Source organism: Sorex araneus, chromosome 1, assembly GCF_027595985.1.
Source record: "Sorex araneus isolate mSorAra2 chromosome 1, mSorAra2.pri, whole genome shotgun sequence".
NCBI lineage: Eukaryota > Metazoa > Chordata > Mammalia > Eulipotyphla > Soricidae > Sorex > Sorex araneus.
The window spans coordinates 288,599,698-289,176,413 of record NC_073302.1 but is presented as its reverse complement, the minus strand read 5'-3'; the positions used below and the strand labels follow the sequence as shown (position 1 = coordinate 289,176,413).

General features: G+C 40.2%; 1 protein-coding gene and 1 long non-coding RNA gene across 4 annotated transcripts; one reads left to right on the top strand and one right to left on the bottom strand.

The window, feature by feature from the left end:
* Positions 1-124,097: 124,097 nt before the first annotated feature.
* Positions 124,098-531,481, bottom strand: LOC129401413 (heparan-sulfate 6-O-sulfotransferase 3-like). Of its 2 annotated transcripts, none has more exons than XM_055124210.1 (2): positions 530,549-531,481; positions 124,098-124,232 (listed from the first exon to the last, which is right to left on the bottom strand). In XM_055124210.1, the coding sequence occupies exons 1-2, from the start codon at positions 531,343-531,345 to the stop codon at positions 124,223-124,225; spliced, it is 807 nt and encodes a 268-aa protein (XP_054980185.1). In that variant the 5' UTR covers positions 531,346-531,481; the 3' UTR covers positions 124,098-124,222. The 2 variants fall into 2 exon arrangements, with proteins under 2 accessions (XP_054980185.1, XP_054980184.1); XM_055124209.1 differs by lacking the exon at positions 124,098-124,232 and adding an exon at positions 354,984-355,070.
* A 273-nt stretch (positions 531,482-531,754) lies between these two features.
* LOC129406608 (uncharacterized) lies at positions 531,755-543,228 on the top strand. 2 transcript variants are annotated; one of them, XR_008631105.1, is made up of 5 exons: positions 531,755-531,964; positions 532,298-532,424; positions 532,713-532,966; positions 538,435-538,648; positions 542,965-543,228. It is a non-coding gene; the product is annotated as an uncharacterized LOC129406608 (long non-coding RNA). The 2 variants fall into 2 exon arrangements; XR_008631104.1 differs by lacking the exons at positions 538,435-538,648; positions 542,965-543,228 and having other exon boundaries at positions 532,713-534,102.
* The last annotated feature ends 33,488 nt before the right edge of the window (positions 543,229-576,716 follow it).

The following is a 576,716-nucleotide window of genomic DNA, read 5'->3' as shown; positions in this document are numbered from 1 at the left end:
AACCTATCTATAATGCCCCAATCCCACAGTTTCTCTTCTTCAATCTAGATGTTTTATTTGATTTACTAAGTAAAATTTCTTTCTCAGTCAGCCTTGTTCATTGCTTTTATTTGCATTCTGAAAGTTAGGAGCTGTGCATCCTGTAGGCATTTCTCAGATGTGTGTCTCATCTCTCTGACACGTGTGTCAACTCCTTGAGGACAGGAGGCAGCCTGGATGCTGCTTCTGGTGGTGCCAGGGATCCCCGATGCCCTCAAAGTAGATGTTGCATGAAATGACCAGACTTCACTCTAATCAGTATGGAAAGAGAAAAACTTGACCAGCATTTATTCATTTTTTGAATAGTATTGGAAATTTTTTCCCTGAAACCAACTATTCAGAAAAGAACTAAAAACCAACCAAGTCCTTTTAAGGTTTCTTTTAAAAGTAATTTAATAAAGTTCCTCTATTAAACCACACTATCTCATTTTATTCCACAGATATATTTGATTCTATGACCAATAAAAACTAAACATTTCACATTTTGTGCTTACTTCTTATGAGATTATTAAAACTCAGAGAATCCAATTTTCCATAATTTTAAGAAGGCCAATTATTTAAATGTTAAAGGCATGAAATGAGGAAATAAAGTGTTCTCTGGCTTTGTATGTATCTATTAAAACATATGGAGGTAGATGAGAAGCCCAAATTCTACAAAATAGATTCTACATGAGTAGATATCAAAAACATATTTTAGCTGGTATGTGAGACTAACAAACAAAAGTCAGTGATTTTTAAAATCATTTGCTTTCATTTTCTACCTTAAAAAAAGAATGTTTCAAAGTAAGAGGTCCAAAGCCCAGTATTTCTCAATCAAAAAAAGTCATTTCCACACAATTATCACTTTTACCAAATAATCTTTAAAGGATGGAAGTTAAAAAAAATTAAGAAATTCACTCACAAGAGGGATTAGCAAACAATCTGTGTTTACCTAAATCAGCTTCTCCTGATGTGTTGTCAGAATCATGAGGCATGACAAATTTTAAATGGGCTTACTGCGGAGAACTCATCCATAAGGAACAGCCATGTCAAACACAAATAAACACACACACGCACACACATCTTAGAATGGTAAAAAGAATAGCAAGCATGAATGGTGTACCTGTTTCCATTACAAAATCAGCTAATAAAACTGAGAGTAACATTGTAAACAATATTTCAGAAGAGAGTAACATCATATACAATGTTTTAAGAAAGGCTTCTATACTAAACGGCTATAAGAAATACTGGATTGTATTGTATTTTTCATAAACATGTATCTGTACACATGATGTGATTTGTGCAGGGGCTTATATGTTCATAAAAGAAAACTAATTCTCCTGCCATATTGAACCTGGGATGAGGAATAGAGAAGTATTGGCTGGGGCTGTGTGGAGGAAATATAGACACTGGTTTTTCAATAGGCTAATCTCATAGGATGTCATGTAGTGAGTGAAAGTTAAAGAAAATGCGAAAAATCACTAGCTAGAGGCAATGATCAACTTAGATACATTTAATTTACTTATCTGAGCCATTAAGATATACTGATATCAGATATCATATCATGTGATTTGAATATGATCACATCACAGTAGGATTCCAGCAAGTATCCAAAACCTGTTGATATAGAAATACCACCTGGGCAATCTCATGTACAGATTTTGCCTAAAATCTCTCATTGTTAGTAACAAAGAAAGGGATAAAACTTGGGCTTTCTGCTTTGGGGAAGGTAGTGATTATTTTTTAATTTGCTAAATTATTTGCTCGGATGGACACTTGCTGGTTGTTTTGTTGTTTTCTTTATTTAAATGAAGGCTAAGCAATACAATCTTGCTGTTCTAAGAAAGTCTGCAAAAGATTTATACAAGTATTTGGACAGGGATATAAAAATATCAATGTAGACTGGGAGAATTGATCAGGACAAGATTGGGAACATGATTCCAAGAAAGCCTCATTTCAGCTTCATCTAAAAATCTAGAAGAAAGAGATGATTCTGAGAGATAATATAAGTTGCTTAGTGTTTCACAACTTGCTTGTAGTGGGGACAGACTTAGACCCATTTAAATCTAGGTTTCTTTCTCTCTAGCTTGAGGTGTGTCCTCAGAGCAAGTCTAATTGAAAAATAATTCAACGAAGAAATGAACAGAAATTTTCTCAAGGAAGAAATACAAATGGCTAAAAGGCACATGAAAAAATGCTCTTCATCACTAATCATCAGGGAGATGCAGATCAAAACAACTATGAGATACCACCTCACACCACAGACATTGTCTCACATCCAAAAGAACAAAAACAACCGCTGTTGGCATGGATGTGGGGAGAAAGAAACCCTCCTACACTGCTGGTGGGAATGTCCACTGGTTCAGCCCTTTTGGAAAACAGTATGGTCGATTCTCAAAAAATTAGAAAGTGAGCTCCCATTTGATCCAGCAATACCACTCCTGGGAATATACCCCGGAGAAGCAAAAAAGTATAGTCAAAATGACATCTGCTCCTGTATGTTCATCGCAGCACAGTTTACAATAGCCAGAATCTGGAAAAAACCCGAATGCCCGAGAACAGATGACTGGCTAAAAAAACTTTGGTACATCTACACAATGGAATACTATGCAGCTGTTAGAAAGCATGAAGTCATGAAATTTGCATATAAGTGGATCAACATGGAAAGTATCATGTTGAGTGAAATGAGTCAGAAAGAAAGAGACAGACACAGAAAGATTGCATTCATATGTGGAATATAAAGTAGCAGAGAGGTAAGAGCTAGCAATGATGCAACCTCTGGCTTTAGAAAGCCCTCTGGACTTAATCATTAAAATACAGAAATCTAGAACTTCGCGGCCGCTACTGTGGCCACATGACTTCATATCTCTTCATTCTCAGCAATGGAAAATAAATTGTCAAATGCTTCCTTTCCAGCAGGTCTGACACTGGGGGGGCGGGGCTGGCGGGGGGAAACTCCAAACAATAATAGTGAGTTTTTTGTTTGTATGTAATCAAAGTAAAGAGAAAGTAAAGTGAAATTTATCAGCTACACAGGCGGGGTGGGGGGCGGGGGGGTGGGAGGGTTCATCGTGGTTCCTGGTGGTAGAATATATGCACTGTTGGGGCTGGAGAGATAGCACAGCGGGTAGAGCGTTTGCCTTGCACGCGGCCGACCCAGGTTCAAATCCCAGCATCCCATATGGTCCCCTGAGCACGGCCAGGGGTAATTCCTGAGTGCAGAGCCAGGAGTAACCCCTGTGCATCGCCAGGTGTGACCCAAAAAGCAAAAAAAAAAAAAAAAAAAGAATATATGCACTGCTAAAGGGATGGGTGTTTGAGCATTATGTAACTGAGACTTAAGCCTGAAAGCTTTGTAACTTTCCACATGGTGATTCAATAAAAAAATGAATTAGGAAAAAAAAGAACAATAATTCAACAAATGAGATAATCATATGAAACACAAACACCACACTTTAACTGATATTAATATTATTGCTCATGGCAGTTGAGTAAATATACTATGATTCCATGCTATTTGAATGGGCAGTATATCACTGAAGGGATCCTGTCTCCAGGATGCATCTGGGAAGTCGGATGGCTGTGGTCTCAGGCTGTCTCATAATCCTGCTGGTACATCATGTGGAATCAGGGAACCAGACAACACCAACATCTCAGAGACCTTACAATTACAGTCGTGTCAAGAGCCAGCCAAAAAATGCACTAAAGCTTCATTGATTCAGACCATTTAGGAAAAATGGGTACAAGGCAGGAGCAAGTGGATTAAAGTCTGAAATTAAGTACTTTTGAGGAAACACAAATCAATTATTTTGAAAGTAACCACCAAATTACTGCCCAATATAAGTCCTGTAGTGCCACTTTTAAAAACTAAATAATTCATGTATAATTAGCAGACAAATTATTCATATGCAAATAAAATCAGAAAGCATTAAAAATTCTTTAGCACATTAAAAATGTGCTGTCGAATCTTATTTATTCCAAACTTCACATGGAATGCTTTTCTCAACTGGGAACAGATAAATATAACTCATTTTCGTCCTAGGGCAAATTCAGAGTAATAATGCACTTACCACTATAAGACGTGATTATGAGAGAAATCAAAATTCATTCTCACCTCTTACTGTGAATCTAGGGTGTAGCTTTTGACTTATGCCCTTTCAGAGCTTTGGGCACTAAAAGTACATAGAATTGAAGGGACTGACCTAAGACTGGCTTATCAGTACACTCTACAACTAGAATAGAACCCGAATTCTCTAACCTATGTTAGTCGGATTTTTACTTCACTTCAACTTATTAACCTGAACTATTGACTAATCATATATGAGTGAGAGGAGAAAAAAGTCCTGAACTTTAAACAATGCAGTGAATACATCAAATGAGCATCCTTCCATCACTCTATCAATCCTTTATCATCTAAAAATTTTGAGATTAACTACTCATTATGCACATCCTATATTCCAGGCTTCTTAATGTGATAGCTTAGAGTTATTTCGACAATTATTTTATCACAATTTGTTTGCAAATAATTCTCTCTCATCTGAAATAGTCTCTTTATTCCTTCTCTGTACTTAAATAATTCTACTAGTCTATAAAGTCCCATGTAGTATGTCTCTAGTATTCCCAGAGAAGTTCTCAACACATGTACACTAATCTACACTCTACTCAAACCATTAAAATGGCACCGATTAAAATATGCCATAATTATGTGATCAGTTATGTCACTCCTTAAAGCATAAATTTCTTCTTCCTCAGGTCATTGTGTTATTCCTTGTCATGTCCCTGTTATTCCCCGATAACCCACCTCCTACAACTTCTCCTCCATCAGTATCTTTCCATTATCTTCTTCAAATGGGACTGAAATAGGTGTTCCAGAAGGTTACTGACTGGAACAGAGAGGAGTGGAGGGGCAGGATCTAAAGGGTGTTTTATTTGTGTGTGCTGAAAATTCTCCTACTCATAATGTACTGACCCAAAGTCTCAACTCCCTAACCTTTCATTTAGGCTGAAAACCAAAGTACATCTATCTTTCCCAATCCTTTTAATGTGCTACATACACTTAGATTTTGGTCTTACCTTCATCTGGGATATTAATTTCACAAGCACTTTGGATAGAAGCTATAATTTATATAGCTGAAAAAAACCTTTCCGTGGCTTCATATTCATGGTGAAAGAATACAAATGACATTAAACATTAACTAGGCAGAGAGATATGAGGAAAGAATCTGTACAATGTGAAAAAAAAGATAATGCAAAAACGAGGGCTGGAACACTCCACAATTAAGACAGGATGAAGCAAACAAGAATCACAAGTTTGTGCATAATCAGAAAAGACATAAACCAAGCCAGAGGCACAGTTATTGTATAAAAAAAAATCCTCAACACCCTAAAACGCTTTTGAGTATTAATTATTTATAAACAACACTGGGAGTGTTGACAGTGTTTATTCCTATAAAATGAAACATAAAATAATAATGCCTCAATCTTATACAATCCCCACAAGTTGATGATACAGTTGAAAAACGATTCTGCCAAGATTGAGGTGGGCAGGCACTGAACACAACCCACAAAAGCTCTCCATGGAACTGGTCTTCTCTGATTATCTCTCGTCTTTTGACACAAACGCTACATACAGTACAGTACAGAGATGCCTGATCAGCCCCGAGATCTCATCTTGACATCTCATGAAGTGTGCTAAGTACCCTGAGCAAGATTTTATTTCTCTGGGCCTAGAGTGCCTCATTTCAATGAAAAGCCAAGATTGTTTATCTTTATTGCCTTCCAAAAGTTTCAGTATCAACCATATTTCTTTCTCAGGTTAATTGAACATATTTTCCTGACTTTATCCCTCCTGAAAGGTGGAAAAATGTTGGTGGCCTGATAAAAGCCTACACAATTTTAGTCGATTTGGTTCATTTATGGAGAAACTGTATCTAACATGATACTTCCAACCACAAGCAATAAGAAGCCTAAGTTCATGCAAAAGTGTCATCTCTTGGGCAGGAAATCCAGCATGTGGAAAAGTTCTAGGCCTGCAGGTAGCCATAGCAAGGAGCCAGACTACTGTCATCTCCCCACTCTGCCATCTGCTATGTGAAGTCTCTTTCAGATCACACCACATGGCTGAAGGAGAGCATGAAGACCACTCCCTTAATGTTTACTATCCTGCAAAGATGGCATTGCTCTCCCGAAGCTAGTAGTCATTAGTGCCACAAAGCATCTCTGCTTTCTGTTTGAAGTTTGGCTAGAAGCTGTGTATAGAAAAGTTTGGCTAGAAGACATGCACATAGAACACCATGTACACGCCAAGCATGAAGCTAAGAAATTTAAAGAAATAGGAACTAAAATCTACTCAATCTTTCATTGCAGAATCATGACTAAGCTCTGCTTAGAATCTTAGACCCTCCTCTTATGGGGCCAACCTTGTCCTAACTGATTCTTTAGTATGATTATATAGCACTCCTTTATTCTTGCTTCCAGGACTTAAAAATTATCTTTACTTGTAAATTCAATATTTCAGAAGGATTTTAAATAAATGTTAATGTAGGGTACGTTGACCTAGTGCTTGAAATGACAGAAGTTGAACAACATGAAATATAGTTCAGATTGCAGTACACTGCAACCAAGAGCTTCTAACACAAAACTTTCAATAGGATAAACATAATAGAATGCCAAAACATAATCCTAGCTTCTGTAAAATAAAATATTTGGCATATGATATATAGTATCCATTCTCAAATCCACTGTTCCCAGATATAAACTTTTTTTTGAAATGGTAAATATAATGGTGGGGTCAAAACCAAAGTCTTAGATAAAATAGTAATCATGATGTTCCAGACCTAAAACAAAAAGTATCACAGCTAAATGATAGTCGTGTACGCAGAAAACACTGGAGTCTGACTGTATCCCAGAACATCTAATCATGTCCCTATTTTGTATTTCCAGTAATGGTGCAGGAACAATCCTATGCATGCCTTCTGGAGCATGTGAGGGACAGTTTCTCCATGTTGGAGGCCTGATAGTAGGACTCCTCCGGGGTCCGAGGGCCTGTACATGTTCCGTTTTCATGTATGCTGCCAAATTACTTTCCGGAGTGCTTATACTAATTCCTACCAGCTGTATAGGAGAGAGCTTGTGTTTCACTACATGCTCATAAACACACAATATGATAAGACATTTTAATTTCTACCAGTCTGGTGGGTGAGAAATGATATCTCATTTTTACTTCATTTGTTATTTCCCAGATTCACAGTGAGATCCATTTTAAAAGTTTCTGGGTTGCTCATTAGCTACACAAACAACCTTTTACTTTTGCAAAATTTGCTTTGTTCTTGGTCATTTATCTATTTGAAGAATTACTATTTCGATGCCATTTTTTCATGTATGTTGGTTCTTATAGACTAATGCCTCTCATCTCTTTATTATCATTTGTTTTCTTTAGATTTTGTAAATAAAGTTGTGTGCATATATATGTTGTAAAATGTGATTTTTAAAGGATTATGTGATTTAGTATGCATATACTGTGACATGATTACCAAGATCTAGTCAGGTTTCTCATTGAGATAATATAGGTTTAGACCATTGGATTTATTTCAAGAATGCTCTTTCATACTTGTTTAAAACTTACTAGTCACAGCACACCCATCACCAAAATGCTGCAATCTCTTTGCCTCCATCCACTGTTCCCTCCACCCTATCCCACCACACTCTTGTAAACACAGTTCTATAGTCTGAATCAATAGCTTCCAATTGGTTGTTGTTTACATTATACATACAAGCACATATATAATCACATATATGAGTAAAATCATTCTAATTTCACTGAACATAACTGGTCCCCTAGCTCGATCTTGTTGTTTCAAAAGGCAAGATTTAATCTTTTCTTACAGTTGAGGCATATTCCATTGTTTATGCATACTACGAATTTGTTTCTTCATCCATTGGTGAGTACTTGGGTTGTTTCCATGTTTTGATTATTGTAAGTCGCACTGCAGTGAAGATAGAAGATCATTCTTTTGAATTTGTGATATTCCTGTTTTTCCCATTTTGTTTTAGAGCTACACCTGGTGGTTCTCAGGGCTTAATCCTGCTCTGCACTCAGGGATCACTCCTGACAGGCTCAAGAGACCATACTGGATGCTAAGGATTGAACTCGGGTAAGGCAAGCACATTACCCACTGTACTAACTCTCTACACCAGTGTTTATATATTTTTCGACTAAATTGATAATGTTGAATTAATAGATTGTATGAAAAGTCCTTTAACATCTTACAAGTCTCCATGCTCTACAGTCAAATGAATATATTCATTCGTTACCTTACACAGGAATAAGAAATAGTTCTGAGATTCTGATTTGTTCATTTCCTTCAGATATGCATACAGAGATGGATTTGCTGGAGCAAATTATGGTTGAAATTTTAATCTGTTAAGAAATTTTCAACTACTTCTGGGACTGGAGTGATAGCACAGCAGGTAGGGCAATTGCCTTGCATGCGGCCGACCCAGGTTCAATTCCCAGCATCTCTATGGTCCCCTGAGCGCAAAGCCAGGAGCGACCTGTGTGCATCGGCGGGTGTGACCCCGCTCCCAAAAAAGCAAAAAAAAAAAAATTTCCAACTACTTTTTATACTAGCTGCATCAGTTTATATTCCTAAGAACAGTGTACATGGCTTCCTTCACACCACACCCTCACCAGTACTTGTTTTAGCTTGCATTTTGCCAATGGTCATCCTAACAAGTATGCCATAATATATAATTGTGGTTTTCATTTTTTATCATTGATGACTAGTGACTTTAAGTGCATTCTAATGTACCTATAAAGTATTTGTATGTTTTCTGGGTGTAAAATGTCTTTGAGATCTTTATTTTCTACAGTCCAATTATTTTTCTTATTCATCTAAAGGAGTTTAAAAAATTTGGGACACTAGTCCTTCATCATAAATATTGCTTATTAAGATTTCCTCACTCTGTGGGTTCCCTTACTGTCTCCTTGGCTGTACAGTTGCTTTAGAGCTTGTTGCAGTCACACTTCTTCACAATTTTCCTTTTGCTATTTGGGATTTTGTCATATCCAAAGAAAATACTGCCAGTATCAAGAATATTTCTCTTATTTTTCTAGGGATTTTACAGTTGCAGTTCTTTCAGTTAAATCTTTAATCCATTTTGAATTCCTTTTGAGTAGATAAAGTAAGGGACCAATTTCATTACTCGGTAGTAAATGTTATTCAGCACCATTTTCTCAAAAAGGCTATTTTCCTCACACACTTTTTCTTGTTGCCACTGATGGATTAGGTGACCATATATTGCGTGGGTTAATTTCTCGAACTTTTAGTGTGCTGCATTGGTCTATATATCTACTTTTATACTAATGTCATTACTGTTGTGATCATTATACTTCTAAAATAGTGACATAAAAAGTATCAAATCAGAAAGGAAGAGGTTGCCATGATCAGTCTTTGATACAGAAACCTCCACCTCCAAAGATTCCACCAAAATCCCATACAAATTAATGAACAAATTTGGTGAATTTGTAGTATATACAATTAAACCTTCTCTCTTCATATTAAAAATATCAATATGTCAGTATATTGTTTATAACCAGTTGTATTTCTGTACAAGGAACAACATATCTAAAATTAAAACTTTAAGCAATCTCTCCAAAATAGCACAAAAACATATCAAATGTAATTTAAGCAAGAAGGTGATAAATCTATGCCTCCTATACTGAAGATAAATCTATGCCTCCTATACTTCCATTACAAGACATTAATGGAAGAAATTAAAGAAGACAAGAAAATATAAGTGTGTTTAAGGTTCATGGCTTAGAAAATTTAAGACTGCCAAAATACCCAAACTATACAATGAAAATGGACAGATTCAATACCATCTTTATCGAAATTCCAATGATACTTTTCACAAAATAATATAAAAGGTGATCATGTAATACATAAATAACTGCAAAAGACCCCAAATAGTCAAGGCAAACCGGAAAAATAAAAATAAATCTGGAGACATTCTATGTCCTAATTTCCCTAGTTCTCATTTTCAAGGGTTTTTGAAAGAGAGAAGATATAATGCATGTGCTCAGTGCACTATGTCAACCAGAATCCTGCGATCGCGATATTTATTACCCTTCCCACAGTCAGACAAGCTTCTTTATGGACTGTGGCTACAAATGGAATGTCACCACAGCCTTTGACCTCCCCCCTCTAATATATCACCCATCACAGAGCTTCAGAGTTCTTCTCTCAAAGAAACAGGTAGAAAAGATGTCCTTCTTAAATACACCAGACAAAGCACATTTTCTCCACATATTTAATAAGAAATTTAATTATTATGAGTTCTAATCATTTGGGTTCATTGTTTATCATGCTATGCTTGATATGCTTGAGCTCTAATCCCCGAGGTCAATTGAATACCCACTTAGAGCCTTGAAGAATAGCTTGCTTATTTTAAAATTAGTGATGGGGATGAGGGAAGAGGCAGTATAATTGAGATTCTGTCATTCCTGTAAATTAAATTATGCACACTTTCTTTTAGATGTGCCTGGATCATTTCATGGAGAAAGCACCCTCTCAGTAATAATCATGAATTGTACCTTATTTTTCTTTTATTTCCATATGTATATTGCTGTGGGTTTTAAGAGTCACTCCCAGTCAGATTGAGGATTTCTTCTGGTTTTGTGACTAAATGATACTTAAAAGAGTATTCCAATGAGGTATTCATTATGCAAGGTGCTAAGGCAAATCACCCAATGATCTGTGAAGGAAATAGAACTTCATCTTTGGCATTTTGAAAGTACTTTTGGAGACAGATTATAGCAGTTCACCACAAAGGGAAAAACTAGTCTCAAATATATTTTTAAAAATTTTTTATTAGTGAATCACCATGAGGTACAGTTACAGACTTACAAACTTTCATGCTTACATTTCAGTCATACAGTGGTCGAGTGCCCAACCCTCCACCAGTGCCCATTTTCCATCACCAATGGTCCCAGCATCCCTCCCCCCACCCCCACCCCATCCTCCCCCCATCCCACCCTGCCTCTGTGGCAGGACATTCCCTCTTGTTCTCTCTGTCCTTTTGGGTGTTGTGGTTTGTGGTAGAGGTGTTACGTGGCCCACTAAGTAAAGGGTGTTAGGAGGGCCCATTCAGGATGGGAGATGCGGGCTGAAAGTAGACTGTAGACTGAACATGATGGCTACTTAGTAGTCTCAAATAATTTTATAAAGGACAAAAGACTAGCAAGTATGTGCTATCTTCACCGAAAAACACATAAACTGCATGCATTCTGAGTTTTTCTTCAAACAAAGAGTTCCTGAATAGGTAGAAGAAAAGCTCAAGAAAATGCACGAGCCAGAGGTACTGTGCTAAATTGCTCAGTTACTCATGCTCTCCAGAAACTTTCAAAATGCGGCTTGTACCACTTGCTGAACTTGTTACTGCATTTCCAATCGCAAGGAAAAACAAAGCATTTCTTCTCCTATTTGGGGAGAGAAGTGGTAAAAATGAACATAAACGTCATTATCATTTTTATCTGAAGAGTCCACAGCCAATTACATTACTTCCCATGCTATCTACTGGATAACATATAGAATCACAAGTCAGGCCATTTTTGCACGGAGTTGTAGTAAGGTTGGCCTTACTACTGCTATGGCTGGAACCACAGGTGGGGGCTAAATCAATAGAGGGAGTTGGGGGTGGGGGAGGCTTGCTGGGTTCAATTCTCTGAACAATGCTAGATAATGGATCCACATAGTTCAAATGGGTGTTTTTTTTATATTTTATTTTTATTACAGTGGACTACTCCATTAAAGAACAGCCTTTAACCCATTTTAGGTTAATTTTTGTCTAGGGTGTTAAATAATTAACTAGGTTGTTTTTTTTTTTCCTCCTCCTTCTCTTTTGTTAACTTCCTCCTCCTCCTCCTCCTCCTCCTCCTCCTCCTCCTCCTCCTCCTCCTCCTCCTTCCTTTTGCATGAAGCTGTCCAGAGAAAGCTGAGTTTCTTTCTTGGATCCCTGCTCTCAGGGTTTGCTACTGGCTCTCTGCTTCCCTGATTTTATGTGAATCACAAACAAGGAACCTGTTAAACTGCCAGAGGTCCAAGATTCTCAAGTCTCAGCACACCACCTCACACCGTATTATAGAGGGCTCCTGGCTCTTCGCTTTAGGGCGAAAGATATTTATCTCAGACATAGGATCCTCCCTGCACACTGCACCAACACAGTGAAATACAGATGATTATTTTACTGAAATTCAGCTACTGGGGGTATTCTTTTTCTGTTGTGATACTGAAAGAGCGTCCATATATTGGATTTTTGTCTTAAAGACACAAAAATTCTGGATTAATAGGGCTGGGAGATAGTACTGCAGTTAAGCCGAGCATGCACCTGACCCATTTGCTTCCCAGCACCACCGGTACCCTGCTGCACGGCCAATATGCTGAGGCAGGACCCGAGCAGCGCTGGGAATTCTTGTCTTTTCACTCAACCGAACCACTTGCCTTCTTTTGGGAAGGTTAAAAAAAAATTAGTCAATCTAATGAAGTAAAATTCTGGGCTGCCAGAAACATGATAAAAACAGTTCCCAGAGGTTAGATAGGGTCTAAAATTCCTGGGTACACATGATCTCAAATGTGCAGGCTCTTAGTTTTACATTGTTAGTATTAATGGGCCACTACTAATGGGTCTTGGTACTAAGGTTTACTTAATAATGCAAATCATTTAGTATTTTTGTTTTCACGTGGCAACATTATTTGCATATGTGATTAAGTGAAATGTCAAAAAAACAGTGACTAAGAAGTGCAGTGAGATCTCTGAATCCTAGCAAGTGCCTGGAAAAGCCCCGCCTTAAACCTCTCCCAAGAATGAAATCTCTGCCCTTCGATTCATAGGTGAGACAAGGCGCAGGATGGCTTCCAACTCTAACTCCATGAAGAGCTTGTGCTGAATCTCTCTTAGATCCTAACTCAGAAACGGGCACAAAACAGTTCTGAATTCACGGTTTTTGATTAGGATGATAATAATTAAAAATAAAATTGTACGAATGATCATAGGGAATACTGATTAGACCAATTTAATAAAACCCCCATCATCATGCCACTAAAGATACATTTTAGCATCTTGATGATTTAATGGAAGATTGCTATATTGCAATTCCCAGCTGCACAAAACCTATTCTCCAACACGATCATTATAATCTCTTGCTTTATTAAACATCTGAAAGGAATGGCATAATGGTCCTTCAAGGACAGCTCCATTCGAAACAAAAAAAAAAAGAGAATAATCTCCAGTATAATGTGTTTAAAATGCTTTTTAAAATAGCGTTGCCATTAAGGTGATCAGCACCTGGCTTATTCTCACTGAAACAGCCTGAGGTCTGCTGATTAAAGAGGCAGCTACACCCCCTTTTCCTACCCCATTAAATGAGCCAAAGATATAATCTACACATCTCTTCCTGTGGTCTAGTTTCATGAGGATAGAAATCTTCAGAAACCAGTTAGATATCAATGCTATAAATTAGCTGGGGAAATAGAGGAGCGGAATGACACATAACTTTATTGACCAATAAAATTTAATTGACTATATATATTCTCACTTAGAAATTGTGCAAACGGCCCCCAAATTCAGTCTGATGCTAATAGAAGCCGCCTTGTAATGTCAGAATGTGATTTTCAAAGTGTAACCCGAGGCTCTTAACTTTCCTTGGCTAAACATTGTATCAGGTCAGATTTGGGATGAATCGAACCCTTCCAGTCATTTAATATTCCCCAATCTGCTTCTACAATCCCAGCTCTAACACCGCTCATCTGAAAAATGAGTTAAGTTACTTTGCTATTGTGACATAAAATGTACAAACCACTTTTTCACGACTTTCCATTTTTTAAACCTCCCATCAGCAACACCCAGATTCTCATTTTTCAGGGGAGAAATGAAAACCATCAGGTTGGCCTGATCAGCCCGAGATGAAAATGATGGGCACAAATGGCCTAGACATTCCCAAGCCAGAACCACCCCCAAACGGCCCTGGGTTCCTTCTACTACCTGATCTTTATGATGTTCAAATTTCTCCTTACCTGGCACTTGCCATACTGCCCACGTGCGTCTGAGCATTATTCCATGGTTTGTAAATGAATCTGTAAATGGTTTGTGAAAAATGAACCTCTTAGGCTCAGCAGGCAGTGATAACTGTTATCTACCTGCTGTTAGACTTTAGGCAAGTTAGTAAATCTCTCTGAAACTTCACTTTCTCTTCTTAATATCCAAATAATAATAGACTTGCCTTGGAGAGAAATCAATGAAATAGCGCAGCGCTGAGCTCTCCCAGAATATGGCACGGGGAAAATCCTCCAAAATGGCCTGTTTAATACGTGCGTGAGTAAAGTCTATATGAGAATTGAGACAACTCTGTTTTCTTCACAAAACCAAGAGTTATCAGAGGTGATATAAGTGGAGAAAAGGGTTCATGATACACTCGTTTATAAAACAGAAAATGTAAAGAGTGCTGAGGAGAGATTGAAATAGGAAAAGAGTGAAAAGCTAAGGGTGAGAGAAATCAAAAAGGAAGAATTCAAAGGTGCAGAGACTAGTACAGCAGGTAAGATGCTTGCCGCCTGCAGCTAATCCAGGTTCAATCCCTGGCATCCAACATGGTCTCACAAGCACACCCCAAGTGTGTAGCTAAAGTAATGTCAGTACACAGCTGGGTTTGCCTATCTCCCACTCCCCACAAAGAAGATTCTAAAGGCAAATGATACCTACACAAATGCATGTAAAAGACTATGAATGCTGAGCAAAGGGGCCAAAGCAGATAGCCTTAATATAGGCATTAACCAAAGTAAAGTGAAAGTAAAGTGAAATTTACCAGTTACACATGCGGGGTGGGGGGCTGGGAAGGTGGGTAGGAGGGGGGAGGTATACTGTGATTCTTGGTGCTGGAATATGTGCACTGTGCACTGGTGAAGGGATGGGTGTTCGAGCATTGTATAACTGAGACTTAAACCTGAAAGCTTTGTAAGTTTCCACATGGTGATTCAATAAAAGAATAAATTAATTTAAAAAATTCAAAATATATATATAGGCATTAACGTAGACTTTGCTAGGACTGTACCCACTTCACAGAACACATTGAAGAACAGAGATGTTGAGTATCTTCCCTCTGCTCGTACAGCCAATGGGGTTATGGAGCTGTTGCAGCAAATCAATCCCTGATGTATGAATCCAGGGTTGGTGCAATGACTGCGGTGTTCGTCTCCTCCGGGTTTGGGACTGGAGGGCAGAAGCTGAAGGGAGGCTGAGCGGCTCCTCTGACTCACACACGGGAAGGCTGTCTCAGAGGCAACACAACAGCAATGTTATGGTTCGGACACGTGGGGCCAGTGCTGCTGGTCACGGAGTACTCGGGGCCGTGACAGCAACCCACCGACACTCTTTGCCAGGCATTGTTGCTGGGTCCCACAGCTTGGGTGGTTGTGATGAAGTGACCTGGGTTTCCCCCAGAGATCCTGCCTCAATGGCCGGGACGTGAGTGCAAGAGCTCAGAAAGGCCTCCTGGAGAGGAATGCAGAGTGCCCGGCCTTCACCATCATGCAGGGGGTCTCGGCCTATTTGTGCTTCTCACTCAGAAGCCCCTCTGATTCAGCTCAGCAGAGAGAGCTCCTTAGCACCGCATTGACCCTCTGTCTGTCTGTCCTTCCTGGACACACAGATGCTAACCCACAGTCCTGGCTCTGCAGGTTAGACCAGCTCGGACCCAGGCATAACTTCGGTCATAGCCCAACCTTTACCGCCTGGCATTCACCCACTGGAGTGCAGTGTGACCTTATCCTCCTGACCTTTACCCACTGGAAGTACTGTGTGACCTTGCCCTCGTATCACTTAAGCCCCTGGAGTGCAGTGTAACCTTTACTTCCTGCTATTCAACCCCCCAGATTACAATGTGACCTATACCTCTTCATATTACCACCCCCAGATTACAGCGTGACCTTCACCTCCATTCATTCAACCCCCCAGATTACAGTGTGACCTTCACCTCCATTCATTCAACCCACCCAGATTACAGTGTGACCTTCACCTCCATTCATTCAACCCCCCCAGATTACAGTGTGACCTTCAACTTCATTCATTCAACCCCACAGATTACAATGTGACTTTCACCTCCGTTCATTCAACCCCCCAGATTACAGTGTGACCTTTACCTCCAGTCATCCAATACCCCGAATTACAGTGTGACCTCTATCTCCTGACATTTAACCCCCCAGCATACATCTCCATCTATCAATATTGACACCAGGGTAATTCCCAGGACAGGTGTAAAAATCACTGGCACGACATGAGACCTGAAACGCTGCAAACATCTGCTAAATCTAGACAGCCTCACTGAAGTTGACTTATAAATAGCTAGACAGACTGTCTCTGGGGCCTCACTTTTTGGATGGCCTATATATAAATCACTCGGATTAAGTAGTTTAAGAAATTGAATGTGACATCAGATAGAAGGCCATCTCCTTTCAGCACACCCAACAATGGCATTCTGCTAGAGTCTCTCCTGCCAACAAAAATAAGAGCAGCCCAAATATCTGGAGCTATTATTAAGTATCATTAGTGTCACTTGTAGCATTGGAAAACTGCTTTTCTGTCATTTTTTGGAATAATGACTCAACCACGCCTGGGATACAGTTGTGATTGTTCACTTTTCTCATAGAAGTGGATTGTTGGTATTCACGTTAAGGGTGACTCTCTGAATCAGGATGAGAACTTGGTCCCCTATGTGGCATAGTCCAATCAAGACACATCGACTTGGCTTAAAATACATGTCTTTCAAATAATTTCTCTCTCTTTTTTTCTCCTGGGGACACACCCCTTGGGGTCCTGGCTCTGAGGTCAGGAATCGATTCTGGTGGGTTCTGGGGATTATATACAGTACTGGGGATTAAACCTGGATGAGGTACCTATATCTCTGGCTCCCAATTTTATCACTCAGCCCCAAATTACAGTCATGTGGGATTTGAAGAAAAAAAATGGCGAAGAGGTCATTCCAGTGGATACATTTAGAAATAATGAGTTTTGGCCAAACCAGAGCATGATTATGGAAATATGGAGATGCTCATTTTAAATAACAACTTCTAGGAAGATACCTAAGAATTGAAGTGATAAATAAAATATTGCTTATGCTGGAAAGAAACTTTAAAACTAAGGAAATGGGGGCCATAACTCAAGCAACCTAGTTACACATGTGCTATTAGTACAAAAATTTGCATTAAAATTGAAGTCTCTTTCTTTTAAGGGCAGCACTTGGTGTAAGCATATAAACCTAGGGTCATGAAAAATTGAAGGCTTCTCTATAAACAACCAAGCCTCTTTCTACCCTCCTAAAATTTTCTATTTCTTTTTAATTCATATGCATGGGCAAGACATAATGATCTATGGTGTTAATTTAACTTAAGGTGAGGGAGATTCTGTAGAAAAAAAATGAAAGCAATTTTCTCACTGAAAAATCTAGAATTTATTGTCTGTCTGGCATTTATTGTCATTGACATCTGTGAAGATTTCCAGACAAGAATGTATCGCCTTCCACATCTTGCTCTAGTTCAGTGCACTGTATTCCATTCAAGGCATATTTTTTTTTAAAGAACCATCTGTTTAAAACGACTTTATTAATTTCTTTTGTTGTATTTTTGACAAGTCTACAAATTAAAGATCATAAATTTTCTAATAACAAATTGTTCTGAGAGCTTTAGGCAAAAACCTAACATGAGTATACAAATATAGAAATGTTATTTACTTATGTACCCAACTAACTCATACACAGAGAAGTCACGCTGGCAAACACCAAGCTCATGCGCAGAAAAGCTTTGATAATACCCTGTCCAGCAAATTTTGGTGCAGAATTCCAATTAGATCTAATGAAGTCTGCTCTGTATGGCCGGGCTGCAACACTTCAACACCAGGCAGCCCTCTCAGGAATGTCTCTCCAGCATCATTTAGCTTGGAATTTTGTTTCTTATTTTTTTCAAAGGTAATAACAAATTTTATTTCAGGGTGATTGAGAGTAAATTGACAACACTTAGGAAAGGCTCATCAAAGTATTTACTACATGCCCAGTGATAGTAATTGTTTGTAATACCTTTAAGTATGTATCAGTAACCACTCTTTTGTCCCACTAGGAAACTTAGATTGTTTTCTGAGGGCTATCTCCAGGTACCAATTGTTGAGAAGCAGGTTATTGTCAAGGATATCTATATAACCCAGGTTTCTCTCCCCCGCAATTTAGGTTTTGTTTCATATTTGGACCACACCTGGCAGTGTTCAGGGCATAAGCTTGTCTTTCTTTCTTTTAATCTAATTTTATTAATTCATCATGAGATATAGTTACAAGCCTTCATGCTTGAGTTACAATCACACAATGATCAAACACCCATCCCTCCACCGGGGCACATTCCCCACCACCAATATCCCCAGTATACCCCCACCTTTCCCACCCTCCCAATGCCTCCATGGCAGACAGTATTCCCCATAATTTGTTTCTTAAGGTGCTAAGGGTTTGGTAGTGGGTAAGGCACTTGCCTCAAATGTGGCTGACCTGGGTTTGATCCCCAGGATCCGATATGGTCTCCCAAACCTGCCACGAGTCATCCCTAAGACCAGAGTCAAGAGTAATAAGCCCTGAGTGCCCAAGAAAAACAGGTACTATTGGTTTACAACACTACCTTTGGACGTGAGATACTATTTATATTTTCTGGAAAATTTAGACTCAGCTCACCATCCCCTTTACATGAGTCATTTGATCCCTGGCTCTGACCCCACAGGTGTTGGGAAGACCCAAGAGAAAGTAAGGTCTGGAACTGTTGGTGTGCAAAATTCACACAGCAGTTCTCACTTTATCCTGCAGATGGTAAAACTTCAATGACAACACTTCAGGCACTTGGACTATGAATGGAGTGCAGGAGTGGTTGCTGGCAAGAAGCAGGTTGTGGGTAAGGCTGTGATGCTGGGAACAAGGCTTGGGGAGGTGGGGGAGAAGGGGTTTCCTTACCCCAAGGCTGGGAAGAATGGAGTTTGCTGCCATCCTGCAGGTCCCTTCTTGATTGATGACCCACACATGAGGAGACTATGCCAAGACTTTTCACCAGGAAACCCACTGCTGAGCATCATTTGTGGAGTTAACAAAGGTTTTATTTATCATAGAGAGTGGGAATGCCTCTCACCTATTGACTCTCAGAAAATGAATGTTACTGGATGTATCAATCTGTTGGGCTATGATTCTTAGTGATCATAGTTGTTGATTCTTATGGCTTTGCTTACCCTTTTTAATACCATACTTTTCTATCTCTCCAATACTGTAGTTAACTTACACAAATCAATTTGTCACATACATATCCATGTTCCAGGCCACTTTCCACATGCTCGGGCTGAGCCTCATGCTTGAATGAACATATTACTGGAATGTGCGGCCTCAATGTGGCCGCATGACACATCATCATAAAGGTAAATATATATATGCCTCTCAGAGAGCCTGGAAAGCTACCGAGAGTATCCCACCCGCATGGCAGAGACTGGCAAGCTCCTCGTGGCATATTCAATATGCCAAATACAGTAACAATAACAGGTCTCATTCCTCTGACCCTGAAAGAGTCTCCAATCATTGGAAAAGATGAGTAAGGAGAGGCTGCTAAAATCCCAGGGCTGGGACAAATGGAGATGTTACTGGCACCTGCTCAAATAAATCGATGAACAATGGGATGACAGTGATATAGTGATACATATACATATATATAATTATTACATATACATAATCACCATATATATTTTATAGTGAGCAAGAAATTAAGATATGTACCTTGTTCATAAATTTCATCTCTTGGCTTGATTATACTTTGCTTGTTGTCATCTTTTCTGAATAACCCTTCCTCCTTTCTATTCTTCCCATGTCTTTTCTTTCTTAAATGAGCATGAAATCCAAGGTCCTAACCCCTCTTCTCTCTCTCCTAACATACTACTACATTTGGGTGATGCTACTATATTCTGAATAGCAAAAAATCATGTTGTCATCTATCTCCAATTTGCCACCCATGATTTTGTTTGCGTCCCAGTCTTCAACATCCTTGACTAGGGAGCCTAGTCAAGTGCACACATATGAACACACACACACAATCAACTCCTGTGAATGTCCCTGATGGTATGAAGATACCAATAGTTGCTGACCAATCACATTTCAAACACAGCCCCTTTGAAATTTTTTGGTTCCCTCGCCTAAGTGTTCCCCACACAGGTGCTTTACAAGCCTGTCTCAGTTGCATGTGCTTTGAACAAAGCTTTTCTCTTTTGAGATATCATTTAATTCACTCTGGATAATTGAACCCCTTCTTTGATCATAGAAATCTTAAGAATAAAATATTCAGAAGGGCTCTGAAGAAATCATATGATGCTTCAGTGTCATTTAATGGAATTAATTGGACAGTTAGGGCCCTACTAAATGTACACCTGTCTGTTCAAGCTTAACTTTTCTAGTCATTTGTCTCCTTCTCCCAAAACCTACAGGAATCCTGTCTCTCTACACCTGCTCTTCCTTCAGACTTGTTTGTTTCAGAGCCAAACACAGCACTGCCCAGGTCTTACTCCAAGTTATGTGCTCAGGAATCACTCCTGGGACTTAGGGCACTGTGTGCCACTAGAATTAAAACTGAGTCAGTGTATGCAAGGTAAGCTCTCTAATCCCTGGACTATCTCTCTGTCCCTTCTTCCCCAATCTTATCCCCTTCATCTCTATTATCTTAAATCTAATCCTTTCCAATGCTCAACTCAAGTTCCTCTGTGCATCTTCCCTCTGATTCAGGAAACTATATCTGTCCCTAACCACAGTGGCATTTTGAAGCACTTATGTCCAGATGAGAAGCAGCAACACAACATGAATTTGTCACCTTGTCTTATTGCCCCACCAGAGTGTTACTGTACTTTTTAGAACACCCAGTAGTCATATTAATTAGGTGCTCAGAAAGCACCTGCATTTTGGAATGCTGGAGAAGTGCAGTGGGTCAGGCTCTTGCTTTGCACATGGCCAGCCTAACTTTGATTCCAGGCATCATATGGTTCCATGAGTACCACTAGGAGCAATTCCTGAGTGCAGAGGCAGGAATAAGGGGTAATGGGTAGAAGAATAAGGAGGAAGAGGGGAAGGGGTGAAGGAATAAGAGAAGAAGGAGGGGGATGTTGGAGAGGAGGAAGTAGGAGAAGGAGGAGGAAAGAGGAGAAGGAGGAGGAAAAAAGAAGAGGAGGAGGAGGAAGAAGAAGAAGAAGAAGAAGAAGAAGAAGAAGAAGAAGAAGAAGAAGAAGAAGAAGAAGGAAGAGGAGGAGGAGGAGGAAGAGGAAGAAGAGGAGGAAGAGGAAGTGAAAGAGGAGAAAGAGGTAATGAAGGAAGAAGAAGAAGAAGAAGAAGAAGAAGAAGAAGAAGAAGAAGAAGAAGAAGAAGGAGGAGGAGGAGGAGGAGGAGGAGGAGGAAGAGGAGGAGGAGGAGGAGAAGGAAGAGGCGGAGGAGGAAGAGGAGGAAGAGGAAGAAGAGGAGGAAGAGGAAGAAGAGGAGGAAGAGGAGGAAGAGGAAGTGAAAGAGGAGAAAGAGGTAATGAAGGAAGTGGAAAAGAAGGAGGAGGGAAAGCTCCCAAGAAAAAAGATGGGGAGATCCCTATGTTGACTTATCATGAGACAACACAAATAAACTGTGTTCCTTAGAGTTACAGAGGCCCCACCAAACACAATTGGAGTTTCAAAACATTCATTATCTTCAGTGGCCCCACAAACCATCACCAGCTACATTCCACTGGGAGGACCCACCCATTGGTTCCTAATATCAGGCTTATCTATCTCATATCCTCATATCCCTAATGCCGCTGGTTCTGGACAACTCAGACCTTTGTAGGTCACAAAGGACTTTTGCAACCAGCTCTGTACTGAAACTTTCTTCCCTTCTTACCCTTTCCTCCTCCTTCTCCAGTTCTGGACTGTTCAATGCTGCTCCAGTGCTGGCATGTTCCCCAGCCCCCAAGTCTGGAGTTCAAGTTGCATTCTAACTAGCATCCTTTTATCTCCTCCAGAAGAATCTCCTACACTCAAGACTTACCCAACTGCCACCCATCTGATATCATAGTTCTGCTCCCAAACACCTCTACCTCCTGGGAAACCAGTGCCAGGAGCCAGCTTCTGGTCCAAATACCCTTGATCTGAAACTTTTCTTGAGCTGGGTCTTGCAGGCCTGGAAATCTATGTTAGCAGCTGCCCCAAAGTTGTTCCAAGAGCAGACAGCAGGCTGGACCTCAGAGAGCCCATTCAGCCCAGGTGGAAAGATCATGATTAGGGACCTGGAGTCTGAGCCCTTCTCTTCCTGTTCTAATTGAGCTGCTTCTGGTCACAGATGTGGGAAGTAGTAAGAATCCCCCTGAACAGATCCCAGAAACCCACTACACAGACACTGGGCCTTTCCACAGTGCCTTGATCAGGATAAGCTGCTGTTGAATTTGCACCTGACCTTAGGTGACCCGGTAAGAATATCCATCAGAAGAATGAAATAATTTTTAAGAGAAAAGACATTGAGAATGTCATCACAAGCCGCTGTACTTCAGTAATAGATATGTAGCCTGAATCTAAGTAACAAATAAATGCAGTTTGAATCTCACCAGAATCATTGAAATAAACCAAATTTCATTTTTAATGCACGCAGTAAAATTCTTCCCTGGAATGTCAGTTAAGATTGCTCCAACTTAGGGGGGAAATAATAAACTGGCTTGTTCTGCATTCCTATAGCTCAGAATAAATAGATCAACTAACTTTAAAGCTGGCAGGTTTACAATTCTTACAGAGAAGAGAAATTAAAGCCAAACTGAAGATAAAAAAGTAAGTATTTTTTATATTTATGAAGTCTTAAAATTACAGAACTGAACACACAAGGTCAACAGAGAGCTGGCAGGGAGTTGAAGCTAGATATTTCCTGTATTAGTTTTATTTTCTGAAGTAAGAAGGTTGATATAGGGAGTGGATATGGAGCCGAACTACAGTAGAGAAACTGTGGGTTCAATGATCTAAGTCAGACTTTTGTTCGTCCCACGTCAACATTTGCAAGTAAATCTTCACATTAAAGTTTGACTAAGTCCAGACGATATACCATCATACGAACTGTGAAATAAAATGCTCTCGAGTATCTGCATTTTTCTGCCTACATTTTGTGAGTGCCTGGTGCTCATTTCCTTATGTATTTTCTATGTATTTGTCCTATAGCAGGAAACCACAGGATTGGATTTCTATTTCTGTGGCTTATAGCTATCCTCCGAGTGTGGAGAAGAATGCCGGAGATACAGCACTTTCACAATAAAAGTGTTTTCAGTGAATGAACACATTCTAGGTCTGACTAAGACACGTTAAAGGTTTCTCACTCGCCTAAGCACTAACTCAGTGCTTCAAAAGTGTTGCTTGTTCACTAAATATATAAGGAACTAAAGGCCTGTAACTGAAGGTGTCGCTTTCAAAGGTAATGTTTGATCACTTTGAGAGTCCCTCTTCAAGCATAAGAAACAAGATGAGTCATTCTTATATTCATCCCTCTGATCAGTAGGAATTTATTAACATTTAATTGTCTTGAATTTGAATTTGGTTTTCAGTAAGCTTCAAAGAATTATCACACTCTAAGTAAATCCTTGTAAGATATTAGATTTGACCTCAGCGGAGAGTTAATTTAGCTTGTTTACATGACAGTTTTGGACACAGCTAAAGGTTAAATTCTACCTTGGAAGTCTAAATATAACTGACAGTTGATATTAATAATTTTATAATTACAGAAACTGTGATTAGAATTGTCTAAATATCTTGTGCTAGTAAAAAAATCTCCTGTGATCACGACTCCTCCTGGGAGATGACCTGACTTTTGAATTTTCATTACCCCTAAAATTATCAGCTTCCAAGCAGCATTTATGAAAAGAAATTAACATACACCTTTAAATGAGGTTTTTCTAAAAAGTTTCTCGCTTGCATAAAATTGAAAGTCAACAATGAAATTACTTAAATTAATCATACCTTCATTCACTCAACAAATAATTATTGAGTCTCTACTGTGTGCTATTTATAATGCTAAATTAAGTTGTGGAGATGCCAAACAAACAAATAAACAAAAACAATCCACAAGACCTTGTCCCTATTCTAGAAAAAGTTTAGGTGCAAGGGGAACTGATTTTTATTTGCTGATTTAATAATTTGACAGAACCTGAGTTCACGGTAGTTTAGGGATCCTTGAGGCAAGGAACTTGTCTCTGCATCTCGTCATTGTATCTCTTGAGTCATAAATATTCATAAGAAAGTATTAACATGGGAGACTTTCCAAGGTGCTGATGTAGTGGAAGAATACAGGTGGCGATAAGCACTATGCAGGTGACCAGTGAGATACCAAAGGATGGAGAGTATGCTTTATTGCCTGGAAAGAAGGCTTAAATCAGCTGCCAGAGTCAAAGTACATCCCACCGAAATGAAGCATTATTGTGCCAATCACAAGAATGCATTCCATGGAGAGAAAACCAAACACATGCCAAGACAAACAAGCATGAGAGGATATAGAATACTCCAGATCAGTGTTTCTCAACTTATTCAGCCAACTGCACTTTTTTTATTAAAAAAAATCACTCAGCACATGCCTGGAGATCTACCTTCCTTAAGAGAAGAAATAGAGTCCCCCAGTTGTACCCAACAGTACTACTAACCCCCACATCATTTTGGCACCCCATATCGCTCACTTTGGAAATCCTAGCTTGAAATCAAAACATGTTTTGGCAGAAATAACAATGGAGTTTAAAGAGACCTGTAGACCTCATCAAGGTTTTTCTTAAAAACCATTACCTAGGCAAAAACAATGCCTCTGAAAGTAATCTAAGTGAAAAATTATTATTAAACTAGAGTTGATTTTTATGATTATTTAATCAAAGGATAAAGGACCTTTCACTCTATAATTTACCTAGTTTAATTAAGAGTTTTCTTTTCAAATATTAGTATTTTTGATTACTTCCAGAAACACAGTTTAACAATTTCTATATAAACTCGGGACCAAATCTGAGCACAGCTGTTCCTTGACATAATGAGGATTTAATATTCTAATCTTCAATATTCTGAAAAAGCCAGCATCAGAAACCCCAAACCTCAGGCCACTATTTCTCCCAGTCTGATAAACTGTCTCAACAGTGCAGTGAGAAGCACAAATAAATCAATGCATGCATCTAGCCAGCGAAGAAATGGTGGCTCTCAGAGGGTGTCCAGGATTCTTATGTTGAGTGCATACCCAGGAATAATTGTTAATGGGGTTCCCTGGAGATTAAAACTACATGCAAGCTAGGCCTGGTTTTCCTGAGAGGGGAGAAGGGTAAAACAGTCCCAAATTTGGGGGACAAGGCTTGGGGTAAAGGGATAACATGTACAAGGTTCCTATAAGAGTAAGCTGAGCACTGGTATAATTCCAACTCTGCTCTATGAGAAAGTCTCGGGGCCGAGTAGACTGTCTCGGCATTTGTAAGGAAAACCATGAAGGCTAGTTTCCTGTGTGATGGACTGGGTCATAGGGCCCTTGCACATTTATTTGGCCAAGCTTCATTCTGATTGTTTCAGCAATGCTATTGTTTGTCTGGTGTTAATGTTCCATCAGGAAACCAAGTAAGCACACAACTCTCTTCATAGATCAAAAGGTTCTTGCAAGAGTAAGAGAGAACTAACTTGAGTGAAGGTCTCCAAAATGAAAATCAACACAGTATAGGTTTCATGGAAGATGGTGGCTTCAGACATGAACTGGGATATTCCTTGAAAGATTCAGGATTTACCATAGACATAATAATTTGAACCATTTCCTTATCTAATATGATAAGCATATTAGTTTTATGGATAGATGAGTGTCATACAGATAGATAAATGACAGATAAGTAAATGATACATTATAGCAGGGTGATTATGATTACAGAGTGACTGATGACACAGAGAAATTGATAAAATGATGGCTAGATATTATATTATAAATTTATTATAGATGACATACTGATTATAGTCACAGACTATAGATACGATTATAGATAGATGAGAAATTATTATAGATCGATCATAGATGACAGACATACAGATGATATAAATTGATTATGGATTATAGATTAATATAGATGATACATGAAAGATTATGCATCTATTATGCATAGAGATGATATATATAAATTGACTATAGATATATTATTGACAGAGATAGAGGAGAGTAGGTGGGTTATATATTTATATTTGATAGGTGAGAGTAGAAAGGTAGTGTATATATATACATATACATACATACATATATATGTATATATATATATATATATATTTCTTTTTTTGGTCACACCCAGCAATACACAGGGGTTACTCCTGGCTCATGCACCCAGGAATTACTCCTGGTGGTGCTTGGGGGACCATATGGGATGCTGGGAATCAAACCCCGGTCGACTGTATGCAAGCCAAACGCCCTACCTGCTGTGCTATCACTCCAGCCCTAGTATATATTTTTTGATAAATCAACATTGAGTGATAGAAATATAATACACAGACTAATCAGTGATGTAAATAGGGCAAGACTTAGATACAGATATTTTCCATTGGTTTTGCTTATTTGAAGAATTCTCAAGCAAACAGAAATAATAAAGGAAAAATAGTATGAGAAAATATGAAATGTGTGAGAAACTACAAAAATACTGTTGGGTGCCAGTGGCTAGGTCACCATACATAAGTAGAATTTTATGGGGGCATTGTGGAGGAGATAAACCAGATAAAATAAAAACAATGGAATTCACAGGAGTCACTAGAAAGAGAACTGTGAGCAGTAGGGAACAGAGGGGATGTTTTAGGGAGATGCTCAGCTATAATATATCTCTTGCAGAACCAGTTCTGTGTCCAGTCATACACCAGAGAACAATTATTTCTACAAGAAAATCCCATTTTAAAATAAAAGAACCGGAAAATATTTTGAGTTAAAAATTTGTTTGGGGCTGGAGTACCAGTCCAGAGGGTAGGGCCTTTCACACATCTGATCCGTGTTTGATCTCTGGTACCCCATATGGTCACGTGAACCTGCCAGGAGTAATTTCTGGGTGCAGATCCAGGAGTAAGCCCTGGGCACTGCTGGATATGATCTCAAAAGGAATGAATAAGTAAATAAGTAAATAAATAAAGATAAATGTTAGGTTGAGCAGAAGGGAGGGGGAGGCCAATTTCAAGTTAAACAATTATTTACTCAAAATATATAAAGACTACATTGACCTCTTTAAAACCTTAAAGTTTTGCTATGTTTGCACTTTTCTGCATTTCTCCTCAATAAAGTTGCACAGTGAAAGAGAATTGTCATGATTCCGTTGGATGCCTCTGTGACAGCTTCATCTTTCAAGCAAATCTCTCGGATAAAAGAGGGATTCTTAGGCCTTAAAACACCCCGTGGTACTGTAAGTCACTTAAGCCAAGAGCAAACTACAGACCAAGCAACAATAAGACCCAAAATTGGAACCTGCCCCAGTGCTGTAGGTAAACACACTACTCACACATACACTGGCCAAGCTCCAAACAACCCAGATTGGAAATGAAGATGAGGCAGAAACAATCAAGGTGGGAGATAAAACAGTGAGACTATGTAAAGGGCAGAATTAATTAAAATGCCCAGTATGCTCTCTCTGTCTCTCTGTCTCTGTCTCTCTGTCTCTCACTCTGTGTGTATGTCCCCTTCCCTCTCACACACACTTTCATGTTTATAATGACAAGGGAACAAATAAGATTGATATTAAAGAAATTTATTGACTTTGGGATGGTAGTGGCCTTCCAAAAAGTGTTCAGAACATCTCGAGGCCACTTCTTACAGTCCTTGGCCAGCCAAACCAGGGCAGTCAATGCTTAGACCCAGAGTCGTAAAGCTGCTTGAGTCCGGCAATGTGAGGAAACTCCAGGGTTACGTGTGTGGCAGTGGTTGGGGATCCATGAAGTAGTGTGTTCACACCAGAGTCTCTGCATGCAATACCTGTGGTTCTGACCCTGGAATCATCTCCCCAGCCCAAAGAAAATTATTTTATCATGCTTAAGTTTGAAATTCAGTATTGAGGAAAGAGCAATAATACAGCACATAAGGCACTTGCCTTACATGCAGCTGACCTGGGTTCAATCTCTAGCCCACACAGGGTTTCCTGTGCCCTGCCAGGAGTGATCCTTGAGTGCAGAGCTAGGAGTAAGTACTGAGCACTGCTGAGTGTGACTCTCTCAAGAAACTCTCAAAGCTCATTATGAATAAAATAATAAATATCACAATAACGTAGTGTCTCTACTTCAACTCCAGTGAAAAGTATCTACACATTTGCTTTCAGTGTCTCTTAAGGATAAAAGAAAGAATAAATCAGGAGTGGAGCGATAGTACAGCAGACAGGACATTTGCCTTGCATATGGCCAACCCAGGTTTGATCCCAGCAGCCATATGGTCCCCCAAGCATCACCAGAAGTAATTTTTGAATGTAGAACCAGGGGCAACCTCTGAAAATCACCTGGTATGGCACAACTCCCTTTCCCCCAAAACGAAACTGAGTTGCTATACAAATCCAAAAAAATGAAAAAAGATGTGTTAGAACAGCTGGTGGATTTGCGACAAGCTCACTTTGCCACTAAGTTGAGTTCCAGGTTCTAATACCTGTTTGAATCAGAAATCCAGTACTGAAGATGAATCATTTGCTCTGCATTTGGCAAACCCACGTTGCATCTGGTCCCCAAACCACCACCAAGGGGTCTCTTCTAAGCACAGGACCAGGACTAGCCTCTGAGCTACTCCCCACACACCCAAAGCAAATAATAATGCCTGCCCGACACACATCTGAGACTACTTAGCTGTCCTCTCATGAGTTAATATCTTGAAAGTTGTCTCTTGAGTCTTGACCCCACTGTCACTCTGCTTTCATCATGCATGTGTCAGGAAATTTACATTCACTTAATTCAATATCATGAAAGTGCTCAATTTTGACCACTGACGATAATACCAGAGGACTTTAAGAAATGAAAAACAGCACTTTTTCACTTCTCTGACTGTTTTTCTCTCTGGAGAGGAGGGGAATCTCCCCCCTCCCCCCCACGCTGTTATCCTCCTCTATTATTTGCAATGGAGCCCACAAGGACACAAGTCTAGAACAACTGTGGACACTTCTTTCCTCTGGGAATTTTCTTTTCGAGTCCCAGGCCAATGCTGAAATATGCACCATAGGGTAAATGCCCATTGTGACTTGCGAGTTTATTTTGAATGGAATCTTTAATATGCAAATGTGATATTCACCTGGGGCACCATAAGAACAAAATCTATCTTCCATCCTGTCTGGGGCTCTTACACTAAAGGGAAGAAGACTCGTTTTTAACACACCCCTATGCTAGTTTTATGCAAATTCTTCAAGCTAGGCAAATTATTTTTGTGTTAAAAATTTTCAACCCCATAAAAAACAGGAGTGAATTTATGTGGCATTTTAAAGTGATGTTAGGCACATTGTAAAGCTATTTCATCTCATTTATAAGGAAGAGTGAACATAAAAACAGGCCATGGCATAATTAATCGTGAAATGATTTATAGCAGCGGCTCCTTCTCCATACATGCATATGTGTTTTCTGTCATCTGGGACAATTTCTTCCCCATCTAGTCAGTTCTAGACATTGCCAAGAGAGAGGAAATGGGTATTAGATGGGACTTTCCAAAGCTTCCATTTTTAAGTGTACATACAAGCACTCACCTCTGAACCCAGCTGCTAATTCCCAGGCCTCCTATGATAGTATTGTAATGGTGGTTGCATACTGAACTTTCTGGGAAGCCCTAAAAATTAACAGCACTTAGTTTCTACCTCAAGTAGTACTTTTCTTGCTTCAGGAGACCACCTATGGCATTAACTCCTCCAGGGTGGGGCTAACAGACAGTCCATATTGGGGCTACTGTAGTTCACGTAGTTTAGGATAACTTGGAGAAGCCATACGGAATAGAAACCATGCCTGCAATCTCAGAGGTCACACAGGAGAAGATGGATCCATGTTACATTCACCTTGCAATGGATGATTTTTTAAAAATCAACAAATATTTCCTGAGTACCTACTGTGATGCAGGCACTGTGCTAGAAGTGCCTGGGGGTACAAATACATAAACAGACATGCATGTGGTCACAGGCCCTCATGTTTAGCAGGCATCTTTCCCGATTTTTCTGCTTCCTTTACCAATTATCTTTAGCTTTCTCTTCTCCTAATCTTGGTATTGACTGGTTGCATGTAAGATCTAGTTTTTTCTCCTTAGAGTTTCTGTTCTTAAATTTTTCACAAAAACCGCTGAAAACCAATGAAGTCATATAACTTTATAACAGTCATAAGAGAACTGGTAATAAACGTCTATGGAAACTAATTAACATTTCAGAGAATCACTGAAAGAGAAACAGGAAACACCATCCCTAGGAAGATTTGGTCCTCTCTTGTGGGGTGTGTGAGAGAATCAATGTGGGGCACAACTCCATGGTTGACTCATTTTATTTTTAAACTAAGAGTTGATAACTTTATTTTCACATTTCACAAATGTCATGATACAAATGAAATTGCTGTTTCTGTCCCCCTTGCTACCCCACTCCAGAACGAGTCTCTCTCTGTCAGGAAGGGATTGCAAATGTTTCTTTCATGATGTTGAAAAACACCAGAGACACAGCATTATGATCTGTTGGTGACATAGAACAGAGATATGAAATGAGGTGTGTGTGTGTGTGTGTGTGTGTGTGTGTGTATGTGAGAGAGAGAGAGAGAGAGAGAGAGAGAGAGAGAGAGAGAGAAGTGAGTAAGGGAAGGAGAGAGGAATGGAGAGGAGGGAGGAAGAGAGACTCCTTCTTTCCTTATCTGCCTGGTCAAGTCATTCTAGGCCTAGTGGGCACCACGATGTGACTCATCACAAGAGGCCCAGGTATCACTCACTGGCATATTGATATCGTGGCCTCATTCCAGGAGCATCCATAATTGGCATCCTGGAAGGGACCCCCATACAGGGTACTGGCATCGTCCCTGGGCAGGAGGACCAGGGAGAATGGGCAGAGGGGCATTATTGGCCCTGCAGATAGAGGAACAGAGAATGGAGAAGGAAAGATCATGCTTTGTCTAAAGGCAGTGGTTTTGTCCAATCAGGTTCTGGGTCTGCTCATGCATTCATTTCTGCTAGTTTTCTTTCCCATGTGCGTGTGTCTCCTGCCACAGCAGGGGACCACAGAAGGAGAATCATGGGGGAAGTATATGTCGCAGTCTGTAGGATTACACTGGGTTTGTCCTTTCAGCCTTGCTGCAGGGAATTTTGGTTTATCAGTTTACACCCATCACCATGCTCCCAAGTCACTCCCATTCCTTTGTTTATCTGTAAACTCTTCTCTGCACCCTCCTTCCCAACCAATTAATCACCTTTTCCCTAATCAGATCCTGTTTGTAAGATCAGATTCTTCTAAGGACACTGAACTTGTATTGTAAGTTATGTCTTTTGTATAGTATACCTTAAAGCAATGTCCTTTCTGCATAGGCACAGGAAGGCAGTTAATATTATGCTTTTGTAACTTGGGAGTTGATTGACTCTGAATAATATTAACTCCTGGGCATCTGCTTTCTCGACTCAGTTGCCCTTAGTTCCTAACACCCCAAAAGCAGGGGCCCGACGAGGGACTGAATGAACCCAGGGCAACTGTGAGCTACCCTGGCATCAAAATGGGCCAGGTCAAAGTGCCACAATACTCAACTATACATTGAGAGCATGGCCATGGACAAATGCTGTCATGATCCAAAAGTAATGACGAGATTAGGACCCTAACTGGGTTAGGAAGACTAACCTGACCAGAGGACTGTGGTCTGGAATGTATAGTGAGATGTCCTCACAGAGAACCAAATTTTAAGTTTGATACATATTTTACTGTGCTCATACAGACTGATATTGCTGGAAATATTAAAAGTAAAATTACTATAACTATTTAAGTGAATTACTAGCAGAGGAAAGAAGAAAGCTACACACCCTGGATGGGATCCCACCCTTAAGCGGATCTCCTAGTAATCTGGAGTAATCTCCTGAGATGAGATTTTATCCTTGAATTAATCTCCTGGAGGCGTGGCCTTATCTCTTTGTTGATTTGTTAATGTTCAACCCCAACTTTGTACCCTACGTGATTGCTACATAAGCTAAGACTGTAACAGAGTCGAGGGAGAATCAGAGTCAGGATCCAGGGAAGAAGAAGTAGAGAACGGGAAGAAGAGGAGGAGGAAAAAGAGAGCCAGGGAGTTGTCAGAGCAGGAGGGTTAGAATCAAATCCAGAAATCTAGAGTCAGGATCTGGGGATCTGGGATCTAGGAATGAGGGCTAGGAAGGAAGAGTGTATGAGATGGGAGAGACGAGAGATTAAATGAACCGCAACGAATCAGCAACCAGCTTGGTCCTCATTCTTCCTTCACCTGCCCATCGCCAACAGCCGTCCAGATCGAGTCCACACACAGTGGCTCGAGAGTACTGAACACAGGCGGCGAGAGAGAGCCACCTGGAGAGCCTGAGAACAACACACCCCTTCCACATGTGTGTATATGTTTTACAGAAGTCATCACAGTAAAACTGGCGCATGATGCTCTGTAAGTTATGAAGCACTTACCCCCTCAACAGACAACGTCAGTCTGATCTCCACTTAGAGTCCTGAGTGGCATCATTTCCCTCTTTCCATGATTCTTTCATGCCGGTTTGTGGATAATTAGCACTCAGCTCTAAAAAATTTCCCAAGCTTCTCAAAAGTCATTTTTGGCTCTTAAAGAAGCTCTAAAGACTAGATATGCCAACATCATGAGTAGATGTTATTTAATGTCTCTTGACCATGTTGAGTTCAGAAGTCTGCTCACAATGACGGGATGAGGTAAATTGAAATAATTGCTCTATTCTTGTGAGGGAGAACATGTGCAGGATGAACTGAGTTATCAGATTCACAATCCAAATAAAGCGCAGAAATTTGAGCAAGAATCGATGCAAAGGAAACACAAAGTTTAGTCCTGCATAGAGCCCACCCTAATTCTCTTGTGATTGATACAGGCTGCACAAATAATGACAGGGTAAGTAATTTGGCAGTAGACAGACCTTCTCTAACAGTCATATTATATATTCAGTAGACAAGGAGTGGTGTTTTCCATTTTATAATTAACCAAGGTACTTTTATTCTCTCCAGAATACCAATTTTTGGAAGCAGTTTCTTTATTGTTAAAAAGAAGAAATGTTTGAAAAGTTTCTTCCAGGATGAGCTTGATTTAAAAACATTTGTGAATTTCTAACAGAGTTCACTTTTAAGTAGAGGAATGAGGAACAACCTCTCCAGTGTCCAAATCACTCCCGGGTGAGTTTCTAAAACCAGGCTATTAAAGTCTTCATACCCTGTTACACCAGTAGTTAACAGTGTGGAAACTGATGTAAATATTATGTATGCATAAGAGGGTAAAAAGATGAGCAATTAAAGGCTGAAAAACAATCCATATTTGAAATTCTTCCATTCATGGAAGAAGAACTAAAACAACTCAGCATTTTCTTGATGATAATAATATAAACCAAAAAGAGCTAACTAACCATGATTTAGATTTTATAGATCTACTCGAGATCCTTATTTTTGATGGCAAAGGACTCATTTAACTAGGTAGCTTGTTTTACTGTTCAATAGTTCTATCAAGGATTTTCTCTATCTGCAAAGGCTTCATTTTGCAAATTTCTACCTTTCTTTTATATACTAGCCACTTAAATATCTCCTTGAAGTTACCACACACTTGACATCTTCATTTTCTGTGTTGGATTCCTTAGTTTCAGAAAGAGTTCAATGGATGATCCAGACTTCAGGTCCCTATTCTGTTGTATTTAGCCTATTCTGATGGTTCTTTCATTTGTCATTATTCCTGACAGTGACGTAACCTCCAAATTAGACACAAAATCCCATATTCAAATTTAACAGTGATGATGTCTGTGTATTTGAATGTAGCTTGAGATAAGCTCTAAGATTTTCTCTTGGATCTGGATGAATCATCTTCCCTTGTTCTGAGTACTTGCTTTTCGCTGTTGTTGCTATAGTTTTCTGTGGAGATAGTGTAAGTTCTTGATCCACCAGCCCTTGAGTTTTCATGACAACAACTGTTTTGAGTACTGTTAGGTATTCCCAATGCTGAATTGACATGGATCTACTTAATTGGTATGGATAATTAATAGGGTATGAAGACTTTACCAGCCTGAAATTTTAGAAATCCACCTGGGAGTGATTTGGATACTAGAGAAGAATGTTCCCCATTCCATTACATAAAAGTGATACCTGCTAGAAATGCACAAATGTTTTGAAATCAAGCTCTATCTTAAAACATCTTCTAACATTTTAAGAGAAATGTCTGGAAAATCTAACAATGAATAAATTGCTTCATATCTAATTGATATGGATCCATTCTGTATGCTCTATTTTATTCATGCTGTACATTTTATTTATGGTTATGCCACCCTATTGTTTGATTCCATCAGCTTTGATTCTTAACACTAGTTTGTTCATTATGTTTTTTAATAGCTGGCATAAAGACAGGTTTTTTTTAATTTGTTTACCAGCTTTCTTGGTATTGAATGAAATTCAGAAGCATGTTCTCAATGGGTAACTATTTACCCACTTTCCCAAAATGTTACTGAGAAAAAGAAGACTAACACTGAACTTGATTCCATTCCTGCAACAATTAGAAGAGGAGTCCCTGGTCAACTTCATGATGCTTCTCTTCTTCAGCGGGTGTTTTGGGCATCCTGTCCCTGAGATGTTCTTGGGGCTGAGAGCCTATTTGGATTCAGAAGTTATATAAAGGAACAAATCTCACACACACACACACACACACACACACACACACACACACTAGCAAGGAGATGTGGAATCTGTCAGAGCTGGGAAAAAAGTGTGGTGGAAGTCTCCCAGCAGATCTTTCTAAACTGAAGAAATCTGGTATTAGGAAATCATTGCAGAGGGGAAGTCTATGTGTCAGATTATTGGGAATAAAGATGGAAACAAAGATAAAATCTTAACCATGAGTCAGGGGCTCCATTCCCTAAAGGAAGCCAAAGTATGGAACCATATGGGTATGTGAAAAAGTACTCTTTTTTTAATAGCCCTAACTCCGATCTATAAGCTTGTTTTAATTACTTATTTCTTATTCCTTAGCATCCAGTGTAAATCACTTTTGTTATCATAATCCCCCCATATTTTCCTGGAATGGGCACAGATGGACTCTCAACCACTATGTGTTGCTATCACAATGTGTTAAAGAAAGGCTGAGTCCAACAGAGATTTGATTCTGGCAAAGTTAAGGCCTTGATTATTCCCCTGAGAGAAAATATAGATAAAATATTGAGACTTATTGGTCTTTTACCTTTTAGATATACCTGAAAGGTCTTGAGAGACCATGTTACCAGGGAAGATAAGGGCTGGACCTCTCTGTGAAAGTTCATGAGAAGAAAGATACAGCAAGTATAATGGGCTGTGCCCAGAGAGAGATCAGGAAGAAAGTAAATAGTGCTACTTGTATTATGAATACAAAAGCAAGGGCTCCCCTTTCCCAAATAAGCCCAAAGAGGTTGACTCAAGAGTGGGAACTATCCCCTTTGTCCAATTACATATTTTATGGTCATGAATAAAAGTTACATTTGGGATCACAAGTTGCCATTGAGGAGAGAGAATGGCATTTGGTGTTTGATTAAAGCATCCCATCTGACTATTGCATTGCTTAATATGTCCCTATTTCCACAAGTCCCTATTTCCACAACTGTATTTGTGGAGAAACTCCAAGGTATTTTCAGGATATAAAGCTATACTGTATCTTGGTTTATGGTTTTTGGTTTCCCCCTTCATCTGCTAGTCCAGTAATCCCTTCCACAAATGGGAGGAAATAACTTTGTCATGTCTTGTTCTTAATGAGCCAGGAACCACCGCTTTCCTATGTAATTGTTCAAACATAATTTGTTAAGTATTTGTTCCGGAGGCTTTCTGCCCCTGGGGATCCTCGAATCAAAAACGGTTTCAGATTCCCAGATACGTATAACTAATATACTGAATGCAAAAAAAAAATCATTTTCATCCAATAGCACTAAGACAAAAGCAAAAATAAAATATACTCAGGAAATGTACACTGTCAAACTTTATTCCCATCACGTAAAATTCAAAAGGATCTAAGAAAAGCAAATGGACAATTGTAAAACTGTCTTAAAATCAAATGACACAATGAATAATAGTCTAACAAAAAAGACAATTCATGGTTTTTTTCAGCCCACATGCTGGGCTCTTGGGTGACATTCTGGGGTAAAACAGTTGAGGCCATGGCTTAATGGGCCAACATTACTATAGCTTTCAGTTGGTTACAGAGCATAGGTTGATTGGAGGAGGTTCTTCCCATAGGACTCCGGGCAGACATTGTATCATCCCATTTTCCAAAGCGTCTTAGTAAAGTTATCATGCTGATTACATTTTTCATTTTTACAGCACCTGTAATCATAGCTCCCAGGCACTATACATTGTTAATTTATTACAGTCATTTCAATTCTGCTAGTTAACTCTCAGGTCTCCTGATGTGCTAAGCCCCCAAATCAGGAGGAAGGACTAAAACTCTTAAATATTCAGGCTAATGTTCCTTCTCAGAAGCTAGATCCCGTTTCTGACACCAGTTTTTACCACTAATTAGCTGAGTTGGAAAAAAGACAGTTCTTTATGGGCTTTGGTCTTCTCTGGGGTGAAATGACAAGTCTGGATGAAATGGCCTCTGATATCCTCTTCTGCTGTAAATATTTCTGGGTTTGTATATCCGAGCTCTCAGAAGATGTGTCTGGCACAGCTCTGTGCATAGATATGGATTACTCTGCTTCTGAGGTCAGCCTTACTCTACTCGAACCGCATCATCCATCCTGAGCTTGCAAGCTGACAGCTCCCTGTGGAGGACTTCATGTCAAATCTCATTCCATGAGGTCCTCAGAACCAGAAATAAACAAGAATGCCGCGGGCTAATTTAAGATGTCCCACGCAAAGGGAAGGAGTGATTCCTTATTGAGATAGAAGAACAAAAATGGTTTGCAGAGGAGAGTGCAGCAAATAGCATCATGTTACAAGAGCGTGTTGGTTAGTAATTAATGACATAGCTTAAGCTGTCAATTGAGGAGATTATCCTCAGTAAAGAATCTATGAGGCAAATTGAAATAATGCCGACAAGATCTCTTTAGTAAGGAGAAAATGAGGATACTGGGTTAGGCAGAAGAGGCCAGGAAATGGCTATAAATGTTTATTGCTCCTCCTCATGTTTATAACTCAGCCGATAAAATGAACTAAATATCTGAATGAAAGGGAAAGGTAAAAATTAAATAAGTGGTATGGACTGAAAGCATCGGATAAATATTTGGGAACTCTTGATTGAGTTAATTTTATATTGTAGAGTCAAGATTTTAGGATCTATGTATAGGAAAAGGGAGAATTTATTTTAAAAGGAGAAATAAAAACAAAATGCATATTGGAATGTATCTTGGGGAGAAATACATCAGGTTGAACTCCACCCCGGTCGGTCAGGCCTGACCTTGATCAGTTTCCAATATTCTACTTGTATTATTCAGCAAAGTTTTGAAGTAGATTCTCATCTACTATAAGGAGGAATCTAAGGGGCTTGTCCTGAGCCTCAAGTAAATTGCAAGCATATTTATTGTGGAGGCCACAAGGGAGAGAGTTTGTGGGAAGCAGACAGTGGAAAATATAAGAATAGTTGAAGATTATTATTATTCATGAGTTGGTAGAATAAGTAGCTTGTTTGTCTAATTGACATCTTTATCAAGATGCCAGAGGAAGCCACTCTGGCTTTCTGAGACTCTTAGCTGTTCCCAGAGGAAAACCACCACCTGGCATTTATTAGCCAATTTTCCAGCAATTCCAGGAATTCCAGGAATAGTTTAACATCAAGGGTCAAAAATATAAACATCACCTGCCAATCAACAGTCTTTTAAATGAGAACCCAAATTGAGTTGTGCATCTATATCGGGTGAGTTGTGTTTATACAACTATTATTGTCATCACAAGATGGACACAAAAATGAATTCAGATAACCAATTATGGAATATAAATAATTAGTAAAACTATGAACGCCAGTAGAGAACAAAGACTATAAGGCTCAATTTTTTGATGTTTATAATTCCCCTCTTCCAACGAATCTTCCCAAAGAGTAAAGCACCTTGGTATTGTGGATTACCTTTTCCCCTACCCGACCCCAAGATGGCCTGAGTGTGACTAACTGTTGAAAAATAGCTTGAGGATAGCTTAGAGGACTAAGTTATTCTCATATCAGAGATGGTAACACACCTACCGAGACAATCTCACAGAACTTTTTTTTAGATCATGTCAAAATAAAAAGAAAAATATAAGTATGGAAAAAATGAATTGTGTGAACTTAACACACACAGTCGCACTTTGGAGGAACTGCAGGTATGGTTCCAGATCATTGCAATAGAGTGACTCTCATTGATTTGTTTGCTTTCCCAGTGCATATCAAAGTTGTGTTTACACTGTATTCTAGTATGATAAGTATGCAATAGCACTGCTTCTCAAAACAACACACATACCTTAATTAAAAACATTTTATTGCTGAGAAATGCTAACCATCACATGAGCCTGCAGGGAATCATAATCTTTTTTGCTGATGGACGGTCTTGGAAAAAAAAATATAATACCTGCAAAACTCAATAAAATGAATCTCAATTAAATGAATTATTTCTGAACACCTGTTAGAAACTCATGGTGTTCTATGACCCAAGATTCCTGTAAGTAAACCTCACCAAGAAAAAAGCAGATTTGCTAAAACTCAGAGAAGATTTCTAATTTAAGTCTTGAACTTTCTATGTGATACAAAATCAATTTAGATGTTAAATCAATTTTCCACATACTCAAATATTTCACTAGGATAACTCATATTTTTGTACAAAACTGTTTTCCATTCAAATTGTTAACAAATTTATAATTCAAAAGACCTCTATAATTAATATATAAGGCAGGAGAGTGGCATGGTTATCTTTTTTTCCTTCCAAGTGTGATTAGAATTACTTCATAAATTATTCACATATTCTGCTAGAATAATAAAACAGCACCTCTGTCTACATAAATCGCCTTGCTTATTTGGAGTATGCAGTAAAGTTCCTTTAAAAATGTTATTTTGATAACACAGAAGACAAGGCACCTCAAGCTATGATCGGGCATTGTTTCATCCTATTTTCACGTATTAAAGTGTAAGCATCATACTTACATGAGCTTCTGCTTCAGCTGCATCTATGAACTGTGAAACCTAGCTTTAAGGAATGCCAGACCTTTAGCAGAATTACGAGGTCGAAGAGTTTCTCTGTCTCTCTCTCTCTCTCCACCTGTTCTTGTAACCCCTTTCTGCTCTGAAGGTACCACAATCACCTACATCTCCCACCATGCCAACCCTGAATCTATCACCCTCCACAAAAAGAAGCAAATTCTCCCACAACCACATATAAAACAGAAAACTGACATTCTGTGCCCATCAAAAATGTATTATTTCTAGCCTTTATTTATTAGTGTCCTGTCCTTGATTTTTGAAAAACATCATTAACTATAACGGATCCGGGCTAAGATCATTTTTTTTCTGTGCTATTAGAGTAAATCAGTAGGATGCAGATATAGGTTATATAGATAACCAGTAGGATAAAGAACACCCTGTGAGCCACTGGGTAAATCAGTGAGTGACTGAGTGGGGCATATGAGACATGCTTCTCCCAAGAGACACTGAATGTCTTATGTTCTAAAAGCAAAGAAATAAAAACATATAACAGTAAAATAAATGGTCTGAATAGGGGCAACTGCAGAGGCCCAAATTAGGATAGTCGCCACGTGGATGGAAATGGAAATGAAGCTTTTTTCAATCACGGTCTGTGCTAGTCTCTGCCTCAGGTCTTGGAGAGGAGGAAAAAAGGACTCAGTCTCACTACCGCTAGATGAAACCCTCAATGACTTCACCTGTCTTTAACAGAGCAATGTGAATACTCAGTGTTTAGAAAATGATCTTTGGAAACAAGAGGCGACTGGAAATGATGACAACAAAAATCTAAGTGCAAGGCTCACTGCCTAACAACCCATGGCATTGCTCTGAAACCAAGAAATGTAGTTGTGTCCATATGGCACAAACTTAATTCTATTTTATTTTGAGTACTGAACTTTGAAGAGAACACTGCCCATAGAGACTTAGAGGTCGCCTGGGCCCATATTCTACCTGATTGTTTCAGATTGATTCCCGGACACAAATGTGATTCAGAGACAACTGCTGGTCTAGAGCTATAACTGACTGGTTTCCTTGAAACGTCAAAAGACCATGTGGCCACCCACCAATGAGATGGTCAGATTTCTTCGTTAAAACCCTGAATGAACAATTTGAGGCTCTTCATGTTCCTGAAGTGAGCAGATATCATTGTGCTACACTCACACGTGACAGGGACAAATGGAGACATTACTGGAACCCACTCGAGCAAACTGAAGATCAAGGGATGATGAGTGACAAAGGACAAGTGTTTCAGATTATCCTAAAAGAGGTAGAATGTCACACACTAATCTTGGGGTTCCCTTAAGGCTCTTAAGTTTTTTACCTGCTAGGTCAACCAAAGTCAGCATTCCACATAGCATTTTGCCTCTCCCTCCCTAAGCACAGATGGAAAAGAGCCACAAACTCCAGCTGTTTCTAAAGAAACTAAAGCCCCCAGCTAAGAATGCCCTTAATATTTGATCATTCAGGATCTGTACTGAGTTTGTCTCTTAGCATCCCTGTGTGTGCTATGCATGTGGAGAGGGAACATCTTGTTTTTATGCTGTCTATAATAAATTATAAGTGTAACAGCAGGAGCTTTTTCAATACTATTTGTAAATGCAGCCAGAGGCTATTAAGTGATTGGTGTATCAAATAAATATAATTAGTAAATAGCAAAATAACATGTTTGTAAACTGCCTTTGGAAATAAGTGATTAGACCAAAGACAACGATTTCTGCCAAAGATTCGAAGTGTTTCCAAGAGATACAAGAAAAGACTTTAACAATTCCCTAACAACTTTGAAAAATGTCTATGTGAATCTGCTATGAAGGTAGACAGTACATTTATTTAACCCAAACCTTCTTTGGCTGCTTCATGCTGAAATTTTAGACTCAGTATGCTTAAGTGTGCATCCTAATTTCTTTACGGGAGTTAAAATATGCTTGATTATTGACTATAAGTTTTCAAATTGGCATTTGATGAGGTAAAGAAGAGTTATAAATATACCTTCATGTGCAGAGTGCTCTCAGAATGTAGAGTTGTTCTCAATTACAAACACTAAAAATTATTCCAGCAAGTCAATCAATTCAGAGCAAGGTGAACTCCTCCTGCCCTTCCCTCTCTCTCTCTTTTAGGCATTATGAAAAGGAGTATTCTCAAAAAAAGCCGAATGTCCAGCTTCAAATTTCCTGGCATTGGAAATCCATTGCCTCTTTTTTCAAGGTAAGCTACCTTGTCCCTTACTCACTTCCTCCTGTTATGTCATCCAAAATTGTTGCAAAATGTTCTCCATCATTCCTTAAATATATTCCAGACTCTTAACTTCAGGCCTCAATAATTATTTTCAAGAAGAGGTGACTGAAGCTGGAGTGGTAGTAGGGCATTTGCCTTGCATGCAGCTGATCTAGGTTTGATCCGCAGCATCCCATATAGTCCCCTGAGTACCGCCAGGAGTGATTCTTGAGTTCAGAGCCAGAAGTAACCTCTGGGTGTGTCCCCAGTCTCTTCTCCCCCAAAAAGAGGTGATATCCAGACAAAAAACCTAACAGGGACTCTACCTCCACATATCAAGCCATATGTTGCAAAATTCTACAAATGTGGAAGCACCCATTCCTTTATAACAAATATCATACTTAAATTCAACAAAAAACATTTGTCCCTCATATTGGGTAACGTTAATATTTTCAGGGACCAATTTCAGGTTTATTTTAATGTGCCATGTCATCCACATTGCACATAGATGGTCTGTCTACCATGATTCGCCCTCTGACAGCTAAACACCACTTATGGTCTGACACTTCTGAGGAAGGTCTTCCTTGAAAGTTGGAGCATTTATGGTTCACTCCAAATTTCCCTGGCATGTTGTTTCTGCAGTGTGTCCCTTTTTTCTTATCTTTTTAGTCAGTTAGAAATCCTTTCTGTTTTAAAACACAAATTTTACCCATGTCCTATCTCCTGCAAAGACTGGGATGAGTAGGGATAAGCAAAGACTATGGATGAGCAAAAGGCATGCAGATCATGATAACATTGAAAATGATGACTATCACTATGATAGAGACTAATGAATACTGATTTTAGTTTTGCTCATATAGTGGGCTCTGTGCTAACCAATACTACTAAATTACTGCATTTAAATTTTATAATAATCACATAGTCACTAGATGATTAAATGAACAACTTTAGACACGGGAAAATGGAGGCTTTTAGGGTCCATTTGCTTAGATCATCAAAACTGAATTTCAAAGAAGTAGTCATACCAAATTGTCATTGAGATAATGTACTTAATAATTGGGATTTTGTAATATATTGAGATCTGTATTGGATTCAACTAATAATAGAGTCAGTGTAAACATTGGGTTTACATTTAGATAGGTATCTTAATCCTATGAGCAGAGTTTTTACAAGGTTTTAAGATCATTTATTTACATGCTCATTCATTCAATATGTATTAACCGAGCCATGCTTATGTGCCATGCACTAACTTACACATTTTTAGAATTGACAAATCAATATGAGAAATTAGGGATTGTTACCTGCTTCCATCTCCATGGAAAATAGTATGGAAATTCCTCAGATGAGTAAGAATAGGGCCAGAGACAATACAGGGAGTAAGTTGCTTGACCTGAAAGCAACCAAGTCCAGTTTGGACCCCAACATTGCCTATGGAACTCAAGCACATCATGAATTAACCCTGAAGACAAAACCAGGAGTAAACCCTAAACACTGTCAGATGTGTGCCAACAATCCATTCTCCCAAAAGGAAGGCCAGAGCATCCATAAGTCCCAGAAACTTCACTTCATGGCATCTACCTCCAAAACTCAAACATCCTAATCACAAGTATATATGCATACATGTTTACTGTAAGGCTTTGTACAGTAGCCGACATACAGAAATAACTCAAATGTCCTGTGACAGATAAAGCAGCTGTTACCTATCCATCTAACTATCTGTGCATATTCCCACAAACACATGCAAAATATAATACTATCCAGTTATAAGAAGAGATAAAATTCTTGCCACCAATACAATGTGCATGGAACTAGGGGCATCAGGCTAAGTGAATAGAGGAAAAGGGGCCAATATCAGATTATTTTACTCATCTGTGGTATAGAGAGAAACAAAGCAAGGGACTGCAGTACAGAATGATGCAAACCACTGGTCTTGGATTACAAAACTAAGATTACCCAGAACTGGGTGGAGGTGTAAGGGAATAAAGAGGTGGACTGAAATAACATGAGGATGGTGTCAGTGGTCTGAGGTACTTTGGTGATGAGGAGCTGCATTCACTTTTTACACTGGAACCATGAAAGTTAACACTACATAGCCACTCTATCTAAATTATAAAATAATTTAAAAATAAACAAATAGAGTCTCCCCCTCAAAGAGCTCACAATCTAGAATTTTATTTCCCACATGATGGAGCTTGGAGAGACAATAATTTCAGATGCTTTAGAAGAGACACTTTAAACACAACCAAGATGCATTGGGGTGGTGGTGGTCAGAACAAATAGTACAGAAGGTAGGACACTGGCCCTGCATATGTCTGTGCTCGGTTCAATCCTCGACAACCCATATGGACTCCGAAGCGTGGTCAGCAGTGATATCTGAGCACGAGGCCAGGAGTAAGCCTTGAGCACCACTGGTCGTGGCGCCCCAAACAAAAACAAAATCAAAACAACAAAAAAACTCAAGATAGATCGCCATTTAGTTATTTTTGAAGGCTACGTAATCTTTGAGGAAATAAATGAGAAGAGGGTGAGACTTAGAGCTCAGTGGTAAACATTAGTCTTACATGTGAAGTCCTGGATTGAATGACACAGCATGGGGGAGATACACAAAACGAAGGTATATCAGCTAAGTGACTGGTAGAGCTCCAATAAACTCCTTCTATCGAAGCAAAAATGAAGGACGGCATTCCCAAAAAAATCAACTTCAGCCCCCAGAGGGAGTGGCTGAAAGGGCATATCTATCTATCCATAGCGGAGGGGCGTAAGTGTCACAGAACTTCAAGGCCAGATCAAACGAGACTGCTTCTTTCCAGTCCGGGGGGCCTCTGGGGATTACTTTAATACTGAGCACTTAGTCATCATGTTTGATGGCTTCTGCGGCCTCATTTATCAGGGATCTATAGTTAGATTTAATTTTCCTGGGAGTGGAGGACAGCCATGGCAGCTCGGCTCCTTGTTGCTCATCTGTCCCCGCTGATGCTTTCTGAAGTGGAAATGATGGATGCCACATGTTCTGGCTGTGATTAAATTTGCTTTGACAAAGCAGCATGGAAATCTGATTTTCAATAGACTTCTGCATTTCACCTAGTGCTGAGTAAACAGATACAGAACATAACGCTTACAGGGCTGTCAGGCTGATAGCTAATTCATTGTGCCCATCTAATCAGACTGTCCATTAAATTATTATTTGTCAATAACATGCAAGATCATTTTGGAAACTCCCAGGAAGGAGAATATTGTGTTTTTTTTTTAAGTAAATAAACATGGAAGACTTGACAGCATGTCCAGTGACTATTCCTCCATCTGCCCAAATAACTCATGATTCTTCCTCTCTCCACTCCCCTGAAGAATCAAAGCATCGTTGGAGAAGTTCTTAGTTTCACTTCACTTGGCTCACATTTCGCATGCAAACAAAATCATCCAATTACAAGAGAGAAGGAAGCTACAAACATTGACACTTCAGCTCCCAAGTTTATCTTTAATGGAGAATGAAGCAGAAAATCACATTAAGCATGCATCTGATGGTAGAACTTTTAACCCCCAGCCTAGAAATGCTACATGAGACCACTTCCCGGAAAAGACTTCCACATTTGGGATGGGTTGGGGTCCTGGGGCAAGACTGCAGAAAGCTCCCTCATGGGATGAACAGAGAGGCAGAGAGCATGATCTCAAATGTTGATTTTATTTTTAAAATTCAATCACCCTGTTACTGGTTTTTGGCATATCGAATATGCCATGGGTAGCTTGCCAGGCTCTGCCGTGTGGGCGAGATACTCTCGGTAGCTTGCCGGGCTCTCCAAGAGGGGCCGAGGAATCGAACCCGGGTCGGCCACGTGCAAGGCAAATGCCCTGCCGCTGTGTTATATGCCAAAAACAGTAACAACAAGTCTCAAAATGGAGATATTACTGGTGCCCACTCAAGCAAATTGATGAATAACCGGATGACAGTGACAGTGACAATCACCCTTCTGCTAAGTAACCTCAATTCTGTCAACAGAGTACAGGTTCATTGTCACTGACTGGTGTCAATTTCTTTGATTTGTTTCTTTTGATTCTAGATATGAGTGATATCACCTAGCTTTTGTTTTTTGTTGGACTTACTTTGCTTGACCTTCTAGTTCTATCCACAGTATAGCAAATGCAAGATTTCATCTTTTCTTATGGCTGAGCAATATTCCATGGTATCTATATATTACAATCTCTTTATGCATTCATCTATCATTGTACACTTAGATGGTTTCCAGATCTTTTATTTTGTAAATAGTACTACAATGAACAAGAAAGTATGCATACGTCTCTTTATATCGAACATTTTGCAAGATATCGGTTATCTCCTAAATATTTCTTTAAGCCTATTTGAGGGCAATTAGGAGAATCAATGTTTTTAAGTCCAGGAGAGAAATTATTAATCATATGGTAGTTCTGAACGAGTAAGGAGAGGCTGCTAAAATCTCAGGGCTGGGGCAAATGGAGACGTTACTGGCACCCACTCGAGTAAACTGACAAACAACGGGATGACAGTGATACAGTGATGGTAGTTCTATTTTTTATTTTTTAATAAGTCCCCAGGCAGTTTAAATAGAAACTTAACTAATTTATAATCCTACCAACAGTGAATGTGTTTTTTTTTTCACCTCACCCCCAACAGCACTGACTGTTACCAGTGTTTTTGATATTTTCCATTCTCACTGGTGTGAAGTAGTATTTTTCATTGTCAGTTGCATTTCTCTGATGATCAGTGATCATGAGTATTTTTGGATATGCCTGTTGTACCTCTATCTATATGCTTCTTTTGAGGATGTCTGTTCAACTCTTCTCACTAATTTTTTGATGAGGTTGTTTTTGAGTTTTGTGAGTGCTTTGTATCTCTTTGTCAGATGCATGATGTGTCTAATTTTCACTCAATAAAAATATGAAATAAAATTCCATTTAATTTTATTTATGGAATTTAATAAAATTCCATAAAATTTTCATTTCTAATTCCATTAAATTCCATATTAACTAGAGTTTCTTTTTATTTTAGACACAGTTTCTTTTATTGTGCACAAGCTCTTTGGATCATGTCTCATTTATCTTTCCTAGAGTTGAATCATTAAAGAAAACTCTGAAGTCAGTAGCATGGACAGCCATGGCTATGTTTTTTTTTTGAGGGGGGGAGGGGCGAAGGGGTTGCTTGGACCACACCCAGCCATACTTCTCTGATGGTTTACTCCTGACTCTTGCTCTGGGATTACACCTGGTGGTGTTTAGAGCACCATATGTGGTGCTGAGAATTAACCTGGGTCAGCTGCATGATAAACAGTACCTACTCCCCTGTACTATCTCTCTCGCCCAGCTTTGTATAAACAAAGCTATAAACTATGCTTTCCTCAATTTATTTTATGGATTTGATCAAACATCAAGGTCTTTCATAGATTTTGAATTAAATTCTTTGTAGAGTGCAAAGTAGTGGTACAAAATCATTTTTTACATATTGCTATCCAATTTTCCTAGCACGATTTTTAAAAGAGGCTTTTATCTCCAAGTTATACTCTTAGCTTCTTTGTCATAAATTAATTGTCCATTTATCTGATGGTTTATTTCTGGGTTCTCGGTTCTATTCCAGTAATCTGAAAGTCTGTTTTCATTCTAGAATCACATTGTTATGATTACTATAGCTTCAGAGTATTGCTTATAGTCAAAGGATGCCAAAAATGGGTTACTTCGGTTAAGTTGAAGTTTTATTGTTCCAAACAGATTTTACAACATTTTTTATACTCTTTAAAAATGCCACTGACATTTTGACTGAAACTATAGAATGCTTTGAATATGCTTTGGATAGGATGGTCATTTTAACAATGATAGATCTTTGAACCTATAAGGGTTCTTAAACTCTCTGAGTCTTTGATCATAATTGTATATAAAGGTTGTTTATAAAATTGAATAATTTCATCACTTGTATCACTTGTCATCCCGTTATTCATCAATTTGTTTGAGCGGGTGCCAGTAACATCTCCATTCGTCCCTGTCTCATGCTACTGTAGCCCAATGGCATTTGCTCGCTCCAGGAACATGAAGAGCCTCAAACCATTTATTCAGAGTCTTGGTGAAGAAGTCTGACCATCTTGTGGTGGGCGGCCACGCAGTCTTTTGACATCCTGTGGAATCCAGTCGGTAACAGCTCTAGTCCAGTCATCTCTGAATTGCATCAGATTTTCGACGCCTTGGCAAATGAGACAGCATCCCTGATTCTTGATTGTTGATAGAGGTCAGAACTCCAGATTCCTTCTCTCACTTGAGTGATACTCCAAGCATAGCTTTTTCAATTCCTCTTTGGGATACCTGAATAGCGTTCTCATCCTGGTCTCTGAGGTGTATGTTCGTGCAGGAAGAACGGTACAGTCGAAAAGATGTGCCCAGAGCTGGAGGTTCTTCATCCTCTTAACTACTTCTTCGATGCTCTTGAAGGTGTACCACACAGCTCTCTTCCTCCTGCGCAGTTCAGGTGCCAGGTCATTTGTAATGTTGAGTTCTCGACCTAGGTACACATAACTGTTGCATTCAGAGATGTTCATTCAGTTGAGGGCAAATGGAACATCAGGAACTAGTTCGTTTCTCATGAGCATTGTCTTCGTGAGATTCAGCTGCAGTCCAACATTTCCACACTCACAGTCGAAGCTTGGCTGATATTTGGTGTTATTAGGAAGGACAATGTCATCAGAGAAGCAGAGGTGGTATGAATAATTTCATACATCTTCAAAATATTTTCTGCCACAATGGCCCATCCACCAAAGCAGCAATATCCCTCCACCACAGTCTACTGAACCTCATTCCTTTCTTTAATCTCTCCTTTGCCGCTCGCTCTGGCAATTGAAGTTCTGAGGTCTGAATCTACAGGGTTTGTTTTCTTTTGTACATTGTCAGTTTCTTGATTTTGTTTTCTATATACCCCAGATGAGAGAGAGCATTGGTAAATTTCTTTCTCCATCTTACCAACTTCACTCATCATGGAGACCTTCAGTTCCCTCCATGTGGTTACCAAGTAGATCTTATATTTTCATTAGAAAACCTGCCTGTTTGTCCAAGGGCAATCCCAATATTTTAGCAGAATAATATATATAGGTAGATAGATAGATAGATAGATAGATAGATAGATAGATAGATAGATAGATAGATAGATAGATAGATGGATGGATGTGGTCAAAATTTTCCCCATCAGCTCCCCAACCAATGTCCATGATTAGGAACCCTCTCTTGCACACTCAATATGCATTTTCTTGTCACAGTCATTCTTACCTTTATACAGAAAAAGGGTAACCAATGAGGTCTCACTGTTTTCCAGATTCAACTGGGGCAGGACCTATCCCTGCAAGGAGTGGTAGGGGAAAGCCTGGTGCTGGGTGTCTGAAAAGATCTACAGTGTTCTGCCTGGCCCACCAGCTGTTACAGGCAAGCATGTGTTATTCAGGAAGGGAAAAAAAAGAAATCTTCTTGCATGCAAGTTCAAGTTGGATAGTTCCATCCAGATTTACTTATGATAAAACAGCTACCTGACAGTTATGTTTATTTTCTCAAAGGGGAAAGGACTCATATTAGAGTCAGAGCAGGAATTATTTATTCCATGCACTGTCCCAACTCTGATGACTGGCACGTGAGTCTAAGAAAGATGAAATATGGTGATGTTTCTTGTCTTATTTATCCTTCATCACACCCTAGGGAGGCAGAGAAATGCAAATAAAATATCCTTTCACCCATGAAGAAACTGAGTTTTGCTGCTGTTTGGTGATCGCCTCAAGTTCACCAAATATCAAATGCAATGCCTATTGGAGAGCTTTCCACAATCACCAGCTCACTTGTGTGTGTCCAGGAGGAGCTGGACCTGTCACAGTCCCTGGTTCTGTGAAAGTCCCTTGGATTTCTCAGGTCAGTGCCCTTTTCAGCTTCTGTAATCTTAAGGCCATTTTGCTACCTTGATTTCTCAAAAGCATTTTGTTGTCAAAACACTCAAAGAAGCTGGTCTTTCCATAATGCTTACTTAAAGATGAGAGTGGCTTGGCCCGTGACCCTGCCAGAGCAGGAAGAATGGTACGAGCTGCAGTGGCACTAATGGATCATGGTGTGTCTCTGCCCTGTTGACCTGAGCTGAGAGTGTAATCAATAAAGGGAACAGTTCAGGGCTTAATGCAATTACCACAAATTGAAATTTATGCTAAATAACACCTAGCCAACAGAAACAATTCCCAGAATACTTCTTTGCTGAGGGTTGAGCTTAGAATGACCTTTTCTTCCCCCCCAAATGATTATTTGGAAAAGAACCAAATTCTTCAATGAAGGCCTGAAAGTCAGTGAACAGCCACCTGTAAGATGTGGTTTAATCAGAGGAAAATCCCATTTTTCACCAAAACCAATCTGTCATCAAGCCAGGAGAATTTGAACTGCTCAGTGTCTGGTGGTGGGAAGAAGTGAGAGAAAAGAGATCTTGCAAACTTTTACTTGATGACAAATTAGTTCCCCATGAAGAAAACAGTGGGGGGGCTAGATCAGTGATGAGGACAGAGAGCAAGAAGATTGGAAAGTTATATAGTTCGAAACATTGACTTGAGACTATTTCTGGTCAGTACTGAGAAGCAGCTCTGCAGATAGGGCTCGATTATCCCCGGAACCAGCGAAACCCCTGCGACTCCAGTGATCAGTGAAGCAACAGCCCGGGAATTGTGAAAGTTATTAAAAAGACAAAATGATCAGATCTACTACATCAGATTCTTAGTTGAACAGACCTCAGGTGATTCAAATGCACATTAACATCTGAGAAGCACTCGTTGGTTATGACATTAAAAGCAATAGAGGACTGAATTGGACTTTTAGTGGTGAACTTAATATAGTACATATGCACATAATGATTATCAATGATATAGACATGACATCTATATAATGTTCTAATTCAATGCAACTTTCAAGACATTTAAGGGGATAGGTAGAATCAGTTCTGTTTCAAGCAGGTCAGAGTGAGTGGTAAGGTCATAAAGCCTTAGGATAAATAACCCATAAACAAGGAAAAATCAGAGTCAGATCACTGTCACTGTCACCCCGTTGCTCATCGATTTGTTTGAGTGGGCACCAGTAACGTCTCTCATTGTGAGACTTATTGTTACTGTTTTGGGCATATCCAATACCCCATGAGTAGCTTGCCAGGCTCTGCCGTGCGGGTGCGATACTCTTGGTAGCTTGCCAAGCTCTCCAAGAGGGGCGGAGAAATCGAACATGGGTTGGCTGCATGAAAGAAAAATGCCCTACCCGCTGTGCTATCACTCCAGCCTTCAGAGTCAGGTAGTCTAAGATTTCATTGTAATTGTATGGGAGAGTGATGATACACAAAAATGCTACTATTGGAAACAGAATGGAGGGTATATATTTGAAGGCAAACTAGAAATTAGAAACGCTGATTTGGAGATTGGTAAGATAAAGAACAGCTCTGCCAAAGAAGAATTAAGATGGGGTTAGAAGGCTTCAATCTTGTGTCACTGGCCAAATTGAGGTTTGTTCACCATGTATTCAGACCTGGCACAAAGAAGCATGCATTTCAAGAGAGATGATGGATTGCATGCTCTACCCATATTCAAGAATTTCAAATCACATCCTACAGATACCTAAGTATCTCTAGAGGTACCTCAGAACCACCACCTTGGGCAAGAGAAAGTTCCACACTCACTCTTAATCAACCTTACTCCCCCAAAAATCTCCATTGTGTGTGTGTGCTTTTTTTTTTTCTTTTTGGGTCACACCTGGCGATGCTCAGGGGGTCATTTCTGGCTCTGCACTCAGGAATTACCCCTGACAGTGCTCAGGGGACCATATGGGATGCTGGGAATTGAACCCGTGTTGGCCGAGTGCAAGGCAAATGCCATACCCGCTGTGCTATCACTCCAGCCTCTCCATCATGTTTTTATTAATAGGTTTAGAAATCTTCGATCCTTAAAATCTGAAGATCATTCCCAACTCTAATGTGTGATGTATTACCCTTTATATTTCTGGATTATTACTACTTGAGGTGTGGAGACCAGAACTTGGCCACACTTGACCTTATTATCACAAAATTTCAGAATACAAAGGAATTAGTGAGTGTTATTTAATACTGAATATTTTCTCTTAAATAACAGAAAGGTAATAATTATCCATTTTTAATATTACTAAGAAAATAATTCAACAGAAGAAAGCTGTTACAAATGCAAAAATATTTAAAGTGATTTCTCCAAAATGTATAAAGTATTTTTAATCACCTAAATGTCTCATGGTCAAGAATTATAAATAAGATTTTTTTCATAATGATGTAAACTTATAGCTAGGGGGATCTGCAGCTGCCCAAGTTCAATCCCCAGCACTCAATATGGTCCCCTAACCCTGCCTGGAGTGATCCCTGAATGCAGAATCAGAAATAACCCCTGAGGACAACATATGTGATCCTCTCCCCCCAAATTATAATTATAAAAATAAGGCATCCCTGTGGGAAACTTTACAATAAAAAGACAACAATGAAGAATATAAAAGATATCACTGGAGGTCAAGTGCAAAAATTGGTATGGTCATGATCCAAATCAAGGCACATGTATAAATAAAAATAAAATAGAATATTCCACATACCCAAATCATTCAGAATATCCATGAGTTATGCCTTCAAAATATACTGAATTCATTCTTATCACATCTTCCTTATTTCACTAATCCAAGACTCCGATATTTTTCACTTCAAGAATCCTATCTACTCTCCATATAACTCTCATGCAAATTAGTTTCACTTCCAGTATTTAGAGAATATTTTGCTTAGATCTTATCATATCATATCTTAAATTATTCTTATGTCTTCTTATCATATTTAGACCACAATGCAAATTCCTAACTCTGAATCAGTCTTTCTCAACTGGTCTCAGAAGCTCTAATGTTTGAATTAGTAAAAAATAATTCCTAAACCTTATTGAGAGCTTCAAGCCTTCAAAAACTTGCTTATTTCTACTGATATCTACTGTACTTAAATTAAAACTGATAAATATTAAAATATTATTTATTCTGTTTACAAATAACAATAATAAATCCATTATGTTAACATAAATGACACATTTCATGGTAGAAAATTTACAGAGTCCCCTGCAATATCAGTGAGAAAAATTCATTGTATAATTAGTATATCTGTTTAATATCTCATTTAAAAGACATCTATTTTGATGGATCATTTTTGTGGAAAGATATGAGAATACTCAACCTCCCACAAATATGTAGTTGTAAGAAAAAAGAATATCTTAGTGTTGCTTTCAGATAACTTTAGATGTTTTTCTTTGATGCTACACAAAAACTTGGTGAGTGGTAGTGTCGTTATGGGCAATTGTAATGTGGTATCTGAAGTTTTATCGATAAATGTTTTACAATCTATTACAGCAAACTGCACTGTCTATTGCCTGGTTTAAATTAATCTTCTACTCTGACATGATTTTTGGTGCTATGTCTTAGTCATTGGAAACTATTTGTCCATTAAGATATGCAGGACCTTTCAATGCTGGCATATTTCATCACAAAAGATCACAAACATCACACTTGCTAATATTGACTGCCAGCCTGTCAATAAGCCTTTAACCATTAGGTCCGTATCACGGAAGCTCGGAGGAGAGTTCCAAAAATTTCACTTTTCTCTTGAGAACTCATATTTCATCATTAGCCCAAAACAATGTCATTTGTTTCCCTTGAAAGGAGCAGACTCACATATCACGATAAGTTCACTTTTGAGAAGATGCCTGCCAAATACCTGTGTTGGGAATGACAAAGTTTCTAAGACGTTGTGTTTCGTGAAATGGTGTCATGGGTAAAAGAACTGCCAGTTAAGTGCAAGGTCAATAGTCACAATGCGTTTTCCTTGGAATAACCATTGTCGAAAGCACATTTACCATCTCATTACAAAGAATGTTAAAGAGATGTGTGCTGAAAGCTCAAGACCGAGTGCGACTGATAATTACGCTGCTCTGCAAGGTCACTCTGAACTGAGGCTGGACTGATGTGAAGCAATCCTGAATGGCAATGAAGAGCACAGGGACTAGCGTGCCTTGGTGACCCTGCCTTGATAGGCACGAGGGCCCCACCTTATCTGTCCATGCAGAGTGCAAATATTAACACAGTGGAATAGGTTTGACCTGGCGGGCATCCCTGCCAGGCCTCAGAACCTCAGGAATCCGTGAACCACACTTTGGAAATAACTCGGCCAACTTCTCCAAGATATGTTTCAACCTCTCCTGCCTCCTGCTGCCCTGACCATGCAAGTTTCATGAGCATTTCTGTTTTTGAAACATGCTGAGTTTGCTCCTTCCTCGTCATGCCTTTATTTGTCATGAGGCTTTGTCAGGATGGTCCCCTGGCTGACTGCTCTGAAACCACTTCCTGTTTCTGGGAGAGTGACTCCTCCTCCAACTGTCTTCCCTGATAGTCTATCCACACTAGGATCCATCTTTCCCGGAAAAATCACAGCACATTATCCACCATCTTTACTAGTTTCTTCGTGTAACCCATGTCTTATAAGCATTTAATTATGTATCAGTTTGTATGCTTGTTGATTGCTGTGCTCACTGAAATATAACTTCCACTAGAGCTAGACGTTTCTTTTTTTGTGGACCACTATCACTCTAACACCTAGAAAAGTGTTTGACACACCATACTCAATAAGCGCTTGCTTTATGCATACATTAATTTACTCTTTAAAACCCTTTAAATAAGGGTGCTATTGTTTTTTTGGCATATAAAGGTGAGTCTTTGATATAAAGCCATCCAATAAAAATATAACGGAAATCACAGATGCAGTTTTCAAGTAGTTACAATTACAAAGAATCAAGAGAGGTGAAAACAGTGTAATATCTTATTTGACCCAATATATCCAGCAAACCATGATTTTCTATGTGTGACCCACATAGAAATAGCAATGCACTATAGTTTCTTATCCTTTTTTACTAAATCTTTGAGATCCTGTGAATATTTTACATTTGCAGTACATCTCCATTCATATAAACCACATATCAATTGTTCAGAAGTCTTTGTGAGTTACCACTACTGTATAGTGGAGCTACCACTATTGTATTGTGTTGTAATTGTATAAGGAAGATGAGGGAAGCTAGACCAGATACTCGTCTTCTTCCAAAACTAATGGAATGAAGAAAAATATGGAACAACAGCAAAAAACAATAACTACTGGGAACAACCTGGTAAAGAAAGGATCCTAGTCAAAAGCAGGAGTTTTGCAAAAACAGCCATCATAAATTAGGCAGGCAGCTCATTCATCACTTCACATTTAAAACCTGCCCCTTCTACCCCTAGAAATTGCACCAGGGAATGAAGATGGGTTACTAATTTGCAGAGACTTTTCACCAAAACCTACTAATTTGGAGAGGATTAGAAGGAGGAGAGAAGCAGACAGTTGAGCCCTTAACTCTCCCTGCTGGATCTCAACAGAAATAAAGTAAATCTTCCTCGGCACCACACCGATTCAAGGGAATAATTCTAAGTCTCCACACAGCATCCAGAGTGACTTTTGTGGAATGCATTTCTGATCATAACACTCACGTATTTTAAATCTTTCACCCGTACCCTCATCCCCAGGAGGAATTCCCAGCCTTCCTGCACATCACTCAGGCTCCCTGCGGTTGGGTTGCTGTGCTCTCCCTGTTCTTCCACCCCCATTTTATCTTCCCAACTGCATCACCCACTTAACCACACCAAAGAAGGTGCAGCTTCCAAAGTCAGGAACTTCAGCACCCTTCACTGTCCACTCTATTTACTCAGAATATAAGTTACGTTCCCTTCTCCTGGCTAATTCTAACTCATCCCATGGAAATTTTCCCCCCAATTCAACTAACGAGCACAGTAATTTATAGTCTCCTGGGATAGCTCTAAATTAATGTATGCATAACTCTACAATTGTGTTTCTGCTTGTAGATCTTGCCAACTGAAATAGAAAATCTCTGAGTGACAGTGTCTTTTATGCTTCATGTACAGAGCCTAACGCCAGGCCTGGCTTGTGCTTTATACAGTAAATAATCGTAGCACAATTGAATGAAACTTATTCGATCTGTTGTTGTCGGAAGATTCTTATATCACTTTTAACCAGTAGATGCACTGCTGTCACTGTCACTCTCATCTTGTTGCTCATCGATTTGCTCAAGCGGGCACCAGTAACGTCTCCATCATGAGACTTGTTACTATTTTTGGCATATCAAATATGCCATGGGTAGCTTGCCAGGCTCTGCCATGCGGGCAAGATACTCTCGGTAGCTTGCCGGGCTCTCCACTGCAGGAAAAAAAAATGATGATGAAACAAAAGCATTCAATTTAGGTGAAATAGTGGGTTCAACAGAAGTTCTTTCAAAGTTATGGATTACATCCAAAATTAATAATAAAAGATTACCAATGAGTTAAAATTTAGTGTGGGGTGGATGAATGTGAGTAAAACATTTAATGATGATGAATATGGTCAATGCTTTTGCATCAATTTCTTTTCAGTAGTTGCTGTATTGGCTTGTAGTGGTCACAGTAACCAGCAAGGGTGGGAGTGAATGAGAAAATAAAGTAGGTAATTAAAGAAACACGCCCGTTTCTAATCTCTCATTAAGGCCTTAGCAGCTGCCAACAATAACAGCTCTGAATTCACTTCGAGGCAAAACAAACTAAAGGCCTTTTTTTTATGGAAATAAAATAACCTGTCTGTGAAAACTAGTGTGGGAAGAAGAAAGAATTATGGGTCAATTTGCTAGGCTATTTCACACCCAAACACTGAATTTAAATAATGCTGGAAGAAATGTAATTCATGCAACAAAAGACAACTTGCAAAGAAAAAAAGATTATTATCCTTGTCAATATTTAAAAAGACGTTGTGACAACATAAGATTAGAATGCGAGGGGCCAGGGCAGTGGAATAGCAGATGGGGTGCTTGCCTTGCACACCACATATGGTTGCCTGAGCCCTACCCTGAGTGCAGAGACAGAAGTAAGCCCTGAGTACCAACAGTCGGGGCCCCCAAACAGAGTTCAATTTAGAAAGAGCCACTGGAAGAACAGAGATCAAACCTACCTCCCAATCGCCAATCTCTGTACAATATTTGGATAATGGTATATAAGTCAATTGATGAAGCTGCAAATGCTATCTGTCAAAATACTCAAAATGATGCCAATATCCAACCAACCAACCAACTAGGAAAGTGCTGCCCTCGGCGGGACCTGGGATGAGGAACCATCACCAGGGAGATCCAGTGGCAGCATTAACCACTCTTTTACATACAGAAGATTATTTCTCTACCCTGCCCTAAAATCACATTTTCTGAAAGCCAGAGAGAATGAACTCCATTACCTCTTACTAAGTAAATAGCTTTTAAACAAGTCTTTCATCATTTTAAGACAATGTACCAATAAAAAAATAAAATAAAATAGAATGCACATATTTGGATCATAAACTCTCTATCTGTTCTAAAGTCATTTTCAGCCAAAATGTGAAAATAAATGTTTTCTAAATTCCTCTATATAGATAATGTTCCAGAACAGAGAAACCTGTCCTTTAAAGAAATAAGAGAAATGATTTTTGCTTCAAGGCAGCCTCAGCAAACAACCTACAAACAAGATGACTTTGAATAGAAGGGTAGACATTATAGAATGCAGCCTTGATAATGAAAAAAAGTAAAAAGTGCTATTAGATATTTCCTTTTCACATATTGTTGCATTTAATAGGAAAATTCATTTATGTTTAATAAACCTGGATGAATAATTAAGTTACTGTTACCTTAAAGGCATTCTAATTTCTACAATTTAAATATGTAATTGTCATAATAACAAACCCCACCCTTCATGATTTCCATATAACTGTGTTGTAAGGGCGCACGGCAGAGCCTGGCAAGCTCCTCGTGGTGTATTTGACATGCCAAAAACAGTAACAATAACAGGTCTCATTCCCCTGACCCTGAAAGAGCCTCCAATCATTAGGAAAGATGAGTAAGGAGAGGCTGCTAAAATCTCAGGGCTGGGACAAATGGGGACGTTACTGGCACCCACTCGAGTAAATCGACGAACAACGGGATGACAGTGATACATTGACATATGTAATTAGCTACTTAGTTAAGACAGCTACTTATACTTAGTCATAATGAAATGTTTGCAAATATAGCTTTACTATGGGGGTGTACATAACCTTTTGTGATTTTTTTTCAGAAATAATCTCAAAGCTACTACATGACATACCCACTATTCCATTCATAGATTAAGTAAAATAAATAGTACAGCTTTTCTGAATATCATGTTTGAAGCTACGAAATTAGTATGGTTGTAGCTTCTTTCCATTAAAATGGAATAAAAATTATTTGTCAGTCAATCCCACTGCCATAAGTAAGACATATTTAGGTAATATTTTGAATGGTCTTAGGAAGAAATTCATAATGTTCCACATTTCATTTTTCTCTTTTAATAAAAATCTGGTTTACTTCAGCATAAATGTGTTCAGAAGAGGGTGTTTCTCCCATGGGCAGGGAGTGTGTCAAAGAAACCAAAAATTATGAGAGAAAACTGCAACTTTAAAAATATGGAACATCAATCACTATGATGATGGAAGCTTCTACTATCCAAGACAATTAAAAATTCTGCCTTGATGGATTTAGTTTTATTACCCTTTCTTTCTGGTTCTTAATTCTCGATGGGAGATTTATACTATCCTGCCCCTACCATTAGCATGTTGGCCGTAATACTTGCTCTATCATTGGATTAGAGGTAAAATGATGGCATGTCCACTCTTGTCTCTCTTGAACTACAACAATAGCCACAAAAAGAAAACATGCTGGCCACTCCCACAAAACATCCACAGCTTATTTGTACCCTCATCATAGCTTTGAACCAAGACCACCAACCATGGTCCTGATTGCTGGACCCCTAAACATCTACGTACCTGTGACCTAACCTGTGTATTGTTGCATGCCTCTAGATTTTCAAGTAAGTTGTGACACATCATTAGTGGCAACAGCTTATGTTTAACCCTTAATAATTCTGAAAATGGCTTAGGTTGTCAATTTCCCAGGAGATAGAATCAATGTCATTCTTTCCATGAGTAAGCGGAGGTGCTCCCATTATTTGTTTCTATATATTGAAAAGAAAAAATGAAATCTATGACTCAACTATTTATTCAAACCATGGAAATTTAAGAACACTTAAATCTTACAAAATACAACAACAGTAGAAAGTGCCTTGCTTGTTAATTACATTTAGTGGGAATATATTAAGTGTTCAGTACATGTAGGGAAAGAGAGATGAGAAGTGTGGGTTGGATAGACGAGGGGTGTGCCCGTCACAGAGTTAAATGGGATGTGAAATGGTAATGCTATAACTCTCCCTATCATCATCACCATATATACAAATTATGAAGTATATTAAGACCAGAGAGACAGGACTGCAGGTAAGGTCCTTGCCTTGCACACAACTGACTTGAGTTCTATTCTTAGTACTATATATGGTCCCCGAAGTGATCCTTGAGCACTAACCATTAGTACGCCTGAGTAGCACAGGGTCTGGCACCGAAACCAACCAACTAACCACTCCACCAAGCAAACAAACCAACCAAAACACAATGGAACATGTTATAACACCAATGTCCCGTGTTGCTAAAATGGGAGGTCATACAAAGGCAAAACAAAAGCAGGCAGCACAAGAGCCTCCATGTGCTTTAGGGAATCTGAGCAGTTTCAAGGTGAAGGTGGAAAGGTGTCTAGGAACTTGCAAGTACGGGAGCAGGGACAAGGAATTCTAGCACTACGAGGTCACAAAATATAAACGCACTCAGCATGGGTGGGTGTGAATAAAGCAGAAGCCATTTGTGCCGAAACATAAACACAGCCCACCATTAACAAGAACTTATTAGCTCCATGCCTCCAAGGGTAGATCTAACCCCACCGTATGGACCGAGAAAGCTCTACTGTTGCATCAGTGATAAGCATCACTTGACAAGCATCACTGCTTCCTTCTATCCTTATCAAGGAATTACAAGATATTCTGCAGAACTTACTTTAAATAGCAATGCATATTAGTGATTTGCCTGGCCAATATTTGGTAGCCATAATGTTGGACCATTTTTCCAACTAATAGGGACTGTCATGAGGTGACCTGAGGCACCAGCAGCAAAACACCTCCCACTCACGTCCACATCAAGGCAGAGAGAATTCTCCACATTAGACACTGCTTTCAGCACGTAATCGGTATTGCCTGGAGGTGATTCTGCCTTTCGATTGCTACTCTAGGAATCTGATTATAAATCACTGTCATTTTACCTACATCGTTATTAACATCCTTTCTCTGAACTCTTACTACTAGACACAGTCACGTGCATGTATAAAAGAATCTCAAATTTAACTTGTCAAAAAGCAAATTCGTTGATGAATACCACCTCCTCAAAATAACTATGTAAATACGTAAAAAGATATTTCACTCTGAATCATGGTCTCTACAGGACACCATAACAAAATACGCCAGATTGGGTGGGGCAGAAACTTAAGACCACAGAAATGCACGATGGTATTATAACAACAGATTGGGAGGTTTGGAGTCTAAAATTCAACCTATTAAGATTAATTCTAAAATTAACCAATCATACTATTAGGGACCCACCCTTGTAGTCCATTTTGCTTAATTCCTTCCCCAAAGCTCCATTTCCAGGTACCAGTCCAATGGAGGAGTTGAGTTTCAATATACACTTTTGTGGGAACACAATTCTAGCCATAGCAACTAGCTATGGTAAACCATGTCACCTTTCATACCAGCAATCTTACTAACCAAAACCTTGACATTAACACTTGACTATACCTCCCACTGAACTGATTGCTGAATGCTTCTGGCTATGTTTTCATTACAAGTCAAATTCATCTGGATTCTGCTCTCATCAGCTAAGTTAAGGCTGGAGTCCCATCAGCTTTGGTTTTTATGATGACCCTATTTTCCTGCCATTCCTTCCCTGTCCACCCCTGTCTGCCCCAATCTATTCTCTGCACAAATGTTTTTGAACCTTTTCCCAACGTTGTTTCCTGCCTGTGGCTTCCCTATACTGCTAGGTGGCCCCTTCTAGGCGAATCCTGTGCCTCCTCCAATTTATACAATTTTCATCTGTGGCCCCCTTGGAATATGGTGGTGGCCCACAGGGAGTCTATATGTGCCCCCCCCGTTGAAAAAATTAGTCCACACAGCCATCAAAGCAGACTTTTGATAAAGAAGTGACAGCAGCCACCTTCTCATACTGCCCATTACTTTCCATCCGACTGAGAACAAGAACCTTTCTTGTCTCCTAAGCTTGAGAGACTTTGACCTACCTCCAAACATTCCTCCCCACTTCCCCCTTCCTTGCCTCCCTTACAAACACACTGCACTCCCTACTCTCCCTGTCCCTTGTATTTGGTCACCCCTCTGCATGAAGGACTCTTCTCCAAAGAACAGCTGACTCTTTTTCTAAATGCAACTCATTGAGCTCCAATCTCTGCTCGAAGACGGCCTCCTAAAAGACCATCCCTCTTTGTTCTGATTAAAAATCTGCTTACCTGAATTTGTTCCCATAGTACTTTCCATGCTACTTGATATAATCCATTGATTTGTTCATTGTGTCATTATCTATTTCCACTAGAAGGAAGGTTTTAGAAGGTGGGAGCTCCCTCTCATCCCTAACTCTCCTCTTCTGATTTCTCTCCTTCCTTTTAATTTTTCCAATATAATTACTTCTGCCTAGAATAACACTCAAGCCATTCCATCAATTTAATTAATAGACATCAGTTTATATATGTATATTTTTAATCAATCAATTATAACATATACTGAATAAATGACTGAATTTAGGTCATTAGGGCTTCTTGGTTTGTCCTACAATGTTATGATCCATATTACATCAATGTTACTTTAACCTATCATTTATTAATAGTTAGACTTTAAGATATCTTTGGATTATGATACAAATGTACAACTTCTCCAAATGCAAAACCTAAACCTCCAAATATCCTCCTACTTTGCACTGTATTTTGTTGTCAAATTAATTTTCACACTGAAAATCAGAATTTGAGAAATGGACCATGGATAAAATGTTTCTTCCTTATAGGTTAGCTCAGTAGTGTTTGTATTCTTGACCAAAAATAAGAATAACTAAACCTTGATAACTGCATAGAAGTATGTCCTGGTTCATAGGAATGTAGGCTCTAACAATTATAAATTTATGAACAAATCGCTGTAGAATGTGAACTATAGATCAGGTTGGACAACCAAGCCGATACCTAGCTCTGGTGAACTCAAAGCAAGACACATATGTTCTCCAATTTTTCTAGAAATTCTTCAGAGATATCACCAGGGATCCTAGGAGCAGAGGCAAGAACTCTAGAATCGTGAAAAGCAGGTGATGAGTTTGTAGATCACCACCAAGGACTCTGGGACATCAGAGAAAGATAGTAAATACCATGTCACTCATATGTGCTTTTGTTTTACCATCTATCTTTTCTTCTGGGAGACCTGCAGGCTTATAAACCAAAAAGAATGTGGAAGACAGACATATGAAAGCTGCATGACTAAAGTAAGATGTGATGACCTAAATAATTTTGCTTGGAGGCACTGCAACCTCTTGACCTCCTAACATTAAAGATAGGTCTCTAAAGGGGCTGAGTGGAAGAGGATTCTGATGATTCTACTCCACAGAACACCCCTCCTTTCATCAGGCATGCGTGCCTTCCTTCAGTAAATAACTGTCCTCATGTTACATGAATAAGCATTGATAAAACATCTGCTATCTCCATTATGCACAAAATCTGGGGAAGAAAGGTGTCAGAAAGCAGAACAAACAAAGACACCTGAGGAACACACATTACGAGAGGTGATATCCAAGGAAACAGAGGCAAAGTTCAGAGAGTTCTCGCTTTCTGCAAAGAAATTATTGACAGAATGATAGCTCTAAAGAAAAGAGCTTGGGAGATACAGGAGTTCAAAGAATATTTAAGACAGTGTAAGGAAATAAAATATAAGCTAGCAGAACTCAGATAAGATGTGTGAAGGCAAGGGATATTGATAGAAAAATTAGAATTGCTCCACATTAAAAAAAAGGCAGGACCACGGAGAAAAATTATATAAAAACAAAAATTAGCAAAGATATTTAAATAATTATCATTATAGGAAGGGAAACAAAGAAGACTCCAAAATAGTATTAATGGGTATTTGTCAAGAAGAGGACTGGGAGAAGAGAAATAAATGAGAACAGGAAGGGTTCAACAAGAGAATAGAGAGAGAAAAAAATACTTTCCTGAAATAAAGACTGAAATCTTCAGATCTTGTCCCAGGGAGACAAAAATGCACAAAAAGATCAAGAACAAAATGGACTGTAGAAATGTATTGAACCCCAAGGATCAGAAGAGATATTATAGATATCCAATAAAAGGGGGAAACATTTAAAAGGAGAAAATACAGCTTGATCTTAGATTTATTCAAAGCAACACACACTGCAATGGAACAGAGCACTGGCTCACAGTGTTTCAAAGGTAACAAACAGTTCCACAATAATTTTAGAATTATTCAATTGGCATGAAAGAAAGATACTTTCAAGCTCACAAGAACAAAGGGGTGACGATTACCAGGAAGCTTTTCTTAAAAATCACGATTTGGCTGATAGGTGTGCCCATATTGGCTTGTAGTTTTTTCTTTTTTTAAAGAAATGAATGAGAGGTTAAAGATCAGAAGACAGAGAGAGAAAGCTTTTTATTTAACAGATCATACCGGAAACCAGTAAAATCAACAAACTACTAGAACTAATAAGAGGGTTTTGTGAGGATGACAGACAAAAGAGAAAATTATAAGGAGTAACATTTATCTACAACAATGACGTACTAGACGTGTAACTAAGAAATGAGGCTCCATTCACAGTAACAATAAATGTGTGAAGGGTCATGAAACATTTTAATGATTTTTAAGTCCCTCATACAGAAGTACATTGACCCTACTGAATGACTTAAAGAAGACATACCAGATGGGTAATTTAGACTTTTGGATTGGGAACACTGAATATTAATAATTTAGTCCTTCACTAATCAATCTGGATCTGATGCAACCAAAGTTAGAACTTCTGACATCATTGGAAACCCAACTTGGGTGGGTTTTGATAAAAAAAATCTAAATTTTATTTTATAATTTTATAATCATATATTTTATAATTTCAATAAAATTTCAAGAAGAGCCAATTCATCACTGAAAGAACAAAACAAAGACTCACTCTAAAAGATAAATTTTTAAAGACATACCAAAGTCCGACTTGTAAGCACAATTTGGTGCTTGGATGAGAGAGACCATATCATTATGTATCTTTCCTGCATGGAAAAAGTTAAATTTTCACTATGAAGGAAAGTAAGACTATATTCCTATCTACATGCTTCCACCACAGTGGATTTCCCACCAAGAGTTGTGAATCAAAGGAAGGAAAATGAGGGGACTGGAGAGATACTAAAGCAAGTTGAGTGTTTGCTGCCTTGCATGCAGTAAACCATGGTTTGGTCCCCAGCACCCCATATGGTCCCCTAAACACTGCCAAGAGCAATCCCTGAACACAGTCCCAGGAGTAACTCTCAAGTACACTGCTGAGTATGGCCAAAAAAACAAAAACAAGAAAATTGAAAAAAATATTATGTAAATTTGTTGCAACCTAGCAATGCAGGAGAGCTTCTTAAATATGAGCCTCGAAGCATTGACAGAAATTATAACTGCTGAATTTCATTGAATAGAAAGTTAGAGTTTCTATTCAACTAAAGACCTACTGTGCAAAGTTCACAGCAACAACAGCAAAATGATAGGCTGGAGGTGAGAGCAGCCTAATATCAATCAGGGAATAGATTTCCAAATAGATTTCCAAAAGTTGCCTTCATCCAACCAAAGCAAGAAATCCTACAGAAAACAGGCCAAGTGTGTATATAAGTAATTCAATGAAGCAAGACATGTAAGTCTAGCAAACTCAAACTCATTAGTATTTTTAGAAATTTAAAGACTGGGAGCCATTCGTTTTAGCCACCTGACTGACAAAATGGGATGGCTATGTAACGGCAGCTGCTGGAGAGATGGGGGATCTGAGATCCCACCTTCGGGATAGATAAGGTTTACGCGGTGGCAGTCATTCTGCAGGGCAACATTAATTTGACAAATCAGCATGTTCACTTCTACTCAGTCAACTCCTAGATATAAACTCCCAAGAAGTTTTCCTAGGGTTGCCTGGGGCTCAGCATGATCATACCTATCTCAGCATTGTCAGTGGTGACTGAATCACAGATGCAACCTCAGTTTTCCTGAGCTTCCATGTCTACGGCCCTAAAATTAGAAAATAAAATGTGGATAAGTGACCACAGATCAGGCCTAGCCTGCACCGAGGAGGGCTGCTGTCCTGTTCTAATAATAAATAGGCCTTTTTTCAGTCTCAGTATGTTCCTCACTTTACACAATGAGAGTAGTCGTTTCAGATTGGAAATAAACACAACAGACTTGATTGCATACACCAAAAAACATGGTGAAAGCCCAGAATATAACATGCTGAGGGAAAATGCAAGAAGTTCAATGAGAAGCTCAGCACAAGTAACTTAAGTCTAACACAATACTCTACATTGTCCAAAGGAGCCAATATTTACCCATCATACATATTACATACATTGACCTCCACTACTCAACCGCCGCCATGCTCCAGGACACTTTCCAGACACATTATAAGACACTTCCTACCCATTTTCCATACTTACCACACCATATTTGATGGAGTTCAGACAGTAGGCAACAAATTATACACACACACACACACACACACACACACACACACACACACACACACACACACACACATCTCAGAGAGCCCAGCAAGCTACCGAGAGTATCCCGCCCGCACAGTCAGAGCCTGGCAAGCTACCCGTGGAGTACTCTATAAGCCAAAAACAGTAACAATAGGTCTCATTCCCCTGACCCTGAAAGAGCCTCCAATCATTGGGAAAGACAGTAAGGAGAGGCTGCTAAAATCTCAGGGCTGAGTGTAGTGGAGACGTTATACTGGTGCCCGCTTGAGCAAATCAATGAAAAACAGGATGACAGTGTCATATTATAAAGATCATCAATAGAGCAGAGAGAGGAAAATGAACTTGAGGAAATAGAAATAAGTAATAAATTCAGTAATTAAGTCATGATAATTATTTTTAAGAGAGATTACGCTGCATGAAATAAGGAGCAAGATTAAGTCAACACGAAGTGGATCAAAGTTCAAAACTTAAAATTGAAATGAAGTGAAGAAAAGACTATACTTGAAGAGTCTGGTACCTCGTGTTTTCCCCTTGCCATTGATTTATCATTAATTTATAAAATCACAGAATTCGGAAGGTATAGTTTAACACTTATAGATGTAGACAACATTCACTCTACTCATTTAAATATTCCTTGGCAATGATGAAATCGTATAGGATTAATATCCCCACACACCCAAAAGTAAATGGTATAAACGTCAGTAATGTAAAGCCTGACTGTGTAACTAATACAACTAGTGGGTTTTGGAGCAAAGAAGGAAAAACATCCTAACCTCTTTTCATATCAGGAAGTCAGTAATGTTTACATTCAAACCTAAGATATATGAAGCTTTGTAACTTCAATTTTAAAGTTCTTCATTCACTGTATCCTTAGTATTCTTTCCTTTCAATAAACCTTGGCAAGGACTGGATTTCAATGTCTTAAGTTTAAGTTTCATTCAGCTTTTCTGATTAACTTCATGTAATGTTCAACTGATTAGTTAATATCAAAAATAGCAGATATGGAATATGACAATCTCAATTTATTTCATCCTACTTAAAAAAAAAAAAACAAGCAAGCAATCTTTGTTATCTGCTTAGGGCTGTGAAAATTTTTCCCCCTAACAAAAATCCCAAAGATGAGATATGCCCCTAGGTAAGTGAGTTTTAGGTATTAGATTGCAAAGGGTTTGTAAGTATACACCCAGGAAAGAATAACATAGCAGGAAAGAACAGAATAGATAACAAATATCCAACAGTTGCAAAAATGTACCAGAAAAACATAGAAAAAGATTGTTGAAGGTCTTTTATATATAAGAGCAACATGGGTAACAGAATAGAATTGGGGCTGGAGCGACAGCACAGCAGGTAGGGCATTTGCCTTGCAAGTGGCTAACCCGGGTTCTATTCCCAACATCCCACATGGTCCCCTGAGCACCGCCAGGAGTGATTCCTGAGTGCAGAACCAGGAGTTAACCCCTGTGCATCACCGGGTGTGACCCAAAAAAGCAAAAAAAAAAAAAAAACCCAACAAATAGGATAGGAAAATTTCCAAGCGCTTTCTGATAACTCAGTGTAATCCCCTAGTTTCTGATCTCCATGAACCTATTAAATGTAGATGCACTCACTAACTTCCCTTAATATCTCTGTCAACAATGGCTCACCTGTTGGAAGCCTGGGGAAGTTTCAGGGGAGCAACATTTTATTGAATAAATGACCTACTTATGTGACTACTTTAGGCTTCCCCAAGTGACCTAAAGCTTGAACAGTCAATGTGTATTGGTCTGTCTCCTTTTAAGTTTGTTTTTCTCATGCTGGATGACTTACTTCCAGTGGATGTCTTCAAAGGTACACCAATAAGACTGGCATGAGACAGAGTGCAACATCTGGGATGTTTCTCATCTAGTATTAGGAAGAATTAAAACTGAATGTGTGTTGGGGGCTGGAGCAACAGTACAGTGGGTAGTGCATTTGCTTTGCATGTGGCCAACCTAGGTTCGATTCCCAGCATTCCATATAGACCCCCGAACACCACCAGGAGTAATTCCTGAGCACAGAGCCAGGAGTAACCCCTGTGCATCACCGGGTGTGACCCAGAAAGCAAACAACATAAAACAAAACAAAACTGCATGTGTGTTCATTTCCCTGCTCCTTTTTCAGTTATTTAAAATTTTTAAGAAATTTACAAATGAAACAGAAATTATTAATAAAGTTATTATTAATAAAATGACTAGAAGAGTGAGGGGAAGGTGTCAGTGACCTTCAAGTTGGCTGTTACATTATTCAAGTTGAGATTTTTCTCCCCTTTGTTTCCCTTGCTGTTAGTGTGTGATGACAGAATGGGGGGGGGGGTGCTGGGATCTGCACACATTCACATTCAAATAGGGTGCCCGCAGGGAGTCACCCATCCAGTCACAAAGCACATTCAGCACACGGCTCCTAAAGAGAAGTTCACTGTAGTTGTGCGGTTTGTCCACTTGCTCACACAACACTCACACAGTTTGAGCTGCAGTGCTCTCCAGACCCGGCACTATTTGAAATGTCATGGCTGTGCATCAAACTTCACACCCCCCACAGCAGCACTGGGTGTCCCATCTGGCTGAGATGCCAGATGTGCTCAGTATATATGAGTAGCACAGGGAATGGCTCTCTGGGCCTCATGCTGACAGGTGGAAGCTTTTGCAACCTTTGTTTCCACATAAGAGGATACCAATCCATAAAAGTTTGTATGCCAAGAGTTCTTGGTACCCTACGCTAACGGTAGAAAATGGAAAGAGAACATGCTGATCCCGTTGGAAAACTCAACCTCTTTTTCCCAGATATCGAATCAGTCACCCTTAGGATTTCAGAAAGACAAAGTTCAGCCGGGGTCCACGCTGCCTTAGCCCACATGGGACAGGCACGACCACCAGAAATAGGGAAGGGAAATAATGTCATATTTTCCATTGACAACCTCTCTTCTGCTCAGGACACACCTCATTACATTTTACATTAAAAGGTAAGGTTCACCAAAATAGTGTCCATGACTGATGCACCAGATTGCCATAGAATTCTCCGGCAGAGCCCGCAGTACAGCAGCCTTTGATATCTGTAGTTATTTGAGTTAAATGAAGTCTGACATATTCCCACATGGAAATAGCAAGGAGAAACCTATTATTTCAGTCTATTAAATTTAATTCATTGTGTATGTTTTCCTTCCTTATCAGCGGTTCAAATTAATTTTTCTCGTTGTCAACAGGCTGACAGGCTCCCACATCTTTAAATCCAAGCACACAATATTTGCTAGGACTACCCGTACCCACGGGTGTGGAAAACAACATGTTCATTCCATTAGGTCTTAGCAAGGTTCTAACAATTACACAAAATAATTTATCCCTCGACGATCAGGTACAGCTGTATCCTAACTCCTCCTGTCAATTTCCATTCCAGCAGCAGAAATTGTCAGGCTCTCTGGGGAGGCATGATCGGTTTTCAGTTACACACTGGGGGTACAGGTGGAAGCCATCTGAAAACCCTAATGCCAGCATATGGGTCACTCGTGTGGCAATAGAGTGCTATTGGAATGTATCTCACAAGTGCTTTTCCAAGGCCACGATGATGTAATCATTGTCACAGGGTGGAGGCAGAAATACCAGAGATCCCTCCATTTCTCGCCTTTAACCCTGAAATAACAGTGGTCACCATCTAAATGGAAAGGCCGTATTCAGTAGGAAAATAAGTGATCACTGCAGGTAAAAAAAATAAAAGCTTCTTGTCCGATTTCAAAGATGCATTAACGGCAGGTACAAAACTGCAGCTTTCAGAGATAGTTTCCCCACTTGTATAGAGTCTGGGATGGAAGCACGTTTGTCGTTGTAAAATCAGGGAAAACTCCTAGAATACTGTATTTTGAACATTATTGCTCCATCCAACATCTCTCTGAAATGAAAATGATCTTCATTTGCTCACCTGCAAAATGAGGAAATTGATACACTCTCATTCCTCCCTCTTAAGAGTTTTCTGAGGACAAATGGAAGGTAATGTAAAAGAGATTTCGGAACAAAGGGTCTCTATTAATCCAACCCACTACCAGCATTATTAACATCACCTATATGGCAGCTTCAACTCCTAAATCGCAAGCCTTTGCAGACATCTATTATTCAAATCTCATTAAAAAAAAATCCCATCTTCTTTGCGCCTAATTCGAGGTGGGCAAACTGAGACCTAAAAAGAGCATGAAATTTCTTCAAGGTCACACAGTAGCAGAGCCGGTTATAAAAAAAAAACACAAAACAGCAGTATTGATTCTGCGCACAGTATCCCAACAGACACAATGGCAAAGAAAAACTCAGAACCATTAATATCAGAAAGAGCCTGAACCAGCAGCTTTCAAATTTAAAAAATATCCAATTAAAAGTACTAGCCCAGCAAAACTCTTAGAGAAGCCTTTTTGCAGAAAGCATATGCATAAATCATTTTGCTGCCACTTCCTGAGTTCCGTTTCTTAATAAGAGGTATGTTTCCTATTGAAAGTAAACAAGAAAGAACTTCTCTGCATAGACTTTCGTGGTGAGCTTCTTCTGAAAGGGCTTTTAAGAGTTCCCAAATTTCTCTATAAAATAATGAGAGGTCTGACCGTGTGACTGCGTCTTGACTGGCAATGTCGATTTAGATTAGGTCATGATAAGTAAATCTTTTCCTCGCGTGTGACACCCTCAATTCATTAGTATCTAAGTGATTTTCAGGGTGTTTTAATCAGTTTCCTGGGTAGTGAAGACTTGGTGTTAATGAATAATGCTGAGTTACATTTTGACACTGAGTCTGGGAGATCATCACCAAAAATCTGAAGTCCATGGGGATGTATGAAGGAAAATAGTTGTGTTTTAGTTGGCCAGTTCCATAACACAAAACCGAGGACCCCCCACCCCAGTTCCAGCCTGTGGAATACCCTCCTTTGCCAGCCTGCATGACAAGAAAAAGTCGAAGCTACATCTTCCCGAAAATGCTAATTACTTGGTAGAGTATGGGAAGACCAATCAGACAAAGAGACTCCCTTTCAGCATCCACGCGCTGTTCTTAGCGCTTTTTCATTTTGATGGAAGCCTGCCTGCTTCTGTTTTCTCACATGGTTTTGATGGATTTAAACAGCAGCCTGTCTGTCTTGAGGGAATTCTCTCATGTGATTACATGGGATGTAAAGTACCAATTACAAAGGAATACATTTGTTTCACATTAAAGATATTTCAGCTGCTTTGGGAGATCATTCTGAAAATTTCAGAAACGTGTCCATCATGCTGGATAAGCATTATTTACAGCCTCCTCGGGAGGGTGCCGCTACAACTGGTACTTGATTATGTAATCTGGAACTTCAGATCAGAGGTGTCTCATCCAGTGTGGTATTTCCTGAGTGGTGGGCAAAGGTTTAAATTCAGCACTCCAGTTACACTCACCTCCACCAGGAGCTGTTCCTGGGGCTGGTTGGGTGTTGCCCTCTCCCCAGTTTCTTCTGTATTATCTATACATACATCTTTGGAAGGATGCAGTTCTCTAATCACTATGCAGTGATTTCATCTACCTTCAGAGATACATACTGACAGGGCACTGCCTTCACTTAGGTGGTAAGTGGCAGATGCCAACTAATGGTTAGTTGCATGTTGCTAGATGTTGCATTTCTCAACATTCTTGTTGGGCTTGTTGGGCATTTAACGTCGAAGGAGAAGCTTTGCAAACATTCTCTTTCTTTTCATTTCAATCTTTGTGTTTAGGAACTAAGCTACAGATGCAGATGGGGGGGTCCCCTGATCACAGCCCCCAGATGTGTTTTTAAATACTTTTAAGTACTTTAATATATAAGGCAACAGGGTTGGCATCACAATCATTCCCCAAAGCATGTTAAGAGTGACCCATGAGTGAAGTTAGGAATAGCCCCCAAGAGCAGAGCCAGGAGTAGTCCTGGAGCATTGCAGAGTGTGGCTCGATGACCCTGCCCCATGCCAAGATATAAGGCTCTGTTGAGAACAGTCGAGAGGGGTAGACAGGGCATGGGATAGGTCACTTGAGTTACACTCCAGTGACCTAACCAGGCATTCCCACTGCATGGACGGTAGCTCTCACACAGGTCTCACACTTCGGGAAGGATATTCTGCTCCCTGAGCGTTGGGCAACACCAGAAGCTCTGCTGATTCATATGAAAAATATTTCAAATGGTTTATCTTGATAGCAGCCATGGTTTGCTCCTCAAAAAAATGGTTGTTAGAATTGCTTACTTGTGGTTTTCAAGAAATATGGCCCAGGCGAAAACATTTTGGAAACACGTCTCCCCTTACACAAACCAAACAAGGTCTGATAAATACAATAACCTGCACCCAGGAGCTCTGGGGACAGTTTTCATCTACAAACCTGGCAATGAGAACCAATGGGGACCTGCAGAAAAAAAAAACATTGAATGCTCACTTCAAAATATGCTGTTTCTGAGACTGGGGCTCTTTCTGGAGAGGTCAAGATTTCAGTCCCTGAAAAGAAGAGAGGGCTGTGACTCCATCAGATATGCTGCATAGGATATACTTCTGCTTTGCCCCTGCTTGATCATAAATAACAATATTCTCTTTATTGTTTAAACAACAATAAAGAGGCCTTTTAACTAACAATATTCCAGAAACACCTTTTCGGTGAAAAACATCAAGAAGGAGTTTCCCTTTAAACTACTTTCTAGGATACAAACGATCACAGGTAGAGTGCTTGCCTTACACAACTCGTGGTTGATCCCTGCCACTGAATGTACCTGGGCACCGCCAGGATTGATCCCTGAGTGCAGAATCAGGAGTAACCTCTGAGAAGTGGTGGGTGTGCACAAAAATTAAAATTAATTATAATAAGATAAAACACTTCCTCTGCATGTGGAAAGGTCTCATCTATGTCTATTGAGAGGGTCCAACATTGCCAAATGCAAGAGAAGAATGTGGCATACATGTGCACACACCTGATAAGACAAGCTCAGTGGAAGTTGTTTTTAACTGGAAGTGATGGAAATCCAATCCATCAACTCATATTTACTGAGTGCCTGCTAGGTGCCTGGAATCATGAAAATACAAGATATCAGAAATTGGCATTTTAGATACCACCTAAAATAAATCTCCAATCTAGTCAGGAACAGTGAGCTAACTGAATTATGCACAGTGAAGTTAACACAGTGAGGTACCTTAAGACAGTGAGGTTAAGGTACCTGGGGGTTGCTAGAACATAGTTATTTATTGTTCCACCTTTCCTTGAAGGGGAAAAGTTAGGTATCTGCCACACAGAGCTTTAACAAACAGGTATGATTTATGATACAGATATTTGGCTATAAGTCTAAAAAGAACATACAGGGATCAAATGAATAAAAGTAAGAGTAGAAGGAGAACCATGAATTTCACATTTCTTGAAATTTTGCTTGATGAAATAAGTCCTCTGTTCCTTGATATTTTGCTTCATTCACCGTGACAATTCCAAAATTCTTCAGGACGGTCTGTGGTGTAGTGTAGGGTAATATGTCAAGGTCCTAATCAACCAATGAATTCAACTGCTCAGATGTGAAGCTTTCCTAGGACTTTAGTTTTCATTACATGCACTGGGGTCAGCATATCTAATGTGTAGTAGATTAACACTTGGCAAAGCACTAAATCGTGTGCAATGTGATGTTCTGTTGAGCACTGGCACCACATCTCTTAGGACTGAGTAAAAAGCCACATCGAACTTAATGGCTTTAAAAAAGGACACATTTTTCTCTTAATTCTTCAATCTTTGCAGAGCCCAATGCAGAAGGGTGCATTTCTGTTTGGGTCATGACTTCTGGAATGTCTGAGATAATGTTTCAGACATTTGTCAGGTGTCTCATCTGGGATGGTTGGAAAAGTAGGAGGGAGATGGCTTCTTCATGAGTCTCCCTGAGCATAATCACAGTCTCAAGACTCAGATATATTATTTGCCAACTGCTTGCAGGGAAGAAGAAGGCCTTGAAGATCACTTCTACCCCATTCTATTGTTGTCAATAAGTCAAAAGGCCGAATGGTTCAAGAAGAAAATTAGACTCCATCTCTTGATGGGTGGATGGACCTGATGGGTGCATCTTTGAAAACAGCTCTCAAAACTCTATAGAGTAATTTGAGGAACCTTAGATGCTCTCTCTCAACAGTCTTCACTCTATGGACAAAAAGAATTTTCTCCAAGGAAAAAGGTTAAAAGAATGGCAAGGGAAAAAACTGGCCACTCAGTCCTAAAGCCTTTAGGAATGGGATTACAAGAATCAAGGTTGAAGAGAAATAAGCTTGTGCCTATCTTGGCACACCCTTTACTATAGCCAGCATTCCTGGGTTTAGTGACCTTTTTTCTCACCCACTGCTCTAATGTGGCCCAATATTGCCAACTGTCTTTGGACAGTCCCATTAACAAGCAAGGTTTAGCCAATAACTTCTCAACGTAGGGTTGATTACATCTACCTAGCATCCAGACCTTATGCTGAAGTGACAGGAATTACTACCTGTCCGTGATAACAGATAGTATATAAGAGTAAGTCTGTGTCTTGATGACTTAAAAAGAATAAAACATCAGGCTCTGTTCCATTGCGTTTTTTTTTAATTGAATCACCATGTGGAAAGTTACAAAGCTTTCAGGCTTAAGTCTTAGTTACACAATGCTCAAACACCCATCCCTTCACCAGTGTACATATTCTGCCACCAAGAACTACAGTAAACCCTCCCCAGCCCCTCACATTGCCTGTGTAGCTGATAAATTTCACTTTACTTTCTCTTTACTTTGATTACATTCAAACAAAAAACTCACTATTATTGTTTGGAGTTTCCCTCCCCAGAGTCAGATCTGCTGGAAAAAAAGCATTTGATAATTTGTTTTCCATTGCTGAGAATGAAAAGATATGAGGTCGTGTGGCCACAATAGCGGCCACGAGGTTTTGGATTTCTGTATTTTAGTATTTTAGTAACTAAGTCCAGAGGAATTTCTGCCAGAAGTTGCATCATTGCTAGCTCGTACCTCTCTGCTACTTTATATTCCACATGAGTGCAATCTTTCTATGTCTGTCTCTTTCTTTTCTTTTTTTTTTTTTTGCTTTTTGGGTCACACCTGGCGATACACTTTGTGTATTTGGGTTACTCCTGGCTCTGTGCTCAGGAATCACTCCTGGTGGTGCTCAGGGGACCATATGGGATGCTGGGAATCGAACCCAGGTCGGCCGCATGCAAGGCAAATACCCTACCCGCTGTGCTACTGCTCCAGACCCTGTCTCTTTCTTTCTGACTCATTTAACTCAACATGAGTTGAGTTAAATACTCATTTAACTCAACATGAGTTGAGTTAAATCTCTTTCTTTCTGACTCATTTAACTCAACATGATACTTTCCATGTTGATCCACTTATATGCAAATTTCATGACTTCATGATTTCTAACAGCTGCATAGTATTCTGTTGTGTAGATGTACCAAAGTTTCTTTAACCAGTCATCTGTTTTTGGGCACTCCGGTTTTTTCCAGATTGTGGCTATTGTAAACAGTGCTGCGTATTGCGTATTTTTAATTGATCTGGATCAACAGCATAAGAAAATATGTAGTCAAGAATATGATGATTCACATCTTGGACACACAGTAACACAACTAACAACCTGTGGGCCTGGGAAGTCCTATCAATGGTGTCACCCCCTCCCCAGAGCTGGGATGGTATTTGAGTCTTCATTAAATGGCTCCTTAAATAAGGAGGCAATATGCTCTGTTCATTAAAGTCTTAATAATCTCGGGTTGAACAGGACTAAAGAAATCACAAAAGAAAACCATCAACCAAACAAAAACAATCTTTCCACTTATTCTATGGCTGTTTTCCTCATCTCCTCTTTCCACCTAAGATGAAAAACCATAAGCTCTTTGTTTTTAAGGCAGCAACTCTCTGATTAAAATTCTAAGGAGGCAACAGTAAAGCGAAGGCATTTTCTCTTAATGAAGTCTATTATAAAATATTGGTAATAGGGGAAGGGCTAACTATGTGACAAATAAATAAAAATAAATGCTAGAGGAAGACATTTCTTACAAATGCCAACAATCCTCGGAAAAATCCTCCGCTCTAAGCATCCTCTATGCTCTTACTGAGAGAAGGGAATTTCTCATTCCATTAACAAATTCTTGAATCCATTTAACAAGAACTGGGTGTTATAAATGGATGTGGAAAAGCCATAAGAGTGTCCTTCAGGGTGATTGTGGAAGAGGAAATAGTCTATGATCAGTCAAGGGGGACGGGGGGAGATGGCGGCACAGAGTATGGGAAGGAAAACAGAGCTAGGAGAGGGAGTGCGGGTGTGAAGAGAAAGCAAAGATGTGGGAGAATCGCCAGACCTCCCACTGCAGGCAAACTTGGTTTGCTCTTTGGTATAAATAATCGTAATAATTTAAAAAACTGCTGATATTCCTTAAGCAAGTATAAAAAGCAAACCACAAAAAAGAATTCCCAATAGCAATGGTTATAGTAAGCATAGATTATCAATGGAACCCGCAGTAATATTAGAGTTAATTTTATTATATAACACCCTATACTATTGGGGTTCCTCCAACACATGGACCCAGGCATGCATGTATCCAAAAACATGCTTTCTTTCTTCTTTTTTTTCTTCCTCCATGTGTATGTGTGTGTGTGAGTGTGTGTGTGTGTGTGTGTGTAGGTTGTTCTGCAAAGATTGTGCAGATTGTGAAGATACACTGCGAAGATTGTGAATCATTGGCACAGTGGTAAGACCTGAATAGTGATAAAGGACATTATGTTAGAATCCTGTTTCTGAACCAACAGCCTCTAGGAGATGACAAAGAGATCGTAAAATGATTTATCAGCCATTCTGAAAAAAATATATAATGAACAATTAGCCCCTTATATTTGTTAAAATGTGATATATTGGGACAGGGGGCAGCACAGGAGGAAAAGTATTCACCTTGTTTGTGCTTGCAGTGATTGCTGCCCTGGTTTGAATATCCAGCACCAAATACAGTCCTCTAAGCACTATCAGGTATTAATGTTGGAATACCGAGCCAGGAATGGTCCCTGAGCACCACTGGGCATTGACCCCGAATTAAATAAACCAAAAAACCCTCCAAAACAGAACATACTGATAATCATACTTCAAGAAATATTTACTAAAGCTTTCGACATGCCCTTATCTTTTTGGTGTTTTGTTCTTGGTTTGGTTTGGGGCCATATCCAGCTATAATCTGAACTTATTCCTGACTTTGCACCAGGACTCAGACCTGATGGGGCTCAGGGAAAACTATGGGGCACTGGGGGTCAAACTCAGGTTGGCAGCATACAAATCACGTGCCCTTCCTAATGCACTATCTCTCCAGCACCATCATATCTCTTTTTAAAAAATGGTTCTTCTATTCTCATTTCTGACCCATACTACTGGAAATTGAAGACTTTTTTTTCACCTGAACTTCTGGCAATGCAAAATCATGACACATTTTATTTTTTTTATCATGACACATTTTATACATTATCATGTTCATAGGTTGGGTTGTTGATTTTTCTCCCATCATTTGCAAAGGCCAAAAGATAACTTTTCATTAATTCATTTGAATTGAGGAGTACAAATACCGCCCTGAGAAAAAGTGACCTCAGCTTGTGCTGATCTTAACAATGTTTGCAAAGAAAAAACACAATCATGAAACTCTGTAAACCCTGTAAAACAGTTTAAACCTGGTACAGAATAGTAGTACAGTGGGTCGGGCACTGCCTTGCACATGGCTGACTAGGTTGGGCTCTTGGAACCACATAGGGTCTTGTAGGCCTGACCAGGAGTAAGTCCTGAGCACAGAGCCAGGAGTAAGCCCTGAGCACAGCCAAGTGTGGCCTCAAAGAAAAATAAAATAAACCATAATATTCTAAAACTTAAATGATCATTGTCAGGTATATGTGTAGCAAAATATTTTACTGTATCACTGTGTCACTGTCATCCCGTCGATTTACTTGAGTGGGCACCAGTAACGTCTCTATTACACTCAGCCCTGAGATTTTAGCAGCCTCTTACTCCTTACTTGTCTTTCCCAATGATTGGAGGCTCTTTCAGGGTCAGGGAAATGAGACCTATCATTACTGTTTGGGGCATATCGAACACGCCACGAGTAGCTTGCCAGGCTCTGCCATGCGGGCGGAATACTCTCTGTAGCTTGCCGGGCTCTTCAAGAGGTATATATATATACATATATATCTTTTACTGTATTTGGGATATGAATACACCATGGGGAGCTTGCAAGGCTCTCCTGTGCAGGCAATAGACTCTTGGTAACTTGTCAGATTCTCCAAGAGGGAGAACAAGGCTATTAGATGTCATATATTTTACAATGAAAAAATAAATAAATAAAACCATATTCCAGTAAGAGGAATATAAGATAATTTTGTTGACATCCTGAAGGGTGTCTATTTAGCCCAAATAAGGCTAAACAGAGTGACAAAAGGATTAATAAGGGAACCTCTCTAAAAACCCCTCAGAATGGTGAACTCTGGGAAATGTGTCTAATCAGGTCTTCCATGATTAAGGGTCAAAAGAAGGAAATCTGCCCAGCCTCTAAAGATGCCTCCCCAGGGTGTGTAGAACTTATGTTGCATCTGAAAAGGAACTTAATAAACTAAACAGCAAGATCCATGACCTTGGGAAGCCAAGTGAAGGGCAACTTTTTCTGAGCATGGCTCTGAGAAATTAAAGTTATCCTCACTCAAAAGTCAACGTTGGCTGAGCGCCTTTGGCCAGTGTGGAGATGTGAATTAGCAGCATCTGTCAAAGCGGGGAGCATGATTTTGTCAACAGCTACCCAAGTTGGCAGCCGCAAGCTATAGCATTAGCACACTGAAGAGGATTCAATCTTTCTTCTCTTATAATGGAAATTGAGCTGACCTTTTGGCCCTGTTTTGGATGGGATAGGCCCTCAGGTTTTATGTTCGATAGGGCGGATCTCCAAAGAGAAAGCAATTGACTGTACTTCCCTCCAATATGACTCCAATTTCAATTTGTGTTTGAAATTAAAGGAGGCGTTCAAACTCAGTTATGCACACAAAATTGTGTCATATAATAACATTTTGGTCCTCAAATGCTACGGTGGTCCATAATACACACACACAAAGCCTAAGTGTGCAGTGAGTTATGTCAACTAGGTTTGTGTAAAGTATTCTAAGGCATTGAAGAACGACAAATTGCCTAATGATGGATTTTTCAGAACATGCCTTGTTCGTGATGTATGACTGTTCTAGGGTCTTAATAAAGACCATTCTTTAAAAATAAGCAAACAAAACACAACCTTTTCCCTATAAGAAATGAAGATAAAACTTTGGGATTATCTTTCATAGAGAGTAATATATAGCACAACAGGTAGGGTGTTTGCCTTGCATGAGGCCGACCCGGGTTCGATTCCTCTGCCCCTCTCAGAGAGCCCGGCAAGTTACTGGGACTATCTCGCCCACACTGCAGAGCCTGGCAAGCTACCCGTGGTGTATTCAATATGCCAAAAATAGTAACAATAGATCTAATTCTCCTGACCCTGAAAGAGCCTCCAATTGCCCAATTGTTGGGAAAGACGAGTAAGGAGAGACTGCTAAAATCTCGGGCTGGGAGAAATAGATACGTTACTGGTGCCCACTCGAGTAAATCAACGAACAACGGGATGACAGTGATACAGTGATACAGTGATCTTTCTGTAGACTAACACTGTACAAGGAAGGAAAGTGATATACACTTCCCAGGAAAGCAAAGCACTTGACTAAGAGGAAATTTAAGGTTATTTTACTGTAACACCCCTAACACAGAACCAGATAGGTTGAGGAAGGAAGATATACCTAGGGAATGGAGGGAAAGGAAGATTAAATAGCCTTAAGCTCAACCTCTGGATAGCTGGTATTCATTTCCTAATAGAATCAGTTCGAAGTAAAATGAGATGTCAACCTCTTTAAAGTTGGCTGAAAGAACTGAAATTATGTCCAGTTGTTCTGGAAAGTATCACTGCCTGAGAATGTGTTGGTTTAGCTTAAAAAGCTAGGAAAATGAATCTAGTCTCCAGAGAATGTGGACTAACCAAGAAAATGGCAGCACCTGTGAAACAGGAGTTGATATATGGAAGCAGTATAGGAGTACAACAACAAAAGAAAGCAAAAGCAACTTGATCTACCTACAATTTCTACAACTAAGTGAGGAAAAGTGAAATAAGGAGGCTTTATCCTCTGGAATAGATATACACTTTAGAAAGAATAAAAACAGAAATCTTTGGTTATTAAGGAAACTTTCTTCATACAGGGTGTCAGGAAGTTGGAGAAAACCCATGACAAAATTTTAGTTGAGACTCAATCAAATCATATCATTATTATACTGGTTTTTAATTTTTAATTTTTATATAGGTAGAAAGTGAGACTTACTGTACTAATATTTTGTATCTGGGCAAAATATATCACAAATGCTAAGAACTCTGACTGAAGATTAATATAAATGGCCCAATAAACAACAATCTTCATTTCCAGGGCCATACTTTTACCATACAGGGTAGCTAAGCCAATGCAAACAAATGTTCAATAAATATTACATAAATGTAAACACTGGGTTATGGAGCTCAAGTCTCAAGAGATCAATAATAAGAGCAAGGCGGGGGAAAAACATGCAGAAGTGTCCACTTATAATCATAAGAGAGGAGTAAATGTTTCAATGTTGTGGGAAAAAATGTCTGAGACTTTTTATTTTGTTGACCTTAATTACCACTTCTGTGCTGGCCACAACTATGCAACAAATGCTTCCAACGAAGGCAGAGATAAGGAAGAAGAACCACCACATGTGAGAATGCTGTATACCTAGACCATGACTGGCTAAAGTTAGGCTAATGCAGAACTTTAAAGATATGCAATGTATATTTGTTTATAAGGCTTATCTGAGAATGAGAGTGTCTTGGAAAGCACAGGTGAAAGATTTTTAAATAGACGGTTATTATAATTCATAGGGTACACATATTAACACACTGGGTGGAAGGCCAAAAGCAAGCCATAATTCAGTGGTCCAGGAGGTCTTTCAGACACTGGGTTAGCACTGAGAGATCTATGCCCAGGAAGACTTTAGATCCAAGGTGTCCACGAACTCACTGAAGGATTTAGCATATGCCTGAGAATGAAGATTCCATACTTACAGTATTGGCTTAGTTGGACCCATATGTCAAGTAGTTTTCAAACTAGGAACTTTATATAGGTAGATGGTGGCATAAAACCCAATAATAGACTACAGGGAATCCCTAATATGTTTCCCTAAAAGTCTTATAATCATACAGAGTGTCCTTGGTAGTTTTAGTCATCACTATTGTGACCAAGTTACTAATAACTCTGTAATAGATCATCTCCTTGGGTCCTTTGAAAACAAAGTCTAATTCTACTTTTCCTGCTCTTTTTCTAATAGCAGCATGAAATGTGTCCCTGATTCCCACTGACTGCCACCAAATATTAAAATGATAACCATGAGAGAAAACAACCAGATGGTATACATATGGTTTGGGGAGCAATGTGCAGCAATGGTCACTTTGGGTTTCCTTATTTTTTTTCTTTTTTGGCTTTACAAAATGTTCTTATTTAGCAGAAAAATAATGGAACAATTCTCTCACATAAATGAAATTTCCCTTGAACATCATTAGCAAAAGTATAATATTTACACTAATATGGTCTTCTTCAAAACTGATCCAAGAAGGTAAATTATGTTAATAACTGACTTAAACCCGATGGTCTCCTGCCCTAATGATCATGGAAATTGATTACTGTGGGCATTGAGAATGGCTCACAAGCATTCATGGCCACATGTGCATGTACTAAGTATGCAGCGGGTACTTGTACAAGTGAGGGTTCTTGTACCAAGAGAAGTCCAGATGTGATTCACTATAGACTGCGAGAACAACAAATAGCATGGTGTGTTCCAAGATTTGAAGCATTATAGCCAGACTGTGTTGATATAATAATAGAAACGAAGCGTGGGGTTATCAACAAGTTTGCCTACTATCCTGCAAAGGCTGTGAAAAGAACTATATTTAATGGATTGCCACTCTGTAGATATTCTGGGGAATTCTTTAAATAGATGATACAGGCAAACTAATAATATATGCCTCCCAAGTGACATCATAGCCATAAAATGTAATTGTTGGGTACTCGGGAAGAAGGAGTCTGCAACTATGTCATTTCAATATCCTCAGCATTTTCAGCACTGAAATACATATATTAATATTTTAAATGAATTCTTAACTCCGGTCAATGCAAAACAGGCTCTTCATAAATCTTTCAGCATGGCAATACTTCTTCGTTTTAATCATTTTTAAACCCCCTAGCATTCTGCCCTGCACATTTGATTTTATTATGTCCATAAAAGTCCACTGGAAGTATTTGTTGATAGTTGACCACCATATTCATTGTAACCATTAGGAGTTAAGCTCATACTCAAGATGTTACATTAGTGTGTTACATGTTACATAGGATATTATATTAGTCTTATTTCTTCTTTAGCATTCTGCCATGAAAACACATATCAGATTTCTTTATCCTATCATAAAACTTAAAACATGTGGCAGTTCTACTTACTGTTAAGATTCTGGTTCTCAACTAATATTGACATTTTCCTATTGAATTAAGCTCAGTGGCTGCTAAATATAATTATGTTTTAAAGAATCTGATTCCATGAATTAGAATCACTGATGATGATTACTGCCCTTAAAACTGAAAGATCCTATCCTCAGGAGACTTTGAATGCTCTTCTTGGTTTCTTTAGTACGCAAAGGAAAGCTCCAAGTTGAGTAGTGCCAAATGGTTGGGGAGAGCTAATCTGTTCTATAAAAGAAGACAAAATGAAATCTATTCTTTATACATACCAAGGGAGGGGTAGAGGTCAGAAGCAAAGAAAGATGGCTGAGCTTTATGGAAGAAGACATTTTAAGAATAGTATTATTTTTAAGCTATGATATAAATGTATTATTTTAACATGGCAACAAAATCTGTTCAAAACATACAAGAAGTATAGCAGCACATATGGATATGCATGCGTGACTTTAGCATGGTCACTGTCTGACACTTAACTAATAGAAACAATTAAAGAATGTTAACTCATATTATAATTCATATCAGCATTATTTACTCTTCAGGATGTTACTTAAAGATAAAGATGCATAATATTACATTCCATTAGCAGTTCCATTAAAATGCTTTTCAGGAAACATAACAGAATACTGGAAATAAAAAAAAGAATTTCACCAGAAAACCAGAGGAGCTAGTCACTATAATTAAGAGCAAAGTTTGATTCTAAGTTTCTCAGTTGGTAGTCAAAATTAAGAACACACTGGTTTTGTTTTTATATTTTACCAATTTGAGAAAAAATATGTTTATATATATGCAAAAGCCATGTCTAGCCTAAAATCTTGTGAGTTTATTCAGTGTCTTGATGAATTAAGAACCATCAAGTAATATGAAGAGCTATTTACCTTCTGTAGTTTGTTCTGTAAGTAATCATTTTCCTATAAAAAGCCTGGGTAAAAGCTAAAGATATAACAGTAAATCATAACTTCAAAGGCAGTTCTTTGGAGAGAAAAGCTAATAGATGCAAAAAATGGTGCTTTTTCCTGCTTCAATAACATAAAAATATGTCTTAGAGAACCTAAAGGAATGGTTTAGTTAACATGTATATTAAAATAGCATTTGTTATTTCTCATGACTGTTTCCAGTTTCCACACATTGCCAACCTCCTTCTGATAAGATGAAGGGTACATACACCAAAAGCCACATGGATTACCTTGGATACTTAGTACCATTGTGCATACATTCTTGAATTTCAAGCATTCCAAAATTGGGGGGTGAGTTATATAAAGCATATTCATAGTACTGAAAGTAAGACTGATGTCAAAGCATTCAGTAATCAAGAATATTTTTGTTTTTCACTTTTTTAATTCTTTGAGCAATACCCAGCTGTGTTCACCCCTGGCTCTGCACTCAGAGATCAATCCTAGCAGGGCTCTGGGATCATGATGCCAGTGATCAAACCCAGGTTGGTTACATGCAAGGCAAGGGCCTTATCCACTGCTTTCTCTCTAGCCTGCTTCCTGCCACTTAAAAATATAAAATGGCAGAGATAATTCAGAGTATAAAAGATGATCTGATCCACAAAAGGCTTTTCAAGGGCAGGTTCTTTATCACCAAGTATATTTTCTTGATCTTTCTAAATAGACAACTACTTGTTGGAGATGAAAGTAGAGAAGGAAGGAAGTGCAGGTGTTGAAAACATAAGGCAGCATTGCCAAAGGACATTTACTCAGAAGTTACAATGAAAGTCAGCGGGGAGTGAGGAATCAATTTACAGGCTAATTTTTATAAACCCATCCCTCTTACTAAAATGCCTTGGTAGACAAATACCACCAACACATGTTCTAAATAAATAACACCACATAGTGTATATTATCAATAATTTAAATTTTTCATCTTGAAGGCAAACTATGAGATATCAATTTTCAACTCTAGGAATATATTTTCAGTTTATCAAAGTACAGCCAGCCATAGAAAAATAAGCAATGCTTCTCATGAAAAAGAACTGAAACACAGAAGAAAATATGAACAACAAAAAGTCTTTTTTTTTACCTTTGATGAGAAGAAGCACCAAAATTCACAGAGTCCATTCAGATCCAAAGAGAGGAAGCAAAGTGAAGGGGGAAAAAAAGATACAAAAGATCACTTAGGTTACAAATTAAAGTGTGGGATACAATCAAAATTAAACATCTGCAAAACAATATCCACCCCCACTCCCCTACAGAAAACCTGATTTTGTGGAATAGCACTGTAGCACTGTCCTCCCGTTGTTCATCAATTTGCTCGAGCACCAGTAACGTCTCCATTGTGAGACTTGTTGTTACTGTTTTTGGCATATCAAATACGCCACTGGGAGCTTGCCAGGCTCTGCCATGCAGGCCGGATACTCTGAGAGGAATGGAGGAATCGAACCTGAATCAGCTGTGTGCAAGGCAAATGCCCTACACGCTGTGCTATCGCTCCAGTCCAGATTTTGTGGTGTAGTTCCACTAAATCATTTTTCCTTTGCCAAATAATTTTGAGTTCAGTTGAGAGTAATGTGGGTGATCTCTCACACAGAAACACTCAGGTGTCTCACAGCTGCTTCTATTTACAAAGAGAGATACAAGCAACCAGTCTCACATTTTAACCATATTTTAACAATACGTAAAACTCTGAACATATCTTATGACTAACGGGTGCACTTTGAACTACAGAAACATTATCATCCTGTTCAAAACCATGTAGAGAAGAATTATCAGCCAGGTGGAAACTTCCTCAGTGACACCCAGGATCTAATTATTGGCTCCAATTTTTTAAAAAAAACATTGATTTCCACCTTCTAAGTATGTAAGGAAATAATACTGTCTAGCATCAAACACAGGCCTGCTCTTTATCATCAAACAGTTCAAACAGTAAATGATAGTCCTACAGTTTAAGATTATGTCATTGGAGACCATTCTGGAGTTCTGCATCTAAGACCACAGAGGACTTCTTCAACATGAGCTATCCCAGCATTACTCTGTGTTCATATTTCTTTTAACTCTGAGGGGTCCTTTATGAAGTCTCTGAGGTAATGGGTATCATCACTCACAAAACCAACTCAATATCAACTCAATATATTTCACACCCAGTGATGCTCAGGAGTTACTTCTGCTTCTGTATTCAGTAATTACTCCTGGCATTGCTCAGGTGACTATATGGGATGCCCAAGATTGAACCTGGGTCAGCCGTCTGCTAAGAAAGTACATTTCCTGCTGTATGATCTCTCCAGATCACCCCCATGCAATTTTACCTTATAAAATGATATTATCTTTTTAATCTTTGCTTATTGCCACGTTGCTTATTTTTAACTACTTCATTTCTTTTCAATAAACAATTATGAAATTCATACAAAAGGAGTTACCTTGTTAAGAACAAAAAAATCACAACTCCTATGGGCTTGAGATACAACTGGATAATCATATTGAAAAGGCTTCATAACAGGGGCTGGAAGGAACGGTCAATGGTTGGAACTAATCACAAGTGTGTGTGGCTGAGGGTAGTTAGATAGAGAAGAGACCACTATGACAATAATAGCTGGGAATGGTCACGCTGGACAAAATCTGAGTTTAAAGTAGGTAAGGGATATTTTTGATAACCTTTCAGTATCAATATTGCAAACCACAATGCCCCAAAGAATATATATATACATATATATATATATGTATATATATATATATATATAGAGAGAGAGAGAGGGAAGAAAAATGCCTGCTATAATGCCTGCTATAGAGGCAGGTGGGGTGGGGGAGGAGAAGATGGAGGGTGATGAGAGGGAACCTGGGACACTGGTGCTGGGAAACGTACCCTGGTGGAGGGATGGGTGTTGGAACACTGCATGAATGAAATCTAATCATGAACAGCTTTGTAATGGTCTATCTCAAAGTGATTCAATAAAAAAGTTAAAACACAAAATGTACCTACCTTCTGGCTCATTCCCAGATAATCCCTGACACTTAAAAGTTCCCACTCAACCTGGATCTTTTCCTAACATTGCCAGAATTTCCATAAACTGGAATTTCTACCCATTTATAAAGTCTAAGTCAGCGACATTTTAGCTCTGAATACTAGTTATCCCAGTTTATTCTGAATACTAGTTATCCTACTTTACCACTGAGGGTAGCATTGATCTGATACTAATTTCCGGCTCTTCAGGCTGATATTAATCACTCTACCACTAATATGTCTAGTTAAGGGTTCCTATGAGAAAAAATGAAGAAGGAAATAGATTTCTGAAAAGAATCTGAATGAGATATCAGACTACATGGACGAGATTTAAACAACCTCAAATATGTTCAGAACCCGAGTAATCACTTATTCATATCCTTCCTTCTGTTTGTTGACTAGAATGGAATTTAATAATCACACACAATATTTCAGACACAGTGTTAGCATCTAATGGTTACAGAGATGAGTGATTTAAAAGAGTGATTTTTAAAAAATAAGTCATATTTTTCAAGGATGTTCATTTGGTTAGTAAGAGAAACCGCCAACAAAGATACATAGTAAAGTACCATGATAACCTATATACATAGTGAGCCAAAGAACCATGCACTACAAATTTCTCAGCATTACTATGCTTCTAAATTCTGAGAGCATATATTATCCTTTCTGTGGGAAGCTGAACATTTTTTTGAAATATAAAAATTTAATTATGTCACAATCCTTACTGAAATAAGGATTGCCTTACCAGTTCAATCCTTGCAGAAATTTCATGGGTATTCTATATAGTGCCGTTTTTTTTTTCTTTATCTATCTCATCCTCCACTTTTCTCTTATCATTTTGAGCTCCAAATCCGCATTCCCCTTTAAGTTCTTCAAAGGAACAGGCTCTTTCTACCACTGGGCCTTTGTACCTACTGCTCCATCTCTCTTTTCATAAGAAGCACCTTCCATCTGGATAATCCACAATCACTTTTCAGATGCCTAGATTGCTCCCCTGGTTGCCTTACCATGATTAAACACATTCTTATATGAATTTTTCTTATATTTCTTATATTCATATTTTTTCTTAGAACCTAGAGTCCAGTTTTCTTTTATATGTTCACTTAGTATAATTAGCTCATAGAAAATGCATGTTCCATGAAGTAGAGGCATCTGTTTTTGCTTACTAATGTTCTTTTTAGCATGTAGTATCTGGCATGCTACATGTACTTAATAAGCATTGCTTAGTATCCAATCCATTGATGGATTAGGAACCTTTTTTAATATATGACACTATAAAGGAAATATTAGGAGGGGATGAACATTTGTTGGGTAATATCAATCAAGCTAGAAAAAGTAATAATATTAAAAACACAACTCTAATATTTCCCACTTAATTTATTCTGGTATCTCTGAATAAAATAAATATATATATGAAATATATCCATGTAGACAGTCTACCTCTTAAATTTTAAACCTTCTCACAGATTATGGTTTTACCTACTTTTTTATATTTAACGTCTTATGAACTTGAAATAAGGAGAGACGACTGCCTGAACTCATCTGGGAATGAAGAAAAGTCATTTTGAAAGCTGGTCAGGATCGAGACAGATTAAGCTATCTCAGCCCAGGAAATGACCTTAATCAAGTCATTTGATTGTTATGGGCTTCTAACAGTGCTACCAAGGAGACCAAATAAAAAGTTAGTCCCCAAAGGACAGACAACGCTATATCCAAGCTGGGCTTTAAGAAAAATAAAAAGGAAAAACGTGAAATCTAAGGTACTGAAAAATATTGTCCTGTGAGAAGAAAATACATTCTGTTTGGTTTCAAGGAGGCAGATTTGAAAGCTAATGATCTCAGCCTCGTCGCCAGCCTCCTGACCATTCTCCACTGGGAGGGATGGCAATGAAAGCGGATTGACAGGCCAAAATAATGAGCCTGCACTCGCCCCAGGAGTCAGGAGTCTGAGATCAGTGTTATTAGTAACTAGTAAATATCATCACTGGGGAAGAAAAAAATCAGTCTCTGGGTTATTATCAATAGGAATATTTATAAAGAAGCCACAGTGGAGGAGAGGTACTGTGAAGGCTGGACTTGTGAACAAGAAAAAGACAAAAAAGCACTTGCCTAAGGTGTCAGCAGGAGTTGTGAATTTTCCCTCCTCTGTGTGTGTGTGTGTGTGTGTGTGTGTGTGTGTGTGCGCATGTGTATGCAGGCATCCCTGAATAAGTTGAAAGATCAGCCGAGGTAGGGCTCTCAGAGCAAGGAAATGAGCATGTTGTAAGGACAGAGGTGAGTAGGACAGAGAGTGCACAAAGGAAAGGAGAAGAATCAAGGGTGAGTGAGGTGACGGCATGGAGAGAGAAAGAGAATTTTCAAAAAGAATTCGGTTTGCCTTTTGAGCTGGGGCACAGTGATTTCCAGCTCTCCAAGCATGTAGGACTTTGGCCACTTCACCACAACAAGCCTTGCAGACCCCAGACAGGGAATACCACGAAGCTCGTTTAACGGATCAACTGAGCCCCCCCCCCCCAAAGGAAGCGTGTTTCTCCCAGTCCTGAAAGCAGAGACAGATTGTGTGTCTGGCTTTTCTGACCAGAGAATGTATTTGGGGATGGCAAAAAAGAAAACAAAAGATCAGTTTTTAAGGTCAGTCAAACAAAGCTGTGGCACTGCCGTGGCAGTCTATGGGGGGCAGAGTCGCTCCTCCGGCGAGGGGGAAACACCGAAAGGCTTCATCGTCCCCTTCTGGCTCATTCTGCAAGTTTTCAGTTTGAGACCTCATGGGCCTTCTCTCAAACAAATGCCACCCTGATTTTTCTCTCTCTTGATAAGCGAAGAGCACCGTTCTTGTGGTGACTGCTTCTCATCATCTGCAATCATCTTTCAATATTCTCATTTTTTTTTCACTTTTTGGGTCACACCCGGCGGTGTTCAGGGGTTACTCCTGGCTTTGCACTCAGGAATTACTCCTGGGGGTGCCCAGGGGACCATATGGACTGCCAGGAATCGAACCCGGGTAGCAAATGCCCTACCCGCTGTGCTATCACTCCAGCCCCAATATTCTCATTTTTAATCGTAAACTTTTCTCAAAAGTCAGGACTGGAGCCCAAGCCCAGGCGCCCTTTGATTTCAGAAAGTTCTGGTATGTTCTTGCTTTCTTTCTAAAGCACAAGACAGATTTGCTTGAGATGTACTCGCTGGTGGATTCGGGTCCTTAAATTTATCATACAGAGTAAACCAATCCCTCATTCCTTATAAAAACATTAAAAAAAAAACCCTGTGTAATAAAATATGAAATAACAAGTTCTTAGAGGGGAAAGATATTTTTGTGATCCATCAATCTTATTTATGGTCTAAAATGACTCCACACAAAAGGTTACTAGCGAATCTCTACTGCCCTTTTTTCAAATGCATGAAAACATTTCATGAACACTTGGACACTATGGACTCCGCTAGTACACCAGAGCGTGCTCGGATGAATCCACAGGCGGGGTTAGTCCACACAAAGACGGGGGACGAGTGGTAAATCACTCCCCAATGTGGTCCTACAGATGCCATCTTGGAAGGGATGGCCTTTAATTATTTTATATTTTCACTGTATCACTGTCATTCACCACTGTTCATCGATTTGCTCGAGAAGGCACCAGTAACAACTTCATTCGTCCCAGCCCTGAGATTTTAGGAGCCTCTCTTTACTCGTCCTTCCAAACAGTGCTGTATTGGAGGCTCTTTCAAGGTCAGGGAAAGGAGACCCATTATTGTTACTGTATCTGGTATATCGAATACACCATGGGAGATTGCCAGGCTCTGCTATGCAATTAATAATCTTATTTTATTAATTATTAACTTATTTTTGATTCATATTTTTATATTTTATATTAAAATATTTTTTATGTTCTGTAACTTATAATACTATTATTTGTTGTTGTTTTTTTTCTTTTTTGGTCACACCTGGCAATGCTCAGGGGTTACTCCTGGCTCTGCACTCAGGAATTACCCCTGGTGGTACTCAGGGGACCATATTGGATGCTGGGAATCGAACCTGGGTCGGCTGTGTGCAAGGCAAATGCCCTACCCACCACGCTATCACTCCGGTCCCTATAATACTGTTATTGGTGGATTCTTATACATACTATCCAAATATCACACACAATACCAGTCTGCCACCTCACTCCCACAAGGACCTACCTAAATCCCTCCCTTTTAACCTTCCTCCAAAAAATCAATTGTGTGGATCAGTTTTCCTGTTGTGATCCTTTGGCCCTTGTTGCTACCTTGCTGTATAACTTTAAGTTCCACATGAGACATCACTCTGAATCTTTTTTTTCCTGTTCTTCTGACTGATATCACTCAGCACAATATCCTTTAGTTCCACCCACGTGGCTACAAATTTCATAAGTTTGCTCTTTCTTAGAGATACATAGTATTCTATTATGTATACATACCACAACTTCTTGATCCATTCATTTCTAGGTGGGCATTTGGGTTGTGTCCATATCTGGGTTATCACACTAAGTGTGTCAATGAACATAGACATTTCTATATCCTTTCAAATTAATGTCTCTATTTTGGGGTAAAATGCCAAGAAGTGGCATTGTTGGGAAATATGGAAGTTATACTCCTGTTTTGTTGGAGAGATCTCCAAATTGCTTTCCATAGACACCGGACATGACAACATTCCCACCAATCATGGATGAGGGTTCCTTGGAAGGGAGTTTTAACAGCAATATGGCAGAATATGGACAGGAATAGGGGCAGATGGACAGAGCAGTGAGCTGGAGAGGGATGGGACTCTCAGTACGAGTCCTAACGAAACTTGGCACAGGCAAAAATACATATGAATAAAAACTGTGGTATTCCCACTCCTGGGAATATATCCCGGAGAGGCAAAAAGGCAGAGTAGAAATGACATCTGCATTTGTATGTTCATTGCAGCACTGTTTACAATAGCCAAAATGTGGGAAAAAACCCGAGTGTCCAAAAACAGATGACTGGTTAAGGAAGCTTTGGTACATCTACACAATGGAATACTATGCAGCTGTTAGAAAAGACAAAGTCATGAAATTTGCATATAAGTGGGTCAACATGGAAAGTATCATGTTAAGTTAAATGTGTCAGAAAGAGAGAGACAGACATAGAAAGATTACACTCATCTGTGGAATATAAAATAACAGAGTGGGAGACTAATACCCAAGAGTAGTAGAGATAAGGACCAGGAGGCCTGCCCCACAGCTTGGAAACTGGCCTCACATGCTGTGGGGAAAAGGCTGCTGAGATAGAGAAGGGAACACCAAGTAGAGGATGTTGGGAGGACCCATTTAGGTTGGAAGATGCGAGCTGAAAGCAGACTACAGACCGAACATGAAGGCCACTGAGTATCTCTATTGTGAACTACGACACCCAAAAGGAGAGAGAACAAAAGGGAATGCCCTGCCGCAGAGGCAGGGTGGGGTGGTAGGGGATGGGGTGGGGTGGTGAGAGGGATTCTGGGATCATTGGTGGAGGTGAATGGGCACTGGTGGAGGGATGGGTAAACGATCACTGTATGACTGAAATGAAAACACAAAAGTTCATAAGTTTGTAACTACATCAGAGTGATTCTCTAATAAAAAATTTTTAAAAACTGTGGTATTCAAGAATAAGCAGCCTTTTACATGAAAGCCACATGTTTACAGAGACATTTTAAGAAATAAGTGGAAAATTTGCTAGTGTCATTGGTAGATAAGGATAGTGTATTTCTGCCTGAGGGAGGACCCATCAGACTAATTCTGGTCAATGAGATGGAAGCAGAATGAAGTGGGTGATTTCTAGGCTCAGGCAGTGAAAAGCTTGCCTGCAATTCCTAGTCTTCCTCTCTCTTTACCTCTATCTTACCTCTTCCTCTCTCATGACTCCTGAGAGAGTGCTCTTATGTCAAGATGGAGCTACTACAAAGTTGCAGAAATTGGATCCTGAGTACAGGACTTGAAAAGTTTCCTGGATAATGGGCTTTGTGCAAGAGAGAAAATAAGCTTTTGTCTTGCTACGGAAATTTAGGCCCTATTTTTAATCATAATATAACTTAGCTTAAACTAACTTAGTCGATGTATTTATTCATTTATACATCAACTCCTTGTCTGAGTTCATTCTCATCAATATTTCTCAAAACCACTAATTCTCATCACTGTCCCTGGCTGAAATTCCTTCATATGTGTCGTAACAAAATGTGACTTGCTTCCTCTTGTTTTGACCAATTCTAATTCATTCTCCTGCATAAACAAAGTCATCTTTCCCAAGCCTACGTCAATCTTTCATCCCTTTGACCTAAGAACACCGCATGGTTCCCTCTTTGCTCTATAGATACAACACAAATTTATTCTGATGCTCTCGAGGTTTTCTTAATGGAACTGTTTGCATATCTATTCTCATGTTCTGGCATTAACTCTTCGAACTTTGGTTCTGTGAATGGCTGTTCTTCCCAGAATTCCCAAGAGGGACTCATTGTTCTCTCTTTAGAGAACACAGTTATGTACTGTGACCACTCTCCTTTGGGCCAAGTCCTCAAAAACCTGTTTGGACAATCACACCCTTCCTGTCTTCCTAAATGTTCCCAAATCAACCTCTGTTCATTATTGTTCATGGTCATTTCTTCATGACATTTAACTCTATAATACTCATCGGCTGCTTGATACTTAGATTCTGGTATTACTCTATGCACAGTAAACATTAAACAAGTATTTGCTCAATGTATGAATAAACAAGCCAATGCACAAATCTAATATACCTTCTCCCAGTGTAATTTCTCATTTTCTGAGGCATAAAACATCTGAATAATAACTTGCTCATGAAGGAGGTTTTGAATTCTCCCCACTACCACTTGGAAAATATGTGGTTCCAACGCAAAATAACCTATTCTTTCTTTGTCTCCAAATCTTCAGTTGTGGAAGGGGAGTAATAATATATCCATTATAAGTTTCTAAAATTTGGAACTGTGAACATAAAATCGGTACAGAAGAAAAGGCACCAAGAAAATGTTAAATATAAATGGCAGAATAATAACTTTGTTGTTATTATTGATCATATAAAAACTAGTATAAAGTCAGCACTAGAAATGCATTTACTTAGAAGTGAGATCAACTTTCATTTCCAGTAGAAACAAAGATAAATAATCAGACTGGAAGAGAGTTCAGTGAACTAGATGAGGAATAATGGATTTCTACTCATCTCCCCTGCCAGCTTCCTCTGTCCCCTCATCTTTTATATTTTTCTAACTACATTAGCTTTTAAGATACTCTCAGTATTCCTTCCTCTCTTTTTGCCTCTTAGATCTGCTGTCATCAGTCCCTTGCTTCTCCATTTTCTCTTCTCCCAACATTCTTCCAACTCTTCTCTGCACAATTCCCTGTTTATATCTCTGGCCAAGAAGAAGTAGGCTGCTAATAAGGACAAGTAAGACTGAGAAATCTATCTTCCCTCCAAAGACTGTGTATCCACCCCAGATCTTTAAATGTCCACATCAGTTATTCATTCAACACACCTCAGTGAATCACACCTACTGATCCAAGCATTGCATACTGAAGTAGGCACTGTATTTTTGCAATGCAAGCACTAGATACAAACTATTGGACATATCGAGAAACTAGAATAAAAATTTTTGGAAGAATAGCTAGTTTTCTTTCCATAGCAAGGCATTTTTGAGATGTAGAACAATATGGGTTCTGGGGTTTGTTTTAATTACTAAATCATATAGCAAGTTGATAGCACTGTATTTTATCTCAGCATATATGACTCACATTTTAGTCCTGAAAATCAGCAAATGATGTGAACCAAAGACATAAGGGCATGGAGTTTTGCTGATCTAAGTGCCTGAAACTATCAATACATAAATTTATTTATCTTTTTAACCCAAAATAACTTATCAATAAAGAATACAGCCAGTGCTATCATATATTAAGAATATGGAAATTTTATTAATATCTTATTTCTGTAACTTGAGGTTATTGCTAAAACAGTCAGGTGGCCAAGTGAAAAGTCTTTTAAAACTCTTCCTCCTCTACCCCAGTATGTTCTCTCTCCCAAAACCCTTCTCCATAAATTAAATGAAGCAATAGTGTACTAGAAAATGTGCTGGCCAACAATTCTAAAGACTGGAAAAATACAGCAGGTAAGGCTCTTCTCTTGCACATGGCAACAAGTGTGTGATCCCTTGTACCCTAATGACCCTTCAAGCATCACCAGGAGTGATACCTAAGCACAGAGCCAAAAGTAACTACTGAACACCACCAGATGTGTCCCCCAAACTAAAACTACACATACACACACACACACACACACACACACACACATGCACGTGCTTCACTTCTTTTATTTATTTAATGAATCATCGTGAGATACAGTTACAGACTTATAAACTTTCATAATTGCATTTTAGTCATACAATGAACAAGTACCCATCCCTCCACAGTGCCCATTTCCACCACCAATGTTCCCAGTGTCCTCCTGCCACACCCCCCTTGCCTCTGTGGTAAGTACATTCCCTCTTACTCTCTCTCTCTCTCTCTCTTTGGATGCAAAACTTCTTAGAGCATGATAATTGAGGGGAATTTTCCTCTTATGATTTTGAATGCATCTAAGCAAAGAAACCTGGTTTCTCCTGGAATCTAAGCAAAACAGCAACACCAACCACAACAACGAAAAACTGGTCCCTACCCCTCTCAAGGAAAATAGAAGAAAACACTCTTTGACAATCCTTACTAGAAGTCAATTTCATAAAATACAATAGGCAGGGAGCCAGTGTGTCACTAGCCTTCTCAGTAACTACTGTCCAATATTAAGCAGTTTTGCTGTTCAGGAAGATATTACTTAAAATTTACTGTAACCCCCACATTTCAACCTTTCCATCTGTGAAATGCAGAGTTATTTGAAGAAATTCAAGGGCACTCTCAAATCAAGATGTTGGTGCCATAAGCTCCAGCCTGTCATCCTTTGATAGAAGTTATTCTCAGATATTGGCTGCATATCATTAACAGCACGAATACATTTCCCTTTCTATGTTTCAATCTACTAAACCACAGGTATACATCTAATTGAACACAGGACAATAGCCACGGGATTTTCTAGCTCTGCAAGAAATCTCATACAATGCTTTGAGTGTTAGCTCCCTCTCTTTCCATTGGGCAGATGTGTCGAAGGAGAAGCATTAACCAAACTGTTTGTTGATTTTTGATTATTATTTCTGATGGTCCAGCAAAGATAGAAAATACCTCTTTTATTTTTATTCATACATTTGCCTTGCATGCAGCCAATCCAGGTTTGATTCTTCCATCCTTCTTGGAGAGCCTGGCAAGCTACCGAGTATATCCCGCACACATGGGATAGCCTGGCAAGCTATCCATGGCATATTCGATATGAGAAAAACAGTAACAAGTCTCACAATAAAGACGTTACTGGTGCCCGCTCAAGCAAATCAATGAAGAACAGTGTTACCTCTATTCTTTAAGTTTGAGAGCTTTCACCAGCTACAAACAAAGCACCGATAATCCATTCGGCAAATAAGAGTATTTACTTCTATTCACATGGTGGTTAGCTTCTTCAAATAAAGACCTGTCAAACTGCCGAGGTCACCACATTTCAGCAGGCGAGTTTATGTTCTTCCAAAGTAATTTCAATATGAGGGCTGATCGTTCAGGTGGTATTTGTTTGTTGGTAGGTTTTATTTCATGAATCCTCCTACCTTTCATCTTTTAAGCCACGGACACTTTTTTGGATGAGGCTAAACTAATTATCAATTCCATTTCAACTTATGAATTCCTAATTTTGGAATGTGATCACAAATGTCTTTGTGCCTTCCCAGGTTTACCAAGGGACAAAGTTATAATGATTTCATCTGTTTTTTTTTTTAATCCTGTGACCACTGTTGGCTGAGCAAAGTCCCTAATTATCTTGTACAAAACCATTAGCAAACCAAATTTAGAACAACCAGGAAGAAGGTTTTCATTTTATTGGTGTCATTGTTTTTAATCTTTGTAATACTGGTTGATGGGCAATGCGGCTATTTTCTCAGAGCTATCTTTTGGCCAAATAGCTTATGCTGATATGTGCCTTAGCAGACGGTGGATGGTCAAAGGGCGGGCAAAGGTTTCCAGGGAAATAATAGAAAACTTGTGAAAACTAGCTTGAAGGACCCATTTCATATTTATTATCCAGAAACTAAACTATTATGTTTATTTTAGTGCCCAAGGCCTTAAGAAAACATGAATTCATGGAACCTATTTTAATAACAGCTATCAACCTCCTGTCATCCTTGGTCTTTTGTCCCCAGAGCTGCACAGGCACCCAATGTGCTGGTAGAAGGCATCGCTGATACAGGCAGTCAGGGTTTTCAGGTACTGGTCAGTTCAGTTGACCAAAAGGCAAAAGTGTAGAAGACTGAAGGATAACAATAGTTTAGAAAGTTAAGTATTTCTGGTGCTCCAATGATTACATTATTGCTCCAAATCCAGAATCTTGCAACTATTTTGCAACCTTAAGAAATTTCAGGTCATTCAGATTTTGGATACCAGAGAAAGGGTTCCCAAATGCAAAATATAAATTTAAGAGTCTATTTGAGAGACAGTAACATTTCACCCTGTGTAAAAAACTAAAGAGCACCGAGGGGCGCGAGCACTCGCCGGCTCTCCGGGCGGATCTGTCTCACCGCCCGCGTCCGGTGCCCCGGAACCGCTATGTGTGCTGTCAGTCAAAGGCAGGCGACGGAAGGAAGAAGGAAGAAGGCCAAACTGGTTGCTCGATCCGTTTATTTCATTCTCTCTCTCCGCTTCTCTCCCGCTCTCGTGGATCTGGCCCCCGTAGATCTGGCCCCATGGATCTGGCCCCCCAACCCACTCTTACAGCCTAGTTAAATCTCCACAGCATGAGGGGGTTGGGGCATACACATAGGTGTGGTCACCATCAATAGGGTAAGGTTCCTTTCCCTTAGGGGATGCTTCTCCTAGGACTTAATTCTCTTTCAGCAGGAGGATCTGCCCAAGGGCGGAGTCCCATGAATGTGTTTCTCTTCTCCTCAGCCAGCAAACATATAAGAATTCATAATATTAATTATTTTGTATGGACACAATAAGAGATGCATTAAAGCTTATAGAATTGCTCTCCTGGGGCCATCTCAATCTCAGACTACAGTGCTCAGGCCAGATCAGTCTTTCCTATCCCTGGCAGGGTCCCAGTCTCATAATTACTATTGGATCATGACAGCATCTGTCTATGATCAAGCTCTTAACTTATAGTTAAGAATTAGGCACTTTGGCCAGGCCCATCTCAATGCCAGGGGAGCACATAACTCACCGCTTGCCCTGGATCCTTCCTGTCCCACGTCGGGGACCCTGCATTGGGGTGCTAGGAACTGAGGGCAACTGAGGCTTAAGTGGAGAAAGCAGATGCCCGGGAGGGAATAATATTTGAGGCCAATTAATTCCCAAGTTATAAAAACATAATATTGTCTTCTTCTGTCTATACAAAACAGACATAGCTTTAAAGTAAATTATTCAAAAGGCACAAGAAGAGGAGAAAGGCAATATTAACTTATATAATATAAGTTCAGTATCCTAGGAAGGTCTAACCTTGCAAATTAGCAGAGTCAGATTAAGGGAAAGCCTCGGATTAACTCTTTTGGGTAAGAGAGCATGGAGAAGTGATTATAGCTAAACAAAGGGATGGGAGAGAGTCGGGAACACCTTGATGGGTGAGACTTGGGTAAGCCTAAACTCTGGGGAAAACTGGGCCAAGCTACTTGTGGCAAGCGGGGAGAGGACAAAGTAATGTCATCCTACAACCCTGGAATCTTGCTTTTTTTCTACTTGGGCAAAAGCCTCTGTCAATTGATTACCAATAAGGTAATATTTTTTCAATAATCAATAGACAAAATGCTGCATGACATCTCCACATCTCATTGAGGCTTACCCTTCAAGTCCCTAACCTCCCTTGACTATGCCTCTCACGTGCTTGTCCCTATGTTTCTTTGATGCTCATTCCACAATGGAGAAGACTGTATTGTCTCTTGAATATGTCCTTATCATTTTCTCTTCTTTCACATTTGTTTACATAAGTTTCAATAAAAACTTTTTTGCATCACATGCATGCACAAAAAAAATTCTTAATGTAGGTTTTGAGTTCTCACCAAGCACTGCACTTAGCTTATGTTTTAGCTTATTCCATTTAAATAAATCACTCTGTGCCATAGTTCTTTATATGAAAATTTTAAACAGGAGGAGCAAATCAATGGTTATCTGCAATAAGTAAAGTTATAACAAAGACAGTAAGTGTAATAGCTTAGTGAAAGGCCCTTTTCTTGCATAGCAGAGACATGATCAAGCCTTCCCTGAACAATAATTTTCAGGACATATTTTTGGGACATTTTATTTCTTTTCAAGGGAGTCAAATTAGTCTTCAGATTGGTATAGTGACTGAATTTTGGCAAAGTCCTAATAATTAACACTGGGGGGGGGGGTCAGAGGTGGTGTTTGTGTCACACCAGGTTGTGCTCAGGATGTACTAAGAGAGCATGTAGGAACCATATGGGATGCCCAGAATCAAACCCAGGTCAGCTGCATGCAAGGCAAGTGAAGAACCTGCTGTATTAACACTCTAGCACCAAATGATAAACTTATTATCTGAAACTTACATTACTGTAGACTACTAATTTTAAAATTGGTATTCATGAAAATATCAACATAGCTTTGGGTTAAGCCAAAGTTACCTCTTAAACCCTAGAATTAGAATTAGACACACACAGATTTGACATGGCTCTCTTGCAAGGAGCCCCATGCTGGTTCTTTATCCACGGGAGCTCTCTGAAGTTCTTCTGTCTCTTTTAAATATTTCCAGTCCTTGGAACACAATCACACCAGTCTCTGAGCTCTACTTGGTCTCAACCCTCTCTGTCATGAAAGGAGCAAACACCATCTTCCTCAAGTTTTTTTTTTTAATCTCTCTCTCTGCTGTTCTCAAACCTAACACTTTGCCATCTCTAACAGGCCCAGGTGACAAAGGACTCCGACTCTCTAATACCCATACTGAGCAGTCATATTAAGATGTGTCCAAGAGGAGAAAAAAAATGGAAGGAGGGGTACATAAAATGAAGAGGATTCATTGACCAGCAAAAATCAATGAAGCAAAAATGACCCATTTTCCTCTCATTGATTTTCACTGCTTTTCATGGGCTGACAGCACACCCCTCACTTCTCTGCAGTTCCCAGGAAGGCCATACAAGGTGCGTAGTGCTCACACTACTTGGCCAGATTCTGACCATTCTACCAGTAATCACAGCATTCTCAAAAAAGATTTGTGTGTGTATGTGTGTGGGGAGGAGGGGGGTCCCAGAGCAATAGTACAGCAGATTGGGCACTTGTATTGCACAGGAACAACCCAGGTTCAATCACAGGCATCCCAAATGGTCTCCAAGCACCACTGGGTGTGGCCCAAAATCCAAATAACTTTTTAAGGTCCAGAGAGATAGTATAGTGAGTAGGGTCCTGGGCTTGTATGCAGTCAACTGGGTTCAATTCCTGGCACCCCAGATGGTCCAGTCCCCCAAACCCCACCAGGACGGAACCCTGCATAGAATGAGGAGTGAGCCCTGAGCACCACTGGGTGTAGCCCCAGAGCAAACAAACAAACAAAGATGGGGGAGAGCTCTGGGGTTGCCCCTGGCAATGTTCTGGGGACCATGTAGTGCCAGGGATCAAAACTGGGATTCCCACCTGCAAAACATGTACTCCCTATTTATGATCCCCATCCCCGGCCCTGGAAAGATCCCGAGCTGAGAAAAGAACTACAGTTTCCCACTTGAGAGTCAACTGCAGCCAAACCATTTCTGAGCAAGCTGTCCGGCTGCATTCTGATGAAAGTCCACTGTGGCGCTCGCTCCGTGCCCTCTTGACATGGGTTGCCCGTGTTGTCTGCTGAGGACCAGGACCTACCCTCTTCCACACGCAGCCTCCCCCTAGTCTAAAGAAATCACCTTTTCCAAAAGAGGCCATCCATCATTTTCAAACGCCAGGAAGCTGAGGTCCCTGCTAAGAGCAAGGACAGAGAGGCTGAGTAATTGGACACCACCTCTGCTACTTAACTGCCGCCAGAACCACGAGAGACAAGAAATGAAGTGGCGAGAAACCTTCCGGGCAGAAGCTTTGATGCCAGACACTTTGGATCCCATCTCTGCAGCAGCTGGGTGTGAGCCAAATTCCCCACCCCTATTTTTAAACAGCACGTGCATTCCAAGACAAGGTGGCATCGACACATGTCAAGAAATCAGGTACCACGATGTGCCATGCAGTTGCGTAGACGTGGAAAGAGCTCAGCTAAAGAAAAAGTCCTTCAGCCACACATCTGGAATGTGGAGAATCTCAGCCCTGGCCACATACATCAGTCTTTGTATTTATTATTTCAGTAAGAAAATGACCTAATTAAAAATGATGCCCATTTCCTTATTAGTATTCTACCAGGGTTTCCCCAAGCTGCTATTAGCCATGTATCAGCAAATAAGAGGGCAGGACTCCCCCCATCCCTATAATTGAACAGGCTCCCGTTGAGGTAGTCGCAGCTTGTTGGCAAGGTAGCGAGCCAACAAGTCGCCTTTCACTGAGGAAAGGCATAAACTTGACTTTGGAACAGAACTGATGGTCTGAGCATGTTATCACAGTATAAATGCCTAGAAGCTGTTAATCAAAGCAGAACTCCTGAAAAATCAAGCCAATGGTGGTATGTAAGTTAAGGTCTAGCATCTCTTAATGATAGACACAAAATATTCCTAATAAAATGGATGAACTGGGTTACTGGATGAACCCCAGTGAACAGCCTGATCAACAGGAAACTATCACTTTCCTCTCATTTCTTTCCTTTCTCCCTCTCTTTCTTGCACCTACTTGCCTCCTTGTTCTTTTCTTGACACACACATTGAAAGAAGACCTGAAAGTGTTGGGAGCACTCATGGACTTAGGTATTACTACAATCCTATGAGGCAGTTTCTTTTTTTTCCAGAGGGATGAAGAGGTATGATGTGGCACATAAGAATATATACATAACAGTGACAGAGGTTAACATAAGATGGTGAGTGGTACAAAAAGACTTCAATGTCAGCTTTCCATGGCTTCAGAGAGAAGCCTTCATGATTCCATAAAATTGACAAAGACTTTGATATCCTTTTCATGGACTCTTAGAGGGCTTGTATGAGGTGTCACCTTATCCTTTGCTTTGAAGGTAAAATCTTTCTCTCAGACAATGAAGAGAAAGAGTGTCTAAAGGACCTGCATGCAGGAGGATATGGAATAATGGGTAACTTCATCGGTGACTCAACTGGACTTGAGCATGTTGTGCATGTAGTAGAACAAATGAAAGAGAAATTAAACTGCAAATATCCACCAGAAAGAGAGCAAACCCCAAGGTCTAGCAAACCAAGATAAGGGATTTAAATTATACCTTTTAAAAAATGAAATAAAATCACTTAAATTAGGGCCATATATATATATTTCTACATATATATGTATATATCTATATGGAGTACGGTATTCACTTTGCATGTGGCTGACCCAGGTTTGATTCTCAGCACTGCATGTAGTCTTCCAAGCACAGTTAAGAGTAATCCCTGAAGACAGTACTGTAGCACTGTAGCACTGTTGTCCTGTTGTTCATCAATTTGCTCAAGTGGGAACCAGTAACACCTCCAGTGTGAGACTTGTTGTTACTGTTTGGGGCATATCGAATATGCCACAGGTAGCTTGCCAGGCTCTGCTGGGTATGATCCAAATACCCCCTTCCCACAACATACACTAAATCTTTGAAGCAAAATCACTAGAATCACTAAAATCTTTGAAGCAATCTTAAACTATAGCTAACGAGTACGGCTCTGGCAATGGCTGTAAATAACAGAATGTGAGTAGACGTGACATTTGTCTCCTCCAAGCTCAGTCCTGAATGTACATAGCATATTTCTGCTCAGAATTCTGCCAGGGAGGAGCTAAGCCTCAGGCAGCCTTTGTCCCTTCAGACCAGGTCCTATAATGAACAGACATAAACCTGGTCATACTGAGCCCAACCAACCTCCGTCAAAATCAGCCTTTCCTACAAAACCAGCCGGCTTCTCTAGCCCCAGGAAAAAGAGGAGTAAGTGCATGTTGTGGAAATCCCCCAAGATTTGGGCTAGTTTATGATACTACCTGATGACAGCAATAAGGGACAATAAATAGACGGAGTCCTTACTCACGGCTCTTTTAGCCAGAATAGAAAAGTGATCCTCAATAAAAACTCTATACAGAATCAATTTTAGATAGACATATCTCTTATGCTAAAGACAATGTACCCCACAGTGAGGATAAAGAAAGGGCCTGGGAACATTGCTGCTCTCCAAGACAGACCAGCTTCTCATAAGTGAGAAATATTGCTGCTTGGAAAGATTTCTATTTGCGTTGCTTGATGAAACGAGAATCCTGAGAGGAAGATGTTCAGCCATTCACCAGATATTTAAGTGAAACAAAACAGACTTCTGTCGGATCCTTTGTATCACAGAGCGGCCACAGCAGACTCTGCATTCATCTCCTAGAAATTCAGTTTCTACCACTGGGCCCTACTCCGCCAGTACCTAGGAAGAACTAAGGCTGCACAAACTCTGTGGAGGAAAGGGAATCTGAGATGCAAGGAAACTGGTCTACAGAGGGGAAAATGGGATTAAAACATTAAAACACAGAAATCAGCAGAAATTAGTAGCTCTGTCAACCAGAAGGCACCTTGCTTCTTACAACGTTGGTGCACTTCCTGCTTACTGACCCAAGATGTGACCCTGGATAAGAATAATGAAAAACACTTGCTTAAGTTCACAAGAATCTTTTACAGAAAAAAACGGAAGAACATGAGAAAATGGGTGTTTTTCAAATGTCACACATGCTAGGCGCAGTAACCCACAAGTAGCAGAGGAGGTAAATGAGTAGATGTTCCAGACTGTTCTCTCAGATTTGGAACAGAGAGTCAACTCAGAAGAACAGATCTATATGCTGAAACCCAAATGTTAACCTGGAGATGGCCAGATAAATAGTTTCCAGGAAAGATGTAACTAACAGGGTCAACTGACCCTGGGTAGTAAAAAGTCCGAGTAATGGCATCTCGGTTAAGTAAAAGAGGTCATTGGCTCATACCAAGAGCAAAATGTGTGGAGTGGTCAGGATAGAATGAAACTGGGCTGGGTTTAGAGACCAGTGAGAAGGTAAAAACAGAAACATTCACTTTATTTATTTACTTTTATTGAATCGCCATGAGATATAGTTACAAAACTTTCATGTTTGAGTTTCAATCATACAATGATCAATCCCTCCACAAGTGCACATTCTCCACCACCAATGTCCCCGGTATGACCCCCCCAATCCCAAACCTCCCCCTGTCTCCATGGCAGACAATTTCCTCCATACTCTCTCTCTAATTTGGGGCATTATGGTTTTCAATATAGATACCGAGAAGCTATCACATTTGTTCCTTTATCTACTTCCAGCACATCTCCCATCCCAAATGATTCCTCCTACCATCACTGACTTAGTGATCCCTTCTCTATTCAAGCTGCCTTCTCCCCCGCCTCATGAGGCAGGCTTCCAACCATGCAGCAATATTCCTGGCCCTTGTGTCTACTGTCCTTGGGTGTCAGTCTCATATTTGGAACATTCACTTTAATACGAAGCATACAATGAAGAGGAAGGTCCTGGGGGTGGGGCAGAAATGTGGGAGAGAATCATTCATTGTTGTCATAGGCCACCTATGAGGAATAAGTGTCGCAGGATGACATACCTGCAAGAGGTTCTATTTTGTGGGAAATTACGAGCAGAAGGAACAGTACAATGAGAACAGAAAATAACGTGCCAAGAAGATAAAGACAGTCCACTTCAAATGTGCAAGTTTAGTCAAACTAAACAGTTCTTATTATAAAACAATTGCTTGGGAGAAAATTATTGTGAGGAAAAAATACATTGCTATCCTCAAATGGAATGCCTGAAAACTAATTACTATTCCTAACTTATTTATCCCCAATGCCTCACCAACATGATCCTTCCATAATAGATTCATATTTCAAAGTGTGAAATGAAAACAAAATTATGCCAACTATCAATGACACAGGGACAATCCTCTCAGGTATAACAGCAATTGGAAAAGTGAGTAAAAGTAGTGAAACACTACTAAATTTATAGGTTTTATTTCCTTTTACAAGTCTCATTTCCCTAAGGTACAGAATGTGTTCCAACAAATAATTGAAAATTTATTTTGGTGACTTTGAAGAATCTTCTCTATGTATGTAATACAGTTGATAAATATTTTACTTATTATAATTAATTATATTTTGGGATACAGAAAAAAAAAGTAGCTTAGAAAGAAAACTACCTACTCTAAAATGAGCAAAGCAAAGCAAGGAAAACAAAGCAAGGTGATACACCAAGCACATTTGTTAGAGTCTTAGTGATGTCACGCCCCTTCCATGAATATCACAAGACTGCCATCACCACCAACACTTCTTGTGGTTGCCATCACCATCACTATCAGCCACCACTACCAAGTTGTTGTGTACCATCTACCATCTGCTACCATCACCCTCGTCAGCAACCATCACCGTTGCGACTACCACCATGAAAAACCACAATCATCCTCACCACCACACCGTCATAGCCAACAGCGCCACCACAATCGCCATTACAACGACCACTACCACCTCTACTTCCATCCCTGCCTTCAGTTCCTGTCACTCCCAATAACCACTCCCAGCATTCTCACGGCCACCCTGAGTTACTATCCGAGTCAGTTCTCTTAGGCACAACTCATTCCACAGAAGCAAAGTCCTGTCCCACTTTCACTTCTGAAACTCCTCTTCCCACTTCATTTCTAGGGTTAGGAACCAAATGCCGGCCTGTGATGGGGAGGGTACAGAAGAATGAGGTCTCCGAGTGAGAGGAGTGGGAGCAAGAGACCAAGGAACTGGGCTTCAAAATTGTCCAACTTCAAAGCACACTGGCCTGCTGTTGCAGGAGGAATTTTTTTTTGATAGGAACTTACAAATATAGCATGGGCAGCCAGGGTTTTATTTTTAATGTCCCAGCATTGATCAAAAAAAGGGGGATTCAACTGAGCCAATGACGGAGAAAACTAATTTCATGGTAAAATAATTCTAAAATGTATTTAAGGTGCACTGGCAAGACCATTTTCAAAGAAATCTGCATTACAAAACATGCATGGGAATTGAAGACTCCATTCAGACAACCTCCAGCTGCTAAAGAAAAACTGTTATTCTTTAGTTCTTTCCCACTGTTTTGTGTAAACAATTTTATGAGGGAGAAAAAGCTTCCTTACCACATCTGCCCTTGTCAAAGGAAAAGGCGCAGCATGGTGTAAATATTTTGTTTTCTTTCTTCCATTAGCAAATATTTCTTTTCTCTAGTAAAAGACATGAATAAACAACAAGAAAAAAAAAACAGTAGTGCCAGAATTATTTACTAGCTTCCTTGAAGAGGATCAATAAGGAAAAGTAATTGAAAATGGTCCTTATTAGGTCTTGCCAAAAAGACAAGGTCTGTGAAGGCATATCTTTTACAAACTGTTGTATTTTACATACAATGCATAAAGATCCAAGATAAACGCTTTACCTCTTAAAAATGACTACAATTCTAAATGATGGCTTTCATTGCCTCTGGAAACTGAGATCCATTGTATATATCTAGCGGATTCTTCTTGTTTATGATGACAAAACCTTAGCCTACCACGTGTAGTTGGACTTAAATTTGCACTGGGAACTATAATTCAAAAACAGTCTTGTATTAGCACGCCTTTTACTCTAAGTTTTACTGTTTCCCTTGCAGAAAAAGGATATATAATACTATATTATAAAAATATAAATAATATATTTCTGTGTGCCTGTAGTCAGTTTTTTAAAAGAAAAACCTCAAGTAGACAAACAAAATTATTTAATTAAATGACCACATAACCAAATAAATGTTTCATCAGTTCCCTTCCAATGTTCTCATTTGCACTTATTTTAAAGACATCCAATTTGTATTGTTTTGAGTCTTCTCATAATTAATGGAGAAAAATGCTCATTCAACACATCCATTCACATCATGCTATGTATTACTTGCATAATTTTTTTAGTAAGTCTCATTTGTCTTTTTCCCCAAACTTCCATCTTGAAGTTCACATTTAGGAATGTGAGCAGCAATTTCTGATATTTTAAAATGCAAATAGTTGCTGGGGAAGTCAACAAAAGATAGATTTAAGGAAACCTATGTAGGTTTTAGATATTAACAAGACACAACCCTTGGATCAATACAAAGGAAAGACATAACAGTGAATATACCATCCAAGAAGTAGGTCCTCACTGCATTCAACTCTGAATTTTGAGTTTCAGGTGAAATCTGAACATGACTCATGTTATTCTTGATCCAAACCAATACAAAACCCTTTTATTAGCCTTGTTCTCTCCTTTAATTCACGATGACTTTAGAAACACTGTGTACACTGGATAAGAAAAGTAGGGCGCCTAGGTGATAGGCAACCCAGTTGTAAATTTTGACTATATCAGCTAGTACTTGTAGGAACTTAAGCAATGACTTCACTTCCTGGCTTTAGTTAACTTATCTGAACAATATCCATGTCTTTATTATGAAGACCACATACGTTAAACACCGCTCATCATACAGGAAATGCCACATTAATTCTGTGGATGCTATAACTTACTGTAGCCATTACATCAATGTAATAAAATTTTATATTGTACCAAGTGATACCTTGATATATTTATAGATATGATTATATATTTAGAGATATGATTTACTTAATGATATGATCACAATCAAGATAGGTCTTATCTATCTCTTTTTGTTTGTGTAGGAAGAGAATCTGGAGTCCACTTTCAGCTAATTGCTGGTATGCAATGCAATCATGCCACACATTATATATCTACACTTACCCACTTATTCCACTTTCCATAACTCTAACTTTGTACACTTTAACACTCCCATTTCTTCCACTGGACTATCCCTTAGTATATTACCACTATCTACTGTCTGCTTCTGTGGAGTATCTGTCTCTAAATTTTACATATAAATGAAAATATGCAATATGTTTCATTCTGGGCCTGATTTAATTTACCAATGTTCTTCGGGTTCATCTATGTTTTCATAATATCAGATCTCTCTCTACAACAGTTAATATTCTATTTTTACATACACTATAATGTCTTTGTCTATCTATGGATACTTAATTATTTCCACAGCTTAGCTTAGGAATAAAGTAGAATGACAACAAAACTTTGGCAATAAAATAATAAACACGTGTGAATATATTGAACTATATAGTATCTATAAATAAATAAATGGAACTACAGCAACCGAAATCATCTTGCGGAGCTAAATAAACCACCATCAAAATGTTTGAAAGGGAACCTATGAAATAAGAGAAGATATTTGCAAAATATACATCGAACTAGTGATCAGGAACTAAAATCCTAACCACACCACAACAACTACAAAAAGAAACAATCAAAACTGTGCAAAGGGACTGAATAGACATCCCCCCCTTTTTTTAAAAAAAGTTATTAGTGAATCAGCGTGGGGTACAGTTACAGTTACAAACATGAAATGTTTGCATTTCGTTTACATCCCTCCACCAGTGCCCAATCTCCTCCACCAATGTTCCCAGTATTCCTCCCACCCCCATCTCAAACCCCACCATCTCACCCTGCCTCTGCAGCAGGGAATTCCCTTTTTTTCCTCTGTCCTGTTGGATGTTGTAGTTTGCAATAGAGGTATTCAGTGGCCATTATGTTCGGTCTATAATTTACTTTTGGTACGAGGCTTTCAACCCGAGTGGGTCCTCCCAACATTCTCTACTAGGTGTTCCCTTTTCTGTCTCTGCTGCCTTTTCCCCCAGGATGTGAGGCCAGTTTCCAAGCTGTGGAGCAGACCTCCTGGTTCTTATCTCTACTACTCTTGGGTGTTAGTGTCCCATTATGCTACTTTATATTCCACATATGAGTGCAATCTTTCTATGTCTGTCTCTTTCTTTCTGACTCATTTCACTCAACATGATACTTTCCATGTTGAACCACTTATATGCAAATTTCATGACTTCATCTCTAACAGCTGCATAGTATTCCATTGTGTAGATGTATCAAAATTTGTTTAACCAATCATCTGTTTTTAGGCACTCTGTTTTTTTTCCAGATTTTGGCTATTGTAAACAGTGCTGCAATAAACATACAAATGCAGATTCATTTCTACTATTATACATTTTTGCCTCTCCGGGATATTTTCCCAGGAGTGGTATTGCTGGGTCAAATGAGAGCTCAATTTCTAATTTTTTGAGAAGCGTCCATATTGTTATCAAAAACGGCTGAACCAGTTGGCATTCCCACCAGCAGTGAAGGAGGGTCCCTTTCTCCCCACATCTGAGCCAACACCGGTTGCTTTTGTTTTTTTAGATGTGGGCCAGTCCCTGTGGTGTGAGATGATATCTCTTTGTTTTTTTGATCTGCATCTCCCTGATGATTAGTGATGTAGAGCCTTTTGTCTTGTGCCTCTCAGCCATTGGGATTGCTTCTTTGGGAAAGTTTCTGTTCATTTCATCACCCCATTTTTTGATCGGTTGGCAGTTTTCTTATTGTGGAGTTCAACCAGTGCTTGTATATCCTTGATATCAACCTCTTATCGGATGGGTATTGGGTTAATATCCTTTCCCATTCTATAGACTGTCTTTGTACTTTGGTCACTGTTTATTTTGAGGTGCAGAAGCTTCTTAGTTTAAGATAGTCCCATTTGTTTATCTCTGTTTTCACTTGCTTGGCCAGTGGCGTGTCATCTTTGAAGGTACTGTTGGCTTCAATATCATGGACGGTTTTGCCGACCTTGTCTTCAATGTACCTTAGGGATTCTGGTCTGATGTTGAGGTTTTTAATCCATTTTGATCGGACTTTTGTACATGGTGATAGGTGGAGATCTGAGCACATTTTTTGCATGTAGCGGTCCAGTTTTTTCAGCTCAATTTGTTAAAAAAGCTTTCCTTGCTCCACTTCACATTTCTTGCTCCCTTATCAAAGATTAGATGATCATATATTTAGGGGGTATGTCAGAGTATTCAACCCTGTTCCATTGGCCAAGCTGTTTTAATTATTACTGCTTTGTAGTAGAGTTTAAAGTTGGGGAGGTTGATTCCTCCCATTTCCTTTTTCCCAAGAATTGCTTTAGCCATTCGTGGGGGCTTATTGTTCCATATGAATTTCAGGAGTGCTTGCTCCATTTCTTTGAAGAATGTCAAGGGTATTCTTATAGGGATCACATTAAATTTGTACAATGCTTAGGGGAGTATTACCATTTTGACAATATTAATTCTTTCAATCCACGAGCAGGGGATATCTTTCCATTTCCTCATGTCCTCTTTATTTCCTGAAGTAGCATTTTGTACTTTTCTTCATACAAATCCTTTACCTCCTTAGTTAAGCTGATTCCGAGGTACTTGATCTTTTGAGGCACAACTGTGAACCGATTGCTTTTATCATGTCACTTTCTTCTCATTATTTGCCTATAGGAAAGCCATGGACTTTTGGGTATTGATTTTATAGCCTTCAACTTTACTGTACAAGTCTATTGTTTCTCGGAGTTTCCTTGTAGAGGTTTTAGGGTTCTCTAAGTATAGTGTCATATCATCTGCGAATAATGAGAGCTTGATTTCTTCCTTTCCTACCTAAATGCCCTTAATATCTTTTTCTTGCCTAATGGCTCTTGCAAGTACATCCAGTATTATATTGAACAGAAATGGAGGGAGTGGGCCTTCCTGTCTCGTCCCTCTTCTTAGAAGGAAGGCTCTTAGTTTTTCCCAATTGAGGATGATGCTTGCCATAATCTTGTGATAAATGCCTTTGACTATATTGAGGAAGGTCCCTTCTCTACCCATTTTGGCAAGAATTTTCATAATAAACGGGTGCTGGATCTTGTCAAATGCTTTCTCTGCATCTATTGATATGATTATATGATTTTTATCTTTCATTTTATTGATATGATGGATTTTGTTGATTGATTTCCAGATGTTAAACCATTCTTGCATCCCCGGGATGAATCCCTCTTGGTCGTGGTGTATGATCTTTTTGATGAGTTGTTGAATTCTATTTGCTAATATTTTGCTGAGAATCTTTGCATCTGTGTTCATCAGGGGTATTGGCCTGTAGTTTTCTTTTTTTGTGGTATCTTTGTTTGCTTTTGGTATTAGGGAGCTATTAGCCTCATAGAAACTGTTTGGGAGGGTTTCTGTTTCTTCAATTTCCTGGAAAAGCTTGAGAAGAACTGGCAATAGGTCCTCTTTAAATGTTTGGAAAAATTCGCTAGTTAATCCGTCTGGACCCGGGATTTTGTTTTGGGGAAGACTTTTGATTACCATTTCAATTTCCTTGATGTTAATTGGACTATTCAGGTACTCCAGGTCTTCTTGGTTCAGCCTTGGGAGATTATAGGAATCCAGAAATTTATCCATTTCTTCCAGTTCTCTTGTTTTGTGGCATACAGATTTTCAAAGTAGTCTCCGACAATGTTTTGAATTTCTTTGGTTTCTGTTGTGATGTCCCCTTTTCATTTCTGATTCAGTTTATACGGGTTCTCTCTCTCTTTCTTTGTGAGTCTTGCTAATGGTTTATCAATCTTGTTTATTTTCTCGAAGAACCAGCTCTTGGCTTTGGTGATCTTTTGGATTGTCTTTTGGGTTTCCATGTCGTTGATTTTTGCTCTAAGTTTTATTATCTCTTTCCTTCTGCCTGGTTTGGGTTCCTTTTTTTTGGGTATTTTTCTAAAATCTTAACTGTGAAGTCAAGTTATTTATGTGGGCCCTTTCTTCCTTCCTGAGGAATGCTTTCAGAGCTATAAATTTTCTCCATAATACGGCTTTAGCTGTGTCCCACAGGTTCTGGTAGCTTGTTAGACATTCCCCCTTTTAAATTATTATTTATCTGGGCAAAGGATCTAAAGAGACTCACTCATTTTATTGATTGATTTTTTAACTATTTCGATTCTATTTGCTTGGAGACCACACCCAGGTGTGCTCAGACATTACACTTGATTCTACACTCAATAATTACTCCCGGTGGTGCTTAAAGGACCACATGAGATACAGGGTTGGCTACCTAGGTTGTTTACCTACAAGGCAAGTGCCCTACATACTGTACTAACACTCAGGTCCTTGGATAGATGTTTCTAAAAAGAAGTCATATAAAGAGTCAATAGATATATTAAAAGATCTTTGTCATTATTTATGGTTAGTAAAATAAAAATCCAAGCCAGAATCAGATGTCACTGTAGGCCTGTAAGATAAGAATGGCTATTTTCAAAGACAAAAAACCAACAAGCTCTGGTGAGGATGTGAAGGGGAGGGAAACCCTGGCACACTCAGGGGGACTGTAGATTGGCAATGCCACTATGAAAAACCACAGAGATCCCACCAACTAAACCCCAAAACTAGAGCAACCAATAATTCCTCAATAATTGCCCAATATAGAGCAATTTCACTTCTGGCCTAAGACCCAGAGGAAATGAAACTAGTACCCGGAAGAGGCATATGCAATCCACACTCACTGCAGCAGTAATCACAAAAACTATCATCAACAGGACTGCTCTTTTTGACTAAAAAATGTTCTGAGTGAAAGAGCAGAGCCTGTTTGTTTATGCAGTCCACCTGTCCATGGTATAGACCCAGGAAAGTGAGCCTCAAGATTTTCTCAGAAAGCTACTGGGTACAGGTGACTATGACCAGGGGCACAATTATAAAAGAATAATGAGGTGTCTAAAAATATTTCATTTTGCAGTCTGATCTTGCTTCTCTTTTCCTGTGAGACTAATTAAAGAAAAACAGACCTATGGATAGATCCATCCAGGCAGAGCCAGGTGCCAACTGCTAACGTGGCATGGCATTGAGTGGTCTTTTCCCTTCACATCATACATCCTACCAAATGATGGTTGCTTTAGAAATGCCATTCCACTGAAACACAGAATGCATAGAGGATGTCGAAAATTATAATCACGCTGGGAAACATCACTTAAATAAAGATGAGAGCTGCATATTCGATCCGTTGAAACACAGGCAAGCGCTGTGGATTCAGAAATAACAGAAAAGAAGTAAAGTACCATCCGTAATGTGCATACGTCTCACCCCACTCCCCTGAGAAGCCCTTTATGTCTTCTCAGACTGTGTTCTTCTCTCCTCCCCCCCCAAAAAATGCTGGGCTTGATGCCAAGTTGCAGAGGAAGAAGCAGGACACCGGAAAGCTCCAATCTCACTCTGAGTCCGATAAGCCTGTCTCCCATCCGACTTGCAAATGGGATTCAGAAAGAACAAGCTGAAAATACACAGGTAAAGGCAAAATGATGGAAAGAAAGGCAACTAGTTTCCAGGGCACACATTTCATACTATATTGTCCTCATGTTTCTTGCTAAGGAATATAAAAAAATAAAATTCTGAGGTTGGGAGAGCACCAACCTTCAAGTCTATGGCCAACAAGTTTTCTAGGTGACACGAGTGTCTTGTCACATCATATAGTTTCCAATGATAAGTGAATGGTGCATGTGATTTATTTTAGATTCTCATTTTCATTTCAGAAGTTAGAAACTAGGAAAACACAGATGAAAAATTCAAGATATATGCAAAAATTTAAGTGATCCATGGCTCAAGAAAGTATTACTATTATTTTGCTTGCTTGATAGCATCACTTAAGTTTTTATTAGTGAAATATTGATCATAACATAATATATGTAACATAGGAACTTTTAAAAGAATTTTAACAAAAAACACATGCACTATTCAAATGTTTAAAATGTAGATAATTGTAAACTAGCTTAGAAACTCCCTAATCCAACCCCATTCACATTATCCTTTCTGGCCCCCTTTTTCTTTCTCACTGTAACATAAGGTCTGTTTTGTGCCCTATGAGTTTATGGCACTATATGATACATGTAGTGTATCGAAGAAGCTATTAAGAGGATGAAGAACCCCCGGATCCGGGCACAACTTTTTGACTCTAACATTCTTCCTGCACTAACATACACCTCAGAGACCTGGGCCCTATGCAAACAGGATGAGAACGCTATTCGGGTCTCCCAAAGAGGAATAGAAAGAGCTATACTTGGAATATCATGTTTCACTCAAGTGAGAGAAGGAATCCGGAGTTCTGACCTCCATCAACAATCGAGAATCAGGGATGCTGTCTCGTTTGCCAAGGCGTCGAAAATGAGATGGGCTGGACATGTAATGTGATTTGGAGATGACCACTGGACTAGAGCTATTACTGACTGAATTCCACGAGACGTCAAATGACCTCGTGGTCACCCACCTACGAGGTGGTCAGACTTCTTCTTCAAGACCCTGAACATACGGTTTGAGGCTCTTTGTGTTCCTGGAGTGAGAAGATGCCATTGGCCTACACTAGCATGTGACAGGGATGAATGGAGACATTATTGGCGCCCACTCGAGCAACTCAATGAGCAATGGGATGACAAGTGATACAAGTGATCATACATATAAAGTCTTGGACCAAAGAGATAGTATAAAGTTAAGGCACTTGCCTAGCATATGACTGACTGGGGTCAAATCCCCAATACAGACTACAATTCCCTAAGCATTGTCAATGTAAGCCCTGAGCACAGAGCCTGAAGTGGCCCTGGACTGCACTAAATGTGATCCAAAACTTTTTAAAAATACATAGTTTTATTTTTTCACATAAACAAAATTTTACATGACTACATTTCATTCACAAAATTTTACATCTGCATAAGATTCATTCAGATTAAGGTACAAGCTATGTTTTATGTTTTTTCAATTGCTATGTAGTAAGTATCCTGTTACATGAGTATCCTTGTTTATATTTTTATTTTACTACTGATGGTCATTTAAATTGAGTACATGTTTTGTTGCTAAGGATAACCTTGTGCACATTTTCTGGAGCAAGTATGCCAATGCGCTTCAGAGTTTCTACACAGTAACATAGCTGTAGTTGATGAGTCATGTGAGCGTTAGACTTTTTTGAGTAACAGAAACGTGTTTTCCATGACAGAGCAATTTCTACTCACAATATAGGTGTGTAAAAGTTTGTAATAGTCTCCATCTACAACCTAACTCATTATCTAGCATCACATGTTGCATTTGTGTGTGTATTTTTAATGTTGATAGCTATGACAAGGTACTGAGAGCATTCTCCCCACACAGCAGAGCCTGGCAAGCTCTCCATGGCGTATTTGGCATGCCAAAAACAGGAACAATGATGGGCTTCATTCCCCTTACCCTGAAAGAGCCTCCAATGCAGTACCACTGGGAAGAATGAGTAAAGAGAGGTTGCTAAAATCTCAAAGCTAGGACGAATGGAGATGGTACTGGTGCCCGCTCGAGCAAATCAATGATCAACAGGATGACAGTGATACAGTGATGGCATTGGAAAATCACTTTGTTCTTTCATATTTTTCATATTATATTATTTCTAAAAGCAAAATTCAAGGTATAGAGATAGCATGGCTATTATTAAATAACTATAAGGAGGGCAGTATTCTGTCAAGTACAATGCCTACCTAATGCATCATTTTCTCTCATGCCACCTGACTTTGTTTGAGTGTGTGTGCATACATGAGCATATGTGTGAATGTACACCAAATATTCTGTCAATATCATTGTATATTTTCCATGTACACTGTAGATAACTATATATAATTTTCAAATTTACCAAGGGAGATAAAAAGTTGTTCTCATTATCCATGTTTTAAAACCCAAATACAGTAACTACCAGGAGGGAAAACCATGGTCAATTGCACCATTATGAATATAGTTGCACAAATGAGAGCTAGAAATTACTCTAGCCCTTTCACTTTCCATTGCTATATCTTATAATGGCAATCAAATTCTATGGATCAAATTCTATGAGTCTGTTTCTTAAGTACATCCTTTGGTCTAGTAGTTATTTTCTTTCCATGATATAAGACTGCCTATTTATATCTTCTTCTTTCTTTTTTTTCTTTCTGTTTAATTTATTACATAAGAATCTTTTATATGTTTTTCTCTTGAGATACATCTAGGTAGTCTCCACTTTTTGGTTTTTACACACTATCAAGCTTTAAATAATTTTTGTACAGCAGTATGCTAGCATTTCTCCAGGGTGTTGATTAAAATCGGTATTTAGAATCAATAGGAGGGTATGTATATCAAGTTGCTAAGAAATCTCAAAAGCAAGTCAATCTCCATCAGCATACATGCAGTTTGGTGGGTGGTTAAAGATACCTGGTGAACTTTTAAATTTCATTTCTCTAACATTATTTCATCTCCTGACATTTATTTGTGAGCCTTTTAAATTTATTTTTCCCCAATTTGTGTATTGGATCATCATTTTCTTCCTGACTGAAGGAAGTCCTCTCACTTTCCCTGGTTACTCGCTCTTCACCAGCTCCTCTTTGGGATACTTTCAGGACATCCTTTCACTGGGTCTATAGTCCTCTGACAAAATCTTCATTTGTATCTGGTCAAATTAAAATTCACTTAATGGTTTGCAGGTTTGTATATTGCAATATTTGTATCATTATTTAAATGTTTTCTCCAAGCTTTGGGGCTGGAGCTATAGCACAGCAGGTAGGGCATTTGCCTTGCATTCAATTCCACCGTCCCTCTCAGAGAGCCCGGCAAGCTACCGAGAGTATCCCGCCCGCACTGCAGAGCCTGGCAAGCTACCTGTGGCATATTCGATATGCCAAAAACAGTAACACAATGGAGACGTTACTAGTGTCTGCTCGAGCAAATTGATGAACAACGGGACTACAGTGCTACAGTGCTCCATGCTGTGATCATTCAAAAATAAAGCCTATACTTACTTAACTGTTAGTTTTTATACACTTTTAAAATTGTAGTCATTTGAATTCACTGTATCACTGTCATCCTGTTGTTCATCGATTTACTTGAGCAGGCACCAGTAATGTCTCTATTCCTCCCAGCCTGAGATTTTAGCAGATTATCTATACTTGTCTTTCCCAAGGATTGGAACAATTGAAGGCTCTTTCAGGGTCAGGGAATTGAGACCTATCATTACTTTTTTTAGCATATCAAATACGCCACAGGTAGCTTGCCAGGCTCTGCCCATGCTGGCATGATACTCTTGGTAGCTTGCCGGGCTCTTTGAGAGGAGGCATATATATATATATATATATATATATATATATATATATATATATGTATATATAAAACTCTCTATGATTTGTTGCCTACTGTCTGAACTCCATCAAATATGGTGTGGTAATTATGGAAAGTGGGTAGGAAGTATCTTATAATGTGTCAAATGGCTTTGAAGAGAAGCTTCATTCATGTATGAGGCTTGGCCAGAGCTTCCGGAAAGTAGCCTGGAGCGTGACGGCGGTTGGGTAGTGGAGGTCAGCTGTTGGGGCTGGGTCCCTTGGGGCGGGGAGGGCTCTGACCTGCTCCCCTCTGGGACACCCGGATTGAAAACAGCCTGGTACGAAGTCCCAATCACTCGAATTAGTTTTTGTAAAAAAAATAGGCACCCAATATTAATCATTTAAGTAACTAATCATTGGCCTTATCACTAATTAAATTATCTCCCCCTTCTGCAATGAGTTTCTGAAAGTTTGCATGCATGCTTGCTTGCTAGGGTGATGCGAATTTTTAAAATAATTCTGTATGCTTACCTTGTTACATAACCAACTCCTTTGAGGTTCTTCTTGAATTGGCCTGAAATCTATAGTCTATTGTGTGGGGGCGGGGGAGGGGAGGGGGGGCTTAACATCTTGCTCTTTAGGTTTTATTACAGAGCACTTACCCATTTAGATTGTCTTTAGTTTCTTTCAATGAAACTCACATTTCCCCCTAGTTTTGTTCTTCCAAATTCCACATTCTATAAATTAAGAATATGTAATAAAAAGAAGTGAAGATAGATGGTCGGCAATTATACCACCTCTGCTTCGCTGATGACATCGTTCTCATAACACCAAACATTAGCCAAGAGGCACAAATGCTGACCAACTTCGACCACGAGTGTGGAAAGGTCGAATTGCTGCTGAATCTCAACAAGACGGTGTTTATGAAAAACGAACTAGTCCCTGAAGCTCCATTTGCTCTCAATGGAACAAACATCTCCGAATGCAGCAGCTATGTGTACCTGGGTCGAGAAATCAACATGAGGAATGACTTGGTGCCAGAACAGCGCAGGAGGAAGAGAGCAGCGTGGAATGCATTCAAGAGCGTCGAAGAGGTGGTTAAGAGAACGAAGAACCTCCGACTCCGGGAACATTTTTTTGATTCCACCATTCTTCCTGCACTAACATATGCCTCAGAGACCTGGGCCCTACGCAAGCAGGATGAGAATGCTATTAGGGTATCCCAAAGAGGAATCAAAAGAGCTATGCTGGGAATATCATGTCTCACTCAAGTGAGAGAAGGAATCCAGAGCTCTGACCTCCATCGATGGTCAAGAATCAGGGACGCTGTCTTGTTTGCCAAGGCATCAAAAATCAGATGGGCCCATCATGTAATGCGATTCAGAGACGATGGCTGGACTAGAGCTGTTACCGACTGGATTCCATGGGATGTCAGAAGAACTCATGGCCGCCCACCAACTAGATGGTCAGATTTCTTCATCAAATCTCTGAATGAACTATTTGAGGCTCTTCCTGTTCCTGGAGTGAGCAAATATCATTAGGCTGCACTAGCTCGCGACAGGGACAAATGGAGACATTACTGGCGCCCGCTCGAGCAAATTGAAGATCAACGGGACTACAAGTGATACAAGTGAATAAAAAGAAACCTTTGATAGATTGTTAAATTTTTTCTTGTTACTTTACAAATGTTATTGTACTAACTTCTTGATATATTACTTTTACAGACAGAAATGTGCTAACCTGTCTTATTTCTAGATATTCTCTGTGGTTCCTATGTTTGACACTGGCGATTTTGTTCTTCCTACTAATTCTATAGTCTTCATCTTAGGACACTGGATAAATTTTTCAGTAGCACTGTAGCTCTATTGTCCCATTGTTCATCGATTTGCTCGAGCGGGGACCAGTAACGTCTCCATCGTGAGACTTGTTGTTACTGTTTTTGGCATATCGAATATGCCACAGGTAGCTTGCCAGGCTCTGCTGTGCAAACGGGATACTCTCAGTAGCTTGACAGGCTCTCGGAGAGGGACAGAGGAATCTAACCCCAGGTCTGCCGTGTGCAAGGCAAATGCCCCACCTGCTGTGCTATCACATCGGTCCCTAAAATTTTCCAGTACAATATTAAATATAAGAGATGACAGCGAGTATTCTTATCTTGATTTTTACTTTAGGAGGATGCTCGCCATAGGTTCCACATGTGTACAGAATCCTCTAATTAAGGTAATGAAGTTCTATCATTCTCTTCACTTGCTAGTAATGAATGATTCTAAGTCATACATAGATTCAGAAACTTATTTTTCTGAATCCATTTGGGACTTATAAACAAAAAAACTCTCTTGTACATCTCACGTATAATATGGTAATCAATTTTCTATTATTAGATAAGTATTGCATTTCTGAGATAACATTAAACATTATGTATTTTTTCTTAGATGTACCTAAATTTTTGTATGCTACAGCTTTCAATAGATATATCTAAATTTGAGGTGAGTAGCCAAACAAGTAGCTTTCTTTCAAGGTTATACCTACTTTGATGAATGTTTAAGATTTCTCCCTCTTCCTTATCAGAAAGTTTGCATAGTATCATCGTGATCTACTCCATAATGATTTGATAAAGTCAGTTGGCCCTGATGTGAAAGTTCAAGGTCTCAGAGATTTGGAATAAAGTCTTGAGGTGGCAGAATTCCAGCTACACTCTAGATTTTACTTCTAAAATTCATTCTTTATTGTATGGGCTCAGACATGCCTTGTAAAGGATTGTTTCAAATATATTTTCAGAAGTCTGTGCTTACTGCAGCTAGGTAATATGCAATAATTTCCAAAAAAGGATCTTCCTGTTGGCCCTGTTCTTTCAGCTGTTGTATATGATGTAATCTTACTCAGAAGATCAAGTCTGGTCAAGAGCACCAGTGTGTTTCTATTTATACTATAAGCTCCGGTAATATTTATTAAGCAAGCAAATGAATACTGCATCTTTATGAAACATGCTTAGTTGTCCCTATCACAACATATCACCAGTATTATACACAAGCTTAGTTGTTTATATCTAAGTCTGTGTTTTCTTATCACTGAGGTCTAGCACATAATTATACTTTATACTGAATATATGAATGCATAGATAGATCACTGTAGTAAATTTGAATATATGCAGGTTAAATTTCACCCAAATTCTAATATGCTAACTAATAGGTAATTAACGCAATGCAGGCAAACCAAGATGTGAATTATTGAATTCTACAGCAAAGTAAATTTACTCTTATTTAATTGGGTGTATGTCCCACTCTGTAGAGCTGCTTATGTAAATCTAAGATAATTAAAAGCCTACAGCTAGATGTTCAATGGCACTTAGGATGCCTTTTTTTTTCAGTTTCTGCCCCAGGCTGCTTGTTTTTGGCAGTAGATGTCCAGCTCACACACATTATTTGAACATAAGTTACACCTCTTGACAAGCTGCTTTAAAACTCAGGATTGAATGAGATGGAATCACGCAGGTGGGGGCAGCCGGCCCACGTCACCAGACTTGGTTTTATTAACCAAAAATTACCTACAAAGAATTTAAGGTAATACAGTCATTTCTGAGAGCGACTGCGATGTTCATATGAATCCCCAACAGTTTCCTAAGTATTAAGATTTTGAAAAAGACAAAAACTTAGCAAATCTGCATTGTTTCTTGGATGCAAAAGGTGTTCAATCTTTTTTTTTTTTTTGCTTTTTGGGTCACACCTGGCGATGCACAGGGGTTACTCCTGGCTCTGCACTCAGGAATTACCCCTGGCCGTGCTCAGGGGACCATATGGGATGCTGGGATTTGAACCCGAGTCGGCCGCGTGCAAGGCAAACGCCCTACCCGCTGTGCTATCACTCCAGCCCCAAGGTGTTCAATCTTAAAGGGTCTGTAGATCAGGCTAATGACTCGATACTGCTAATGTTGTGTCATTGCTGCATTCACAGACCAGAACCCAACATCCAGATACACCAACAAAAGAGAGAATTATGTTATGAAGTCCTGCAGAAAATGCATGAGCCTGGAGAGGGGCAGTATGATGACTCTTAGTAGGATGACTCTTAGTAACCAAGTTCACGGATATATATACCATCAGCACTTAAAGAACGAGCAGAATTCCAAAGCAACAGCTTTCCTAGTTAAACTGCTTAAATTTCTGGAAGATTCGAAACCTCTCTGTTCCTTGTCAGGTTTGTGTCCTGCTTTTATAAACTCATATGGATCAATTAGTACCCACAGAAAAACGTTTATATCTTAGGGAAAATAACACTTTCAAAGAAATTGTATCTTGGCTGGTTTGTCATGTATAATATCTTTAACTCTAGAATGAGTTCCAAATCAAAGGATCTAATATCTTGCTTTTAATAACTACCATACAGTGAATTTAGCTACTCAAAAGCATTTACAGTAAACCAATTTGCTCATTAATCATCATTATAGCCACAACAAGCAGCAAGCAAGCAAATAACCTTTGAAACTGTTTCTCAGGTCCAACTTCAAACCACTCCTGTAATTCTGAAATACCAACTTTTAAAATGGGGCACACAAACATATGCATATGTTGAAATCAGTTTATAAAGAGTCTCTTAATTACATCCTTATTCAATTTGTACTTTTAAGTTACAAAAATCTGTTTTGCATAAGGATCAATCCCTTTACAGTTAAGAGGGTATCTTTTATCCACGTCTGCATGTTAGATAGGAACATATTCTGCAATCTTGTCAACATTTTGAAAAACAAGAAGAAAATTATATTCAGTCTTGTATTCTTGTGAAGGACTGGAGGGACAGAAATACTGGTAGGATGTTTGCCTTGCACACGGCCAACCCGGGTTTGATTCCTCTGTTCCTCTCGGAGAGCTTGGCAAGCTACCGAGAGTATCCTGCCCGCATGGAATAGCCTGACAGGGTTGCCATGGCATATTTGATATGCGAAAAACAGTAACAAGTCTCACAATGGAGACGTTACTGGTGCCCGTGGAGCAAATCGATGAACAATGGGACGACAGTGCTACAGTGCTATTGTTGTGAAGTAGCAGTAGAAATGCGAGAGCCAATTTATAACCCCAAACTTCAGGTCCAGTTCATCTCTATTTCCAAACTGCCTATCACAGACAAACAGTAATACAGTTCTTGTACTTTCAGACAGATATAGAATTCCCCCTATAGCTACTTACAATAAAAATTAATAAGCCAATGAGCCCCTATTGCAGTCTCAGAAGAGTGCCTTGCAGCCTAGCCCCATCACTTCTTTCTTCCAAATCTTTTTTTTTTTTAATCAGTGTTCCCTCTTCATAAAGTCCCCACTTCCTCAGAATTTCTATAACAGGAAATGGAAATAGGATCTTGGAATTACAGAGCTCAATCTACAATTTAAAGATCAGGGATTTTTTTTTTTCGTGATGGCTATTTATTTATTTATTTTTGTCTTGAGAAACTGACAAAAGTAACTGATTGAGCAGGATCTTCTCTTAGAACCTAATTCCAAACATTAAAAAAGGAAATCAAGGCAATCAAGCCAGAGCACCTTGAGTCTGAAATGTACCTGCCTGCCAGGCGTGGCCTTGCCCAGTCTTGGTTTCCTCCTGCTCTGTCGAGCAAGGCTGAGCTCCGTCAGAGAAATCGCCCCATCAGAAGGACTGAGAAGACAACACCTAAGGCAAATGTTCTTTGGGTGTTTGTTTTAAGCTGATAAATAACATTATAAATCTCATGTCACATGAACAACCCATATGCCTGATAGCATTTTGTTACTGTAAGTATGACTGAGAAGGAAGAGGTGAATAATTAGAAAAATACAGTTTTGTCATTCCCAACATGTAATGCATTACTATGCAAGGTTATCAACTAGTTATTTACCTTTGAGTATAGCAAGGACTCAGTAAATGTTTTTCAAATGAGTAAATGTAAGACCCAGAACAAATGCACAGAATACAAAACGAGGTATATTTTATTTAGAAAATGATTTTAAAGAATAATTTATCCAAATCTTTATTACAATTTTATCCTTGTTTCCTCCAACTTCTATAACTCTCGGACATTTTTCTGGAAAAAGGAAAAATTCTTAACTGAGTAGGGTGGATATATCTTCCCACTAGCTACTGGAAGCCACTAGCTAAGGCTTTGTTAGCTTATGACTGAGGAAAAAATACTTGAAAATACTTGACATGCAAAAAGAAAAAAAGGAAGAGAGAAAAACAAATTTTACTATGAAAAATTCAGACATGCCATTTATAGCTTAACTAAAATATTTTAAATCTTTTTCCTCAAGAGTATCTAATGATGAGATTTCCAGACCTAAATTAACAAAGCCACTTCTCCTTGATACAGAAATAGGTTCCTATTGATCAAATTCAGCAGAGGGCAAACTAAGCAGTCTTGTCTGCCCATCGGTATGTGTTTTGCCAGCTCAGAATATCCCTAAAGAGGAACAGAAGTGCCTGGAATCAATACTGTCCAATCCAATCTTTTTTCATGGCTATCAAAGAGAGTTCGGTAATTAAGAAGCAATTCCATTAAAACGTCTAGCACCTATCCCATAATCAACAGGGACTAAGATGATTCTGTTTCTGAAATACTATTTATATGTTCACTTTGTGCATCACATTTATGTTATTGCCACACTGTCACCCAGCAAATATCCATTTTCTCTTTCTACCACCTGAGCTGCCAGAGGTAGCAAGTTGAAGGGAATCACTTTTATTATTTGAGGCTTGAAATTCTTTTACAAAGGCCCATCCTAGAATTATGAAGCTTGTTAAACACCTTTGCAATTGAAACTAACTGTTCCCACTAAGTGTTTTAAAGATAAATGTCAATCTGCCTATGTTCGATTGACGGTATTTCTCCTTAAAGAATAAATAAGTGTACGACCCTGAAATTTACTTCAGATCAAGGACAAAGGAGAGGAATGATTCAAACCAGGGTCATTAAGCTCATTGTAATCAGCCTCGATGTAAATGATAGAATTTAAACACATCAACATTTGACCTCTCATTTTGCTACTTTATTAAAATATTGCAAATAGAAATTCTGGGGATTAAAATACATTTGCATATATGAAGGGTGATTGTGATAATAATTCAAAAAGATTAATTTATTTCATAAATATGCAATTATTATAAATATGTACAATGGCTATGGTTCTCCCCAAAAAAAGCTCTAGACAGCACCAAATACTTAATCAAAGATTGAAAGGGTATTTAAAATCAAGACTGTCTGTAAAATCCAAGACTTGTGACAAAAAAATCAGTTGTAAAACAGAAGAAAAGATTTATAAATAAAATGACAGAGTAAAGTATATTAGCATAAAAAATCCACTGAATACCACTATTATTGGAGCAGGTGTAATAGATATTGGAAAAGTCCATAATTTTATGTCACTTTCTCAGATGATTTGATTGTAAACTAGCAGAAGTAAAACTATTCTCTAGGAACTTAACATCTCAGTCTTTCTGAGCTGACAACATTAAAGATATGCAAATAGATATTAACAGAACATAAAACCAAGATTCCATTTTATTTAACTATCTCTGGGAAAGCTGTACTTATCACTTATAAAATGCATTTAAACATCAGCAATTTGTACAACAGAAGTGGAGGGTGGCTGGCCATTCAAATGAAAATAGACTAGTTACTTGGCCTTATCCAAAAACCAATTCCAAATATATTATTAATATTTGGATGAATTTGCTCATCTTTATTTTACAAAGTAAAAACTCTACTAAAGAGGTCAAAATGCTGATCCCACAGCTTGATTAAACTGGACTTCTTTAATTCAGCAGGATTTGAGCAAAAGGATCAAAACACTAATGATACTTTTACCTTAGAGATGGCATTACTGTTTCCATTCCAACACATATAAATAATAAGACAGAGAATACATGTACTCTTTCAAACATTTACCTACAAGCACCAGTTTTGCAATTTCAAGGAAGATCCAGCATCCACACCAGCACAAATATGTTGAACACATTTGAAGAAGTATCTCTTGCAAGAAAGATAATATAGCTTCATCGCTCTTCCAGGGACAACTAAAAGATGATGAGCAAAGGTCTAGGTTCCACCATCGGCGTTAAAATTTGTTTGTTTGTTTTCCTCCATGTTTTTCTAAAGTCATTCCACTGGTCTCATTACTTCTATTTTGTGGAGGTACAGTTTTCAGTTTGCACTATAAATCAGAATTGAAGAGGTTTTAGCTGGCCTAAAATTCAGAAGATACTTTGATGATAGCTAAATAGCTGGCATAGTTTAACAATGAAGCCAGAGTTCTCCATTAAACTAACCACTGCTATTGTATTTCAAAACTATAATCGGAAGTACTAAAAGGACTCTGTTGAATAAGTTCAAGTTGAAAAAAAGCACACAATTTCTTTTCAACTTGTTTCATCTTTCAAAGGAGTTTCCTCCATAGTAGATATTAAATATTCAACCCTGATTGATTCATGCTCAGTAAATCTTTTGCAGTGGTAAAATCATTCATCTATAGAACGAATATTTGCCAAGGATGCCCCAACCCTAGAAATAGGCCTTATTTTGTTTGCTTCATTGTAAAATTATGTCAAATAAATAAATTTTAAAGCAAAGTGGTCTTAAGATGATGAAATTAGTAGTGAGACTGAAAGATAAAATTGTAGAGGAGAGGCTGAGGCCTAATTTACAGAGCAGGAAAGGGAGGAATTTATATTACATCCTCTACATAGATTTAATTCCTTGAACTTCAATTTATTTCAGCCTATCAGGGATAATGTAGATTCATCTGCTTGGCTGGCATGAAGGCAGACAAATTTTTAGGGTTCAATAATACCATTTCTTGGTAATAACAGAAGCAGCACAAATAAAACGAGAAAAGAGCCAGATAATTAACTGCTAATTTCAAGACTGTTAAAATGCCAGTGTCCGTGCTATTTCTAACCACTAACCTCAGTATTACAGGATTCTAATGTCCACAGTGGTCATAGTCAAACTGACTTCAAATTAATTTTTCTAGTATAGAGGAATCTTTTTATCCTTAAAAAAAAAAAATCCCCCACCCTCGCACCTAAATGCTCTTAAAGTCCTCTGCGAAAAACCTTGTTTCCTTTCAACTCCCCAAATGAAGAGGAAATGTCACACACGAGTGAATTTTAGTGTTATAATCAATGCAACTTAAAAACATCGATCTGACACATATTTAGTATTTTGAATAATCATGGTGCTGTAGGTAATTAGGGATAAATGCTAAGTCGTTCACATAAATGACTACAATTAATGTTAGGTTTACACAGCAAAATCAAATTTTTCATAGTACTACACTTTTCATTAAATTACTCCCCAAAATCAATGTCTGTCATAAACAGTAGCTTTCTTACTCATATGGAAAAGGTGAAGTTCTCAAATCCTATTTCCTCTTGATTTGTGAACACTTGCTCCTGAACGACCACAGACCTGCCATATTTCCTTGCAGGACCTTAAATTGAGTCACATTGGGATTATTCTATTGCATGTCCTAATCTCTAGACCCTTGATCCACATCTAGTGAAAGAGACTAGTTAAAAACAACCAATTCTGGACAATGTCTACTTGCTAAGAGCTAATTCTCATCTGTTGGTGAATGACCAGGGCTCAAAAGTCCAAGACTGAGCTAGCAAAGGAGTGAAGAGAAGAAAGGGATAGTTCTTATCTTCCCTACATTACTGCCTTAAGGAACTTATAGAATTCCTCCAATAATGCCCCTAGGGGCAAGATAAGGAGAATAAAACCAAGAGGTGCAGACCCAGAAAGGGAAGGTTAGTTGTCTTAGGACACTTGTCTGTCTGCCTGTGTTTCAACCAATTCTAAGTCTCAATCACATTCCGCAACTATTGGCCTAGAAACATGAAGGTATTCAATGTTCCCCACAGGTAGGGCTCAGAAGGAGTTGCTAAGGAGTTGCTAGGGATGCTAGGGCAGTTCTGGTGCCTGATGACTTTTGAGGCCTTCCATAGGATCACAGTCGAGACTGTCAATTGAGATTCACTTGTAGCCACTGACTGATATTAGATTAGCATGATTTGTCCCACCTCCATTACTGAAGAGAACCTTGCAGATTCTGTCTGCAGAGAATCTAACTGGGGCAATGCCCAGTGATTTTCAAACGACAGCATTAAAAACTCTTCTCTGAGGTATTTATATGCACCTCTTATGGCATATGTTCTACATTTTCTGAAGGTACTTTGCTTGGCAAGAGCTCTTGAGGATAACGACAGTGTTTCTAGGGCAAAGTTGGGCCAGGTTTATGCTTGATTCATCCTCAGCTCTCAGACATGCCCATTAAGTATTCCTGCCCGATGGCTGCTGCTCACCAGCCCCTGGGATTTGGGGGTATGTGGGTCAAAGCATCTGCTTGGGGGACAGTAGTGAAGAAAAGGAATCCAAGAAAGGAAGAAAGTCATGCTCTTGTCCCATAACAAGTAACAAAGCCTTAGTTTCCATTTTGTTTTCTTGATTGAAAAAACATGTATTTATTAAGGATATTATTTTTCTTTTTTCCCCCTTTAAAAATTGCATTAATGAGCCATGATTTACAAAGGTGCTAATAGTTGAGTTTTAGGCATATAATAATTCAACACAATTTTTAATTAATAAAAGAGTCAATTATAATTTAGATCATGGTTACAATAGTGGGAACATTAAAATATTTATATTTAATGTTATTGTAACTCTCCACCACCTATCCTTATTTCTCCTATGTACACATATGTACACCCCAAGTACATCCTTATATATACTCAAATATACCCCATTTCTCCCACTGTTCATTTTGTGATCCAATGACAAGGGTTTTCCATTATTGTGTACTGTCTCTTCTCTTGTTTTTTGATTTCTATATTCCACAGAATATTGAGATTAATTTTATTTATTCCACTCCTTCTGACTTATCTCATAATATGATACCCTCTATTTAGATGGGTTCTCACTTCTTTTGCTGGCTTCATAAAACCTTGCAGGCTAATGTTAGTTTGCAAGTGGAATAAATCCCACAGCTATGCGAGTACAATCTTACTTTTTTTAGGTGGATTATACTATCCTTTCAGGTAGCAAGGTAGAAATTTGCTATAGATTCCCAAACCCACAGGGAAAATATATGGGAGTATGTCTTATCCTATTAAAGGGGTTATGGTACAGGTGGAAGAATAAATATGTTGCTTAAAAAGAATGTTTCCAAGATCTTGAAGAGCTCACATAACCAAACAATGACACTTATGGCATGTTAGAAAAAAATACATTTTCCTTTAGCGCACAAAATCTTCTTTTGTTATTCCGGCTAGAATTATCATAGTTGGCAATTTGAATACAATGAAGACATTCAGAAAACTGAGATAAGGTTCTTAAAACTCATTTTTAAAAAAGAAAGTTCTAAAGACACTAAAATCAGACTTTTTAATTGCACCATATTAATTTTCAGTCCCCCACAAATTATTAATGTGGTCCTCAATCATTTTCTTCTCACTGGTTTTTTTAAGGCAACATTTCAAAGTAGGAAAAGAGAAATATTTTAACTCCCAGAAGAATGGAAAAATGTATCCTTCAACACCTGGGTTTCTACTACTTGATTAGTTGTCTGTGACATATATTAAATGATTTTGTTCAAAAAATATCTATTTACACTCAAGTTCTGAGCCTATATGCATTTTATAGGTTTTACTATATAGATTCAGCTGATGCATATGGTTTGCCTTGGTTAATTAATGCTCTGCAACATTTAATTTTGCATTACATAAATACCAGCAAAGAATTAAAACTAGATGCAAATTTTATGCTCATTGCAACACACAAATTAGGCCATAGAAAAAAATTCCTGGCTCAATTCAGAGTTTTCTCATGCCAGCTAAAGCTTTGAAAAAAAAATGTTAAATTATTTTTTGCCAATTTTACAGAGGTAAATACTTTCCCATAAAAACCAGACTAAACAAAAACATGTCAGTGAGGTTTCCATACATAAAGCTTTATATAAATGAAGGCCTGTTAAAGCATATTGAAATGTTATAAATTCCTTTAGAAATATATGATATATATATTTTTGAAATTCTCCTGGTATAAATTTGTTTTGTTAAAAAATTTAGTCCCAGGTTCTTATTGTCACAAAAATATGTCTTCTTAATTTACTGAACTGCATCTATGAGGCTAATTTTCAGAGGACTGCAGTTTGCCAGTGTTAAGCTCCCGAAGGTAGTTTAATTGAACACAATGTTGAAAGAAAATGTTCTAGAAGGACAAACTGTACACAAAAACAATCAACCCTGCACAAGATGGTTTTTCAGAATCATTTTTAGACATGCATAAATCAGAGATGCATTTGTGTTAGCTAATCACTACTAATGAAGCTTGAACAGAGAATTCAGGCTTCAATATGTAGCTAAAATTATGAAACGCAACACTGTAACACCTGAATGAAACTAATACCACTGCTTGGAAAACTGAGACAAGATCTTTTTGCATTTTCTAGATTCGATACAAACATTCAGGACTGGCTAATATGACCACAAGTGTTGCCCTTTACACTACCAAGAAACTAAAGATTACTGTCTCTGTTCTTTAAGATGGGGACTTTGACCATCCAACTCTTCTCTTTTCCTAACATCAGATAAGTTTATAAAATTTTCGTTAAAAAAAAGAACGATCAATGAAACATAAAATGTCATAAAATGAAATAAGATAGCATACACATAGCTGTAGCCACGAGAGATTAAACTTGCTTTCATGATATTGGTTGATATTTTGACATGGCACAAATTGGCTGCTGCTTTCAACCAGAACTTTCCCAGGAGAGTTTGAAAGGTTCCTACTAGGAGTTTAGAAACCACAGCCAACGGTTTGTCCAGCGCTGGTATACTTGATACCTGCCCAGAAAATTTTGCCAATATCATAATTTCTCCTCTTTAGCTGTGATGCCAAATGCTCTATGACAAGCTACAACTGCACATTGGCCACAAGCTATTTCATAATGAGCAACAACCATCACTGCCTTTGCTCACCAGAGAAAATATTGCTACAGCATACTTTCTTATTAATCATCATGTGGTTTCTAAGAACAAGTGACCCAGAAATCACTTGGGCAATTTGTGAGTTCAAGGAAATCATCACAACTTTTGATGAGAACAGTAAATATCTTGCTTCCTATATGTGTGTTTTCATTTTTGTGCCATACCCAGCAGTGCTCAGGGCTTACTCATGCTCTGTGCTCAGAGATCACTACTTGGAGGGCCTCTAGGGACCATATGGATGCCAGCACTCAAATTTGGATTGGCCACATGCAAGGCAAGCACCCTGCCTGATGAACAATCTCTCCGGCTGTGGGACTGGTAAATAGTTGTACCACAGAATAAAAGATAGATGGCCAATCTCTATAATATGAGAATTCCATTCTTGTCCAGACTCCAAAATGCTGCACCACGGCCAGCAAACTGAGCTCTTTATTTGACACCCAAAGTACAAAGGTAGTTTTCTTAAATTGTCCTAAAAACAAGCAGATCTCACAGTAATACAATTAAAATTCAACTTTGGTGTGATATTTCACAAATACCAATGTTCTACTGAGATGAACAGAAAAGTTTTTTTTTAAAGTCACACCACAAATCATAAAGGCTCCCATGGCAAGTACCAATGGGAAAACCAGAAAGTAATAGTACTACATCACAAAGGCTCATAAAATTGATTAAAAGTTCGACTGTACACTCAAAGAATGATTTTGTTCAAGCCAACTTGTTTATTAGCACTACCTATCTCTCATAGAGAGTTTCCAAATTTACTGAACTACCCACTGAGCAAAATTATTGGTTTGAAGTCAGAGCAAAAATGTCAGTGCATGGAGTGACTTCTGAGCGATCTTTGTAGGCAGAAGATAAATTTAAGGTATGGAGAGGGATGAAAAAATATTAATATGCTCTGTGATATCGTTTGTAATATCCAGAGTATATGCTTGATTTCTAGCTTTCATAATTCCTGTTAGATTTTAGTAAGTAATATAATTCATAATACCTTTTATCTGTATACAAATTCTATTTCATGATAAGTTTTCATATAGGACTAAGGTAACAGAAGTATCTAATTTCATCAGTATCACTGCGCATGTTTCAAAAAAGTAAAGTTTATTGTGATAAATGCCTCAGTTGTCTATTGCCTGCATTCCTAATGAAAAATATCTAGATTGGTGTTTTTTCTGAAGATCTAAACAGAGATATGAAAAGGGGTTCTTTAACCCCTTTTAGTATACAGTGGCTAGGGTGCTTGTCTTGCATACAGCTAACCTGGGTTCAATCCTGGCACTTCATCTGGTCTTCCATGACCAGATGAAGCACAGAGCCATGAGTAAGCCCTGATCACCTCTAGGTGAAGCCAAAACACAAAACAAAATATGTGGAAATAAACAGAGGTAAAAAATATATTTATATATATGCACATATACTATTATGAATATGGTAGGTAAAAAATATATGTATATATATGCACATATACTATTATAAATATGGTATCCAGGAGACAGAAGTATGTGTAGGTATGTGTCTATTTCATATTGGACATGATACCAGTTTATAAAGAGATCAATACAAATCTATGTGATAGCAATGAACTATGGACTATAAAATAAAGTTCAGAATAAGGGTATGCCGAGTCATAAGAAGTGTCTTCTTTTACTGGAATAAAAGAATTAAAATAATGAAAATAGTTTAAGAGTTATAATTTTTATTTTTCCAGCCTGGCCTGGTGGAGGCCATCAAACACATTAACAATGAATCCCTGGGAAAAGAAGGGAATCACTTGGGGGTAATAGTTCATACTCAGCATGACATTCTACAGACTTCCAGAGCATAGTTACTCATCCCAAAAGTAGGAGAGAAGGGATAAAATTTTATCATCCCCAAATTAGGCTCATCCCAAGCCTGGTAAAGTACTAGACCAGACACCATAAAATATCAATCAAATATTCTCATAGTCTAACAGAGACAGGGAGTTATACTTAATCACAATGTAATCTGAGTGTTGGAATGAAACTATACAGTTGAGAAGGAAAATATTGGGAATACTCCCCAGAGGAGATGCATTTTATTCCTATAGTGCCTGGGATTGGATTCAGAGTCTCACACATGCAAGGCAAGTGCTCAAGTGTTGAGCAGCCTGGTCTACATCTACTCCCTCTCTGGGCCCCATGACTAGAGATTCATTAGAGTCAAATCTAGAAAATCACAGGAGGGCTGGAGAGGAAGAGAAAAAGGAGGCAAATTAGTAGTATTTTTTTTAGGTACCATGAAACTGTGGTCGACATGGAAATATCCAGAAGAACTTTCTGAGTTCAGGAAAGTGGCAATAAATGAGAGCTAGAGTTAACCCAGAGGTAGGTTAAGAGGAGTGCTGGGTGCCTTTCAAAGTATTGTGGTCTTTAGTACAGGAGATTGAAAAGCTGCTGGAGAATCAAAACTGCAGTGGAAAGAAACCTTTGGATGGCCGATACGGAGGTGGTGACAGCAGTTATTTAAGGAAAAGTTACAATTAAGTGGGCTCACATAGAAGCACAAAAATATATGTTTAGTGAGATGAATTTTTAACAGTAACCAAGAAGATTTTTGCCAGGAGAAAAATTGAGTTATGTAATTCTCAAGTATTTTTTTTAGGTCAGAACTAAACATAAGAGTTGAGGTAATTTGGCTTCAATTCACTGCCTTCATAGTGTCTTGAAGGAGTAAGTGAAGACTCTCCACAGTAGGCAAACTTGATCACTTCTTCAGGAAGAAGAATACCACTTCCTCAAATTATAATAAGGTAGACCTGAAGAAAACAAATCTGAAGGTGAAAATGCACAATGCCAGGAGTTGAGCTCAAGCAATGAAAGGGAAGAATGGGCAAGGGCCGGGTGGAGGCAAGACTGGCTTTGCAGAGGGGGCAGCCAAGAGAATGACTCATCAGTGAACATTTCTTCCCTGATCCCTCAGCTGCTTACCCTCTTTATGGCAAACAAAGCAGAAGCTGATATGTTCCCATGTGGCCTTCTCCAGAGACCGGGAGAAGCCCACTACTGAGAATTCACATGGGGAATGGAATGGGGGGCCCAGATTATTTCAAGGACACCATAAAAGTAACTGTTCTAATGATCCGGATATTGAGTTCTGTGGCAGGAGAAAGACGAGTTGGAGATGCAGGGGTTCAAGGAAAATAGGACTTGAGGGGATGTCTGTCTACCAGGGCGTTGGAATGAGAGGACTTCCAGTTTCTGAATGGTTCATGCTGTCAATGTCACTGTCACATACTAACATGAGGAGAACAAGAGATGGACGCCTGTTTAGAGGACAGATGACTTGCCTTTTTCCACCCATCTTTTTATTTCTACTTTCCTACTAAGAGGGTGCATTCTGTCGGGCCCGGACATGCACACCATCAACATACCCTTTCCAAGACCAAAGCTATGAATGAATTAAGAAAGGAGCACCTAGAAAAGCAATAATGAAGCACTTCAAGAGCATCTTGAACAATGTAGAAGTGTGCCAAGATTTCTTCTGAGAAAGGGAGATCACCGGGCAGAGTCTTTCAATCAAGTGCCTTGATCAGGAGGAAAAAAAAGAAAAGCAAGACTCCCACATATCAGCCAGCATGCTTCTTCTCTACTCCAGGGAATGCTTTCATTATTAAAGAGCTGTGATCATAGAAAAGCATGTATATTTAAGCAGGGGTTACTACTGGGGAGGTCAGAATGCACAGTAAGTTACTGCTGATTAAATTCCACCTTAGACCACTGGTCTATAAAGAAATTTGTTATAGAAAATAAATAACTTATCTGAGACCTCATTCTGCATAAAAAAGTACAGATGTTAAGACTGATGACTAACTTCCATGAATTTTACAAGCAAAGTACTTTTCATTTCAAACAGCTAACAAAAAGACAGTAGGGAAATATTGGGGGTACTTTAGTGGTGGGGCTTCAGTCATTTTATACATCAATATCATGAGCATTAGCATTACTATAGCCATGAACCTTGAACAATCATAAACTAATTTTCAATAAAAAAATAAGAATCTAACAATTTTTTAACGGGTGTTGTTATCAAGGAGGCCACTGTTGGTAACAAAATGATTTGAAAGAAAATATAAAACAGAATTAATACTCTTACAGGGTTATTTTAAGTCTTAATAAATAATGGTAATAATGCATTTTAGTTGTTCTCTAAAAATGCATTTTAGATTTAGCAGGGAATAATCTATAAAGACATAAAGCCAGATTTTACAAACAAAACTTACCTGGCTGTCATAAATCTGGTTACCAAAAGGGATGTTAAGCATCCTCCTGACACAAATTTGCCCAATTGATTGTTTTATTTCATAATATGTATATGTATATATATATATATATATATATGTATGAGCCTTACTGTTTTTTTGTTCAGCAAACACTGGGTGATATCTGGTTCAGTGATTTTCAGCACAAAATTACACCGACAAAAGGCCAATGTAATAGGTTTGACCTATTATTTTTACCTATTTCTTTCCAATTTCCACAACCTATTGTAGCATCAAACATCTCTAATACAGGGTAATTCACTTCTCACTCTCCGATCGACCTCTAACTATATGGGGTCATTTGCTCCATTTGATACCCCCTTTTTTAAAAAGCAATTTCTACTTACATTTAGATTATAGTTTTATTTAGACAGAGTATAGTATGCTATAAATCGTCTGATCTTCAAATAATATGTTTACAAGCTTCAAGTACAGGTTGAAAATGAGAGAGAGAGAAAAAAAACTGATCTGAAATGCTGTGTTGGTGGACACTGTCCCTTTGGTCTATTTATAAGTACAGACCCGATGAAAGCTTTAGTCTCACATCAATGTCCCATGTAAAAATAGCTTAGTAACAATATCTGTTTTATGTGTCATACAAGTCTTTATTTGATCATGCTCAAAACATTTTATTGTCCATAAAAAGGTTTGGGGAACACTCAGTGGTGCTCAGGGGCTATTTCCGGCTCTGGGCTCAAGAATGACCCAGGGGGTCTTGAGGCCTCATCAGCAGTATACCAACTGCAAAAAAAAGCAAGTGCCTTAATCCTGTACTATCTCTCTAGCTCTGTTCAACTACTTACTGTTTCTAATTATAAGTTAAGCAACATGACCGCTACTAAATATATTTCTGGGTAATCCTTTCATGTAGGTATCATTCTGACCCCAAAAAACATCATAGCAAATCTCACTCACAGACAGACCTCTTTGTGTTCTATCGGAAGGTAAGAATTTCAAGGTTTTGGCCATCATAAATTGTAATTTGCTACTGCATTTATTACTTGTTATTGATACTCAGCTTCTGCTCAACTCACAGAAACCAGAATGAGACCGCACTGTTTAAGTAAATTTTAATTAAACACGTAGCATCTGGGAGTAGGAAGTACTCTACTGTAATAAAACTTCCCATTTTGGTTTGCTCCTATGTCTCCGCCTTCTTTGAAATCTGCACGCCACGTGACGCTGGCTCAGGTTTGTTACAAGAAACCACATACTTGGGGCTGGAGCGATAGCACAGCGGGTAGGTAGTTTGCCTTGCACGCGGCCGACCCGGGTTCGAATCCCAGCATCCCATATGGTCCCCTGAGCATGGCCAGGGGTAATTCCTGAGTGCAGAGCCAGGAGTAACCCCTGTGCATCGCCAGGTGTGACCCAAAAAAAGAAAAAAAAACACAAGCTTAATTACAACAGGCTCTACAGAGCTTCATTTCATACACACCTACCTCATGTTCCAAAAGCAGTGGTATTTACTTGTTAATTTCCATAAAAGTGCGCATGTCCGAGATTCCAAAAGCCAATCATATGGCTCCATAATACAAACAAGAGACCCAACACACCAGTCAACGTTTCTCAGCGTTCCTCTGACTGTGGCTCCGTCGTAAGTGTGTTTCCTGCCTGAAGACCCCTGTTCCACTAGCTAACCCCTTAGTCTCATGCTGTGCCCCCTTGAAATACTGTGGACCCACGGTGAGCCATGTGGTCCCCGTTGAGAAATGTTGCTCTACACTATGATTTTCCCTACCTCTTTCCATCAACTTCTTCCAGCTGTTAGAGAACTCTGTAACAAGACCCAAATAATAGAGTAAGTCGTACACAGTGAGGGGTTCATGGGTTTACAGATGGAAGTGCTAGGAACACAATCAAGAATTTAGTATGCAATCGGTAAATATAATCTGTGATGCTGAATATTTTTACATCTCAGGACCCCCCAATATCAAAATCAAAAGAGTAAGATTCTGCCTTGTAACCAGAATGAAGTGGAGAGAGGTCTAATAGTCCCTGGTTTGACTTCAAAAGACCAACTAGTCAAGAGCATTTACTTTAATTTACTGTGGGTAAGTTCTTCACTTCCCTCTCACTGAGTTCCTACTAAGGGCCAAACATTCTCGTGCAAAAACAGTGGTAAATGAGACCAACGTATTGCTTAAACTATCATCAGACACAATAAGTAGTTGAATGGAGCCAGAGAGATGGTATAGATTAAGGCACTTGCTTTGATGCAGTTGTTACTGCAAATGAGTCCTCAGGACCCCTGGGGTCACTCCCGAACCCAGAGCCAGGAATAGCCCCTGAGCACCACTGAGCATTCCCAAACCCCAAAGTTTATAAATGATACGATTATCAGTTACAAGAAAATTTGGTTCTATGATATGCCTGCATGCCCTTTAGCGTTAGAAGGAAGACAAAGAATTACTCATCTTTTTACAAAACTGGTCAAAATTTTGGCTTTGAGACTTCATATTGAGATGTTGTTTTCCTACGTTTTCTTCTCTGTTGTTTTCTGACTACGCTTTTATCATTCTGTCTCTGTAAACATTTCTATTTTTCTGGAAACTCGATAAACTTTTACGCTTATTTGCCCTAGTTGTTCCATATCTTAACCACAATTTTTAAAAAAACGCAAATTTGATTTATCAGGTTTGATTTTAGTATTAGATTCTGAAACGCTTTTGTGCAACTGACTTCACTCTTTTTTTATATTGAATCCATCGTTTTTTCCTGAATTTTCTCTCCTCAAGTGCTCTTTCTCCTCTCCCATATAATCTCCTTGGGAGTGCTACAGAAATGCCAGATTGTGATTTTTCTTTACTGCTCCCAAGGATGCATTGTTTTTTCTAAAACCCATGATTTTTAGAAATTCTCTTTTTTCTATGAAGCATTGTCAAGTACCTTCCTATAAAATAGCGCATGTCTAAAATAACTTTATCCTTGCCTTCTGATTGAAAATTAACCAAGATATTGAATTCTTGACTAAAAATCTTTTTTTTTTTTAAAGTCAGTATTACCTGGCCTTCTAGGATCTGGTGTTCTGGATGAGCAACTGAGGAAAAGCAGGTCTCAATTTTTTTCCTTTGGAGTAACAGGCCTAATTCTCTCTATTTAACCTTAAGTATATACCCTAAAATACATAAATGATAAGGTTACTCTGCTCAGGTAATATTTAGATTGTGAAACTTTGTGACAATTTTTTTTTTTGCTCCTTGGGTCACACCCAGCGATGCACAGGGGTTACTCCTGGCTCTGCACTCAGGAATTATCCCTGGCAGTGCTCAGGGGACCATATGGAATCTGGGAATCAAACCCGGGTTGGCCGACTCTTATTTCTGAATTTCCCCATTATTAAGCACAGACATTTTAGATGTATTTTTCTCATGTTTCCACTCTCTTGCCTTTCTTGCTCACATTCTCGCAGGTTACCTAAAATGACACTTCCAAATCTTCTATTGTGTGTTATATGTCAATAATAATATTTTTTATTTTCAGGAGTTCATTCTTATTCTCTGATTATTCACTTTTACAGCATCTTGTTCCTGTTTTATGGCTGTCATATCTCAACTCTCTCAGATGACACCGACTGGAGCTTTTTTTTATCTGCCTTGTGTTCTAAACACTAATCACCATCTTCTTTTACATTCAGGTTTCATGTGCTGGAGATCTTTCTACATTAGGCACAATACTTTCCTCAGCTATCACTCCACTCCTCTTTGTTGTTCATCCTTAAAAATAATGGGGTCTCTGTATTCATCCGGTGTCTTGCCAACTGGAAAATTCTACCTTACACTGAGCTAGTCCGAAGCATTCTTAGAGCCAATGCCTCCACTCCCCATCCCCCACCCCAATCCCACCACATGGAAAGCTTTACCCTGGGAGTAACAGATTTCTATTTGTTTACTTAGTTCTCCCCTAATGCTGGAAAAAATTAATTCGCTTTATTTTTATCTATTAAGGAAAAGTGCTTGAAGAAAATGTAGGGAGGAAATGAAGGGATTAATTCAGCTTCTTAATTATCCCTAATTTTAAATGCATTACTATTTCTAACCCCTTCTTTTTACAGTGTCTCAGAGAACAATCCTGCTGAGAGACTCACACCTCAGAGACAGTGCAGGTTAGGTTCCAAAGCACCCCGAGATAAAAATCAGATAATGAAAAGAAGCAAGTTGCATGAATTCTGTGAATTCTGTGTAGACCTCAAAGTGATGTATAGGCTAGACTATCATCTAAACGTGTACAGTAGCATTATTTCTAAAAAGCAACATACCGACTTTCTTTGAATGTGATATTAAGCTACAATGTGGTTGGAAAATAATATTAAAAATACTTCTCAACCTCAAACCTTCCATTTGAAAAGCCTAATGTATCTGAGAAGTCGGATAAAAATAAAGTATGATAAAATGAGTCTCTATGAAATTCTTTAGCTTAAACCAGTGCAGTCTTCATGGCTCTCATTCTCTGACTCAGATCATAAAGAAATTGCTGAATTGCCATTGTTTAAATCAGGGCTGCTTCCCCTCTCTTTACTTGGTGGACAGTAATTCTGGCTCTAAAGCTAACTTCTACAAGACCTCATTTCACCTTTCTGGACTATTTCCATAAGACAGGAACTTCACAGAAGACTAAGGAGCTGGTAAAAATATTAAGTCAGAGACTGAGATGGTTTGTCAGAATATGGTTAAAATTTATGTATCTAATAAACCTACAAATGCTCCTATTTCATGTACCAAAGGTGGATGAGGAGGAAATTAAATTATTCTACAATGAATAGAGTTTATTAAGACACAAGAACTGAAAAAATGCATCAGTCCCCAGACACAGTGAAGCACATATTGAATGAAGGAACAAGAGGCAAGAAATATATGTCCAGAGCAGTGCAACTCTTGACAGATGAATGTTGCTGACATTTATAAAGAGTCCAAATTCATGACATCATAACAGAGTGTCCCCCAGCGAGTTCACTGCTAAAGTCTTCCTCCTCCCTAAGACAGGTTGGATCTTTCCAGTAATATTTGTCTGTGCCTTTGACTGTCGAAGGAATTTATTGTGAATTTACCAAAGCTAGCAAGAAAAATTAGAAAAGAGACCAATTCTCATACTTTTTTAACATGAGCACTATCCCCAATAGAATTACTGGGAAAACAGAAGTTTCTCCTTAAATAATGTAACTGACTTTTCTGCAGATGGATTGAACCATCAACATTCATTCCCTTTCTCCCTTCAATATCAGGAACTGACTACAGTGGGAAGCTTAGTGAACAGAAAAAGCAAAGGTTTCATCTACTGTTCTATTCAAACATTCCTTCATTTATCCAAAAAAGAAAAATAAAACCAACTGTTTCTATCAGACCAATTTCCAGTCTCTTATTTCCACCCAAAAGGCATGAGAAATCAGTAATCAGTTGTCAAATCCTCTGAATATAAGTCAAGAATTAAGCACGCCCTTATGCAACCCAGTATATTAGCATCTCTGAGATGGAAACATGGCCGAGAAGTGGAGAAGTGGAGAAAAGTAGAAATAAGGTAGAAAAGCGATGATTCTCTCTGCTTTTAGAAAAGATAAAGTCTCCAGGAAAGAGAAAAAAAATTGAAAATGCTGAGTAATAAAAAAAACAACTAGTAATAATATTCTACAGTTAGTAAGAAACTTCACAGATAACGGGGACCTGGGTGATCTCCAGGAAGGAGGGAAAATTAATGTGATGCAGGAAACTATCTCATTTTGATGCTGTGAAGAGGCAATGTGGCATCTGACTTGGAAAACTTAATATTCAAAGATGAGGAAAGTGTAGATTAATAAAGGATCAAGAAGGAGATGACGGGGTGGATTCTGTTGTTTGTGGAGCAGCTCAGGACATGTTAACCAGCATGGATTTTGAAGACACCACCTGGAGGTCATGAAAGTTCAAAGAGGAAAAGGAAAAAAGGAAGTTAGAGACTTCAAAGAAGAGGTCAGCTAGTAGTCCAGTGTTGTTTGTGAAGGGAAGCTCTATAGGACATGGTACATTGGAGTTCCTTCCAGATCTTAGGAAGACTAAGGTCAGTAAACAACTCATTTAGGGAAATGAGAGGGAAATGGGAACTGAAGACAAAGAATTTTTAATTTTGTGTATGTGGTATCTGGGATCAAATCCAGGGGCTCATACAAGATAACCATGTACCCACAATCTGTTTAAAGTCTGGTTTTAACTCAAGGGGCTCCCCAGAGCACTTACAGAAGCTAGGCCCACTCAATGTTTTATAAAAGAGTGACCATCGTAGAAATATTGTAGCTTTAGGAGAAAATTGATAAAATAAAATATTTTTCTTTGCTATTTATTCTTTTTTTAAAAAAACGCTAAGACTAGTTTACATGTTAAGGAAAGAATACTACTTAGTTGAAGAATTTAGAGGATCAAAAGAATGAGGGAATTCTCCATCTATTTCTAATTACACACTAATCCATGCTTGTTACTACCTGTCCTCATGTTTCTTCTGGATTTGTTGGGATGTAGCACTGCCTTACTGATTTTAAGGACTACATGTCTTTCTGAAGGTCACATCTAAGGCAAAGAAATCTTCATTGTTTCCTGGTTGTCCAAGAGAGCCTCAAAGCAGGAAGAGTTTGGCCAAAGCAATAGTACAGTCAGTAGATCATCTGCCTTGCACACAGCCAAATCAGGACCCATCCCTGAAATCCCATATGGTCCCCCAAGCCCTACAGGAGTGACCCCTGAATGTAGATACAGAAGTAAGCCATAAGCATCACCAAGTATAGCACTGAAATGAAGGGGAAAATGATTAGAATTAGATAAAAGAAACATTTCATGTGGTAGAATTCAGTTAAAATAATAGTCCTGGAAAAAAATTCCCATGAAGGGTCAATCCTGGGAAGAATGGAAGATATTTCCTTCTCAGAGAGCCATAAAGCATGGAATAAGTGTTTGGTTTGGCGAATGAATGTCTGAAAAATGGGGAAATTGATGATCAGAGCCATCATTTTCTCAAATGTCTTCTCAAACCACTTCAACTGTTGGCCACATGTGACTACTCACATTTTTAGTTTTCTTTCTTAAACTATTTAAACAATACTTTTAGGGAGCAGCATTAAATACAGATATCCAATTAAAAAGGAAAGGAAATATGAATTGGGGTGGAGGGGAGGTTGGAGAATTTTTACCTAGTGAGAACAGCAAAACTTTCACGTCAGTCAAAGATAATTTTGTCCTTCAAGACTCACTACTAGTTAATGGGAGCAAACAGATACCTGTTCTGATCAAGAAATAGAGAACCCCATCTTTAATTCTTTCAGTGAACCATTCTTATAATCCAGGAAGAAAATTAGTCAAGGGAATAATAATACTTGCCAGAGGACGAGTTATCCCGTTTAGGGTCACAGGGCTTGGTCACTTGCAAGGTCTCTCCCCATGGGCCATAGGTGATCACCTTCTCTCAATGTCTTCACCTCATCTCCCAGCTGTGTGTGTCTGTGACCAAATTGTCTCTTCTTCCAGGGAAACCAGGCTTGTTCAATACCACCCTGAGGAGCTCAATTTAATTTAATCACCTCTTTCCAGACAATCTTCCAATATAATCACAACCAGTAAGATACTAAGGGTTTGGACTTTAGTACATGACAGGGAGTGGGCACAATTCAGCCCATAACTCAGAGGGTAATTGTAGAATTACTGTGAAAGTGCTCTGAGCATCATGCCCTAGTAAGAACTGTGTCACAGGCCTCCTGAACTGGCTTTAGAAATGCAGCAATATTTAGATAGCATCTTCTATTATAAAAAGATGCCTTCCATCCGGATCAAGGAACTAGAATGCTAAATGCAATGTTGCTGTAAGTTCCTATAAGAACTGAGAATTTTCTTAAAATTCCATCATTTTCCTTCAATTCACAGAACACAGATTCTAGGGGAAAACTGTTCTAAGAACAATTTTGGATGCTTGCTGGCTCTGGCTAGCTACCAGCTTCTTTTTGGTCATGCTATTTACGGATAGCATAAATAGGGCTGGAGCAATAGCACAGTGGGTAGGGCGTTTGCCTGGTACATGGCCAACCCGGGTTCGATTCCTCCATCCCTCTAAGAGAGCCCGGCACACTACCAAGAGTATCCCGCCCGCATGGCAGAGCCTGGCAAGCTCCCTGTGGCACATTCAATATGCCCAAAACAGTAACAACAAGTCTCACAATGGAGACATTATTGGTGTCCGCTTGAGCAAATTGATGAACAATGGGATGACAGTGCTACAGTACAATTTATAAACCAAATAGGCCGTCTTTAGATTTAAAGCCGAAAGAGAAGGAAAAATGGCCCTGCACTCTTCATTTAGAATTTTCAATATTTTAAAAAGAGCTTAAAGACCTTTTATTTTATACAATTGCCAGTAATTGTCTTTTATGGTTTTATTGGTATTAATTTCATACAGCTCATTTAGAATGTCAAGCCACATATGCAACACAGTAATAAAATTATTATTACTGCACAGAGATATAATTATAAGTAATTTTGATTCCCTCATTTTTGTCCTCTTACTTTCTTCTCATTTCTGCCCACATCTTATAGGAATGAAGATGAGTTTGCTGACCTTTTGTTAAAGAACATTTAGTATAAAGAAACTGATGATTTCCTCCTGATTGAGGTCTGCGAAACTTTTATTTTCTAACTCCATTAGCTTTTTCAGAGCAGGTCTGATTATAATATTACTGCATTACAAATAAGCTTCTAAATTCAAAGGAGAATGAAATGCTACAAAACAGTAAATAATTCAAATAATCTAGAAGCCTTTCAACCAATAAACCATAATTCAATACAAAGGCTATCTCCTTTTTTAAGAGCAAACTAGAGAAGATAATTTTTTAAAAGGAGAACAAAGGGATGAAAAGAAAAATAAGCCCCCCACTCTACTTCAAAGAAATGATGATATACATCATTACATGCAATGTGAATTTCTGAGTATTATGTAAGCAATTGGCAATTTTCATATTTCTACTGGCTTCATTAGGCATAATTCTGGAGGGCTTTGTGACTATAGCACTGTAGCACTGTTGTCCTATTGCTCATCAGTTTGCTCCAGTGGGCACCAGTAACATCTCCATTGTGAGACTTGTTGTTACTGGTTTTGGCATATCAAATATGCCACGGGGAGCTTGCCAGGCTCTGCTGTGTGGACGGGATACTCTCATTAGCTTACCGGGCTCTCCAAGAGGGACTGAGGAATCGAACCCGAGTCAGCCACTTGCAAGGCAAACCCCCTACCCACTATGCTATCGCTCCAGTCTGGCAAACCTGGCTTTGTGACTATTAAACTTGAAAAAGAGAGTACATTCGCTGGGCCAAGGTTATAATAAGGTTTGTTTGGATAAATCTTTTTATTTCAAATGGAAAGGAGAAAAAAAAGATCCTGTTTTTAGCCTTTGTTCTGAGAAACATATGAGTCTAAACTAATGAATTATTCAAATAGAGTAAAAAGAGCATATTGTACCAGGAAAAGTGGGTAATCTGGAACTCTGAGGAACTAAATTGACCAGCGAGATCTGTGTATGTAATAGGCAAATATTACACCTCTGAACATAGTCCTCGAATTTTAGAAACTGTACACGCCAACCACTGCTTCTTCTTGTGGTCACGTGTAGGGATGACTCATTGTCTCACAGGTGCCTTCTGCTGGTGGAAGAGCTCTGAAGAGAAGCAGGAAGAGTTTTCACAAGGCCCCGTGGAGGATGACCAACACGTGGTGTGATGTAGACAGGAAAGCGACAGACACTGGGATTGGCTTAAATTAAAACACCTGTTCATTTGTTTTCCAATTCATAAGATGTGATAAAGAAGGTTAATAATTTAGAGCCACAGCTTCTACGAGTGTGACTTTCTTTGGAGAGTGCAAGATTCAAAATAATACTGCTGGGAGTATTATGGGAGAGGATGCAAGCTATTGGGCATTCACATTGTCAATCATAGTGACACGAAGAGTGAGACAGGGTGGGCGGGACTAAACTGGGAAGAAGAAATCTCCATCCTCTCTCTTCCTAGTGTCTTCTTAGTCTTGGACCCCCTGATTATACCTCAAGATTAGACACAAATGGAAGGAAAATGCCCCGAAAGCCTGGAGGGAGGCAGGAAGCTAGCAACTAAATATCCGTGATCAAACACGTTGTCATGGATAGAGCTGAGGACCGAGCAACTTCAGAGAGAAAGACTGGAAGGACTCCTAGAATCATGAGGCACCCTCATCAGTGGACTTGAAGGGGTTGGTGTGGGTTCTGCACTTCTTCTGGGCCACCTAGGAGCCAGTCCTAGAGGGAATGGTTAGAAGCTGAAGGTGGCAAAGAGACAGACCAAGTGTGATTCATGCAGATACATACTGTGGATGGAGATGCTTCTCATGAAAGCAGCGAGACAGGGTGGGCCTAGGACGGGCCTGAGCTCCGTCCTCTTCTCTGAAGTAGAATAAAGGCTCAGGCAGTGCCCAGCTTGCAATGAGCGGCTCATGGAGACACCATCCCAGCAAAATATTTTTTTTAAAAGCCATAATTCTGAAGCAATCAAAAGGGAGAGACTTGGCCTGTGACAGTTTTCCAAGCAAAGGGAGCAGTCTGAATTCAACATAAACGTGTCAAATGTGTTTAAAGTTAACTGTGACCTCGTTTGTATTCCCACACTCTTGAAATTTGGCAGACATCTGCATTATACTTGAAAGAAAAGAAAACGCCTCTGAAGGCGGAACGATTAGGGTTTTTCTAAGTTCATATGTAGGAAATTGAAAGACTGGGAGGTTTCCATAAACTGAAAAAGTTAATACCCCCAATTACAGCCCACTGCTTCAAACATGCCCAGCTCTGCTCAGACCCCTGACTGCAAGGTGGTTTCAGAGAGAGAAACACAGCAGGGAGCCCCACATCAAATTTAGACTCGCAGTGATCAACGTCAATTTGGAGTCTGTGAAAGAGGCCCTGTATTTTACCCTGCCTTTCTGCCAGGGCTTATTATCTATTAAGGGGTTTAAATCTACAATAGAAAAAATATATCTGTGAAATACAGTAACACACAGTGGTTAACTGGAGTTGAATTGTATAAACTATGATTTGTCAAATAATTCATGCTCTCCCTAAACCTAAGCCCTTGCATCATTCTGTCAGCAAAAAGAGTTTACCTAGTGCCTCTGACTTCCCACTGAACACACAGCCTATCTTCTTTACCTGGAGTCTTAGTGGGTCAGGATTTTAAGCCCCCCCAACCACTCTGTGATAGAAAATGCAAAATCTTAGAACTAAAAGGACCAAAAATATTATTCTCCTGGACTTGGAGTAATGCCACTTTTCTTCTAGTTCAGGTTGAGCAAGAAACACTGACACTATCCTTGAGACACATCCAAGAGATGTTTCTATAGGAGAATCAATCAAACAAACAATTATTGATTTGTAGGCTATGCTCTCAATCTGTGAAATTTCATTAGCAAACTGGCTAAAATTCCTTAAAGTTGCTTATTTCATCCTTAAAAATAATGAGGCAAATAGGGTAATCATAGGCATTTTTGCTTTAAAACCATACGGCCTGATTAAAAATAGGCATATAATTCCTATTTTAAAAAATTTTATTACTGAATCACCATGAGGTACAGTTACAAACTTATGAACGTTCCTGTTTGCATTTCAGTCATATAGTGATTGTTTAACCATCCCTCCACCAGTGCCCATTCTCCTCTACCAATGTTCCCAGTATCCCTCCCACTACCCCCACCAGATCCCCCACAACCACACCCTGCCTCTGCGGCAGGGCATTCCCTTTTGTTCTCTCTCCTTTTGGGTGTATAGCTCCTATTTTTAAAATAGTATCATGCTTTTCCCATCTATAAGCTTTCTAGTATTTAACCACTGTCTCCAGTGAGAATATTTTTATCCTATTCAAATGTTAACCTCATTCATTGCCATAAAAGCCTGTTTGTTAAAAATATGTCTGTGTGAAGTATTGAAATTGCTGGTCACTGTCCTTGGTTTAAGAACTCACTCACTCATATTTAGCTCTTAGAGGTATTAAATTTCCTTCATTAATTACTACCGATGACTGATTAGCATTTTTCAGTGTTTCCACAAAATTATGTCTGTACCTTTAAATATCCTGCAGCGTTCCTAAATAATGTTGGCATATACAGCTGCATTACATATTTTTTTACAAAATATATTCAATTACAAATAAAAGATCAACATCCCCCAGCCCCATACTCTGAGCGTTATCATCCTTTTCAATCAAATGGCTCTTAGCTCTATCACTGAGCCCTTGGTTAACTGAGTTCCATATTGTCTGTGACCATTTTCTCCAGTTTTAAGAAGGAGATTCTATTTTTAAAGGAACAAGGAAGCCGAGCATCTTTTTCCAACCCAGCAGACTCTTTTGCCTCTTCTATTTTCCCATATGCCCTCTTAAGGGACATTGCTATGGGGTAATTTCCCAACACATCCTCACTCCTATGTTGAAACAGTCCTCTGTTGCTCAGAGTGTAACGAGTTGGGATAAGTTATTATTATTATTATTACATGTTTTGCTTTTTGGGTCACACCTGGAAATGCACAGGGGATACTCCTGGATCATGCACTCAGGAATTACTCCTGGTGGTAACTCGGGGAACGAGATGGGATGCTGGGAATCAAACCTGGGTTGGTGGGCCGGCCATGTGCAAGGCAAATATCCTACCTTCTGTGCTATTGCTCCAGCCCTGGATTAGTTATCTAATTAGGATTTCATTGTGAATATATACCAGAAATTCTCGATCCATTCATCTCCAATTGTTGTACTAAATTCTGCAATAAACATAGGTTTACAGATATATTTTCAAATTAATAGTTCTGTGTTTGGGGTAGCTGCCAAGAAATGGAATTTCTGGGCCAAATGGGAGCTGTATTCTTACATTATTTTTTAAAGAATGTCCATATTATTTTCCACGGAGACCAAAGCAGATGACATTCCTATCAACAGAGAATAAGGGTAAATATTATACAGTGGTAAGAAAAGAGAAGATCACACAGTTCACTGCAACCTGGATGGAGCAGAAAGGTAGCATATTCAATGAAATAAGCCTAGAAAAGAATGTTGAGAAAAGAAAGTTTTGTTGTTTAAGACACTCAAGTATGTGGGGCTTATTATACAGTTTTAGAAAACTAATACAGCTTCCAATACGGTCTCCCTTAACTATCTGTATTATTAATTATATAAAGAACCCACACACAAGCCAATATGCCGTGCCCCTCATAATGAGAAGGACACATGCTTTGTGTTATTCATGCCAAAGATGCGTCAATGTAATCTATCTATGTCTAGGCATGGGTCAAGTTAAATTAAAAGGTGCTACAAAATAAGTGACCAGAATTCTTCAGTGTCAAAGCTCTAGAATCAAGAGAAGACTAAGATATTCCAAGGAGAGTGAATAAATGAAGGAAATATGATAATTACATGCATTGTGGTTTCCTGAACTGCATTCTATTACAACAACAACAAAAGGATGCTGGTGTAAAATTGATGAAATGATAACACAATCTATTCTTTCATATCACACTGAGTCCACACTAACTTCATAATTTCTGTAAAATTATTATTGTTATGTAAAATTGTATCTCCAGACAAAGCTGGGCAAAGTGTATATGAAACTCAATTATATATTTGAAATATTTTTAACCTTGAAATAGTTTTTGAATAAAATAATAGCACAAAATAATATAACATAAACAATGCATCCTAACTACATATCACTATATTATAATTATATATTATAAATGATTATATAAATAAAACAAATGAATCAATAAACAAATACCAGGAGACTATAACTACATGTTTAATCACTGATGTATTGTCTGAAATAAACTCTATGCTAAAGAATTTACTATTCCCTAAGATCCACTGGTTAACATTTCTGTGAACTTCTGCATAATCATTTGTAAAATGTGACATTATACACTCAGAAATATTTAAGTACCTCACCCTAGTTAGGTGAATGAGAAACCTGAGTTTCAGATTCAAATCCTTTTAAATTCAATGCAGCACCATGATTGGTTCACAAGTGAAGTAATCACTTTTATCTCCACCACCAACAAAATATTCATTCAAATATATGTTTTTAACTCCAGGGTTCCTATCTGCCTGCACAATGAATCAACTGGAGCACTTGAAAAAATCCTGAGACCATAGTCCAACCTCATGAGATTCTGGTGTAATTGTTTTGGCGTTCAGTCTGATCTCAGGATTTTAAAATAAAGAAATCTCGCTTGATGACACCACTTGCAGAGACCAAGGACTCTATTAGTTTATCAATGTTAAGGTCACATAGGACAGAACTAAAACCTTCCCCAAAGAGAGGACAGTCCAAATTATCCCTAATTCATGAGTAGGCAAACATCAGCAAAATCAATTGCATTCAGTTTTTAGAACATATCTATGAGAAAAAGAAGAGAGAAAAAATATCTTACAAAGGTACTGAGAACCAGGAGCCACTTAGGAATGAACTGTCCTGCTCTAGTCATAAATAGTGTGAAGAATTTAGAAGCAGCTAACTTCAGAGCTACATCTCAAAACTCTCCAAATACAGAGAAATCGCTGATTGATCGTTCGACTCAAAGTTAAATGACTGTCTTTGATTTTCACTTCCTCTGGTCCCTTGAAAATGGAAAGGTTGAGGAATTATCAAGGTATGCAAGACTGTAATTGAAAACAAATGTTTTCCTAGTTTTTTTTTGAGGTGTAATTTCTTTCTTTTAAATTTATTTATTTTTAATTAGTGAATCACCGTGAGGGTACAGTTACAGATTTATACACTTTTGTGCTTATGCTTCCCTCATACAAAGTTCGGGAACCCATCCCTTCACCAGTGCCCATTCTCCACGACCAGTAAACCCAGCATCCCTCCCACCCTCCACAATTCCATCTCCTCCTACCCCACCCTGACACTGTGGCAGGGCATTCCCTTCTGTTCTCTCTAATTAGTTGTTGTGGTTTGCAATAAAGGTGTTGAGTGGCCACTGTGCTCAGTCTCTAGCCCTCATTCAGCCCGCAACTCCCTTCCCCAACATGGCCTTCGACTACATTATACTTGGTGATCCCTTCTCTGAGTTGCCCTTTCCCCAGAATGTGAGGCCAGCCTCCAAGCCATGGAGTCAACCTCCTGGCACTTATTTCTACAATTCTTGGGTGTTAGTCTCCCACTCTGTTATTCTATATACCACCTCACACCACAGAGACTAGCACACATCCAAAAGAACAAAAGCAACCGCTGTTGGAGAGGATGTGGGGAGAAAGGGACCCTTCTACACTGCTGGTGGGAATGCCGACTGGTTCAGCCCTTCTGGAAAACAATATGGACGATTCTCAAAAAATTAGATATTGAGCTCCCATTTGACCCAGCAATACCACTGCTGGGAATATATACCAGAGAGGCAAAAAAGTATAATCGAAACGACATCTGCACATGTATGTTCATCGCAGCACTATTTACAATAGCCAGAATGGGGAAAAAAACCGAATGCCCTAGAACGGATGACTGGTTGAGGAAACTTTGGTACATCTATACAATGGAATACTATGCAGCTTTTAGAAAAAAGGAGGTCATGAATTTTGTATTTAAGTGGATCGGCATGAAAAGTTTCATGCTGAGTGAAATGAGTCAGAAAGAAAGAGACAGACATAGAAAGATTGCACTCATCTATGTTTTCCTAGTTTTTGAGGGGAATTAAAGCTGAGAAACCAAGCTAGTTGCAAGGGGAGGCATGAAAGGGAAACCCACACCAAGAAGGCAGAAATTGGGATGTTTGGGAACTGTCTGCTCACAGAATTAGAAACCATGCAACCCCTTGCTAACAATTATGACCCCAGAAAACAAATAAAAATTGTGAAAGTAGAAACTCTTAGGCTTCTTCCTAATGATAAAGTTTAAGAGCCAGAATCTAAAAACAAAACAAAACAGAAATAATAAAAAAAATAGTAGCAATTTAAAAAACACAAATAGAGACAATGCAAACAATAATGGACACTGAGATGAGATTTGAAGCTTCTGAATATAATAGAATCCCATCCTTATGGGGCTAGATGCATGTCTACAATCAGAGACACTCCTCTTCACACACGGATCTCAGAGTCATGATGACACTTTCTCGTTTTACCTTCAAAACAAAGACGCTGTTTAGGTTGAATTCCATGGCACTGCCACGTTGACCTAAAAAGAAAATGACGACTTTCTATGGTTGTTCCAGTAGGACCACTGCCGCCATTTCCCTGAATTTTCTCAGAGCACACACTTGTCTCAGGTCTTTAAAACATCTATTGTTTTGATTTGCATCTCCCTGATGATTAGTGATGTGGAGCATTTTTTCATGTGTTTTTTTTGGCCATTTATGTTTCTTTTTTGAGGAAGATTCTGTTCATTTCTTCTCCCCATTTTTTATGGGGTTGGCAGTTTTTTTTATTACCTGACATTTTATTATTTTTTTAATTATTAATTAGTGAATCACCGTGAGGGTACAGTTACAGATTTATACATTTTTGTGCTCATGTTTCCCCCATACAAAGTTCGAGAACCCATCCCTTCACCAGTGCCCATTCTCCACCACCAGTAAACCCAGCGTCCCTCCCACCCTCCCCAGTCCCGTCTCCCCCCACCCCAAACTGCCACTATGGCAGGGTATTCCCTTTCGTTCTCTCTGTCTCTCTGATTAGGTGTTGTGGTTTGCAAAAAAGGTGTTGAGTGGCCATTGTGTTCAGTCTCTAGTCTACATTCGGCACTCGTCACCCCTCCCCCACATGACCTCCGACCACATTTTACTTGGTGTTCCCTTCTCTGAGTTGCCCAGAATGAGAGACCAGACAGTTTCTTTTCTTACATAATTCTACTAGTGTCTTGTATATCCTAGATATTAATCCCTTATCAGATGGGTATTGGGTAAACATTCTTTCCCATTCTGTGGGCTCTCTCTGTATTTGGGTCACTGTTTCTTTTCAAGTGCAGAAGCTTCTTGTTTTGATATAGTCCCATTTGTTTATGTTTATTTCCACTTGCTTGGTCAGTGGTGTTTCATCCTTAAAGATGCAAATCAGGACAACAATGAGACATCATCTCACACCACAGAGACTGGCACACATTCAAAAGAACAAAAGCAACCAGTGCTGGCATGGATGTGGGGAAAAAGGGATGCTGTTTCACTGGTAATGCCAACTGGTCCAGCCTTTTTGGAAAACAATATGGACAGTCCTTCAAAAACTAGAAATTGAGCTTTCATATGACCCTGCAATACCATTTCTGAGAATATATACCCAGGCTTCAAAAAAGCACAGTAAAAATGGCATCTGTACCTATATGTTCATTGCAGCTCTGTTGACAATAGCCAAAATCTGGAAACAACTCAAGTGCCCGAGAACAGATGATTGGTTAAAGAAATTTTGGCACATCTACACAATGGAATACTATGTAGCTGTTAGGAGAGATGAAGTTATGAAATTTGCTTATATGTGGATAGATATGGAGATTATCATGCTATTGAAATGACTCAGAGAGAGAGAAGGACAGATATAGAAGGACTGCATTCATGTGTGGAGTATAAAATAACATAACATGAGACTGACACCCAAGGACAGTAGATAGAAGGGTTAGGACAATTGCTCCATAGTTGGAAGCCTGCCTCATGAGTGGGCAGGGAGAGAACAGCTGGAATAGAGAAGGGATCACTAAGAAAAGGATGGCTGGAGGAATTGGTCAGGATGGGAGATGTGAGCCGAAAGTAGATAAAGGACAAAACATGATAACCTCTCAGTATCTGCCTTGCAAACCATAACACTCCAAAGTAGAGAGAGTATAGGGAATACTGTCTGCCATGGAGGCAGTGGGAGGATGGGAAAGGGGGGGTATATTGGGGAAATTGGTGATGAGGAATGTGCACTGGTGAAGGATGGGTGTTTGATCATTGTGTGATTATAACTCAAACATGAAAGCTTGTAACTGTATCCCACAGTGAATTGATAAAATTTTAAAAATAATAAATAAATAAAACATCTATTGTACCAGCCACAGAGCTTTGAATCACAGCACTTGCTTACTTATTAAAGGTAACTGCAATAAAGAAAATTAATCAGTCTCTAAGGAAGAGCTTGCATTTCTAATGTTTAGTCAATCCAAAGGCTCTAGAAACTACCACTTATAAAATATTTCCCAAATCAACTTTCATTTTGAGAAGTCACCCAGATACCAAATTACACCTGCAAATCAGCTGACTGTGTGGGGTCGGTAGAAAATTATTATTTACTGTCCCTCTGATTTGTTGAAATAGAGCTTTGAAAGCTGGTGTTTTCACACACAAGCAAAGGCTTATAATTATTTTACATATTCACTTACAAATGGTAGTGATTTTTTTATATAAAAATTTTTCGCCTAAAAAAAAACTAAAAGCAAACAACAAGAACGATATGAATTCTTAGTTCTCCACAAATTTTGCTGTTGTTTTTGTTGTTGTTGTTTGCTTCCTGGGTCACACTAGCAATACCTGGGAATTATTTCCAGTTCAGTGCTGGGAGGTCGAAGAGTAATGGGGATTGATTCGACAGCCCTTATGCACAAAACATGTGCTCCAGCACACTGAGATATGTCCCTAACCCATCTACAGCATTTTCTGTTTATTTTTTCTTTTCAATAAAAAATGATTATAGTTTAGGTAACATGATGACCATAAAGTTAACATTCATGGCTTTTGTGTGCAAAGTTAGTGTACGGGCACCAGCAACAAACCACCAGCTCTCCACCACTGTTCTTATTTTTGTCTATCTCTACCTTCCCTGCAGTATTTAGAAATCTGGTTTAGAATCCAATACCAAGGGTTTGTCATTTGGGGATATTGTTTATTCCCTTCTTCTTCACTTTTCTTTAGTAACAATCCCCTTAAAAGAACACCTGCGTCATGCAGATGTTTTAATCTTTGAAAAACCAAATATGGACTTGGCAGATTTTTCTCAGCTACACCCGAGAGATTTCTCCGGAAGTTTCATTCAGAAGAAGAACTGCAAACTTCTTCGAAGCTCCAGGCAGCAAACTGCAGGATATAATAATAAGAGCTCACTTTTATTTAGAGGTGGCCATGTTTGCTGCTCTTGTGCTTTAAACATATTACCTATTTAATCCTCACAACTATCTAAGAGCCTGATATCATATTTCTAACATTTAGCAGAGAAGTGAGAAGTTTCAATAGGTCAATTGCCCAAAGCCACACATCTATTAAATATAGACCTTGCCCTCTGTCCTAGGTGGTAGATTCGGAGCACTCGCTCTGAATCCACACTCTCCTGCCTTACATGGGTACTTCTCTTACCAGCCAATTTGCTACAATGTATCCATAACAATATTATAGAATCACATAACGTGGTTATGATTATGTGGATGTATATAGTAGGTTAGCAGCAACCACCCTGAGTGTTGCTTGAAGAAAAAAGAAGAGAGTGGCAGCAAGCCTCCAGATGAGCATAATAAAAAGTTTCCTATTTTATTATATCATCACATTAGTGTGCTTTCCAAATTTATTGTCTAAGGGAGAGCCCAGCAAGCTACCGAGAATATCCCGCCTGCGCGGCAGAGCCTGGCAAGCTACCCGTGGCGTATTCGATATGCCAAAAACAGTAACAAGTCTCACGATGGAGACGTTAATGGTGCCCGCTCGAGCAAACTGATGAACAATGGGACGACAGTGCTACAGTGCTACAATTGTCTAAAAGAAAGCTTACCACAAAAAATGAAGAGATGGTCACTGCATATACATTCTGTTTCAAAGCAAAATAACAACAGTATTAGCTTTTATAGTAATTTGTGTACAATTGTATTTTATGCTTGAAATAATTGACAGGTATAATAACGAAACAAGAATTAGGACTGGACTTGAGTTTGATACATGAGTCTAAATGAAGACATCTCAAATTCAATTGGAGCTATTCCATTGTTCTGGAATTCATTTATTGGGTAGTGCCGATGGTGGGAAAAATTAATTCCTTGACAAATGTGGTCATTATAATTGAATCCCATAATACTGAACTAGTTGGACAACAATGATGCTTTATAAGAAATGAGCACTTATAATATGAATATGAATAGTCCCTGTGGTAGTTTCAAATCCAATCTTCATGAGGTGTAAAATTGGGATAACAGGCTTAGAGCATTTTGCACACGTGGATGATTTGGATTATTGTCGCCAAGATGCGACTGTATGTTTGGGAGATCAAGTCAGTTTGGAAGCCCACAGGTTGTGTTATCATGTAGTTCTGAAACAGCACCATAATTAGTCTCCTTAATTCCATGTTATTTTCGCCCACCCCTGCCAGTAATCTATTCTCAGCCCAGCAGTCAGTAAAACATAAGATTACTTACTCCTCTGAAGTGAAACATCCTGGGAGAATAAAATATAACATAGTAACAAGGTCCAGCATAATTTTAGGTCCATGCTGGCTCTTGTCCCAGAGTCTTTGATCCCCTATTCCTTCTATCTGAAATGCTCTTCCTAAATAAATTTCAGATAGTGTCTACTTCCAGGGATCACCTAGTAAAGGGTCCTTGTCTAAATCCTCAATCTTAGAGAATCACCCCTGTACCATTCCAAAATACTCACCTCACTATTACCCCACTTCATTTCTCATTTGTTTTCACTACCTGGAGTAAGTCCATAAATTTGTTTCCTATTTTCCCTGATAGAAAATAATGCACTGAGGGCAGGGCCTCGGATCTTGATTCCAAAAGAGTGCTAGTAAACTAAGAAGCATTGTCTGAAAGTTTGGGGGATGAAAATATCCATCTCAAATTTTGAGTGGAAACAGTTTTAAAGAGCAAACGCAGCCTTTTGCAACAACATGGACCGAAAGTGCTTAAGTGAAACAAGTCAGAAAGAAAATCCAAAAACAGATAACCCATTCCTGCATGGGCAATGGAGAAGCAAAGAAGGGAACAGAGACAAATAAAAACAAAGCCAAGGGTTCTGGATTACCCAAGAGAACAGGGGAGATGTAATGAAGAAAACATGTCAGTGGACTTTTGTGGTGGAATGATATGGGCGCTCTGCTGGTGGTTGCAGTGTGGTAACATAAATCTTGAAGGGGTGTGAAGTTAATCTCTCAAATACACAGTCTTAAAAACCAACATTAGGTCAGTAAAGACGTTCTTACAGAGTTGAAGTCTATGGATGAATAGCCCTGTTTAAGCCAAGGGCAAATCAGAATGACAGTCAAGATGGGAGCACTATTTTAAGAGTGTACAGCTTGCAAATTCACAGATTCTGTCTGGATGGCCACTTTCCCAAACCCTCCCACACCTGGATGGGAAATCCCCAGCTTCCTGAAAGCAAACAAGGTTAACATGTTGCATTGATTCCATTACCCACTGAAGAGTTTTATTCCTAATGTAAACATTAATTTTGAGCACTGCTATTTACTGTTAACTGCATATATTACCACTGATGTCCATAGGACAAATATATTACCTATCATCTTAGAGTAGTCTTTAATCTTTGGCACCATGATTTACAAGGCTGTCAGTGATTAGATTTCATGAATACAATACTCCAACATCATACCCTGTATACCAAGAGTGTCTGCTTATGTTCACATATTCTCAGTGTTCCTCCCCATTTCTGTTTTTGTAATCTTAGAGAGGAAAAAGCATAGGGTTAGATACTTAACAAACCCAGAGACAGAGACAGAGAGATAGACACAGAGAGACAGAGAGACAGTGACACAGAGAGAGAGAGAGAGACAGACAGACAGACAGACGCTGAAACAGAGAGTGAAAGAAAGTGAAGGCATACTTTAAAAGCAAACGATAAATGAAGTGTTTAGTTTTTATTATCTCTGGGTATTTTGTTACTTTCCATCCTTCCTTGTAAATGCTTTACTGGCTTGCACTAAATGACTTCCAAGAGCATCCGCGTTGCTGACTGAAAAAATAAGATCTGGATGTGCAGTGCTTCCGGGGAGAGACGAACTCTAGGAGAATCAGCCCCCGTCAAGTCACATGCAAGAAATCCAAGGATCTAAGGGTCCCTGTGATGTATCAACCAGCGACAACTGCTGCAAGGCCCTCCCTAACGTCTCCCTGAGGTATGGCGCTACCTCCATCCATGCTGTCCTCCAGACACTTTACTGGATTGTTAAACTCCCTGTCCCCATCTGCAATGACATGCGAGTGCCCTACAAAATGTCAAGGTACCTCTACCCCCCAAAATGGCATCATCAATTTCCCAGAACATTCCGTACAGAAACTTTCAGTCATGAGAAAACTCACATTCCAACATCCAAAAGGATATACTTCTGCTTTGCAGAAAAGTGTTGCATGCCACAAAACACCTGGCAAAGAGATGGAACGCTGCAGAGCAAACTCACATGCTGTACAAGCCCCCCAAACTCAGAACAGCACGGTGGGCTCAGCCTGGGAGCCCTGCAGACTGATGGGCAAATGTAGTCGGGCCTGGAGGGCAAAGCACCCTCAGCTATAGTGCTCACTGTCATACAGGCACAAGGCAGAGAATACGTATCGACGGCTGCTCTAATTCTGTTTTAATTGTAAAAACACTTCTAAGATAAATAGCATAAGAGGAATCGGTGTTATTCAGGGAAGCATGAAACATGCAACAGATTCAGAGAGAGGTGATAATTATTGCATGAAGGATAAAGCAAATTATATAAAGATGGGGAAAACTGAATTCTGGAGGAAAATGAACACACAAGCACAGGCTAATGCCATACATATTCACTTATCTAAGTATCAGAAAGGAGCACTCAATCTGCAACTGAATTTACAAACCACACATTAAACAAAGATGAGACGCCATGCTTTTGACCTCACAAAGCTTGCAATCTGGCATGGAATAGTCAGTATGCAAACAGACAATATGTTGACTATTTTTCTATAAGTGTTTGCAAAATACTATGGAAACCTGGAGGTGGCAGATTTTACAACCTCCTTGGTGAGTGAGGATTGTCTTTAAGCTAAAAATTGCACAGACGGAACCAAGGGGAGTGGAGCCAGAGTGATGGTATAGCAGGCAGGGTGCCTGCCTGGTTAAACATCCAGCATCCCATATGGTCTCCAGAGCCTGCCCGGAATGATACCCGAGTGCATAACAGTGGTAATATATGCATGTGCCGGTAAACAGCACTGCTGGATGTGGGCCCCAAACAAAACAAAACAAAGAACCTAAGGTAGTAAGACCTGGTAATTGAGTGGGAAAGGCACAGGGTCTGGGACAGGAGGGTGTTGGCTGTCTGCTGGACAATACTCAGAAGGAGGAGAACAAAGAAGCAACAGTGGACAACAGTGGACAACAGTGGACAACCTACAGCTCGAAGACTAGGCCCCCGTGCTCCATGCGGGGATTATGAGGATGACGGCACCATTGCTCTGTCACCGGGTGGAATCGGGTCCCCAAACAAGGGATGGCAAAGTACTGACCCCTGGCACCTGTGGCTGGCCTGCTGGGAAACGGGATCTTTGCAAGTAGGCACTAAGAGCCTTAAGAAGAGGAAAGACCAGGAGGATACAGAGACCCGTGGGAAGGGAAGACAAGCCCTGATGCCTATGGTCTCTCTGCTGCAGAGAGCAGTGATGCCTTTATACAGTGCAGATACCAAGGATTGCTGGCAAACCACGGGAGCTCCAAGAGGGTGAGGAAGCATGCTCCACTTCACAGGGAGGAGACTGCTCTCACCTTGACTTGGGACACCTGTGGATGCCGCACCTAGAAGGCAATACACGTTTGTTTCAGGCAACTCACCGAGTGAGACTTTGTTATACAGAAGGGTCTAAAACACGGAAACTCCCTTTCGGATAGTTCTATTAATCTACTATTAAAGCACAATGCCAAGAGATCAGTGAGATGGAACAGAGTATGGTGCTTGCCTTGCGTGCAGCTGACCCCAGTTCATTCCCTGGCAAAAAATATGGTCCCCTGAACAACTGCCAGGAGTAACCTCTGAGTACAGAGTCAGGACTAAGCACCTAGCACTGCTAGGTACGGTTCAGCAAAACTCCAAATAAAAAATAAAATAAACATCATGCAAAAAAAATAGAAGCCATCCTACCTACTGCCTAGACCTAGTTAAATGTCATCAGATTTGCTCTTCAGCCCCTGTCCCCGCCAACTAGTTCTCATTTTCTCCCCCAAGTTCACTCAGTTCCAATCCTGAGGTTGTGTTGCCTCCTGCTTCAGGCACTTGAAGAATGGTTTCACATCCAAATAGCAAAGGAACTCATAATTAGTGATTTCCATTTGTTGACTAATTACATTTTAACTGGAAAGCAATTGCACAAAACTGTTACAACTGAATATTTTTATTATCTTTTCCTTGCCTCTATAATTAGAGAATGAAAGGCTTTTTTCTCCTCCATAAAGGAATTACAGGCATCTGCCTCGGCAATTGACACTTGAAAAGAACTCTGACTCGCAATCGGTATAAAGCCTCGAGAGAGTCCACCCATCCAGAAGGTTCTGCCGGGGGGTGCCGCAGACCCTGGGGCTGAGCGCCCTGCTTGTGAAGACACCGAGTGGCTCAGGTCCCTCCACCTGGAAAGGACCTGGGCTCCGGGCAATTGGGCCAGCGGAGTGTTCGCATGGATGGTGATGCGGGCGACCCAGTACTGCAGCTGAATCCCAGGAAGCTGGCCCACAGCAGAGGCTGAATTCAAACAGCTTGTTTCCTCATTTCCTATGTATTCAGTGCTTGCACCATCTCTTCCAAGCATCCCTTCTCCAGCTTCATGATTCATGACCCTGAGACATGGCCAGGCTGTGCGCCTGGGCCGCATAAATCACTGAGCTCTTGGCAACTTCTGGGGCTCCCACCTGGGATCTGGCGGGGGAAGAGACAGGCTTTGCTGAGTCCAGTTCTTGGGCAGACAGAGGCTTCTCTTGCCTCCTTGCTCTAGAATTCCCCACTTGGGATTACGATTTGTCCCAGTCGTAATCCATAGCTCATAACTCGCCAAGAAAGAAGATGCAGTCCCATGAATACTATAGAATACTATACACAAGTCAGGGCGGTAGCGATAGTACAGCAGATAGAGCATTTGCCTTGCATGTGGCCGACTCGGGTTCAATTTCTCCGTCCCTCTCAGAGAGCCCGGCAAGCTACCGAGAGTATCCCGCCCACACAGCAGAGCCTGGCAAGCTCCCCGTGGCATATTCGATATGCCAAAAACAGTAACAACAAGTCTCACAGTGGAGACGTTACTGGTGCCTGCTCGAGCAAATAAATGGGCAACTAGATGACAGTGATGACAGTGATACGCACGTCAATCTGCGCTATTTGCCGACTCCCTATTTGCTAAGTCACCCACTCTCTGACATTTGGCTTCGATGGAAAAATAAATCCAGACCAATCCTTTTGGTGTCTTTGGAATCATTCAAATGCAGGCTCAGAACATCTGAGCACCTAAGCACCCAGTGAGCTCAACTGTGTCCAATGAGCTTGACTAGCTCAATTTCCCAACATCTCAACTAAGTTCTAATAAGTGCTGCTAATTTCTACTCTAATCCTGCAAACCAGCATCTTTCTACAATCTAGTCCATTTCCTGCTTTATTGTTATTATTATCATGATTGTTGTTGTTGTTCTGTGTTCCTTCTTGGTAATTCTGCTGCATACATTGGCCCCCTGGTGTACCTCTGAGAGTCTCTTTGGTATTCAAGTGCAAAAAGGCTCTCATGGATCTGGGGTAGAACAATTGGATTAGTTTGTTTTCAGAACTGACTTACAGAGCAGTTGTCCCAGAGTTAGTTCAATGTTAATGAATCAATTATATATATTAAATTAGGTATCCTTAAACAGGAACACACATAAAACAGGTTACATATTGATCAATTGATAAAAATGCCGTGACCAGAGGCTGGCTGGAGTCTAAACTTGGATCTCTCTTGGGAGCCATTGGTATTCACAAAGTAAACATTCACAAGAACTTCATAGAAAACTACAAACAGCAAGAATAAACTATCTCTTTCTATGTATTTGTGTGTAAAATTGACTAGATACACATATAAATATGCTTGCATGTAAAAACACATTTATATTATCTATCAGTTATAGAGCATGTCATAAATGTGGTAAATTCTATATTTGTCCATTATGTTAGGCCCAGAATTTGACAAAACAGACTATTTCCACCTTTTATGTACTTTGAAGTCTAGCTTAAAAATATATAAATGTTGGGGTCAGAGGAATAGTACAAGGGTTAAGATGCTTGCCTGGGTTTGGTCCAGGTACATATACTTATATGTGGTATGTGAGTGTTCATACACATATAAAACTGAGTGCAGCCAGGAATGATCCCTGAAAACAGAGCCAGCAGTAAATTCTGAGCATCACTGGATGTGGGCCAAACCCCAGCCACACAAACAAACAAAAAGAATAACATGAATTAGCAAACCTCTCTGTGATGCTAGATTGAAAGATACATAGTCTGATCAGTTTCATAAGTTATAAAACTTAATGTGTTTATCTTCATTGATTCTCTTTATCTCTCTCCCTCTCTCTGTCTCAACTAGTTAAGAAATAGAATGAAGAATTTTGCATTAAACTGTAAGCTCAGTGGGGAAAGGATCTTTGTCTTTTCTCTGAACCTCCTAACACAGATGCCTATCCACAGTGTATACTCAATAAAAGAATGAATGTTTTGTTCCACTAACACATCAACAGCTGGTACCTGTAAGGAAAAGGAGCAGACACAACATAAAAGCTGAAAAATGCACTCACTTATCTAATAATAATTCTTTGAATTCCTGTCCCCTTGCCAAGAATTTCTGAATGGTCAGGAAACTCCTCAAAGGCATAGGAGAAATCAGTCACAGAGCCATCCCCCAAACACCTCTGCATTGGTTTACTCTTCTCGAGAAGGATTCTTCTTTCTGATTATCTTACTTTCATGTTCTCTAAAAAATCAATGAATTGAGTCCAGTTGCTCAATAAATTTGACTTGCATAACCATCTATAAAGTGGTTCAAGAATCCAGAAATGATCTATAGTGAATATCGCTAATGAAAAAAAAATCCAGGAGGTGTGTTTTGTTCTGCTGTTTTTAATTCATAACCCTCTGCTTACCGACCTTAATATTTATATCATTCCAACATTCATCTTAGTCTTGCGTTAAATGGGGTATTGCCCAATCCAACTATGCAAATAATTAAAAAATCTTAATGGGAAAAATGTCTTTAATGGGCTGCAAATATATTTTAATGCATGCATTCCAAGATACTGGCAACACCAACTGGAATAGAAGAGACAGTTTGGCTGGGTGCCATTTTGCCACTAACTAAAAAAGCTAAGGACTGCTCTGCAAATCTCCTAAATAAAAAAGCAATCTCGTTTCTGGCAAGGAGATCAGTGATGGCCATTTCATATAAATGAATCTGTCACGATTTCATTTGCGCACAAGTTCGATCATCCAAAATAGCAGAAACAGCAGACTCTGGTGCGGCTTTCCTTTATCTGTTTTAGATAGACTGCGTCTCCCTTTTCTGCCCCAAATGATGACTGCCATTGATGAAAAACTGAACTGTGACATGACAAGAAAACCATCCTCAATTTTAATCGTCCACTAACATACCCGAGAGAAATTGCCCCCTGTATTTTGTTTGCGCTTTACAGATTCCTAACTCGAGATCAAGTACAAAAAGCGATCTTCCCCTAATATATCTTCATCAAAATAAGATAAGGAGTAGCGCGGCAGACCATAAAGCACATGTTTTGCTTATTGGTATGCCCACCTGTTCCAGATCATTGGCAGAGCTGCTAGTGACTAGAAGGAAGTGGCCTCAATGAAACATGTCTCTTTTCAGGAAGATTCTCTTGCAAGACCCACAGATAACATCTTGCATTATTTTATAAAGCCAATCAAAGGTCTTCTGTGCCAACGTGTGCCCTCTCGGCAGCGGGGCAAGCTGGTCCTATTTCCCTAAACTCCTGCGATGCCAATCACATGGTGCTGAAGCTGCTTCATTAGGCAGAACCAGCAAAGACACAGTTTGGGGATGGTGTCCTCTTCGTTCCAAATAAAACCAGAAGCATTTTCTTTTCTCCCCTTCTCCTTTGAAAGGCAATGAAAATTGCTGTAGCTTAGCAAGAGGATAATAGAAGTGCCCGACTGGGCTCTGGGAGGCTTACGAGTTGTATTATACTGTGTCCTTTTCATCAACAGGATGTGTCTTCTCTCACAGATTCCTGAGATTTCCCGAGGAAGGAGTAAGACGGGGCCACCTCCCTCCCTCTCCTGTGCTGCTCCCGCCCCATCTGTACAGAACATCATGTTCCCAGATAACTCCCCTCGGGAACTGTAATTTTCTGATTAATGTTACACTGCGAGAAGACTCAAAATGGTTGAGCAGGTCATCCCATTCCCTAAAGAACCATAATTATAAGGCAGCAATATCCTAGCCGGAATTTGTTCAGTTATGTATAAAATATCCTCTTTTAAAATCTCTCTTGTTGAGTAAGGATAGAAGTTAAGAAGAATTAAATATGTGGAATCCTCAAGAAATGTTTAGGGTTTGAGATTCTTTTTAAAGAAGAGTAAGTTTAATTTCTTGCTCAAATATCAAATTTTCAAGAAAGCACTTTCACGTCTTCTAAAATATATTGTGTTTTTTATATCTCAGAGCCAATTTGGTACAAAATGAAAACAAACCCATGTTGATCCAGCAAGGAATAACACTATTTTGTCTAAGTCCTAGGATGTGAATACAGGAATTTGAGACCATGAAATTAGGTAGAATTTAGCTTTGGGTTACATATATTTCTTTGGACACCATCATTTGCATACACAACAAAGATTTAGGTTAAATAATTTTAAGATCTTTTCAAAAGTCTAAAATACCATTATTCTATTTGGCTAAGGAAATATGCACAAAAATTTTCTTCTTAAATTTAAGACCTAGTAAACCACAATGAAATAAATTTTCTCACTGCAGGACTAATTTTTGTGAGAATTAAAAATTTTTTGTTTGTTTACTTTTGGATCACACCCAGCTGTATTCAGGGCTTACTCCTGACTTTTCACTCAGAGATCACTCTGGCAGAGCTCAGGAGATTCCAGGCATCGAATCCAGGTTGGCTCCGTGCAAGGCAAGTTCCCTACCCACTGATCTATTGCTCCAGTCTCAAATTTTTACTCTTCAAAAATTTACTTCTGAGGCCAGAGCAAGAGTACAGCAAGCAAGGTACACTCCTTGTCTGTAGTCGATCAGGGTTCAATCCCTAGCACCCCATAACATCCCCTGAGCACTGCCATGAGTGATCCCCGAGTGCAGAGTCAGGAGTAAGCCCTGATATTTCCAGGTGTGGCCTAAAAACAAACAAAATTTACTTCCTACCACACATTAACGAAAACTTAAAGATGTGGCCAGACAGGACCATACAATGAAAATACCATATGAGATTAAAGAGATATTGGAAGGCTTTTTCTCAATTTTTGACTTTCCCATCCTCTAAAAGGCATTTGGTGACTGTCCAGTTTAATTTAGGTAAGACTGCGTCGCATGTGCTTAACATAATTGTAGGCAGGATATCCATTCATAATTGAAACCTAAGCTTTAATGGTTTGTTTTTCATCTCATCCAAAATGAGCTATAGGGGAAAGAATTCTACCATGAATTTGGATAAGTGAATTGCTAAACAGTAGCACTGATCATCAGCTAAGGTCTAACCTGACAGTATCTACAAATTCTAAGAGGTAAAATACTTTAAAAAGTCAATCACAAATTATCACATGATATATATTCAAGTCTTGAATAATATCAAAAATAATATCCTTTGCACAACTATGAGCTTTGTAAGCAAATTCAAGGACTTGAGAAGCAAAATCAAACTTAAATGGCAACAAATAGTATAGTTCCACTGAAAATATTTATGCTGAAAATAAAATTTTGCTACAGCATCATCTATAGTTCTCGAACATAATTCAATGTAAAAATGCTGGTCAGTTTTTTAAACTCTTATGTAATAGTGCATAAAACAATGAATTTATCTTCTATCTAACTTGCCTCCAAATTACTCTCCTTCCATGCTGACCAGTACTATCCTTCATGCTACAGTGGTACCAGTGTACTTTGTGCTCATGATAAAGGTAAAACCATGTACTCAAATGTATTTAAAAAAATATTTTTTAGTGTTTGTGCCACACCCAGCGGTCCCCAGAGTTTACTTCTGATTGTGATAGATTCTGAGTGATTCTGATTCTGATTGGTTCAGGAATCACTCCTGGAAGTACTCAGAGGACCAGATATGGTGTAGAGATCAAGCCCAGAACCACGGTATGAAAGACAAGTGCCATACCCACTGCACTATCTCCCTAACCTGTATTAAATGTGATATCATATATACCCATTCACTTTATTTCAAGCTACTTCATTTTCAAAGGTGCAAGGGGTACTACTATTTATAAAACAAAGAAACTTAGTCTAATCAATTACAAATATCTGTGAAGGGCCAGAGAGATAATACAGGAGGTAAGGAACTTTTCTGGTACATGGATGACGCTGGTTCAATCCCTAGCACTGCATATAGTCCAAGCACATCCAGGAGTGATCCCTGAGCACAGAGTAAACCCTGAGCTTAGCTAGGTGTAACCCCCCCAAACCAAAAATATGTGTATTCACAAAGAGAAGAAACTATATTGTGTTGAAACTGATATCTCAAATTCTAATTAAGAACATTACTAATAATGATAACAAAAACTAGAAAGTATCCCTTCGAGATCCCTCAAGGTAAGGGGGCATTAAAATAACATGACCATGTCCACAGGGACTTATCCACAAGGAATAAACTGAGATTCCTTCTTGGCATAAAATAAATTTTCACTCTCAGGAAATACAAAATCATCATGGGAAAGATTTGAAAAAAGGTGTGAAGAAGGAATACTACACATTTCAAGTCCTACTTTTCTTCAATCGCTCATTCAATAAGTATTATGAAATCCCATGTGTATGAATTATGTCTACACATATATGTTGCATATGCAGAATCATTCTGAAATGGCCTTTGTAGACTTTGATGAAATTTATACCCTATAAAAACTGTTCCTTGCCAATTGAACTGGAGGAGATTCTATTTGAGCGCCTGTAAGTTATTGACAGAAAGAGATCCAGAAAATAGTAAGATTCATAAATTAGTATTTTTCTCATAGGTCTTTTACTGCCAAAATTCTCCTTTTTTTGACATTTATAATAGAGTCTCTCGACTCTCTTCTTGCCTCTCGGGGCATTGTACCTAATCATCTCTGTTCAAAAATCGTCCTAATCTTTCATGTTCTCTAAATACCAGTGTTTCTCACACAATTATTATCAGTCACTCTTTTATTATTTTTTATAATAGAACCTTCTGTAAGATATGCTCTAATGGGGACTAGAGCAATAGTACAGCAGGTAGGGTTCTTGCCTTGCATGCAGCTGACCCAGGTTTGATCCTGAGTTCCCCGGAGAGGTGCTTGAGCACTAGGAGTAAGACCTTAAGATATCCAGGTGTGGCCCCCAAACAAGAGATTCGCTCTTATTTCTTCTCTTGACTTAGAATTTTATCTCTAGCCTATATTAAACCCCAAGGAAATTCCCTGAATTGAACCCCTTCACCCTATAGAGAACTGCATCCTGCTACACAAATATCTTCCTTTCATAAACTTCCTTGTATTTATCATGAATAATTATTTCATAAACTGGAGTGATAGCACAGCAGGTAGGGCGCTTGCCTTGCACTCGGTTGACCCAAGTTCAATTCCTCTGTTCCTCTTGGAAAGACCAGCAAGCTACCGAGAGTATCCTGCCTGCACAGCAGAGCCTGGCAAGTTAGCCGTGGCATATTCAATATGCCAAAAACAGTAAAAACAAGTCTCACAATGGAGACTTTACTGGTGCTTGCTCGAGCAAATTGATGAAAATTGGGACAACAGTGCTACAGTGCTACAATGATTTCATGAAGCTAGATAAAATCTTAAATTATTTTTAAAAATATTTCATTGGTTTTATTTGCTTGTTCAAAATTAACGTTATTCATCTCAGTTCTATTTGAACTCTAGCCCGGCCCCACTTGGTGGTTTAGTTTCGTTTTCTTTGCCAAAACCCAACCAAGAATTGGTTGTGTGTTCTCTGACAATGAGGTCAAAAAAATTTATCTGGAAATTCAATATCCTAACTCCTAGCTAGACCCAAAAAAGTTTCAGCAAATTTCAAATTGTACAATAAACAATGTCTCACTACTTTTAAAAATAATTTTTAACCCCCGGGTGCCTGCCTGCCCAGCAGACAAGCTGTCATGCCCACAATTTGCCTCCGGGCACGATCTTAGCACACCAACAGCACCGGCCCAGAGACACAGCAGCGAGTCCCGGAAGACACCACAGCGCTGGAGATCTCTCCGGGCCCCATACTGAGCCAATATCACTGGGGCACCCCAGATGAAGCAGGCAGAGTCTCTCCACCTACTCCAGATGGAATCCTGGTGACCAAGAGCTTCCACAAGCAAGGGCCAGGTATGTAGTTTCAGAACTAAGTCTCCAGCCCGCATGGTGGCAGAGGACCCGGGCTGTCCCATCCTGGGTCTCTGCCTGCCCAGAAGACTGGCTGTCATGCCCACAATTTGCCTCCGGACGCCCTCCTATGACACCAATCGCCCTCGCCCAGAGACTCCCAATTGAATCCCAAAATGGATTAGTGCCATACAGAGATGTCTCTGGAACCCGATCATTTGTAATCTAAAAATTTACATTTACAATCGCGGCCCGCACGAGCTCTCATGATATACAAAATGAGCTATGGAAAATATATTATGTAGCATCTGCCCCTGGCAGAGAGGCTTGAATGGTGGTGGGAAAATTCGAGTGAAACATGATGCCCAAAATTAGAGAGAGTATTGGGGAAAGCGCCTGCCATAGAGGCAGGGTATGCTGTGGGGAGTGGCGGGTGGGAGGGATATTGGGGACATTGGTGGAGGGACAAATGTCACTGGTGGAGGGATGGGTGTTCCATTATTGTATGGCTGAATCTCAAATATGAAAGCTTTGTAAGTCTATCTCATGGTGATAGAATAAAATAAAAAAAATAATGTGGAGTTCATGCCCAATTCAATCAGCTTAATCAATGGCTGAACAAAGAGCAGTACTCCTATGTCATTTAAAAAAATAAAAAATTTAAAAAATTTTAAAATGAAAATAATTTTATTCTATCCTGTTTTAATTGTAGTAAATTAGAAATTATGCCCTTCATAATGTAATTGAAGTTATTAGCTAGTTTTTAGATATGCTTGCTCTAAGGTGTATCTATATATGAGAAATATTATGTACATATAAATCCTGCTGTTTATATATATTCCTATTTTAAAAGGCGATACCATATATAAGCTATTTGCTTAACAGTACATTACTAAGTACTCTTTCTATCTAGATGTGGATAATTTTCCATCGAAGATAACTAATAATGGTCATAATTTACAAACCAGAAGTGAATACTTCCCTACTATAGAAATTATTTTTACATTTTCACTTTTGCAGGTAACACTACAACAAATATCCAAGCATTGCATTTGAGCAGGGTTTCTTAAACTTGTCTCTATTATGATCTCTTTGTGCTCTAGAAATACACCATAGGGGAACCCTGTAAGAAATACCTCAGTGTCCTTATACTATTGATTTTCAATTAAGTTTTGATTGTTGCATATTTAGAAACCTCTAACTGTGGCCAAATTTTCCATGATTCCCACAGAACCCAATCGTGATCGCCAAAGCCAGGAATTAGAATACATTTTTAAACACTTTTTTCCTAAATAAAACCAGCACCAATATCTCCCATTTCTCTCCCATTCATATACACCTCATTTTTTTTTCACAAAAAGTTTCTCCCCAGGATAAATATTTTTTTCCACAATCCTTATCAATTTTATGGACACTATAAGAATCTCATTAAAGTTTTGAATTTTAATTTGAGTATTAGTTAGGCTGTATGTATTTTTACATACACTATCAGAATGCATGTCTTTAGAAAATTGCTCATTTTTTATTCTGCTCGTCTTTATTATATTATGTGCTTATGTCATACTGTGTTATATAATATAACACATTGTCATTATACATTATTGCATTATATTTTAACATACCAATGAAGATTCTATTTATCACATTGTAACCATTTGTTTTTCAACTTTGTGCATGGTATGTTGTAGTTTTTTTGGGTATTTTTTTTCACTCCTAGAAGTTGTAAATATTTAGATAGGATAATCCATAATATGTCCATTGCTGTTTCTTTCACTGCTTTTACATGCAAAATATTTTTCTACACTTACGTATGAGTAAAATATTAGTTTTATAGTACATTTATGATTGATTTTTTTCTCTAACTTTGTAATACATCCTGCATTTACATTGAAATACTGTTTTAAGTAGAAATAGAATTTTCCTACTAAAATTAACTTTCTTTTTAAAAACTGAATAAATATTTATTTGAACATTTGTGTTTAATAACTTATTATCATAGACAATCTGATGTTGCAAATAGACTTTCTGCTCCCGAATTATTTTCAGGTCTTGCTTGAATAAGTGAATCCATTTCTTTATGTCTAATTCCCTCACATGAGAAACAGTCAGATCTACTTCCAGAATATCTAAAGATTAGAGATAATTCATATAATATGTTTACCTTGATATATAAAAATTTAGCAGCACACACTTACTAAAGAAGTTCCTATTTATTGTTCCTTTCTTTAACTGGTCTGTTTCATCTTGTGTCAGTACCACAATGACAAATGTTTTAAAATTTGTTCTCTGACACGTTAGTCATGGCAAATTCTGACACGGTTATTAGCCCCAGAGCCCAATTATCAAAACTTCTACCCATAAGTCATAAAGTTAGCAAGTATTTGAGGACCTACAATGTGCACGGCATTATATATCAGATTTAGTAGGGGATATGAGGGTAAATGAGAAATCGCTGTGTTACTCAGATTGTTTCTAAACCCCGCTTGCCTTTTCTATGCACTGAATACTTGTTTATTCAGTAAAATATTCATTAGCTCCTTATATGAGCAGACACGGTGCTAGGGTCAAGTTAGAAGTGTAGAGTATTTTGTCTAGGATTACCCAAATGCATCTGACCCTGAGCATGGCAGATACAAACAGAGATCTCCAAAGGGGGGAATTAATTGGAAAATCCTGTCTTCAACATTCAACTCAAATATTTTCTCATTATTGAAGTCTTCCCTGAATTCTTCATTAGCAGTTATTATAGTTACTAAGAATTTTCCTTCTCTTCAAACTGACTCCTCGTCAAGGTCAGAGCTATCTCCTTCCCACCTTTGTAACCCTACTAAACACACAGTCTTCAATAATGAGCACACACAAATGAAGCTAGCTTTCTTTCCTCAATGATTGTGAGTTTAGTGAACTTACCTACATATGGATTTGTACAAGGTGCTGCATTGTGGGCCCCACTTTTTGTTCATCTTTTCATATGCTACTAAGACATATTGGTCCTCATGTAAAGAAACACTAATACTGCAGTTTATATGGACTGGGGAGAAGTGGGACTTATTTAGCGTTATAATTTTTGTATTAAAAACAATTAGAAAAATCACAATTATCATAGTTTTTAATTTTCTCTAAAACTTCCTTCAACCTTGAAGTTTCCTTTGACTCCTATGAGTCCTCCCTCCATCACTTACTGGAAACCATTTTAATTTTGGTTGCTTCACTTAATAATTAAATTTGGTATTTTGTTGAACTTTCCAAATAATCGCGTCTGTCTTATCTTCCCATCTCTAATGTATTTATGAACAAGAAAAGAATTCTTTTTTGTTTTGGGGGGCTACATCTGGAGATTTTCAGGGGTTACTTCTGGCTCTGCACTCAGGAATCACTCGTGGAAGTGCTCAGAAGACCATAAGGGTTGCCAGAGATCACATCTAGTTGGCCACACGCAAGGCAAGTGCCTTATCCATAGCACTATCTCTTCACCCCCCAAGAAAAGCATTTAATTCTGCTTTTCACATCACACACCACCTAGCATTTGTGTTTTGATTTTACTAGAATTATTAGAAATCTTCTCATTGATTTTACTAATTAGCACTTTGCTCAGCGTTACATGTAGCACGTTAACAATGTGAATATAGTCTAAGCAGTCAGGTGTTCCAAAATCAATTTTGAATTCAGAAGCCTAAAGCACTGATATATTTAGTCAATAAATAACTGTAAGTATGTGTATGACACTATGCCCAGCATGGAATATAAAGGAGGAGCAGTAGCTATTGAACGACTGTTATGTGTTGATCATTGAGCACCTCATAAAATCTTCCTCATCTAATTATCACCACTCTATGAGGTGAGCATTATTATGATTCCCATATCACCAGTAAAAATCAAAACAAACCAAGAAACGGAGACTTAATAAAGTTTCCTACATGGGAGTAGCTAGTAGTTGAGCAAAGATATGATCCCACTCTATCTACAATCCAAGTTAGTGATCTGGAACACAGACACAGAAGTAAGCCCAGAGCACTGTCGGGTCGGGGAAGGAGGAGAAGAGGGAAGGAGGAAGGAGGGGAGGGAAGAGGAATGGAGGGAAGGAATGGGGAGGAGAGGGAAAACTGAAAAATCATCAACTAAAATTTTACACAGCAGTCTACACAAAACAACTTTTCACTAGGTTCCTACAGTTGATGTTGTATGTGGACATAGTAAAATATCAAAAGGGCCCTTACATTGGGAAAAGGAAAAAAGTCAGAGAGTAAAGTGGCTACCTAGACCTACGTTGTGTGCCTGCGGGTCCTCAAGAATCGTGGCCATTTTCTTGTCCTTTCTCTCCCCAGCACATCACTGTTTGCTAATTCATGATAACTTCAGTGTCCGGAGTTTGCTGCCTTGCTAAGGGGCTGGCCTTTCACATATTTCTTACCACTTTTGACACCATTAGTATAAAAATCCCCAACTTTTCCTCTCATACTTTTCTTTGTAATGTCAACGTGCCACAGAAGTCATCCTGTCACCCTCTGGGGCCTTCAGAAGCTGGACAAATAATCAAATAAGCACGAGGCAGATTGATAAGACAAAAAGTAAAGAGAAATGTATTAAATTCATCAATAATTAATGCATTCCTCCTGGACTCATGGGAGAGACCCAGCAAAGTGGAGTAACTCGCCATGCAGTCTTCGACCAGATCTTTAAATAGCAAACTTGGATGACTTTGAAGAGAAGAAAGGGAAGGTCATCGTGGAGGGCTACAAAAAGAGACAGTTAAATCCATTTCCACTTTGCTTTCGCCACTGATTAGAGCGCCACCGGGCGAAGATCTTCTGAAGATGCTCATATGTAACTATCTCTTCCCAACATGCTACCCCTTGTCCTCCCATGAAATTAACCTTTGCCAAAGGCATATTCTGGGATGGTAGAATTTTGGGCGCCTTCACACTAAATTGCTCTGCAAAATGTCTTCCTGTCCTCTGCCACAATGCTCACTTACTCTGAACATTTTTTCCCCTCCAATCCTTCATCCTACTGACAGATGAGAGACTGCGAGGAAAGGTTCAGAAATATATCAGCCCACTCTTTAAAATGTTAAGTAATTTCTCTCACTGTCATCAAGTAAAGAGGAATGGGAAGGCAGGTCTTTCCAGGACAGGCATATTCTCCTGAGAACACATTAGTATCTCTGGAAACTACTTGAAAATTTTAGGTCACACAGTATCACCTGAAATTATATCCTGGGGGCATATGAGAGGCACCGAGCAACATCCAAAAGAATTCATCTTTTCTCCTAAGGAATTGAGGATTTTGGGGGGTGGCTCAAGAAAGCAATTTCATTTAAAATAAAATCACTGGAGGGTGACTTCCGCAAGGAATTCAGGAAGAGAGTTGTGTGTTAAAACATGATCTTTTGGAGGGGTTTTAATTGTGACCCTTTTATATGAAGAATAGATACTGAAATGAATCATTATTCCACAGAAACAGTTCATTTTAAAATAAATCAATTAGAAGACGTTACAGAAGACAAATAAAAATATCGAAATATTTCTCATTTATATTCAAAGCTAAGGATTAGGAGAACAACCCAATTACTCATCCAATCAGCCCATTTAAGCACCTGTCAACTACAGGGATTAATATGCCTTATGTTTATGGAATTAGGGGCAGCTCTGTCACAGTCTTTGCCTGAGAACCATTAAGAAACACGTTTTCTAAGTATGGATTAACATTTCTTAGCTGTCACTACTGGAATGGGCCTGATGCAAGCTAATGAAACATTCAAACTTCACAACGACATCACTGTACAGAGAAGGTAGAGGTGGGACCCCTCCACCTCAAACACCAGTTTTTAAAAATACTGAATTCCTAGAAACTAATTCCCTTCATGTGTTCACAGGAAAAAAATGTTTTCCTCCTTGAAGGGACAAATTAAAATAAGTACAGGAAGGAAATGATTAAGTCACAAAAGTATAAAAACATAGATAACTACATAATGCAGACTTACTGAGTTACTGAAGGCAGCTTATGTAGCATCTGCAAATGATTATCACTCTCAGATGGTCACAACACCTGTTTTGGCTCTGATTTTGGTGTGAAGCTCTGAAACAAAGGTATTGATATGCTACCGAGACTATTTGAGTCTAAGTAAACCACAGTGATTTCCTCCCATTGGTATACAATAAGTGTGCAGTCAATATACAAATAATCCAATCATTATCTAAAACACAGAATAATGAAAACAATAAACAGTAAAAGCTGGAAAAAATATCGGAATAAAAGCTTTAGGAAGGAAGATAGATGAATGAGCCAGTGCCAGAAAGTCCCTCATCATTGATCAATGGGAAATGGAAATTAAAACTACACTTAGATCTATGTCCACTTTAGAAACTGAAATGAGAGACTCAGGATAGAGAAAACAAAAGAAACTGGAAACCTCATACACTACTAGTGAGATTGTAAAAGTGTTAAAAACCACTTTGGAAAGTAAAAATGCTAACAAGGTCCCTATCACGCATGAATCAGCAATTTTGTACATGGATAGGCACAGCATTTTTATTACTGAGTCCTTTAACCGGAAATATGGCAAATGTCTATCAATAGACATATCTATACAAGTCTCATTACCAATCCCATAATGAATCTCTATGCAGCAATGAAAAACACTGAATTGGGGGCACACAAAACAACATGGATAACAATTAAATATAAGCTGTAGGTAAAAAGACACAAGTCAAGTGCATTGTCATGATTCATCTGAATGTGATTCAACTTACATTCATCTGAAGGTGTAGAAAGAAGGAAAAACTTGTCTTGGGTGGTAGAAATCAGAATAGTTTCTTTTCCTGGGAGACAGGGAATTGACGGAAATGGAGCAGAAGAATCTGCTGGGAGGACCAGGCCCTATGTATTAATTAGCATGAAAGCAGCATGAAAATCTGCAGTTGTCAAAAGTCACCCAACCGGAATGGACTGGGACGTGGTGAAGTGCAAGTCTGGCTGCGTATGTGAGCCCCTCGATTCCTCTGCTAGTCCCCCCACAGGTAGATGTCATTCAACTGCACACTCAACCTAGGCATTTTATTGCATTAAATAATGCCTCAATAAGCAAATACAAACCTAAAAATCATTTCAAAGTACCCAGTGATGTAAAATGCAGATTGCATGCATACATGCAAGCCATTCTAAGCATTTCATATACATTATTACCTCACTTACTCCACCTGAAAATCTCTTTATTTTATTTTGTTTATCAGTTCTGGGGCCACAGCCAGCCCTGTTCAGGGCTTACTCCTGGCTCTGCACTTTCTCTGCACTCACTCTCTCCTGAGCCTGCTCAGAGGAGCTTAAGACATGCTGGGGAATCGAAGCGGGGTCAACTGCATACAAGGCAAGTGACTTTGACCCTGAAGTCACTCACTGGCCCCTCCATTTAAAAATATTGCAAGATAAATATTATTGTTTCATCCTAATAGGCAGAAGATCAACTGGGAGGCTAAAAAACTCGATGCAAGTTCTCACATCCAAATATATTTCACATCAACTTTGACTAGCTCAAAGAAGTTCAAAGAATTTAGGCTGATGAGCTCTTGAATTAATTCACAAACTACCAAATGTATGTGGCAAATAAAGACACTTTCATTGCTGGTGCATGGATGTGTACACTGTGACAATCTTAACACTCCATAAATAAAGTCGTATGTAACTGATAATGGATAGCTTTTACCGGGACCCATTGATTACATCCAACACGTTCAACCTGTCGAGACAAGACAGTTATCAATTTTCTAAGGAAGCTCCAGCAAGAAGATCTGGGACCTGATACAGCTTCATTTTGAACAGTGACTTGAACTGATGAGAAAACAAAGAATACTTATTAAGTCTGTATTGACATCCAACTTGAGGGCTTCGAGGGTGGGACACAATTTTAAATGACCCTGTAAGTGAAAGCCAGAAAAAGAATAATGTTCGATAAGAACAAAGATGGGTCTTTTCAATTAGAAAGGGGTGGGGAATATGGTATAAAAGAAAAGTCTTCTGTTAGAAGATTCACAACAAAAGAATACCGTCTCCTCGAGCACTATTCACCTTTTAATCACTGTGTCATCTGCCCTAAATTGCTTAAAATAAATATTTCATAATCAACATACTATAAATTAGAGAAACTCAGTTTCATATTCAAATAATTTTATCCAGAAAGGTATACTTAAAAAAATTTAGAACCTTAGGTTGTCTTTACACTATCTCTATATTCTTGCAAATTAAGCAGAAAGTCTTACAGAATCAAGGGGTAGGCAGGAGGAAGAAAAATAAATGCCCTGAGATATTAATGGAATATAATTCAAGGACATTACAGTGTCAGAGACAGAAATAAAATATACATAACACATATACATGCGTGAGCACCACATTCATAGTTGCACAAATGTGAGCAAAGAGAAAAATCACATACAAATCAAAATGTTTCTTCCTATTCCTGAATTTGTCGGAGAATTAGACTAGTCTCCAAATTTCAATAGCCCAAAGTCCTAAATTGCTAGTGGGATTTTCCTTGAGTCTTTCCATCTCAAGTCTCTTCTCTTGTCCTACCTCTTGATTTCCCCTCCCCCAGAGCATCCTTGTCCTGATAAATCCATCAGTAGGTCTCCAATTACAGCCATTATCAACTCCCTAGTTCCCATCAACTGGACCAGTTCTCATCAACATCCTTCTAATTATATCCATTATCATATTTCTTTCTACACACTAACCAATTAATTAATTAACCAGCTAATAGACATCAAATTAATACCTAAGGCAGCCCCCATAGAATTAATGGATAGTGTCACTGCCTGAGGGGGGAGGGGCGACTTCAAAGTAGTGAGTGCTGTGACCAAAACTCAGAAATGGAAATGAAATTGAGTGGTGGTGCAGAGGTGCACAGAGCCAAAGTAAAATAGGTCGGATCACTGAGGATCAACCTGCAACAGTAAGGTATAGAGATTGTACCTATGCCACTGGCAAAATAAAGTCAATTATTCAAGTAAACATCGAATTCTCTGCTGTATACATACATGTCCGCTTAGTATGCCTGGGTCTCCCAACTCTAGATCAGACACCAATTTACCAGTAGATCTCACAGATTGGCAGACATAAGGACTGCAGAATATCTCTTACTCTCTCTCCACTCTAAGAGGTTCTCTGTTCCAAGTCAAATATAAAATCATCTGCTTTGTAACTGCACAATGCAACAGTGGGATTTCCTCAAGCTATCAACAACTTAAGCAATATTTATAAAAAATTATCTCTTTTAGTGAAAACTTCACCTCAGTGAAGATTTCCTAAGACATAGGCAATAGAATTTCTATAAAAGTGATTCAATTTTCAGGGATGGAGCAATAGCACAGCTGGTAGGGCATTTGCCTTGCACGCGGCCGACCCGAGTTCTATTCCCAGCATCCCATATGGTCCCCTGAGCACCGCCAGGAGTAATTCCTGAGTGCATGAGCTAAGAGTAACCTCTGTGCATTGCCAGGTAACCCAAAAAAGCAAAATTAAAAAAGTGATTCAATTTTCTCGTAAATTAAATAAAAAGGTGAGACCAACATCGTGGAGTCTAGAAGAATCTGCAATATCTCTATAAGCTGCAACTGTTTAAAATATTCTGATAATTTAGAAACTCTTAGAAACAAAAGACTTGTACGGTAAAGTCGCAGGCTATAAAATCAATACCCAAAAGTCCATGGCCTTCCTATACGCAAACAATGAGACAGAGGAAAGGGACATGAAAAAAGCAATCCCGTTCACAATCGTACCCCAGAAAATCAAGTACCTCGGAATCAGCTTAACTAAGGAAGTAAAGGACCTCTACAAAGAAAACTATAAAATGCTACTCCATGAAATAAAAGAGGACAAGAGGAAATGGAAACATATCCCCTGTTCATAGATAGGGAGAATCAACATTGCGAAAATGGCAATACTCCCCAAAGCATTATAGAGATTCAACGTGATCCCTATAAGGATACCCATGAAATTCTTCAAAGAAATGGATAGAGCAATCCTGAAATTCATATGGAACAACAAATGCCTACGGATAGCTAAAACAATTCTTGGGAAAAAGACGATGGAAGACATCACCATCCCCAACCTTGAACTTTACTACAAAGCGGAACAATTAAAACAGCATGGTACTGGAACAAAGACAGAGCCGCAGACCAATGGAACAGGGTGGAATATCCCTACACACAACCCCAAATGTATGATCATCTAATCTTTGATAAGTGAGCAGGAAATGTGAACTGGAGCAAGGAAAGCCTCTTTAACAAATGGTGCTGGCATAACTGGACAACCACATGCAAATGAATGGGCTTAGATCTCTACCTGACACCATACATAAAAGTCAGATCAAAATGGATTAAAGACCTCAACATCAGACCACAATCCATAAGATACATCGAAGACAAGGTTGGCAAAACCCTCCACGATATTGAAGCTAAAGGTATCTTCAAAGACGACATGCAACTGATCAACCAATGGAAAAAGAGATAAACAAATGGGACTATATTAAACTAAGAAATTTCTTAGCTCTCATAGAGAAGGGATCTCCAAGCAAAGGGTGCTAGGCGGGCCCACTAGGAATGGGAGATACAGGCTGAAAATAGACTATAGACCGAACAAGATGCCTACATAATACCTCTGTAGCAAACCACAACACCCAAAATGAGAGAGCGAGCAAATGGGAATGCCCTGCCACAGAGGCAGGGTGCGGTGAGGGGGACAGGTGGGGGTGGTGGGAGGGATGCTGGGACCAGCGGTGGTGGAAAATGGACACTGGTGGAGGGATGGGTACTCGATCACTGTATGACTGAACTGTAAGCATGAAAACCTTTAAGTCTATAACTTTGTCTCATGGTGATTCACTAATAAAACAACAATAAATAAATAAATAAATAAATAAATAAATAAATAAATAAACGAAGAAGATTCTGCACCACCAAAGATACAGTGACCAGAATACAAAGATAATCTATAGATTGGGAAAGAATTCACCTAATACCCATGCGATAAGGGGTTGATATCAAGGGTATATAAGGCACTGGTTGAACTCTGTAAGAAGAAAGCATCCAACCCCATCAGAAAATGGGCCGAAGAAATGAACAGAAACTTTCCCAAGGAAGATATACGAATGGCCAAAAGGCATATGAAAAAATGCTCTTCATCACTAATCATCAGGGAGATGCAGATAAAAACCACTATGAGATACCACCTCACACCACAGAGACTGGCACACATCCAAAAGAACAAAAGCAACAACTGTTGGGGAGGATGTGGGGAGAAAGAGACCCTTCTACACTGATGGTGGGAATGCTGACTGGTTCAGCCCTTTTGGAAAACAATATGGACCCTTCTCAAAAAATTAGGAATTGAACTCCCATTTGACCCAGCAATACCACTTCTTGAAATATATCCCGGAGAAGCAAAAAAGTATAGTCGAAATGACATCTGCACTTATATGTTCATAGCAGCACTGTTTACAATAGCCAGAATCTGGAAAAAAAAAAACCAGAGTGCTGAGAACAGATGACTGGTTAGATAAACTTTGGTACATCTAGTACTTCTATATGATGGAATACTATGCAGCTGTTAGAAAAGATGAAGTCATGACATTTGCATATTAAGTGGATCAACATGGAAAGTATCATGCTAAGTAAAATAAGTCAGAAAGAGAGAGACATACATAGAAAGATTGCGCTCATCTGTGGAATATAAAATAACAGAATAGAAGACTAGCTTCCAAGAATAGTAGAAATAAGTACCAGCAGGTTGGCTCCATGGCTTGGAAGCCGGCCTCACATGCTGGTGGAAAAGGCAGCTCAGATGAAGAAGGGAATACCAAGTAAAATGTGGTTAGATAACCCGCTTGGAAAGGGAGATGCATGCTGAAAGTAGACTACAGACTGAACACGATGGCTACTCAATACCCCTATTACAAACCACAACACCCAGAAGGAGAGAGAGAACAAAATGGAATGCCCTGCCACAGAGGCGGGATGGGGTGGGGGGATGGGATTGGGGGGTGGGAGGGATACTGGGTTCATTGGTGGTGGAGAATAGGCATTGATGGAGGGATGGGTTCTTGAACATAGTATGACAGAAACACAAGCACGAAAATGTGTAAATCTGTAACTGTATCCTCTCGGTGATTCACTAATAACAAAAATAAAAATTTGCTGATAATGAAAATTTAACATCCTCCCCCCCCACACCCTACACACATACACACACACACACACACACACACACACACACACACACACTCCAAGTGTCTGGCAGTTTCTGAGGGTCTAGAATCTTGCACAGTACACTGAATCTCACAGGCTGTAATTAAGAAATTACATAGTTAATGATGACATTCATTTCTGGAACTTTGCATTCTCTTTCATCCTTATGTGAATGTTGGTAACACTCAATCCCTGAGGTCCTTAAGCTACTAAATGCCATCTGCAGGTCACGCTCAGCTTATAGAGACTGTCTGAAGTTTCAAACCTTGGGGCCTTCTCCGTTATGTTCTTACAACATGGCAGCTCATTTCTCTAGGGATCACAGGAAAATCTTGGACTATCTACTAAAAGACTGGCCCATCTAGTCTAATCTAGCTATAGGAGGCACAGCCACATGGAAGATTTTCCCAGTCATACTTGCCAGAAGCAAGTCACAACACCCATCTAATGCACAACAGGGTAGGGAATCAGCTCAAAATGGGAAGTGTAAAGAAGTGTTTTAATTGAATATGTTCGTTCATTTTTTAAAATTGAATTTAAATAGACAGTTAAGAACCAAAGCAAGAGTGAAAGCAGACAATGGGAAAACTTTCTTTTAGCAGTAACCATGACAAGAGCAGAGTAGAGAGTGTATGTTCACATTTCTATGTAGTAGGCCCCGGGTACATATAATTACAATTAATAGTCACAATAAGTCTATAGAGTGGGATTATTATCATCATCTAACAGTAAGAAAAGTGATGTACAGGTAGTTTAAGAAGCTTGTGCAAAGTCACATAACTACAAAGTAAAACCAGCACAAATCCATAAATTCAGTTTCCATTACAGTGGCAAAGGCAGTATCTACTCGTTTTATAAATCTAATAAATGGATTACACCGAGAATTATAATAGCCCTAATCTTCTTTGCTTTCATCTATTAAATAGGGGAGATAATTACAGATAGTCTATAAACCTCCTAGGGTTAATGTGAAGATGAAATAATGATAGAAGATATGAACCACTTTACCCCTAAACCAACACCTGATAAGAATCTTACTGGTGGTCCACATTGTTCTCCTAAGCTCTGTGTAAATTCCAAACTATTGTTCATATGGAAGCACAGGATGCCCAATTTTATGATTTTATTTCTTTGTGCTTTTTTGTGTGTGTGATGTTTATTCACAGGAAATGTTCCAGGTTTGTTAGTAATCAGTCCATTACCTTCCTATGGTGAACAGGTTCTTCTAACAGGCTCAGGTAATATCAGGAAGAAGAATAAACATTCCATTTATCTTTATGTAAGAGATGCAATAAAATTCTCCTACCTACAAATAAATTGAAAGGTAAAACACATTTCTTAACAATTAATGTTGGTGGGTCAGAGAAATGAGCAGCGTATAAGAAGTCTGAACTAGCTTTTATTAAAATGTAAAGTACTAAGATAGACAAAATGGATTATTCCCCCAAAATGAGTTAATCAAAATGGAGGAAAGTAAGTAATTCAGAAATATTTAATATTATGGTAATAACATGACAGGACATTGTGAAAGATAAGGCATGCTTAATAATTCTATAATGTGCTTTAAAAGTAGGTCTTCATAGTCTAAGCCATCTCGTCTAAAAAGGCAGATTTTTTTTCTGAGTATAGGAAGGACTATATATTTCAACCTAAATTCCTTAATTTTAACTTTGTTAGTTAATTTCTTTAATTTCTTTGTCTTTTCTTTCTTTTATTGTTTTCATTATTGGATGCACTCAAGTCTCACTCCTGGCACTGTGCTCAGGAAGCACTCCTGGAGATGCTGGGAGGGGACAGGGCAGGGAATGGGGGGATTTCTTTGTGGTGCTGGGGATCGAACCCTGGTTGGCAGCATGAAAGGCCTTGCCCCTGTACTATCTCTTCAGCCCCACGTAGACCACGTGTCAAAGGACAAAAAAAAAGCAGTAAAAGGAGAATGTTTACCAACAGAGTGGAAGACATCTTCATGTCCCGTTTTAAGATCCATGTTCTGTTTCTAGACACCAATTTAGAACGTCACTGACCCAGACGTGGGTGAAGATTTTCTGTAAATGGTTCTCTCCAGAGCTTGACATTAGCACAGTGGTCAGACTGCACGACTCCCAGCACCATAGGGTCTTGCAAGCCTCACTCGGTGCATCTGAGGAGGTTCCTTTATTTTCCAGTTCAGAAAACAAAGGGTTAACGCATTCTTCTAGGCTTTTCCCCCTTCCCCCCTCCTTCCTCACCTCACCTCTCACCTCACTTCACCCCTTATGTCTCTCCTTAGTGAACATGCTCCAGTGCCCTAAAAAACTGTTGATAGACCCAATTATATAGAAATAAAAATATAATTATGTTTTAAGCCTTGCTGTGTCCTGACCCCGGCCATGTCAATGCAGGCTGGGAGAGGGCAGAGGTAAAGACAAACAAGATATATTTTAATGACGAAAGTCAATTATAATAGGAGGGATAGACAAGGGATTAGATGAGGCCAGATTATAAGAGAGATCAATATTCAAAGTCTGTCTCTGAGTGTTTTCCTTTAGTTCATTGTTAAGGATAGATTGGAAGAACCACATTGGGATGTGGGTGAGAAAAAGGAGGAGGGAGTGAGAGAGGATAGAATCCACTCATAAAACAACTAACTCAGCACTAAGCCGCCACCTCCTTAGAATTGAAACCAGAGTTTAGTCTACTATTAAAGATAAATTCGACTTGACTAGTTTGTTTTACTACAAACGAGGAACAATTATAGTTTCTGGAAGCTTCACAGGGATACTCTAATACCAATAAACACCTCTATTTGTTGTTCTCCAGAAGTACTATAAAAATTTTACAATATTATTACAAAAATAATTTATCTTTTAACGCAGATGCTGGAAAAGGAGGCAGAGTCTCTCTAGCATCCTCTGGCACAAACTAAAGTCTTACAAATAATATGACTGAAATAGCCCAAAGCTTTCCTTTTGAGAAGATCACAAAGCAATAAATGAACAAAGACTTAATAGAAAGCTTTTCTTGATATACATAAGGAGAGGAAGTGATTACCTTTAATATTTTATCCACCTTTAACACTTAATATTCCCCTAGAGTTAATAAAATAATACAATATTATTACTTTTGACGGTTTATAATTGAATGATTCTGTGTATTTGCCCTTACATTTCTCTCACTTTACGTACTTTCTTTAAATGATCTGAGCTTCACTTTGTAAGAATATATATTGAATTTACGGTATTACATTGTTGTGTCATCATGCTAGACAATGCAGACAGGGAAAATTCAAGTAACAGGATCACACCCTAAGCTCTTTATTACAAAGGTTATTGACAAAGAGTTATATTAATGACTTCTTCATGTGGTGCAAAAGGATTATACAACTGTATACAAACCATATTTTTACTAGTTATGCATCATGTCATCTCTAAAGTGCATTTATCAAAGTTTAGGTGAAACTTTATGAAAAAAATGAAACGATGCAGATTGTAAACTGAGACTCTGAAAGAAGTTTCCCTGCCCTATCAAGTGAAAACAAGACCAGAGTTAGGACTGGAAAAAAAGCTTAATTCCTTGTGAAAGCTTGAAAAACTCCTGTATCCCCTTATCCCACCATGTATTAGACTGTTAAAATACTAATGAACTTTTGATTACCAGCTGTGACCATTTCTTCCTAGAACAAATAATGAAAACAGGTTGAGTCTGTCTCACACTAAAGTACTCCTCTCAGTAGAAATTAAGGACCTCGAGAACAGCTGTGAAGTTCAAGCTGTAAAGAGCACATCTACAACCAGACATCTGGTTTACCCCACTTCCTCTACAGAAAGCAGCCGAAGGAAGCCAAGAGAGCACAGAGCTTACAACCTGCCGAGAGAGGCTGAGAGTACTTCAGTTTTACTAGATCCACCTAATCATTTTAAATTGACATTTTATAAACAATTTCATAGGACATATGACTAAGATCATTTCCCCCCCCCATTTTCATTTCTGAACAGTTTTCTGGCACATATGCTAGAAATACCTACCAACATCTGGGATGCTAACCTACCAGCTTCATCCACTAAGAAGAATTTGGGCTGAATTTAAGACTCAATTTCTTCACCTGATCTTTAAAATTTTATTTCTAACTTGGAGAAACTTACACCTGGTATTTTATTAGGAATTACGGAAAATTTCAGTATGCTGCCTCTAAATAAACTTAATTCCCTCTCTTGTTAGAGACGGAAATGAATTTGTTTTCCAAATGTACTATTCTGTGTAGTTACAATCAGAATTAACAATAGCCACTAATTTGAAATTCTTAAGTGTTTGGCTTTAAAGTGTAACTATCAAGAATTTCTGTTTGTCATCCAACCCCATCAAAAAATGGGGCGAAGAAATGAACAGAAACTTTACCAAGGAAGAGATACAAATGGCCAAAAGGCACATGAAAAAGTGCTCTACATCACTAATCGTCAGAGAGATGCAGATCAAAACAACCATGAGATACCACCTCACACCACAGAGGCTAGCACACATCCAAAAGAACAAAAGCAACCGCTGTTGGAGAGGATGTGGGGAGAAAGGGAATGCCGGCTAGTTCAGCCCTTTTGGAAAACAGTATGGACGATTCTCAAAAAACTAGAGGTTGAACTCCCATTTGACCCAGCAATACCACTGCTGGGAATATATCCCAGAAAAGCCAAAAAGTATAGTCGAAGTGACATATGCACTTATATGTTCAACGCAGCACTGTTTACAATAGCCAGAATCTGGAAAAAACCCGAGTGCCCTAGAACAGATGACTGGTTGAAGAAACTCTGGTACATCTATACAATGGAATACTATGCAGCTGTTAGAAAAAATGAGGTCATGACGTTTGCATATAAGTGGATCAACATGGAAAGTATCATGCTAAGTGAAATGAGTCAGAAAGAGAGAGACAGACATAGAAAGATTGCACTCATCTGTGGAATATAGAATAACAGACTATAAGACTAACGTCCAAGAATAGTAGAAATAAGTATCAGGAGATTGTCTCCATGGCTTGGAGGCTGGTCTCTCATTCTGGGTAACTCAGGGAAGGGACCACCAAGTAAAATGTGGTTGGAGGTCATGTGGGGGAAGGGTGATGTGGGCCGAATACAGACTAGAGACTGAACACAATGGCCACTCAACACCTTTATTGCAAACCACAACACCTAATCAGAGAGAGAGAACAAAAGGGAATTCCCTGCCATAGTGGTAGGGTGGGGTGGGGGGAGACGGGACTGGGGAGGGGGGAGGGATGTTGGGTTTACTGGTGGTGGAGAATGGGCACTGGTGAAGGGATGGGTTATCGAACTTTGTATGGGGGAAACATGAGCACAAAGATGTATGGATCTGTAACTGTACCTTCACGATGACTCTCTAATTAAAAATAAACTAAAAAATAAAAAAATTTAAAAAAATAAAAATAAAAAAAAGAATTTCTGTTTGTTTGGGGGGGCACACTCAGCTATGCTCAAGGCTAAGTTCTGGCTCCTCAAGCAGAGATCAGTCCTGGTGTGGCTCAGGGAAGCATACAGGGTGCCAAGGATTCAACCTGGGTTGGCCAGCTTCCACCTCCCAATTGTCAAGAATTTTACTGACAGGCAAACAGCCCTTTCATTATCAAAATACATTCCTGTTTGTGAGTATTATTATTTTAAATTTTTAGCATCAATGTAAGATCATGTTTTGTTGTTGTGGGCACCCTCAGGAGTGCTCAGGGCTTACTCCTAGGATCATTGCCGGAAATATTCAGGGAACCACATGAATTGACAAACACTGAGCCCAGCTAGGTCACGTGCATGCCACGAGCCTTCACCACTATATTATCACTCCAGACCTGAAGATAATAATTACTAAGAAAGTCTTTTCCGTCTTAAAATTAAAGAAAATAAACTTCACTGCATTTTAAGGCACTTTGCTTTTAAATGCGTTATAACTTTGGTTGCAAATCTTCACATATTTGGTGATTTTCTGAGTGATTATAATGGTTGCCTACCTGGGATCTATATTCACTCTCTGGGCTACACACCCCTCTACAACATGTCCTACATATTGGAAGCTAAGTGCTCCTTCCACAGGACAAATATGCTTGCCTACCCCCATACTTTGACTCTTGGGGTGAGGTTTTATTGCTTAGGGAATAATAACAAAATCATCAACATTGCCTCTGAGTCCCTGAGGGTTTAGTTTTCCTAAACCTCCTATATCTGTGCTATAGTATCCCCGACACTCGATGATCATATCAGTTATTCTCAGTTCCTTCAATGTGACATGCTCCATTTTGCCTCAGTCTCCATGTCTCAGCATAGACTATAGCTATTTCTTTAATTGAAATCATCTCCTACTTCTGGGCTTGAGCGATAGCACAGTGTATAGGGCGTTTGCCTTGCATGTGGCTGACCCGGGTCCGATTCCTCTGCCCCTCTTGGAGAGCCTGGCAAGCTACCGAGAGCATCTGTAAGGGTAGGCAGGTAAGTATCAATATATCAACTGTATATAATTTTAAGTAATAGTTTCTTCAAGGGCTCAGATTAAGTGCTCAAGTTTGAACTAAATCTGCAATGTCAGGAATATTGCTCGCCCTACACTACACTTATTTACAAGTGTGTCTTGTCATTTAATTTTTGAACATTTTAAACAAAGGTCACTATTTTTTTAAGAGGGTTGGCAAGTTTCCGCCATAAGATGTGAAAATGAAATTGCTGAGACTGAGAGGGAAGGACTGTGATCTACTCATCTACTCATTTGCCCTTCCACTGAAAATTTATGCAAAATTCTCATTATTGATAATAATTGGCCTCTGTAAAGTTTCTACAAATATTAAAATTGCAAATATTGAATTGTTGTTCCTAAGAGAAATATAGGGTTAAGTGCCTTTGAGCCTCTGGGCTGTTTCATCAACTAATCAATATTAACTGTTTTATGTGTGTTTACATTTAAAAATATCTCACTTTAGTGTATATTCTCAATACATTAACACTGAATTCACAGTCCAAAACACAAAAAATTATGAAGAACAATGCATATTTAACACAGTTTCTTTCTTCTGTAAAGTACATCATAATGTTCTTGTTGCCTAAGAACATCAGACATCAGACAACACTTCTGCTTGATGTTGGCAGGGATGAGGCGGGGCCAATGGGGAAATATGGTACCACACAGATAAAAGCTGCAACAAAAAAACTGAGTGGCAGAGTATCACTTTATTTCGCCCCAGAGGGGATTGTGCACCTCGTTCCGTATTTTTTTTTATCACATTAGGTTTAACTGTGAATGACTGTGAAAGCTCTATGAGTAATATCTTGGGACTTCAAATATATATGAGTAGGTAAATTCCCAAATACAGATTCCAGGAAGACTGAACATAACTCAATTTGAACTCCTCAAAAGGCAATGAGGGGAATACATAGATGCAAAGCAACATGCAGGACTGAAAGTGCTAAGTAACTAAGAGCTAGGATTCTATCACATGAGCGTGGAGGGAGGGCTGCATTTTGAAGGGGGAAGCATTTGCAATTCTCCTGAGTTGGAGTGAGCAGAGGAAACCACAAAGAAAGGCAAAAAGGTCACAGCATGAGGACAGGATTGCCTGCATGGGGTGTCAGATACAGGTACAGGGGAGTGGTAGGTTATGAGTTTGAACAAGCAAAGAATGTTCTGAGAGGAAGCAGTGGAACTAAGACTTGAGTCTCTCAGTGGTGGAACACAAATGCAGGCCATGCATTCATTGGAAATTTTAAACAGTAACTTAGTGGTGCAAGTAAAGAACTTCACGGGCCTGAGGGGGGAGGGAGGCAAATGCAAGTGGCTGGTTAAAAGGTTAATGCACATGTCATTCCAGAGAGAGGGAATTCAAAGGGATACACGTTGAAATCTACTTAAGAGGCAAAAACGAACAGTGTGGTGACAGACTAATTGTAGTAGACAAGAGAGAGGAAAATTCTCCAGAAGAAGGAAAGGTTGATCTAAACACATCACATAATACTCTAAATAATCTATAAAGTTTTTTTAACACATATAGTTTCTTATATGAAGATCATGAATTTCTCAAGAAAGAAGAACATTCATTTCAGGCTTGTTGGAATAAACTAAATATCCTAGGACCAATTTTAAAAAATACTAAAATTACATATTTTAAATAAAAATTCTTCATATCAATACTAAAAACATTCTTCAATTTGGCTCAAATTAAAATAGCAATAAAAAATAAATATTTCCAAGAGGGAGAGACAGAGAGAGAGGGAAAGAGAGAGAGAGAGAAAAAAGAGAGAGAGAGAGAGGGAGAGAAAGAGAAGGAAAGTGCCCACCATAAGGAAAAAGCCATAGAGGTAGGCTGGGAGAGGAGGTTGGAAGGAAGGAAACTGGGGTCACTGGTGGTGGGAAAAGGACACTGGTGGAGGGATGGGTGTTGGAACCCTGTATGACTGAAATCCAATCATGAACAGCTTTGTAACGATGCAATTCACAGTGAATCAATAACAAAATAAAAATAATTTAAAAAATTAATAAGTAAATAAATCATTTGAACCCTCACGAGATACTGGAGTCAATAATACAAAAAATAATAAGAAGCAATAAAATTAATTGCAAGCCAAGTTCAAAGGGTCTTTGGTGACCTCTTATCTGTAGCTTTACTGAGTTGATTCTCAGCAAGTATAAAATTATTAAAGTCCTATGTTTTCTCCTAAAATATATGGAAATAATAATGGCTTAGAAGTTAGGAAACCTAAGTTCAAATCTCATTCTGTCACGATTAAAATTTTGGACAAAATCAATCCACTGTCTGTTCTTTAGTTTTCTCATCTTTGTCTCATTTTAGTTTTATCATCTTTGTTCACATCATATAGTGTACATGTTATCTTTGTTTTTTTTTTCATTTTTATTGAGGCACTATAGCTTACAATACTATTAAAAATGAAGTTTGGGGGCTGGAGAGATTATGCAGTGGGTAGGTTGCTTGCCTTGCATGCTGCTGACCCGGGTTTGATCCCGGATCCCCATATAGTCTCCCAGCAATACCAGGAATGATTTTTATGTGTAGAAAGAAAGATTCTGGAATACAATGTTCAAATACTTGTTTGTACCACCCAAGTGATGGGATCCTTCCCACAATGAATCATCTTTGTCTTCTATAAATGTATCAGTTAAATAATACTGAAGATTCCATACACTTTGTTTTTTGACCTAGGCTTAAATATCATTGTAATCATGATTATGAGTGTATATTATTATTAGGATAATGCAAATAGAAGCATTATATAATCAAGTTCTCATATATAGAATATTTTGTAGGGGAAAAAAGAGTTGAAAGGACTGGAATTCATGAAACCTTACTAGACAATTACTGAATATTTTTGTTATGGAAGGCCTCTAAAACTACTATACCTGTGTGTTGAATTTGTCATAAAAAACAAAAGCATCCTATATAGCCATGGGCACAGATTTTTAAATAAATAACAGTATGTACAACATTCTGGTATACATGATTACTTCTGACCTACAAATTTAGTGACCATTTAACATTGGGAGTGGATATTGGGTCATGCCCAGCGGTGTTCAAGAGCTACTCCTGACCCTGTGCTCAGGGAGTCCCTGTTGGTGGTATTTGGGGAGCCAGATCGAGTTCTAGTAATGCCTGCATAGAAGGCAAATGCCTTAAACCCCTTTCCATCTCTCCACCCCAAAAATCACATTTTTAAAATCAGCTCTAGGCTGATGGGCCCACTACAACTGAAAGATTTGTTTACATAACCTGCTTTGTTTGCAGGGGCATTTGAAATTATTTCTATTATTTCCTATAAACACTACCTAATTAAGTAAGTTAATAATGCATTTGCATATTCACAAAGATTTATTAGACACAAGTGTGATGGCAATCTTTAGAAACTAAACCACACGCCATCCTTGTGAATGTTCGATTCTGCTCACTGGATACAAGGACTTAGGATCCAGAACCCTGTCCGACTTGTTACCTAAATAACTCCACAGAGCAACTTTGAATGACTCAAATATACATCTAGATGTTTTTACACTCTCCCTGTAGTGAAGATATAATCCATATCAATGTAACGAACATTATTTCAGAGATGACCAAAATGATATGATGAAGTACCTGGAGATTTATTTCCCAGCAACACGTCACATGTAAATTGATAGTGTAGGCTGACCAGAGGGGAGTTGGCATTTAAGGGCACTAGAGTCAGCCAAGTGGTTGTTTTGTACCAGAATTGGTGGCAAATCCCTTGCTGCGGGCTCAATGATGCAGTGACATGAGGACTCAGAGGCGAAGACTGCACAGATGGTCAGCAATCAAGAGACCTGGCACAACCACCTGCAAATGGCACTTAAGGCACAAAACAGAAGATGAAGCAGACTTGCTGTGACTTCCTGTGTCAGCCACCAGGCAGAGTGTCTGTGCATTGGTTGGTCCAAAATAAATAAATAATGAATAAACATACAGAAATGATCAATTTGGAAGCATAATGCTTTACTTTGCAGATACAAAGGTTTGCTTTGAATCACTGATTGACTCTACATAGGACAGGAAACACATTTGGAGCCTGGGGCTATCTGGAGAGTTCCATCACTGTAACTTTTCCCCCCAAAATGTAGACTAATAAATGATGGTGTAAAATTTCAGAGTCTTTTATAGAACACTAGTCTTCCCACAGAATTCTGTCCAGTGTGGAGTTGGCTCTGTTGTGATTCCCTGCTTTATGAGCTATCTGTTTCAGTTCCAAAATAAAATGTTTTAACCAACAAGTTATAGACATGATAAATAGTGCCATGAAAAGAATTATTCCTGGATAAATCAGCATGATGGTTCAACCTACAGTTATAGATTATTTGCTTTGAAGACCATCCGTGGTTAATTTTAAAATGAATCACTAGACATACTCCTGATTATCTCTCCACAATATTCCAGTTCATACACAGAGAACACATACATAGTCTTCAGCAAACAGAACAAAGCTGATATTAAAAAAAAAGACTTTTCAAGTCAGTTCCATTCATTCCAAAGTTATATATCAATGGCTCATCTAAGTCTGTTTCTTTCCAATATAAAAAATTAAGAATCACCTTCATTGAAAAGGGAGGCTTAAAATGCTGTTAAAGATAGGTGGCTTTAATAAAGCAGAATCAGTTCATAATAACCGTTTCTTATGTTCCTTAACCACCTGCCTTTGATTATCATAGTGATGGTTGATGCAAAAGAAAAGAAAAATAATGAAACAAGATTAGTTGGCATTAAGAGAACTAAGACTTTTAGTATATAAGAAGAATCAGAGACAATACAAAAATTTTAGCATTTGACATGACAAAATTAGTAAACAAAGTAATCTCAGAACTCACAGGTTATGGTGCAATTGAAATTTAGAAAAGATTAGATCATTGCCAGCAGTGTTTATCAAAGAGTCATTGTTGTGTGTGACTTATGTGACTGCACCGAAAGGAAAAACTTACTTCATTATGGCCTGTTCACTGGGTATAGTGTATGGATCACATAAAATGTTTCTGAACCTAACTGAAGAGCATGTAAGGTTTATGATAAAATAGATGTGTGATATTATTCAAGTCAAAGAGGACAATATCAATAAAGAAGTGAAAAAGTTCACAAGCATCAGTATGTATTATTGTTTTTCTAAAAGTATTTTGGGGCTGGAGGTTCAGGTGACACCCTGCAGTGGTGTTACTCCTGGATCTGTATTCAGAGGTTATACCTGGTGGTGCTTAAGGAATTATTGGTGGTACCAGGAACTTTACTAAGTTGGCTGTGTACAAGGTAAGCAGCCCTTAACCCCAGTTCTATCTCCTGGTTCTATACTAGAAAATAATCACGAGAAATCTATGAGACAAATCCACATGAAGGAAAATTCTACAAAACTCTTGATGTCTTCTCTTGAAGAAATATCACCTGCATCAAAGACAAAACACCATATTGGTGAGTTCTGAATTAAAATATATAAAGAGACCTAACAACTCAATGCAATACACTTTCTTGCTTAAATTCTGGGAAGGGAAAAAAACATTGACCTAAGACCCATGCCCCCAAATAGCGGAAGGTAAATATCAAGTGTACTTTGAAGAATATTACTGAATCCATCTGAATTTTTGGATGTGATAATGGTAGCGCAAAATGTTATTTTTAAGAGATACACTTGAAGTCTTTAAAGGTGATATATCATGTCTGCAACTTAGTCTCAAATGGTTCAGTTTATTTAAAAAAACCCACAAGTCTATAAATAAACACACACTCAGGAAGGGAAAGATAAAGCAAATGTGGCCTTGGTTAATCTCAGTGAAATAAATAGTTGTGGAGAGAGAAATAATGAGTTGATGGGACTAGATTAGGTGAATGGATGACCCTGAGCAGTGATGAGACAAGGAGTGAGATCCATAAGGAGGAGATGAGTTCATAGCGATGGAAATCTTTGAATTAGAAGATGAAGAACCTGGCTTTGGCTGTAAGGAAACAGGAGGGCTAAAGAAAACACTATGGTCTTTGGCTTAAAAGAAAACAATTACTTCATATGACAGATAATAAATACTGTTGCATTTGGCAAAACAATACCACAAAGAGCAATGATTTGAAGGTCTCCCTATAACAACCGAGGTGGACATCATGAACACTTGGAGGGGAGAGTTTTTGTGAAATCAAAGGAATGAATAGCTAGAATGCATCCAAGAGTTGGTAGGGAAAATAGGCTGTGCAATGGAATACTATGCAGCCATTATGTGAAATTCGCATATAAATAGATGGACATGGAAAGTATCATGCTAAGTGAAATTAGTCAAAAAGAGAAGGACAGGTATAGAATGACAGCACTCATTTGTGTAATATAAAGTAGCATAATATGAGACTAATAACTAAATACTGTAGAGATAAGGGCCAGGAGGTTCATGCCATGGTTTGGAAGCCAAAGCTGGCCCCACATGCTGGGGGATAAGGCAGTTGGGATGGAGAAGGAACCACTAGGAAAATGATGACTGGAGGAATCGCCAGGGATGGGAGGTGTACACTGGGATAGACCAAGGACCAAACACAATGGGCTGTCAGTATCTGCATTGCAAACCATAATGCCCAAAATTTGAGAGAAAGTAAGAAGGATGGTAGCTGCCACAGAGGCAGAGAGTGGGGTGAGGGTGGGGGTGGTGGGTGGGACACTGGGAACAATGGTGGTAGAAAATGTGCTCTGGTGGAGGGAGGGGTGCTTGAGCTTTGTTTGACTGAAACGCAATCATACAAGTTTGTAACTGTATCTCACAGTGATCCAATAAATTCTTAAAAATAAAAAGAAAATAGGTCGTGGATGAAAAATTCATCTAAAAATCCTCTTCTTAATATTTTGTTGAGAATCTTCGCATCTGTGTTCATCAGGGATATTGGCCTGTAGTTTTCTTTTTTTGTGGTGTCCTTGTTTGTTTTTGGCATTAGGGAGATGTGAGCCTCATAGAAACTGTTTGGGAGGGTTTCTGTTTCTTCAGTTTCCCGGAAAAGCTTGAGAACTGGCAATAGGTCCTCTTTAAATGTTTGGAAGAATTCGCTAGTGAATCCGTCTGGGCCTGGGCTTTTGTCTTTGGGAAGACTTTTGATTACCATTTCAATCTCCTTATTAAAATTTTGAACAAAAAAATAAATAAATAAATAAAATTTAAAAGAAAAAAAAAGAATTCAATAACTTTTTCTTCTGAACTGAATATTTTTTTTAAATCTTTGTAAAGTTAGTGAAAAACATAAAGTAAATTGATCAACTAGCCTAAGTTAAATATATGAAGATGTTGAAATTTGGCACAAAGAGAAATGGACATAAACTGAATAAAATAATTTCTTATGCTTACTTTTTAAAAATGTCTTAATAAGTTTCATTTTTGGTAAGTAGTTATAGCATTAGAATGAATAATTCATCACCATTTTGCTCTTATTTACCTTTAATATCATAGGACAAACAAAAAGTCTGAGAAGTTTGGTAGTTCACCTTATTGAAATAAAGTACCTAATCTGGTTACCAAAAAAAAAAAATCCTCTTCTTCACCACCCTGCCTTCAAACCTCAAGGTAAATCTTATGTTCTCTCTATATTCCACTAGGTTGTTAGTATAGCTGGAACCTTTCTCCCAGGATTCAAACCTCAGCCACAAATAACCCCCAAAGCCAAGCCAGAAGGAGCAAAGACCTGTCCCTACTCGGTTCAACAGTGAGGTCCTGCATCTACACATGCGTCAAAGGAAAGTGGCCAAGAAGTCAAAGAAGAAAGGCATGGTAAAACTTCCTTTGAGATTCCCAACATGGAGATGGAGAGGAAAAAGTGCTCTCTGAAAGCAGAAGTCACTTGGTTTATCATCCATGTCATTTCTGGAATCTAAGTGGAATTGAAAGTTCTAAGCTATAGCAGGATCATCTGAAGTAATAGTTTTATCCCCTTTCAGTGTGGCTTTGTTTAAAATACTTTAGCTATTTGCACAATTAGTTTGTCTGACTTCCCTTGTCAAGTCAATATTTGGTCACGCAAATCAATCGTGTTGCTTGGTCCCCGGAGGCCTCTGGTCGATCTGTCATTGCAGTGCAACTGTGCAGGTTACTTTTTCTCGTGGATCTATTTTTTCTATACGATTAATGCCTTGTACTCTCTTTTCTTATTGCTAATTCATCTTTGCTTAGATTTTTATTTGTGTCTTTTTTCTACATTCACTATATGTTGATATAAAAGGTCAGACAGACCTAGCTTTGACTCCCTGCCTGCCATCTACTATATAAATGATTCAAATAAGTCAATTAGCTATTATTAAATGGATTTAGTAGCACCCATCTAATTCACACCTAATTAAATAAGATAATGTATGCAAATTACAGTACCTGAAAAATAGTAAGCATCAAAAAATAAATTCTCATTATTAGTATAATTGTCATAAGTATTAATTATATCTCATACATAAGATAATAATCTTGTGAGAAATGAGAGTATCACTATAAACTTACAGATCAAGAGTGCAGCAATAATAAGAAAATGTTTCAAAAGAAAATGTTTGCGTACCATTATCGAAACTCTGTAATTCTTTAAATTGTCATGGAAATGAAATGATTCCTTTGTAGCCATGCAGGATATAAATGGTTGAAGCTGAGGACATACAGGTTCTTCAATTTTTATGCCAGGATTGTCTCTCTGCTTTATTACTGAGTAATCTAGTTGGAGAAGAATTGAGTTTGCTACCAATACATACTGTGATTTTGACATAGACCTACAATCAAACTTATGCTGCATTATGGTCCACTAAGTGAAGAGGAGTACTAATTGAGGTCTTAAAGACATGATGAGATCATTACCAAGGTAGGGTAAGACTACTGTTTAAGAGCATATGCTGGGGGAAAAGGCAGCTTATATAGAGAAGGGACCACTAAGTAAATGAAGCTTGGAGGGCTCCCTCGGGATGGAAGATGCCTGTTGGAAGTAGACTATGGACCAAACATGATGGCTGCTTAGTACCTGTATTGCAAACTATAACACTCAAAAGGAGAGAGAGAGAGAGTAAAAGGGAATGTGCCTGAAATGCAATCATGCAAGTTTGTAAGTCTGTAACTGAATCTCACAGTGATTCATTGAATGTGAGACTAACACTCAAGAACAGCAGAGAGAAGTACCAGGAGGACTACTCCACAGCTTAGAAGCCGGGCTTGCATGCCAGGGGAAAAGGCAGCTCAGATAGATAAGGGTCTACCAAGTAAAGGGTGCTAGGAGGGCCCATTTGGGATGAGAGATGAGGGCTGAAAGTATTCTATAGACCTAATATGATGGGTACTTAATACCTCTACTGTAAACCACAACGCCCAAAAGGAGAGGGAGAGCAAAAGGGAATGCCCTGTCACAGAGGCGGGGTGGGGAGGGGGGAGGATGGGTGGGGGTGGTGGGAGGGATCCTGGGACCATTGGTAGTGGAAATTGGGCACTGGTGGAGGGATGGGCACTCGACTACTTTATAACTGAAATGCAAGCAAGAAAGTCTGTAAGTCTGTAACTGTACCTCACAGTGATTCACTAATAATTTTTTTAAAAAAAAAGAGAACCAAAATATCCTTTGACAAATATTTTTTGGGGACTGCTAGAACATCTCCTTAGGAACAATTTATTTGCTTCTGAAAAATAACCAATCAAGTCCTTTTTAATTATATGAACAAAGCACATTCCAAACACTTTACCATTGGGGTATACAATAGCACTACAACTTAACCACTTGAGCTGGAGTGAGTAAAACAGATGAAATCACTTAGCCCTTACCCACAGCCATTGGTATAGAAAGGTTAGAGGTTGCTAGAAATGAGTTGGAACCATTTATATATTATGGATCTTCTGAAATGGGAGATATTGAGAACTCCAAGCCTTCTCTGATGATCAGTGGCACTGAACCCTGCTGAATTAGTGCTGACTGAAGGCCAAGTCCCTAAGGTAAAATTCATCATAAGAAATAACAACATCCTGATGGCTGGATACTAGTAGGGTAAGGAAAGAAAATTCCTAGAGTCACAGACATAACAAGACACGGCTATTTAGCAAGAGCAAATTGTTTGTCTCATGGGTAAAGAAAACAATCCTCCTAGCTTCCTGGGCTATCAGAACTGGTCTCCAGTTCTCTGGTCACTCTTACCTTAGCTGAAGCAGGAGCAGTTTCTGCAAAAAGCAAAATCACTCTTATTGTATGTGAGGTTGGCTCTCAGAGAGATTATATGACTCTGCATGTGCATAAATTTTAAAATATCCCTGTATTTGTAGGAATAAGCAGAAAGGCACTTCATGGTATCGTCAAATGGTTAGGTTAATAGATGCAACCACTGCCCAGTGAAAGCATTTCTGTAGATGGGTCTTAAACAGCTTCCCCTGAAAGACTCACAACTACCTTGCGTCCTCGACAAGGGTCTCTTTTGTCATCCAATCTCTCTAGCTGTGGTTTCAGTACTACCTGTACATTCAGTGTGTGATGGGGGTGGAGGGGACGACACCATCTGCCCTGCATTATTTTCCTTCTTTCAGCATGTCAGCCAAGCCACTCTGGGGCAAGGGAACCTCGACTGAATTTACTCCGAGAGGTTGCAGGGCTTCCCTGGGTATGGGTCTCAGCATCTGGTCTTCCTCAGACACTATCTGTCCACTAATGCTCCCCTGGTGTCAATTTACTGCTCTTAACCACTTGCGTGTTCCCCTTTGGAATGGAGTTGGTTCCTCCCATGGTTAAGTTTTCTAAGGTTTCATACCAACAAGTTTTCATCAATTTCAGTCATATACAAATGACCAACAAAGTAGGATCAATCAAGAACCACAGACCTGACCCAAACACACCTTCCTTCCCATCTTTAGCCTCTCTTGAACATCTCACAACATAAGTTTTGGGAGAGTGGCATGCCCAGCTGGGCTCTGGGCTTACTCCTAGCTCAGGGCTCTGGGATCAATCACTCCGGGTAACCCTCAGTTGCCCATATGTGGTGCCAGCCAGGGATTACACTCAGGTCAGTGGAGTGAAAGGCAAGTGTCTTAACGCCTGTACTATTTCCAAGCTTTAATTCTTGTGATGTCTTCTGGATTTACTTGTGTTTCTCTCCTCTCCTCATTCTAATCCTTACCTCTCAGGTCACTCTTGTCTCTAACTGAATATCAACCTGTGTCTCAATTTAGGGTGCTCAAATTGCTCAGGAATTGAGGTTGTATATTTCTTTCTAGATTAGACTCCTCAATCCCATATAAATCAGTAAAACAGACCACCCAATTTGTGGACTGTGGTCTTTCTACAACTAGTCTCTATATTCCGCTGTGATTTGATATTGTTCACACACTTATAAAGCAAAATTTTTGTAATAAGTGTACACGTTCTTTCACACTGTTCAGGCTTCTGTTTTCACTTATAGATTGTACAAAATAATATTAATGAAATATTACTTAAAATGAGATGAGACAGGTGAACAAACAGATCCCCCAATTCAGCTTCATTACACATTTTTCAATAACTTTGGTTTTATTTGTCATGTATAAACATTGATGTGAGATGGATCAGGCAGAGACACTCACTGGTATCTATTATCTACAAGGTAAACTGTATTACATTTGCCCTTAACTGTATCACTGTATCACTGTCATCTCGTTGCTCATTGATTTGCTCGAGCAGGCACCAGTAATGTCTCCATTGTGAGACTTGTTACTGTTTTTTGGCATATCGAATATGCCACAGGTAGCTTGCCAGGCTCTGTCATGCAGGCGAGATACTCTTGGAAGCTTGTCGGGCTCTCCAAGAGGGGCGGAGGAATCGAACCCGGGTCGGCTGTGTGCAAGGCAAATGCCCTACCCGCTGTGCTATCACTACAGCCCATGCCCTTAACTAGATGCCCATAGTCCTTGTACTTGTATCATTAAAGTGATATGACTAGGTTTGACAGTTGTGTTCCATTACCTCAAATCGCACTAAACTTACTTAATATTCCATATCAAAATATGGTCCTCAACTCTAAAAAAAATACTTAGTGTGATTGTAAGAAAGACTTTGACTTTCTTAGATCTTACCAAGTTATTTTTTTCCAAGCACAATAAGCAAAATTTAAGTAATACTTTCTAAACTCATATTCAGCTGTTGCTTATTTTACACCTCTGGATATTTTGTGGAGTATAATTAAATAAGAAATCCACTTAAAGTCATACCTCTTCTACAGAAGAAACTCCATCTCTGTGAAATTAAGGTGAGTTTCTGAGAGTGTGCAGTGCAAGAGCTAACAGTAAGGTGCAATGTGGAGGGCTTCTCGACATCTGGTAAAAATCAAGGTCTTAGACAGCCTCTCTCCAAGTCCCTTCCCACTCTAAATCAGTAGAAGAGATATTCTAGCAAAATTTTCAAGTCTTCCATCTCGAAGAGTAGCAGATTTCAGCTCTCTGCCTGCCTACAGAATTATTCAAACACACCATGCCTTCCTCCTAGAGGATCCAGAAAAATTTCTTCCTTAGAAAAAAGGATTTTTCAGACACTATCTGACAGCAGAAGAAGAGGGAAACCATAAGTTCATGGAGATAAAATTGGTTTGATTAGAGTTCTGTTAACTATGCCTGTATATAGCCTAGTCTACTAAATGTACAAATTCAAGAATAGATGTGCCTGGAAGATGCTCCAAATCTCAATACATCCTCTACCATCCTCATTTTTATTAAACACTCAAAAATAGCCTAGTATGGTTTAAAACTTCCCTTTTTCTTTTTATCACTTTTAAACGCAGATATACACAATAAAACGAGTAGCTCAAACTACCTGTGCCTGGGTTTCTTGGATTTAGTTTCTCTGCCTAGGGGCTGGAGCGATAGCACAGCGGGGAGGGCGGTTTGCCTTGCATGCGGCCGACCCAGGTTCGATTCCCAGCAACCCAAATGGTCCCGAGCACCGCTAGGGGTAATTCCTGAGTGCAGAGTCAAGAGTAACCCCTGTGCATCGCCGGGTGTGACCCAAAAAAAGCAAAAAAAAAAAAAAGACTTTCCTTGGGGCTGGAGTGATAGCATAGCAGGTAGGGCGTTTGCCTTGCACACGGCCAACCCGGGTTCAAATCCCAGCATCCCATATGGTCCCCTGAGCACCGCCAGGATTAATTCCTGAGTGCAGAGCCAGGAGTAACCCCTGTGCAGAGCCAGGTGTGACCCAAAAACAAACAAAAAAATAGTTTCTCTGCCTAAAAAACAGCTAAGGGTCGCATTTAGCAGATCGCATGATGTCCACAACTTGTTTACCAAACAAGACTATGATCTGCCTATGAATGGTGATAAGGTCTAATTCATTGTTCTTTTCTTTCATCAAAATACACAAAGAAGGAACTACTGATTTTGGGCTTTGGGCTACACTCAGCAGTGCTCACAGGTTACTTCTGGCTTTACACTCAAGGATCTCTCTTAATAGCCCTTGGGGAACCATACGAAATGCTGGGGATCAAACCCATGTCATTTACATGCAAGTCAAGCACCCCACCTGCTACACTATTGCTCCAGCCCCAGTAACTATTTTTTCATATGTCAAGGTAAGTAGCTACCTCTTTTGTCTCCAAAATCAATCTTCCATTTGGAAGTAGTTTATTTCTCTGTGCATTTTAATAAATGTTTTAAACAAAACTTATGCCTTTAATACAAAGATGTTATTTTTATTCCTTAAATATATATATTATAAAAACATCACTTAAATATGTGTGATTGTTTGACACTAATATGTGCTATAAAATCTACAACACATCTATAAATACATTTACACAAAATTTTTAAGGTCAGCCTGCTGAAACTTTTGATGACCAGCCCTGAAACAAAATCTTCTATAAAGCAGTAAGTTTTTTGCTAAAAATACCATGCTTGATGGTAACTTTGCCAATTATATGGAAAAGGAAAATCTCTTCTCAAGTCAAGGTTGAACTCAATCTTTCTCTCTCAATGCAGTTTCAATTATTAGACTATGGATTTATCAAAATCACAAATATTAAAATAACCTAAGCTAATTTTTAGAGTATTTTCCTTTTTTCCTCTTAATTCTATGCCCAAAAAAGTCATACTTTTGTGTAATAGACTGTGCCCAGAAAATGTTTCCTTGTAAGAAACTTTTTATTAGCCCAGTTTAATTGCTTCCTGTTGCTAATAGTTGTCTTCAAAAATGCACTTCAAAAATTTATGTTGTAAACATCATTCTTTCCATCAATGATTCATTTGCATCTGCTTTTTCAACCAAACAAGTTTATTTCTGCTTTATGTTTGGAATCAAATCACAGACTAAAAAAACAGTACTTAACCTGGTTCTCAAGCCTCATTGTGTAGGAAAACTTTGCATTATTTAAATGCCCACCTCACCCACTCATTCACACACATGTATTAACAGGTCTGGAATATGGATGAATAATATTTTACTGGGTACTGCCTATTTGTGCTACATATCAACTATATTTAGAAAAAAAACTCATAAAATGTGAATTTGGATAACTTCTATTTAAGTTTTGCAAGACCATTTTTGTAGTGATATGAAAAATGACTTCAAGATAGAGAAACTACAGTCATGAAAACACATTATAGTAATATCAATGAAAGTCTATGCAGGACTCAGAGCATAGGATGAGAGCGATAGCACAGTGGTTGGGCGTTCATCTTTCACTCAGCCCACCCGAGTTCAATTCCTTCACCCTCTCAGAGAGCCCAACAAGCTACTGAGAGTATCAGCCCGCTTGGCAGAGCCTAGCAAGCTACCCGTGCGTATTGGACATGCCAAAAACAGTAACAATATGTCTCTCAATGAGAGACATTACTGGTGCCCACTCAAACAAATCGATGAACAATGGGAATAAAAATATTTAAGATCCTAATACACATGAATTAAATCAGTAAGATTCAATGACTTAAGAACTGAATACAATGTGGGACCAGAGAGATAGTACAGTGTGTAGAGAGCTTGCCTTGCATGTGGCTGACTCTAATTCAATCCCTGGCATTGAAGATGGCCCCCTGAGTTAACCAAGAGTGATCTCTGAGCGTAGAGCCAGGAGTAAGTCCTGAGCACAGTCAGGTGTGGCTCAAAAAACAAAAAATAAATAGAGGGAGAGAGAACTGAGCACAGTGGATGGCAATCTTTGAGCAGATAGAGCACGGAAAATGGAGGAATATTTCAATAATTTGAGCTTTTGAAACACTAGTCTGAGATGTCACTCAGTTCATTTCTGATTATCAGTCAAATTCTGGGTTTGTCTAAGCATATAGAGATACCACTAATTCATACAATATTTTTTTAAGTCAACAGCTTTTAAGTCGAAAGCTGCCTCTGGACACAGACTAATAAGTACATAAATACTTTGTACATATCCAAAGGTGCTCCTTTCTGTGAGTGGACATAACTCTAAGCCAGAGCCCATCACTGAACAAACAACAAAAAGGCTGGAGTTGAGCCTTCATCCAGGGCTGGAGTTGAGCCTTCATCCATTCCCCAACAAAGGACCTTCATGTAAAGCCTCATTTTCATTTGGTCAAGAAAGACACTAATGAGAGTCAGCACCACAGCCTTGGGGATTCATAGTTAAAGCATAACATAGGTAAAGACAGCAAGGTAGAACAATTCTTTAGATCCATGAGGTAGACTGTTGGGTAGTTTGCCTACACGCATAATAAATTTTTCTACGATACTTTTGCTAAAAGAATTCTTAGAGACTCATGAAAGCTCTAGCCACCTCTCCTGATATTGGTCAGATGCTATGAAATGAGAAACAATTTGGGGTAAGTGGGATGAGACTGAATCTTTGCTGTGGAATCCACTGTTGCAGCCACAAGTCACTCCCGTTAGTCTGCAAGACAGAAGGGGGCAGGAATGCTGTCCTATTCATCCTGGTGTGCCCAGCACCGTGGACAGCTCCTGGAACATCCTGTCTTAAGGCCTAAAATTCTCACTACAATCTTGTTATTCACCTTAGTTGTGAAAGCACGATTCAGAATCCTCTATTCTTACTCTAACCTGCCCCATTATTGTTAAGTGATGTAAACAAGCCTAATTTCATAAGCAACAATTTTGTCTATTCATTCATCAAAACTCAGCAAATAAAGTAAAAATAGGTCTCCTATGAACATTTTCCAACTGTAAAGAAAAGTTCTATCAAGCACTACATTTTATCTCTTTCTGTTACCCCAAGGTGAATATTATTCCATACTAAAACATTTGTCCATTTGTACTAAATTCTGTTTCTTTAACATGTTGCTTTGTATATCTGTCCTGAATATTTACTCCTTCTTTAAATTGTGTCATTTTGGGGGTTACAATCACTTAATCTTTCTGCTTTTTCATAACAATAAATTGTTTGACTAAATATGCAAATCAAACAGAAATGGCATAGTTGTCAGCTCTTGGAGGCTTTAATCTGTGACTTGATGTATGCTTGGGTGCATCATTTCAGATTTTACATCTACACAGAATGAATTGTTACATTTTATTTTAAAAGTACATCAAAACCTGACTGATTCTTTTTCTTTATAGAGCAATTATTTGCTAGATCACAGGTGTGCTTAAGAACTCTCATTGAATCCAGTAAAAATTCTTGTGTACTACTGATAACTACATGTGTATTCTTTTGAAGCATTTTTAAAAAAACAAGTTTAAATTACCAAAAGACACTCTAGGATAGAAATGAGTCGAAAGGAGGAAATAAATGAGCATTTATTTAATATAAACTATATACCAGGAATTTTATGTGACATCCTCACAATAATTATGCAACATTAGTATTGTTCTCTCTATACATGTAGCTTCTGAAGCTAAAGAAATTGCTCAAAATTATAGTTACAATAAATAATTATGATGTTATTATCAATAAATCTCATAGCTGCTGGTAGAAGGCAGATCAAGGATTCAGTACCTGGTGTGTCAGGCTTTAAGACAGCCTGAAAATTTTTGAAGCAATGAAAAATTTTCCTAAGAAAGCAAGACAGTCCATTTTGAGAACACGGTGTGCCATTGTCCTGTATCCTGCCATAAGGAACAAACATATCCCAGTTGAATCACTTTGCCATCTGATAGCCTGACATTAAAGATAACACAATGGCTCCTAAGCATGTGTATAATGACTACTACAGGAGTTTACAGTAACAAATTAGCATCTATACTTTATTATCCATCAGAAATCTTAGATATCAGTCCACAGAAAATGCAAATATATCGGCATCTACGTTCTATAAAAGATGAAATAATCTTGTTTCTTAGTGTAGTCGAGGATCAGGTTTATTTTCTTCATTTAGCCTAATCCCTGTGATAGTATAAACCCCTTTTTGCTCTATCTGTTCTCATGATCCTAGAACCACCACCTACTTGGTGGAACTCAGGATTATATTGATCATTCAAGGTTCCATATGCTTCTGAGGCCATGGTTATTATATTGTTTTACTTAAAAACGCAGGGGGGAGGATTATTAAGGAAAGAGAATGTCAAGAAGTCAAAATACTAAAGACAAATTATGTAAATAAATCCACAGTGAAATGCTGTCTGAAATTATCGTTGAAATATTGTTTTTGAAAAGCAACACACAAAGCTTTTATCTTCCCAGGGCCTCTGACATCAGTAATTGGATGCTGGTGTCACAATTGGTAATATTCATAAAGAAAAGCTTCATCAGTAACATCTAAGTTATTTAAATCCATGGGATATATTTACCACATCAAGTAAATATCAGCATGTAATTTTCATTCAAGGTCAAGTGTAGTTAGTATATTACAATTTTCTAGAGTTTAGGTGGCATGTGTTAATTGGCTTTTATCTCATGTTGAGAGATATTAATAAGCAATAAAGGCAAATAATGGAGAACCAAAATAAGCATTCTGCTATACACATTGACCCAGGTCACAATTTTAAAGACAGAGATTCTTAGAGATAGCATGGCAAATTGCTAATTGTGCTTTATTGAAAAACAATTTGATATACTTGGTAATATTAATTTACTCATTTAATGAATATTCTAAAACACTGATATACACATTCTTCAAATCATTGGACAAGAGAATAAATAACTCAGAAAAGATTTGTACTCTCAATGAACTCATATTCCAGGACCAGAGTAGAAGAATTCAGGAACTAAGGAAGAAGGTTCTTTAAAGCATAATAAAAACTATAAATAAAATGAGCTAAGTAATGGCAAACAACTAGGAACTGGCGGTGAATGAAGGGCCATGTCTTTTCATAATAATATGTCATTAGTTACTGAGGAGGTAGCATTTTGTGTGTGCCTGAAATCTTAGAGAAGAATCAAGCAAGGGAAGAACAACAGAATAGTATACCAAACAGAGGGCACTACAAAGGTCCCACATAACCTTCTATGCTCAAGAATATCAATATGATCAGAGAATGGTAAGAAAGTAGGAGGATGAGAAAGTTAAAGAACAGCGATAGATCTTAGATGACATAGAAAACAGAAATAATGCAGATTTTTTTAAAAGTTCCTTTTAGCCTGGATTTCTGACATCTAGTGATTTTTTTCGTAGTTCCCATAGGTTATGATCTTTACCACTTGGCACCCTAATGACATAATCATAGTCTTTGGCACACTAAAAAACGTCAAATGGCTAAGAAAATCAAGTCAAGTTCTTCACAGAGAACAGAAATGGAAATGGACAAGAATTGCGGTGCACACCTAGAAGGAAAATGTCGCAATGGGAGGGTCCTCGATGATTTGCCCTTTAAAACTGTTAACTACTTGGGGCTGGAGCGATAGCACAGCGGGTAGGGCGTTTGCCTTGCACGCGGCCGACCCGGGTTCGAATCCCAGCATCCCATATGGTCCCCTGAGCACCGCCAGGGGTGATTCCTGAGTGCATGAGCCAGGAGTGACCCCTGTGCATCGCCGGGTGTGACCCAAAAAGAAAAAAAAAAATTTAAAAATTTATAAAACTGTTAACTACCGTTTTATATAGGACTTACAGAAAGATACAGGAACAATGATTCCCTATCTGAACCAGAAAAGTTTGATGACATTACAGAGTATATATCAAATAGCACATATCAGTAAATCAATTTGGAAAAGACTGAAATTTGTCAGAGATAAGATAATTTTAAAAATCTTCAATTATAATCAATTATGTTATGCTCTTTAATTTATGTACTTTTACAACCCTTTATTTTTGACAAAACTATAAACAAAAATATTAGAGAGTATAAAATACAAATATAACACCACAAGAACACATGACAAGATAATCATAGAGCTGCCTAATGAAGATTAAGGTGAACATTTTCTTTTGAGGCAGAAACTGGTCTGTTCAAGATGTTTATTTTGTTGAAAGGTGGGGCCAAAAAGCTGGAGCAAATAATTTTCTCAGAATTGTTCTTCTCACAAAACAAAATAATTTAGCCCTCACTAACGACAGAACATGACTAACAGGGTTAAAATTCTAAAAAAGAAAAGCAAGGCAAATTAGAACTAACACCTTGACAAAATAATTCAACTGCATCTAAGAACTGTGAAAAAAATTTTGTTAATACCAGCAAGCTACTGAGAGTATCTTGGTTGCACAGCAGAGCCTAACAAGCTACCTGTGGCGTATTCGTTATGCCAAAAACAGTAACAACAAGTCTCACTATGGAGACATTACTAGTGTCCGCTTGAACAAATTGATGAGCAACAGGTTGACAGTGATACCAGCCTATCAGGCAAATCATGATTTGGATACCTTGGTATTACATGGGGAAAAAATGGAGCCAGGTTTAAAATATTGATGGACATACAGACAGGAATAAACTAAGCAAAGAAAGCTTCAGGAAAAAATCTGTTAACACCCATGATCTCACCTAAGAGTCTCCATACCTCTACTTAAATTGTATATTTCTTTACAGCATATCTATAATCACATATTTTTAACATGAAGAGAAATCTAAATTACACAATTTTCAAATTGTGAAGAAATACAATAAGATACAAAAATAGAAAGTTTACCCTTTAAGAAGTATCGTAATAATACTAGATTTACATATTATTTAAGCAGTAATCATTTTCTATATTCAATCTTCTTTAATCAAGAAAATACAAAGAAATAATCCCCCTTTAGAAATATTTCAAACTGCACATAAAGGTTCGTTGTATGTGTACACACCACATATTTTCCAAGTATTAGAATATTTGAAGAGCGTGTACTTTAATTTCAATAAAGTACTGTTATTGAAAATACTGTTAGTGGTATACCTCAAAAGTATACATATCTACATCTGAAACTCTGGAATCCTGTGATTATTATCTTTGCAGATCTAACTAGGATCTTGAAATGAGATCACATTAGATTACCCAAATGGACCCTAAGCTCAAGGGCTAGTTTCCCTGTAAGAGACACACAGAGGAGAAATACGGAGACAGAACGACACTGTGAAGACAGAGGAGGAAACTGGAGCCAAGTGATGTAGGGAGGTAGCCAAAAATCCAAGAAACTCTCATCACTAGAAACAGGAAGAAAGGAGTGAGGATTCTTCCCTAGACCCTTCAGATGGAGGACTGTGGCATGACCTGGATTTATGTCCCCAGAGATTGATGGCAATTTGTATCGAATCCTTAGAAAACAAATTCTGGTCTATTTTTTCTTAATTACTATTAAAGTAATATTTTAACAGGACAGAAAATTTTGATTAGAATATCACAAGAAATTATACATATTCTCCATAACTAAATTTAACAGTGATTTTTATTTTCTTTCATACTCCTGCTAATTTTGTCCTTATACATATACTGTTGTGCTCAAGCTATCTCATAATATTTTATTAATTATTCATTTAAATAGTACCTCGTGAGCATTATCATTATATTTAGAATGGTAGCTAAATATTTTAATTTCTGTATAAATTATACTAAAGAGACACACAATCTGTTGGTGGCCTAGAATTCTCCTTGTATTATATTATTATTGAGAATGAATTTCAGCTGTGACCATATACAGACCATATATTCTAATTCAAATATACACATATATTGCTGGAATTATTAAAATTTACATGCACTTCTCAACTATTAAATACTATGTGCTGCTTGTGAACTTAGGAATGTCATTTGCAATAAACACAAAGAAGAAGCTGTAAGTTCGTTCAATGTATATGACAATCTAAAGATAAATGGAAAAAAACTTAGTCGTCTGATAAACATCACATATGATAAACTGATGAAACTGATCCATATAAGGAGGGAATAGAACTATTGAATACCATGCATAGAAAAGACACTCGTTAATAAAAGAAGAAAGAATGAAGATGTGGTATCACATATATATTATATACATATATATTGGGATACTATTTAACGATAAAGGAGAAAATTCTATTATGTGCAACAATACAATTAGATGCAGAGGATATTGTGCTTAGTAAAATAGGTCAAACAGAATAAGACACTATGATTTCATTAATATATAGAAAAATCAAACTAACAGATGATCTACATAAAACAAAAATAAACTATTAGATTATAAGACCAGTTGGTGGGTACCAAAGGGGAAGAAGCTAAGACTGGCTATATCAAGTAAAAGATGACACACGGAAAGTGAAATATTATACTCTCAAGGGTGAACTTGAGGTGGTCCACACACATGTTGATTTTCAAGATATTCATTTATTCATCGTATTACATATAAGATATAATATATTATAATATATTATAATATAATATATTATAATATAATATTATATATTCTATATAGATTGCATATATTTTATATATTATATATATTTAGAATCTCCTGCCCCTTGGCCAGGCTGTCTTCACCGGGGCCCCCTCGGAGGGGGGCAGGTTGAGTTTCCCTCCCTGCCCCAAGGAGAGCCACAGCAGCCCAAAACCTCCAGAACCCAACCACAGCCATGGTCAAGGCCACTATTCACATGCTCGGATGAGCCTCACCCACGAAGGAACAGACAGAGGAACCCAGGTATGCAGGACCTGTGGCTGAGATCTCCAAGTCTGCTCAGATCAGAACTGGGCTTCCTCCACACAGATCCCCAGTTTTACAGTAGCTTGGCAGCTACACCCACAAACTCCCCCCAGTGCCATGTAATCTCATCATCAGCCAAGATCCAGAGACTATAAAACAAAGCTGCTGGAAGAGAGCAATGCAATTTTTCCTGAAGCACAAGGCCACATTTGTGGCCGCATGCCCTCATCACATGACCTCATTATTTTTTTCTCCCCCCTCCCCCCCACCGCACAGCAAAGCCTGGCAAGTCACCCGTGATGTATTTAATAGGCCAAAAACAGTAACAACAGTATAGTCTTCATGTTCCTGGAGCGAGCAGATGCCATTGGGCTACACTAGCGTGTTACAGGGAGAAATGAAAACATTACTGGCATCCCCTCGAGCAAATCGATAAACAATGAGATGACAGCAATACAGTGATATTTTATATATAGTATCAGATATTATATAATGCTATGATGCAAGATTAATAATTTTTTTCAGTAGGCTTATCTCAAGACCTTGTTTCACTGGTGGAATTTTAGGAAATTTCCTGAAAATTTGGGAACCAGAAAATCTTAGGTATTTTACTAAGAAACAATTGGAAAAATGTACAAAGAACTTGAACGTTTTTGCAGATGTGCTGATTAAGTAATAAATAAATATTAAAAATCTATAGGGGCCAGAGAAAGAATACAGCAGGTTGGGTGTTTGTCTGGCATGCAGCTGACTTGAGTTCAATACATAGGACCACATATGATTCCCTGAGACCCACCAGGAGTAATCCCTGAGCAGAGAACCAAAAGTAAACCCTGAATACAGTCAGGTAAAAGCCCCAAACAAAATGATGTTTAGTAATCAGGGAAATGTCTACTAAGACTACGAAGAAGTACCAACTTACACACATATAATTAGCAAGCATTGTAAAAGCAAACAAAAGCATGAGTTTATGGTATAGAGTAGATGAGTGTAACACATAATCCAATATTTATTGTTAGAAAGATGACTAAACAAAACTGTGCTATATTTACAAATACTTATCACACAACAATGAAACACAGCCATTCATAGCAAGAATGACTCAGAAACAATTCCAAGGGGAAAATCAAATTGTATAACTTACAGTATAAAATTATTCCCAAACCTAGCCAAACTAAGCAATGCAATGTTCGACAGCACTTTTGTTGGGTATACTTGTGCATTGCTTAGTGACAGGGATTTACCCTGAGAAAGAAATCTCACAGAGTGTAATTACAGAAACTTGGTGGTTTAATATATTAGACCTTAGGCTTATGGTCCATGTGGTATCCTATGGGGATCAGAGTCATATATACTGTTCCTTTTTGGCCAAAACTGTTTCATGATATGTGACTTTACAGAAAAACATTATTTCAGAAATGAAAATAATAGGGTCAGAGAGATAGTACAGCATGTTAGGTTCTTGCCTTGTTGTGCCAAGACTGGACTTCCATCTCCAGCACCCCTTGAGCTCAGCTGGGAATAATCTCTGAGTGCAGAGTCAGGAGTAAGCCCTGAGCACTGTTAGATGTAGCTACGAGTAAACCCCGAGCACTGCTAGGTGTGTCCTAAACACCAAAATAATTAGCTAATAAAGAATAAAGTTGATGAAAACAAAGTCCTTAACACTGTTTACTCTTGAGGGAGTCAGAAGACATATAGCAACTTGTAAAGCAACACAAATAATTTCAGTAGTAAGAACACTGGCAATTGTAGCACCAAGAGCCTAATTCTGAATTGGATTATTTCTTCATGCACATACATATTACTGTGTTTTTCTTTATAACTTAAGTATATGCTGCATAAAGCTTTCATATATTTTCATAAACACTTCAAAGGAAACCTTTAAATATAAAGAACTAAGAATAAACAAGGAACTGACAAATTATAATTCTAAGAGGAGAAAAATGCTGAAAATTAACAAAAAGAATGCTATTGTAAAGAATGTTAGGACTGGAGGGCTGGTACATAACATCAGGGTGCATTCTTTGCAAATGGTTGACCCAAGTTCAATCTCTCTCACCTCCTAATTTCTTGCAGTTTCCAGCTAACCACTCTAGAGTTTTCATTTTTATTTTAATATTTTTTCAAGTTTTACCCAACTTTTGATTTAATCTGAGATAATAAAATCCCTAAGAGGAACAGGACTCCCTGATATCTAAAATATATAGTAAAATTTCAGAGAATATAAAACTAGAGATGATAGATACATTCTTCTATAGACAGACTGACATATTTCCTGGGCTTAGCCCTAATTAGCACATGTCTGTAATAGTTATAAGAACTCTGGAGTTTTTTGGGTTTGTTTTTTTTTTTTGCTTTTTTGGGTCACACTCGGCAATGCACAGGGGTTACTCCTGGCTCTGCACTCAGGAATTACTCCTGGTAGTGCTCAGGGGACCATATGGGATGCTGGGATTCGAACCTTGGTCAGCTGCGTGCAAGGCAAACACCCTACCCACTGTGCTATCAATCCAGCCCCAACTCTGGAGTTTTTAAACAGAAAGTTTGGCTGGGAAATTCCCAGCACCGCAATGCCTGAACATCACAGCATTTTTGCACCCTTGAATTGAATAAGGCCCCAGACTGGCTGAGAATTGCCAAAAATGACCTCTGTATCTTCTGAGCACCAATTGGAAGCTCCTCTCTCCCCAACACTATTTGCAAAAGAAAAAAAATCATAGCTATGGATCAGTGATTTCTAATCCTATCTGTCCACCGGAATCACTCAGGATCGGGGTTGTAAAGAAAAAGAAACAATGCTTGATTAAGGTTCTATTGAGACCCAAGAAATCAAATTCTAAGGGGCTGGAATCTACCCTTTCTGATTGCTTCACCATTTGTCGGGGTTCTAAGCTGTAGCCTGGCAGACCTGAACGAGGACTTTTTCTGTTGAGACACTGAGACCAGAGCAAAGTAACCTGTGCTATTAGTAGAAAACTGAGCCTTGAACCATCCACTCACTCCTCAATATAATTAGACTGTCACAAAATTATACTAAACTTCTAATTCTTTTAAGAGATGAAAAAAGTACAACAGTTTTAAACAACAACAAAAAAAAAGGATCTCAGGCTGAAAATAGTCACCAGTCCTCTGGCATTCTTGCTCTCCCCACACATTTTCTCCAGGCAAAAATTATATAAAGCTTCTTTTATTCCTTTCCTTTCTGGGGAGGGGTAGGAGGGCGGGCACCAACTTTATATATGTTCTCTGCTCCACTTTGCTTTTAGTGAAGTGGCGGAGGTAGCCTAAAATCACCCTGGAGAGGGGTTGAGCAGTCTCATCCCTGTGCTCATCAGGCTCTGAGAATCCCCGCTCCCCAGATGACAGGTCAGCAGGGCGGGCTGAGAAATGGGGGAGGGTGGCTGGAAGGGACCAAGACTGACAGCAGAACTCTCAGGATCTTCCTTCCCAAGGCATCGCCAGGAGAGTGGCAGCTCAGGATGGAGCGAGCGTGGGATCCAGAGTCCATCCACATGGAGTCTCCAGACAACTGTTTGAGACCTAAGGCAACGGGGGGCGGGAAGGCTCTGGCTTATGGAAAACTGGAGAGGGGAGCAAACATTTGATTCAGAAGCCAAATCCCCTTCTGCCCACTAGACTACTATTGATTCTGATGGGGAGTCCCCTGGTAGCCCCTTGGTCATACTCGGGGAACTATTCTGGGTACTTCTCTCCAACCAGCTGCCAAGCAGTCAGCTCACACACACACACACACACACACACACACACACACAATCAGGCTGCAGTTCTTGCTCTGGAGAAAGGAGAAAGTCTAAGAGCACTGGGTCTGCATCGACTTTTTAGAACATGAGGACACACAATACCCCATTCCCACGTCTTCCTCCATCCGTCAGACTCAAGAAACTGGCAGTTTCCTGACAAAGACTGACCCCAAAAAGTTCAGCGAACATAAAATTTGGAATATGTCTCACCTATATTCCAGAACTACTCGGATGTTTCCTGGGAGCAAAACATGTTCTTTTCACATATATATATGCCAAAACAAAGGCACTGGAAAGTGTGTCAAGACAGGGATTGCTAACAACAGAGCAATAGTGGCATAGTGGCATCGGACAACAATTTTAATGTCCTCTGTCCAGCCATTTCAAGATTTTAATTCCTGTTTGATCTCCTTGAACTTCCTTGTGGATACAGAATACTTGGCCTAAACTCAAAAACAAAAAGAGAAAATGAATGGGAAAAGCACCAACACATTCTGAATCGTTGACTAAGAAGAGAAAATAGATAAATGTGGCAGACAAAAAGTATTTACTCGATTTTATTAGCTTTGCATTAAAATTAAGAATTATACTGTAGATCATAAATTATAGCATATAATTGAAAACAACTTTTTATTTGAAAGCTTTAAACACCAGGCTTGCTGTCTGGATTCATTCTTCTGATGTAAGAAGCCTTTTGTTTTCTGTTTTTCTTTTCTTTTTTTTCTTGCTTTTTGGGTCACACCTGGCGATGCACAGGAGTTACTCCTGGTTTTGTACTCAGGAATTACTCCTGGCGGTGCTCAGGGAACCATATGGGATGCTGGGAATCGAACCCGGGTCAGCCGCCTGCAAGGCAAATGCCCTACCCACTGTGTTAATGCTCCAGCCCCAGTTTTTTTTTTTTTCTTAAACATGCCTACCACCTGAGTTTTTTTCAAATGTCCTGTTATATAACCTATAACATAACAGGCATTCATGTGTGACATTCCTTGGTACGAAGCAGACTGCTCTTTGCAGAGCTACACATTTTTTTAATTGTGTGTGGGGGGGAGGAGGAGATAGTTCAGAGAGATGAGATAATATAGCAGGCAGGGTCTTGCTTTAGACATGTGTGACCTCATATGGTTCCCCAAACACCACCAGGAATAGTCCATTAGTGTAGAGCCATGACTAATCCCTGTTCATTGCCAGTTGTGGTCCAAAAACAACAAACAAATAAGTAAAATTTTCATTTAACAACTGTCTTTAGTTCAAATGGGGGTTGTGATAAATGGAACACTTCATTCTGGAGAGTTCTTGAAATAGGTTTCAACCTACACATAGAGGATAACCTTGATTTAGTGAACTACTGGGCATAAGAAAGGAGAGAGAAATAGTTAGAAAAGCAAAAATGAACTATCTAGTAATATTAGGGTTTGTGGGGTGGAGTGGGACAGCTGAACACTGAGCAGAAGTAAAACAATTAGAGGAAACCGGGATCTTTACAAGGAATTGGAAGCAGGGATTGATTGGAGTCAATGAGGACAGAGGTTTAAAGGAGGAATAACTGAAAATCATGGTCAAATTCTCATTGTATTGTCATCAGAAACTTGAAAAACTGAATGATGTACAATGTGTACGTAGAGTCATAAAAGTTGGAAGAATGGGGGAGGCAAAAGTTAAGGAATTAGGTTATAAAATGTATAATATCTCAAGACAAGTCTATCCACTTAGCCAGGTATTACTAGCTACTTCCTTCTCCAAGACATTTACAGTTGAGTTCTAGAACATTCTGAGTTCTTTGCTCAGCAAATGATTATTGTTGGTTATTATTATTATCAATAATAATCACCAGACTGGGGTGATCATACAGCAGGCCAGGCGCTTGCCTTGCATGATACCAATTGGGATTTAATCCCTGGCACCATATATGGCCCCTGTAGCCCCACCAGAAGCAATCATTGAGCACAGAGCTGGAAGTGAGCCCTGAACACTGCCGGGTTGACCTAAAACACACAGCAACAACAACAAACTGAACAAACCAAATCCAATAATCTTCAATGTCTCCAGTCCCTGACATAAGCAAAGCTCTAGAATCCTTGTAAGCAACAGGATCACTGAGAATATCTTTTTGTATCAATTCAGTCATTCTGGACAGGAGTCTTAAATGGTTTCTGGATGAGGGCTGAGCACCAGACAGAACAGGCCATGAATAGAAGCTCTAGAATTTTCAGCCCCGGCTCCCATTTTCTTGAGAAAGAAAACAGAGCTGAAAATGGGGCTAATGATCAGTCATGCAAAGAGATCTTCATATTTGGTCTCCCAGGCCAATAAGACATCCCCATATCTGGTGATACATCCCAGCTCCACCGAGTAGAAACTCACCCTATCTCTTCATCTTGCAGTCATCTATATAGCTTCAACATATGATTTCATATACTGCCCTGTGCCCGTAGTTCTGTGAGAAGCTCTAGCAAATAATCAAATGCAAGGGAAAGAATCTCAGGGGAACTTTTAATTTATAGCCAATTATGTCAAAAGTTGTGAGTAACCTGGGCACCTACTACTTTTAGCAGCTGGCAAATAAAATGAGTGGCAGTGTGCTGGGACTAAGCCCGTCATGGGTGGCTTCTAGGTTGTGCCAGAATTGAGTAAAATGCCAGAGCCTTGTACTGTTATTGGATCAGTGTCCACACAGTTGGTGTTTGGAAGTGTCAAATATCAAAGTGGTAAAATTATGAGTGAGTACTAAAGTTAACATACAGGATATGGACTACACAAGGTTTTTCTATTCAATAAATCACCAGCATCTTCAAAGAGTTGTTTTTTTAATGCTATTTCTATCCCTTTCATTTTTATCACTGTGAGCATTTAAGATGTGGACAAATCTAAAAGAATAAGAAAAAAGAACTAGTAAAAACAGAGATGCAGGAGTTTAGGAGTTTATCTCAGAAAAATAAGCATAGTGAGACTGTACCAAAATCATAGTCAACAGCTACAATTTAAGTAAAGTGTGGATCAATATTTAATTAAACACAGTAAGCACAAGGAACAAAACACACAACTTGCAAAAGCTGATGCAAAAAAATTAATTTGAACTTTATCATCTCATCCTTTAATCAAGAGATTTGAAAATGCAAATCTCCTTTGAGCATTCAGATTTCAATAATTTTTATATCACTGTTGTTTGGAGTTATATAAGGTTTTGCAATATAGCATTGTATTTTCATTTTACTTCTGCTTTTTCTTTTGCAAATTTGTTACTCAATATTGCTTTTAGTATTTTACAAAAATCTTCCTATGCATGACATAAAAATACACATTGCATAGTTCAGTGTAGCAGCTCATTCTTTCAAGTCAGGATTCTTAAGGTTTTTTCCCTAGACAACTCATATCATAACTAAGGTACTGATATCTATATATACATATATATATATATATATATATATGCCAGGGGGAATTCTTCTGGCTTTCCCCCAGAATTCTGATCTCATGGTTCTAGGGGTTAATCTGGGCGAGGGTAATATTTTGAATTTCCTAACAATTCTGAAGCATACTTAACATTAAGAACGACCACTCTAAACTCACTAAAAGAGAATTTGGGAAGTGGATCCTAGAATCTGCAGTTTTCAAACTCCTGAATGGTTCTTAAACATAATGCATTTTAAAATATAAAAAATGTTTTAGCTACTTATGAGTGATTCAGACAAACATAGTTGTAGCACTGTAGCACCCTCATAACACTGTCATCCCGTTGCTCATCGATTTGCTCGAGCGGGCACCAGTAACGTCTCCATTGTGAGACTTGTTGTTACTGTTTTTGGCACATTGAATACACCACGAGTAGCTTGCAAGGCCCTGTCGTGAGAGCGAGATACTCTCGGTAGCTTGCTGGGCTCTCTGACAGGGATGGAGGAATCGAACCAGGATTGGCTGCATGCAAGGCAAACGCCCTACCTGCTGTGCTATAAAATTCAGTAGTGCCCATTCCTGCAGGTCCCTCCCGGGTCAGGATGCAGGATAAATTTGGTACAAGACATGATCATTTTTCAAAATATCCATGTTTTCAAAAGACTTCCTTGCAAGTTATTTCATTAACAACAACAACAACAATATCTATTATTACCATTAATAATGGTACTGGTGTTTATGAATCTAACAATATCAACACATCCGGTAGTCTTACCAAATATTAGCAAATTTAGGTTTGGGTTTTTAACTTGTCCTTATTAAAATGAGGCAGGAAGTTCCGAAATTGGATCATAAAAGTTTCAATTTCTTCATAAAATAACTTCTCTTTGCCCTATATGCATGACGAGCGTGTAAATTTGAAAACACTCATACTTAGACCCCTGGTCTTTCCTTAGTATTTCTACTTAGACAACTACAAATAATGTTTATATATATATATATATATATATATATATATATATATATATATATATGGACTGGAGCAATAGCACAGTGGGTAGGGCATATGCCTTGCACGTGGCCAACCCGGGTTCGATTCCTCCACCCCTCTCAGAGAGCTGGGCAAGCTACTGAGAGTATCTCGCCCACATGGCAGAGCCTGGCAAGCTACCTGTGGCATATTCAATATGCCAAAAACAGTAACAACAAGTTTCACAATGAAGACGTTACTGGTACCCCTCGAGCAAATCGATGAGCAACAGGATGACAGTGATACAGTGATATAGATATATTGACCCTGATCTGTCTCACATTCTTCTCACATTATATATCAAAATACAGATATATAGACATATCTTTTTATTGTTTGGGGGACACACCCAGCAGTACTCAGAAATCACTGCTGTGGGGCTCAGGGGGCTATATGGGGGTGCAGAAAATGAAACCGTTTCAGCTGCATGCAAGGCAAGCACCTTACCTGCTGTACTAGCACCACAATCATAATTTACATATGTCCTGCTGCATGCAACAGCTGACAAAGTTTCCACAAAGGACTTATAGGATATCAATTTAAAACGTGCTTCAAATTTGGTTTTATAAACACCTACAAATCTTTAACTTTCCCCCATTACCCTGTCCTCAGTACCTCCCAGACAAGCACAATCCAATCCATACTTTCTAAATGAGGTTGGGTCTAATCTGACATTCTATCTCATACCCTCTTAGCCAATGTAGCAGTTTGGCATGGGACATTTAAAAAAAATAAATAAAAGAACATTTATGAACAAACATATAATATTCTGGATCAGACCATATTCAGACCATCCTTGCTCAGTATCTCTAGTAATCAGGCAACTTTGATTATATCATAGATGTAGAATCATAAATATTTGTCATTTGGCTTCTTTCATTTAACATATTTCCAAGATTTATCCATATTTTCATCTCTTTCCAAGTTGACTTATATTCCATTGTATGCACACACCATGATTTGTTCAACCTTTCATCTGACAAAGAATATTTGAGATTTTTCAACTTCTTGGATAATACTGCTGTGAAAATGAGTGCCTACACTCCTGAGTCCTTAAACTCAGTTCTTTTGATTTGGGTAGATGCCAAATATAGAAGTACTAGGTCTTATAGTACTTCTGTAGTTACTTAAATTTTAGAATCACTGGATTCTTTTCCATGGTGGCTAAATCTTACTATATTCTCACCTGAAATGTGTACTGGGGTGTTGTGAGTCCATGTCATCACCAAAATTAGTTATTCTACTTTATAAAAATATATATAATTGCCATTCTATTGGGTATGTTTCCAATATTTGTATAAGCTATTTTATTTCGAACGTATTAAGTAAAATAAATTCTTGTCACACTTAATATTCCCAGGATTTGCCAAAATAAAAATTTAAAAAGTGATTTTTCTTTTCTTATATGTGTCTGCTATGTTACAGTTTTGAGCAATAATGGCACTAAAGTAGGAGAATACCAAATGCTCTCTTTTTCCATTCCAAAAATATATATAAATTGATTATATAATATCCATTGAGCTGTAAAGCTTTCCAAATAGAACACATACAAATAAAGGGACTGTTTGCCTCTCATCTATAACTTGAGAAAGTTGTCAAGATAAAAAAATGCCTTAATTTTTTTTTATTTTCCCATTCTCTTTGAACTTTATAATGAAGGGCTATTTCATGCTGCTATTTTGGAAAGGCTGCTAGCTGCGACTGGGTACATGATGCAATTCAAATGTTTAAAAATAAGGCTATGGAAGATTCCTACTAAGAAGAATGTGAGACAGATCAGGGTCAATGACTTTGGATTTCACAATCCAGTTTCACTCGGGAATTACTATTTTGTGTGTGTGTGTGGTGGAAAGGCTACCTGTCTGCCAACATCGTTTCTCCTCTTCTGTATTTCCCTGTGCCTGACCACTGTGTATAGATAGGCTATTAGTCCTTGTCAAAACACCCCAGGGACTCCTTTGTGTCATGTCTGGGTCACGTTTCCTTTCTTTACATTTTACCTTTAAATGACTCTAGATTCACAGGAGTTTCAAAACACAAATGGATAGAAGACCCCCCACTCCTCCTCACCCCATGTACGTTTTTTTGTGGCACCATTCCTATATGTCTATAGCACAATATTAGAAGCTGTAAGTTGACTCTCAGGCCATGATGTTGACTAAACAACAATAATCTGTATGTGTTTCTGTGCTATTTCATCTCCTGTTTCACTCCATGCAAAAGCAGCCGTACGATCCCAACCAAGTCTAATTCACTGAACTACCTTCAATCATGCTCCACTTTTTTATTCTTTTCTTTTTGGGTCACACCTGGCGATGCACAGGGGTTACTCCTGGTTCTGCACTCAGGAATTATTCCTGGCAGTGCTCGGGAGACCATATGGGATGCTGGGAATCGAACCCACGTTGGCCGTGTGCAATGCTCTACCCACTGTGCTATCGCTCCAGCCCCATGCTCCACTTTTATTGGTTACTATCTCCCTCACTCACCCCAAGTCCTAAAAACCTCTATTATGTTCTCCACCTCTACAACCTTATTTCAAGAATGTCTTACAAATGGAATCATACATTAGGGTAACCTTTTAGGACCAGCTTTTTGCACGTAGCATGTCTACCAGAATCACCAAGTGTGCTGCATCTAGCTGTAGCTTTTGCTCTTCATTGCTGCCACACAATGCGGCAATCTCACTTTAACTGCTGCTCACTGCAAGACACGTGGGTGGCTTCTAGGTTTGGGCCTTAGGAATAATAAAGTTGCTATGAGCGTTCATGTGCAAAGTTTTGCATGCACATATGTCTTCATTTCTCTGAGATAAATGCCCAAGAGCTAAGCATCTTAAAAAGCAGGCGGTCCCCTTTCATCTCTTCTTCTCTTCCACTGATGAGATGCAAAGAGTAGCAGAGGGATGGGATGACAGAGGGAGACAGATCATGACACTTCTGGTTTTTCAATCAGTAAAGCAGAAGAGAGCTTCAATTATCAGGAATTCTCGCCGCCCCTCCACCTTCTCCCTCTCCCCCACCCCCCCTGCATAATGATCAATACTAGAAACTCTATTTCATTCTCCAACAGATTTCAGTTTTCTCTCACTTCTTGCTTGTGCCCTTTGCCTGCATGTTAAGAAACATTTTCATAAACTGTGTTCATAGTGTTAAACTAGGAATCAGTTACAAACAGGAAAGGTACAAACAAGTGTCTGGTCTCGGATGGCATCGTATGGACATGGCATGTGCTGTTATCTTAAATTCCAGACAGCAGGTAGGCTGCCTCAGTGACTTCCCCAAGGCAGGACATCAGTAGGATGCTAGTAGGGTTAGCCCCTTCATCCCAGCAGCCCACTCATATCTGCTTTAGCCTGTACCCCCACCAGACTGAACCTTGAGTCCCAGCCTGAGAGGAAGAATGTTTCAGGGTCTAAGAGCTCCACCATCTTCCCAGGGTCTAGTACCAAACTAGACTGAAGAAACACATCAGACCAGAAAACTTGGCTCCCATTGTTTCTCAAAGAAGCCGCTGAGAGATGACATATGTGTGTAAGATGCCTTCGGAAAGTCAGACTGCAGTTTCTACCTTGGTGATCCCACAGTTCCCGGGCTATGAAAGAGTCTTCTATGAGCTGAAACCGCAAAGCTCCTGTAATCCCAGAGCAGTTTCTTCTATCTCCCTATGAATACTCTTATCCCTCAGAGCCTGTCTCTGCATAGCGTCCAATATTCCTAGGAGCACTGAATCCTTTATAAAGACTCCTAACTCCTGGCAACCAGATGACCAGGACGACTGTTCATTTCTGCCTTCCTTCCTCCTGAAGTGCATTCTCAATTTCCATCCGGACGACCTAAAATCCATTCACTTTTTAAGCTTGTTCTTTTTTTTTTTTTTTTTGCTTTTCGGGTCACACCCAGCGATGCACAGGGCTTACTCCTAGCTCTACACTCAGGAATTACTCCTGGCGGTGCTGGGGGACCATATGGGATGCAGGGAATCGAACCCAAGTCGGCCGCTTGCAAGGGAAACGCCCTGCCGGCTATGCTATCGCTCAAGCCCATTTTTAGCTTGTTCTTGAAACCACAGAACCTGACCCTTTGCCAGACCTTTGTGACAATGTTGGAGGGGTTGCAGCCCCAGCTGGGTGCCAAGAGCAGAGAGAATTGTTTTGCCACAACTTGGGGAAGGTAATTCACTCGCTACTGCTCTCATTTATCAGGCTAAACTTTGTGGAGTTCCCCAAGGTTTGCAGCATGTTCAGACCATGCTGAGGTACGGAGCACCTCAGACTGCGTGTGGTGTCCAATGTCACTCTTCTGTCCCACCCACTGCAGCCGGACCACTGTTTGTGGCACCTGACAGCAGGATCAGTCAATGAAAGGACTGGTCACCGTCCATGGGAGGAACCACAAAGCCAGAGGACTGAGTCTCACTCCCAGAGGTTTGGGTCCATTTGCATTTCTAAGAAGGTTCTCAGACTCACATTTTGAGAACACAGTTCATGTTCACAAGAAAAACTTCAATGAGGAACCAAGGTTTTTTTCACCAAAGAATGCAGTTTGATCTGCCTATACATCTAGTTTCCACATTCTATACAGAAATCCAGCTCAAACATGTTAAAAGCATACGTGTCTTGGACAAAGATGGTCAGTGACCTGACCGCCCTTCTGAAACACAAATAATCCTATTAAATGTATCAAGTGTTTGAAGGATGGAAGAAAGAGTCTACAGGCAAAGTTGCCTCCCAAGCCTGTTCACTCCCATCAATAAGCAGAATGTGTTTCAAGCAGGAACAGGATTCCATTTATTTTGTCAAGGATCTACCCCCAAGACACAGTGATGCTCTCAGTCATCAGAGACAACAGCTATACCTCCAGTGTCCCTCACTTTGCAAAAATTCAAACTTAAATGATATTGCAGTCAATATTAGTCTGCAGCCGGCCTAGAGACATCAATTATTCCCATGTCACATTTGCCTTCTCTCTCTCCATCTACTTTTTTCTTCCTCACATAACCACTTGAAGGTTCCCTGCAAACACGACACCACTAAATATTTCAAAGTGAATCTTCTTGAAATAAAAGTATTTCCCTAAAGAACTACAAAGCCTATTATGCCCAAGAAAACTGATATTAATTCACTATATAACGCAACATACAGTCCATGCAGAAATTGTTTCTATTGCTCCCCAAACTCCCAAACTCCCAAATACCTTTTGAAGTTTTTATTTTATTTTTAATCTGGCATCCAAATTTCACATGCTTCATTTAGTTCTTAGGTCCTCTGATCTTTTTTAAATTTAAATATTCCCTCTGGGGTGTGTGTGTGTGTGTGTCTGTGTGTGTATGTGTGTATGTGTGTGTGTGTGTGAATTTATTTTTCAGAATCCAGGCCAGCTGTCTTTCACAATGTCCCACTTTCAGGATTTGTTTGATTCTCCCTTCATTATTAGATGTGACTTAACATATTTGGCAAAAATATTACCTAGGTGATAAGACATCTAGACAGGAGGCATACAAAATTTTTCAACTGCTGGAGATGGTAACTTTGATCATATGGTTATATTGATTACCATTGTACAGGTAAAGTATTTCACTGTTACAGATAAGTTATCTGTGATGATATACTTTGAGATATTGTTAACAAACTGTTCCCCCAACATCTTTATCTATAGTTCAGGCACCTGTTATTGATGTTCCTTCAGATAGAGTTACTACAGTAAACCAAATCTCTTAATTTCTGTTTATTATAAAATATATATTGTCATATAACTAAAAATAGGGGAATACAAAACAATATAATGAAATTAAAATTCCCTTCACTCAAGTCACTTCTTCAGTCCTCAAAATCATCTGATTTTAATGGCTTCCTAAGTTACCAGAAATATAAAAGTCATAAAAATAAATATATGTGCCTTTTGGCCATTTGTATTTCTTCCTTGGTAAAGTTTCTGTTCATTTCTTCGCCCCATTTTTTGATGGGGTTGGATGTTTTCTTCTTATAGAGTTCAACCAGTGCTTTATATACCATTGATATCAACCCCTTATCTGATGGGTATTGTGTAAATATCCTTTCCCATTCTGTGGATAGTTTTTGTATTCTGGTCACTGTATCTTTTGCAGTGCAGAAGCTTTTTAGTTTAATGTAGTCCCATTTTTTGATCTCTGTTTTTACTAGATTGCTTAGTTCTGTGTCACCTTTGAAGATACCTTTATCTTCAATATCGTGGAGGGTTTTGCCGACCTTGTCTTCAATGTACCTTATGGTTTGTGGTCTAATGTTGAGGTCTTTAATCCATTTTGATCTGACCAAAAGGCACATGAAAAAGTGCTCTACATCACTAATCATCAGAGAGATGCAGATCAAAACAACCACGAGATACCACCTCACACCACAGAGACTAGCACACATCCAAAATAACAAAAGCAACCGCTGTTGGAGAGGATGTGGGGAGAAAGGGACCCTTCTACACTGCTGGTGGGAATGCCGACTGGTTCAGCCCTTCTGGAAAACAATATGGACGATTCTCAAAAAATTGGATATTGAGCTCCCATTTGACCCAGCAATACCACTGCTGGGAATATATCCCAGAGAGGCAAAAAAGTATAATCGAAACAACATCTGCACATGTATGTTCATAGCAGCACTGTTTACAATAGCCAGAATCTGGAAAAAACCCGAATGCCCTAGAACGGATGACTGGTTGAGGAAACTTTGGTACATCTATACAATGGAATACTATGCAGCTGTCAGAAAAAAGGAGGTCATGAATTTTGTATTTAAGTGGATCAGCATGAAAAGTTTCATGCTGAGTGAAATGAGTCAGAAAGAGAGAGACAGACATAGAAAGATTGCACTCATCTATGGTATATAGAATAACAGAGTGGGAGACTAACACCCAAGAATTGTAGAAATAAGTACCAGGAGGTTGACTCCATGGCTTGGAGGCTGGCCTCACATTCTGGGGAAAGGGCAACTCAGAGAAGGGATCACCAACTATAATGTAGTCGAAGGCCATGTGGGGGAAGGGATTTGCGGGCTGAATGAGGGCTAGAGACTGAGCACAGTGGCCACTCAACACCTTTATTGCAAACCACAACAGCTAATTAGAGAGAGAGAACAGAAGGGAATGCCCTGCCACAGTGGCAGGGTGGGGTGGGGGGAGATGGGATTGGGGAGGGTGGGAGGGATGCTGGGTTTACTGGTGGTGGAGAATGGGCACTGGTGAAGGGATGGGTTCCCGAACTTTGTATTAGGGAAGCATAAGCACAAAAGTGTATAAATCTGTAAATGTGCCCTCACGGTGATTCAGTAATTAAAAATAAATAAATAAATTTTAAAAAAATAATAACAATAAATAACCCTAATAAATAAATAAATAAATGTGAATTCTCTGTTGTTGCTAATAAACAAATAGGATTTACACCAGTGCTCTACATTTGACTAGGTCCCCAAACTGAATTATGAATACTTCATATCTGCTCAGTCTGTCAACTAACCGTCTTTAATGAATATATGCTAAGTGATTCACCAAGTAGTTAAACCATAATTGTTTAACTAGTTCCATATCAACTGTCAGCTTATTTCATTTTTTAAACATTTTTTCAGACAGTGATGAAACAAACATAACTATACATAAATCTTTGGGAGAGATAGAACCCCGACTGCCCTCACCGCCCCCGCACCCTCAAACCCAGACTCTGCGTCCTGGGCCTCTGCCCCTACCGCTGGTCGGTGCCATTCTCCAGGACTCCGAAGTGTGTGACCCCCCCAACCAGCACCGCACCCACATCACGGAAGTGGACATGGCCTCTGCATAAGTGGGCATAGCCTGTTTGGGGGTGGGTGGCTGCAATTATTTTCTCTTTCCTGCCACTCTGCAATCACATCTTCATCCCCGTCACCTAATTCTCAGGAGAGTATCCTGGCCATCTCAAACACATTAGGCATATAGTCCAGTAGCCTATTCCTATTGCACCATAATGCTGGCATCACAAGCTCTACAAGTCTAATATTGAAGAACACATCCTCTGAAGCTTCACTAGAGACCTCAAATAAGCTGCTGAGGAGCAACTGAGAGGCAGGTGAAACTCTAGAAGGGGGAAAAGGTGACCAGAAGCTCATCCAGAACCCTTTCTTGCAACTACAAGGGAATACTTATAGTGAAAGAAAAAGCCACAGTTAAAAGTATCATTGCTGAAAATTTCCCATAACTGGAGAATGCAGGTATCCAGATCCAAGAAGCCCGAAGAGTGCTAGCTAAAAGAGACCCTAGTAAAAAGACTCCAAGACATATTATAGTCAGAATGATGGATGCCACAGATAGAGACACAATATTGCAAACAGCAAGGTCAAAGCAGGAAATCACATACAAAGGAGCACCCCTTAGATTTACAGCAAACCTATCAGAGTAAACCCTCCAAGTGCTAAGAAAATGGTGGGATATAGTGAAAAAACTCAATGGAATGAACACCTCACCAAGAATACTTTAAGCAGCTAAACTCTCATTCAAACTTGAAGGAACTATACACTATTTAATGGATAAACAACAACTTAGAAACTTCATAGACTCAAAACCAAGCATAAGAGAAGGATTAAAGGGGCTACTGTAAGACAAGAAAAACCCCTACAAGCACAACAAAACCCTACCGAAAGATGGCACAAAACCCCATGAAAATAATCTCCCTCAATGTCAATGGTCTAAATGCACCAATTAAGAAACACAGAGTGGCAAAAGGAATTCGGAAACTAAACCCAACATTCTGCTGCCTTCAAGAAACACATCTGAACAGTCAGAGCGAGCACAGACTCAAAGTCAAAGGATGGAAAACAATCCTGCAAGCAAAGAATTCCCTCAAAAAAGCCAGGCTGTCCATACTGGTATCTAACAACATAGATTTCAGGTTGAAAAATATTAGAAGGGACAGCAGAAGTCCATTTTCTACTAATAAAGGAATATGTACAGCAGGAAAAAATCACACTCCTAAACGTGTATGCACCTAATGAGGGACCAGATAAATACTTAAAACAACTGTTAACAGATTTTAACAATGACATTGTTAGCAACACACTAGTAGTTGGAGACTTCAACAGTGCCCTATCACCTCTATATAGATAAACAAGATTAAAACTTAGTAAGGAAACATGGCATTGAAGGAAGAGATAGAAGAGAGAGTGCTAATAGCTCTATACTGGATTTGCATCCCAAAAAGAAAGAATACACTTTTTTTTCCAGTACACATGGAACATTTTCCAAAATGGACCACGTGCTGGGTCACAAAACATACCTCAAGAGAATCAGGAAGATAGAAATTGCATCAACTAACTTTTCAGACCATGATACACGGAAGATAGAAGTTAATCATGCACAGACACTGATAACCAAATCAAACACCTGGAAATTAAACAACTTAATGTTGAACAACAACTAGATCAGGAAGGAAATCAAGGAAGAAATCAAAAGATACCTGGAAACACTTGAGAATGAAGACACGAGTTATCAGAACCTATGCGACTCAGCTAAAGCCATGTTAAGGGCAAAACTTATAGCTCTGCAACCATTCCTCAGGAAGAAAGAAAGGGCCTACATAGATAACTTGACTTCACAGCTCAAGATATTAGAAAAGAACAGAAAAAAGGAGCCTAATCCAGGCTGAAGAAAAGAAATAACCAAACTTAGAACAGAAATTAAAAACATGGAAACTCAAAAAACAATTTGAAAAATCAATGAAACCAAGAGCTGGTTCTCTGATAAAATAAACAAGATTAATAAACCACTAGCAAGACTCACAAAGAAAGAGAGAGAGAACCCGTATAAACTGAATCAGAAATGAAAAGGGGGACATCGCAACAGAGACCAAAGAAATTCAAAAGATCATCAGAGACTACTTTGAAAGTCTGTATGCCACAAAACAAGAGAACCTAGAAGAAATGGATAAATTCCTGGATTCCTATAATCTCCCAAAGTTGAACCAAGAAGATCTGGAGTACCTGAATAGTCCTATTAATATCAAAGAAACTGAAACTGTAATCAAAAGTCTTTCAAAAAACAAATGCCCAGGTCCAGATGGATTCACTAGCGAATTCTCCCAAACATTTTAAGAGGACCTATTACCACTTCTTCTCAAGCTTTTCCAGGAAACTTAAGAAACAGAAACTCTCCCAAACAGTTTCTATGAGGTGCATATCTCCCTAACACCAAAAGCAAACAAAGACACCAAAAAAAAAAAAGAAAGAAAACTACAGGCCGATATTCTTGATGAACACGGATGCAAAGATCCTCAACAAAATATTAGCAAATAGAATCCAAGAACTCATCAAAAGATCATACACCATGAGCAAGTGTGGCTCTCATCCCGGGGATGCAAGGATGGCTTAACATTCGGTAATCAATCAACATAATTCATCATATCAACAAAAGAAAAGAGAAAAGCCATATAATCACATCAATAGATGCAGAGAAAGCATTTGACAAAATCCAGCACGTTGGCGAGAGTTATGATGAAAACTCTGGCCAAAATGGGATGGGTGTAGAAGGGACTTTCCTCAATATAGTCAAAGCCATATACCACAAGCATATGGCAAGTATCATCCTCAATGGGGAAAAACTAAGAGTCTTCTGTCTATGGTCAGGGACAAAACAAAGATGCCACTCTCACCACTTCTGTTCAATATAGTAGTGGAAGTACTTGCAATAGCAATTAGGCAAGAAAAATATATTAAGGGTATTCAGGTAGGAAAGGAAGAAATCAAGCTCTCACGATTCGCAGATGACATGATACTATATTTAGAGAGCCCTAAAACCTCTACCAAGAAACTCCTAGAAACAATAGACTTGTATAGCAAAGTTGCAGGCTATAAAAGTAATACCTAAAATCCATGGCCTTCTTATACACAAATAATAAGAAAGAATAAAGCGACATGAAAAACTCAATACCCTTTACAATTATGCCTCAGAAAAATCAAGTACCTTGGAATCAATTTAAGTAAGGAGGTAAAGGACCTGTACAAAGAAAACTACAAAACGCTTCTTCAAGAAATAAAAGAGGACACGAGGAAATGGAAACAATAGCCCCTGCTCATGGATTGGGAGAATTAACATTGTCAAAATGGCAATACTCCCCAAAGCATAATACAAATTCAATGCAATCCCTATAAGGATACCCATGACATTCTTCAAAGAAATGGCGCAAACACTCCTGAAATTCATATGGAACAATAAGTATCCACGAATAGTCGAAGAAATTCTTGGGAAAAAGAATATGGTAGGCATCACCTTCCCCAACCTCAAACTCTACTACAAAGTGGCAATAATTAAAACAGGATTGTAGTGGAACAAAAGCAAAGCTGCAGACCAAAGGAATAGGGTTGAATATCCTGACATACATCCTCAAACATATGGTCATCTAATCTTTGATAAGTGAGCAAGAAATGTGAAATGGAGCAAAGAAAGCCTTTTCAACAAATGGTGCTGGCAAAACTGGATATCTATAAGCAAAAAATGGGCTTAGAACTCTACCTAACACTATGCACAAAAGTCAGATCAAAATAGATTAAAGATATCAACATCAGATCAGGTTCATTGAAGACAAGGTCGGCAAAACCTTGCACTACAATGAAACTAAAGATACCTTTAAAGGTTACACACCATTGGGCAAGTAGTGGAAACAGAGATAAACAAATGGGACTACCTTAAACTGAGAAGCTTCTGCACCTCAAAAGATAGAGTGACCAGAACACAAAGACAATCTACAGAATAGGAAAGGATATTCACCCAATACCCATCTGATAAGGGGTTGATATCAAGGCATTGCTTAAACTCTAAAAGAAGAAAGCATCCAACTCTACAAGAAGAAAACATCCAACCTTATCAGAAAACAGGGGGTGGAAATAAACAGAAATTTTCTCAAAGAAGAAATCTGAATGGCTAAGACACATGAGAAAATGCTCTAAATCACTAATCATCAGGGAGATTCAGATTAAAACAACAATGAGATAACATTTCACACCACAGAGACTGGCCCACATCTAAAAGAACAAAAGCAACCACTGTTGGTGCAGATGTGGGGAGAAAGGGACTACCCTTCATTGCTGGTGGGAATGCCGACTGGTTCAGCCCTTTTGGAAAACAATGCAGACGTTTCTCAAAAAATTAGAAATTGAGCTCCCAGTTGACCCAGCAATACCACTCCTGGGAATATATCCTGGAAAGGCAAAAAAAGGTGTAGTAGAAATGACATCTGCATTTGTATGTTTATTGCAGCACTGTTTACAATAGCCAAAATCTGGAAAAAACCCGAGTGCCCTAAAGCAGATGACTGGTTAAAGAAACTTTGGTGCATCTACACAACAGAATACTATGCAACTGTTAGAAAAGATGAAGTAATGAAATTTGCATATAATTGGATCAACATGGAAAGCAATATGTTAAGTGAAATGAGTCAAAAAGAGAGAGACAGACATAGAAAGATCGTACTCATCTGAGGAATATAAATAACAGAATGAGAGACTAACACCCAAGAGTAGTAGAGATAAGGACCAGGAGGTTTGCCCCACAGCTCGGAAACTGATCTCACATACTGGGGAAAAAGGCAGCTGAGATAGAGAACACCAAGTAGAGGATGTTGGGAGGGCCCATTCAGGTTGAAAGATGAGTGCCGAAAGTAGACTATAGACCGAATATGATGGCCACTCAATACCTCTATTGCAAACAACAACACCCAAAAGGAGAGAGAAAAAAAGGCAGGGTAGGGTGGTGGGTGATGGGGTGGGGGTGGTGGTAGGGATACTGGAACATTGGTGGAGGAGAATGGGCACTGGTGATGGAATGGGTAAATGATCACTGTATGACTGAAATGCAAACACCAAACTTCATAAGTTTGTAACTGTACATCACGACAATTTATTAATAAACAATTTTTTAAATCTTTGGGAGATACACAGAGGTTAATAGTATTCATTTAGGAAGCCTGAGAGATAGAACACGGGTTAAAGAACATGCCTAACATGAAGTTGCCTTCGGATTCAATCCCCAGAAATACATACAGTTCCCCCAGCACAGGTCCTGGAGTAAGCCCTGAGCACAGCTAGATGTACCCCTCTTCACATGAGTAACATGAATTTGAAACAAATGACTACTAATAATATTACTGGGTCAAGATCAGGAATATTTTATTTTGAGAAACGTTGCCAGTAGTGTATGAAAGTAATCATTTCATCCACTAAACCCTGGGTAAAACTGCAAAATAGCAAAAGTCTAATCTCTGCCATCTGCCAATGTGTTAGGTGAAAATTAAGCTTAATTTCTTTATATATGAAGATGAACATTTTTCATGTTCTTTATTACTGCCAATTTCTACTTCTATGATTTTTCACTGAAGCATATGCCTTTTGTTATGATTTTGCAAGAATTCTTTATAACTGAGGACTTCAGGGCTCCGTCAGTGTATGAGACTATACCCCCTTTCATAGTTTATTGTTTATCTTTTTATTGCAATTCATTTTCCATATGTAGCCAAATTGACACTGTCTTGTTATATGACATTTTAGTTTGAAAACCTTTCTCCAAAAGAACGGTTTGGGGGCTGGAGAGTACAGCAGGAAAGGTGTTTCGTTTGCACATGACTGACCTGGGTTCAATCCCCATCATCCCATATTGTCCCCTAAGGAATGATCCCTGAGCACAGAAGAAGGGGTAAACCCTGAGCACTGAGGGTGTTGCCTCAAGGCAAAACAAAAGCTAAATAATAACTTGGTAAGCTTTTCTTCTATTATTTTATTTTTATGCATATTTACATTATAGAACTTTATCTATGGAAATTTTGTAAAGAACAAATAAAGCTAACGGATTTCTCAAATTTCTAACCAGGATGTCACAATACTATTTATTAGACTGCCCTACTAACCTGAAATGCCACCCATATTCCACACTAAATTTTCAAAGTATTTGAACTAAGCCTTGACTCTGTTCAGTTTGATTAATTTCTCTCTCAGTTGTTATACCAGAACAATTTCATTATAGAAGTTTCCAGTAGGTAACAGAGAAAGTAGGAATTTCCAACCTTTCCATCTAAAGTTAGAGAGTGAACTCCTGGGTCACACCATCTGGAGGAAATCCTACCTGCACCACGAATTATTACTTGGACAGGCTACTGAAATCTATCAGTATCTTCATTTCCTCTTTGGAAATGGAAATAATAACAAAAACTGTCCCACATGGATCAAGCAGACATCAATAAAATAATTCATACAAATTATACTGCTGACTATTGCTTTATTATCTTAATAACATTTTAACTGATTGACCATTGGTTTATGATACTATATAATTTGAGAGAGAACAAACAGCTTCATACTTCATTATTTTTATATTCTGTACCACAACCTCCAACAAAATTCTACTGTAAATCCCTTTGAAATGAACCCCTCAGCCTATCTCTCCCTACTTCTTCCCTTTTCCTTTCTGGTAACCACCAAGTCTGCCTTAAATTCTCAGAGTTATTTCCGTAGTGTTTGTTAGTTCATTCACTTTATTTCTACACAAGTGAAACCATCTGGTATTTGTCTTTCACTTCTGACTTTTTTCACTTAGTATAATCACCTCAAGTTTTATCCCTGCTGTTGTGTTGAATAAGATTTCAGTTTTACTCACTGAATAGTTTCTGTTGAGTACATGGCCTACAACTTCTTTTTCCCAGTCATCTGTCCATGGGCATTTGTGTTTTTTCCATGTTTGAACTATTGAGAAGCAAGGAATACAGGGTGCACTTCTCAAGCACGTGTTTTTACATATTCTTTGGCTAAATAGCTACTTACTCCATTACTGAATCATATGATGTCAATATTTTTAGCTTTTTAAGGTCACTGTATCACTGTATCACTGTCATCCCTTTGCTCATCTATTTGCTCGAGCGGGCACCAGTAACGTCTCCATTGTGAGACTTGTTGTTACTGTTTTTGGCATATCGAATATGCCACAGGTAGCTTGACAGGCTCTGCCGTGTGGGTGAGATACTCTCAGTAGCTTATCAGGTTCTCTGAGAGGGATGGAGGAATCGAACCCGGGTCGGCCACATGCAAGGCAAACACCCTACCCACTGTGCTATTGCTCCAGCCCCAACTTTGTAAGAAGCCTCCACCAATTGACACTCTCCACAGCATTGTTTCTTTGTCTCCACATCTTCCTCAGCAGCTGTTTGCCACCTTTCACACAGACCATTCTCCTGCCTGGATGTAGTTTTGATTTGCATTCCCTTACTAATAACCGATATGGAGCACTTGTTGTTACTGCTATTTCATGTAAGCTTTAAAAACATGTCAACTTTTCTTTCCAGAAAGTTGCATGTTTATTCCCATGGTTTTTTCTTAAAATCTCTATTTGAATACCAGAGTTGATATGCAAAATTTCAAATCTTCACTGGTAGTCAGCTGCCACGATGATCCATGATTTCTAGAATTCATCTTCTTGGGTTGTCTGTGAACATGAAGTAGGACTCATTTGTGTAGCTGATATTGTAGTAGAAGCAGGGTAGGGCATTCAAACCTCAGCCATGTCTTCTTAATTGCTGCTTCCATATAAAATAAGTTATTGTAGGCCTATTACCCAGGCAGGTCCAAGGGATGGTTGGGAAAATTGAGGACAATGGCAAAGGGAATGTGATAGTCTTTATAAACCACAGTGTTTAAATGAATTGTGGGGAAAAGTAATTTTACATATGTAGGCCTGACCTATTTCAAGTAAACTCCAAAACATATTAACACAGAATTTTTTTAAGTTTTGTAAATAAAAGGTAAGACATGATTATTACCATGAGATCCAAATACAAAATAAACTTGAATGCAATATATTTTATATTTTACATTTCAAAGAGTGGAAAACTTATGTAAATGAGAACAGACATTTTATTATATTGTATTAAATGGTTTTAATTTCCTTATTTACATAGGTTAAAATCATATAGCCATCAAATTTGGCTTTTACTGATTTATTTTCTGATCATTCTATTTGGCATCTCTTTAAGTTTTTGGAGCAAGGAATATCAATTAAATTTGTTATGTGCCTAAGGGGCAAGCTGAGTTTGAGAGGGAAACTGGGTGTATGGGTGGAGGGAAGGAAACACTGGTGGTGCTGGAACACTATATACCTGAAATAACTGCATTATGAATGACTTTGTAAACTGTGGTGTTCTAATAAAAACAAATTTTTTAAATTGTTACTTCCCTCTTCTCCTCTCACTTGGGTCAAGCTTCTTTTTTTTTTTTTTGAAGATACCTAGGCCATCTCACTGGGAAAAAACTTGCAGGGAAAAAATGAAGTGCTCTTGCCAACAACCATGGCCGTAAGACTGGCTATAAGGCACTGTTCACAATAGCCAAAATATGGAAACAACCCGAGTGCCCTAAAACAGTTGACTGGTTAAAGAAGCTTTGGTACATCTACACAATGGAATACTACGCAGGTGTTAGGAGAGATGAGGTCATGAAATTTGCTTATAAATGGATAAACATGGAGAGTATCATGCAAAGTGATATGAGTCAGAAAGAGAGGGACAGACATAGAGGGACTGCACTCATCTGTGGAGTGTAGGGTAACATCACATGAGGCTGACACTCAAGGACAGTAGATAAAAGGGCCAGGGGGATTGCCCCATAGCTGGAAGACTGTTTCATGAACGGAGGAGAGAAGGCATATGGAATACAGAAGAAATCACTACGAAAATGATGGCTGGAGGAACCAGTTGGGATGGGAGATGCATGCCGAAAATAGATAATGGACCAAACATGATGACCTCTCAGTGTCTGTGTTGCAAGCCATAATACCCAAAAGTAGAGAGAGAGTATGGGGAATATTGTCTGCCATGGAGGCAGGATGAGGGTGGGAAAGGGGCGTATACCTGGGATATTGGTGGTGGGGAATGTGCACTGGTGGAGGGATGGGTGTTTGATCATTGTGAGATTGTAACCCAAACATGGAAGCTTGTAACTATCTCACAGTGATTCAATAAAATTTAAAAGATTAAAAAAAAGAGTGTCTGTAAGAGTAACCTTCCTGGACGTAAATCTTCCACCCCTGAAAGGCCGTCAAATGACAACAGAGCTTCAACCTAGAGACACCAACTCAGACCATCCAACACCAACTTTCCTCAAATTCCTGACCCATAGAAACTGCATGGACTAATAACCACTGCTCATTGATTTTAGCTACTACATTTAGAGTTAATTCCTTTGCTCTGATAATATGCAATACATCCTCCCATTTCATATTGGCCATTTTATAAGAAAAGCATTGAATTTAGAGAGAAGTATATCCCTTTATGCTACTGGATATGGCTATTCAACTTAATGCAATATATATATTTTATTTTAAGTTCTATCCAAGTACACACATTTCACTTATTATCTGTTGCTATTATAAGCCCAACTATTTAATAATCTAACTTGTATTTATATTATCCATTTTAATGCTATTAGTTTCTGACCAGTCAACTTGGTAGATATTGCAATTTTTATAGCATTATTTTATATTTTCAAGTATACTACCATATGTAATGATAATTTTGCCCGATATTTTATTCTCTTACTTTATCTCATAGCTGTGTGATAGCAAAAGACGCTACTATAAACCATCAATATTTATCATTTTTATTTCTTTCTTATTCTGAATATTCTTTCAGTTAAACACTGCCATCTTTTCCAATTTGTTGAAATAGTTAATGTCTGTATTTTATCACATCAAATATTTCATTTAAATATTAATAATTGCTAAAATTATATCAAATCAAACTCCTGTTTTCAAGTCCTGAGTGATAATGATCATTTCTGCCACCACTATTTTTTTTAATTATTATTAGTTTATTTTTAATTAGAGAGTCATCGTGAGGGTACAGTTACAGATCCATACATCTTTGTGCTCATGCTTCCCCCATACAAAGTTCAATAACCCATCCCTTCACCAGTGCCCATTCTCCACCACCCGTAAACCCAACATCCCTCCCCCCCTCCCCAGACCCGTCTCCCCCCACCCCACCCTGCCACTGTGGCAGGGAATTCCATCTTGTTCTCTCTCTCTGATTAGGTGTTGTGGTTCTGCCACCACTATTTCTAATCTTTCATTTACTGTCATTAATCTTACAAGATCTTTAATCTGAGACTTAATTATCTTCCTAACCCACAGAAAGGTATCATCAAAACTCCAAATAAAAACAAAAACTCGATTCTAAAATTTAAAGTTTAAAGAAAGCTGTATCTTGACATTGCTTAAGAAAATTCCACCTTCCCAGATAAAATTTTCATGTAGGAACTTTGAAGATTAATTCCATGTCCTAAATATTTAAGTTGATGAACAATTTTAAAGTAAAACAGAATAGGAAGAAAGTCATGGGAAGAATTTTTAAGACCCAAATAAATGAAAAACTGCAGGGTGAGTGACAAATTGATTTTTAATAACACTGGAAGCTGGAAAACATTCTCTCTATTGTCTGCACTGAGAAAAAAACTCACAGGTGTTGAAACAACCTCCAAGAATTTTCAATTTCACCAATGCATCTATGTGAAGGAAAGGGAAATCAAAATAATACCCAGGTAAGGAAAACATTCATTAGTACCTAGAGTTGCTTAGTGTCAGTTTTTTCCTTATCTACACCTAACAGAAGACCATCTAGCAGTTTATATAGAAGGCAAAATGAACATACAGAGTTTGAGCCCCACATTTTAAATATTCTAATTCAAGAAACACTGCCTTGCATATAAATGATAATTCTGGTTGAGAAGACCCTCTTCTGTGCTCTACAGACAAACGTTACACCATGACATTCCATAGTGACTTATCACAATGCCAGATTTACTAGCCCATTTGCTCAACACTAGCAGAATCATCTCACACTAAACATTACAGGATTTACAAGCATCTAGACCGTGATGGCGGCATGAAAGCAGGCTTTTTCTGTGCTTAACTTGGAGCCAAAGATGTGTTTGGCTCAAACCTTTTCAAGTCTTAACATCTGTTGTGAACATGATGAAGAATAATAGACACGGGAAATTGGATTTATTTCAGTACTAATTTCAGTGGCCTCGCTCAATAATGTTCCAGGACTGATGTGAATAATAGCAAGAATAAGAAAGACGATTTAATTTGAAAGTGGAATTTTGTAATTGTTAGAACTCTGCAAGATCAGAATCCACATGTACTCATGATGCAGAATAGTCTTTTTCAAATAAATAACTTTCCAAAGATCACTATAAAATTTGTTGTAGAGCATTAGTAGACAATAAGAAAAGAGCAAGTTAATCCATGAGAAAGTTAGGCCATTTGAACTGGGGTGAAGTGATTTCCAATTTAAATAAATATTTTGTTGATTTTTCAGTACATCCTATCACAACTTCAATCAACTTTAATATTGACACGATTTGATTTTGATAGGAACACATTCTCTTGAGTCTTTGATCAACAAGCATATCAAGGTTTCAGGATTAATAATTTCACTGCCTAATTTGTTAAATTTTCCCTACTTCTTTTTTTTCTGCTGAACTGAAATGAACAATGTGGTTCAAACTGTTGTCTCATGGTATAATAAGCTCCAACAATACCTCTTTTTAAAATAAAGCTGCTTTAAAGAAAGATGATTGGCAAGCTAAAACTTGTACCTAGCTACCTATCAATAGCATTAAAGAAGAGGAACAAATCTCAATTTTCCTGGCGTTGAAATATAATACTCCCAGATATTTCATTATTCAAGAGGTGTCATGACATTTCATTTAAATTTTTGAAAATAAACTTTTGAAGAGAGTTACTTGAAACAGTAACAAGATGGGGAAAAATACATAATTCTGGGGCTGGAGAGATAGTACAGCAGATAAGCCTCTAGCCTTGAACACAGTGGTCTGGGTTCAATCCCTGGTGTCTTACAGGGCCCCTGAATATGGATCACACCGGTCTCCCTAAAATATTCTAAATGAGAAAAAATAGCACAATAACTTTCTTAAAAATATAATTTAGAGGGGCTGGAGCGATAGCACAGTGGGTAGGGCATTTGCCTTGCGCGCAGCCGACCTGGGTTCGATTCCCAGCATCCCATATGGTTCCCTGAGTACCGCCAGGAGTAATTCCTGAGTAGAGAGCCAGGAATATCCCCTGTGCATCGCCAGGTGTGACCCTCTATAAATTTAGAGGGGCTAGAGAGATAATGCTACTGGCAGAACACTCGCCCTTACCAAGGCCAGCCCAGATTCAATCCTTGGCATCCCATATGGTCCCTGGAGCCCTGGCAGGAGTGATTCCTTAGTGCAGAGCCAGGAGTAAGCCCTGGGCACCACCAGGTATATTAGGGCAATATGTCAGGTATTGCCCTGATATCTAGAAGAGAGCGTGGGGTACAGTTGAAGAGATAGAACAAGGCTAAGGCTCTTGCTTTACATGTGGCCAACCCTGAATTGATCTCTGCCACACTACAAATGATCTCCTGAGCACCAACAAGACTGAAGGCTAAGTACAATCAAGTGTGGTCCAAATCCCAATATGCGCACGTATACACACACACAGGCACACACACACACACACACACACAGATTCACACGCAAATTCAGAGCAAAAGCTCAATCCTGTCCATCCTGGCTTCATTCCCAGGAACTTCATGGTCCCTGAGCATCCCCTGAACTGGAACGCCTTCCCAAGCGCTGAAGTGAGAGTAACTACAAGGGAAACCCAAACCCAAAATATATACAATCTGAACCTGGTATTGGACTTCAAGGGCTGAAGTGAGTAAAGTACCAAATTGGATCACCAGTACCATAGCTCTCCCCACAGCCATAGCCAGGAATATCCGTCACACTTTCTCACAACATAGGAGTGTTCCTGTAGCCTCCCATACCACAGAGGAGGCTCAATTTATATATCATTTTATATACAATATTTAATCTAATACATAAACTTATGAGTAAGGTGACATAGAGAATATATAATACACCAACACACTTGACTCATTTCAATTTATAGAGAAAACCTAAAAACAACAGGCTGTTTTTTATTTTTTAACTTACAGGACTAATACCCACTAATAATTTCAGAAAGGTTTACTGAAGTTTGTACTCATAAATTAGAAGAAAGACTAGGAGGAGGGTAGCGGGAGGGAAACTGGAGACATTGATGGTAGAAATGGACACTGGTGGAGGGATGGGCTCTGGAACACTGTATGACTGAAATCCCACCATGATCAGCTTGGGAACTCTGTATTTCACGGTGATGCAATTTAAAAATAATTAGAAGAAATTCAAACATGGAATGGAATGAGAAATCAAGTTTATAGATTTCTGCTTCTGCGGGGCATAACATTTAGGGTATCGGGAACCAGAGACCGAGTGTAGCAGACAGGGTATTTGCTTTGCGTGTGGTTGATCAGGGTTTGATTCCCAGCATCTTATATCATTCTCTATGCCCGCCCAGAATGATCTCTGGGTGCAGAGTCAGAAGTAAATCCTGAGCACTGCCAGGTGTGGCCCCAAAACAAACAAAAACACTCAGGGTATCAATACTGAGTCAAGAACAGTGTATCCCAGCATATAAATCATCAGGAAATTTTAGTTTTTCAAACTCCTAAACCTGATAAATTTCTTTCCCTGTTAGTTGTCTGTATCCAAGAGATCCCTGACTTTGCATCAGCAAGGTCATCAGGGAAGCCTAGCTGCCGTAAGCAAAGGATTCTTTGCTTTGTGCTTGGACTCCTTCCCACTGACACTCTGAGCAAAAGGCACATGTGTGTCCCGAAGCAATCTAGGCCAGCACTTTTCAACCACGAATCCAGGACAAACATTCTTGAATTTGCCCACAGAACGCTGCTTTAAAACTGCAGGAAAGTGTGTGTGTGTGTGTGTGTGTGTGTGTGTGAGTGTGTGTGTGTGTGTGTGTGTGGTTTTCTATGCACTGTATATTTTCTGGAGCCAGTTTTTTTTGCTACATTTCTATTGCCTCGAGTGGTGTTAGTAGGAGATCTCTGGTTGTCTATTAGTGATACTTAAAAATTTTTATTGCTCCAACAAATACTGGGTGTTTACACGAATGGGTGTGCTCAGTGTTGGAGAGAGTGGGTAGTGCAGAGATTTATGCTCTTCGCCTTCATGGGCCTACAGTCCACTGGGAAACAGCAGGGATTCAACAACAGTTCTTCAGGAGAAGCACTCAGAGTATTCAGCTGATTGTGGTACAAGGGGAACAATGAGCAGGGGAGTCTCTACTGAATATATCTGGAAAGAATGTCATTGAATGTGGATCTAGAAAATGATTGGTAGCCAAAAAAATACCTAAAAGGAGGCAAAGAATGGGAGTGTAATTTTCCCTGGCCTCAAAATATGTGCAATATGTCCTGTTCTTCTGACTAAGGCCTAAAACAATGTGACATCACTACAGAACATCTTCCCAAAAATAACTATTCGTCTCAATCAATGTTAACTGGGAAGATATGTATTAAACATTCAAAACATAAAGTTGAGGGTTGGAGGGATAGTACAACAGGGAAAGCCCTTGTCTTGCATGTGGCTGACCCAAGTTAAATCCCCAGCACCACATGTGGTCCCCTGAGCCTTGCCATGAGTGATACACATATGCAGAACCAGGAGTAAGCCCTTGAGCACAGCCAGGTGCGGCCTGAAAGCCAAAATCAATGGTGATTCTGCACTATAAAATTTTAAAATCCCTCCAAATAGCAAAGTTGGAGTGCACACACGGAGATGCTCTCACTAGGTTATGATTTCACCTATAAACTCCATTTCCTAAACGATTGCTGATGAAACCAATACAACTTCATAGACTGAGTCTTAGGTAGAAAATAGACTGAGAAAGAACGTTAACAGTCGGTGAACATTTTTGGAATGAATGTTCAGTCATTACATGTGTATGTTGGATCCGTATATTGGCAAGGCACTGGTATGTTTCCTGACAGAATGGAAGATTGGGCAGATGAATGCAGGTGATTAGACTATATCAGTTTTCTATTCCTATATAATAGGTCATCCCAAAACTTAGTGGTTTGAAACAATTACAATTATTATTTTGTATCTCCTGGGAATCAGGCAGGTTTCATTTGTCTGGATACTTGTGGATCTCCCCTAGGTTGTGATAAGGGTCAAAGTAGGCATTCCTCTAGATCCTTGAGCCACTCTGCTTTTACAGTTGTTCACAGGGTTCAGATCCTTTCCAATTATTGAGTGGAAGTGACTCAACTATTATTTGCCCTCGGGATTTCTCCAACATGACAGTTTGTTGTCTTCAACATGTAAAAGTAGAGAAGCCAAGAGAGTCCACTATGGAAATGTAAGTCACCATCTCTTGCAAAGAAATCATGGAAGTAACACTGCTGCAAATTGTCACTTTTTTGGCCATTAGAAGGAAGTTGCTCAAAGGGAAGGGATTGGGAAAGGTCATTAATCACTGTATCACTGTATCACTGTCATCCTGTTGTTCATTGATTTGTTTGAGCAGGCGCCAGTAATGTTTTCATTTGTCCCTGTCGAGTTCTAGTGTAGCCTGATGGCATATTGGGGGCTCTTTCGGCATCAGGGGAATGAGAACCGTCGTTGTTACTGTTTTTGGCATATTAAGTACGCCACTGGTAGCCATTATTAGAAAAAAAATCAAGGACTGATTAATTGTCCATGCCTGGTGAACTCAGATTAGTGTAAAATGTTCCAGTTTGGGCACATTTTCGATTTCTAGCAGTAATGCACAAAAGTAGTATTATAATACCTGTTTTACTTGGTTGTATTTTTTCTACTTTGAAGCATATTTAATTTGCTTCAATAAGAGTGCCTTTTTTTGAAGTATAGTTGACAGAGAATTATATTAGTTTCAGGTATAGAGCATAATGATTTGATATTTGTATTGTAGCATGATCACAATAAATCTAGTTAACATCTATCACCTCACATAGTACAAACTTTTGTTTCTTATAAGAATTTTTAAGCTTTCCGCTCTTGCAAATTTTCAAGTATGAACACAAAATACCTCATGTAATACTTCCACTATTTTGTACATTATATGCTTCACCCTTTAAAACTTAGTTTATAATGGAAATTTGAACACTTTGACCGTCATCACCTAATCCCACATTTCTAGCACCCACCGATTTGCTCTCAAAGTTCAGTACCATTTTTCTTTGGTTGGGATCCATATATAACTAAGATTCAGTAGCCTTGTTCTTTGTCTGGCTTATTTCATTTTATATAATGCCTTTAATTCTACCCATGCATGTTGTGTTGTCATGAGACGCAAGACTTTTCATAGTTTTTATGGCTGGGTAATATTCTTGTATATGTATGACTATCAATCATAATTAATGCTCCAGTGAACACAAGAGTGCCTATATCATTTCTACAAGTGTTTTCATTTCACTTCGATAAATACACAGAAGTGGGATGGCTGGGTCATATGCCAGTTCTATTTACAAACCTTTTAGAGATCCTCCATACTGTTTTCCTTAATGGCAGTACCAATTTATAATCCCATCAACAGTACACAAGGTTCACATTCCTCTACGTTCTCCCCAAGATTTCTTTTCTCTTTTCATTTTGGTCTTAGTTATCCTAGCCAGTGTGAGAATGTATCATTGTGGTTGGGTTTTCTTTTTCCTAGTGGCCGAGCTGAGAATCTTTTCATACGTTTTCGTAAAGAGTAATTCTTCTTAGGGGATGGAGCGATAGCACAGTGGGTAGGGCATTTGCCTTGCATGCAGCCAACTCAGGTTCTATTCCCAGCATCCCATATGGTCCCCCGAGCACTACCAGGAATAATTCCTGAGTGCAGAGCTAGGAGTAGCCCCTGTGCATCGCCGGGTGTGACCCAAAAAGCAAAAAAAAAGAAGAATTCTTTTTAGACATTTTGAGAATTTCTTTTTTTTTTTTTTTGGTTTTTGGGTCACACCCGGCAATGCACAGGGGTTACTCCTGGCTCTTCACTCAGGAATCACCCCTGGCGGTGCTCAGGGGACCATATGGGACGCTGGGATTAGAACCCGGGTCGGCTGCGTGCAAGGCAACTGCCCTACGCCCTACCCGCTGTGCTATCGCTCCAGCCCCATTTTGAGAATTTCTAAAAAAACTATTTTTGTTGCTGTTTCACTGTTTAGTTATATGAGTTTTTTAATGTAAACATCTTTCAGATATGGTTGATATAGAATAGGAGATTTATATTTTTTTCTCTCAGTACACAAACTTCTCATCTCACTGATTGTAGCATTTGCTGTGCCAATGTGTTTAGGTTTGACATAAGTTATTTTCTTTATTTAAGCTTCTGTTGTCTTTGCTTTTGTGTCATACTCAAGATAAAATCTCTAAGACCCATGAAAGAAATTACTTCCTATATTATATTCTTTGCATTTTATGGCTTTATGTGTTATATGCAAGCTTTAATCTATTTTCTGTTAATTTTTGTAAGACAGTTGTAAAATTTCATATTTTTAATTAAAATAATTTGATTTTACCAACACCATTTATTGAAGAGGCTGTCCTTTCCCTACTGTATAATTCTTTACTCCTTTATGGTAAATCAATTGAACACATACGCATGGACTATATATTGAATCTTTATTCCAATCTGTGCATAGGTCTTTATTTGTTTTTATATTTTTAAATAATATCTAGCATGCTGATTCTAAGGTTTTTATATTAGATAAAGAATTAAATATAGCAAACTCATTGCACAGGATACAAATTAATCATATGGTAAACTCTTTCTGCAGAATCTCAGGAGGGAAATGAAAAAGTGTAAATGGCAAATATGGATATGCTAAAAAATGTTTCTACTGGCCAAATAAAAATTACTGCACACCTAGTGGTTTAAAAACCCATTGGCAATATAACATACCCATCGAGTCCTAATAAATAATATTAGTCATAGCTAGAGAGTCATACTTAAAAACTAGTCTCTAAGACAAACATGCTTTTGGGAGGGAAAATGGAGTCTAGCCTGATAACAGCAATCCACTGAAACAATATGGACAGGAATATTTCAGGAAAATTAGTAGCGGCTATATTTTGTTCCTAAATAATTAAATTTCTTAAGGATTGATGATAGCCTTATGAGAAATAAGTTACTATGAGCTCAAGCTCACTTTAAGGAAAATCTCTCCCAAAGGCGCCTGCACCAATGCAAATATGTCCCTAAAACAGAACAAATAGGAAAAATGACTTTTAGCAGCCCTCATTGCAGTGTGCCTCTCCAGTGCTGCTTTGATCCCTGCTGTGGGGTGAGATTATTACTAACCCAAATGTTTCTTCAACACAAAACCCCAGAGATAATTTTACTAGGAAACATGACTCTGTTCTATTATTTTGGTTCACACTGATCCTCACACAATTGAAAAAGAATTTTTTGTTTCATCCTAATAATTTACATGTGGACAAGAAAATAATAAAGAGAAAGCAAAAAAGGATCAAGTAATAAGATTCCTCATCTTTCTAGGAGCGGAAAAGACATTCTTATAATACCTCAATCAGTAGGCCCGTCACACTGATTCTTAGGAGACCGCTTTGGAAGACCAACAATACTGTTGACAAGTAATGACCTTCTTTAAATGGAAACTTCCCATGTGAAAGCAGCATAAAAGAAGAAACTGAAATACACACCAAATACTTCTTTGTAATAGAGGAGCCTGAGGTCAGTATGTGATACCAACTGCTACAGGACAGTAAATGAATTTGATGAACATTCCATATACAATATGCCGGCTCACATTGTGTAAGAAGTACCCGGTCAATAACAATGTATAATCAAATCAATAAATATTCTTCAGGCAGGATAGTGTTGTAAGAGACAAAATTCATAAGTTTTGGCATTCTATCAATTACCAGCTATTGAATCTTGGGTAAGTCATGTAAATTTGAGACTTTATAAATACAGGAAATTATGATTATTCTACCAACCTTAACAAAGATATGCTTAACCTAAGCATCACTTTTGCCCTAATTACTTCTATATTTATTCAGTTTCATCTCACAGTAAATAAAACATATAATTAAAAATGGATTGTTGCTATTGGAGAAGTGAAAAAATTATTTTAACCAAATCTTAATTTTCTCTTGCATAAATGAGGATGAAAAAGTAGCTAATTGAGGTAACCTCACAGAAATTTTATGAGGATTGCTACAGCAATGCCAATAAAAAGCTTTATCTGGCATCTATATAGACATACCTATATACTATGACTAAAGAAGGACAATAAACAAATAAGGAAGTCAAACAATAATTAAATAATTAAAAGTTAAAGAGTTTAGAAGAAAAGATAAGGAGAGATATGGTAGCAAAACAGTGATCTAATTTGACTCTCACCTTTCCAGCAATGATGGCAATGTCTATTCAAAGACCAATCAAAATGTTATAGAACAAAGATGGATGGTTACTCATCAGCTGAATTTAAAGCAAGGAATTTATTATGGAGGAACAGGAGATAGGGAAGCATTATAATCAAGGGTCCTTAAATACAAAAGAAAGGTGCATCAGAGAATGAAAGGGTATAGCAATGTGAGGAGTAAAACTTCCCATTGTTGCCTTTGAATATGGAAGAGGACCACGAGCCAGGGAATGTAGGCTATACCTACAAGCTGGAAAAGGTCTGAAAATAGTCTCCTCTTGAGCCTCAAAATGAATGCAGTCTTACTGACACCCTGATTGAGTCCGTGAAACAACTATTGGACTTCTAAGCAAAAGACAATGTATCTGTTTGATGTATCTGTTTGGTGAAGTTGTTTAAGTTCATAATACAGGGAAATCATTTATTACATAGTAGGCATTATTTGTTAAGATAATTGAGATAGCTTGAAGATACTAAGGTTCAGGCGATAGATAATAGAAAATAAAGAAGTTTTAGACACACTACTATTTTATCTTCCTAGTGTATATAAAAGTTTTGTTACTACCATACTGCTGTTTATTAAGTGTGCAATAGCATCACATCTTAAAAGTGTATGAATCCTAATTTTAAAATTTGATTTAAAATAAGCATCACCACAGAGTTTGGTGAATTTTAACCTTTTTATCACAAACTTTCAATCTGTAAAAGAAAATAGTCACTATACATGCAGTTCAATAACAAATATTGCAATAAAACAAGGTCTGCGTAGAACTTTGTTATAGAAGCAAGAGAAAACCACCAGAGAAAAATGTTTGAGGAATTGGCTTAATAGCTAATCTTTCATGCAGAAAAAGTATTCTCAAAGACTAATGAATCAAGTAGTCTATAGTCAATGAGACTCCTATGTAACTCCATCTGAATGAAAGTTCCTATGACTCTTTGATCAGTGCTACTGCAATACCAACTCCCTTTCAGAAAAGAGAAAAGCAATACAATTATAAGTACAGAATATAGACGTGAAATCAGAAGACAAGACATTTAGCTGTTAAATACCTAAATCTTTTAAAAGTATACCAGTTATTTCTAAATGAAAAACACAGATGGAAACAGTTCTTCCTCAATAACACACATCCCGACAACAGTGAGAAGACAGAAATGTGCTCAGATAAATGATCCGCACTTCATACAGCATGGTTTCTCTCTAGAAATATTTTTTGCTGATAATTAAGCACCAAATGAACCATTTGAAAATTTCAGTGCCATGAGCAGAAGAAAATTAAATTAAGTCAGAATTAACATATTAGGTCTGGGTTGAGTAAAGACAGATTATTTCTTTGTCTGGATTCTGTCTTGTTAAGAAGAAACTGTTCTTCAAAACATCCAACTCTAAAACACAATTGATAGGATGACATTAGCAAGTAAACATGATAATTGAATCATTTAAGTTCAACTAATGTGCGACAGAATGTTCTATTGGTTACAAGGGCAATGCTTCAGGGGAACCAGATGAATGTGTTTGCTATTCAGTTCAACTCAACACCTATTATTAGGCCAAGCACAGTACCAAGATGCTTAAGCTTTAAAGTTAACATGACACAGTCCTGGAGTAAATAAATTACTAAATATGTACAAAATGTATACCAAAAAAAAGACAAAGTTAATACAAACTCTCACTGAGTCTAAAGTCAGAAGTACAAATATAGAAAGGAACCCTTTGTCCAAAGAAGTCCTACTCCATGAACGGCAGTGTTAAAAAATTAAATCAACAAGTTCTCCACATTTTAACCATAGATCCCATTCTTAGTCTGATGAAAATGATAAACCTTTTAGGGGGTAGAATAGAAACGACTTCTGTTTGTGTATATTTCTGTGTGGATAAAAGGACTGTTCTATTTTGGGATCTGAACCCTAAGTGTTGTAGGCCTCCTCAGTGAATTACCCCTTTTCCTTCTCCCAGAGAAGCTTACAGTGCTCTTACAAGCACCCCTAAGTTTATCTTTAGCTTTTCCTTTGTGCTTTACCTCTCATAGTTACATTCCCCAAGTCAGTCTTGATTACTCATAAGCCAAAACTTTCGGTGATTCCGGGCTTTGTATTTGAAGCGAATTACTTGTTTTTCTATTTCCCCTACAGCCTCTTCATATTTTGTCATAGAGCAGTGTTCTTTGCTTACACACTAAAAGATGATTAGTGCTGCACTCCTGATATTTGGGAGTTGATGGATTCAAATATATCTACTCCTGGGCATCCATCATAATTTCTTGATTCAGGCATCGGTTGCCGTAGTTCCTAACACCCCACAAAGGGAGGTGCTGCCGTGGGACTCGGGTGGACCCAGGGCGAGTGGAAAAGCTACCCCAGCATCTAAATGGGACAGTCTAGAAAGCATAAAAGGATAATGTTGAGGCAAGCTGATAGGACTTAAGAGACAGGACCCCCATGGGGAAGGACAAGCTGAACTGGCCTGAGGACTTAGTCTTGGGATTTATGGAAAAAGCCTTGCTAGTTCTCGGAACCCAGAGAACTAAGTTTTGGAATCTATACCTCTTATTTTGTTAATCCAAATAACTGCAAATATTAGTAAGAAGTAAAGTTAATTTTTAATATGTACAACTAAAGGGAAAGTAAAAGCAATAAAGATGCCCCTGAGAGGCAGAGTGTCTCCTAGAGTTAATCCCTCCAGAGAATTACTTTACCTCTGTAAATGATCAGCCACACCTACGTGCAGTCCTATACCTCAAACCCCTTCAGATGTTCTATAAATAGGCTAACAGCTCTGCATAAAAGGGGCCATTTTGACCATCCATCTGGAGTCTCTCCCTCTTTGTTCCTTGCTGGGGAGGCCCGGGGAGGCGGCTTTCAGCCACCCACATCCTGAATTCACATTCTATGATGCAGAGAGAGTCACAAATTGTACTTCATACTACCATTGGGTATATCAGAGTAAAAGCATCTTAGATGAGAACCATCAGACCGACCTTTGATGGGAAGGAATTTGTACGTGATGTAATTTATAAGGTAATATATCCAATATATTGAAAACTAGCCACATATATGTGCATATATGAGTGCATGCATATACATATACATATATACAATATATATATGCACTTCACTTTATATTAATTTGGTAGAAGATTACCTACCCTAAAGAAAAACTAAGAGAAGACATAGTAAAAGGACTCAAAAGCTGGCAAAAATGATGCCTCAGATTTAAAACTAAAATGTTTAAATTAAATTGCATTTTCTATGTTTTTGAAATTTTTTGCTTTGATCCAAATGTATCTTTAAATTCATATGTTGATATTTTAAATTGCTTTTACATATTTCAAAGCAATGGATCAAATTTTCTCTTTTTTCAAAAAAAAAACTGCCCAAATTTTACACCCACATTTAAAGAGAAGATTTTACAGATCATTTTTCTACCATAGAAAATAAACCTCATTTCCTCCAACACTGTAGAGTAGAAACTTAATGGAAATAAGTAGCTGAGGTTTCCACATATAACTAGAAAAGTCTGAATTTCAAACTTTTAAAATTTGCCAGTTTAGCCATTGTGTCTGAAAAAAAAAGAAAACATTCAGCATTTCTCTAAAAGTTAAGCTGGCAGCTTAGAAAGTGAAAAACATTTATTTTTGCAAGTATTATTTAAGAATGGGATTAGCGATAAGTACATGCTCATGCGGAAAATAATTATGGGGCATTTAACATAGTTGGATTAGGTCTCCATTGAGAGATAAAATTACAATGACGGCCATTACAGAGCCATAGGGCAGAGGGTTCCAATCCCCGGTACCAGTTACGGTTCCCCGAGCCCCTCCAGGATTGGTCCCAGAGTGCAGAGCCAAGAGTAAACCCTGAATCCAATCTGGTATGGCCCTCCAAACCATAAATAAATAAAATCACTGTGGTGGGCAGGTACAGAACAAGGCTTGAATGAGAAACAGACCAGTGAAGGAATGAATAGGCAAAACTGCCAAGCTTCAGGCAGCACGGACTGATTGATTCCGAGCACCCCGTCTGTGGTCACCTGCTCCTGTAGCATCAGCCTGTACCACTCAAACACATTCAGAATCCACAGACACAGGGGCCGGAGTGATAGCACAGCAGGTATGACATTTGTCTTGTACACATCCGGCTGGGCTTCTCTCCCCACAATCCGTTAGGATCTGAGGGCAGAGCGAGGAGTGAGCCTTGAGCACCACAAGGTGTGGCCCCATACACACACACACACACACACACACACACACGGAAGCCCAGACTCAACTAAGCCTGATTCTGATTGCCAATTCCCACTGTCCTGGGTCATGAACAGTGCTAAATACACCACACTTGACTTCCAGCAGCTCCATATCAACCCACCTACAGAAGAAGGACTCACTCATACCACTTGGCATTCAGAAGATTTAGCTTAGAGAAGTGAATGCAACACAATGCAATGACAGAGCTCAGTCAAGGAATCGAGCTCCAAATCCTTGGCCCTGAACCAACTACTAGCTGCCCCCCACATGAAGGTATCTTTGACCTTGGCTGCCTTTGGCTTTTTCCAATTTTACAGATGTAAAGTTCCACTTGCACTGAATTTGGTCCTGAAATTATTCCAGGCCCAGGACACCTGGAAGGCATAGCCACCTGGCACCAAAGGGTTGCCAGAAGTGACTCTACCTTTCCCAATCATACACACAAAAATATTAGAAATAGAAAAATTAAAAGAAAATTGAGAAACTTCTATTTGTACATGAAGGCTGTTTTAGAAAGACCACTGTAGCACTGTAGTACTGTCATCCCGTTGTTCATCGATTTGAGCGGGCACCAGTAACATCTCCATTGTGAGACTTGTTGTTACTGTTTTTGGCATATCAAATATGCCATGGGGAGCTTGCCAGGCTGGCAAGTTTTAGAAAAACAAAGAGAAAACAAAGAGAAACATCATGAAAGTAAAGGGGGTTAGAGACCTGAGAGATAGTACATCATGCCTGCAGCATATGGGAAACCCCATGTCGTCTGTGGTCCCCTGTGTCCCACTGTGAGTGATCCCTAAGCACCGAACAGATAAGCCCTGAGCACTGTGAGGGTAACGCTCACCCACCTCCCCCCAAAAAACTCCAATGAAACAAAACAGATAATCAAATTAACAAAAGGGATTTTTTCAAATGTTCTAGATTCTAGAAGATAAATTATAATAGCATAGGATTCATTGAATACTCAGATTCAAAGAATGGAAAAGCAAATGCTTCCAAGTACATAATCACAAGCATGTTACTGGTGCCAAAGAGATCATGTAGGGGAAATGCCTTCTATGGAGCTGACCCTGATTTGAACCCCAACACCACCCTGAGCACTGCAAGGAGAGATCCCTGACACAGAGCCAGGAGTAATCCCTGAGCACAGCAAGGTGTGCAAGTCCCCAGCAAAAATAAATAAATAAAGCACATCACTGTGAGAGAGCAGAATTCTGGAAAATGCTAAAACTGTAGCGATGCACCAAGTGATAAAATACAGGAAACATCGTAACAGAGTCAGAGGTGGCCATTTCTCTGCAGCTGTCTCGATAGAAATATTGGGAACCTGAAACAATGGGCATATTTTCCAAGCTAGAATCTACTGCATGAGTAGAAAAAAAAATAAATGTCATGTATTTCATGTCTTTGGATGTACTGAAAAGAGATACATATGACCACTGGGGTTGAAAAGGAGGAGAACATAATGGCAGCCAAAGAAAATCAAGTGGGCTAGAGAGATAGTACAGCGGGTAACCCTTGCATCCTATATGGTACTCAAGCCAGGAGTAAGCTCTGGGCACTGTGGTGTGGCTCTAAACACAAAACAAATAAAAGAAAACTAAACAAATGAGAAATTTTGTAAGTGCAATATTTATAACTGTCAGGGAGAAAAATGTAATTATAAATTTATTGACTGGCCAAAAATTATTTTATATTATATTCTATCAATAACATAATAATATAATAACTTTAACTGAATATGTAAACTTATAATGGGGATATAAGGCAAAATCTTCTGGTTTTTCCATACTAGGATTTTGGGGGAGGGGGAGGGAAGTTAGTACTATGAAAAAGAAATAAGAGAAAATACATATATTGGTGTCTATCCCCAGTTCCTGGCAGAGTTCCTAAAATCCTAGAATTTTCTTATGAAGACTTATGGAGCTATCTTTTTAAAGCATATCACCAAATACAATAAAGATAAACGAATGGGAGTATTTTAATATGAAAAATAATTATGACAATGTGAATAATGACCCAAAATATATCAGCACCAATTAGTCAAAACTTTCAGCTTATTACCAGCTGCTTGGGGGTGCAATAATTTGTGACATATAAAGTATAAATAAATAGAAGAAACAGTGATAAACCCGCCAGAACTCCAGTGCTTGAAAATGTCAAACACTTGGGTTTATGACTTCCCAGGCACCAATAATCTAAAGTAAGGCCAAGTCTGTAAGACACCACCACCTGCTCAGAAAAAGAAAACATTCTACCGCTGCTATCTTACTCCTTGTATTCTATCCCTCTTTTAGGAAACAAAATGGGAAATCACGCAAGTGGTTAGGAGCCTGGAAGAGATCCTGAAGGGAAGGAACCTCACTCTAGAGGCAACTACTTACTTAGCCAGGCCCAGGTGGACCAGTCGAGATGCCTCATTTGGGAAATTAGATCTCTATGGAGACCTTCACCCCAACTATAGTTCAAAGACGGCGGCTGGGGGTAGCAGTATAGTGCATTGGACAATCTCCCACAGAACCAAAGACATAGGGAAGAAAACTAAGGTCCTGGCTATTAGGATAAGCTAATTTCCCAGGAGGTTAGTGAACAGAGTAATCAAGTGTGTCCCTGAAACCATGTCACTACCCAATCACGGACACAATCTGTTCAGACACTGAATTACAGGAAGGACTTTGAGGGTAAGTGGGCAATCAATTGGAATGAGCTCTTGGCAGAGAGCAGGACTGAGTGACACCAGAAACCATCAGCACACTCAAGTGATCCTGCAGCAGTTTTCCCTGACCATGGGTTCTAAGTTACCCACACGCCTGGTGCCAAGGCTCTGTTGCATGCAAGTACAGTCCCCCAGAAGCACCTCATGTTTTCTGTACCAGCCCCTTCCGATTAGCTACCGCCAGCTCTCTCCCCTACCAGCAAGACCCTCAACCTCTGGAAATGACAGAATGTCCAAGTTATATGGAGGTCAATTTGCACACACTTTGGGGATGAAGTTCTTTAGGGTCTCTGAGAAGGAGTCCTCTCCTGCCATTCACCAGCAGATGAAAGACCTGAAAGAAACAGCCTCTAGGTGGATTCTATTACAGAGTGATAGTCCATTGGGTAGGGCGTTTGCCTTGCACATGGCAGACCTGGATTTGATCCTCAGCTTCTCATATGGTTCTCCAAGCACCTCCAGGACTAATTCCTCAGTGCAAAGCCAGGACTAACCCCTGAACACTGCTGGCTGTAACCCAAAGAGCAAAAATGAAATAAAAATAAAAAACACACCATGTAACTGGGCTGAGAACATAGTACAGAGGATTGGACTCTGGTGCTGCATTTCATCATTCCCAGTTTGATCCCCCCCCCCTATCTCTACCCTGGTATTTCATATGGACATTCTGCTAGGAATGAATCCTGAAAACAGAACCAACTGTAATCCCCAAGCATCAGCAGGTGTGCCCCTACCCCAAAATATATTTTAACAAGCATTTTTTCACACTGTCACTGTCATCCCGTTGCTCATCGATTTGCTTGAGCGGGCACCAGTAACGTCTCTCATTGTGAGACTTATTGTTACTGTTTTTGGCATATCCACTATGCCACAGGTAGCTTGCCAGACTATGCAGGGCGGGCGCGATACTCTAGGTAGCTTGCCAGGATTTCCAAGACAGGCGGAAAAATCGAACACTGGTCGGCTGCGTGAAAGGTGAACGCCCTACCGCTGTGCTATCGCTCCAGCCCATTTTTTCACGCTATCTTGACCAACTTTTAAAAAATCTCTGGCTAAAGTCCCAATCTCCTTCCTGCTAATTAAGCCTATTGCCCAGCCGTCTCCTCTGTTAGGTTCTCACATGTGGGCTAAACTGTCCAGCTGCCATAGGCACCTGCCATCACCACCACCCCAGAATCAAGTACTAGACAACCAGGGGCAGGAATCTTTAGAATGATTCAAACTGGTAATTCACAGAAAGCCAATCACATCTAGATAAGTTCACCCCACTGGCTGTTTTTGTTCATGAAGTTGTTGGTAACCACGAACTTGGACTTCATCTATCTGAAGTTCAGTGCCCACCATGCAAAGCATCTTTAAACTTTACCTATCCCCAAATCTACACCTTGATGAATTTGATGATAACCAATGAGCTCTACCTTTCTACCGTAGGTTCCAGAGAAGGTCTCCATTCCTTCCACGGATCCTGCTCCAAAAGTTTGTCAGCAGCTGGAGGGAGTTATGAGTCTGCACAAAGCCCCTCATACCTCCAACTCAGACCCTGACTGTTCTCCTTTGCTTGATTCACCTTTCTTTTGACATGGATCCCAAAGAGTCATCACTTTAGATTGATATCAGGCAAAAAAAAGACATGAGAATAGCCTGACAAATATAAAATAACATAAGACTGACACCCAAGGACAGTAGAGATAAGGGCCAGGAAGATCGCTCCACAGTTGGAAGCTTGCCTCATGAGCTGGGAGAGAAGGCAGCTGGGATAGAGAAGGGATCACTAACTCAATGATGGTTGGAGATGTGTGCTGAAAGGAGATAAAGGACCAAACATGATGGCCTCTCAGTATCTGTATTGCAAACCATAATGCCCAAAAGTAGAGAGAGAGTATGGGGGAAACTGTCTGCCACAGAGGCCGGGGAAGGGTTGGGATGGGGGGGTGGGATACCAAGGACATTGGTGGTGGAAAATGTGCACTGGTGGAAGGATGGGTGTTTGATCATTGTATGACTGAAACTCAAACATGAAAGCTTTGTAATTGTATCTCATGGTAATTCAGTCACTGTCACTGTCACTGTCATCCCGTTGCTCATCGATTTGTTCGAGCAGGCACCAGTAACATCTCTCATTGAGAAACTTATTGTTACTGTTTTTGGCATACCCAATACGCACGGGTAGCTTGCCAGGCTCTGCCGTGCGGGCTCCATACTCTCGGTAGCTTGCTGGGCTCTTCGAGAGAGGCAGAGGAATCGAACACAGGTCGACCGTGTGAAAGGCAAACGCCCAACCGCTAATAATAATAATAATAATAGTAATAAAAATAATTGCCTGACCAGTCACTCTCCACTCATTTGTTTTTGAGCAGCTCGGCAGTGCTCAATGCTTACTCCTTATTCTATGCTCAGGGATCACTCTTGGGGGATTCAAGGGACCATATTTGGTGCCATGGATCGAACTCAGGTCAGCCTCATGTAAGGCAAACATTCTACCCACTATATTACCGCTCCAGTTCCCATGCTCTACTCTTGAACCTGAATAGTAAATGCAGAATCTTTGTGGCACACTTTTACTGCCCTGCCTTTGATATCATCAGCCATGTATGCAGTTAGTCTTAAATATTCACCTATGGTCCAAAATAAAAGTAGCAGCAATTACTGGACTTCTGTTCATCAAGTAGATAAAAATTGCATGCTACCAACATAGCATATACATCAACAACAACAAAAGCCAATGCATATTTTAGATACTAAGCAATCCCCTGTCCATAATGTGAAGAGCCTTCACTCCTGTTTCCTTCATTCCTTTCCATAACAGTTGCATCCTTCAAATCCCCAGTGAACAGGCATGACTTTTTAAGGGAGATTCCAGAGTGGGTCTCTAATGATCAAGGAAAACTACAGTCAAGAGTTTGGGGCAGGTGGCAGTGGGATAGGGATAGTAAAACTGAAAAACCACTTAAAGCAAGAGACCACAGTAAATGGTTCCACAAAGGTTCTAAATTCTCTAGAGAAAGAGGCACATATCTAAACATTTTCAGGCTCCACAAAGGCTGTCAAGAGGCAAATTAAACAGATTGTTAGAGTTTGATGGATAACAAACATGAAATAAAAAAAGGTGAAGAGACTTCTTCAAGGTCACTGTTTGGCTGGTAGTAAAACCAGAGCTTGAACTAAGATACAAAATTTATAAGGCCTAAAGAGCCCTATATACCCAGACCTTCAGAACTTTTATGTATTATACAAAGCTGTCAGATTTAAGTGTAACACAATTTAAAACTATGATAAAAGAAAATTTGAGGACTGCTAAAAAAATTGAAAAATGTGAAAGAAACCAAATATGTCAGATATGTTTAGAATGTTTAGAAGCATGGCTCTTTCTAGAATAAACTGGATGATATACAATAATATGACTTCAGGACAGTTCTTCCTCTGTCTTAGTCTATATCCACTAAGTATATAAGGCTCCTTCCAAATTCATTATCACAATGAAATTAAGCTACTGAGCACTTCTTAGATCTTTTCTTTCTTACAATAATTTCAAAGCAAATTAAGTACTTTAAAAGTATGGCTCTATGTATACATTACCATATCTTAAGATGTGTGATGAATACCGAAGGGAAAAGACTTTAACATACAAAGTCAGTTCTTAACAGTAAAGTCTCAATTTAAATGCTTTTCACAATGCCTTAAAATCTTTCTCAACTAATTTAAGTGACCAGATTCAGCCCTTCCAAGAATATACCAGACTCCACTCCAAGTCTCATCAGTAAACTTTAGATGGTAGAGATTATGAAGGTATTTCATTTACTCGGAAAAGTCTGCAGAGGTATTCTATATATGAATTACAATCATAAAACAGTATTTACCAAAAATACTTGGAGTCTAGCACTACTTAAACATAATCTGCTTTTTTATTTGTTTAGCTCTGTAAATGATGCATTAAGGAAACAGTAAAATTGTACTTCTTTTCATAGAGTATCTGAGAATGCCAGCATCTAAGCATGATTTTACTGGAGAGGTAGAGATGGATGTAAACTTTCTCTAGATAATTAAAATCTAGAGCTCTGGGATTTAGATAAATTATCAGTCTGAAAATATAATACCCAAATTACACACAATAATAAAAACAAAAGAAGGTAATGTGCTTATTTGCTAGGGCTGCCATAACAACGTTGCATAAAGTGCATGATTTAAAACAACAGAAATTCATTATTTTATGGCTCAGGGGACTAGAAATCTGAAATCAAGGAACTGGTCAGGTTATTTCGTTGGTAGGTAGGAGCATTTATTTTAGCCTTCTCTGGGTGCCTCAGCCATTCCTGAGACTCCCATTAGTAGATACATATTTCATTTCATTCACTTTATCATTATGCTGTTAGTTTGTCTCTGTTCAAACATTCCTTTTCTATAAATCCCCTACTGGATGAGAGCCCCCTCCACCAATAACCTCATCTTAATCTGATGATCTGGGAGGAAAATGTCCTGTTTCCAAATAAGGTCACACTCCTAATGCTGATGAAGACTTCAATAAACTTTTTTGTTGCTGTCACTGTTTTGAGGACACACCCTGTGGTGCTCAAGGCTTACTCATGCCTCTGTGCTCAGGGATCACTTCCACTGGAGCTTAGGTTCTAGTTGACCCCTGGCTAGTCACTTACAAAGCCAGTGCCCTACCCACTGTACTGTTACTTTATATTTTTTAATTTATTTATTTTATTGGATCACCATGTGGAAAGTTACAAAGCTTTCAGGCTTATGTCTCAGTTATACAATGCTCAAACACCCATCCCTTCACCAGTGCACATATTCCACCACCAAAAACCCCAGTATACCTCCCCCCCACTCCCACCCCCACCTGTGTAGCTGATAAATTTCACTGCACTTTGTCTTTACCTTGATTACATTCCATATTTCAACACAAAACTCAATATTGTTGTTGGAGTTCCCCCCCAAAAAAAAAAACAGCGCTGCTGAAAAGGAAGCATTTGATAATGAGTTTTCCATTGCTGAGAATGAAGAAATATGAAGTCACATGGCCATTATCATGACCATGAGGTTTGGGATTTCTGTATTTTAGTATTTTAGTAACTAAGTCTAGGGAGATTTATGTTAGAAATTGCATCATTTCCCTTCCTGGGGCAGCATGGGGCTATGGCATAGTTGACAGTCTAGAGACATTTCTGCAAGCAGTTGCTGGTACCAAAAGTAGTCTAGCTGGCCTCCAGATGATGGTAGATCAGTAGTAGAGCGGCCGCACAAACATGCGGCCACCAGGGTCGCATCTCGCAGAAAGCCTGTACTGTTACTTTAGTGCTCCAATATATCTTATGGCAAAGGAGAGACAATTCAACCCATAAGCAGTACAATTAAGAATTGTGAAACCTCACAGAGTGGGCAATCCCTTCTTTTAAAATCTTTAATTTGCCAAAATCAAGGAAACAAGTGCTTTGTGTTCCTATCCCAAAAACATTTTATGAAAACATTGATCCACTTGGCAACATTATTAGTCATAAAATAAAGTGTCTGAAGATATCTAGAGGAATTTCCACAGGTTTGGTTGAGATGTTAGCTGGAAACAGCTGGCCCACTCACATTCCTCAAAAAATCTAGCCTTCTACAAAAGGCTGTAAATTACCATGGCTAGAATGGAAGCAGCGGGATCAAGGACCCTTCCATTTCTCTGTGGAGTTCACTGAAAGAAGACAGGTTTCACTGAAACCATACTGTTTATGAATAAGAGACCATTCATAATAGGAAGGAAGAAACCAAATTTAAAATAACCCATAGTTCATTTGGCAAATATTTATTACTTTATTTTTCTTCTTAAGTCACCCCTGATGATACTCAGAGGTTACTCCTGGCTCTGAACTCAAGAATTAACCTCTGACGGTGCTTAGGGAACCATGTGGGATGCAGGGGATTGAACCCAGGTCAGCCAAATGCAAGACAAATACCTCTCTGCTGAACTATGTCTCCAATCCCTTCAGTTCTTATTATACCAGGAAGCATTTATAAATCAAATACACAACAAGTCTTTGCCTTTATGGTATTTTTTATTATTTTTTTTAAATTTTGGGTCACATCAGCAAAGGTTCTCAGGGTTACTCCTGGCTCTGCTCAGGAATCACTCCTGGTGGGTCTCAGATGACCATATGGGGTGCCAGGGATAAACTAGGGTGGTCCGCATGCAAGAAGAATGCCTTCTCCACTATACAGTCCCATGCTTTCTTTGGTTTGTTTTTTGCTTTGTTTTTGTTTTAGTGTCATGCCTGGTGGAACTCAGGATTTATAAGAACCTTATCCACTATATTATCTCCCTGGAAGATCCCTGACCTTCTTCTGAAGCTTATATCCTCCTGGGCACAGGAATAGAAAAGCAGTAAAATATAGTGAATTTTACAGCACGTTAGCTGTCTATCAATGAGGAGGAGAGGAACATAGAAAGTATCTGGGAAGCAGTACATTGTAACAGTACAAAAATTTTCAAATAAGATGGCCTGTTTACAAGGTGCGAGAAGAGGCCAGAGAGAGAATGCAGAGGTTCAGATGCTTGCCTTCATGTAACCTATCCTGATTTGGTTCTTAATACCGCCTAGTGTAACCCTGTGCACAATGCCAAAAGTAGCCCTGAGCACCAATAAAAAAAAAGACGTGAGGGGCAAACACTCCAGTCAGAGTGATCGAAAGGGCCAAGGATGTGATGAGGGTCATTCAAGAAATAGCAAGGACACCACTGTCACTCAGAGGGAAAGGTTAAAAAAACGTATTCTTCTTAGTATTTTATTGCATTAGATAAGAAAGCCAAAAGAAGATGGCACTATATTTTTAAGCAAATTTATTGTATGCCAATTAAGTGTTGTAACGATTATTCACAATAGCCTGAAATAGACAATCCTGGGGCAAACAGGGATGAAGAATTCCTCCTTCTGGCAGATCCCCAGCCCGCAGAGGGGATGGTGACAGACATGGTACTATCTGAAGGTGTGAAAAAGAGAAGGTCTTAGCAGGAACCAAACAGTAGCAAAACAACCTGCCGCAACAGGCAGAGAAGCCTGCCCCTGCCCGCCCTGCCGCCGAAGGCTCTAGACAGCAGATTGACCCACAATCCCACTCGCTGTGGGAAGTTATAGTTCCAGTCCCCCGGCTCTGGCGTGCGTCTTACTGAGATCTACAGTCAGCGACTGGGCCAGGCTGGAACAACCAGCTGGACTCGTGTTAAAGTCAGCTGGACCAAACTAAGTTAGACATATTCTACTGTCAAAGGAACCCTATAGTAGGATTCTGTGTTTGTGGTGACTCTCAATCAAATCTCAAAGATAACAAGGATCATTTTTAAAACCTTCTGTGTTTCTTTGTCAGCTTACTGTACACATTTATGCCTCGGCGCAGTCTATTTCCATAACAACATTGCTACCACAATTTGAGTGAGTGGAAACTCAGTAAAACGGAATGTTCTAACATCTTCATGAAAAAAAGCTGGCAGTGGGAGACCCACAACACAAGGCACTGTGAAGGGCTGGAATATCTGCCTCAGCAATTTGATTTGGGGGTCAAGAAATACACCCAGATGTATTTGGATCTATAAATGAGAAGTAAACAACAATTTCAGAACCCAAAGAACAGAAAACAAGCATCTTGCTAAGCAAACAGTGTAGGATGTTTGCTCCACATGTGAGAGATCCTGGGTTAATTCCCTCAGGATGGAAGGAAAGGAGAGGAGAAGAGAGGGGAGAGAGAGAGAGAGAGAGAGAGAGAGAGAGAGAGAGAGAGAGAGAGAATTCCTGCGAGAGATCAAAGTATTCTCTTAAATCTGTCAGTGACTTTTCAGAATAGAACGATTCCATATGAATGGGTCACATTAATTCTTCAATACCAAATAACAAGATATCATGCTGGGAATTTCTAACATATTCTTGTTGACTTGAAGAGACATATGAGGAGTAGCACTGTAGCACTGTCACTGTAGCACTGTCATCCCATTGTTCATCGATTTCCTCGAGTGGGCACCAGTAATGTCTCCATTGTAAGACTTGTTGTTACTGTTTTTGGTATGTCAATTATACCACAAATAGCTTGCCAGGCTCTGTCGTGTGGGCAGGATACACTCGGTAGTTTGCCAGGCTCTCCGAGAGGGACAGAGGAATCAAACCCGGGTCGGTCGCATGCAAGGCAAACGCCCTACCCGCTGTGCTTTCGCTCCAGTCTGATGAGGAGTAATTAAAAAAAAAAAACCAAACACCTTAATGAGCACTTTCAGCAAACCTTACTAGAATTCCAAACCAAGGTCTCATAGCTGATGTCTCAAGAGAACATAGAGAAGTAGACGGAGTGGATGTGGGAAAGGACAGATAGAAATACTACTTTTGCTGGGTCAATTCTAGTACTGGTAAATTTTCTAACACCTGACAAAAGGCTACAGAGATACTGTTTTCAGGTGGTTTCCAACCAAATCTTAAAGTGTACTTGTAGATTTCCAAAAAACTTTGGTACTGAGTGTTTCTGAGACTAAGCACAGACTTCTATATAAATGTAGCTCAATGATACAACCAGTTAAAAGCTAAAAAAAAATAGAGTATCTGGAACCCGCAGGGCACTGCTGATGGGAGTGGAGTGTGGGACAGCACATTTGGGAAGCAGTCTGCAGTTCCTCAGAAGGGTGAGACGGAGGAGCACAGAGTTAGAGTCATCCCATTTCTAAGTATAGACCTGAGAGAAATAAAGCCGCATTCCCATACAGAAGCACGTATATGAATGCTCTTAGGGGCATTATTAATAATGGCCCAACTGTAGAAATAATCTAAATGTCTACCAACTGAGCACTAGATAAACAGAATGCGGTGTACCCATACCGAGAAATAGTCTTTGATAGAGTGAAACAGCAATATATTCAAGTAAACGAATGAACCTTGAAAACACTGATAAATTTAAAAATCACTTACAAAGGAATGTGTGCATATGTATATATATATACTTATATATATATATATATGTTTATCCACTGACATAAAATTTCCAGATTAGCCAATTCCTCAGAAATAGATAACAGAGACTGGAAGGAAATCAGGAGTATTAGATGGTTTATGGGGCACCAGATATCTTTTGGAACTAAAATAAGTGTTCAAAAATTTATATGGGATCTGTCATATGGCTATGATTATATTATATGCCAATGAATGTACACTTTAAATAGATGATATTCAGATATATAAATATTTCAATAAACATATTTTTTAAAACTTAAGGATCCATATTAAGTCATAATTAATCTTTCTGTATCTGAGTATCTATGTGCCAAAAATTATTTTTTCTTTGAATGTCATCAGCCAAATTTAGATGTTATGGGTGACCAATGTCTAAAAGTGATTTTCTGAGATTTCAGTATGGCTGACCTTTTTTCATGTCACTTTATATATGATATAGAAAGGGGGCGGGGGGGAGTAAAGAGAGGGTAGGCGTGTTATGAGAATAAGAAATGTCCAGAAACCAGAAAAGTAGCATCTGCTCCTGCTGTCTGTGACTAAAATTAAGTTCTAATTTAGCTTTCAGCTAAAATTATCATAATTGAAATAAAACTAACAAACTGAATGTGACTTGCAATTTTCTCATCATCCAGGGGAGCAGAGATGGATGGTATGGTAACCTCAGAATCCCAGGGTCCTGGTGGAAAGTTTTCGGAGTGGACAAAAAAACCTTCTGTGAATAGAACTAAACATCTTCCCAAAGCTCCAAGAGCATGAGAAAGAAGCAATCTTCGGAGAAAGCCTAAGGATGCAACAGAGATGAATGACCTGAGACTGCTTGAAACTTGGCAATGTTTCTTCTTGATTTGACTTGTCTTCATTGGTTCTTTCTTAAGGAGCATCTTTCATATACTCTCCATCATGTTTATTCCCACACATTTACATAGGTGTATTATTTGCGTGTGTCTCTCTGTGTGTCTAGCAAACAAATACTTCTTTGGAAAACAAAGCCACACTTAACACCAAAACGTCCTCCAAGTATGTGTTTGGTATACAAACTGTAACATTTAATACAATACCAGTAATTTCAAAAATACAACCAACAGTGAATACTCCAGGGTTCTGAAAAGATGCCAAGTGCTGAAGTACGTCTGATGTGTTCCACAGTGGTGTCAATTCTTGTTTTTCTTATAAAAGGCCAGAAGGGAACATATATTCTGATTATAAAGAAAACCCACTTATTTCATCCATGACTCAGGAAAAGTCACCTCTCGCATGGGTATCTAGTTAACCTGTTCAAATGACCAACTAGATACCTGAAAATGCAGATAAATGCAAATATTCTCAGCTGAAAGGTTTTAAGTTTCCATTTATACATGTAACTGTAGGATTAATACCAACAGCCCTTTATAAACAAAATGGAATTTTTGTTTGCTATACTGGGGATAAGGAGAATCAAGCAAAAAGTAAAGGACTTAATGCACCAGATAGGAAATTATACCCTATTTTTTTAATATCAAGTTTTAATTTTCCCATGAGCTTTGAAACATTCTGTGTAGAAAGATTGGTAGAATTTTTTCATTTCTAATCCCTGTAAGAGAATCCTAGCTAGGAAACGAATAGAAATTATGTCAGAGCTATTGTTCAGAATTTAAATAGAGTATTTAAAATCATATTCTTACATATCAAGTGATATATTCCTTGCTATCCATGTTATGTCTGCTCTCATTTGTTCTGCAACTATTAATAATTGCCTATATTTAAACTTTTCTATTTCCACAGCGATGAGGATGGTCTGCTTCCATCTGTTTCTTTGTAATGATTTGGGTCATAACCAACCAATATCAGTTGTCAAGATCTTAGAGAAATATGTCTGAACCTCCCAAGAATAATTAATCTAAATCCCTTGTGCAGACACGGGGTGTAGCATGATATGAGTCACTGGTTTTCTCCTCTGTACTTGATATATTCAGTAAGAAAAAAGACTTTTGTTTAGTAGCAATTGGACTTTATTGTTTCCCAAGGTCAAATACATTTTAGTGAAAGTTTTTTCATTTGCAGATGGCTCTTTCTGGTACTTTCTACTTTGCTATTATTATATATTATTTTTATGTTTATTTGAAGTTTTTGCTTTTGCTCTTTATATGTTTACTAGATCTAGAAATAAAGCATATATACCAAAATAGGTACATGAAAAATTACAAATGGAATAGCATAGTTAAAAGAGCACTAATAAAATATGTGCATCTAACTCTCAGACCGATGTATGGAACATTCTCATACATCCCCAGATTATTTTGGTACCTTAGTCAAATACCTTAAACAAGTCATAGCTTGGTTTTATCTGTTTTCAGTCTTCACATAAATGGAATAATTACATTTTCATGGGAGACTTTCTTTTTTCACTCCACTATACACTTTTTTGAATAAAGTTCAATATTCGGGAAAAAGTCAATGAAATGTTATTTCCATCTGCATTGGTGAATAATTATTATTCATGTTGTTGTTGGTATATTTTTCACTCAACATTTCTGCCCCATCCAAAGACAAACTAACTGGTTGGCCCGTTAAACTAGAAGGAATTTCTGAAGAGTGGCTGAGGCATTTTGAACCTGGTATTGCTACTGCATTCAGACGAAAACTCTCAAATTACTCTCTCAATTACTTTTTCTTCCTCTACACCTCATGCTTACAGCTTTCTCCTATAAAACGTGATATTACTCGTAGAGTCATTCCAGGTTTTATTATCTTGAATGCTCAGAATATCCTGGTCCAATGCCAGGATTCAGAAAAATTGTAGAAATAATTGATAAACACGTTTTCCCCCTAAGTTTGGGCTATACTCAATTGTGCTCAGGGCTTATTCCTGGCTCTGTACTCACTTCTGGAATACTCTAGGGGCCATATACGGTGCCAGGGGGCCAAACTGGGTCAGTTGCCTATAAGGCAAGAGATAGTTTCACTATCTCTCTGGCTCCCTGATAAAACACATTTTTAAAAAGTAAAATGTGTCTGTGTTATAAGCCATGAGGTATAGTTAACAAAAACTATATCTTTTCACCTGGGCTCTTACCACTTTTGTGACCATATTTCTAAGCCAACGCATGTCCTCCCCAAAGCATGATAATATCCATGAACTGCAATAAGCAGTTTTCTAAGTTAGGGAAGGAGGGAATGGAAATGATATCCTCTTAATAGCTGGCCTAGAATTTCTCTTAAGCTGAGATTTGGCTTTAGGAAAATGCTTTGACAGGTTACTGACAGAATCAGTAAAAATGTGAATCTGCAAAAATAACAGAGAACTTTATTCAAATGCTTCACCTCAGAAATAGCCAGAAATGTGGGGTATGAGGGAGAACTTGGTTAAAATGCTTAGCCTCAAAATACCCAGATGCATGGGACGTTCGATTGGAACAGTATTTAGGGTAAAGATATTCAGGAAAATTGTTTTTGATTATGGGATAGATGAATGATTTTGTAAGAAAAGATACATATTAAGAACAAGGTAAAATAAGTTTAACTTTGTAAATACTGAATAACAGAAGGAAATTTTGTGGCATTACAGGGTAGATAACTCCTAATAATTCTGTCAAGTACACTATAGACTACTGATTCTCTATCAGGGGTCATATGACCCTTTGGAGGTCTCTAATGAAATTCCAAGGGTATCACAGGAGAAAGTTACATACCTGAGGGGCCATGGCACAAGACTAGGGCCAGTGACTGGACACGGGCACCCGAGACTGGAGCCAAGATCATAGTGAAGGCAGAGTCAGGAAAAGGCTGAGCAATATGTGTAGGGATAGTAAATTACTGAGGGCCTGCTCTTTGGGTTGACAGGAAGAGAGCGCACCCAGGTGCAGTGTGTAAAGATAAGTCATGAGCAGATATACATATGAAAAATGAAAGCTTCTAAGCAGAGGACCACACCTGTGCTCCAACCTGGAAAAGGTCCAACATGCTGGGGAAAGTTGCTGACACAGAGTCCTGGGCAATATGGTTTGAGTCGGTCTGATCCACTGTTAATGGTGTAAGGGATCAAGAATACATTAACCTCTTTCTGTCTTTATATCTGGCAATAGCATAAATTTCTAGAACAAGGAAAGAAGATGTGCCTCTGGGTGCTATTTCTAGGATGTAAGGTAAGAAAGAAATAGGAGTTCATTAGTGAACAGTATATGGAAAATCCCCATGGAAAGTCTTAGATTTGCATCAGACGTACAAGGAAAATAGGATGTTTAGGAAGGGGGTCAGAAGGGAAGATTTGTTGAGAAAAAGTTGAGAAGAATCGCATGATGGTGATGTAATAAAGAGATAATAAATGAGCATTGATGACCAGAATAAAATTGGTGCCAAATGGGGTAAAAATAATCTGGGAAAATTCAGAGAAACTGTATGATTAATTTTGTCTGCTAGAACTCTGTAACTCTCTAAAGGCTCTGGAGTCTTTAAGAATGTTCACTCTCTCCCCTGGGTAGTGAACAGAATTGTTTTGTTTGGGGACACATCTAGTGGAAGTCAGTGCTTTCTCCTGGCTCTAAGCTCTGGGATCCTCCTGTGGGCTTTGGGATCAAATGGGTTACTGGGGACAAAACCCATGCCATCTGCCTACAATGCAAATGCCCTATCCATGGTACTATCTCTCCAGTACATAAATAAGAATTTTTGTCAATTATAAGATAGTGGATAAAATTCTTTTTTTTTTTTGGTTTTTGGGTCACACCCGACGATGCACAGGGGTTATTCCTGGCTCTTCACTCAGGAATTACCCCTGGCGGTGCTCAGGGGACCATATGGGATATTGGGATTAGAACCTGGGTCGGCTGCGTGCAAGGCAAACGCCGTACCCGCTGTGCTATCGCTCCAGCCCCTAAAATTCATTTTTTAAACCATGCTATAACAATGTGATAAAACCCATTCTAGTGGATGACTAAGCTTATGAGAAAAATTTTAAAATATTAAAATATTAAGGGAACCTAAGATAATGCGAAACTGAACTTTCCCACTTTCAGCATTCCTCGCGCAGTCATGGAGGTGCTGAACTAGCAATCATATTCCTCATCGATGTGTCAATGACCACATTGCCGCAATAGTGCCAAAGAGCTCCGAGTTGGTGGACATTCTGGGAGTTTTCTTCCTAAACTTAAACTCTGCAGTCCCTTCTCCCCACTCTGTGAAGTAGAATTTGCACGAAGGAGACGGTGGTATGATCCCATTTGGAATTTTGAGACAACAGCGAAATCGGTCAGGCAAAACCGTCAATTAATATGTTGTAGTCAATTTCGTTGTGGAACTGTCCACCAGGAGACTCCCATGTCCAATGTTTAGTTTCTGCCTTCTGGAACTGTGAGTTACCATGAAAGGTCTTAGTCGACATGATGAACTCAGACAGTCTCTCACCCTGTTCATTCGATTCTAAGCCATGGGTCCCAATGTGGAGTTCTTTGGGCGACCTTCTCGGACCTATTTTGGCATTAAACTCACTGACAATGACCTTGTAGAAGGTGTGCTCTTCTTTATAGAACTTCTCCAGCTCCATGTAGAACTTCTCAATTTCTTGTTCATCGTAGTTGGATGTTGGTGTGTAGACGACGCAGATAGAAACTGCCGGCAGTGAGCCACATCTATTCAAGCGTAATCATCCGATTCGGGTTGTTAGGCATTCGAATGAACCAATGTTTATGGCCAAGTTCCTGTTGACAAAGACACTGACACCACCTATGCCTCTATTGTCACATGCAGCGAGGAACAGTTCTTCTCCAGTGTCGGAGATGTAGGGATGTGACATCTTCTCCACTTGGTCAGACCAATGATGCCATGCTTGATCTTCTGTGCTTGCACCATCAGGTCCTCGATGGATGCTTCTGATGCCAGCATACATGCGCTGAAAATACGATGATTTTAGTCCTTCTTTGTTTTGCCAGTCTAGTTCATCCGTGAGATTTTATCAGCCTCTCCTTGTTCATCCTTCTTAGCACTACCATACTGGGGGCTCTTTCAGTGTCAGGGGAATGAGGCCCATTGTTGTTACTGTTTGAGGCATATTGAATACACCACAGGTAGCTTGCCAGGATCTGCTGTTCAGGCGGGATACTCTCAGTAGCTTGCCAGACTCTCTGGGAGGGATGGAGGCTTTTAGGGCAGCCTCTAATCACACTTACAGGTGTTCCCATGGTTCACACCATATTTGAACACCATGAAATATGGTGCGGTAATTATGGAAAATGGGTATTAAGTGTCTTATGATGTGTCCAGGTGGCAGCCTGGATCATGGCGGTGGCTGGATAGTGGAGGTAGTGGAGGTGGGTCAATGAGGTATTTATCTGACACAGGTAGATTGGATCATCTGGGTGTGGTCCCTGGGATGCCAGAGATTGGGGGAAGCCAGAAAAAGTATTCGCAATGCTCACCTGTCCTTCACCAACTACAAGACCAAGATGACTGCCCTCCAACATCCTGATGGATCTATCACATCTTCCAGAAGGTCATGGAGAGGATTATTCACGACTTCTACTCAGATTTTTTGACAGCCACATCCACGTGCCCACATACCAAATTCCACAGGATGGATATGTCACTCCCAATGTTCTCCCTTCCGGAATTCGATATGCCATCTCATTGGTAAAGACTCGTACAGCACCCGGTCCAGACAAGGTCAGTCTCAAACACCTGAAGAATCTGCCACCAGTACTCATCAATACACTGGCTCTGCTCTTCACATGCTACCTGTCCGAATGCAAGGTTCTCTCCCAGTGGAAAACCAGCAGGACCATTCTGTTGTACAAAGAGGGAAACATCCGTGACATCAGCAACTATCGCCCAATCTGCCTGTTGTCCGTCGACTACAAGTTGTTCACTCGAGTCATCCTGAATAGAATAGGCAGAACACTAGATGAAGAACAACCATGTGAGCAAGCCAGGTTCTAAAAAGGATTCAGCATGATTGACCATATCCACACGGTGACCAAGCTCATTGAAGTTTCGCGAGAGTTCAAGATGCCGCTCTGTCTAACGTTCATCGATTTAAAGAAGGTCTTTGATTCTGTTGAGACTGAAGCAGTCATCCAATCCCTAGCCAAATAAGGCATTCAAACTCCTAGCCAAACAGGGCATTCAAACTCATCAGAATCCTCCGCGAGCTGTATTACAGATTTACCACCAGGATCTCACCATTCTACAAAGAAGTGATCATTGACATAAAGAAAGGAGTTCGACAGGGTGATACCATTTCACTGAAACTCTTCAGTGCCACCCTTGAGAATGTCATGTGATGACTGAAATGGGAAGGAATAGGAGTAAAAATCAGCAACTACACCACCTCCACTTTGCTGATGACATCGTTCTCATAACACCAAGCGGCACAAATGTTGGCCGATTTTGACTGCAAGTGTGGAAAGGTCGGACTGCAGCTGAATCTCACCAAGATGATGTTCATGAAAAATGAACTAGTTGCTGATGTTCCATTTGCTCTCAATGAACAAACACCTCCAAATGCAGCAGCTATGTTTTCCTGGGTCAAAAACTCAACATGAGGAACGATGTGGCGCCAGAACATCTCAGGAGGAAGAGATCAGCATGGAATGCCTTCAAGAGTGTCGAAGAAGCCACTAAGAGGATGAAGAACCTCTGGCTTTGGGCACATCTTCTAGACTCCACCATTCTTCCTGCACTAACATATGCCTTAGAGACCTGGGCCCTATGAAAACAGGACGAGAACGCTATTTTGGTATTCCAAAGAGGAATAGAAAGAGCTATGCTTAGAATATCACATTTCACTCAAGTGAGAGAAGAAATCTGGAGTTCCGACCTCCATTGAAAATCAAGAATCAGGGACGCTATCTCATTTGCCAAGGCGATCAAAATCAGATGGGCTGGACACGTAATGTGTTTCAGAGACAACCACTGGGCTAGAGCTGTTACCAGCTGGATTTCACGGGACGTCAAAAGATTGCTTGGTTGCCCACCTACGAGATGGTCAGATTTCTTCGTCAAAACCCTGAATGAACGGTTTGAGGCTATTCGTGTTTCTGGAGCTAGTGTAGCCCAGATATCATTGGGCTACACTAGCATGCAACAAAGATGAATGGAGACATTACTAGCGCCCGCTCGAGCAAATCGAAGATCAATGGAATGGCAAGTGACAAGTGATACACAAAAACATATAAACAGGATAGTTAGAATACCTGAGATCATAAAAGAAGTTGCTAAGTACTTCAAATAATATTATGCATATCACATTCTCAATCACAATATAAAAAGTTAAAAAACTGTATATATACACATATACGTAGAGATATAAGTACACATATATGGGGTGGAGTGATAGCACAGCAGGTAGGGCGTTTGCCTTTCACGTGGCCGACCCGGGTTTGATTCCTCCTCCCCTCTTGGAGAGCCCAACAAGCTACCGAGAGTATCTTGCCCAAATGACGAAGCCTGGGAAGCTCCCCGTGGCGTATTCGATATGCCAAAATCAGTAACAAGTCTCACAATGGAGACGTTACTGGTGCCCGCTCGAGCAAATCGATGAGCAACGGGATGACAGTGATACAGCACTATATACATACATATATATATTTGGTTTGGGAATCACAGTCAGTGATTCTCAAGAGCTTACTCCTGGCTCTGTATTCAGTGACCACTCCTGATGATATGGCTCCAGGAACCATAGTAAGTGTCGAGATCAAACCTGGTTCTCACATGTACTAAGAAAAAGGCTAATCCATTGTACTATCTCTCCACCTTTAAGACATTAAAACAAAGTATCATGGATTTGATGACTTTTTAAAAAATATAAACAACTCATGGCTGACATGGCTGAAATAGTAAAAACTGGAAAATGTCACACACCAAAATCTAATAACCAAAATATTAAGTACCGAGAAATTGATCATCTTAAAGATTTGTATTAAAAATAAGAGTTACATGTCCAAATTATGCAATGGAGCTGAAAGGCACTGTTCAGTCCAATCATGCAGCTCTGTACAGAACACTAGGAATCTCCTGTATTTGACTCTCCAGCACTTGGAGTGATTTTTCACAAAGTCATAAGAGGGTATCTGTTAGGAATCCTTGTGGGGAAGTGACCAAAGAAGCCTTAAAGTAAATTAAACACCCCCCAAAAAAATTAAGAGCAAAAGCAATAATATAGTGGATAAAATGTTTTTCTTATACATGTCAACCCAGTACAGTTCTTGGACGCTCATATTGGCACTCAAGTATGCCAAGAATGATTCCAAAACAACAAAGTTATTTCTGGAGTGTTCAAGTAGTAGTATATGAGCATCTCATATGATCCCTCAGCACTACCAGGAGTTGTGCTGAATTCAGAGCCAAGAGTAAGCCCTGAATACCGCTGAGTATGGACTCAAAACAAAATAAAATTAGTTTCATAGACTGGTTGCAGAAAATAAAAAAGCTAACAGAAGTATTTAGGAGCTCAAACAATAGCTACAAGACTAGTGTCTGAAGTTCACCATCCTAGACATTAGTTTTACTCTCACAGGTTTTCTTGCTGACTAGACAGTTTGCAAAAACTTTAGCCCCACATTCTCCCTGGATTATCCATCTCCAGAGAAGTCTTGTGGATAATTTTAATGTCAAGTGCTCTCTCTGTACCTCTTATTATCAGTGTATCACTGTCATCCCATCGCTCATCAATTTGCTCGAGCGGGCACCAGTAACGTCCCCATTGTGAGACTTGTTGTTACTGTTTTTGGCATATCGAATACACCACAGGAAACTTGCCAGGCTCTGCCTTGTGGACGAGATATTCTCGGTGGCTCGCCGGGCTCTCCAAGAGGGGTGGAGGAATTGAACCCAGGTCGATCACGTGCAAGGCAAACGCCTTACCCACTGCGCTATCACTCCAGCCCAGCTCTTATTATAAACTCTCTAAAACAGCTTGCAAAATTTTGCATATGTTGATCCAAAGAGAAAGTATAGTGGATATGGGCACTTGTTTTTACACACGGGGCTGCCCCAGGTTTGAACCTTGCACTTCTTATGGTCCCTTGAGCTCTACCAAGAGTGATGCCTAAGTGCAGAGCAGGAAGAAAGTCCTAAGCTCTACCGGGTGTGGTCCCAAATTTCACACGTAAGAGTTTGTATTAATATTAAACCCCTCTCTAGAATCCAAATGTCCAAGGGAAGAATGAATAAAGGAAGTGTATATATATATACACAATGGAATACTATGCAATCGTAAGAAGTACTGAAATAACACAGTTCACAGCAACATTCTGGAACTAGAGGGTATTGATGTTACATGAATTAAGTCAGAGGGAGGAGAGAGGCCAGAGAATATCACATGGGAATAGACAGTATCAAACAAGGGAGTAGACAATGACAAACTCTTTGGCTTGGTTTACAAAACTTACAAGCAAACAGTAAGGTTAGAAGGAAAAGATCACACTAGAGGTGACAGAAAATGACAAAGGGTCAGGCCCATTGGTGGTTGAGGGGGACAGTAATTTTGTGCAGTGATGCCATAAATTTTACACTACAACACCAAAATATAATATTTGTTTTAGACCTGAGGACTGGTGAGAGAGTCTAGGGATTAAAGCTCTTGCCTTGCATCCCTCCAACCCTGGTTCAAATCCCCAGGTCACATATAGTCCCCAGACTTCCCAGGGATCATTCTGTAGCAAAAATCTAGGAATCGCCCCCCAGCACTTCTGGATGTGGCCCAACTTCCTTGTCGCCCAGAAGTATTAAGTTTTGTTTTAAGTCTACCAAAATAAGCATCTGAAAAACTAAACTCCAGGGGCCGGAGTGACAGTACAGCAGGCAGGATATTTGCCTTGCATGCGGCCGACCAGGGTACGATCCCCAGCATCCTATATGGTCCCTGAAGCACCACTAGGGATAATTGCTGAGTTCAGAGCCAGGAGTAACCCCTGAGCATCGCTGGGTGTGACCCAAAAAGCAAAATAAATAAATAAATTTAAAAATAAAATTCAAAAAATTAAACTCCAAAGCAGAGAGACAGTACAGCGGGTAGACAGTATATTGGTTAGATAGTATAGTGGGTGTCCTTGCCTTGCATATAACCAACTTGGGTTCTCTCCTAGCACTTCATATGACCCCCTCTAAGCACTGCCAGGAGTAAGCTCCTGGCTCCTGAGCCAGGAGAAAGCTCTGGGCATCACCTGGATCTAAATATCCTAAATGAATAAAGTTTTTTTTTTAAAGAAGGAGCAATTTACCTAAAACCCAAAATAAATATGTTTTTTAAAACAATCACCCATAGAGTCCTAAAAATAAATCATAACTCACCCTGGTATATGTGAAAAATTAGCCTCCAAATGAAGGAAACTTACTCAAAGCAGGAATACACAAAAAATTTCTAATGAATTAACACCAACCTCTTCAAATGTCACATTTAAATTTTTATACAGTTTAAAATGAAGTCATTTAATCATCACTGATATGACCATCATCTTTGAACTTCATGAGATATCTATATGTTATGCTCACTTTTGTTACAAACTAATTTGTAACCAAGCAGGAGCTAAAAGAATATTTTTACATTTAAAAATATACAACTAACCAAAAGAACAACAAAACCAAAGATGATAAGTGCTAACCCACCAAGTGCTATGACATGTCATTGCAAAACCTAGAAAAATATTGGAATAAAAAATAAGAAAAAATAAATATTTGCAAACTATGTCAAGTGTCTATTTGATCAGTAGATTTTACTTAGAAAATATATCAGTTATTCACAGTTGCAGATTGTGAAAACATGTTGTACAAATATAGGAGAAATTGCCAAATATAATTTATCTTTCTTTCTCTCCAGAAAAAGGTTAATTTTACTAATCGTTCCAATAAATTCCTTGATTTCCTCTCAGAAAAATTCTCTTCAGTCAACATGTACATGCAATTTCTCTCACCGGAATAGACTATATCATGCATGTCAAAGACAGCAAATTGTCTGGACAGAAAAAGATTCTCAGAAAAACATGCATATTTATGAAGCTGTGAACTTGAAAAGAACAAGTTAATCTTAACTAAACATGGCTACTGAGGAGGGTGCTTGCTAGATCCAAGACTCAAGAGCATAAGGAAGAGGAAGAAAGGAGTAAGTGTGGGATGAAAAGGAAACAAGAATAAAAATGATGATTTTCCTGATTCAAATTTCACAGGGCTGGAGTGACAGCACAGCGGCTGGGCTTTCACCTTTCACTCGGTGACGGGAGTTCGATTCCTCCGCCCCTCTCAGAGAGCCCGGCAAGCTACCGAGAGTATGGAGCCTGCGAGGCAGAGCCTGGCAAGCTACCCATGCGTATTGGATATGCCAAAAACAGTAACAATTAGTCTCTCAATGAGAGACGTTACTGGTGCCCGCTCGAACAAATCGATGAGCAACGGGATGACAGTGACAGCATGAATTTAAAATCTTTCACTGTCCTCTACCATATAATGCTATATAATGCAGCAGCTATTAATTTATTAAACTCAGACTAAGAGACAATGCTGATTATTTAAATGATTTGATGTCTAATTTTCAAATGTCTACAAATTGGGAGCCTTATTTTGGATATTGCGCTGCCTATATTTTGTTTTCCAAAGGTTTCATAGCTACAACATTGTCTTGGTACCAGTGATAAATATTTTCTATCTAATTATAATTATTTGACTTAGAAGAACTGAAATGAATCTCAATTACTGCTCTGGTAGGATAATGAATACCAAATTCAAGGATCATCGCAAATGTCTTGTAACAAAGCAGAATATAAGGAATCGATTGTGTTCCTTGCGATGTTTGATGTTGTCAGCGAAGTAAAATGAAAATCATCAAATGAATCGGTTCTCTAAATGTAAGAACAACTATCTTCCAAAAGATGTAAAAGTATCTATAAAGTATGACACTAACATTTTAATAAATGCTTTCTCTCTTCTTACTGATCACCATATTAAAGTAGAAGTTAAATGTCATTACCTCTCCTCATTGATGCCTGCAACGCTTCATCTTATCTCTCTCTTTTAAATAAATTAGTTCTTCATTTCTCAACAACTGATAGAAGTAATGTAAATCCAAAAAAGCAGCAATTATGCAAAAGCTGATGTCAAAACCGTTTTCTTTTTCCCTCTTCTCTAACAGCTTGTAAGCATAATTAATCAAATCAAGCTCCCTCTCATTGTGGAGAGCTGTAATTTCAAAGCGCAAATCACAGCATTCTTACAGTAGCACATATAAAGTCTATTAAGAAAATACGTATATAAAGCATAAGTTTGTTTCTGGTTATAGATTTTATTTTGTTAAATCCCATTTTGTATCATGAGCTAATATTTGTATTGTATACCCTGTCCATAGAAAAAGTTATGTGATTATTAGGCATGTTTAATAACTTACAATACAATAAAATTAAAATATTTTCTATGTCACAATGAATCAAACAAAAAGAAAATTGAACAGCCATCCTCCTTAGGAATAATTTCAAATCTATCCATAAAATATGGCAGTTTTTCAAATAGTTATTCCACATATTTTTAAGACAGCATTCAAAAAATTATGATAGTGCTCCAAAATGTCAACAATTAGAATATTATCAATTTCTTGTAGAATATGGGTTTTTTCTATTTACCAGGACACAGGAGTTAATAATTGCTCCCATTGTTGCAGAAATACATGATTACTGTTCCCTCAGTATTGAAGATTTACTATGTTATGTGTCTAAATAATTGCTCAAGATTATGAATGCAAGCAAAACACTGCAACACTTATTTGCTACCCACAATACGATATTAGAGACAGCTCTTTCACTGAAGCACATCTGAAAGTCCCTCCTCTTTCCTAAAGCTTCCTAGATTAATTGAACGAAGAAGACTAACAGAAATTTCATGGCTTACTACCACCCTTTACTATGTAATTATTCTCCTGAGGTTTATAGTGCTATTAAATCATCTATTTTGATGCATACATTAAGAAAATTTTACGTTGATTGAGTTGTCAACATGAATCCATGTTGGCGGACTGGTTTGTACCCAACTCAGAACTGGTTCCAGATAAGGCACTTTCTAGAGCTCCTTGGAATAAATGAGGACTAGGAAAGCCACAGCTAAAGTCAATGATTTCTTATCATCCAGAATCCAGTTTTATGAGGAGGCAAAGATACTTTCTCTTCCAAGTAAAGAGCTTGTTTATTTGCAATATTTTATTTAAATACTTCCCGACAGAAATTCCAGGATACACACACAAAATGAAACTATTGACTTCTGTGCAGAGCAAGTTTCCAGGCTCCCAGAATGGAGACCCAGCTCGGACCACAGGATTATTCTGTTTCTACTAGAATAAACTGATGAGCAGCCCTTGTGTTCTGTGAGAGACAGTATTCAACTCACCTCTGTATGACTCATTGACAGCTAAAACAAATGGGGCTCATTTTAGCTAAGTAGAATTAGCAAACCATGAAGCAGTCAACAATTCTTATTATCGCAAATAAACCGACTCCAACCAATTTTGTGTGTCCAAGGCATAACGTTTTTTGTTTGCTTGTTTCTTTGTTTGGAAGACCACACTTGGTGGTGCTCAGAGCTTACTCCTGGCTCTGTGCTCAGGAGTCACTCATGGTACAGCTTGGGAGATGCTATATGGTATCGGGGGTTGAACTAGGGTTGGTAGCATGCAAGGCAAGCATGTTAAGCCCTGTTCTAGCTCTCTACCTCCCAGATGTAATTTTGTGGAATACATGTCCATATCAGTTTTAAAATCACTAATAATTAAATTTTCAATTCATTTTGATATTTTTTGTGGGGACCACCCAAGCAGAGAGGAAACTCCCTGGTATTCTTCGCTAACTGGACCAACGGTTTCTTCCAGGGTCACCTCCAGTGATGCTGAAAGTCATATGACCCAGGGTTTGATGTGTAGTCAGCTGCAAGCATGGCATATGCCTTAATTCCTGTACTATCTCTCCAGCCCTGCATAATTGTTTTACACTAAACAGTTGTTGAGATATTAAACTACTAAGGACTTACAAAGGCACACAATGCTAGATTATAAAATTAGCCATATATTATTTTACATAAGCATAGTAACATGAAAAAGCTTATACTTTTTCATCTTTGTATACATTAGAAATTCTTGATGCAACATGTACATTTACACAGTAGAAGCAATATAAATTCTAAAGAATAAATTGTATGATCTGTGCAAACACAGCACTGTCTAAAATATGACAAGAATTATAAATAATCCAAGTCAGAAAACTACATAAATGATGCATCTAATATGTTCTTTGGATTTCAATAAAAATTTTGCTACCAAGGTATATTGACATCATTATAAAAAATTAAAACATTCACGAAGTAGCTGGAAATGAAGTGTTTACTTAGGAAATACATTTGGGCTTTCTTTTTTCAAAAATGTTTATAAATACATCAGGCAAATATGAGTGATTGTATCTGACAACCAAGTTCATCAACTGTGTTCTCATCATTTTCTTTTCCATATCAAAGAGTCATTAGTTTTCCAAGCCATAATGCAAGCCAGGTACACAATGCCCACAGTGAAGATAAGGGAATCAATTTCAGAAGAATTATTACATAGAATTGATACCTTGATAAATTAATAAAGATGGGGTGAAAATATAGAAAATTTAGGACAAAAAAATTGTTAGGAAATCATGCAGTTCTGACGCTTACAGAGCTGAGCTTTGAAGCGAGATGCTATTTCCTGGCCACTTCTCTGGTCATCTGTAGGTTTACAGAGTCCTGACTCCAAAACCCTTCCACAATCTTCATTCCCATTTGCTAAGGCAGATGTCTGAGACAGATGGTTCCACCACTATCCCAGGCACAAATGTGTCCTGAAGAATTTAATGCATGGAATTAACCACATGTTAAATCAAAGAAATACCTGAAAGGAGAGGTAGAAAATATTTAGAACCAGAGATGATATGGGTACCTCTGCTGTCTATTCTGGATGAAAGACAAAAAACTCCACCTTCAAAATAATGCACCAGAGAATGTTATTCTTCCCATGATTACCCTACCTGGCAGGATAAGTGTCAATCAAAATCAAATGTGCACTGGGTAGAAAAAAACGGGTCAACAGTGGATCTCTCTAGAAGCAGCAAATCATCGTTTTAATCAGAAATGCTTCATTGAGGTATCATGATTTACAATGGCATTAATATTCATGTTCTTGGCCTCTTGTGCTATTGTGCCACGCCCCCCGCCACACTGCCAATAGTATCTTTTTAAGTTAAATCTTCCGAGTTTCATTCATTATAAATCTTGGGCAAATCTGATTAAATACTGGAAAACTGAGGGGAAAAAAATCCAGGTTAAAGTAAGTGAATGATATAAAGAAACATAATAGGAGAATAACATCTAAGGATAGTAGAGATAAAGGTCAGGAGGGTGGTCCCATGGCTTAGAAGTCAGTCTCATGTGCTGGAGGAAAAGGCAGGTGGGATGGAGAAGAGACCACTAAGTAAATGATGCTTGGAGGGCTCACTCTGGATGGTAGATGCGTGCTGAAAGTAGGCTATGGACCAAACATGATGGCTCTTTAGTGCCTGTATTACAAACCATAACACCCAAAAGAGAGGGAGAGTAAGAGGGTATGTGTCTGCCACAGAGGCAGGGGGTGGGAAGGGGTGGGGGTGGCAAGAGGGACACTGGGAACATTGATGGTGGAGAATGGGCACTGGTGGAGGGATGGGTACTCAAACATTGTTTGATTGAAACGTAATCACGAAAATTTATAAGTCTGTAACTGTATCTCACGATCACTGTATCACTGTCATCCCATTGTTCATCGATTTACCCAAGCGGGCGGCAGTAATGTCTCCATTTGTCCCAGCCCTGAGATTTTAGCAGCCTCTCCTTACTCATCTTTCCCACAATTGGAGGTTCTTTCAGGGTCAGGGGGATGAGACCTGCTATTGTTACTGTTTTTGGCATATTGAATATGCCATGGGGAGTTTGCCAGGCTCTGCTGTGTGGCGGGATAACTCTTGGTAGCTTGCCAGGCTCTCAGAGAGGTATATATATATATATATATATATATATATTATATATATATATTTCCCCCTATGATTTTATGGAAAAATATCTCACGATGATTCATTAAAATAAAAAAATTTAAAAAATAATAAAGTAAGTGCATAACAGTCACTAAATTTTTTCCCAAGTGTAGCATGCATTTGACCTTCATTTTCCAGTCCTGTGGCTTACTGTATTTCCCACACTCCTCACTTAGGCTCTCCAATATGTTGCCAGTCCCTACAGGACCTTTGGTGCAACCCTTAACCAGAATATATCCTAAATGTCCATTTGTTTCTTCAAATTTCCCCTAGGTCAGGTAAAAGGAGGGCTCGAATGGGACAGGAATACTGTCACGGCCCTAGCAAGACGGACTATCTGACACTAATAAATTGGTTTAAACCGAAGATAACTCTCTTGCACTCTGTTTTTTTTGTTTTGTTTTGTTTTGCTGTTTGGAAGGGTTTTGTTTTTATCTTTTAGGAACTGCTCTGCAGAAGCCCTAAGTACGTTGCAGCTATTTTACAGGAAAGAACAAATAGCAGAAACTCATTAGCACAGCTTCTCAGCCTCCATTCCTGCTTCTCTTTCGGCTTCCCAAACACCAGCTGACCGGAAGATCTGTTGCAGATCATGTTTCAGGAAAGTACACTCAGAAATGCCATCAGCAGCTAGAAAGAAGACCCTAGGACTTCCAGGATCCTCCACCCTGCTCATCAAGAATTATACCCATGACCTGTTTTTTCCAGAAGAAGCTGTTTCCAGACCCTACCTCTGCTACTGTAAATATGCTCTAAAATAAACGGACAGAGGGAGAGTTCTAAGCCTTGATCTACCTTCCTTGCACTGTCACTGTCACTGTCGTCCCGTTGTTCATCGATTTGCTGGAGCGGGCACCAGTAATGTCTCCATTGTGAGACTTCTTGTTACTGTTTTTGGCATATCCAATACGCCACAGGTAGCTTGCCAGGCTCTGCCATGCGGGCGGGATATTCTCGGTAGCTTACCAGGCTCTCCAAGAGGGATGGAGGAATCGAATCCTGTTCCTTGCACTATGAACTGTAATTAAAGCATTTCCTTTCTTGCAAAGCCAGGGTGACTGTTTGGCTCTCTGATAGGTATACCAGGCCTGGGTTCGGAGGGTGAAGGGTGCACCCACAGAATGACTTGTCAGTTTGTTCTTGTATCTGAAATAAAAGACATTTCACCTTCACTTGGAAAGTGGGCGAATGATTCCCCACCCCTCAAGAAAATCCCTTTTCCTTCCCACAAAACTAGACTGAAAACAAGTTTGCAAACCATAATTTAGGGCACAGGAATAAATAGTCTAGCCAGATCCTGAAGGCCCCTTCTTGATCTCAATCAGCATTCTTCAACCTTTGGACATCTGCAGACCCAGCACCCGTCCTGGCTACCAGTTCGTGGACCAAGGATGTAGAGGGTTCCAATCGTTCTACTGCCAGGGGAAGATGACTGAGGTAAGTTCTGATTCCTTACCAAGAACGTCAACGTAGATTCTGAATATTTCTGGCCCTGTGAAATTAATATTTGCCAGGTTGTTAAGAAGAAATAGGGATCTTTATGTGCACATATGTGGATGTACATGGATCTTGGACAGAATGTATGTAAATTTTAAATGTAAGAAATTTCCTGTTGAACACTCTACATAGCATACAACAAAACTTTTCTGTAAATATAATAAAGATTTAGTCCATGTGGGTCACATCTCTCTATGGCAACTACTTGACTTTTTAGAATAAATGAATGGGTGTTGGCTCAGTTAGAATAAAATTTTACTACAGATGCAGGTAGCTGGCTAAGTTAGTTCTGAGAGATGTCATTTGTCAAGTCTTGTTATAAAACAAAATTTAAAGATTGGAGAACAACATAACAATAGCTAACACTGTAACTTACTGAATTCAACAGCTCTATAATGAAAATAATTGCGTAATGACTGCTCATTATAAAACACATAAAAACATTTCACTGAAGAAAATTTCTTCATAAAAGAAAAAGAAGAAAGCAGAAGTCACCTTTAATCTTAGGACACTGAGATAGTGACTGTTTAAATTTGGGGCTTATTCTTCTAGTTGTGACATATAAATCTCATATGTAGAAATCTTTTATTTTCACATCTGCATATGCATTTTCTTGCATGGAAATTATCATATGCATTTTGTGAACCATTTATTTATGCAACAATATTTTACAAGCATTTACTCATGTTCTTGAATATATACAAGAATATAATGTTAAAAGGCTCCACGATTTTGTCATCAGCTGCACAGCCCATCAGTTATTTAATTAGTCCCTTAACATTCAGCTTTTTTTTTCCTTCAGTTTCTATGCTATCGTAACTAACTAGACAATGGTATCTTTACGCAGAAATCTCTCTGTGACAATCTGATTGTTTCCCTCTGGTCAACTGTTTTTTAAAAGATGAAACCTGAAATTTAATAAAGAATGAAAAATTTTGCTTGACTGTGTGGATTTTGATCGATTGCCATATTGTCCGCCTCTGAGCATTTATCAGCTATAGCTCCCGCATTGAAGCTTTTAATGTCTGTTAGCATGTCATTTTGTGGTGTTTCCTGTTTTCTTGCCATCTTGAGGAGCTTTAAAAGGCCACCAAAGATTTAACATGCATTTCTTATAACAGCGGAGAAAAACTGGATATTTTTCCAAAGCTTCCAACATCAATTTTTCCTTTTTTCTCATTTTAAGATCCCATTTGGAAAACAGGATTAGATGCTGAGGCTGAAAGCATTATCTCACAATAACAAAGTTATAGAGGGACCTATCTAAGCCTGCAATTTTGACCTGATAAACCAGTCTTTTCCATGGTACCATAAAGCTTCCACATTACCTACCTATAACCTACATTTATAGGGCTCAAAAATATTTCTTGTTCATCTTGTCGCTTATAGTTTAAATTCAATATCACCAATAAACTTTCTTTTCAGCATGCTCATGCCTCACCCTAAGGTATTTCAGACGATGGTATGCCTGAAAGACAAACTCTATAGTGATTTATGTGTTGTTTTGTTAAATATGTGATATTGAGGGAGCAAAAGCTTACATTGTGATTAGGAAATATGTCAAAGTAAATTATTTCTGAGGCCAAAAGGGGATTCCTTGAAGATGACCACATATCTTGTTTTAGTCAGTGATCGACTCCGTTGACATGCCTTAAGGAAACCCTCTCAAAATGTTTCCCATAGGGGGCCAAAGAGATACCTCAAAGGGCTAAGTGTTCACTTTTTATGTTGGAGATCTGGGTTTGGTATTCAGCACAACATAGTTTCTCAAGCACTGCCAAAATCAATCCCCAAGGAGTAGCCAACCAAATACCACCAACTATGACCTACCCCCCAACACCAACCACCCAAATTTCTCATTTGGAAGAAAGTGTTAAGGATCCGTGTACTTAAGAAGCACTACACTGAGTACAGTTGCTACAGCACTTGCCTTGCATGCAGCCAACCCAGCTTTGATCCCCAGCATTCCTGCTGGAGTGCTGAACCTGTCAGTAGCGGTCTCCGAGCACAGAGTCAGGAGTAATCCCTGAGCACCATTGGATATGGCCCCCATCAAAAAACTAAACAAAAAATGCAATCACTTCATAGAAAAATCAAGACTCCCTTCTAGAATGGTAAACTAACACATTTTTTTTGTTTTTGTTTTATTTATTTATTTTTAATTAGTGAATCACCGTGAGGGTACAGTTACAGACTTATACATTTTTGTGCTCATGTTTCCCTCATACAAAGTTCGAGAACCCATCCCTTCACCAGTGCCCATTCTCCACCACCAGTAAACCCAGCATCCGTCCCACCTCCTCAGTCCCATCTCCCCCCACCCCACCCTGCCACTGTGGCAGGGTATTCCCTTTTGTTCTCTCTCTCTAATTAGGTGTTGTGGTTTGCAATTAAGGTGTTGAGTGGCCATTGTGTTCGGTCTCTAGTCTACATTTGGCCACCCTTCCCCCCCCCATGGCCTCCGACCACATTTTACTTGGTGTTCCCTTCTCAGAGTTGCCCTCTCCCCAGAATGTGAGGCCAGCCTCCAAGCCATGAAGCCAACCTCCTAGTACTTATTTCTACCATTCTTGGGAAACTAACACATTCTTTCAAACACTTTTCCTAGTTATTTTTCAACATCTATGTGAAATGACTCAGTAACATTCTAGGCCATTACACTTCTACAAATATTGAAAATATTTCAAAGTAAATTAAATGATGCGTTTTTATTGTTAAGTAAATTTTAGTTTTGTAGTTTAATAAAGCCCGCCACATTACTTTGTGAACATAGTAAGGTCATGTGTATTATGTAAAATCACAAAGTCCTTAACAAACAATAAATATTCATCTTCTCTAAAATTTTTTCACAAAAGAATCACTTCTTGGGTCCAGAGAAATAGTATTTGTCTTGCATGCAGTCAACCCTGGTTCGATCTCCAGCACCACATAAAGTGCTCCAAGCATCACCAGGAGTGATCCCTGAGTTGAGAGTCAGGAGCTTGGTCTGAGCATGGCTGTGCATGGACTATTCCATTACCACTTTCCTTTCAAGTATCCATACACAGTTATTTTTCCTCCGATGTGAAATTGAGTATGCTGCACTGCTAAATGCCTCAGGGGCTCCTGTCAGTTTTCAGTTCATGCCCCAACACAGAATTTAGACTCACTGCATCAACAGCCACCCTTCAACATTCCATCCAATACAACCACACATGTTCAAATGCCCTTTGAAATCACTCCCACCTGGTTGCCATTTCTCAGCTTGAAGTGATGTTTACATATCCTTCGCTACTTTGCTCAGGTGGTGCCATCTGTGAAAAACCTCTCTCTTTTGCCAAAACTCTCCCTTTTCAAAAAGCTTATCCTGAAGGAGCTACAGAGATAGTACAAGAGATGAGGTGCTTCCTTGCATGCAATTAACCCTGGTTGGTTCCCAGCACCACATGTGGTTCCTCGAGTACCAGAAAGGTTCACTCATGAGTACAGAGTCAAGAATAGCCCCTAAGAATGCCCTTCCGAGGAGGCAGGGTGGGGTGGGACTAGCAGGAGGGATACTGGGAACATTGGTGGAGGAGGATGGGCAATGGTGGAGGGATGGGTAAACAATCACTGTATGACTGAAATGCAAACACAAAAGTTCGTAAGTTTGTAACTGTGCCTCACAGTGATTCACTAATAATTTTTTTTAAAAAGAAAACTTTCAGTTTTTCACCACTGAATATAAAAATAATAATTATAATAGCCCCTGAATGATCCCTGGCTCCCCAAATATATGTTCATCCTTTTTTAACTGGATTAAAAAACATTTCTCCAAGTTCCTTCTCTACAAATTCTAAAGTAATATCTAACTTTTTTTCATGCCATGCACATGGCCAAGAGTGTAAAGCAACCAAGATACACACATCTTCCCTTCATAGAACTTTAAATTTTAAATGCTATGGACATTCTTTCATAGTTACTTGGTAGGTTGTAAAGAGGCAGGCTGCATGCAAGCAGAGATTGCCAGACTTGTCTTTGATTTTCCCGGAGCCTGTATTAAGGCTAGAAATAAGTGGGTGTTTAATCTACCATGAGAAATAGCCCAAAGAAACATTACATCTAAAATTCTAGTTTCCGTAAGGAAACAGATTCAGAAACCATTACCAAAATGAGACCGGGGTAGATGAATTAAGTATGCTTAAACTTCTAGCTTACTTTAAACATTAAATATTTATAAGGTATTTTTTATCACCATTAAACTTACTGTTCAAGAAGGTGTATTGTTTTACCCTCTTCTCCAATAGATATTGGTTATCTTCCCCCCCGCCCCCCTCAAAATAAAATTTCTTCCACTAATTCTAGCAATTGGGTAACAGTGAAAGTTGCCAGGACAAAGAATAGGTACTCAGCTTTATTTCTGCTGAGCTGTTAGTTCCTGCCTTTAAAATAGGCAGAGGACTCAAAGGTCAAACTCGATAACCTCATTTCTTGTGACAGGTCAACTAATATCTATAAAGTTGAAATGGAGTTCAGTAATAAAAAACATTTTGCAATGGCTGTAGAACAATTTGGGTGAAGCTTTATCTTGATTTAGAGAGCCGACTATTAGAAACATCTCTGGATTCAAAGAATAGGCAGAAGTAGAAGGCAAAGCCTCAGCCTTGGTGAATACTCTTGAAAATGAACAAATACAAATCTGTACGTTTGATCTCAGAGCTACTGTTCTTTGTCAATAAGCCAAAGAAGAAAATTTTTCTCATAAAACTCATCTTAGCCTCCAGCATTCTAATCACCTGTAACTGTAGGGGTTTTCTGCCTTTCTAATTTTTCATTTCTCCATTTCCTCTCCTCACCATGCACCACATGTTTTGGATGTCTGCACATTAAAACTCAAGGTCATATAGAAGTCAAATACACTTCTGGTGACCTCATTTTAAACTTTATTTTCTATTGAGAATTCTGACACCTTAGCACTTAAGCACAACAAACAAGATGCCATGAAGTAAGAATTATTAAACAGATACTTTCTTATTAAAATCTACCAAACTATAAGCTTCTTGACAATTATCCAAACACGTGGTACCCAAACAACTAAAAGATGGACTCAGTCTCTTCTCTAGCTTAATCCAGACTTCTTTACCACAATAATTGAAACAGCAGCTTTCTCAAGAGCAGCTCCCTTAAAGTAGTCACTTTGTAAGTTACTTCTAGTGACACGTTTAGGCTTGAAAATAAATTTTTTTAAAAAATATTTACTATGTTTAAGAAAGCAAGGAGAAACAATGAGAGGTATTCTAGGAGTGAGGCCAAGTTCTAGACATTAACTTTGTGCACCAGAAGAATATGAAAAGCTTTCACCGAGACCCAGATTTTGGATTAATGCTCAAAAACCATTATAAGTGAGGAAAAGATACATGACATTTAGAAGAGAAGAAAGAGTATTGAGTAAGAAAAGGGAGAAAGCCCAGCAAAGTACTGAAGATACATCCATTGCAAGTAACTGACCAAGGACCATGACCCCCAAGATCACCCCCAAGACTTAGCTTGAGCCACCCTTGAGAAACAAGCAAAAGGGTTCACTTCCCCTCACCTGTCTATGGGGAAACATGCAAGCTCCTGAATCAGAACTCAGAGTCTGACTTTAGTTCAGCATATTAGATTTTTTTTTCAAGAGAGGGAGTGGCCAGAGAGAGACTCCAGGGGTTAAGGCACTTGTCTTGCATGCAAGATTTGTGTTTGTTTGTTTGTTTGTTTGGGGGTCGTCCCTGCACATAGGGATCATTCCTGACAGGGACCATATGGAATGCTGAGATTTGACCTGTACAGTCATGTGCAAGGCAAGCGCCCTACCTGCTGTATTATCTCTACCACTCCAGGTATGCAAATGTTAAGCTGGAAGGAATGGGAGCTTATTATTATTCTAGGAGTAAAGACTGATTTTAAAAAAATTTAATATGGTAAGTGCCAAAACATCACACAAGAAATGCTTTAAAGAGCTGAAGAGATAGTAGAGCAGGTAGGTGCTTGCCGTGCACGGAGTAGACCTGGGTTCAATCCCTAGCTTCCCATATGGTCCCCTGAGCACCACCGGGAGTAATTCCTGAATGCAGAGCCAGAAGTAACCTCTAAGAACTGCCAGGTGTGACCCAAAATAAAATAAAAAGAAGGAAGGAAGGAAGGAAGAAAGGAAGGAAGGAAGGAAGGAAGGAAGGAAGGAAGGAAGGAAGGAAGGAAGGAAGGAAGGAAGGAAGGAAGGAAGGAAGGAAGGAAGGAAGGAAGGAAGGAAGGAATGCTTCAAGGGTGCTGGTGGAGTAATACAGTGGATAAGAAGCTTGCTTGGCATGTGGCTAACTGGGGTTCAATCTTTAGCACCTCATATGGTCCCCCAAGCACCACCAGAGCAATTCCTGAGTGCAGAGCCAGGAGTAAGCCCTGAACACCACCAGCCATAGTCCCAAAACAACGTTGGTAACTGCAGAATTCTAGAATGTTGAGAGTAACTGGAAGAGACAATGCTATGGTTTAAAGGGGGGATGCCTGGATCACCCTTGGCCACAGAGTATAGGAAGGAGAAGGAAAGAAGCAGAGTGAAGGGGAAGGGGAGGAAATACAGATGAGAAGCAATGGGGGCAGGGGCCAAGGGGACTCGGGTACATCAGCGGTGCTAAGGAATGGTAGAGCTACATATCCAAGCCACAAGTGACACAACACTGAAATCGTGAGACTTAAACTTTAATAACCAAATTTAAAAGGTGTCTGCCGGGGCTGGAGCAATAGCACAGCGGGTAGGGCGTTTGCCTTGCACACGGCCGACCTGGGTTCGATTCCCAGCATCCCATATGGTCCCCCGAGCACCAACAGGAGTAATTCCTGAGTGCATGAACCAGGACTAACCCCTGTGAATCGCCAGGTGTGACCCAAAAAGCCAAAAAAAAAAAAATTGAAAGGTGTCTGCCATGTGGGCTGGGCTGGGCAGTAAGAGAGGGAACCCGGAAACACTGGTGAAGGGAAGCTGACACTGGTGCGGAATTGGTAACAGAACATTATATGTCAAAACTCTACTACAAATTACTAGGTAATTCATGGTGCTTCAATAAAATAAGATGGGGGAGGAAGGGAAATGCTGGCCCTGGACATTTCCATCTTCTTGGAGTATTTCTATTTCTCAGGCACTTTCTGCACTGGCTCTCGTTTCCGTCACCATGGCTTCCCACGGTCCAGTTTTCTCTCTGAAGACTTACCTACCAACCGTGGACAAATCAATGGATTTATAAAATGATCCGAAAAGTTTCCCAATGAACGGTATAAACTAGACTACTTCTTTATCTAGTCCTTGGCACTGCCCTTATGCTTGTGGCAGGCACCCAAACTGCTCAGCGGGTGTGAACCTGAATCTGGATTCCCATTCTCTAATGAAGACTTCCCAGACCACAGCACAACCTGGTTCATTTTCTGGGGTGGCCACTGGCTTTCTCCAGGACAACAGTCACTAACCAGAAAGGGCTACTGAGTACTTGGAATGATGCTGGTGTGACTAAAAACCTAGGTTTTAAATTTTATTTTAATTTTTATTTCGATTTAATAACCACCTCTGCAAGAGCCAAGTGTAATGAGAGCTAAGAACTTGATTAGCATAGGCGCATACCCTGAGGAACCCAAGCTCCAACTCTGTCAGAGCAGCAGGGAATTCTATTAACATGTCTGCAAGGGAAACAGAGCAGGTCCCCCATTAGTCACTTGTCTATGGGCCATCAGATCTTCTCCAGTTTGGGTAACTACTGTCATCCTTTAATGACAATCAGCTCATCAAACCATGATGGCTCCCATTTCCAACTTGTCAGCACCTACCACCAGACATCCTTGTTAGGGTATGCTAATGCTTTCCAGTTGAGGCCTCCTCCACACCAAAACTGCCCACAGAACAAGAAAGTATAAACACAATGTTCAATAAGGCCTGGCAGGCTTTTAATAAGACACATGGGAATGTGCTAATCCAGATTTCTGTCGGCAGATACTTCATGAAAGGTTAATCAAAGTGCTGGGCAATGTGGAAACATCTGTATCAGGATCAGCAGTTTTTTCAAGAGAGCTCAACATCTGCACCATCCACCCCCACAGCACTTTGGGGAATCACCCTAGGCCTCAAGCAGTTAAGATTTGCAACTGCATCCACCGTTGTTATGTCAACACGGTTTCTCTTCAGCAACGGCACTTGGGTGGGGGAGAGTACAAACACTTCCAGGATTCCACAGTCAATGCTCTCTTTTGTGAAAAAAAAATAATAATAAGTAGATAACTCTAGTAACCATGATCAATGAAATACCAATGAGATACTGTCTCAGACACTATAAGAGGAAAATATTTGAGACTTTATTATCATCAAACTAATAATGTTTAAATGGAAGTGTTTTCATTCTATTAGAGGGAACCCCGTTTAAAAGGTACAAAATACTTGGTTCTGACCATCTGGTGAAGCAGCTGGAGGGAAATGTCTTCCCACAGATCAGAGATTGCAATAATATAAAGCTAACGCAGTGCTTGGCTTAACCACCAACTATTCATTTTTAAAACTACTGGTTATAAATCCAATTATTTTGTTTCTTGCATTCACTCCCCTAAAATAGCTCTCATTCTATTTGTACAACTAACAAAGGAAAAATTTAATTATAGAGAATTACCGCAATGTTATTAAAGATCAGGTAGGATTTCTCTCAGATCTTTATTTGCTATAATAGTTATATAAATAGACACTCTTCATTCAGAAAAACAGCCCACTTTCACTAGCAGAGTTCACATTTTCATCTCCAAGAACATGCAATACATGTCATCAAGAGTATTTTTACAGAATCCAAAAAGTAAAGTTATTCCACAAATGGCCACAGAATAAAATACCCTCATTTAGGCTATTTTACATGAAAAGATAAAATTATGGTTTCACTCTTTTTTTCATAAGAAAAAAACACTTTGGTTACTGTTTCCCCATTTTCTTCAACCATCCACACTGCTCTATTCCAGTTAACTTCAGTGGGTGAAGTTTTGTTTTGTTTGTTTTTTCTTCTAACTTAAGGTACTGTCCGTGACTCAAGAAGTCACAGTGTGGTAACTTTAGCCACACTGAACTTTTACTTTATATCATAAATCAGAAATAAAAATAAGCATCCACAATGCCTAAACTAGCAACAGAAAGGATTCAAAATAGCCACACAGAGACTGCTCTGACATTAACCTAAATGTGTGAGGAACAATGAATGATCCATTCCCAAAATAATCATTAGCATGAGAATGTTATATAGAAATAACCCTACAGATGGAATTCTGACTATATAGAACTTGCACACAGACAAGGACAAATAGAATCAATGCCCAAACAATATTTCTAAGACCTTGTCAGCCTGAAAACCCAAGAAAGACAGTATCATTCCTCCAGACCCCATTGTCACTGTCACTGTCATTGTCATCCCATTGTTCGTCGATTTGCTCAAGCAGACACCAGTAACGTTTTCATTTGTCCCTGTTGCATGCTAGTGTAGCCCAACGGCATCTGCTAGCTCCAGAAACACAAAAAGCACGTTGTTGTTACTGTTTTTGGCATATCAAATATGTCATGGGTAGCTTGCCAGACACCACTAAGTACCATAAATCAAATCTAGATCTACCTGGAACTATAATTTGAAAACACTGCCACCACCAGACATACCCCCAAACACCTGATGATGTCACACCAAAGGTGCATGGACAATGTGTATTCTCTACCCTCCTTTCTCCTGAATCTGGGGGATTTCTAGGGGAGCGCCTTTCCATTAGAAATCTCACTTCCCAGCTCGTCTCTCCACACTGCATCATGCCGAGAGTGGCCTCTGGACAAGATCCAGCTTTCACTCTTACCAAAATTGTCACAATTTCAAAATCAATCCTGAACTACTGAAGAGCTGGCTGTGACATGAATATTTGAAAATCATGTCTGTCTGATAGGACAGGAAAACACTTCACATTTATTAAATAGAGCCTTAATGACAAGATAGTCAGGATGAATAAATGCCACTATACAGGCAAATTGTGTGGGTGAGTGTAAGTGTAAGTGGCAGAGAGTATCTTGCCCGCGCGCCTGGCTGTCTTCCCCGGGGCCCCTTGGAAGGGATGGGCTCCAGCTTCCCTCCCCGCCCCGAGCAGAGCTCCCGGCAGCTGAAGACCTCCGGAACCTAGCCATAGCCATGCTCAAGGCCCCTCTCCACACGTTCGGACAAGCCTCAGGCATGAAGATACCAGCAGAGAAACCCAGGTGTGTGTAATCTCATTAATGGCCAACATCCAGAGACTTAAAAGCAAGCTCCCAGAAGCGATATCTTATAGCCTACTTCTCCCTCTGGGAGAAACTGGCAAGCCACTGAGAGTTTCCTGCCCACATGGGACAGCCTCGCAAGCTTCCCATGGTGTATTCATATGCCAAAGCCAGTAACAAGCTGGGTCTCATTCTCCTGACCCTGAAAGAGCCTCCAATGTGGCATCGTTGGGAAGGCCGAGTAGAGAGAGGCTTCTAAAATCTCAGAGATAGGACGAATGGAGAGGTTCCTGAGACCGCTTGAGAAATTCTATGATCAACGAGATGATGATGATGATGATGATGATGATGAGTTAAGTGGACATGTATGTATGTATATATTTTCTGTTGGCACCTTATGTGGGGGGGCTTATTATGTTTACATGGATGTGTGTATATACATGGAGATTTATTACAAACATCACTGAAAATCAGCTCACCTAAGATCACTATAGAAAAATTTAGTTCTCTCTTTCTGTGAAAGAGTCCCTAAGAGGCCAAGTTGGATATGTCCAACTGTTAAAATGCTACAAATGATCCCTGTTACAAGCTTTAAAAATAACACGAGACATTGACAAGCTAGAAAAGTGGAGAAGAACATCAGTAACCCTGACATTCAGAATCCACAACTAGAGTTGCTATTATTTTTTCTGAAAGAATAAAAAATAATCAATAGATTAAATCTCCCAAATAAATAAAATGGTCAATCTTCCAATTGAAGCTAAATGTTTATTCATTTTATAAATTGTTCTTAGTCTATGTAAATTATTTGGCAAATACTTGAAATAAAAACCAGAATTTCATAAATTATTTATCAACTTTTATTTATTTTTTATATTCATTTGTATTTTCTTTTTTTTATATTCATTTGTATTTTCTTTTCTTTTTTTTTTAAATTTATTTATTTTTAATTAGAGAATCACCGTGAGGGTACAGTTACAGATTTATACACTTTTGTGCTTATACTTCCCTCATACAAAGTTCGGGAACCCATCCCTTCACCAGTGCCCATTCTCCACCACCCGTAAACCCAGCGTCCCTCCCACCCTCCCCAATCCCATCTCCCCCCCACCCCACCCTGCCACTGTGGCAGGGCATTCCCTTCTGTTCTCTCTCTCTAATTAGCTGTTGTGGTTTGCAATAAAGGTGTTGAGTGGCCACTGTGCTCAGTCTCTAGCCCTCATTCAGCCCGCAACTCCCTTCCCCCACATGGCCTTCGACTACAATGTAGTTGGTGATCGCTTCTCTGAGTTGACCTTTCCCCGGAACGTGAGGCCAGCCTCGAAGCCATGGAGTCAACCTCCTGGTACTTATTTCTACAGTTCTTGGGTGTTAGTCTCCCACTCTGTTATTCTATATACCATAGATGAGTGCAATCTTTCTATGTCTGTCTCTCTCTTTCTGACTCATTTCACTCAGCATGAAACTTTTCATGCCCATCCACTTGACTACAAAATTCTTGACCTCCTTTTTTCTAACAGCTGCATAGTATTCCATTGTATAGATGTACCAAAGTTTCCTCAACCAGTCATCCGTTCTGGGGCATTCGGGTTTTTTCCAGATTCTGGCTATTGTAAACAGTGCTGCGATGAACATACATGTGCAGATGTTGTTTCGATTATACTTTTTTGCCTCTCTGGGATATATTCCCAGCAGTGGTATTGCTGGGTCAAATGGGAATTCAATATCTAATTTTTTGAGAGTCGTCCAAATTGTTTTCCAGAAGGGCTGAACCAGTCGGCATTCCCACCAGCAGTGAAGAAGGGTCCCTTTCTCCCCACATCCTCTCCAACAGCGGTTGCTTTTGTTCTTTTGGATGTGTGCTAGTCTCTGTGGTGTGAGGTGGTATCTCATGGTTGTTTTGATCTGCATCTCTCTGATGATTAGTGATGCAGAGCACTTTTTCATGTGCCTTTTGGCCATTCGTATTTCTTCCTTGGTAAAGTTTCTGTTCATTTCTTCGCCCCATTTTTTGATGGGGTTGGATGTTTTCTTCTTGTAGAGTTCAACCAGTGCTTTATATACCATTGATATCAACCCCTTATCTGATGGGTATTGTGTAAATATCCTTTCGCATTCTGTGGATAGTCTTTGGATTCTGGTCAATGTATCTCTTGTGGTGCAGAAGCTTTTTAGTTTAATGTAGTCCCATTTGTTGATCTCTGTTTTTACTAGATTGCTTAGTTCCGTGCCACCTTTGAAGATACCTTTATCTTCAATATCGTGGAGGGTTTCGCCGACCTTGTCTTCAATGTACCTTATGGTTTGTGGTCTAATGTTGAGGTCTTTAATCCATTTTGATCTGACTTTTGTGCATGGTGTCAGGTCAAGGTCTAAACCCATTTTTTTGCATGTGGTTGTCCAGCTGTGCCAGCACCATTTGTTAAAGAGGCTTTCCTTGCTCTACTTCACATCTCTTGCTCCCTTATCAAAGATTAGATGGTCATACATTTGGGGTTGTGTGTAGGGATATTCCACCCTGTTCCATTGGTCTACGGCTCTGCCTTTGTTCCAGTACCATGCTGTTTTAATTGTTACTGCTTTGTAGTAAAGTTTGAGGTTGGGGATGGTGATGCCTCCCATCATCTTTTTCCCAAGAATTGTTTTAGCTATCCTTGGACGTTTGTTATTCCATATGAATTTTAGGATTGCTTGATCCATTTCTTTGAAGAGTGTCATGGGTATATTTATAGGGATCGCATTGAATCTGTATAATGCTTTAGGGAGTATTGCCATTTTGACAACATTGATTCTCCCTATCCACGAGCAGGAAATTGAAAAAACAGGAACTCTCCCAAACAGTTTCTATGAAGCACATATCTCCCTAATACCAAAAGCAAACAAAGACACCACTAAGAAAGAAAATTACAGACCAATTTCCCTGATGAACACCGATGCGAAGATCCTCAACAAAATACTAGCAAATAGGATCCAACAACTCATCAAAAAGATCATACATCACGACCAAGTGGGATTCATCCCAGGGATGCAAGGATGGTTTAACATTCGGAAATCAATCAACATAATCCAGCATATCAACAAAAGTAAAGATAAAAACCATATGATCATATCAATAGATGCAGAGAAAGCATTTGACAAGATCCAACATCCTTTCATGATGAAAACCCTCGCCAAAATGGGGTTTGGAGGAACTTTCCTCAAGATAGTCGAAGCCATCTATCACAAGCCTACGGCAAGCATTATCCTCAACGGGGAAAAACTAAGGGCCTTTCCTCTGAGATCAGGCACAAGACAAGGATGCCCACTCTCACCACTCCTCTTCAATATAGTACTGGAAGTACTTGCGATAGCTATTAGACAAGAAAAAGAGATTAAGGGCATCCAGATAGGAAGGAAAGAAATCAAACTCTCACTATTTGCAGACGACATGATACTATATCTAGAGAAGCCTAAAACCTCTACTAAGAAACTCTTAGAAACAATAGACTTATACAGTAAAGTTGCAGGCTACAAAATCAATACCCAAAAATCCATGGCCTTCATATATGCAAACAATGAGGCAGAGGAAAGGGACATGAAAAAAGCAATCCCATTCACAATCGTGCCCCAGAAAATCAAGTACCTCGGAATCAGCTTAACCAAGGAAGTAAAAGACCTTTACAAAGAAAACTACATAACGCTACTCCATGAAATAAAAGAGGACATCAACTTTTATTAATAATATTAATCTTGATTTGGTATAAGATGTTAGGTCTTCTTCAGTCTCCACATACATTCCTTATCAGAGAAAAACTACAGAATTCATTATCACCAAAGGTCATCATCCATTTGTTGTAAAATAGCTCAATGACTTGAAAAGTAGAGATGATAATATATCAGATAAAAGTGGCAATTCAGGCTCACATAAATTATTTTTGTCTAAGAAATAGTTTAGGTTATTTATAGTTCTTATGCCAAATTCGAAATTATTTAAAATGGAACAAAACAAAAAACAGGTTTTTTTCTTGCGTTGCTCATTCATCAAAATGAATTCTGCATTAAAACAAATTCATCTTAGAAACAGATTTTCCTTCTCATGGTCTCCAAGTTCAATAGACAACGTCAATCTATTGACTGTATTTAGGAAGCACTGGATACAGTGCTTTGTACTATAGTGTATTCATGTAGCTTTGGGGGCTGGGGAAGTTGGGGATGTAGCAGGGATTATTCTTGGCTCAGTGCTCAGAGTGACCAGGATGCAAGGAAGCTAACAGGACTTGGCCCCCTACAAAGCAAGTGCTTACTTTCAGTTCCAGTTCTACCTCTCTAGTAGTTGTATATTTTTTTTATGGTAACTAAACTAAGATTGGTTATTTGGGGGCCACGCAATAATACAGTGGGTAAGGTGCTTTGCCTTGTATGCCTCGAACCCAAATCTGATTGCAGGTATCTCATTTTGTGCCCCAAGCACCACCAGGTGTGGCCCCCAAACAAAACAAAATAATAATAACATAAAATTGATTGTTTAAAAGCATCCATTTCTGTGTATGGGTTTAAAATTTTCCTAAATAATTTATAACAGCTTAGCTTCAATAAGCACTGTGGCACTGTAGCACTTTTGTTCCTTTTTTCATCGGTTTGCTTGAGCAGGCACCAGTAACGTCTCCATTCTGGACTTGTTACTGTTTTTGGCATATCAAATACACCATGGGTAGCTTGCCAGGCTTTGCTGTGTGGGCAGGATACTCTCAGTAGCTTGCTGGGCTCTCCGAGAGGGTCGGAGGAATGGAACCCTGGTCAGCCACGTGCAAGGCAAACGCCCTACCTGCTGTGTTATCACTTCAATTCTAGCTTTAATAAAGTACTTTTAATTTAAACGACTGTCAAAGAACTAAATATTTGACAGACTTAGCCCTTTCTTACCATATTTATAATTAAGAAAGGGGTAATTTTGTTAAAATAAGTAGATTATCATTGGCGATTTTTTGATAGAAATGCTAAATGAATAACAAAAAAGTTAAAACTACGTGTCACTCTGAATTCATCTAAACCATTTGAAATTATACATATTTACTTCTCTGATTTTTAAACGTTTCATTTTAGTATTACATGTGAGTACTCCTAATTGACTTGCATTGAATATCATTCTCAAATAAAGTCAAGTTGTATCACACATATTATAACTGAGTTCAAAGCCGTCGGATATTTAACATTTGGGAACACAAGATTTTAAAACATAGTTAATCAAACACAAAAAAATTGCAGTATAACTCTTAGCATACTGCAATAGACTTTTCTGTGGAACACCAGTTTGATAAATGAGACATGGAATATGCACTCAATAAATACTTGGTATAAACAAGAATATGTTTTTTGCCAAAACGCAATTATTGGCATCTTCCTTGATGGTGAATCGGATCATTATTTAATATTGATTTCATTTTAATGCAATCCTAGCTAGATGAGCTTTTTCAAAATCAATCATGTTTTTGTTTTTCTTTTATGAGCATCACTTCTTTTTCTAGGTTTAAGTCATTAACAGAAAGTTTGTCATAGCATGAAACAACATTTCGGTAATTCTTCACATCAGACGACCAAGAAACTGTTTTTCTCCTGAGACTATAAGTTTTGTATAAGTACATATATCTTATTTTTTGTCAAGACCGTAAATGTTTTAATTGAAACCAAAAGTAGAACCAACCAAATCCATATATTTTCACGCAGAATCTCGCAGGGCAGAGCCTGGCAAGCTACCCGTGGCATATTCAATATGCCAAAAAAATAACAAGAACGGGCTTCATTCCCCTGACCCTGAATGCGACAGAGATGAATGAGTTGTTACTGGCGCCCACTTGAGCAAATAGGTGAGCAAGAGGCTGACAGTGATACAGTGATATATTTTCATTACACCTTACCTATCCTCATATCCCTGGATTTTACCGTAGTAGGTCATAGCACCTATTACTATTCCCAGAGTTTCTCATTCAGTGTGTCTGGGAATAGGTATATGAACATTCCAGTAAGTTCCTAAGTGGTGCTGATGCTTTGGTTCAGGTACAACATTTTGAGACCCTCCACAATCTAGGAATTAATACTTTATACCTTATAATTGTTTAAACTTAACTGCTTCCATTTAAACATCTAGAAAATGAAGAAAATCATCATGCCCCAGAGAATTTAGGATGGAATCCAGCACACAGTAAACACTCAATAAATGTTAGTTTCTAGTTTTCATTAAGAAAGCATCAAAGAAAAAGAGGAAAGAAATAAGACCCAAAAAAGAAAAATTAACACAACACTCATACCTGTCTATTCCCATGTTATATTCATAAAAAGAAAAAACGAGAAATAAGAGGCAAAAAGAAAGAAGTATAGAAACACTTTTCTTGTTGGAGATGGAGAAAAATACTTTAATAATTTTCAGCACTAATTCTTAAATTCCCTGAAAAGTAATAAAATATTGTCATTGTTACTTTAAACTTGATGTTAGATATTTTATTTTGAAATGTTCATGAAATTAATTCTCATATCAACTTTGATATTAAATAACTTACATAGAGCTCTATATGAACAATGTTCTTGAGAGATCTTAAAATATCTCTAAAGAAATCATCTTCCTTAAGGATCTAAAATTAACCAGATACTAATACATTTCAATGCATTATATAAGACTTTCCTGTACATTTTTATAGTTGAGTAGACCTGAAGTGAGATAACTAAAGTTTATTTCAGATATTGAGAATATAGAAGTACATCTCAATAATAAAACGATCATTTTCTTTTTAATTAGGAATCTGAAAGGTAAGATGCTCTATAGAAGTTCATCTCATTTACTTCTCATAGCTTCCACCCCCGAGACTTCCCCTCAAAAGAAAGCACCGGGGACTGGGAAATCCAGGTACTGATACAAACTTCGACTATACGGTGTTGGGTTTTGAGTTGTTTTCTTAAAGTACAATGATTTGCAAATTTGTTCATGAGGGAGTTTCAGGCAGACAATACTCCAACACTCGTCCCACCACCAGTGTCACTTCTCTCCACCAGTATTCCCAGGCTCCAGCCCAGTATACAACCTGCGCTCTAATAGGCACAAGTTTGAGTTCAGTTGCTGTAGTCTGGGTCTTCTGCTTACAGTGTTGTTGGCCCCGTGGTTTGGATATAAATATACACCACGCCTCTGTGCCACCAATATGCCTGAGGCTACTACCCACTGACCCCCCCTGCCCCAGTTATTCTAATTTGTCTCTTCCTAATTTCCCCCTCGATTTCTCTTTTTTTCCCAGTCCTTCTCAATTCTGCAATGTGTGGTCAAAGGTAATCTACTCATGCAGCCTTTGGGCCCTTGCATTTTATTGTCCTGTTACTCTGGGTACAATAAACAAGTAAGATCATCTGGTATTTGTCCTTCTCTGGATGATTTAGCATGATATCCTCCAGTTCCACCCATGTTCTAGCAAACTGCATGCATGATTTTTGAACAACAAAGATCTACTTGTATCTGAAGAACTTTTAGAGAGGAAAGATACTCTTCATCCCCACCTTCCCACAACGAACACATGGATTCTATCTCCTCTCCCCTCTCTCCTCTCTCTCTCCCAACTCCCTCTCCCCTCTCTCTCTCTCCCCACTCACTGTCCCCTCTCTCTCCCCACTCTTCCTCCCCTCTCTCTCCCCTCACTTTCTCCCCACTCTCTCTCTCCCCTCTCTCTCTTCCCCCTCTCTTTCTTCCTCCTCTCTCTCCCCTCTCTCTCTCCCCTCTCTCTCTCCCTTCTCTCTCTCTCACATACACACACAGATGCTGGTCTCTTTCTCTACACCCCCTGCTCCCTGATAATAGAAATGACAGGCATTTCTATCATCCTTAAGCCAACAATATAATGTGAACGTTTACAAATCCAACATGAAGACTTCAGTTGTTGGGTCTGTGTATGTGGCAGAACACATGTACAGCATGTAGAAGACCCTTTCATCTTTGGCATCTCATGCCTCCCCCACCTCCACAATGCCAGACATGGATTTTGGAATACTAATTCCCTAGAGTCATGGAAATGAGCATGTACAAACATATCTCCCATCTGGAAGGTGAATGGGGCCTCTTTTAAAGATATGAATTAACAAGAATAAAGACTTAATGATGCGGAACTAGAATTCTGGACTCTGTTGTTTATTACTGCTATCAAGTGTTACTCACCTTACTCATCCATAATCAATGTCAAACCTTCAGAGAATGTCTATTTTTATCTTATCATTATGCTCATAGATCCATATATTATTTTTGGAGGGGTGAGTTTTGAGTCCACACCCAGGAAGGGCTCAGGTGCTGTTCCTAGTTCCATGCTCAGAGCACCATATGTTCAGTACTGGGATAAACCAGGATCAGCAGTATGCAAGACACATACTTCTGTGCTACCTCTCCAGCCGATACTCATATGTGTCTTAATAGAGATAAAACTATAGTTATTTGGGTTTGGACTTGCATAGTGAACACTTTTACTCGATGTTAAATGTTAACAGTATGATTTTAAATGACTACATCAACAAATTCTACTTTCTCCACCCCCAGAAATTTCATTAATCATAAATACATAGGAGAATATGGAAAGTCGTTCCAAAAAAATGTGAGAAATTTACGGATTAAGTTTTGAGACTACTTGGACACAGTTGACCCAGATACCATCCCCAGTACTACATATGGTTCTCCAAGGGATAATTCCAGAGCACAGAATCAGGAGTAAGTCCTGACACAGCTGGGAATTATCCAAAAACAAACAAAATTTTAAAAACAAAGTAATGGAGAGAGAAGTAGGGATGGAAGGCAAAGGCAATAGGGACTACGTTATCTGGAAAGCTCTTCACTTTGTGCTCTGAGATGGGTAAGTATCAGGAAAAATCAGCTACAGGCAGGAGGTGACTGATTTGGGCACGTCTGGGGTAGAACATACTAGAAGTGTATCAGTTCTGTTTCCACAGGGAACAGAACCCTGCTGTAGAGGTGATGAAGACAGAAGATGCATGGGAGAGGGATAGCAGCAGAGACAGGGCAAGGAAGATAGAATTGCGAACTTGATTTAAACCTTGGCTCTATCCATACCCCCAACTAGACAATCATAAGAATTTGCCACTCATATATGCACAAAAAATTCCTCTCTTAACTCAAATTGATTTTGGATGAATACTTGTCACTTGCAATGAAAAGTCACATTGTCCCTCAGGTTAAACTTTGACATGTCTAATTCCCAGCAAGCTCACAAGACTCTCAAACCACAACATACCTATCAAATTCAGCCTTATTGAGAGGAGCAGTAAATGTCGTCAAGTACTTACCAAGTAATTCATGACTTTTCCATAACCACCTTATAAACTAACACGCAATATGTGCCCAGAGTTTCCATTTTCTCAAAGGTTCAATGGCTCTGCTTGACATGGAATCTTACTATAGCTGTAGAGTTCAACTGGTGAGTTCAAGAGTAGACTGAGTAGCACTAAGTTACAACTATCAAGTCCCTCTGCAAGTAAAATTATAGCTAAATAGTAGATCTTGCAGCAAATCAGAAGTGTCAGCAGCTCCTTGAAATTTATGTACTGGGAAACATGAGGACAATAAATCATTTCCATATCAGAGTTGTAGATCTTCTGCTTGAGTCTCATTGAAGAGGCTCAACATTCTGTCATTCCTGTTCTTTCCTTTCTGGTTGATTACCCTCTGCTCTTTGGGTTTTACAAGGCCAAGGGTTCAGGAAGTATGAACTGCAAGCTAAGTAGTGAAAATGTACATTCAGCCCTAGAACCTACATGTACTGTTATAGAAGGTCAGACAATATTGCCACTGCCCGGCATCTCAGTTTTCCAGAGATAGTTAGTGCTTTTTCTGCAGGACTAGGATAGAAAAGAAGCCAGTTAGCCATAAAGGGAGACCCTGTTTCCCCTTTACTACCCCAGTGGTTTTTAAAGAACACCGAGCATCCTTACCTTTGGAGGCAGGGGGTGTGAGCAAGGGGTGGCCTACATCGGGCAGTGCTCAGGGATTTCTCCTTGGCTTTGTGCTCAGGGATCACTCCTGTCACAGGTCAGGTGACTATATGGGGTACAGGGGATTATTGCATGCATGTCAGCAGAATGTAAGGCAAATGTTCTACCCACTATACTACTTCTCTGCCCCCCCCCCACTGCTCTTACCTCAAAGAAAATAAGCTTCATAATGTCTTTCACAATCTCCAACATTCCACTAAGGTTTGAGGGGAAACCAATGCAAGAGAAAAACATATGTTTGCAGGAAGGACAATCAAAGCTTAATAAAGTTTACTTTAAAGTGAGCCACTACCCATGACTTATGAGTTATTTCTATCCTCCAAGCCCTTGGAGGTTTCAAGGTGACAGAAACAAGCACAGGGATGAGACTAGGCATCAAGGCAGACTCTCAGTGACTGTCCCTGGAATAGAGCTACTGAATCAGAATCCAGATTTCCATAAGCTCGCAAGCTGACTTGAGAGATAATTCAAGTTTCAAAGCCCTCCTTTGTAAGGATCAAGTCACAGGCTTTTCAGAGAAACAATTTTGTTGGGGACAAGGGACTGTGGGGACAAATCATAGGAAATTATATTTAGCTATACCCACTCTGACATTTCAAAATGAAAAAAAAAACTGAAAATAGTAATGTATGTTTAGCATTGTTTAGCCCCAACTAAGCCCAATGTAGCATACTACTTGTCTTTGGGGATAGGTAAGAGGAGAATTCAGAGAGAAGCAAGAGACGAGGTCACGAGTCCACCTTTTAGGGACTAACTAAAAGGTGTTGGTCCCTAAAAGGTTAGACTAACTAAAAGGTACTAGTCCCACACAACCCTCTGCTCCCATTGTGAGGCACAGATTTTGTATATTCAAATATTACAAAAGAAGCATTTTCCAGGAAATGTAACCTCGAATCGAATTAAAACAATATTTATCATCATAACAAAAATAATATTTGCAAAGGCCACGTAGAGGGATCATTGGAAAGGTCTTACTGAGTAGTCCTAGTTATGAGGTCTTCAGCAAGAGCTCAGATTTCATCCGGATAAGTTATAATGAATCCTGTAGTACTTAAGAACAGAGATGTAACTAGACACGCCACCCTCAAGCAAATGAAGACCAGGAGGACAGGTCCATGATAGGAAGCCTCCCTCGGTGGGGCAGGGAGGAAGGCAGCGGGGATAGAGAAGGGACCTCTGAGACAAGGATAGTTGGAAATGATCACTCTGGACAAGAACTGAGTGCTGAAAGGTGGGTTGCCACCTTTACATAACCTTTTAGTAAACCACAGTGCCTAAAAGGAAAGAGGAAGGGGTCTGCCATAGAGGCAAGCAGGGGGAGGGGAGGAAATGGGGGGCGTATACTAGGAACATTAATGATGCGAAATTTACACATGTGAAGGGATGGGTTTGGGGACACTGCATGACTGAAACCCAATTATGAACAACTAATTGTGTCTCTTCTGCTGATTCAATAAAATAAATAAGTAAATTTTAAAAAGAAAGGAGAGGTAACAAAGAATGCATACATTAACTGATCCAACACTTGTTTGTGTTTTTCTTCCAGGGGAGGGAGGGAATCTGCCACCTCCCATCACTCTGTTCTCTTTGAAACCTGAGCAAGCCAGGAGAGGTGGCAGATGCTGGGAGCACCGGGAGGAGGAGAGAGGAAAGAGGTGGCTGAGCCAGGTTCTATCCATCAGGGACTCTGGGAACCGGGGACAGCTGTGGAGGGAATGGATTTCCCAGCTAGCAACAATGCCCTCAGGTAACTGGCATGTGTTCCTCATTTGCAATTTTGTGTTCAACAAAAAACACATTTTCAAAATTCATGCTCACAATCAACCCCTTCTATGACCCCTGACTTCTGTCCTTCTGCGCGAGGAAAGCGACCTGCGTGAGCAAATCTGGAGCCTGAAGTTTTCAGGATGTTTATCCCAACCTGGAACTGCATTTCACCTAAAACTTGCTTTCCTGTCCAGTGCCTCGGGAGAAAGTAAATCTACCAACCAGGCGGCACATTTCAAACATAGATCTATACTTCCCTCTACATAGAGCACCCTAATTCTCATCACCACTGGCATCACTGGCATCCCGTTAGTCATCAATTTGCTCAAGTGGGCACCAGTAACATTCTCCATTGTGAGACTTATTGTTACTATTTGGAGCATATCAGATATGCCATGGGTAGCTTGCCAGGCTCTGCCATGCGGGCCAGATACTCTCGGTGGCTTGTTGGGCTCTCCAAGAGGGGCGGAGGAATCGAACCTGGGTCGGCCGCGTGCAAGGTTAATGCCTTACCCACTAGACACTCACCAGATCTGTATTTAAAAGATAAAGGTTTGAACCCTGACATCGTAAGCAGAATAACCTGGAGACTTTTTTTTTTGCCCTATTCTGAGGCTTCTGACTTCCATCGGTATAGGTAGATTTCCTAAAGTATATTCATTCAATGTCACCCATTTCCTTACTATTATATTATTATCATTATTATTATTATTATTATTATTATTATTATTATTATTGCAGGACATAATTAGATTTTTTTATTAATTTATTTTTTTATTGAATCACCATGTTGAAAGTTACAAAGCTTTCAGGCTTAAGTCTCAGTTACATAATGCTCGAACACCCATCCCTTCACCAGTGCATATTTTAATTTTGGATCACACCTCACTGTGCTCCAGGCTCATCCCTAGAGGATTTGAGGGAAGCCATGGGGTAGCAGGGACTGAACCCAGGCTGCCACGTGCAAGGTGAGCGCCCTTCCTGCTGTGCTTTCTCTCCAGCCCTGCATCTCCCTACACTGCTTTACCTCTTACACACTGGCCGCCATTGTTGTGAGCCTGTGGTCCAACCAAATAGGTGCAGCAGATCTCCCTAGACCACCGCACCACACCCTGACTAGACCTGAGAACCACTGACCTTTACTCTCCCACAGATACTCCCCCCAAAAGCCACTTTTTATCGACCACCCCTGTTCACACCCTCCCACACCTGCCCATGATGAATCCCAAGGTAAGGGCAAGAGATAAAAAGTTTTACCAAGGGCATTCTGTTTGGCAAAGCACACGAAGAGCTACTTTGAAATGAGGAGATACATTTATATCAGAGAGCCACTGATAAAAAGAATTAATGAAATTTATTCAAATGAATGGTTTTCCCCAAATCACAGATTTTTCAGAACATCACCTAAATATTATCACAACCGGTGGCCCATAGCCCAGTCCTATCATCAAGTGAACCCTCTGGCAGATTCTTATCCTAAATCTTCCAAAATATTTCTTGCAATATGAATTAGATATGCCTAACAAACAAAACCACAGTTATACAAACTACAATGAGTGCAGTATTCTTGATGTTTATGCTCACAACTTGATAGTTTGAGAAAAATCCAAAAGGACTCACAGATGCAGTGACCTTGGAGTGAATACTTGTTTTAGATATATGTCTACAGTCATAAAATTACTAGCAGAACCAGAACTCTAGGTTAAGCCTAGGCTACAGATAAGTCTATTAACTTCATTATCTCCCCGAAGTACTTGAATGTGAGCAATGTAACCAATAATTCTATGCTACTGTGAAAGCCATCAATACCAACATTCCACCATATACCTGATATTCTATTGCTGTTATAGAGCAATATTAAGGATAGGCTTTCTCTTTGCCATACTAATTCACTCTTGTTTCAACTTTACCTCTTTACTTTGGCCAGCAATTTTATTTTTACTCCTCATCACAGCAGTTCTCAGACTTATGAGAAGAGGTTGATTTTCTTCATAGATGTTAAGACATTAAACATCTATATAGATAAAATTTTTTGTTGCTTCACTGGTTTACACTAATATAGTGTTTCCCTTCCAAAAAGCATTGTTCTCAGATGGTGTTTTAATAAAATAAGGGATTTGGGGGTGGGGGGAGTCAGGCAGACACACACACATAATGAAAAGAAAAAATATCTAGGGGCTAAAAAGCATAACAAGTAAGGTGCTCACCCTGCATATGGCTGACTCGGGTTCAATTCCTAGCATCCCATATAGTTCCCCCAAACCTGGCTAGGAGTGATCCCTGAGTGTAGAGGCCAGAGCACTGATGGGTGTAAGGGAGAAAAGAAGGAAGGAAGGAAGGAAGGAAGGAAGGAAGGAAGGAAGGAAGGAAGGAAGGAAGGAAGGAAGGAAGGAAGGAAGGAAGGAAGGAAGGAAGGAAGGAAGGAAGGAAGGGAGGGATGAAAAGGAAGGAAATAACAAAGGGAGGGAGGTGGAGGGGAAGGAAAGGGAGTGAAAGAAAGGGAAGTGAGGGGAAGGAGAGAAGGATGGGAAGTGAAGTGTGATACTGATACTGTGAGGTGAGGGAGAGAAGGGAAGGGGAAGGGGAGGGGAGTAAAAGAAGGGGGAAGGAAGAGGAGTCAAGAGCAGAGGAAGAGAAGGGAAGGGAAAATGAAGAACTATAATTCAAAGCATTTTTATAATATAACATGATTTTATAAAAAAATTCAAATTTTATATTGAAACCATTATAAAGATTTGCTATTATATAAAGTGGGTTCATCTCTCTAGATGTAAGTCATGTTGATTTCATATTCTATCTCAAATTTGCAGTTCTTCAGAAAATGTATTGTATTTAAGGATACCAGCTTAAGCAACAAAACCTCTTTCAAAAGACTATACTAGACCTATATTTCTCTCAAGCTGAAATTACATCCAGCAGCTTTTGTATTATTTGATATAAGACAAAAATATAATTCAACTTATATTGATTACAAAATAAACACTCTCCCACAACTTTCTGGTTACTAAATTTAGGGAAAACCTACTTTCCTATTCCATTTGTTCTTGAAAGGAACATTCTGAGTTTTCCATTTCTTCTATTCCTATACTGTCCCATGTATTGGAGGTAATCAATCAATCAGTTTACAATATAATGCCTGATGGATTGTAGCTACACAACACTTCACTGATAGGATGAATAACCCTCAAATCGAGAAATAGTATATTTTTAAATGTACATAAAAGAGATTTCACTGGCTTTTTTGAGGGGAAATATATCATGAAGTACTAGAATACATGGCTGAGATTAAATGGTTCATTTTTTGAAAATAAAATATTTCATCACAGCCATTAACCACCAGGTAAGAAACATGTCAAGAAGAAAATTGGGGTGACACATCACTTTTGCAGCACCATCCAGGAGCTGATACTGTGCACAAAACAAGCTCTGTGCTGATGGTCAATTAGAAGCTGCCCATGTAATATGTTTCCATGCTACTGATTGAGGACACCAAGGCAAAGAACTGACAACCCCAGAAGGCTATGTCCCCCTACATACAATTAAAACTGCAGAAGCAACAGCATACAACATTGCAAGGAGTTTTGATTCCTTGCCATTTTTCATGCACCTTGTTCCAAAATACATTCAATCAATTATCAAAGTAAAATATGAATCATCTTTCAAAATTATATCAAAGCACAAAAACATATATTGCTGACACTGAGAAGAAACCCCCAAGTACTAACAACTGCAGACACAATTATTTCCAACAGGTGCCAAATTATATGCAACAAAGAAACATGTATCTTGAATGGCAATAACTACCTCTCCATGTGCTAGTCAAAAAACAAGAAGCAGTTATGAGGTTTTAAGAGAGAACAAGGTAAGGGAAAAATAAGGCCAAGTCTAAGAAGCAACAGAATGAACTGGCAGAGATGAGGAGGACTGCCATCTAGAGAAAGCCTACTCAGTAGCATTCAGTTCTAAAATCAGGAAGTGACTCTGAAACAAACTCTGAGCCTTTTTGGCTCTTAGAGTCAACTTTAGGTTTTGCTCATAACACTTCAGGGTGATCTCAAAATGTCCTGGAACTTACTCTCTGTAAGTGGGCTTCACCCACTGGTCTGAAAGAACAGACCAACGGACTATCACGGTATCGTGTTATAAATGCTGGTCCATTGATCGGTGTACAGACAGGTCTACAGGTATAAAATGGTTTCAGATTGCTGCTTTGTAATACAACTTGAACAACTACATAATGTCTATATTATTCTGATCTTCAATCATTACCTCCACAATGGCAGAGACTGTCCCTTGTTTACTGCATTATTTATAAGAGCTAGAATATACTAGATGCTTAATGGATACATGTAAGTGAATAGAATGTAATTACTTTGAAAGGAACTATAGCATAATAATGACAGGCAAATTTTCTGGGCCCTGACTGCCTGGATCTGAATTCTGTTTCTGTCATTCACAGATTCTGGCAAATTTCTTAACCTGTCTACGACTTTGTTTTCTCAATACAAAGGAAGTTAATAACAGTACTTTCCACATAGAGTAAAAGAGTTAATAACATCAATATTGATGAAGTGGTTAAAATAGTGACGGGCCATATTTATCACTATATGATTCCTAGCCTGGCAAGCTCCCCGTGGCATATTCGATATGGCAATAAACAATAACAATGATGGGTCTCATTCCCCGACCCCAAAAGAGCCTCCAATGTGGCACTGGTGGGAAGGATGAGTAAAGAGAGGCTGCTAAAATCTCAGGGCTAGGATGAATGGAGATGTTACTGACACCTGCTTGAGCAAATTGATGAACAACAGGATGACAGTGACAGTGATGATTACTAGTTAAATAATTATATTTGAGGTTAAGAAAATGTATCCTTATAAGCAAGCAAAATTAATATCACATAAGGCAAAAGTAAGATTCCTCCCATAGGATTTCAAGTAACTTATTAAAGATTCTATTAAAGTGTAATAGAATACAATAATAATAACTAGAAAAAGCATCAAAATTAATGAAAATATGACATCATTCAGAACAGTTTAGTAAAGACCTTTGAGAATTCAAAAGCAATGAGAAGAGCAGTAACAACTCTCAAAATGAACTTTCTCAGCACTCAAAAAATGAACCAAATGCTTGCAAGAACCCAGGGAACATTTCTTTAGTAATAGTTGAACAGCAAAGTAATATTTGTAATATTTGTGGCTTTTGGCTACCCTCCAGCTATCAATAGTTAAAAAAAAATTGCATTATTTGACCTGAATGGTCAATAATTCCCTTTAAGAACCCTTTAAGAACATACTTGACAATCTCTTTTTTTGACAAAAAATATGGTTCATCCAATTACAAAGAGAAAAAATGAATACTTAACTTTCCTCCTCCCCAAATTCTTATCTTGAGTGTTTATATCAACAGTAATCACAGAAATTTGTGTCACTATTGATGATCTGAAGCAGTAAACAACTGGGGCAAATAACAAATGCAGTGACCGAAAAGGAACATCTGGGAGAGGAAATACAGGGACTTTGAAAAATTTCAATTTTCAACTGGAAGACCAGAAGGCTATATACGTGCGTGAGGCTGTATGGTCAGGACTGAAAGAAACAGATGAGATCCAGGAAGCCCTCACTTCCCATTTCTCTAGAAGCTCTGTGCAAGCAGGGTGTGAAAGCTAAGGCCATACTACAGACTGATGGTGGGATGCTACATGCATGCAGACCACCTTGGAAAGGACCAGCATGATGGGTTTCAGGAAAGTAAGACCCTCTCTCTCTCTCTCTCTCGCTCACTCGCTCGCTCACTCTCTTGCTCACTCGCCTTTCCTCCTTCCTCTCTCTCTGTCTCTGTCTCTGTCTCTCTGTCTCTGTCTCTCTGTCTCTGTCTCTCTGTCTCTCTGTCTCTCTGTCTCTCTGTCTCTCTCTCTCTCTCTTTCTCTCTCTCTCTCTCTCTCTCTCTCTCTCTCTCTTTCTCTCTCTCTTTGACCAGATAATGATGACTAAGTAACTAGGCAGAATTTTCAGAAGCCAGACATAACCATAAAATAATGGTTACGGGATTCACTCAGATAAAAATATCGCCCAGCAATTAAAAAACAGCTACAACTGACAATATTTAATCTAGAGAAGGTAAAAGGCAACTGACTTCCAAATTTTCAGTATAATAAATCACATACTCAACTTTTTTTTAATTTTGTTGAATCATCGTGAGATAGTTACAATATTTCATGTTTGGGTTACAATCTCACAATGATCAAACACCCATCCCTACACCAGTGCACATTCCCCACCACCAATATCCCAATATCACCGGTATACCGCCCCTTTCCCGCCCTCCCCCTGCTCCATGGCAGACAATATTCCCCATGCTCTCTCTCTACTTTTGAGCATTATGGTTTGCAATACAGATACTGAGAGGTTATAATGTTTGGTCCATTATCTACCTTGGGCACATGTCCCATCCCGACGATTCCTCCAGCCATCTTTTCTTAGTGATCCCATCTCTATTCCAGCTGCTTTCTCCCCTCCACTCATGAAGCAGACTTCCAGCTATGGAGCAGTCTTTCTGTTCCTGGTATCTACTGTCCTTGGGTATCAGACTCATGTTATGTTATTTTATACTCCACAAATGAGTGCAGTCCTTCTATGTCTGTCCCTCTCTTTCTGACTCATTTCAGTTAGCATGATACTTTCCATGTCTATCCCCTTAGAAGCAAATTTCATGACTTCATCTCTCCTAACAGCTGCATGGTATTCCATTGTGCAGCTGTACCAAAGTTTCTTAAACCAGTCATATGTTCTAGGGCACTTGGGTTGTTTAACCACAAAAATTGAGATATGTAAAGACATAGCAGAGAATATATATATTAATCAGTAAAAACTGTCTCTAGGAAGGCCAGACTTTAGGCTTCAAATAAGTTAGACATGTTTAGAAGCTGGAGAGATAGTACAGGAGTTAAGACATTTGAGTTGCATGTAGCCAACCCTAATTTAATCCCCAACAACAGGTAAGAACTGTCTGAAGTGATCTGGAGCAAAGAGCCAGGAATAAGTCCTGAACATAACTGGGTGTTAGCCCCCCAAAAAACAAACTAAACAAAAAACAACTAAAGAGAATATTAAAAACTTCTGCGTGTAAAAAAAAACTGCATGTAAAAATGTAAACAAAAGTATGATAAAAAATGTTTGCCAAGTAGGGTGCAACAGAAGTTATGAAAAGTAACAAATAGGGCCTGAACACCTCTGGGTGTGGTCAAAACTAACAACAATTAATAATAATAATAATAATAATAATAATAATAATAATAATAATAATGACAAAGCAACAAATAAAATTCTAGAGATCAAAATCTACAATAAATATAATGCAGAATTCATTAGAGGGGCTCAAGATCCAGTTTGAATCAGAAAAGAACAAATTAGCAAGTACAGAAATAGACCAGTTGAAATCGTCCGAAGTCACAAAACTAATGAGGGAAAGTGAACCAGAGCCTCAGAAACCTGTGAAACATCTTCAAAGCATATCAACAAATCTTCAGATGGAAGGTACTAAAAATGAAAAAGGAAAAGGAAGAAAGAATATTTGATGAAATAATTGTACCAAGCTTCCAAATGTAATGAGAAATATTAATGTGCACCTATGAGAAACTCAACAAATTCTAAGCAGAACAAATCATGAAAGTCATAGCCAGACACATCATAAATAGCCTCCAAAGAGAGACAACTTTAAAAAAACTGAAGGAGAAGCTATTTACCACAAATGAGGGCTACTCAATAAGGTTAGCAATCAATTTCTTATCAAAAACCTCAAGGAACAAAGAGCAGCAAGATAATATGTGAATACATTGGAAATAATCTTTTTAATTTTCAAAGAAGAATTGTGTTCCCATAAGTCTATCCTTTAATAAAAAATAAGTCAGGGGTGAAAGTGATAGTACAGTGGGTAGGGCACTGGCCTTGCACGGGGCTGACTCAGTTGGATCCCCGGCACCCCTATTTTCCCTATGCCCTTCTGTAGTGATCTCTGAGCACAGTTCCAGGAGTAAGTCTTGAGCACACCCAGGCATGGCCCAAACACAAAATAGAAATAAAAGGAATTAAAAATTAACAAACAAAAACGGAGGGGATTTATAACTGGCAAACCTGCCTTAAAAGAAGCATTAAGGGATGAGGCTAGAGCAATAGCAGAGTGAGGAGGGAATCTGTCTTGCAGGTGGCTGACCCAGGTTTGATCCCCAGCATCCCATATGGTCCCCTGACCACCACCAGGAGCAATTCCTGAGTGCAGAGGCAGGAGTAACTCCTAAGCATTGGTAGGTGTGATCCAAAAAGCTCCACCCCAAAAAAAAGTTTTAAAGGCGTCCTTTAAGATGAAATGAGGGAACTGAAAAGTAAGGTCACATAAAGCCACAGAAGGAAATAGAAGACACTGATTTTAAAAAGTATATGCTATACAAATAATACAGAAGTAATTTGGTTGAGGATGCCCCATTCTCTTCTACCTGATTTTAAAAAAGCAACTGCACAAAGCAAAACTATGTTTTGCTAACAAATGTACATATTTATATTATACAAAATAATTGTACCAATTAACAGACATACAATACAAGACCATATGTATTTATATAATACATATATTTGTATATATAAAAACAAGAATAGCACACAAAGGACAGGATGCAAAATTAAATTAAAACCTGTTATTTTTTACAGTACTGAAATTAAATTGATATTAAACTAAAATTGTCTGTTTTAAAGTGATGATGACTGAGTACCCCAGGGAAACCACTGAGAAATTAACTTTAAAATATGCAACAAAAGTGGAAAGGAAATGAAAATGTACACTAGAATATGTCTGCTTAACACACTGGATGGCACTACTACAGAAATCAAGGAACAAAATTGACAAATCATAGGAAACTTAAAAGTAAAAATAACGTGTGCCTTAAATTGGAGTGTTTCATCTATACAAGTTCAACTACTGATAAATACTGATAACTTACTGATAAATTAATTACTAATTTAACTTCTGATAAATTTGGATATACATCCAAAGAAAGCTGAAGTATATTTTATTTGCTATTGAGCAAATAAAAGAGATTTTAGGGCAAAAGTTGTCAAGGGTGAAAAAACAGGATAAATTATACTTATCAATCCATCAGGAAATCATATGCAATTATAAGAAACTAGTACTTATAAGTTAAGAAGTGGTAAACATGTATAAACCTGACAAGAGATTCCCAAAACATATGAACCAAAGTTGATAGAAATGAAGAAAAAAAATAAAGAATAAAATGTTAAGCTGAAGACTTTCATATTCTTCCCTTATTTGTGAATAATATAGCTATCCAAAAGATTTTAAAATTTAAAAAAATTCTTGAAACAACACTAAAAACTAGACTTAACATATATATGTATACATATATATGTATGTATATATATATATGTATATATATAGAACACAACAGACAACAGCCGAATACCCATTCTTGCCAAATACACGAGCAACATTCTTCAGGATAGACCATATGTTAGGACATAAAGTCTCAGTAAATTTAAAAATATTTAAATCATATATTTTCTGACTACAATGATGTGTAGAGAGAACTATAACTTCTGCCGCTCTTTATCATAAGGGGAGATGTTTCAAAGGTGAAAAGAAACAACCCAAGTTAATACCTACCCAGGACATCTGTTTGTGCAGTCCCTAAGATATTACACTTCACTCTGATCCAAATTCTACCAATCTATATTAATTACTATAAAGGATTGACCACTCTCACTAAGAAAACCAAAATAACAGGACTTAAACAAGGTATCAGTATGGTTTTTTATGCTTTAAATTCACCCCCCCCCCAAATGGCAACGTCATATAATAAGATTCACGGGGAATCCGGTTCCTATTATCTAGTTATGCCACCTTCACAACAGTTCCAACCAGAACACCCTGGCTACTCATCCAGTTTCCAGCTCTTTGACCACTGTTCCATTCAGCAATAGGAACATTGCCCATGGCATTATCTAGACGCTCCGTGCACCTTTCTGATAACTCATCATCTACAAGTTGATCCCATGGCCACAGATAAATGCAGGAGGCCTGAGAAGTGTCATGTTCAGCTAAACTTATAACTGAAAAGCAAGAAAAAAGAAAAATATTGGAGGGGGGCAGGTGAGAAACTCAGAGTTTCATCACCAATCAAACCTCAACGCTTCACTCAAGCCTTCTTACGTTTCTGAAATGATGGTTGATCCTCCTTTTTTGGAAATCTCCAGTCAGTTAACTTGACTCTTTGAAAGACAGCTACGCTCTGCCTCATATATGTGTCTAGTAGGTCTATTTCTACCATGAGGTCTTTGAAAATAGGATGCATGATCCTCCTGGTCATCTATGCTTCTCCAAGTGTTTGAGGGAAAGTTAGAATCCGTGACTTCCTTTGCTATTTCCGAGGGACATGCATAGTATTGGGGAAGTACTGTGTATTGCTATGTGTTCACCTCATAGTTATAATTTAAAAAAATGCTGAAGAACACAAAATTACATTAACATTTCAATAAATGTATTCTGAAAAAGGACTGAAAGAGTGATTGCTCAAATTCATGAGTAAATGGATAAGTTGCAGTTCCTCCAAAATACATTTAAGATCATTTAGAAGACTATGAATAAGGTTAGATAACCCATTTTTTCTATCATTGTCGCTACTTTAAAACAAAAACGAAGGATAAAATCATAGCTGATTTATTTTATTCATAACTGATTAATTACAAGACTTGATAAAATTAAGCGGTTGATGTGGAACTTCAAAAGGAATTATTGATTCTTCTCATGAGCAACAGCCAATTAAAACAGTATGGTGCAAGTCTGCTCTAGGTCTTAGGATTCTAATTTTTTTCCCCCTCTTCATTTTTTTAAACAAAGAACATTACACAAAGACTTCAAATTAGCTCTTGGCTTTCTCTATTCAATATCAACCACTTACCAAGTGCCAATCATGTTTCTGCACCTTCTTTAAAAAAGAGTTTTGCCCATAGCACCGTCAATGAAAAAGAAATGACGAGATAATCATAGAAAAATATCTATTCTGGTGAGTTTCCTTTTGTTTCCTGATGAAAACCATACAGGACATTGTTCTATGGAAAAGGGGACACAATGCCATAAAGACAAGAAGCTGTTTCCTGTCACACACAAAAAAATACAAGAGCCTACCCCCACCCAAAATTCAGATTTTTGAACAATAGAATTTTTCCAGTAAAGACTTCCACAGACCTGAATTCCAAATATCCTCCTGGAAGAAATACCTCCATGGAGAAGTTAAAAATTTGGAACCTACTCCATAAATGGTAAGATTTCAAGATGGCTCTCCTAAGATATGGAAGCCATGGCTTTCAAATATTTCCCACATTAAGGAAGTATTCATTCTTGTTTAAGATCAAAAATTCATAAGGACAAGGCTGTCAAGATTGCTTCATGCAATGAAGGCTTTTAAAGCTTCTCTATAACTCATTTCATTTTCCATTCCCAGAAATTGAGTCTACTTTTTCCTAAGCTGATCACAGTCCAAATGGTCTATTGCTGTGTTTTTCAATTATTATGAGAATAATATTCTAATATTTAGAGAAAATGATTCTGTCGTTACTCTGTCACTCAAATAGAACAGTTTCTCATATTGCATTCTCTCACAGCCTTTATTCGTATTTTACCAATGCTACAATTATAATATAAATATAACTTTCTGTACTGTTTTCCTCGCTTAAAATGAAAATACAATTTGTGACATTTTCATGTTGATATAAAATCATTACAGTTCTAATTGTAACCAAAGTACATATTCTATTTAATTAGTATAATGGAGTTAAGCATTACTCTTTTCCAAAACGTATGGAAGAATCTGTTAACTTTCTGAAGACTCATAGTGTTTGACATTTTTACATGGCAGTATATGAGCAACAATCTTCGCCTTTGACTTAAAATACAAAAAAAAATGATGTGGTGTTTTATTAAGTAAAGAGACTCCACATCCTAAATAGAACTGGTGGGAAATATCCAAAAGGAAAAATGTCCCCACACTATACAAACATATAGAAGACAGAAAGAGAGATCAGAAAACAGCAGCAATACAGCTCATTCATGTCTGAAATAAAAACTAGATTCCTTGAGCTAATCAAGAAAAACTTACTAGGTAGGTTGAATTTGTGTGAAATATAGAAATATGAAAGGACAGTGTTATTATGGGTAGTAATATCTAGACAAGGTATTCAAGAAGAAAAGAAGGTAATTTGATATGTCAAAATAGCTTCTGGTGAAAATTATCCCAAAGAAAGGCACTGAGGTTCACACCTGGACCTGTGAGTAGACATTTTATTCTTTCCAAATACATGGTTAATGCAATGTAAGGAGTAATAACTGGGTAGGGGAGTGAGCCCATTTCCCTGTAAAGTCTATGCAACAAGCATGGAGGAGAAAAATACTCAGGTAATTCTTCACCAGAGTATCCCTTCAGCCTGTCCCTCCATTGCATAGTTTCATACAATCACTGAAATATAGGGGCATAGCATACAACATAATTAAGCCACAATGGTCTACTTTAGGCATTAAAATATGAAGAATATCACAAATATGAAATTCCATATCTTGTATTAAGAGTATTAGAACACAAACCACTACTGTAAAACATTAATATAGGCATAAAATAACATCTATAAGTATAAGAATGATTTTTGGGGGGTCTTGGGTTACTATGACCTAAGAAAGGGACTAAGAAATCGATTTCCCCCCTTCCTGGAAAGGGGGAAATTGTACCTTGTTTCTTCCCTAATTCTTATCTCTTCTTCCTACTCTGCAGGGCCTACATCATTTCAAGGGTGGGAAATCTTGGCTTTATGTCATACTAAAAATGTCCAAACTATTGTTCTTTCATGCATTTAAGTTCAAGATTTTCTATTGCTATCTTCCATTATTTCTAATGACTGGCTTTCTAGTCCATGCCTTTCCTGAGTTACAGTTAGTTTTCTCTAGTTATCTGGTCTAGGCATATGAAAAAACACAACCCTGAATACTTCAAAATACTAGAGAACAGTGTCCATTACTATTCTTTTTCATTTTTGCTGGAATCATACCAGAAAATTGTCCCTGAAGTATTAGAACAACATTATAATCTCATTATCAGTTTCAAATGATAAAGACATATGCTTTAAATAAACAATATCTGGGAGTGAGGCATTCTCTGATTACAAGTTTCTGACTTTTAGATCAGAGTTACCTCAAGGATAGAGATATGAAATGTAATGAGGAAAGCTGTTTGTAATGTATACATACAATCAAACACAATGAGGTTGGCCACCACTTAAATTTTCATGGGAACTGACAATGTGAATCAGGTAGATATGATACGGAAAGATCTACACATAAGAACTCTAGCTTTGGTTCTGGAATGAGCATGGTGCTATGGGGGAAATTATCAAATATTTCAAAACCGAGTCGGCTGAGATATGATGAGTGTGGACTCGAGGTCAGCCTACTCAGGATGAAGTCTCATTGCAGGGATGGCCCACAGGCTGTCGTTAACACTCAGGTTAATACAGAGTGTTCATAATTCCTCTCCTGGAGTTACTCAGAATTGTTCATGAAGGTCCCTGTTCACCTATGCTAGCCCCATGGGTAAAGTTCTCAATATACCACTCTTCATTTCATTCTCAACTGCACCCCCCAAATATACAGAAACACGGCTCTGTGCAGCCTCTCATCACACATTCTCCCACCCTCAATGTGCAGGCTGTAGACCTGTGAATAGAGACAGAAAATTAAAGATCAGATGCTAGCTCCAACCCACATAAGGTTCCCAAATACTCTGGAATGTTGGAGGCTGAATTGCATCACCACAAAAGTCATAAACTTATGTCCAAAATTCATATACCCGGTCTGTCAGCACCTTAGAAAGTGAAATCATTTGGAAATAGAACCTCTGTTGATCATCAAGTTAAGGTCATAAGGTGGGTTCTACTCCAAAATGACTGTGTCCATTGTAAAAGGGAGCATTTGGAGATGTACATTTGGGTTTTTTTGTTGTTTTTTAATTTATTTTTTTATTGACTCACCATGTGGAAAGTTACAAAGCTTTCAGGTTTAAGTCTCAGATATACAATGTTCGAACACCCACCCTTTCACCAGTGCACATATTCCACCACCAAGAATCACAGTATACCTCCCCCCAACGCCTCCACCTCCCCAACCCCCTACCCCGCCTGTGTAATGATAAATTTCACTTTACTTTCACTTTACTTTGATTACACTCAATATTTTAACAAAAAAAGTCACTATTATTGTTTGGAGTTTCTCCCCCTAAAGTCGGACCTGCTGAAAAGGAAGCATTTGATAATTTGTTTTCCATTGCTGAGAATGAAGAAATATGAGGTTGAGCGGCCACAATAGCAGCCGCACAGCTTTGGATTTCTGTATTTTAGTAACTAAGTCCAGAGAAATTACTGCCAGAAATTGCATCATTGCAAGCTTGTACCTCTCTGCTACTTTATATTCCACATATGAGTGCAATCTTTCTATGTCTGTCTCTTTCTTTCTGACTCATTTCACTCAACATGATACTTTCCATGTTGATCCACTTATATGCAAATTTCATGACTTCATCTTTTCTGACAGCTGCATAGTATTCCATTGTGTAGGTGTACCAAAGTCTCTTTAACCAGTCATCTGTTTTTTGGCACTCTGTTTTTTTTCCAGATTGTGGCTATTGTAAACAGTGCTGCAATGAACATACAAATGCAGATGTCACTTCTACTATACCTTTTTGCCTCTCCGGGATATATTCCCAGGAGTGGTATTGCTGGGTCAAATGGAAGTTCAATTTCTAATTTTTTGAGAAGCGTCCATATTGTTTTCCAAAAAGGCTGAACCAGTCAGCATTCCCACCAGCAGTGAAGAAGTGTCCCTTTCTCCCCATATCCATGACAACACCGGTTGCTTTTGGTTTTTGGGATGTGGGACAATCTCTGTGGTGTGAGATGATATCTCATTGTTGTTTCGATCTGCATCTCCCTGATGATTAGTGACGTCGAGCATTTTCTCATGTGCCTCTCAGCCATTAGGATTTCTTCTTTGGGAAAGTTTCTGTTCATTTCATCACCCCATTTTTTGATAGGGTCAGCAGTTTTCTTCTTGTGGAGTTCAACCAGTGCATTGTATATCCTTGATATCAACCCCTTATCGGATGGGTACTGCATAAATATCCTTTCCCATTCTGTATATTGTCTTTGTATTTTGGTCACTGTTTCTTTTGAGGTGCAGAAGCTTCTTAGTTTGAGATAGTCCCATTTATTTATCTCTGTTTTCACTTGCTTGGCCAGTGACGTGTCATCTTTGAAGATACCGTTGGCTTCAATGTCGTGGAGGGTTTTGACAGCCTTGTCTTCAATGTACCTTAGGGATTCTGGTCTGATGTTGAGGTGTTTAATCTATTTTGATCTGACTTTTGTACATGGTGATAGGTGGAGATCTAAGCCCATTTTTTTGCATGTAGCTGTCCAGTTTTGCCAGCACAATTTGTTAAACATGCTTTCCTTGCTCCACTTCACATTTCTTGCTCCCTTATCAAAGATTAGATGATCATATATTTGGGGGGGGGGGTGTCAGAGTATTCAACCCTATTCCATTGGTCTGCAACTCTGCCTTTGTTCCAGTACCATGCTGTTTTAACTACTACCGCTTTGTAGTAGAGTTTGAAGTTGGGGAGGTTGATTCCTCCCATTTTCTTTTCCCCAAGAATTGCTTTAGCTATTCGTGGGGGCTTATTGTAACATGAATTTCAGAAGCACTTGCTCCATTTCTTTGGAGAATGTCAAGGGTATGCTTATAGGGATCGCATTTAATTTGTGCAATGTTTAGGGGAGTATTGCCATTTTGACAATATTAATTCTTCCAATCCATGAGCAGGGGATATCTTTCCATTTCCTCGTGTCCTCTTTTATTTCTTGAAGTAGTGTTTTGTAGTTTTCATTATACAAAGTCCTTTACCTCCTTAGTTAAGCTGATTTCGAGGTACTTGATTTTTTGAGGAACAATTGTGAACAGGATTGCTTTTATCATGTCACTTTCTTCTCTTTCATTATTTGCAAATAAGAAAGCCATGGACTTTTGGGTATTGATTTTATAGCCTGGAACTTTACTGTACAAGTCTAGTTGCACTTGAGAGAGCTTGATTTCTTCCTTTCCTACCTGAATGCCCTTAATATCTCTTTCTTGCCTAATCGCTATTGCAAGTACATCCAGCACTATATTGAACAGAAGTGGAGAGAATGGGCATCCTTGTCTCATCCCTGTTCTTAGAGAGAAGGCTCTTAGTTTTATTATCTCTTTCCTTCTGCCTGGTTTGGGCTCCTTTTGTTGGTCCTTTTCTTGAGCTGTGAAAAGTTATTATGTGGGCCCTTTCTTCCTTCCTGAGATATGCTTGCAGAGCTATAAATTTTCCCTTTAATACAACTTTAGCTGCGTCCCACAGGTTCTGGTAGCTCGTGTCTTCATTCTCATTTGTTTCCAGGTACCTTTTGATTTCTTCCTTGATTTCTTTCCTGACCCACCCATTGTTCAACATCGAGCTGTTTAATTTCCAGGTGTTTGATTTGGTTTTCTGCGTCTGTACATGATTAACTTCTATCTTCAGTGCAGCTCACCTTCGAGCTCACTGATTCTCTGTTCAGCTGTATCCATTCTATTGTTGAGGGCACCCACTGAGTTTTTTAATTCATCTACTGAATCCTTTATTTGTGACATTTCCTTTTGTAGGTTTTTTATTTCTGCTATCATATCTTCCCATAATTTCTCGGCTGCCTGTTGTACTGTTTCTGTCAGGTTCTCCTTTAACTTGTCAATCTTTCCATTGAGTTCATTGAACAGCTTCAGGATTTCAACTCTGAATTCTTTACTAGAGAGCTCAAGTTTGTAGGAAACGTCTGTTGAGGCATCTGGACTCCTTTCTTCGTCCTCTCCTCGTGGCGGGGATTTGCGCTTTTTCTCCATATTGTTTTGGTGTTATGGAAGAGGGACCTTCAAGCTCACCTCTGGTTGTGAAAAAGGATTCTGCAAGAAGGAGTGAACCGGCATGGTGGCGCTGGAGGGTGGCAAAGGGCTAGATGCACATTGGTTTTTATTATTTATTTATTTATTTATTTGCTTTTTTGGGTAACACCTGGCGATGCTCAGGGGATAGTCCTGGCTCTGCACTCAGGAATTACTCCTGGAGGTGCTCAGGGGACCATATGGGATGCTGGGAATTGAACTCAGGTCACTTGCGTGCAAGGCAAATGCCCTACCCGCTGTGCTATCGCTCCAGCCCCTGGAGATGCACATTGGGAGAAAACCACATGAACATGAGTCGCAGATTTGGGGGATAAATCCGAAAGTCAAGGACAGTAGAGATGCCTATCACCCCCTGAAAGAGTGGGGATAGTGGAAGAAACCGATTCTGTCAATGCCTTGACCTCAAACCTACAGCACCAGACTCTCAGATAATACATTTCTGGTTTTCAGTTCCTCTCATGTACTGTGACTTGTTAAAGCAACCTCAGAAAACTGACGCCCGAATTTACCTAAATCCTGGTATTAGGATATGGGAATTTCCCTCGATAAGTACCTGGAGGTAATTCTAATATGCACAAAAGAACCCTCTTTAAAATATGTAAAATGTTAAATTATAAAGCAGCATAAATTGTTCTAGGAAAATTAGCTGATCAATATTATACAATTATTTTTCAAATATAAGTCCAATTATTTAACAGATGTCAATACCTATGCCTTTTTTGAAGTGAAATAGCCTCTATACCGCAAAGTGTATAAGATAATTTTAAATGCCTTACTGGCTAAACAGAGAAATGAAGTTCTATTTAAAGTTTCATTTCCAATGCCCTGAACTAAAAGTACTATGTTAGATCTCCCACACAGGGTATGGTTTCATGAATGTATTCTGTGTGTTTACAGGGATGACCAAAAGTAATGACTGAATACTAATAATGGGTCCGAGGGTGTCATATAGTTCTAGATAACTGTTGTTGAACCTTTGGGGGGCAAGTTACCAATCAAGGTATTTTCTGGGGCCAAATCTATGAAACAATTTATAGAATTAGAGGAAAGAAGGTGACAGGAATTCTAACTCAGGTGAAATATGGTGAGTAACCCAGAGAACTTTTCAAGAAAATTCATTCCTGACCTTTGCTGAAACCCAGGGACAGGCAAAACTCCCTGATGGCAAGTAAGGGCAGGCAGATCCTAGCAAAGCATGCAGAGGGTAGTGAAGCATGGTGGACATAGTAAGGCATGATGGGGTCAAGAAAGAGTGATGAGAAAAGCAGGGCATGCAGAAAGAGTGAGCATGCTGGGAACAGTGTTTAAGTTACAAAGGATCCAAGCCAGTTCCCTTCTGTCCCTGAATGATAGATTATATGCAGGCAATACTAAACAGGAATGATTGAAGAGCTAATTTTATGTATGTTTGGGAGTTCATTCAGATACATAGCACCAAAAGGAAAAGAAGAATAATGTTACTGGCATTTAGATTATTTAACTTCACAGCTAGTGACATTTCAGAAAAGCCATGATTGTCACCTTGAGTCTTACATGAAAGCAAAAGAAAACAAAGGAATGCAACTTCAGTAAACAAAGATTTCAAAGAAGATGCTTTTAACCAATATGATAGCTTAAGGATATGTGTTTCTTTCCTTTCACATGCTGAATTTTTACTCCAAACACATAATTCATCCTTAACATCACATAGATAAGCAGGAAAGTATGATGTGATACTTTTACCTTAGAAACATTACTCTATAGATCAGAAGTTTTAATAGAAATGGGAGAAATAAAGACACAGGGATTCTCTGAAAATAAGAAAAAATTCTCTGCCTGTTACTGTATGACTCAAATTCCCCAAATAATTATTGGTCGGGCCCATTGCCATCTAGTTGTATAAACATAAATGAGCCCAAGATAACACCCAAAGCTCAAAGAGTAATGACAAAGGTGGAAGAGATGGTCTAGTCAGGCATGAAATTGATTTTATAATAACAAATATCTGTTGCCTTCCATGTGCTAAGTAAATAATTCTGAAGCAGGGGGTAAAGATAATAAAAACAAAATCATTAACTGCTTCTACTAAATCAAATTCAGAAAGAAACCCATTGTCATGTTGACCCTGAAGCCTGTTTAATGGCTAATTAAAGCAATTATTTTCATCCCGACACAGCCCTTCATCATAGATACCCTCAGAATTGTGGAAGTTTGACTGGTAACCTTGTTGGGAGCTGACTTTGTACTGTATCCCCCAAGTTTACATCAAAAATATGAGTCACCGTGTTTAGATGAGACATGACAACAGAACATGAACCCATCTCGAACCAGCATCCATAACCATAACCACAGACCCCCACATCTAACCATTTAAGATGATGTCAACAAATACTGGATATTTTTTAAAATGGACTAAGTTAGCTAATTGCTGATAATGGAAGTTTATGGCCAGCTTTAAAAAGTCACTTTGAATGTCATTATGCCATTTATGTCCCCACAGCGCAGCCCAGCTGATTAGAATATAATTTTATGGAGAACAGAATTTCTAGTTCAATGCACAGGTGGGTCAGTTGGCTTTAACTCAGTCTCTTGGCCACACAACTTACCATTTTCCATCCAGTTATTTTCAAATGTGAGGTTTTATTCCAAAAAAAATCTCAAAAGGGAATATGGAATACGTTTCAGTATCTGTATTGCAAGCTACAATGTCCGAAAGAAGAGAGAGAGAGAGAGAGAGAGAGAGAGAGGAAAAGTGCCTGCCATAGAGTCAGGCTGGTGGGGGGAGGGGTCAGAGGAGATGGGAGGTAACCTAGGGACAATGGTGCTGGGAAATGTATACTGGTGGGTGTTGGAAATACTGTATGAAATCCAATCATGAACAGTTTTGTAAGGGTGTATCTCACAGTGATTCAATTAAAAAAATATTTTTTAAAAAAAGACTATGTTAGGAAAGAGTTAGAAATGTTTTCGAATTCCAGCAAAAACTCCAGGAACAATCTAAGTCAGATCCGTATAAATGGTGCCAATTCACACCCATAAGCCACACACACACTCTTCATGAAAGAGCACCTGCTCCTTCTCTTGACATTCCTCTTCATAGCCCAATGGAGTTGCCAGGACTTCTTTGATTCTAAATCATTTTCTTCTCGTTCTTTCCACTGTTTGATTCAGAGGCTTATATCTTTACCAAACATACTAAAACATCCTTGTGTACGTTTTATAAAATTTGATAAAGACCATTTGCATGTCTGTGTCATTACTGGCCATGGATACAGTCAGGCTTAGAATTTAGAAGTTGATGTTGGCCAGCATTTCCCTGTACACACATCCCCACCCATCCCTGATCTACAGCTCAAGAGGAAACAGGTTTATTTAGAGAGACAGAAGCCAAAACAGGAACAGAAATAGAGGCAGGAGGTTGCTAATGGAGGGACTGGAATCATGTAATCCCATCCCTAAGCTCTAGTTGTAATTGAACCTCAGATCTATTCATACTCTCCTATTATTTTATTTTGAAATTTTCTTGGATTCCAAGCAATAATAGATTCCTTTATCTTCTGACTCAATTAATTTGAATGGAGTTTCTGTCACATACAATCCAAATAGTACATACATGCTTACTCCGGGGTAATAAATCAAAACCAGAAATGTCTATTTCAGTTCTAATTTTGACTCCATGTATCAGCCGAAGGGATATCGTGCTGGAGAAACAAACCACTCCAATCCCAGTAGCTTAAAATAACAGAGGCTTCGTTCTAAGTGGCCATATGTCCTTATTGGCTCGGGACAATTCTGCTTTATGACATTTGTGTCAGCTAAATTACTAATAGAGCATTCTTTAAGTCTCAAAAGTGACCTGGCCTGAAGGAAAAATTATATGGTTTCACTATCCATCATAGCAGACCCAGGCAGACAGAGCTATTTGGAATCACTATCTGGAACATTGTAAGTCAATATAGCAGTGGTAAAAAGAGAATTCTAGTTAAAGAAGCAATTAAGTTTTCGAGACTTAAAGAAGCATCTAGAACAGCATTTCTCAACCAGAAGCCATCTGGTCCCCCAGAATATTTAAAGAAGTTCACAGATGAAAATCACATACATGGTTATGGTACAAAATGAGAGGGGTCAGAGGACAGTCACAGGAAGAACACAAGGTTCAAAGGGAACCCCAGAGAAAGGTGAAGCGCATTAGTTTAGAACAGCCTTTCCCGAAGTGGGCAATACTCAAGGTGGTAGTAACCTTGGACTCAAGTGGGGGGTGCTTTGTTTTCTGAGTTTAAAAGGTTGATTTCCATGGGGCACTGGCTAATGTTTTTCTTAGCAGGGGGTAGCAGCCCAAATAAATCTGGGATTTCTGCTCTAAAAACATCTGTCTTCTAACAACTCATCAGATACACAGATACAGCACCACATGATCTCAAGGGGACCTGGAAGGAGCATCCTATCCTCCTTCCAAATACAAAATCTGGGATCTTCAAGGGATTAGGTGAACAATAAGAATGACTTCTACACTCCAACTCTTTTTCTTTTGTATCAGTGTTCCTATTTGTTTATCTATAACTCTTATCCATTTTGTTCTAATGAAATAGAACTTGGGTCTTGAGATTAGATTAGATTATCTTAGTTTATACTGCCTTTTCTAAGTTTCTCTCTTTTGCAACCTGAAATAGCCAATAGCCCATCTGATATTCACTGGGTTCCTGTTTGCTAAGTATAGAGCTATCTCCTAAGATAACACTATGAATAAGATATGATCTCTACCCTAGAAACTGAAAGCACTTTTTAGTATTCTTTAGAGTATCTTTCAGGTCATTGTACCAGTAATTCACTAAGTGATTGCTTTAAAAACTGCCAGAGTTAATATCCCCAAGGTATGGTTCTCTTACCTGGCAAGTTCTACTTAAGAAAGTCTCTCTACAAATTTAATATAACTTATTCTTCTAATTTAAACTTTATAGTTTATATTCTTTTGCAATGAAAACTCTGATCTTAATTAAATAATCATACTATATGGATTCTAATATAAAACAGTTGCAATGCCCCCTACATAGACTTGACTTCTCTATTACAACTACTGAAATTCCCTCCACATCCATAATATCCTACCTAGTACTCTAAGGATACTCAGGACTCACCTTTCCCTGTTATCATTATAACAGAAAATATTTATTATATTACTTAGATGGGAGGCTGGAGTGATAGTACAGGGCATTTACCTTGCAAGTGACCACCTGGGTAATATTCCAGCATACCATATGATCCCCAGAGCACTGCCAGAAGTAATTCCTGAGTAAAGAGTCAGGAGTAAGCCCTGAGCATCGCCAAGCATGGCCCAAAGCCCTCCTCCCCACAAAATAAAATAATTGGGGAGGAAGACTTCTTATACTCTTTGACAGAGATACAGAAACAGAAAATGTGTATGTGGCACTAGAACTGGAACCTGAAGTACATTTTCTTGCATAATATTCTATAAGGTGGTGAGCCATTTTGTTATTAGTACTATTATATATCAGCAATATTTTGAGTGAAATGGACTCTATGAACAAATATGGAGATCTCAGCACCATCTATAAACAGAAGTATGCTTTAAATTCAAAGCAACTAAGTTATGCATTAACTTTTATATTATTTGGGGAAAGATGTACATCCCTGTTCTGTGTTCAAAGATCACTCTTGGCAGTGCTTGGGGGACCATAGGCAGTATTGGGGGTTTAGTGCATGTAAGGCAAGCACATTAATCCCTGCATATCTCTGGCTCTATAATACTCTTCCTAAGTTTGAGTTATCTGAATGCTACTGATATTAAAGATAATTGATTGTAATGTCCAATTCAGAACTTTGATTTAAAGTCTTGTAACACTGTAGCACTATTGTCCCATTGCTCATCAATTTGCTCAAGCAGAAGCCAGTAATGTCTCCATTGTGAGTCTTGTTGTTACTGTTTTTGGCATATCCAATATGCCACGGGTAGCTTGCCAGGCTCTGCTATGTGGGTGGAATACTCTTGGTAGCTTTCCAGGCTCTCCAAGAGGGACAGAGGAATCGAACCCGGGTTGGCCACATGCACGGCAAACTCCCTACCCACTATGCTATCGTTCTCGTCCACCGTAACTGTGGAGAGGAATGAATTTACTATGCAACCTCTGGAAGTTTTATTATTTAAGTCAGGCAGCATGAAGAGCAGACACGATAAAGTCTTGTATTCTTTGTTATAATTGGGTTGCTTACAACACAATGGCTCAGTCATTCGTCTCGCATGGATTAAGTAACTCCTCTGCAAAGGAAGATTCCAGGTGTTGGTGATTTATCAGTGACTAAGAAAGAAATATTTCTAATCATCAGTTTTGGTATCATCTCTACTGCCTTCTGCATACTCTCTGCATTGAGAGGAGAACCTGGAATCATGCTCTTCAGAATATCCCTCCTGGAGTGCTACCAGATTAGAGTCAGTTTACAGCCATCCAGTGAGATATGCCTATGTGGGATCTGAATGTCTAGTGGCAGGTAGAAGCTGACCTGTGAATTTTTGGCTGATATATGAGAATCCCAAAGACCAACAGGGCAGTTTCCCATGGTTCCAAGTCAACTGCATTCAACTGCCTACTTCCAATCCCTCCCAGATAAAATAGTTCTCCAATTCCTTCTATAAAAACTCTTTGTATTTGGAAAACCTGGGAGTCTTCTGTTGTCCTGACCAAAACTGACTCATAGTACAAGGCTAACACAATCCTGCATGAATAAGACAGACATTAAAACCAGTGAATAGGCACCTAATTATATGATTTCATGGTGTGCAGTAGCAAATTTCTATCAGTTGCCAGAGTTGCCTGCTAAACTTTTAGCATTTTACAAGTAGGCCATTTAATATAGTTAACATTTTTTACACAGTGATTTTTATTTGAGTTATCAGGAAAATATGGTATTTAGTTGTTAAAGAGGAAAGTAAAGAAAATATGGTATGGATTAGATTGTCAAAGAGTTAATAATCAATAGTAAATTATGTAACATTCAAATAAAATATATTTATAAAGAAAACAAATGTTATTTTCATTGCATATCAAAAAGTACTACAGAGATAAAATGTATTTTATTATTAATGTACATCAAGCTAAAATTGATAAGATGACTAAGTAACAGTAATATTATTTATCTTTTAATTCAAGATTTTATTTTCTGAGGTCACCCAAAGAACTCCACATCAGGATCCATAGCCTAGAATGGAATGAACAGGGTGAGAGACTGTCTGAGTTCACCATGTCGTCCAAGACCATCCATGTAACTCACAGTTCCAGAAGGCTGAATCTAAACGTTGGACATGGGAGTCTCGCAGTGGACAGTTCCACAACGAAATTGACCACATCATATTTAATCGAAGGTTTTGCCTGACTGATGTCATTGTTATCCCAAAATTCCAAACAGGATCGAACCACCTTCGTGCAACCACCTTCATCTCCTTCATGCAAAATTCTACTTCACAGAGTGGAAAGAAAGGACTGCAAAGTTTAAGTTTAAGAAGAGAACTCCATGACCACCAACTGGGAGCTCCTTGGCACTATTGTGGCAATGTGGGAAGATGCTGTCATTGACAACATCGAAGAGGAATACGATCGACTAGTTAAGCATCTCCATGACTGTGCGAGGAACGCCGAGAGTGAGAAAGCCACAAACAGATGCCTGTCTTCGGAAACTCTCAAGCTCATTCGCCGATGTGGTTTGGCACGAGCCTCAGGCAACTACAAGCTACCACCAGAGCTCACAAAGCTATGCAGAGAAGTGATAAAGGAAGATCTCAAAGAGAGAAGAGCAGCGGTGTTGGCCAATGTGTCAGAAACGGTAAAAGTATTCGCAACACCAGCCTATCTTTTGCCAACTATAAGACCAAGATGACTGCCCTCTGACATGCTGATGGATCTATCACATCTTCCAGAAGGGAAATAGGATTATTCACAACTTCTACTCAGATCTCTTCAACAGCCATGTCCACCTGCTCACATACCAAATTCCACAGGACGGATATGTTGTTCCAAATGTTCTCCCTTCCGAAATCCAACGCACCATTTCGTCAGTAAAGACGCGTACAGCACCCAGTCCAGAAAAGGTCAAACCTGAACACCTGAAGAATCTGCCGCCAGTACTCATCAATACACTGGCTCGGCTCTTCACACACTACCCATCCATATTCAAGGTTTCATCCTAATGGAAAACCAGCAGGACCATTCTGTTGTACAAGAAGGGCGACATCCACGACATTGGCAACTATTGCCCAATCTTCCTGTTGTCCGTTGTCTACAAGTTGTTCACTTGACTCATCGTGAATAGAATAGGCAGAACACTAGACGAAGGACAACCATGTGAGCAAGCTGGGTTCTGAAAAGGATTCAGCACAATCGACCATAACCACACAGTGACCAAGTTCATTGAAGCTTCAAGAGCGTTCAAGATGCCGCTCTGTCTAACGTTCATCGATTTAAAGAAGGTCTTTGATTCTGTTGAGACTGAAGCAGTCACCCAATCCCTAGCCAAACAGGGCATTCAAAATCAATACATCAGGATCCTCCGTGAGCTGTACTGCGGATTCACCACCAGGATCTCACCATTCTACAAGGAAGGGATCATTGACATAAAGGGAGGGGTTTGGCAGGATGATACCATTTCACCGAAACTCTTCAGTGCCACCCTCTAGAATGTCATTCAACGACTGGAATGGGAAGGAGTTGGAGTGAAGATAGAAGGTCAGCAACTACACCACCTCTGCTTCGCTGATGACATCGTTCTTATAACACCAAGCGGCACAAATGCTGGCCAACTTTGACCACGAGTATGGAAAGGTCAGACTGCAGCTGAATCTCACCAAGACAATGTTCATGAAAAATGAACTAGTCCCTGACGTTCCATTTGCTCTCAATGGAACAAACATCTCCGAATGCAGCAGCTATGTGTACCTGGTTTAAGAACTCAACATGAGTAACGACTTGGCGCCAGAACTGCACAGGAGGAAGACAGCAGCGTGGAACGCCTTCAAGAGCCTCAAAGAAGTTGTTAAGAGGACGAAGAACTTCTGGCTCCAGGCACATATTTTAGACTCCACCATTCTTCCTGCACTAACATATGCCTCAGAGATCTAGGCCTAGGAAAATAGGACGAGAGAGCTATTCGGGTATCCCAAAGAGGAATCGAAAGAGCTGTGCTTGGAGTATCATGTTTACTCAAGTGAGAGAAAGAATCCATAGTTCTGACCTCCATCAACAATCAAGAATCAGGCATGCTGTCTCGTTTGCCAAGGCATCAAAAATCAGATGGGCCAGACACTTAATGCAATTTAGAGATGATTGCTGGACTAGAACTGTTACCAACTGGATTCCACGGGACATCAAAAGATGGCGCGGATGCCCACCTACGAGATGTCAGACTTCTTCATCAAAACCATGAACAAATGGTTTGAGGCTCTTCGTGTTCCTGGAGTGAGCAGGTACCATTGGGCTACACTAGCACACGACAGGGACAAATGGGAGACATTACTGGCGCCTGCTCAAGCAAATCAAAGATCAACGTGATGACAAGTGATACAAGTGACAAGTGATTTTATTTTCTTAAATCACTGTGAGTTACAAAGTTATTCGTAGTTGGCTTTTTGACATATAATATTCTATCTCCAATCCCGCCACCAATGTTAATTCTCTTCCACCAGTGTTTCCACTTTCCCTCTCCTATTCTCCCCACCCACCTCCCCAGCCTGCCATCTTGACAGGCCCCTTTTTAATTTGGTTATAAAAGTTAGCGTCTGTGATTTCAGTACTGTTGACTCTGTGGTTTGGATATTTAGTGCTATCATTCCTTAATATCACTGATGTCCCTGAGTCCCCTTGATCCCTGCTTCTTATATATCTCTTCTCCTACTCCCCTTTACTCTATTTCCTTCTCCTCCCTATACTCTGGGGCCAAGAGTATCCGGACAAGAAAATACAATGGTTTTAAGGGGGTATGCCTAGATCACCAGTTTCTACCCTTAGAGTATAGGAGGAGAAGGAAAGAAATACATATAGTTAATATTAAAAATTAAAATATGTAAATGTTCAACTAATCCTATGAGAAAATCAAAAGTAATAAATTCCTTACACTCCACATTTCCTAATTATTCTACTGTTTTTCCTAATTATCCCTAATTATTCTATGCCCTTGAAGCTCCTTTAATACATATTTACATCACTATGGTGGAAATCTAATATAATGACTTGCTATTATGAATCTCCTTTATTCTTCATTCCACATCACATCAGTAGTTCACCATCATCACAGGGCAGGGAGCAAACACACCAGTGAAATCACAATGCACTGTAAATCAGGGTTTTCCCTCATCTAACAGAGTGGAGTTACACATGTGCCGTGTGTCAGCAGAAACTGTGGTAAGCATGAGAAATGTAAGTAGATATTCAGAGAGACCATGGAGATTCCACCATAACCAGGAGTTTGAAGGGCACTTTCTGAAAGGAGTGGTATTTGAGCTGATCTCTGCAAGGTCGTGAGGCAGAGGAAAAACATTCCAGAGAAGAGAAAAGTGCATGTGAACATGATGAGGGTAGAAAAATCTGGAACCTGGCAAAGAAATTGCAAGCTGTGGGGCTGGAGTGATAGCACAGTGAAGGGGGCATCTGCCTTGCACGCAGTCAACCCAGGTTCGATTCCCAGCATCCCATATGGTCCCCCGAGCACCGCCAGGAGTAATTCCTGAGTGCAGAGCCAGGATCTGTGCATCACCAAGTGTCAGCCTCCAGCCCCCCCCCACCCCCAACAAAAAGAAAAAAAAGAACTTTCAAGCTGAAACTGAAAGGGGATAGAGAGTACATTTCAGCTCAGTTCTGTTCATACTTCCTTTTGTGGATAGCATGAGTCTCTTTGAAGTGTTGTCATTTGTATATTTCTCCTTCCTGTCACTCATCAGACGATTCTGTTAGACAGATACTAGTCTTTCCTTATCTTTCCATCTCCTGGATCCCGTTCCACAGCTCCCTACACAGCCAAGCATACTTCAAAAGGAGTAATTGAATGCATTCTTAGAGAGTCGAGCTTTGGCAATAGGAATAGCCAAATCCAGTGGAATAAAGATAAAATTTAGAATTCAGCTTCATAAACAAAAATTGCAGGTTTGACATGCATAGACACTACTACTTATAATGTGTAATCACTAACTGTAAATTAGAAAAAAAGAAACCTGAAATAATAACAAACTCAATGTCAAAAGATGACAGATATTTTAGGTTTCTGGGTCTACTCGAGTCAAATTCTATACATCTCCAGGGCTTTAAAAACAAATTATTGGGCCGAAGTGATAGTACAGTGGGAAGGGTGTTTGCCTTGCATGTGGCTGGCCGAGGTTCAATCCCCAGCTTCCCATATGATTCCCCAAGCACTTTTAGGAGTAGTTCCTGAGTGCAGAGCCAGGAGTAACCCCTGAGTATCACCAAGTGTAACCCAAAAAGCCAAGAAAAAAAATAGAAGGTGGGATGCAGCCAGCAAATGAACCTGCACCTGGGGGTAGAGAGGTATGCATTAGCAGCCTGATGGTGCCTTCAGGCTTCCTGATACCCCACAATTGCCACTGTGCCTCTGACAGACCCAGCAACTCAGGACCACATTTCCTGAGAACTTAAACAGTCAAAAGTTATGTATGTGGGAGCTACAGCCACAAACCACCTCCAGCTCAGCTACACAAGCTCATTTATTGGCCTTGCTTCAGAGACCCATAAATATATCTCGAAAGAGATCAAAAGCCAAAGTTAATCTCAGACTCTTGCAAGGCAAAGTCAGAGAGGGGTGGGTCAGCCTGGTGCCCACCCAAGCAGAGCCCTCAGCAGCTGCTTGCTTCTACAATTCCAAATTGCTACCATGCCCCCAGCTGTACTCCACTGTCTTGGGACAGAACTCACCAAGATACAATCCGCTGGAAATTCAGGTATGTGGGTTTTGTGACTGAAATCTCCAGGCTTCCCCAGGGTCGGGATGGGCTACCTTCCCCATCCTTCCTGTACTTCTGAAGCCTCGGAAGTCATGCCCACACCCCAAAGCTGCAACCCAGTTAAAAAAGCTGCTCCAGTCTTACCTTCCGGATAAAAATTCTGAATGCCCTGAACAAACACAATGACCTCTTCGTACCTGTATTGCAAACCATAATACACAAAAGGAGAGAAAGAAGAAAAGTGTCTGCCATAGAGGCAAGCTGGTGGAGGTGAGGGGGAATTGAGGGATGGGGTGAAGGAAAAGGGGACATTGGGGGTGGGGAATGTACACTGGTGGAGGGATAGATGCTGGATCATTGTATGACTGAAACCCAGTCATGGACAGCTTTGGAATGGTCTATCTCACAGATATTCAACAAAACTTTTATTTTTTAACTATATCTCATAGGTCTAAGGACTAGAGGCCCAAGACCAAGGTACCAGAGTCAGATTTAATTATGAGGTCTCTTCTGTCAATTTGTCAGCAGCCGTATTCTTATTAGAATCTCATGTGACCTCTCTCTCACCTGGTAAGAAAGAACACTGGAAAGAGATTCTTTTTATAAGGACACTGGCCCACCCTGTGGGATGAGAGCTGGATCAACAAACTGGGCTGCATCCTTATAAAGACTTATTTCACATGCACCTCACTTACAGGACCTGTATCTAAGACAGTCATGTATGGGGTGAGGGCTTTTTCAAAATCTGTTGGGGAACACAATCTTTTAAGTTTTGATATTTGCTCCCCATCCACAATACTTAGAGTCTAGTCCTGGCTCTACACTCAGGGATCATTCCTAATGGTGCATGGAGAATGATATGGGATGTCAGGGATCGAACCTGCAGGAACATGTAAAGTGACAAGGGTCAAACCTGGGTCGGCCACACCCTAGGTGAGCACCTGCTCTGCCCACTGTATCATCTCTCTGGTCCTGAGGAGATGGGGTGGGAGGTGGGAAGGAGTGACACAATATAATATATATATATATATATAATAATTTGAGAACTCAAATAAATGATTCCAGCCATAGTCATTTCACATATAGTTATAGCATTCTCCATTTTACAAGAGGAAATATACTATAGCACTGTAGCACTGTCGTCCCATCCCGTTGTTCATCGATTTGCTTGAGTGGGCACCAGTAATGTGTCCATAATGAGACTTGTTGTTACTGTTTTTGGCATATCAAATACAGAGCTTGTCAGGCTCTGCCGTGTGGGCAGGATACTCTTGGTAGCTTGCTGGGCTCTCTGAGAGAGATGGAGGAATCGAACCCGGGTCAGCCATGTACAAGGCAAACGCCCTACCCGCTGTGCTATCACTCCAGTCCAAGAGGAAATATACCAACTTGAAATGGTACAACTGAGAGGTACCATTTTGATCATTTATACCAGCATTTCTCAACTCGGGGCTATATGGTCCCCTGTGGGGCCCCAAGGAGCCACTGGTATAAAATCTTGTACATGGTGGGGACCATGGCATAAAGCCAGAAGACATGGGAAGAAAAAACATCAGAAATGGGCCATGGTTGGAAAACATTTGAGGACACTGATTTGTACTACATCTTGTATGTTGGCAATCTATACACTAAAAAATCTGAAGGAATACAACTCTACATACATGCTTTATTTACTGATGTACTTTGAATCCATGTGGTTAAAATAGCATTAAAATCTATGCTTGTGGGGTACAAGGTGATTGCATCTCTACCAACATCCAAGTGTCAAAAAGCCCCTCCACCAACGTCCTTATGTCACATCTAATCTCTTCTCCACCCTCCAAATTCCTTCCCTCACTACTTTGTAACCCCAGCTACACACAGAAGCATGTGCACACACATATAGAGTTTAAAAGCTATCTGTGAGTCACATCTGAACTATCCTTCCAAGCTTCAAGCCTTCAGGTTGAGTGGGCTGACCACACACAGCTCTCTGCCTCTCCCAAATGCAACAGTACTTTGGGAAGCAGAAATGTCAGAAATAAAACTGCCCCAAGATCCATTCTTGACTTTATAGCCTGGGAACATTTATGAATGATTTTGTGGACTATGGCACTATTATTTTAATATTCAGTGCCATTAAATTTATTCTTGTTTTTACATGCCATAACATTTTCCCCAAAACCTGAAGTGGTAATAGCATGAAACATGTCCTCCACCCCAAGTCAAGAGCCAAGGGATGAAATTAGCGAAAACGCAACCCAAGGAGTCAAGGTTTTATAGCTTATTTATTCATGTGTTATTTCCAAGTTATTTGATATACATAAAAAGAATATTTAACAGTAAATTACACAATAATTGTGGGAGATTTATGAAGTTGAGAATGCATCCCCGGTATTCCAATTTATTACAATAGGAAAATGAGTGTTGAATTATGGGAGCTTTGAAAAATGCAAGGTCTTTAGGAAACTATTCCTCACATAAGATGCGACTGCCTTGTGCATGCAAATGACAAGCAAATGCCATCTTGTTAACCCGGAGATTTTGGAGGGGGGTGTCACTGTGTTGCTCTCTATAAAACATTTTCTCCTGCCTGTTCAGAAATGCCCATCTCTGCAATTACTTAAATAATCTATATAGCAAAAGTGTGTCCAGTTCCTTGAAATAGCACCAGGATGGAATTGACAAAATAATATAGAGAATAATAGACCCACAGGAAAATTGCCTTTAGCTCTAGCTCAGTTTTCCTTCTAAAGCCATTGGCTATGTGAAACACACTTCCATCCAGAATTATTAGTGTGCAATTTCTCCAGGAAGCAAGAGGATAAGCAAGATTATCTAATGTCCTTAGCAGTCTGACAAATGTAGGCATTTGTTGGCAGTAGTTACAGGCTGTTTCTTACCCCATTGTTGGGGATGGAACTCAAGTCCTCACGCATGCAAGCCACCCTCTGGGTTAGGTTTGATCTTTTGTCAAGTTAGCCTTTCTGCTTTAAATCAACAACCAGCCACTGAGAATCATCTGATAGACCTTGTTGTCTGTGGTTCCCTGCAAAAGATTCTTTTGTCCCAGCAAGAGTTATCAGAATGCAGGCAAGGTGTAACTGGATGGCTTCCTTGGGTCAAGTGTGCAAGCCCAGCTCTCCCTGGTTATAAGACAGAGGTCAATTCTTTTTCCAGACCTGACTTTTCTTGAAAAGTCCATTCACGCACGCTCTCGTGGCTCTGTACACAAAATCTATTCCCTGTACTGTCTTTCAGCAAGGAGAGTCTGACCTCTCACCTATCTCTCTCTCTCTCTCTCTCTCTCTCTCTCTCACTGCTCTCTTACTTGTTCTTCACTTATACATAGAACAATTATTGATTTTTCAACCTAACTCAATTTCTCACCTTAACTGGAACCACCTTGCAAATATTCAAACACTTATCAAATCAGTTCTCAGAGGCTAGAGAAATAGATCAAGGGTTAAGGCACACACCTTGCATGCAGCTAATCCTGGTTTGGTCCCCAGACCATGAATATTATCTCAAGGTGCAGCGATACAGGCCCAGAAGCACCATGAGTGGCTCAGGTAATCCCAACATAGGGCATTGGGGTACCACATCCTCTAGCCCTTGCACTTAACTATACGCCCATTAGAACAAGAGTTGCAGGGAGGGGGCTCCCAAGTATCTTGAGGTCCATTTAGGACACACACACACACACTCAAATGAGTAAAATAAAATGTAAAGTCATCACAAACTTAAAATTTACAAGACAGTCTATATAAGCATAAAGAAATTTAAAAGATACGACCTAATAGTTGACTTCATTATACTTATGGCAAGCTACATGGTATAACACAGTGTTTGACAAGGCTGGGCAGATTTTTAATAACATGAAAGATATTCATGTAGTCAGAACAGATTTTCTCCTTTCCCACTGAGAAAAAGCAGAGAGGAAAATACTTAAGTAGAAACCAGAGGAGGCTTAGTTAGATTTAAAGATTTAGAAATTGTTATATAGGATTAGGTAAAAAAAATCTAAAATATTCTTTCCTATGGACGTATTAGAAGAGAAATGCCCAGCTATCAAGCATGCTAAAAAAAATGATAACTTGGGACAGCCAGATGACAATTTCCTTGAGAGAGGCACCACATGATTTTGCCTACTTCTGAATTATAAGTAACTGGAATGTACATGACATAGAGGCACTTATTGAATAGACATCCAATTAATATTTATTGGATATATGAATTTTTAACCAAAAGACAAAGTTAGATACGGTGGTCTTATTTTTTGCTTCTTAGCCAATCCTCATAATTGCTGAAAGTGAGAGAGATTTTACAAATGTTGAGTGATATGCTCACTTGTGTCTTCCAGTCCTGAGTCTTGCCAATTAAACACCCATGGAACTCTGCCCAATGAGGATGAATTAAAAAATGCTCGTATTCCCCAGAATATCAGATGGATCTACATACGAGTGCTCTGAATCCCACTAAAGCCCCAATCTAAAATACCGTGTACCCACTACAACAGACTTTGTTGAATGCTCTTGCATTCCAAACTACTATTTATACACCTGGACTGACCTGTGATGTGAGGATTATTCTAATCACTGCAGAAATAAATGAAATAAAAAGAGGAAAGGTTTATTTAAAAAGTCCTAAAGAAATAATAGACTATAAGACTAACGCCCAAGAATAGTAGAAATAAGTACCAGGAGGTTGTCTCCATGGCTTGGAGGCTGGTCTCTCATTCTGGGTAACTCAGGGAAGGGACCACCAAGTAAAATGTGGTTGGAGGTCATGCGGGGGAAGGGTGATGTGGGCCGAATACAGGGTGGGGTGGGGGGAGACGGGACTGGGGAGGGGGGAGGGATGTTGGGTTTACTGGTGGTGGAGAATGGGCACTGGTGAAGGGATGGGTTATCAAACTTTGTATGGGGGAAACATGAGCACAAAGATGTATGGATCTGTAACTGTACCCTCACGATGACTCTCTAATTAAAAATAAACTAAACAAAAATAAAAAATAAAAAAAATTAAAAGTCCTAAAGATCCTCAGTTAGAAACATGAGGCCATGTATTATTATTCTTTCATTCTACTACTGCTGTATCTTAAGAAATGGTGGATTCACTGAACAATGAATCAGAGTGACCATTTTATCTTTCAAATGAGGACAGTTTTGTGAAGATGAAGGAACCAGACCCGAAAGATAGTACAGTGGGTACTACCTCCAAATGTGGTCAACTCAGGATTGATCCCTGGCACCACACATGGTCTCCTGAGTACCGCCAGAAGTGACCCCTGAGCACAGACCCAAGAAGAAGCCCTGAGCATAGTCCAGCGTGCCACTCCTCCCTCCAGAAAAATGAAAGCACAAAGGCAGTCAGCATAAACTGTTTAGTTAGGACAGCTGGAGAAAGACCTTGGCTCAGTATGTCTGCTAAATCCACAATGGTTCGTGTAAAGGTATGACATCCCTGATGTTTGTTACCTGAGGATCAGCCTAACATTGCCTGTAGCTCATATAATCCCTGAAAGGAATTTTTGCTTTTCATTTCATAAGAGTAGCGACAGTAATTGAGGGGATTCTAAGTAAATTCATTCACAGTGTTGTGACGGACTAATGAAATTACGATTGCTTAAAGAAAGTTCCTTTCTATTCAAAATTTCCGAGGAACTCCAACCGCCTTTTCCCTGTAGAGGGTGGCATCAATACTACTTTACAGGGAGACTCAGAGAAGGGGTGAAAGCAGGTTAGATGCCAAGACCCCAATTTCCTACATCGTACCACAATGTCATCTATATTTATATAATGACTCTGAGTTGAGAATCTGAAAAGAGAGGTTACTGGCCGGGTAACTTCCCCGTGAATGGTAGAAAATGTCAATTCCCACTTATTATTGCTTAATTAGAACTTTTTAAAAGTTATTTTCAAATTTCAGCATTTTGAAATGTCAGCTCATAACACTGACAAATAATTCTGAAAAAAGCTTGGCAAACGAAGCCTGAAGCCTTTTGCCTTTTAGAAATAGCCCATGGTGTCACTGGGTTGCTTTTGGAGAACCACAAACCCTCTCATCTCCCCAGAGCACTCATCCCCTTTGTGCAAAATAAAGCAGGGAAAGGGGGTTGAATTGGAGTACCTAGGTTTCAGCTCACAGTCAACTAGTTTGCTTTCTGTTTTCAGCCATCCACGAAGGTCAGGCTCCACTTTATAGAAAGAGCACCTTTGAAGAGAGATGTCTTTAAAGAGAAACCAGGTTGTTCATTATTCGGCAATGCCAGAAATAGAAGTAATCTAATTTGCTAGGTCCTTGTACTGTGTGAATTGTCCCCTCAAGTGTGGACAAGCCTGGATCTGTCAAAATACCTCCCTAGAAACTGGAGGGTTTCCTGTAGCCAGGAGGAAGTTGGTACTTTGTTATATAACCTGTGGCGCTCTTGTCAAGGAAAGTTAATTAAAAATGCCTCTGGATGAACGAAATGCCCATTTCTTTCCATGCTCTTTATTTAGAAAATCTCACCCAGTTTTGCACTTTGATGCCTCTTCCAGCATGGCATAAGGAGTTGTTGGTGACAGGTGTGTGTGTGTGTCTGTGTGTGTGTGTGTGTGTGCGTGAGCGCACATCTGTGTAAAAGGTGAGTTATTGATATGCTTAACTACGAGAAACTGCATTATCTGAGATGAAAATAAAAACAAGCTTCATAAGCATAGGCTTAAATTCCAGTGATGATGTCCACCCAGCTGCACCCTGTCCAGTCACCCAAATAAATCCGCTGATTCCCAAAGACCTTCATACAGCCGGAAGTGGGGATCACAGAGTTTATCACCCTTAGGACTGGCTCCCGGCCCTCCAAAGATTGGGGTAGGAAGTGATTCTCAATACTCCGAGCCCAGGCTCCATCCTGAGCCCTAACATAACAAGGGTCAAGAAGGGTCAGAACAGGGGCTGGAGTGATAGCACAGCAGGTAGGGCACTTGCCTTGCATGCGGCCGACCTGGGTTCGATTCCCAGAATCCCATATGGTCCCCTGAGCACTGCCAGGTGTAATTCCTGAGTGCAGAGCCAGGAGTGACCCTTGTGCATCGCCAGGTGTTACCCAAAAAGAAAAAAAAAAAAAGAAGGGTCAGAACAAATTCCCCGACCCTAACCCACTAAGGATTATTATCTGGAAAAATCTGAGTTTTTCCTAAGATTTTGAAATCAAGACAACACTGTAAAGGACTGTGGAATGTGCACACCTGGCTCGGGGTCAGTGGCTACTGTCTGTGTTTAGGTTTTAGAAGCCAATAACCACTTCCATCAGAGAGTATCTGCAACTGAGCTACTGCCACCAAATCTTCCTTGAGTCACTGGATACTCAGAATTCTTTACCACTGGTATTAAAATATCCTTGATTTGGGGAAGTTTGTTCATAGTTTTTGTAATGATTTCTCCACCCAAAATATATATGAAAGGCCTTATATTTTAAGGAAAAGTTAACAGTGAAGAGAGCCAAACTGCAATACTTTCTTTTAATACCAAGTACTCTAATACCAAGTACTTTAATACTAAGTACTCAACCACTATTTTAGCCTCATTATATAAACTTATCCATGTATACGTATCTAAAAGTATATATCTGAAATACTGCACTACTTTTAAATATCTGCTTCTTTCAAATTTTGTGGAAATTTATTTTGATTTACTAATGAATTTCTGAAAAGTGTAACATAAAAAATTGAATACATATAAAAAATTCTAAGTGACATTATTTTAATTTAACTAATCTTCCCCGATAAAGATATACCCCAAAATAAGAATTTCTTTTCTGATAAAGTCAATTTGGAGTTTTACTGCAAAGCCCAAGAAGTCATTCATTGCAAAAGAGATTAAAAGGAAAACAGACAAAACTACAAGAGAATTTCCTGAATTAAAAGAAAATATTTAAAAGCAATTTTAGCCAAGATCCTAGCAAAATAGTTGCAATATGATTCTGGTTGGAATATGGAAGAATATTTACATGTTACCTGTGGTGAAAACTTTGTTTAGAGTGTCAATAACAAGAGACACAATCAATACAAATCTGAGATTCTTAAAAAAAAATTTTTTTAATTTTATATCACTGTATCACTGTTACTGTCATCCCGTTGTTCATTGATTTGCTGGAGCGGGCACCAGTGATGTCTCCATTGTGAAACTTATTGTTACTGTTTTTGGCATACTGAACACACCACGGGTAGCTTGCCAAGCTCTGCCGTGTGGGCAGGATACTCTCGGTAGCTTGCTGGGCTCTCCAAGAGGCACGGAGGAATGGAACCTGGGTTGGCCACGTGCAAGGCTAACGCCCTACCTGCTGTCCTCCAGTCCCAAATTTTAAGACACCACGTTTAAAATACTGTTAATGGTGGGATTCATACAAAACACATTCCAGCACCACAATCCCCATCCATGCCCATTTTCCCCTACTATTGTCTCAGGGTCCCTCCCATCCTGTTCCCACCCTACCCCTACCCCTCCACCTCTACTAAAGACTAGTTCCTAGTTTCTGTTGCCTACAAAGTTTAGATTCTTATTTTATCTACAGACACAAACACCAATACGTCCTTAGATAAGACAGGGTACCATTGAGAAAATATTTTCTGAAAAATATTACTTCCTATCTAAATAATGATTTAGTGTAGCCACCTATTTAAACTTTCTTTTGTAATATAAAGTAGAACTTACGTATAAAATAAAAAGCACAAGAAACAGGATGTTTACTCCCCCTTTTTTATGGCTAATCTAATGAAGATGTGACCAACTGTTCTTTTTTGACCTCCAATTAAGCAAGTGAAGATTGAAAGGGGACAAGGAAGTAGATGGAACATCTGAAATGAGATGATCACAGTTAAATGGAAGGGTGCGAGTTAGGAAAAAGGAGAGAACATTAACAGAATGACAGACTGGAAGCTCCTCCCAGTGTGATTTGTCCTCTTGGGCTCTCCTTTGAGGAACGCAAGAGCTGAAGAGTTTTGCTACTTCATTTGGTTCAGTCTCTTAATCGTACCTATCAGTGAAAGTATCCCGTAATTTTCTTTCCTGAGTTCACTTAGCATATGCACTGAGCTCTCGGCAAGTAACTCCCTCCAAAACTCCCTCCACTCACTGGTATCTGCTTGGTGGACTTAGTTCAGAGATCTCTATTTCCCTGGTGCTCCTAAACATATCCCAATTGTAGGTGGGGCACAACCTCACTGGTGCAACTACAGAGCACACTGGATGGATTTTACAATGCAGTTGCTTTATTGTATATTTTCTGGGTTGGAGCAATAATAGCACAGCGGGTAGAGCATTTGCCTCACACATGGTCGACCCGGGTTCAATTTCTCTGCCCCTCTTGAAGAGCCCAGCAAGCTACCGAGAGTATCTCACCTGCACGGTGGAGCCTGGCAAGCTACCCATGGCATATTTGATATGCCAAAACCAGTAACAACAAGTCTCACAATGGAGACGTTACTGGTGCCCGCTCTAGCAAACTGATGAACAACAGGATGACAGTAACAGTGTTACTCCTACCTCCTTTGCAGTCTGTAAGACCTTGTGGGAATACCATGTTCATCTCAATTCCTCAACTCCTTAGCATTACTGACATAGAATAGGTGATTGCTGGTTGATGAATGAATAAATTTAGTTAGACCGTAATTCACTGTAAGCAGTATCTATTTTTGTTTGTTTGTTTGACCATACCTGGTGATGCTCGGGGGTTAATCCTGGCTCTGCACTCAGAAATCACTCCTGGTGGTGCTATAGAGACCCTATGTGTGGATATGTGTGGTCCTTGCACATAGCCAATCCTGGTTCAATCCTCAGCATGTACAAGGCAAGCATTTTACATACGGCATTTTATCTTTGGCCCTACAGGATCTATTTTAACTCAGACACTCTGTTGGATACTAGAGATACACTTTACTTAAAGATGTGATCCTTAATACCAAGAAAAAAACGTCTAATGAATGGTGAAAGGAAAATTCCTGTACCACGTGCCACTAAGCATAGCTATGTTGACATCCATGTAAGCTATGTTGGCATCCATCCCTTTTCACAAGTAGGATGTGAGAGCCTAATAAATTACTGCACTTCAAACAACTGATCCCAGAAACAAAATTTTAATGAAATTTTACCTAATTCCACAGCCCATGCTCTCTCTTTTCTGTCTTGGTATTTTTCAGGCTCTTCCATTCTTGTGCTTTGCTATTGTTTGGCATTTAACATGAGAACAGAGAACAAACTCATAGGACAACTCTGCTCACATCACCCTGTAGGAATGATTGGAAGACCATCTACCCAGTCTCTGCTAGATGCTATGCTTTGGTTCTATGACTGTTTCCACTATCCTGTTAAATTAAAAGAACTCAGCAACAGATACAAACTCCACTCTGGTCTCATCCAGACTTCAACACAGAACCTCTTCCTGAAGATGCACCAAGGTGTTGGATTATAGTTCCCATAATTTTAGGTTTAACACTGGGTTGTCCTTTCTCCCCCCTCAGAGATCTTAGCTTAATTGAATTATAGTCACTCAAGTGCTCCTGGAGGCACACCCAATTCCATTAGGGAACTCCCAATTCTCTGTGGTTTGTTTGTTTTTGTTTTGGAGGAGGAGTCACACTGGTAATGCTCAGGGATTAGTCCTGGTTCTGCACTTAGGAATCACTACTGGCAGTGCTTATGAGATGCTGGGGATCAAACCCGGGTCAGTCCCATGCAAGGTAAGCCCCCTATCCGCTGTACTACCACTCTGGCCCATCTGTGTTTATCTTTAATCTTTACTTTGTTCTCTTCTTTCCTTATCTGTTAGTCACAAATTTCTCCAAATCAGACAGTAACCTTAAAATCAAACCTTCTAGATTTTGTACTTGCAAGTGGAATATTGCTTTCCTCTTTCCTTTACGTCCTTTGCATATTTTTATTAATAATTATTTATTAATAATAAAACACATTGTTCATACATAATATATTGACAATGTAGTAATAATACATTGTTATTAATAATGTAGATGAAGTAGACAAAACAACTATTATAATTGTCAGGAACTGAGCAACACTCATAGAAAGATACTCATTTCATCTTAAGTATATTCCCAAGCACTGAGCATCAAACAAATCAAATGCATGTAGAGTTTATAATATAAACTTCACGTGGTGTTGAAATTTAAGATACAAATTACCTAGAACCAAGCCACGCAAAAAATGGCAGCAGAGTCTCTTGAAAAAATGTGCAAATCCTAAAGTAAGACACACTTTGAATCTTGCTTTTCTCACTTTCTATCTACATGACTCTAAGCAAGACATTTAGCCAGTTTGAGCCACTGTTTTGAAATAATAATTCTGCATATTTTTAGTGTAGAGCAATGTCTTTTTGTATACACCCTGGAAGACAGTTAATGCTATGCTTTTGTAATTGACTCTGAAATATTTACTCCTGATATCCATCATATTTACTTGACTTAAGCCTGAATTGCTCTTAGATTGACCTTAGTTCCTTACACCCCCAAAAATGTGGGTTCTACTGAGGGACTTGGATAGAACTGGGACAAGCTGTAAGCAAGCCTGGCTTTGATACAGGACAACCTAAGCACCAGAGATAAAGGGCCAAATGTGATATCCTCTCAGTATCTACATTGCAAACCATAATGCCCAAAAGTAGAAAGGTAGTATGGGGGAAATTTTCTGCCATAGAGGCATGGGAGAATTAGAATGGGATGGGGGGAAACTGGGAACATCGGTTTGGAAAATGTGCACTGGTGGAGTGATGGGGTTTGATCATTGTGTGACTGAAACTCAAACATGAAAGCTTTGTAACTATATCTCACGGTGATTCAATAAAAAAAGAGGTATACTAAGTTAAGAGCATGGTCATGAAACAAACTCTGACATGACCCAAAAAGAAGTAACTGAATAAGGGAGTAAGGAGCATATTGGGGTTAGAAAAAACTAACCTTGACTAAGGATTTAGTCTGGGAAATATAGTGAGATGCCCCCAGGAAAAGTCACCCTTTACCGTGAGTTCAGAGAGACCATTTAAAGCCTAATCTTGGGTATAGATAAAAGTCTGTATCTCTTACTGTGTTCATACAAAATGACTAGAAATATTAAGAAGTAAATTTAATATGATTGCTTAAACAGATTACTAGTAAAGGAAAGGAGTAAAAAGAAAATATGCCCTTAGATGGAATTGCACCCTTGGGTGTATCTCCTAGAATTTCCCCTGAAGGAAGGCCTTTATATCTGCTCATTGTCTATGTTAATGTTCATAAACATTAATGTGTAATTGCTCCCCACCAACCCTTCACAATTTCTCTATAATAAGGCTAATTGATTTGAATAAAGGGCCACTGACTACCAGCTTGTGGCCCCATTCATTCATTCTTAGCTGGGGGGGTGAGAATATGGGGGGGTGGTCATTGGCCCCAAAAGCACAAGGCACCCTGGTCGCAGTGAGACAGTTACAACGACATCACAGTATTTCAGTGATCTGGTTAATTTCCCAACATCAAATGGTATTTAATATTTTATGACATACTGATGACAATATTAACAAGAATGAAAATTACCATTGTGGCATCCCTGCTAAAATCCAATTGTCTTCCAAGAACAAAGCAAAGGAAAAGTAGCCTTGGTCCCTTGGGTTCAGTATACTCAATAAAGCATTAGCTCTCAAAACATGGAGATTTCTATCTTTACGTCTCCTGTGTATTTGTTTCCTACTGTTCCCTCAAATACCCAGTGCTATCTAAACCCCTTGTTTATGCCTCTGTGCTAAGACTACCAATACCTGATGCTTGTAGAAGCTTTATTTATATTTTACGTTACATTACAATATTTCATGCTAATAATCATACTGCTATCAGTATTTTACAAATATTAACTCATTTAGTCCTAGGTACTATATTAGGCTCAACAAAATAAATAAACTGAAGAGGGGATGCTAAATTGAGAAGCATCACAAGATTGGTAAGGAGGAAAATCCAGGGTTCAAACTCAGGGCATAAGGTTGCTGGAGTCTTGGCTTTCATTACCAAACTAGGCTGCCTCTTGGAGAAAGATAATAATCCAGAGAGCAACTAGACAGAAATATCCACATGGATCACTGGCAAACTGCAAATCATCTCTGAATGATCTTTGATGTTGAATCACAGAGCTTTACATTTCAGATGCAAATGAATCGCTAATGGAACACCACCTATGGATCTCCACAAACTAGATAGCGGTGTTTTGGGGGGCTAGTGGTATAAGATTAGGAAAGAGGAATCCTCCAATAGGATAAGTCTATTCATCTCAAAGCCCACGTACCCTGCTCAATTTGAGGCAGTTAAAGGGTGCGAAGCACCTGTTCCCAGAAGAATCTCCATCAACTCTGAGAAAGTCTGTCCTCAGAATAAGACTGTCCATATCAAAATATATTTCCCATATTAAGCCAACAGAAGCAATGAGTACTTTAAAGAAATGCTCCACCTTAAATTAAAGCAGATCCCAAATGAAACACATCAACTATGAATAGGAGGATTATCTTCGCATGCCTGGGAGAATTCCAAAATCTCCAGGAGTAAATCCTCCCAATAGGCTCTTTGGCTCCTGAAAGCATACTGGCTTAGCTAATAAAATAGGTTGCTACTCTCACCATGAATACAGAAAAGTTGTGTTGCCAGAAGAAGACCCGACCCCCTCTGGTGAGGAGTAGGGTTCCCAGGGCGGCTGTGTGAAGTGGGAAAGAGAGAAGTGGCAGTCTCAAGAAGGGAACCTGCCACTTTCCTCTCTACCTACCTCGATCACCTGGGAAGTGTCTTGGAAATTGAAGACTGAAGAAGGTCTGCAGTGAGCCCCTGCACAGAAGAGATGCTCGAAAGCTTGCATCCCACCAGCCTCAAGAGGCAAGCGTGGAACTGCACCTGAAGTCTACGTGTTCTGCATGTCATGGAGATGACGCTGGCCACCCTCTACCCACTACCCAGGAGCTGCTGATTTTGCCCAGAGTGGGTAAGTTCCGGGACTGAGTTTCTTTTCCTGCAAGAGTAAGGTTCCCAGAAGGCTCAAATTCCCCAGCTGTACCGGGTGGCAGAGGGGGATCTGGAAAAAGCGGGAGATTCCCTCCTCACAGCTTCCGTCTCTCTCCTCCCCATTTCACAGAAGTCACAGGCGAACCCACCGGCATCAATAGGAAAGTAGGTCCTAAATCTTACCTAGGTTTCTCAGGTCTGTAACCTTTCCCTCACAGGAAAAGTTTCCAGAAGGAGAGGAATCATGAAGTAAAATAAGTTTATTGGGGCATAAAAGGAAGGAAGAAGAGAGACAGATAAAGATGGATGCTCAAAAGAAAACCTACCAAGATGGTAGAAAAAAAAAGCTAAAGGACAACTGTACCTCACGGAGATTCACTAATTTAAAAAAAAAGCTAAAGGAGCATTTGGGGGAAGGTTTGGTATGGGTATTTTCCACAACCACCTTTGTTGCAAATCCTGTATACAAGTAGAAGTTAATGGGGCTTTTCCAGGTAAAAGCATTGAACGTCACATGACCCATTGTGAGTTCTACATCTTACCTGCAGGCCCTGCAATCCTGGCATCTCGCCTCCCAGGCACTCATCATTACCTGAGCCTGCAATTCTGCATCGAAACGGTTTTCCACGGGCTGCAGCAATAGCACAGTGGGTAGGGTGTTTGCCTTGCACAGGGCCGACTCGGGTTCGATTCCCAGGATCCCCAGGCACCACCAGTAGTAACTTCTGTGTGCATGAGCCAGGATAACCCCTGTGCATCACCGGGTGTGACCCAAAAAGCAAAAATAAAAAGGAAGGAAGGAAGGAAGGAAGGAAGGAAGGAAGGAAGGAAGGAAGGAAGAAAGAAAGAAAGAAAGAAAGAAAGAAAGAAAGAAAGAAAGAAAGAAAGAAAGAAAGAAAGAAAGAAAGAAAGAAAGAAAGAAAGAAAGAAAGAAAGAAAGAAATGGTTTTCCAGGCTCCTGGATATTTTACATCAGAAGGTGCCCATGCCGTTGCTTGGGCTGGTTTGGTTTAGGTTTCAGACACTGTACCTCAAGGCCCCCTCCCACCTCCATTTCCAGAGCCCCCTCACCCCACTCCCACACCCCATCCTTCTGCTTAGAATAGTTTTAATTTTTTGTTTTGTTTTGTTTTGAGTTGCACCCTGTAATGCTCAGGGCAGACTCCTGGGTCTGTCCTCAGGGATCACTCCTAGTGGGCCTGGGTGGCTAGAACCCAGGCCAGCACCAGAGGCCAGTCACACGCCCTACCTGCTATACTACTGCTCAGGGCCCGCAGTATTCATTCTTAATACATTCAGGAAAAACTCATCTCTGCAGACAAACACCCTATTTTTAAACAAACACCGTACCAGTAAACATCTATTTCCCATACCTATTTCAGACTCTTCTAGAATTCCATCCAAATGCTAAATAACCTTAAACATCATGATCAAGGGGGAAATCGGTCTTGAAAAAAAAAAAGGACTCTTTAGTATGTACAGAAGGAAAGGGCCGGGGGATAAATATGGACAGAGGGAATGACTGTCAGATGAAGTATAAGACTGAACTTTCAGTGGTCAACTTCACACAGAAAATATTTATGCTGATTTTCAATGATATACCCCCCAAAAAATTTATGTAATTTGTAATGTACTGATACTTCAGTTGAAAATATTTTAAAATTTAAAGTGAAGTAAAAATAATTAGGTTGAAATAGTATCACTTCTTAACTGTTTAATAACCCACACAAATGACACAAACATATGAAGACACAAAGGATACTGTTTCTGCACAGTCCTTGGGCTGGAGAGAGCCTAGGAGCCCATAGCCAGCCCCTTGATACATTAGAATTGTGCTAAGCCCCCAAAGCATACCACTGATATATTAAAATTTTATTTTTATTGACATTCTTTGATTTAGAATCTTGTAATTGGTGGTTTCCAATGCGCATAATTCTGACAGCAGCATACCTGCCTCATGCCCCCAAGGGTTTTTATGCCTCTTCTTTTCAGCCCACCCCTGTCCCACGCAACACACACACACACACACACACACACACACACACGCATGAGCACAAGCACAGGTACACACGCACACCTACTCACTTGTGTGACTCAGTTTTTCCACTGTACTGCCTTTGGCCCTTTGCTGCTACCTTATTGTGCACTTTTAGGTCCCACGTAAGAATGAGATCTTCACATGGAAAGATCGCACTCATCTGTGGAATATAAAGTAGCAGAATGGGACACTAATACCCAAGAGTAATAGAGATAAGAACCAGGAGGTCTGCCCCACAGCTTGGAAACTGGCTTCACATGCTGGGGGGGAAAGCAGCTCAGATAGCGAAGGGAACACCTAGTAGAGAATGTTGGGAGGACCCACTCGGGTTGAAAGCTGCGTGCCAAAAGTAGACTATAGGCTGAACATGGTGGCCACTCAGTACCTTTATTGCAAACTACAACATCCAAAAGGAGAGAGAACAAAAGGAAATGCCCTGCTGCAGAGGCAGGGTGGGGTGGTGGGGGTGGGGGTGGGGGTGGCGGGAGGGATACTGGGATCATTGGTGGTGGAGAATGGGCACTGGTGGGCACTGTTTGGTAAACCAAATCCAAACACGAAAGTTCATAAGTTTATAACTGTATGTCATGGTGATTCACTAATAAAAATAAAAAAAAAAAAAACAAAGAATGAGATCTCCAGTCTCTGTCTCTTTTTTTAACAGTACCTTCATTTATTATAAAAAAGAAGAAAACACATTCCAAACAGTTCTGTGGTTTCTTTTGTGGTCTCACCCGTCATTTCCAACGAGTTATCACCTGGTCACTGTTTTTAAACATTGGTGACAGGACGGGTGTTGGAACATTGCGTGACTGAAACTCAATCATGAACAGCTTTGTAATTCATGACATCCTCTAGTTCCATTTGTGTCGTTTCAAAATTCATTGTAATAAGTCAAGATTTCAATTTTTTTAACCTTAACAAAACAAAACAAAACAAACAACCACTCAGTCCTCAGTGACCTATGAGACAGGAATTAGGACCTCTGGGACAGGAACTAGGACCTGTAAGACAGGAATTAGGAACCTATTTTCAAAAGGAAAAAAAGAACAACCCTGAGACTCAGAGGTCACTGTGGAGCTGTTAAAATAAATTAAAATTCTGGACATTGTGAAATATGTTGAAATAATAAAGAATTTTAAGCTCTCATCCCTACCACACTTTTGAGGTAATAGAATTGTTTGATTTACACATGACAACAGCCTTCAAAACTGATAAATGCTGACTTCCATGAATTACAACAAATGAAACTCAGGCTCCTCGGTTATCAATTCTGTGTTTGGTATCACCTGATGAAGTTAAAGGCTAAGATATGCTCTGATGGCCTGCACTTCCTGTTCTGTGATATTGGTATAAGTGGGTATTTGAATGTACAGTGGGTTTTATTTCCTTTTATGATTATTTATGGGATGGAGCGACAGCACAGTCAATAGGGCATTTGCCTTCATGCGGCTGACCCAGACTCCACCCCTCTCAGGGAGCCGGGCAAGCTACTGAGAGTATCTCGCCTGCATGGCAGAGCCTGGCAAGCTACCAGTGGCATATTTGATATGCAAAAACAGTAACAAGTCTCACAATGGAGACGTTACTGGTGCTCATCGATGAGCAATGGCGTGACAGTGAGACAGTGATGATTTTATAGCATGTATGAGTTTATAGCAGTATGGAAGAGAGAATCATAGAATTGGTCATTCAGATATTAATGCAATTTAGGAAATATGTATTATCATTAAACATGCCAAATCATGACTGAAAATGTTTGTGGGACATGTATAACTGATTTTTTTTCCCTGTAAAGAAATCACAATTTTTCAGTGATATCAAACAATGATAAAACTTGGGTAAAACATTGTTTCTACAACTTGAGGTGTAGAGGTAGAGACAGTGGAGATGTCTGTAGAATCATGGACTGGGAATTATTACCATAAAAGTATTCAGTGACTCATAAGCAAGGAAAAGCCCAAATATCACTTACATTGCCATGGATAACATGGACTATGAATATTTCATCAAGGGAGACAAAGGCTAGTTTCGATTTTCTCTGGATAAATTTTGTATAAAAGTGAGTTTCTGATAAAGTCATCATCATGATACTTTAATAGATTCCCTGAAAAATTATAAACAAAAAGCCTACCCATGGATAAAATACATTTCTTTTACCTTCTAAAGCTACACTAAAATTTTTTTATTGCGTCACCATGAGATACAGTTACAAAGCTTTCATGTTTGAGTTTCAGTCATACAATGATCGAACACCCATTCCTCCACCAGTGCACATTCTCCACCACCAATGTCCCCAGCATCTGTCCTCCCCCACCCCATCCCAACCCTCTCCCTGCCTGTATCGCAGACAATTTTCCCCATACTCTCTCTCTACTTTTGGGCATTATAGTTTGCAATGCAGATACTTACAGGTCATCATGTTTGGTCCTTTATCTATTTCAGCACACATCTCCCATCCCGAAGGATCCCTCCAACCATCACTGACTTTGTGATCCCTTCTCTATTCCAGCTGCCTTCTTCCCCAGCTCATGAGGCAAGCTGCCAACCATTGGGCAATATTCCTGGTCCTTGTGTCTACTGTCCTTGGGTGTCAGTCTCATATTATGTTAGTTTATATTCCACAAATGAGTGCAGTCATTCTATGTCTGTCCCTTTCTTTCTGACTCATTTCACTTAGCATAAGACTCTCCATGACCATCCACTTATAAGAAAATTTCATGACTTCTTCTTTTCTAACAGCTGCATAGTATTTTATTGTAGCTACACTAAATTTGTTGAAAAATATAAAACCTGAGGGATTTTTTACATAAATTAAGAGTATATATGTTTATTAGTAATATAGTTATAGTATACTTGACAATCATATGCATATTGTAAAACTAAAAAAAAAAACAGAGTCCATATACCACTCTGGAAGTCATATTTAGGATCTTTATAATGCCTTCACTTCTGTGTTATTATCTAAACTAATCCTGGATTATTAAATTTGCCTGCTGGAATGATAGCACAGCGGGAAGGGCATTTGCTTTGCACACGGGTGACCTGGGTTCGACTCCTTCATCCCTCTAGTAGAGCCCGGCAAGCTACTGAAAGTATCCCGCCTGCACAGCAGAGCCTGGCAAGCTACCTCTGGGGTATTTGATATGCCAAAAACAGTAACAGCAAGTCTCACATGGAGACATTACTGGTGCCCACTGAAGCAAATCGATGAGCAACGATACATTTATTTATACAGTGATACAGTGATGTTACTTGCTTTGGGCACAAAATTTCATTGTTTGTTTTCAGGAAAGCATTCTGTAATAAAATCAGACAAAAGGCTGTTTGTTTGCTCCGTATGTGTGAAGTAGGAGAGATTCCAGAGCCCTCATCTTGCCAGGAACTTCCTGTGACTAGAGATTCCTCCATCTCTGAGTCTTCATATACCTGGCCGGGCTCCACTTAAGCGGCTCCTCTGAATTACTTGCTGGGGAAAAGAAAAAAATATATTTAAGAGTACAAAAAGTTACAAATACTTCCAAAAGTAAGAAAAATAGAATGTCTTTTCTTTCCTAACTTTCACCATTTCCTTTGACTCACTCTTCGCAACTGGTTTTGAAACAGCTGAAATCCACTTATAATTCTCGCTGGCTGTGGACTTTCTATTCTCTGCCAGAGAAAGCTGCAAGGTCAGGAATCCACCTAGTCAGCCTTTTTCTTCGAGGATTCAGGACATACAGGCTTCTCTTTTCTGGAACAACTTGAAGTTCTTTCTTCTAAAGCAATTTTTTTTTCTTTTGAGAATTTTTCAAGTCTCCTTTCTTTCCTTGGTTTCTCCAAACGAGACAGCTTCTGAGCTATCTGAGGAGTCTTTCTCCTCCTTTGAGATTTTCTACACCTTTCTACCTTATGGCCTAAAATGGCATCACTTCTGGCTGATTTCAACAGGGTTCTTCCAGAAGGAACTGAAAATGAACGATAAACTGTGGTTTTTCCAAGGCCAGAACTTTAAGCAGATTTAACATAAATGGCTAGGCACCAGTCAGAACTGTCCACTAGGTATATGTCAAAATGAAAAACGATATCACACAGTACTGTGTCCTTTTGTGGGCAAACTGGGATTACAATTTGTACATGTCGAGAAAATAGAGCTATTATTCCACACACTGGCATTAAGGAAAGACTTGCCCTTTTCATTTTCAACACTAAGGAAAAGTTTGAAAGTCTAATAAAAATTATTTTGTAATCAAAGCAATTAGGAAGAATTAGGAAGAATAGGGAAGAATGATTTCTCCATGCAAAGCTCTGTCCTGGACAATATAGCTATGGATGAAATTCTGAGTTCACACATACAAGAAGTAATGCTATCACCTGTTGATCTGGAATCCAAGGAATAAATACATCTTGGCTTTTTAACATCTACAAAGAAGGGCTTGCCTCACATGTAGGCAGCCCCAATTTGATATTGGATGCCTGGCACCTCGTATGATTTCCAGAACCCTTGCAGAGATTATTCTTGAGCCCAGAACCAGGAGTAAATCCTGGGCACAGATAGGTATGGGCCAACACAAACTCTCTCTCTCTCTCTCTCTCTCTCTCTCTCTCTCTCTCTCTCACACACACACACACACACACACACACACACACCTGAAAACATTATTCATTCACAAATGCCACTGAACCTTATAAAGGAATTTAAAATAAAATGAACAATGAAACATCAGTTGGTGTGTGGTGGGAAGGTCATGGATTCAAATCTTCTGCATCTTTTAGCTGACATTCTACATTGCCTCATTTGTAAGAGAAGTGACTCTCAAAATCTAATATTCTGAAATATGGTGATTTCTGGAGCACCGCCCTGGAGTTTCTGATTCATTAGGCCTTGGACAGGACCAGGAAGCTCATTCCCATTGCCACCACAGATCGTTCTGTTGCGACCCATCCTCACACTGTCAGACACTGACGATAGCAGGTTCCTCTATCAGAAAACACACATGTCCATTCAGACCTTCTTGGGGGCTGGGGTGCACAGGAATCAGTTCTCACAGGGTTGTTCTGTTTTCCTTTGACCTTGAAGTTAGTCAGAATGTTTCTAGAAGATGGTGGAATTTTCTGGAAATGAATCTCCACTGTGGGAGTTCTATGTCCAATGGCAGATACTATAAGAAGTAGCCAACAGTTGTATTCATTCCCGGAGAGTTGCTGTAACCTAAACTTGATGACTTCTCTCATGGTTCTGAGGATAAAAGTTCAAAATCAAGGACATGATAGGACCACATTCCTCTGAAGATTCCAGAGGTTCTTGTTTGCCTCTATAGCTTACCAGCAGCTCCTGATATCACTCCAGTCTCAACAAAAGTCTTCATAGGGTCTTCTCCTCTGATCTCTCTCTTTCCTCTAGGGACACTTCGTAGTGGGTTTAGGATCACACAGGAACCACAGAGTCATGTCATCTTGAGATCCTAACTACCTTTGCAAAGATCCATTTCCCAATTAAGGTCCTTATTGAAGCTCACGGGCTAAGTCCACGCATGCCTTTCAGGAGCACAGTTCAACCCACTAGAGGGCTTTTATGGGACTTTTTTCTCTCCCTCTACTTCTGTCACCTCTGCGGACATAATTCAGTTTGGGTGTGTTTATTTGTTTTGTGGGGAATCCCAAGCAGTGCTCAAGGGTAATATTCTTAGCAGTACTTGACCAACTGGGAGAGATAGCTCAATGCATTTGTGCTGGGGGTTATCACAATTGAGTCCTGTGGTGTTAGAGACTACCTGGGCCATCCAGGTGATACTCAGGTGCCACTAGGCTACACCGACTGGCATTTACGGACCTTTAGCATTAATACCCAGTGATATTCAGAAACTTTCAGGGTTATACCAAGCAATGCTGGAACAATGGGTGATGTGGTGGTTCCAAGGTTTAAACTTGGATCCCTAAGTATGTGTTTCTGACCACTGAGCTATCTCCTCAGCCCCAAAGTATTAAGATTTTTTTTTTTGGTTTTTGGGTCACACCTGGCGATGAACAGGGATTACTCCTGGCTCATGCACTCAGGAATTACTACTGGAGGTGCTCGGGGGACCATATGGGATGCTGGAAATCGAACCCGGGTCAGCCGCGTGCAAGGCAAACACCCAACCCACTGTGCTATTGCTCCAGCCCCAAAAGTATTAAGATTTTTTAACCACCTTTCATTGTACACAAATTTTCAGGTCCCAGACATGACACATAGCGTTGAGCTCCATATTATAAAAACATTTTATTGTGGTAAAATACTCAGAACAAAAAATATTAGCATTCTAATCATTTTTAGCTATATGGTTCCATGACCTTAAATACATTCAAGTAGTTTCATAAGCAGCACCACTATTAATCTCCAGAGCTTTCCCATGATCCCAATGGATCTTCTTCAATATTCAAATCCCTTAAGCAACAATTTCACATTTCACACTCTCCCTACCCCTGAGTATTCTCTAATCTACTTTCTTCCTCTATGAGTTTGATTATTTTAGATCTTCCTATAAGTAAAATCATAAACTCATTTTGTATCTGGCTTCAAGATCCATCCATGCTGTAGACTGGGGAAAAAAACTCCATTCCTTTCTTGAGACTGAATAATATTCCCTTGAATGTATATGCCACAATTTGTCCATTCATCTGTTAAATATCCGATCTAAATTAGAGTCTGGTTGGAAATGTTCCCAGATCCTGGCAAGAAGAAACTGAGACTCAAGAAGGGCCAAAAACAGAATAGAATAAGGAAATTGTTTGAGATAATGCATATGCTTTGAAAAGACTGCAACCAAGGATTTAAAACGGCAGCACACACCTGTACATCCTTTTTGCTGCTCTTAATAACAACCGAAGGTTTTTGTTGGTACACACATCCATATTGATTAGGTGGATGTAGATTCAGACACTGAGTAAAGGTGACCAAAAATACTTGTGGGAAATATTTGGATAACCCGTTTACAAACTAAAGAACAACGGTATACTTAAAAATGACAATAGACTATAGGAACTTCAATGATAATCTTAAGTATTCATCAATTCTGGAATCCTTTACAGTTTATATTCTGTCTATAAAGTATTATATAATGGTATAGAGTGACACAGAAAAATCTCCCAGCTGGAGGTATTTGGATAAAGAGTTATTACAACCCTAGAAAATTTGCAAGTGTTCTCAAATTAGTTGAGATTAATTAATTTATGTACGAAGCTGTATTATGAACTATGTACACTGGATGTCAAATTCACTGAAAAGAATCATGTACTTTTAAAAAAAATAAAGCTTTTTTTACATGAAAAACATCTATTTAATCCATACGGATGAATGGATGAATGGATGAAAATCAGAATCTTTTTATATTACATATACACACATAACACACTATGGGATATTATTCAACCATAAAAGAGAAGAAAAAACTGCCATTTGCAACATGGGTGGATCTTGTGGTTTTTAGGTTAAATGAAGTAAGCCAGACAGAGAAAGATGATTACTATAGTATCTCATCACATATTAATCTAAAAAAAAAAGTTAAATTTCAAGGAAAAAAAGAACATAATGGTGGTTACACATGGGCTTGAAACTAGGTAATATAAAATGTTGGCATTTTATTGGCACAAAGACCCAATTATGAGATTAAAAATAAAGTTTTAGGGGTCCCATCCACTTCGTGATGATTATAGATAACAATACTGTAGTATACACTTGAAAACTGCAGGGAGTAGACCTTACGCATTTTCTCCAAAAAAATGAGAGGTAAAGGTAATTAAATGATTTGATGGATGTGTTAACTAATTTGATTGGCGATAATCATTTTGAAGTATATACACGCATTAAATCATCGCATTGTACATCTTAAGCTTACAACAATGTTACATGTCAATTACATCTCAATAAATCTGAGTTAAAAATAGGCTCTATTATGCTGTCATGTTATTTGATTTGGCAATTCAAAGCTGTTCAGCACAGAATAGGGAAAAAAAGGGAGGGAAGAAAGTGAGGACAGAAGGGGAAAAGTCTACATTCTGACACATGTTTTCCCAACCCCGAATCTCATTATACAGACTTCCTCCAAAAGAGCTAAAGTTCTAGAGATATTCTGGCATGCAATATGGAGAAGACACATTTTTTCTGGAAATTTAAAATATTACTATAGAAAAAGAAAATGCCTGATTGGCTTTCTATCAGGGAGTAGTGGAATAGAAAAAATTCATTTTGAAATCTGTCTAAATCTATACTGTCCTCACAAAAATGTGAATACTTAGCTCTCGTCCTGTTTATTTTATGCAACACCTATTTTTTGTGTGTTTAACTGACACTACACAAAAATCAATTACCAGTCCCATATAGATTCTTCTGAAAAATTAATTTTGAAGCCTGTCACCTATTTACACTATTTGTCCCACAAAGTTATAAATCCTGTCCCAACAGAAGTCCGTTCCACAGCAAGGACTTCCACAGCAAAGGGTTAGGGTTAGGGTTAGGGTTAGGGGTTAGGGTTAGGGTTAGGGTTAGGGTTAGGGTTAGGGTTAGGGTTAGAGTTAGGGTTAGTTCTATGCAGCCCAGCCTTCACGAGACATCTAAACAAATTTCACTCCTCAGTTTTAAAACATCTTGGAAAAAACCTTTTACGTTTGCTTTAAAGGCTAATGATGCATGCTTACAATACATAGACACACAAAACAAATACATACACACACAAAACAAATACAAATACAGGAAGATACAGGGGAAGTTTCTTTGGTAAATATTTCAATTAGTCCTGTGTTTGTAAACCTTTTTAAAAGTATATGGCTTAAAAATTATATTTTTTAAAAAAAACAGGGTAAAGAAATCAACTTCAATAAGCCACACCATCCCTGATTCCGTAGGATTACCCTTAGCCACAGTAATAAACGGTAACTGCCTATACAGTTTTTAAAATAAACCTTGGTCATGTATTTGAATGTTTCAAGCTATCAGTATCAAAATTTTTATCCTGTTAGCTAACCTAATTTTCTTCAATTGCAAAATAATATCATTCTCCTACAGGAAGAGAAATAAGAAACAAAGAATTGGAATCAGAAGACATGGAAGTCTGTGTTTGGCGTGTGACATTGTGGCCATTCTGGGTCTCTGTTTCCTAAATGCTCAGTCACTAGAGGAGACAGAAGCTAATTGGATAGAAAACTAGCAAATAAAAGTCATAAACATATGGAAGTATTTATACAATTATAGGTACATTGTCTATATCATTCTGAGGCGTGTATTACATGTTAGATGTTTGAGAATGATATAATGATATAAATATAATGATATAATGCTCTATATGTTCAATAATCTAGATGCCATATGTAAGTTAGCATTTTCAAGAGCTTTCTTTCACTTTGACTTTCACATTAGTCCCATCCTAATGCTTTTCTAAATTCAAAATTCTATTAAGTTTCCTTGCTGTCATAGAGAGTTAATACTTTTGCCATATGAGCGGAAGCAATTTTTCTCTATTTCCTACTAGGCTCAGAAACTTCCGCAATTCCAGATTATTGCAATTGCAGAGATGGGTCGGCGTTGGGGAATTTCTATTTCTGAGAGAAAAAAATGAAAAGTTTTGCATCTTAAAAGTTAAGGTCTCGCATGGCCAAGAGATTGACTTAGAAGGAGTATATGCTCTTTGCCAGTCCTACTAAGAGACTTTAAGAGTGTGCACGGGCTATCTTTACCACCCAGAAAAGTCACAAAGCAGCCCATGGGTGCGGAAGTACTCCAAGGGAGATCTGGATCCTACAGACCTCACCAGAACAAAGACGGTTTGCAACAAACTCTTCAGACCAACAGCATCTAGAAAGAGAACCAGAGTGGATCCTCACCTCTTCACAGCTGCAAAATTTCTTTAAATAATCTGGAATCCCTGAGAAAATGGATCTGCTATGTTGACTGAGGAAATGGAATGGACAGTTATTACCCTGCTCAAACATTGACAGTAGGAAGAGAATCCAGTCACAGGTCTTGGAAACACTAAAGTCGTGTCTTAAACCATTTTCCTGACACTCTTTGATTCAACACTCTGAATTTTGTATAACAAATGTAGCACTGTCGCACTGTAGCACTGTGGTCCTGTTGTTCCTCAATTTTGCTCAAGTGGGCACCAGTAACGTCTCCATTGTGAGACTTATTATTTTTGGCATATCCAATACGCCATGGGTAGCTTGCCAGGCTCTGCCATACGGGATACTCTTGGTAGCTTGACGGGCTCTCCGAGAGGGACAGAAGAATCAAACCCAGGTCAGCTGCATGCAAGGCAAACACCCTATCCGCTGTGCGATTGCTCCAGTTCCTGTATAACAAATAGGGTCTCCAAATAAGACATGATGAGCAACGGGCCATAGAATACAAAAATCATTTCATTATTTGTGTATGTTGGTCCCATATCTACCTTGATTTCAACCATCTAAGATGATTTTGTAACAGCACAAAACTTTGTTATCACAATGGCTGGTCTAAGTGGGTTTTGAACTAAAATCTTATTGCCGTTGGAAGAGACTAAAATTAACATTTGGTACATGCTGTGACAGCCTGGCACTGACAAGTGAGTAACATTTAAAGTTAATAGGTATTAGCTATAACAACAATTTTATTTTCAAACACAGTTACAGCTACCTTAGGGAGAAAATGCAATATATCCAGATTTCCCTTGAGGGAAACTGACAACAATTCATTATCTATTTGTGGAATATATCATATTTAGAAAATTTCTGTTCCAGGCCACCCATAGACTTCAATCCTAGTAGAATACACTTCAATAATTAGCACCAGAGGCTTCTATTTCAATTCTATTTCTTTTAGTAAAAGTTTAAAACTAGCTTGTATAAACCTCTGCCCATCTCTGAATTACCTACAAGGAGGTGAAAAACACAACTGACATCCTCCCCCTTTGATTAATACCAAAATAGCTGTCATGCATAACAACTCAGCTTGCTTTGTATTGTGTTAGGATTAAGCATTTCTTATTCATCGCAATGACATCTCCAATTCCACGTAAAGCTTTGAAGAAATCAATTGCATCAGTTAGAAGTAAATTAGCAGATCTTCTTGATTGCTCCAACATAGTGGTCATAATTACAGAAGAAATAAAAGTTCCCTTTTCATGCAAAAGATCTCCACTCTGCAATTCTTAAAAAGATTTCTATTATGAAGCTGATTTTGATATGATGAATTTATTTTAGCATAAAGTCCTTAGAACAAAGGGATTGTTCTTCCAGTCCTCTTCCCCTCTGGGTTTTTCTAATATCAGGAAGTTGCAGTTCAAGAAACAGCACCACTGAGTTCGTATCATTTATTCCTAATAGTGAAAGTTTAAAAAAATAGTGAAAGTTTAAAAAAAATACTTCCTATGCTACTTTTTTTTTTGGGTTGACCCTGCAAGGGAGGATGATGCAATTTCCCTCACGGGAATAGTTAAAATTCTGTGCAAAGGGATTAGACTTGCTTTTTAAAATATCTTTATTATCTTCCTGCATTCACTTTAATTTGAACAAATTACAATTCTCAAGGGGCTCTTTTCACTTTGTTTACGCGAAAGGCCATGTTTTAACATAAAGGCTTTTCAGAAGGAGCAGATGACATTTTCCAAACCTAAGTAAACCTCTCCCCTAAGAAAACAAACCAAAAAAAAAGTTGCTGAGGGACAATTGGTAACAACGAAGCTCATTTATTTCCCATCTAGTTCTCAGATAAGTCAAATATAAACATGATAGTATTAACCAGATTGACAAGCACCCTGGAGAAAATGAAAGCGTGTGATTTTAAAAGGAATGATCCATTTGTATACAAAGATTTTCATACCTAAAATAAAAGCTGGAGCTACTGAATAAATCTGAACCCCACAGTCCAATCCCAGGATATTCACAAATTTAACTGAATGTCTAATTACTGGAACCACAGCCATTAGCAGCCTTATCAATTATTTCAAACTCTGACAGCTTTGTTGTTTCAAAAGGAGCAATTCCATCCCCAAAGGGTCAGGCATCAGACTGGTATCATCAAGGTGGCCTACCAAAAAAATGCATCAGCCAAAAGTATTCACCAAGTATAATAGAGATTTCTTACTACAGCTGATCGTTACACTGAGAAAACTTTTATAAATCAAGGACATTTAAACCAGGGCACTGCTCTTACTCTAACAGTTGATTATGAATACCATTAATACTGAAGAAATCATTCACCAACTCAAATGGGAAATTCAGCGCTAATGTTTTTCATACATAATTTCACTGTGCAATATTGTGGTTATAGCCGACTATTAGCACCTGAAATGTACCTAGTCCCAATGGGAGAGGACTACAAGCATATGATACACACTGAATTTTGAAGATTTGGCGTCCAAAGGAAATACAAAATATTTCATTAATATTTTTTGTCTGGGGTCTGGAGAGAGAGTACAGGAGTTAAGGGTTTGTTTTTTTTTTTGCCTTGTCCCCTAAGCACCATCAAGTACAACTCCTGAGCACAGACTCAAGTTAGGAGTGATTTCGAATGCTCCCAAACTTTTATACCTCCCCAAAATAAATTAATAACTTTCTGTTTTGGTTTGGGAGCCATATCTACAGGTGCTGGGGGGGGGTGTACTTTCAGCTCAAAGGTTGCTCATGGGAGTACTCAGAGGACTGTGTGGGGCCAGGAACCAACCTGGGCTTTAGAATGCAACATGTATATTCCAGTCCTTTGAGCTAACTCCCAGCCCCGCATTAATAATTTCTGTATCGATCACATGCAAAAGTGACAATACCTTGGGTTCAATACGTGTGATTTCAATTTGTGGCTTGCATTCTTCTCTCCTGGACAGGGCTAGTGTAGGTTACAAGTGAAAAATTCACACAAAGGTGCATGCGCGATGAAAGAACTGCAAAGATTCAGCCGGGTAGAATTTGGAGGGCCTTGTGCTCCCTGCAGGGAGCTACAATGCTAAATATGTCAAATTATGGGGGCTAGGGTTCAGGAAGTACATTTGTAGGTCGGATAATGTCTTTCAAATCAAGTTTTGGGGCCAGAGGGGCATATATACCTTTCCTAACTTCTTACCTTACTTGTGGTTGTGATCTTTGCTAACCTTTTTTTTTTTTTAATCAAATCACTGTGAGATACACAGTTACGAAGTTGTTCAGGACTGGGTTTCAGCCATATTGCATCACCCATCCCTTCCTTCACCAACAAACTTTTCTCATTACTAGTGTCCCCAGTTTCCCTCCTATCCCCCATCTCTGCAGCCTACCTCTATAACAGGCTCTCTCTCTTCCTCTTTCTCTCTCTCTCCCTCCCTCTCTCTCCCTTTCTCTCCTTTTGGGCATTATGGTTTGCAAAGGTTCTGGACAGTTATGTTTGTCGCCTTGTCTACTTTCAGTACTCGGTGGCAACCATTATGCCAAAGACTTTCCAGTATTTCCTTAATACCCATTATCCATTGGCTTTGAGAATTATCTCCTTCCAATAAATGCTTGAAGAACATCACAAAACAAAACAGGTGGAGATCACTCTAGGGTCCTTCCCAGCAATCCAGAGACTGGCTTCTCAGCTTCCACCGGGAATTCCCATTTGCCATCACAGACTTCCAGTCTCTGGATATGCTCTTCCCTCCCACTGCACTCTCCTAGCTGACCCTAATCGACACTTTGACGGAGACAATGACTACCTTGCACCTAGCAAGTCCTTTCGTGCTTTATTTCCTTGTTACACTGGTGAAGACAGAAGGATACTTGGCTAATGAGGCCCCTTGAGAACGTACCTTTCACCCCTCTCTCTCTCTCTTCTCAACTTTCCCTCACTAGACAAGTGGTCTTCAAGCTCAAATTCTCATACAACCAATAAAAAGATTTTTAAAAAACATGTCTAGATTTTGGCTATTGTGAACAGTGCTGCAGTGTGCCAAAAGTCAATAATGGAACAAACATGATGACCTCTCAGTGTCTGTGATGCAAGTCATAATGCCCAAAAGTAGAGAGTATGAGGAATATTGCCTGTCATAGCTACAGGGGGAGGGTGGGAAATGGGGGGTATACCCGGGACATTGGTGGTGGGGAATGTGCACTGGTGGAGGGATGGTGTTTGATCATTGTGTGATTGTAACCCAAACATGAAAGCTTGTAACTATCTCACAGTGATTCAATAAAATTTTTTAAATGTCTAATATTTTTAAGTTCACGTACAAAAATTCCATGTAACTTCATGGAGGATATAATTGGCAAAGTACATAATTGCCTTCATCTTGCACATTTTGTGCAACATTTAAAAATAAAACTATCACTTTATTATTTTAAACATGTCTGATGAGTTGGTTAAAAAGCACACGAATAAACTCTTCTTTAACACTAGAAAACGTTGTATTATTCCTTTTTCTCTTGGAATTCATCATTCTTTTCCTCTTTTCCAACAAAATTTCAATCCAGTGTAGTCTATTTTATGCTTGAAAAGTTTTTTTATTTATCACCTTATCATACATATTTGCAAAAAAATATGATGGCAAATTTAATTTTTTAATCTCCTAGGACAATAAATTTCTAAGTGATAACATTTTTCTTCTCAGTAGAGTCATTAAATTACCATTATATACAATTGATAAACACAATGCAATATATTTTATATTTTGACTGGTATGTATTAATTGCATAAAATATAACTTAGATGGAAATATTAATTAAAATGGTACTTTTCAATTATTTTAAGGATATATGGATAGTATAAATTATTACTATAATGACACAATGTTCTGCAACAAATTTATTCCTATTTTTAATTTTATATACACGCCTAGAACATTTTTACATAAATAGATAGACAGGAATGGAAAGAGTTTTATTATTACAATGTCACTCAATGCTTTAAACTTCTAAGCTATATGACAAAAATCAAACAGGGTTCTAGCATCAAAAGTTCCTTTTAATGATCTATTAGCTGACAGTTCTATTAGGCATTCCTTTTATTTCACTGGGGGGAGGGGCAATGGGGGAACAGTAGCTTATTTGCAAAAGGATTTATTACCCTTTCATTTGAGTCATTCACTTTCTCCCTATAAACCTATAAATGCTCTTGCTTTGCTTTGTGTAGGGTCCTTGGAGGAACCACAGTAAATGAGAACAAACTGCGGGCCTGCCCCTTTCTTGTCTAAGGGAAAAGTGCTGCAGAAGAAGGAAGATGTGGGCAAAAGAAGCTTCTAGAGGCTACTCGGCACTCAATTATCCTGACCTTAGGGAGAAAACGCATGGGAGTTGAAGACCAAACAAGTGCATTCCCTTGATAGGATCTTTCACCCTCATATACCTTTATGTGCCCCCCTAGAAGTACGTGGACCTCAGTTTGAACACAGCTACTGCAGAAAGACCAGGGATTTCAGAGACAAAGTCTAAGACCAGGTAACCCCCAAACATTGGCTCAACCCACTGTCCTGTTGGGTCTGGAGAGACAGCACAGCGGGAAGGGCACTTGACTTGCATGCAGCCCTCCAAGTTTCCATCCCCCAACATCCCATAAAGTCCCCCAAGCCTGCCAGGAGCGATTTTTGAGCACAGAGCCAGAAGTAACCCCTGAGCACTGCCATGGGTGGCCCACTTCCCACCACCCCAAAAAATAAAACCAAAACAGAACAAAAATTTCTCCTGAAACAGAACTACACTGATCTGTTGGCTAAGGACCTCAGACATTTCCAAAACCTGTTCATTTGTTTTTGCCCAGCAAATTTGTCAAGATCAAGCCACCTAGCTTTCTTTCCAGGAATGCCGTAATAACCACCTTAGGCATTTCCTGCATTGAGCCTGGTTCTTTCCATTCCCTGTTCACATTGCAGAAAGAACCGTGAAAAGTATAAAACGACCATGTCCTCACCCTCCTGAAAATCTTCAGTGGCTTCCTAACCTTTAGGACAAAGCAGAAGCTCCTTGACAAACATGGCAATCAGTTTTCCACCCATCTCCTGGGCATCTCCACCAATTTTCTTGACTTCCTAAGTTCTTTTCTTTTTCACTTTTACTGAGACTCTGCGGTTTACAATTCTGCACTATTAATAATGGTTTCTCATGCACGTAATCCAACACCACATCCATCAGCAACGGTACTCCCTCCTTCTCCCAAAGACCTCAAGGCCCCTTCCTCCCAGCACCCCACCAATCAATTGTTCTCCCACTTGAAATTCTTAGTTCTAACCACTCTGAACTATTTCCCAATGTCCAGGCTCTAGGACCTACTAATAGGTCTTTATATATCTGTCCCCTTTGCCTAATTCCTACTGAAATGAAAGACTGCATTTAACTATTTCCTCTCAGAAAGCCCTCCCGGGTCACTGTTAGATCAGATTCTCCTAGATGGAGTCCTGAAATTTGAAATTCCTTTGTCATAGCTTGCATCATTATGGAGAAAGCTGTTTAATGTTCCCTCTCAACTTGAGACTACCAGCTTTATACTTCAAGGAGCATAAAGCTATGTTACATACTATAATGCTAAACCTGGAATATAATAAATAAGTATAAGTGAATAGTGGTAGCGTATTCGATATGCCAAAAACAGTAACAACAAGTCTCACAAGTGGAGACGTTACTGGTGCCCGCTCGAGCAAATCAATGAACAATGGGACAGTGCTACAGTGGTAAATAAAGATAAGTGTTTTCTCCTAGTTCATAACCAAAATTATATCATTGATGCATCATCATTCCCTGTCCCAGAATTTATTTGAAATGTGTCATCTTCCTTTATCAAATGACAGTAAGCTCCAAATTCTGTTCTGCTGACTCATAGGAGAATCAAATCTTTCAAAGCAGCAGCATATGGAGATGTGAGTACCAAGAGTTTGCTTGTCTAAAGGTCCTGTTAAGGAAAATGCCAGCCACTGCAGCTTCTACCAGATAGAATCATGTCAGCCCAGGTAGGAATTTTATTGATTTTAATGTTTTCCTTCCCTGCACGCTCTCAGGAGGCTTATAGTAGAAGTTATTAATTTCTTATAAATCCCATGTACTATATTTGTGGCGGTCTTGCCTTTTCCAGACTCTTTTTATGATACCATTCGTTATTTTTATCTTCATGCTCACAGTAATTGACTATTAAGTATTTCAAATTTCTTTTGTATAAGAAAAATTAGCAAACACAAATGTATAATTGGTTTTAATAAAACAAATGAATACATTGCAAAAAGTATTGTCTTTGCTAAGAGTAATGTTTAATTGTACTCTCTAACAGTGTTTGCCTTATTAAACCGCCCATTACAATTGCCTTCCTCGATAGCATCTTTCATGGAAAGTAACGCAATATGATAAGCCAACCGCTGTGAAATGATCAATTTCATTTAGGCAGTCAGATGAAGGGATGGCTCTCATGTCCACACTCTCCAAGGAATTCTTAAGTAATCCATAAACATCAGTCAGGAAAATAATTAACCTATCCTCTTAACCATTTTCATGGTATTTTTCTGCTTGTACTTGCACAGGTACCTCTGCTGGTACCGATGAACTGCACACACTTCTTCAACTTTAACGTCTTTGTGGTTTCTGTTTGGTATTCTATCCTGGGTAGTTTTAGGGATTCAATTTTTGAGTCCGGTTGCCTAAAGGATTTTGAAACTATCAGATCTCCTACAAAAGGCAAAGAACACTGCACTTCCAGTTTTCTTTCCTCAGACCTTTCCACTGCCCTATTTCTCATCCCCACAAACATATAATCATTTTGTCATTTTTCAAGTTCTAAACCTTGCTGCTGTATTTTCCATTTCCTCATATTGTGCTTCCAATCTGCACCACTTATCCTGTGTCACCCAGCCATCACGGTAATCACCTTACAATCGGAATCATTTTTATCATTTTTCTCCACTTCAGTACCAAATAGAATCAACACTTGGCAAATATCCGCTTATTCATTCATTTCACAATTCAAAGTATTCTATCTGCTATGCACACGGACCATGTATCTGGAAAAAAGAGATCAAAGAAGACTCAACTTTGACCTCCTGGGGCTTCCAGTCTAGCAGAAAAGACACAATAATCACAAAAATATACATACTTCAAGATCTTAAGTATAAAAAAGTAAGTACTTCTGCATTAGAGTACAGTAAGAAGCATATCTTTTTATCAAGAGACTGAAGGAAATCTCTTGGAATTAATCGCATTTAATGTGCAAATGAATGTCGTCTCTCTAATACAGGAGATAGAGGCCTAATATGAAGACAGAGGGCAGGTAAAGAGCCTTCTGGGGCATCATAGGAGGCAGAATTCATCAGTTCAAATGAGCAAGTATTTTTGTTAAGGAATGGATAAAAGGTAGCAAGACTAGGGACAGAGAGAGGTGGAAGGCTACATCTCTGGTCCAGAAAGAGACCAACTGGATCAGCGTGGCATGTCAATGATGGAAGCAGACAGCAGTAGATAGCTTTGAGATATATAGAAGCAGAAAGGTCGAGACTGGTGACAAATTAGAGATGAGAGGGAAAAGGGACAGATTAAAGGGACTGTCAGAGTTCTTTCCCCAAACAATTGGGTTGGGTGTGGAAGACTGACTGAGATAAGAAGACTAGAAAGGGGCATATTTGGAGAGGGACGAAACCCAATGTCCCATTTTGGACATAATCAATTAGCAAGTGTGTTGATCAAGGGGTAAATGAACATACAACTAAGTGAAGCCTGATAAAGCAGCACAAAAGATGTGGCCTGTGAATTAGGTGTGTGAAGGTCACTCCTGACCTTGACAGGAAGAGTTCTGTTGAGTACCATAGTTAAAAGGCAAGACTAGAAGCATCCCCATGTGAAAACTATTATTTCAAGAGGACCAGAACAGGAACAGAGCAGATCTCTGAGGGATTCACTGGGCTACAGGAGCTAGGTTTGTTTCTAAACACACACCTGGTTGTGAGGAAGAGACCAATGATGTAGACAGAAGGGATAAGTTAGAGAAGGCAACACTGCAAAGGGCATAAAATGGGAAACAGAGTCCAGTGAAAAGTAAAGGAACCGACTAAGATAGGAGAAGTGATATTTCTTTTAGGCATAGAAGGAGAAGTGACATTTCTAAGAAGAGAGGGTAACGCATGTAGGTCTATAGACTGGGTAAAGAGAAATAAATAAACACTTCCCCAATGGCTTTTTTCTTCTCAGAAGAAGCAAGGCCAACAGTTGGAAGGGCACAGGAGGTGTGAAAGATTTTAAGAGAGCAGATGCTAGAAAAGGGACATTTCCAGATATGGGTAAGTGAGAAATAGACAAGGACAATTCTGTGCTGACTGGTATTAAGGTTGTAGTCATGCGTTTAAGGGGGACCCAGGCCTTCTGCTTGCATGCTTCTTTCTCTAGGACATTCAGGTACTTAGATGATAGTAAGGAGATGGTGAATGACAGACTCAGAGTATCAGAGTTTTTCTAGAGACAAGATAACAAAGCAAGAAAGATAAGGGACACTGAGGGAGTCTCTCCAGCTGGGGTATGAGGAAAGACAGCCACAAGCTCCACACTAGGGAAGGAGAAAAAAGGAAGAGGAGATGGTGAGTGTGATGAACAGGGAAGGGAGTAGAAAAGACAACTGAAGGAAAAGGAGAGGAGCCACCAATTGAATAGATGGTGTTATCTTTACTGAGACTAGGATAATGGCAAGGTCCTGCTATAACTGCCAACGAATGAGAAGAGTAATCAAGAAATTAGTAGATGATGGCACAGATCTAAGGGTGAAAGTGGTATATTTCTTCAGTGCTAAGCCAGAAAACATCAGAGGATTTGAACTAAGGCAAAATTATTAGTTTATGTATTGTAAGAACAAAGAAAAGAACACAAGAACCACCATATTAAAATATTTTATTTGTTTTTATATTTCATTGAAAAGTTTTATCAAGTTTTTGAGTAGAAACAGGAATTTATCTACCACAAACTGTGGTACTACCATACTTTGGCAGGAACTGGGGCTTTGGCCCTCCTGCTGATTTGTGCATTTTCTCCCAAAGAAGCCTGCATTCAAGGTGGTCCAGTTATGAAGAATAAGTGACTCCATTTGATGGATTCTGGGAGAATCCCACTTCAAACATCATTGGCTATCTAGATAGCACAAAGCATTATTTTCTGGCATTTCAACCACAGACTTCTTTTTTTAAAAAAATTTTATTTTTTTATTTTTTTTTTAATTTTTTATTGAGTCACCATGTGGAAAGTTACAAAGTTTTCAGGTTTAAATCTCAGTTATACAATGCTCGAATACCCATCCCTTCACCAGTGCTCATATTCCACCACCAAGAATCCCAGTATAGCTCCACCCCGCCCCCCCACACCCCTAACCCCCCACGCCCCTAGCCCCCCCACCCCTAGTCCCCCCCCCGCCTGTGTAACTGATAAATTTCACTTTACTTTCACTTTGATTGCATACAATATTTCAACAAAACTCACTATTATTGTTTGGAGAGTCTCTCTCCTAAAGTCAGACCTGATGAAAAGGAAGCATTAGATAATTTGTTTTCCATTGCTGAGGATGAAGAGGTATGAGGTCGAGTGACCACACTTAGTGGCCTCTCAGTTTTGGGTTTCTGTAATTTAGTATTTTAGTAACTAAGTCCAGAGAGATATCTACCAGAAGTTGCATCGTTGCCAACTTGTACTTCTCAGTTACATTATATTCCACATATGAGTGCAATCTTCCTATGTCTGTCTCTTTCTTTCTGACTCATTTCACTCAACATGATACTTTCCATGTTGATCCATTTATATGCAAATTTCATGACTTCATGTTTTCTGACAGCTACACAGTATTCCATTATGTAGATGTACCAGAGTTTCTTTAACCAGTCATCTGTTTTGGGGCACTCTGGTTTTTTCCAGATTCTGGCTATTGTAAACAGTGCTGCAATGAACATAGAAATACATATGCCATCTCTACTATACCGTTTTGCCTCTCCAGGATATATTCCCAGGAGTGTCAACCACAGACTTCTGAAAACACATCCAGACATTTTTCTAATACACACTTTTCTATTAGGTTCCATAAGCAATGAGACAATATCCGATATTTACACACATTCAGACAAATGTTATCTTCTCATATTGTGCAACTATTGTAGTTTCTTCCTTTTCACTTTCCAAGTAAGTTTTCCCAACAGCGTTAGATATCCTTCTACAACATAATCCTGACAAATTCATTGTCTCATATTGGATAATCAACTAAGACTTAAGCACAATACTATTGTTAGTTGTTTTTAAACTAGGCTGTTTTAAAACTTGTAACCCAACACATAATGTTGTAATGAAGAGCCATAGACATAAATCTCAAGAGAGAAGTCTAATTAGTATTAGCTATAATAAGTCACTTCAAGTAAAATTATTTGGCCATAGAGATGGGAGGTTTATAGGGATTTCAAGACATGCCATACAATTGTCTTATTAGCAGTGTCTAACAGATGCTTTGTAAGTTGTCAAGTATGAGTATTGTCTTTGCTTTCTTTCTTGTTAACAGAAAAAAATACCAAGGGCCCTAAATCAAGGGTCTTATTCATAAGTCAAATTCCATTCCAGTTCCTTTTACATTAAAAAGAGAGAGAGTGTGAGAGAGAGATAGAGAACATAGCTGCACTATGTGTTCAGGGTGGTACTGTTAGAAAAGATGAAGTCATGAAATTTGCTTATAAGTGGATGGACACGGAGAGTATCATGCTAAGTGAAATGAGTCAGAAAGAGACAGACCTAGAAAGACTGCACTTATTTGTGGAATATAAACTAACATAATATGAGACTAACACCCAAGGACAATAGAGACAAAACCAGGAGGATTGCTCCATGGTTTTTAAGCCTGCCTCATATGTTGGGGAAAAGGCAGTTGGGATGGAGAAGGGACCACTAAGCCAATGATGGTTGGAGGGATTGCTTGGGGTGGGAGATGTGTGCTGAAAGTAGACTAAGGACCAAACATGATGGCCTCTCAATATCTGTATTGCAAATTGTGATGCCCAAACATAGAGAGAGAGTAATAAGGAAGGTGCCTGCCACAGAGGCAGGAGGTAAGATGGGGTGGGGGTAGAGGGAGGGATACTGAGGACATTGGTGGTGGAAAATGTGCACTGGTGGAGGGATGGGTGTTCAATCCTTGTATGACTGAAACTCAACATAAAAGCTTTGTAACTGTATCTCACAGTGATTCAATTAAATATATATATACATATATATATATGAAATAGGTAACAGCACTCAAGGCAAACATCCCCGTCAGTGAAAAGACTGTTCCTTAGTATCTTTCTTCTCCTGTGTCCTGAATGCTAATCATCTCCCCTGTTGTCATCTCCACCATGTCAGTTCTTTGCATAAAATCTTCCCAAAGCTCCCTCCTTTAAATTTAACTTCCTTTACAGTTTTTATTTCCTATTTACAGACTTGCTCAGACCTATTCCCTACCTTTCAAGAACCAGGTGATTCATAGCTGGATTCACATTCTCTCCAAACACCTTGCTTTTATCAAATTTAATTTCTGGAGGAAACTTCCAGCTAAACACAAATTGCTATCATTTCACATTTTTTCAATTGTGTTTCATTATACCCTTCATTATTTTTCAAATTTCTTTCTGTTATTCTTCTTCCTCGTGACTGGTTTCTTTTTGATTCTTTGGGCATCTTGTCCACTCCTCATCACTGAATCACCTGAATCACTTTCCATTTCAGATCTATTTTGTGGGAGCTCTTCAAACTACAGTTTCTTTCTCAGACATTTCTAACCCTTTATAATAATAAAATGAATGTTCTGTGTTTGTCAGGTTCAAAATTACATTTCCTAGTGGCTATTGCTTACAGTAGGATGGTAATAGTTGCTACACAAAACACAGGATGAAAAGAACAAAGAACCAAAATTGCAAGATTATAATACCCAACCCATTTCAATGGATAAACAAGCCTTTCGCATGTGTATCTTCCTATGCTGTATCTTCCAGAGAAAAGCTTTTATTTTCCGGATGGAGATTCTACACTTGATAGTCTGCTATAGTAGCCCTCTTTAGGACAGGAAGGTAGGACCCCATTCATTATAATTTTTGTTTTCAATTTGTTAGAGGGAGGGTGACTATTTCCACTTACAATTATAATAAAACATGTTAGCTAAATTAAGTCCATTTTTGTAATAAGAAGAACTGTGTCTGCGCATGCAAGAGACACTTCTGCATCAGCATTCAAAAAGAACATAGGATGTCATACAAGAGTTCTGGATTTAATTCATTAAAGTTTCTTTGTTGTGGTATGCATAAGTTGATTGCTTCTTTGACGGACCAAAAGACACACAGTATAAAAGACAGTGGGCCTGAAGATCCCCATACATTCATCCTGGGGTGAGGTTTGCTGCTACTCTTTTAAGTGATTTAATTATCCAAGTGTAAGTCAGGAAAAAAAAAGTTAATAGGCCCAGTCATCACCATCTCTATCCATTCCCCTTGTTGTCAAGAGAACATCATGACATCATGATGGATAGATATCCATAATTTGTTCCAGCTCATCTTCTCTTCTTCCAGGTTCCTCCTATGTCCAATTCCACATCAATCCTTCGCTCTGAATTCTTGGGAAATATACCCCTTACAAACCACACTCTTACATGCATAGCCTCAAGCTCCGGTCAGAAGGGTTCAGAATCTATCTCCTTATCTAGATACTGCTATTTGAAAGATAACTCCCCCCCAACACATCTCTCTCTAGGAGATACTGGTCCTTCTCTCACCACCAACACATCAGGGCTCTCTATACCATACTCCTGCCATTTCCAGATTTTCTACCCTTGTATCGCACTTCTCCTCAGACCTCCTTAATATCTCCCACTTCGGTCCCCAAATCTTTTCCTCATAATTTGAGTCCTGGAATGGCTCTGCCAACCATTATGGGCTTCGCCTCCTGCCTCTCTAGGCCCCAAGTCCCATACCAACCTAACTGGAAAACTGCTTCTAGCCACTTCCATCTCTCAGGCTGTCTCCCCTCTGTGGTCTGACAGTAAATTCCATGCTCTGAAAACAACTTCTGATGTTTATCTTCTCACACTTACATTTTAAACCTCCCTCCAAAACTACAACTTGCCTTTTATCAAATCAATACTAGATCAGTATGGCGTGTTTCTTCAACTTTATTTAATCCCCCACTTGGTTACAACTATGCTCACCTTACTCAGATGCAACAATACCAGCACTGCAAAAACAGCAGACAGCCAATTCATGTTCGTTCCATCAATAGTTTTATTCCCAACTTTTGTGGAGAAATCAATTTTTCTTTACCTATTATGACTTATCAGTCCATTGGTTATGGCTGACTTCTGAGGGCTTAAACTTCCCAATAGATTCTGTGCACACTGTTCATCACAGAGACATATAACCTCTCCTGCAGAAACTCAATATCTAAGTAAAAATAGGCAGGATAGTCAAATGAGGCTTCTAGAAAGTTCTGATTTTTTAACTCATAATTTAGTCCTCAAAGCACTGCACATGGATTCCCCATGCCAGCACGTCTGGTCATCCTTCTCCCCAAAATATAAACAGCATAAGACAAGATGCCTTACTTTTATCATTAAGAAAATGGTAAAATTAACCATGATTTCACGATACTTGGAAGTAATACATTATTGTTCTGCTTTTGGGGCCACACCCAGCACTGATCAAGGGTTACTTTTGGCTCTGTGCTCGGGAATTACTAAGCCCCTATTATGCTGAACTTTACACAGACTTTTAGGGCAATAAAACCCGTTATTGAGTCCAAAGTGATAGAACAGCGGGTAGGGTGCTTGCCTGGCACATGAATGATCCAAGTTCAATCCCCAATACCACAAATGGTTGCCCAAGCTCTGCCAGGAGTGATCCCTAGAGAGTATCCCACCCCCACGGAAGAGCCTAGCAAGCTCCCCATGGCATATTTGATATGCCAAATACAGTAACAATAACAGGTCTCATTCCCCTGACCCTGAAACAAACCTCCAATCGTTGGGAAAAATGAGTCAGGAGAGGTTGCTGAAATCTCAGAGTTGGGACAAATGGAGGTGTTACTGGCGCCCACTCGAGCAAATTGATGAACAATGGGATGACAGTGATACAGTGAATTTAGTCCAAGAATAAATACCATCAACATCATCTAAAACTTAGAGAGCTCATAAGAAATTCAGGGTGTCAAATCTAAATCTACATGGTAACAAGATGAACAATTTACTTATAAATACTGATCTGGCCCCATCTACCAATTCTTTTACCAACACACACACACACACACACACACACACACACACACACACACACACACACACACACTTAAGAGAACTTTACCTGGACAATACCTTTTCCACTTTCCTAGCTGTCTGCTGATTCAATTTACACTTCAACATTACTCCCTCTTTGGGGGAGGGGGAGGAGGAGATGTGTTTCATGCATAATCAATATAGAGAAGTTTCATATTTTTTTCAAAATAAACAAATAAACTAAATGCAGCAAAACTAATCTTAGAATTTTGATGCTCAGTAGAGGCTGACATAAAGAGGAGGAAGGTGGTCAGTCAGGACCAAGGGGGGCACACATAAGGCGGGAGATAAACTTCATGCAATTGAAACATGTTGATTTTCAATGAAGCACAGCTGAAATCGATATGAAGTCACATCACATTAGAAATGGATGAACATTACATTAATGAGAAATTAATAAATAGATAAACAAATTAGATATGGGACACCAAACTGAAACCTAATGCATTTTCAAAGATATTCTACAGTTTTTCCCAAAATGATCTTCTTTATGCAAACACTCCACCAAACTCTCTAGTCAACTGCGAGATTTTCTTTCTGTTGCCCATATGGCTCTGCTCACCAGTCTATAAAGCCCTTACAGCGATATTAACTCAAACGAATACATAATTCCAGTGTGCCGAAAGTTCACAATTCAATATGTTGGCACTTTCTGTAAAAGTTGACTATGGCCTGTTTTCAAAGGCTCCTGCAGAAAGCAAGTTTCCTAGTTCCCCAGCTGTTGTACTTGTTTGCTTACAGTAATTCTATTGAGCCTTAATTCACTTGCAGATTAAAAAAATTTTTAAAAGACAAAGTACAAGCTTACTACTCCATGAATTTTCTACTTTCGCTTGTTCCGACATCAGGGAATCCTTTCAGAGCTTCCTAAAGTGAGGTGATAGATATCCTGCCATCTAGACTGCAGGTCATGTGTGATCGACTCGGTATCTGTCCTGCTCATCAGCTGCAGGTCTCGGGACCTGTCAGCCTTGATGGTGTCTTAAATCAATCCTTTACTTTCTCCTTCTTAGCCTCTTTCACTTTTTATGCCAGCACCAACCCCTCCTTCTCGCGATGACCTGGCTCCTCTCTGTATTCATTAGCTTCATTTTTACACGTTTGTTTATAGATTGAACACATAAAAGAAATCATACAATATTTCTCTTACTCTGACTTATTTCACTCAGCATAATGTTCTCAGTCCACCCATATGATCATAAAGGGGGTAAAAGTCATTCCTTTGATGACTGATTAATATTCCTTTGTATATGTAATACAATCTGTGCATCCATTTATCCATTGACAGACACTTAGGTTGTTTCTGTATCTTGGCTATTATAAATAATACCACAAATAGGGGGTTGCATTATGTCTTTTGTGGGTATGGTTTGGTGTGGGAGTCACACTCAGTGGTGCTCAGGGCTTACACTTGGCTCTGCACTCAGAGATCACTACTGGCAGGACAGGGAGGGATGGCATATGGGGATCTGGGGATCAAATTCAGGTTAGCCATGTGCAAGGAAAGTACCCTACCCACTGAACTATCTATCTGGCCCCACAATATATCTTTCTGAATTTGTATTTTCATTTCTTTCAAACAAGTACCCATAAATGTAGATGACTAAATGATCTGGAAATTCTGTAGCTTATATCAAGGAATCTACATGCTACTTTTCATTGTGGCCACACCAATTTACACTCCCACCACCAGTACTCACAGTTCCATTTTTTTCCCAACAGTGATACACCAATACTTGTTATTGCTTGTCTTTTTTCCTAACGGCCACTTAATTTTTCCACATGTAAGGCAGTGTCATTGTGATTTTGATTTGCACTTTCCTGATGATTAGTGTCATTGAGCACCTTCTCCCGTACTTTGCCATCTGTGTGTCTGCTTTGGAAAATACCTATTCAGATCTTCTGCCCACTTTTTTTTTCATAATTGCTTTTCACTTACTTTCAATGAGTGCTTTCTATATTTTTATTTTAACACTAACAGATGTAAAATAGGCAAAGATTTTTGAAATATTGACCGAGGTGGAAAATAACCACTTTATTCTACTATTTTTTTTTTCACTTCACTTATAGTAGGTGGCTTGAGCACCTCCTTAAGAGACAAGACACACTTCATCAGGTGGGCACTCTGCAGTGCCATCCTGTGAATACCTCTATGGATATCCAGAAGTAGTCTTCTCTACTTTTATGCTTATCTTGGATTCCTCATCCCTCCAAAGAAAATCCCTAACATCTTCAAAATTTCCCTCCATAGATAATCTCCTTCGTCTGCTTTATCAGGGATCCATTGGTCTTTATTCTTGACTGTCCATCACCTCAGCCTGTAAACATTCTTAAATAATGCCAATATTTTACAAAAATTTTCCTAAATTAGGGCTTTTTGTCTCCAAGAATCACCCAGAATTCTCTTTGAGTTTTTCTGAACCATCTTACACTCCGTCTTCACTTTCCCTGTGTCCGTGTATTTTCCCTTGGCTTCTATGGACTATCTCTGTCATTCCCTGGATAACAGACACCACCAACATTCTCAGGGAACCTCTGATATATAGCCCATCCTCCTCACAGCTTTTTCAGCTCTTAAGACTTCAACTATATGCCAGCCATACAGGCAGGTGTGGGGTGAGGGTAGAGGAGGGTTGGCGGGAGGGATACTGGGGACAGTGATGGTTGGAAAAGTACACTGGTGGAGGGAGGGGTGTCCGAACACTGTATGACTGAAACCCAATCATGAAAACTTTGTAACTGTGTTTTTCATGTGATTCAATTAAAAAATGTTTCTAACTATATTTTTGTACAGTTTACTTCTAAAATTCTAAAACTCTAAATCTCTAGTTATTTTTCCAGACCCCTCCTAGAGATCTGGATACTGTTGAAACCTCAAAACTTAACCAAATTTACCCTATTTTCCCACCAAATCAAACCCACCATTTCCACTTGGCTGATGAATAAATTATGTATACAGCTGTCTACACCACTACTTGGAGATTTTTCTAAGACTCCTCTCTTACCTCCTACTTACTTGATTCTTCCACTCTGTGTTTCATTTGAATCATTCCACACGGATTTAAAAAGAATCCATAACTTGCTGCGTTGCCATAGTCATATGTGCACTTTAATCTTTCTATAGTGGACCCATGTAGTCCTATCACTATTGGAGAGACTCAGGAATCTTTAATGATAAATAACTTTCCACTATCCAGGATAAAGTAGAAACTCAGTAACTTGGTCTTAAACACCCAAGTCCTGAGTTTTGACATGCTCCTAGTTTTCCTGTGCATCTAGCATGCTCTTCCTGTTCTTCTGACCATGTTGAATTAACTGCAAGTCCAGAACATATCAGGTGCTCTCCCAATCTGCCTCCCTTCCTGATAATATTCTGCCGCACCTGATTAAACTCTTAGCCGCCATCTGAGAGCAGGCCCCATATTGTGCTCTCTGTGAACCATTTCTTGCCCTAACCTACCATGAAGAATTAAACATTGCTTCCGTGCTCCTCTTGAAAATTATATGTCCCTTTATAGAAGCACTTAATCGCGGTATGGCATGAGCCTCGACCATGTACCTCTCAAGATGATAAATCCTTAAAAGACTGAAATTATGTTCCAGTCTATTCTTTATATCCCCAGTACCCAGATGTTATGAACCAAATTGTGTTTCACTAGATTCATATATTGAAGCGTTAAGCTTCCAATGTGATGGATTTGGAGATGGAGCTTTGGCAGATAATGGGTTTAAATTAGGTCACAAAGATGAGGACATCATGATGAGAATTGTGACCTTTTAACAAGAGACAGCACAAATCTAATTTCTTCTCTCCTCCTCCTCCTCCTCCTCCTCACTCTTTTCCTTCTCTCTCCCGCTCTTCAACTTTTTTATGTAAGGACTCTGGTAAGATGGCCAACTACAAACCAACAAGAGTACCCACTGCAGATACCCAGTCTAATAACACCTTCATCTTAGATTTTCCAGCCTCTAAAAGTAAATGCCCATTGCCTAATGTCCTCTACCTACAGTATTTTGTTATAGCAGCCCTTGCTGACTAATACAGGGGGGGGGTAGTTATCACTGGCTAAGTGTATACAGAAGAGTGATAGGTGGCATGTGCTGCTTAATAACAAAGTATCAAATCTCACTAAATTAGAGGGGGAAAGCTCAGACTTTTACCACCCTCCATAGTAGAAAAAAAAAAGACATACATAGCAACCCTCTAACTCACCCTATCTTTGGAGAGAGGCATACTTAAAGAAGAAAACAAATGTAAACCTGCAGGAGGGCTGAGTTCGGTTCTCCCAAAGCAATCACCTGAAACTCTACCTAAAATCCAAAAGCTTCTTACTCCCAGCTCTCAGCATGTCCGTGAGGGCCTCCGATAGAGACAGTGGTGGCTCCTCAATTCCACCTCTCCTCACCCAGGCCCCAGGCTGGCCAATGAACTCTCAATCGTTTGAGTTTTAGCACTGAATCACATTGTTTGACAACACTGGTGTGTTTTTATGCCACTGATTATCTGAATGTAAAGGTGTGAGGACAATGCTTAATATAGCCTGTGTCCACTTCAGTACTAGCCACCGCAATAATTATGCAAGCACAGAGTCCATGAAATACCACAAACTGGCTTCACAAACTGACCCACAGCTCAAACTGATTTGGGCAGGGAGGAGGAGGAGAAGTGGAGGAGGGGGAGGAAGAGGAGGATGCAGCCAACTCAAGTTTGATTCTATATGGGGGTTGGGGGTAGGGGAGGAGGAGGAGGAAGGACCCACAAGCTAGCCAACAATGAATACAAAGCTAGGAGTAAGCCTGAGCATTGTCCGGTGTGGCTCAACTAAACAGATAGTTAGTATTTGATCCTTTACAGAAAATGTTTGCTGACCTTTGCATTTGAAACTGAAGCAACTGAATTTAGTTTGCTCAGATGATTAAAACGCAACCAAAACCTCTTCCCAAAAAAGACCTGTAAAATGAGAAAACTGAAAAAAAGAGAAAAACAAAGAAACCCCAGGGGTTCTCATGGAGAACTCAACCTCACAACTGTCCACTGCAGAGTCCAATAAGGTAAAACCCTGAAGGAACAGGAAGGCGGGGCCATGTCCCTTGACCGTTTTGCAAGAAAGGCATCTCTGAACAGGTGACTTGAAGCAATGACAGTGTCCTGCACGTTCTTACACAATCTACACTGCAATGAATGGAAAAAGACATGGAAAAACTTTGTTTCCAAACATTTAAACCCAGGCTGTGCAGAAGGACTATGAATCATGGGTGGGGAACCACGATACCTCTAGTCTAATGAATCAATTTTATGCACTTGTCTCTCACTGCAGGATAGGCATCAGTTAAAAAAAAAATATCACAAAACGTTGAAAATTCCTTCACTGCCTTTGCCTTTTACAACACAGTTTTAAAAAAAAGGGAGGGGAGGAGTTAAGGGGTGGTTGACGTGACAAACAGACTTGACTAAGTTTCGTAGTACCTTTACCTCCATTGCATTTGTCCTCAGATGGCCCGAAAGCCGTCACTCCATTGGCCCTTACCTAAAATTTCAGCTTAATTTGGACCATTTATCAACATGACACTTGTTTTCGAGGACAGATCAAATTGATTTCTGTTGCTCCGTTGGATCTCCACAAATGCAGTAAAGGACCTATTTTTAGAGTACAGGGTAGGTAAATATCCTTCCCAAAGATTCAGGAAATACATTGTGAGCAAGTGAGAAGTAGCACAACTGGTATATACAGAACGTCCATATTTAAAAAGCTAAATCATTTATTTTGACTTTTTAAATAGTCCTATTTTGACTTTTGCACAGAACTATAAAATATAAGATCCTGCAAAATCTATGTTCTACCTTTTGTAGCAATATATTGGTGAAAAATAGGTCGAGCTTATCTCAAGATAAAATGACAAATCCCAACAACCACATATTTAACTGTCCACACTATTTAAAACAATGAAAATGTTTATGCACAACTCCAATTAGATAAAAATCACCATGAGGTCTCAAGATTCATAGTGAGGAGCTGATTTCTAGCAATGGTATCCATTGTGAAATGGTTTTTCCTGTAATATACCTAACTAAAATGTTCTTCTTTTTCTTGGTTCACTCAGTTTGCTGCATGATGTGCCATAATATACAATCATATCAACTGGTCTAAGCCAGATAAGAACTCTAAATACATTATGGTGACATTTTAATTGTCAAAACACACAATTATTACAAAACATCATAGAAATTAAAACCAGAATGTCTTGCACCATCTAAATAGTACATGTTGGAGAGCACTTTCTAATATACCTACTGGACCATCTGTAAGTCTTCTTGAAGGAACTGTCCATTTCTTCTCCAATTTTTGGATGGGGTTCTTATTTTGGGAGTGAGGGGGCCATGCCAGTTGGGGCTCTGGGCTTACTCCTAGCTCCGTAGTCAGGGAGCACTCCTGGAGGCGCTTGGGGGATCGCAGGCAGTGCTGGGGATTGAACTGAATTGGCTGCATGCCAGGTAAATGCTTACCCACTGCACTATCTCTTTGGCCCTTGTTGTTTGTTATCATAACTTTTACAAATGCTTTATGTATGTTGGATATTAATCCTTTGTCAGATGAGTAGTGAGCAAATATTTCCTCCCACTCCATGGTATGTCTTTGTATTCTAGTCACCATTTCTTTCGTGGTTCAGAAGTTCCTTAATTTGATGCAGTGCCATTTGGTCATCATTGCTTCTGCTTGCTAAGCCAATGGGCCTCATTTATTGACTAAGTCTCATGACCACTCAGTGTCATGAAGGGTTCTGCCTACGCTTTCCTCAATAAAATTTGTGATCTCAAGGTCCTTAATTCATTTTGAATTGGCTTTTGTGCGTGGTGTGAGGTAGGTGTCTGACTTCCTTTTTTCCAAGTGACTGACCAGCTTTCCCAATACCGTTTGTGGAAGATGTGTTCTATGGTTCACCTTCAAACCCTTTGCTCCTTGATCATATGGACATTAGATGTCCATATATTTGAGGTTCTAACTCTGGACTCTAAATTCCATCCCACTGGTGTGAGAGGATTTTTTTTCTTTTCTTTTTAAATTGAGTCTTTGTTTCAGAACCACACGATCTTTTTTAACTATAGCATTATAGTACAAGTTAAGTAAAGTATAAAGCATATGGTCTCCATCACTTACCATAGGAAAATAAAGACCAAAACAACAATGAGATATCACCTCACATCACTGATATTGGTACACATAAAAACAAACAAAACCGGAGCTGGAGCAATAGCACAGCGGGTAGGGCCTTTGCCTTGCACGTGGCTGACCCGGGTTTGATTCCCAGCATTCCATATGGTCCCCTGAGCACCGCCAGGAGTGATTCCTGAGTGCAGAGTCAGGATTAACCCCTGTGCATTGCCCTATGCATCGCCAGGTGTGACCCAAAAAGAAAAAAAAAAATGAACAAAACCAACCAGTGTTGGCATGGATGTGAAGGGAGAGGGACCCTGATTCTCTTTTGGTGGCAGGGTCAGCAAGTTAAACCCCTTTAAAAATTAATGTGTATATTTTTAGAAAGAATTACATGTCTAATAAAAGAAACCAAAATTACAATGTATAATGCTGAACTCATAAGATCAAATTTTAGGACTTCATCTTAAATAATCTCAAAAATATTACTTAAATGTCTTCAGAGATCTTATCAAAACACCAATTTTAACAATAAATTTTGAGGGAATATATTATTTCATATTTGTAGTAAGTCCTTCTGATAACAATGCTTTATAGTCTAAATTTTATGTGTCTTCAATATCTTTTTGGTTTGGTTCTCCCCTAACATAATACGATGAAACATTTTACTATAAGTTAGAAATGAGAAATATATTGTAATTTGAAAAAATAAATAAATAAATAAAAATTAATGTGGAGGGACTAGAACAATAGTACAGAAGGCAGGGTTTGTTATTTGCATGTGGCCAACCCAGGTCTAATCCCCAGCACATCGTTTGTTTCCCCAGATCCAACAGGAGTAATCCCTGGTGGAGGTCAGAGCTAGGAATAAGTCTGTACCACCAGGTGTGGCAAAAAAAAAAAGATGTGGACACTTCTCAAACTAAGCATTTAACTTTCATATAACAAATCGATTTCTTTTCTCAGTTCTAAAGTCATTAATCTAGCTAACCAAATCCATTTTTTAGAAGTTCTTTGTCCTCTGTCATCCCACACCAAAGTAACACCCTGGGGCTATCTTCACCTAAAGCTCATCCTTCTCAAGAAGGCAGATGAAATAGAGAAGGGATCATTAAGAAAATGATGGCTGGAGGAACCAGTTAGGATGGGAGGTGCATGCCAAAAGTAGATAATGGAACAAACATGATGACCTCTCAGTGTCTGTGTTGCAAGCCATAATACCCAAAAGTAGAGAGGGAGTATGGGGAATATTGTCTGCCATGGAGGCAGGGGGAGGGTGGGAAAGGGGGGATATATTGGGGATATTGGTGCTGGGGAATGTGCACTGGTGGAGGGATGGGTGTTTGGTAATTGTGATATTATAACCCAAACATGAAAGCTTGTAACTATCTCACAGTGATTCAATAAAATTTTTTTTAAAAAGCTCATCCTTCTCACTTCCACTGAACATCCAAAGATGCCCCAGATGCAACAAAACATTCTTAGCAAAAAATCTAAGGACAAAACCCTAAATTTATCAAATTTGTTGACATCATAATCCAAAGATTTGATACAATAAATGAGTAGATATCTAGAAACTACTTTTCTGTGTCTCCTTGCTGGTTAGGTTCCCTTTATATGTTTTTTTTTCTAATTGAAGTACGTTTTCTGTTCTATTATTAATTATAATAGTCATATATTTTAATTGTTCCAAAGAGATAAACAGACACAAATTAAACAAATTAAAATGGGTAGATTACCAAAGACATAGCAGAAGGAAAGTAGAAATCCCTTCTTAAACTCTTCCCTTATTAAGCAGGAGAGTATTATTAAAGAAGAATATCAATAATATCCCAGTACAAACAGGGACAGGTGTATTAAAGATATATTGCTAGGGGCTGGAGCTACAGCACAGTGGGTAGGGTGTTTGCCTTGTACTCAGCTGACCCGGGTTTGATTGCCAGCATCTCATATGGTCCCTCAAGCACCGCCAGGAGTAATTCCAGAGTGCATGAGCCAGGAATAAGCCCTGTGCATCGCCCGGTGTGACCCAAAAAGCAAAAAAAAAAAGATACATCGATTTTCTTTTCCACTCTTCTGCCTTCCATCAAAAAATAAGAGAGGTGAATACAGTGCAATTAACCTAAATTAAACCTGTCTGTGTAGTGAGAAAAAAAATTTTAAATGTTTTTTTAATGTCTGACATTCATTTCCAGTAAAAATGTTTGACTTTGGGAAGATATTTGACTTTTAGAATATTTACATCTGCTGTTTCTTACCCTCCCTCCACCCTACCCTTTGCTCTTTTTTTTATTTTCTGTTCTTGTTGCGACAATGTCCAGGGCTTACACACTTGAGGGACTCAGGCAATTGAGGCAGAGTGCTAGAAGATGGGAGGGGTGGGGTTGGAGGTCACAGGTTTTCTTGTGGTGCTCACACACTGGGCTGCGATACAGCAGGGGGAGCACACTTACAGCATTAGCAATCCCAACTGCAGTAACACCGCGACCACAGTGCAACATGGGGTGATGCTGGGGTTGGAACTTGCAGCCTCATAAGTGTAAGGCAGGCATTGGACCACTTGTACCTCATCCTCAGGGTACACGTCTGACAGTTCTTCATTCGTAGATGCTGGGAATTATTTGGCCCTTCACGAGCAGTTTCCAAACACAGTGTTCCCAGAAGAGTTCACTGAATCTCCTCCTGTCGGTCATTTGTGATTGCCAGCATTCCTATGTACTTATGTCTTCCAGATAATGTAATTAGGCCGAACGCAAGCTGAGATACATTCCCTTCTCTTTGCTTATGGACATACCTGTCAGATACGACCAATTAGACCGACTGTCTACAAAGGATGTCTGTGATCAAAATTCACATTTTAAATTCCCAAAATACTTATGACTCTTGCAGGAAATGTTTTATTCTTAGTGACTCCCTCAATTGCCAACTTACAAGTTAATATATTGCTGTGCATAAACCATACATTCAGCTTCAAAAGAATTAAATTACCCGTTAGAAAAAATTAAACTTGCTTCCAGTAACAATGTAACAGGCTCTACTTAAACAAACATAAAAGACTGCCCAAATTATTTAACAACAGCCTAAAAGAAATCTAAGTAATAGCCGACATTTTTCTTTCAAAGAATGTAAGCCTCCTACCCCCAAAAAATTCCATTAAAAAAAAGCACTTGTCCCAGAAGTCAAGAAACAATTTGCTGGTCATGGAAACATGGACTCAAGCACTGGCTACTTATAATCTTATATTTTATCCTGAAACAAAAATAAATTTCCTATCTGATTAGAACACTGGACTGAGGACATACATAAAATTCAAGGTGACATTCTGTTGATTTCTCATAGGTGCCAAACAGCTCATCTCAAATTTCTCATGGTAGGATTTGGCGTAAATTTCAAGATTTTACTGTTCCCTCTCCAATCTGGCAGTGCTGGCATTGATCGGACTCTAGAGCCTCGTTTGCGATCATTAGCCTTAAGAATCTCAAGATAACTGAACGAGCCACCGAGGCTAATATCCTGACATCGAAATTAGAACATCTTGAGGCCCCACAGGTAATATGTAAAGGGAGTTTTGTGTGCCACTGAGGATGAATAGCTTCCTGCTATTGAGCCAAGACAAGCTCATATATTGAGTTAATATATACTCTGCAAAAAGAATGGGGGGGAAGAGGAAAAAGAAACAGAAAAAAAAGGAAAGGGGAAGGCAGAAGAGGATTGGAAAATAGGGAAGGGAAGATGAATGAAAGTTACTAGAATATTCTGTTGGGGATAATAGACAGAACCAATGTTTATCTGAAAGAAATTGTGACCGTTTAGGGAAAAAGACTGAACCCTCTCAACAACATAGCATGTAGCAACTATTAAAGTCAGTTACATGATGTTTGTCAAAAATTGTAGAGTATGTGTTACTGTGTATACTAAGAAATCTTCCTTCTCTTACCGCCTCGAACCAAGTTGGATATAATTAAAGGAACAGCCTTAAAATGTGAAAAGAGAAAGCTTTTTTCTCACATTCATTCTAGAAAGAACATCCAAAAGGTTATTTGAGGTCGCCAAAAAATAGGAGTATTGTGTCCTACAAGCAATTGAATAGCAATACTAGGGGTAGTTCCAGGGTTCATGTCCATAATGGAAGATTAGAAAGAAGCTCTGCCTGCCACCCCACACCACACCAATGCCAATGTGGAAATTAGTCAAACAGTATCAGTGATGGGTTGGAGTCTCTGGAGATTGCCATATAGCAAAAGGCACTGTCATGGGTTGTCTAGAGTTGACAGACTGTGCTAGCCAAGGCACTAAGAATTCCCATGTGTTATCAACTTATCAACAGAGCATTTGCTAATGAGCCACAGTCACATTTGCTATGGTAAGACAAGGCTACTCATCATCCAATCAGATTTGTCCCCACTTCTTCCTCCATCTTTACTCAAGATTGATCCCGTTCTTGTCCTTATTTGATCACACAATATTGAAAATTTAAACTAGCCAAAAAGGATAACCTAACACGCAATGCATCCTAGAAACAACACATGACTGCTAAAGAACAATATGTGATTCCACCCCAGGTCTAAACTGAACCTCCTAACACCATTACTTTTATAGTTTCATGATACAATAGTGCCTCAAAAGCCCTGTGTTTGGCACCATTTACCAAGTTTATTTTCATAAACCCTACTGAAATAGATATAGACAAGTTACAAGAACTATCCCCTCCACAAAAGAATTCTATCAGTAAACTGTGTAAGCTGAAGCATGCTTTCTGATACATGATAAATCGGTGTCTGGAAGAAAATAGGTGGAAATCCAGGAAATTAATGGCATAGAGGTCCTGAGTCTTAAGCTAATTCATTATTCATGCAAAAATTGCTAACATGCAATAATTCTCTGAAAATAAATTCTCTTTGATTCATCAATTACTGATTCAACCATCGGGACAATTACTATTTGTTAGGCCTAAATAACATACTCCTTAGATTCTACAAGGCAAGCAAGTCCTTGAGGAACAAGGGTAATTACTTCTTTAAGTACAACGGATAATTTTCATTGATGACAGGAATGGTCCATTTCCTGCATTCCCCATTCTCTCTCTATCAAGTTTTCTCATGTTCATTTTATGTTCTGTGATACATACACAGTTGTTTATTTGTTGATTTATCACTGGTTTATAATTCCACAGAATTTCAAGAGTATAGCGTATCCCTCTCTAGGACTGCCCACACCCACGACAAAGTGCTACTGTCCCCCTAAAGAGAACCCTCTGTTCATTCCTAACTCCGCTTCCCCCTGTAACCACACATTTTCCACCAAATCTAGGAGTTACTTTTGTGGTGTTTTATCACTCAACTTGTCTTGATTATGTGTTTTCCATGTGAGGGAAACCATCTAGGAAATTGTCGTCTACTCTCTTGCTAATTTCACTGAGCACACTAACCTCAAATCAACCCGTTTCATCTCGAAAACCAAGGCTTCAACTTTTGTCCTACGAAAGCAATATCCCACTGTGCACAAGGGCCACTTTCCTCCTCCAGTTACCTATTGACAGGCATCTAGGCTGACTCTATGTTTTGACTATTGCTAATAATGATGCTACAGTATAAGGAAGTACAATTATTCTTTCTAATGATTGTCTCCATACCCTTAGGATAACTGTCTAAAGTGATTACTGGATTACATGGCATTTCCATTTTCACTTTTAAAGAAATCCCCATGCCATTTTCCATAGAGATTGCATCAATTGACGGATACCCTGATGGGGCCTTAAGGCATACCCTCACCAGCATCTGTTGTTTCCAATCCTCTTACATAGACCGGTCCCTCTCCCTGATATGATATCTCACTGCGGTTTATATTTACATATTCCTTATATTAAGACATGATGAGTCTTTTTTTAAATTTTTCATGTGTCAATGAACCATCTGTATGTCTTCTTTGAGAAGTATCTATTCACGTCTTTTGCCCATGTTAAAAAATGGCTTGGCTGATTTTTTTGTTGTGAAATTGTCTTTTATTCCCTCTTAATCCTGGAATCTGCAAAGCTCCAATCAGCTGTCTCTATCTTCAGCTTTCTGGCTATCCATTCCTTCTCCCATCCTCTATTCCCTGCTAAAATTAAACACTTTCTTCAACCTCTTCTCTTTTACTGTTCATTTTTTCCATCTCTACTGTATCACTTCCATCAACATCTTTCACCATTATTATTTTTCCTCTCTTGTGGTGAGGGGCTGGAGCGATAGCACAGCGGATAGGGCATTCTCCTTGCACGTGGCCAACCTGGGTTCAATTCCTCCACCCCTCTCCGAGCACCTGGCAAGTTTCCGAGAGTATCCCTCCCGCACAGCAGAGCCTGGCAAGCTACCTGTGGCGTATTCAATATGCCAAAAACAGTAACAAGTCTCACCATGGAGACATTCCTGGTGCCCACTCGAGCAAATCAATGAGCAACGGGATGACAGTGTGACAGTGTGACTTTGTGGTGAGAGAAAAGACTCTTTCCAACTCACATTCCACCTGTAGCTATCACTTCATTTCTTTCCATCCATTTACAAAAGAAGAATCACTTCATTTCTTTCCATTCATTTGCAAAAGAAAAAAATAAACCACCAGGCAAATGGATGAATAAATCCCTGATGTTGAGGCCCTTCAATGGGTTTCACTGACAGAGTCCCTGCTCTAGCTATTTTGCCTCCGATTTTCACTGCTGTGCCTTTTTAATTTCCTGTGTTCTTAATCTTTGGCCCAGAGAAAATAAGGCTGATGTATCATAACAAACACCAGTCCTCCATAGATCCAGGCACATATCTGTAATGGCTTCTAAGACTAAGAAATTGTTGAAGTCCATTTCAAGGCCCTTACTCCTTCCTTGTCTTATTTGATTTGTGTCTTGTTAGAAAGGACAGCAGTAAATTCCACTTTACATCATAAAGTGGGTAGGAGAGAAACCAGACTTACTCCAGCCTCTCTAGGTTGTCTGATGAAGTTTTAAATAAAGCACTGAGATTGGTGTTTTATGGCTACCCACGGGAAAAATCACCTAGATTCTATCCAATCGTAACTGTCAAGTTCACCATGTGTATTTCAGAATTTGAATGATTTTAGAGTCAACATGCTACCGTTTAGCATTTCACCACCTAGAATCAATTATGAAACGTTCGCACTTTTTCATCCTAAAAGGAAACTTATATTATAACTGAAGTTAATTGGTATATTTTCCATTTTGAAAGGTTAAATGAAGACTCTTTTTCTGTCCCCTGTGTTAAAGAGACAAACAAATGTGTGTGCTATGTCTGATTCATCTTTGCATCTCAGTACACAGTACCTGTGATGTCTCAGGCAGTTTACATCATACCATTAGTTGAGAGACATTCCAATGTTCCAGAGACTCAAGTGTCTGAGGTTTTTTTTTTAATATAACTGATCCAAGATAGTGCAGATACCTCCAGTTTATCCTTGCCACCTGAGCTTTGTCTTTCTTTACTGTTTGCTTCTTCCTGGTTAAGTTCATAGGACAATCACCTCCATCTCCCTCCCCCCAATCCTATATCCCCTCTTTCTACCACAGTGCAACAGAATTTGGATAACAAGTTCACTCAATAAGTATTTATCAAAAATGATCAGAAACATAATCTCGGTGCCTGGTATACTATAGTGTATAAAACTATCACAACTTCTATTTTAATGTCTACAAATAGAAATAAGCCACAAGAAATGAGGCAAATAAATAGTGACCATGACAGGGAATAGCAATCACTAAGCAACATTCCAGAAGTGAGATACTGCCTTTCTCTGACCAGTGAGTGAAATCAGGTCCCATTTGCCCCACATAGATGGGTAGTAATTTGATCATTTTTGTCCCCAAAGACCTTTCCCAACACTGTTTTCCAGATATGAGAAACCAATTTTCCATCGATTAAAGTGCAACAAATTTTCCCCATTAAAATTGTGTTGCCTTGTTTTATAGTTTTGTTTACTGGTGGAGGAAGGGGCTATGTGAGGAACACTAGATGACAGGTGCAGTGACACAGGGTCAAGGTCACGGGCCAGTCCATGACAACACTTTTTTTGATTTGTCAAAACTCATTCATCATTAGTTTACAACACTATAGGATTTCAGGATAGAGCTTAGTATTTTAAACGTGGAGGACTCACTGCAAAGTTACTGTGTCACCAATGACCCTCATCCCCTTCCTTCCACCAGTACCTCCTCTCCCTCTAGTGCCTCCCATCTTTTCACCAAGTCTAGTAGATAGTTTTGTTGGCTTTTGTCTATTTGTGTACTTTAGTTACTCTTATCTCACATGAACAAAATCACCTAAGAACTGACTTTCAATTTTTTATTTCACTTAGCAAGGGAGGACCCCTAACCACAGAGCCAGAAATAAGCCATGTGCACTACTGAATGTGACCCCCAAATTTTTTCTTGAGATTTTAAATTCTTAATTTTTTAATATAGATATTGTTTTGGAGTGTGCTATTTTGGTTACAGCAACCATATATTTATTCCTAACTGGATGTTTTAACCCCAGACCATTAAAGAATGGGAAAATCATGATATTGTCAAGCAATATTAATTTCAACAATTACTGAATTAAATTCATTAAGCCAATGAAACAGCCTTAAAACTTTACATCACAAGGCTTAGCTATCTACTATGTGAATTTATAGAAGCCCTGGGCCAGATAAAATGCCACAGATTTATTAGAGGATATAAAACTATTAGCAGGGAAAGAAGTTAAATTTTCTTTAGGAAAAAAAAGAAGATAAATTGCCCATGTGGAAACAGACCACCACAAACAACTGAGCCAGCTCAAAGAAGCTAAAAGTTTAGAGAAAAGGAAAGTTCTTTTCCTTTTCTACCATTTCTACTTCAGTCGCTGCACTCTTTCAAATGATCAAACAAAATTTGAAATTATGATTTTACTGCTTTTCAAAAGTCTTTTAGATATAGTTTCTTTCTATATCTTTTCTAAAAATCTTAAAAGTATATCTAGCCCACTTCGCCGCGCCCGCCGCTCCAGTATGACCGAGGAGGACAAGGGAGCTGCTTTGGACGCCAGCAGCCCACTGAACAACCTGCAGTATGTGAACTGAGCGTTTCCGCCAGGCCGCCCATGCGGGGGCCCGGTATTTCTCTAGGTTTTCCCATCTTATGAGCACCATAAAAGGGTAAAAGATTGTAGTGATAGAATTTCAGGCAGAATTTTCCCTGGACTTTATACAAAAACCCAAAACCGTGCGGCCACTGCCGCAGCCGCGCAACCTAATGTCATCTAATCATCAGCAATATGAAATGGTTCCTTAGTAAAGGGTTGGACTTTGGGGGGACCAAAAAAGGGTAAAAGTTTGTAGTGACGTGTAATTTCTGGCTATACTTTCCCTGGACTTTATACAGAAACCCAAAACCGCGTGGCCACTGCTGTAGCAGCGCAACCTAATGTCATCTAATCATCAGCAATATGAAATGGTTCCTTTTTAACGGGTCGGACTTTGGTGGGAAATCCTAACAAGAATAGTAAGTTTTTTGTTGAAATATTGAAGGCAACCAAAATGGTAGCCATCTCTCTAGATTGAACTAAGCCATATCCCCACGCCGGCTGAGAAGAAATATCCTTCTTTCTCGGGAAGAAACGCGGTGTGGCGTTAACCATAGTATGATGTCCATTAAGTTGACACGGACCTGGTGGCATGGGAATGGGATACAAGGGAATAAAGTATTATGTACATGGAACAGTGGGACGCTGGTGGAATCTCGAGCCGGGGCCGATACCAGCACACTACTTTTGGTTCCAGAAACTGCAGACTTTCTACCAGACTATCAACTAAGCCAGAGCCCCACGCCGGCTGATGACGGGAAATAACCATCTTTTTCGGTTTTTTTTCCTTTGTCAGGCAGCGTGGTGAATACTAAACAGGCGTGAACTCGGTGGCGCGGGACGAGGGGGAATAAAAATAGAAAAGTTATGTAACAAACAGCAGGACTTAATATCTTTACGTTCTCAGCAATGGAGAACTATCAAATGATTTCTTGACAATAGGACTGTCTTTTTCTTTTTTTGGGGAAACCCCAGCAACAATAGCGAGTTATGTGTTGAAACATAGAATATAACCAAGATAAAGCGTAAACTAAGTGAAACTTATCACTTACAAGGGCGGGACAGGGGGGGCAGGAGGGGGCGGGAGGTATACTGGGGTGGTTGGTGATGGAATAGGGGCACTGGTGAAGGGAAGGGTGTTTGAGTATTGTATAATTGACATAATCCTGAGAACTATGTAACCCTCCACATGGTGATTCAATAAAATTTAAAAAAAAAAGTATATCTAATACCAAGTTTACTATTGTATTAGATATAGTATATAGAAAAAAGAAAAATGGGATATGTTTCAGTAACTATGGTGAGCCATACTCTAGGTTGCCTGACTTGCAAACATCACCTGATCTCATCCTAAGAACCAAACTCCAAGGGAGATAGTATTCTCACCATTTCACACAGGCACCTGCAGTCCGCTCTCTCCTTCTCCAATGTGCTGACACCTAAGTAGCAGGCACTCGATAATGCTCAAGGAAGAGAAGGTTGGTGGAAGGGAGTTAGTGGCTGGAGTTTGCCAAGCCTACATATGGCAATGTGAACTCTGGTCCGGCTACCTCCACAGCCCATGCTTTTATGATCCAGTAAATGTTAAAAGGATGTGCTTCAGAATACAGTACTGAAAACAAGCACTAAAACATGTTGTTCTTGAGAAATGCAACTTCTATCACCTCCAGCAATCTGTCCCTATTATTTAGATGGTAGTCTACATTTTAAATACCATAAAACTCTGTTCGAAGGGAAAGCAAACAAGAGCGAACCAAAAATATAAATACCCAGGATTTAACAGAGCAAGTCTCTAAGGTGGAAAATTTTAAGCAGAGATAAATGAGAATATGGGCCATCTGTGAGACACGAGAACTAAGAGTTACGCTGTTCTGGAAATGCAAACTTACATGGAAGCATCAGTGTAGGCAGACTATTCGAGAGGAAGATGTTCCAGAACCTTACCACCACTGGTAAGACCACCACTGGCCCCTCTGTGTGGAAAAAAAAGCGAGGCAGCCCTGAGAAGTTGTTGGTACTTTCGTGAGAAAGAGAACACAGCAACACAGGGCCAAGCTGAGTGCTCTACTAAGAACATCTGCAGGGACACAAGAAAGGCCGGGATCAGGGAAGAAACAATGTCGGCGGTAAACACCAAGCAGTCAAAATTACGATGGGGAAAGAATGGGACAGCTCAAGCTTGGTTCAGCATCAGGACAAACCACCTTCCAAGTGAAGTAGCATAGCAAATAAAATTGGCTAGGCTAGCGTGACTAAAATTGCTGGGAAACTCGCTCCGTCAGAGCCCTTACATCGAAGCCCCTCCTAACTGAACGGGACCATGCCCCAGATCATCTCTGTGGTCAGACAGTTTCTGAGCGAGGCCCTTAGTCAAATCCCTCACATTGGTTTTCCCTCTGAGTGGCCACAGGTGACTGGTTATGTGATGTGACAGATGTCCAGGAGAGATGGGAAGCCCTGGAGACAGTCAGGTGAGTCCTTCTCTGCGCACTCCCACCCCTTGACTCTTTCTGCTCTTTCCATCTCTCAACCCTCCCAAAGACTCACCTGCAGAGATACAGCCAAGGGGCTCCTGTGCTCCTGGCTTCCGCTTGGGCTTCGCAGAGTGGGTCACTCAGTATCTGGCAGTAAGTGGAGGAGGGTAAAGCGGGAACTATGGGTCTTTATAGTCCAGAGTCTCCAGCAGGATGCCCACTAGCTGCTGTGATCCTCACTTGATAACTACTGGTCCTCTGAAGGCGGGCTGCTCTACACAACCATCTCTCCTCTGGTTTCTAACCTCCGTATTTCACTGGGAACTGGGTTTATAGAAATGTTTCATATTTATAGTATTTATTCATTCCAAGTATTTAGTAAACATCAACTGGGCACAGGCATCACTTTGAGTTTTGGAACTACAGCAGTGAACATACACATACAAATGCATCTAGTTTCTCCGTTATATCACGCAATTATTAACAATTTAGTGCTTGGAATTAAAGTGGTTTCAAATACTTGCCCTACTCTTAACTACAAAATTTTGTTGAAGCTCTCTCTGTTTCTATTTACTTATCCCAAAAGAAGATATTGATAGGGAGAGGTTAAGTTACTATAATAAATAGGAGATAGTTAGATAGACAAATGATAGATAGATAGATAGATAGATAGATAGATAGATAGATAGATAGATAGGTGATAAAGACCCACTTCCTTCCTTCAGCTGTTGAAAAGATTGAGTCTGATGATTCAAGTAAAGACCTTAGTAATAAGGACCCAATGAGCCCTGAATAAATGCAACAATTTTTCATTGTCTCCTGGAGCTTAAATTCGGATAGAAAGGAACAGATGAGTTTAAAGCAGTCTTGGTGATAACATACATAGACAATGGTGACCGCAGCAGAGTACTCCCAAGCTCCAGATTGTATTTTCTCATCCACTAAATGAGGAAACTCAGCCCTCTATAACAGTATGAGGATTATGAAATTAGACTGTATATGTGAAACGTCTCGGCTAATCCATCACTCCATCAGTGTTCGCTGCCTATCATCCCTCCTGTACTTGGTTCAGATTCTGGGCTTCTCCAACTGGATGGGAGCACTCAAACTGGCTTCTCCTGACTACTGGGTCCTGAGAAAGTGTAGAGTTCCATCCTGCTCCTGACAATCTACCTCTTTACCCAGGTGAGAGAGAGAGAGAGAGAGAGAGAGAGAGAAGAGAGAGGTAGTGCCAGAGGGCAGGGCAATCAGGCAACCGATGGGAGGGTCCCAGAAACACATCTAAGAGTTGCAGGTAGGACCCAGAGTTGGGGAGGTGACAGGGTAGATACACAGGGGACTCTTCACAGAGTCCAGGAAACAAGGGTGAGGAGTGACTGAGAGGTTTGCTTCTGGTGCTTCTTTATTCCTTCCATTTTGTCTTCCCTTTATTTCAAGGAAAATTCCCTCTGAAATCACGTTATCTTTGCCTGTACTAAGGGAAACCAGGAAATGGCTTATTGTCCATGTTCAGACAAAGATAATACCTAGCCCAGGTGATCTTGTACACCACCAACAAAAGACCAGGAGAGAGGCACCCTGCAGCCCTGTCTAAGAGGAACTGCCTGCCATATTGCATCCTGAGCGCCCACCCATGACAATGGACCATTTTTCAGCATGGGAAAAATCTGAATGTGGCAATGCATTGTCTGTGCTAATCTGCTATTGGAGTCATGTGTTTTATACTATTTTAGATGTTTCTTAGTATGTATGAGGAATTGTAAACAATGGGATAAAACTACAGGGGGCAGAGATAGATTGGGTAAGGCACTTGCCTTGCAAGCAGCCCATCCAGGCTCAATTCCAAAACCCCGTACAGTTTTCCCAATCCCTGCCAGGAGTGTTCCCTTGGCACAGCACCAAGAGTAAGCGCCGAGCACTGCTGGTTGTGACCACAAAACCAAAATAGTAACAAAAATAAAATAGAAAAGAACTACATCTTGGAAGGCCACCCAAGTGTTCAAATGCCAAGCACAAAAGTGTTTCTGTAATTATTATTCATTAAAGATAGGGAAGGTAAGAAACTTTTAGTAGACAATACTGAGGTTGAACGAGTTATGGTGAGCTCATTCTGTAAAATATTATGCAATTACTAAGAGACTTTTGACAGAGTAGATAATATGAAAAAGCAGGTTAAAAAAAATTAATGCAATACTGTAGCACTTGTAGCACTGTCGTCCCATTGTTCATCAATTTGCTCGAGTAGGCACCAGTAACGTCTCCATTGTGAGACTTGTTACTGTTTTTGGCATATCAAATACACCACGGGTAGCTTTCCAGGCTCTGCTATGCGGGCTGGATACTCTCAGTAGCTTGCCGGGCTCTCTGAGAGGGATGGAAGAACTGAACACGGGTTGGCCACATGCAAGGCAAACACCCTACCCGCTGTGCTATCCCTCCAGTCCTTAATGCAATACATATAGATAAAATGTGCTATAAACTGCAGATATCCCGGGGTCATGGCACATTCCTGAGATGTCTGACCCTTGCTCCATCCTTGCCACCACAATATCTCTGGTGAATGGAGCTCGGGAGGCCCTAGACTGCCCAGGTGGTCCAGGCAATCCTCAGCACCAGCTCTCAAGAAACACCATAACCTCGAGTCCTCACAGTGAACCCCCATCCTGGTTGTCTGAGATTGGCCAAAAGGGGCCCCCAGATGATTACCACTTGAAAGGTACATTTTAAAATGAAAAATATGCTAAAATGTCAACTTTTATTGTCCAGACACTAATAGTTAACCTTTACTATGCATACCATAGATTTATTTCATGGTGCTGTGTCTATTAGCTCCTCTAACTCTTAGAACAAACTCTCTGATAAAATTCGATTGTTTGTGATTTATCTATGTGGCAACTGAAACATGGAGAAACTAAAGATAAATAACTAGTGGGAGAAATGGGATCTGAGGGGTAGGAGAGAGGAGAGTGGGGAAGGCTCTTCTTGCTTTGCACACAGCTGAGCCAGATTTCTTCCCTGGTATCCCATATGGTCCCCCAAACACAGACATGGGTGACCTCTGAGCACATAGCCTGGAGAAAGCCCTAAGCACAAATGAAAAAAAAAAAAGAAAAGAAAAGAAACTTGAGTCCAAGCAGTGAGTTCTAAAAGCATGCTCTTAACTACTGTCCTTTATTAGCTCCCATAAACAGGCTAATAATAACCACAGCTAACCAACTCTTTTTTTTTTTGCTTCTTGGGTCACACCCAGCAATGTTCAGGGGTCACTCCTGGCTCTGCACTCAGGAATTACCCCTGGCTGTGCTTAGGGGACCATATGGAATACTGGGAATCGAACCCGGGTAGGCCGCATGCACGGCAAACGCCCTACCCACTGTGCTATCACTCCAGCCCCAGCTAACCAACTCTTAAGGGCAGAGGTCACTCTAGTTAATCCTCATAACAGTCCTGGTATGGAAAGTACCAAGACCATTAGGAAAGACGGAAAAGCTTGGCGGAATAGGGCTGTACAATCCAGCCCAAAACACACAGTCAGAAACCAGGAGAGCAAATATTACCCCAAAGCCCAGGTTCTAATCTAGATACACTCAATTCCTTCTCTGCACTATTTTCTAAGTGTTCTACAATGAGTGTCTTTTACTGTTGCATTTTAAAAGGGTGGGTTGGGGGGGTACTTTCCATAGAAAAGCTATTTGGAGTAACAAAGTATTGAAACAACAAAGCAAGAAGACATTTTAGGTAATTTTAATGTAAAGTCCCATTGCAGAATTTCCCTTTAAGTCTTTTTTTAATAGTCATCATTCATATTCCCATAAAAGAGCATATCCAATTTCATACCACTGAGAAATAATGTCCACTGGTAACACTCAGAAAAGGCAGCATTTCTTCTGATGATTGGGTGGATAAACCTACAGCCATCGGCACTTCACATCTAGAATTCAATTTAATGGAATGACCAATGATTTTCTCTCCAAGCCATCCAAGTTGTGTCTCATTACCCACTGGCAACCAGGAATTACTAATCACTGGGTAGCTGAAAGTCGCACACAGGCCTGGGACCCTGTGAAGAAACAGCCCCCTCTCCCTAGAGAGCACTGCTAGGATGTCGCATTGCAAGGTGGCCAAAACAGGTCCATGATCCTTCCCGGTCGCTACGGTGAGACATTTAGACAGAGATATGGAAGAACTGCAAAGTGGGCTGCCTTCCCAGTTGCCTCTCCCCACTTTGAAATCTGACGTCATCTCTGAAACCGCCGTTTCCCTCTCACTCCAGTCACACGAATCTCGAAGTGAGCAGGGGAGAGGGGAGGGGTAGGGATCAGAAACAATTTGTCACACAAACTAGATAGGGGCTGAGTCAAACTACCTGTTTAGTTCACATTATCTACAAAGTGTGTGTCTCTATGGCTCTAAATTCTCTGAATTCTAATTTGAAAATGAGAGCCATTCCCATGGCTTCCATGTCAAGTTCTTCTCAAATACTCATTTTCCAGTAAGAAAATTTTTTGCTTGATTTATTTTTAAAAAATAGAAATATACATTTTTCCTAATAGTGATTTCTTAATGATGCCAACTAGATAGTCTGTTCACAACAAGATTACCTAATCATCACATTGGGCTCAATTGTACGTGGCTGGCCTGAACTCTCAGTGATGTACATTAAAGTATTTGACACAGTCCTTGAAAATCATCGTCTGAGGAGATTGGCGGGTGGACCACTCTTAAAAATGGAATCGAGCTAGCAGATACTTTGTATGCAATAAGCCTTTTTTGAAAGATTGTAATAAAGTGGTTAATTTTAAATTCCAGAAATTTAGATGGGTGGGGAAGTCTCTCATTCTTGCTCTCCTAAGAGAGGACAAAATAAAAGTGAAGACATCACCAAGACAGCACTACCCCTGAAAGGGGTAATGAGAACACAATTTATTGCTGCACTTAGTAAAATAACTAAGATAAGGAATCAATCTATGTGTCCGAAATCAGATGAATGGATCATGAAGATGTGGGACATATACAGGATGGAACAGTCCGCAGCTGCAAGGAACAATGAAATCATGCAATTTATTGCAACCTTGTTGCAACTAGAAGTTACCTTGTTCATCTTCAGAGAAGTATCACAGAAGGAGAAGGATAAACACAGCATGATCTCACTTACCTGGGGTATACAGAATAACCAGATGAGTAAAAAGGGTGTAGTAAAAAGAGAATGCCTAGGAAACCCTTGACCCCAGAGGATAGGGGAGAGAAGGACAGAGAAGGAAAGAAATCAAGGGGGGAGGAAGAAGATGAGAAAAAGAAATAGCCAGGGAGCAGATGTCAGGGGCTTCGGGTACATTGGTATTGTTGGGGACTGGTTCAGCTGGATACCCAAGGCACAGACCTAATAACTAGAATTGTGAGCTCCAAATTACAATGACCAAAATTTAAAATATACCTTTCCACTTATATGTAAATTCCATGACTTCATCTTTTCTAACAGCTGCATAGTATTCCATCGTGTAGATATACCAAAGTTTCTTTAACCAGTCATCTGTTCTCGGGGACTCGGGTTTTTCCCAGATTCTGGCTATTGTAAATGTGCTGCAATGAACATACAAGTGCATATGTCATTTCTACTGTATGTTTTTGCATCTCCAGGATATATTCTCAGAAGTGGTATTGAAAGTAGACTATGAACCATGATGGCCGCTTAGTACCTGTATTGCAACCCATAACACCGAAAAGGAGAGAGAGAGTAAGGGGGAATGTGCCTGCCACAGAGGCAGGGGAAGGAAAGGATGGGGTGTCGGGAGGGAGGAAGACTGGGATCATTGGTGGTGGGGAATGGGCACTGGTGAAGGGATGGGTACTTGAACATTGTATGACTGAAACAACGTTCAGTTTGTAAGTTTTTAAGTCTGTAACTGTATCTCATGGTGCTTCATTAAAATAAAATTTAAAAAAATAATAATGCACATCTGTCAAAGTGGCAGACTGGGGATAGTGGGGATCAGGAGGGAACTTGGGGACACAGGTGGCGGGAAGTTGACACTAGTGAGGAGAAGATGATACTGGTGGTAATATTGGTTACTAGACTATTATATGCCTAAAACTCAGCTACTAATAACTTTGTAAGTCATGGTTCTCTAAATAATTTTAGATGTAATAAAGGGCAATGCATAAGAAGATGAGATTATATTCTGTGTAGAGTATGTGGGTAACCCTACCTCATAACACCACAGCACTTCACCCATCCCATGCCCACAACAATCCTTGCAAAAATTACATGTTCACGAAACCACCAAACAGAAGCAGACTTCTGGCAATGGACTAGGTGGCACTCAGGTGTGACTGGTACAGACATATAAACCAGTGAAATGTCGTTCGTGAGACTATAAAGTTAGAATATCATTAGCAAAATAAAATCACACAGGGAAATGAAAGAACAGAGTGACAGTGGGGTGGGAGAGGGACTCTGACCACGTCCTGGCAGTCCGCAGAGAACCAGGAGTGGTGCCAGGGATTAAACCCCAGCCACAGGCAAGTGCCTTACTTACTCCTGTACTAGCCCTTCAGCCTCCAATTCTTTTATAATTAAAAAATAATAATAATTGGAGCCTTGGGGGCTGAAGTGGTACTATATGATGAAGATGGAGTCTTCTCAAATGGAATCTGTGCCCTCTTGAAAGAGACCCTGGAAATCTCTCTCATTCTTGCTCTCCCAAAAGATATCAGAATGAAATGCTGCTCATCTGTCACCTGGAAGCGAGTCTGAGTCATCACTCAACCATTCTGGCTCCCTGATCCTGGGCTTCCACCTGCCAAACTCTGAGAGGAAAAAGTGCTTCTTGCCTAGAAGTCTGTATTATATTTGATACAGCAACATAAACTCAGACTAACAACCCAAAAGGCAAAGGCTCTTGAAAAACAGGGTACTAAAGAAAAAGCAAGCAACCAGAAATCATATGAAAAGATGCATAATCCTATTCATTAGTTACCAAGGGAGAGTGGATTGAAAGCCAGTGAGGTACTATGTGACCAGCACCAGACTGACAACTAAAACTCTATACTAGGAACACTACTGCTGGTGAGGATATGGTGCACCAAAATTGAATACGATGCTGACACAAATTTAAATTGGGGAGGAATGGGATACTATCCAATAAAATTAATGACATGGATGGCCCTTAATCCAACCACTCTAAGGTCAATGAGCTAAAGAATGATGACATTCATGTGCATATAGAAATGTTACTGCAACCAGTCTACTGGGGAAATGATCATCAACAAGGGGAGAGGGAAGGCTGCAGTGACAGCACAACAGGGAGGGTGTTTGCCTTGCACGCATCCAATCTGGGTTTGATTCCCAGCATCCCATATGGTCCCCAGGCACCACTAGGAGTACTTCCTGAGTGCATGAGCCAGGAGTAACCCCTGTGCATCGCCAGGAGTGACCCAAATTTTTTTAAAAGGGGGGAAGGGAAATAAAATCTGGTAAAATTTATGTACACATAATAATGCAATAAAAAATAAGCGTTTTTAAGTAAAAGAAAAGATTTTTTGCATTTATTCAGTGATCAATCTCTATGATACACCATTAAGCTGGAAGCAGATTGGGAGAGCATACATAACAGGCATTATGATGCCTTTTATACAAATAGGCAAGACAATAATTTCATTTTTGTTTATACATGCATGTATATGTAATAAAAATATGCAAATGAGCACAACAAGTTCAAGTTAGTGACTGGATCTGGGACAAAGGCCAAAAGACTTGGGAAGGCATTCAGGAATGTGCAACAATATTTGTGAGGGTTTTGTTGCTCTTGTTTTTTCCTTAAACTGAGGACCTGAGGATGCTGTTTCATTTGTCTCCACATTCTTCTAAGATAGAGAAAATTTTAGAATTTTTTCAAAAGAGAATAAAACAAATCTACTAATTGAGGCAGATGTGAATTGTGACAAAGGCAGAATGGTCTGGGATGTGTCCTCTGAGCAGTGTTTTAGGATCAAAATATCCAAACTCGGGCTGGAGGAGGCTAAGGTGTTTCCCTGGCATGCAGCACACCCCAGTTTAATCCCTGGCACCGCATATGGTCCCCAAACACCACCAGGAATTATGGATGAACTTAGAGCCAGAGCCCAAAATAAGCCATCAGTACCTCTAGGCATGATCCCAAATCATGTATCTATATAAATATGTAATGGATGATATACCATTTATCATATGTATTATGTGTATCTATACATATAAATATACATTTATATACATATTCATAAACACACGTGTGTATATATATACATATATATATTCACCCATCCAAATTTAGCAATCAGGACCTATTTGCAAAGTCAAAAGCATTTTGTATCTCGCTGAAAATGACTCTGGACCTAACCAACACTAACATGCTCCAGTTAAATAAAACAGTGGGTTCAAACATCTTCTCAAGTTTCTTTGCCTTTGTAGAGAGACTTCGAGTTTCACTACTCACTAATGTCAAACTCACCTGTGCCAAATTATAAAGTAGAATTGGGGTAATTAATTCACTTATCCTAAGGGCCAGAATGAAAGTGCATCTTGTGCACTTGCCTTGCACAAGGCTGACCCAGGTTCAATCCCTAGCACCCCAGATGGTCCCCTGAGCCCCACCAGGAGTGATTCCTGAGTGCAGAGCCAGGAGTAAGTCCTGAGCATCACCAGGTGTGGCCCCAAAACTAACAAACAAATAAAATTCACTTATCCTGGTCATCCCTTCAATTCTCAGATCAAAGGTAGAACCCTTTAGTCTGGATGACGCCAGTGATTTAGAATGGGGTGCCAGCAAAGTCAGAGAAGAGAAACAGTAAAGGTAAATAGGGACCAAGAAAAAAAATTGTGTGGACACAACTGAGGTACTGACTCCTGCACTCTGATGGCCACACAATGAGAAATAGATGACAAGTGCACAGGAAAGCGGAACCCGTTTTTAAGGAAAAAGTGACTGTTTTGAAAGCCCCAAAGGGTTAAATTCATGGGGTTTTATTCCTTTGAAAAGTCAATATTTGGATTTGTAAAGTCCAAGATAAGCCAGTACAGAATAGCATAAAAATCTCTTGACCTAACTCACAGTTTATACATTAAGTCAATCCAAAAATAAGTTATCAGCTTCTCTGTCAGTATAGAAAAATCAATATTTCCCTATCATACCATCTGCTTTAGGAGTGCAAGTTAATAAATTTAGCTGGTGAAATTTTCTTCTCTCTTCAAATTCTGGAGAGAGAAAATATATTTTCAATAGTTAATCTAGTCAGTTACTATATAGAGCAATGAAAAATGAAATACTATTATTTGAACATGTGAGGCTGCCATGTTCGGTAATAGAAATGCTCCCCGCTAAAGCAGCAAACCTGTATTACAGCTGCAATTCTGGGCGCTGCACCCCTACCTCTTCCTCCCACCTCCCAACTTTCATCCCCCATGGCCCCAACAGGGTGTTAAACAACCAAGGGAACGAAATAACTCCAACTCCAGAAGGTGTCTAAGTATCTGGGGGCCCGTTTTCCAACCTAAATATAGTGGCTTTACTCTGAAAACATATCATTGACTCTACTTAAATAATTGTATTGCTTTTTATTTGTTATTCAATGGGAGTTTTGGTTGGTTTGTTATCTGGATTTCAGTATTTGTCCTGGTGTGGGGGTGGACACAGCTGGCAGGGCTCAGGAGGTACTCGGGGTACTTGGGGTCACTCTTGGCAATGCTCAGGGTCCATAGAGTATTTTCAATTCAACCCAGGCTTCCCATACGCAAAGTCTGTACTGCAGATAGCCGGGTTCTCTCTTAGATAATCTGAACACGTGTGGACTAGATCCATCATCAGATTCGGAGACTCTTTTGCTAATTTTCTCAAATTTTGTAGGAAGACAATGTTATTGAATGAGATTGACATGTACTGTTATTCTTTATACTCTGACAATTACTGGGAAGAAAATAAGTTAAATATGCCTTCAACATTTAAGCCATTGGCAAATAATCCACAGTGGAAATAGACTTTCATAGGCATTTTCAAAAACAATGGAGTGTGAATTGAGTACCTACTACATGCTTGGCATACATAATGACTTCATTTTTTCTTATCTCTGCAGCTCTAACACTCCAGGCATTAAAAGTGATGCCCGTATTTCAATTAATTCCTCCTTTATAGCATTTCAAAATTCTACAAAAGGCTTTCTCTTCATTTTTACCCTAAAGATATTTCCCTCATAATAAGCCTAGCAGCAATTGACCGGTCAGATAAAAAAAAAATCCTTTTGATGTAACTTTCTAAGTTAGAGGGATATAGCGAAACTCACAGAATCGCCCCCAATTGGAGAATACTCAGTTTGAGAAGTTATGAAATTAACAGAACTTTCATTCTTCTGGTATATTCTGTGATGCAAAGAAAATTATCTAGCTGCCCTAAAAGGATGCTTCTAGCTGCCATTTATCTCATTCTCTGAGGTTCGTGAGAGTTAACATCTATAAAGGTTTTGTGTTTTCTTGACATAAAGATGGTAAGTAAAAGAAAAGCAGCAGTATATCATGGCAATGCAGAGACATTTAGGTGAGTTCCCCGCAACCCGCATGTAAAACTTTAAGGTTCCCAGAAATACAATATAAAGGCAGTCATATTGAGTCACCTAGGGTGTCTGACTTCTATAGGAAAGAGCCTCATCTTTATAATCTTTCCTTTTTCCAGAGTTAAAAGAAAAGGACTTTGGGAGGAAGAAAAGTACCTAATAAAATAACTGAACACAATACATTTAAGGGATTTTGACATTCTCACAACCGAAAAGACATTTAAAGGATACGTGACTGTTCTCTAAAAACGCCAAGCAGCTAATTCAGTCTTGCAAAGTCCCAAATTGAAATTCAACCAACCTGTTGTGCATGTCTTTCTGTAAACAGGAAGGATCTGGCTGAGACTTGTATTCATGGCGCTAGCACTGAGCAGGGACGCAGGTGACCCAGCTCCACGGGGTGGAGTAAGGCAGAGTGGAGGGTGGAGGCCAGGCAGGACTGTATGAGGACTGAAGATGAGTGATAAAGAGGCCAGAAGAACATATTACCCCTCCCCAATAATAACATATATATAGTATAATAACCAAAGTCCATAAACGGAACCACAATAATACTATTAATAAGCAATGATATTGGTATCATAAAAGAAACAAATCTATCTAGGAAGACTCATTTTCTTTTCTTTTTTTTTATTAATAGTTTATTTTTAATTAGAGAGTCATCGTGAGGGTACAGTTACAGATCCATACATCTTTGTGCTCATGCTTCCCCCATACAAAGTTCAATAACCCATCCCTTCACCAGTGCCCATTCTCCACCACCCGTAAACCCAACATCCCTCCCCCCCTCCCCAGTCCCGTCTCCCCCCACCCCACCCTGCCACTATGGCAGGGAATTCCCTTTTGTTCTCTCTCTCTGATTAGGTGTTGTGGTTTGCAATAGAGGTATTGAGTGGCCATTGTGTTCAGTCTCTAGTCTGTATTCCGCCCGCCTCACCCTTCCCCCACATGACCTCCAACCACATTTTACTTGGTGGTCCCTTCCCTGAGTTACCCAGAATGAGAGACAAGCCTCCAAGCCATGGAAACAATCTCTTGGTACTTATTTTAGGAAGACTCGTTTTCTTTGAGCTCTACTCAAGCCATAAGTATGCAAACTGAAGATTCCTAAATAATTTCAGAACCTCAAGACATGTCAAAAATGGCACAAGTAGGACTGACATACATAAAAAGACTGTGTCTAAGTATAACACACTACTGCAGAGGAGTCGATTACACAAGCAGGTGAAAGCGTGGACAAAGATGAGGCAGGAAGAAGCATAAGTACAGCCTGTTTCCTCTGCAGCTGGGTGTGTGCCTGCAAGGAGGTGACAGTAACCTCCCCCAGCTGTGGACTGGTAATACCATTTCCTGGAATCTAAGCTGATGTCAAGCAGATCACTCTATTTTTTCCTAAAATGTCTCCAGGACTCTGAATAGCCAATCATGCATGTCCTTCACATAATTTTCCTTTCCACCGTGAGTGAAAAAGATTCCATTCTTCCCCCCTTTTTTTTTAGGGGGGGTGTAGCTGTTGGGAAGAGGGTGTAGTGGGTAGGGGTGGACCACAACGGTGATGCTCACTCCGGGCTCTGTGCTCAGGGATCACTCCTGGTGGGCTCAGGGGATCAGATGAGTGCAGGGGATAAACCAAGGGTGGGTCACATGCAAGCACCTATCAAACCTACTATCACTGCAACACCAATCCTTCCCTATCTTAAAGGTGAAATGAAGAGGAAGGGACAAGGGACAGTGGTGGTGAGTTACTGACCCCAGAGGCATTGGGGGGGAGGGAGGGCGGGGGAGGGGGAGGGGACGGTGATTAAGTAGCATAACAAGTAAAAAACTATAATATGGGAACTATTGTAAATCACATTACCTCAAAACACATGGGGGGGGGGAAAGATTTCCACTGCTAGAATTTGCTTTCTAAAACTAAAAAAGTAGTTACTCTTTTTTTATATACAGATATTCATTTATATTATGAATACATGAAACTTAGATAATGTTTTTTAAAATGGTAGAGCCGATTGTGATTCCATGCTCTTTAAGGGTAAACTATAGTTCCTGGAAGACAATAAGAAGGAAAAATCCTTCTGTCTCCTGGTCACCACATGTTTGGCCAAAAAATATTTAATACTTGGAGTTTTCACAACATGTGAATTACTTGAGAGCTAAGCAGTTTCACTTGATCATTCACTTCCTTTTTTTTTCTTTTTTTTTTTTGGGGGGTCACACCTGGCAATGCACAGGGGTTACTCCGGGCTCTGCACTCAGGAATTACCCCTGGCGGTGCTCAGGGGACCATATGGGATGCTGGGAATCGAACCCGGGTCGGCCACGTGCAAGGCAAACGCCCTACCCGCTGTGCTATTGCTCCAGCCCCGATCATTCACTTCCTGACAGAAACTGTTTTTGAAACTTTTGCTAAAACACTGTCTTTGCAAGGGTTTGGACAGATCATACTCATTTTTTAAAAAGAAAAAAAACAGCATATGCCAGTGTGTGCTGAAAAGACTGATACCAGCCAAGCTCCTTCCCATCACATGCTTCATTCATTCATTCATTCATTCAACCGAAACTGTTCCAGCATCCTCTGGGTCCAACAACAGTGGCAAAGAAAAACAAGATGTTCTCAAGGAGGAATCACCAGCTAGGGGGAAGCACAGGGTAAAGACACAAATAACTAGACTGACCCAATAGTTTCAAACACAGTGAAATCAAGAAAGGCAAAGGGATGATGTCATCAGTGTGGCAAGAGCTATGCTCGGCTGCTCTACACCAGGGGATTACAAAAGCTCTCTCTGTGACTTCTGGGAATATATCCCGAGGGTGCAAAAAAGCACAGTAGAAATGACATCTGCACCTGTATGTTCATATGCCAGAATCTGGAAACAACCCAAGTGCCCAAGTATAGACGACTGGTTAAAGAAACCTTGGTACATCTACACAATGGAACACTATGCAACTGTTAGGAAAGATAAAGTCATGAAATTTGCTTAGAAGTGGATGGTGAAAGAGAGCATCATGCTAAGTTAAATGAGTCAGAAAGAGAGGGAAAGACATAGAATGACTGCACTCATTTGTGGAATATAAAATAAAATGAGACTAATACCCAAGGACAAGACAAGAGCCAGGAATACTGCTCCACGGTTGGAAGCCTGCCTTATGAGCTGAGGGAGAAGGCAGCTGGGACAGAGAAGGGATCACTAAGTCAATGATGGTTGGAGGGGTCATTTGGGATAGGAGATGTGTGCCGAAAGTAGATAAAGGAGCAAACACGTTAGCCTCTCAGTTTCTGTATTGCAAACTGTAATGTCCAAAAGTAGAAAGTATGGGGGAAACTGCCTGCCATAGAGACAGGGGGAGGGGTGGGGTCGGGGTTGGGGATACTGGGGACATTGGTGGTGGAAAATGTGCACTGGTGGAGGGATGGGTGTTCAATAATTGTATGACTGAAACTCAAACATGAAAGTTTTGCAAGTGTTGCTCATGGTGACTGAATAAAAATAAAATAAAATAAAATAAAATAAAATAAAATAAAATAAAGCTCTCAACGTGGTAACCAAGATCTAGAAGGTGGTCGTGATTGCTGCCACTGGGGAAAGTGTGGGCGGAACAACAAGCCATTTTGTGTGTGGGCAGAGCTACAAACCACAACAGCACAAACCATTTCCGGGGCAAGTCAAGATGGAGTGTTGGCAGGAATCACAGCCTGGGTGGTGAATGGCCTGAGAAGCCCAGGTGACTGTCACGGAGGGAGCAGTGCCACAAGGGGAGGAAGCAAAGGATGCTCAGACTTTGCTCTCGGCAAATATTACTTATTGGCTACAAATTCTTCCCCATAGGATTCCTGCTCTTACGGGGCCCACTAATCCTAACTGCATCTGCCCAGTTATGTGATTATTAAAAGAGGGCTGCAGTAAGGCGTAAGAGCAAGTTTCAGATTAATGTGTGTCATGAGATTCGATTTGGGTTTAAAATGCACCTATTTGGTAAATCATTTTTTAAAAGAATAGATGGCACATACCGAACCGCTGCTATAATTTCATCTGCTGCTTCAGTTTTCAATATTTCATAAATACATATTACTTTTATAATTCTAAACTGATAAAATATTAAAGCACTCTCTTGCACATATTATTTCTCTCCAACACTCTGTTTTACTTCAACTTGCATTTTTCATTTAATATATCAAAGGCATTTCCCATAAAAATTATTCTTTTCAAGGTTACGATGGATCTATTTTATGTGCATGTCACACCCTACTGAACCATTTTGTTACTGGTAGACATCTAGATTGTTTATAAACTTTTGTTACTAGTAGCAATGCTACACCGAGTCACTGAGTGTCAGTGTCTCTAGTTATACAACTATTTAAACAATTATTTCTACAAGGAATGGGGTCTCTGGAAACCTACATTTATTGTTTTAATTTTCCTGCCCAATTGCTTAAGGTTCCATGGGTTTTTGGATGATTAAGCATGATCAAGCCCTTCTTAATAAAATAAAATATTTTCTTCTATAGTATTTATTCAATTGCTTCCCTACAAAATCCGGTGTCAAGAACACTGATCTAGAGTCAGAAAATTAGTAGTAATGTAAGCCCTCCCATTGGCAACCTAGGGTTTCTGCAAATTGCTTACTAAATGCCTCATTTTCTCAGTGACATCATTTGTGTACATACACAGATGCATGCATGTGCATGCACAGAGACAGAGAGAGAGAGAGAAAGAGAGAAAAAGAGAGAATCTGTCTTTTCATCTAGGTGCCAAATTAATTAACACCAACATTGTATCTTTATTGCTATTGTCAAATTTGTACACAAAATATACTTGCAGTTCAGAGGTTACAGTACAGTCACAGTTAGTTTAAAAGTCTACAGTAGCATTGGATCTCCAGTCAAGTTCAGAATTCCAAAGTGGTTTTTATATCATTTGAAGAGTGCATGAATTCATGAGGTTAATAATGGGCTTGGTGAAGCTGTAATTTTTAAAACAGTGACTTCACTCTCAAAAACACAGACTTCTGCAAATTTTGCAGTATGTTCTATATTTCCAAGATCTACGCAGAAAACCTCTTATCTCTTTATCTGTGATCTTAACTGTCCCCCCCAAAAAAATATGGAGTAAACAAAGAACAAAAATACTCTCAGCTCACCTCAAGACCTTTGAGTCGAGGATATCCAATGCATTATTTATGGACTAGCAAATAAAAGGACTGCCACCAGTTAGGATTAGAGAATGCCCTTCCTCCAGGAAAACATCAAATGCAAACTGGAACCCCACCTGATGCCCCAAACTAAAAACCTCAAATAGGAGTTGTTAATCCTTAGGCTTTAAAGTGAACAGCCAAGTCATCGAAAGGAGAGAGAAGATTTTATACTAGAATCCTGGAAGCTACTGCGTCTTCAAAGAAGCCAGTGAACTTGAGGAAATTATGCAGGAAAATAAAATGTCAAATATGTGGGGCCAGGGAGATCACTCAACGAGCTGAACAGATGTTGTTTAGCCTGAGCAGCGCCCTGAGTCCCAGCTCCGGCACCGTGTGACGGACGTTCCCCCGGGCACCACTGGTCCAGCCCCGGCCAGCTAGCCAAGCATCACCACAGGTGGCCTCTGGGCATCACAAGCTGTGCTGGGGGAAGCCCCTATTCAAAGAAATAATGTTCAATGTATTTTTTCTAGCAATCCCATTTCTGATTATGCATCCTGCAGAAATAATGCTTAAAGGGGTGAACAGCTGGAGACACAGATAATCAGTACAGCCTTGCTAGGAAGAGCAAAACTTTAGACATCATCTAGAAGTCCACTAATAGCAAAATGACGCCCTCAGGAATGACACGGACACATCGCAGACCCCTTGGAGGCCTAAAACGTCTCACTTTTAGCAGTCAATCGTGGTTCCGTCTCCAGCACCACATCTCAGGAGGGCCTACTGAGGACAGAGCCAAGAATAAGCTCTGAGTGCTACCAGCTGTGGCCCAAACCCTCACCCCCAAATAAAAGAAAGAAACATTTTTATACACAATACCTGTAATATATTAGCTGAAAAATACAAGTTGAAGACCAATATATTGGCCAAACTGAGTACCAGAGAGAGAGAGAAGAAATAATATGTGCAGGAGGGTGCTTTAATATTTTATTTTTTTAGAATGATAAAAGTACTACATATTAATGAAATATTCAAAACTAAGCAGCAGGTGAAATTATAGCAGTGATGCGGTGTGTGTCTTCTATTCTTTTTCGCGTGATTTACCAAATAGGTGCATTTTTAACTAATATGAATCTTACAAAATCCACTTTTATGTCTTAATATCACTCTCTTAGAATGATCACGTAACAGTGTAATATATTAATGTAGCCAGATTTATTTAAATATTCTCCTTGTTTAAAAATATGATTCTAGCTCTTTATCTTTATGATCACATGTAATACTTTAATATAAGAGTGTAGGCAATATACAGACAGCCATCTCTGAGACATGAAATTAGAAGGATGTATAGAGACTGGTTTATTTCATTTTTTTCTATCTTATAAAAAGGGCACAGAATTGGAGGTCTACATTTTTATCCTTCTCTTTCCATATGTGTGTGCACATATGCAGACACACATATATACATATATTTATAGTTTAGGTAAGATGCTTAAAATAGTGTTCAAGTGTTTGGTACTGGTGTACAAAGTCCCTATACTGTGTCACTGTACTTTGGTGAGCAACACCACAGTTCTAAGCTCCCAGACCACTGTCCCTTTGTCACCTCTGTCCAACTCTCTGTCCCCCTTACTGCTGCACTCACTACTTTGTAAATTCAGCTTTGCCATCCATAGCCAAGGGTTTGTCACTGTCCCACACTGTCTGTTCCCTTGTTTGTTTCTCTACATACTACAGAAAGGTGTATCTGTCCTTTTCCCTCTAACATTTCATACAACATCCAAGTTACAGAAAACAGCAAGATTTTTTCGTGTGTCTGTGTGTGTGCGCGCGCGCTTCTTTGCCCATTCATCTATCATTGTACATATGGGTTGTTTTCCTACCCTGGCTATTACACTAGGAGAAGTAATAAACAAAGGTACAGATAGATCTTCTTAAATTACTTTTGTTGTGTTGAGGGTGGGACTAAGATACCAAGAAGTGGAATCACAGGGTCATACGGATGCTCTATTCTTATTTCTTTAAGATGTCTCCATAAAGGCGAAGCCAGCCAATCGTCAAAAGGGATTTCACTTTTCCCCACATCTCCACCCACACTAGATTGTTTTTAGTGAAATAAGATAGCTTTTATGGACCAAACCTTATGTAGCGAGAGGGAGCTTGCCTTGCACTCAGCCCACTTGGGTTCAATTCCCAGCATCCCATATGGTTCACTGAGCAACACACAAGTGATCCCTGAGGGCAGGGCCAGAAGTGAGCCCTGAGCACAGCCAGATGTGGCCCCAAAACAACCAACCCCCCCAAAAAAAGAAAAGCCATGGGAGAACTTGACTACTCCACCTTTAAAATGTATTTCAAAAATGCTGGAAGTTAGAAATTCCCAAAGACCACTGGGGCAGGGGGGGGTGGCGGGGGAGCTCGTGGAGATGATGGAAAGAATCTAACAAGAATTAGTGTCCTCAGCTCGCCTAGGGGAATCACAGAAGGATGGTAGGGGTAGATGGGAATGGGTGTTCCAGTGCACTACCTTCAGGCTGACGCACAGCACAAGAGCCCAAGCTTGAATTATCACAGGGTGACGAGCAAGGTTCAACAGCAGCTGGGGTGGAGGACATGCCACAGAATATCACTGAGCGGTGGAATAGCACTGTTGATGGTTGGAGACCATCAGCCTATAGGGGATAGGGCTCGAGAGCGTTGATTAAATCAGTGCAGTTACTTAAAGAGAAAGTGGATTGTGGAGGAGAATAGTAGGTAGCCGCATTACAACTTTGGATTGGGAATTTCGAATGGATGTGAGAAGTGGGGGATGAGAGGCTGCATTTCCCCTTCACCCCATCTGATCGTTTCATGGGGGCATCAAGACATTACAATGCAGCTGTCTGGTATGATTAATTATATCAAGTTTCATTGGTGTCAGATCAACCCGTTTTTTTTAAAAGGCATTAAAAAGAGGATTTAGGGGATGAAATAATCTTTTATAGTCATGCAGTGTATCACAGTATTCAGCAAAATGTAAGTATTAATCTCAGAATTCTTATTCTAAAACAAGTCTATACGGAAAGGGCCTGCCTTCTTAACATCATCACAATTTAAATTTTAACTGCTTCATTTTATTTCACATATGCAAATTCCTAATGTCAGAATTCCTCTGATACCATCACGAGAGCACTTGACAGAATGTGTTTTATCTATACACACTTATATGTACATCCTCTGACATATACACACACAATTTCTGTGTGTTTGATACAGGAACAAGCTAAAAAAGTATATAGAGGGAAATTGATTTGATAACTAAAATCTGAAATGAAACCATGCTGCACCAACAGTCAAATAAATACCAAACATCCACACTTATCAATAGCATGAAAAGGCATGCATATGATTTCCAAATGGTGCTGCTGAATGCCATAAAGTCACATGATATAGATTGTCTTCAGCCCATTATTCAGCATTGCATCCCTACGAAGCTTATATTCTAAAAATAGCATTAATACCAGCAAATGATTTCCTTCATGAAGCCCAGATACTAAGAGCACTGGTAGGGAGTCTGAGCAACAGAAATTAAAAATCACCAAAGAATTATTCATGTAATGGCATCCAAACACAACTCTCCCGTCAAAGGATAGATTTTAAGTTTCTACATCCATTTCAGCATGTTCCTATTTTGTGAAATGCCTCCTGGATTTCAGCAGGAAAGACAAATATTCGTCACAGAAAGCTGGGGTGCGAGATATCATTCTCCCCTCCAATCTCATCGAGGAGAGCTTTCTCCCTGCAAGGGATTTAGAAATTTAAAGTGGAAACTAATTGGAAATAGATCTGTTCTCATCTGAATTTCTGATTACACCATTTTGCAGCCCAAGCTTCCTTTTAGGCAAGGAATTCTGCTCTTACATCGTGTCCCAAAGAGCTTCATCTATTTAGCCACCATTATCAGGAATTCTGAGACATGCCAGAGCTCAGAGTGAAACAGGTGCATCTGCACACAGCCATCGGAGGGACATACACCCAGCCCATGCACAGCTGGGATGTGGTAATAGATGCTTGGCAGACTGTCATTTATCAGCCTTGTCTCTAATCTCAGAGATAACCAAGCAGAGTACCATGGCCACCTGCCATGAACTCACAGCCATAAGTTTGCTGGCCTGGGATTTGTCCTGACAGGTCCACAGGGAGCACAAGAACGCAGACAAATAAAAAGGGATGGTGGGATCAGACTGTGGGGGAAACGAAAGATACAGTCCAAGGAAAATTCAAGTGTAACAGGAATCAAAATAATCCCTGCAGAGATTCCAAATGAGGGGTATCTCAAACATGCAGGAAACCTCGTTCTGGAGTCACACATTCCAAAATGACAGCCAGGCAATGCTCTAGACCCTGAAATATATAGGCAAGCAAAAGAATACTGTTCAGTCTTCTATTTTTGTCTCCCGTAGCTTGGGAAGATATACAATGGCAAGAATTATAATAAATAGGCAAGTATCATAGTTATACAGCAAAAGAAAAAATAAAGCCGGAAAGCATAATGGCAACGTTTGAGGAGAGGGAAATGCAACAAGTTGTAAGTTTAGGGAAGGAGTCAAAGGAGGCCCCCCTGGGAATGAGATATCCGAATATTGACGTATGGGAGCAATAAGGAATTGGCCTCGTGAACATCTAGGGAAGGAGTTTTCCAGGCAGAGTGGTCAGTGTTAAGTCCCAAGGCAGAAGAATGCCCGGCCCCTTAAACAAATGGTCTGGGTCACCACAGTCGTGAAGGCAGGAATGCAAAGGAAACAGAAACGGAGAACTGATGCTCAGAAGGAATCATTGCAGATGTGTTGGCAGGGGAATAAAAGGGGTAGAAGTGGGGTGAACGCAGGAACAACTGTGCAGGAAAGCTGACGCTCTGGTGGAGGGTTCGTTGTTTGACTGTGTTATGCATGCAACACTACTATTAACAGTGCTGTAAAATCACACTGCCTAAAATTTAAAAAATTCAAAGAAAATTGACTCCAAGGATCGTCTCTGTCACAGGATAGGATGCACAGTGCAAAACTCGATGAGAAGTTGTATACCCATCAGTCACCACCAACAGGCATGTTTTTCAGCATTTCTAGGGGGGAAAGGGCACAGAAAAAAAATTTTCAAGCACACAAAAGACGTTAGGAGCACTAGAAGGAGAAAAGAAGTTTTGTTGACTCGATCAACTGGGAAAGGGCGTGTCTTTAGTGAAGACATTAGAAATTTAGTTTAGTTTGATTGCTTATGATTTGTATACAGATTTTTAACAGCTTTCAGTGAGAGTTAATTCATGTAAGGAAGAATGGCTTTGCTCTTTGTGAGAGGGTCTTAGCTTCAGCCCAGCAGAGAGACGTCATTTGCATCCTCTGTTCCATTATAAGGTCGAGAGCTCTAGAATCTACAAGCAATTAATAAAGTTTGCTGAGGTGCGGGGGGAGAAAAATGTAGTAGATGAATTTTAGAATATAATAGGGGTGGGATCATTTGGACCTTAAAAACCAGTACAGGCAGGACCGGATTTGATTGTCAAGGAATAGGCAACCATTACAGAATCAATTTTCTCTACTATGTGAATGGCTAAGTCCACTTGCTAGTTCTATATCCAAGTATTAGAGATATCAGAGAACAGAACTGGAATATCTCTGCAAATCTCAGCTCTCACTCCAGTTTAACAGATACGTTTTCAGTAGGATTCAAAGATAAGAAATAAATGGTCCAAAATTCATGAGGGGGTATTGTTTGTAGGCTTGAAATGCACAGAAGGCATTCATTATCAGTCTATACAATATTTTTCCATTTTTATAAAGGGTCTGAAAGTCAGTTACCTACCCGAGATTGTTGGCTACTCTGAGAAAGTCTAATTTTAATCTTATTCTCTTGTATCATGCTAGAAAACTATTTAAAGAATCACATAAAACCAGGCTCTGCAAGTTCTTTGACTCCGACACCAACTAAAAGTTATTCATAGGTTCTTCTCTACCAAAAATGACTAAGATTTTTAATAGTCTGCTTCCTGGTAGGCCTACTGCTACATTCCAGTCTAATGTTTTAAAAGTAAATTAAAATCTGCAAGACTTCAGCCTTTTCTTTGAACAAGTTATTGTCTAGTTTTTTAAATTAAAAATGAAATAATATACATAGAAGCAATGCAGAAATCAGAACCAAAAAGAAAATCAATAGATATTTAATGGCTCTCATTTCTTTAGAGCCAATAATCAGTTATTAGACTGAATTAATGCTGAGTAGGCACTTGGCTACTTAATAGTCTACTAATAATTCTCACCCAGTGAGCTTATAATTCCTTTTAAAATAATATCACCGTGATCCCAGGGAAAATATGTACCTATCAAGAAGTCCTCAGCAGTTGTCTGTGTTTTAACTAAAACAATTCATTCCCTACATACAAAATCTCACCTTCACTCTCACTGTTCCTCAATATACACGGAGAATGCAATTCATATTGCCAAAGCACTATGTTAATGAAAATAAGTAAATTCATCAGCATGCTGTTTGTGTCTAGACGCACCTTTAGCCATTAAAAGAAAAAGAACAAAGAAGAGGCCAGAGAGATAATACAGTGAGTAAAGTGCTCACCTTTTGTGCTGCTGGGCACCACGTATGATCCCCTGAGCAACATCAGGAATGATCCTTAACCACAAGGCCAATAGTAAGCCAAGAGCTGTGAGCACTGCCAGCCATGACTAAAAATTTTGCTTCAATTTTAAAAAAAGAACATCTCTATCATAAACTGTTTAAACATATGCAAATCATTTGCTATCAACGGACCAGTCCTCTGGGATGATGTAGATACATCTGCAGGTCACAAAAGAAAAGATTCATACAACTAACTCCCAGGATGATACAGAAAACACTGGCCAGAAAGTGGTACTTCGAGACAAGAAAGGCACCTAAATCCCATGAAACAAAGACTTTAAGAGGACTGAAAGTTAACCACTGAGAAGACTCCCAGAGAAATTATGTCCCTTGGGGGTCGGGCAAGTTTCAGTTACAGTCAAGGACATGGGCAACATTTGGAGAGACAGTAGGGATAAGGGAAAGAGAAGAGGAGGGTTAATTCATGAAAATAATAGTTTAGGTGTAATAAAGGATACCCAGAGTTTCTTGGGTTTGTAGCACTAATCAAAGGGAAAAAGACTATTTCAGAGAAAATTTTAGCCCAATAGTATTTGGAAGCTATGCCTCACCAAGGTTAAGAGAGCCCACACTTATTTGTCCAGCGATTGTGGCTGAAGCTAAGCTTTCATTATTCCAGAATCCAGGCAGTGGTAGTTGGTAGGAAATATAAGACATGCAGAGATTCACTCAGTGGCTTGGCTACATGAACTCTAGTTGGTACTTCCCAAAGCTGGGTCCACTTCATTAATCTTCAGGTATCAGGATTGACAGGGATCAAACAGTGAGGGTCAGAGTTATTAGTGCAGATATGGATGGACGGACAATGAATTGATGGATGGATTTGATGGGGTGTATCTCCCAAGTAGGGTAGGTTAAAGGTAGGGTAGGGAATGTCTTATGAATTTTTCCCAACTCATTTTCATAATTACCACACCATATTTGATGGGGTTCAGACAGTAGGCAACATATTATAGAGGGAAACATATATATGCCTGACTGGGAACATCTATAAAGGCGATAAGAGGCCACCTCAAAAACCTCCATCCCTCTCAGAGAGCCCAGCAAGTTACTGAGAGTATCCAGCCCACATGGCAGAGCCTGGGCAGCTATGCGTGGCATACTCGATATGCCAAAAACAGTAACAATCAGGGTCCTCATTCCTCTGACCCTGAAAGAGCCCACAATACATCATCAGGCTACACTAGCATTTGAGAGGATGAATGGAGACATTACTGGCTCCCGCTCAAGCAAATCAATGAACAGTGGGATGACAGTGATACAGTGATCTCCCAAGTAGTAGTTAAGATGAATGGATAATAGGTGGGTGGGTGGGCAGATGGGTGGGCTTGAGGTGCTTCACCCCCAGCAATTCTGGACCAGCGGGGTCTGTGGTTCAGGCAAGGACATGAAGATGTGCTGTTGCTCATGAACTATAGTGCCAGGAACTAAGCCAATCAAAACCCTGACTGCAGGGGCTGGAGAGACAGCACAGCGGGTAGGGCGTTTGCCTTGCACGCGGCCGACCCGGGTTCAAATCCCAGCATCCCATATGGTCCCCTGAGCACTGCCAGGAGTAATTCCTGAGTGCAGAGCCAGGAGTAACCCCTGTGCATCGCCAGGTGTGACCCAAAAAGAAAGAAAAAGAAAACCCTGACTGCAGGGGTCACAGTCTGAATAGGAAAGACAAAGAGCGACAGTCTAGCTAAGGAGCCAAAGTGATGAGGATGGCAAAGATCTAAGAGAAGAGAGATATAATTAGGAAAGTGGAGGCAGGCACTGGCCATCCTGAAAACCACCGTGGCCGCCGCACCAAAGAAGCAATTACTGTAATGGCCCCGTGTGACACTTCTTACTAAATCACTCTTCATGTTCACGCACTGCTATGCTCTCAGGAACACTCTAGAGAAGTACAAAATCATGCCTTAGACCTCAGCGGGGAAAATAAAAAATTCACCAAGTAAAAGCTGATCTATAAATGGAAAGAAATCTGGTATCTGAGATGGATGAACTTGTCTATTATTTTAAGTGCTTTAAATTAACATTTATGGAGAACATAGCTTACTATGTTCCAGGCAGCCTACAGATGTTCTGGTGCTTTCTTCTTTTATAGGAAAAACATGCAACAATCCTCAGAGCCTGGGGCCACTGCAATCCTGCGTGGGAGGAAGGGGTGCATGTAGGGAGGATCAAACTTGTCTCAAATATGCTGGGTAGTGCCTCTGATGGATCTCCACAGTCCTCCTTTTCCATTTACTTCATCTCACAATAATGTTCTGTGACAGATTTAATAACATCCCTGAGTGACAAACAAAGAAACTGAGGCACAGAGGAGCTCAATGGATCTAGTCATCTATGACCATTTAGAGTGCCTGAGAGGTGAAGGACAATTTATGGAAATGAACCAGCAATGTCTGGCATGCACCAGCTCTGCAATAAACGCCCAGCAACGCCACTACCATGGTGAGGAGCAGTGTCCAAGCAGATAAACCTCCCAAACAAAGTTCAGAGTCACCGCCGAGAGCCTCGTTTCACATCGAGCAATAGAGCGCCATGCACGGAGCTGCCTGTGCTTACTCACAATGAGGCTGTGCTTCCTTCCTGCCAGAATTTATGCACACACTCGAAGATATGTAGGCTGTGAAGATGGATTAAGCATGCCACTGGGAGAGCACTTATGCGCAGAGACAAGGGACGCTCTGGAAAGGATAAACTATTTCTGCAGAGTAGTTTCTTTAAAAAAAAAAAAAAGTCTCTAAAGCCAGCCAGCAGTTTCCTTTTATAAGAAAAAGCTCAAAGATGATATTAAAGATTTTTCTCTACTATTCATTGCTATTTTCAGGAAGTGGGAAGTCTGAAGGAAAAAAAAAAGAAAGAAAACATGTTCCATCTTCCCAATTGACATCCTCAAATAATATAATTTCGTACGTGGATCTGTTAGTTATTTTTGTTTCTCTTTTTAGTTTTGACATTTCAAAAAGAAAACCCTTGAAATGAACAGATGAATCTTGAACTGGAAATGGTGAAGGCATCATTATCCACCCCACCCCACCCCAGCGCACTGCTCTCTTGTAGAAAGTAATGGTTCTCTATCCTAAATCAATAAAATTGCATTTTAAAATAACCGTTGCTCATACTTTTCACATTAATTCCATGAGTAGTGCATGACCTCTAAGTTTAATCAATAACAAAATGTTAATTAAAGTTTGGAAACGGGATCAATTTACCTAATAGGAATGATAGATAACCGTTATAAGAAAGGCCAAAGGGATAAAAAGAAATGAAAACCAGGAGAAAATTTATTTTCTGGGTAAAATGATAAGCTTGAATATAGGGACTTCCATATTTCCACTGTTTTTCTAATTAAGGAAGTGTATCAAATGATTTTTAATGCAGGTAATATGGTTTGCAACACCATTGTCATCCCTCTTCAAAACTTGATCTCAGACTACTTCTACCACCAATGTCCCAAAGACCCTTTTAATCCTTAGAGGTTTCAACCCCCTGTGGTGACACCAGTTCTGTGGTCAGAACCCAAGAGTTTCTTTCTACTTGGCTTTGACTGTTCCCTTGCTTTGCTTCTCTCATATCCCACATATGCAAGAGATCCTCTCATACTTCTCTTCCTCCTTCGGAATTATTTCCCTTAGTATGACCCTCTCCATCCATCCACTTACATTGTAGCAAAACCTAATACTCATCTTTTCTAATAGAAGCTTCCGTTGTGTAAATACACAAAATCTTCCTTATTCTCCCAGTTGTTGTTGGACACTTTGGTTGTTTCCATCCTTGGTAACTGCAAAAATGCTTCGATAAACATAAAAGTTCATATAGCTTTTTGGATCCAGGCATTTCTGTTCTTTGGACAAATAACTAGGAGTGGAATTTCTGGATCATATGATAGGTCTATTTTTTAATATTTTGATAATCTCCTGCTGTTTTCCAGTGTTGTTGAAGTAGTTAACATTTCCACAAGTAGTGTATAAGAATAATTTCCAAAGAAATTATGTCAGAAATTTAGTGACCAATTCTAAATCTCTTCAAATATACTATGTCTTTTTTTATTCCATTGTACTTTTGATTTGGGTTCTTGTAAATCAGGTTTAGGCAGACAATATATTTTCCAAAAACAGATTCTGGGCTTCTCCATACTTTATAATATTACAATACTATTGTAATATTATATATACATATAATATTATATTTACATACATATTATATATTATATATAATATAATACAATGAGATGAGGGCACTAAGAAATCAAAAGCAGTATGTGGCTCTTCAGCAAATATGGGAGATAGACTTCAGGAACAGACTGTGGAAAATCCTTCATTGGATTGTTGTAAAAATTAAAGATTGTTGTGCATTATAGAAAGCTCTGACTATAGAGCCTTGTACACATAAATGTCCAATAGCTTATACCTATTGTTATTATTACTGAAAAGCATCAAAAATATGCCTCGAATGCACAATTTGAAGCTTCATAGGTTCCTCGAGGAGTTCTACTTAATGAAGTAGCATATTATCAAGTGTATTAATTAGCTCTGGTATTCTGAAAGAGTTTATTGAATTTCCAAAATAATAATATGCCTAGAAAAGGAGCTTAATGAAATCCCACAAGAAACTTTACTGCTTCTCTTTCTGAATGTCCCTCTTACATAACACATTCCCAACACATCTGCCAACTCTAAAACACAGCCAGGGCCTAATTATTTTCTTCCCACCTACCCTCCATCACTCTATTTGGTTTCTCTTTAAAATCTTCAGTGCCTCCTCCAGTTTTCAATAGCCTACCCCCATCAGTCTCATCCTAACTGCTTAAGACATACGCACAAAACAGCCTCTGACCTCTTTTGATCGATTGCTGTTCTGAGAGTTCAGCACTTTTGTTTCCCCTTAATTTCCCTATTATCTGTTTCACTGCTCTCAGAAAACTTACACCAAAGCTCCCTTGGCCTTTTGCATCCTCTATCTTCACTCAATCACTTACTCCCCATGTTTATCTTAATGACATCTCTAAGAAACACAGAATCAAGTATTGTATAGGTGCTTGAAAATTCTAGTTGAATGTCAAGTAATGTTCTTCTGCTTTCCTTAAACTTTGAATAGATTATTCTACTCCAGTAGTAAAAATGTGAGCAATTTTGTTACTCACAAGATAGAGGTGGTAAAATCCATTCGGTGATGTGCTCCCATTTAAAACCTAAGAATAAAGGTCTCTAGATCATAGTGATCATTGTTTCTCTCATTTGGCCCTAAACAGAAATCTGGAAGTAAAGTCATTAGAAGGACCAGAGAAAGCGCTAGGATAGGGCTTGAGCAGAGGAAGTAAGGGACAGGACATTTTTGCAGTCCACTGGAGAGGAAGCAAATGACAGCAAGGATGCCCTGCAATCTCTGAAAAGAATCTTGAGTGCCATAACAGTTCTGGAAGAGCTCCAGAAAACTCTACTGCAAGTTTGCCACCATATTGTTCCATTTTCACTTCTTTCACAATAACGTGGTATTGTATCATTAACATATACTAAGAAAACAAAACTGGGGCTGGAGGAATAGCACAGCGGGTAGGGCGTTTGCCTTGCACGCGGCCGACCCAGGTTCGAATCCCAGCATCCCATATGTTCCCCCCTGAGCACTGCCAGGGGTGATTCCTGAGTGCAGAGCCAGGAGTAACCCCTGTGCATTGCCGGGTGTGACCCAAAAAGAAAAAAAAAAGAAAACAGAACTTAAATACTTCCACCAAGAAAGGAGGGGTAACTGTGAAATGATGGTACATAAATTAACTCCATAGGAAACGTCTTAATGTACATTTTGTTTTGTTTTTTGAACCATACCTGGTGGTGCTCAGAGCTTGCTCCTGGCTTTATACTGAGGTAACACTCCTGGCAGGGCTTGGAAGACTATTTGGGGACCAAACCTGAGTCAGCCACATGCATAGCAGTTACCCCACCTTCTATCACTCTGGCCCCATAGTGTATATAAAATCTTGAATTTTTGTTCAATAAATTGTTCCTCAATAAAGCTGGATTTTTTAAAAAATCTCACTTCAGTTACACATTTTGGGCACTATTAGTTTTATCATTTAACTGAGGATAAATAATTTTCCAGACCACAATTAGGAAATTCCAGAGTCGATTTGAGCCAAAGTCTCTGACATGAAGTGGGCTAGTGATTTAACCAGTCATCCTTGAGTAGTAAGGTTCCATCTGGTGACCACAGACTCATTCAGCCAAACAATTTACTGGTGATCTCTATCTTGAAAAGCTGTTCCTCTCGCCTGCCTTATGAACTGGGGGAGAAGACAGCTGGGATAGAGAAGGGATCACTAAGTCAATGATGGTTGGAGGGATGGCTCGGGATGGGAGATGTGTGCTGAAAGGAGATAAAGGGTCAAACATGATGGCCTTTCATTATCTGTATTTCAAACCATAATGCCCATAAGTAGAGAGAGTTAGAGGGAAATTGCCATAGAAGCAGGAGGAGTGGTGGGATGGGGGGCGGGAGGGGGGGCAGTGTTAGGGATGTTGGGGACGTTGGTAATGGAAAATGTACACTGGTGGAGAGATGGATGTTCGATCATTATATAACTGAAACTCAAACATGAAAGCTTTATAACTGCAGCTCACTCAATGATTCAATTAAAAAATAAAAGCTATTCCTCTCTTTCTCTCCATTTACCTGTCCCTACTTCAAAAACACCCAACTTGACTGAATTCAGCTAGCCATTGTGAAGCATCTTCAACATACAAAATGGTAGTTGACCCATTGAAGAAAAGATCCTCATTTTTCTCATTTTTTGGCAACTGGCTTATGCATATTTATGTATATATATTCATTCAATTCACAAAAATCAGGGCCAAAGCTGATAGTACAGAGAGTAGGGTGTTTGCCTTCCACATGGCAGGCCCAGGTTCGATCCCTGGCCTTTCAATTGGTCCCCCAAGCACTGCTAAGAGTTATCCCTTAGTGTAGATCCAGAAGTAAGCCCTGAGTACTGATGGGTGTAGCCCAAAGTCAAAGCCCCCCAAATCCAAAAATATCTACAAGCACTTACTAAAAGTATGCACTATACTAATTCTGAAATAAGAGTGAGTAAGTTAGTGCTTACATTCAGATGAGAAGACCAAGTGCTTACATTCAAATGGGCCAAGTATTGAATGGTGCCACGATGGGAAGGAATACAAGAGGCATAAAGTGTCCATAAGAGGAGAAATTAACCTATACTAGATGGTTGGAAAACTTACCCTAGAACGTGGAGGATGAATTAAAGTCATTCAGGGGTGGGAGTAGAGGAGCAAGGTAACCACGGGCTGTATGTGTCAAGCTAAGAAAGGTAAGGAGGGACGAGAGGCTGGGATAGCTTCACAGATGCCAAGAAACCTGGAAGCTTTGTGTCCCCCAGTCCACGTGAATGGGGTGGACAGGGGGAGCACAAGTGCAACTTGAAGCACCAAAGGGTTTTATGTTGGAATTGACTTCCTCAAAGTTGCAGTTCAGACAGATCCTTCTATCTGGCATCAAGGTAAAGATTAGACTAAAAGTGGCAAAGGGAGAGGCATAAAGACCAGGCAGAGATCATACTGAATGATGATGATGGAATAAAAAGGGAAGGTGACAGGAGGGAGGCAACAAGGATAGAATTACAAAATAATAAGACAACAAAAAGTCATAGGAATGAAGAAGAAAGATGCATCCAGGATAATTCCCAGGCTTCTAACTTGATGATGGGCACCATGAATATTTTCCCTTTTTTAAATAAAATGCTTTATTTAAAGGCTTTATTTAAACACTGTGGTTCAGAAAGTTGTTCATAACACAGTTGTTACGGGGGCTTTCGATGTCCCAACACCAATCCCACCACCAGAGTGACCTTCTCTCCATCATTGTCCCCATTTTCCCAATCATCCCTGAAGCCTGCCCCCTTAGCAGGTACACAATAATTTATTTCATATTGCTTGTTACAACTAAATGGCTAATGAAATTATCAAAAACATTTCACAAAAGAAAATTTGTGAAAATTGTTATATCTCACCATGGGGTTGTCAAGTCCTTGTCTAAGGGCTTACTAAGCTGTTTATTGTTACTTAAGCCTTCTGTGCAACTGCTGTGCTCGGTTATCTGAGTTCTATCCTCCTTCCCCATCTAATTTGGTGTGCTCTGACTGGAATTTCAGTATTGTGAAATTAGGACATCTACACAGCCTCACAGTCCAGAATCTTCAGGATCTGTAGAACTAGGCTAATGAGTTGATATGGCAGTGGCTGTGGGTGGTGGGTGTGGCTACCCGGACTTCCAGAAGTACTGAGATTGAGGGGAGGCTAACCCACCCCCACTCCAAGTAGACCCTTTAGTACAGAGTACCTGGAATTTCCGCCATGTGGTGTCTCTGCAGAGATTATTAGTGGAGCATTGGAGTGGTGTGGTTGGCATGGCGACAGCTGTGGGGTGTGGGTGTGGCTTTGGCAGGGCAGGGACTCAGTCTGCCCCTCCTGAGGGTGCCCCAGAGTTTTCAGCTGGGAGACCAGTGTACTCATGAATTTTATATTCTTGGCTTGCTTCTCCTCAAAGATTTAGTCTTGAATCAGAAGAGCAGGACTGGTGGGTCCCTATGTAGCAGCAGCAGCTGTTGCGGGGGGTGGGAGGCAATTTTCTCATCACACTAAGATCCTATTGACTGAATTCTTCCAACCCAAGGTACCTGGGTTCTGGCCCACTTCTCCAACACCATTTAGCTCATTCATTCAGCAGCCTGACATTCTATTGGTTCCTGCAAACCTAAAATCAAACACCACCTTCAGATATTTTTACAGTTAGCTGATGCCTCAAAAAGACTTTTCCTGAATCTTCCCCTCACTGATTTCCTCTTTATCCTTCAGAAAGACAGAATGCTTCTTCCTCAAAAGGCCTTCTTCTTCAATCACCTTGTATCTTGCATAGTATTTTTCACTCTCTTACCTTAGTTTCTTTGTTACTTTCATCTAATTATTGCTGCCTTCCAACTTTTGAATGTATGCTCCATAAAAGCAGGAAGTTTGCTTTGCTTATTGCTAAATCTCCAACACCTTGAGCAACATCCAAACTATGATAAGTGCCCAGGAGATGTTTGTTGAATGAATAAGTGCATGAATGCATGGAAACACATAGAAGAGTAGATTTGGGAGGCATGAATCAAAGAAAGTATAGATGTCCATCCAGATGCTAATCAATATGCAGCTCAGCATGATGTCTGAGCCCAAAAATATATTCGATCATCAACCTACTGATGGTATCTGAAGCAAAGGGACTAAAAAGAATGCCCAGGCAGAAAGCAAGCACGTTAAGTCAGACAGAGCTCCAGCCCCAAGAATAATACCTGGCCCACAATAAATACTTAATAAGAATTTATGGCACAAATTAACAAATGAATGGATGGATATGTTATAGTTACTTGCACTCACATTTGATCCTATAAAACACTCCATAAGCTCCTTTTGGACATTGAATTTGGGCCATTTATTTTGTTAACACTTACAGATTACTATTTATTACTGGTTCAATAAATGCCTGGTAAGAGAATTCACTACATATTAAAAAAAATTTTATCACCAGTAACTTTCCACATGGTGAATTAATAAAAGAATTTTTAAAAAATTAAAAAATAAAAAGCATTTTATATTTGTTTTGATTAAAAAAATTTTATCACCAAACCCCTTTTTAACACCTAAGTCCAGAAGATCTGAGTCAATGCGATGGAGATAGCCTCATTGTTCATAAATATCCTCTCTCTCTTTCTGCTCCTGACCTACTCCTGTTTTGTAGGCCAAGTGATTTGCTTCAGTCAATGGCTGTGAGCAGATATCATGCATGCAGAACCTTGGCCTGGTCTAAATTCAATTGTGTACTAGACTCCAGTTTGGGGTTCACATCCATTGCCTAGAGAGGTCGCAAACATGAGTTACTCCTTTAAATATGTGTCCTGAAATGAAAACACATGGAATAAATACACAGTCATCTATCACCCTGGACATACGGAGTGGCACATCTCAAACTGTCAATCCACAGCCACAAGTGACATTATTAGTAAGAAAATTTGGGGAGGTATAAACCACCAAGACATAGGCCTTGCTTCAGCAAAGATGTCAGATTCATGGACAACCAAAGACACCAAATGCCCTTGAGATGGCTGTAAGGGAGTGTGGCTAGCTAAAGAAAGGAGGCTGGAGACACACTCCTCAAGCCATTCTCAAAGACACCCCAAAATGCTAGAAAGGAATTCAAGACACAAGCTGTAACTTTATTTCAAGTGGAGTATGTCTCTTTGAAACTTAATGAGTGAACAATTCAATAAATTATATTTTTTTAGTACAAAAAAAGTCCTATTTGAACCAGCTACTGCATTGTAAATCCATCTGGTCTGTCCCAACTTAAATTCAACCCCCAGGATCACCCCTGTTTTGAATGGTTGCATTTTTCAGCCTACAGTTCTTAAGCTCCTCTGAAAGAAAACTCAATTCAACTATGAACATAAGAAGTATTAAATTAAAACAATGATAATCAGAAAATCGATTTTCATTTCTTTTACAATTATGTTTTCTGTAAATTTTATCAAGCATAAAAATTTATTTACAAAAATTTGAGATTAAAAAATGACTGAAATACATTTTCCATCTTTGCTTAATTAATTTTCTCAAATGAGATAATGTAAATATACCTACCTGCATTACAATTCTTATTATTGTTGGCTATAACTGTTATTTTTGTAACATGACAATATGGATAATTAATATTTATACCAAAATTTAAATGAAACATAAAACTTCATACTGTGAGAAAGCTTTTAAATTAACACACAAGTAACCTAGACTCTTATATCCATATCCTCTAACAGACTCTCCAATAATTGACAATAAATATTCTAAATACAATCATATGATGACAACAATTACATATAAATAACTACAATAATAAAGAAAACTTTATTATTTCATTTCATGTTATTTGCATAACCCATGCAAAGAAAATGGGTTAAGAATTACTTGGCAATGATTCATAGTTTATAAAGGAAAAGAAACTTCATTCTGAAGAGTGTTAGTGAAAAATCATATATAAGATACTTTATACTTATTCCTTTCATTAACAATATCTAAATAAGAAATAGGTATACTATTTCTGCTTTACTGGGGAGAAAAACTATTCATAAAAGATTAAGAGGGGTCAGGGAGCTCACGCGGCAGGTAAGGCATTTGCCTTGTACACATCCAACCCAGGTTCAACTCTGGCACCACACTTAGTCCACAAGTCCCAGGAGTGATCCTTGAGAGCAGAGCTAAAAATAAGCCCTAAGCACTGCCATCTGTGACCCCCCCCCCCCCTACACACACACTCCGCCTCTACCACTACCAAAAAAAAAAAAAAAATAGAAGACCTTAACCAAGGTGTCACTTAATTTTCTAGACTCTTGACTCTGGTTTTGCAACAAAACAAGTCTGTATAAATTAAAAAGGAGACTGATAGTCAACTTTATTTTTAAACATCATGCACATAATACTTAGTGAACTCTATTTTATATACCGTACAATGTCAAGTTCTCTACTGTTTGTTCAGTGAAACAGAATAGATAGCACACATCAGATAGAAAGGCTCATTCCCAGAAAGCCACTGCCATGATCCGTGGTTTGGAGGGAAGGAAACACAGCAGATAACAGGTATTCACCTGTGTAAACCCTATCACAGACCTCACACCCACATCTGTGCCGTGCCCAACAAAATGACTGCAGGTTACACAGCCCAAAGTTGGGGGCAGCCAGAACAGATACTGACCTCTGCTCGGAGGAACGAACCCTCACTTGCAGATGTTCGTTCTCAGTGGAGAAAAAAAAATGGGGGACTGGAGCGATAGCACAGCAGGTAGGGCATTTAGCCTTGCATGTGGCCAACCCGGGTTCAATTCCCAGCATCCCATATGGTCCCCTGAGCACCGCCAGGAGTAATTATTGAGTGCAGAGCCAGGAGTAACCCCTGTGCATCGCCAGGTGTGACCAAAAAAGCAAAAAAAAAAAAAAAAAAAGTCCTGGAATTCTACTCCCTGGGGCGTAAACCCTATGACAGCAGCTTGACAGATAAAGACGTAGTCAGCCAAATCAGAAAAGTTTCTGTGTCCTTCCGCAGGCTCAGAGCCAGAACAGAACACCAACAGGCATTGATCTGGCCATCAAAGGGCACTTCACAATGCGCCAAGATGGGAAGGATCTGCCAAACCCTCTTTTGCAAACTGGTCCTAAGCATCACTAGGTCCTACTTTGGAAGGAGTTACACAGTCAAGTGCCAGAACCCAGACTCTCAACCAAGGTGATGCCACAGGCCACTAGGGGCACGTCACAGAAATCCTGGACTGTGGAATCAGGTGGATGTGGGTCCCAACCTGGCTCTGGGACTTATTAGTAACTGGGAAATCTTGCAACAAGGAGCAGGCTCAGTCTCTATTTTCTAAGGTGTAAATGAAGAGAACACCTCACCTTGAGGCAAGGAATAAATGAGACTGCATCAGTCAGATGCCCTCTTCGAAGAGGCTTGGCGAAAAACAGCTGTTTCCCTTCTTAATCATTCAATCAGCTTGGAAGTGATAGTCTCTTTCCCCGATATGCGATCCAAAGTTGCTGCAAGGTGAAGGGAATCCAGGCATGGACAAAAGACAGCGGGAGAGTGTTTTTAAGCACTGTCACCAGGAGCGGGCAAATGTTACCTGCAAAATGTTGAGAGGGGGCAGCCGCCGAGGCCACCAAGCTAGAGAAGGTGTCTGGATGCCACATTTTTTTTCTGTTTGGGTCACACCCAGCTATGCTCAGGGGTTACTCCTAACTCTGCACTCAGGAATTATCCCTGGCGGTGCTCAGGGGAACATATGGGATGCTGGGAATCGAACCTGGTTCGGCCACGTGCAAGGCAAACACCCTCCCTGCTGTGCTATTGCTCCAGCCCCTGGATGCCACTTTTGCAGTGATGGGGCTGGGAAAATTGGGTGAAGGGAAGCTAGACCTCGGACAATCAGATATGCTCATAGCCAAGGGTCCTGTGGCACCAAGTGGGAGATGGCTTTCACAGCAAGCTACGGTGCAGACCTCGTTCATCACCATCCTCACTGCCATTACATACGGCTCCTAGCTAGCAGCGTCATGGAAGGCATCCTCTTGGAACTTGAAGGGCAATAATAAGATAAAAAAAAATATTCTCTGAAGCAGGCACACTGGCTAAAGCACCTGCCACTCAGGCATGAGGCTCTGAGTTCAACCCAATGCGCCACTCATGTGCATCAAGTATGACCATGGCACCTCTGCTCTTCAGACATAGCTTGCTGCTGTCGAGGGCTCCTCAGGAGCATAAGCTCGGGGTCATCCGTTGCACTGAGACTAAAATGTGCAGTCCCTGGAAGGCAGTGCAGTCACAAGAGCACCTAACTAAAGAGTTTGAAAACAAGTGATGCAACAACTCAAGACTGCATCTTTCCTGCGTCAGCACGTGCCCCAACCAAGAGTGTGAGCTCCGCAGCCAACATGCTTGTGTGGACATCACACTACCCGAGAGGGAAGGGAGGAGGGAAGAGCCCCTTCCATCCACAGTCATGAAAAGTAGTGGAGAACATGCCAAGAGTAACAAGTATTCACACCTACGCTAAACAAAAGCAGAGACCAGACACCAGAGAGTCTAATAAAAATAGGTATTTGTAGGACATTAAAGTGGGGAAAGGAAAAAAAGTAGTCTCAAAAAAAAAAAACAGTTTGACACATCTCCCTATAGTCAAAAATCATGGAAAACACTGACAGAATGCAGCTGGGAATTTCAAATACCTGGAGAGGTGGGAAATCAGGCTGCAAGACCAAACGTGGTTTGTTTTGGTTTATTCAACCGCCCCCCTCCCCGACACACACACACCACACACAGAAAGAGCTCCTTAGTGGGAAGGCCTCCAGACAAGACTTTGAATCACATCATACTTTCAAGACCCGTCCACATCACCGTCAGGTGCATGCTAAAGTCCAAGTGCGAACGTGGGTCCGTGTGCCACAGGCTCAGCGGGAGAAAGGTCACCTGTGACAGGTTAGAGAAATGTTCAATCACTGGCTCCCCTCTCAGCTGCTGTCTTGTTATGGATTCTTGCGAGCAGGCAAACCCAAGAGGGCCGATGCTAATGAAATCCCTCGAGCCCCACCTTCCTCAGACTGTGAGCCACTGGGAACGGAGCGTGTGTTCGTTCACTTTGAGCATTCTGATTTCTCCCTTTTTTTTTTCCCCACAAAGTGGCATGTGGGAAACCACATCTGAGTTCTCTGCATATATGCTAGGTGACATATCAAGAAAAACAGGCAGACTAGATTTCTCACTGTCAAAAGGGGAAATATTATATGTGCACACTTCTCTGTATGTGTATCTACACATGTGTTTAGATGTGTACGTGTGTGATACACATATGTTCATGATATAGAAAAATGCATGATGTGCATATTAAATATACATGAACATGTTCGATTTATACAGTGTATAAACATGAAGTATTTGGATACACAGATGCACACATGTACAGACACCTATATACACACATACATCTATATCACACCAGATTTGATTTCATTAAGTTCTATTCCACTTTTTTCAGCTCTTCTGCTCAGTCTGGGAGGAGCAGATGGATGCTAACTGTGTGAATCAATGTTTCCCATTGCAAACATCACGTGGTAAAGACCTCACGCAAGCGAAAGCATGTTCAGCAAAAGCAAACAGAGAGAGACATGGAATAACTTCAGACAGCAAACTCATTTCAAGAGTCTTTATTTTTTCCAGCTCTAAATTCAGGCAACATACACATTTTGGACACTCAGTAGTATACTGCTAGTAGCGGCACTGCACGGAGTCTAGAAACTGTTTGTATACTTCTCTAGTATTCAATTAATCAACAAATTAGAAAAGGCAATGAACTTAAGTAGGTGAATTAAAAACGATATTGGACTTTTAGGGGTCTGGAGCAACAGCATAGTGGGGAGGGCACTTGCCTTGCATGCAGCTGACCCAGGTTCGATGCACAATGTCCCATATGGTCCCCCAAGCATCTCTAGGAATCCCTGAGTGCAGAGTCAGTATTTATCCCTGAGTGCAGAGTCATGAGTAACCCCTGAGCATTGCTAGATGTGGTCCCAAAACAAACAAACAAAAAAATTAAAGTTAAAAAAATTAAATAAAAATCATAATGGACTTTTACAGGATTTTAGAGCACTCTGAAATGTGCAAAGCAGCCCCTAAGGGCAGCTTGCTCCAGTCAGCTGACAGCTGCCCAGCCGCAGGACAGACCTGGGCCACAGAAAGGTCAGGCCAAGCCCCACCTTTGTTGCTCACTGGCCCTGGACCATCAGAAATGAAGTCTCTCTCCTATAAAAGACATACCTCTGGGGCCAGAGCAATAGTGCAACGTGTAGGGCCTTGCACATGGCCCACCTGGATTCCGTCCTCAGGAACAACCCCTGAGAATTGCTGGGTGTGACCCAAAGAGAAAAAAAAATACATACCTCCTTCACGAGGCTGCTCTCTGCTCTGAGGCATGAATTTTAAAAAAGCTCTGTAAGTTCTCAAGCACTCTACAAATAAGTAATAAAACCACATCATCCTTACAATGGCTCTAAAGTGGCCAGAGAGGATTCTAATACCAATTTCACTATAAAGAAATGGCGGTCACGTGACACACACACTTAGCATTCCACAACATTTGCACTGGGACTGGCCGATACTCACTTCTCTTACTGCTAATTTGTGTTTTTAAGGATAGGGTACTAAGCTTATAGATTGACATATCAACAAATGCATCTTTTGTTCACATCCATGTTGATATGATGTCACCATGAGCTATGTAATATACTAGAAATATGTAAAGACATTATTTTTACACTCTGATGAGATGCCAGCCCTCGTTGAGTCTGTATTCTCCTGGGGCTTGGGGGGCCCGAGGTCAGTACTCAGTAAACAGCCAATCAAGAGACAGACACAGAGTGTTCTGGAGAGGTGGGTTGAGACATTCTGAGATTAGGATGGAAGGAGAAGAGGAAGGACGCGTGAAACAGATGGCAAGAGGTCTCTGTTGGACGTCAACTTGTCAGAAGATCTGAAAAGCAAGAAGACCATTCTCGTGCAGAAGGAACACCTCAAAAAGATGGGCAAAGAGCAAGATGGCCCCCAGAGGTGATTGCAAGAGTGTAGGAAGGAAAAGAGGGGCTGTCAAGCTGAGGAACAGTGAGGTAAAACCAAACTCTGGGGTCTGGGTTAAGACCTATTTGGAGGGTAGAATCCCCAGAATTGGGGGTACGCTGGATGTGTAGGATGGGAGAAAAGGAGAGAACAAACGCCACCCCTGGAGTACCTGGGTAAATGTCTGTGGTAATCATGAAAAAGGTGAGATTACGCAAGGGAGAAGAGAACCTCCACAGAATAGATGGCATGTCTGAAGGGCATCCTCTTGTTATTTCTGTTCATGAGAACACACATGCAACATAAGTGTTATCATCGACCATTCTCAAGTGCTTAGTCCCGCCACGGAGGACTGAATACGTGAGTCTTAAGGGCAATTACACCGTGGCGCCGCCATTACCACCATCCATTTCCAGAACGTTTTACATCTTCTAGAGCTCATTTCCCACAAATTAATAACTTCCCACTCTACCTCCCCCCAGCCCCAGTCCCTGTCGACCAATATCCTGAGCCTGACGACTTTGATTCCTCCCCTAAGTGGAAACAAAAGGCCTTTCTCCTTCTGTGATTGGCTCACTCTCTCGCAATTATGTCCTCAAGATCCCCCAGAGCCTGTGTCTGATTTTCCCTGATTTTTTTTTTCTGATGGGGTTGAGTCAAGAGGAACAGAGCCTATAACACTCCCTGTTGAAGTCTCAAACTCTCATGGCAACTAATGTGCTCAAAGCTCTGCTCTCTCCAAAAGACGCCCTTAAATGAACTTGAGGCTCAGAGAGGCCCTCAGGCGAGGGAAGAAAAGTTACCACTTTTAGGGATCCATCCTGATTCCTCCCAAGACCCACTGAGTGAAGGGAAGATCACCCTAAGATTTTTCTCTTTTTTAAAAAAAAAATTTATTAAAGGACTGTGATTTATAACGTTGTTGATAGTTGAGTTTTAGGCATATAATATTTCAACCCCAATTCCACCACCAGTGTCCACTTCCCTCCACCGCTGTTCATTCCCATATTTCTCCCACCTCAAACCCTGCCCCATTCCCGCTTGTCACCTTGACAGGCACATGACAAAGTGTCAGTGGTCGCAGCTTGGATCTCAGGTTTCCAGTGTTGCTGAGTCTGTGTTCTGGATATTTGGCTATGCCACGCCCTGAAGTCTGTTCACCCATTACTTCCCATTCTCTTCCTTCCTCCTTGGTTTATTTACTTCTCTTATATGTGGGCTATAGAATACTGGATAAAGCAATGTAGGGTGTGCCTAGACCATCCCTGATCCCAGTGTTGAGAGGGGAGAAGGACAGAGAAGAGGAAAAAGACATAAAGATTTTTCTATCCAAAGCACTGAAGTTCTCCAGGCCACTGGCACTGGAGCGGACCCTATGGGGATCGATGTTTCATTTTCAGTTCTCACAGCACACGAAGCAGAACCAAGATAAAGGCAAAGGGGAAGAAAAATAAACTCTATACAAGTATGTCCCCCCACTACCACCCCCGGGAAGGCTTTAACACAGAACTCCGTCATTTCTAAGCTTGCATTTTCAATTCAGTCATTTTCCAAGAAGATGGAGGTGATCCAAATGACTGTTATTATCCACTGCATGGGTAAAAGGAAAACAACAGGGCAGGCCCCGCCTGTTCATCTTACCGCACCTAGAATCAGCTCTCTCACCATCTCTCCCCCTTCCTTAAGGAGAAAGGGGCTGACAACTGATGTTTCCCCCCAAACGGAAATTCTAAATCTCCAAAAATGAGGAGAACGAAGGAAACTACAGAAGACTCTGCAAAGAAATAAAAAAAATAATAATAATTGAGGTTTGAGTGACTGGGCTGGCTATTTCTCTACTTTTCTATTTGAGTGAGTTCCTAATCTCCCAGAACTCCTGGGTTCACACGCGAGCCTTCAGAGATAAGAAGGCAAGACGATGACACGATTTGGTCACCAAGGACCAGTGCGGAAAAATTTGCCAAAGGATTTTTATTTGCTTATGCATAACTGGCCTTTCATGTTGGTGGTGACGTCCATGGCTGGTTGCAAAGAACTCTCTGTCTTTATTCACGACAGGTACCGGGCAAGAAGAAAAGGTTCTTTACACTCTGCAGCAGATAGAGCAGCGCATGTGGCATAATTAAAGTGAAACAAAAATCAATATTCCTCTTCATTAACATTCTACTTCACAAACTTAAGAATATTACCCCGTGAATATCTAATTGCCATTTTCCCTCACGAAGTTCTATTTTGAAACCTCTGTCAAACTGAAATGGAGCTCCCTGATCACATTAGTGAGCAGAATTATTTTAGGAATAAAGAATTCTTGTCTTAAATCATTAAGACATCACCTGTATGGCCCAGCATACTGTTAGCAGTGGCAGGAATCTCTGTGCCCCAGAAGTCAAAGTGAATTGCACCATCATTTTGGGAGAAATCAAGGGTTGGCAATATGACACAGCCTCTGGCCCTCCAATTAATTGAAGGGGGCTATTCAGGAGAAGTGTTGTTTGGAAAACGTTTTGCATGGACAGTTTGGTTCAGATTCAAGAGGTGGAGGGCAGCAATCACAAATTCAACGTCTGATATACAGGTTGCTTAGCCAACCCGTTGTGTTGGCATGGATCTTCAAACTCATTTCTTCTCTGATGAAATTTCTCCTTGTTCTAAGGCTTCTGATGAAGAGAAACTTAAATAGAGCAGGTCAAGGCTCTTCAACCCAGAAATTACTAAACCGAGAAGGTCACTGTCACTGTCACTTTCATCCCGTTGCTCATCGATTTGCTCGAGCAGACACCAGTAACGTCTCCATTGTGAGACTTGTTGTTACTGTTATTGGCATGTCGAAAATGCAATGGGTAGCTTGCCAGGCTCTCTGAGAGGGGCAGAGGAACCAACCCAGGTCGGACACATGCAAGGCAAACCCCCTACCCACTGTGTTCCAGCCCAACCTAGAAGGTACTTAAAAAAAATCAAGTAAAAATACTGTAATTAAAATTAATGTTCAGAAACCAATCAAGGTGGTGGTGTGGATAAAATGCAGCAACTCTACCCCGGAGAACCATTTTTCAGAGGTTTGGGGTTCAGAGGTGTGGATTCCATTTGAGGCATAAGCTGGGAGATATAAAGAGTTCTGATATGGATGCTGGAGGGATAGTACAGCGGGTAGGGAGCTTGCCTTGCAAGTGGCCGACCCAGGGGGTGTTGATCCCCGGTACCCCACATGGTGCCCCAAGCAACACCAGGAGTGATTCCTGAGTGCAGAGTCAGGAGTTATCCCTGAGAATCACTAATGTGGCCCAAAAACTGGGGAGGAGGGGGAGGGGAGAAGTTATGGGAGTTAGAGAGATAGTACAGCAAGGAGAGCACTTTTGCCTTGCATTTGGCCAACCCAGGTTCGATTCCCAGTATCCATATGGTTCCTGGAGCACCACAGGAGTAATTTGTGAATTCAGAGCCAAGGTGACCCCTGGGAATCGCTAGGTGTGGCCCAAGAACAAAAACATAAGAGAATAAAGGTTCTGATGTGGAAGCCAACCACAGTTCCATCTAAGTGAGCCTTCCAAGGCCACAACAATAGTATAGCAGTTGGCTGTTTGCCGTGCAAGAAGCTGACCCAAGTTCCATCTCTGGCACCCCACATGGTCCAAGAACGAGCAGGAGTAAATTCCTCAGTGCACAGCCAGAAGGAACTCCTGAGCACTGATCGGTGTGGCTCAAAACCCAAAAATAAAACAATAAATAAGTGATCTTTGCAGAGCACACCATGATTCTGTAGATTTGAGACAAGTATTGCCAGCTAGTAACAAATTCTCAAAAGTAGACTGCTTGCAACTCTCCCACAGAAGGTCTGGGCAGAGGCAGAAGCCCCAGGGCAGCTCGGTTAGCTGAAAGCTTCTAGATTTTGATTCTAGAGGGGGCGGGGTGAGGACGGGAGGTGGGGCGGGATGGGGGGAGAGGAATAGCTCTTTTACCCTGGCAAAGTATTTGTAGGGAAATTCTTCCCATCATGGCTAACTATAATCATCACATGTGCCATTTTAGGAGCACGACTCTACTTCTGAAACGTGTCAACATAAATGACCAGAAGTAAGAAATATAAGTGGACCTACATTCAAAGGCCCACTGATCCTCTTCTGAGCTAAGGGGCTGCAATGTTCTAGAATATGGCATCAATTTGGAGTCTGACATTTTTTTCCATTATTTTTAGTTTACAAATTATATCTCTAAATTCTATTCTACTAGGTCACTTAGGTTATATGGTATCAAGATTGTTCTTTACAACATGCAGAGTAAAATTTAACAATTGAAAGCCAATCAGCTGGCACAGTTCACTAAATAATGAATGTGTGTGATGGTAGAACATTAGTATTACCCTGAAGCAGGTTGGTATTATTTTAAATTGAGTCTATTGTGGTAAATAAACTTCCGGTGGCCCTAAAAGATAGTCTTACAGATGGACCGATATAAAAAAGGAAAGAGAAGGAAGGAGGAAGGAGGAAGGGAGAAGGGTAAGAAAGAAAACTGGTTTATATTTGAAATTTTAACACAATTGTTATGGTTAGTTTAGACACGAAACTCACCACTTGATAGCTGTGAACAAATTATTTAATATCTTTAAGCCTCGGGCTCTTAATCTGCAGCAGAATACAGATAGGAACAATACCTGCCTGATAGAATTGCTGTGAAGACTAAATAAGTTACTCCAGATAAGGGACTTGGCGTGGTGCCAGGTACGTATAAGTGCTCAATCATTCTTATTGTTTTTATGTCAAATGTTCGCTATACCGCAATTAATCTCCAGGTTCTCAAGATTCTATTGCTATCGTTTACAACTGTTGAAAAATATTTTTAATAAATGTTTGTTAACCCTTTCTTATTTCTGTCTTTATTTGCAGAAGCAACACACACGGTTGTTATGGTGTGCAAACAATGATGCTCCGTGTCCAAGGAGGAAGAGAGCTCTGATCTTCCTTCTGCTCCTGTTTGGAAGAACAGAGATGGGGAGAGGAATCACAGGCTGGCGAAGAGAGCTGTAGGGTGGCATAAGGGACCTGAGACCCTGCTTTGGAAAGATCCCTGCAGGGACCAGAGAGACAGGATAGCAGGTAGTACCTGCCTTGCAGAGGCCAACCTAGGTTCGACCCTTGGCATCCCAGAAGGTCCACTAAGCCCTGCCAGGAGTATTCTCTGAGCACAGAGCCAAGAGTAGGCCCTGAGTATCATTGAGTGTACCCCCGCCTCCAAAACAAAGAAGATCTGACAACTGGCTTGCTTGGGATGAGGTATATGTGTCTGTACACTTTGTTAAGAAGTCACATATTGGGGCTGGAGAGAAAGGACAGATAAGATCACTGCACACAGTTAATCTTGGCTCAATCCCCCTGAGCACCACTGGGCATCATCTCTGAGCACCGGACCAGGAGTAAGCCACCGGGCAACAGAAAGAAGTCACAAGGTTCCATCTTCACACTGGAAGTATAAAACTAATGGAACATATAGGAGAGAGATTGGAAGGTAGTAAAGCATAGTTCATAGTGAATGAATTCTCCTAACCTAACGGAACAGGTGATCACACAACTACACGCCAAGCCAGACTGTGGCCAGTGTACTGTACAGATGCCAAGAAAGTAGCAATTACACTGAGACTCTATAGTTCCTTGCCCACTGGTCCCAAGACAGGAAAAGGGGTCACAAGTGGCTTCTGCAAGACCTTCAGCTCCGTGGATGCAGAGACCCCAGCACTTCGCCTGAGAGATGGAAACACGGATAACACTGTGCCCAAGTTGTGAAAGACAACCTTACCAGGGGCTAGAATGGAAAATACAAAGAACACATGAGTGAGCAGATGGGGGGTTTTGTTTTATTATTTTATTTTTTATTTTTTAAGAAATCACCATGAGATAGTTACAGACTTTGCAGATAGTTTTTTAACAAAATGCAGAGTAAGTAATAACCTTCTATGGCACAGTTAGGAAAGGGTTAAATGGCATCCCACCTACTGAAAATGGGTCTATTCCTTTCTGAAAACATGCTTTGTTTTTTTTTTGGTTTTTGGTTTTTGTTTTGCCCAAAGCACCATCACTGCACCCTTTCCTAGCCACCACCCTGGAAACTGTCTTTATTTCTCCTGACCATTTTCATTCACATTTTTTTTGCTATTTAGTCAAGTTCACCACTTCTCTTCCCATTGGAGGCTTCACTGCTTCTTGATTACCTATGTACAACTGGGAGTTTGGACATTAATATTTTAGTAATACGCTGACTCCACTGTAAGACTCATTTTTTTCCCCTTAGCATTAGCCAGTCTCTTCATTTCTTAGGATTCGACCCAAAGCTATTACAGTTCAGCTTTTTAAAATATCATTCTGTCTAAAACCTGACCAGTCACTTTTAAAAATCTCTAGGAAAGATCCATCTCTAGTTTGAAATGTAGAATATAGGAATTTCACGAGGACCAAAGAAGTTCATCCTTCCCTCTTCTCTACATCAACCTGCAAAATGCAGTTCTGGTTAGACATGGACAAAGCCATTTCCCCCACCTTTGATGGAAATAATGCTTGGAAACAGACAGATTAATTCCTAATGAAGAGATGGCAGGTAGAGCACATCCCAGGGAAGCTAGCTAAAGGTAATCAGCCAACTTACAGAAAGATACAGTTCCCACAGTCGCAGCCCTCATAGGAGCCTGACAACTAGAACTTTGGAGCTTAAAATGAAATCCAAGGTGTATCCAACACCCAGCTTTAAGATTCAGTCTTGCTTCTCCTATTCAAGATTTTTAAAAATACAGCGTTTCTTTGGACTGGAGCAATAGCACAGCGGGTAAGGCATTTTCCTTGCATGCGGCCAACCCGGGTTCGATTCCTCTGCCCCTCTTGGAGAGCAAGCTACCAAGAGTATCCCACCCACACCGCAGAGCATGGCAAGCTACCCGTGGCGTATTTGATATGCCAAAAACAGTAACGAGTCTCACAATGAAGACGTTACTGGTGCCTGCTCCAGCAAACCCGTGAACAACCGGATGACAGTACAACAGTGCTACAGTGCTACAGTGTTTCTTTAAATTAGGAGCAAAAGGCAGCTCAGATAGAGAAGGAACCACCAAGTAAAGGGTGCTAGGAGGGCCCATTCGGGATGGAAGATGGGAGCTAAGAGTAGACTATAGACCGAACATGATGGCCACTTAATACCTCTACTACAAACCACAACACCCAAAAGGAGAGAGCAAAAGGGAATGCCCTGCCATAGAGGCGGGGTGGGGTGGGGGTGGTGGGAGGGATGCTGGAATCATTGGTGGTGGAAAATGGGCACTGGTGGAGGGATAGGCACTCGACCATTGTATGACTGAAACACAAGCACAAAAGTTTGTAAGTCTGTAACTGTACCTCAGAGTGATTCACTAATAAAATTGTTTTAAAAAAATTAATTACTGTATCACAGTCACTGTCATCCCATTGCTCATGCTTGAGCGGGCACGGAGCGATAGCGCAGCGGGTAGGGCATTCGTCTTGCACTCGGCCGACCCGGGTTTGATTCCTCTGCCCCTCTTGGAGAGCCCGGCAAGTTATCAAGAGTATCCCGCCCTCACGGCAGAGCCTGGCAAGCTACCCATGGTCTATTCAATATGCCAAAAACAGTAACAACAGTAAAAAAATTAATAACAGGAAAAAATTAGGAGCAAAATAAGAAACAATTGGTGGGTAATTCCCTTGGGGTCTTACAGTCCCTAGACTTCCTTTATTCTCATCTCATCTCTTCTTCCCCACAACTTAAACTCTTGAAGAAATAGCACTGTCCCATAGAGTTTCTCAATTTCTGGATTGTTCTGGCTGCCTATTATGCTGTCACTTAACATATTTCTCTATTTCTGCCGCTATTTCTGATACACTGATACTTTTTATTTGAAGTTTACTCTGACATGGGTTCAGTTTTTCTTTTTTTTTCTAGAACTTTAAGTTTGTTTAATACATTTCCCACAACTAATCATAACCAGGTATTTCTTCAAGTTCTTCAATGTAAGTGAAAGATGGTATTTGGGGGGAGGGGTGGGGTGCCGCTCTCGGCCTACTCCTGACTCTGTGCTCAGGAATCACTCCTGGCTGTGCTGGCAGGACCGTATGCAGTGCTTGGGAGATGGAAGATAGCATTTAAACATAACTAATATGAGTACTCAGTGATCACTGCTAGCTTGTTCACTATCTCTGAAGCTTTTCAGTGGAGAGGAAACTATTACACAAATAACATGCATATTCACATCTGACATGCACAGACACTGACACAAAGTGCATCACAAGTTCAAAATGATACGGGGAGTTCAAAGGCAAAAACAACACAACGTATCTCAGTCTCTTTCCATTCTCTGTCTCATTCTTTCTTTCTCACCCTCTCGAGGTCTCTTCCTCATTCTCTCTTTAATTACTCACATCTCTTAACACCCATCCTCAACATAATAACGAGTTTCCTTTTTAAAAAAAGAAAAGGCAAATGTTGTTTATTATCCATTGGCTTACAACATTAAATAATTCCAGGAGTATAGCTTCACACCTCAATATGGACATATGCTCTGATTTTCTTTGTTATTTATTACACCCATCTCAGAACACTACTATGATATAATTGCTGGAAACGACTCGGGATTTTTGTGTCTTCCTTACTGTTTTTCAGGCATCGTCTTCTGAGTCACTTAATTCAAAATAATGACCTGGACCACGGAGGGAGTTCAAACCTTTCATGCTTTGCATTCCCCTCTGAGCGCCAGGGGGTGACCCTGTCTACCTCTGGGTGTGGCACCCAAGCCAAAAGGTACATACAACACAATGACCTGTGCTTTAGAGAAACAGTTCATTCTTACATGGTTATGTTGTCCATTGATCACAGCTATTCGATTTTACTTTATTTGGAGATGATCTTGAGAACATAATTTGGGGGCCTGAGCAACAGTACAGCAGATAAGGTGCTTGCCCTGGAGGTGTCCAGCCTGGTTTCAATCCCTGGTACCCCGTTGGGTCCCCTGAGCTTACCAGGAGTGATCGCTGAGCACAGAGCCAGTAGTAAGTTCTAAGTACCATGGGGTGTGGCCCCCCAAAATAAATAAAATATTATAAAAATTATAATTGCCTATACTGGTACATGGTTTCAAAGTGAATTTGCAAAATAAAAAATCTTTTAAATGTAACCTTCTAGGGGCTGGAGCAATAGCACAGCAGGTAAGGCATTTGCCTTGCACACGGCCGACCCAAGTTCGATTCTCAGCATCCCATATAGTCTCCTGAGCACCAGCAGGAGTAATTCCTGGGTGCATGAGCCGGGAGTAACCCCTGTGCAACGCGCGGTGTGACCCAAAAAGCAAATAAATAAATAAATAAATAAATAAAGTAACCTTCTAGTCGAGGAGGTTGGGAGGGGCAGCAGGGTGGAGCCACTCTTGGCAGTGTTCAGGGACTTTTCCTGACCCAGGAAAAGCTCAGGGGATCATATGCAGAACAGAGATAGAACCAGGTCAGCTGCCTACAAGGAAAGTGCCTTAACCCTGTACTATGTCTCCAGCCTCTAAAAGTTAACTTCTTAAAAACTCGATGGTTTTGCCTATATTTCTTATAATCACATGTGCCTATACACGTCTTCCTTTCTCAGTAAATAATATCACTTTTTTCCAGCTTGTATTTATTATCCTAACAAAAAAAAAACCTCACAGAGCATTCCATAAATGCAGATAAAAAATATGAGTACAGAGCTCTTTAACATGTTTTCATATACTATAGTGCTTTATTCTGTAGATGTTCACAGCTTATTCAATCAGTCCACTAATCTGGACTCGAGTTATTTCCCATCACTTTCTAAGTATTTTGGTAAACAATACCAGTTAGTATACATCTTTAATACCTTTTTTATTCCCTACAAGTAGTATTCCTTTTTCTTAAAATGTGAGCACAGGAAAAAATGTCACCCCAAAATTTTTGAATTAAAAACACGAGATTAAAAACTGACTCCAGAGAAATGAAAGTAATAGTAATTTTAAAACTTTTTAGTATACTCAAGAAATTTCAAGGGTTATAAAAAAAAGAATCAACTCCTTTGAAAAAGGAGAAATGAGAAGACAAGAATGAAATTAGATTTTCTCTTAGCAAAACTCAATAGGAAAGCTGGAAAAAAGTAAGTTGGAAAAAAATTCACAAAATATAGACGACGTGGTCAAAAAGGTTAAAGCTATGAAAGAAAAGTTAATAGGCTTGGAGGATCAGTTCAGATCCTATAACTATCTAATAAGATTTCCAGCAAAGAGAACAAAGAAAGAAAGAAGAGGAAGTATTTTTTAAAACAGCTAAAACTCCTTAGAACTGAAGAGTTCACTGGGAACCCTGAAATCCAACTAAGTATTAAACAAAACTAAATCCTGCCCTTGCCCCTACAAAATCATAAACACAGAAGAAAAAAAAATGTTTAAAATGCTTCAGAGAGAAAAAGTAACTATTATTGCAGAAGGAAAGGAATCAAGATTTACATTTAATTGCTCTTAAATAATACTGGGTAACAGCAAAAAAATGTGTTTTCACCTTCTAAGTTCTGAGGGGAAATTATTTAAGCGTCTTTATCTCTGCTCACCTAAAGATAAATTAAATTGATGAGACAGAGAGATATTACAGTGGGAAGGGCACTTGCCTCACATATAATCAACCTAAGTCCAATCCCCAAGTGCTCAGCAGAAGTGATTTCTGAGCACAGAGACAGAAATAAGCCCTAAGTGACACTGAGTATGGAGGGAGGAAGGAAGGAAGGAAGGAAGGAAGGAAGGAAGGAAGGAAGGAAGGAAGGAAGGAAGGAAGGAAGGAAGGAAGGAAGGAAGGAAGGAAGGAAGTTGAGATTTAAGTTAAAGTAAATATGAAATCAAAGGACAAAATTAGGGCACTTATGTAAGCACTCACATATGTACTACCTGTATATTATTTATAGGAAATTAGCAAAAATATCCCAAGGGTGTTGAGGACAGAGTGCAGCGAGAGCGCATACCTCACCTATGTGAGGCTGTGGGTCCAGTCTATGGTGCCACAATAAATAAATAAGTATATAGATGAAAAATGCAATTATGTCAATAAAAGAAGTACAGGCAACCCGGAGACAATTACACCAATGCAGCAGAGTCACTGAAAAACTTCTAAGATAACAGGCATAGAAGCCAGAAAGCAATGTCTACAAGTGGTCTGGGACAGAGTCCAGGGGCTAAGCCACCTGCCTTGCATGTAGCCAGTTCCCGTTCAGCTCCGAGCCCAGGGTCACTCCTGGGACCGGGAAAATGGCTCTGCAGCCAGAGCACATGCAGGAAGGACCAGACCCAAGTTCCACCCCCGGCGCTGCACAAACCTCCCAGGCACTGACAGGATGATCTTGGTGCCTCCTGAGCCACCGGGCCCAAGCACACTGCATCCCAGGCCAGGTGACTGAAACCTCCCACCTCAGACTGAAGCCATCGTATGGCAGGGACAGTGTTAGCCTTGCATGCGGCTGATTCAGGTTCAACCCACTACATCCCCTATGTTCCCCCGGTACACCGCCAGGTCCTGAGTGCAGAGCCAGGAATAACCCCTGAGCATCGACAGATGTGACACCCCCCTCCCACATACACAAAAAAGTGAAAGAAAATGGAAGGAAGGAAGGAAGGAAGGAAGGAAGGAAGGAAGGAAGGAAGGAAGGAAGGAAGGAAGGAAGGAAGGAAGGAAGGAAGGAAGGAAGGAAGGAAGGAAGGAAGGAAGGAAGGGAGGAAGTATGTGAGGAAGGGAGGAAGGTAGGGAGGGAGGGAGGGAAAGAGAGAAAGAGAGAAAGAAAGAAAGAAAGAAAGAAAGAAAGAAAGAAAGAAAGAAAGAAAGAAAGAAAGAAAGAAAGAAAGAAAGAAAGAAAGAAAGAAAGAAAGAAAGAAAGAGAGAGTAGGGGTGGTCCTTAAACACAAAGCCAGGAGTTGACCCTGAGCATTGCTGGGTGTGGCCCCAAAGCAAGAAAAATTAATAATAATTTTAAAAGCAATAAAATCCCCAGCTCACCAGCTGAATATCTCCAGGAGTGACCCCCGGCCCTCCTAAACAGTGCTTTGGAGACCACCAAACAATGAAAACTATGAGAAGACCAGAGAGACAGTGTATCGGTCAACCTCAGTTCAAATCCCAGGCACCACCTATGGGCCCCAAACAAGGTCACTCTTGAGCAGGAGTAAGTCCTGAGAACTACCAGCAGCTTTCCCCAAAAATAAAATGAAACAAAACATAAAAATGAATCCGTTCGTTCGAGCCTGTATCTACTGCACCATGCCTCCCAGAGCACCAAGGAACTAAAGATTTCTCCTCTGCTGAGGCCTTCCAAGAGTACTGTTAACAAGTGACAACTGACTTAAATACCCAAAACACAGTGTGACAAGCGTGATTTACCTCGGGCGAACGTATTCCCCTGGAAACCTGCTCGGCATCTTTCTGCCCATCACTCTCCTGCTCTTTCTTCCAGCTCAGGAAAAGAATTAAAATACACTGCTAGCCCCTAGGAGCTACCTTCTTCCCTTACGCTCCCTTTTTTTTGTGCTTAAAAATGCAAGTGAGTGGAATAGTCCACTTCTCTTTCCCAGAAAGTGAAATTAAGTTGTTTAATTTGAAATGCCACTCCCAATTGATTTTTCTACTATTTACCAGCCACCAATTAAAATGAAAATGATCTCTCCTCCTTGAACTAAATAAATATTATTGTTCTCTAGACTCCCTTTGCTTCAATCTGCGAATTTACCTTCCAGAAGGAAAGAATCCAACACTAGTAGCCAAGTCTTGCCACCCTTGGAAAAATCACTTTTTGCTCTTCTCCCCAGGCAGTGTTGCATGAGCATTCAGCAATTCCACCCTTAAGAAAATAGTGTTTTTTTTATCTCCTTGGAAAGTATGTAAATGAGAATGATATTTATGTCGTTTGGAAGTCCTCTATAGATGTTAATGGTAGAAGTGTTCAGGTTCCTGGACACAATGATATATCAACTTACACTGTTTGACAAATATGTTTAGAACTTGACTGTTGAATTAATTCACAGCTCTCCGTTGCATTCCATCAACTCCTGAGTGTGCCCTGTGAATTGTCACTATAGGTCTTTATAGCAGTGCTTCTGGGAACACGTCACTTCCCCTCTGGAACTCTGTTTCTTCCTCTAGAAAAGGGAATGATGCTGCCAATTTTAGTTATATCTCAAATCATCTCACCTGAAATGACATCTCCCACATTCTCTTTCTCTTTGATCTGACTATTTCTATCAACTGGCTTTCTACATTCTTTTTATAGGGGGTGGGCCACACCTGGTGATGCTCAAGGGTTACTCCTGGCTCTGCACCCAGGAATTACTCCTGAAGGTGCTCCAGCCCCTATCATTTTATATTCAGTCCCCCATACTCAATTTTAAGTTACTGGGAAGCTAAGTTTCCTACAGAGAGCAAAAGCCTTTTAGCTAGTGAATTCAAAACATTAGCATTTAAGGCACTTATTAACATATATATATTTGCTATCATTTTAGTATTGATTGGTGGTGCAGTTTATTCTGTTAATTTCATCTTTTTTTTCCTCTTGTGCTTTGATCAACATCTTAATTTTGTGTTAGATTTGAAATCCTTTTCCAATTTCTTATATGTTTCTTACATGGATTTTTATTTGGAGGTTTTCATGAGGTTTAAATGTAAGTTTCTATATGTGTGACCCACTTTATGGATTGAACTCAATCTAACAGTTCACATTTTCATTTCTTTCCCCATCCCAACCCCTACATTGTTCTTGGACTTGCTTTTGGTGTCTTGCTGTTTCTAGATGAGGTAGCTTTTCATTTCAAAAGTGTCCCTTTAGCACTTAGCACAAAGCCAGTTGAGGGATAATTAGTAGCTTTACTTTTTGTTTCTTTGTAAAGCGATTTATCCCTCCTTTAATTCAGAATGATAGTCTGGCGGGCTGGAATGCTCTCAGTTCGAAATCCTTACCTGTCAGCACTTTTCTATTGAATGTTTCTTGAGGATGGAGCGCCACTTAATTTGTTCAGATCTGTATCTGCATCCCATCGAATAATTCTTAGCACACGGAGCTGCTCAATGAAGTTTTCTTGAATAATTGATTTGAAGACCATTGCAGGATGATTAGGATAAAAATAATATATGTAAATTCCTGGCTCTTTGACCAAAAGTAAACATGTAATGAAAATTAGCCGCTAGTAGCTATTTTTTTTTTTTTTGCTTTTTGGGTCACACCCGGCATTTCTCAGGGGTTACTCCTGGCTCTGCACTCAGGAATTACTCCTGGCGGTGCTCAGGGGACCATATGGGATGCTGGGAATCGAACCCGGGTTGGCCGCGTGCAAGGCAAATGCCCTATCCACTGTGCTATCTCTCCAGCCCCATATTTATTTTTACAATCTGAATTGTTAGGACATAAATAGTCCTTAATTTGTACCAAGGTATATAATTTGCAGAATCATTATATTTGATTTTTTTATTCTTTTTATTCTGGCACCATGAAAAAATGCTGAGAAATTAAGGGCTCCATGAACCAATGAGATTTAGGAATCTCTATTGTATGAGTTAAAGATAAACTACAGAATTTGCAGACAGATCAAAAAACAAGACTCATAGTTTGCTTGAGAAGCTCTAATTTGTGGTAAGAGAATAACATTGCCCAAGAAATGATACTCAAGTAACCAGAGACAGCGGAGCAAGTTACTCAGCACCCAAATCCGAGTGTGAAAATTAGATTCTTTCAGAGAATTCTGCCCCACAAGAACAATCTCTTCAGCATGGACCCTGCTTTCCGACAATCAAAGAAATGAAGAGAAAAACCTTAACAACTCTCAATTGCAAAACTATTACACGGACCAAATGTAAGAGGTGGGAAACGCAAAGGGGTGAAGGGAGGAAGAGGCAAATGTGCAGAAATTCATGGAATGTGTAGAAATCAATGACTTTGTGTTTCTTGGTACCAAGATGAAACCAGTAATGGTTTATTATTATTAAATAATAGACGTGGTTGAATCTGAAATCTGAGTCTTTGTGGTAACAAATGATTCTAGAACAATATGATTTCATGGTTATAAACCAAAATCTAAGTTCTACCCCTCTTTATTAAAAGATATTCATCCAGTGAGAGAGGGGGGGTGGAGAGAGAGAGTCAGAGAGGGGAGGGGAGAGGAGGGGAGGGGAGGAGAGAGAGAGAGAGAGACAGAGAGAGAGAGGAGCAAAGTGCCTGCCATGGAGGCAGGCTGTGGGGAGGGGGATGGGAGGGAAACGGGGGACACTGGTGGTGGGAAATGAACACTGGCGAAGGGATGGGTGTTGGAAAACTGTGTGACTGAAACCCCACCATGATCAGCTTTGGAACTCTGTATCTCGTGGTGATTCAATTAAAAACAAAATAAAAACAAACATATTCTTCTGGGACAGAGCAATAGTACAGAGGGTGGAGCATTTGCCTTCCACACAGCCAACCCGGGTTCAATCCCAATCATCCCATAGGGCCTCCCGAGCACCACCAGGAGTAATTCCTGAGTGCAGAGGCAGGAGTAAGCCCTGACCATTGCTGGCTGTGACCCTAAAAACCAAATATATAAATAAATAAAATCTAGTGTGTGTGTGGTGGGGGGGAGATATTTGTCTCAGGGCCAGAGAAACAGTGTAAGGGTGCATGACCTGATCCCTGGGACCACTTGGTCCCCCAGGCACCACTACATGTGGCCCTGGGGGGCCCTGAGCACAACCCGGGTGGCTTGGATAATCCCAGAGCTACGAACCAGCACCAGAGCCTCTGTCCTCACAGGATGCGACAAGAATCATTAGGAGGTGCCCTGGGAGCAGTTTCCCGGAACCCATTCATATCATCCATCTACCTAGGGATAAACTGAAAGTCTCTCCTAGTAAAGCCTGGGATTGTAGGGGCTTTTGGTTTTTTTCTTAAAAATATCTCAATCAGGGCTGAAGCGATAGCACAGCGGGTAGGGCATTTGCCTTGCACGTGGCCGACCCGGGTTCAATTCCCGGCATCCCATATGGTCCCCTGAGCACTGCCAGGGGTGATTCCTGAGTGCAGAGCCAGGAGTAACCCCTGTGCATCACCGGGTGTGACCCAAAAAGCAAAAAAAAAAAAAAAAATCTCAATCAAAAGCATTGTCCAAAGAGAGTGGGGGGAGGGGGGAGGGAGGGTATTTGCAACTTGCAGCATCCTGCAAACCTCTTCACTATTATTGCTATTTTCAGAGAGTCAACAGAGTTCCCTCCACCAAGTTCTTGTGTGACATCCAGGTCTCCCTCACTGTCCCATCGTCCAGCTGGTCATGTGGGTCATTTTCAAGCTTCCAGAATGCAAAAGCCCATCTCCAACCTCCCGCAAACCAATCAGAGTACTCGCTTCACCATCCTCTCCTCCTCCCCTCCTCTGCAGCCAGTGAGGCTTTTATCAACCTGGGCCATAAGTGCTTCCCTGCTTACCTGTTAGCTTTGCTCCTGTTAGCTTAAAATTAGTCAATCAATTAATTAATTAGAAATTTTTAGAAAGTTACTCTCCCATCCTTTGTAAACATGGGGAATCTGCCAAGCAAACCTCCCGCTTGCAGCGTTATTCCAGCAGGAACTTCGATCCAGCTGACAGGGTCTCATGAAAACACTTCTTTCTCAGGCCAGAGAAAGAAAATATGAGCCAACTGCACTGTGTCCTCCATGAGCCGCTTTCCCTCCCCTGGGCCACAGGCTCTGCTCCCAGCAGCACTTTGAGACCGTTACCCAGGTACTCTGACCCGCCCTGCTCCGTAACAGTGCTCCCTAGCTGCTGATCAATGCAAATGAAAAGCAAGTGCTCAATCGGAATTGATTTTATTCTGTGATATTTATGTGAGGGACAGATTCACAAGGCGGTAGGGCTTCACACATACAACGATACACATACAACACCACCCCTCAGCCCAGGGTCCGCTTCCCGCCAGCAGCGTCTCACCCTGCTACACATCCCCCACTGCATAAGCTCAGCCCTGTGGACCAGTTCCCGGGCTCTGTGGCCTTTGGCCATCAGTTATTCCCTTCCTAGATTTCTTTAGCTCCCACACGCGAGAGATCACTCTGTGTCAGTGTCTCTCCTTCTGACTCACTTCTCTCAGCACCATCCTCTCCCCATCCACCCACAGAGCAGCACACTGCACGACTGTCTTTTCTTTTATTCCGAGTTCCGAGTTCTAATGGTTTTTCCTGGCCAGGCCTCCCCACAGCCTTCATCAATACTACAGGTGATAACTCTGAACAGGTAAGTTAACCAAAAAAATTCTGTGTGTGTGTGTGTGTGTGTGTGTGTGTGTGTGTGTGCGCGCGCCGCGCTGCGCGCGCCCATGCGCATGTGTGCTAAGTGAGAAAAAAACTGCTTCCTCAGACAGAGAGCCTTGCTTCTGAGCCTGACTCCAACTGACCTTGTGTCCCCGCCCATCCCAAAATCTCCTCTCTAGCGCATCCTCCCTGGTGCACCTGCAGAGAGCATGCGCATACTGGAATCCACTCCCTGGAGCCCGGAGGTGGCATAACCCATAATGATGGATTAGGTACTTGCTCATAGTTCCTTTCCCTCTATGCTCACAGAAATTCTACAGCTACCACATCTAAAACCCCCATGCTCACAAACAATTCTCCTACAGCGGTGGTGCTATTTCAATAAAGGACTTTGACTTATGCGGGAAAGGCAAGATTGTCTCATAAACCACCACACAGCCCTAGAAATCCACTGAAACCTCTGGCCTTGGTTTCACCTGCTCTGAATAACTCGGAATGACCCCCACAAGTTCAAATGTCACCGCAACTTTGAAATTGGGTTGGATGTAGGTAGAGGAGTGGGGGGAGAGGACAGAAGCCCTGGGCAATGCTGGATAAGTGAACAGTCAAATCTATTATTTTGGGGGTTTTATTGATTGAGATTCTGTGGCTTATAATACTGTTAATAATGGTTTCCTCATTCACATAATTCCAACACTGCACCCATCAGCAGTGTACCTACCTCGCTCCCCCAAGAACCCAACACCCCTCCCCCACTCCCACCACCCCACAACCAACTGACTGTGTGGATTAGTTCTCCCATTATGTTGCCTTCGGAGCTTTCGTTGCTACCTTAGTGTGAATCTTTAAGTCCCACATCTGAGAGATTATTCTGTATCTGTCCTTTTCCTCCGGAATGACTTCACTTAGCATGGCAGCTTCTAGTTCCACCCATGTTGCTGCAATCTGCCTGGCTCCATCTTTGCTTAGAGCTGCATAGTATTCCATTGTGAGTATGGACCACAACTTCTTGACTCATTCATCTGTGGCGGGGCACCTGGGTTGTTTCCCTATCCTGTCTATCTTACTAGCAATAGGCAGCAATGAACATGGATGCACATACATCCTTTCTCATTAATGTTTCTGTATCTGGAGGACAGATGCCAACAAGTGGATCAAGCAGCCCTACCTAAACACATGAGGATCACTCCCTCTGCAGCAGGAACAGTGACAATGTCAGTATTGGTTGTCTCTGACAAAGAGGTGGAGGCATAGAGCGATGATTCTAGAAAATGACAAGAGATATGGGACCGACATGGATTTGGATCCCTCCCTGATCTCTCTGGCCTGAAAGAGTGCCTTTTGGTAACTACTCAGAGAGTCAGAAATATTTTGTAAAGGGCTCAAAAATGCCCTCAACCTAAGGCTTCTCCGTATCGATGATACTTCTTTTCACTGGGGACTCAGAACGATTCTGGTTATTGGCTGCCACACCATTTTTCTTCTCGACAGCACATATATTTTCTTCTCACAGGCCCCAGAGAGTGGTTAATTAGAACCATCGTGGGCCCAAAATAAATAGAAGACAAGGCTTCACTGTCTAAAGGCCTGGTGTATTTTAATATTCCAAGAGTAACCAAGGCAACTAGAGTTGAAGCAACGCAATCCTACTGCCAATAAAACTTTCCGATTTGTTCAATTTTCTAAGACAGTTTATTCTTAAGAACTGAAATAAATATATATAGTGTTAAGTTTTAATGGCACTTGGAAAGACTTCCATTATAAAGTCCTACCATTGTGTTCTAACTATATCTTTATCAATAATATCTTTGGGGGGAAGTTAGAGGCATAAATTTGAGGGACCGGGGCCATTCTTGGTGGTCAGATTAAGTGTTTCAGTGCTCAAGTGTGATGCTTCTCAGATGTTATGGTGCCAGGGACCAGCAGAGTCACCCTGGCAGTGCTTGGGATTATATGACTCAGGAAGTCATGTGGTGCCAGGGATCAAACCTGGGTTCCCTAACGACAGCATTATCCTCCAGCTCCTGCATCAATTAAATGTTATCTAACCAAATTAAACACTTCACACACACAGTTAGGCTTATCCATCAGTGAAACTGCAACTAGCAGTGTATATTTATAAGCACTGTTGCATTGCCATCCCATTGTTCATGGATTTGCTCGAGCAGGCACCAATAACGTCTCCATTATGAGACTTGTTACTGTTTTGGGCATATCAAATATGCCACGGGTAGCTTTCCAGGCTCTGCCATGCAGGTGAGATACTCTCAGTAGCTTGCCAGGCTCTCTGAGAGAGGCAGAGGAATTGAACCTGGGTTGGCCATGTGCAAGGCAAATGCCCTACCTGCTGTGCTATCGCTCCGGCTTAAATATATAAGCAGACCCAAATATACAAATTCATATCAGGGTTTTAATTTCCAGAAAAAGCCCCACCTTCTATGTAAGACTGTGCATAATTCTCAATTAACTCTGTATCCATGCAACAACGTGGGTACTTGCACAGTTCCGCATGGTTAGTGCAGCGGCTATGTGAGGACATAGTAAAGGCTCTCTACTGAACCTTCCCTCAAGAGTCCTTGAATATGCAAAGCACTAGGCTTGGTAAATAACCTAAGAGCCTCGCAGAAATGTTCCGATATTTTATGCCCCAGATCTGTGGCTCATTTGATTTAGTTCAAGGGAGTCACAAGCAGGAGGAAGGACTGAGAGAGCACGGGGCCCTCGGCAGCGCCCACAAGCAAATCAAAAATAGACCCACATCCTTCCTCCTATACCAATGCTCAACTATGGATGCTGTAGAGAGGCACCTGCAGGGCAGAGTGTGAAGGGCAGGCCTCTCCTGACACCCTACCGTGCCATGATACCTACGGCACATAGGGTCTCATTCCCACAGATGGGCTCCGAAACTCCATGCAAAATAGTTATGAAATGCCATTTCTCTGATGGGGGGAGTGTAGTGTCCAAAGAAATAAGGGTCATACAGGAATATTGCTCCATAGTTGGAAGCCTGCCTCATGAGCTGGGGGAGAAGGCAGCTGGAATAGAGAAGGGATCACTAAGTCAATGATTGGTGGAAGGAATGTTCGGGATGGGAGATGTGTGCTGAAAGTAGATAAAGGACCAAACATGATGGCCTCTCGGTACTTGTATTGCAAACCATAATGCCCAAAAATAGAGAGAGTATGGGGGAAATTGTCTGCCATAGATACAGGGGGAGGGTTAGAAAGGTGGGGAGAGGTATACTGGGGACATTGGTGGTGGAGAATGTGCACTGGTGGAGGCATGGGTGTTTAATCACTGTATGACCAAAAGCTTTGTAACTGTATCTCACAGTGATTCCATGGAAAGAAAGAAAGAAAGAAAGAAAGAAAGAAAGAAAGAAAGAAAGAAAGAAAGAAAGAAAGAAAGGAAGGAAGGAAGGAAGGAAGGAAGGAAGGAAGGAAGGAAGGAAGGAAGGAAGGAAGGAAGGAAGGAAGGAAGGAAGGAAGGAAGGAAGAAAGGCAGGCAGGCATAAGCCTGAACACTCCTTGTTTTTTAATTTCAAAGACTGTTCCCCAATCTACTCTCCTTTCTTAGTGAAAGTTGAGTAAGGAGAGCTAGACTTGGTAAGAGAGATCTTCATACTCCCAGCTGACCGACATGAGAAGATTCAAGAACCTCAAACATCCACATAAGTCCTGTGGCCCCCTTCACTGCAGGCAAGAAGGGCCACACTTAAGTATGTACCCAGCTCCAAGCTGCAAACTACATCCTCTTGTGATAAAAGTAGTAAGTATAGGGGCCAGAAAGATAGTACAGTGGGTAAGCTGCTTGCCTTAAAATGTGGCTGACAGGGTTCCATCCAAGACACCATATATGTTCCCTTGAGCCCTGCCAGGAGTGATTCTTGAGCGCAGAGCCAAGGAAATGTTCTGAACAATGTCAGGGGTGTGTGTATGGGGGGGGTACAGGAGGAGGGAATGAAAAGTCTAGTTAGTAAACACAGATAAACCCCTCAAACTTCTTCTCCCTACTTAGAGTTCTTAAAATATCCTGCCCTGGGGCCAGAGAAATGGCCTAGTGGGTAGGGTACCTTGCCTTGCATGTGATTAACCCAGGTTCAATTTGCAACACCACATATGATCTCCCCAGCACCATCAGGCGTGATCCCTGAGTGCAGATCCAGAAGCCACCCCTGAGCATCACTGGTGTGGCCTAAACCAATAATAATTATTATTAATGCCATACCCTGAAAAGATACTCCTCCAAAGAAGACAAAAAGACAGTCATGGGGGAGGGGGCAGAATGCCAACATTACTTCTTAGGGAGATAAATGCAAATCAAACCCACAATGAGATATTACCCCTCATCAATGCAAATGGCCTACGTCAAAAAGATTGGAAATAGCACGTGCTGGCAGAAGAGGATTTGCTCAAAGGGGACTCTGACCCTCTCCTGCTGGGGGTAGAAGCTGATGCAGCGTCTATGGAAAATCTACAGCGATTCCTTTTTTAAAAAAATGAAATGGAGGACAGGAGAGATGCCACAGGGAATAAGGAACTTGCCTTGCACATGTTCGACTTAGGTTTGATCCCCAGCATCTCATATGGTCCCCCGAGCACTGCAAGGAAGTGATCCCTGAGTTGCAGAGCCAGGAGCAAGCCCTGAGCATCACTAGGTATAGTGTTCAGACCAAACAATAACAAAAATAAGTAGAATGGAAACTCTTATATGGGTCTAGTCATCCCACTCTCAGCACTTCTCCTAAGGGCATGAAAACTCACTGACACCAGTGTTTTTGCATGTTCAAAGAGGCATTCATCACAACAGCCCAAATGAGGAATTAACCGAAGTGCCCATCCACAGATTCCTGGATAAAAAAGATGTGCTCTCTAGCCTCAGTGGAATACTACTCTGCCATTAAAAAGAGGAACTTGCCTTTTGAAACAGAAAGGTTGAATCTTGAGAAATCTATGGTAAATGAAATACGAAGGTGAAAGACAACTATTAGTTTCCCTCATCACTGTCATCACTGTCATCCCGTTGTTCATCGATTTGCTCAAGCGGGCACCAGTAACGTCTCCACTGTGAGACTTGTGACTGTTTTGGCATATACACCACAGGTAGCTTGCCAGGCTCTGCCATGAGGGTGGGATACTCTCGGTAGCTTTCCGGGCTCTCCGAGAGGGGTGGAGGAAGTTTCCCTCATATGTGGAATATAAATAAAGCAGATGAACAGGCAAAAAACAAAAATCCAACTCTAGACTCAGTGAAACCTTTGTTGGTACCTGGAGGGATGTAAGGGGGGGATAGAGAAGGGAGGAAGCTGGTGGGTTTTGGTGGAGAGAGTGGTGACACATGGGGGTGTCAAACTGAACCCCTGAGATTCCATACCATTGTCAACCAAGGGTAAATCCACAAAAATATTCTAACTGACAGTTATTGCGAGCTTACTGCCTGGCCAGTTTTGTGTTCAACTACTTCTGAAAAGGAAAACAAAACCAAAAATCTCTTCTTTCATGTCCCAGGCCAAGTGTAGTCAGACCTGCCTGGCTCTCCCTCCTACTGCAATGGTCCTGAACAAAGAATTCCAGGCCTGTGTGACTGAGTTCAGCGAAGATGTACTTAGAAAACAGTCACTCCCCTTCCCTTCTTAGACCCCTCACCTGCAGCACCACCAGGTGTGGCCCAAATAGCTGGCCCCATCACTGGACTCAGAGCTGATAACTGGCCTGTGAGGGAACTTGAGATTCCGTGGCATGCCCACGCTCTGCCTTCCCAGCTAGAAGCTGACCCAGCACCTGAGTCCTCTGGTGAGGACAACAAGGAGCAAATCACAGTTGACCCACATGGGCCCATGCAGCATCAGCAAGGAACTGCATCAGCCAGCAGTGAGCCAGGAGGATGCTGATACCGTGTGTTACAGATTACGGTGTAGAAAATGCAGGACTGCAAAAGGAAAGCTGTGCGCTTGCTCCAGACCCACCGTCCTACACAGAAGGCGCTTAAGGAATCCATATAATACTCCCGGGAGTGCATCATCAGGACTCCGCAGTGGCGGAAGCACAACTGCATAAGGAATGTCAAATAAACAAGGCAAGCTGGGCCTCTGGCCCGCCCTAGGGGACACCTCAAGGTCTTCTTACAGGGAAACTCAGATACCCTCTACTCATTTTCCTCCTTAAAGAATTGTGGGGGTGGGGGGGAAACTTTGCACCTCCTTTTTTGCCACTTTCTTAAAAAATTATTTCTCCAAATGTTTTCATTGTTAAGTTCCAAACTTCATTTTGGGGTTAACAGGAGATCATGAAATATTAAATTTGTTCAAGGCAAAGAAGATCAACTTCAACTAAAATCAATATTTCATGATAAAATAAGCTTTCACTATCATTGAAAGCTCCACTGAGTCTAAAAGGAGCCACATAAAATTGGCATGTATAGTTTTAGCCAACGTACTTTTGCTGGTACAGGGAAACACATTATGTTCCCCATGTACATACCTCACCGTATTGTAGTTGGGGCAACGTGGTTACTATAGTGTTAATGTTTACAAATGAATAAACAAAGTTTTGCACCTGCATTACCACCCCAGGGCCCAAGAACCTCGTCCCATGGTCATTGTCTATGTGTCATATGTGATTTGAGTTTTTATTTGGGGGGCTAGGGTATTTTTTGGGGGGAGCCACACCTTGTGAAAGTGCTCAATGTTTAGTCCTTGCTCTGTAGTCAAGGTCCACTCCTGGCAGGCTTGGGGGGGACCATATGAGGTTCCAGGGATCAAACCCAGGTCAGCCATATGCAAAGCAATGTCCTGTCACTCTGGCCACACATGTGTCTTTTTTAAAAGAAGTGGCACCACAAAGCCAGAGAAATAGCCCAGTGGGTAGGATGTTTGCCTTGCACACAACCAACCCACGCTGCATCCGCTGCATCCCCAGTATCCCATCTGGTCCCTTGAGCCTGCCAGGGGTGATTCCTGAGTGCAGAGCCAGGAGTAACCCCTGAGCAACATCAGGTATGACCCCCCAAAAAGTAAAAATAAATAAAGAATTTTTTCAAAAATAACTGGCATCACAGTCTATATTCCAAGACCCAGCCTGATAATCATGAATATATTTAAGATACAGAAAGGCAAGAAATGCATCAGGTTTAAGTTCCTTAATTAATCAGTGAAGGGTTTCCCTCCAAAACTACTGATTTTTTTTTTTTGGTGCATTGGGAGGTTTCTAATCCTGGCACAAATGTAGAGGGGCAAGGAAGAAATCTTTTTGTTTTGCAAAGGAAGAAAAGAAATGTGCCAGATAAGCACTTTCTCAGGGAATTTTAGAAAAGAAGAAATGTGGAAGCGGAGAATTTTGGAAGCAGTTTGCTGAGGTAAAACCTTTTCCACCCTGCATACCTGAGAGCCCAGGAAGGTATGCAGGGCCCTGTTTGAAGAATGTCTCTCACACAGAACAACGCATTTGGGATGTGTGTGATAAAGACTTGGATGGGCGAGCTATCTCTCCTGGGTGCTTTCTGGAGTCACAAAGCAAGTTTGTTCAGAAACTCTAATCCTATTTGAAGTGACACTTCCCCGAGGCCAGGGGGCCAGGCTCACCCCAGTGGTATCCAAAGAGCTATAGTAAAACTCCATGAACAGCTCCTAGGGTGCCACTGAAGGCTGAGAATTGTGCTCCCCCAGAACTCAAATCATGTATCTGAGACTACCAACACGACCATAAAATGTTTTTTTCAGTTTTATACATATTTAAGAACTCATGGGTAGTATATCCAAAATCTCCTACTAAAATGACCCCTGCTAGCACTACCCATTTGAATAAAGAACTGTCAACACTGGCAGATTCAGACCTGGTGCTGAGAAGAATTTACCACAACAGAAAGAGCCAAGTACATCATGTCATGAGGTAGACACAGGGTAGGGGGTGTAGGCTGGAAGATTTGTGGTAAGCTCCGAATACATTAAATATTCCTAAAAGAGTATTAAAAATTAATCCTATATTATTCTTTTTCGTGACATTTTCTAAACAGAATGCCACAGTTTAATATACCTCCTAGGTAGGCACCAAGAAAAATATTGCATACTGAACTGGTTTAAAAAAAATTGTCTGACAAAGACTTATACAACAAAATGCGTTAAAATGATATAGAGGGGCTGTATCTCTAGTGCAGCAGGTCGGGCACTTGCCTTGTACTCGATCAACCCAAGTTCTATCCCTGGCACCCCATATGGTCCCCTGAGCCAGGAGAGATGCCTGAGCACAGAGCCAGGAGTAAGCCCTGAGCACCACCGGCGGTGGTCCCAAAACTGATTAATTAAAAACTGTCTTACTTCTTTAGAAAACTAATAAAATAAAATGACAAAGAAAGATAACCTGATCCTTATGAGCCTCCAGTGCCAATGCCCCAGTGCACCATTAGAACAGCTCAATAAAATCACTAGCTCTTCTCCTTTCTTAAGAACTAGTTGATTCAGTGCTGGAGCGATAGCACAGTGGGTAGGGTGTTTGCCTTGCATGGGGCCAACCCGAGTTCGATTCCCAGCATCCCATATGATCCCCTGAGCACTGTCAGGAGTAATTCCTGAGTGCAGAACCAGGAGTAACCCCTGTGCATCGACGGGTGTGACCCAAAAAGCAAGAAAGAAAAGAACTAGTTGGTTCTGGCCTTGTTGAAAGATTGGGGTTAGAGTCTAAAATCAGGTTTTATACTAAGTTTTGACCTTCAATGATTTGGGAAGTCTCTTAGGTGAGTACGTTAGTAGACATAATCATTATTTAATTACTCAATTCTCTAGACAAGAGGTTTTGGGAAGAACAACAACAGTCCCATTAATGTTTAAATGAAAAAACAGTAATAGCTAGGGTTGATGAACATAACAAACATCAACTAAACAATATAATCCAAGGATAAAACACTAAAAATCCAGAGTTCCTCAGTGCCACCAAATGCACTGCCTTTCAACTTCACTGGGATGAAGCAAAATGTCCATTCTTAATGGACAGACCTCTTTGTACCACAATCGAGTTTGTTTTAATAGAGTTAAACCACAGTGGGCAATATCTGAACATCAAATAGACTCCATCACACAGCATTTGATCGCATTTTCCATATTAGGCACTAGAATCCCGTCAAGGATTTCTCTGCAATCTCGTCTGTTCTCCTCTGAGCTTGCACACTTAAGGATTCTAGGACATCACAACCTCAGCGTGGTTCAGAGCAATGTTGCTTTAGTCTAACGCTGATGAAAAAAAAGGGACACCTGCTAAATAAAACAAAATTGTTCAGAAACCTGCCCTCACTATATGTCTTTTCACTTAAAATCCTAATCCCCAAGAACCTATTACAACTTTAAGCACAGACTCCCTGGGCTGGTTAAAAATGTTATATATCCCCCCCCCTACATTTTCAAGATAAAAGCTCCAAGACTAAAGTGAAATTCTTTGCTCACAATTTTCTTTTGCTTCCTATATCCTGTGGCACCATCACCTACTTATTTGCTCCCTGAAGATCCTCTTCAATTTCCATTTTCTGTATTTTTTTCCATTTCACACCTATTTCAAATGCTCCCAGCTTTTCATATATTCAACCATCTGATTCAACAATTCAGTTCATTCTTTCGTATCCCACGGCTCCACTCTTTCTTCATTTTTGTCTATTTTACTTCCTATGCTTTCATCCCATCATATTGGCATCAAAATCTCTGACTCTGTCATGTCTATTACATGTTTTCCTCCTATGTTCACTATCCTTATGTCTGTGGCATTCTGCGGGAAAGCGCCTTAGCCAGATCTTCCACACCACTGGTTTACTGGTAAACCGTTCCCAGATAGCTGTGTAACCTATCACCTATGCACTTCATTTAATAATGTTAAGATTTAACTGTCTGTATCTCTAACCGGGTTCTCTATAAATGTCTATCCTCCCCGCTTGGCTGGGAAGAGGTGGACACATCTGGTGGTGCTCAGAATTTATTCCTGATTCTGTGCTATAGGGTGGTGGGGAAGGGACAGGCACATGTGGTGGTTCTCAGGGCCTATTCCTGACTCATAGTGGGGATCAGAGGACCACATGGGATGCTGGGATGACACCTGGGATAACCAAGTGTCAGGCAAGGCAAGCACCTTCCCTGCTTCACTCTCTCTACAGCCCCCAACCTTCAAAAAAAAAGATCTTTATTGAGGTATTGCGATTTATAACACATTTAAGGGTCCATTAACAGAATCCCTCACTTCAACACCAGAGTAGCCACTTCCGCCACCAGTCCCACAGACCCTTCTTCTGCCATATCCCCCCCCCCAGTGTCTATTCTTATTATGTAAATAATTGTTTGATTCTTAAATGTGAAGTCATTTATCACCCAAGGATAGTATTTTCAAAGTCTTTTTTTCTTGTTCAGGCGATTCTATTACTTCTATTTTCTCTGGAGCAAATCCTTATGTGTCTCAGGTAATCACAATTCTTTTCAGAATGCTGGTGGTTCTCAGGCCTTGATAACTAATGTCTTCATTTGATCCAGAACGTTTCCCCTTATCCTCTTATGCTTAATCCCAACAAATTTCTTCTCCTCGCAGAGATGGCATACTCATGGTTATTTCTCTCACTGTTGTGTGAGAAGGGAAGATTCCAGATGGGTTTTCGGTATTGATCTTGGACTAAAGCTCTCCTGGCCTGTTCAAGTATATTCCAACAGCTTCCTAACTCATCTCTCTGAAGAGTCAACGCGCTCTGAAACCAGATATCACCTTGAAGATTTGGCTAGAAATCTGACTGGTGGGGTCCTTTAAACTACACCAAGGTTATTATTTTTTTAAGTCCTGAGACTCATCTCTTCCAAGGGAACAATGACTATCTTATCAGAGACTATAGATTTTAGCCCTATCTCCCTTTCCAACCACTTACCATCGTCTTTCTTCCTAAATGCTACATTCCACTTATCCCAACCACTCAGAGGCAATGCTATTTCATGCTTCCCTGCCTCGGCTGAATCTCACTTCCTTAGCCTATTCACTTGTCCAGAGACAGATAAAATCTTGTAAGAAACCTTTCGTATGTTATGAGAATACATTACCTTGACCCCATAAGAGATTGCTGGGCCCCTATCAGTGGACTTTGCCCGACTGGCCCTCAAGTATTCACATGCCCCCCGAGAGGCCAACACTCCTAGAGTGCAAAGACTATCATTTCTTTCAATAATCAAGCATATAATAGAAGAATATTCAGCATACAATAGGCAATGTTGCTAAATGACTATGACCTGTTCTAATGATTAGAAATGCATATATATGTATCACTGTATCACTGTATCACTGTCATCCCGTTGCTCATCGATTTGCTCATGCAGGCACCAGTAATGTCTCCATTGTAAGATTTGTTGTTACTGGTTTTGGCATATCGAATACACCATGGATAGCTTGCCAGGATCTGCCATGCAGGCAAGATACTCTTGGTAGCTTGCCAGGCTCTCCAAGAAGGGCGGAGAAATTGAACCCCGGTCGGCCGCGTGCAAGGCAAATGCACTTCCCACTGTGCTATCGCACCAGCCCTATATATGTGCACACACACATATATATTAAACATTAATTTCAAGGAATTTCAAGGAATTTGAGAGTGAAGGCATTCAATTTAGGATTCGGGATCATAATAGCTTTAGACTAGAAAAAAAAGAAATTTACCCTTCTTGAAACTCTGAATCTGCACCAATTCCAGGACCACGTTTCTTCCTTAAAAAGACAAAACCCAGTGCCAATGCAGTGTTTGGGGTTTTGTCGGGCCCCTCCTACCTCTTCTATTACATCTTACACCTCAGAGTGCAACTCTCTGAGTACCCATTCACCCTGGTCTATTCTAAGCCTTCTGGGAGCAGAAACCAGATCGAGTGTTTGAGAGAAAAGCTGTGTTGACTAAATAAATACTTAAATACCACATTTCCCCCCCTTTTTTTCTGTCCTCAGAATAGCCTTAAGCTATAAGAAAAGCTGTTATTATTCTCAATTTCCAATAGATAAACCCAGTAAATAGAAGTTAAATGAACTCATGCTCAGAGGAGAAAGGAACTTGCTAGCAGAACGGGGTTCTCTTGAAATTAATCATCACCTTCCTCGGGATGCCTGCATCATAGGAAGCCGACTCGGGGAAATAAGAATGAGCCCGTTCGCATCTCTTTACAGCTCCCTCAGCAACACCATGAACAAAACTGACCCCTTTTAAAACCCCAGCGTTCTGTTTCAGCCATTCTCTCCATTCTGAGGGTTTCCAGAATCTACCCTATGTTTTCAAACCAAACGGTCAGCCACATACTGATCAGCTCAGCAAAGCTCATTTCGAGCTGCCCAGGGTGGTCATACTAATCTATTTACAAAGACTTTTTAAAAATCCAAACATCGCTAGATTTAGTGCATGTTCATTTCTGCTATATTTGGCATTTTCATTACACATAACATCCTCTCCTAAAACACAGATGCTTCTACTAAAACCTCACACAGCTATAGGGATTTTAAGTTAACATTGCTCGTTGTATTCATTTTGGTAGCTGTTTATTACTTACCATGAGCCAAAGATATTGCTAAGAACTATATAAATTATCCCATTTATACCTCGTTAAAAAATATTACGTACTAGGTGCCACATTTTAAATATGAGAGGTGGGGGGAGGGGCTGGAGCGGTATTACAGCAGGCATGGCATTTGTCTTGTACATGGTCAACCCAGGTTCGATTCCCAGCACCCCTAGCCCCCTCCAGGAGTAGTCCCTGAGTACAGAGCCAGAAAAGAGGCCTGAGGATAAATAGCTAAGAAAGAAATGGAAGTAAAAACAGCTCATAACACTTTCTGGAATCACAAGCTTGACTCACAATACCAGTTTTCACTCTGGGTAATACTGTCTCCATCAGCATCCACTGGAAAGGTATGTTTGATCAGATATTCTTCGGAGTCTGACATCACATCTCACTGAACTGTATAAATTTGCTACTGTGGATTAAAATGGTCAAATACTTCAACCAATAGAGCAAACATATGATATTAGTATCTGCAGCTTTGGGTGACTTGCCAATATAATCATTTATTTTCATCTTGCATAACATATATAGTTGTTTGCTCCGATAATAATAATATTATTATAAAATTATTAATGTTATCATTATTTAAAAAGTACTGTAAAAAATAGGACCCATCAATTCTTTGAAGCATTTCTCCAATTCTGGTCACTGATTGCTGATATGAGAAGACTGGGAAGAAGTGGCAAGGAATTTTCCCCCTAAAAATACTGTTTTCAGATAAGAATGTGTAAGAGCTACATACAATGACACTATCTATGAGTCTTCACTGATTTATGAGTACGGTATCTCCAATTTCTTTAAAATGGAAAGAAAAAGATTAAAGAATTCCAAGAAAATAAAAAAAATCCTGCAAATTCTGCCCTTGGTAAGAGTTGAAAAACTAGGGCATCTTTAGCTCCAACTGACGTTCACCAAGCCCTGTGTTTTAAAGAAGAGCTGCCCTGCTTTGAGAACCAGAGTCCTTCCCTCCGTGCCCCTTATCCCTGCCCCTGTTCCCTCCGCTGGGAACTTCCTTTGTAACTTCTTCCTTCTCTGTTCCCTGGACTTCGCCCTCCCCCCTGGCTTGATCTCTCAGATCAAACACAACCACGCTCAGGTCTTCTAGCCGCACAATCCCTTCCTCGGAATGTCCTTCCCCATCTTTCTCTTTTCTTCGCTGCCAAAAGGATTCACAAAATAACAGCTCCGCCATCTGACCTCTCTTCCCACTCACTCTCAGACCAGACCGGCCCTGCTTTTGCTCTCGCTCTGTGAGACCAGATTCAGCGACGCTCCCCAGTGATCTCTGGGTGACTGTCTCCGCTGTTCTCCTCCTAGCCTCCTCTCCCGCCGCTGTTCGCGTCTCCACGGTCTTCTCTGGGATTCATTAACACTAAGCTTGCCTGGTGCCCTCCTGGCCTCCATGGCCATTCTCCAGGGCCCCCTCCCTTCCCCAGCTTCCTCACAGGCTCTTCCTTCGCCCTCCTACGAATTCCGTTTGCTCCTTGTTTGTTTCCACTTTCTCTACCCTCCTCCTGGGAACAGAAATTTCTCACCTTAATTCTCTCATGCTTCCCTTTAAAATGCTCCACGCTGAGTTGGAGAAAATGCTCGATAAGTTAGTGTGGATGCTTTGCATGCAGGAGGCCTGGATTTGAACCCTGACATCACATAGTCCTCAAACCACCACCAGGAGTCACCCTAAGAAATGTGAAGAAAGTAGCCCCTGAGTAATACCAGGTGTAGACCAACCATCACCCCCCTGCACAGAAAATATTCCAAGCCATGTTAGCTTTATGAGCCTCAAATTCATGTGATCTTACTCCTTAAGCTCATTTCTCATTTTTCCCTTCGATCTCTCCTATTTCCCAATCAAAAACCATCTTCTGAAATGTTGACATTCTCCCCTCCACCTTCTCCAACTGCCTCCTTGCTTCCTGCCCCTAGAGAGACAAACAGTCACGGGATCACAGTGGAGTCCCCACCCAGGTGAATTACGGCTCCACACTTCTCCAGATACACTCTCCCCATCACCGCGAGAGCCACTGGATTTAAGTCCTAGTGACATGGGCATGTCAGCACTTACTCTATAATCCCTAAAAATATACATTTCCTGGAAGTGATCCCTCTGGATAAGATCTGCACTCTGAAAGTAGGCAAAGGAACAAACATTGTAACATCTGTGTGTCTGTATTACACACCAGAATGCTCAAAAGGAGAGGGGGAGAGGAAGGAGGGAAAGTGCCTGCCACAGAGACAGGTGGCGGGGGTGAGGGGTGGCGGGAAGGAAACTGGGGACACTGGTGGCGGGAAAGGCACACTGGTGGCAGGATGGCTGTTGGAACATTGTGTGATTGGTACCTGATCATAAACAGCTTTGTAATTGTGTATCTCACAGTTATTCAAAAATAAATGAATAAATATATACATATATACATTTCCTCCTCCATGCTCCCAAAGAACTTTGTATATAATAAAAATGCATAACATTTACCCCCTGGTACCATGGTAACTCTAAAATGGTCCCAGCCCTCTTCATACCTGTTCCTGCCCTTGTTGCTCCATAAAGAGACTATTGTATTCCCCCTCCCCCCACCTCCCTCCTCACATAACACTGAGCAAGAACTTTGGTCATGGGAAGTCCTCTGAAATTCCCACTTCATCAAACTGATACATCTGCTTGATAGAGACACATATCCATGCCTCCTAATGGGGTACCAAACACCATTTAGTAATGATTTTTAATTAATACCAACACTTTAAAAGTTCCTCACATCAAGAGATGTGTCACATAACAGACACACCCCACTTTTTTTAAGTGGCAGAAAAATCTGTGACGCTTATGTGGCAAAATGCAGGAACTATTTACTGGTTTTTACTACCTTTGAATACTAATGATTCACAGTGCAAGACACCCCCAAATTCCAATACAACTAAACGACACTTCCATTTTTTTTTCTTCATGAAATAAAAAAAAATGTCACAAAATACAAGCCTTCTGCTAAATAAACAAAACAGCTTCTCAGGAGGACGTCAATGGTTTCCCAAGTCAGCCAACTGCTCACTGATGCTTTCTTAAGTCGTCCTTTAGAAGTCCAAAATGACAAATTAGCTCACAGGTCCCTGAACAAATACTTCATTGCTTTCTGAAATGTCAGTGTTGATGCCTAATCCTATTCACTGTGCCTCATTTTAAGCCAACAGAAACAGCTCTTCCAACCAGCTTAACTTTTGTTTCATAAAAGACAATTTCTTCTCTCTTATTTTTCAGGAGGTACTTTCCTGGATATGTTTCCTCTCATTTCTAAACTGTGGAGAATTAAAATATCGATCACGTTGTTATCCCATGGAATGACAGGAAGGAGAAACCTGAGTTCCAAGTAAGACAAAGGTCCAAACTGCAAGATTCATAGTCAAAGTCTTTTCCAACGATTACCTTTAACTAAATGGCATCAAGTGCCAAATAAATAGGAAAGTCTGTTAGAGTTTAAAGACACTATTAGCTAACAAATCCTCAGCAAAACACTGCAAGGTAGGGGTCAAGAGATGTACACGCTGAGGTGCCAAGAGACTCTACGGCTAACAAAGGTCACCCAGGTAATAAGTGGCAGGGCGTGCCCTCTGCTGGAGTGGCCTCTGCTCACTGACATGTAGTGCCTGGCCAGACTCCATCATCCCCAAGGAGAAGACCGACCCCACACTCTGTCTGCATGTAATCTCTGCACTGTACTTACAACCTCAATACACGGTTTCATTTAATTGTTGCATGAGTTATGACTGGGGCATTGATATTTATCACCTTAAAGATCAAAATGCAACCAAACAAAAACCTCACGATCTCAGTTCAGTAACAAGCCCACCCTGTGGCGATCTTGAAGCTAACCACATCCTCCTCCAAACCAACACCACTCTCCCGTCCTTACCTCCACTCTGCCGACATTATCCTCCATCAGCAGGACCTTACCGGGACCTTACCATAGCACCGGGAATCTGGTTCTCCCGTGCTAAAACCTACTTCTAGCAAGTTTAATCTTTTTAGTCCTCTTGGTCTATCTGAAACTTCTCCAAGTCACCCCAGCAGAGACCTGGGTACCTATCATTCTCTATGCTCCTAGAAACGCCCTCCCAGGTCCCCTTGGGGCTTTTGTTCACTGTATGCACTGAGGGACTTGACAACAAACCCCAGGTGCACTGGCCGAGCACCCGGACCTGAAAACAGGCATTTGGGTTCTAGTACCAGGCTGACCCTTTATGAAGGCACAAGCCAGGCCCCTTAGTTTGGGCATTAACACTGACTCACACTGGGCTGATGGTCATCCCCACCTCTTCAATTAGCCAACAGTTGGGACGTGATTAGCTCTGGTGATTAGTGTTTACAACGTGAGAAAGCGCAGTAAAGGTTCACCAAGGAGGTTCTTTATGGTGAGAGAAGAGAGAAAGAGAAAGAAAATCCTAAGAATGGAAGATCCTGGGAGCAGAAGGACAGGCGTGTGTGAGCTTAGAAAAATGTTTTCACAACTCTATGACTTACTCACCAAACAATGTAGCATATTTACGACTCTATTTTTTTTCCAGGAAGCATTTTTCAGAAGATTAAATACAATCCTAAATTTCATATATTTTGACAGAGGAATAGCATGATAAATTACAAACCAAGATAAACTAACTGTACTTATGTTGTTGGCCATGCAAGCTAGAAGCACCTGCTGTAGACAGAAATCACTTTTTCTAGTATTGCTTTTTCATTATTAAAACTTAACTGCCGTTCTTAGCCTTAAAAAAAAGGATTCCTTAACCTTTTTTAAAGGAAAACTTGCCAGATTAGCATGGACATGAATTTTCATTGTATAAATTATCCCAATCAAAATTTGTATTAACCTCTGACATCTTCATCCCTCCCTTAGGACTGAATCTAGGGCTAATTAATACCTATTTAAGCATTCAGCTTTTGCCCTGGAGGTCAAGAAAAACTTGTCCACAAAGCAAGAATGTATTTGCCCAATGGAAAATCTCAATGAGGAGAATTTCTCTCTTTTTTATTTTATAAAATACAACTATAAGAAAATCTAGAGAATGTAAAAAAGGAATTAATGACACCATCCCTCTTAGCTAATCACTATGATTATTTGAACTGTTCTTTCAAGTTTTTCCATCTATGCATATTTTTATAAAACTTTAATTATAGTGTACATATAATAATATGTATGTAAGAAGAGAACTCCCAGAATGACTACCAACTGGGAGCTCTTTGGCACTACTGTGACAACGTAGGAAGATGCCATTGTTGACATCAATGAGGAGTACAATCAACTGGTTCAGCACCTCCATGACTGCGAGGAATGCCGAGAGTGGGAAGGCCACAAGCAGACGCCTGTCTTCGGAAACTCTCGATCTCATTCGCCAACATGGTTTGGCAAGAGCCTAAGGCAACAACAAGCTAACGTCCAATCTCACAAAGCTGTGCAGAGAAGCGATAAAGGAAGACCTCAAGAGAGAAGAGAAGCAGCGTTGGCCTATGCGGCAGAAGTCGGGAAAAGTATTCGCAAGGCTCGTCTGTCTTTCACCAACTACAAGACCAAGATGACGGCCCTCCGATGTCCTGATGGATCTATCACATCTTCCAGAAGGGCAATGGACAGGATTATTCATGACTTCTGCTCAAAGCTCTTCAACAGCCATGTCCACCTGTTCACATACCAAATTCCACAGGATGGATATGTCGTTCCCAACGTTCTCCCTTCTAAAATCCAACACACCATTTCGTCGGTAAAGATACATACAGCACCCAGGCCAGACAAGGTCAGACCCAAATACCTGAAGAATCTGCAGCCAGTACTCATCAATACACTGGCTCAGCTCTTCACAGGCTATGTATCCAAATGCAAAGTTCTGTCCCAAAGGAAAACCAGCAGGACTGTTCTATTGTACAAGAAGGTAGACATCCACAACATCAGCAACTATCGCCAAATCTGCCTGTTGTCTGTCGTCTACAAGTTGTTCATTCAAATCATCCTGAATAAAATAGGCAGAACACTAGATGAAGGACAACCATGCAAGCAAGCTAGGTTCTGAAAAGGATTTAGCACAATTGACCATATCACACACAGTGACCAAACTCATTGAAGTATCGAGAGAGTTCAAGATGCTGCTCTGTCTAATATTCATCGATTTAAAGAAGGCCTTTGATTCTGTTGAGACTGAAGCAGTCATCGAAGCCCTAGCCAAACAGGGCGTTCAAACTCACTACATCAGGATCCTCCACGAGCTATATTACGGATTCACCACCAGGATCTCACCATTCTATACAGAAGTGATCATTGATGTAAAAAGAGGGGTATGGCAGGGTGATACCATTTCACTGAAACTCTTCAGTGCCACTGAAGGTCATGTGATGACTGGAATGGGGAGGAATGGGAGTGAAGATAGATGATCGGCAACTACAACTATCTCCGCTACGCTAATGACATCGTTCTAATAACACCAAACATTAGCCAAGCGGCACAATGGCTGGCCAACTTTGACCACGAGTGTGGAAAGGTTGGATTGCAGCTGAATCTCACCAAGACAATGTTCATGAAAAACGAACTAGTCCCTGACGTTCCATTTGCTCTCAATGGAATGAACATCTCCGAATGTAGCAGCTATGTGTACCTGGGTCGAGAACTCAACATGAGGAATGACTTGGCACCAGAACTGCGCAAGAGGAAGAGAGCAGTGTGGAATGCTTTCAAGAGCATCGAAGAAGTGGTTAAGAGGACCACTAACCTCCAGCTCTGGGCACATCTTTTTGACTTCACCATTCTTCCTGCACTAACATATGCCTCAGAAACCTGGGCCCTACGAAAACAGCATGAGAATGCTATTCGGGTATCCCAAAGAGGAATCGAAAGAGCTATGCTTAGAACGTCATATTTCACTCAAGTGAGATAAGGAATCTGGAGTTCCAACCTCCACTGACGATCAAGAATCAGGGATCCTGTCTCATTTGCCAAGGCATCAAAAATCAGCTGGACACATAATGTGATTTAGAGACTACCACTGTACAAGAGCTGTTATCAACTATATTACGCGGGACGTCAAAAGACCGAGTGGCCGCCCACCTACGAGATAGTCAGACTGCTTCATCAAAACCCTGAACGAATGCTTTGAGGCTCTTCGTGTTCCTGGAGTGAGCAGATGCCAATGGGCTACACTAGCATGCAACAGGGACAAATGGAGATGTTACTGGCATCCACTAGAGCAAATCAAAGATCAATGGGAAGACAAGTGATACAAGAGATATAATAATAAGTTCTGTTTCTCTCAAATTAACATTACTATAAGCATTTTAAAATTACATATACCTGTAAGAAGCATATAGTATTTTAAGGTATGTATACATATATGAGTATATACATAAAGAAAATAGCTATGTATGTATGATTTACTTTTTACATCTATGTATATGCATACACACAAATAAACATGTATATTATATGCATCTGTTGACTGAGCAATATATAATTGAAAGACTAGTCATTTCCGTTTTCTGAAGACAGTAATATTGCTTCCAGTTTTCATTATCTTAAAATAGCACCATGATGAACATTTTCCTGCATGCAATTTTTTTCTCTCAGCGTTGCTTTTTAAGGTTAATTTCTAAAAGTACAATGAGGAACTTATGACATATCTATATGGCTCAAAACAGATGCCTCAAAAGGCTCCAGAAGGGGTATGGATAGCAAGAAAAGAATGAGACTGTTTCTCTCACAATAACATTCACAGGTGAGGCGAAAAACATTGTCTACCTAAAGCATAAATATTAACACTATTGTAAACCATGCTACCACATTAAAATAGGAGTAACATGTACGCAAATGTTATAACATTCTTGGATACTTTACTTACTTTGGGCATATCTTGTATCCAGAGCATAAAACTGACCCTGAAAGATTACATGTCCTGGAATTTGAACCAACTGCTGCATCTTCTAATCATTATTCAGAAGTGCCAACCAACTCCCATATAAAGCCATGTGTCAGTTAATAATGTCAGTTCCTTTAGGTTGTGGTACATAGCCTAGATGTGTATCAAGCTAAATGTGTATTTTAGCCTCTAAATTTGTGTAATTATACTTCATGATATGTATGTTACAACGAAATCACAAAATCACCAAGGAACATTTCACAGACGGTCCCCATTCTTAACTGATGCAAGAGAGACAGGAACGCTCTAAGAACTTGAGCTCAGGTGGTGAGGAAATGATTCTGAGGGTTCTACTGTCCAGACTCCCCAGAAAGCAAGGCTCTGTGGACACCCTGACTTCAGACTTCTCACCTCCAGAATTCTAAACCAATACAACACAACACAATACAATACAATAAAGATCTGGGATTTTTTTTCCTCTTACTTTAACTTAGGAAATATGAGAGGTGAGAAAATAAAGTAAGTTCATAGAAAGGAAATTCAGCCCCTTCAAGGGTGTGGCAAACCCCAGAAATTGAGTGCACTATCAGCTAAAGGGAAAAGAGCAGAGCAGGTGTGGTGATTCCAAGATGGAGGGTACCAGAGAGAAGAGAAATCTCACACCCTAAGCGAAGATGCGGGCAGCTGCAGAATGAAGGCTCTAGTCTTTGCGTGGCTCTTGTTTGTTTGTTTTGATGGGTTTGGGGGCCAACCTCAGGCTCCTGGTATTGTTCAAAATCCCCTTAAGAACAAGGATATAAATAGCAGTACTCCTATGTTAATATATATATACATATGTGTGTATGCACTCATTTGTGTAGTATTAAAAAAATCACATGAGGCTGATACCCAACGACAGGGCCAGGGGGACTGCCCCATAGCTGGAAGACTGCTTCATGAGCGGAGGGGAGAAGGTAGATGGAATAGAAAAGGATTCACTAAGAAAATTATGCCTGGAGGAACCAGTTGGGATGGGAGATGCATGCCGAAAGTAGATAATGGACCAAACATGATGACCTCTCAGTGTTGCAAGCCATAATGCTCAAAACTAGAGAGAGAGTATGGGAATACTGTCTGTCACGGAGGCAAAGGCAGGGAGGGAAAGGGGGACTATACCCGGGATACTGGTGATGGGGAATGTGCACTGGTGGAGAGATGGATGTTTGATCATTGTGAGATTGTAACCCAAACATGAAAGCTTGTAACTATCTCACAGAAATTCAATAAAATTTTTAAAAAATAAATATATATATGGATATAGGGATCAGAGCGATGGTACAGTGGGTAAGGCTTGCATGCAGCCAACCTGGGTTCTATCCCCAGCACCCTACACAGTCCACTGAGCACTGCCAGGAGTGACCCCTGAGTGAAGAGCCAAGAGTAATCCAAGAAGAGCATCGCTCTGTGTGTCCCTCAAACAAAACAACAACCAAAAAGAGTAAGGATACAGGGTCAGAAATATTGCACATGGGTTAGCTTTAAACACTAGTCAACCTGTGTTCAATCATGGGCACTGACTATGGTGCCCCCAGAGCCCCACCAAGAGTGGTCCCTGAGCACAGAACCAAGAATAAACCCTGACTCAAATAAGGCACGCGATTTTTTTCCCTTTGGTATTTTTGGACACACCCTGCAATACTCAGGGGTTACTCCTGCCTCTGAGCTCAGGAATTACTCCTGGAGGTGCTCAGGGGACCGTATGGGATGCTAAGGATCGAACCCAGGTTCGCCACACTCAAAGCCCTCTCTGCTGGACTCCAGCCCCAGGCTCCTAGTTTTTAACCAATAAGACCAAGATGGTGCTGACATGGACTCACCCTTGAAACCTCAGCAGTTTTGGAGCCCACAGACTCTTTTCACTTGAGATTGAGTTATAGTTTATATTACAAACATGAACAGTTAAGGTGAGTTTTCTCCCCCCTATATCCTGATTTGGGAAAATGGGGAGCTTCAGAGTTGTAAAGAAAATAAAAGCACTACTCCTGGCTCTATGCTCAGGAATTACTCCTGGCAGCTGGGGGCAGGGGGCATATGGGTGGCAGAGATCAAAAGTCGGGTCAGCAAAGCAAATGTCCTCCCTGCTGTACTATCACCCTTGCCCCAATCATGAAGCACTTTTATAATTTAAACAAACTTTTATTTTCTGTCCTTAGACATAAGACAAAATATACCAGGCATATACAGTGCTCCAGCAATCTAAAAATAACCAAAAAACAGCATTTCGCTATAACAAAAAGGTGTAATTTTGGTACTTCAGAGCAGAATCATCAATAATTGGCAATCTAATTTGAAAGTCATGTCAGGAGCTATTTGTTTAAATGATTCTTGATCAATTCCCTGCCAAGTCCAGTTGGTTTGCCTGCCCTTCAACCACATTTCATCCTGTACTAATTTTCAAATCATATGCTACATTTTATCAGGAAGGCAAAGTTTCCTTAAAGAACAACCTGAGTCTCTTTTATCTTTGTACCTAGTCAAGAGGTTGTGTTTTCGCCAGTATTCCTTTCATCTCACACATGTACAAAATGTTCTGCATTTGTGTATGCATTTCACCTTCTATTCATGTTTCTGGGCTTTATCCTTACATGCACATCCGTGATATGCACTGTTTCAGGTTTAATCCTCCTTTCTGATCCTTCTCTGAAATATTCCCAGTGTGCAGCTTTGGGTAGGTCCCAGTTTCCTCCTGTATTCTTGATGCTCTCACCTCTTTATTTTATAAGCATAACTTTAAGAAATTACCTACTTGGCATATATCCTCAGAGAGGCCCCTTTCTTATCATTTATTGAAGCTTTTTGAAGCTGACTTTCTTGAAACCCATTTTCCTTATATTGCTATCTTTCCACCTTTGAAGTCTGCACAAAGACTGCTAATCTTTAAATGCATCTTCTTAATTAAGTTAAACGCTCATTAGGTAGCATTACTACGCAGGCCACAAGTCAAGATGAGCTAAATGCCAACACAAGCTGACCTTCTTACTCTCTCTCCCTAGACTTTACCAAAGGTGACTCCACCCGAGCATGTTCAGCATATATTCTCCTGCATTTCATCCTTTAGCTGGGCTAGAATCCTCTCCTTAAATAAACGGGTCTCCAATATGTAGTTTTGATGTTTGTGAATTTTCAATCTCATTAGGACTTATAAAGACAGCTGAAACTTAGAAACATCTGTAAAAAATAAGAGATGGAAGGGTATCAATAAGTGATTCTAAATCACCTGGAAAATAGAGCATCATTAAAAAAAAAAGCTCAGCCTCCATTTATTAATGAGAGTTAATTTCTTCTGAATGACAACTCCCTGAACTTTAATCAGTTAAAGGGAATCGTGCAGCTAATCCTTCATTCTGTGCCCTGTTGATGATTACCAAGTGTGGAAAAACACACTGGCCTTTGTTTCAATTAAGATGTGTGGGAGTAAGTGCAGGTATTTGAGAAAACCAAAAGTTTGACTTTCTAAAGGTCCCTCAAATGCACTGAGGCATTTTGTGGGTTTTGCTTTCTCGCTCAGCATCTCTGATTCGTAATCTCAAAAATACCACGAGCTCCCTGTTTGTTGTTCATGAGAGATGGCAGGACACTGGTCTTTGCAGCTTGACTCTCCCAGTCAATGCCACCCACGACCTGCCTCAGGCTTCAACTCCAGCGAGCAACTCAGCACTGGAGAATGTGGTCATGTCCTTGGTCCAGCAATAAAGGTTGTGTTCTCTGATATTTTAAAGACCTTTAATAAACATAACACAACAGCAACGCCACTTTGTCCAGAAAGTTTGGTCACACAGGTGGCCATGCCTAGGATGGAATTAGTTCATAAAATGGTTTTGGTGCCAGGCCAGCTTGAGAGGTAGGAATCAGAGGCAAGAAAGAATGAACCAAGGGAGAAATGAGAAAAATAAAACCTATTCTCTATGCCATGAGTAACAAATCCATCTTGAATAAATAAAAAAATATTAGGAAATATTTAGTAGAAAAATTTCTGTTTGATCTTTGAACCTCAAGGTGTTTGAGTAAACTTAAATTTTCACTTGATAAAAAGAATTTTGTGTGTGTATGTGTATATATATATATATATATTTATAGTCAACTTCAAGATCACATCTAGTCCATAAGGTACATAAACAAAGACCTTTTCAAACATGATGATTTGAGAGTAAACACAGCCTGAGCAGGGACTCTCCAGAGTTCTCACTTTTCTATCTTGTGTTTTGTCTTCTAATTCCAGTAGAAATCTTCTACACATTAAAAAAAAAACTGGAGTTCCTCTATAATGTAGAAATCCTAACTTCATAGAATGATGCAAACCATGTATCATTTACATTTATATGTTAAGCCTTTGATCACTAATAAATATTTCCAGTGACTTAGAAACCTTAAGATTATTGACTATTGGATTTCTGGTAATGGAATACTCCTAATAAACTCACGGGTATGGGTAAAAATTGTAACTATGCTATGGACATGATTGCAATATAAATTATTATTAACTCTCACAACAACTCCAGGTAGCAGATATTTTATTTACCATGGATGGTGGAAGAGAAAAAGAGAGGCTAATAAACTACCTTGCCAAAGTAGTGGTAGATCTGGGATTTGACCTTCTCTGTGATCCCAACTCTTTTCACTCTACCTTGTTGCCTTTGTTTCCAGTGAAATTTCAGCTTTCTAAGTTAATGAAGAATATGCTTACCATAAAGTAAAAATTAACAGCACATTGTAAAACATGATCGTAACTGGTAGCTTTGGAGCCAAACACTTGCCTAATGTTAGTAAGAAAAACATTTACTTATGTGCCCATACCCAACCTCCACCATATATACAAGCCCAGCACCACTTCCTGGTCCCAGGCTCGGTTCCCCACCCTTCTAGGTGATTTTTTAAATTCTCTTCACTCTTACTAAAGTCTACATCTGTAGGATTTTCCGATTTCGTGTAAATTTCCAAGTGTATTAGTGCCAACTTATCCATAATATTAATTCTTCATATTTTAAAATGTCTATACTTCTAAACAAAGAAAGATCACTTTGGGAAAAAATGTTACTGTATCAACTTAATTGATTTTCAATTTTTGTGGAATTTCAGATTAGCTCTTTCTTCTCTATGTGTGACAATGTCACCACAGTCATGGTTTAAAAAAAAAATCTCTCCCATAGATGGGATTTTAAAAAAGAAACATAGGGAAAAGCAAATGGTCAAAGTCATTAGAACTTAGGGTTTTGTCTAGAGAACTGAGCTTCCATGGGATGCTGGGGTCAGAGGGACTATAGTGGAGGGAACCAAACTCTTTGGTGCTGGGTTTGGTGTTGGAATGATGCAAAAAGTAGGATTAACAGTATTGGAATTCCCAGCATCACAATAAAATATTGTTTAAAACAATTGAGTCATCTTTACTTCTGTTTCTTCAGGAAATTCACATTTTCCCACCCTCACCCCATTAGGATGCTGGAAAGAAGAGGAGGAAGACAGGAGTCAGAGAAGGAAGAGAGACAGAGCTGAATAATCTGTAAACTGAGCACTGCAAACTATTTACAAAGCATCCATAAAGGGGAAACAGCTCACGCCAAGTCCCAAAAATGCTATTCTTTTTTCAGCAAACTGTAGTCATCTTAAAATTTAAAAATGAGTTCAAATCTTTTGATCATATCAAATCTATTTGAAATTGTCTTCAATTTCAATAATTCAGAAATTCAAATGTAATCGCTTTAAGAAAATCACTTGCGGGGCTGGAGTGATAGCACAGCGGGTGGGGCGTTTGCCTTGCACGCAGCCAACCCGGGTTCAAATCCCAGCATCCCATATGGTCCCCTGAGCACCGCCAGGGGTGATTCCTGAGTGCATGAGCCAGGAATGACCCCTGTGCATTGCTGGGTGTGACCCAAAAAGCAAAAAAAGAAAAAAAAAAGAAAGAAAGAAAATCACTTGCAAGTCTTTCCAGTTCTTCTTGAAGATACCCTGTCTTTTGATATATACATAGAGATATATAGATAGACAGATCCTTGCACTCTCTATATATGTATATACATACACAATATGATCATTTGACTAAAATATAAAGTGGTTCAGGAGCACAGTGTACTCAAAGTTTTTGTTTTGAACTGTAAAAAGTTGGGGAGGGGTTGGTTTGCCTTAACTTTTGAGAGCTTCCCGTCTCATGGCAGGGAAGCAGCAGCTTCATTAGGCAGTGAGAGTGTGGCATTCAGCGGCTGCTATCGACAGGATCTGTGTTCATCCATAGAGACATTTCAAATGGAGTGAAAAACATTTGCAGACTACATTACGTTATGATAGTGAATAATCTTAAAAGATGTCAAGTTCTGCTTAAGGAACTTCAAATGAAACAGCATTTACATTGGAGAAGGATTGGGGGGGAGGTGAAAGATGTAAGTCATCAGAATTTCATTTATTTTTAAACACAATTAAACTCCCAGAAAGCATCCGTGCTTTAACTTTAAAACATCTTTTTTTAAAGACGTTACTGAAATATCATCTTACTATTTCTTGCTTCTTCTAATGCAGCCCTGAAAATGAGTTCACTTTACTAAGTGGGAGGATTTGTGAAGAAAAACAGACTATAATCACAAAGGAAAGATAAAATATTTCACTGCATTAATCATAATTCCCTAATATTCCATTGGTTCTAACATTTACCATATTTATAAACTTCCAATGATCATACGCATCAGAATTTCTCAGAGGCACAATTCACACACCTTTGTGCTAAATGGCTAAACCAAGTACCTTTTTGCTTTTTGGCAAATGGAAGCGTAATATATATCCTTCCAATTGGGCAAAGTATCATTGGTGTCCTTGTGAATATTAAATTGCACGAAATAGCATGGGTTTACACATTGAGGACAGAGATAACCGCCTTAAGAGTTATTGAATTGATCCCAGATTCATTCCATCCGTCTCGTTCTACTTACTTTTATCCTGGAATTTTGGATGCAAAATATTAAATTATATTCTAGAAAAAAAGTGTTTTTTAGAAGAATGACTGACCTAAAAGTAGAAAATAACACTGCCAAAAATAAGTGAAAAAAAATATGTAGAGTCGCTTACACATCTTTTTCTGGAATACAATCTTTTTTTAAATGATCTAACCAGTAACGCTAATGAAAATTGATATCTATATTGATCTGTGCTGTCACTTTCATTTCCTCCTAGTGCACTAAAGGGTGAAAATAAGACCTGAAAACTACTTATTTCTTCAGACTCAAGACAGATGCTTGGCTTAAGGCCCAGGCATGACACCCCCAAAATACACTAAACTTTGTGTCTCGGGAAGGAGACATTGATTACTCATCTTTGTTTTCTTCATAACCATGAGCAAAAGGCCTACTAATCCATGATAGGCATTACTACCTTGATAAAGGAGAAGTAAAAATAATGTTTTAAGATTTTATTATTGAATCACTGTGAGATAGATCTTTACAAAGCTGTTCATAATTTGATTTCAGTCATAAAAACACATTTGTCAGTTTATGTTACAGATACTGTAAGTCCTTGAAAAACTCAAAAGAGAAATTAGTCTTTACGATAAACAATTTAAACTGAAAATTGCTTACCATCTGAAAGTATTTTAATCATATGTGATTTTTTGCTGAACCTTTCACTATTTTAGAGGGGGGGAAAGTCCTTATTCCCAACTGACAATGGGAACAGCAGCTCATCCTTAATTCATTAAGTGCCATTTTTTACCCGCTTACATTTGTCAAATTATAGGATTCATTATAACAGGGATGTCGAGTTATGGCTTTAGCTCTTTTTGTTCTAATCCTTTTTTCATGTATTGCTTCTTTTGATTTGTGACCTTCATTACAGAGAGCTAACTTAATGCTTTCAGTTCAGTTCCAGGAGGATAAGCAGTCAGATACTATAGGAATTATTTTACACACTATAGTTATTAACATGATTACTCAGAGAAATCATATTAATATCCAAGACATTCCAATACTTTCAGGAAAAAGAAAATGCCTCTTAGAACTGTTTCTTCTTCCTAGACCAGTATTTCTCAACCTTTTTTTGATCATGACCCCCTACTAACCTAGTTTCCTTTCTAACCTAGTTTCTACCCCCCTCCCCCATCCCCTCTGTCTCCCACCCCCTGCAACCCCCGCCCCACCCCCCATCCTACTAAGTGGCTCCTGGTCTCAGGCTGTGTAACTCCCTCACCATTTATTCAACTTTCACCTGTGGCCCCTTCAGAATATCCTGGGGGCCACTAGGGGGTTATATGCCACCCCCCCCTCCTTACTGAGAAACACTGTCTTAGAGAACACATTCTAAACCTGTGTTTTGGTGGGGTTTTTGTTTGTTTGTTCATTTGTTTTGGTTTTGAAGCCACACCCTGAGATACTGGGGGTGGGGGGTGTTAATCCTGACTCTGTGATCAGGAATCGGCACTTCTCCTGGTGCTTGGGTGACCACAGGGGGTGCTGGGATTGAATCCAGGTTGGCTGCATGCAAGCAAGCACCCTACCTAGCTGAACTATCACGCCAGCACCTTCTTAACTATTTACAATTAAAATCCCCACTGAAAGTTTCCTTACTCAAGCAGAAATGTATTCAGGTTGACTGTATAATAGATCACAGCTTTTGACATTTTTTTTCTGATTGTAAAATAATGTATTCTGATTATACTAAATTTCGAGAATAGAAAATAGTATAAATTAAATAAAATCATCCACAATCCCACAGACCCAGGAATAACAACACTGTAATAATGTTGCCTTCATCTTTTTCTATTTATGTTAAAAGTGTTTTCTGTGATAAAATTTACTTGTTTTTGTGTACATTTAAGTTCATTCCATTTATGTCAGTTGTATCACGTTGTTCATCTAACATTTCATAACAAGTAATTAATTTTGTAATTAAGTATTGGTCAAAAGCATGATTTTAACAAGATGTGTGTGATTTTAACAAGTGTTTCCCTCACACAATCACGATCACGATCACGAAATCCCGTTAATCTTCGATTTCTCAAGCGGGCTCAGTAACCTCTCCATTCGTCCTTTCCCTGAGATCTTAGAAGTCTCTCTCGACTTGGCCCTCCCAAAGATGTGGCACTGGAGGCTCTTCAGGGTCAGGGGGATGAGATCCAGCTTGTTACTGGCTTTAGCATATGAATACACCATGGGAAGTTTGCAAGACTGTCCCATGTGGGCAGGAAACTCTCAAAAGCTTGCCAGTTTCTCCCAGAGGGAGAAGTTGGCTACAAGATATTGTGCAGCAGGTTCCTCTGCCGGTACCTTCATGCGTGAGGCCTGTCCGAATGTGTGGAGAGGGGCCTCGAGCATGGCTGTGGTTCCAGTGGTCTTCGGCTGCCGGGAAGCTGGAGCCCACCCCCTCCGAGGGGCCCCGGGGAAATTAGTCAGGTGTGCGGGCAAGAAACACCTCATGCATTTTGATCTGGCTTTTGTTCATGGCATTAGATAGAAGTCTGAGTCCATTTTTTTGCATGTAGCTGTCCAGTTTTCCTGGCACCGCTTGTTAAAGAGGCTTTCCTCGCTCTACTTCATATTTTTTGCTCCTTTATCAAACATTAAATGACCATATACTTGAGAATGTATGTCAAGTTATTCAACTCTATTCCATTGGTCAGTCGGTCTGTTTTTATTCCAGTACCATGCTGTTTTAATTACTACCACTTTGTAGAACAGTCTGAAGTTGGGGAAGGTGATGCCTCCCATCTTCTTTTTCCCAAAGATTGCTTTAGTTATTCTTGGGGTTTCATATGAATTTCAGGAGCGGTTGATCTATTTCTTTGAAAACATGTCTAGGATGACCTCATAGGGATTGCACTGAATCTGTATAATGCTTTGGGGAGTATTGCCGTTTTGATCAGTTAACCCTTCTGATCCATGAACAGGGGGTGTGTCTCCATTTCCTCATGTCCTCTTTTATTTCTTAAAGTAGACTTTTGTAATTTTCTTTGCAAAGGTCCTTCACTTCTTAAGTTAAGCTGATTTCAAAGAACTTTATTTTCTGAGGCACTACTGTGAACAGGTTTGGTTTTGTTTTTTAATATCTCATGTTAATATCTTATTTAATATCTCATTCTTCTCTTTCATTATTTGTATACAGAAAAGCCACAGACTTTGGGGTATTGATTTTATAACCTGCTACTTCACTATGTAAATCTACTGTTTTGGGGAGCCTTTGGGTTGAATCTTTAGGATTTTCTTAGCATCATATCATCTGCAAATAGTGAAAGCTTGACTTCTTCCTTTCCTACTTGGACCTGGACATCTTTTTCTCGCCTGGTATGGCAGTACTTCCAGTACTATATTAAATAGAAGTGGTAAGACTGGGAAACCCTGTCTTGTGAATGATCTTAGAGGAAATGCTTTTAGTTTTTCCCGTTGAGAATAATGCTCGCTGTGGGCCTATGGTAAATGACTTTGACAATATCAGGGAAAATCCTTTCAGCTCCCGTTTTGTTGAGAGTTTTTATCATGAATCGGTACTGGATCTTGTCAAATGCCTTCTCTTCATTTACTTATGTGATCATATGGTTTTTATTTCTTCTTTTATTGAGAGGGTTTATTAGGTTTATTGACTTGTGATCCCTGAGCACAGAGCCAGGAATAAGCCATAAGCACCACAGATGTGGCACTCCGTCCCCTACAAAAAAAAACCAAAAGCCCAAAGATAAGCATGCACTCAGCCTATTGAGCTCTCTCTTGCCCCTAATCAAGGGCAATATGTTGTGTTTCTTATATATAATATATGTTATGTCATTTTATTATGCCTTAGGTACTTACAATTTTTAAATTTTGACTCTCGAGGACCCTCGGCTGCTCAAAAACATGCACACTCCACTGACTAATCACAAAAGAGTTTCTTTTTATGCTCTGGCTAGGAGACACCTGGCAGGCTCAGGGCACCATAAAGGGTGCCAGGCATCTAACCTGGGTTGGGTGTGTGCAAGGTAAACGCCCTACACACTGTACTACCTCTCCGGCCCCTGAGTACATTCTTTGCACGTGGGAGTCATGTTCAGTTCCCAGCACTGCCAGGAGCAACTCCAAGCACAGAGTTGGGAGCAGTCCCTGAAAACTTCCAGGTGAGACCCAAAAGTCAAAAGAAAAAAGGGGCCAGAGAGATAGACTAGAGGTTAAGGCACTGTCTTATGTGTGGCCCGCCCCAGATTATTCCCCAGCACCACACCTGGTCTCCTGAGCCCCACCAGGAGTGATGCCTGAGGAGGTGTGCGCCTCCACCCCTCAAACTCACCCCCCCCCACACACACACAAGGAAGAAGAAGAAGAAAGAAAACAACCTGGAAGTTTAACTCAGCAGGCTGGAGCGTAATGCAGATGTGATTGCAACTATAATCTTCGTAAGAAATCTTGATTTTTTTTTTGTTTTGGGGCCACATCTGGCAGCAGTCAGGGATCATCTACTTGCTGTACTATTGCTGTAAACTCTTAACATTTTTTATAGGATATCCCGCCTGGCAAGCACCCCATGGCATATTCAATACGCCAAATACAGTAACAATAACAGATCTCATTCCCCTGACCCTGAAAAGAGCCTACAATCATTGGAAAAGACGAGTAAGGAAAGGCTGCTAAAATCTCAGGGCTAGGACGAATAGAGACGTTACTGGCACCAACTCGAGTAAATTGATGAACCACGGGATGACAGTGATGACAGTGACAGTGATAGTGACTTGTGAATATTAAACCATCCTTGCATCCCAGGGATGAAATCCTACTTGGTCATAGTGTAGGATGAGTTTTATTTGCTAGAATTTTGTTGAGGATCTTTGTATTTGTGTTCATCAGGGATATCAGCCTGTAATTCTCTCTCTTTTTTTTTTTGTCTTGTCTTTGCCTGCTCTGGGTATCAGGATGATAGCTGCTTCATAGAAACTGGGAATGCTCCTGTTTCCTCAGCTTACTAGAATGGCTAAAAGAATTAGCAGTAGGTCCTCCTTAAAGACTTGAAAGAATTCACTAGTGAATCAATCTGGGCCTGAGCTTTTATTTTTGGTAAGACTTTTGATTACCACTTAAATTTCCTCGATAGTGATAGATCTGTTCAGTTATTACAAATCATCTTTGTTAAGCCTTGGAAGATTATAGGAATCCAGAAATTTATCCATTTTTTTCTAGGTTCTCCTATTTCATGGCATAAAGATTCTCAATGTATCTGATTATTCTTTTTAATTTCTGTTGTGATGTCCCTTCTTTCATTTATGATTAAATTTATTAGGATTTGCTCTCTTTCTTTCTTTCTTTGTGAGTTTTGCTTGGATTGATAGACCTTACTTATATTTTAAAAGAATCAGCTTTTAGTTTCATTGTTTGGCTTTTGGGATTCCAGCTCATTGATTTCTGCTCTGAGTTTTGTCATTCCTTCCTTCTGCCTGCTTTGGGTTCCTTTTGTTGGTCATTTTCCAAAGTCTTAAGTTGTGATGTCAAGTTATATATATGGGCCCTTTCTTCCTTCCTGATGTTTGCAGAGCTAAAAACTTTCCTCTTATCACTACTTTTGCTGAGTCCCACAAGTTCTGGTAGCTCATGTCCTCATTCTCATTTGTTTCCAGGAATCTTTTGATTTTCATCTCTAATCCACTGGTTGTTCAGTAGTGAACTGTTTAATTTCCAGGTCTTTGATTTGATTCTCTGGTTCTATTTTCTAAACTTCTATTTTCAGTTCATCATGGCCTAAAAAGATAGTTGATACAATTTCTGTCCTCCTAATTTTCTGGGAGTATGTTTTGTGGCCCTTCATGTGGTCTATCTTAGAGAATATCCCATGTGCACTGGAGAAGAATGCCTTAGGGGGATGACATATAGACAAAGTTTGTCAAAGGTAAAGACAGATAAAAATGTAGCAGAAACAAATTGTAAAAGGACACAAGAAAACTGAGATGATGAATATATACATACATACATATATGTACACATACATACACACACATACACACACACACATATATATAAGCTTGGTTTGGAGTGATGGTTTGGGTACCAAAATTGTATCAGATTTTATCAACATTCAGTTACTGTACATCAATCTGGTCTCATAAGACTGATTTTTTATAAACTCCTTTTAAAATATCTTTTATAGGGTTGTTCACAATGCTTAGCTTTTCAAATGAAGTCATAATGATTATCATTAACCACCTTATTTCAAATAATACAATTTGTATATTTAAAGCTCATTCATAGACCTGGGTGCATTCTCTGTTGCCCTCATCACAATGCTTTCTCTCTGACTCTCCTTACCTTTTTCTAAACAAAACTATTTTACTTCAATAAGTTAATAAAGCATATCCAGAGATGACCGAGACCTTTCCATTCTTGTAGAACTGATATGCCAAGAAACCTTTTCTTTTTTCATTAACTTGTTCTAACTGAAAAATAGGACAAAATGTATTCAGGGGTAAAATTAAGCAGACTATTCACTGGTCTCATCAGAACTCATATTTATTAAAGATTTTCCAGGTGCTCTACCCTGTGTTAATGTTTTATATTATGCAACAATTATATCCCCACTTATTTCTTTCCTTAAAAACAGACAAAATGGGGTCACATAGTATAGGGCGAAAGACATATGATGCCTTGGATGTGGCCAACCCCAGTTCAATCCCCAGCACCGTGTGATCACCCTGAGCTGGGAGTAGCCCTGGAGGATACTAACCATTGCTAGGTAATCTCCAGCACTCAAGGGTCTGACCAGCCTCCTGGAGTCATTGCACTGAATTACTGGCCCAGTTGATCATGAGTCACTCAGAGGGGACCCTAGTCCTCCTAGAAGTACTTGGGAGCACTCCCTGATAGGCAAAATAAAAATCTAATAATAGTATATAATGAGGTCAGGAGGAATTTTACCTCGTGAATTCAAAGTCCACTGGAAATGAATCATTAGGTGTCAAGAAACAAGGTCTGCAGAGGTGGAATGAATACACCGTGTAATCCAAGAAATGAAACACAAAAGGAACAAAGTACAGATACTGGTAATGACATGGTGCTAAAAAAAAATCAGCAAATTTAAAAAGACACATGCAAATGAGTACAAGGTATACGGTTACACCTGTGTAAAACTCAAGAACAAGCTAAACAAATCCATGGTTAGAGAAGTCAGAAAATGGCTGATATATGGGGGTGAAGGTGCAGAAGAAATCAACTTGAAAGGGCATAAGGAGCTCTCACGAAGTAACTACACTGATGTTTTCAATATTCCGTTGTCAAAACTCATCACACTAAACATTTAAGAGCACATACTTCATTATATATAATCTTTTTTAAAAAAAAATTCTAGGATAAAATAAATCTATGGAAATCAAAGGATTAACTCTAAAATGCTTCCAATCCAATGCTCATATCATCTGCCCAGCAAATGCTTACCTAAACATTCAATGAATCCCTCTAGGTACACAGACAAGGAGCAGCAACGAGATAACACATAACTCATGATGATGGTGAGTCAAAGAAAGGATTTTTCTTTCCACCAACAGAAGAAATTAAACTTAGAGAAGGAAACCCTTTTCAAAATCCAATGCCCTACTCTGAAATAAGTGAATCGGTTTATTCAAAATTCAAAGCAAGCTCAGAGGTAAAAGAACTGAAGGCATGGGCTGGAGTGATAGGACAGTGGACAGGGCATTTGCCATGCACATGGTCAAGCCAGATTAGGTCCCCAGGGCCCACCAGGAATGATCCCTGAGCACTGCCAGGTGTGGGCCATAATAAATAAGAGAAGAAAAGGAATACAAAGCCAAAGAGTCTCAAAACCTTTACCCTTCCTCAAAAATGAAATCACGGTCTACTCTGAAACTGCACGCTGTGTGGTTAATCATTCATACTTGAATTGCTTTTCTCCCATAGACACAGCCAAATCTTGCTCCCTATACCTTCCACCCATCACATCGGGCGCTGCCCTAGTTAGCAACCTCCTCTTCCATAACAGCACAAGGGATATCTGCCAATAGCGAGCAACTTTCCTTTAAGTTCCCGTTATAATTAGACTAAACGATTCCCTCGACTGTTCCTCATATAGCATGCTTTTTAAGTTACCTCACCATTCTATTTTTAAAACATATGCCCAGACTAGACATATTATTCCATCTGTGGGCTAATCAGAAAAGAGAGCAGTTGAGTTCCACTTTCATTCATCCATGCTTCTACTTGGTGTTTTTAAAAAAGAGACAGAGAGAGAAGCCTGTTTGTGAGCATCCCAGCCACACAACTCGACATGCCATATCCCAGAAACCTACAGATGGAGTGAAGGGGTCAAACTCGACCTGCATAGCAAACCCAAAGAGAACAGATTCCAGCACACGACTGCTGTTTCTCTAGAAAGTTTCCTTCCAGGATGTTCTTTTAGAAATTTCCTCTGCCAAATCATGTTTAAGAGGTGGCCTTCAAGTCAATCAGTTTAATCAATGGCTGAATAAATAGCAGTACTCCTACACTGGACTGGAGCGATAGCACAGTGGGTAGGGTGTTTGCCTTGCATGTGACTGACCCAGGTTTGATTTCTCTGTCCCTCTCAGAGAGCCTGGCAAGCTACTGAGAGTATCTCACCCGAATGGCAGAGCCTGGCAAGCTACCCATGGCGTATTCAATATGCCAAAAACAGTAACAATAAGTCTTACAATGGAGACGTTATTGGTGCCCACTCGAGCAAATCAATGAACAACAGGATGACAGTGCTACTTACTCCTACATTTTTTAAAAAAGGCGGGGAGGCCTTAGGATGGGGGGTGGGGGGAGTTATACTGGGGACATTGGTGGTGGTGGTCAAAAATGTGCACTGTTGAGGGATGGGTGTTCAATCACTGTATGACTGAAACTCAAACATGAAAGCTTTGTAAGCGTAGCTTACGGTGATTCAACAATAAAATTAAATTAAATTAAATTTTAAAAGGTGGCCTTGTCCTCCCAACCTTTTGCCTGAGTGATAGGCATTATGCCTGGATAGTCAATGTGAAAAATAACATTGATGAGATGGTAGGGAAATCAGAGCCAACGTATGCTGTCAGAGGGAAGACCAAGTGGCACCACCACTCTGCCAAACAGGATGGAGGCTTCTCAAAACATTAAAAATGGAACCGCCATAGGATCCAGCAATGACATACCTGGGTTTTGGTCCAAAAGAGAGGAATTAATAGGGGCTAGGGTGATAGTAAAGCAAGTAGGATGTTTGCTTTATATGTGGTCAACCCAAGTTCGCCAACCCTGGCACCCCCTTACGGTCATCGCCCTCCCTTCCCCATCAGAAATTATCCCTGAGCACAAAGATGAAACTCAGGTTAGGCTGACGAAAGGTAAGAGGCTTACCCACTATACTATCTCTCCAGCCCCTGGGAGATATCTTTTAAAATGAAGTAAAGGGGACAGGGGAAGAAAGAATGATGAGGGTCCAGTGGATTGTAGTGATGGCACTACGGTAACAGACTTTAAATTGCAGCTTAAAATACATAAAGGTGTATAATGTGATCTGAACAGGTGTGTGATGTGATCTGACTTTTTTAAGTAAACAAGAATGCAGGTAGCTGATCTGGAGTGTGTAGGCCATGGGGAGGGGGTCGGGGGCTTAGTCAAAGGGGTTAAGAGTTGAATATTTCAAATAACTACAGGAAGGAAGGCATCGGGGCCAAAAAGGTTGAAAAATCTGAGAGCAGCAATAATTGAAGGAGGAAGTTCCAGAATAGATAGGCTAGGATAAAGAGCTCAGAGAAAGCTGCAGAGAAATTCATTAAATGTAAATCCTTTTATAAGCAATTTTTAATGCAATACTACAGAGTTCACTCAAAAGCCCAGGGCTTAACCAATAGGGCCAATAATGAATGCAGATTTGGGGATACACTTACTCCTGGCATCACTTCAAGAAAAAGGAATTAAAGACAGACAGGTTCATGAGGATGTTTAGGAAAGTTACTTGTCCCTCCAGTACTGACCCCATGTTTGGTAGATCCGAAAACTGTCCCCAGTTAAGAGCTGGTAACCCCTCCCTCCTCACAGCATATAAAATCACTTTTCCAGGAAAGAGATTTTTGCCTCTAAGACATCAGAAATTTTCTTAATGGTAGCAAATCCTAATCCAAGCAAAGAATCTAATTAACCTCTCAGGCACAGTTCTTTCTAGGTCATTTCAAACTAAGGCCAAAAATATTCCCACTGTTCCTTCAAAGACCTAGAGTCTCGAGCCACCAAAAGGAAAGGAAGGGTGTTGAAAAAACAGCAGCAACAAGCTCTCAACACACATCACACACACACACACATATACACACACACACGCGCGCACATGCACACATGCACATAGGTGTGGACACGCTCTTTCAAAGAAGTGTGCATGCTCTTTCAAGCAAAGCAAAGAAATTCTATTCTCTGCCTTATAATCCTCTTAGTTAAAAAAAAAAGAAGAAGAAGAAATAGAAGATTCCCTTCCAAATAAAGTTTATACAACCTACAACCCCAGGATAAGTTTTCCTTTCCCCACAAATGATAGTTACTTCACTTTTGAAAAGTGAAACTTTTCAATATAGAAACATCTATAAAATGTTTAATATTATTTTTCCTGCTCAAATATAGTTTGATTTCTGCCTGTAGAACTACTACTGAAACAAGTTGTCAGTTTTCTTAGACTTGCACTTTAAAGGGGATGCTTTGGGCAGAAATGAATTCTCTCCTAATTCTGAGGCCTGGGAAGGAAGAATTAGTTCCAGATCTCATCCCTCAGCTGGTAGATGACATCTTCAGGCTAACTCGGCATTCTCCTGACTCCCAAATATGCCTCCAAATCTCCCTTACTCATAAGGACTGCAAGTCCCACAGGATCAAGACCAACCAAAATATAACTTGGAAAGACCCCATCTCTATATGTCATCACATTCTGAGTCCTAACGGGTATTTAAAAAAATGGGGGAGGTGAGAGACAGTTCATTCCAAATAACACAACAATAAAGAAAAATCATTTATTAAAATTAGAGGAACAAAGAACTAAGAGTTCTAGGTGGGGATTAGAGAAAAGAGGTAGAAGAGAGGTGGAGTTAGAGGTGAGAGAAGAGTCTAAATGGAGGTGAAAATTTGGTCTCATCAATACTTTGAGACCAAAGTTTAAAAAGAAAGCGATCATATCATGGCTCAGTTGAGACAGAATCCATGAGAAGGTCATGGCAATAAATGAGACCAAGAATGTGACTGTTTTTTTGAAACTTTTTAAGGAAGAGATACGAATGGCCAAAAGAATTTATGTAGAGCACATGAAAAAGTGCTCTACATCACTAATCATCAGAGAGATGCAGATCAAAACAACCATGAGATACCACCTCACACCACAGAGACTAGCACACATCCAAAAGAACAAAAGCAACCGCTGTTGGAGAGGATGTGGGGAGAAAGGGACCCTTCTACACTGCTGGTGGGAATGCCGGCTAGTTCAGCCCTTTTGGAAAACAATATGGACAATTCTCAAAAAACTAGAGGTTGAGCTCCCATTTGACCCAGCAATACCACTGCTGGGAATATATCCCAGAAAAGCCAAAAAGTATAGTCGAAATGACATCTGCACTTATATTTTCATCGCAGCACTGTTTACAATAGCCAGAATCTGGAAAAAAAACCGAGTGCCCTAGAACAGATGACTGGTTGAAGAAACTCTGGTACATCTATACAATGGAATACTATGCAGCTGTTAGAAAAAATGAGGTCATGACGTTTGCATATAGGTGGATCAACATGGAAAGTATCATGCTAAGTGAAATGAGTCAGAAAGAGAGAGACAGACATAGAAAGATTGCACTCATCTGTGGACTATAGAATAATAGACTATAAGACTAACACCCAAGAATAGTAGAAATAAGTACCAGGAGGTTGTCTCCATGGCTTGGAGGCTGGTCTCTCATTCTGGGCAACTCAGAGAAGGGAACACCAAGTAAAATGTGGTTGGAGGTCATGTGGGGGAAGGATGATGCGGGCCGAATATAGACTAGAGACTGAACACAATGGCCACTCAACACCTTTATTGCAAACCACAACACCCAATCAGAGAGAGAGAACAAAAGGGAATACCCTGCCATAGTGGCAGTGTGGGGTGGAGGGAGACAGGACTGGGAAAGGGGGGAGGGATGTTGGGTTTATGGGTGGTGGAGAATGGGCACTGGTGAAGGGATGGGTTATCGAACTTTGTATGGGGGAAACATGAGCACAAAAATGTATAAATCTGTAACTGTACCCTCACGTTGACTCACTAATTAAAAATAAACTATTAATAAAAAAAAAGAATGTGACTGTTTTTAATAGGGTTAAGCAAATACATTCAAAGGGAGGAGGAAGTAAACTATGAGCACTGGCATCAATCTTGATTCCAGATTTTGCTAAGTGTGGTGCTATCAAAAGATAAGAGCAGCATGTCGAAAGGTACCAATGACAGAAAAATCTGACCTCTGCTAGGCTGGAAAGGAACAGAGGTCAAAAAGGAGACCTGTTGGTAGATGCTGAAAAAGGAGAGCAACGAAAACATCCATGGTTTACAAGAAGTTAACTAATATGTAATGAAAGAGCAGGAAGGAAGGAAGCATACGCATTTAGAGAACTAAAATTAAAAGCCATGGTCATTGGCTAAAATGTCCTGCTAGAATCTTGACCACACGCTGTTACTTAAGCAATTTTATCAATTCAGTTAGAAGTGACCACATAAAAGGTTTTGCATGTGTTATCATCAACACTGAGTTGACACACTACCATCCTATTGCTTATACAAAAGTTTACACACTCTAGAACTTGGGTGCTTGCAAAGTTATAAAAATAGAACGTGGTAGACTACATTTAAGAAGGAGCAGTAGAACAGCAGATTAATGTATCAAAGCAAGTAATAAGAAACTAGAATTGAGATGGGTGTATGAAACTTAAGGCTCCTTAAGTTGACATAGCACTGCAGCACTGTCGTCCAGTTGATCATCAATTTGCTCGAGCGGGCACCAGTAATGTCTCCATTGTGAGAATTATTGTTACTGTTTTTGGCATATTGAATATGCCACGGGTAGCTTGCCAGGCTCTGCCGTGTGGGCAGGATACTCTTGAAGAGCTTGCCGGGCTCTCCAAGAGAGATGGAGAACTCAAACCCGGGTCAGCTGCATGCAAGGTAAACGCCATACCCGATATGCTATCGCCCCAGTCCTAGGTTGACATAATGAAAAAAAATTAAAATTCTTCTTAGAACTTAGTGCCAAATCAAACTTTTCTTTCAACCCAGATATACTCTACTATCAAACCAAGAGAGTTCTTTAACTCATCATGTTTCTATTTATTTGGATCTTGACTCCAGAAAATTTATAAATATTTCCGCATTCATAAAATCTATAGCTCAGCTCTGTTTATTAAAACCAATATCTATCTTCATTATGAAACTCTTTAACTAAGGATTAAGTGAATGCACCCCATACACTGTTGATGTGGATGCCACATATATTTAAAATAAGGATTTCACTCCTAGACATGGTATCAGATAGCCATTGATCCTTTACTTAAAATTGCTGACCCCATACATAATTTGAAACCCTAAAAATAATTTCTCATAGTATCTGGTAAAAAACTATTTTTCTCAGTTCCACATGTCAGAATATGACACAAAATATTGTCTTTAGGTTTGCCCTTAGGTTTACCATTATTTATAGTACATGCTATTCACCAGTAGCATTCAATTCCTAATTGATAACATACTGTACAGTAAAAATACTCTACATTAAATTGCTTATCAGTTCTCTACACTACCTGCCACTATTGATTGCTACCTGTCATCAAAAGCAAAATTATGCAATAGTCAATAAGAAATGAGCATATTGTTAGATTGGAAAACTGCTTACTCATACCATGCCCTAATGTGGATGACTCAGATCAGCAAAGCAGATGTTTACCAGGTTGGGACCCCCATGTCATCGGGAGGCTCTGGCTCAAGGGTAGAACCACACCAAAGAGTCAACACCACTGAACTCATGAGACCCAAACGTTAAGAACCAAACTTTTTTTTTAATTAAAGCACCAGGATTCACAAAGCTATTCATAGTTGAGTTTTAGACATATAATAATGCAGCACTGGTCCCATCACCAGTGTCAACTTCCCTCTACCAATGTTCCCAGGTTCCCTCCCATAACCCCCATACCTCCCTCCAGCCTGCTCTCTCTTGACTGGCACCTTTCTAAGTTTGACTGTCAAAGGTTGGGCCTCTTGGTTTCAGTTTTGCTGACTCTGTGGTTCGGTTATTTGGCTCTATCATTCCTTATCATTCCTTAACACCTTTGCTCCTTAATCCTCTGACGTGGCCCCTGTTGCTTCTCATCTATCTCTCCCTCCCCCTGCCCTTTCACTCTTTCTTTCTTCTTCCTCCCTGTACTCTGGGGCAAAGGTTGATCTGGGCATACCCCCTTTAAAACATTGCATTCCCTCATCCAGTTATTCTAAATACCATATGTAAGTGATATCATCCTCTATTTACCCTTCCTCTTCTGTCTTACTTCATTTAACATGATGTTTTCCAGCTCCACCCATGCTTATTCCCTCCCCACCCCGAGCAGAGCTCTCGGCAGCCAAAGACCACTGGAACCTAGCTACAGCCATGCTCAAGGCCCCTCTCCACACGTCGTTCGGATGGGCCTCACGCATGATGGTACCGGAAGAGGAAACCAGGTGTGTGTAATCCCATCAATGGTTAACATCCAGAGACTTAAAAGCAAGCTCCCAGAAAAGAGTGATGCAGAGAGTCTCTTGCCCTCACACCTGGCTGTCTTCCCCGGGGCCCCTCAGAGGGGATGGGCTCAACTTCTCTCCCCACCCTGAGCAGAGCTCCCAGTGGCCAAAGACCACCGGAACCTAGCTACAGCCATGCTCGAGGCCCCTCTCCACACGTTCAGACAGGCCTCACACATGAAGGTACTGGCAGATGAACCCAGGTGTGTGTAATCCCATCAACGACCAACATCTAGAGACTTAAAAGCAAGCTCCCAGAAGCATGTGGCCGCAAAGTGGCCTCTCGATATCTTGTAGTCTACTTCTCCCTCTGGGAGAAACTGGCAAGCTTCTGAGAGTTTCCTGCCCACATGGGACAGCCTTGCAATCTTCCCATGGTGTATTCATATGCCAAATCCAGTAACAAGCTGGATCTCATTCCCCTGACTCTGAAAGAGCCCCCAGTGCGACATCATTGGGAGGGCTGAGTCGAGAGACTTCTAAGATCTCAGGGAAAGGACGAATGAGAGGTTACTGAGCCCACTCAAGAAATCGACGATTAACATGATTTTGTGATTGTGATCGTGACTCATGCTGTTGCCATGAATCACATGCTTTCATCATTCCTAACAGCTGTGTAGTATTCCATTGTGTATAGGTACTACAACTTCATGATCCACTTACCTGTCATCGGACATCCAGGTTGATTCCAAATCTTAGCTATTGGACTGAGTGCTGCAATGAATAACGGTGTGCGTAAGTTCTTAGAATCACCAAACTTGACATGGTGCCTGTCGAGATGGCAGGCTTGGGAGGGGGTACGACAGGGAACTTGGGAACATCGGTTGACACTGGTTAGTGGGATCGGTGATTGAACACTGTATGTCGAAAACCCAATTAAGTAACATTGTAAATCAGTTAATTTAAAATAAAAAGGTAAAAGAGTAGGTGAGTTCCAAGGCAAACTCTGAGCACCATCTCAAAGACATTAGACATTAGCTGCTTAGTGGCTTCTGAGGGCAAAAGTACTCACACACTCCCTTACTGTAAGGGAATGAAATGATGCCTACCTTATGTTCCTCTCCGTGCATCTTACTTTGACAGCTATTCAATCAGAAATTGAATCAATATGCACTTGAGCCAGGATATGTGCCTGCACAAGGAATGAGAAGTACCAAGAGAAGAAAGCCAATTCATGGGAAGAGGGTACCAAAAGTGCTCGGCTAAAGGATTTTATCCATCAGTACCATGAATGCTTGGGATTAGCCCCCCATCAAACCCCCAATGATCTGCTTGTCCTAAAGGATGGTCCTCTTGAGATGGTTAATAACTTCACACCTAAAATTGCTGTTCCTGGCAATTTTGTAGAACAACGAACTAGAAACTGCCATCAAGAGAGCAGTAAGCCTCACTTCTAAAAACTATTAAGGAATGCTCCTCAACAGTTTTACTTCCTTTTCTTTCTAATATCTTGGATAATTCAGTCCCTATACAACAAACAGAAAAGTTTAAATCTATGATCTTCAACAGGCTTCGGCTTCTCTATCAGTCAAACTGCCACATCAGCTTCAGCATCCAACAGCACACATTTCCATAAGCTTTTTTCAATTTTTAATTTGCTAAAGCAGCCAGGTGGTTCTCTTCTAGAATGTTTCCAAGAGGGACGCACAATGGAGAATACTTATCTATGCTATCTTGAACTCTGAACAAAACAACTGTCCTGGTACAAGCTTCAAACAGCTACTTTTTTTCTGTGATGTAAATCTTTTATCTACATCCTTCATTCATCACCGAAATTAAGGGAGAGCTAAGTATAAAGTAATGATAACCAGAAATATTTGACCCTTTTCACAAAAGATAACAGGTCAATGCCATTGATACAGGCTGGGGATAGGGAGGAGGCGGGAAACTGGGGACATTGGTGGTGGGAAATGGACACTAGTGGAGGGATGGGTGTTGGAACACTGTATGACTGAAACCTCACCATGGTCAGCTTTGTAACTTTGTATCTCACAGTGACTCAAAAAACTAAATTTCAAAAAATAATAACAGGTCAAAACTTCTCTGGCAATAAAAACTAGTTGATAAATCTCAACCCTTAAAAGAAAGATCTGTTGTATGTATGCAAGTCATATTCAATGCCACATCTCCAGGAACAGTTTTCCCCAAAGTGGAAACCAGTTGAGAAATTTTTGGAAAAGATTATATCACTCTCAACAAGAGCAACAGAAGGAATTCATGAGTTGAGCTGAAACATCTCAAAACAAACTAACCATATTAAGAACCTAAGCGTCCACTTCAATTCTCTATTTCCAAAGACTTTTTCTGATATCTCTAGAAACACACACACACACACACACACACACACACACACACACACGCCCCATTGACAAGATCACCGTTTAATGCTTACTTGAGCATTGAATGAAAAATTGTTCATTCTGAATACTTTTTACTCTCAGTAGATGGTAGGCAAGGAAACCTATTTCACTTGAATAAATGTACTTGCTCTACTGTTTAACAATACTCAATTCCTCGAAAGAAGACAAGCAAGACATAATGCATGGACTTCAAGAAATGTCAAGCATAGGTAACCTGCCAGCAGTTTAAGGGAAGAGGCAAAATTCACAGAGTACATTAAGTATAGGCAACAAGTAGCTATTACACACGGATATGTGGTTAAACAGATCTAAGCAAATTAGTAACCTTCAAAAAAATGGCAATGGTAGAATAAAAAGCATATGTGATGGAGCAAACAAGATTACTTTCCGAGTCAAAGATTCAGAGTGTTCAGGTAAAGTCACACCATTCTAGGCTGCCAGCTGTTACCCTTAACCATCTAAGCGGTTACATTCTGACCACACATGTATTCTCTCTACCACATGCAAATAAAAACCCAACCCTGTTCAGCAGGCTGACTGGCAACTACAATGACTGGCAGAGAGTGTCCCTCAGACATTCTTCGGCCCTTCATGACCACAACACCAGTTCGGAAGCTGGACTAAGACAGCAGAGCAAGTGACAAGACGTTTGGACATTGTGTAACCCAAAATTCAGGTGGTGAGCTGCCTTTCACCCCATTAGCATATTATCCTAAGTGTGCTAACTTACCCATCTCTTTCCTTTGGATTCTCATTGGATGCTTAAACCAACGTTTCTGAGGCACGGACCATATGACCCAGGATACTGTGAGATATAAACTGTGTAAATGCCGGACGAGGGGGAGGTCATGGCAAGAGACTAAAAGACTAGGGAGCTAATCAGTATGATGGGTTGGATGCTATGAGAACAAAAGAAGGGGTCAGAGTAATGGTATAGCGAATGGGCCACTTACCTTGCACATGCCCAACCCTGGTTCCATCCTGGCACCCAACATGCTCCCCCAAGACCCGCCAGGGACTGACCCTTTAGCACATATCTAGGAACAAACCCAGAGCACAGGCAGGTGTGCCCTCCAAAAAACAAAAAGAAGGTCATCATCAGAAAAAAAAATCTAAGAAATACTTAAGAAATACTGTTTTAAACTAAGACATTCCATATGGGAGGACAGCGCAGAGGCCGGGAGCACCTGCCTAGTCATTTGATTGGCACCACATGGACCAATAGGTACGAATGAGTACCAATGGGTACAGCTTGGGTGACTCCGGAGCACCTCTTAAGAGCTCCCAGTACCCTTGGGCCTAAGCAGCATCAAAAGTGGACATTAAAGGGTCTGTCACAATGAGCTGAGAAAGGCCCCCTGAGTGCTGTTCGAGCATCCTCTCCCCCCAAAGTGACATGCTCCATGATACTGGAGCTTCTTGACTTGGTTCACGAGCCTTTCGACTTAGTGGTCTGTGATGCACAGTGGAAAGCTACACTGAATCCATGTAATTTCCACACACAAATGTGAGCAGGGTGATATATCAGGTGAAGCAAAAGCAATACATCAGGAACTCGGGTTACAGAGCTTGCTAAAGTATAATCATGAGATTGTGTTAATAGAAACGTAATATATAATAACAAAAAGATTTAGAAGAATAAATCTTTATATGTTTATTTGTGAAGCTAAAGAGAACAAGGATATAACTGGATAGCAACAAATGCACACAGCTAAGTACTGGGCTTTGCAGATCAAAACACATATATATAGGCTCCTAGGAGCAAAGCATGGCCCCACCATCCCCCTAGTTTCACGACCCTGAGAAAATTTCCCCTCTGTGCCTCAATTTCTTCATATGCAAAAAAAAGTAATAATAATAACATAAAATAAGTGCAGTAGTAATACTACTGGAAATGATCAAGTTAATCACTAAAGGAGTGACAAATCTGTTAGTCTAGAACCAGAACCAGAACACAGGTTCATTTTTCTGTTAATGAAAGCAGATTAGGAACATTAAAAAGCGTGATCTTGGGGCTGGAGTGATTGTACAGTGGGTAGGGCATTTGCCTTGCATGTGGCAGACTCGGGTTCAATCCCCAGCATCCCATATGGTCCCCCAAGCACCAGCAGGAGTAATTCCTGAATGCAGAGCCAGCAGTAACCCCTGAGCATCGCTGGGTGTGATGAGCCCCCCCCAAAAAAATAGTGTGGTCTTGAGTGACAATGGGCCACTCAAACAGGACTCCTCACTTCCATGGTTGAGGCTCTCCTCTCAGGCCTGGGTCAGGCTAAGAATAGCAGCATGTGTTACAACAGGAAGTCATGGATATGGAGTAATGTGGGCTTGTGACTTTCTCTTCCAGCTTGGAACAGATTTAAGATAGGTTTGAGTGCTAAAGAGTGAGTTCATTTGAGAAAGGGCCCACTTGGGTGGTGGATGAATGAGAACTCAGAGAATCCAACAGCTGGGAAAACCCAGAGAAGGCGAGAGCAGGGCCGAACAGAAACCCATGGAAATAAGCCCGGTATTAACGCATCTTTAATGGCCTACTCATCACCCTGGCTGCTGGAAGAGAATGTGGACTGGAGGAGAGGCAACTCCATGCTCGGTGGCTGTGAGGAACAGGATTGAGATGTGAGCAGCTGTGGACAGCTGGCAGCCACTTCCTTTACCCTCTCCACTCTTTGCTAGCATCAGAGGCGCAGACGGGACCAAGGGAACTGTCGAGAGAAATTACGAACGAATCGTCGCAGTAGGAGTATGACTTCCTACAAGCGTCTGTGTTCCACTCCCCTCACCTCACATCACCCCAGATTCATCTGCCTTGACTTGACTCCCTCATCACCCTCTAATCAGCAGTGCCAAGGAGCCAGACGAGTACTAATGTGAATATTACTCAACCGTACACCTGGATTCAAAATATTAGTGAATCCGAAAGTGTGGGACTGAATATTTTTAAAACCCCAAAGGAAAACGAAGGCATTTTTAAAACCTTCGGGTGCTTGGGAATATACTTAGAAATTTTTTTGGCTAGATGTGCAAATGACTTTAAATCCTCAGTGACCGGTCTTAAAGCTATCCATTTTAGGAAGTCTGGGATGTGGAAAGTAAAATGCCTGGTTGCCCAGGTTTTATCAGACGCGTCTCCTACCCAGTCCTGGCAAGATCATTTGTGAATAATGGATCTCTATGAGCTCCAAAATCTCCAATATGCAGTCCAGATATTACCCTATTCTCAGCTTAGCCTGACCTGATATATCTTAACGTGTGACTTTGAGGAGTGGGGGATGGAGAGGGGTCCACAGCCAGCCAGGGGCCAAACTCAGAGTTCAGGGTTACTCCTGGCTCTGTGCTACGGGGTCACTCCTGGCAGGCTCAGAGGAAGCATATCAGGTACCAGGGATCAAACCTGGGTTGGCCATTTGTGCAAGGCAAATACCCTACCCGCTGTACTATCACTCCAGCCCCTTAATGTGGAACTTTCTAAAGCCTCTGCAATGCATCTCTCGAAGTCTCCCATACTTCTATATTTCTGATTTTTTCACACAGACCTCTTGTGTGTCAGAGATCTGTGTAATGGTTCTACCAGGCTTCATGCACAGAAATTCAGATCATAGAGGAAATGCTTGTAATTGTATCATTTTTCACCGGGGACCATAGCTACCTAAGTCACAGAAAGATAATGCCAAATAAAAAGAATGTTTTCAAGAAAATAACAAGTATTATTTTTCTCTTTATAACATTTGAAAAATTCATAAATCTATAATGAAATAAAATCCAAGATGCCACTAAGAAAAGAAAACCCATTTAATAACGAACATGGGGGGAAATATCTGAGGATAATACATACACTCATTCATACGTATGCCTTTTAGATAACAGGAAGAGCATACAAAGTATTTTATAAATTGATTTTTGCTGCAGTTTATATACTATAAGCATTTTTCATAGCCTTTAAGTATTAAAGAATGAGCTTTACGTGTTAGCTTTTTAAGCAGTACTGCATTGCTGGGGCTGGAGAGAGAGCAGAGGTATTGAGGTGCAAGTCTTGTGCATTTGATCCCAGTTCCATTCCCCTAACATGGCCCCTCAAGCATGACAGGGTACAGCTGTGGAGCCTCCCCCCCCCCCGCCCCAAGTATTGTCAGGCTGAATGGCAGAGAATCTCCAGAAAGGACCGAGAACCTCCTATGAACCTCATGTATTGTTCTTTAATTTTTTATAGCTGCCATACAAATAACCACAAACCAGATGTCTTAAAAGAGAAAAGTATTGGGGCTGGAGAGATAATACTCGCATGCGGCCAACCTCATGTGTTCTCTGGCATCCTGTACGGTCCCCCAGTACCACCAGGACTCATTCCTGAGCACAGAGCCAGGAGTGATCCTTGAGGACTGCCATGTGGAACCCAAAGAAATAAACCAAAACAAAACCCAAAAATGTGGGGGAGGGGTGGGGAGAGAGAGAAGAGTATTCTCCCTCAGTTCTGAAGAAGGAAAATCTGAAACACAGGTTGAACTGAATCATGCTCCATCTGAAATCTGGGGGGACATCCTGTCTTGCCTCTCCCAGACTCAGAGGTGATGGAAATCTGTTGGTATTCTTTGTCTATGGTGGCAATATTCCAGTGCTCACTGTGGCTGCCACATGGCGCTGTTCCGGAGTCTGTCTTCACTCTAGCTTATCCTATGAACACCAGTTAGATTAGGGACTTCCCTGACTATGACTGTATCATATATGGAACCATCCCACTTCCAGATAAAATCAGCTGTGGCACTCGGAAGATAGGTGCTAAACATATTTTCTAGGAGAGAGAAAAATCCGATTTTCAATAGCTCCCTATTGAATAGCTATTGAATAGTTGCCTATGGAACACTCTTATTGTTCTATTTTTTTGCCAGGAAAGCACACCGAGCTGTGCTCAATGCTTACTCCTGGCTCTCTGCTTGGGCATCACTTCAGGCAAGGCTCAAGGTACCATATGGGGCACCTGGGATTGAACGTGAATTAGCTGTGTGCATGGCAAGCACCCTACCCACCACACCCTCTCCCCAGCCCCTTGTTCTACCCTATTTAATACTATAGTCTGCGAAAGTAATTTATTAGATCAACTCTCTAGCCCTCGTGGCCACCTCATTCCCATTATACAGAGTGAAAACTGAGCAGAAATATTCAATAATTGCCCCCAAGCATTTAGCTAATGAGAGAAAGAAGCCGCCAAGTACTCCAGCCCCAAGAGACTTTGAGATTAACCAGACTCTGCCACAAGACCTAATGCAAATCCCAATTTATCAAAGTGTCAAAATGACTGATTACTGAGCAATAAGGCATAGCCTGTTTGTTTCAATCCTTGAGTACTCTAAGGCCATCTTAAATCTACTTTCCTCTAAAATTTGTCTTGCATTTTAATTTTGATATCTTAAGCTCTAATAATGAAACAATACCTGGCATTTAAAACTTTATAACTTATAAAGGATATCAATATCAATTATTATAGTTAATTATATTTAATAACAAGACATTAAATCATTAGCATGCTGAGCAAGATCAATCTAGGGTAAAATATTACTTTTTCCTCTCCTGTTTTTTTTTAACATCTCCCATTATTTTAAAAACCTCTGAGTAGGTTTCATATCCTGCACTAAATTAATTGGAAGCTATTTAATGCAATTTTTATATTTATAAAGAAATGAATTCTTATTATATTTTATAGGTTTATGAAGCACAAGAGATTACAGATTTATCTTATAATTGTGTTGAACTCATTACTATGACAACTTTTCATTGATTTATTAGGGTTTTCTATATATATAAAATCATGTATGCGTTTAGTGACATAAGTTATTCATCTAAGTTCTTCATATTTTTCCACTCACAGTCCCGCCATAAGGCTTTCTAGTGCTGTGAAGTGGTAGAAGGCATTCTGACATTCTGACATTCTTCCTAGGCCTTTCCCAAGATCTCTTATTCCAGGTTAGATATCACTCCTTCCCAAGAGAATGGGAAGTAATGGGTGAACAGACATGAGGGCTTCAGTTATATGAGTGATTGACACATGATCAGTGATACGCTAGAGTGGCATAGCCTTATATCCCCACCAAAGGCTCAACAACGGCTCAACAACATGAGATCTCAGCTGCAACCACTGTGACTGTGCAATGTCAAGGTGACAAGTGGGGATGGGGCAGAGGCTGGGGTGGGAGGGAATATGGGAACACTGGTGGGGGGAAGTTGACACTGGTGGTGAGATTGGTATTAAAATACATGCCTAACACAGAAAGATTGCGCTCATCTGTGGAATATAAAGTAACAGAATGGGAGACTAACACCCAACAGTAATAGAGATAAGGACCAGGAGGTCTGCCCCACAGCTTGGAAACCAGCCTCACATGCTGGAGGAAATGGCAGCTCAGATAGAGAAGGGAACACCAAGTAAAGGATGTTGGGAGGACCCATTCAGGTTGAAAGATGTGTGCCAAAAGTAGACCATAGACCGAACATGATGGCCACTCAATACCTCTGTAGCAAACCACAACACACAAAAGGAGAGAGGGAGCAAAAGGGAATGCCCCATCACAGAGGTGAGGAGGGGCAGGGTGAAGGGGATGGGGTAGGGGTGGTGGGAGGGATGCTGGGACCATTGGTGGTGGAAAATGGGCACTGGTGGAAGGACGGGTACTTGATCATTGTATGACTGAAACACGAAAGTCTATAAACCTGTAACTTACCTCACAGTGATTCACTAATAAAAAATAAATAAATTTTTAAATAAATAAATAAAATGAAATATATGCCTAAAACTCAACCATCAATAACTTTGTAAATCATAGTTCTTTAATAAAAATTTAATTTAAAAAGAAATCATCCCTTTGTTCGTGTGACTTTCCTGTTGAGGGTGCCTCTTTGTTTCTTTGGGTGTCAGTGTTAGTTTTGCTTGAGTTTCTAAAGTCCCAAATCCGATGAATTAAAGAAGGTAAATGTTGTTTATCTTCAGAGTTCTGCGGGCTGGAATAAAGATTCTGGCAGGGTCAAGTACAATCTGAGCTCTTTAGGTGGGGTCTGTGCATAGCTGTCTTCTCTCTCACTGTGCATGGCTGCCCGTGTGTATGTGTGTGTGTGTGTGTGTGTGTGTGTGTGTGTGTATGTGCCCCTGACCTAATTCCTTCTTCAAAGGAGAACAACTATCATGAATTAGGGTCCACACAAAGGTCTGATTAGACCTAACTGCCCCTTTCACAAGTTGAAATCAAACCTGTTATTTAATCCAACCACATTCCACTCTGAGCCACTGGTGATACAGACGTCGATGCATTAAAGGTTCTACAGCAAAATGCAGTCCCACTCTAAGGCCCTGTGGCTAGAACTCCAATACAGTGGAAGTGGGGCAAAGGGGACAGAGTTTACACAAATAACAGTACTCCTATGCTTACAGATTTTTGGGACTCTCAGAGTCTGGCATAATTTGTTATCATTTTCTGTTTGGAGGTTGGGGTTTTTTTGTTTTTTGTTTATTTTTTTATTTGTTATTTTGGTTTTGTGATAGTGCTGATGGCTTACTCCAAGGTCTGTGCTCAAGGATCATTCCTGGCAGGGTTTGAGGGACCATATGAGGTTCTGGGGCTTGAACCCTAGATCAACCCCATCCTAGGCAAGTGTCTTACTCTCAGCACTCTATTCATACCTTGTTTTTAATTTAACCACTTCGGGTTACAGTTTACAACCACGACAAATCTTTATTCTGGTGCTCTGGAAAAATCTTTGTAGTCTGTATTGTTGGGGGTGGTTTGTGTATATGTGTGTTTCTGCAGTATTTCCTTGTGCTGCAGTCATTCATCATCACTGCATATTTCATTGATATTAGGTCTTCTTTTCTTCCTTCTCTAGTGGATATCATCATTCAGTCTTATCTCGTTGGGATTCCTGACACTTGCTGTTTCTCCACCTCTCCCAGTACAAATGGCTGGTCTTGCAAATGTGTTCTTCCTCTCTGGTGTTAAAATACTTTAACAATGAGATCTGGGGGAGGGGAGGGTCCATTTTTTCCCAAAGGTTATTCTCACTTTGTGATCTCTATTATGATTTTTATAATTCTTCTGCCATTACGTTGATATGTTTAGACACAGGAGGCATCTTGCAATGTTAATCCTTTTAGCATTTTCCTGGAAGTCCTGTCTTATGAAATATTCAAGCAAAACAAGTCTCTTTCATGCTACAGAAATCAGGACTCTTAGGGTTCCATTTAGAATAACTCTCAAAGCACTTAAGGAAATAAGAAGCGAGGAGAAAGGAATGGAAATTAAATTACTAATACCTACTACATCCTAGAAACTCATTTCACAATCTCTTTAATACTCAATCTCAAACATCTGATTAGATTATTTATCTCCTTTTACATAGGAGTCAATGGAGGAGGCCACTGGTGACTTTCTCAAGTTCATGTATGTTGCAAATGACAATGCTCAGAGACAAAATTAAGTTCCGTTCTCTAAAACCCATGTTTCTCCCATGACTTCACAGAACATTCCAATTACTCTGAAATACACGTTTCCCTTCGAGTCCCCCTGAGCCTCAGCATAAGTGGAATAGTAATGTACAAGTCGGTGTCAACAAATCACAACAGAAAGGTGATTCTGCCAAAGGCTTACACCTTGCGAGCGTTCATCTCTAATGAACCATTTATAATAGTGGTATGAGTCAGAGTACAATGGCACTCTTATTATTCCCATTTTACAGATGAGCAACCTGAGGCATAAATATGGAAACTGCCCCACTCCTGAGGCTAGCAGCAGAAAAATTAGAATCATGTAGCCAGCAAGCTGCAAATCCACATTTTTAATCACTTCCATGCGGCTTTTAATAAGTTTAAGGAAAATAAAAATGAAATGAAGACCAGTAACACTTCCACAAACTGTCCTTTCATGTTTTTCATATCCCCTTACAGAATTTAACAGGGACAAAAAACTGATCGTGGAATTGAAGCTGTTTGCTCTAAAAGAATGCTTCAACGCAGACCAGAGCAACAGTATAGCAGGGAAGGTGCTTGCCTTGCACACAGCTGACCCAGGTTCGATCCCCAGCATCCCACTGGGTCCTCCAATCAACTGTATCACTGTCATCCCATTGCTCATCGATCTGCTTGAGCAGGCACTAGTAACGTCTCTATTGTGAGAGTTGTTGCTGCTGTTTTTGGCATATCGAATACGCCATGGGTAGCTTGCCAGGCTCTGTCGGCACGGGTAGCTTGGCGGGCTCTCCGAGAGGGATGGAGAAATCGAACCCAGGTCGGCTGCATGCAAGGCAAAGGCCCTTCCCACTGTGCTATCACTCCAGCCCCTCCCCCCAAGCAACACCAGGAGAAATTCATGAGTGCAGAGTCAGGAGTAACCCCTAAGCATCAAAGGGTGTGATCCAAAAAGTAAATAAATAAATAAATAAATAATAAAGAATGCTTCAACTTTCTGTAATATACATATAATCATAATAACCATGTTAATTAGGACATAGCACCCCATACATTAGTTGTATCCTAGAAAAATCATCCCCCCATGCTCAAATTCTGAACTATTCGCTTCCTTTGCCATTGTAAATAATGGAGGAATAAATATCTTACCATACATGTCTTTTTTACTTCTCTTGAATTATTTCCACAGGATGAATCCCAAGAGAGAAATTCCTGGTACAAATGTGCACAGGCTGTGTTTTGGTTCCTGATATATGCTTAGTCACACTAAAAATTCAACAAAGAAAGGATGCAAATGAACCCATTTCACTACCGTCTCATTAGGGCTAGATATGAAGCCTGTATTTTTTAATGTTTACTAATTGAGTTGGTTTAAGTTGCGTGTAACTGGGGGGAATGCACAGATTTAAGTTGCACTGCTTACTGCGGAGGTTAATATTTTCCTAGTTGTTTACTCACTGAGGTTCTTAATAAGGAAATTGTCTGTACACAAGTGTGCCCAATTATCTATTAAAAATGTAATCATTTTCTACCCCTTTGAATGCCTTGAAGAAAATCATTAATCCTTTGCTGTCATACTTTGTATATTTTTTCTCAAACTATTTACTGGTGAGGGAGCTTTCTGAGTTCAGGAAGTAAGGTACAAAGACACAGCTCAGAGTTCATGGCCTGAACTTTCTCCCTGGTGATAAATTATGTCCCCTGGCGAAGACAAATTTGGCCCAATAACCAGGAGAACTTGTTTGCAAGTTCTTAACTGTCCAGGAATTTAACTGTATTCCTTAACTGTAAAGGACTCCACTTTTGTGTACTTTATCCCTGCACGGCAGAGCTCCCTATGGCATATTCAATATGCCAAAAACGGTAACAAGAAGTCTTGCAATGGAGACGTTACTGGTGCCCACTCGAGCAAATTGACGAAGGGATGACAATGCAGTGCAGTGCTATCCCTGCACAGGAAGTTAAGCCCTGCTGATAGAAGGGCAGGGTGATGGCTAGTCTTTTTTTATTATTATTTTATTGAATCACCGTGAGATAGTTACAAGCTTTCATGTTTGGGTTACAGTCACACAATGATCAAACACCCATCCCTCCACCAGTGCACATTCCTCACCACCAATATCCCCGGTATAACCCCCCTTTCCCACCCTCCCCCTACCTCCATGGCAGACAATATTCCCCGTACTCTCTCTCTACTTTTGGGCATCATGGCTTGCAAAACAGACACTGAGAGGTCATCCTGTTTGGTCCATTATCTACTTTTGGCACACAGCTCCCATCCCAACTGGTTCCTCCAGCCATGTTGGCTAGTCTTAAGCTTCTGAATTCTAGAGAAATCCACACCTCACTCCAAGCTCAGCAGACAGGAGGGAGCTGCTGGGATCCACAACATCTGCTCCTGTCCTGCTTTTCCCAGTAAAACTATCAGTCCTGTGCTAAAAACATCAGGAACATCGGCCCAGTGTCATGGTCAAGGGTGTGTGTCCACGGCTTCCCCGCCAAGCCAGGCCCACAGAAACTGCCCATTTCATTGTCTTTTACTGTGTTCACCGACCATGTTTCTGATAAAAAGGAATCTTTCAGTCCTTTCTCTGGGCTTTTCTAACCCTCACCTTTTGGAAAAGATGGCTCTTTCCACAGTACTCAAGCATCCCTGATTTTTTTATTACTTCAAAGCTTAAGTTATTTTTATGTGTATTGAAAGCCAATGGGGATGTAACTTGTTATATAACAGAAGACTGGGGTCTAAAAGAATTTTCGGTGTTTCTATATTGGGCAGCTAGTTACCGAGTTTTGCTTTCCCCCCCTATGGGATAACTCTATGTCACACCCACCACTCATAAATAGAATTGTGTCTGTTTCGCAGCTTTGCATCCTGTTTCCACATACATCAAGATTTAATAAGAGCTGTTTTAATCATAATCTCTGCCCCATTCCATATCAGGCACTAACCCCACCCTGTCACTTTTCTTTTCTGCTATTTTCTATACCCTGTTATATTTTCTTCCCAAAATATCTGGAATAATTGTGTTCAGAAAATGCCTAGTCAACTTTTTTAAGATTTTATTATATTTTTCAATTTGGAGGCTACATCAGCAGTGCTCAGGGACCACTCCTGGCAGTGCTCAAGAGACCATTTACAGTGCCTGGGATTAAAATGAGAGAGAGATTGCCTACAAGGCAAGCACCTAAACCCCTGTACTATTTCTCTGGCCCCAATTCTTTAATTTAAATGTATAAATTAACTTGATAAAAATCTCCAATCGTCATTCTTCCATTCAAAAAAAACAAGTCTTATCTTTATGCATGCTCCAATTCTATTTTCCATGACACACTTTCGTTTTCTTTGTGCGAGTGAAAGTGCTCCCCAAGTGAAGCTTTCCCTCAGAATTCTGTCTCTTTGTCACTCGAGTGAAGGTTTTCTTCATCATATTCTTTAATCACTAATTACTGATATGCCAAAATCTTCATTTTAATAGACTCGATATGAGAAATGACCTTTTAAATATGTTTCTGAATCTTTGCAGAATGATTGCAAAACATTGTTCATGATGTTAGCCCTTGGCCCTTCCAACAATATATTCCTAACAGGGGACTGAAAAAGAAATGTTCTCCCACACACCATGAAGACAAAGTTAACCCAATGACAAAGGTTCTCTGAGCATTTTATATTTTTCCTTAACAACCGAGATATTAAAAGCTTAAGTTCATGTTTAACTGCACAAATTAACGAAACTTAAATGCCTCATACCACACACATGTATTTTTGTTCCCTTTAATTGGTTTTGGTTTTACTCATATTTTAATTGTCCCATTTTAATTCTGCAATCCACCTCAAATTGTCTTTGGAGGTAGGCTGTTAGCTTGGGAAGGTTATGTACTTTAATATGCAGATTCACAAGTAATTAAGCTATACGATAATTGAATAGTATTGTTCATCTGTTCTTAATTATATATGCTAAAAACGGAGTAATCAACCTTTTTTCCTTCAGGACACACTGTAAATCTACCCGGTTTGTATCCCACTCAAGAAAGCATTACAGAGCCATCCCCTTGGGTCACCTTGAGTGCTCTTTAATTTAAAAGAAAAATATCATCATTTTTCATCAACTTTGGGGCTTCCAATATTTTCAGTGACAAATCACTAGCAGCACCACTAACAGGGTCAATGTGCAACAAACAGGCTGTCGGAGAGACTTAGCGGGGACACAGGAGGGTGAGGAGTGGTGAGAAATGATTCTGGAGAAGATCCCTGGGAAGACTCAGTCAAGCTCAGTTCCCAGATCAGATCTTCTGAAGTCTTTGCTGTACCCATTAGGCAAAATTAGCCTCCCTGTATTCTCAGCTCTGGGAATTTAAGAAATGCCTTCTGGGTCTAGAGCGACAGCACAGCGGGTAGGGCCTTTGCCTTGTACGCGACCAACCTGGGTTCAATCCCCAGAATCCCATATGGTCCCCCTAAGCACCGCCAGGAGTAATTCCTGAGTGCAGAGCCAGGAGTAACCCCTGAGCATCACTGGGTGTGACCCAAAAAGAAAAAAAAAGGAAAAAGAAATGTCTTTTGCCCCCGAAGGCATTGCCTGTCTCAAGCCCCTTCCATTCTTACCCTCTCTCATTCCATCGCAATTGTCCATGTTTTACTGCCCACTGCACATTCCTTAGGGGAGAGTATCTATCCTATACTTTCATCTCCAGCACCTGCCAAATACTTGGCACTTCTAACCTCCCCGTATGGTATTAGTTGGCTTTGGTGTAAATTTATTATCTGTATCTTTTATTTTATAATTAATTTACAGCATATACTCTAAAGAGGGGCTGGAGCAATAGCACAGCAGATAGGGCGTTGGCCTTGCACTCAGCCGACCTGGGTTCGATTCCTCTGCCCCTCTCGGAGAGCCCAGCCAACAATCTAGAGTATCTCGCCCGCATGGCAGAGCCTGGCAAGCTACCCGTGGTGTATTCGATTTGCCAAAAACAGAAATAACAAATCTCACAATGGAGACGTTACTGGTGCCCACTCGAACAAATCGATGAGCAATGGGATGACAGTGACTCTAAAGAGATGATTTTGCTTGTGGGTGGAAAATTTTAAAGGTGCCCACCCTCTCTGCACTTGGAATGAGCTTAGCCATACCGATTAGGTGCCATGACATGAGTACCCTTGCATTGCTTCAGCATGAAGAAAAGTAATGATGAGTTTGCAGTGATGGCCTATGAGAACAGGTTCTTGGACCCCTGAGCTTTGTCTAAGGTGTCAGAGGCTTGACATGCCTACCGGTTTGATCAGTCAGTATAATAAAAACTTCCTTCTGGCCATGGGTTATCTTGGTGTGCTTGATTAAGCAAACACCAGTTACAAGAAGTTACCAGATCATAGTATATATACTCTGTAGACTATTACTCTGCCATCAAAAAAGATGGTATCAGCCCTTTTGGGACAAAATTAATGAAACCTGAAGTGATTATGTGAAGTGAAATTAAGTTGGGAAGTTAAAGATAATTACCAGATGGTTTTTATCATATGTGTAATATAAACAAATAACACAAACTCCCCCCCCAAAAAAAAATCAATAAAACTGATTCCTAGAGTCAATGAAAAAAATAGTGATTTTTGGTGGAACAGGCAGTTGGAAGGACTAAGTAGAGGATTTGGGGGGTGAGCTAATGCTGGAACTCTGGTCTCAGGTACTGTGAATTCTATACCTACAGAGATAGAAAGCTACAGCCCTGAAATCCTTTAGTATTACAAATTGATGATAAATCAAAGTTTTCATTTTAAAAAGGAATTTTGTCGGCACTCAGCCATTTCTACATGGCCCAGTTTTTTACACTGCTGGACATCAACTTGTGTAAGGGCTTATTAAATACCGGGGGTGTTGCATTCACCATTTGTACGTTCCCACTTAACTTCCTTGGGGTACCTGTGGATTTCCGGTCCTACTCCTTTCCTTGATGCTCTCCTCTTGTCTGCTCCCTCCAATCCTAACATTGTGACATATTCTATTGCCTCTGCAAACCTTCTCCCCTCATTTTTTGTGTTTGAAGGTTAGGGGACAGAGAGGGGTGGGCAGAAGAGGAATCGTCCAGTGGTACTTGGATACCATTAAGTGCCAAGGATCAAACCTGAACTCTGGCCCTCCGAGGTATTTCAGTGGTCCCACTTACACCTTCTCCACAACAGAACAATGGGAATCAATTCTGGATAAATATAAGGAGCCTCCAAATGAGAACTTTAGACAAAACTCCAAGCCAATTTATTTAGAATAGTGCACCTCTCATATATGAGAAATACCTAACCTTTGAGGTACCATAATAATTATCCTTCAGGGCCCTCGCAATAGTGTAGCAGGTGGGAACTTTCCTTGCACGTGACCAACCTGAGTTTGATTCACAGCATCACATATGGTCCCCCAGGCCTGCCAAGAGTGATCCCTGAGCACAGAGTAAGCCCCGAGATTAACGAATCCTTCTCCTGGACCATTTCTTCAAACCTGTTTTTTGTTTGATGTTTTTTGTTTGGGAAGTAAAACTGATTCTATTGGAGAGTTTTAGGAAGGGGCAAGAGGGAGAGAAATTAAGAGAATAGAATAATGTGCTCAAGAGAGAACACAGACTTCTCCAAAGGTGAAGAGAGCCCCACCTATTGGTGTTTTAAAATAATGACCATCTGTAAGAGTAATGTGTCCCCTGGAGAGATCTTTATTTCTTATACACCTAATAAGCATGAACCCATCTCCCTGCGCCACCACGTCATATTTTATTCCTAAATTCCAGGGTCAGTTCATGTCCGACTGTGAGGTTTTAAGTCCTCAGAGATGGCTTGTCCACTGGAAAATCTCATGTAACGGGCAGCATCATAGTAACCGAGCCATATCCCCCCAAGGGAAGTTTTCCAATAGGTGAATCTTACTCCCTTTTGGTACCAAGGCTGAGCATTTAAAAATTGCTTTCAGATAGGAAGCGTCACAAACATTACAGTCATCTCTGCTGAAGAGAACGTGTTTCCTGATGAGACATCTCTCACCATGGAAGCTCGGGAAGGCTTCCTTGCACACAATGCTCGCTCCAATCTCCTTCCTTGGAATTTTTCTGCCTCTGAAGATTCTTGAAGGCTGAGACACCTTCAACCTTCTCTGAAGACTGATATTCTCATTGTTCATTTGTTTTTAATATCCCGTGGCTAATTTTTTCTACCTACATTATTTCTATTTGCTGCCCTCGTCCTTCCCTTTTATCCCTTCCAGTCTTCATGACAGCTGTGAACCCCCTAGACTCCCCCCACATCTAGTAGCCCGGTCTAAAAAATATCATGTCCACTGTCTCCTAAAACATGTCCCCTCCCTCCCGGCACCATCACCACAGACCCCCTACCCCATGTCCCCATGTGCTTGCTTTCCTCACTCTTTTCACGATTATTTTGATCTATCCAAGACTAATCTCCATCATTTATTGTCCTTATTTCTTAGCCCACAGAGGAGCCTGGCCAGCTCCCCATGTCATATTCGATATGCCAAGTACAGTAACACTAACAATCTCATTCCCCTGACCCTGAAAAGAACCTCCAATCATTGGGAAAGACGAGTAAGGACAGGCTGCTAAAATCTCAGGCTGGGAGGAATGGAGATGTTACTGGCACCTGCTCGAGTAAATCGATGAACAACAAGATGACAGTGATACAGTGATTTCTTAGCCCGAACCATAACTTCCTGCCCTACCTCAAGGACTATAACATAGATCCAACAAGTTATGGCACACCTTCCACCTCTGAATTCCAAACACTATTCTCTGACCCTCCCCTCCTACCATCTAGCATATTTATAAGATCACTCCTCAACCACCGACCCTAACACATACTATTGGCCCATTCCTTCTTGTTATCCATTACCCACCCCCCTTTAACTCTCACGAGATCTGGATCTATAATGCTCCTCTGCAAATATTCATAACACCATTGTTCCCTCATTTGTAAAATTCCAATCCTGGTTCCACCCAACAAAACTTGCTCCATACCTCCACCCAAACAGCTGAATACAGCTGATGAAAACCACAGACCCATGCTAACTGGACTGCTTTCAAATTTATAATTACAGGTCTCAAAACAGGACTCAGTACTGCCAGATAGTTTCCTTTCCTAGGAAATTTGTTTTCCCAACAGCTAAGATAATTATTCACATCTTCTCACATTCCTGCTCTCTCCTCCCCATTCTCAGCTAATGACCTTGCTTCGTACTTCATACAGCAAAGACATGCATTTATATTAGAACTACCTCATCCTTCACCTATCAATTCACCCACCTTCTTCGTTTTTGTTAAACGGGGAAGATAGATGAGATCCTGCGTTCAGCGACTGTATCATCCCTCATCTTCTTAAAAGCATCGGGCCTACAATCACCACTCATTGCTCTGTTGTGCCTCTTAGCATTCAAATAGAGCCTGGGGATCTTCCTCTCAAGGGAATAGCCAAGCTGTTGGCCAAAAGTTCAGTATCTGAAGACAAGCAGAGGCTGAAGGCTGGCCTGCCACTGTCACTCATATTGCTGATGACAAGAGATGTCAGTGCCTTCTGATGTGAGTCATTCCATAGGGATGTTTAGAAAACAGCTTCTCCTAGCAAAAGCAGCCTCAGAAAGTGAGAGAATGAGGCATGGGAGAGTTGAGGAGAGAGGCAGAGAGAGAGAAAAAAAGAGAGAGAGGTGAGAACCAAGCCACAATCCTTGGATGGCCTCACTGTATATGTAGCATTACCATTTTAGTTGCATGTTATTCATTAGGGTCATCATTTATTACTAAGAGTAGAGGGAGAAATTAAGCTCCTCCCTTTGAAGACAAAAACACTGGGAAATATATGGACATATTCTGAAAGACATCAAAAAATTTTGCTTTTTTTAACTTGAGGTTCTGTGATTTACAAGACTGTTGCAGGTAGTTTTCTATGCATGCAATTCCAAAACTACACCCATCACCAATGTACCCACCTCCTTCCCCATGGACTCCAAAATCCATGATCCCAAAATCCCAAATTCCAAAATCCCCCCTTCCCCCCCCACTAACTCAATTATGTTCTATGGAAGAGCCTCCTGCTGTGTTGCAGTTGGATTTTTTACTACCTTGTTGTATCACTATTAATTTGAATTCTAAGTTTGCCACTGAATTAAAAAAAAATAACCACCACCATAGTTCAGGTTGTGCTCAGAGCCCCTATATCAGTATTACAATATCACACTCTTTCTTTAACCAGCTCTACCCTTGGCTGCAAGTGACAGGCACCTTTCTGAGTTTGGGTGTTAAAATTTGGCCTCTTGATTTCTGTGGATTGGATATTTGGCTCCATCATCCCTTAACATCACCTTTGTACCTGACTCCCCTGACCTGGGCCCTGTTGTTTCTTATCTGTCTCTCCTCCCCTTCCCTCCACTCTGTCTTTCCTTCTCCTCCCTACACTCTGGGCCCAAAGTTGATCTGAGAATTCGCCTTTAAATCACTGCATTTTCTCATCCAGTTACTCTAAATACCACAGATAACTAATATCATCCCATGTTTATCCTCCTTCTTCTAACTTGCTTCTTTTTAACATGATGTCTTTCAGTTTCAGCCATGTTGCCATGAATTGCATGATTTCATCATTCCTTACAGCTGTTGGAATACTACACAACAGTTGTGTATATATACTACATCTGTCATTGGACATCTGGGCTAGAGTGATAGCACAGCAGGTGTTCACCTTGCACATGACTGACCCAGGTTTGATTCCTCCACCCCCCTCAGAGAGCCTGACAAGCTACGGAGAATATCTGCACGGCAGAGCATGGCAAGCTACCTGTGGTGTATTCAATATGCCAAAAACAGTAACAACAAGTCTCACAATGGAGATGTGACTGGTGCCCGCTCGAGCAAATCGATGAGCAACAGGATGACAGTGATACAGTGATACAGACAGTGTCACTGAACATCTAGGTTAATTCCAAATCTTAGTTATTGTGCTGAGTACTTCAATGAATAATGGTGTGCATATGTTCTTTTCAATGAGTGTTTTTCTGTCCTGAGTATATATATAAAAAAGTGGAATTGTGGGGCTGGAGTGATAGCATAGCGGGTAGGGCATTTGCCTTGCATGCGGCCAACCCGGGTTCGAATCCCAGCATCCCATATGGTCCCCTGAGCACTGCCAGGAGTAATTCCTGAGTGCAGAGCCAGGAGTAACCCCTGTGCATCGCCAGGTGTGACCCAAAAAAAAAAAAAGTGGAACTGTTAGGTCATATGGGAGCTCAATTCTGAGTTTTCTAAGTACCCTCATACTATTTTCCAGAGGGATTCAACTAGACAATATTCCAACAACAATGAACCATATCACGCCCCCCCTTAGAGTTTGTTCCAGTATTTTGCTTTTGAGTCACACCCAGCTGTGTTCAGGACTTACTCCTAGTTCAGTGCTCAGGAATCACTCCTGGCAGACTCGGGGACCATATGATACAACAGGAATCAAACCTGGCTCAGCCGCAATCAAGGCAAGTGAGCCACCACTGCACTATTGCGCCAGTCCATGTTCCCAGTACTTCTGGTGTGTGCCACCCTCACCGGTGTCAGTTGCCTTCTCATTGTTGCCTTGATTTGGGTTTCTTTAGTACTAAGTGCTGATGAGCATTCTTTCATGTGCCTGTTGGCCGTCTGCTGCTTCTCAGAGAAGTCCCTGTTCATTTCCTCTCCCCACTGCTTGACAGGGCTTTCAGATTTATTTTGTTGTTGTTGTGGCTGTTGATCTTTGTGAGTATTTTATGTAACCTGGATATCAACCCTTTGTCTGATGTGTGGAGTACAAATATCTTCTCCTACTCTGCTGTCTTTAGTTTTTAGCCCATGGAAAACACTTTATTTTTGATTCCAAAGTAACTTCTTGCTTTCTTTGCAATTAGCTGCAAAACCAAGTTTATAGTGAATTATCACATCCTAAATCTTAAATGAAGGAGTGCGACAGTCTCAGCTTACCTTCAGGACATATTAACTGATAGCTATCATTTATAACTGTCACAGGGAAATAATGACAAAGTCACGAATAGATAATATTAATTATCAATTTTAGAATACCTTCCTCAAGGGGGAAAAGAAAAAACTGGGAAAGGGACGACTTTCATACCTTGATCTCAGCCATATTCCTGGATAAAAGGTTGCTACACAGTACCAGAAAAAAAGACCTATGCATTTTGATAAGCCTTTTATGATAAATTATGTCCGTTTTAAAAGAACCTGTTCATTACTCTAACAAGTTGTTGAGCTGAATGTGATTTTTGCATATTTTTCAAGCACATCTTTGTCATTCCCAATTCTGGAAACTCTCTTTAAATGCTGAATTATATATTCATTGCATTTCCAAACTCCAACTTTCCTTCCTTTTTCCATTCTATAGCAAAAGGCTTTTTGCCATCAATGTAAATTTAAATTTGTATAGCACTTTCTACTTTACAAAGTGCCTTTACAGTCATTTCCTTAAACCACAACAACTCTTAAAAAAGAAGACACGACACATATTCTTATCAAAATTGTCCGGTAAATTAGCAAATTTTCTCATCCTGGATTACTTTCCGTCTTTCATCTATTCGACATTTATTTGACTGAGCAGGCACTATTCTAGGCACTGAGGTACAGAAAGGAACAAAATAGTCACCATGTTAGAAAATTTGAGGCTTTTTTTTAATTCATTTTTATTAAAGAGTCATGATTTACAAAATTACCGATAGTTGCATTTTAGGCATACAGTAATTCAAGCACGAATCCCTCCACCCATGTCAACTTCCCTCTACCAGTGTTCCCAAACTCCTTCCCAACCCCAATCCCGCCTCCACTCCATCCTGTCAACTTAACAGGCACATGACAAAGTTTCAGTGGCTGCCACATAGATCTCATGTTTTCAGTTCTGTTGCATCTGTGTTTTGGGTATATGGCAATACCCCTCACTCACATCCCTGGTGTACCTGAAGCCCTGATGCCTGTTCACCCATTACTTCTTGTTCTCTTATTCCCCCTTGATTTCTTTCATTCTGTCTCCTCTTTAAACACTGGGGTCCAGGATGACCAAAGCATCCCCCCTTTTACTACAATACCTTTCCTCACCCAGTAGACTATATTCCACAGCTAAGTGAGATCATCCTGTGTTTGTCTTCCTTCCTCTGGTTTACTTCACTCAACATGATATCTTCCAGTTCCAACCAAGTTGCAGCAAATTGCGTGATTTCATCATTCCTTGCAGCTGCATAATATGCCATTGTGTATACATACCATATCTTCATAATCCATTATTTTGATCTGGCAGGGGTCTTCCCAGCAGTGCTCAGGGAGCCGGGGCCCACTCCCAAGTATCACTTGGGCCACCGCAGGAAGTGTTTAAAGGACACCAGAGTCACACCACTGGGGGTCAGGGGACCATGTGGTGCCAGGGATCAAACCTGGGGCTCTGCATGCAAAGCACATGTTCCATCCCACTGAGAAAACATACCCCCTAGGAGAAAACATATTTGGGGGGTGGGGAGATATACGGGGGGGGAAGCACTTACCTTGGATGCGGCCGACTGCAGCTAACCTGGATTTAGCCCCATGGCACCTTTTAAGGTCCCCTGTGCCCCTTCAGAAGAGATCCCTGAGCACAGCAAGGAGTAAGCCCTGGGTGGGAAAAAGGGAAAGGGGAGGAGAGAGGAAGGAATGGGAGGGGGAGGGAAGTGAGAGGGGAGGGGCGAGGAGGAGTGGGGAGGGGTGGGAAAGGAACTCATTTCTATTTCCTCGGGTAGGGAATGCAGTGAGTTAGTAAGTGAGGAAGGAGAGCTGGAGCCAGAGATAGCCAGCAGGTAGGGCACTTGCCTTGCACGAGCACGAAGCTGACCCAGCTCTGATTCCCAGCTCTACATACGATCCCCCAAGCCCTGCCCGGAGTGGTCCCTGAGAACCGAGCCAGGAGAAAGCCCTGAGCACAGCTTGCTGTGATGCAAAAACCTAAAAAACAAAATAAAATAATAAAGGAGGGGTCTGAGATTGAAAGCATAATGGCATTAACAGAAAGCAATATGGAAACCTATCCCAAAAATAGAAAGAGCACTACCGTATGATGCCACTTCCCAGAACTATCTCCAGAAGACACACAAACAAAACATGAATTAGAAAGGATCTGTGCACGCTTTTGTTCATCACTGCACTTTTACGACAGTCCAGACAACCCAAGCTTCCGACTAAGATGCAAAGATCAAGAAGTTGTGGAATATATATACACAAAGGACAACACACCTCTACGAAAGAATAGAGCCATGCAATTTGCAGCAGCATGGAAGAATGAGAGGATATCTCATTGAGTGAGGTCAGAAGGAAAAGGACAGACAGACACGGAATGATCTCTCTCCTACGTGGGACTCAGGGAAAAGCTGATGCCCTTTGCTGCAAGGGAGCAAAAAACGAGGGGCCAAAGACAGCGCAGTGGGAATACAGAGCCCCACAACTGAATCAGAGGGGGCTGAGAGGGAGGGGAGTTGGGATCCTGGGGAGAGGGAGGGGGCACACTGGTGAGGGGTGTGATGTTGGAATTATGTGCATGAAAAACCATTATTAAACGCATTGTTGAAAGTAGACTATAGACCAAACATGATGGCCACTTAATCCCTGTATTGCAAACCACAACACCCAAAAGGAAAGACAGAGAAAAAGGGAATGAGCCTGCCACAGAGGGAGGGGTGCTGGGGGGAGAGAGATACTGGGATCATTGGTGGTGGAGAATGGGCACTGGTGGAGGGATGGGCACTCAATCATTATATGACTGAAACGTAAGCACGAAAGTTTGTAAGTCTGTAACTGTACCTCACTGTGATACTTAAAAATAATAATAATAATAATAATAATAATAATTTTTAAAGCATTATAAGCCACAGAATCTCAATTTTTATTTAATTTTTTTAAAGGAAACCACAGCGGCTTGATGACCAATGTCAGGCTCTTTGATACCCTGTGTTCATAGCAATCCCTTTGCCTCCCTGGTCCAAAAGCACGGAAGCAAACTCTCTTGACTATGAATGTGAGCCGTGGGAACTGTAGAATGATTGTAGGACTCATCTCCATGGATTTTGAAAGGTTCTCTAGTCTTTCCCACTCTCAAAGGAATCCAGTGGACAACAGTTGAGCCAGCAATTAATAATCACCTTTCGAGGCCGGAGCAATAACACAGCGGGGAGGGCGTTTGCCTTGCATGCGGCCGACCTGGGTTCGATCCCCAGCATCCCATATGGTCCACCAAGCACCGCCAGGAGTAATTCCTGAGTGTAAAGCCAGGAGTAACCCCTGAGCATCGCTGGGTATGACCCAAAAAGCAAATAATAATAATAATAATCACCTTTCAAGAATTGCCTCAATCTTCTAAGCCAGAGGACCCTGAGATCTGAAATTAACTTGGGAAAGGAAAATGCACAGACCTGCAGGAGTACACCAGCTATATTCTACAGCCCGGACTCCAGACGCCGAGACGCTGCCTCCCAGAGTCTCCAGCCAGCATTCCCAGGCACTCCTGGCCTTCTGCTTCCCACCTCCGGTGCTCGCGAGTAGATTAACTTGCTCCCTGTTTCATTAGTAATTCATGACTTATTTGTGAAAGTGCAGGGGCAGCACTACTACAGACCTAATACAATGAATATCTTATTAGGGAGAAATTAACAAATGAATTGTTGCCGATCAATAGGTGTTGGAGAGAAAATTACAATGATAGTCCAGCCTAAATAATTTATACCCAGTATTGATTTTTTCATTACATTAATTATTCTTTATAGCACACATAAGGAACTCAGAGGATAAAACTTTCAAAGCCAAGAAATTTATCTGCCATGGTGCGGTAGGCTGAAGCCTGAATTTAAGAGATGCGGAATGGGCCAAGAGAGTTGACAGAGAGTTTCAGCTTTAAAAGGTGGCTGTGGGACTGGAGAGATGGTTCAGCAAGTAGGGCGCTTGCCTTACACGCAGCCGACCCAGGTTTGATCCCCAGCATCCCACATGGTCCTCCCTGAGCCCCCACCAGGACTGATCCCTGAGCGCAGAGCCACTAGGTACCGCTGGGTGTGGTCCAAAACCTAAAAACAGTAAATAAATAAAAGACAGCAGATAATGCTGCCCCATATTTTGATACACAATATTTTTCATATTTATTGACCAAGCTGCGAGCCCCAATAGAAATGTCTGCTGACAGATATAGGAGGAATAAAATACAACTGAGATTTCCAGGAAAGCATCGTGCTCACTGCAGATGCTCAAGTTCCAACATCAACCTCCATGAAGCTGTACAGGGGAGAGAAAACCTCCCAGGGGGCTCCTTGAAATTGTTCCCATTCTCTGGCCTCCACCCCAACAAAGCAGAGAGCGGGTTCCAGAGGCAGCACCTTCCCCAGCCTGAGGCATTTGATCATGGCAAGTCACTTTCGTACAGAGAACAGGAGCTGAGATGCACATCAGAGACTCTTGCTGATACATCACAAAATGGTGCCCTCAGCCACAAAAAAAAAAAAAAAAGAGGAAGGGGTGTTGCAGGGAGGAGGGCTGTGAACAGAGAGGAGAAGGCAGCTGGGATAGAGAAGGGATCATTGTGACAAAGATAGTTGGAAATAATCACTCTGGAACTGCGTGTGGAAAGTAGGTAAAGGGACAAACATGATAACTTCTCAGTATCTGTGTTGCAGACAATAGTGCCCAAAAGGGGGTGGAGGGGGAGAGAGAGGGGGGGGAGATGGAAAGAAGGAAAGTGCCTGTCATAGAGTCACAGAGGCAGGCTGGGGGAGGGGGGGATAGCAGAAGAGACACTGGGTCACTGATGGTGAGAAATGGACACTGGTGGAGGGATGGATTTTGTATCATTGTATGACTAAAGCCTGATCATGAACAGCTTTGTAAATATATATCTCAGGGTGACTCAATTTAAAAGAAAATGTATAAAAAAGAAGCCCCTCTGCAGCTCAGATAGAGAAGGGACCACCAAGTAAAGGGTGCTAGGAGGGCCCATTCGGGATGGGAGATGTGGGCTGAAAGTAAACTACAGACCGAACAGGATGGCCACTTAATACCTCTGCTGCAAACCACAACACCCAAAAGGAGAGAGAGAGCAAAAGGGAATGCCCTGCCACAGAGGTGGAGTGAGGGAGTGGGGGGACAGGGTGGGGGTAGTGGGAGGAATGCTGGGGTCATTGGTGGTGGAGAATGGGCACTGGTGGAGGGATGGGTACTCGATCATTGTATGACTGAAACACAAGCACAAATGTTTGTAAGTCAGTAACTGTACCTCATGGTGATTCATTAATAAAAAAATATTTTTTTAAAAAAAAGAAAATCCCCTCTAATGAGGGGCAGAAATGACTTCCAAGTGCACCAATCCCAGAAGACACAGTAGGGCAAGGTGTATTACACTGACTTCTAGTCATCACAAATAATCCAACTGCGAACAACGTTCTGCTCGTGGCATTTTGCTCTTGTCATCAAAGCAATGGATTGATGATTATTGTGTCAACAGCAGCATCTAAAGTGAGAAGATCCCAGTTTAGAATGTTTATGCCCAGACAGGCATATTACATATACTTTCAAGTACATCATATCTCCCCAAAACAAGTAGCCTTTACAAACTGCTAATAAGGTGGGTAAGACACTTTCCCCATACACAGCCAACCCAGATTTGACCCCCAGCATGACATGTGGTCCCAGGAGCCGTGCCAGGTATGATCCTCGAGCACAGAGCCAGGAGTAAGTCCCGAGAATTGCCAGGAATTCCTCCAAACAAAAACATTTAAAATTCAAGCATGAGCATCTTTTCAGATGTGACAATTATTTCCCTCTCTCGTGCTTCTTACCTTCAGGCATAAAGCCGCATCAAGATTACTTTTAAATGTCCTTAATGATGTTCTTGGAAGAAAATGTAAGCATGAGAAACCATCTTGTCTCATAAACACACTCCTGCACACTACAGCCAGTTCAGCCGAAGACTGCGCCATGCCTTAACTCACTGTGTGATAGAATTCCTGGCTGACAAAAGGCCACACTGGGAAGGTGTGGGTTGGCCCAGAAGCATCCTGATCCAGACCCAAGTGCCCCGATCTCTCAGCTGATTCTGGCGTGCAGAAGCAGCAAACTCCTGTATTCAGTATTTGTCATACTGCTAGCAAGAAGCCACTCGTCTGTGGTGAATGTCCTTTCTTCATGTCCTTTTCTGCGCTCCCCTTCTTAGGTGGGGATTAATGGTCCATACCGGAAACACAGAGTTCAGGTACTAAAAGAATCTGGTCTCCATCTCATGGGTGGATCTGAACAGAGGCAATAAAAGAAACCAGCAGAGCCGTCCAACTACCTGAAGGCGCTCTGCTCTGTCTTCCCTATTTTGCCCACTGCCTTCTCCTGCTGGCGTCATCTGGGGTGTGAGGAATGCTCCGACCAGCTGTCCTATGCTGTGTTGGCCGGGGGACAGAGATGAGAGGAGACAGAGGAAGGATGAGATGGTTGGGTGAAAGGAACAGTGGTCCAGGTATTTCTTCCCCCACCCTTGTCCTGGATCCTGCCCGCTGGGTCCCCTGGCCGGCCAGCAGGGCTAGTGATTGCTGGTAGTCACTGCAGCAGAGAAGGAGATAAATACATACACAAGGGCTGTCCATGCTTCGGGGGACATGAGCAGTGCCAGGTGAGCTCAGACTGACCATTTATCCCATGAGTGCTGCTTCCAACATGTGAGCCACTGTCTAAGGCCGGGGCTAAGCACGTCAGCCTTGTCTGGACATGAGCACCCGAGGCTGGAGATTTCACGAGCAAGCAGCAAGCACTTTTTTTTTGGGGGGGGGGGGGGTCACACCTGGCGATGCACAGGGGTCACTCCTGGCTCTGCACTCAGGAATTACTCCTGGCGGTGCTCAGGGGACCATATGGGATGCTGGGATTTGAACCCGGGTCAGCATCGTGCAAGGCAAACGCCCTACCTGCTATGCTATCACTCCAGCCCCGCAGCAAGCACTTTTAAGGCTCCCCTGTGCTGATTTTCTATTCCATCTTGGCCTTTCTCTCGACTTCCACCCTAAAGCGTTTCACTCTCTGCTTTCCTGAGCACATTTTTGTCTGCCCTGGAATCTATTCTATGTTTTTCCTACGTTGCTTACCTGGATCCTAGTCTAAAAGACCTGAACTGTTTCGCCCAGGAGACTGTGCCAACCTCGGGGTTGCTGAGAGGGGGGTGATTCCCCACACAGCGCCTACCTTCACGCCCTCCTTCTACCAGGCTCATTTCTACCATAGAATCAGCTGCCCCGCCAGACTCTGCCCAACAATGCCTGGTGCTCCGTGGTGCTCCACATCTCTCTCCATCTCCCCGTGCAGGCCCCGTGACGTCAGCTATCTGCTCTGCTGACTAGCTGTTACGCCCCTCACATCCAATACGGAAGCCCCAGCCCATCATCCCTCTGCAACAAACTGCTTCCCTACCCAGAGTGAACCTCGATGTACTGCCAAGACGCCCCCACTAATATGCCGCTTATGTGTTGTTTGGGTTCGGTTTATTTTTATCTCAGTTCGGGTAAAGCGATTATCATAGTGTTCAATGTATCAATGTACTGATGTGTCCCACCAAAAGCAAAGGGCCCGAGATTCTCTGCCACCATGCCTTGGTCTCAGGTTTGAAAATGGGATTTTTAAACTGTGATATGATTTTTTAACTTGGCGGTACAGCTGGAGTTAAATTGGTAACTAGACTGCAGCTTTGGGGCGTGTACTCATGTCTATGCAACATCTCCAAACTCTACAACACTGAACATCCAGATTGGTTGGGATGTAACAGAGAAAGCAACCAATCTCCACTAACAAAACAGTTAACACAGAAGGCTTAACTTGCTACACCTGACTAATCTCTCAGACAAGGACTTGATGTCTCCCTGGTGAAATACAACAATTTATACTAATGTGCTTCTAAGGAAATATTTTTTGATCATTCTGTTAGCAATTTATTGGTAACAAGCAACATGCACTGTATGTTGTCATCCCATTGTTCAACGATTTACTCGAGCGGGCACCAGTCACGTCTCCATTGTGAGACTTGTTGTTACTGTTTTTGGCATATCGAATATGCCATGGGTAGCTTGCCAGGCTCTACCGTGCTGGCAGGATACTCTCGGTAGCTTGCCAGGCTCTCAGAGAGAGATGGAGGAATCGAACCTGGGTTGGCCGTGTGCAAGGCAAATGCCCTACCCGCTGTGCTACCGTTCCAGCCCGCCATAACATACAAGCAACATAAAATAAATTATTGTGGGCCTGCCTTGGGGGCAGGCTTAGGGGCAGGGAGGAGTGGAGATGATGGCGGAGAGAAGGTGACAATGGTGGTGGGGTTGGTGTTGGAATACTGAATGCAACAAATCATCATGAAAACAGTGTTTAAATACAGTGTAGGGGTGGGGATTTACATATGTGGGCCCTACCTATTTCATGTCAACTCCAAAATCTATTAGCACAAAATTTTTAAATTTTTATTAATGACATGATTACCATAATGAGAATCCAAGTATAAAATAAAACAATGCAATGTACTGTAATTTCCGACCTAAAAACTTTTGTATGTAAATGAGAATAGATATTATATTGTATTAAATGGTTTTAATTTCCCTATATGTGATTTAACATAGGTTAAAATCATAGCTCATCCCAAATTAGTTCTTACTGATTCGTTTCCTGATAAGTCTATCTGCCATTTCTTTTTGTGGGAGTAGCAATATAAAGTAAATTTGTTATGTGTCTAAGGGGGCGGGTTGGGGTTGGGAGGGAAAATGCTGACATAAGTTAAACATCGGAGGGAAGGTCACACTGGTGGTGTTGGAACACTAAGTGCCTGAAACAACTGTATCATGAACAACTTTGTAAATCACGGGTTTTAATACAAATAAATTTCAAAAATAAATACAATTGTGACATGATACAGGAAGGGCTGGAGCAATAGCACAGCAGGTAGGGCGTTTGCCTTGCATGCAGCCGACCTGGGTTCGATTCCTCCACCCCTCTCGGAGAGCCCAGCAAGCTACGGAGAGTATCCCACCCTCACGGCAAGCTACCCGCGGCGTATTCATTATGCCAAAAACAGTCACAACAAGTCTCACAATGGAGACATTACTGGTGCCCGCTCGAGCAAATCTGGATGAGCAACAGGATGACAGTGATACAGTGATACAAGAAAATAGAAGACATAGGGGGAAAAAAGACATCAACAGCATAATCTGGAGAATGGGTAACTTCCCACAAATGCACTTTAATAAGAGAAAAGTTGCCCCACACAGAGAAGTGTGTCCTTCACTCTCGGTGACACCTTCCCTAGTCTCCACTCAAAGACATCAGTCCTCACCTAGACGCCCTGGTCCTTCTCTCCCTTCTACTTTACACTCTGCATTTCACTCTGGCCTGTATTCCTGGGCATGTCACCACTGGATCTGACTCTCAGAATCCCACTCGTGCATGCATGCAGTTGCTGCATATCTGCGTCTAAACTCAAATTTGTTCTTCCTTCTAGATCTATGTTTTCATTTTTAAAGTAGCACTGTAGCACTGTTGTCCCGTTGCTCATGGATTGGTTTGAGCGGGCACCAGTAACGTCTCCGTTGTGAGACTTGTTACTGAAGTAGACCTTTCCAATCCTACAAGCTTGTAACTAGAGTCCACCAAACCTAGATGCCCTCATTCAAGTTTACAGTGATGATGCATCTAGAACCTTTAATTTTTTGGATGAAATTCTCTATTTAAACCTAACACACTGAGGTTGGGAGAGAGCACAGGAGACAAGGGCACATACTCTGCATGAGCAAGATCTAGGCTCAAGTCCCAGAACCTCACGGTTTTGTGGCCCCAGCTCTGTCAGCCAGAACAGCAGTGCACCCTCCGACACTAGCACTGAACCACCTGGCCTGGTCATCACTAGCCACTTGGGGCCAGAGAGAGAGAGAGAGAGAGAGAGAGAGAGACAGAGTGAGAGAGAGAGAGAGAGAGAGAGTACAGTCTGTAAGATGCTTGCCTTGTGACCTATACAAAGAAAATTACATAACACTACTTCCAGAAATAAGAGATGACACTAGGAAATAGAGACACATCCCCTGCTCATGGATAGGGAGGATTAACATTATCAAAATGGCAATACTTCCCAAAGCACTAAATAGATATAATGCAGTTCCTATAAGGATACCCATGACATTCTTCAAAAAAATAGAGAAAATGCTCCTGAGATTCATATGGAACAATAAACCTCCATAAATAGCTAAAGCAATTTTGGGGGGGAAATGTGCTACAAAGCAGTAGTAATTAAAACAGCATGGTATTGGTCTAGAAACAGACCCAAAGACCAATGGAAAAGAGTTTAATAATCTGTCACAGACTCTCAAATAAATGATCACTTAGTCTTTGATAAAGGTGCAAGAAATGTGAAGTGGAACAAGGAAAGTCTCTTCAACAGGTGGTGGTGGAAAAACTTAACAGCTATTTGCAAAAAAATTAATTGACCTCTGCCTGATGCCAGGCACAAAAGTCAGATTAAAGTGGATTAAACACCTCAATATCAGACCTGAATCCACAAGGTACATGGAGGAAAATCTGGCAGAACCCTCCATGACACTGAAGCTAAAAGCATCTTTAAGGATGAAACAGCACTGACCAAGCAAGTAGTAACAAACATAAACAAATGTGACTACATTAAACTAAGAAGCTTCTAACCTCAAAAGAAACAGTGACCAAAATACAAAGAAAGCCCACAGAATGGGAAAAATTATTTACCCAAACCCATCTGATATGGGGTTAATATTCAGGATATACAATACACTAGTAGAACTGTACAAGAAAAAAACCTCCAACCCCATCAAAAAATGGGGAGATGAAATGAACAGAAGCTTCCTCAAAAAAAATACACAGGGCTGGAACGATAGCACAGTGGGTAGGGCATTTGCCTTGCACGCAGCCGACCCAGGTTCGATTCCCAGCATCCCATATGGTCCCATGAGCACCGCCAGGAGTAATTCCTGAGGGCAGAGCCAGGAGTAACCCCTGTGCATTGCCAGGTGTGACCCAAAAAGCAAAAAAAAAAAATACAAATGGCCAAAGGGCACATGAAAAAAGACTCTACATCACTAATCATCAGGGAAATGCAAATCAAAACAACAATGCGATATCATCTCACACCACAGAGACTGGCATACATCAAAAAGAACAAGAACAATCAGTGCTGGTGTGGATGTGGGGGAAAAGGGACTCTCTTTCATTGTTGGTGGGAATAGCAACTGGTCCAGCCTTTTTGGAAAACAATATGGGCATTCCTTAAAAAAAACTAGAAATTGAGTTTCCATATGACCCAGCAATAATACTTCAGGGAATATATCCCGAGAGTGCAAAAAAAAGCACAGAAAAAATGATACCTATACCTGTATGTTCATTGCAGTAATGTTCACAATAACCAGAATCTGGAAGAGCCCAAGAACAGATAACTGGCTAAAGAAACTTTGGTACATCTACACAATGGAATACTATGCATCGGTTAGGAAAGATGAAGTCATGAAATTTGCTTATAAATGGATGCTCATGGAGAGTATCATGCTATGTGAAATGAGTCAGAAAGAGAGGGACAGACATAGAATCACTGTATTCATTTGTGGGATATAAAATATCATAACGTGAAACACCCAAGGACAGTAGAGACAGGGACAGGAAAATTGCTCCATGGTTGGAAGCCTGTCTCATGAGCTGGGGAGAGGGCAGCTGGGATAGAGAAAGGATCACTAAGTCAATGATGGGCTGAAGGGATCCCTCGGGACGGGAGATGTGTGCTGAAAGTAGATAAAGCACCAAACATGATGGCCTCTCAGTATCTGTATTGCAAATCATAATGCCAAGAAGTAGAAAAAAAGAGGGAAATGGTCTGCCATAGAGGCAGGGGGAGGGGTGAGACAGGGAGATTGGGGGCACTGATGGTGGAAAATATGCATTGGTGGAGGGATGGGTGTTCAATAACTGTATGACTGAAACTCAAACATGAAAGCTTTGTAAGTGCTGCTCATGGTGACTCAAAAAAAATACTTGTCTTGCATGCAGCCGACATGAGCAATAGCCATGGCTCTACATATGGTGCCCCAAACACTGCCAGGAGTGACCCCTGAGCACAGAGCCAGGAGTAAGACCTGAGCACAGTCAGATGTGGCCCGGAAAGCCACAAACTAAATAAACAGAAACAACAGCAAAAGGAGTTGTTCTTGGACACTGCTTGAGATACCCCCACAACCTAATAAATATGGAGGCTCTCATGGGGTTTAAGTTTCCTGCCTTCTGGTAGTTTTTGTTTTTTTTAAAAAACCAGAATACAGGGGTTAAACATGGTAAACAAACTGTGATAAATGCAAGGCTTTGGTAACAAATGATACAATATTTACCAATAAAAGGATGGTAAGAGATTAATCATAGCAATGAGCAACAAATATTTGTGTACCCACAGGCAACTAATTCAATGTCCCTACAGGACTGCTTCACTTATGAATTTAAGTGCATGTGTTTAAACATTTTTGTTGACGTTTCATTAATTTCCCATTAAAAAATGTAACTATATCCTGAAGAAAGAGTGGGGTAAACATTCCCATTCACTCCTAATGTCCACTTAGGGTCTCAGGATCCTAAAAAGTCCCATTTAGTTGAGTCCTTTATGCCTTTTTTAATGGCTTTTCCTTAGCATCACAGCTGGCAGGTTCTGATTGTTTTTATTATTATTGTTCAGGATAAAAAGTTTTAGATTCAAGAAGGAGCATTTAGGGTTAGCTTCCACTTTATTTTTACACAAAAGAGCATCAAAGTAGAAGACAAGTCTCCTGAGACAATAAAAATAAACAACTCGATAGCCCCCCCCTCAGGGTGTGTCTCAGGGGTGAGCATCTGCCTTGTAAGCATGAAGCCCTGAGTTCAATCCCCCACATCCAGCTGGGAAGTTCGGCGGTCACTGTGTGAGCCTCAGCACTGCAAACAGCAAATAGTAATAATAATAATAATAACAGCAATAATCGCTAACTTCCAAGTAAAGGCTTCTGCTTCACGAATGCCCTGTGTATTAGGGTAAGCCCTGACAAAAGACTATTTGTGCCATTTTCCAGAGGAGAAAACTGGGATCCAAAGCAGGAATAGACCAAGAGTTCCAGGATAGTTAAGCAGCTGAGTTGGGTTAAAACAACTTCATAGCATATGCCCTTACATATGACCCTCATCACATACACTAACTGGACTTTAGCACAGTTTCCGAGTACTCTCCAGTGGCTGGAATCTGCCACTGAGTTTCTCTAGTATTTTCCCCCTAAACTCTCTTCCCATTGCTCGGGAATTTCCAATCCTCAACCACTACTACTTCAAACAGCTGACTTTGATTAGTAATCCAGAGTCGACATTATGTATTGTGTATATTTTTCTCATTTTCACACCCTACATCAAAGTTTCCAAGCTTTCTGTTTAGGCTGACTTTTTTTCCATAAAGTGAGAATGAATGATGAGATTAACCTTCCCAAAAGGCAAGTACATCTGTTTGTACCCAAATAAATTTCTGATTTGTGGCATGCTGTCAAATAAAAGGAACCGCCTAGAACGGTTTACTGACTTCACCCATTGACTGTTTTCCTAGACAATCAAGGTGCTGACATCTTGCTAATCCCGGAGGGAAACTAATAACAATTAGAATGTGCACCAGAAATAAGTAAGACAAGTGCAAAGTGTTTGGAAATGCCATCTTTTAAAGAACTATGATGTTGGACCTATAGGGTATCACACTGAGTGAAATAAATCATACAAGTGCTGCCACAACCAGACTGATGAACTAAACAGAACAAAAATAAATTTTAAGGATAAAAAGCCCATCAGTGTCTACCAGAAGGGAAACGGAAAGGGTGACAGGTTAAAAAAATCCACTCTACAGTGGAAGATAGAATTCAATTTTTAAGGATGAATTTAATATAACATACATGAGTTTTGGGGGTAATGTTTTTTTTTCAGTTGAGTTAGAGTTTGGGGAGGGGGGTTTTTGGGTGGGGGTGGTTTGAGATTTGGTGCTCATTCCTAGCACTACATGTGGGACCATGTGATGCCCGGGTCTCCAACATGCAAATCCTGCACTCCAGGCAACAGAACTAACCCTTTCACCCATAGTACTCCCAACAATTATAATCATGTATTGCACTGTTATTATTTCAATAATAAATAAGACTGGAAATGAGAAAAATGATGCAGGTAAAAACTTTAATAGTTTTAATGTTCTATAAATATTACTAAACAGAATATTATAAGCACCTTTAAGCTAATACACACCTTAGAGCTAGATAAAGCTTATTTTTCTGAACAAATTAATAAATATAAATCCATAGGAATCAAAGAGTTCTTCTTAGAAAAACACAGGATCAGCAATTTAAGTAGAAAACCTCCGAAATCCTAACCTACAAATTACCCCAATGGAAATAAGAATATAAGATGCTCCTTATTCCTCTAAGACTGCAAGGTCACAGCAGGCAAAAATAAGGGAGAGATACAGAAATGTAAATCAAGCCTTTATGATCAAAGATTCATAAATTCTGATGATTGAGGTACAAGAATTCAATCCTGGATTAAAAGATTAGCATATCAAGACCAAATAAGGTTAAACACAGAAATGAATAGTTGAGCATAAGAATATCTATTACTCAGTTCCTTCAAAATTAACAAATTAAAGAGATTGAATCTCACTGGGATTTTTATATGCTACAATTCTCATTAATTGCTGGGTTTTGCATTCAAAAAGAACAATAATCTGGTTAAGCCGTGGGGATATCTTCACAAAGTAACCTAAAACATGCTATGTATTTTTAGCTGACATTTTTAGTATCTTCTATATAGATAATATCTTGCTGAAAACTTTGCAAGTATGAGTAAATGTATTTGCAAGACAAAGATATAAACATTACCTAAGTTATAAAACAGTACATTTTGCAACACATGGCAAACTATTGAGCTATAGTAATAGCAAAGTTATTTTGGCCAGTAGCAGAAAATGTATATTTTAACATCCTCAAAGACAAGATAATTGATACTACAAAAATATTAATTTGGAATCTCTATTTGTTTTCATACTAAACCTATTTCTTGGCCCAATAATTTATTTTCTAACTCTTAAAAGTCGCATTAGGATTTGCCAGTCTCAATTAGACCTGTTTAATTCATTATCCAGCATAAATAACTTTTGAATGCAGTAAGCTTCTGATTGTCCAAAAGTCAAAATGAGTTGATAATAATTAGCCTTGGGGAATAATAATGTAAGAGTCTAAGATTAAACAAATCCACATTGTTCATGGATAAATTTACCTAGCTTTCAACAATTACATAAGCATTTCTATTTTCTAAAACCAACCTTATTTTTTTTTCAAAAATCAAAACCACTAGGATAACCAGTAAGAAAAATGCAGACAAATCATCTATTGCCATTTACCACTTTGAGTTTTATCTTCACAACTCAAAGCACTGATAGGCCTAATTTCCTTTTGATTTACAGCAAATAGTTGTGGTTGGAAGAGGAAGCAATATTCTCAGAGTTCCTGTAATGAACACATAAGTGGTTATGGCAGATAGACGGACCAAGCGCTTAGCTTCTTGCTTTTACACTGCACACAAACCCAACGGTGAAAATTAACCTTCTTTGCAGTGCAATCTTCCTAATTAGAGGAGACTTCAAAAAGATTATGCTTTCGAAGCAATATGGGCCACAATGTTCTAGTTAGACTTGAGGCAAAGCTCTGGAGTGGCCTTCGCTGTATTTTGCTTTGCTGTCTAAAGGAAAGGCAATCACAAGATAATGCTTCAAAGTGTATGTAGCTTGTTTTGTGGCAGGCTTTGTTATATGTTCTCATCTTATCCTTGTGTACTTATTATTTAAAAAGCAGGCATTCTAGCACACATTAGCTATTTCCTACTATGGGCTTAGAATAAAAGACTAGACCATTGGGTTGCTTTATCCAAAGTTTCCTTGATCTATTCACAAATCCTTGAAAACTACCTCGTTTATTTATAATCATTTTTAGGGAGGGATAAGCGTTGGTTTTCTCTGCATGGATGAGGATAGGGAAGAAGTCACTCAAACTGTGCAGGTTAAAATACAAACCCTCAAAATAAACAACAAACAGGTTAAGCCCATTCCCAGAAAAGAATTCCTTTCACATTAGTTTCCACTGCTAATGGCAAGCTACTCTATCAAATTGGTTCTTACTCAAATTGGTCCTATTTTACTGGGGAGGGGAGCCCCAGCGGTGCGTAAGGGTTTCTCCTGGCTCTGTGATCAGAGAGAATGGCCAGGCTCATACACGCACACACATACATACACACATGCACATGCATACACACATGTACACTTGCACACACATATACACACATGCATGTGCACACGCACACACACGTGTGTGCACACATGTGTGCACATGTACACATATACACACATGCACACATGTGCACACACGCACACATATACACATACACACACATGCACACACACACATACACATGTGGTGCTGCGGATTGGCCACGTGCAAAGTAAGTCCCCATCCTTATTTTTGCCCATTGCAAATCTCTCCGGAGTTGAAATCCTTATCTTATGACTTCTCTCCTGCCCACAGGTTATTTTAGTCTTTAAAAAAGGACATGTCTACCTTCCTCTTCTCTCCTTCCAATATTTATCTGAAGGCAGGAATTTTTTTGCCTTACTTTTCCCATCTCCATATTAAATACGGCAGTTCCTTCGATTATTCCTCCTGTGACAGAATTTCCAGATGCTGCAAATAAATTTAAGTTGTAGAGAGATGGTGGGTTTCATTTATTTCTCATTTATTTACACTAATGATAAACACAATTGAAAGGAACCCAATGGTCCACCCACGAGTTATATCAATGCCAATTCCCCTTTCTGTGAGAAAACACACACACACACACACACACACACACACACACACACACACACACACACAGACTGTTCCGTGTTATAAAGTGGGTCAGAAACCCTTGCCTCACTAGCTATCCTGAGAACAGACTGGTTTGAAGAGTAGACACTAGTCCCAAGCCACAAGTCAGTCTTGTCCCCCAGTTTCAAACTGGTCCTGGGGGGGGCTGGAGTGATAGCACAGCGGGTAGGGCGTTTGCCTTGCACGCGGCCGACCCGGGTTCTAATCCCAGCATCCCATATGGTCCCCTGAGCACAGCCAGGGGTAATTCCTGAGTGAAGAGCCAGGAGTAACCCCTGTGCATTGCCGGGTGTGACCCAAAAACCAAAAAAAAAAAAAACTGGTCCTGGGGGAAATCCTGCTTTCCTCTTGAAATGAGGCCCTTCGAGATGTGATCATTGTTACCCACTTCAAAGAATAAGGACAATTTGATCGAATGAAATTAATAGACAAAGTAATGTGGAAGGAAAGACCCCAAAATCTCCAATCTCATTCATTTCTCTTATGCTTAATTGTGCCCCCCACCCCCCACCCCAGTATCCTTGAGAGACACCAGGGATAGCCCCGGCAGTACTTAAGGGACTAAATCACATCAGTTTTCATACCATTTCAATTACATCCTCAGTCCCCAATTCTTTTTATTTTTTATTGAATCACTGTGAGATACACAGTTACAAAGCTGTTCATGGTGGGGTTTCAGCCATACAATGTTCCAACAACCACCCCTCCACCAGTGTACATTTCCCACCAACAGACTCTCTCTCTCCTCTCTCTCTGTCTCTGTCTCTCTCTCTCTGTCTCTCTGTCTCTCCATCTCTCTCTCCCCCCTCCCTTTTTGGGCATTATGCATTATGATTTGTAATACAGGTACTGAGAAATTATTATGTTTGTTCCTTTACCTACTTTTACCATGCAGTTCTTATCCAGAGTGATCATTTCCATCTTTGTCATAGAAGTCCCTTCTCTATCCCAACTTCCTTTTCCCCCAGCACATGAGGCAGGCTTCCAGCCATGGACCAATCCTCCTGGCCCTTGTTTCTTCTATCCTTGGGTGTGAGTCTCATATGATGTTTATGTTATCTCCCACAAATGAGTGCTGTCATTCTAAGTCTGTCCCTCTGCTTCTGACTCATTTCACTCAGTATGATACTTTCCATGTCCATTCCTTTATAAGAGAATTTCATGACTTCATTTTTCCTACCAAGCTCCCAGAAGCGCAGCATCTTGCAGCCTAGTTCTCCCTCTCGGAGAACCTAGCAAGCTACTGTTTTCCTGCCCACAAGGGAGAACCTGGCAAGCTCCCTGTGGTGTATTCATATACCAAATACAAATACCAAATACAGGAGAATACAGGGTCTCATTCTCCTGACCCTGAAAGAGCCTCTAATGCTGCACCATTGGGAAGGACGAGTAAAGAAAGGCTGCTAAAGTCTCATGGCTAGGACAAATGGAGATGTTATTGGACCAGCTCGAGCAAATTGAGGATCAACAGGATGATAGTAATAGTGATAGTGATTTTTTTTCCTACCAGCTGCAGAGTATTCCATTGTGTAGATGTACCATAGCTTCTTGGGCACTCAGGTTGTTTCCAGATTCTGGCTATTGTGGTAGTGCTGCAATGAACAAAGTGTAGATGGCATTTCTGCTATGTTTTGGGGGGTCCGGGATATATCCAGTCCCCCCATTCTTATAACCAATTTGATTCTTGCTTTTCTTACGGTCTGGTAATATATGTCAGTAGTTTCTCCTCTAGCTAATTTGAATTAGGTTTGTATCATTTACAACAGTGAGGGTCCTATACAAAACAAGATTCACAAGCTTTCCACCCTAACAGGACCAAGAAAATCTGGGTCATAAAAGAAAACAAGCATCATCACAGAACATATAGATGGGGGGGGTCAGAGGAATAGTACAGAAGATAGAGCATTTGCCTTACACACGGCTGACCAGGGTTCAATCCCCGGCATCCCATATGGTCCCCCATGTACCACCAAGAGTAATTCCTGAGTTCAGAGCTAGAAGTAACCCCTAAATATTGCTGGCTGTGACCCAAAAGCAAAAAAAAAAAAGCATATGATAGAACAGAACTTCTCATGATAATATTATGGAGAGCTATACTCTGTTAACCAGAGAACATTAATTTCTAGCTTCCCTACAACCTAAGCTCCATAGGGCTGACACAATGTGTTTCAAACTCTATTTCTGGACTTATCATTATATCTGACACATAGTAGGTTCCTGTGACACATGCCATTGTGCTTTTGGTACTAAAGAGAACAGTCAACAAAACCTTGGGAAGTTAATTAGCACCATCAATACACAGACTCCCTGAGGAAACTCTAGGCAATCACGTTACCTCTTTCTGACTAGCTTACCAACCTGCCAAATACATGATACAACTCGACTGGTCAGGTTTTGTTTTTAGTTCATGAGCCTAGGGAATTCCCTGGTGAAATTGGAAATGGCACCCATAAATTGGAGAACCTGAACTAAAATTCTATTCATATGCAACACTGGTAAAGAGAGTATTCTAATGACCTGGATTCACAGAATGAGGTACAAAATCTGTGGTAAGAAAGAATATTTAAAAAAATGAATGAATAACTACTGAGAAATTCATGAGAGCAAAAGGTTTAGAAAAAAGGATAGAATATATTAAGAGAGGGCCTTCAGATGCATCATCTTCCTATTAGATTAGAATAAGATTAGATTCTAATCTAATAGGTTAGAATAAGAATACTGTTTTATTCTAATCAATTTTGTTGTTAGTTTTGGGTTGTTTTTTTTTCTTTTTGAGGGGTCACACCCCATGATGCTCAGAGGAAACTCCTTGCTCTCACTCGGGAATTATTCCTGGCATCCATGCTCAAGGGACCAAAAGGATGCCGGGGATCTAACCTGGGTCGACCATGTGCAAGGCAGAAACCCTAGCTACTGCAGTATTGCTCCAGACCAAATTTTGTTGTCAGAAATGATGTACATGGCCAACCACTGAATCGTATTCCTTCATGGTCTCATCTGACCAAAGCCTCTTCAATTCCTTGGAAGAGAACACTACCCATTGCCCCTCACTAGAAACCAATTCCAGGACAAGGCCTCAGGTCAAAGACACCATCTGACTTGCAAAGGACTGGACCCCATTGAAAGCCTCCGAAGAGAGTCTCATGATTAGATGAGGATGGGGCAGGAATCTATCATCTGGTGAATTTGCAAGGAAAGCTCCATGTCTAAGGTCACTTGCTGACTAAAATCATCACCGACTGATCTGGAATGCATAGCCTCTGCCTTGGCTCTTTACTGATCCTCCAATCTTTGGGTGCCTGCTTCCAATTTCACCAAAGTCCCAAGCTAGGATGTCCTCACAGATTATAAACCCAGCTACTACCCGGCGCATCCTCCAACACTCTTAGCCATCATGCCCCTGCAAGGACCGCTGTCCACATGCCCATCCATCATCTACCATTGCTTCAGTCTGGAATTTCATATTCATAAAGTGAAACTCTCTCAACACACATTCTCTATTCACTAAAGTGAAACACTCACACTATGCTCCTGTAAGGAACTGATCTCAGGTCCCTCTGTGAATGAATGTCTTGCTTAGGTGAAAATACTGTTGCAGTAATTGATACCCAAATGTCATTCTATATCTGCCCCTTCACTACTGAGTACTATGTACCAAAACAGAATAATATGCATAGATGCTTCATTTTCATGTGCATTTGCTCACTGGGTTCTCAGAACACCTCTATGAGGGAAGTACTAATTATCTATAAGAGAGAAGTGAAAACCTGAGGTTCAGAAAAAAAAGATACTGCTGGGCTCCACAAACACCTCTGGTTCCTGGCTTCTGCCTCTTACCCATCATGCACTCCACAGGGGCACTGATCCCTGTAAAAATGAAAAGGGGCTAACTTGGGCACAGCCAAAGCAGAGAGACACAGGGACTATAATCAACACAATCTACTTCTGAGTTTTTCTCAGAGCGAGCCCTATGTGAAATAGAACCTTGTTCCCATTATGTAGCAATAGATTATCTGCCATTTTGCATTGTGGAAATGCACCTTCCATGATCCTGGCTAATCTAGTTGACTGTAGAATGCTGTACACAGACAGTCCAATGACAGACAACTAATTCCATCTTCCCTGTGAAGAAGATGCAAGTGAACATCTCTTCAACTTTCCCCCTAGAGCTTTGCATGCAGGGCAACTGCACACAAACCCCAACTCTGCCTCCCTACAGCATCTACAAAAGAAAAGTAATTGAAAATGCCGGGAAGGATAGAGATGACAAGAAGGAAGAGGAGAGAACTATAAAAAGTCATACCAAAACTATTTTTTTTAAAAAAGCACCAAAAAACAACTCATTTCATTCTCTTCCCCCAAAATAAGCAAATTTGCACATAGTGGTCATCGGACAACTGGTGATGAAATGAATATTCAAGGACATCCAGAATCAGAGAGAGGCTTTTGTGCAATAGAACCTACATGTTCAAAAATACAAGAAGACTAATCTGCTTTATAGTACTTCCTGGAGTACTTCCTGGAGCGGTACTTCCTGGGGTAGTGGTCTGATCTACTCTATGCAGGGTATGCAGCTAGAGCATCATTATTTACTAGGCAAAAATCCAAATTTTAGGTTTCATACTCTTCAAATTCATCCCAAACCTTCAGCTGGTCACTAGTTTTAATAGTATGTAGGGTCAGTAATGGCAGTATATAGAGATGGCAGTTTCCCCGTGGACAGTATATAGGGAAGGCCATTTCCTTGCCATTTCATTGTGAATGGTTAGCAGTGACCCATTAGATCTTTAGATCTTCCTACTTGAGAATCAACAACCTATCTCATTTCAGCGCTAGGGAAGTTCAGAATCAGACTAGCAAAGACTTTAGGGGTCACTCAGAAATACACAAAGGGCTAACTACAGAAAGTTCAGCCCTGAGTGAAATGTAGCAGATCTTGTCTCTCTCTGAAATAATAGTCTACATGTTAACAAGTTTGAAAGCAATTTTGTTTTCAACTATTTTAAACTCAAATAGAGTGGTACACTCTAAAATGCTGCAGTTATAAAGCTCTCAGAGTAAAATAAAGGTCCTGGAATTATACCCAGTAAGGAAGGTCCTTAAACTATACCAACGCCTTCATTCCAAGTCCAATGGTTTCTTATTCTAAGCAATTTCCATTAAATAGGAAATGAAAGGAAAGAGAGAAAGTATTTGAAAAACTGCCCGAGTAAAAAATCCTATAATGAAATTTTGCTCATTCTTGGAGAAATGAAGTAGAATTAGATGCTTCAGTGGTGGTGAATTCCCGAAGCTGGTCGCTTCCAGTAAATGAAGCTTTTCCCATAATGTCAAATGCAAACGCTATCTGATATCAACATATTGAGTTTGAGTTTTTAAATTCCTATTTCCTGACACCAAATTGTTTGAAGCCTTTGAGATAAAAACTTCAATAAACTAGTGTTCCGAGCTTTTAATATTTTAGTCCCCTGAGCAAGCGTGTCAGATTAATCTTCAAATTGCAATGGGCAGAAAGAACATTCAACCAAATTCTTAAATCCATGCCTCTCTCTAAGGATGTGAATAATGTAAGCACTTTCATTGGCTATTAAGATTGCAAACTTTCCTAATTCTCAGCAGCACTATTACTTAAGGGGAGCGGGTGCTATTTTAGCCTGAACTGAAAGGATTTGCTTTGCTTAGTGTCTTTCTGTATCCACTGAGCACTTAGCACACTGCCAGGCACGCAACGAAAAAGAAAAAAAAATTCCCAGAATGACTCCTGGGAAGAGTGGTTAATCAGGCTTGGCAAATGCATAGGTGCAACTCCTGGCGGTGCGCTCAACAGCAAAAGCCCTGTCCAGGCGAGGGTTACCTGGGACAGAGCAGGCGTCTGAACGCGTGTCTTCAAAGTGGCATCAGAGAGAGAACATTTCCCGAGCTGGCCACCACACGGCCACTTAGCGAGAGAACCGAAACGCCCCGCCAGTTCGCGGTGCCTGCAGCAAACTCCTGCCTCCCTACCCGGCCGGCTGCGGGCTTGGGGGTGTCTGCACGCACACAACTTGGGTTCCAAGATTGCAATTTGCAGGGCGCCTGGGTGCACCCGGCACACGCGCGCGCGCGTGCACACACACACACACACGCACACACACATCAGGGCCCCCCTGGGGAGGCTCCGGACCCCTCGGAAGGTGAACACGGCACGGGAGAGGGGGGCGGGGAGAGGGGAGGAGCAAGTTCAAGAGCTGGACACTGCCCAGGCGCCCAGGGGTGCTTACACACACACACACACACACACACACACACACACACACACCCCAAGCTCTGTCCCCCCCGCCGCGGGCGGACGCACGGGAACCCCCCGGGAAGGCAGGGCGCGGCGGGCCCGGCCGGGACGGTACCTGGTGTGGCTGTGGTTGCGGGGACAGTCCTTCTTCTCCATGATGGCCGGCACGCAGTTGGTGAGCTCCGTCCAGTCGGCGTGCAGCCCGCAGCTCCAGCCGGTGGAGAAGCGGGAGAAGAGCCACGTCTCCTTCTTGCCGGGCCGGTGGCAGGTGCACTTCTTCTGGCCGGCCTTGCAGCTGCACGGCTGCTCCAGCCGGATGTTCTTGACCAGGTGCCGGCCGAACGTGGTGCCGCCCGTCTTCTGGATGTGCAGGAACACGATCACGTCGCGCCCCTTGATGTTGAAATCCACGAAGCGGGTCAGGTCCTTGAGGGTGAAGTTAAAGCGCGGCACGAAGCGGGGCAGCGAGCCGTTCTCGGGGGCCTCGGGGTCCCGCTCCTCCTCCTCCGCCCCCTCCTCCTCCTCCTCCTCCTCTTCCTCCCGGTCCTCCTCCTCCTCCTCCTCCTCCATCACCTCGCCCTCCACCTCGTCCGGCGCCTCGGCCGCCTCGGGCTCCCCGGGCTCCTCGTCCTCGTCGTCGGGGGCGGCCCGGGCGCCCGCGGGCGGGGATCCCCGGGGCGGCGGGGGCAGCTGCGGCGCCGGGGCCCGGCGGGCCGGAGCCCGGGCGGCGGCGGCGGCAGCGGCGGCGGCGACAGGCGGGCCGGCGTCCCCCGCGCGCGGCTGCGGCCGCTGCTGCTCCCCGAAGTTGGCGCAGGAGCTGGTGCACGAGGGGGACACGTACTGGTACATGATGACCACGAAGAGGAGAGTGAGCACGGGCGTCAGCAGCCACTTGTTGAACCTTTCATCCATGGTCCCGCTCTCAGGCCGGCAGGCGACGCGGCGTGGGCGGCGTGGGCGTGGGCGCTAGCGCCGGCGGCGGCGGCGGCGGCGGCGGGGACCGGCTCCCGCTCGGAAGTTTCGGGGACTCCGGGGCGCGGCTCGGAGCCCGCCGCTCCTCCATGCCCCCGCCGCGGGGACGTGCGGCGGGCGGCCGGGCCTCGGCCCGCGGGGCGCGCGGGGCGCGCGGGGCGCGCGGGTGACGGCTGCGGCTCCGGGGCTGGCGGGGCGCGGGGCGCGGCGGACGCGCGCTCAGGCCGCTCGCAGCGGCGGCGGCGGCGGCGGGCGGCGGCGGGCGGCGGGTCCCCGCGGAGCTGCCGCTGCCCCGGGCGGCGGGAGGCTGCACCGGGCGCCGGCCAAGGGCGAGAGGCGCGGCGCGGCCCCGCACGCGCGCCCCGAGCCTCTGCCCGCGCCCGCCGCCAACTTTGCAGCCCGAGCCGCGGCGCCGGCGGCGCCCGGGCCGGGGTGCGGCGCGGGGAGCGAGCGAGCGGCGCGGGCACGCGGGCACCCGGGCACGCACGGGCCGGCACGGCCACCCGCCGCCCGCCGGTGTGACGGGAGCCCCGCTGCCCGCCGCAGAAACCTGCCCGAGGTACGGAGCATGCGCCGGCGCCGGCCCCAGCCCCCCGAGGAGTTTCCAGGGGAGGAGTCGGCGGCTCGGCGGGGCGCGCGGGGGGCCGCCGGGGTGGCGGGGAGGGGGCGGAGTGGGGGGGATCCCTGCCGCCCGGCGAGGCGCGGGCCGAGGCAGGGGGGAGGGGAGCGGCCCCCCGAACGGCTCCCGCGGGCTCACCTGCACCCCGCCAGGCGCGCGCACCTCGACGGGACCCGCGGCCGCGGCTCCTGGGAACTGGGGGGCCGAGGCGGCCGCGGCCCCTCCCTGCACTCCCTCCCGGGGCCGGCCAAACCCGAGACGTTCTTCTCGCAGCGTCCAGGCACCGCTGCGAGAGGCGCCCACTGGGTTCCACGCACCACGACGCGCCCACTGGGTTCCACGCACACTTGGATTCCGCGCGGCGCCCCGCGGTCCGGCGCCCCCGCCGCCCTAGGGAAGGGTGAGGGCCGCCGCGGGAAGAGCGGGGCGCCGAGGGGGACGGGGTCGGGGTCGGGGGGTGCCTAAAATCCAGCCAAGGCGCGGAGATCCCGAATGTGGAAGGCTCACCACTTCCCCCCAATGTGCAAGGCAAGACCTACACTTATTTCCTCGGCTACATGAGCTCTTAGGGTATCTTTGGTGGGTGTTTTTTTTTTTTTTATTCCCCCGAAACTTCACTTTGCGAACTTCCAAGTTTTGCATTGTTGGGAGAAAAAGATCCTGATGTCATAACTTTTCTGCTTTTCAGACAAGGAACGGAGGAAACGTCAGCCTAGAGGAACTGCGCCGCTGCCACGGCCCCCACGCTCCCCCACCCGAGTGGAGCGTGGCAGTGCATTGGACTGAAGATTTAGTGTGCAGGTCCCTGCATCCGGACGTGGTTCCGGCAGGCCGTGTGGCCAGCGCTGGCCCCACGGAAGCCAGAGCTCCCCACTAGCCTCTTTATGTTGTATTGTCATTGTCTCCTCAGATCGCTGCCTTCCCTCCCGCCGACCGCTTGCAGTAAGTTGAGATGTGAGACGCCAACACTCGCCCCAATTTATTTTGGAGGACCAGGAAGGGCTGGTGTGAATGCTTAGCGCAAAAATGGCCCTGCTCCCGTCACGTGGTTCCTTCCCTGGCCCAGCACCCCTAGGTGTGGCAAATAAAAAAAAAAAAGTTATTTTGAGCAGGTGGGATTCTTAACAAAGCTTCCCTCCTTTCCTGTTTTCAATTCTATAAACAACCACACTGTGCCCTTCCTGATACCTACCGAGGCTATATTAGAAAGAGAGGTGTTGGGCACGATGAATCAGCTTCTTCAAAGCTTAGTTGATTCAATTTTCTTTTTCTCTCACTTTTAAATTTAAAATCCTACTAAAGTCGTCACATGATTCCCCAAAACAACAACAAAAAATATGGGCATGGAAGAAAACAACATATAATGAAACCCAACTGCTTCCTGAGCACATCTAATAATTGGTATTATTTATTATTGTTTTTAAAAAGTGATAATGACAAGTGATACAGGTGATAAAAAAAAAAAAACGGGCCAGAGAAATAGTAAAATGGGTAAGGCACTGGACTTGCACAGAACTAACCTGAGTTCAATCCCTCAATTCCCAGCACCCTATATGGTTCCTAGAGCACTGCTGGGAGTGATTCCTGAGCACAGAGCCAGGAATAAGCCCTATACAGCAGTGACCAGCTGTGGCCCAAAGTAAATTATAATTTGTGGGGCTGGAGCCAGAGCATAGCGGGTAGGTTTGCCTTGCATGTGGCTGACCCAGGCTTGATTCCCAGCATCCCACATGGTCCCCCGAGCTCCACCAGAAGTTATTCCTGAGTACCGAGCCAGTAGTTAGTCCCTGGGCATCACCAGGTGTGACCCAAAAAGCAAAAAAAAAAAAAAAAAAATTAGAATTTGTATTTATTTTGAATTTTTTTTTAAATCATACCTTTGATGCTGGAGAGCCCGTACAGCAGTTAAAGAGGTTTGCCTTGCATTCTGCAAACCAGAATTCCATCTTGGGCACTGCATACGGTGCTCTAGCATAGCTAGTTGCAGTCCCAACCCCCCCCCCCACCCAAATCCCCACCCTCCATGTTCCAGAAGACCCAAAAATTAATAACATAAACATTTAGAAGTTTTTTTTAATAAAAAGCATTATATGTTTTCTATTACTATAAGAGGTTGCTTGTTTTCTATAAAATTGCTTGATAGCATGTGGATAAACATAACCTTGGGGTAGAGAGCCTGAGACCCAAGCATGTATGGCCTGAGCTCTTGGAGAAGTTTAGGTAGTGGCGAGTACTTGCTGCGCTATTTCTCAGTTGCTCTTTCGGGCCACGCTCTGAGGAGCAAAGAGAATGCTGACATCCCGTGGGAGAGATGAGGACACTGACCCAAAGCAAACAGGGTGAAAACAGAGCCAGGATGGAAATCCAATAGCAAACCTTCCTACAATTCCATGCCTGTTGCCACTGAAGAAAGCCAGAGAGCGGCAGCAACAGGGCCCGCAGTGTCCTCTCCCCGCTCCTGAGACCTCTTGGGTGGAGAGGCAGAAGAGACCGTGCAAGGTCCAGAGAACAATTACATTATTTTTTTTCTCTTCTGGTTTTATAGGCAGTGCTAAGCATTCTTGTTTCCCTGCACTATGTTGGTACCTCATCTGGGTTTCTGGATAAACGGGGGAAGGACAATAAGGATCCTAACCAACTTCATTAGAATTATATTGTGAATATAGGGAGCAGGCAGCAAAGCCTGCTTGTGAAAGGTGGAAAATCTCGGGAACAGAGATGATATTTAAGATGTCACCCCTATTTGTGATGTCACCCCTATTTGTAATGTCACCCCTGCACCTCTTTCTCACCTTGAGCATATCCTTTGACATGGAAATGTATGATACCGTCTAGTCCCATCATTTAACCCATTTAAAGTATTGCACATCAAGAATCTTAATGTCAAACATGAAAAAAATAATAAATGGGTAGGCAGAAGCAGATAGGAGAGAGAGCTCAAGAAGATGAGTGCAGGGGCTGGAGCAATAGCACAGCAGGTAGGGCATTTGCCTTGCACGTGACCAACCCAGGTTCGATTCCCAGCATCCCATATGGGCACCGCCAGCGGTAATTCCTGAGTGCATGAGCCAGGAGTGACCCCTGAGCATTGCTGGGTGTGACCCAAAAAGAAAAGAAGAAGCTGAGTGCAGGCTTCTCATGAAGAGAGCCCGCTTCCCCAGCACCACAGGGTCCCTTGAGTACCACCAAACGGGACCCCGAGCTAAAGATTAGTCCCTGAGTCCTTGCGGGTGTTGTGAAGAAAAAAAAGGAAGGCAGAGGTTTTGTGGGTGAGAGGACTATCTGCTAGACTAGGGCCAGAGATAGGACAGCAGGTAGGGCTCTTGCCTTGCAAGCATCAGACCCAGGTTCAATCCCCTGTACCCCATGAGATTCCCCAGACCCTGCTAGGAGTGACCCCCGAGCAAAGAACCAGGAGTAAACCACATGTCATCAAGTACAGCCAAAAACTAAAAGAAGAAAGGAGAAGAGAGAGAGAAGGAGCTTAACTAACTAAAGCCAAGATTACCTCCAGGGCTGACTCACCAGTGACTTTCCTCATTTTAATACTAAAAGTCTTAGCCATGGGCTGGAGAAATAGCACACCAGGTAAATCAGGCTTGCTTTGCACACTGGCAAATCCTGCTTTGATCCCTGGCATCACCTGTGGAACCCTGAGCACTGTCTGGAATAACCCCAGAGGTGTGGCCAAAAAATAAAAAATAATTATTATTATTATTCATAACAGTCACATCTGGGGTAGAAATTCAACATACAAAGGAAACATGTGAACCGCCTCAGGGCTTTGTACCCCATGTATGTGGCAAGACACTGCCGAGACATATGCTCTGTCACACATGAGAGGGAGGGTCTTACTACTCGTGGCACTTAAAAATGAGGCCACTGTCCAGAGCTAGCACAGGACTTAAAGCACTTGCCTGATATGTGGCCAACTCATGTTCTGACCCACCACATATATGGGCCCCAAAGGACAGAACCAGGAGTAAGCCTAAACACGTTGGAGTGTGATCCAAAAGTAAAAACAATTTTTTTATTTAAAATTTAAAAATATAAGTGAGGCCCCTGAAAAAATGACCACGAGGCTGCTTCCTTTCACTCAGCTTAAAGGATCCGGTCAGTCGTTGATTCAGTATTCCCCTATGTCTGTTTTCATCCCAATTTCCACTTAAGCAGGGTAATGGCCTGGGTCTACCCATTGATTCGTAACACTATCATTGCCAAAAGAAATTATTCAGGATAATTTCAGAAGGAGTGAATCTAACAGGAATTGAACAGCTATGTTGCCAACAAAATACATGTTTCCATAAATAAGTAAGTTTTTCTTCCTTTTTGGAGAACATTATCTCAGACAAATCTGATTTTTTGCTTTCAGTTGGAACAACAATATGCCCCCCTTCCCCTTTCTTCAGGTAACTTAAGGAACCAATGCAAAGGCGTCGGCAATTACAGAGAAAATTCAGGCACACTCAAGAATTCCTTTTTTCAGAGAGAGAGAGTTATGGTTGTATAGTTTCTCCCAGGCATGGTCTCCCAGTTACAGTTTTGGTTCTTGATGTGAACTTAATCAGCATTCTCACATCTGCAATAAACAGGCCTCCTTATCTGCAAGGGCAGACCTCGTGTTCAGGTGAAAATGAATAGGACTTAGTAAAACTGACTGCTGTCAGGTGAAAAAGGGAAAACATGTTCGCATTCAACTTATGGCAGTCACCCCCACTATGACACGAGCTGGCAAATGTCTCTGACTATCAGACTGCAACCACCCTAAATCCCACACAAGTAATGAAAATAATAAAAACCATGTTTTTGAAGTGCTTCCTTCCACTTCCTTTGCCCACGTAGCAATGAGCCTAACACTATCTACGAAGCAATTTGTTCACCTAATTTTATGCCTTAATAAGCATAACTACAATTATTTTCTTGTCTGATTTTTTCCCCCTCTGCCTGAACTTTAGTGCTCTTCTGAATGTTCACAAATACTCTGAAACCTGTTAGCATCACTGCCCTCCCCCAGGACGCAAACTTTTGATTAGAACAGTCCCCATTTAATCAAGTTCAATTGGAAGATAAAATGGCATCGCAACATCTCCATTTTCCCTTCAGTGCCAGCAACTGCCTCTGAGAATGCTGAGGGAACCCTGGAGAGAGTAACAATCCAAACAATCACAGATTATAGTTTGGGATCCCCTGCACTTGAACACGGGAACCTATAGGTATGAATGCCCTGCAAGAGAGGTGGAAAACAATGAAACTAGGAAGTCATTGACAGCGTGACTCTTACCTTCAAGTGCTCTTATCGCTGAAATCACTTCTTGTCATTTTTGGAAATACCCCTGGCCCCCAAAAGAGGCTTAGTTGTTTTGAGAACAACTAGTAAAGCAGTCGCTTTCTGTTTCATGAGGAAATTTAGCAGAAGAGTGTGTAGAGTAGAACAAATGGCAGAAAGAAGATGACATATGCTGAATGGATTCCAGTTCCGCCCATGATTGTAACTGTGGGGCAATCATAACCCTATATACTGCTTCTCATAAAGTTCTATTTATATGAATAGTTTCTTCTTTGTTTTATTGGAGAAACACTTTTCATCCACCATAGATAGTTGCCCCTGAGTGATGAATGGAAATGATACCGTCATAAGTGTAACGTATTCGTTAGCTCGGGATATTAGAAGCAGATGCACTGGTGTTTTTATAGTGAATATTTATTTATTTCTTCAACAAGAACTTGCTAAAGACATTGTATTTGGAACACCGTTCTGAGTGTTTTAGATATCATATTGAACAAGACCAGTAGGGACTCTTCCCTGGAACTCCTTATATTCCAACGGTAGAAAGACAAATGATGGATAAGCCAACATTTAATGATGCGTTCATTCATTTCATCCTGAGATATCTCTCCCATGTTATCAGGTACCTACTTAGGCTACTTTAGTGCATACTAAACTCATTCCTCATGAGTTCAAATGCCTCTAAAGGTAATCGGGCCTTGTGGATAATCATAATAATTATGCTTTGAAAGAAATGAAGCAAATATTGGTCTTCTCTTGAAACCATACCACACATCAAGGAATACTCGATTTCTGAATATAATGTATTATATGAAAGTTACGTAGAGGCCAGACTTTTAGAACACTGCATGCTTTTATCATAACACCCCTGTAAATGCCAGCTAAGATTCTCCATCATTGTGAGAAAGTCAAACAACCCCTAGGCATCTGCCATTGCCATCGAAATGCGAGTGTCTTCTCTTCCTTTCCCCTTTAAATCAGTTTTGGGGAATTACAAAGACCATATTGGCACATAGTTCTTCTAACTCAGATGTTGGTTCTTGATGGGTAAGGCCATGATTATTCAATTTTTTTTTAAATCTCAGGGTTTTTGTTTGTTTGTTTGTTTGTTTGTTTGTTTTAGCCTGGTTTTGCACTTGACGCCAAACTTCAAGACGTTAATGACCTGGTGCTATGCACAGAACGAGTGAGAGGATGCAAATTTGAACCTGGTAGCCTGACTCAGATGAAGAAAAGTGACTGGATGCAAGATGAATGTTGGAAGTCAGATCAATCGGACTAGGTGAAAGATTGGATAAGGGGGAGTGAACAAGGAATGAATCAAAGATGATTCTGAGGTTTGTCATTTAAGCTACTGGAAGGCTGACAGTTCTATTTACTGAAAAGGGGAAGGGAGAAAGGCGATCCATGAAGTGTAAATTCTGAATTGTGCTTTGGAAAATGTAAGTGCAAAATACAAATGAAACCACCAAGTGGTGATTCCTGGATACGGGGCCCAGAACTCTTCTCAGATTGGGCATGTGTAAATGTGGTGGTCTTTGTAACATCAGCAAGACAGGAGTGGGTGCTTTATAAAGAGTTGGTGAAAAAATATTTGTGAGAGTCGAAATAAGAATTGCTGTCATCTAAGAATGAGATCACAAGCAAGTGGGGAACTGGGGAACAAAGGAGCAAGAATATCAGAAATAACCCACAGGCAAAATAAATGCGGTTCAGTGATGAAGTATGAAGTGAGAAAGGGGAAACTGAGGCTGAGTCCAAGTATCCTGGCTTGGAAAACTACCTGGATTCCATGTCATTAATATAGGTGGGGAAACAGAGAGAAGACTGAGAACAAAATTCAGAGTAGCTAATCAATATTTAGCAAATTTAAATATTGCATTTTTAAAGAAGGTTGAGATTAAAAACATTTACATCCCTTTTAAGGAATTAGGCTCTAAAAATTAATTTTATTTTTTAAAGTTAGCTTCATTTTAAAATTTTTACTTATTTATTTTTGGGTCTTGGACCACTCCTGGCAGGCTCAGGGGACCATATAGGATGCTGGAAATCAAACCTGGGTCGGGTACATGCAAGGAGAGTGCCCTACCCAATGCACTATTTCTCCCGCCCCAAACATGATTTCATTTTCCTACAGTAGGACAGATAACTTTGGTTTAATCGTTAACTTTGAAAAGAAAAATCCTAGGTATATGTATATTTTGTTGAGACTGTTTTTTCTTTCCTAATGTTTCTAATGATAAGATGCTATGTTCCTCATCACTGGAATGAGACTGAATTTTATCCTTCCTCTCTCAATGTCTATTTCTCATAGATAAAAAGAAATATGTCTGTCTGTCTAGACTGATAGACAGATAGGCATATGCATATATGTACACATATAGCAAATACTATAAGAAGTAAGTTATCCTAGTCAAATTTCTAGAGACATTGTACTAGTGTTCCTTGCTCCATTAAGTTGGCATTTTTCAACAGCATGCAAAGAGATCATTTTAAATTTCTCCAAGGGCAAATTTTATGTAGGACCCTATCTGTTTAAAGTACTAAATCAGAAAGTTAAGAAATAAATATTTTCTCCTTTGAAATTGCCAAATAGGTTCCCACTAATTGCCCTGTCCTCAAATTCCTGACTTGCTCCTATTTTCTCTAAGGTAAAATAAGCATCAATTCCCTTGACAAATCATTCAATTGTGTTCTTACAGCTGGTTAAAAAAAATATGGCCTTTTATTAACATTTCAACTGATGTTCTTTTAATCTGATGAATTGTGCCATACAAAAGCAAGATTTCATCACACATATACATGTATATATATAAATGCATGAATTTATTTATCAGAAATACTGGTCATCTGGCCATGGAATCATATTAGCTATTGAACAAAATTATCTTTTCTACTTTTCAATGGTTATTACATAGAATCTCATTATCTTCAAAACTTTTTTAGTAATTATTCCCCCTCCCACCCACTCCCCTCCCAGGAATCAGGAAATAAACACTTTGAGTCCTCAGAGAATTTTCTTAATGCTCTGAGGTCTGCTTATAATTGTCCTAGTTTTCCATTTTTACCCAGAAAGCATATTAAATGTAAAACACACACACAAAAAAAACCAAAACTGTTAATATAGCTACAATCCAGTCTACCCAAAGCCAAGTCAAGGTTCTATGCATAATCCCAGTTATACATTTGCATTTTTATTCAATTAATGATAAGTACTTCTATTTAAAACCAAGCTATGACATTCATGGACTTTTTGGAGGGGGTCTGGAAGAGGGGTAATATCTACAATAGAGGGCAGTCGGTCCAAAGGACATTCCAGGCAATACTCAGCTGATTCTATAGGCAGGCCTGAAAGTTTAATGTTTATACCCCAGAAATGAGTGCAGTGCTCAAGGGTCAAGCCATTCCAGGGGTAGAACTCAGGCCTCAGGCATGCAAGGGAAGCACTCTGGTCCTTTGAGCTATCTCCTGGCCCCATGTTTTTTTTTTTAATCTAATTAATACTTAATTGTGTTCCAAACCCTCACATGCTGTATAATTTTACACACACACACACACACACACACACACACACACACAAATGTTAAAACAATTGCATCTTCATTTCCCTCCCTAGTCGGATTGTCTGCTACAGATCATCCTTGTCTGGAATTAGTCTTGAGCATCTCGTGCTAATTGTTCCTGAGCATTGTTGGTTAAATGTTGTTGTCTTTGTGATTTTACAAGGCGATGGTAACATCACCTAAGTGGCTGATAATAAGGTGTTGTGTCCTAAGGTGTCAAATGCACAAACACCTCATTCTCCCTACAAAACACTTTAACTTCAAAACCTCTGTCTTTGGGGTTCTTTGTTGTCAGAAGTTCTATTTGCTGCGAGCACGAAGTGGCAGAGCAGGGGCTGGAGCGATAGCACAGCAAGGAGGGTGTTTGCCTTGCACGTGGCCAACCTGGGTTCAATTCCCTGCATCCCATAGAGTCCCCTGAGCACTGCCAGGAGTGATTCCTGAGTGCAGGACCAGGAGTAACCCCCAAGCATCACCGGGTGTGACCTAAAAAGGAAATAAAAAACAGTGGCAGAGCAGGATAAAAAGATCATGTGTGTACCTGATGGATATTCACCCAGTGCGAGGGCACCCAGCGGACAGGAATAAACTTAGAAGCGTGGTTGGCTTGTGGAGAGAGTAAAAAGTCTAAAAGTGTTGGATTCCTCAAGGGAGAAAAATCTCTACCCTCCTGGGTCTTCTCAGGCTACATAAGCAACCCAAGCAACAAAGAAAAAGTTGATTTAATAGTACATGTGTGGAGGGCGTCAGAGCAATAATACATCAGGGAGGGCGTTTGCCTTGCACACAGCTGGAACCGGATTAGTTCCCCAGCATCCCTTATGTGCAGCTGTGCACTGCCCGGAGTAATTCCTGAGTGCAGAGCCAGGAGTAACCCCTGAGCATCACCAGGTGTAGCCAAAAGACAAAATAATAATAACATCATCAACAACAACAACAAAACAATACACGTGTGGAGAATTTACATTGTTTTGAATTGCAATGGGAAAAAAATAGAGGTGGTGCAGAGACTCCAGGAGAGAAAAAGGGAAATTTCATCTAACAAATCGGAGGTGGCCTCTCAAAGAGGGAGGCCTTGGTCACCGGTAAACTTGTACCTTAGATGACCCCCGCCCTCCGCCCAGTTCCATTCTTATAGACCACAAGAAGGGGTAAAGATGTTCATTGAGGCAAAGGACAAAGGACTCAGATAAGGAGAAGAGTTTCTTCATTTCTTCTCAGCCTGCAAGGTCATCCCGGCTCTCTAAAGGATCTGCTTTCAAAGGCAGATTGGGAGAACAGATCCATGCAACTGAGTGAGGTTGTGAAGGAGGGGTGTTGGGCCCGTTGGGAGAGGGAGACGGGTACACTGGTGATGAGCGTGCTATTGGAATTGTGTGCATGAGAAACCACTATTATTACTATTGTTGCTATTTTTATTTTTAAATGTATTATTATTATTACTATTGTAAGCCGAAGACCTCCGGAACCCAGCCCCAACCACGCTCAAGGACACTCTCCACACGCTTGGATGAGCCTCACGTATGAAGGAACTGGGAGAGGAACCCAGGTGTGCAGGACCCGGGGCTGAGATCTCCAAGCCTGCTCGGATCGGGACTGGGCCTCCTCCACCCAGATTCCCCTTTTTCCAGTAGCTAGGCAATCACACCCACAAGCTTCCCTTGGTGCTGTGAAATCCCATCAATGGTCAAGATCCAGAAACTATAAAACAAAGCTCCCAGAAGCTACATCTGATAGCCTAGTTCTCCCTCTCAGAGAACCCAGCAAGCTATCAATAGTATCCTGCCCACAAGGCAGAGCCTGGCAAGCTCTCCGTGGCATATTCAATATGCCAAAAACAGAAACAATGATGGGTCTCATTCCCCTGACCCTGAAAGAGCCACTAATGTGGCACCATTGGGAAGGATGAATAAAGAGAGGCTGCTAAAATCTCAGGGCTAGGACGAATGGAGAAGTTACTGGTGCCCACTCGAGCAAATCGATGAACAACGGGATGAGAGAGATACAGTGATACAGTGATTATTGTAAGCACAGAATCTCAACCAATGATACTTTTTAATTGTCTGCGTTCTTTCCACTGTTCATCTTAGGTCCCCTGGCAAGCTGGTCCCCGTGGTGCTGGGAGCGGCTGGGATGATTGAGGAAGCGCTAGCTGAACCCTGCAGAGAGACTCACCCACTCAACCTGAGCTTACGGGGTGGGGGAGCACTCAGTGCTCCCCTGGAAATCTGTTTGTTGAAGGGAACAAACAGAAGGAAACACCTGCCCCCAGCCCCATTTGTATCCAAGGCTACTACCAACCCCCCCCCGCCACCCCTACCAGAGCCCCTCACTCCCCCATAGTAGAGGTGGGGATTATTTACCTGGGGAGACAAAACAGGCACAAAATAAACACGAGATCTTTGACCACTTTTGTTCCCTGAGTCCAGCTCCTATGCTCCTCCATATTTCTACACGTTGTCTCTGGACTCCCCCACATTCTTACATGTTGTCTCTGGACTCCCCGCTCCCTCTGCTCATCGCACTATCATCCACAGGCAAAGACACACACCTCAGTGGCACACACAACCCCAAAATTGCCATGTACTGTCCAGGAGGAATACCCTTCCAGCCTCGCCTGCGTGTTTATCCATCTTGTTCTTCCACACTTGGTTAAAATATCTCCTCTTCTCAAATACATATCATTTGGACACACCCAAATCCTTCCATTCCAGAGAAAAATTTTCCCCTCTCTGCTCTACCTCATCACAGTTAAGTAGCTCTATCTCATATTCATGTGGATGTGACTGTCCAACATGAAATTGTGTTTATGTGACTGTGTCCGACATGAAATCCATAGAAGTCAACAGCCATGCAGGACTATTGACCTCTTATTTATGTGGCAGCATTCCAAGGCAACTTTGGTGAACTTTGCCCTCATAAGAGCCCATTGCACTGCCGGTGGGCAGAAACCATGATTATGTCCTGTTTGATGGCAAAATAAGTAACCTAATTAGAGCTGATTCCATTAAAAGCAGAAATGTCTTGCTGTGGTTTGCAGAGGAAGAAACGTATTCCTGTTGAGCTGGGAGATGCAGCACCAGTTTCACTGTGATCCACCTGTGGGAATCACCTGGCTTGTTGCTGAGGGCAGTTCCTGACCAATAGCCCCAACCACACAGCCTCAAAAAACCAAGTCTGTCAAACCTCAATGAGCATGAAAAGGGATTCTTTCCAAGTGCTGCAGGATGGGAAGTTGAATTCACAGATATCTTGGTTCAATCATGAAAGATACAGAGATGACCCAGTTAAGACATGCCTGGGCTTACGACATACAGAAGGAAAACTGACAAACTAATTTTAGGCCTCTGTTTAGAGTAATTTGTGACCTTGCAGTAGTAGGGAGGGAGGGAGGGAGGGAGGGAGGAAGGAAGGAAGGAAGGAAGGAAGGAAGGAAGGAAGGAAGGAAGGAAGGAAGGAAGGAAGGAAGGAAGGAAGGAAGGAAGGAAGGAAGGAAGGAAGGAAGGAAGGAAGGAAGGAAGGGGAAGGAAAAAATGAGGGAGGGAGGGAGGGAGGGAGGGAGGGAGGGAGGGAGGGAGGGAGGGAGGGCAAAAGAAAAGAAGAGATATGGTAGAGGAAATAGACTAATTTAGAAAAAGAATTTTATTGTGGCTCATTCAGGTGCAAATGAATTTGGGGGGAAAGAAGAAGCAATTTCTTAAAATGATTGATGGGCCTTTCTAAGCTGAACAAGCCTGGCAGACATCTTATGTCTATTTAGATTAGGTTTTTCTGTTCCTATTTCTTCAATTCAATTCCTCATCCCTAATCTCTCTTTGACCATTGTGTTATCCCTACACTGACCCCAGCTTGTCTGGGGAGGAAGGAAAACACAGCCCTGACAACTGTCGGTGGGCAGCTTGCCTCGTCGGTCCCAGCCTGACCGCGGTGCGTCTTGTTGAATAGAAACAGATTCATGTAACGACCATCGTCCGGTGAGCTCCAAAGGAACGATGGAGTTACAAAACGAACAAGCACGTCCTTTTCCATAGACGGAGGAATCATTGCTCCTTTCCCGACGATTACTCCACTCTGTGTCCTTTCTCTGTGCCATTTCTACCCCCTAAGTAGGGAGTAAGGAGATACCCCTAGTAGGTCAGCTTTCTGGAGAACATCAGTCCAGACCCCTGCTCCCACAAATCCTTCCCCCAATTCATCACTAAACGCATGCCCAAATCTTACTCTAAGTCCACCTCTTAACTCCCTCTTCTCAAGACAACCTGTGCTTTGCTTCCCCTGGGTATGTGATGACTTAAGTGGCCACAGAAATTAGACCCATTTTTGTTTTATTGCAGGTGCATCTCCACGAAGATAGGAGATACGTTTGTTTGTTTGTTTGTTTGTTTGTTTGTTTGTTTGTTTTGAGCACCTGGCAATGTCAAGGGTTACACCTGGCTCTGCACTCAGGAATTACTCCTAGCGGAGCTCGGGAGACCATCTGGGATGCCAGAGATTGAACCCAGGTCAGCTGCATGCAAGGCAGACGCCTTCCTACGCACTGTGTTATCATTCTGGCCCCAAGAGATACTTCTTGAATGCAGTTCCAGGACCGTTTTGGAGATCTGTGGTAGGTCTAGGCCAAAGCCAAGAGAGAAATGGAAAATCACCAGTACCCTTTTCTTCAAGACTGCGAGCACTGTAGACTCCTCCACCGATGCCAGTGTTTGGTGGAGGCGGGGAGGAAGATAATGAAGATGATCCGATTAATCGTCTAAAATCTCGTGAGCGTGGAGTGTCACCGTGCCTGTCGGCAGCCTGTTTTCTCAGCATCTCTGTTTGCTTGTGCTACTCCTGCCTCCACTGGGACATATCCACAGCCCCGTGCACCACCTTTCCCGTAGGCATGTTGAGACCACCCTAAACCCAACACCCAAGTGGCGCCTCTCTGAGTGCTTCATCATCATCCCTCATGTCCAACCCATTTGCAAGTTAACTTTTCCCTTCTAAGAACGTGTCAGAATATTTTTCTTTCCAGTAACATAAACTGAAGTTTCACTATCCCCTGGTTTAACTCACAGTGCTCCCTACTGACCCCTCCATCCCGCACCTTTTTCTTCTCTTCACCTTGTGGCCATGCTATCGTTTGCTTTTCCTTTTCTCCCCCCCCCCTTTTATGGAGCCATACCCAGCAATGTTCAGGGCTTACTCCTGGCTCTGAGCTCAAGGAATCACTCCTGTTGGAGCTCGAACCCGGGTTGACCATGTGCCAGGCAGGTGCCCTACCTATTGTACTATCTCTCTCCAATTTCCTCTCTCTTCCTTTGGGAAGGGAGTGCTAGCCTTTATTTATTGCCTCCTTTCCCTCTTCACAACATTTTAATGGCTTCTCTGAGCTTTTACAACAGTGACCTAAATCGTGTATACCTAGCATCAAGGTCCTTCCCATGTCCATTGTGTCCTCCTCGTTCTTTTTTCTCTATTCACCTGATTCTCCTTTTATTTCCTGAAGGTACTCTCCACATTGCCCCATCCGTCAGAGACTTTACAACCCCCTATTTCAACAACTTTAACAACATTCACGAGTGTTCTTTGCACTCAGCACAAGTGTCACGTGCTCTGTGATGTTCTTTTTGATCCACTCCACCTGAATCTCTTTTTTTTGGGGGGTAGGGGGTGGGGGTCATACCTGCTGATGTTCAAGGGTTACTTCTGACTCTACGCTCAGAAATCACTCCTGTTGGTGCTCAGGGGGATCGTATGGGATGCTCGGGGGACCATATGGGATGTAGGGGATCAAACCGGGTCAGTTGCATGCAAAGCCAGCGCCTTACCTGCTGTACTATCTCCCCAGCCCCCCACCACTATATCTTATATAGCTCCTCCTCCTCTAATGTCACATATTTTCATTCCGTGACATTTAAAAAAAAATCTCTCTGCATTTTAAGGATCCCTGTTGATCGTGTCCTGAAGTTTCCTTTGCTCTTCCAGAGCCTCTGATGGCTTTGGCTGCTGGCTGCTGCTGTGAACTCTAAAATCCCTTACCCACTCTTCTCCAAGTGGCCTGGGCCAAGTATCACAGCGCTAATGTATTACTGCATCCCCAGTAACCTCTAGAGGGCACCCAGAGGAATAGCCATTCCCACAAACGCCTCTAAAGGAATCCGCTCCAGGACTCTAAAATAGCATAAAAGGAAGCGAGCTTGTATAATGCCATATGCTCCCGGGTTATATTTATAAATACACTTTTGTCGTGCTCTGAGACAAGGCACGTATGTGTCGACTCTCCCTGTTGGCTCAAGTGAAACTCCTCTGCTTGCCTCCTTGGGGCTTCCCAGATTCTTGCTCTGAATCCAGGACTGCACAGAACAAAGAATGAGCATCCCAAGTGGTTTGGGGTCAAGTTGAAAATAGCTTCGCTCAAGCAGCAACTTTCTGGGCAAGACTTGGATTTTATCTTAGAAACTGCAAATGACTTCTTGCAGTCTATAGCATATTCCACTGTCATAATTTTAAAATGTTTTGCCCACAATATTTTGAAGGAAAAAATAAAAACGGATATTTTAGAGTTTTGCATCACCCTTGACTCAACCCTCTGCCCAAATGATGCACGTGTACTGGTTTTGCAGCAGAGATGTGAAGTATTTACGCCTATCTATTCTAAGATTATTTATATCATCCACAGGAAAATGTGCACTACATAGAAGGACCATTTCACAGACCCACCGCCGAACTTACACAATAAAATATCACCTGTATCTTCACTAAGTCCTCTACTTGTCCCTTCCCTTTCACCTCTTCCAAGGAATGAATATCAGTTCTGGGTAGCTGGCTCGGAGGCAAAAATGCCTATGAGCATGAGGTCCAGAGTTCAATCTCCAGTACAGCCACATGTACTGACAGCAAATGGCAGCAATGCTACCCTCTGCCATCCCTAGTGCCACAAGCAAGTTCCAGCCACATCACAGCCTGGGCTGTGTGAGCACTGAATGCAAAGGTGCCACCCCAGTGAGCTCCACAGCTAAAAAGATGGGTGAGACTGTAACCGATGTGTGATGAGCTCCTCAGTGACCCCCAGCAACATTGACAATAAGAATAGGTCAGACCAAACATGATGGCCACTCAATACCTCTATTGCAAACCACAACACCCAAAAGGAGAGGGAGAGCAAAAGGGAATGCCCTGCCACAGAGGCGGGGTGGGGTGGAAGGGACGGGTGGGGGTGGGTGGGAGGGATGCTGGAACCATTGGTGGTGGAAAATGAGCACTGGTGCAGGGATGGGTACTCGACCATTGTATGACTGAAACACAAGTACAAAAGTTTGTAAGTTTGTAACTCACAGTGATTCACTAATAAAAATTTTTAAAAATAAGAAAAAAACAAATAATAGGTTGGAGCACCTCAGCGGGCACTGCAATTCCCCATGGACATACGTGCCAATATTACAACCACACTGGTGCACTATGGTCAAGAAAGCTGGTATGCCATCCCCCAAAATGTGCAGGCGTTATTACACATGCCAGCTTCCTACTCTCTGACATCACAACAATAGCATCAGCAGAGGGGGAGGCAACAATCATGGAAATCATATTGAAAGATTACATTTGCGGGGCAGGAGCGATAGCACAGCGGGTAGGGCATTTGCCTTGCACGCGGTCGACCCGGGTTCGATCCCCGGCATCCCATATGGTCCCCCAAGCACTGCCAGGAGTAATTCCTGAGTGCAAAGCCAGGAGTAACCCCTGAGCATCGCTGGGTGTGACTCAAAAAAGCAAAAAAAAAAAAAAAAGATTACATTTGCTTTTCATTGGTTGCTGGAGATGGAACTCTGATCTCACACGTGCAAAGTAAGTGCTGTAGGACTGGGCGACACCCCAGTCAGTGAATACATATGAATTTATATATATTAAGTATATTAAGCCAGGATGTGTAAGTACTAAGTATTAAGTATATTCATCATCATCATCATCATCCCACTGATCGTTGATTTTCGAGCGGTCTCAGTACCGTTTCTACTCGTCCTAGCCCTGAGATCTTAGAAGCCTCTCTTTACTCGTCCTTCCCAACCGTGCCGTATGGAGGCTCTTTCAGGGTCAGGGAATGAGACCCATCATTGTTACTGGTTTTGGCATATGAATACGCCACGGGGAGCTTGCCAGGCTCTCCCATGTGGGCAGGAAACTCTCAGTACCTTGCCGGGTTCTCCAAAGGGGAGAATTAGGCTATAAGATGTCACGTGACCACTTGGTCTTCCGGGAGTTTGGTCTTATAGTCTCTGGATGTTGGCCATTGTTGTCTCTTGTTCCCGCGCCTGGCTGTCTTCACCAGGGCCCCTTGGAGCGGGTGGGTTGAGTTTCCCTCCCTGCCCTGAGCAGAGCCCCTATGGCTGAGGACCTCCGGAATCCAGCCACAGCCATGCTTAAGGCCCGTCTCCACACATTCAGACAAGCCTCACGCATGAAGGAACCAGCAGAGGAATCCAGGTGTGTGGGTCTGAGATCTCCAAGCCTGCTCGGATCAGGACTGGGCCTCTTCCACCCAGATCCCCCATTTTCCAATAGCTAGGCGGTCACACCCAGAAACTGCCCCCAGCGCCACGTAATTAAGTATATTAAACCAGTAAATATATATTGACGATAAATCGTTTTAATTTATCTCCCTGTACAAGAGAGCTCATCCTGTGTCTGTTCTTCTGTGATTTGTCTTCTCACAAATCAATGTGTTTTTGAGATCAACCTATGTTGATATAGTCCAACCCTGTACATTCATCTTTCCAAATTCCTTCCAATTCCCTCCTTCCCTTTCCATCAGAAACTGTGTTTAAGTTTTTCTTGGCTGCCAGGGTTTTGTATCAAATACTTTTAAAAGTCAATTTTATTATCATCTAGGTAATATTATTACAGTATTGTTAATATTTATGATATCGATATGTATCATAATTATACCCACCACCTCCAACCAATGCCCAAGAGTAATGAGAATGACTCTTTTACGGTACTAAAATGGTACCTGTTGGTAATTGTATTGGCCACTGTCAGAATAGTACAAGCAGCTAAAAAAAAAAAAAAAACCATTTCCTCTGCTCGAGGCTGCTCTCTCGGCCCCCCCCCCCACCCAGCAACCTGTAATGCTGTGGACACTGACCTTGAGCAGCGTGCTTAGAACATAAGACTCGGCCTCTCAAAGGGACCAGGGTGTTAGCTTCCATGAACACTCTTCCTGGTTGTCTCAGATAATCAGATAATTTGATTATATTTTGTTCAGAACTTGGAAAGACCAACCATCTAATCACGCCAGACCTCAACTTGGATTCCGTTCAGCAGCAAAGAAGGCAGGCAGGCACAAGAGCTTCGGGAGAAAAGATGAGCGTGAGGGATGTGGCTCAGGGGCTAGCACTGACCTGGCGAGCAGGCGTGCCTGGGTTTGGTCCCAGCTCCAGGAGAAAGGGGGAAGACCAGGACAACAGGGAGAAGAATGAAGAGAGTGTAGGAATGAAAAGGAAGTGGGGTGGTGGCAGGGCGGGGGGGGGGGTGGGGTGGGGGGGAGGACAAAGAAAGGAAAGGGAAAGGAAGGGAAAGAAAGGAATTCCTTTCCTAGTAAAATGATAGGCCACAGACAGAAATACATCCACTTTAGGCACTTGAAGATGCACAGAGAGTTAGCAACAAAGGGTCAAAGGCAACATAGTGAGAGAACTGATGCACACAATTGAGTTGGGGTGTGTGTGTGTGTGTGTGTGTGTGTGTGTGTGTGTGTGTGTGTGTGTGTGTGTGTGTGTGTGTGTGTGTGTAGGGGCTTGAGAGGGAAGGGTATTGGATCCTTGGGGAAAGAACGTGGGTACACTGGTGTGAAAACAAACCTGAGAAATTATTGTTGACAGTAGTATAAAGCACAGGATCTCGATTTTTAAAGAAGAAGTACAACACCCACTTGGCATGTTTTCAGAACAGTCAAAAATGTGATTTAACCTCAAACATCCAAACCCTATGGATGAATTAGAGATGGTTGAGGCCCTCTAGGCAGCCAAGAGTGTTCTCTGACCTGACGATTTCCACTCTGCAACCATGTTCTCAGCTTTTTTCCCCGCAGGCCCTGCACTAAAAGTCCCTCCCATCATTCCACTTGGGTTGGTCTTTGTTGGCAGTAGCCTTTGCCATCCATTCCCTAGGACCACAGGCATCACTTCTGGTTCATTTTCCCCATGGGCAGCATCGTCAGGCAGGCCCTGATTTGAATATTCATGGCTCAACCTGTGCAAGGAAAGCGCTAAACAAGTGAAACAGCTGTCAACAACCCTACAAAATCTTGTTTCTTGGATTAAGAACATGGGCTGCACCTGCAGATAAATGTTATTGCATCTTTTTCTTCCTTCATGCACACCTATTAAGCAAAGAGCTATTGTAGTCATTGATTCCCTCAAACTCTGCTAATAACCAGCAGCATCACCTGCATGCAAGGAGAAGGTAGTTAAGCACAACCTGCGACTGCCAAGAACAGTCCCCCCGAGCCTCTCCTACCTAATCGTTTCCTCTTACAAATACACAAGACAAGAAAGCCAGTGCAGAACTCATGTAAAACCCAGGGGGCAGAAAGTAATAGGAAACTCAACTACTTAAGCTTCCTGGATCTCTGGAGAAAATCACTTCTAAACAATTACAGTACATTTTGTTAGCATCATCTCCTTCAAGCCAAGAAGCAGAGAAGTTTCTGACTCATAAGCAAAAAACGGAAATCGTGAAATCAAAATAGCAAACTTTGCATTATGCTTGTTGATTAAATAATGGCCCCTTCCTTTTGGCTTCTGAGATCAGCTTACTAAAGAATTTGCACATCCATTTGGAGGATCGGATTTTTCCAAATTCAGAGAGAGTGCTTTATGTAATATCACATTTTAGATTGCTTTCCTGGGAGCTCTATCCTTGATGCTCACCATCATTCTTTCAAACTCTGGATCAACCAGCTGCTGTGGCTAAAAAGGTCTTTCTTGGCAGAAGATAGATGATTAGGAATAACAAAGGCACCTAGGAAACTTAGAATCACCAATGAGCAGATTGCTACCACTTTTATGACCTGTGGATGGGGCGTGCACTATGGGGGGTCTTCGCTGTTGCAAGGACAACAGGATATTTCTAGGAACTGTTAGGCAAACATCACTTTATCCCTGAAGAAATGATCTTTCAGTGTGGGAGACTGAGTGAGGGGCTTGCAGAAGCCCCTGGTTTGAAGTCTGATAGTGTCAGGGTCTAGCACTGATTGATCTCACTGGGATGAATAAAGATCTGCTCTCTCTACATACTTACTTGGGACTCTATGCAGATGAGTCCTGCTACCCTTTGAAAACGTCTGTTTCCGGGATGGAGCGATACACCGAGTAGGGCAATTGTCTTGAAACCAGCCAACTCAGGTTCAATCCTCAGCATCCTATGTGGTTCCCCAAACACTGTCAGGAGTAATTTCTGAGAGCAGAGCCAGGAGTAAGCCCTGAGTAATGTCGAGTATAGCCTAAAAGGAGAAAGAAAGAAAGAAAGAAAGAAAGAAAGAAAGAAAGAAAGAAAGAAAGAAAGAAAGAAAGAAAGAAAGAAAGAAAGAAAGAAAGAAAGAAAGAAAGAAAGAAAGGAAGGAAGGAAGGAAGGAAGGAAGGAAGGAAGGAAGGAAGGAAGGAAGGAAGGAAGGAAGGAAGGAAGGAAGGAAGAGAGAGGGAAAGAGGGAAAGAAAGAGAGAAAGAAATAAACAAAGAAAGAGAGAGAAGGAAGGAAGGAAGGAAGGAAGGAAGGAAGGAAGGAAGGAAGGAAGGAAGGAAGGAAGGAAGGAAGGAAGGAAGAGAGAGGGAAAGAGAGAAAGAGAGAAAGAAATAAACAAAGAAAGAAAGAGAGAGAAGGAAGGAAGGAAGGAAGGAAGGAAGGAAGGAAGGAGAGAGAAAGAAAGAAAAAGAAAAGGAAAAAAGAAAAAAGGAAAGGAAAGGAAAGAGAAGAAAAGAAAAGAAGAGAAAAGAAAAGGAAGGAAAGGAAAAAGAAAAGAAACAAAAAGAAAAGGAAAGAGGGAAAGGAAAGAAAAGGAAAAGAAACAAGAAAAGAACAAGTCTGTTTCCCAAGGCTGGGTAAGGCACTTACCCAGAAAGAAAGAGAGAAGGAAGGAAGGAAGGAAGGAAGGAAGGAAGGAAGGAAGGAAGGAAGGAAGGAAGGAAGGAAGGAAGGAAGGAAGGAAGGAAGGAAGGAAGCAGGAAGGAGAGAGAAAGAAAGAAAAAGAAAAGGAAAAAAAGAAAAAAGGAAAGAAAAGAAAAGAAAAGAAATGAGAAGAAAAGAAAAGAAACAAAAAGGAAAGGAAAGAGGGAAAGGAAAGAAAAGGAAAAGAAACAGGAAAAGAACAAGTCTGTTTCCCAGGGCTGGATAAGGCACTTGTCTGGCATGTGACCGAGCCAGGGCTCATCCCTAGCACCCCATGTGGTCTCCTGATGCCGGGTGTGATCCAAAAACCACGGAAGAAAGGAAGAAGGTAAGGAAGCAATGGTCTGTTTCCCTTTGCCCTCTCTTGCCTGGTCTCCAATAGCGTGTTGCAAACCTTCAGATTTCGTGGTGAAAAGTGAAAAACTTGTCTCCAGAGTGCAACTTACTGCTCTGGGCGGTTGCGAGACGTTCAGAGAAGCACAGCAGCTTTGAAGGTTATTCGTGTCTTCCTGTTTATTTGACTTGGGGACTAAGAAAAGAGGTTGAAGACAGGTGAGATTTTTAATGTGCCCAAAGAAAATCAGACACTCCTTGATCTTCCCTCTTCCGCTTCCCAGACACAAAAATAGTCCAAGATTCACTTAGAGTAAATCATTCTGAGGGAAGAACAAGACCGTATATGACGACACCGACACTTTCCATCTTTATTTGGACTCCTCCAATTAAGGACCAGACTGGCACCAAGGATGGATAAGTCTAGAAAAGTTAGGATCTCCTGGGGGAAAAAGAGCCAAGTGTTGGAGGTAAACATCACAGGATTCTGTGAATTCTTTCAGGATGAGCATTTAAAAAGCAATTAAGTGAGCACATAAATGAGTCTTGGACCAAAGCAACTTGCGGCAGAGATGGCCCGGGACTTTGCAAAAGGCCTTCTCTGCTGGGCTGCTCCAGACAGGGCAGATGTTGCCCCTCCCTCTGCCTTCTAAGAGCCCCAGCGGTCGCCATTTTATAGAAGCCAGCAAGTAGCACCAGGTACGAGTCGCAGTGACCGTACATCCCAAGTCTCTCGGGACAGGGGAGAAGTGGGTCCCCCTTCCCCCTCTGATGGGACCCTGAGATGATGCCACATCCGCCCACCGTCTACATAAGCTCCCACGTGGCCACAATCCAGAGACACAGAAACAGTCTCAGACTTGGGCAACTTGTAGCAGTGTTGTCTTCAGACCCTAACTATTAAAATATTAGAATTCCTAGAGTGCGCAACATTTTATTATATCCATCACAAACTGTGGAGGTCGATGTGGAGGTCTCGTTCTGTTCAGCAGGGAGAACCCTTCGTGGGGCTGAGAAGGGGACGCAGCCGAATAAACAGACGCAGAGCCCGGAGGAGGGAGAAAAGGCATTTATTCTATTTATTCTACGGCAGTTACAGTATCTATACCTCCCTGCTGGGAGGAGGTGGCGTAGTATGCATGCCGGGACCCCCAATAGAAACGCAGGGTGTGGCATGGGCGTTAGCTAGTGATAAACAGATGCTGATAGGATAACATCAGTAAGATTAGGAGTGTCAACCTTTGCTAGGTGTGGCATGGGGTTAGCTAGTGATAAACAAATAGTGACAGGATAAGATCCATAAGGCAAAATGGCTCCCTACAACAAACAATACAAAACACACTGTCTAGCAATTTCATTTTCGGCAGGTATGAGGGGTGGTAGGACTGGTCTCGAAATATCGAAGGTAACTAAAGTAGAGAAAGAATATTCTGCAAATTGTCTGCCACACTGGCAGGGGGAGGTATGGAATGGGGCGGGGGTGGGGGGATACTGGGGAAAATGTGTACTGGTCAAGGGATGGGTGTTTGATGACTGTATGATTGAAGTTCAAACATGAAATTTTTGTTACTGTACCTCACGGTGAATCAATAAAAAATTTAAAAAATAAAAAGTAAATAAGTATTTGATCATTGTCCCCCTAAGTCTTTCATAATTTTGTTTCCCCCAGATAACCATGAAATTTACAATGTATTCAGTTCCGAGAGGCACTGCACATATTTTAAGCATTCAGTAAGATGATAAGGATTAGTTTACTCTAAAATTTTATCGCATACCCTCGTGGGACGGGCTGGAGCGATAGCACAGCGGCAGGGCATTCGCCTTTCACATGGCCAACCCATGTTCGATTCCTCCGCCCCTCTCAGAGAGCCCAGCAAGCTACGGACAGTATCTCGCCCGCACAGCAGGGCTTGGCAAGCTACCTGTGGCGTGCTGGATATGCCAGAAACAGTAACAATAAGTCTCACAATAAGAGACGTTACTGGTGCCCACTTAACAAATCGATGAACAATGGGATGATGACAGTGACAGTGACCCTAGTGGGACATTTCAGCAACACATTTCAGTTAATGAAATCTTCAAAAGGAACAAACCCTCCATGGGTCAAGCAGGTTATATTCAGTGGACAATACGTGGACATTGACAGAGATCTTCATGCCAATTTCAGCCTTCCATATTCATACAGAGAATCCTCAATCCATCCTTTTGCCTTTCATTAAAATTTTCTTTATTCTTTTCTAAGTCAGCTGAATGTTTAAATTTACTTTTTATTATTTTAATTGCAGTAAATTGAGGTGAACTTCAGCAAACCTCTCCTGTTTCTGATTCTTTTTTTCATTTTCTGTTTTTCTTTTGAAGTATCAGGGCTGAAACGTGCAAGGCAAGTGTTCAGCCACCAAGCTACATCCCCAACACCTTTTTTTTAATTAAAAAACAAACTTTATCGATGGTGTTCAAATTCTTTGCTTGGATTTGTGAATAGCAGGAATTCAGCTAGGACTCCAATACTATATAGGCCCCTCACACCTGATCTTGAGAGACAAATGCCTCCAAAGACTAGTCTTGGATAGATACATTATCTTTTTACTGTTATTTTGGGGCCACACCCAGTGGTACTCAAGACTTACTCTTGGCTCTGTATTCAGAAACCAATCCTGGCGGGCTCAGGGGGCAATATAGGATGCTGGGGACCAAACCAGGTAGACAGGGAGTAAGGCAAGTTCCCTGTCCAAGGTTCTTTTTCTCCCACCCCTAGATACACTGTCAACCATCCATCCCTAGGGGATGCTGGACGGATCCAAAGGAGTAGCAGAAGCCTTGGATGCAACTGGTGGGGGCGGGGGGAGGGGGCTGCTTTCTGCTTGTTCATTGACAGAAGGTAGTTTTTCAAGGAGATGCTGAGTAGCTTTTTTCTTAAAGGAGGCAGCAGGCCAAACAGGTCTGGGAAACTCCTGTCTAAATACAACCAGTTAGGGCTTAATTAGTTCTCCCACCACCACCATCAAGGCTTCCCGTAAACAGGTAACACGCCCTGTGCAAACCCTGCTTCCTGACCGCCCCCGCCCCACCCTATCCAAGTTCAGGCCCTGCTGTAGCTCTACCCTGCTTTCTGCTCTCGTTGCATGGACCCTGGGAATCAGTTCACTTCACACTGGGTGGACATAAGGAACACAGGAGGAAGCTCATCTATGTTGGGACTCAGAAGTCAGAGCAGCCCCTAGCAGGAGAGAACAGAACTCCCTGGCCAAGGAGTTGAAGGGTTCATTTCCTGGAGACTTGGTGACCAAGCTCCACACGGAGTCCAAGCTCCACACAGTGTTGTCTCAGGTTTCTGGACACTAGAAGTCAGGCAGAGAGTCTCTTGCCCCCTCGCCTGGCTGTCTACCCCAGGGCCCCTTGGAGGGGGCTGGGCTTCAGTTCCTTCCCTGCTTCAATAAGAGCTCCCACGGCCGAAGACCTCCGGATCCCAGCCATAGCCATGCTCAAGACCCCTCTCCACACATTCAGATGATCCTCACTCATGAAGAAACCAGCGGAGGAACCCAGGTGTGTGGGACTCGGGGCTGAGACCTCCAAGCCTGCTCGAATCAGGACTGGGCCTCTTCCTCACAGATTCCCCATTTTCCAGTAGATAGATGGTCACACCCAGGGACTGCCCCCAGCACTGTGTAATCCCACCAATGGCCAACATCCAGAGACTATAAAACCAAGCTCCCGGTTATACCTTGTTTTCCTTTTGGGAGAACCTGGCAAGCTACCGAGAGTTTTCTGCCCACATGGGACAGTCTGGCAAACTCCCCATGATGTATTCATATGCCAAATACAGTAACAATGATGGGTCTCATTCCCCTGACCCTGAAAATGCCTCCAATGCAGCACCGTTGGGAAGGACAAGTAAGAGAGGTTTCTAAAATCTCAGGGCTAGGACGAATGGAAATGTCTCTGAGACCGCTCGAGAAATTCGAGGATCAACAGAATGATGATGATGATGATGATGATGATGATGATGATGACAATGATGATGATGATAAGTCAGACACAAAGGACACACAGAGCCACACCCCCTCTGAAGGTGTCAGGGAGAATGCTTACTTGCTTCTTCCTAGATTCTTATCTGCCACTCTTGGGATGTCTTGATTTTCAGCCACTGTGATTCAATCTTTGCCTCCAGACACACATGACATTCTTTTGGGGGGCAACTGTGAGTTAATCTGGTATCCTTGCCTTTCAGTCCTGGGGCGGGAGCCATACTACCATAGGTAGGGCACTTAACTTGCACACAGCCTGCCCAGGTTCACCCCATACGGTCCCCTGAGCACCGCCAGGAGTAATTCCTGAGTACAGAGCCAGGAGTAACCCTTGAGCACTGCTGGGTGAGACCCAAAAACCAACAAAAGAAAACAAAAACACCAGTCCTATTAGATTAGGACTAGACTATCTTTTTTTTTTTTTTTACTTGATTACATCAGCATAGTCCCCCTTTCTAAGTAAGGCACAATCACAAGTACACAGGAATTAGGACTTCAGTATGTCTTTGGAAAGATATACCTCCCTTTTAACAGAGACTGGCGTGGAAGACTGATTAGGGTCAGTTCTAGAAAGTACCATTCTTGCTTCCATGCCACAGAAAAGATGGCATGAATCCCTGTAGCTGGATGCCCAATGGACATATTCCAGCTTCTTTGCCATTCAAAAAATTATTTTCCCACCTATCATTAGTATTTTCTTAATTCTCACATTTGAAATCCAGGTGAGACTAAAACTATCCTATACTGATCATTTGCTCACTAAATCACATTACTTTCCCTGTTATTGTGCAAAGTTCAGATCCTAATCATCACATAGCCTTTGATAAGCCTACACAATAGTTTGGGGACCCTCCTACTAGATTATCTCTAATCTAATTTTGCATTGTGGTGGAAGGAAACAGGATGATGAGGTGTCACTATAGCCACATACCCTAAGGCAATCATTAGAAGCTGCTTCTCTGAGGGCATTTCCTCCACAGGGAATGATAAGCTAAGATACCCCCCCAAAAGTATTTTAAATATAAAATAAATCTATTAAATTTAGAAATTTATGCCTAATATTTAAGAATATATGTTACCACATTGAAGGAAGTGACACATATACATAAATCGACCTTGACAAGGAGAAATTGTAATATGAACTAACATACAATGCAGTGATTCATAGCTATCTGCATGTTAATGTCACAGAGGGAATCATAATTTTTAATTACCTGTATTTTACACGTCGAAATTTGCATATATATTATTATATTAGTTCAGCTTTAAGGACTATATATGTACTATGTATAAGTGAAGCATTATAATGTGTATATGTATAATTATAATGGAACTCAAGGGATTCCCCATAATGATTCAATAACAGAGAGTAAAAACTTCTTAGCCAATAGCAATAAATCCATTTTAATTATATGTGTAATAGCTTGTGACGGCAATTTTTTATACATATCCATTCATGTGTGCCTTCTATATTTTGCATTGATTATAAAGCTGTTTCTTCAATGTTTTACAATTATGACCCAGTGTATACCAACTCCATTGAAAATTTTACATATTCAACTTTATGGGAAAATATATAAGATTTGCATTACTAAAAGGTAAATTTAATATATTCTCCATAGTTATGCTCAATATAAGCAACTGCATGATTAAGTGAGTAAACTTAAATACTATTTAAAAATCCTGAAAATGATGAGTTCTTATAGAGACACAGTATTTTTGAGAAGAAAGTGCTTGATTCCTTGAGAGCCTTTAATCTATTTGAAATGTTATAATCAGAGTGAGATTTATTGTACCTTCCAAACCATGAATCAAATATCCTGGTTGCCTGAAAATGTTTTGGTTTTAGTTATCAGTGTATTTTCATTTTTTGTTTTGACTACTTTTGAAATACAGAATCATTTGATTTTAATAGGCATAAGGCTCCATCCTCATTTGGTTAAGACCGAATAAAATACTAGAACCTGGTCAATATCCTAAACTTCCTAGAAGCTCTCACCCAGAAATCCTGCTGGTGCATTGAATAGCAGCAAAGCCAGAGAAGTGTTATTCCTTGCTTTTGCTCGAGTCTGCTGTAGTCTCCGCTCATACACGGCATGAGAGAGCCATCTACAGAAAGCTAAGAAAAGCACTGTCTTCTTGAATAAGAACAGAAAGCCTCAGGCTGTCTATTAAAAGATATTACTTGAGAGTCACGTGTTAAATATTCTGCTGTTACATTGAAACAGAGGACTGGAGCTTGGAACCGGCTCCAGCAATAGTAGGGGGCACTGGCAGGGACTTTAAACAGAATTGTCACCCTAATACAGCTCAACATTAGCGTTGGTCTAAGGTTCAAAGACATCAAGCTGTCAGGCCAGGTATAGCAGGTTAGGAAACAAGAGCCTTTGATGATTGAATCAGAGAGCATGGGCTGGATATATACTACAAGAGGAAAGGTACTTGCCTTGTATGCACCTCACCCCCGGTTGATACACGACCACACATCTGAAGGCACGTGACTTCCTGTTTCATGCTTTGGTGACAAATGTGATCTCTCTGCTAAGGTTGTGTCCCAGATCGCTCTGTTGTAAAGCTTCAAGTATCACATTCTCCAAAATCATTTTACCCATTGGCTTTTGCACTTGTTCATGATTCATGCTGCATCAAGTGCTACAAATTATGACTTTCTGTTCTTTTATTCCTTCTAGATTTATTAGCTTTACCTTTCCCACTTCCAATCCTAAGCCCGCCTCCTTCTGTTATCACAAAATACTTATATTCAATGTAGTACAATCAATCACTGTCACACTTTAAGGAACCATGAATTCCGTTCTTGGGAGCCTCCACAAGGCTTCCTGCCTATTTGCCTATTCAGACTCATGCTTCTATTCACATCTCAGGTCGTTTTATTTGTAAAATATTTCTTTCCAGGAGAATTAAATGTCCTTTCCCCTTATTCTCCTTTTGTGCAATTCTATATCTCCGTTGTATTTTCACCAATATCATTTTCACAGGTTTGATTGCTTATTTATAAGGAACCTGAGAGAAGGGACATATTTATACTTGCTATATCCAAAACCCATTATATTGTCTACTGAGCATGTATGACGCTGGTGGAATGAGCTGATTTTCCCAGTTTAGCGGATCATTCCTCAGGTGGGTTCTTTAAATTGTTTTTCTTCAAAAAGACAATCAAATTAAAACAGAGTCCAAAAACATCCTAAGAATCAGCTTAAAACAAGTGAAAGAAAAATTTATCTTAAAACTATAAGTATGGGTCCAGAGATATAGTAGAGTGAGTTAGGCATTTTTCTTGCACACAGACAATCCAGATGTGATCCCTGACACCCTCTATGAACCCCCAAGTGCTTCCTAGAGTAATTCATGAGCACAGAGGCAGGAGCAATTTTGAGCATTGCCAGATATGACTTTCCCCCACGCCCTGCCAAAAAAAAAACCTATAAATATGATTGAAAGAAATAGAAGAGGGACTGGGAAAATGTCCCATATCCTTTTATTAAAGAATTAGCATTGGGGGCTGGAGCAATAGCACAGCGGGTAGGGCGTTTGCCTTGCACGCAGCCAACCCGAATTCAAATCCCAGCATCCCATATGGTCCCCTGAGCACCGCCAGGAGTAATTCCTGAGTGCAGAGCCAGGAGTAACCCTTGTGCATTGCCGGGTGCGACCCAAAAGGCAAAAAAAAAAAAAAAAGAATTAGCATTGTCAAAATGACCATCCTTATTCAAAGAATTATACAAATTCAATTTAATTACCACCAAAATTGTGATGATATTCTTCAAGGACTTAGAACAAATGCTTCTAAAATTTGTATGAAATCATAAAACTTTCTGAATATCCATAACCATTATGAGAAAAGAGAAGACTGGAGGTATCATATCTCCTGCTTTGAATTATATTCTAAAGCCATAGTAATCAAAATGGTGTTGTACTGTAATAGCTATAGACTCTAAGACCAATGGAATGTAATTGAGAACCCGAAGGGGGGAACCCTCAGATTTATGAATAATTAATCTATGAGAAAGAAGCTGCACATGTGGAGTGAGGAAAGCCTCTTCAACAAAAAGTGCTAAGAAAACTGGATAATAACATGCAAAAAACTGAAATTGGAATCACATCTCACACTACACACAAAACTTAATTCTAAGTGACTTAACGATTTCAGGGTTGGAGCACATACATTGAGGAAAATATAGAAAAAATCTCCAAAGATATGGACTACTGAGGTATTCTCAATGATTTGACTCCATTGGCAAAGATAATAAAGATTAAAAAAATGGGACTACATCAAATTAAAATGTTTTGGGGGGCTGGAGCGATAGCACAGTGGGTAGGGTGTTTGCCTTGCATGTAGCCTACCCAAGTTCAATTCCCAACATCCCATATGGTCCCTTGAGCACTACCAGGAGTGGTTCCTGAGTGCAGAGCCAGGAGTAACCCCTGTGCATCGCCAGATGTGATCCAAAAAGCAAGACACAAATAAAATAAAATGTTTTTACATGCCAAAAGAAGCTTGGCAAAAATTAAGAAAACACACTACCTAGTGGGAGAAAATATTTACATGCAATACCTCAGGTAAAGAGTTAATATTCAAGAGAACTCAATAGCTCAGTACCAAAAATACGAATAACTCATTTTAAAAAATGGGAAAGGAGATGAACAGATATTCCCACAAAAGGAAATAAGCATAGTCAATAGACATATAAAAAAATGGTCATGGCCACTTATTATTAGGGAAAAGCTAATCAAAACTACGCTAGAGAGAACGATACATATCTAAAATACTGGAAACCCACCGGAGATGTGTTTTTTTTAAAAAAGTAATTCTCATCCACTATTGAAGGATATAACATCTGGCTTAGCCTCTATGGAAAACAGTATGAAGATTTCTCAACAAAAATAAGAATAGACCCAGCAAATCAGCAATTCTGCTTCTTGACATCTACCCTCAAAACACAGAACCATTCATTTTAAAATATATATGCACACCTACATTCATTGCAACACTTGGTACAATATCCAGGATATGGATAATGTCCATATTCAACAAATGAATGTATAAAGTTTATAGTCGAAGTTGATATAAATACATGTATGTCAGTTGTAACATATATATTCAAACTCCTTTATTCATGAGTATGTGTATATACACACACACATATAGTACACTTAATGGAATTTTTTGCAGTCATAAGCAAAGATGAAATCCTGCAATTTGCTGCAACTCAGGTGGAACTGGAGGGTATCACTACATGAAGCAAATCAGAGAGACAAAGTTAAAGATGGGTGATCTTGCTTATCTGTGGCATAGAGGGAAAAAAACAAGGGGATAGACAATATCAAAAGGCAAGCCCTTGGCCCTGGGTGACAGAACTGAGAATACCAAGTAAGGTGGAAAGTGGGCGGAGATGATAGGGAAATGATGAAGTGGACTGGAAGAAACAGGGGAACATTTGTGGACTTTGGTGGGACTGAGAGTCTTGCATACTTTGGTGCTGATGAGGTGAAGTGGTACTTATCTCAGATATCTCAGAGTCCTAACAGAGTTTTTACAGATATCCCCACCCCTGCACCGTGTCATCTGAAAGCTTTGATTTAAGCACTCCCTAACCTTCTTTCGATTTAAAAGTATATTACAATGACTTTTATTTTATACCCGGACTTTGTTATGGTAATAATCATGTCTTTAGTAACATTATTAATAATCACTAATAACACTTTCAAAGCAATTTTGTGTTTCAATGTTTTGGAGTTTACATGGAATAGGTAAGGCCTACATATGTAATTTTTCTTCTTACACTTTATATAAACACTGTCATTTGCGAAGTTGCTGATGATGATTAGTTATAGGCATTCGATGGTGCGACATCAGTGCCCCCACCATTATACCTTTCCTCCACCATTGTCTCCAATTTCTCCAACCACCCCATCAGCCTGTCCCGATGCACTTCCTAACTTTCATATTGCTGCTTCTTGCTTGCTGTGAGGTGATAGAGTTTAGAAAATGAAGGTGATGACAGTCTTCTAGTTTTCTGCACATGGCCAAGAACTTTTGCAGGTATTAGAGCTTTTCATTCTTCCCTACAGAAGAATCCTCAGAGCCAAACCAATTACTTTCCCAATTAGAGGCATTTTGAATGTCACAATTAATAATAATCAAGTTTAAAGTATAAATTGACATATTGACATTCTTTTTTTTTTTTTTACAGAGATGAATTAGAGAATTCCTCACCTTTAAAACCCAGAGTGAGTCATTTCTGGTGTGCAACTGGCTGAAATGGCTTCTAGGACTGGCATGACGCCACTATGACCCGTGACAAAGCACTGATGTCTTCTTTTACCTCCACAAAACCACAAACCATGTTCCTCTTCCAGCAATTAATCATGGACAAGTTAGATATCACTGTCAGGGCCTTTTGAAAACTGAGAGTCGACACAGAAAAAAAAATTTTGCTAATAGTAGTCTATGGGGGCACTCTAAAGTTTCCAAAGTGCTTTGAAATGCCTGTGTTTTTTTTCAATCCATTAAAAATTGATTTATTTTAAACACTTTACTTTTAAAATCAATTTTTAAAAAGAATCCAGACTTTGAGCACAGATCCATATATTCAACAGACTGTTCTGCATGAGTGCCTCAAACTCAGAGTGTCCGGATATCACTCACCGCCCCCAGCTCAGGGCACGTCCAAACTACTCACCGATCTGCCTAGGGATCGCTACTCAGATTCTAAGACTGCAGGATATTCTCCCAGACCCACCTCCCAGGCACCCAATCCACAAAGAATTTGCATTCTGCCTTCCTAAGATCTTGAGTTGTATTCATCCTCTAGCCACCTTGCCTCTCAAACTCCTTACTTCCGACACTAAATTTATCTCTTTCAGGCCCGTCCCACTCGGCCTGCACCAAATCTGTTACGTGTTCTCATTGGATGAAAGCACAACCGTTCAAAATTGTGAAAGCTAGAGGCCAGAGCGATAGTACAGCGGGTAGGATGTTTGCCTTACGCGCGGTGGACCCGGGTTCAATCCCCAGCATCCCATATGGTCTCCCCAGCATCCCATATGGTCTCCCCAGCACCGCCAGGAGTAATTCCTGAGCACAGAGCCAGGAGTAACCCTGAGCATCACTGAGCCAAAAAGAAAAAGAATTGTGAAAGAAGTTAGAAATCTGTATGTAGTCTGGATTCCTCAATCATCCGTTTAAGGCATGTTTGTTTTTTCCCTCCCCAAATTCACTAGGCTGCCTTCTTGATGCTTTTCTTTGAGTGATTTTTGTCATTTTTTAAAAATCTATCTCAAGCCCAACTTACTTCTTCAGATTGTGTGTGTGTTATTTTTCAATTAAAGGTGAATTGATTGAAAAATTAATTATTTTCACATCAGGACCAAAAAGCAACTGTTTAAGGTTTCGTGTTTTTTTTTAAATAAATGTCTTAATTGTGATGAGTTTCATTTTAAATCACGTTCAGAATATGATCTCAACACTTGATCATCAGCGACCAGCAGAAACCCACACACTTATTTATTCTGCAGAGTTAGAATCTATTGATTTGCTTCGTGTCCTTGTGATAATGTACCACCTTCTTGGGAAACATTCTCCCTTCCAATGGGCTTAGAGACACCCACTCTAAGGGATGATTCCTGCCAGCTCTTTTTTGTCACCACAGTTGTTTAATGCCTATATGAGGCAGTTTTGTGAGACAGAGAGACATTTTGGTGTCACTGGCATCAATATGCTGATGCAGGAACATCAATATGCTGATACAGGCCCCACTCTCTGCCAGCTGGTATTACTATTCAACTCTTCCAGCCTGGCTGAATTAGAGCGAAAATGAAAGCCAAGTGTTTCAATATAAATCCAGACAAAACAGTAGAGAAACTGGGAGGCAAAGAGACACCTTCTGTGTCAATGGCAGGAATTATTCCAATATTTAGAATTGTAGGAATATTTTAAAAATATAAGTGAAAAGATAATTTATAATTTTCAAGTTCAGTTCCTGGCTTCACGGAGTTCCCAAGCGTTGCTGGCTCTAGCCAGGATGGACCCCAGACTTCCTGAATACTGACTGACAGACCCAGCATACAATAATGAAAGCAACCGAGAGAACTGCTCTGTGAACGCTGAAGGATAACAATAAGCATCTTGAGGATAACCTCATAAAACTGCCAACGATGAGAGAATTCAATGCATTGTGAGATGTCTGTAATTTCAGTATGTAATGTGGCAGTAACATAACTAAGTATATATTTGCATTTTAATGTCGATGATGTAGAGGTCATACATAAGGCACTTTATATACACATTATTTTATTTAATGTAGTATTCTATATGCTTTTTTTGGATGCTGTGAAGTGGAAAAAGGTGAATTTACCCAAGACAGTGTTGTTATTTTGAGAATTTTTATCCTCTTCATTGTGTTTTTAAGTATCCATAAACCTCAAACCTTGATGGTTTGATCTTCAATATAGTTATAGATGTTAATATATTCACAAAATACATAAAAATGGGTCTTGAGTCCTAAGCCAGCTCCGTAGCTGCCAAGGATGAGTAAATTTCACCCCATTTGACTGAGGTTTCCAATCGGGGAGTCCACTTTTCTCCATTTATCCCTGTTGCCTTGCTAACTCCAACATGTTTTTGATGACATTTGTATTCATCTCTCCCACCTACCTTTAGAAGTCTCAATACCAAATAATTCAATGCTAGAAATAAAATAAAATAAAAAAGACACTTTTGAATAATCAGTCCAAAAAGGTAAGTCAAGTGAGTGGTCATAATACTTTGGGAAGAGGAAGCAGGACCCTGGAGCTCAGTGTGAATGGAAGAGGAAAACACAATTAAAAATGAGTGCCATTACATTAACGGCAAAAAGAGAATTGAGAAGAGGAAAGAAAATTCAAGGGGACTGGAGCGATAGCACAGCGGGTAGTGCTTGCATAGGTTCGATTCCCAGCATCCCATATGGTCCCCTGAGCACCACCAGGAGTAATTCCTGAGTGCAAAGCCAGGAGTAACCTCTGTGCATCGCCAGGTGTGACCCAAAAAGCAAAAAAAAAAAAAAAAAAAAAAGAAAATTCAAAAAGGTACTAGACACCAACATGGAACAGAGACCAAAATGAAGAGTAAGATTGGTGGAGTAAAACCTCTCTCCTTGCCATTCCTCTCCTCCACTCAGAAACTCCATCCCATACAGTTCAAGCATCAAATCCCTTACTGCTGGGCTCTTTAGAACACACCCCAAGATTCTTCCTTTCTTTTTCAGGATCTTCCCCCACCCTCCTTATTCAGGAGCTTAAACAGGAACTTACAAGAAGATGGGAAAGCAAAGGGAAAGAACGGATTTCTCTGGACTTCTTTTAGCTATGCAAGGAATACTTGGATTTCGATGTTTGAATTTAAACTAATTGTTATTTGATTATATTAAGATCAGTTGCTAGGTCAGGAGGATTTTTTAAAAACCAAAATTACACAACTGATGTAAGTAATCTTGGCTCGTAGTACTCAATACAACTAATTTTAGACAACGTGATTTTTATTACTTGCAGCTGCAAATATAGTATATTCGAGATAACACTCAACCCATATTTGATAATCTACTACTTTTGGATGATAGTATTCTTTTTTCAAATGAAGCCACATCATAATTCCTTTGGGTGGTGGCTAGCGGGGGTCAGGGCACACCCAACAGTGTTCTGAAGCAACTCTGTTCTCAAGGATCACTCTTGGTGATACGTTAGGGACCAGATGAGGTGTTGGGAATCAAACTGGGGTCTGCCATGTGTAAGGCAAGTGACTTACCCACTCTACTACCCCTTTCACCCAAGGCATTTCTTCTTTCCTTTTCCTTTTTGGTTTTTTGGGCCACACCTCGTGATGCTCAGAGGTTACTCCTGGCTCTGCACTCGGGAATTACTCCTGGAAGTGCTCAGGGAATGCCAGAGATTGCACTCAGGATCTCGAATGCAAGACAAACACCCTACCCCCTGTACTATTACTCTGGCTCCAGCATTTCTTATTTTCAACAGAACTTTCTTTCAAAAGATTCTCCAACCAGTTAAACTCATGTTATGGTACTCAGGCTAAGTGGCAGAATGTCCATTTCCTGCGGTTGCCTTATAGATTGTCCTAAAGCTTCTGGAATATCAATCCCACCAGTTTCCAGGGTAATGCATTGCCTCAAGCAGAGACACTGAAAATAGAAAAAAAATGCACTGGGTCAGCAAGAACACTGTGAATTGACTGTGCAGGACCCATCACTCCCTGACTCTCTAGGAACAAAATTCTGGTTGTGTTGGGAAGGCAGAGAAAATGCATCCAGCTATACAATTCCATCTCCTAGACTCTCGGCACATGAGGACGGGCATCTGGCCGAGGAGCGGTCCAGGAGAGGAAGGTCAGATGGAGTGGCTTGATGGGACATCTGGGAACATTTATTAACTAGAACCAATGCCACGTGCACTCAGATTGTTCCTTTTGGTCTCTTTCCTCTTCCTGCCTGAAAAAAAAAAAGACCCAAGACTTAGGGCATATGTGTGATGATGAGCTTAAAATCACACGTCACAGACGGCAGGAGCCTGGGAGGAAGTAGAGAGAGGGGAAGAAGGGAGAGTGGGGCTGGGCGGTGGGGGGGTGGGGGGGACTATTTTGGACTCTGACCGTGAGTGGGCACATGACACTGTAGCCCTAAAACATTCATGGGAACACATTGCAAATGCATCTTCAAATGCCAGGTTAAAAATAAAAGCTAAAAACAAAGGTGTCAAAACAAACAATAAGAGATTGGGTACTTTTTCAAATTTTTTAAATTTAAGTTTTATAAAGTAGTTCACAATAGTTGATTACATTTAATATTTGAGCACCCATCCCACCATTATTTCACCTTCCCACCACCATATTTCAGGTGTTTCCATCCCAACTCCCAACCCCTGCCCCAAAGAAGAACTGAAATAATTTATTTTGTATTTGTTATGAATAAACCACTAAAAATGCTCCAAAATACTTTCCTCAGAGGAGAGTATGTGAAGATTGTTGCATTTCACCCAGGGTCCATTAAGCCCTTCTATAAGAGATTACTAATATGTTGTTAAGAGTTGAGCCTTGTGTACTTATATCACTGTCATTGTATCACTGTCATCCTGTTGTTTATCGATTTGCTCGAGCGGGCACCAGTAACATCTCCATTTGTCCTAGTTGCATGCTAGTGTAGCTTGATGGCATACTGGGGGCTCTTTCAAGGTCAGGGGAATGAGGACCGTCATTGTTACTGTTTTTGGCATATCGAGTATGTGCCAAATATATATATATATGTGCCATATATATATACATATATATATACAGTAGCTTGCCAGGCTCTGCTGTATATATATGTATATATATACATATATATGTATATATACACACACGTATATACACACATATATGTTCATATATACACACATGTATTCATATATATGTTAAATATATATTTACCTCCAAGATTATTGGTTGCCTTCTACTTTAAACCCCATCAAATGTGAGCACTACTCTTGGAGCATGAGTGGTGTGAAGTATGAGATGTCGTGGCCCCGTGGTCCAGGGATAGGTTTACTTGTGGGTGAGGCTCGTCCCAAGCATGTGGAGTGTGGCCATGAACATGACAGCGGTTGAGTTCTGGAGGGTTTCAGCTGCCAAGATTGGGTACTTTTGAGTTGGTGTACCAGGCTGCTTGTTTTAAGTTTTATGAGAAAAAAAAAAAGCCCTCTTCCTAGTTGAAACTATGCTTTGCGGAGTGGCTTTTGGGCGACTTGTGACTGTGCTCAAGGATCACTTCTAGCCTTGCTCACACACTTTGCTGGGATGTGGTCTGTCTGGACAGCAAGCACCTTGGCCCCTGTACTGTCTCCCTGGTCAGGAGCTTCCTATTTTCATCTAACTCCATCTGAGAAATGATTTTTGAGCAAGAACCTAAGTGAAGCTTTGACAAAGGGACAAAAGCAAAGGTGGGTGCCTTAACCTCATATAATCAAGGAAATTGTTTTAAGTAACTCAGGAGTGTACAAAAGGACTTGGTAAGCTAAGGAAAGCAAAAACATTGTTAAGAGCATGGTAATGGAATCAGAACAAAGACAAATAAGACTAATGAGGCCAGACAGAAGAAATAAAATATCTGTAGAGGAATTCCCCTAAGCTTTATATATTCTAGGAGGGACTTTTATTTATTTATTTATTTATTTATTTATTTATTTGCTTTTTGGGTCACACTTGGCAATGCACAGGGGTTACTCCTGGCTCTGCACTCAGGAATTACTCCTGGCAGTGCTCAGGGGACCATATGGGATGCTGGGAATCAAACCCGGGTCGGCCGCGTGCAAGGCAAAGGCCCTACCCACTGTGCTATCGCTCCAGCCCCCTAGGAGGGACTTTTAAGCAGTCTAACAGGACTTGGAGCACCAGAGGATATCCCGAGATGAGGACCTCATTATTGGTCATGAGGAAGACATGACCAATAATTAATAAAAGCTTTAAAATGGGAAATTATGGCAAGCTGTATATTTTCATGGAATCTAAATGCATTCTGCAGAAAATGGAAAGCATTAAAAAATAGCAAAACATTGGTATATTTATGACTTATTGTCCCAGTTTGCATATTTTTATTTATGTCACATCATTTATGTATATCACTGAAGACTGAAATCCACGTCAAAGAAATAGTATCAAGTGTACTGCATTTCCCTTGCATGTGGCTGACCCCAGTTTGATTCCTGGCACCACATGGTCCCCTGAGCACTGTGCCAGGAATAGTACCCAGTACTGTGCTAAACCCAGGTGTGGCTCAAACACCCTCCCCCAATTTTAAAGTGAAAATCATGAAGTCACCACCTTTCATAGGAATTAGACTATTATCTTTATCATCAGTGAGTCCATGTTTAATCTTATTTACTTTTCTCCCCTGGAAATATTCACTATACTACATTTCATGGTAATCATTAACTTGTTTTTTTTGGGGGGTGATGGGTCACATCTGGCAATACACAGGGATTACTCCTGGCTCATGCACTCAGGAATCACCCCTGGCAGTGCTCAGGGGACCTTATGGGATGCTGAGAATCGAAGCCGGGTTGGCCTCGTGCAAGGCAAATGCCCTACTCACTATCAGTCCAGCCCCTACTTGGTTTTTTATCAGCTTTTCTGTTGCGTGTGTGTATATCCCTCAAACTTAAGTCATTAGTGGTGTCTGTTTTTGAATCCTGTGTAATTGATCCTTGCACATATATTCTTTTTATTTTAAATTGTCTAATATTTTATTCTCAAACATTTTAAAATCACAGTAATAGAATGTGTTAGAAAGAACTTTTAATAGCTTGATATGGTCATACATAAAGTTGTTATATACTTTTACTATACTGTGTTTTTAAAACAACATTCAAAGTCCCTTAAACCTTCATCATAGATATATCTGTTAACAATATGTCATACTGTACCTAGGCATGTTTAATTATCCTCACAATGTTAGGATATAATCATGAGTTGAAAAGGGAATAAAATATATATATATATATATATATATATATATATATATATATATATTGCTTTTTGGGTCACACCCAGCAATGCACAGGGGTCACTCCTGGCTCATGCACTCAGGAATCACCCCTGGCGGTGCTCAGGAGACCATATGTGATGCTGGGATTTGAACCCCGGGTCGGCTGCATGTAAGGCAAACGCCCTACCCGCTGTGCTATCATTCCAGCCCCGGGAATAAAAAAATTATTGACTAAAAAGAATTGTTCCTTTTAAGGATGTATTCATTTCATCTTAATGCCTATCTAAATGATAACCGTCGCTACTGAAAACATGAAATAGAATTTAAAATTTTAAAAGTGTTATGCATTCCAGCCAATGTTCAGTGTATTCTAACGCTGACATTCTTATGGGCTGAGACTCGCTCATACTCATCTGTATAGCAGGGATACGTTTATTGTCATGTTTATTGCTTCTTAGTTTGCCACTGAATGCATAACCCACAATCTATTTTGTCATAGTTCAGTGCACCTTTGAGCTGTCCATTTTGTGCTACTGCAAACAATTATTCATTATGCTTTCTTGTAGTAGTTTCCTACAAAATTTTCTCTAGAACCAAAGTTGACACACGATGGCTAGTGAGCGAAACCGGTACAGCCAATGCAATCTGACTGGTTTTCATGTGTTTTAATTAAAGGGAAAATAAAGAAGATCTCGTGATAAGTGAAAATAAAAATTCAGCCTCCGGGAACATGTCCATATCACTTGTGTGTTTTCTGTGGCACTATTCTCGCTTGGAACCTGAGCTGACATCCAAACCTCCTTCAAAGAGACATTGTTTCATCTGTTCTGTGTGGCTTTCCTAGACACCGCCTCCTCCTTTAGTTCCTGTCATTTATCGTTGTGTGTCAGTGCTTTAGATCTTGTCGCATAAAACTTTTTTTTTAGGCACCAACTATCTTCTCAGCTTCAAAGAGCAAAGTTACCTAGGGTTTGAGACCATTTGTCTTGTCAATTTAAAGTAGCTGCTCTACAAATGCTTATTTGCGTTGTGGACCAGCCTGCCAGTACTTTTCAGATGCTCCCCCAGGCATGGAAGAAAATTGTACAGCTTCTCGAGTTGCTGGATTTAAACTTAAAAGGCAATTTTAATGATAAAATTCCCCTAGACTCTGTTCATTTGTTAGGCAAGTTTTTTTTTTAGAGTAATTTTCAAACATTTGCATTCTTTAATGTTTATTTGCTCTAGGGATACCCTGTTACTGTACCAGACCCCACATCCAAGGGTAAATAGGCTTCCATCACATCAAGATCTCTCTCCTTCACTGTCCTCTTCTTAGTTCTATGGTCAGCCAAAGGGTTTGTTTTCACTGAACACTGCCTGTTTGCCTTGCTTTGTTTCTCTACCACCTCTGAATGGGAATCTCTAGTACTTGTCTTTCTCCTGACTTACGTCATGTAAATAAGCCTTACTTCTCTTCTTTCCCATTATCCCTTCCATTTCCATCCACATTGTACCAAAAAGCAAAAGTTCTTCTTTTCTTATAGCTTAGTAGTATTCCATTGTGTACATTTACTACAAATTGTTTTTCCACTCCTGTGTTGTCGGGCATGTCAGTTGTTCCCAGATCTAGGCGCTAGTTACGGTGTTGCTATAAATGTAAGTGTGCATATACTTTTTTTTTTAACACATTGCTGTTTGTTTTAATAACTTAGTTAAGTCATAAATTTAGTTACATTCAATATTCCAACACCAATCCTGCTACCACTGCACCTTCACACCACCATTGTTTCCAAAAGCTGGAGATTTCAGTCACAAATCCTCAGAGCTGAGTTTTTCAGCAAATTCATTTCTGGACGAGGCCCGTCCAAGCAGGGAGTCCGGCAAGGAGCTCGGTTGTGATTGTGGAGTGTGGGGGTTTCCGGCTGCCCTATGATTGTGTTCTTAGAACAGATAGACGTAGGACTGAATTCAGTGGGTAATGGTTCTATTTGACTTTTTGGTCTTTATTTTTAAAACTGTTTTTTAATTGCTTTTTTTCTGGAACTTTGTTTATTTTTTTCGCCAGAACTTTATCAGCAGAATTTTGTTAATTTTTTTTTTAATAAGTTCATTATTGGGGCCAGAGTGATAGTACAGAGGGTTAGGGTTTTGCCTTGCATGTCATATGATCCCCCGTACCTCATCTGGTCCCTTGAGCCCACCAGAAGTGATCCCTGAACACAGAGCCAGGAATAAGCCGTGAGCACTGCTAGGTGCAGGCCCAAAACAAAAGTAGCAAAAGGAGTTCATTGGTTCTATGTCCTTACTATATTATCCTTACTAAAAACAAATATAACAACAAAGAGTTCGTACATTTTATGTCCTTACTATATTGAAAGCCCTTGGAAGATAGATATTCGTCTTCTTCATTGTGACATTTTTTCCATTGTGAGCTGGTCACCTCTGTATAGATGATATATATTTTGAATGATCAATGAGTTTGTATACATGACTATATTAACAGATGCTAAATGATGAAACACATCCCATCAACATGCTTCAATTCTATGATTTTGTTGAAGAAATAATTCAAATAATAGAAAAAACAGAAGAGTAACTTACCAGCCTTTGAAAGTCTAATTATAAAAGACTAATCACGTATGTCACTATCACTGTCACTGTCATCCCGTTGCTCATTGATTTGTTTGAGAGGGCACCAGTAACATCTCTCATGTATAAAAAAAATTGTTGCTAAATAGCAGATGATAAGCTCAATATCATCTCAAATGATTAATTTAATAACATGGATTTCATATACTTAATTTGTTATTTGAAAATCACTGAATTAAACCAACACTAAGAAAATTTCATCAAACACAACTAGAGTTACATATTTGTAAGGTATCTGTAATCTATTTTAAATAAAATATGTAAATTTCAAAAAAAAATCAAATGTACTGACACTTAAATAAGGAAAAATAAACTATTATTCACTTGATTATGATTTTAGTATACATAATCTTGCCTAGGGAGTAGAAATATAAAAGTTATATAAGCCTATAAATTGTTCCTAATGAAATGAAGAGTAGGACACTTCGTTTATTTAAGATATTAAAATTTTAAAAAATGGGAATAGTGCATTCTTATAGTAAGAAAAACCTGAAAGACTTATGAGGTGATATTTTTACAAAGTCATCTCATCTGTGAGACTTATTTAGGTGGAGAAAATTAAATTTGTGTTATATTACATGATAATTTTGCAGTAACTTTATCCTCACAGAGCACCACTATTTTCATTAAATAAATACAGTCCATGCTGTATCTAAAAAAATTCAAGATGATTTATTCTACTAAATATAATATTCATATTATAAAGCAGTCATTAATCACTTTTTCCACGACAATGAAAGCTGCTATCATCAATTTTCATTCATATTAGCCCAGAGTGAATAACTTTGAATAACATTTTGCTAAAAAAAAAACATTAAAGTACAATCGTGTCCCTGAACTAGATTTAATTCACACCAATCTGTACCAAAAGGTTATTAATAATGGATTATTAGAAAGCTTTGCTGCTCCACTAACTTGAGTAACCTTTGCTGAATTACTCATTTGTTGCGTTTCAGTTTTTCTCTCTGTCCTTAGAAATGATGTACAGGAGGACTTCAGAGTCCCTGGGAGATCTGGAACTGGCCTCCTACCCCGGGCAAGGAGATGCAGAGCAAAGAGCCCGGCTCTTGAGATGGGTAGGTGGCTTTCACGCATTTTGTAAGTTAAATAGGCAACATATCTTTACTTGGGGCTTCTCTGGAGCTGTCACAAGACAGATCTCTGCAGGCACCTGCTCTCATCTACATTCTCAAGAATATTACTCTGATGTGCTTCTCTAGAGGTCTGAATGGGGTTCATCGTGCGCAAGACCCAGATGATCTGAATCACAGATGCCTCTTTCAAAGCTGTGTCCTTGAAGTATGGGATGGGTGGCAGGACAGGGAGGATGGAAGGGTTAGCTAACTCCTGTTCACTAGCCCCTGGAGGTCACATGCTTCCAATAACCACCTCAAAGAACCACTTCAAAGATCACCCTACCCCACCTACTCTTCCTTTCATTTTGTGAATGAGGACACAAAACCAGGAATGACCAGGTTGAAAGAAATATTTCAAACCCACTTACATTTCTGAAAAACAAAACCAAGAAAGCTATACAGTAACAAACATATCAGATAAATTAGATAAACAGACGGCCTGGGATCACATCCATTTCATTCACCTTAGAAGAGATGGCGTATTCTCCTTTGGTCTGAACTCATACTGGAATTTGTATTAATATACATGCTGGTGGTGTCCTTCAACAGTCTATTTTTAATATGACTTCTCCTATGGCAAGACATTTCCTTAATGATTTGTTACCCCTCAGATATATTGACACTGAAGACTCAGCGTCAATATTATTGTAGTCAAAATTCAGTCCCCTCCCCACATGTAGAAATGAGAAATTAATGAAAGCAAATAGTTGCAAAGATTCATATCTATTATGAATAGAAATGAATCTGCCTTTTACTTTCTGCCTCCCTAGCCATAAAATAGGGTTCTTTAATATTTATTGAGTCCCAGTGACATGTATTGTGCTAGATACTATATGAAGAGCTGAAAATGAATAAGGCACGAGCCCTTGGGGAATATACCATCTCTAGTAGCAAAAATAAGTTCTGCATTCAAATTCTAAAGTGGGAATAACGACAGTTAATCTGAAGATATTCTAAAGTGAGTTACTCTGAAGTAGTGTATGACGGTTAAAGAGCTTATGAAAATTTAAAAAAAGATAGAAGAGGGGATCATACCAAGTAGTTGGGAAATCAAGAAACAAGGGTTGTTAAACTTAAGAGTTAAGATCAAGTAGGAATTTCAAAGCAGGAGTTTAGCATGCAAAAGGAATGACAGCAAAGGACAAAGGGGAGTGATCAGTGTGGAAACAGAGAAGTAGATTCCCTGCTGGGCCAGGGAGTAAGGAGAGGAAAGGAGAGGGGGGGAAGAAATAGATTCATGCATGCCTTATACTATTCTTTCCTAGCTGCTGCTTCTCTTTACCATATATTTTAATATTTATAATACATTTACTCTCTTCTGAATAGAAAAAGAATCGTTCTCCACTAGAGCAGACGCTTGACGCTCACCTCTGCCCAGTTCCTTTAAAATAAAATTTTGATTTGATAAGTCGTTGCACTGGAAAATCAGTTCACTCTGCTGCAAGGTCTGGCATTGCGTCTGCTGCTGGAAACTTGAACTTTGGGGTCAGACAGAGCTTGGTTATAAACCAGAGACAGTCACCGCGGCTGTGTGCACCCTGTCCCTCGCCCCCCCTCCCCCGCCCCAGCCTCCAAGTGGCAAAAACAGAGGCCACTTTTCTCTGTGTTTTCACGGGCGACGGTCCCAGGGGTTCTGTTCACTGGGCGGTTTGCATCCCCCAGGGCTGGCGTCGAGGTCTGGGCTTGCATAGAAGATGAGCTCCAAGTGGCTGCTGCCTGCGGGAACCGTTTTTGCACTTTACAAAGCCCGCCCTTGCCAGCAGCATTATTCCAATCACCTGGGTCCTTGGCGCTGACACGCACGTCCTGCTGACCCCGCAACGGGCGGAACGCAGCCCCAGCCATGTGGCATTGGACAAATCCTCCAGGCGATGACGCGGTTCAGCCACCTAGTCATGAGGTTGGTCGCTGGATGAAACGTATCACTAAGTGCCCCCATCTCCTCCCCCAGAGACTCTTCTGTAAGACGGTGCCCCGTGTTGCTGTTGGCACTCTTCCTATAGCTACCGCGGCCGCCGGGGGCGTGGGTTCAATGAAGGGTTTGCCT

Excerpts from the sequence above, each read along its gene's own strand:
- LOC129401413 (XM_055124209.1), bottom strand. The coding sequence starts at position 531,345 with ATGGATGAAAGGTTCAACAAGTGGCTGCTGACGCCCGTGCTCACTCTC. Across the intron at positions 355,071-530,548 it reads CGCAACCACAGCCACACCAG|GGGAGAGGTTTACTTAGGTT; the intron begins GTACCGTCCCGG and ends TTGTTTTCTTAG.